General features: G+C 38.2%; 1 protein-coding gene across 1 annotated transcript; it reads left to right on the top strand.

The window, feature by feature from the left end:
* The first annotated feature begins 87,015 nt into the window (after positions 1-87,015).
* On the top strand, positions 87,016-496,123 carry sorcs3 (sortilin related VPS10 domain containing receptor 3). Its single transcript, XM_038283178.1, has 27 exons — positions 87,016-87,807; positions 235,745-235,812; positions 274,318-274,417; positions 296,257-296,415; positions 355,780-355,853; positions 359,507-359,571; positions 360,051-360,169; positions 374,262-374,351; positions 374,711-374,890; positions 389,221-389,367; positions 397,534-397,636; positions 402,008-402,084; positions 408,165-408,256; positions 409,385-409,492; positions 415,008-415,125; positions 415,197-415,330; positions 423,448-423,561; positions 430,306-430,477; positions 451,291-451,477; positions 463,424-463,557; positions 467,057-467,180; positions 467,518-467,630; positions 486,210-486,341; positions 486,430-486,529; positions 490,125-490,230; positions 490,936-491,096; positions 494,102-496,123. Exons 1-27 carry the CDS (start codon positions 87,274-87,276, stop codon positions 494,158-494,160), a joined length of 3,570 nt encoding a protein of 1,189 aa, XP_038139106.1. The 5' UTR covers positions 87,016-87,273; the 3' UTR covers positions 494,161-496,123.
* The last annotated feature ends 58,623 nt before the right edge of the window (positions 496,124-554,746 follow it).

Raw genomic sequence — 554,746 nt, 5'->3', positions numbered from 1 at the left:
TGGTCTCCATCTCCCGATACGCTCTCGCCTGTGTCCGACCTTTCAGACATTTCAACATCTTTTTCTGAATCCGACATTGTAGCATGGCATAGACAATTCACGTTTGCAGTTTGAAGAACACCTGCTGTCTTCTGATGATTTCCTTTAGCTAACCAATGAGTGTTTGCTTTATATGATTCATCCAATTACACTAGTTTTCAATAGGTGTGAATGGCGCCAATGATCTGCATTGGATGGAGCACATGACGTGAAATATTTAGAAACATTAACACAATGGCAATTAAAAATCATCGGGGTCCGAATAAAGAAAATCATCAACCAGTAAATTTTTAATGATCTGTTACTTTAAACCAAATGAAACACTGAAATAAAATGAGGTGTTTATGCATCCATGTTATACACAGAATTTTTAAATATATATAAAAAAATGGAAAGTTTTTCCATTTTAAAATCTAAAGTGTTTTTGTGAAGTAGAGAACAACAATTGTTCAGTTTGGTATATAGACAATTTCCTGATTCACATATTTTATAAAGCACCTGAACTGACTGGTTGTTGTTATTTTTCTTTCTTTTTCATGGTTTAATGGGACCAGTGGGCTTTATGCTGCCATGCAAGGCTTTAAACCTGGGTTTGAATGGAGACAAAGCCGTTCTAAAGCACATATCAAAGTGCGCATTCTGAGCCTGGATCCATATTTATGTTTGATTCTGTTCATGGTGGAGAATCCTGCTTCACAGCAGCAGGTTAATCCAAACATACTAAATGTTCAGGCTCCGCTCCGGTCCGGCCAGGTCAAGATCCCCTATTGCAATCGCACCAAACAGGAAAAAGAACGGCGAGAAGATCTGGTTTGTCAGATTAAAATATCGTAACAACATATAGGTAACTACAGATGTGCGGGAAAAAATAAAAAAATAATCACCTCCCTGCATCAGAGCGCTACCTGTTTGACCATTTGACGGTTTTTTTTCATGCTTGAAAAAAAACTAGCAGCAGTAATGGAGTTTGGAGATGCTATCTAGTTCTTAAATCTATCTTTGCTCTCCTGTAATTTATCCAGAAGTTCTGCAAACGCATTCTTTCTCTCGCTCAAAGCTTTGTGTTTGGCCGCACATTTAGCCTTCCCTTCCAAATGTCTGTTTTTATTATTTGAGAAATACTCGTGCCAAAGCAAAAATGCATTGATAATGAAAGCAAATGATTTGGTCTATTCTTCTATGAATCCTCTGTTCTCATCAGGTATCTTCCTTTTTGTCCCTTTGGGATCCACGGCCCCGCCGCTTTCGTTGCCTGGCACCTCGCCACAAAAAGACAAGTGCTGCAGGCTTTGACCACTGATCTCTATGGCTATGACGCACATTTTCGTTGAAATAAATGTTTACATATATTGTTTAAATGTATTTATTATAAAAATGTTTACAGCATTAGAAAACATACTGAATGTCTGTTTGACCTCCTGCACACCATTTTATAATAAACAAATCAAAATAATTAGGAGCTGTATGCGGCTCTGGAGCCACGGGTTGCCAACCTCTAAACTAGGGGGTCTGGAAAATCTCTAATTTTCTCAGATGATGTGGTTCTGCTGGCTCCATCCTACCAAGACCTACAGCATGCACTGGGGAGGGGTGCAGCTAACTGTGAACTAGTTGGGATAAGATTTAGCTTCAGGATGGAGGAGGTCTCATGCCTTATTGAGGAATTCATTTGTCTTTGATTCTATTCATGAGTGAGGGGAGAATTGAGCAGGACATTGATAGACAGGTGCTATAATCTGAACACTATACTGATCTGTCATGATGAAGACAAAGCTGAGCAAAAAGGCACCTATAGTCATGAAATCCGAATTATGTCTGAAAAAAGAACAAGATCCAAGCTTCAAGCGGCTGAAATTAGCTTTCTCTGCAGAGTGGCAGGGCACTACCTTAGAGAGAGTGTGAGGAGCTTGATCATTAAGAAGAGGTTTAGAATAGAGCTGCTTCTCCCCATCAAGAGGAGTTAGCTGAGGTTGCTAGGACATCTTTTTGGGATGCCTGCCAGGCACAGGGGTCAACCCAGGACACCAAGGCTTCGCCCAACAGAGATGGAAAGAGAAGTTTCTGCTGAAGCTGCTACCCCCGGGACCCGGTCCCACATTAAGTGGAAGACGACAAGATATGATTTGATATTGTAGCGAAACTAAAGGCACCATCTGTCCGAGTCCTACTCAAACTTAAGATCACCTTTGGATTAGTTGGATAATTAGGTTTTACAGATCACATTCTTGTTACTTCAAGCCCATACAAAACTAAACAATATAAATGTTGTTGCTAAAGTCCAGGCTGACCATTAAAAATGCATGTATGCTTCTCACTGCAGAGAAAAGCTAGCATTGAGAAGAAACAGAATATGAGGAAACAACAAAGTTAACCTCAAAACTTTTTTTTTTTATTTAAAAAGTTATTCAAAGTTTCATTTTTGGATTGTATTTTTTCTCATTTACAAAATGTAAAATAATGGGACAGAATTCATTGCATACAGTCCTTTTGATGTACTCCGGGATTCATTTGCTCCTTCAGTTTAAGTTTGTCTTGGAGTTATTTGGGCAGGCTTATTGTGGTTTCTGAGGTTTCACTGCAAAACTAAAGACATCAATTCTTTTGACAAAAAGGCAAAAGCAGAATAAATATATTACTAACGAAATTTCTCTCACAACACCCTGGCTTTTTAACCCAAACCAGTAAGACATCTCGTGCTTTCAGAAGACTTCATGTTTGCACTCAGAGCATTTTACATTATATTTAGGTATCCAGGGGAAACTTGGAGTCAATGAAGAAAACTCCTTCCATCAAAATTCACTGACTTCTCATTCCTCCTCAGTACATATTATTGCAGAGCCCACATTAATTTGACAGCTCTCCAAGCCTTTTCTGCACACAGCAGAATATTGATGGACAGAAAACCCCTGGATGTCTGTTTTTTCATTTTTTTTTTTTAAATATTACTAAAGATATGTTTTGCTGCTAGTGTCTCTGTCCTCTGCTTTCTGTGTATCTTGCTTCTCCAAAAAGCTCCCCTTTTTCTCCCTGCCTCCCCCCATCGAACCAGTGTCTGACCTGTCTGCTGTGATGACCATTAAGGCCGGGGCTGGTGGTGCCGAAGGGCCTGTTGCTTCCCTGCTTGCATCCCCGTTACACTGCAGCAAGCCCGCTTGCCCACAGCAGCTAACAAGCTGTGCATTCAGACATTTAATGCCGCAAATGAAGCTATGCGGTGGACCAGCTCCAGAGATGAACAACCAAAGTGCTGCTGAGACCCATCAGCAAGGACCACCTGCTCTGCTGCTTAAACTCAGATTGCTTATGGACTTTTATTTGCTTCAAGACAGAGGATATAGTCCATTTGTGACTTTTTCTGACTCTCTGTCATTTATTCTAATTTTATAAAAAATGCAACACCTCCAGCTGTAGTGAATAATGCATTGCTTAGGGTATTTGGGACTCTTCAGTACAAATTCAGGTTAGATCCATATAACCATGACATTAAATGACACTCTGACGCTCACAGGATACCTCAATGGGTGACAAAAACATACAGCAGATTATCCCACTTTGTTTTTTTTATATTTCAGTCTTACACTGCATCTAGAAATTAGCAAAAATTAAGTGTATTTACCATTAATCAGAGTAGTTTATTAAGATTATTTGCCAATGGAATGAGTATTTTTACTCTTAAAATAAGATAATTTGATAATATGCATTTGAAGACTATTGTTTTTTTCTTATTTTAAATGTAAATTGTTCTGTTGGCAAAGTGTCTCACTTACCTCCCTTAATTCAAGAAAAAATGCACTTATTGCAAGAAAAAAATGACTTATTTAGATTTCCTTTTTTTGCAGTGTACATAGCATGCAATAATAAGTTTAACAGTAGTCTTGCAGAAGTCTGGGATTAGTGTAAATGAACGTAAAATACAGTCTAACACGTCTACTATGCTGGAACGCCTGGGTAGGAAACAGCAACAGATCCCTGCTCTAACACTGAATGACCCCACACTATTGATTTACATTTAAGTTTCACCAGAAACAAGTTTTTCTGCTGACAAAACACTTTATGCAACAAAAGATCTCTCTGCATATGGTGGTGTCATGTGTGAAAGATTTGGGTCTGATCCAATCCTTTGTAGTAAATCGGTAGAGCCGGCTCACATTCAGTAAGAGCCGCCTCTCTTCTTGCTCAACCCGAGCTGTGATCACAGCAGGACTTTGCTTTGATTGGCGATCATGATGACGATGCGTCCAAAACATGGGTGTTGATGTGGGAACATACTCTTATGTAAAAACAGTGATATCAATAGATTATAGTATATTAGATAATATTCATGAATTTATATTATCGTTTTCAGAAGTTACAGATTTTTAACAAATCACCATAGGTTTATATTTTTCATCAGAGTCGACTAACTTACTATTATTTAAAATAAGGTTAGAAGCTAAAAAGTTGGTCTGATATTTATGATCTGCTGTAGATTTTGGGAAATATAGAATTATGTTAAAGGCCTTTGGTTAGCAAACTCAATGTCACTAAGCCAAGCCTACTATAAATGTAAAAGAACTGTAAATGCATTTAAAGCTCACTTAATAGTACACTATGGGCCGGATCTATCAAAGGTTTGCGTGTATAAAAACGTGAGCTATTTCACTGCGCACGCTAAAAAATGTACAAACTGATCTATCAACAGCGCGCTTAAAGGATTTGGTCTTTAAAACGTGCTAAATAGCGCCTCTTATCCATTTAGTACTTTTTCTGCAATGAATATGCAATATGGGGCGTTTACACGCAAAAGTGCGTCTTGTGGGAGGAGAACATGTAAATATATTAATTTAACATTCGCAAACCTGCTAACGGTATCTGACTCTATATTTAACACGTTTCAAAAGAAGGTGCAAATGGTCTGTATGTGTAATTGCGCACACATGGCAGCGGTTATTGTCGCAAAAAGGAGACATCGAAATGAAGCAAGGAGACGCAGAGAAGGCATTTTTTCACTCCGTGTGAATATTTTTGGAATGAACAAGGAAATGATCATCAAAACATATCGTTTATCCAGCATTGCCATTTTGGAGCTGTTGTGGGAACTCGAATGGATTTGGAGCCAGCCACAAGGGGGACCCACGCAATACCAGATATCACAAAACTCCTTGCAACATTGCACTTTTTTGCATCTGGGTCATTCCAGCGTACGGTTGCAGCGAGAGCTGGGATCTCCCAATCTCGTTTTTCAGAAGTGCTGTCCGACGTTCTAAATGCCATGTCGCCCTGACCCCCCCCCCCCCCCCCCCCCCCCCCGCGTCTGTGGAGCAACATGCCAATGCTGCGGGGATGCGTACGCGCAGTAATCTCATCCACAGTCACTTCTTGTGAGCCATTTGGTATGTGCATTTTTCTACAGGCCACTACAAAACACCTGTTTTTTTTTTTTTTGTTACTGCAGTGAAGTAGAAATTCAGCCACATACCACCTTAGGGAATAAAGGTTGCCAAAGTTTTTATATATATATATATTTCATTTTTTTTTTTTTGGAGGGGGTGGGGGTGTCACTGTAAGATTTAAATTTCTTAATGCACTAGTTTGTACAAACTACAAACTACTTTGCCGCAAAGCACAAAACGTTCAAAAACCATCATTTAAATAGGGCGTCTCCAACAGTTTTGCACCTGCCACCAGTTACGCAATCGCTCTTGTTAAATCACCCGCAAACCATGGTTCAGCCCAGAGATGGGAAGTAACAAAGTACAAATATTTCGTTACTGTACTCAAGTAGATTTTTCTGATATTTTTACTTTACTTTACTACTTATTTTTATGGCGACTTTTTACTTCTACTCCTTACATTTTTACACAAATATCTGTACTTTCTACTCCTTACATTTAAAAAAATTGGCTCGTTACTTTAGTTTTGAATAATTTCAATGGAGTTACCGTTATTATTTTTCACGTCATCAATACCAAATTCAATCTAATTGGATGGGAATCTATGTTGCATTTGACGCACCACTACAAGAAAAATCGACAGATTCTGCGGTATTCATTCGCGGCAAATCATTGCAGCTCGGTGGCGTTAGCATAGTAGCATGGATGACGAGATGATTGAAAATGAACACAACAGAGATCTAGTCCTATTGGCAGACATCCATTTAAAATGTAGGCAACGGCATGAAAAAAGTGGTTTCTACTTTTACTTTTATACTTTAAGTAAATTTACAAGCCTGTACTTTGTTACTTTTACTTGAGTAAAGAAGTTTAATCAGTACTTCCACTTTTACCAGAGTATTTTTTAACACAAATATCTGTACTTTTACTCAAGTACGGAAAGTGAGTACTTTTGACATCTCTGGTTCAGCCCCTCGCGCAAAATTCCAGTTTGCGAGCACAAATTACTGCACGCAAAATTGGATCTTGATAAATCCGGCCCTATGTGACCGAATCAGGTCATTTTACCTGCTGCTGATTCACATAGGGACCCCTTTTCTTAATACAGGTTCATTTTATCTCCATTATCCCATTCTGCAGTATAAGCTAGTTCAACCTCAACATTTTTTAGCTGTGACTCCATGCTGCTGCTATTATAGATATTGGAGCCTAGCGTGTTTTCAGTGTAGTCCTGTTTCTATTGCTGTGACTAGCAGAATTGGCTCAGAGCTCATCTGCCTGGGTCCATTTCCTGTACAGGGCTCCCTGTTGAGCTACTTAACAGTTAAGTTCTTGATCTCTGGTTCATTTTCTATGTCTTCTTCTGTCTCCTTGAACCCCAGTCAGCCTCAACAAATGGTCGCTCACACTGAGCATGGTTCTACTGGATTTTTCCTCCTGTTAAAAACAAGTTTTTCCTCCCCACTGTTGCTACATACATTCTTGGTGTGAGGGATTAATGAAGAGTCAAAAATAAATGCAAGCAAAGGTCATTGACGCAAGCTCATCCAGGAGGAACATTCCTTCTAAGTCATTATTTGGATGCAACCAACTTGTTTTTCTTACCAATCTGTCAGTATTGTGTCTTTAAAGTACCTTAAGATGACATGAGTTGTGAATTGACTATATTAATAAACGTAATTGAATTGAATTGTGTAGAACCTTACCACTAAATAAGATCCCACAAACTTGAAAAACTGCTTGGCATTAAGCTTTTTTTTTTGGTTCTGACAACACACTTAGGGCTGTTCCACCGACGTTGAAATGTCTGTACCTCAACGAGACTTTGTACACTATTGGTTTGTTATATAAATAATAACAATAAAAAAAACCAAACAAACAAAAAAAAACACTCTATGGAGCACAATATCGAGGTTACGCAATTTTATATCAGTGTCAAAATGTTTAGTGGATGAAAAAGTAGTGATCATATGTCTGAATGGTGAGCTATCTGAGTTCACTATAAAGTCCACTAAATAGTTCCCGCTCTATATAGTGAGGGTAAGGGGTTAGGGCAGATGTTCAGAAACCGTCTTAGATTCACATTATGTCAAATAACTTAAACGTGTTATGATTTACAGATTTCTCCTGGGGAAGAGGCTTTGGGAATTTTTATAAGGCCTCTACATTGTTGAATTGCTCAGTTTTTGACCCAATGTTTGGTTAAAACCACCAGTTTCTGGACATTTATAAAAGGGACCATGTATTTATTGGTATTATACTTTAGTCATATTGAGATGTGTCAGTATCACCTTTTTCCGTCTCTTGCAGCAAATTCATTTAATGACAAAATGTATACTAACTTAATTACTAACTTCAATTATTGATATGTTGTCTACTGGTTTGGATGTCCAGCTATGTGCTCTCTATTCAGCAGTTAACCTGAATCTGTCACATTTTGCAAGCATCTCCATGGTACCCGACTGGAAAAAAGAAAACCCACAGTTTCCCACCTAAAGCTTTTGGTTATACAAGTAGGACAAAAGAGGAATGAAAGGAAGGAAATAGGATACACAGACAAAAGGAAGGTTTTATTAAAATGGGAACAAAAAGGAAAAGGAAGATGAAGCAAGACATCCTCAGTGTTAAAGCTTTCCGCCCCTTTAGACTGGACTTAGACAGTCTTTATTAGAAATTTTGTACACAAAGGGCCGGATCTATCAAAGGTTTGCGTGTATAAAAACGTGAGCTATCTCACTGCGCACGCTAAAAAATGTACAAACTGATCTATCAACAGCGTGCTAAAAGGATTTGGTCTTTAAAACGTGCTAAATAGCGCCTCTTATCCATTTAGTACTTTTTCTGCAATGAATATGCAATATGGGGTGTTTACACGCAAAAGTGCGTCTTGTGGGAGGAGAACATGTAAATATATTAATTTAGCACTCGCAAAGTGATTTATTAAACCTGAAAGCAATTTTGCTAACGGTATCTGACTCTATATTTAACACGTTTCAAAAGAAGGTGCAAATGGTCTGTATGCGTAATTGCGCACACATGGCAGCGGTTACTGTCGCAAGAAGGAGACATTGAAATGAAGCAAGGAGACGCAGAGAACAAATTTTTTTCACTCCGTGTGAATATTTTTGCAATGAAGGAGGAAACGATCATCAAAACATATCGTTTATCCAGCATTGCCATTTTGGAGCTGTTGGGGGAACTCAGAATGGATTTGGAGCCAGCCACAAGGAGGACCCACGCAATACCAGATATTACAAAACTCCTTGCAACATTGCACTTTTTTGCATCTGGGTCATTCCAGCGTACGGTTGCAGCGAGAGCTGGGATCTCCCAATCTCGTTTTTTCAGAAGTGCTGTCCGAAGTGCTGTCCGACGGGGTCGGGGTTGTCCCCCTGCGCCTGTGGAGCAACGTGCCAATGCTGCGGGGATGCGTACTGTACGCGTAGTAATCTCATCCACAGTCACTTCATGTGAGCCATTTGGTATATATATATTTTTTTTTGTTGGGGGTCACTGTAAGATTTAAATTTCTTAATGCACTAGTTTGTACAAACTACTTAGCCGCAAACCACAAAACGCGCAAAACCATCATTTAAATAGGGCGTCTCCAACAGTTTTGCACCTGCCACCAGTTACGCAATCGCTCTTGTTAAATCACCCGCAAACCATGGTTCAGCCCCTTGCGCAAAATTCTAGTTTGCAAGAGTTAATTACTGCACGCAAAATTGGATCTTGATAAAACCGGCCCAAAGTGTATACAAAAAAAAAAATAAATAAATATATATATATATATATATGTGTATATATATATATATATATATATATATATATATATATATATATATATATATACACATATATATATATTTATTAATTGTTGTATTTGTGTGTATATATATATATATATATATATATATATATATATATATATATATATATATATAAATATACACTATATTGCCAAAAGTATTTGCTCACCCATCCAAATTATTGGAATCAGGTGTTCCAATCACTTCCATGGCCACAGGTGTATAAATTCAAGCACCTAGGCATGCAGACTGTTTTTACAAACATTTGTGAAAGAATGGGTCGCTCTCAGGAGCTCAGTGAATTCCAGCGTGGAACTGTGATAGGATGCCACCTGTGCAACAAATCCAGTCGTGAAATTTCCTCGCTCCTAAATATTCCACAGTCAACTGTCAGCTGTATTATAAGAAAATGGAAGTGTTTGGGAACGACAGCAACTCAGCCACGAAGTGGTAGGCCACGTAAACTGACGGAGCGGGGTCAGCGGATGCTGAAGCGCATAGTGCGAAGAGGTCGCCAACTTTCTGCAGAGTCAATCACTACAGACCTCCAAACTTCATGTGGCCTTCAGATTAGCTCAAGAACAGTGCGCAGAGAGCTTCATGGAATGGGTTTCCATGGTCGAGCAGCTGCATCCAAGCCATACATCACCAAGTGCAATGCAAAGCGTCGGATGCGGTGGTGTAAAGCACGCCGCCACTGGACTCTAGAGCAGTGGAGACGCGTTCTCTGGAGTGACGAATCGCGCTTCTCCATCTGGCAATCTGATGGACGGGTCTGGGTTTGGCGGTTGCCAGGAGAACGGTACTTGTCTGACTGCATTGTGCCAAGTGTAAAGTTTGGTGGAGGGGGGATTATGGTGTGGGGTTGTTTTTCAGGAGCTGGGCTTGGCCCCTTAGTTCCAGTGAAAGGAACTCTGAATGCTTCAGCATACCAAGACATTTTGGACAATTCCATGCTCCCAACTTTGTGGGAACAGTTTGGAGCTGGACCCTTCCTCTTCCAACATGACTGTGCACCAGTGCACAAAGCAAGGTCCATAAAGACATGGATGACAGAGTCTGGTGTGGATGAACTTGACTGGCCTGCACAGAGTCCTGACCTCAACCCGATAGAACACCTTTGGGATGAATTAGAGCGGAGACTGAGAGCCAGGCCTTCTCGTCCAACATCAGTGTGCGACCTCACAAATGCGCTTCTGGAAGAATGGTCAAAAATTCCCATAAACACACTCCTAAACCTTGTGGACAGCCTTCCCAGAAGAGTTGAAGCTGTTCTAGCTGCAAAGGGTGGACCGACGTCATATTGAACCCTATGGATTAGGAACGGGATGTCACTTAAGCTCATATGTGAGTCAAGGCAGGTGAGCAAATACTTTTGGCAATATAGTGTATATCTATACATACACACACTACCGTTCAAAAGTTTGGGGTCACCCAAACAATTTTGTGTTTTCCTGAAAAGTCACTCTTATTCACCACCATACGTTGTGAAATGTCAGAAAATAGTGTCAAGACATTGACAAGGTTAGAAATAATGATTTGTATTTTAAATATGATTTTTTTTACAACAAACTTTGCTTTTGTCAAAGAATCCTCCATTTGCAGCAATTACAGCATTGCAGACCTTTGGCATTCTAGCTGTTAATTTGTGGAGGTAATCTGGAGAAATTGCACCCCACGCTTCCAGAAGCAGCTCCAAAACGTTGGATTGGTTGGATGGGCACTTCTTGCGTACCATACGGTCAAGCTGCTCCCACAACAGCTCAATGGGGGTTTGTAGTCTGTGACAGTGTTGGGCACGTTACTTTGAAAAAGTAATTAGTTATAGTTACTAGTTACTTCTCCCAAAAAGTAACTGAGTTACTAACTGAGTTACTCCACAATAAAAGTAACTAGTTACTAGTAAAAGTAACTATTGCGTTACTTTTGCATTTCTCGCCCCCGTAACCCTCACCACCCAGCTCCCACCTTCTCGCGGTGTGTTTCCAAAGCCAGCTGAATAGAGTGGATGACAAAGAAAAGGACTTGCAGAGAGTTTAGCATTTATTGCAACTCAACGTAAATTACATCTGGTGAAATTAATAACTGGGGATGTCTAATTCTGAGATACTGTGTGTTTGGGTTGTTATAGATACTGCAACATCTATCTATCCATCTATCTATCAAGATGTATAGTCCTACTCTGCGTGTGACATAAAATATGGATCTCCATCCCTGCCACAAAGGCCATCAAATAATGTTTAAAATGAAAAATACAGTAGGTTGAAAAGGCAGAGTATCCATCCATCCATCCATCCATCCATCCATCCATCCATCCATCCATCCATCCATCCATCCATCCATCCATCCATCCATCCATCCATCCATCCATCCAGATTTCTCCCTTTCATTTGATCGTTCACGCTCTCCATAGTTCTCCTGTGGCGCGAGCACAGGGCGACTGTTGCACGCCTTTAGCGAGTATGCGCATTTCCTGCCGCTTGCGCGGAGAATCGTACCGCCTGCGCTGTGCGGAGATGCAGAGGAAACCGTATGTGATGGGGAAACGCAGCTCGACGTGACACCGGTATTTCCATGTGGAAAACGCTGTTTGCTGCTGGATCCTCCTCACTCTCCATCTCTCTGTGTGTGCTGTACGTTAATACCCGCCAGCAGAAACACCCACCTACCCAACTGACAGACGGAATCTCACTATACATCAGCCATTCTCATCCTCCCCTCTCTCATGACAAGGCGCGCACCTCTGGATGACCTAAAACATAATCTTTAATATCTCTTAAACAAAAGAAGCACAAACAATATTTCTTTCTGCACAAATCTGCACTAACGTTGTACTAACCATTCAGTCTATTTGCAGAGCTTTTTGACGTGGGTGGGGTGTCAGCTTCACGCAGCTGCGCATGAGTCCTATCATGAAAAAAGGTTCATTGTGTGACCTGAGTAACGCGCACTAACGGGGTGTCTGCAATGGTAACTGCGTTATAGTTACAGTCAAAGTAATTAGTTAGATTACTCGTTACTAAAACAAGGTACCGGCGTTAGTAACGCCGTTACTTTCAACGCCGTTAGTCCCATCACTGGTCTGTGATCATCCGAATGCCTTTCCACATTCTCCTGGTGTTGCTGTTGTCGTGGAAAAGATCCTGGATCTTCTGGCTGTGGTTCTGCTTTGCTGATCTAAAGGCACGATTTAAGTTGGCATGCGCCGTTCTTAGTGCTTCTTTATCACCAGACTACAACGCTGAGTTCCGTGCTTTTAGCGATTTAACTCTCCTATGGCCCAGTGTTTATCTGCCCCTCTATCGATGTAGGAATCAGGGCTTGGCCTCAGCTCTAAGCAGAATTTTGGATCTGGCTAGGTTGGTAATAAGGAAAAATAAATGACCTGTTAATCCCAAAGACACTTGGATAAAGATCAGCTTCAGAAAGGTAAAACAAAAACTTTGTGAGTAATGTTTATTGCTTACCACATCTTTTCTAAATGTAACTTCTATGCACCTACATAATCAGAAACCAGTGGAGACAGAGGGAGACTGAGGGAAATGTTACATCGAAGGGAAGCTACTCCAATTTCTGTCAATTTAGTGTTGAATTTAATTTAAAAGTTTCTCGTACCGAAATGTTGCTTGTCAGAGTTGGAGCAGAGCCCAGAAATAGAAGCACTTTTGATGGACATCATACTGTTATAATATTACACATATCCGTGCCTGTGCGGCAGGAAAGGGTAAAACAAAGGAAGCCAGTGAGAATATTTTAATGTATCATAAATTTGCTGAAGAGACAGTTGCTACAGGTGAGGAGAATGAGTTTGTCTCCTCATGAAAACACCAATGCAAAAGAAAAAAAAAGCATTAGAACACCAATTAAAAGTTTGTCTACTGGTACAAACATGGTGTGCAGATTTGTATCCTGGTCCTTCCTGAATACTTTTTCTGATGACAGAGGGTAGAAAGTCTTTACCCTTCATACTAGAAAGAGGAAATGTCTCCAATAAAATCTACATTTTTTCTGCTGGGTTTGCAGTTAATGCCACACAACTACAGTGATTATATCTCTGGATCCACATTCTAGTTAAGATTTAAACCCACTGCACAAAGTCACACATAAAACTTTAAACTCTGTACTCCATTTGAAAATATGTGTAGGCATGCATATTTCCGTTTTGTGAGACTGTTTTCTACACAAATAGAACATAAAACTAGAACAACACTCAGAGAGTGCAAGACTCCATCAAGTAGCTCATTTCCCCGAGCATATTGTGACCCCCTCCTTAGGTTAATATCTGTATCCACAGAATTGTTAAAAAATTCCTGAATCCAGATGAAGATTTGGATTATCACCAAAATTGTATGGATTGTGCACGTTTGGGAAAAATTTGTTCTTAACTTTTCAAGTTATTCTGTAGGCTCCAGTGGCCTTAATTTTTTTTATAACATTTGAAATTATGCAGCTGATGTGAAATGGGTTGAGAAAAGATATGCAGCAAAAGTCATCAAGTAGACAGATGGAACAGTTCTCTGGACCATTTCATCTTTTTTTTTAAGTGCAGCCTTGAAAAACAGTAAAAAAAAAATGTGTATATAAAAACAGTAATATAAACATATGACTGTAAATGTACAGTTCTAAAATTTTCATTTTTTTTAATAATGATAAAGTATAGTAAATATAGTTGTCATGGTCGTGGTTCTGCTGTTCTTTTCTTTGCTCCTTGTTTTCTAGATTTATTAGCCTAATTCCAGTTTTGTTGTACTTCTAGATTTATATTAGTTCTCAAGTTTTTCTGTTGTCCTCTTTTGCCCTCTTGTGTGTGTATGTTCCTTTCCCCTTGGCTCCCTCGTTGTCTCCTCTCACACCTGTTCCTTGTCTGCTCGTTAGCCCTCCCTTTGTCTCTCTCTCCTATATACAGGTGCTGGTCATAAAATTAGAATATCATGAAAAAGTAGATTGATTTCAGTAATTCCATTTAAAAAGTGAAACTTGTATATTATATTCATACATTACATACAAACTCATATATTTCAGATGTTTATTTTGTTTAATTTTGATGATTACAAATGACAACAAATGAAAATGGAAGGAAAAGGGAAGGAAAAGATGTGGTCGAAAAAAGTGTACAAGCAAGAGAGATAACCGCACCCTGGAGAGGATTGTGAAACAAAACCCATTCAAAAATGTGGGGGAGATTCACAAAGAGTGGACTGCAGCTGGAGTGAGTGCTTCAAGAACCACCACACACAGACGTATGAAAGACATGGGTTTCTGCTGTCGCATTCCTTGTGTCAAGCCACTCTTGAACCACAGACAGCGTCAGAAGCGTCTAAAGAGAAACAGGACTGGACTGCTGGTGAGTGGTCCAAAGTCATGTTCTCTGATGAAAGTAAATTTTGCATTTCCTTTGGAAATCAAGGTCCCAGAGTCTGGAGGAAAAGAAGAGAGGCACTTCATCCACGTTGCTTGAAGTCAAGTGTAAAGTTTCCACAGTCAGTGATGGTTTGGGGTGCCATGTCATCTGCTGGTGTTGGTCCATTGTGTTTTCTGAGGTCCAGGGTCAACGCAGCCACATACCAGGAAGTTTTAGAGCACTTCATGCTTCCTGCAGCTGACCAACTTTTTGGAGATGCAGATTTCATTTTCCAACAGGACTTGGCACCTGCACACAGTGCCAAAGCTACCAGTACCTGGTTGAAGGACCATGGTATCCCTGTTCTTAATTGGCCAGCAAACTCTCCTGACCTTAACCCCATAGAAAATCTATGGGGTATTGTGAAGAAGAAGATGCAATACACCAGACCCAACAATTCAGAAGAGCTAAAAGCCACTATTAGAGCAACCTGGGCTATCATAACACCTGAGCAGTGCCACAGACTGATCGACTCCATGCCACGCCGCATTGCTGCAGTAATACAGGCCAAAGGAGGCCCAACTAAATACTGAGTGCTGTACATGCTCATACTTTTCATGTTCATACTTTTCAGTTGGTCAACATTTCTATAAATCCTTTGTTTTTATTGGTCTTCAGTAATATTCTAATTTTCTGATATGATGAATTTGAGATTTTCATTTGTTGTCATTTGTAATCATCAAAATTAAACAAAATAAACATCTGAAATATATGAGTTTGTATGTAATGTATGAATATAATATACAAGTTTCACTTTTTAAATGGAATTACTGAAATCAATCTACTTTTTCATGATATTCTAATTTTATGACCAGCACCTGTATGCTCTCCCTCTGCTCTCACTCTTTGTTGGTTCCTTGTCGTTGCTGTCCTCCCATGCTGTTGTCCACGTTCCTCGTCTCTCCCTGGCTCCTCGTGTTTGGTTTTCCCCAGATGTCTCCATTGTTCTGGTTTGCCTTTTATTATTAGTTGCATTTTTGGATCCCTGCCTTTGTTTACTGTTTTGCCCCATTAAAACTCCCAAGAGATCTCCTCAGCCTCTGCCTCTGCATTTGGGTCCTCCAAACCACAACTAAACCCTGACAATAGTAAAATACAATAAAATAGGGTGACCATATTTTCATTTGGGAAAACCAGGACACCTTGGAGCGGAGGGGGTGGGGGGTGGGGGGTTTGTTTGAAAGAACACATGTCTCATCATCGGGATTTGCTCCGTGATGAGAGGAAATGTTACTTGTTAAGAGTTGTTTTAATGGTTATTGAGTCAGATATGTGGCGGTAATGTTTGATTTATCTAAAGGTGTTTATCTGTTACTGTGTAAATGGGTTTGGCTGTCATTTAAGGACAGATTCTAATAAATCTGCAGAGTGGGAACTATAAATCTGATAGGAGTTTAATTTTTTTATTGTTGTTTTGCACAATATGCTTAACTAAGTATTTTTTGTTGTTGAATATTAGAGATTTTGCAGATATATTTTGTAGATACATTGTTTAGATTTACTTATATCTCTCTACCCCTTTTATAGAATAGAACAGAAAATCCCTTTATTGTCCCACAATGGGCAAATTTACAGCAGCAGAAAGATTATTGAAAATGGTCACACAAATGAGGACCTTAGAAAAATGTATAAGAATAACATAATAGGGAAGAGTTAAAATATAAAAAATAAAATTCTGTGAAGTGTTTTAACAATATAAAACTGGAGAATAAATAACCAATATGCAGCTATGGACATTTTTACAGTGATGGATATTTGAAAATAGCAGCAACATCAGAGATGTGCAGAATGACAGCAGCAGGTTATTTAACTGACTAAGGTTTCTATCATTACATTTGATTTGATTTGTTCCTGCTCCCGGTGGTTGGAACCTTTATTCCACTCTGGATTCTTGTGAGTGTAGTCTTTGTTCACTTTAACTTTTTTTAAAATAAATAAATAAATAAACAGTTTTGAAAACCTCGGTATTCATTTATTTCCTGCTTTGTGTGTCAACTTTCACGGTTGCTAAGCAACAGAGCATACAGCGGTAAAACCCGCTGAAGGGAGGACCTGTTCGAATTTACAGCCAAAACTCTTCCGGCCTCCTTATTTTCAAGGACTTCGAAGGATCCAGTCTAGGTAGACCGCGTCCTTGGAGGATGCGTCCTAGGTTTTCGAACAGAGCCTCTGATTAAGAACAGGGCTGCCCGCACTGACGCGGCTCAGGGATTACGTCACACGGAGCGTTGTGCGCAGTGAAATCAGGACATTTCCTCACTTTCTAAAAAAACCCGGGACGCCCGGGACAGGACGTGAAATACGGATATGTCCCGGGAAATACGGACGTTTGGTCACCCTACAATACAACAATAGAGTAAACCCGAGTTGCAAAGTCCACATGTTGGTAAAAAATGAGAGAGAACTTTAAGTTAGCCTGGTTAAAATCCCCAGCAATGATGAAAACACCCTCTGTATGCAGATTGGAGCTCAGAGACAGCCTGGTATAGAGTCTTCTTGGCCTCTTTAGTGTTAGCACTGGGGGCACGTAAACAGCAGTGATGCTAACCACACTGAACTCTCTGGGCAGATAGAGAGGCCTGCAGTTAACAGTCGGATACTCGATGTTTAGACAGCAGACTGATGTGACTGATCTAGCATTTTTACACCAGCTGTTGTTGATGGTATACATAGCCCGCCATTTCTATGACCAAATAAAGGTCATAGAAATGGCTTTACTATAGATTTTAGCTGCATTTGCACATCATAAACTCCCAAACATACTCTCGCCATTAAATAAAGTTATTTTTGTTGGATGTGGATTTGTAATTTACTACCTATGCCTTTTTGTAAATATCCATGTCCTCCTAAATGTTCCCATTAGATGTAATTATTGTATCATTTTGTATATTATGTTTGTATGTTATGTTTATTATTTCGTATTTTTTTATCTGAATAAACTGTTGCTGTGTAACTAATTGGTCAAAACTAATCATTTTTTAAAGCAGTTATCAAGCTTCTATTAATCTCTGACACCATACGCATTTCATTTTAATTCCAACAGATTTGAATCAAAGGCTGAAGAAATAAACAGATAACCCATATTGTGAAGATGTACTGCAGTATCAGCATTAATTAAGGGGGGGATCTGGATTGGTGTGGCTTTGCTCTCTTGCTCCTGATACAGTTTTATTTAAGAATTTCAAGGAAAACCCTTCAGCTGTGCTCTTTTTTATTAAATAACTACACTGCCTGGCCAAAAAAAAAGTCGCCAACAAAAAAAAAGGTCACTCACTCTAATACTTTGTTGGACCGCCTTTAGCTTTGATTACGGCACACATTAGCTGTGGCATTATTTCGATAAGCTTCTGCGATGTCAAAAGATTTCTTTCCATCTAGTGTTGCCATTTTTCATTGATGATGGTAAAGTCTGACCACTGCGCAAAGCCCTCTCTAGCACATCCCAAAGATTCTCAATGGGGTTGAGGTCTGGACTCTGTGGTGGCCAATCCATGTGTGAAAATGATGTCATGCTCCTTAACCTTTTCTGTCTTTCACAATTTGAGCCCGATGAATCCTGGCATTGTCATCTTGGAATAAGCCTGTGCCATCAGGGAAGAAAAAGTCCATTGATGGAATAAACTGGTCACTCAGTATATTCAGGTAGTCAGTTGACCTCATTCTTTGAGCATATACTGTTGCTGAACCTAGACCTGACCAACTGCAGCAACCCCAGATCATAACACTGCCCCCACAGGCTTGTACAGTAGGCACTAGGCATGGTGGGTGCATCACTTCACCTGCCTCTCTTCTTACCCTGATTGGCCCATCACTCTGGAACAGGGTAAATCTGGACTCAGATCACATGACCTTCTTCCATTGCTCCACAGTCCAATCTTTATGCTCCCTAGCAAATTGAAGCCTTTTTTTCCGGTTAGCCTCACTGATTATTGGTTTTCTTACGGCTACACAGCTGTTCAGTCCCAAACCCTTGAGTTCCCTTCGCATTGTGCGTGTGGAAATGCTCTTACTTTCAGTATTAAACGTAGCCCTGAGTTCCATGTTGGTTTTCTTCGATTTGATCTCACCACACGTTTAAGTGATCGCCGATTACGATCATTCAGGATTTTTTTCCGGCCACATTTCTTCCTTGAAGATGATGGGTCCCCACTATCCTTCCAGTTTTTAATAATGTGTTAGACAATTCTTAACCCAATTTTAGTAGTTTCTGCAATGCAGTAATTATTCAAAAGGAGGCTCGTACCTTAGTTGAATCCAGGTGGCGACTTTTTTTTTGGCCAGGCAGTGTATGTTGGGAATCTGTTTTCTAAACAGGGTCTCTTTCTGTTAATAAAGCTGTTTAACTTTTTCACTATTTAGAGTTTCTACATTTGGAGACTTGTTTTTCTTAATACCCTCACCCTTTATTCTGAATTGAAAGTCAATAATCCTCTGTATTAAAAGTGATATGGCAAAGCAACACTTGATTTTAGTTTTCTGTACTTTTAGTTTAAGGATGGGGACTAAACTATATTTTGCATTAGTCAGATCATGGCCTTTCATTAACCCCTGTCTGGAGATCATGCAAAGCCATCCCTCCACTGTTCCAAGTCATTAAGAACATTTATAGACCTGTTCTCCCATCCGTTATTGTGGGAAATATAAGATCACTCACTGATACATAGAGTGAGCTAGCATGGCTAGCCTGGCACCAATTAATTTGCTGCAACCTGATGTTTACAGACATGTGGATGCCTCAGCTAATTCCTGACACAGAAGAAGGGATGATGGAAAGAAAGTCGCGAGCTTGCTCTTTGTGAATGACAATTGGTGTTAACCTGAGCGCATCGCTGTTAATGAAAAACTGCTGCACAGACTTTGAACTGTTAAGGTTCAAAGTCTGTGAAGCTGGTTTTCCTCCCGCAGCAGTGTGTCGCAGTGAGCTTGTCACCAAGATTTTTGATTTATGCCCAATATTGATGGTCTGCGGCACTGTCTGTGGTCACCTACAATTTGGGAAAGGAGCAGCAGTGTGTCTGCGGCAGGGGCGGGGATGTCTCTGCGTTTACTGTGATACACACGCAGATGACCTGGTTTTTTAGCATAAATCAGCCTTTAACCATTAGAATTATTGTGATAGTTGTGTTTATTCGCCATTCTTCTAATGCTGATGCATCATTTATTCCCAAGCAGGCAGCAGACAGAAAACCCACAGGCCTTTCTCCTCACCTTGGCAGATCATACCTTTCAGTCACAGTACACACCTTTACAGAGTATGTTTCATGTCCAACCACAGAAAACAAAACCATCATCAATCAATCATTATCATCCCTCCCACCTCTGGGAAGACCAGATTATAATTTTCTGTTTTCTGTTTTCTTTCTCTGTATAGACCCCTTGGTGAGTGTTGGCCTAGTGGTTAGAGCAGTGCGCTTGTGGTCTGAGAAGGTTTCAAGTACCCAGCTTGATCCCCACAGCCTGCACTCTTGGTTCCTTAGCAAAGACTCTTAACCTCACACTGCTCCCTGGCCGCTGCACAATGGCAGCCCACTGCTCCCCAAGGGGATGGCTCAAAATGCAGAGAAGAAATTAATTTTGGGACAATAAAGGGATATTTTTTTTCCTTCATTTTTTTCTTTTACTTTTTGTATAGAAAAAAACACAACAAGCTTGGAAAAAATGGTCAACAGAGGCTCTCTGTTGGGAGCTGGAGAAGTACCACCTTTCTCCAGCAGAGTCCGCCGTGGATCCTCCTGAGCCGAGCCTTCGACGCACCTGTGGCTCGTCCCATCATCAGAGGATCCACACTATAAAAGCTGTCTTCAGACCTTGCCTCGACGCCGCAGTGTTGAATCTAGTTGGTTAGCACCTGAGCCAAAGAACCTTCTGAGAAATCTTTATTGCTCTTTGAGTCCTGCTTGGATTCTAATCCTTTGTGTCTCTGTTTCCAGGAAACCAGTTTTTCTCTGTAAGCTCTGGATGAGCTTAGACTGCCGAACCTGCCCTCTGAGCTAAACCCGAAGACTCTTCTCTGGATTTCCCATGCAGCTCTGGATTAAGAGCTGGAAACCAAAAGCCAAGGTCTGAACCCTCATCAGAAGTAAGATGCTGAAGCAGTTATTGGACTCTGCTGAAACAAACCTTCTCTGGACCCAACAGCTCCCCTCTCTGAGTTCAAACCGGAACCCTCAAGGTATAAATCTGAACATCACAAAACCAAACCCCATTGCTCCCAAGCTAACTGCTTGTCCCCTGGCCTGAACCAGTTCCAGTCATTATCCCATGTGCTTGTGAACAATAAACATTGTTAAACTTTTACTATTGTTTCCGTCTCCGTGGTGTTCTGCATAACTGGGTCTCATCAGTGAACCCATCATGACACTCTCAAAGCCTTTTTTGCTTTAAGATGTATTAAAAAGTATATTTTTAAGCCTAGTCTTAAAGTAGACAGGTTGTCTGCCTCAAACTACAGTAAACTAAATTAGTACGGTAGATTTTTCCACAAGAAAGAAACTTCAAAGTAAGAGATCCACCTCCCATTCTACTTTCCCATAACAGGCGAACCCTAATCCTTTTGATCTAATGGATCAATTTTGTTGAACCTGCATGTCTGGGTGAAGTATTGCGTTATTTGATATTGAAAGCAAAAGCGAAAGTTTAGTGTTTTAATGCTTTCACTAAAGTTGAGAGCATTATAATATTTTCTGTCTTCTCTCTCCACTGCAATACATCATCTTGAAGCAAACCGACTGCCACGTTGCATAAACCAAGATGCTTCCGTTTCACTTGATAATGTAATTCTCCCTCCAGTTAGAGGAAGAATATAATTTGGATGGTTCCCCCAGGCTTGTTCTGCCAACAGATGGTTCCAAAGTTGTTACCCAAGGAAAGCATGGCGACTCTGTGAAACGATGTAACAATTACTGGAGGAGGCTAAATCTGTTTCCATAAAACATTTTTGTTTGGCAGAACTGGTGAGAAGCACAGTTAGTACATCTGTTTATTCAACAAAGAGCTTTTCAAAAGAAGACTAGCTCAATTTGAACTGCTTAAATAGCATCCTTTACCTTGACGGCCACTGTTAAAGGACTCCTCATTCCAAGCATTCATCTTTAAGTCTCTATCCGAATGAAATCCTCTGCTTAGAAATTTGCTGTCTTGCAGACCGGCCCTTTTAGAAATACGCAGTTAGTGTGAACTATCTAGGATTTCTTGAATGTATGGAGAGATTCAGATGCATGGCAAATAAAGATGACATTATAGGCCCCTATGTTGGGACAACATTTTTCTAATCAACAAAAATATTATCACTGTGCTAAATTTTTGCTGTTGCTACTTTTCATATAAAATGTAAAACTTGTGAAGGCTGAACATTGTAAGTACAACATTTCAATACCTTTCTCATCATACTAACTTCATCTGCTCTGGTCCTGTTTGAATGTGACTCCATCCTGGAGAGAAATATAAGTTTTGATGCTGCCATCAACCACTTTGATTAGAGATGATAGAGTTAGGCCTGTTTTAGGCCTTATTCTCTCCTAGATATAGCTATGGGCTCTGCTTTTAGCGTGACTAACTGGATATCTCTTTTATCCCTTTGACATGAAAACCCACTCAGAGCTTGTCTGTTTTACTGTTTCTTTCCTAGATAGAATTACCAGTGGAGCTAGTTTATTGTTACCTTTTCTAACATAGAAAATATTTATAGATCATTGCTTCTATGTTTTTTTTTGGATGTTAGCTCTTTTCTCCTTAACCCCAATTGGCCTCGGCAGATGGCCGCTCACACCAAGTATGGATCTGCTGAAGGTTTCTTCCTGTTAAAGGGAGTTTTTCCTCTCAACTGCTGCTGCATGCGTGCTCTGTGTGTATGGAGTGAATTTCAAACAAGGGACCTTTTTTTGGAAATTAAATTTAAAAAAGAAAAAAAAAATACAATTCAATTCAGTTTATTTATATAGCACCAATTCACAACACGGGTCATCTCAAGACACTTAACAATTCACCAGATCATCCAGTCAGATTGATTCAAAGTTGTCTATCTAAGGAAAACCAGCTGATTGCATCATTGACTCGAATGCTATCCCTCACACTAAGCAGGCGTGTAGCGACAGTGGAGAGGAAAAACTCCCTTTTAACGGGAAGAAACCTCCAGCAGAACCAGGCTCAGTGTGAGCGGCCATTTGCTGAGACCCACTGGGTTTCAAGGAGACAGAAGCAGAGATACAAAAAGCAACTGTAAAAGGCAGCCCCGTCCAGGAAACACACAGCCAGGCAGACGAGCTCTGAGCCAGCTCCCATGTAGGAGGATGGAGAGAGCACATCCAGCCAGTCACAGTCAGAGAAACAGGGCTACACTGAAAAACAGGCAGATCTCCAACATCTATAAACAAGGGTGTTGATGGCAGCAGCACAGCTGATATTTCTCTCCAGGATGGAGTCACAGCCAAACAGGAACAGACGAGGCAAAGATACTATGAGAAAAAGCAGAGAGAGCAGAACGTTAGAGATTGAACTAATAGATTCTGCGGAGTTGGAGAAAAGAGAAGAATGAAGCAGAATGATGAAAAATAAGTCCCCATGTCCTCCAGCAGTGTAAGCATATAGCAGCATAACTATAGAGATAACTCAGGGTAACCTGAGCCACTCTAAATATAAGCGTTATCAAAAAGGAAAGTCATTATATAGAAATTATACACATTAAAAAGCATTAAAATCAACGGTAGATTTTGAGCTGAACTTTTCTGTTCTCTAAGATTTCTTTTTTTCAAATACCCTTTTTTCATATTAAATTCTTTTGAAAAATGTTTTTCATAATTTTTTTTTGTTTGTATCTTTTTCAATTTTACTTGTCTCCAAATCCATTTTTATTAATTTATCTTCTTCAGATTAGGTATTGACAGAGTTTTCTTTATACCTTTATACCTTTTTATAAGGTGCCTTGAGATTACATATATTGTAAAATGGCAATACAAGGATAAATTGAATTGATTTAAATTAATTTGTACAATACCGCAAAACAGCATGATGCTTTGGCCTTTCCACAGAGCCTCTGAGTAATTTTAGCAAAACCAACACAGACAAATCAATGAATTAATAAATCAGTTTCTCAGTCTATCTCTTCATATTTTGATAATTCTGTGATTTTAAAGAGAAAAATAAGTTCTACAAGACATTTCTTTCTTTTCTGCAGTTTTTTTTTACTTGCAGCCATTTCTCAGCAAAATGTACTATGATGTAATTTGATGTATTTATAACATTCAACTGTAGCACTTAACAATACGTGACGAGTTAATTGGATAACACCATGTATAAGGAGGCTCCCTGCCTCAGAAATAAACCGTCGCCAATGTGTTAAGTGACAAATCACATCTAATGTTTTCCTCGTTTCTTTGCAGAAAAAATGAGGAGAGATGTCTCTAAACATTTTTAAGTTCATTTAACTGATTTGCACCCCACGCGTATGTTGGAGTGTATAAATGTGAGGCGTTCATGGTCCATGCTGCGCCTGCAATTACAGTGATGTATTGTGTTTCACCGCTACACAAACACAATTTGCTCTGTGCTTTTAAATGTTGCAGGGTGCTGCAGCATGATAAATGTCACCTTAGCTAATAAGCTGTGTGGAAAATTTACAGCAACTTAAGGCAGCTTTAAGAAATGTATATTTTAAGCCACTTTTCAGCCTTGATGTATTTTTCCTTTTTCATTTTCGTTGTGTAAAAGGGTTTTTGGAACATTCAGGAATATTCAGGTGATGGCAAACAACATGTCAAGGCTGACATATCTATTCTAAACAAAAAGAAGAAAAAAAAGGTTAAGTTGGTATTTTGTTCAGTCATCACCTTATTTTTTGATGAATGCCATTTACATATAGATTTAGAATGATACAGAAGATACTTTTATCCCAGATACATATTTTTATATGACATTTTGAGATTAAAAAAAAAATGTTAACATGCTGTAAAATGAAATGTAGCTCAATTTTCTCAGTGCATGAAGAAGGTATGCAAAAAGGCAGAGATAAGAGTGTTTGCAGCACGGACGATTGAAGGAAATGTTCATACAGTCGCCGTCTGCTGAGGGAAAGAGGAACAGATAAGGAGTATAGCTCTCAGGGCTTCTAAGGCTTAAATCATCTGCCTTGGACTCATTGGATCTCAACAATTTTTTGCCTTCAAGTGCTTTAGATACACGCAACTCTCAAAAAGAGTGGAGACTTTTCCTCTTAAGGATCCCAGTGACAAATGCTGTATGGATGGGATTTCTGCGGGCAGACAGATGGAAGAAATGGCAGCCAGGCAGTTCTCAGCAGGCTCCTGTTGGCAAGTCTTTCTCAGCAGCTTCACACCAACCTTAAATGTCCAAGAAGAGGTGAAAGGAGGTTTAGCTGAGCTCATTTTAAGAAAAGAAAATACAGCTTTCTTGAATTATATGGTCCTATGGAAAGCTTCTCAGATTCAACAGCAACATGAAGGTGGCAGTGAAATGTTTATGTTGATTAATTCAGGGAGAAATGGATGCAGGGATGTTGAAATGCAAGGATGTTTGAAATACGGTAAGCTTTAAAAAAGAAAACTAGGTTTGAAGGTAGGTTCACTCAGATGTGTGAGTATTTAGTAAAATACTAAGATAGGCTTAAATTCATCTTTTATTGTTAGTACAGAATGTTTTTTCCATCATTTTTGAAAAGAGATTTTTTTTTGTGAATGGAAATAAAAAAAAAAATAATCAATTAAAAAAAAAAAAAACTAAAAAACTTTTTATTCCAAACAGGCTTAGAAAAAAGTTTTTTGTCTGTTTTCTCAGATTTTTAGATTTATTTTAGAAAAGATTTTCTCTTTTTGTCATTTTTACGAATTGCATTGTCGCAAACGTCAATGCAGGCCAATAAAGATGTGTCTTTGCTTCTCATTCCAGCGGTTAAGAAAATGTGATCTGTAGAACGCTATATAAGAATAAAACTCACTTTGAAAAAGACAATAAAAAAAATATAATATAAAGAAGCTAAGAAAACAGCAAATCACTTGCCATGTTTATAGTTCGTACATTGCTTATCGTAAAAATCTGACCAGCACATTTAGGAAGATCTGAGTTAATATTTGTCCCTTCAGAAATGAATAGTGTCTATGTTCATCATCGCATAGAAAACAAAGAAGTATGTAATCCAGAATAAGAGAAATCATTCCAAAATATGAAAACTAATAACATTTCCTTTAATATCACACAAGGAAAATGAAACAGAGTTCAAATTATCATGAAGACATCACCAAGATTACAGTCAGAGTTTTATCTAGAGTTTAATATTAAAAGTATAAAAATTAGATTTCTGTGGAATAAAGAACATTTTTACCTGTTGGTCTGTTTTAATAGCTTCACATAAAATGGTTCATCCTGCGGTGATGGAGGCTGCAATGATCCTCTCAGTGGAGTACTTAAGAGCTGGAAGCAGGGAGTAATCCTTTGTACAGCAGCCATCATTTAAAATCATGTACCGAGGCTCTAAGTGTGTCATTCAGTCACAGGTCTAACACTGGGAGGCTAACATCTGCCTTAAAAGTTTGGCTTAAAGGGTAGTTAGTTGATTTCCTCATAATTATTTGCTATTAAATCTTTAAAGGGGTGAAAATGAGTCAATCAGATAGAGGAATGGAAAGCCATCGCTGGCTCTGCACAGAAGCTTTTACTTGTAATTCTTAAAAACAGCTCCTGGTGAGTCATGGTGGGGCAAGAGTTGATCTGTCAAAAGCAAGTTCAGAAGAAATCATAGTAAATATCGTTTCATACATATATCTGTAGCCCATGTGGACAAGTACAAAGTAACTTTTGATTACTCATTTGATTTTGAAATCTCTAACCTGAAAAAATCTAAAGCAGACATCAATCTGGTGTTAAAGGGATAGCTGTTTTTCATGAGGTTGTGTGAAGCATTCACCATCTGCATCAGAAATGCAAAAGAAAATTAGTTCCAGTGGGGTATAATATAAATAATACAAATACAAAAACAAATAATCAAAGGTCTTTATGCTAGAAATCTTAAATGTGTTTTGTTAGACTATCTCAGAAATTTTAAAACATCCAGGTGCTTTGTCAGACTAAGATATCAATTAAGACCATTATTTGGCCATTATTACTGAGCTGCAGAAGGCAGTTCCTGTGAACAATAATAAATAAAATAGCTCATCAACAATATAGTCAAAAGCTGTTTACAAAATAGAACTTATTGGTCTTTTATTGGTCTTATTGGTCATTATTAATCATAAAAATGTAAAAATATGTACCTTATATATATATATTTATTTATTATTATTATTATTTTTTTTTTTGCGAGTACAAGTGGCTGTAATGAGTTTTCTCCATAGTGTGTTTGGGTTCTCCCTTAGAGATAGGGTGAAGAGCTCAGTCATCAGGGGAAGACTCAGGGTAGAGTTGCTGATTATGTTAATGTGGTTTCTTCCTGTTAAAATGGAGTTTTTCCTCTCCACCATCACTACAAACTGCTTAGTGTGAGAGTCAATGAGTCGATGCAATCAACTGGTTAGAAAACTTTGAATCATTTTACTGTATGATCTGGTGAACTGTAAAGTGCCTTGACAGGACATGTGTTGTGAATTGGCGCTATAGAAATAAACTGGACTGAATTGAATATAGCATTTTACCACATAGTTCATCCTAGTAGTTTTTTGCTATTTCAATATTTTAATATTTTACACATTGATGAAGAATGGATTGAATATGTTGCGGTTCCCAAAGTTAGGGCGGTTTTGGTCTTCCATACACCCCAGATGTTATATCTGGGGTGTATGGAAGACCAAAATATTTTAATGAAACACATAAATGTAAATATCTTATAAAATAAATAAATGTACAAAGAAATTATATAATATTCTATTTATTTATTTATATAATTTTAAATGTACCATTGAGCTGTAGAATCCACCATTTAATTATCACAATTTATATTCTAAAATCTATTATTTTATTTAAAGTACATTTTAAATGGGAAATTGAATAAGTAAATTACAGGAAAAAAAAACATATTTATAAATAAATAATAATTAGTAATTATATATATTTTGGGGCGGTCTTCAGTCTGTTGCATTTTTGGGGGGGTTACAAGTTAAAATGTTTGGAAACCCCTAACATTTACTTTGTAGCTCTTATTTCTAATATAAAATTTTCTTGCAGCACGTTTTTAAATGGCATCCATGTCTTATGAATAACGTCTCTGAATGATCCGGTCTTCCCTCTTAGCTCAGTGAAATCTGCTGCCCGAGGCCATAAGAACTGGTCCAATCAATATGAAGCAGGTCAAACTTTCAGTCATATGTTTAAAATTATATGCGTCGCCATTTTTTTGCAGAATTTTTCGCTCAGCGTCTGCTCTCGCCTTCCTCTAATTTCTTTTCCAGAGCTACCTATGCTGCAAAGGGAAAACTGCTCCACTTAGCATTTCAGAGGTGCTTCTCATTTCCCTTTGATGAGCCGTTTTTTCATCATTTGTTAAAAAGATGAAGTGGGCAACACAAACAAAACTCATTATCGTCGCTGGCAATGTGTGTTGTTAACTACCTGCTCCTTCTTCCACAGGCTGTTTGTCTGTGTTTGCTGCCACCTCCCTAAAGATTAAACGCTTTGCATTTAAAACTGGGCCACCCTGGCAGCCTGACAAATGAAGGCAGGAGCATGTTTGGAAACACCTCCTTCAACAGTTATTGAAGTTGATAACTTATAATTTGCATATAGATAAGGGAGTCTTACCTGGACTAAATCTTTAGCATATAAAGTAGAATTCTGCTTTTTTATTTTTCTTCAAGTTGAATTGTTCTGACAAAAGCTGGCACACAATTTGGAAGAGGATTGATTCCAGTGCTTGGGTGAAAGCTTGGAATTTTGTGAAGGCAAGGATGTCAGCGAGCCACTTGACAGTGTAATTACACATGACAAATAGTCATTAGGCCTTAAAGAGCATGCAAACAGAGCCCTGTGTTTTCTTTGTTTGGATAAACAATGTCTACCCCATAATTACCAAGTCAGACTGAATTCAGCCCATTAATACTCCCAATTCCAGGACGACTCTTCCATGAATCAATTGACAAAGCAGTGCAGACATGCAGGCTAAGAATCCGCTCATATTTAGAAAAAAATGCTTCCCGGGTGAATAAATATATAAAAGCTAAATTGGAGCTGAGTGGATTTTTTTGTCGTACCAGCAGCTGCTGCTGCGTTAGTTTAGTCAGCAGGCTTCTTCTTATTGTAGTACGAATCCAGGGTTAAACAGGCTGTGTTAATATGCCGTAAACTTATGGAGAACATTTTCTTTCTTTATTGTTGGGAGAAAAGAGCACATTTTGTGAATGGAAATAAAAAAAATAGTATTCAGAAATCAGAAAACTATGGAAAGAAATGTGTTCTAAAAGGTTTTGGGTGTAAATTTGCTTTTTCTCCACATATGTTTGTTAATTTATTAAGCGTATTTTTCATTTTTTTTTTTTTTTTTTACAATTTATCTTTTAAACTTTAATTTTTTTCAAATTCTACTTTTCAATTTTTTTACTTTTACTTTTAAATGTATTTTAAAAATTAAATTTTTCTAAAAACATCATTTACAGATTTAATATTTTCATTATATTTTTCAAATGTATGTTTTTCAGATTTAGTTTTTTATGAATTACATTATATAAATATAAACCATGTTAAAAATAAATAAAATAATATAAAATAAAATTGAAATAAATATAGTTTGAAAATATTAAATCTGTTAAGAAATTGAGAAAACAGCAGAGTTACTGTCAAAACTTCATTATTTATTTTTACTGAAAAAGTACTTTGAAGTTTCTTTTCTGGTTTGATTTTTTTTGTTAGCCCCATTTTAAAGGTATATTTGTGGTATTTTGTTGACAAAGAAAGGAAATATAAGGAAGTATAAAACAGGATGTATGCAGAGGTGAGAGAAGGGAACCTAAACCCAGCTGTGGCGCCGTCTGTCATCTCATTCCAGGCATGAAACAAATCAGCAGGAAGTCAGAGAAAGAGGAGAAACATATCATAAAACCATGGACCATAACTGTAAACAGGTTTTAAAAACACAGCACATGAACAGATGTGATGCTTTATTCAGTTTGGCTGAAAGAAAAAAGCTGTTTGCAACCGTTGACATGATCCAGGAGACGGTTTCTGCAGTAAGATGCTCTTCAGGTCCAGAACTTTTAACAAGTTCTAAAAAATTAAATCAATTCATCATCCAAATTACCAACATGAACTTGATTCACTTTTTAAGTTGAAACTCTTTTTTCCTTTTTTATTTGGTTCCTACAATCAGTATAAACCCCTTTTGATGTTGAATGGGTGTTCTTGTGGTTTATTGGAGCTTCTCTAGTCTACAGCAGCCTGGATTAAAATCTGTCGATATTGAAATAATTTGTTGGAATTATAAATTCATTAAATATATAGATTAAATTACAACAATTGAAACACATCAATAAATCTGGATCATTCTCATGAGCAGCTTGAAGCAGCCTCACCAAAAATACATTGTTTTTGTCATTACACATTGTTACGTCCCCTGGCTCAATCTAGGGGGTGTAAGGGACCAACATAAATGTAGACAGTGAATGAATGAGTCAATAGGGCATTTAAAGGTTTTATTCTGCCATTTCTTGTGAATAAATTACTGTAAAAGCTTCAGGGAGAGCCAAGGCCAAAATAACAAACAAAACAACCCTAAAGAAAAAGGAAAAGTGGACTTACCTAACTCAATATGAAACCAAAATATACAAACCTACAAAATAACCTACCTAACCACCACATAAACAGGAGAAAACATCCAAACAGGTCTACTTAACAGCCCATTAGCTTCTACAAGGAACACAGAGGTGTGTGGCAGACAAAATGGCTCAGAGGCCCTGCTTCACAGGCCTTAAATTGTCTTCAGGTGATCTTGATTGGACAGACTCAGGAAGCAGCAGCCAGTCTTAAAGGCGGAGCCTAAGACAGAGCAAGGTGTTAATTGGATGCAAAAACAAAGACGTCCAACTTAGGGATGTAACACACATAACATTAAGGCCCCGTCCACACGAAGTCAAAACGAACACGAAACGCTGATATTTTCCAAAACGTTTGCCGTAAAGACGGAGACGTAAAATAAATGTGATCGTCCACACGAATGCATGAAAACGCTGCAAAATGTATGCCAGGCCTGTAAGTTGGGCTGTGGTGCCAAAGCAAAAATAAGCGACGAAATGTTGGGCATGTGCACTAATATTTATACATGGTTGCCCTGCGGGTCCATTTTCGTGGTTAAGTGAAATTCAGGTGCTGAACTATGTCGTCGATATTGCTCTGTTCTTCCTGGAGATATTCCAGAAGAAGAAGATTCTGTTGTAAGCCCGACAGCAGGGTGAGTAGTATTAGCAACGGCGCCATTGTTGTTGTGATACTGGTCGCGCATGCGTGTGTAGAGGCGACGCTATGACGCATGCGTGTAAAAAAAAATATGCGGTTAGGGCGTAAAGATGGAAACGCGAAAACGGCGTTTCGAAATCTTCCCACTCTGAAGGCTGAATAAAAAAAAGATCGTTTAGAGACCCCCGAAACGCCGGCTTCGTATGGATGAGAGGCTGGTTTGGTGAAAAATTTGTGCGTTTAGGCCAGGGTTCGTCTTCGTGTGGACGGGGCCTAAAAGTAATCTGTGCTTTTTGTTTTAAATAAGCTGTTATTATTATGATAGAAAGATTTTTAATGTAAAGCTTAAAGATAATGTATGTTTAACTTTTTGCATTGTGATAATTTGTGATGTTTTACACTAGAAATTACATTGAAAATGTAAATGATACTCTTCAATGCATCTTCATAGCAGTTTTAAAGCTTGCATAATTTCTTTTTTGAAGTGGGGGGGCAATATTAATATCTTTCGTGGGGCCCAAAATTCCTGGCGGTGCCCCTGATCTTACCTGTAGTTGTCCTGGTGGGTAACAGTGGTGGGGGCAGCGACAGATTAAACTTCCCTTAGAAAACATGGGACGTGACACACACACACACACACACACCCATGTTGTGTCACAATATCCTTGTGGGGACCTTCCATTGACTTCCATTCATTTCCCACTAATTTATATGGCCTAACCATGACCCTTGCCCTAACCCTAACCATTACCGACACATACCTATCCCTAAACCTAACCTAAACTTAATTAACACGTTAGTCCTAAACCTAACCCCCACCCCAAGAAGAGAAACTTTCCTTATGGGGACCAGTTGTTGGTCCCCACAAGTACCTATGAGTCCCCAAAATGTAGCATATTCCTAGGAAATTGTCCCCGCCAGGTATTAAAGACATGGCCACACACACACACACACACACACAATAGAAAAAAAAAATACTTTTTCTGTCGAGCTGTGATACAGAGTACCCCTAAATCTTCTTCCCTTTTGAAGTTCAATGGCAGCCAGAGCGGACCGAGGGTGTGCTGTCTCACGCAAAAGCGTAATTTAGCCACCAAGACTCATGTCTGTGGGTAAAATTTACTTTATTTTTCTATGTAATGGTTGTTACTATTGATAAATGGGTAGCATGGGTATAATTTACCTATTCGTTTATTATGTCTTTGCTGAAAAATATAACTTTTTTGATGTTTTGCATATATTATATTTACACTGTGAAGAATCACTTCTTTCAGTGTTGAGTTATAATAAACCTGTTTCATTGACTGATGCTTTTCATACGACCATAAGGAGAAACTAATGTCTCTAGCACCCAGTTTACACAAAGATATCATCAAATAGATTTAACCTAATGTATCCCTTTTACGTATCTGAATCGCCATAATGTCATGAACAAATTTTTGAGCAGGTCTGCAGCATCAATTTTTTAATTGATGAACACAGCTTTGATCATAAAATTTGTTAATGCGCTGATTATGGGTCATGTGCTGCTGGTTGGAGAACACTGAAAAAAACTTAGCAGGAATGTCATGGATTGGAGCTAACAGGAAAATAGTGAGGATTTAAAAAAAAGAAAATATGCAAAATTTGAGAAAAAGTCAGAGGGACATCTATGAAGAAACCAGTAAAGCAGCAAAGCAGTTAAAGTACAAAGGGAAGTGATCGGCAATGTGAAAAGCAGGTGAGAGAAATCAACAGAAATAGAAACTGGTTTAATTTTTGTTCATCATAGATGATGGGTTTTACATTCATAGATATGAAGGTTCACAGCAGGATCATCTGCCTTTAAATAGATTCATAAAAACTGGAAGTGATTTAATCACAATTCAAAAACATCCGGTTTATTTTATAGTTCTGTGTTGTAAATACTTTTGGACTCATTAACAGTGGAGGGATACTCCATCCAACTTCACAGGCTGCATAAGAGAGAATATTCCGTCTCTCTGAGTCAAAAAGTGTCAGAAATAACAACTGTCTCACAGTCAGTCATATCCTGAACCCAATAATCTGCAGAACCGTTACTGAATTCAAATGCTGCCACCAGCTTCTGCATTATAGATGTCGCAGCAACAGTGTGGCTCTTCCACATCCAATGTGGTTCTTTGCTGATAACTTGGAAAAGAAAAATAGACGAGTACCTTGGAAGCAAACACAAATGCTCTTCAAAAACATCGACCTTTTTGATTAGTTTTAAGCATCTGGATTGATGCTTTGGAGAATATTACCAGCCTGTTGATATTGATGGGAAGGCTATGCAAATAATAGGAAGAATACAGAGGACTTTAGGAATCATTTCTCACCTGGTTGGTAGTTTTCTCCTTTAATGCAGCTGTTGGAATGACACTGTATGTTATCAGGTCAGTTTATATGGAGGGACATTTGTTCCATTATTGCTGCAAGCACAGAATATGTTTTGTAAATGAAAATATGAAGAAAAAAAAAATTCTAATCAAGAAATGAAGCTTTGAAAAATGTCCGATGTGGTTTGAAGAGTTACTTTAAAGGTTTCTTTGATTTTATTTTTCTTTCCAAATGTTGATTTTAGAATATTTTATTTCTAATTAGAAAAATATTTCACCCAATCTCCCTTTTACAGATTGAGTTTAACGAATTACATTATTTTTGAATTGCTTTTCACAGATCATATTCTCACATTCACTCGCTCTCGGCTAATAAAAATGATGTCGTTTTCTAACACTTAGCGAAATGCGTCATTTCCTCACAGGGAAAGCCTTCCTCCAGAAGTAAAGCATAAGTTATCTGTCGAACGCAATTTGAAAAGAATGTAATTTGTAAAAAAAACAAAACAAAAAAAACCCAAATTTGAATATATAAAATCTTTGGAATGAATTTAATATAAAAAAGAAACAAAAATAATGTATCAAGAAAGACTCTGGGGCCTGAACACTGGTGGGTTAGGCCAGAGGACAGGTAGGACTCAGAATAGTCTGAGAGAGAGGGAGGAGATAGGGTGGAGGTGGATAAAAGTTCAGCTGGTATTCAGGAGGGAAGGTGGAGCAGAAGCTAAATAAAGGGGATTTAAAAAGATTATTGGCTTCAGAAAGGACGCAAACCCACGTCGATCGGCTGGAGCTTGGATGCTGAACATCAGCTGGTGGTCCAGGTGAAGCGGATAAAAGTCTTTCAAACTGTGCTTCATTTATCTGCAAAATAAAATCTGAGAAAATAGCAAACATCCTTTTACATAATGTGCCTCTTAGGTCGCTTGTTAATAAACTAGATGTGAGCTTGTTTTGTTTCCTTTATTTCACAGAAGTATTGGCATTCATACAGAACACCTGCTAGACAAGGCTAGACGTGTCCTATGCTACTGAGGCTTTATAAGCTACTTTTCAGCATTAGATGTTTCGGTAAGGAGTTAGACTCCTTTACTTCAACATTATTTTAACAATCCTTCAGTTTCTGGAAAACTGGCTACTTTGATTGTGAGAATCCCTTCCTGTTTTTCTTAAGTAGAGAAATCTTATGTCTGATCAGAACAAGCAAAAATCAGAACAGACACTTTGGCAAAAACTGTATCTGTTCACCTTTGCGGGGATTAATAAATGCATCTTGAATGAAGAACACAGAACTAATTTCTTTTTAAAAACATAGGATTTAGAGGTTTTTTTTGCAGTAACAGAACCAAAGAGCTGGACTACACTAAGACCTCAGAGCAGATAGGTTAGATGTGTTTCTATGGTGTTGTTGTTTGTTTCCATTTTGGGGGACTGGAAAATAAATGGCCTCTTTTCCTCCTGCTAACACGTCAGAGTGACATCTTATCCTACTTGGTTTTCACCTCTTCTCCAAACAAAGATGTAATCTCCACGTCCCATAGGACTGCAGTGCCACTTTCACCTTTTCACAGTGACACTGTGTTTAAAGCCAAAGCATCACTCTTGTCACTTGTTTGTAGGTAAACAGTCTTGAATGAAGTTTACTGTTTGCATCTGATACTGTGGTTTGGAGTCAGGGAGCCTTATAAACAAAAACCTTGTGCAGACGTCAAAAACACAGACAACTCTAAAAGGCCTGCAGACATCTGATCCCCTTGGAATGGAATTGGTTTTCATGGCATGACTTTATTCACTTTGTAGGTATTTTCTTATATGAATGCATCATTCACACCTGGAATTGTATGTAAATCTTGTTCCATTATTGTTAAAAGAAAAGAGCATTTTTTGTGAATGTAAATAAAAAAAATGCAATGCAGAAACAAAAACTCAAAGCAATGTTTAACTAAAAAATATCCAACTTTGCTGTTTTCTCAGATTTTTTCTTGTATATTTTGTATTATTTTTTATTCTCCTTTAGATTAATTTTAAAGTCGTAGGGAAATCATATTTAAGTGCAAAAACACTCTGGCATAAACATGTATATAAATGTACTCTTTATAAGACAATATTTTCCTAAGATTTTGAAAATTTCTATAAAAAAAAAAAATCCTGTCTTAAAATCTGTGATTTCTTTTAGTTATCTTATGCAGGCCAGTTATGCGTCAGCTTGTACACCTAAATTCGGCCAATCACATATCATCTGTCAATCAAATTTTTTCGGTCACATCTCGATTCATATGACGCAGCTAATATACGCAATGGTTGAAATAAGAAATAAGAGTAATTTCCTTTCCCATTGAGTTGCGTCCCATCATTAGATGGACGTCTGTGTCTTCGGCAGGCATAGAACTAACAGAACTGGCAGCGTTGCGTGGCAAGGGCTCAGACATGTACGGCTGGAAGCCTTCTACACCAAACCAAGCTTCTGCTGCCCTGGCGTCCTCTTCCACATCTTCGTCCTCGCTTTCCTCCTCTAAATAAAAATGGATGATGGAGGAGACTCATCCATGACCTCCGACACTAAACTCTCCTCCTCTTGCATGTTTCCGCTGTCCATAGAGTTCCTTGACAGTGTCGTTTCTAAGTCACCAATTTAGTGCTACTTGGTCCCAATGGAATTTCCCATTGGGAACCTACTAGCACTAAGTTGCTAACTGGTTAGCAAGATGCTTTGAAAAAACAGGTCACAATCAAACATGCTTGCAAACCTTCTGCCACAACAATCCGGCCCTCTTGATAAACGACCAACTCCATTCACTTTATTCACTCGTGTAAAGTCAGGCACCACTTGGGAGAATTCAGAAATGCAACAGTTGGAACAGCCGCTTCCCTACAACTTTAAAAATTACATTCTTGGACATTGTCTACGCTGTTATTGGTCAAAAGCCAGCATTTGGCCTTGAAGAGAATGTGATCTGTAAAACAATTTAAAAGGTATGTGATTCATAAAACTCAATCTGAAAAAGAGACATTTTATTGATTGATTGTTTTTGCAGTGCAGGTACAGGGAAAATAAAAAAACTTTTTTTTACAGTTTGCAGATAAGCCTTTCTTTGATTTTTTTTAAAGCTTGTAGCTGTAGGTAAAGAGATAAATAATCTACTCAGTGCACCAAAACGTGGAAAGCTAAACCTAATCAGAAATTAATCTTAAGAGGTATTATTATTTAATCAGTGTGGATAACATCATTATGATGTAGAAGTAAATGGAAGAATGAGAAAGCGTCATGATGACAGCAGGATTAGTAAAACGCAAACCTTAAAGAAGGCAATTTGTAAATTCAAAAGGTGACACAAAAGCAAAAAATAAATAAATCACAAAATAGGAAATCTATTGGACAGCTTTTTAAAACATAAAATTTGAAAATATAAAATCTGTATATTTAATTTCTGGATTGCATTTTTTTTCCAATTTCAATAAAAAAAATATTTTTTTTTTTCAAACATTTCCTCTTTTTAAAAGCACTAATTAAACAATATATAGGTGAACATGTTGGGATTATTATAGCTTGATTTTAACCCAAACTTGTTTTACTGTATGCCTTTTTAAAAAAAAAAAAGGCATAGTATATAACTAGTAGGCCCATTCAAAACTTTAATACTGTATCTGACAGTGGAACTTAGTATAACTTAAAAAAGGGCACCCTTAGCATTCCAGAATGCTGTGACATTAAAAGTGTGGCTATTATCTGCTAATTAGATGAAAGAGAAGACCAGACATCCACCAGATGCTGACTCACTGTGGGAGTTAATCTGTGAGGCGGTCCTTGGAATGAACCCTCTCTCTATATTAAGAAGGAGGAAGTTTGAACCATCGGTCCTTCCATCATTTAACCGGAGGCAGAGAGAATAAGAGTGATACCTTCTCTTGTAATACTTAGTTCAACTTTAACTCCATCTGGAGAGAAGCTGTACAGGCGGTACTTTTTTAAACTCTTGCTGCAAGTTAGAGTTCAAAAGAGGATATTCATCTCATTCTTTGAGAAAGGTTAATATTAGAATTTCACCAACGTGAATCATTTCAGCTGAGTCACCCTTTTGAACAAAAGTTACTTCCACAGATTATGTGAAAAAATAACTTTTAAAAGTAAAAGATTGGAAATAAATTTGATCTCTGTATATCTGCACATTCTCCTGGCCACCATTTTGGATTTAAATTGTGGCCAGTTTGTTAACAACACATGTTCGTTGACAACTGCTTTACATAACATGGCCACAAACATGTTGGTGACATTGCGGGTGCCATTGGGTTTCAGGATAAATTCATCAAGTGTGTGTGCATGATGCACCATTTAGAGTTTGATAACAATGTTTTCCTTAAACCAGATCTAAATAAAGATCTGCTTCTAAAACAGACTGTAAGCACTGACATCCCTGAAGTTTTGAGAAATTCTGCCAAATTTTCAGGACCGGAAATTCTCTGAGAAAATATTCTTGTTGATATTGAAAATGTGCAAAATTCTCTTCTCTCTTGAAAACCAATATTTCTTCTGTCCCAACTCTGTTTTGTAAGTGCAATATGTGTTAATGTTGCCTTTGTTTTAGCTGCTATGCTTCGGTGCAACAGTAGCCTGGGTGCCATTCCGAACTTAGTCCCGCCCATAACGTTTGAGGTCGGGAAGTTCGGTCTGGCATTGCTCAATAGTAACGCGAGTATGATCGCACAATATCTGGCGGGCCAATCAAATTGTCAGGGCGGGCTTTATACGATGATGGACAGATGATCAACAGTAACGTAATCAACCACGTCACCAAAGCGCGCTTGGGTGACAACAACAATGGCTGCCGCTGGAGAGTTGAGGTGAGTAGATTCTGCTATTAGGTCTGTTCTAGAAGATATCGACAGCAAATTAATTTTAAAAGAGGAACAGAGAAATGCGATCAAGGCTCATCTTCTTATTCTAGGCGTGCAACTGCACGCTTTGATTTTTTTTGACAACAGCTATGTGTCGCTTAACATACGTCACGCACTCCGTTGCTCTTATTGGTTGTAGGTCTGTCCATTTGAATGCAGAGGCATTTTTTTTCCTGGTTTGTTCGAAACATGCCCCATAATCACCGCTCTATGGAGCAGTATCAGACTCATATTCTGACTAGAATTGAGTCGGACTACGTCAGGCTAGTGCAACAGCCCAATTGTGCCATTTTACTGCGTTTTACATTAAAAAGTAGTTTAAAATCTACTTTCAAATGTAAAATATTGTAATAGATGAGGAAAGAGGACATTTTTACTTTTAGATCCACAATTCAAATGTCAATTCAAATGTCTGAATTGACATTGGAATTGAGAAAGCTTCCTGGAAAGATAGCGAAACGTCTTCAAATATTGGAAACCAAGTCCAGTGGATTTTATTTTTTTATTTTATTTAATTTTTTTTTACTTTTACGGAATATTTACATGGTTTTCCTGTATGTGTTCATTACATAATTTGAATATAGTAAATTGATCTTAATAAATTGCTTCGGTGTTGATCCTTGGACAACACCTTGGACGATTATTTTATATTTAGTTTATTTATATAGCACTAAGTCATAACACTTCTTATTCCAGGGCATTTTACTTAGATAATAATGGCAGACTAGTGAAAGGTTTATAGCAAGTTTTCTTAAAATTAAGATTCAAAACTTGAACATTATTCATTTTTTTAATTCATTTTAAATTATTGTGTTCCTTTTGTTATGTTTGTTAATTTTAACTGTTTTTCTCCCTCTTCAATATCCATAATAACAATTTATTTTCCTAAACATTCCTTTCAATATTCCCACTCTTCCCGTTTAAAATGGTCTTACATATTCAACAAGCCAAAGAAAACATGTGACGCTTTGGATGCTTTTTTCTTCCACATTTCTCTTCTTAACTCCTTCTAACAACCATGTAGTAACTGCAGCTATAACCCTGGGGTTGGTCATGGTTTCTGCTCCAATAGTAGCTGCCTTTTAGTAAATCTGTGGTGCATAGAATTTGTCTGATCATACTCTGTATGCCCCTTAGTTGGCCTCTGATCATCTGCAAAAACAAAACATTACTGTGTCACAATAGATTGGACTCTGCACAATTTTCAACAGATCTGACAGATGTGTTACCAACACACCCCAGGAGTTTAAGAAAGGCTGAAGGCTCAGCACAGCCCACATGTATTGAGTCCTTCTTTTGTACACATGCAAGTATTGTGTAAACGGCAGCATTCATGTTAATCTGTCCAAAAAAAAACTACATTCAGATCAAATCAGAGTAATCTAAAGGTAGTGCCCTAGAAATAGAATAGTGTAAAAAAAATCTGTGTTTATTTTTGTTTTTTTTAAGGGTGCAACACAAACACTCAGACAAACGCTTACTTTAGGGAGTGCTGGTGTGTTCAGTTTCTAAGCTACCTATCTATCTGTCTGTCTGTCTGTATATATCTATATGTATATCTATCTGTCTAGCAAAAATCCAAACAAAAATCAGCAAATCCAAACTCAGTCACATTCAGAGCGAATCACACCCTCATTTGTACAGTGAGCAATTGATCCATCACAGTTTCTGTTCATTACCACTTAATGAATCACTCCTTGGCAGCATTTTTCTGTGCCTGGTGAACCTAAGTTCTGTTATTATCTTTAGCTGTGAGCTTGGAGGTATTTCAGACTAACCATTAGCTAATCTGATGTGGTTTTAAGTCACAGTACAAGATTTCCTTCTGACCAGTGTGGAAGCATATTTTTCCTTGGCCTATTTGTGAGATACAATATTTTGAGTGTGCCTTTTCTCTGCCTAAATAGCGGTGGTTGTTTAGAAGTCTTGTACCAGTTTGTATTCTGGAGTTAAGTTATGTAGGAAGTTAAGATTGAGGATGACAGAAAGCAGTTGCCTCCCTACTCCAGACAAGGGTGAAGGGAAGGTCAAAGTGTTTTTTATTGGGAATAACCAAATATTTGTGTGTGAGAAAGTTCTTTGTGTAGGGGTGGGACAGTTCCAAGGGAGAGTATGTGTGTATTGGGAGTTGCTGTATGTACATTTTGCCTAGTTAGAGCTCTATCTCTCCGTACGGAAAAATTTGTCTCTCCCTCAGCTTCCAAACTCCACACCAGTTTGCACTAAACTAAGAAAGTAACAAATAGTAAATAGCAGGGTTTCCATTCAACTTAAATTTGAATTCAAAGTTTGAAAGAAATGAAGCGAATTAACTAAGCAGCACAAAGCACTGACTACAAATCAGTATTGGAGGAAAGTTTCAGTTGTGTTGCTATGGGGCAAGTTGTTTTGTATGTTAACATGTCAGCTAAAATGGTGTTGAGATTTCCAGCCATGGCTATGGCCACATTAGGAACATCCAGGATGGCGTCATCAGAAACAGCTGATCAGTCATGTGAGGTAAAAGTTTGCTACATCAGAAATGATTTGAAAAAAGTGTTTTCATCACCTGTTTTGTGCATTAATCCATTATACAAAAGCCAAAAAACACCTTAGGTGTGCATGAAAACTTTTTTTGCAAATCAAAGGGAGTTTATTTGAATTTTGATTCTTCAGGGTGTGCATTGGAGAAAGCTGACTGAAATGCACCAAGTGATAGTTTTTGATTGATTTAGGCAGTTTACATAAATTAATTATTCATTTGAATCTGTCTGTATGTGTGACTGTCTTTGCTGCTGAACGGCAGGGCTGGCCTCACCAGTTTATGCTTGTCTCTGTTAGGAATCCAGTTTGTGTGGGTTGTGTTTTTGTTTGTTTTCCTCCACCACCAGGTGGTGCCTGGTTCTCGTTGGCCTTCTCACACACCTGCGGATGGTTGCCTCATTACCGGAGGACTCTTAAGCTGCTGACTGCCACTACCTCAACGCCAGAGTGTTTGCCAGTTTTGGGTACTCTAGCCAAGCTGAGTTTTGCTGAGTCAAACTAAGTTTTTGTTACCTGAGTCTTAACCTTGTTGTTTTGTCTTTACCTCTCGGCAGGAAGTCATCCTGCAAACTGGATGTTTTGGACCTTCTCTGCCTGGAAGGATGGAACTGGAGGTTTGGATCTACTTTTCGCCAAGGGATTGTTTGAGCTTCACACTGAGCAAGGGATTCATCTCCACAAGAAACCGTTCAAGTTCCGCAGGAAATCTAAGTGGCAGTCAGCTCCTCCATTCCTCAAGGAAACACCTCAACCTGGTTAAACCCTGTCCGCCCTCCAACGAACAAGTCTATTACTGGAACAACCCAGACCTACTGGATTCAATGAAAAACACTTTTTCTGGAAACGTGAGTCCTGTTGCCTTTATTCTCTTTTCAATTGAAAACACAAATTTCCCACTGAGCCTGAACTAACCGCAGGATCTTCACGTTCACTTTTCAGTCCCGGTTCGCCATTGTTCAGAGCAGCACTGGACTCTTCTCTACCAACTCACAATAAACCTCTTAAACCTTCCCCTTGTCTCTCTGTTTGGTTTTCTGCATGTGTGTCAGCTATTTGGATAAAATCATTACAGTCTCAACTGAGAATGATTTATTTAAACAATATCAAGACCAGGAAAGTAATTGACAAATTAGTTCTATATCCATATTGCTAACCAGGCTCTGCTCTTGTTTGTTGTTATATATTTGCAAGATTTAATTAAAGCTTTTTCTTTCCTTGTTTTTCAGATTCAGGATCCCCATACTGAATGCCAGAGCTTGGTTTTTATTATGTTTTTTTAATATGTTTTATTTTAAAATTATGTAAATATATGATTTCAATCCTCTTTGGCAATATTATTAAGCCCCCCCTCCTTTAAAAGCAGTTTCAAAATTGTTGTCTTAAAATTTCCTTTAACAGTCTGGCTGAAGCCTTCAGCTCTTTAACAATGAAAAGTAAAAACAAATCAATCGATCAATAAATGCCTTTTTATTGTTTGTCACAAATTCGATGAAGGGTTCTCAAACTTAAGGAACTTTGGCAGAAAGTGAAGAGCTGTACCAACCTCCCCTCTTCTCAAGCACCAATCACCACAAGGTCTTAAAGACCTGTCTTTCCTAAAATATCTGACTCGGTCGGACTGACCTGAAATTCTTTCCCCACCTGAGCCTCTGAATGGCCTCTGTGTGTTCTCACACTATATAGGAAAAAGATCGCTCACAAATCCAAAGCCAGTGTGGTATAATGAGGCGGCCCGGGAATGCTGGTTTTACTTTCCAGCTATAGGCTCTGAAAGGTTAGCTCAGCCCAATTAATTCTGCTTGTTAAAAAGGTCATGACTTTGACTTAAAGGACTTGGGAAAAGCTGCACAAGGGTCTCTTAGTGGTGCCTCATTACTTAAACTTCATCATGCTTCATTATAAAGTAAAAGACAATGTTTAAATGTAATTAGCAGAACCCCTGGATTCAGGTTAATTCTAAAATAAAAACTGATATAGCTGCTGTTTTAGTGGAGTCACAGAAAACATCAGAGAAAAGATGTTAAGAGAAAAAGATAGATCTTTAATCTAACTTTTTTTCTCTTTTTATGCCTTCTCAGCAGCAATTTATGTTCTAAAAATGGATGTTTATCACAAATTTACAAACAGGTAGACAGAAAACACCCAAGTTGGAACTTCTGCATTTTTTAAACTAACTAAACAGAAAATCTTATCTTTACACTAGCAAAAATGTAATTTGAAGCAGGTCTATCGTAAACAGACAACATAACTACAACCCCAGCATACTGTTGTCTCTGTACCGTCTTACAGAACAATTATGCCAAACAAGTCACAAGCAAGTGTCACACAAACACACCTCTGAGCAGACTAAGAAGAAAATGTGAATTAAAGGTTCCAAATGATAAACGTCAGAGACAAAGTCTGGGCACTTTTTTTGGGGGTACTTTTTTTCTGGTGATGATGCTTACTGGTACACAAACTTGCTACTGACTGGCCCATTAATCATGGCGGATTCTGAGCTGGATGAGTTACAGCAACAAAAGGGCGGATGCCTCCTTCCTCTTGGGCCATGGCTGTCAATCAGTCAATCACAGAGAGATAATGTTGAAAAACATGGAGAGTGGCAAAAAAATGAAAAGAAAAAGTGAGTTAAAAACAGGAAAGCCCTTTCGACCGGCGCTCCTAAACCCACATGTTTACTGGTCCTATGGTGGAGCGTCCACTTCAGCAGCAGCATCTGAAGCGGTTGTGAATGTCAGAGGTGACCGTCAGTCAGTAAAGGGAAAGAGCAGCAGGGGGAGGTAAGATCTACATCAGCCACAGATGCAAATGTAGCAACACCATAGTTTCAGGTAAGAAGTATTTAACTGCAGTCTGTCTGGGTGTAGATTAAGTTTCAGTGTTGTGTATTTTAGTATGGCCTGCTAAGTTTTTTGCAAGGAGTGGTTATCCTAGTGCTTTAAAAGCTTTATTTTATTACTTTATTTAATAACATACTCTATTAGTTAAAGAGGAAAATAAGTTGCTTTCCACCACTTGAGCGAAAAATGGCATGTTATGTCATCATTTCCACTTTCAAAGTCAGAATTGTGACGCAAATTATCTCTTAACAATGACTTTGTATCTCATAATTATGCCTTAACCTGACAAATGATCTAGAACAGAGGTCACGGATTAAGAGAACCGGGTCTGGATCTGGACCCCTTTGCTGGCTAATCCGGACCCAACCTGATTTAAAACATTTATAAATTGCCGCATGTTGTTCGACGACAGTGTCAAACTTCACTTGTGCTACTTCTCCTGTTAATAGGGTAAAGCCGTCTGGAGCACCGGGACCAGGCTACACGTGATCCAGATCAGCCAATGAGCTGCTGTCAGTCTGGGTTGCTGCTGCTGCTACTTTTAGACACAGCAGGCAAACCTGTGGTGAGCCGGGCGATGAGAAAGAAGGAGAAGATGATGACAAAACAGAGAGCAGAGAAAGTGTGGACTGAAAGAAGTGCATTGAACTGGTGAAAGAAAAGTGAAATGGCGTGCTGAAAGATGGCTGTGCACATTTTGAATATGTGTGGCTAAACCTGCTGTTCTGAAGCAGGATTCCCCACCATTACCTTAATCAAAAAATAAATATGGATCCAGGCTCATGAATGAGCACCTTGATATGTGCTTGAGAATGGCTTTTTCGCCATTCAAACCCAGGTTTAAAGCCTTGATTGTTGTTCTGTACTTCAAAAATGTCTCTGGACCTTTAATGGTTGTTGATTTTCTTTATTTGGACCCCACTTATTCGAATTGGTTACACCTAATCTAGAAGATCTCGTTTTATCAGTTAGTGAATTCTTAATAGAAAAGTATCTCAGATTTATACAACTGCCTTGGTTCAATATTTCTTCTTTCAGGATCAGAACCTCTTGAACTGTAATGTTCCAAGCCTGTGTGTCAGGGTTCCTGTGTGTGACTGAGTGCGCTTTATGCATCTCTTCCAGAGAGGATCTTTGGGTAGAACCTGGGTAGCCTACAAAGGTGAAGATAAACTTTCTCATCAGAGTCCTGGGTTTAAAAGAGCAGCAGAGCCTTCACTCAGTGCTGGTCTCTTGTATTGCTAATGTAGCTTCATTGCTTTCTAGTCTCTTGCTTCCCTCAAGTAAAATTTTTCGTGACATTTATTGGTTTTTGTTTGGTTTTCAGTATTCTTGGATTTTTGCCTCTGTTCCCCTTGGACTTTCATTAAATCATCCAAACTCATCTGTGCCTACTCCTTTCTGCATTTTAAGCCTCCACACAACCTGACACTGTGATTCTTTTTCAATTCCCCGACCTAAAAAGGGCTAAAAACTCCTGGGCGGAAATACACTAAAAATACCAGTTTATTTCTATAGCGCCAATTCACAACACATGTTATCTCAAGGCACTTTACAGTTCACCAGATCATACAGTCAGATTGATTCAAAGGTTTCTGTCTAAGGAAGACCAGCTGATTGCATCAACTCATTGACTCAAATGCAATCCCTCACACTAAGCCTGCTTGTAGCGACAGTGGAGCGGAAAAACTCCCTTTTAACAGGAAGAAACCTCCAGCAAAACCAGGCTTAGTGTGAGCAGCCATCTGCCGAGGCCGACTGGGGTTCAAGGAGACAGAAGCAGAGATACAAAAGTAACTGTAAAAGGCTGCCCCGTCCAGGAAACACACAGCCAGGCAGACGAGCTCCGAGCCAGCTACCTTGTCAGAGGATGAAGAGGGCACATCCAGTTAGGCACAGTCAGAGAAACAGAACCACACTGGAAAAACAGGCCAATCTCCAACATCTATAAACAAAGGTGTTGATGGCAGCAGCACAGCTGATATTTATCTCCAGGATGGAGTCACAGCCAAACAGGAACAGACCAGATGAAGCTACTATGAGAAAAAGCAGAGAGAACAGAACGTTAGAAATTGAACTAACAGATTCTGCAGAGTGGAAGAATAGAGATAGAATACAGCAGAATGATGGAAAAGGGGTCCCCATGTCTTCCAGCAGTCTAAGCCTATAGCAGCATAACTATAGAGATAGCTCAGGATAACTTGAGCCACTCTAACTATAAGCTTTATCAAAAAGGAAACTTTTAAAAATAGACAGGGTGTCTGCCTCACGGACTAAAACTGGTAGTTGATTCCACAGGAGAGGAGCCCGATAACTAAAAGATCTGCCTCCCATTCTACTTTTAGAAATTCCAGGAACCACTAGTAAACCTGCAGATTGAGAGCAAAGTGCTCTGTTAGGAACGTAAGGAACAATTAGATCTGTGATATAGGATGAAGGTTGGCCCTTCAAGGCTTTATATGTGAGAGGTAGGATTTTAAATTCTATTCTGGATTTAACAAGAAGCCAATGAAGAGAAGCCAGGATAGAAGATTTATCTCTTTTTTTAAATGTTCATCAGAACTCTGCCTACAGCATTTTGGATCAGCTGAAGGCTTTTAACTACAGTTTGTGGACTTCCTGATGGTAAAGAATTAACAAATATTGTTTTATGGTTTTAATGTCTTTAAAAAAGGAAAACAAGTAATTATCCAAAGGGAGTTTTTATCTACCTGATGGAAACATCAGTTTCCTGGAATGTCTTTAATAACATGACCTAACTGGACCATCTAGGATGGTGTGTTAATAAAAAGCCTACTGCTTGAAAGTAAAAATATATTTAGCTTATCAACCACTCAATTGGAATCTATAGTTGTTTAGTTTGAGACTTATTTAGACAGGGAAACTGTAAATGAGCTGACATTTGGGAAAGAGATGGGTTATGAGCTTGGTCTTAGAATGACATCAGACCCCTGGAGATTCAAATATCCATCATCCAAACAGTTCTCTTTTTTCTCCCAAGTACACCAAACCTACTCAAGGATTGACTACTTTCTGATTGATGAGAGACTCTTGCCCATGGTTACCCAAGTAGATTATGGCAGCATTGTAATATCAGACCATTCCCCAGTCACTCTGCGGTTGGGCTTTCCTGAAGACAAATCTCCCACCTTTTCGTGGCGGCTTAATCCCAGACTGCTGTCTGAACAAAGGTTTGTCGACTTCATCAACACACAAATAGATATTTTCATTGAGTTAAATGAGTCGCCTGAGATAAGTAATGCTATACTTTGGGAGAGTCTAAAAGCATATCTGAGAGGTCAAGTGATATCTTACGTTGCTGGTGAAAACAAAAGGAGGGCTAAACAGGCCTCAGAGCTTATTGAACGAATTAAAACCGTAGATCAACAACATTCAGCTTCACCTTCTGATGACTTATACAGAGAAAGAATCCTACTTCAAACAGAATTTGATTCAATTACTAATACCAAAGCCATAGACATGCACCTGAGGTCACGTCTCACCTATTATGAGTCTGGGGATCGTGCCGGCAAAATGTTGTCCCATCAACTTAAACAGTCAGCATCTGCAGGTTTCATTACAGCAATAAAGGATGAGCATGGTAACGTACTTACTAACCAAAATGAGATTAATGCTCAGTTTAAGTCATTTTATGAGAATTTGTATACTTCTGAAGCTGGTGACACTGCTTTGATCGAAGACTTTTTCAGCAATCTGACTATACCTATGCTAGATGACTCTGACAAATCTAAATTGGAGGGTGCTATTACCATATCAGAAATTACTCAGGCTATCACAAAAATGAAACCCGGAAAGGCACCTGGCCCAGATGGGTTTCCCATAGAGTTTTTTAAAAAATTCGCACCAAAATTAGTCCCTTTACTGCTAAGAGTTTTTAGGGAGATATTAGATAAAAAGGCCCTACCTGTGACTATGACGCAAGCAATTATCTCACTGATACTTAAAAAATCTAAAGACCCCTTGCATTGTGAGTCATATCGCCCAATTAGTTTGCTATGTTGTGATTATAAGATTTTGGCAAAGGTCCTTGCTGGCAGGCTTGAAAATGTTCTTCCCAAACTTATCCACCCGGACCAGACGGGCTTTGTCAGGGGCAGACAGATATCCAGTAATTTACGACGTCTCTTTAATGTAATCTATCAGCGCCATGATGTTGAACCTGAAGTGGTGATATCCCTTGACGCCCAAAAGGCATTTGACAGAATTGAATATGATTTTCTGTTTACTACACTCAAAAAATTTGGATTCGGCCCAGTTTTCTGTACTTGGATCACCATTTTGTACACAGCACCACATGCATTAGTACGAACAAATAAGGTCACTTCTAGTTTCTTTCCTCTCTCACGTGGTACCCGACAAGGGTGTCCCCTTAGCCCCCTTTTGTTTGATATCGCTATTGAACCTCTGGCAATCTTGATAAGGGACTCCGCTAATTTAACTGGGGTGCAGAGGGGTGGGCACGTAAACAAATTGTCCCTTTATGCTGATGACCTCCTCCTTTTCTTGTCTAAACCCAATATTACAATACCTATCGCTCTAAACCTAATTGGAAAATTTGGGCAGGTTTCTGGTTATAGATTGAATCTATCTAAACGTGTTTTATTCCCAATCAACGACAAGGCACGTCAAATTGCCTTCCATAGTCTCCCCTTCATAGTCAGTAAAGATAGTTTTGATTATTTGGGCGTCTGTGTAACATATGATTACAGCTGCTTGTTTAATAAAAATTTCACTAAGGCTCTGAAGAAGGCTAAATTGGACATGGAGAGGTGGTCAAAACTCCCTCTGTCTCTTGTAGGAAGAATAAACTCAGTCAAGATGACAATCATGCCAAGGTTCTTATATCTGTTCCAAACCATACCAGTCTTTATTCCTAAGAAATTCTTCAAAGAATTAAACAAACATATATCGGTGTTTATCTGGAATAAAAACATTCCGAGAATTAGAAAGGAATATCTAGAGAGACAGAGGGAGGACGGTGGACTGTCCCTACCTAATTTCCTTTACTATTACTGGGCAACTAATATCCATAAATTTTTGTACTGGTTTATAGATCAGACGGGTCCTGAATCCCCAGATTGGGTCCACCTGGAACAACATTCTAGCAATCCAGCGTTGCTTAGCTCATTAATATGTAGCCCTTTACCTTTGAGTAAATGCCACAGGACGAATAACCCAGTTGTTGCGGGCGCTCTAAAGATATGGTTCCAATTTAGGACTCATTTTCAATTTAGAAATGCACTAACTGCATCTCCTTTGCGATGCAATGTCCAGTTCACCCCATCCTTGATAGATCCATCCTTTCAGAAGTGGCACGAGAGAGGCATAACTTGCGTTAAGGACCTTTTTGAAAGAGGTCAATTTGTTTCTTTTGAACAGCTTAAAAGGCGCTTTGGTGTCCCTCAGGCTGACTTCTTCAGGTATCTCCAGGTACGTAGTTACGTGAAAACTAATTTCTCATTAACACTGCCTCAAATAACGTGGATTGATGAATGTTTGGATATGAATCCGACTGATAAGGGCTTAATATCAGTTATATATGGCAAAATTCAGAACGCTGCATCCCCATCACTTATACATCTAAAAGAATCATGGGAAAAAGAGTTAGGGGAACTATTTACTGATACAGCGTGGCAGGCCGCAATTTCAAGAATCCATTCTTCTTCAATTTGCATTAGACATAGCCTGCTACAATTTAAGGTTCTGCACAGATTGCATTTGTCCCCTAATAAATTAGCTAGAATGTATCCTGGTCTAGATTCATCTTGTGTTAGGTGTGGACACAACCCTGCTGATCTCAGTCATATGTTCTGGCTTTGCCCTAGGCTTCTCCCCTTTTGGGAGTCAGTTTTTAGGACGATTACATTTATATGCAAGAGGAATATTGATCACAGTGCTCTAACTGCCTTATTTGGGGTTGTCCCTCCGACTACACCAATAACAACGCAGCAGGCAAATGCTGTAGCATTTGTTACACTGCTTGCAAGACGCCTAATATTATTCAATTGGAAGAGAGCTGCTCCTCCATCTCATAAGCAGTGGATGGAAGATGTTATGTTCCACCTGAAGCTTGAACATCTGAAACATACAATAAATGACTCAATCCAACAATACAATATCACCTGGCAGCCATTTCTTTTGCATTTTGAGACAGACTTCTGAGCATACAGCCCCCCAGCCCCCCCCCCCCCCCCCCCCCCACACTAAATATGTGATGTTAGCACCTGTTGTTATTTTGTTTTTGTTTGCTTTATTGTTGTTCTTACATGTATAAAACAATAAAAAGATTTGAATAATAATAATAGAATGACATCAGTCAATAGAGAGACTGACTGGGAGCCAATAGAGAGACTGGCTCCCAGTTGTTTCTCCTACTAGGGTGTATCAGCACTCTAATAGCCACATTTTACTCCATGAGAGGATCATTTTAGAGGTCCATGAATTCTGTGGAGAAGAGATCCTCAGGTTTGTGAATTTATTTTTAAAACTTTAAAACAATGTATCCTTCTTTGCTTAAGATGCACGTCATGGCATCGGGTCTTCACTGCAGGAGGTGGCCCGGTCTCAGTGACAGCATCGGGAGAGTGATATCGACCAAAGACGAAAAACTGGAGTTTTTTTGCTAGCTTCAGCAGAAGGCAGAATTGCGATAAAGACATTGCATTCAGATCCTTCTGAATTGCAGACATAGAGATGGTCTGGATCTGCTAGAGAACACTGAAGCTTCACAGAACGTTGCGTAAAGGTTGTTTCCAACGTGACGTTGGAGGGTGTTGTCTCCTTGCATTACAGTCCTCCAATCCAGCTGCATCCTTCTTAAAAGGGCATGCGGTAGTAATTTTCCAGCAGCATTTATTTTATTTATCATTGCTAAGACTGCAGTCATGTAGTCCGGCAGTGTTTGCATAACAGCACTGGTTAGAGTTAAATATAATGGGATTCATTCATCTATTGCCCATACTTCCTTATCAAAGCAGGATCTGGTGCCTAACTCCAGCAGACAATAGGTTAATATCCCTTTATAGGGCACTCAGAGAAATACTTATAAAATCTAAATTTCAAGACAATAGTGTTCTTGGAATCGAGGACAAAAAATTATTACCTTTTTAACATTTAAATGTCAATTTAATAACAAGAAATGCCATCTTGCCCGAATATATCAAGTGTTTCTATAAGAAATTCATGAAAAACACTCTAAGAGCGAAAGAAACACATTTTTTGTTTTGGTACAACATAACCTTAGAGGCATTGATGCTGATACTCGCACTTAAATTTTTTTGTTTATAAACCTAAATATAACTGTTAACTAGGCTTATTAAATTTTTAACTTTTCAATTGGCTTTTAAACTTTTTTTCTTGATTTAACTATGATCCAAGGACTCATCTAATTGGTCAAATACCAAAATAAGATGTACAGCCATGTAGCAGTATCTTTAATGAATGGCTGGATATAGATCTTGTGTTTCTAGACCTTACTGAGGGACAAGGGGGGAGACTTCATTTGTAAGCTGTAAGCAAGTGATCAAAAACGGTAACTTGCCTATAAAAGGATATAGGAAATATCAGCTAGGAAAGCTAGGAAACATTCATCTATATCTGCTTTGCAAAGTTAATCACAGTTGTGGAAATAATTCAAGAGCTTTTAATCCTTAAGCAAGATTCATTGTAGAACGTCGGCTGGGAAAACAGACACCCCCTTAGTCCCTTTAAATATTTTAACAGATCCTCAGCAGCTGCTATGATTACTATGACATTGGTCATAGCTGAATTATAACAAATAGAAATATTCAGAAGTCAAAATCTACACTTAAAAATGGAACAATTAGTTTTAACTGTAATAATTTCTTTAGGCAGAAGGACACCCCCTCAGGATTTGACAGAATGAATTTAGTATGATGAGTAAAGACAGCAAAGGTGCCGAGAGACATGAGCAGGAATCAGATCAAAGGTCAGAACCTGATATAATTAAGACTGATCTTTCAAATGCCTGTGAAAATGAATCCATCACTATTCTAGACTGATGAATTCCCTCCTGGGCTCTATGGCCGAGCTCTGTTATCAAAGACCACATTAAAGCAGTAACGCTGGGGGAGAAAGTTACAGCAGTTGGTTAAAACATTGTTCTAGCTCAGAATAAACTGACACCCAAGAAAAGGAGTAATACCAGGGGGCTGGAGTCCAGTCCTGTGAATCTACTATAACATGCATCCTTACACTTATCTACTTTACCCCCAAATACACTCAGTGGACCAAAGCAGCTTTTGTAATGGATTAACAGGTAGTTTTGTTTTTTGCAGAATGTTTTATTTCAGTTTTAGTCTAGTATTTGTGTCATTTAGTTTTTATTAGTCTAAGTCATATACAAACTTTTTTGTTTAGTTGACAAGAACTGAGCATTTTAATCTTATTTTACTTTGAATGGTTCATGACTATTTTAATCTAGTTTTTTTTTTAATGAAAACTGAAGAGTTTTCAGTCCAGTTTTAGTCAACGTCTTTAATCTGCTTTTATTATTCTATTTAAATCAATTAATGTGTTATGATTACCTGGTGTAGTTTAGGTGAAAACAAATTACTCTAGTAAAACCTATCATTCACAAAATAGCACCTAGTTAGAGCTAAATAACACATAGTTTTGGATTCAGAAAAATAATACACTCTTACTTATAATTATTATAGCAGTTAGTGTAATAGGAGGATTAAAAAGACATAAAAATGTGTTTTTGTCATTAGTGATGAAACAATTTATTACATATTTAATTTTTACACAACTCTATGCACAAAAAAGAAAAAGGATTAAATTATTTTTGCAAACAGCACAAATTGTTGCAAACAACAGGCAAAAACACCATAAAATAAATATTTAAACTCATCAGACATCAGTGGTTCTAGACGGGAGCCAACAGTGCCATTTACGTATCCTCATTAATGAGGCCCAGATCCCCAACTGTTACTTTCCACTTGAGGAAAAACATAAAATAAAATTAACATCTCAGCAAATGTGCATAAGTGCATGAAGTTTTTTTCACTTTCAGCTCCAGCTAAATTCAGATCAGATAGGAGGCCTGGACCACAAAGCAGGATTACTGGTTGATCAGTCTTTGTCGTGATCGGTTTAACAAATCTGACCCACATGCAGAGAGACCACTCAGAGAGCACGGAAAAAGTTTAACAGGTTTATTGAAGGAGTAAATACGATTTGGATCTGGAACTCAGTGAGCTGGTGACCTGGAAGTTTGAGGGGGGCCTTGTTAGTTCTTGAATCCAGACTGTGTGGTAAATCCAGAGAAAGGTGCACACGTTGGAGAGCGGACGGGTTGACAAGCGTTGGACTTGGAGGAGTAATGGAGCGGAATGTCACTCGGATGTCTGATGGGCACTTGAACGGAACATATGGAGGTTTTCCCCTGCTCAGTGTAACTCTGTTTTTCCTTCCAGGGGAGAGGAGGTCCAGAAATCCCGTAACATAGGAAAGCTTCCTGCAGAGGAGCAAAGACAAAACTCGTTAGGCTCAGAGAAAACAAAGCTAGGTTAGACTCAGCTAAACTAAGCTTGTCTAGAGTTCCCAAAACTGGCAAACACTCTGGCCTCGAGGTAGTGACAGCCCACTGCTCAAATACGCCTCTAGATAATGATCCAGATAATGATCCAATGAGCCGCAGGTTGGACAGTGATGACAGGGCTCCTCCTGGTGGTGGAAAAAGGAAACACACAAACAACGACAAAAACAGACCACACAAACTGGATTCCTAACAATCTTAGCATGGCTTGTTACCATGGTAACGTTTTTTTTTTATTTTATTCTTTTTTTTACCAATTCTATAAACTTCTTTAAATCTGATCCTCCCTGTGCCCGGTTAAATGTTGGGTGTTGTTCTCAGGTGTAATTAAAACTGGGGTACCAAAGGGGGTGCCGGGCACAGTACACCCACCCTCTGGAGGACAGCCGGAAAGGGCAAACTGAGCCAGGCTCATACAATAAGCCCCACCCAAGGTGTCCTTACCCCCCACCCTTCCAGACAAATGTAGTAGATAAAAGTGTCTAAAATGCAAAATACAATTTCAGATGGGAGATGTCATTGACCAGTAACAACCGCATCCCCAAGGTCCTACATGTGTGGAAGTGTGATGGAGCAGGCAGAAAGAGTAGTACTCCAATAGGCACCCGCCTGTCCCTGGCCCCCAGGCCGCAAGCCAACCGCTCACCAGGGAACAACACCACCACCCTCTAACCCGTCCACAATACCTCGTGGCTGTCCCGAAAAAAACAACAAAAAACCCTGCTTGGCCAGCACGCACAAACCATGCAGAATCCCACATCCAACAATGCAGCGACGGAGTTGATTCCTTCACGCAATAACTGCAATCCCACCCCTTTACAGGGGAACAGAAAACCTCACCTGTTCAGCCTCTGACGAACACCTTTCAGAGACATAGACAGTTATGGGGCATTGCAGCCTAACAAAGAAACCAAAATGACTCCCCATTCCAAAGGGCCGGACCCGTTCATCTGGTTCAGTTTGCATGTTTTCTAAGCTTTGGTGCACTCTATAAAGCCTCAACCTCAGCGCTAGTTCTGACATTTTGAATTGAAAAAGCTTCCTGGATGGGAAGCAAAACATGTTAAAACTTGGAAACAAAGTCCAGTGAATTGCTTTTTTTTTTTTTTTTTTTTTGGAATGTGGATAGCTTGGTTACCATTCTGCCTGGGGAAACTACAGCTTCTCGGATCGGGCAGCCGGACCTGTGACTAACCCTAACCCTCTGATTGGGCCTGCACACTCAACAGATGGCACGGTTTAAATTATTTCTTCTCTGAGGCCATTAGATAAAAAACTACTATTCAACATTTACATAAGAAAATCTTAAATCCTTCTAATTCTTCAAATTACTGTATTTCCTTTTATTCAGAGGACAACCCGTTACTATGACCAGTTCAGGGCCATAGCATGAAGAGACTGTGGGTCTGCTCCAGGGTTTTGTTTGAAGGAGGTCAGACTTCATCTTTGAATTCTCCTTCCATGGGATCTGTTTAAAAAAATGTAAGGATGTAAAACCTGGGAATTCAGAGTTTTACCATTCTGTTTTCCTCTCTTTGCAGTCCTTGTTTACATTTATCTGTGAAATCAAACTGCTAAACCTAAACCTGTTTCTCCTGCCTCGTATTATGCTGCCAGTTTTTAACACATTAGGAGAGTAACTGACTGAGAGCGTCAAAGCAGATCTCTTTATTCGATTTTTTTTAATTTTTTTTTATTTATTAATTTTTTTTTTTTTATGTTTTTATTTTATTTTTTTATTATTTATTTATTTATTTTTTTACATTTTTTATTTTATTTATTTATTGATTTATTTATTTTTTCTTATTTTTTTTATTTTATTTTATTTATTATTTTATTTTATTTTTTTAATAAATAAAAAAAAGATCTCTTTATTCTAATTTCCTAATATATTAGCTGCTGTCATCGTCCCTTCACATCAGTTAAAAACAATGAGAAAAACCCGTACTTTAGGATACTATCTTAAAAGCTTTTTGAAAGCAAAATTTCACAAATACTGATGAGAAGGACCACATTTTTATGAAGGTTGAGGGGGCCACAATACAATAAATAATTAGAATAGAATAGAAATTGTCGCACAATGGGGAAATTCTAGTGTTTACAGCAGCAAGAAGATTATAGAAAAAAAAAATGTCACACAAATGTGGACCTTAGAAAAATGTATAAGAGTAATATAACAGCAAAGAGTTAAAAGATAAACAATAAAATCCTGTACTGTAAAGTGTTTTCAAAATTTAAATACTGTGCGCTTGGAGAATAAATACCCATTATACAGCTATGGACATTTTTACAGTAATGGATATTTGAAAATAGCAGCAAGATCAGAGATGTGCAAAATAACAGCCGCATGTTATTTAACTGGATAAGGTTAAAACAGTGCAAAATCAGCATGAATGTAACAGCTTATTAAGGTTGTTGGGAACAGTGGTGGTTATAAAGACTTACAGCTGCTGGGAGGAAGGATCTGTGATAACGCTCCCTGGTGCATTTAGGGTGCAGTAGTCTGTCACTGAAGGAGCTCTCCAGTTCTGCAACAGCTTCATGCATGGGGTGGAAAACATTATCCAACAGAGATGTTATTTTATTTGAGATCCTATTGTTTCCCACCTCCTGCACTGAGTCCAGTGTGCATCCAATCACAGAGCTGGCCTTCCTGATCAGCTCAACCAGCTGCTTTCTCTCAGCTACAGATAAGCCACTGCTCCAACAGACAGCTCCATAGAGGATGGCTGATGCCACAACAGAGTCATAGAAGGTCTTTAGTAGCGCCCCCTGCACTCCAAATGACCTCAGTCTCCTTAGCAGGAAGAGCCTGCTCTGGCCTTTCTTATACAGAACCTCAGTGTTGTGAGTCCAGTTTGTTATTCAGATTAACACTTAGGTACTCATAAGAGTCCACTATCTCCATGTCCGTTCCCTGGATGTTCACCGCTGTCAGTGGGGTGGATCTGCTTCTGCGAATGTCCACTACTGGCTCCTTGGTTTTCCCTGCAGGGAGCTAGTGGGGGACTTTTGCAGAAGCATAATTAATATTTATCAGATAAACAATTATCCCCATGTTTTAATTAATTCATTAAAAATTGTATTAAAATACATTATTTATTTAATAAATATATATTAATATATTTTATCAAATAAATGAATACAATTATTTCAGTATTTCATAAATTATTTTTTGTTCCTGCATTCAACCACACCATAAATTATTTCAAATAGTCACACATCCATCAAAGTCAGATAATTTAGTAAGTTGTAAACTAATTACACTCACTTAAAATAAAATGTAAATTTAACTGAGGCCCATATAATTAATTATATATTTATTGTACAAATTCTGCATATACTTCTAGTTTTGATAAACTAATTGTGCATAAAAAACAAAAAATCATAAGATATTAAGACTATGTATTTCAGCCATTTATTTTTCCCCACACTTTTGCATTTGGCTTCTACTTTTATTTTTCGCTCTCTCACTTCACGTGATCATACTATTGAATGTGCATTCCAGACCTTTAAAAGAAGCATCCTGTTTTTGAATCATCCTCAAAGGGGGTTGGTGGGGTTCCCAATGAGCTGCTCATTTCAATGCAGGTCATTAAATAGATCACATTCGCTTTATTATAACAAAAATTGATCAATAAAAATATTTAATGCAGATGAATAGAATGCTTCTTGGCTCTAAGCTTCTAATGAAAATATTCCCCAAGAAGTGTTGAGAATGTGTTTTTTAAAACACAATTTAAAGGGATGCAATCAGTAGAAATATAAAGAAAAATGAATAAAATAACTCTAGACAAGATCAAAGTTACTCTTAAAAACTTCTTCTGATTAAAAGGTTCTATTTCTGGATTGCATTTTTTTTTTATTTCAATTTAAATATGTTTTTTTTTTTTTTGCTTGTAAGAAAAATGTAACAAAATTCACTCCTTAGTGTAAATATAAGGGATAATTTAGGAAAGTCTGATGTCACCGGAGGTCATGGAGCGGGCTTTTATCTAAGTCCCCTTTTTTCAAATTTCTTTCCGCTCTTTTTTGTGGGAAATTTTGAAGCAACTCAAAAAGCAGCTCCGTGGCTCATCTTCCGACCAAAACAACCACTACAAGGTGCTTTCCACTTCACATCGGCTTTGCTCATCCATTTTTCAAAGGCCCTGAAATAAGCGGTTTGCCCCTTTCTATCATTTAAGCAGGACAGACAGAATTATAAATGAAAAGCTAGAAGTACTCATGGTTTCAATGCTCATGCAATTCAAATTAAAAGCTTTAAAGATAAAAGACAGAGGAAGTCACAGCGAAAGGAAGTGTTGTCTGTTTCAGGAGATCAAATGTAAGGACTGTGAGATTCCTATTCATGTTGCACACTCTTTTTGCTTTAATACATCATTTTATTCTTAGCAATTTATCAGATGGTCACTGAGGTGCAAACAACAGCACTGCTGTCATCTCCCATGTACTTCAGAAGTCAGGATTCAAAGTGAAGTATGCTATTATCCTAAATCTATGATATTCTGTTGCAGAAGGCTTGATTTCCTTTCTGTTTGGACACATTTAAATATGGTTTTGGGAACAACATTTTCTGAAACATTTGGTTTTATCATGGCTGTCAGTTAGGTTCCATGTCCGAGCGGATCTTTTTCCTGCTGCAGTGATCTGTTTGTACTGAAAAAAGTGAGGCATGAACAATCTCTGGTTCACAGTTAAAGTCCTGATTTATCTTAAATATTTAACTTTTTATCAAATCAAACTTTAATCATAGATCAACTTTATGAGATCCGTAGCCGCAGTTTGATAAATGCTGGCACTGACAGGTCCTGTCACAAATAATTTTTTAAAAAGCCGCTTAAATTCAAAATCAAAGGCTGCACACAGCCTCGGTATCAATGCTCCTGGATCCATTGCTTCCCCCTTGTGGTTCACCTAATCTCCAACATAACAGAACAAGCAATTACTATTTCTCCATCTTCTGAAGCCACCAACACTGTTTCTCTCTCTGGATACAATTGATGTCATACCCCAGTTCCCTGTTTTCACCTAAAACTAACTAATTGTTTCTCATTAAACGTTTAAAATATTATCGGCCTCCAGTGAATGTTCTGAGTGTTAACGCAATCTCTTAACACATGACAGAAAACTGGCCAAACAGACCCATCAGAAACTCTACCATGAGTCTACGTTATAGGTCTCATTGAAACAGACCAAAAATCTGAAACTACTAACCTCCCTATTTTAGTCTTCTAACTTCTCCAGAGGACGTTAGCAGTTCCCCAGCTTTCAGCAGGTTTCTCGTTCCCTTCCTCTAACCTGAATAAGTTCTGCTATAGGATGGGTAATGTAAATGTGGAGGTTTACTCATTCAGTGTAATTTGATTTTCCAGCATTGTCCTTACTACTTCCAATATGATAACTCAATGATGTCAATAAGTTTCCTTAAAGACTTTAAGATGGGCTAATTACAGACATTTTGGATCCTCATAAGTTCATTGTGGAATTTCCGCGAATCTTTGCTACTGAGAATTCCCCTAAAAGTGTGTCATGTAATTTAGGCAAGGCTTAAAACTTCCCTTTTTGATAAAGCTTATAGTTAGAGGGGCTCAGGTTATCCTAAGCTATCTCTATAGTTATGCTGCTATAAGATTAGTCTGCTAGAGTGGGGACCCCTTTTTTCATCAGTCTTCTTCATTCTATCTCTATCGTCTCATTCTGCAGAATCTATTAGTTCAATCTCTAACGTTATGCTCTCTCTGATTTTTCTCATAGTTGCTTTGTCTCGTCTGTTCCTGTTTGGCTATGACTCCATCCTGGAGAGAAATATCAGAAAATCAGTTGCCTAGGGCCCCAAGTTCCTGGGGACCCCATAAAACTCTGTATGGTTAACACAATTATTCCTTATTTTTGCACATTAATAATGTTTCAGATAAAAATCCCTTTGCCAAAATGCCATCAGAACGAATAAATTTTAGTATCCGCCATGATGCTCTTCCTCTGCAAATATTAGCACTATTTTCTATACTCCCGTTACATTCCTATGATACTTTTTATGTTCTGGAATTCATATCAATTGTATGTTTGCTTGTCTATGTATAGCACCCTAAACTAAAACAGATTCTTCTCAGGTGTAAAAATCTACTTTGCATAAAAAGCTTTTTATGATTCTCACTACAGTCTTAAAGTTTGTGTGACTGCACATCCTGCTGTGTTTCAGTAAATGTTCTGCCAGAAATGTCCCACAGTGAAAGAGGCATGATAAGTAAGAAACCTCAAAAAGGATGTGTATATCATTTCAGAAGGGATATAACCACAAAGGTGTTCATTAAATACTTAATGTAGCCTTTTTTAACGCAAAGTTCTGCTTTACAGAACATAGTTAAAAACAGCTGTAATCAATGCATAAATAATTCTGGAGGCAGTAGAGAGAGATGCTTTTTGTAGGGTAGTAATCATTCGATGACAACCACTGATTGCGGAGGTTTTTAGATGAGGACTGCATACAATTTGAAATTACAGCTTTAATCGCAAAAAAGATTGTTTTTGAGATCAAGCTCTACAAAAGATTTCAAGTATTTTTTTTTTTATAATTTCTGGTAGAATGAAGTAACGAAAATGAGATTAAAGTCACCATTGTGGTGAAAAAGTGACTCCATCTGGGGTCAGAAGCTGAGCCATTGTGCCACATGCGCATGTAACCAAATGAATGATTAGCTGTTAAGAATGTCGTCATGTTTGGCTCATTTAGCTGAATAAACTATTGACTTAGTGAAAAGGCTAAATTAGAGAGGTGCACGAGTTTGCCTCAGTGTTGTGACTCACGGGTTGAGCAATAATAGAAGGATGAATCTGACACAAAGTTCAGAAAAATAAGTTTAATTTAGATGAATGAAAAGAATGAAGGGATTTTTAATTGCCTAATTAAAGCGGTTCACATTTTTCACATTTCACAAACGGCTGTCTGCTGTAGAATTAATAATTGAGTCAATTTGAATATTGCGGAAAGTGGAGGTGGAAACAACTTCTAAAAGTGCCTCAAAATACAAAAAAAGAAGGCTCTGCAGATTATTTGTTATTCTGACACTGATTGTAACTCTACAGTTTAATAGCAACAAATTCAGTCAGCACACATCCAAAGTTAAATGACAACATGACTGGAATAAAGCTAGACATGTTGGGGGGGGGGGGGGGGGGGGGGGAGTAAAAATGTCTAGCAATTTGGTTTTAGCACAAATTCATTTCACCAAACAGTAATGGACATGTGTGAATTAGCATCCAACAACATTGCTTGCTCTTATGACGATGATTACAGGCTGCTGCTTGTTTTATGCTCTATGTTGTCAAAAATTACTTCCACTTATCAGGCCTTGTGAGTTTTCAAACATTTGAACTTGCTCAGCTAATTCCAGATTTCAGCGAGCTGTGGGTGAAACAAACTTACCAGAGATGCAGATTCTTTTTACCATAGAAGATGCCTTAATGTTACAATGGATTATTCTTTTGTCTGGTGGCTTTCCAGCATTGTTGCATGACTTTTTACACGCTGGAGACACCCTAGGTTAAAGAAGCGCACATTGTAGGGCTGGAACATTTAAAACAAGTTTAAGACAGGGTTATATTGCAGTTCCAAAGTGTTTATCCCTCTAAAGATTCCTAAAGTTTGGGTTTTTATTGTTGTTGCTCTTCACACATTTAATATCATATACTATATGTCATGATGGGTTCACAGATGAGACCCAGTTATGCAGAACACCACGGAGACGGAAACCAGAGTAAAAGTTTAACAATGTTTATTGTTCACAAGCACATGGAATAATGACTGGAACTGGTTCAGGCCTGGGGACTGGTTCACTGGAGTCTGTGTAGATAACAGAGCAGTTAGCTTTGAGAGCAAATGGGTATGGGTTTGTGAAGTTCAGATCTATACCTTGAGGGTTCCGGTTTGAGCTCAGAGAGAGGAGCTGTTGGGTCCAGAGAAGGTTTGTTTCGGCAGAGTCCAATAACTGCTTCAGTGTCTTACTTCTGATGAGGGCACAGACCTTGGCTTTGGGTTTCCAGCTCTCAATCCAGAGCTGCATGGGAAATCCAGAGAAGAGTCTTCGGGTTTGGCTCAGAGGGCAGGCTCGGCAGTCTAAGCTCATCCAGAGCTCACAGAGAAAACTGGTTTCCTGGAAACAGAGACACAAAGGATTAGAATCCTAGCAGGACTCAGGGGGCAATAAAAGATTCTCAGAAGGTTCTTTGGCTCAGGTGCTAACCAACTAGATTCAACACTGCGGCGTCGAAGCAAGGTCTGAAGACAGCTTTTATACTGTGGATCCTCTGATGATGGAACGAGCCACAGGTGCGTCGAAGGCTCGGCTCAGGAGGATCCACGGCGGACTCTGCTGGAGGAAGGTGGTACTTCTCCAGCTCCCAACACTATATACCTAATAAATAAGTACTAAATAATATCAGGCATGATTTAAATAAGTAAAGAGATCATTAGCAACAACTAAGCTTGATTACTTTCTGACCTGTAAAAACAAAAACACAAAAAATAATTAGAAGGCAATCAAACACAAAATTCAATTCCAAATAATGATTTAATTCCCTTAAATGACAAAAACTAGGTGGAATAAAGAATGGTAAAAACAAAATGTACTTTAAAAAATAATATACTTCCAGTACACATCCCACCCACACATTGACATAATAATCCTGCCACAAGGGGTCCACAGTCTAAATGTGCTCCTGGTGCTGGTCCCAAGCCCAGATAAACAGAGAGGGTTAGGTCAAGAACAGAATCTGGTTTAAATTATCAGGATAATGTTCATACAGGTGTAACATTTTATCAAATTGAGAGGAGTGGTCTTAAATTTTTGTTTTATTTTTAATAATCTCTCAAAAAATAATTTTTGTGTAATAAATTACACAAAAGGCTTCATAACATTCCATATATGAATTTTCCAGTATAAATGATAGGGTAGTTGTTAAGGAGTAAAGCTTAGTGCTGTATTGCAAAAAAGGCTTAAATCGGAAGACAATCTAGCTTTTGGTCAATTCTTTGAAGACATTTCCACACCTATCCAGGAGTCTTTGTCATTTCGGTCGGCTTGCACCAGAGCAATCAGTGATTGAAGTGCTGATGTATTTAAGCAGCATAGAGGTCCATCCTACTAGGATCATTCTAACCAAATAGCTATCCCTTGTCTTCTGGGTGGCTATTTGGTTTGGATCTGACTGATAATGTCATTAAGAGGAGTCTTATTGCTGTATAAAAGTTTGATCATCGTGTAATTTCACATTTCATCCTCGACAATTCTATGACATTGGATTGTATTAAGGATCAGAGCATAACTTCTTGTTTTCACTAATGAATTTGAGGATTTTTTTTTTTAGATAATGGACTTAAAGGTTGTTGGAACTTAATTGCAGTATCTAGGGTCTTCCCAGGCAAAGATGCTATGGGTCATATGTCAGACAAGGAACAGTTACCCCTTATGAGTTAACATAAAAAAAGACTCCAGAGTTATGCCTCAAGTTGGACTTCATCAGCAAGCACCAAGTGGTCAGGTTCTTCCTAATGGGACTTGGCTTGGCCAAGGAGTGACTCGAGGGCCTATCCCATTGGGCCTAATGCCTTCAGGGAGAACCATGAGGGATTGGTGCTACTGTAAGAGGATTGAGCAGTCAAAGGCTGAGGCAACCTAATTCAAAATTGCTTAATGGATCTAGGAATGTGGAATGTCATCTCACTGGCGAGCAAAGAGCCAGAGTTTGGGCAAGAGGTGGCAGGATTCTGGTTAGAAATACCGTAAATCCTCTAATATAGGCCCGGGCCTTTATTTCACTCAAGTGCATCGCGGTCCAGGCCTTTATTGGAAAGAGGCCAGAATTAGAGACAGGCCTCTATTGCTATTTGAGCAAAACAGACTACCAGTGGAATGAATAAAAATGAGATTTTGTGTCTATTTGAACCTATAAAACACTAGGTTCATTTATTGAAAAAGTACAGTTACCATGTCTCGCTTGGTTTGAAGTAAAAAAGAAAAAAAAAAACCTCCAATTCTGTTTAATCCTCCTCCTCAGTTTCCTCCTCCTCTTCATCTCTCCCTTTAATCTCCTCATCACTCGCGCTCCTCCTCATGTTCTGCTGCGTGTCTGTTCTCTTCCTCGCGCAGACGGGCAGCAGTCAGGGCCTGTCGTCCAGCAGCGCAGGGCTGTGGTACTTGTATGTTACTACCACAAGTATAATGTTGAGGTATGCCCAGAAAAAATGTTTATAGCCCCGGCCTGTATGAGAGACCGGCCATTATTTACCTCCTCTGACAGCGAGACCGGCCAATGTTAGAGTCCCGGCCGCTAATGGAATACAGGCCAATATTAGAGAATTTACGGTAGTTGCACTAACCTCCACACAAACCTGGACTCTTGTGCCCAGCTCCTCGAAGACACTTGAGACACTTCTACTCTGGAGTGGTCCATGGGGTTAGGCAGGGGGCCATAGAGGGTTTATTTGCGTACCCCTCAATATACAATACAACCTCGTATCCAATCTCGTACCCCACCAATTCCAGGGATTATTGAGAACAGCATACATGGATATGTTTCTAAATAATAATAGTTAATATACATTGTTAACTGAAAGTTTTACATAAAAAAATAAATAAATTAAAACAGATGTAAGGTGAGAAAAATAGGATTTATTAGAACTCTAAATAAATTAGGTGTTGGTTTGACAGGAATACCTAAATCTGAAATATGTTTCTGAGGTCACAGCGGTGCATTTCCAATCCTTGAGTCCAATCAGCAAACCGTTGTGCTTTCTTGTAACAGATCATTTCTGTTCTCATACAGAACAGCTATGTCACATCAGGCTTTTTCTTTTCTTTACTTACTCCGAAGTGTTTGGACATGCTGGCAGTCCCATAAAATTGGTCAAACGAACAGTGGGAAGATATCCGAAAGTTAAAAGCACTGCCCTCTTTTTCCACGCTAAAAATGTCTCTGAAATATGAATAAATAATGCTTTTTTTAACTGAAAGACTGGCTACCTGGATTGGCCTGTTTACATTCTGCAGAGTTGTCCATCTGAGTGAGCGGCTGCCTGCTGAGCACCCTGAGGTGTGAAGATGGATATCCTTATCCAATGATAAGGGAACAAACCTGCCACAGAGCAACACATCAGTGACAGCGACAGGGCACTGACTCAGCCATTGGAGGATCCATTAGCTGCCCCAGCTGTCAGTCTCCATTTAGAATAAAACAGCAATCAATACTGCCTCTATTCACCCTGCTGCACCTGCAAGGAAGGCTTAAAGTCTGCAAGAGCATAGTTAACGGTCCTGAAATATTTAAAAACTTTCCTGTGTCCTATTTCTCTGTCCTCTTTAATTAATGACATTTGCTGCCATGAACACTTGTTTTATTAGCTTCCCTCCTCTTGAAACAAAAGCCATAAATGTTATTAGGCCAGCAGAAGGCAAGCAGCATTCAAACTGCACTGAAAAGGAATTAACTGTGGTCTGACTGAGCGATAGATTAAATGCTGGATGTATGATTTGATTTTTTCAGACAAATTTTTGTACATATAGACGCAAACAATGGTTCTTTAACGACAAGAGTCAAAATTAATGTCTTAAATTCGGATGTAAACAGCCCCCTGAACTTCTTTCTTTTCTCCTTTAAAGGCATAGACATCATCAGACCTGCATTATGCCATAAGCCATGATATTAATTCTGGACATTGAGGTCCATACTAGTTTTCTTTGCAAGCTCTTTAGTCTGCTGAAACATGTGACAGGAACATGTAATCCCACCGATCATGTTTGTATAAAACCTGTGTTTCAAACCGATCTCCTCTCTCTATGCCCTCCCTGCAGGGTTACATTGGGGAGATCTGTCAAAGAGCAACACCTCCTGACTGCTCTAAAGTTAAGCGAACCTACTGTCTAATCTTAGACTCAGATCAGTCGTCATGAGGCATCATGAAGCTTTTTGCCACATTGCCAAACTCTGTTGATATCTAATGATAATGTGTCACTGAATACTGACACCTGTTGGGCCTTGAAACTTCCTACATGCAGCCTATTTCATAGACAAAACTGACACTGGTATGATGACCTAGTACAATAATATAATTTAAGTATTAGTATATTATATTGTACTATTTAATATCTTTGTTTAAATCGACAGTATTTTTGATATTTTCAGGTGCAGCCAATAAATAATGTCAATATGTGTCATAATGTGAAAATCTAAGTGAATACGTGAAGGAAGAAGCTTGTGGACTACAGTAAAAATGGTAACCTAAAAGTCAATTTGAACTTAAACTGAATTCAGACAACTTTAGTTATGAGTGAAACTGAGAGAACTAGGATGAGACAACAAGAAAATGAAAATAAATATGAGATCAAAATGGCCCCACGCGGCTAAAACCTTTATTTTGCCTTTAGGCTGCTCCATATATTTTTTTTATGAATTTGATAATTAACTGAAAAGGATAAAAGATTTTTACTGGCAGATGCATCCTGTTAACAGATATGCTGATAAATACATTTTTCTCGTCAGAGTCACTTCAAAAAAGCTCCTTTATCAGTCATATGACTTTCATGATGAAACAATGTGCTCATCAACACAGGGATTGTCTCTATGCATGTGCCTATGATCTGGTGTTGCTCGACCCATCACTTTTACAAACAAACTTTCTAAAATCTTTTATAGGAATAACTTGGAGGTATCGGGGACTGGAAAAATATATCATGTGAGAGGACATAACTGGGCCCCAGCCTAAACATGCCAAACCCTAGTGATGGCAATTTGGAAGCCCCATAAACCAATGAACCAAGGGGGAGTGTTGATCTAGGGGTTAGACAAGTGCACTTGTGCTCTGAGAAGTTTGCAGGTACCCAGTTTGATCCCCACAGCCTGCACTCTGTGTTCCTGAGCAAGACCCTTAACCCCACACTGCTCCTCTGGTGCCACACAATGGCAGCCAACTGCTTTCCAAGGGGAAGGGTCAAATGCAGATATACATTTCTCTAGTTTGAGATTAATAAAGTTCAGTTAATGTTACTATTTGACACAACTGGCTAAAATTTGACACCATGCTTTATTCATTTGATACAGTTTGTAATGGTGACATCTGTTGGATGCTATGAAAACTATATTTTTCACAATATTTGTGCTGATTATCGCAATATAAGTAAATCATTTTGAATAACAAAAGTCTGAACTGTGAAATTGTAATATTGGTCCTGTCACTATGTTTCCAAATCATAAGACGTTCCAGCTTCTTAGCCACAATTACATCTGCTTGGACAACTGCTAAGCGTGCAAGACTTTTGAACCTGGGAATCTTGCAACCGAGTCCTTTGTTGTTTACATTGTCATATAAAGACGTTTTTGCAAATTTTTCTAACTTATGCTGGCTTTCTGTGGTCTGGTAAGCATGATCCTTTCCACATGTAAAGTGATAAATTACCAGTGGATTGTGTTAAATTGCTACTGACTATATGATGAAATCAAACAATAATGGTCATTTGAAAAAATGACACAAGTTTAAATGGTGATTTACTGAAAAAAACCACATGTCACATAATTATGTAGGCTAAAAACACAATGGGGGGAAAAGGTTTAATGACAGAGTACTACTACACAGAATCGTTACTCTGCTCTCCACAAATTTGAAAGTTCAAAGTTTATTCCATCTCAGCATCTTGGGTATTGTACCATTTTTCAACATTAGAACATGAATGGATGTTCATGTGCGATTTTGATTTTGGGCTTAGATACATTGATAAATTGTTTAGATGAGTTTGCAGACTGTAATCTGTTGAAAGAACAACCAACTAGTCCAAAAACTAAGCAAAAGTTATACATAAAATATACACATAAATTGTTTACCGGTATCTGTAAATTTATCATAAGCAGAACCTCTAAAGTTGTGTAGTTCTAGCTCCACCTGGTTAAAAATGAAAACTCTTTCATTAAGCACATTTTATTATTCGATGATTAATGGAAAAAATAATAAACAAATTGATCAACAAAACGATCCTTATTTGCAGGCTTACATCACACTGCCGCTGCCAGACGTATTGAAGTAAAAACAGGGCTGATCAGATCACTTCACCTTCTTTCTTTGCTATCTGGTCCATTTCTGATGTGCCCCTTGTTGCTGCTTTCAGTTTTGGACAAGGGGATAACTGAAAAGCATTTTAAATTTTAAAATATGCTGTATTAGATTCAGTTACATCATGAGTTGCATAACCCTGCTGTTAAATGAATCACCCTTCTTCAATTGGCCCACTAGTGAGGAATTATAAATCTTTATTAAGTACCGCTCTTTGATGCTGTCTTAGAAAAGTAAAACATGCAATATCTAAAGTTGTTTTAGTTTAAAAGAACAGAGTAGTGGGTATTATGTCAGTGTAGATAGTCTGCTTTTGTCATGCTTTGGTTTTTTTGTTCTTGTAATCTTTCCAAGCACTTTCAATGTCCTCAGTTGCTCCCTTATTTCCGTAGCTCATTTCTCAGCTTCCATCATTCTTCATCTATTTTCACTCACTAATCACGCCCTCGACTGTATCTGCTCTTTAGGTTTCTGGGTCACACCGTCACCTCTCTTTGTCTTTTTTTGTGTAAAGCTAATCAGCGTTCATTCAGACCTTGCCGCCCTAATGTCTTTGTGTGAGTAATTTTCAACAATAAATTGTGACAGAAATAACAAGATGAAGACACAGAAATGGAAAATTCTAGTTGATATACTTCCTTTTGTTGCATTAAAAAGTTCCACTGCTTGGTTAAGTGAATACAGAGGAAAAAATTTTCATGAGCCTACTCACTCACAAAAGTTTGATCATTTTCTACTTATAAAAGTACAGTGAAACTTCATATAATCAGGTACATTTTAAAAGTCCATATTAAAAACTATTGATTCAGTGAAGCAAATTCAAATAAAAAGATTAATTACAAACTGATCACATTGTTGGATAAAATACAATGATATGGCATAAGTAACATTGACGTTTATGTGGACCCCCTTTTTTCATTGATTGAGTGATATTAAAGGTGTAGTGTAGGATGTTCTTCTTCCAGCTGGATTATCAAAATAAGTGGTCCTCCTAATAGTCAATCATTCTGGTGATATTCAGGGATTAAAGTAAAAAAAATCCTGAGCCTAAATGTTTTCGAAACAGGCAAGAAAATCACACATATATATATATATATATATATATATATATATATATATATATATATATATATATATATATATATATATATATATATATATATATATATATATATATATATATATATATATATATATATATATATATATATATGTATATATATATATATATATATATATATATATATATGTATATGATTTTCTTGCCTGTGTCGAAAAACTTTATATGTATATATATATATATATATTTATGCATACATATATGCCTGTGTGTGTGTGTGTGTGTGTGTGTGTGGCCATGTCTTTCATACCTGGTGGGGACAATTTCCTAGGAATATGCTACATTTTGGGGACTCATAGGTACTTGTGGGGACCAACAACTGGTCCCCATAAGGAAACTTTCTCTTCTTGGGGTGGGGGTTAGGTTTAGGACTAAGGTGTGAATTGAGTTTAGGTTAGGTTTAGGGATAGGTATGTGTCGGTAATGGTTAGGGTTAGTGCAAGGGTCACGGTTAGGCCATATAAATTAGTGGGAAATGAATGGAAGTCAATAGAAGGTCCCCACAAGGATATTGTGACACAATTGTGTGTGGGTGTGTGTGTGTGTGTTTTCCAGCCATGCCAGCAGGGCGTGGGGGCATGGGATCAGAGATTGCATGGATGATTGAAGACTAAATATCACTTTTGAAAATCCCATACCAAAAACTGCCAGAAGATGGAAAATGTGCATTCAGCGAGGAAACCACAACCCCTTATTTTTAACTCGCATACACGCTGGTACATCAGTTGTTGCCGTAGCTCCCGGCAAACGTGTAGTGTGCGGGCCCGCACAAACAGCAGCTTGATGACCAGGGTCTAATTCATGTTTGCGTTGCACCTTTTTCGTTGCTGGTTGCGTAAATAAGCTTCCTGGAGCACAGCGTGCCCAAGTTCATGAACTGTATTGTGCCCACTCCATGCAATTCCATTCTCTCTATCATCCTCCTCTCTAAACACAAAGTTCCTTTTATTTATTTTTTTTTACTTTTAACATGTCTCTCCGTTGAATGGAGCCGTAAATGGCGCAAGGTGACTTTCCCCCCAGCTCTGTACCACAATCTATCTGGCGACTTTAGCAAGAAACCAGAGGAAGTGCACACTTTCCTAACACCTGCCTCCTTCTATTTTGTCTAAGACTGTTAGTTTCAGAGCGCTCCTTTGCTACCTGCTTGCTATGAAATCCCCTTTGCGTTTGTCAGCAAACGTAAGATTCTTTTTTTTATTTATTTACCGTCAAATTATTTTCAAGTGATTTTTTTTACCCACGGGCAATCGCTGTGAGCCAAAATCCAGCCTGGGGCCAGAATACTTTAATCTCTGGATGTGTTTACATAAGACCGAACTATGTGCTCGTCCTTAGTTATCTTTTTCCATGCAATGCCTACTTTTATTCGCTGAGCTATGGTTTCAGAAAGTTATTGAAGCTTGCCTTTCTCACCGCAGTTCTTAGAAAATGACCAAGGGTTATAAGAGAAAAACTGTCTACTAAGTGTACGAGAAGAAAAGAAAGGCCTCAGAAGAGAAAAACTAGATCAGAGTGTTTTGGGGAGATTCTTTCACACTATGGCGTTCACTGAAAACACAGGTCGGGCTTCCCACTGATGCCTCTGTTGTGAAGTTTTTACTCAACAGGTTAATTTTATCATGCTATTAGGAGAAATCCATTTCATATCACTGCTAGTAAAACCTATCTAACTCTATGTTGTAAATTTCCAGGGAAGATAAGCTTATTTATTTAGTAATTTCCATTGTTAGTAGATATAAGGTGGCCACATATCCTTATTTACCTTGCAAAGATGTCCAAATTTCCACTGCACTGCACACACACACATGCAAGCATGTCAGGCATGATTTTTTAATGAACCAGTAGTCTTATTTGCGGGGAAATGTCTTATATATCAATTTGGGTGAGATGAGATCCATCCGAGCGACTGTCTTATCATTGCGTACCCGCAGATCGTTGAGGAGAAATGGTCTTGTCCATTCTCTTGCATGCATTCAATAGGCGTTCCCTCTCTGGAGCTTGTACAAGGGTTGTGCATGTGCATTTTTTGTGGAGACTGCAAATCTTTTTTTAAATAATTTGTGAAAATCATCCACAATACCTTAAATGGTAACTACTAAGGTATCTAATATAAATAAAGCTGGTTACTACCAACCTCTACTAAGGATAAATCATCTATTTCTGTAAAATTTTACTCCATCTACATCTTAAAAATGATAATATTTTGACAAGTTAGAATAATATGTTAAGTTGCATCTTTTATGGGAATAATGTATATTTCTATTACTGCCTGCCAGTAATTCATTCTTATGGCATGTTTGCTGCCCTGATAGCTGTTCTAATTGGTCACTTCACTTACCTGCCGAACCCTCCCCACTCACTATATTTGATCATATCCACCTGCACCTTATGTTCATCAGTTTTAGTGTTTTCCAAGGTTCATGTTTTTGTTCTTGGACGCCAGTAGTTGGAGAGTGGTTTAGTTTGAAGCTCCATAGTCCTGGCTCTTTTCCACTAAGCATGCCTTGTTCCTGTTTTTGCTCAGTGGAGGAGGCCAGTTTAAAGTTCCACAGGTTTCTTGGTGTCATGTCATGTTTCTGCCTCTCAACGACTGGGCCTGCGTTTTCTCCATTCGAGCGTGTTTGCTCACATGGAGCCCTGAACCTGCCTGTAAACTCTGTGGATTCCTGGAACCCTGGATCTGTCTGTTTGGGACTTCTGCCTCTTCGCGGTTCTCGCCGCAACTCGTCTGGGCGGTTCTTGCCGCATCTCGTTGCCAGTCCATCAGTTGGATCCTGCCTCTTTCGAGAGGATGGATGGAACAAATAAACCAGGTAAGTTACTTACATTGATAATGATCCTCTTTCAGGTTATCTTGGTCACTTACCTGTGTATCCCCCTCAACCAGAGTGCCGGTGATGGGTGGCACTCTGCCTCCCACCGCAGCCGCTGCAGATACACAGCTCCGCTTTCCGTTCTGCCGTTGCCTTACATCTTATCCCTTACCAGTATGGTTATAACTGGGAAACTTCTGCTTGAGAGACAAATGAATATTTCTGCCACGACTAACATTTACTTATTTTTTCAACCAGGCTTATAGTAGTTATTTCCCCCCGTCTGTCACTGCTACTGTAGATCACGTCCTTCTCCTCTCCATCTGAATCCACCTGTATTACTCCTCCCCTTGGTTTGCAACTGTGAACAAAAAAAAATATGCAATTTTGCCATATATGGCTCTTATTTTCACACAGTCCCGCTAAAAGGCAAAGTTTGATCACCCAGGTAAGTGATGAGGGGAGGGACAGGTTGATGAGGCCATTCTTTAAAAAAAAAAATGATACCGTGCTTCATGTATCACAGTTGCATTTTACAGAATTTAGCATTAAATGTATTAATCCTTTCAAATGTAGTAAAATGATGCACTATTTGATATAGATGAATAGATTACATAATTAATGATGAATACATTATTGATTACAGAGTTGGAGATTGGGCATGCACTGTTCTGTTCCTTTGTTGCTGTTTTTCTGAATGTTGTGTGTTTGACTAGAGGTTAGTGAATGAAAACACTAGTTCAAGTAACCATGGAAATCAACATTTTTAATTTTAAAATATTTTCATAATGTAACCAACTTTAAAAAAAAATCTGTGCTTGTTTTCATGTGCATGAGGCCTTAAGGGAAACAGGTGTAAATACTTTCTATGAAGTGACTCTATCTCTAAACTCTATCCTCAAGGGCAGTTTTCATGCAACCTTTAGATGTGTCCATCGCCCTAAACACCTGAATCCACTAGTTAAACTACTTCACTATCAGTTTAGCTTTGCAGACTTCTGCTAATGAGTTCCTACTGGAGTCAGGTGTGTTGAAGCAGAGATGCATGGAAACACTGCCAGACACCGGCCCTCGAGGTTTGGAGTTTGACACCAGTGCTGTACACCTTCCAAAACCGAGAGAGCAGAAGAAAGGTGAACAAGAGGGAACTGGCATAGTGAAATGTTTGAGACCAGATTATTTGCTGTTTTGTCACAGATATTATGGCTCTATTGAGTTAGCTATCCTGTGTTTTCCTGTCGTTTTTTTCTCAGTTTTGGTGTCATTCCCCACCAAAATCCCACTGGTTCCCTCAGGCAATCTGCTTCCCACCCACAACTGCCGCCTGGGCCTGGAGAGATTAGCAACCTGCTCTTTGTTCAATAAGCAGTACCGAACTTCTCAGTTTTTCAGCTCTTTTTCACATTCACCTTTTTGTACTCTGATGGTCGGGAGAGTTACTCATCATTACCGTTTCACATTGTGTCCTGTACTTTAAATTGACATTAATTTGACCAGTTAATAACCATCTACTGTGATTCTCTACGCCTCCCACTTGTATTTGGTTCCATATCAGCCATAGCATTTGTTATTTAAGTGAAGTGTTAATATTCACCACATTCCATTTGTGGAAAATCCATGTCCAGCAGTAAAAACTCTGCATTAGTTTCCCTTCATCCGTTCATATAATCAGGTGAGTAGTCCCTGTTTATATTATGGAGCCAGAAATGAAAGCTGGAACTAATTTCCAGTGTTGGGAAAGTTCTCTTTCTACGTGAACTAGTTCAAAGTTCAGTTCACACATTTTAAAATGAACTAGTTCAGTTCATAGTTCATAATTCAAAATTCAAAATTTTGAACTAAGTTCATAGTTCCAAAAAATGAACTAGTTCATAGTTCTTTTTTTTTTTTCATATATTGCTCAATTACACCATAGCCTACTGTAGAACCACAGAAAGCAATTATTTTATCAGTTGTAACTCTATTGTAAACTGTGCGTCAGATTTCATCCTCACATCCAGTTTTGAATCCTTATCCAACCAGGGTTTAACTTTCGTTCAATGAACGTGTTCAGGCACAACACTGCTAATTTCTGTGTAATTTCTTTCCTTTTTGGACCTAATTTTACCAAACGCTGTAGCCTGTACCTTCACTGTTCATTGCTCTCATAGCTTCTTCTGCATAAATCATTTAAACTTATACACACCCCACCACATCTAAAGAGATCAAATTGCTAAATTCATTTAGGTTGTATAATAAACAAATTCTGGAAATATTTTCCTCCTGTTCTTCTTTTTTACTCTCTGTTTGGAGCCCTAGGTGTCCTAGGTAATCCTAGGGTTAAAACAAAACCTTAAATGTTTCTCTTTTTAATCTTTGGTCAGCAATTGAAATCTCTCTAATATAATTATTATAAAATCTGTTAATGTTCATAAGTGTTTTGATAGCTGCTGGGGGTCCTATGTTAGGTTTATTTGTTAAAGGCACCTAAAAGGACAGATAAATTGTAGTGCTGAGTCATGATCCACTGAAGCACTGTGGTTGATTCAACATGGATATTTTAGAGAAACCTTTATGATGAAGCCATATTTCCTCTCCCTCTTGTTTTGTTGTTTTCTGTATAAAATCAGATCAATTTTAACTGGCTGAAGCAAGCCAGCTAAGCAGTTGGTAAATTAGATACAGGATCCAAAAGCACATCCACTGAATATTCTCTGTTTGAAATCTAAGGACTTTAAGGATAGAGCAAAGCTAAGTAGAAAGGGAATCCAAAACAATGTCACCTTAGTTACTAACCCTGTCTGCTACCCCTCACCCAAACACCAACCAAGCAACCTGACAAATAATATTTGTCTGACAGTGAACGAACCTCAGCTCCTACACTAGCATATGACAGTCAGGACAGTCAAAAGAAAAGGTCAATTACAGTTGTGTGGCCAAGGACTCTCGATCATAGTTTGACCTTTTTAGCTTAATGTGACCGAAAAGCCTCTGGAGCCTCGTTCAAATGTCACATACTTCCTGACAGTTTTTGATTCCCCGGGCTTCAGAGTATTTACTGTGTTCCCTGTCTGTGCTGATTCACTGTTTAGAAGTCCAACAACGACAGAAACAGTTCTTTTTTATGCTGTTTGTCATTTTTTTCAGTTTTACATAACTGGGGAGTGGTGAACTAGTGGTTAGGGCATAGACCTTGGAATTCTGAGGTTCTGAGTTCGGGCCCCACACCAACAGACTGCCACTCCGGGTCCCTGAGCAAGACCCTTAACCCCACACTGCTCCCCGCACAATGGCCCTGCTACCCAAGGGGATCTCCAATGTGAGATCAGTAAAGTTAAATTATTATACCAAAGTTCAATAAAGTAAATACACATATTTCTACTTTCAAATGGTAAGATACACAGTATGAGTATAAGAGAAGATATTTTTGTCCTTTTAAATGATTTGGGAAAGCCCAATGATAATATCATGGCTTGGAGAAAAAAAATCTCAATGTAATTCTGGTTGATGAACAATATATGAGTTTAGCAGAGGCACAGCTATTGAAAGGAAGCACCTTAAATGTTCTAATTCCTTGCAATGAAATCATGAAAAATGGGAAAATATCAGCCGAGATATCAAGAGAAAATCTCTTCCAACCTCAGGTGGAAGTTTCCATATACTCAGCATTAAGTATTTAAATAATTATGCAGTCTGATGAGCCTGCTTTGTATAATAAGCATTAAGTGGTTAATAAAGATACTTTTCATGAATCACACATTTCTGGATTCAAGTTGAATTTTTGTTTCTAACATTCTAATCCGCCTTACCATGCTCACATTTACTGTGAATGAAAAATCACAACAATTAACAGAAACAAAGGCTTAACAATATAGGTCTGTGTGTAAATAATCAACATAATGCAGTCCACTAAAATAAATAATGAGCATTTTAATAATATTCTCATGTCATAAATATGACTGTATGCTGTTAGTACTTGTTGTATGTTGCAGCAGCTGAGAATATATTACATTGAGCCAATTAGCAGCCTGTGTTGGAGCTGTGTGCAGACGGGCTAATTAAGCCATCTGACTAACATGTGACTCTTGTAAAAGTTGATGGACACCAGGCCCTGTGAAGTGGGCTTAACAAGACTAATACAGCATGACTTGAAAACATTTTTAAAGGGATCCATGACTAGCTGAAAATTCAGTGAAATGACACCTTACTAATCCCAAGGGGAAATAAAAGTTTGAAGCAATTTTTCTTTTATAAGGAGTTTTTTTTTTAACACGTTTGCCTTAATATGTTTTGATTTAATAGTGACTTGATAAATAATGTTTGTGATATGTAAAAACTTAGCCTGACGTAGTCCTACTCAATTCTAGTCAGAATATGAGTCTGATACTGCTCCATAGAGCTGTGATTATGGGGCGTGTTTTGAATGAACCAGGAAAAAAAATGCCTCTGCACTCAATTGGATAGACCTACAACCAATAAGAGCAACGGAGTGCGTGACGTATCTTAAGCGAGGCATAGTTGTTGTCCACAAAAATCAAAGCGTGCAGTTTCACGCCTAGAATAAGAAGATGAGACTTGATCGCGTTTCTCTGTTCCTCTTTTAAAATTAATTTGCTGTCGATATCTTCTAGAATAGACCTAATAGCAGAATCTACTCACCCAAACTCTCCAGCGGCAGCCATTATTGTTGTCACCCAAGCGTGCATTGGTCACGTGGTTGATTACGTTACTGTTGATCATCTGTCCATCATCGTATAAAGCCCGCCCTGACAATTTGATTGGATCGCCTGACAGTGGGCTTTAATACTCGCGCTACTATGGAGCAGAGCCAGACCGAACTCAAACCTTGTGGGCGGGACTAAGTTCGGACTGGCACCCAGGCTAGTAAAAACTCGTAATTACTTCAAAAACTATATATCCTTTGTTATATTTTTCACCTATGAAGGTCCAAATTTTTTCACCTGTGCAATGCCTGTTAGGTTGATGACACTGTTAGGTGATGTCACTACCCGATCCTTCCAGGAAGCACGATCCATACCAACAGCTCATCTGCGCGACCAGATATACATCTGTGTCCATAAATAATGTAATAAGGGTGTTAAAACTATTTATTTCTATCCTTACGTCACTAAACAGTGCTGTTACAAATATCTAAAAAATGTTTTATGAATTTTTGTAAGACAGTTTGATGCTTTTTTTTACATTTTATCTGTTAAACTGCTTTTTGACATCATAATTGGACATGCTTATAATAGTCCGGCAAAGTTATTATCTGCATTTTGCTTCTTTTTTTTAGGCTACGCACTATATACCATAATGTTAAAAGTATATTGGACTTTTTTTCACAATTTCTAGAAAAGAAACCATCCTCTCCACTTTAAAAAATGCACATGCACAACCCCTGTACCTGCATCCGAGAGGGAACGTAAACACGTGCGCCAGCATGCACAAGCCAATTTGTCCTAATGCATGCTCTGTTTAAAAGTTATGCTTTTCATCACTCATACAAGCTTACGTTTCAAGACTTGCACTTAGGACGGCCTTATTTAAACATATCACCAGAACAGGGGCGGATTTACCATTAGGCAAAACAAGGCAGTTCCCAATGGCCCAAAGTGTTATGATTTTATAAAGAGCTCGGACCCACATGCAGAGAAACCAATTCAGAGAGACCAGGGAAAAGGTTCTACAGGTTTATTGAGGAGATAATGAAGAATCTAGTGTTGCAACCGGAACTGGAAAGTGAAGAGAAGACACTGCGGTTAGTTCAGGCTCAGTGGGAAATTAGATTCTTGAACTTGAAGAGTTAGGTTGCTGACTCACGTTTCGAGAAAAGTGGTTGGCAGTGGCTTATTTAATTTTATTCAACCAAATATCTTACGGTATTTTTACTGTAGTGTGTTTACATCAAAATAAATATTTCTATAAAGTTTATTGTTACAACTAATCCCTTCAAATATTTGTTCATTTTCAGGCCATTTATCTAGCAATAATTAACAACTTAAGTCATACCACAAACCTTTAAAAGAAATCAACTTTATATTATGGCATAAACTCAGTAATTTTTAGCTCTTTTAAGATTGCAAACATAAACCCAAGGTTACCTTAATGTGACATACAACCAAGATCAGATCTGCTTAAAAAAAAAGGTATTCTTTTTACCCAGTCCATTCCTTCTGATACACCTAAATAAAACCCTACACATTTAGTTACCTAGGTGTCTCCAAACCCCTCCAGTGTGCAATTTATGTGCTGTATAAACACAGATGTTCTGTATCTTATCTAATGGGTAGCATGGTTCATTAAAAAAAGATATCAAATAAGCGATTAGCACCATAAACCCTCAAGTAAAAGGTTTACAGAGGTCACATCTCATGTAAGAACACTTTTACCCCTCAGTAAGAGATTTTTTAATGGGAGTGGAGTCCTCTGAGCTGGAAATGTAAGACAGGATGTCTAGCGAATTCCTCTGTAGGGTTTGTGTTCCTGGAAAATGTACAAATAATACTGCTTATAATAATGCATCTATGGCCTCTTTACCTGCAGGCATCCTTTAAATGTACGTGGCAATATTCGGTATTAAGGAGCAAGTGTAAAGAGACATAAAGCTAGTAAAATCATTAGAAAGTAACAGCCAGCTAGAACACATCTTTATTGAAACACTATGTTAAAACCCCCTGATAAATAAGCTGGTTTATCTAAGAAAGGGCTTCTGGTGTAAAACCTTGATCAACTTCTATCTCTTAAATCAAACAGGAATAAGACTTTTATTGAGGATCCTTCAGGACTGCCTTCAGTATTGCCTGTAGTCCCACCCCCAGCAACTTAGGCCAAAATGATTCCAATAGAAATTGTGCTGCTACTGTATCGGCTAAAGACAAAGAGGTGGGAGAAGATGGGAGATTAGGAGGGGGTGAGAGAAAAAGAAGAGCAGGACTAAGACCAAGGAGAGGCTTCTGAATATAGTAAATTTTAATAAGTAGAGGCGACAGAACAATGGGAAAGAACAATATGGAGAGAGATGATCTACTGTGGTGACCCTTCTTATGGAAACTCCTTTGGGGATTTGTATTTACACATAAAACCATCTCTGTTACTGTTAGGAGAAACTGAAGGCACTTAATTTAATGTAAATATGGTCATCATATCTTTGTTGTTCCTGCATACTGATTATTCAGACCTTTTCCCCCCAGAAGTCACAGCCTTCCAGGGGAGAATCTAATTTAAGGGTTTTTCTTTTGACAGGAAATATATGCAACAAGGTCTTGAATGTTTACTGTTTACCATATCCACTGTCCCCTTCTGATGCAGATAAGCAACGGCTCTATTTTAAACTAGATAGGAATTCCTCGGTCTCTCTCTAAAGCTGAATGTAGCCAGCCGTTCACCTTTACCACTTCCGCACCCAGAGGAGATATGCTGGAGCTGTCTCCTCCGACAGGCCACAGTTTTTCTCTGGCAGACTAAGAGTCATGAGAGGCTGCACCAACAAGCTTGAAAAGTTTTTTTTTTTTTTTTATAGTTCTGAAAAAATAACTTTGGGAATACATTTTCAGGCATTCACACATCCTCCAAGTCCAATAAATCCACTATGTACAGTATATTCTCAAACAACATTTCGTTGTATCCTGTACAATGAATGTATTGGAGTTGAAATGGAACTAAAAGCTAGGTTAATTAAACATATAGATATTTGGATTTTAGAGTCATGGTTTGCTATTACTTTTGTTTTACTCTAAAGGAAAAATAATCAATACATGAAATTTCAGTCTGCAGAGATGTCTTGATCTTTTTCTTATCTAAGACCTGTACAACGACAAGAGGAAGTTAAAACCAAGAAGCTCAATACTGAAACTGAAAGAAAGACATTTAAAATAGCTGTATTCCTTTTACTTATCTGTGCATTATTGAAATAAAGGTGGCAAAAAGTTGTTTCCGTTTATACAAAACTTTGTGAAGGTTGAGTAGATAAAAAGCTTTTTTATTAGGGTTAGTAAAGAAAAATGCTGTAACTTTTAAAATTTCAGTCATTGAAAGATTAAAACGATTTCAAACCAAATCCCAAAACAGCATAAAAAAATCAAATCAAATGTCATTTTATACACACACACACACACACACACACACACACACACACACACACACACACACACACACACACACACACACACACACACACACACACATATATATATGTATGTATATATATATATATATATATATATATATATATATATATATATATATATATATATATATATATATATATATATATATATATTAGGGGTGGAACGGTTAAAAAAATCCACGGTTCGGTTCGTTTCATGGTTTCGTGGTCACAGTTTTCTGTTTGGTTCGGTATATGTTTATTGTTACACCGAAAAATAAAAAAAATTATAAAAATTATAAAAATTCATGAAAATTTTTTTTAAATGAAATTAATAAAAAAAAAAAAAAAAAATGAATGAATTGTAATTACTTTTAATGATCCGCGGAAACCATGGATCATTTCCGCATGTTTTGCTGCTTTGAATTTAATCATCTCGCGCATGCCCTCTACGATCTCCAAGGGACTCAGAGCAGAGCGGACGGGAGCCACAGTGGGGGCTGTAGGCTTTGCTTTGTGCAGGCGGTCTGTAGCACAGCTGGACAGAGCAGAGCGGAGCGCTGACGGAGTATGTGGGATTTCGGGTTTAGCCTGACATGTTGGTCATGTTGCTGTTAGCATAAACAAAACATGTTGCACAATGCTTGCACACTGTTGCACTTTTATTCACAACTTTCTTTCCACCGTCATCGTAGGTCACTCTAAATGCAAAGTGGTCCCATACAGCAGACCTATAAAGTGCTGCTGGAGCGTCTGCCAACTCCTGTTCTTTCCCACTCGCCATACCCACACAATTCTCCACAACAACTGATTTTTTTCTGCTACACCCGGTTACGCTGCTTCGCTTCTTCTTCTTTTTCTTGTTTACTACTGGTGGTTGGCTTTGGTCGCAGTACCGCCACCTTCTTCTCTGGAGTGTAAACGCTTCGCCTATGAGAAACCGAGACAGTTGAACCGAACAGTTCGGACGGTTTTCATAAACCGTTCCATCCCTAATATATATATATATATATATATATATATATATATATATATATATATATATATATATATACTGTATATTAAACTCTGGGTATTGTCTGTAAGACTTTCCTGAAATTGCTTATTCAAATTATATAAAGAGTCAAAACTAAAACTAAAATTTCCTTGTCATAGCATAAAGTATTATGTATTTGAAAATGCTTTACTGGTACAATACTGTTTTTTTTTTTTTTTTAATATAGATCTAACGTATAAAAAATGCTGTTCAATGCTGTTGGCATTGAAACTTTGAGCTTCCTGGCTGAAGAAGGACAAAGTATCGGTTCCTCGAAAAACCGGTTCTACCTAAGAGAGAGACTTAGTGTTTTACTGAAGGCCACTTCCTCTTTTTTAAAAGTGCTCTCAAAGCACTAGGCCTGTTTGCAAATAAAGACAAATTTCTGATTTTAAAAAATTGCTCTTTTTGTCCCCATGCAAGACAGGTTGTATCTTACTTGTGTAGGCAGATTGATTTGAAAAATTTAGTTTGATTTATTGTTAAAAGGGATTAATAATTTCCACTCCATTAGTAAGCCCTGTTAATTGATGAATGGCAGCATCGCAAGAGATGAGAAGTTTCATTCACTTTCATTAAAATCTCATTACATGTCTCTCTGTAATAATTCAGTGCTGGCATACAGTCCCTGCTCAGGGATAATGTGAGTTTGGAGGTTTTTCTTGACTCTGTTTCATTGATTGCTGTTGTTTTAGGAGAAACCTGGCACAAAAGGGACCATTTTTATCATCAAACTAACTGAGGGATACTTTCGGAAATGTTTCTTTTTTCAAATTTGGATGCCCGTGCTTCTAAAAAAAAAAAAAGAACTTCAAAAAGCATTAGAAGATGCACTAGATAACTTTAAAAATGAGTTTTTATAGCAGTAGAATATGAGAAAGGTAATGATCCCAGTTGTATTCTTACAGCTGGCATCGGGACAGTTTCCTGGTCAGAAATGACCAATAAGAGCCTGGAGGAATGCCTATGCAGTGTCAATCATACTGTGCATACACTGCTTACAGCCCTCCCCCACACAGCCCGTGCAATTGACAAGAGGTAGTAGGTGTGTGGCAGTTGTGCGTCAATGTGAAGCATATCTTTGATGTTTCAATCTTACCAGTTGCAGTGAAATGTGCCCTAACTGTTTATCTGTGATAACGGTAGCTCTGTTTACTAGCCTGTATGTTTATGGCTTTCTCTACTGTGTAACAAGAGCTGAGGACCAAAGGGCTGGTTATCCTCCTGCAGCAGTGTGTCGCAGTGAGCTTGTCACAGATATTTTTGATCTATGCCCAATATTAAACCGTGGTCTGTGCTATGTTATTCCACGCCACAATGCAAGAAAGACAATCATGAACTAGCTGTGGGTCTAGATACGGCCAAGGCGGTGAGGAAGTGGGGGCAAGTTTGTGCGATAACTGAGGTCACAGCTTTCCTTTCAGCACATTGGTCTCTGAGTCAGCTGACTGTGCAGACCGTGTTTGTTTCCCAATAAGAGCAAGGAGGAGATGAGCTTTAAAGTGTGGTTGTTAAACGTTTCATGCTAGGTTTGTGGTTTTCTCAGAACTCTCTTCTGCAGTTTTAAATATGTGTTGCTATTGACACCACATGTTTTTGTGTTTACCAGCAGCTCCTTTTACTCCTTTTAAAAGCGCAGAATTACAGTCCGGAATAAGACAAGAGTAAATGGGTTTTAACAATGGCTTTTGGCAATGCCCCATATTCCCCTAAATTGCTGAAAATATGCTCTATTCAAAATAATTTCAATAATTGTAACTCTCTTACCTCCCATAACACTATCCCTTTAAACAGACCTGTGTAGTTTCAGCAGCTGACTGCAGTGATTTTCTACCCTTCTCCCATGCATGTGCACATCACAGGTGTAATTTCTACTTGTTGCGAAAGGGAGCATATACTTGTAGGACTTCTGAAACTCATGTTATGCTCCCTTAAGAACGTCAATTTAATGAGGGGAAGCTGAGCCCAACCATGGGAAGGACAAGAACTGAAGTGCACACTAAATCAAGGTAACTCTGAAAGTCCACCCAAACTCTGAATTACAGCTGAATTACATAAGACACCTAATTTAGTTTCTTAATTTGGGACAGTTCTTTTTAAAGAACAGTTATCAACCCTAATTATGGAGTTTGCCAATTTGCTGAGTTTATGATGCAGATTGGTCTGATTGGATTAGAACCTTCAGAATAAACACAGGTAGTCTAACATTACCAGAGCTGCGTTTTTAGGGTATTGTGTTCGACTGGTGTAAATTTAGACATTGCCAGAACATGCAAAAAGTTATTTGTATTAGCTCTGCATCTGGGGTAGAATCTTCTAGCAGCAGCCACTCAAACACCAGCTTCTTTGGCCAACTCTTCCGCTGTTTGGTAATCTTCATCTTCATAACCACCTCTGATTTCTACATTCAGTTTTAACACACTCTGGTTCATACTGAAAAACTTTAATGTTAGTCATTGCTGTTTTAGCTGGATGGAGCTAGCACTATAGGACCTAGAATTTGTTGTTTACTAGGAATTAATTGCAATGTAAACGACATGGCAGCAGCCATATTAAAACAGCTTCAGATATGTTTTACTGTATTGCATTTAAAGGGAAAATGTATACAACTAATTGTGGATCCCTTAAATACACATCTGTGCATAATGTTAAACTGCCAAAGCTTCTTCTTCCAGAGATAGTTGTGCTTGACAATAAATGGATAATTTGTAGCTTTGAAAATGAGTGCCTGCTTAATAACATTTTTTATAAATCCTCAAGGGGTAGCTAGTGTCTACTTATCTTTCTCATTGAACTATAACTCGAAGCGCGAAAACACTGATTTAAGGAAGACCCAATGTTAAAAAACACACAAAAAATGCCACTAAATCTTCTTTGGGTGTAATTTGTAGCTCTGCTGGGATACTTTCTGACTAATTCCTGACTATCTGCTGGGTATAGGTGAGCCATGAATACGGTCCAACAAAGAAAACCCCTGGGGCATGAAAAGCCCTAATTTCCCCACAGACTACAATTATTAAAGAGATAAATGTGGACAGGACACCTCGAACTCTAAACAAGGTCGTCTTTTATTCCTCGTTTATTTGTTTAATCTGGGAGTTTTGTGGTAATGAAGCCAGGAGGTTGCTGCTAAATGGTGCCATCCCATTATAATGTCAGGGGGTTGATAAAAAAAAAAAAAGCTGATAAAAAAATTTGGTGTATCAAGCATTTTTATTCAAGGAGCACTATCTTAAATCAATGTTTTAACATATCCCGATTTTGTTTCCTCACAACAATCAAGTCTTAGCAAAGTTAAGAATTTACCATAATACTTAGTTTGGACACATTGCATCTTTGTGACAGTGCAGAGGACTCTGATAAACCTCCACATTTTGCTGCAATAGTCCCTCCGTATTGTTGTATATATTTTTTTAAAATGTCTCTCTCTGCTCTGCTGCTTTCTTTTCCACATTAAAATCAGTGGAAATTTGTTGGAATTCAGACAGAGTCCCTGGGGTTTGCCCTGATGTTCAATTTGTGGCCAGTCAAGTTGATAGACAAGGACGCAACATGCCAGGCTGCTAATGAATAACCGAGCTGCACTTAGCCACTCAAACAAAACCCACTTCTGCAGTGGAGAAAAAAAAAATCACTTTTTTCTTTCATACACACACATCTCTTTTCTTTCTGGGTCCTTGATGTGCACCAACACAGTATATCTCCACACTCCCCATCTCTGTGACTCTCCCGTGCTTATGGTCTCAGCCTTATTTCTCCCCATGGAGTGGTGTAACTCCCTGCCATTTCCTCCCAATCTGTTTGGGAAGGATAGCTCTCTTTCTGTAGCAAGAACCACCAAAACCCTCAAACCTTCCCACAGCTGAGCAGGGCATATTTTAGTTTTTTATGAGGGGGTGGGGGGAAATAGGTTTGGCATTAGAGATTACATATTTGAAGACTAAGCTGTGCTTTCCAGAATTGATTTCAATGCCAGTATTGAAGCCTGATTACTGAAAACTAGCAACATACAGCAACAGTGTCTTCAGTCAGAGGCTTCTCCAGATCTGGTGCAACACAGACCGCTACAGAGGATCCTTCCTGCCTACACCTATCAACACCTACAACACCTGGATATAGTTTTTGCATCATGTAATTTCCCTTTGGTATTAATAAAATATTTTTGGCTCTTATTATCAGTATTATTGGGTTAGAATGTTAATTGAATTATCCTGTCCATCACATTTCACACAATTTTGCATGGTCAGCAGGAAAAGGTGGCAGTTAGCAAAACAGAGGGGAGTTAGAGCTCTTTAACAAAGTGAAATAAAACATTTTCAGGCCTAATAAAAGGCCTGATGGGTATGCACAATATGGTTATATAATAAAATTTATTTTCCAAGCCCTTCAAATAGAAGGGCTTCAAATTGCTATAAAGGTTAGCAAACATGCCGGTTTTCTACAATGGATACACTAGACTGAATCAAGAAATTGTGAGAAGACATGATTATAATTTGAATAAAGCTGTTAACATCCTTGTTCCAGCGCTGCAGGCCATGTCTGTGCATCCAAAAAGCTTGTTGTGGTGAAATGATGGTCTTATCTACTTACAAGACAACAATAAAGAGTTTTTCTCCTTTATTCATGTGTTTACCACATGGCACCTGTTGACAACCTATGTCTTTCTCAGTTTTACTGTCTGCGAGTTCCAACACACTTGATTGTATGCATATATATGTCTAATATAAGCAATATGTCTGCCAAATATTGTATTAGACATTTAACAAAAATATTACTGGGTAGAACATGATTTAGTCAATTATACATCATACTGTAAAGGCCACAGCAGATTCTCTTTTACCATTAACTGTACTCGTAACTCTATATATGTTTTTGAAGAGCAAAAATATTATTTCCCAAACGTTTCTATGGTTTATTAAATAAAGGAATAAACTGTGAATATCTTGGTTATAGCCAATTTAGTCTGTAGGAGTAAAAGATTCATAGCTTGTTAATCATTTCATTTGAATATTCATTAATTTTTTTACATCTTGACTAGGACATCATTTTAAAAGGATAATTAGATCTACACATTATTTAACATTAAAGGTATACTGGAGGATTTTTTCAAATTTTCGAAAAGGCCCGCCCTCTTCACTTTTGGAATGCACATACACAACCCTGTACCCACTCCCAAGAGGAAACACCTATTAAACGCACGCGCGAGCGTGCACAAGCCAATTTCTCCTCATGCACACTCTGTTTGAAAGTTGTTGTTTGCATCGCTCATACAAGCTTGCATTCCAAAAGAAGATTTGCAATTTTTCCACTATGTCAGACTCACCATCGGTAATTGAAAATGGGGACGAGCATGTAGGATGGCATAATGTACACATATAACCAGAATGATTGACAATTAGTAGGACCACTTATTTTGATGATCCATGTGGAAAAAGAACATCCTCCACAATAAATTTAATGAACAGATTGTTTAGATTAAACAGAAGATTTTAGTAAATGTACTCAAAAAAGCAAAAATCAAATACATTACTCTAAAACATTTGAGTTAGAAAGAAATTTGCCTCAAACTTTACAGTGGGGTGGATTTGAAAATGTGTAGACCTAGTTATTATAAAGTGTTACCTGTTAGTTACACCGTTTTTATCTGCTTAGCAGATGTTTTCATGTACACCTGCACCTTTTATGTATGGATTAATTCCCTTCTGCTATGCCCAGTTTATTTTCAGATTTTTTCTTTTCTTAATTGGCCTGCTGTTTTCTTTCCTTCTTAATGATTTAATTTGCTCTGAGGATGGCATTCTTTTTAACTGCCTCACTTTAATCTCTTTGTCTTTTTGTTTTGTTTTTAGTAGTCTTATGTGAGCCTGTATGCTTCCACATGTTCTCATTGCCACTGACTCACCTGAAATTTCCGCACTGAGCGACAATAAAATATATTTTTATTCTTTTCACAAAATTAGAGGGAAAAGCCAAACATGAACCATTGCAAGACAGCCCGCTACAGCAGATCCTTCCTGTAAACATGTAGTCGTTAAAAAAAACAGAATGAGTTTCAACAACATTTAGTTAATAAACCTTTAATAAAGCTTCGGACATCTCGGCTTTCACGGATCTTGTGTGACGCTGCTAATTCTACCTTAATCAACCTTTCCAGAGAGAATGAAAAATAATGAAAGAGCTCTTTTTTTGTCTTCACTGGTGTTTAGTGTTTGTCTCCAAACTGCTGAGCCAGCGCACATTTACGCAGTTATCCAGAACTCCAACAGCGCAGGATATGAGCGCAAGAACAACATGTCTTAAAGCTTAAACTTTTGTGCCATCAGTTGCCGATTTAATCAATGCAGTGGTTTATATCAGTGGAGCATGAATGAATAAATAGAAATCAATGAAAATAAGAAGAAAACGAGAAGAGAACACGAGGCTGCAACCAGTGCTGCACAGTGACGTTTCTGTGCTGCTCAGATTTAAACACTTCAAAGAGGAGTCAGCACCATGGACAGCGTTTCTCTCTCTTTCTCTGTTACCCCACCGCAGACACACACACACACACACACACACACACACACACACACACACACACACACACACACACACACACACACACACACACACACACACACACACACACACACTCTGAGCGTCTCTTCCGGGCGCTCACTCGGCAGCTGGCTCAGAATCAGCTCCTCCCTCCTGTGTGGTGGCTTTTCTGACCAAAAGATCCTCAGACGTGAACAGTTTCGCTGAGGAGCACTTTACTCACCCCCCCTTCAGTCCTCCCTCCCATTGCCTCCCTCCCCCCCTTGAGAAAAAAAAAAGAAAAAAAAAACATCCAGGAGTAAAGCCGAGGCGTCACTTTCTGCAGAGCGACCTGAGTGAGCAGAGTTGAGGTGTCGGATAATCAGGTCTCCAGTCGTACTTCACCCTTATCTCTGTTAGCGATGGAGACCTGGGCTGGCTCCCGCATTTCTCCGGGTCTCTGGCTGATGATCGCCGCTTATGCCCTCCAACATGCCAGGGCGGAAATAAGTAGCGGATCTTGTCCGTCGCCTGTTCAACTTCGCCGGGAGGAGCTGCAGATGCAGCAGTGGGTGCGCTTCAAGCCTGCGGAGGAGATGCTGGAGGTCAGGGAACCCGGGGTTACTGATCAGGAATTCGGGGTTCTTGGTAGTTTTGGCCCTAATTTGAGTTTGGATCAAGTTAAAGCAGCCGCTTCTGAGTCTGAGGATGCTGCGCTCGGGAGAGCAAAGAGGAGCGCTCCAGACTTTAACGAGTTCAGCAACAGCGACTGGAGCGGCTGGACCGCGCAGCTGGAGAGCCAGAAATCCGGCAGGTCGGGATTCGGGTGGAACAGGGAGGATGGGAGAGGGAATACCCGGCAGGAGGAGCCCAGGCTCAGCAGCAGCACCTTCGCTCTTACTGGGGACTCTGCGCACAATCACGCCGTGGTCTACTGGACCGGACAAAACAGCAGCGTAAGTCCAGCTTATCTTTCACCCAGGCTGATGGGTTGATCTGTGTGGCCAAACTCCTCACACCACACACACTCTTGCTCCTAACAGGTGCACCAGATGCGCGCTAACGCACGCTGCCAGACTTTCAGCACTGCGACCTGTGCGCACCAAACCTCCCCGCCACTTCTCCTTTCCTTTTATTTTTCTCACTTTAACAATCGACTCAGCTGCTTTCCCCCCCTATTTTCCTTCTGTGTGTGGCCTTAAAGGCGAGAGTAGGTTAAATATTTTATCTTGAAGTGCGGAAATATTCAGAGCAGATCTGAGATAAGCCAATACATGATTTATTCCTCCCCGGTGATGCCAGCTTTTCAATCCAAATTAAGTGACTGGGGACTGAGGGAGCTCTCAGTTATTAAAAACGATTCAGAGAAACCCAGAAATCCATCATAATCTGAATGGATTCTCTTTAAATCTGGCACTTTATGATCTTGTCATAGGTATATGTTTTAAGCAAATGATTTCTCTCCATAGCAACCACACAGCTGGCTTTCTTTGAGACGCATATTTGGTAGTAAAAATATGTTTTCCTTAAGAAAACAATGAAATAAGGACGCCACCCCTTGTTGCATTACCACAGGCTTTCCAAAGGGGGTGTTTGGAGATTTGGTCCAAATCTTATCTGCATCATCACACAGATATGTGAGCCTTATTCAATCAACTTCATACAAGCAGAGATAATCTAGCTGCTTTATATGTACATAAGAAAGAAGCAATGCTCTGTTTCAGACTTGCATACCGGGTCTTGAAGGGCAGTAAAATAACAGTGCAGGTCAAAGAGATTTTGTGCAGCATTATGTGGTTTTCTTCACTGGTCTCTGTGATACAGACCTCATCCAGACCCAATCAGATGAATATGCTGCACACTCTGCTCAAACAAGCTTTTACAAAAGCAGTAAATCAGAATCATTTTCAGTTGGCTGCGTCTGCTCAATAGAACCCCATTGGGTCTTTTTTAACTAGCTTTATTCTTTCATTTTTTTTGGTTGCTCTTTTAGACTTTATTCTGTTAAAATAAGAGGAAAATGGTGCACATTCAGTCTTGTCTGAGCTGATTATTGCATGGTTTGTGAACTTGTTTTTTAACCCGCAGTGAAGACCCAGGCGCTGTCTGTGTGTGTGTGTGTGTGTGTGGATGTATGTGTGTTTGGGACTGTGTGCTGGATGAAGAAGTCAGGGGGGTTATGGAAGTCTATTGCCCCTCAGGTTTGAATCCTTAATGCTTCTCTTGAAGATTTTTTGTTTAAGAGTCCAATCCTCTTATAATAAATTGGGATGGAATCATGATGTTCTAAAGAGAAGTGATCTGCTGCTGCTGATGGTTGTTCTAATGGATTTTGAGGTAGAGATGAACCATTTAACCTAAACGTTTCTTGGAAAAAAGTATTCATATCCATTTTATTTGTTCACATATTGTCACATTCATCCACAAAGGTCAATGTATTTAAGGGAGTTATGTAACAGACTAATATAAAGTACTGTAATGGAAAGTGAATGGATTTAGTTTTCCTGGAATCTGAAAACTGAGGTTATATTCAGCTCATGTCTCTTTGCCTGACCTCTTTTCACTGCAGAAACTGCTTCAAGGGGTTTGGGGAATGACTCTTACAACTTTATAAATCTACCTACTGAAGTTGAGCCAGTTTTTCTTCGCCTCATAGTTCGATCTTAAGCCGACTGGACGGAGAGCAGCTGTAAACATACTATTTTGAACTTTCCCCAGGATTTTCTATTTTAATTTGGTCGGAACTTGGACTGGGCAATTAGACCGAACATTATGCTTCGATCTAAACCATTCCATGAACACTGACTATTGTTTAAGGTTACTGAAGAGGAACTTCTGAACCAATCTCAAGTTTTTGCAGGCTTGTTTTCTGAACCTTTACTGAAAAAAATATGGCATATAAGAATACGACTTGCTATGCTTGTTAAAAGGTGTTCATTCACTAAGAAAGGCACTGGAAACGAGGAAGGGAAACTTTACTGGTCTGGAGATCCACGTTCTGCTGACTTGGGACCAGTAAAAGCCAAACAGTTGATGGAGGGTCAGTGAAAAAAATAATGTTTATAACATTATTTTTTTAAACTAACTATTTTTTTAAATAACTGTTTTTGCAATTTACTTAATCATATTTAGTTACTTTAACGCAATTGTTTCATGTTAGCAAGGTAGGAAATAAAACAATTCAGTTAAAGTAAGAAAATAGGATTAAATAAATGCCAAAAGCGGTTGCATTTTTTTTTCAGTGTTCGTATAAAATAATGATTATAATAATGATGATTAAGGCTGCTCAGTGAAACAGTGGGTAGCACTGCTGCCTTTCAGCAAGGAGGTTCTCGATTAGATTCCTGGCTCTGGGGTTTTTCTGCATGGAGTTTGCATGTTTTCCTTGAGCATGCGTGGGTTCTCTCCGGGTACTCCGGCTTCCTCCCACAGTCCAAAAACATGACTGTTAGGTTAATTGGCTTCTCTAAATTCTCCTTAGGTGTGAGTGTGAATGGTTGTTTGTCCTGTTTGTCTCTGTGTTGCCCTGCAATGGACTGGCAACCTGTCCAGGGCGTACCCTGCCTCTCGCCCATTGACAACTGGAGATAGGCACCAGCACCCCTCGTGACCCCACTGATGATAAAGCATGTCAGATAATGGATGGATGGATAATGATGATTATAATAATGATAAATTAAAGTAATCTGAGATTTTGGAAGCTAAATCATAACATTGAGATTAAGGATTTAAATTTTAAAGTTGTCGACTTTTTCAAAACTATTTGCCACAAAGTTTCTTCTAACTTTATCAACAGGTTTTAAAATCAATATTCCAGCTGCCATCATTGCAAAGACTCCATAAAATATAACAGCACCCTCCTTAATGGTGTTGAAGCTCTAGCTACGCCCTCTACCAACTCAACTAGTGAGCCTACTGTATGGGGTTTAGGGGTAAAATTTTGCAAGAACGAGTTCTTCTTCCAGATTGACGAGTCTGACCAGCGCCATCTCTCGGTGCTGAGTTCGACGTGTGGTTTTTAGACGTACAGTGTGAGCCGGTAGATCACATCAGAAGGTCGGGTCACACAGTGTGAGAACATGCACCGTGAGCGGTGAACTTTTAAACCCTCTGGTTTTGTCTTACAGTTTCAGTTGTAGCTTCGTGCAACGATTGAAAAAATCGTACAGTGTATGCCCGGCTTTAGAAGAATATGACTCCACTCCATCACTGATATTTACAGATATGTTAATACTCAGGTGAAAACTTAAGGTAGGTGGTTTATGTCAATTTTATTTAAAGGTAGAATAATGAAGAGGACTGATTAAAGTATGAGCTGTACTTTTTAGATTTTTATTTTAAAGAAATAGTGATTTGTGGTGATCTGTGCATCAAGGTTTATAGCTGTGACACAATATGAAACAGTTGTAGCCTGAATAGTCTTGCACTGTGCCATGGTTTAGGTTAGTAGCTAAGTGACAAGAAAACTTTATAGTATGTTTGGTTGGTTTAACCTTTACTGTCTGCGTTCCATGTCAGATTTGATCTGAAGGAGAGAAAACACCATGAGCTATTTGGTCAGACGAAACCTCCTCAGGTGCCGTTTACTCCAGACGGAAGCAGCTGTTGCACAGCATGCCCTTGTCATTCGCTTCATGCTGTATATTCTCTGTGAGATCTGTACATTGTACCAACCTTTCATTTCCAGTGTTTCACACATTGAGACCTGCCAAAGTCATGTATTATTGTTGTTTGTCTACCATGTTCTAAAGTGATGTTAATTCAACCTTAAATAGACACAAACAACATGAAAAGAATCTAAGCCTTTTGCCTGCTTGTTTGTCTCAATTGAAAAATTCATGTTCTGCACAGCTAGCACATATGTGAATTTATCATCAACCCAAAAAAGTAGGATTTTTGAGCGGTTGCTGTTGTGAGACTTATATATAAGTTACAAAAGCATTACCAAAATGAGAGGTCATCAGAAATGACTTAGACATGCAAGTTTGTGTTTAAAAAGGTTGTTTTTTTATAGCAAAAAGGTTAAAATCAGACAGCATGACTGAAGTAGGCAAAGTAGAATTTCAATGAGATATGAACCATGAGGAACAATGTCCTTTAGAGAGATAAGATCAAAGTAAAAAGGTTTGTCCTTAAAGTCCAGCACAGAAAAAAACAAACAAACAACAAAAAAAAAAGCACAATAAACCTCACAACATATCAGCACACACACACTGCATTCTGTCAACCGCAGGGTGGGAAAGGTGAAGCTATGGACTGATTAAGTTGGTAATCAAGGCAACAAAGCATTCAGAAAAAGAGATCACATTATATGGTAGTGCTATGGCAACACATTGGGAAGTTAAAGTCGACCACAAATAGATCTTTCAAAGAGACATGAACCCCCAACATATGAACTTGTGGTTAGAAAGTAGCTTCAGGACAGCAAAATCAGTGTTTTGGAGTGTCCATTATAAAGGTCATATGAGAAGTTGTGGTTAACAAGGTGACCTATGGTGCTCAATCGATTACAGAGGTTTTGTCAGGAGGCAAAGGTCCTAATTTCAGCAAACTATTGTGGAAGGGAACCCTAAAGCTTTGACTCAAGGCATAGAGTTTGAAAGTAAACTCTTAAATATTGAGAAAATTGTAATTTTTTCCACTGTTCTTTGTTTTGGTATTTAGTGGTTATTGTATTATGGTTCCTGAATGTTGACGAGATTTATCCAGGTTAAAATTTGAGCCGACCCTGTGGCAAGCAAAAACTCTCTGATGAATCACTGCAACAGTCATGCACATGTTTTAAAGTGCTGACAAAATGCTAAAAACTGACACAAACTCGTAGAGGCATGCTCTCGAGGGCACAGGCCCCATTCCACTGACCTTTAGTCAACATGTCAATCCTCTGCACCATGCTCGACCATCTACCACTCCAGGCCTAAATGCCAAAAATATAAACGCAGCTGAATGCGAGCTGGCCGACTTGCAACCTTTTTGGTTGACTGACCACAACATAGAACATAAATTCACAACCTCTCCGGTCGACAGAGTTCCCACTAGTCATGTTTCATCCGGACTGGTCAGCCGTGTCTTCTCTGCTACCTGTGAGATCGTGTGCGCTACAGTGAGCTCCCAGGGGGCTTGTGGTTCCTCCTCTGAGGCATGCACACCAGACTAATGCACTCTCACTATCTCTCAGTGCCTGTCCAACTGACTGTCTTCACCCCCAGCGGTAGGCTTCATGCTGCCTGCTGTCAGTCCGGCCCTCGTGTCACCGCCCCAGGCTGCTTCAGGTTGAGCTGTAGCCCTAAACCCAGATCATGTAACAGTAGCCATGTTGAGATTGTCTGTCATTTATGATCCTGATGAACATAATTCGTATGAAGCGCCCCTGCAGCGAAGTGACAAAATCCTTCTGAAAGTATTTCTGAGGCAGTGTAGCCTCCCAGCCTTGGCAGTCATGAACGTAATGGCATTGTGAGTGACAACTTAAAGGCAAAAATGGATGGCAGTGTTATCCTCAAACATTCATCTGTTCTCTGGGAACCTTGAGATCACCTCTTGACAGCATATTGAAAACACGTCTCTCTTTCAGTCCTTTACAGCTGCCACAACTTCCCTTACGTCTCTGAATGTGTTTAATGTGCTCAGGTACATTCAGGTCTTGTTGTTTTCAATGCTTTAAGAAAATCAGCATGAAGCACAGCAGATACTTGCAAGACTCAAGAGGTCTTTTAAACGGGTAGAAGTCACACCGGAGCAGGTCATCCGTATCTGGCAGGTCATCAATAGAGCCGACTGTGTGTTTGAAATTCCTAAATCCCCCTTTTGAGCAGCAAAGGAACCCATGCAGACTCTCATGAGCAACATTTAAAGTCAAAAATGTCAAGCGGCAGAGACAGGCGGGCTGGTGTGAAACATTAAAAGCTCTTTTCTCTGCAGGTTATTGGATTCTTCAGAGCAGGTGTCGATGAATGATCTCATTTTGTGAAATAGAGGGGGGAAAAAAATCTGTAGTCTTGAAATTGTTTTGTTGAACACTCCCTTTTAGTGCTCATTTCACAGTTTTCCCTTTGAGAAAAAAATAAAAACTTAGAGACCTTAGATACAGATCCACATGTTGAAACCCTAAACAAGTTAGAGACATCTACTGTTCTTACTTTCCATTAAACCAGCTTCGCTTTAGGACTGGCAGAGAGTATTACATTATGCAGCTTTCTTTTCTTTATTTCCCTGCTGCTGTAGTGGCTCTGTTTTGAAATAGGATTGCCTGCAATGTTTTTAGATAGGTTCCTGCTGAAATATCTTCTCAGCATCTCATAAAGTTCAGCAGCGACCTGCTAATGAGACTTTTTTTTCTTCCTTCAGCTGTGTTAAACACCTATAAGTTAAAGAAAACCAGCATTGAGGACTGACTTTTGACACCTCTGTTCTAAAAACAATGTGGTAATGAAACCTCACCGGCCTCACCCCCCTAGGCTTTGTAAATCTCTCAGTGCTGAGCTGAAAATTGTTCGGATTCCCTCTTTCTTCAGTTTGCAGGATCTCTAGTGAAGTGTATTTTTTAGGGCATCATTGAGTCCAAGGCAATACCTCCTTTTTTTTAACGATTTCTGATCCATGCTTCATCACTTAAAACCCTTAAACTTACAATAATTGCAAGAAAATTAGCTTTCTTTAACTAGAGTTGTCATTGAAAATTCTGACAAATGAAAAAACTTTGAGCTATATTGGGTGAGTGAAGCCATCATTCGTGATACCAAAGGTATTTCCATAGAGACTCAATATGTGTCTGATTGTATAAATCTTTTTTTTTTCAAGAACATAAATTTAAGACTAATGCTACGTTCAGGAGCAGCAAAAACGCGTGTGCTGCTTCATCTTTGATGCTTGTACAAGTTTAGTACTGATGTGCGGCTGAAGCATCCAAGTGAATCTGATGCGTGTTGGGCGGAGCTGCCCTATCCTTTCTTTGCCTGTTACAATGGCAGCTATATTTGCTGTGATCAGTGGGTAAAAAGTAGCTTAAATATGTTTTTAAGTGAGAAAGTCCACCTGAAAACTTAATCTGTGCAGTCAGTTAATCCAGATTACCGTCCTGCCTTCTAATATTATTTGTTTGTTGGAGCCGCTTAGACCCCCGTACACCGGAGGTGCTCTGTCACTGGGAATCCTGTTAGACAGCAGCTTCTGGCCCGGTCGCCTCTTTGCGGTTTTACGCTACAGTTCACGGCAGCTGGAAGTAGATGGCACCAGGATAATAATAGCGAACATGTTTTGCCGGCAGATTTCGGCATTTTAAGTTAATTTTGGCGTTAATAAACTCTTTCTGTGGATTGATCATAACTAGCTGCTTCTTCTGCCTCTGCTGCTTTTGGTGTGAACGTAGCATAAAGTTATACAAGCATCATCTATCAGATATGATATGCTTTGTGTTAAAAATTTAAAAGCTAAAAGTTAAAAGCTAACATATTTTGAGCTATTGTTTATAAGGTCATGAAAAAACTTACTTTCAATAACAGTTTAAAGGATAGTATGATGCTAATGTTTATGTGTTATCTGGTCCAGCATATTCACTGCTAAAATATGAGTGATGGTTTCTTTCAAGCGAGTTCCCCTTGTGTCTGCTAGCTATTAGCTCCATTGCCCTAATGAGCTCAACCTATTAAACAGATGCTAAATCCTCTGCCATGTGGCTTTCTGCCTATTGTTATTCCACCAGGAACAATCACATAAAGTAAAAAACAAAACAAAAAAACATTTATCTAAATGGTTATTGATTCCTGGTATGGGAACCCATTTAATAAATTATAATTTTACCATATAATGTTTTTTTTTTTGTTTTGTTATGTTTTTTTTTTACTTCTATGATTTGAATTGCAAATTGGTTAGGACATATTAAAATTGTTCTTACTGTAAAAGCTAATTTGACCTCATTCCAAAATCTTCAAGATAAACTTTTATCTTTGCATCATTTTATGGATAATGGTTATGTGCCATTTTCATTTACTTTTTTTGTACAAGGTAGACCATCAGTTTTGAGTTTCACTTCAGAATTTTATTTGAAATATGTTTGATCTGGACTTAAATTTTGTTATTGTTATATTTTGAAAGATGACATTTATTTATTCCATGCTGTATTTGTTCAGAGTTATCTGTGTCATGATTTTATCAGGAGCTTGGACCCACATGCAGAAAACCAATACAGAGAGACCAGGGGAAAGTTTACCAGGTTTATTGAGAAGATTGTGATGAATCCAATGTAGCTCTGAACACTGCTCAACCCGAACTGGAAAGTGAGGGGAAGACACTGCGGTTAGTTCAGGCTCAGTGGGAAATTTGATTCTCGAACTTGAAGAGGAGAAATAGATTGCAGACTCACGTTTCCAGAAAATGGTTGACTCTTTGACTCCAGTCGGTGTGGGGGTGTTCCAGTGTTTGTCTCATTTGATAGAGGGCAGACATTGTTTACCCAGAATGAGGTTGTTTGTAGGTGGACGGAGAAGCTGACTGCCACTTAGATTTCCTGCGGTACTTGAACGGGTTGTTGTGGAGATAAATCCCCTGCTCATAGAGAAGCCCCAGACATTCTTTGGGGAAATGGGATGATCAGAATCACACCCTTGAATCCTCAGCTCAGCTTGATTCTCAGAAGGTCCTTCCAGGGGAGAGAAGGTCCGAAACACCCAGTCGCAGGATGACTTCCTGCCGAGAGACAAAGACAAAACAACGAGGTTAAAACTCAGGTAGACAAAAACTCAGCTTGGCTAGAGTATCCATAACTGGCAAACACTCTGGAGTCGAAGTAGTGGCAGTCAGCAGCTTAAGACCACCCCGTTAACGAGGTAACCCTCTGCAGGTGTGTGAGGGGGCCAACCAGAACCAGGCGCCGCCTGGTGGAGGAAGGAAGACAACACACAAAACACAAACCACACAGACACGAGTCCTAAAAATCTGCTTGACCGTGATGATTTCATCTGTTGTCCTAACATACAGCCAGTTGGGTATGTGTTCACAGAATAACACATAAAAGTGTGAAAGTTAACTCATTAAATATTAAATACAGGTCTCAACAGCACGTCTCAGGAAAAACATGGACCTTTTTTAAAAAATATATAATTGAAATCCTGAAAAAACTAGCTGATATTTGAGTTTCAAAAACCTACATTTTTAACTAAAAACATCAAACCTTATTTTGGTGAAGCTTGCATATCATTTTCGGATGACATCTGCAAAATTCCTGATTAGAAATTGCTATATTACGGCTTCTATGATTCAAAATAAAGTTTTAAAATTATTATAGGCAGGGATGTAGCTTTGTTGACGTTAAATTTCAGCTCAGTTGGTCATGATTTAACTGAATTTAGAGAAAAAAAATCATCCATCGTTTTCCTGAAACTTATAACCTGGCAAGGCTTTTCCTAGAACTTGAGACCTGAGTTTTTTTTTATTTCCTAATACCTCATATCTTTCTTTCCTGATCCTTGAAAAATTTCTTAAATGAACCCTGTGCTCTAGTAGTAAAAATAAAAGCTAAATGACAAATTGGGAAGTGTAAAATTGGTCAAGCTTCTTTTATTCAGCACTAATATCCTTATCAGCTACCTTCACACATGGAAAACAACAATAACTTAACTATATTTTGTCTCATTTCAACTATGAATTGCATTGTATTCAATTAACTTATATTATAAACCAACATAAAGTTAGGAGTACATGTGAAAAATATGTTACATGGTTTCTAAAGTCTCTACAAACAAATAATATAAAAAGGTTCCTTTACTTTAATAACGTAAAATATAGTCTGGTTTTATAGGGTGCTGTCTAAAGTCACATATTTAATTATGTGTGTTTATTTGTGTCCATTGATTCCCAAAGTATGTTTCATGACCTTAGTTGGGCACCTTGACCAACTATTTTTTTTATGTTAAACTTCCTTTACTCTTAAAGCTTTGTCTGTAGTTTGCTCAAATATTAACTTGTTCATATCATTTGAAAATCTTCCTAACAACCTTCACATCCTTAGCAGTCTTATATGACACATTTGATTTATGCTACGTTCAGGCCGCAAGCGCTGGCAGCAGCAAAAAAGCGACTGCTGCTTCATTTTTCATGCTTGTTCACATTAAGGTCCAACGTGCCTCAAGAGCAGCTTTGATGCTCCTGCAGCGCATCCAGTAAAGTGTATCCAGATGCATTGATGCTTTTGGTGCTCCTGTGTTCAATGGCAGAGAGCCACCTTGCTATATTTGCTGTGATCAGTTGGTAAAAAGTTGTTTTAATATGTTTTTAAGTGAGAAAATCCACCTTAAAACACCATCTGTGCAGTCAGTTAATCAGAATTATGATCCTGCCTTCAAATTTTTTATCAGATTCCTGTCTGGCAATGTGGCAATAAAAATAATTGTCTTGATACCAAAAATAGACCAACAGATTTGGCCTTCAAAAGTGGTGCAGTACGGCTATCGACATAATGTTCTGCTTGATTTATGCATATAAACAGCCTTATTATAATTCATGCAGGGAGTATTACAGATTATACACTGCAATTTAAGAAGAACAGGAAAAAAAAAACAGGAAAAAGGAGAAAAGATGAAAGAAAGAGGAGATAAAAGGGAGACAATGATTAAGATGTAAAAATAACAGCTCAACCAATAGATATAGTATAAGACATACAATAAAGTAATTATTGTATAAGTAGTATTATTTAATCTGACATGTATACTGTGGTGGCTGAAGATCAAAATATGGGTTTTCTGTATGGAAGTGAATCTCTAAGTATCTGAAACCAAGAACTATTAGTTGTTTGTGAGGTTGCGCTTGTGCATGTATAGTTTATCCAAAAGAAAAAGCTGTTTAATGAAAGGTGGAAGACAGCAGGTGTGGCTGGTATTTAAAAAGGTCTTAAATGTAGTTCCAGTAAACTTTAGCACGCCATAGTCAGTCCAAACGACAAAATTGTAGCTAATAAAGATAATGAGTGGCTAGTAACTTCTGAAAAGCACTAGACACAGTGGTTTGTGAGCAAAGAAGTTCATGTCAAGCTCTGGATGTGGGTTTAATAGTAGAAAATAGGATTTGTACAAGAGTTGTTGCCATTGTGAAGAAGGTTTTTTTCAATACTTGCTTACTGTTTTCCTCTTTCCAAACAGGATGACTTTGTTTATATTTAGATCTCAAGGGGTTTAGATCACAGCTGTGTTTACCATCAATCTAGGGTGACCAAACCTCCGTATTTCCTGGGACATATCCGTATTTCACGTCCTGTCCCGGGCGTCCCAGGTTTTTTTTAGAAAGTGAGGAAATGTCCTGATTTTTTAAAATACTGCGCACGACACTGCGTGTGACGTAATCCCTGAGCCGCGTCAGTGCAGGCAGCCCTGTTCTTAATCAGAGGCTCTGTTCGAAAACCTGGGCTGGATCCAAGTCCTTGAAAATAAGGAGGCCGGAAGAGTTTTGGCTGTAAATTCGAGCAGGTCTACCCTTCGGCGGGTTTTACCGCCGTATGCTCTATTGCTTAGCAACCGTGAAAGTTGACACACAAAGCAGGAAAAGAATGAAAACCGAAGTTTTCAAAACTGTTTGTTTATTTATTTCTTTTTTATTGTAAAGTGAACAAAGACTACACTCACAAGAATGCAGAGTGGAATAAAGGTTCCAACCACCGGCAGCAGGAACAAATAAAATCAAATGTAATGATAGATACCTTAGTCAGTTAAATAACATGCTGCTGTCATTTTGCACATCTCTGATGTTGCTGCTATTTTCAAATATCCATTACTGTAAAAATGTCCATAGCTGCATATTGGTTATTTATTCTCCAGTTTTATATTGTTAAAACACTTTACAGGATTGTATTTTTTATATTTCAACTCTTCCCTATTATGTTGTTCTTATAAATTTTTCTAAGGTCCTCATTTGTGTGACCATTTTCTATAATCTTTCTGCTGCTGTAAATTTGCCCATTCTGGGACAATAAAGGGATTTTCTATTCTATTCTATAAAAGGGTTAGAAATATATAAGTAAATCTAAACAATGTATGTACAAAATATATCTGCAAAATCTACAACAAAAAATACTTAGTTAAGCATATTGTGCAAAACAGCAATAAAAAGATAAAAATCCTATCAGATTTATAGTCCCCACTGCAGATCTATTAGAATCTGTCCTTAAATTCCAGCCAAACCCATTTACACAGTAACAGATAAAAACCTTTAGATAAATCAAACATTACCGCCACATATCTGACTCAATAACCATTAAAACAACTATTTTCATTAATTTCAGAGGAAACTATTCACAGACTTGTATTATATTAAACTGAACTTCCAATTTTCACCACTGTTCGGCGCAAAGTAACATTTCCTCTGATCACGGAGCAAATCCGGATGATGAGACATTATTTCTTTCATTGTGCTATTCATTCATTACAGGAAATGTTAAGCTTTTTAATAAATAAATTTTGAATAAAATTATCGTTTGTTATTGGAGTTATTGCTGTTGATTTTTACTGAAAAACATTTTTAATAAATCAACTGTAAATATAATGTTATTGTAGGATTACGTAGGCCTATATTAAGTGAGTGCATGCCACAGACATCTCTATGCATGGGAACAGAGATCCCCCCCCCGCCGCTCCAAGGTGTCCTGATTTTCCGAAATAAAAATATGGTCACCCTACATCAATCACCATATACCTCCAGTAAATTTAGCTCTTAGTCAACATATTCTCATTATCAGTGCGTATGAAATCGTATGAAAAGTTATGCACCGTAAAACGAACGTTTGGACGTTTTTCCTCAAAAAACCACATCCGTGCGCATGCGCTGGCAAACAGAAGAAAAAAAAACAGATCTGTGGACGGACGTAAAAATGGGAAAAACAGTGCAATCATCACTTATTCATGTCTCTAACTACGTTGCTTGCTGTTTTATATCTTAGGGTTAGGGTCAGGGTTAGGGCTAATTGTAATTTATATTCTATATTCGTGAATGTTGCGTCAGATGCACATGTGCATACGACCAAAAAAACGTCCAAAACGTACAAAATTACAGTGCATAACTTTTCGTACGATTTCATACGCACTCATAATGAGAATAGGTTGTCTTAGTAGAGAAGAGTGTATTAATACAAATTCCTGATTTTTTCCATTTATTCTAACTAGTTTCTTGCTTATATCTACTGTTGCATTCACGAGCTGTTTTGAATTAATCACATAAAGTAAAGCTGGATCTGGTATTAGAGTTATGGTCAGCCTGGAGCTCCTTCTCCACCTACTGATCCCATGTAGTGTTGGTTTAAAAGCACACTTCACACAGCTGCACAGTGTGAATGACCTGTGAAGGATGTGTCATAAATTACACAATTTGGCAGCAGTTCAGCATGTGATTTTAGCCATGCAAAACGTAAAGTGAAACGGTTCTGTGTGGGATGAGGAGCATTTGCTAATTACATCATTTCTAAACTAAAACAAGACCACAAGCTTTCAACAACATCCAACCTCCATGGCTTCACTCGCAAATATAAAGCTTTTTTTTTCTGTCAGAAGTTTACCAGGTCAGCGCAATTTTCAGTAATTTGTAACTCCCGCTAAAGGTCACCAGATGCACTTAACAGAGCCACCGTATGGTAAAACTCCTCTCGCTGCAGAAGAGCTACTACATTAAGAAAGCCATTGAGAAGGCCATCCAATCAGGGTGCATTGCACCTGCAACTGCATCATGGCATGGATCTCAGATCATATCAAGCTGCTAAAAGGCTTTCCAGCAACGTGTAAAGTAGAAACCCTGCCAGCCCGTCCCGAGGCTTTAAAAGGCTGCGTTCGCCAAACCTAATGGCCTCATTATGTTTCCTGTATGATTGCTGCAGTGGCTGCCGGGGAGGCACCTCGCTATGACTTCAGAGTGTTGAGTGTAATCACACGCTTGGCCACTGATCCTGGTTTGCAGTACAAGGGTGCTGATGTTATTTGTGTGAGAGAGAAGATGTGTGTGTGTCTGCGGTGCCACGGAAATCACAACCCTTCCAGGTTAGACTGGATTAGGATTCAATTGAAAAAAAGGATAGTAAAGTTTTTTTCCCTCATTTCTGTAAGTATTTCGATTGTTTCTTCCTTTTGCTTTTCAGAAATACAAACAAGAAATGCGTGTTTGCTTGTTGACTTGGGAATTCATTTGTTACTATGGGAGAATAGATAGCTCTATTACATATGAGCAGTGGCGGTTCCAGACAGAATTTAAGAGGGGGCTTTCATGGGGACAAAGACAATAGACTAACAGGAAAGAAAAATGAAAAAACTTGTCTTTTGTATATAAAATAGTGGTCAAAGCCAAGGTCGGTGAAAACTGTGATCCTATTTTATGACTGAAGCCTAAAGCTAATGGCAATTTCTTATAATAATTGAACTTGATTGATCCCACATTGGAGAAATTTACCTGCAATTCACCCATATCCTTGGGGAAAAGTGTGGGGTTAACGGTCTTGCTCAGAGACGCAGAATGGCAGTCTGTGGGAGTGGGGTTCAAACTCACAACCTCAGGATTCCCAGCTCTATGCCCTAACCACTAGGCCGCTACTCCCCGCTAAATAGTTTTGAACCTAAATTATAAAGGCCATATATTGAGGGTTGACTGGCGACCTGTCCAGGGTGTACCCTGCCTCTCGCCCATTGACTGCTGGAGCACCAGCACCCCTCGCGACCCCACTCGGGACAAGCGTGTAAGAAAATGGATGGAAAGATGGATATAATGAGGCGTGTGGGGAAAAAATCGTTTCAACGATATCGTGATTTTCGGCTCCCTGTTATAATATCGATATTTCAGTTCCTAATATCGGTTAAAAAAAACACAAAATATTTTACCAAAAAAACAATGAGGGAAAATGGCAGATTCCACTATAGAGCCCTTTTGCTGTGTGGAGAATCAAAAGGGCTCCACAAAAGCCACAAATGTCTTCTGATGAACATATACCCCACTCCCTTTTTTATCTATATATTTAAGTTTGATAGCTGGGAAAAAATATCGTCATAATATCATATAGTAGTATATCAAAATATTGGGACACATATTGTATTGCAACACCCATGCCAATACTCACCCCTAATATTGAATTGGTCTGAGGGATTAATCAGTTATGGTCTCTTCTATCATCATAAGAAATCGATTTAATATTAAACTGCGAAAATTTACCAGTCTGGTCCATCGCAGCGCAATGGACTGGTTACCTGTCCAGGGTGTACCCTGCTTTTCCCTCATAGACAGGTGAAGGGTCACCATGTCAGCTGATGGGTCACCATGTCAGGTGATGGGTCATGATGTAAGGTGCAGGGTCACGATGTCAGGTGATGGGTAATGATGTGAGGGGAAGGGTCACAATGTCAGGTGATGACGGGTCACTGTGTCAGGTGATGGGTCATCTTATCAGGTGAGGGGTCATGTATCAATTGAGGGGTCACCATGTCAGGTGATGGGACATGATGACAGGTGACGGGTCACAGTGTCAGGTGAGGGGTCACTGTGTCAGGTGATGGGTCATCTTATCAGGTGAGGGGTCACTGTGTCAGGTGAGGAGTCATCATATCAGGTGATGGGTCATCATGTCAGGTGAGGGGTCATGTATCAATTGAGGGGTCACCATGTCAGGTGATGGGACATGATGACAGGTGACGGGTCACAGTGTCAGGTGAGGGGTCACTGTGTCAGGTGATGGGTCATCTTATCAGGTGAGGGGTCACTGTGTCAGGTGAGGGGTCACTGTGTCAGGTGAGGAGTCATCATATCAGGTGATGGGTCATCATGTCAGGTGATGGGTCATGATGTGAGGTGAAGGGTCACAATGTCAGGTGAGGGGTCATCATATCAGGTGAGGGGTCACTGTGTCAGGTGAGGAGTCATCATATCAGGTGAGGGGTCACCATGTCAGGTGATGGGTCATCATATCAGGTGAGGGGTCACTGTGTCAGGTGATGGGTCATCATATCAGGTGAGGGGTCACTGTGTCAGGTGAGGAGTCATCATATCAGGTGAGGGGTCATCATGTCAGGTGATGGGTCATCATATCAGGTGAGGGGTCATCATGTCAGGTGATGAGTCATCATATCAGGTGATGGGTCATCATGTCAGGTGATGGGTCATGATGTGAGGTGAAGGGTCACAATGTCAGGTGAGGGGTCATCATATCAGGTGAGGGGTCACTGTGTGAGGTGAGGAGTCATCATATCAGGTGAGGGGTCACCATGTCAGGTGATGGGTCATCTTATCAGGTGAGGGGTCACTGTGTCAGGTGATGGGTCATCATATCAGGTGAGGGGTCACTGTGTCAGGTGAGGAGTCATCATATCAGGTGAGGGGTCATCATGTCAGGTGATGGGTCATCATATCAGGTGAGGGGTCACCATGTCAGGTGATGGGTCATCATATCAGGTGATGGGCAACAGTGACAGTTCTTTATGTTTTCATTTCATGTGAAACACATTTGTCTCATTTGACTCCAAAACTCCAGATTTGAAAAAAACAAAAAAACAAAACATTAATTTCATCTTCATGGAAAAGGTCTTATTTACTGACCAGGATAGTTGCTCAGTTCTTTAAGTTCAGTTTGACCATTGATAGACTGACCTATGGAATACTGAGCTTTAAGATGTCCTCATCCAGAGGCACTCATCATATTGACCTTTTCCATCTATTTATTTATTTATCTGTATTTTTCTTTTTTTAAGCCAAGTAAGGAAGTTTGTAGCAATAATGTCCCCTGCCATTTTCCAGCTGCGGGGGAAGCCAGGCCAAGCGGCCAGGTGATGAGCGCATAATGATGTCAGACCACAGCAGATCCATAGACCGCACACTGTGCCTCCACATCCATCTGTGTCTTCCTCGCTAAAAGCCCAGCTAAAAAAAAAAAGAGAGAAAAAGGTAGAAATACACACATACTCTCTTTCAGGACCACAACTCACTGGGTCGGATTAAATGTCTCCCTTTGTGGAGGAGGTCGTCATTGATGGAGACTAATGTTGACACATCACACCCCAGGACCTGCAGTCAATTAACACATTGTCTAATTAAAGTGATCTACCGGTTTATCTATGAGAGATTGAAAGTGGCTGTAAAATGAGTCCACGCTGCATTAATTTTACAATCAGCTCTGCTTCTTTATTTCCATTTGAATTTTAATGGTGATAACGTGCTTTAACTTCCCCTCCTATTATTGAGCAGGTGCTGAAAGCATCTATCACGAAAGACAGAGGCAGATGATTCTGCTGATTTTTCATCACCTGTTTGAGTTTGGATTATTATTTCTTTGGTCTTTTTTTAGCATCTGAATCAAGACAGATTCTAAGTGTTTGTTTCTTTATCCTCTGTTGATCTCCCTATTTGTAACAGACATCGAATTTCCCCTGAAAATCATCAATGAATGAATATCTCCATTATTTTCTGGCTTGAAGTCTTTTCACGATTCCTCCAGATGAGCAAATCATTTCTATTCTGAGATGGTAATTGTCTTTTATAAACCCAGCTGCCACGCTGAGCTGCTTTTAAAAATTTCATAAAGTGATAGGAGTTGTTTGGCTTGCAGGGGAGGCGCTAATATCGGCCGCTCTCATCAGCACAAAGTGAACGGTCATGGATATCAATGACTTATTAATCCTCCAGGTATTTTTTTCTTTTAGACATCACCTGGCAGGGAAAAAAAAGTGAATTGTTCTCACCTTTTCTTAAACCTACTGAAGAAGATTTCCACAACGGTTAAAATGGCCTCAAGGTCAAATAATGCAATATTTAAATTCCACTCAGGGTGCTTATTTTCTGTTCTGGCTTCTACTGAAATGTAGAAATGCTCCTTGACTATGTTTAAGATACCAGTCCTGGTTAAAGCTTACGTATTTTTTTCCTAGCTCATATTTTTGGGGTGAAGCAGATTGGATTTTAGACAGAGAAGGAAACCAAATGTTGGAAACAGTTACAGGGTTGGCAATGATTTGCTCTGGTCCGTTGAAGGAAAGAAGAAGCTGAGATGAATGATGAAGCTTGCTACTGCTCCAATGTTGATAATAGCTGAAATATTGACCAAAAATGTCAGAAGTGTTGCTCTGTCTCTGGTTAGAATACATATTAATGTTATATATTTCACAAATCCAAACACTCTTTTTTTTTTCTTTTTGATTATTCTTTTCGTTCTTTCTTTCTTTCTTTCTTTCTTTCTTTCTTTCTTTCTTTCTTTCTTTCTTTCTTTCTTTCTTTCTTTCTTTCTTTCTTTCTTTCTTTCTTTCTTTCTTTCTTTCTTTCTTTCTTTCTTTTATTTTATTATTTTTGTTTTTATTTAATCCAAACATTTCTTTTACTGTAGTAGCCATTCAAAATTTCCTTACTTTCCTTGATGGGTCCTTGGCTGGTCCCCTGCAATTCGTGATATGGCGCCCCGTCACCCGTCATGTTGCCCCGTCATCTGACTATGAGGGAAAAGCGGGGTACACCCTGGACGGGTTACCAATCCATCGCAGACTGAAAAAATACTGAAATAAATGTCAATATTTCTTAAAAAAAGATAATTTTCTCTTGATTTGAGCAAATTAAACTATTTGCCAGTAAAATAAAAGCATCTCTGTTTAAAATAGGAAAAAAATAAACTACATGACTTATTTAAGTGCATAATAGCCAAATATAATAATAAGTACTCCTTTTGGCAGTTCAAATACTTATTTTATGACATTTAAAATTTCTGCACTTTAATATTAAATCGATTTCTTATGACGATAGAAGAGACCATAACTGATTAATTCCTCGGAACAATAGAGGTGAGTATTGGCATGGGTGTTGCAAAACGATCCTTGACTGGTCCCCTACAATTTCTTTTTTAGACATCAATCTTTCTACTATAAATATTTTTTCTGTCATGATTTGTGGACATCAAGATCTAAAGAGAAGCGTCATCTCCGGTCAGACCCTGTAATTCAGTGAAACGGTGGAGTCAAATAAAAAAAATATGCAACAGGGGGTCACTCCAATGGCTGGAAGTTGGGGGGGATTTTGCTGGGAGTTGACACAAAAGCTGATGCATACAGGCTGAACTTACTGAATGAAAGCCTTCGAAGAAGAATGTATGTCAGTCAGATGAGAGAGCAATTATGTATAAACAAGGAATCTCTCCAAACAGCTGCTATCAGCTTTTGGTTTCTGTTAGTTCCACCTTTCTTTAGTTTTCAGCAGTGGTGGGCGGTCAGGGCCTTCAAGGCTTTCACTGCTGGCCTAAAATCATTCAGCAACACTAACCTACATTCTCACCCTAAAGATTCCTTTTATTCTTTCCAACTGTATTCATTTATTCCAAACAATCATTCTCTTAATTTCTTTGAGTTTCTCTTGGCTGTGCCGCTTCCATTAAATTTATATGGTTGCTATATTTTTTGTCCGATCAGATTTCAGCCTCTGTGTGTTGCTGTCAATCAAATCTGCCCAAAGCCTTTAGAATCAGCAGTTCTGGCTGATATCACCTTAATATATTTGTGAGGAATGTTTTCTTCAACTAATCAGATTTCAGATTTGCTCTGCTGGGCCAGCTAGAGGGCCCGCCCTACCATCAGCGTTTTCTGTCCTCTGATTGGTCAGGAAAAGCAAATTTTTTATAGCCAAGTTAAGCTAGCGACAACCTACATTTTAGATCTTTTGCATTTAGTAGCTGAAACTAAATTTATATACTTAGACTTCCTGCACAAAGACAGAAGGATGGATTTAGTTTATAAATCATCCGCATCTCTGTTGAGTGTGATGTATTTTATTTCCATGCTTTATTCTCTGTTTTATCTGGTAATGAGATGCATATTGAATCTGAACGGCTCCTGATTATGTAAATATGGTGGAACTGTGGTTATAGGGTAGAGGTTTGCTGTTGGGTTAACTGGGCTTCTTGCTAATTGATCTCTGTATTCACCCTCACAGTAGCTAATCTTCCTCTCGGTTATATCTGTGCTTTTTATTTTTCACATTTGAATACTATTGGACACTGAAGTGGTTTCTGTTATTAAAATGCAAAAGTGGCGATATTAACAGACAGAAACAGAGTTCACTGTTAAATAAGTGTAATTGACTGAATATTTTGTTTATTTTGCTCTACTGTTTACATTTAGCTCCATCTGACATCATCATGACAGAAGAATTCAGACAAAGGAAAACGGGTTTAGTTTAGACCAACATGAATGAGACATACTTTGTATTATATTTATTTTTATCTTGATTTTCTTTCATTTATCTTGCTTTAGTTTTAGGTGTCTCATTTTATTTTTTGTGGTTTAAGTTTGTCATTATTTTTTATTTTTCAACTTAAATAAATTAATGTTTGTTAATAATAATAAATTCATATTTATTATTTTTTAAACGTAAAGACCAAAACATGCAGATAAACACAGTATTTAATTCAATTTTTAAAGCATTTCAATACCCAACATTCATCACACGCTACAGAATTTCCTGCCTGATTTTACCCTCAGCAGCAGGTCTGGAAGAGCCTGCTGTGGTCTGTAAGAGCTGGGGACAGTCTGCAGGGCAAGTTGGCACAAAATCTGTTAGTGTGGAGGTGAAGAGTGGAGATAGCAAGTGTGAGGGGAACTGACCTGATCTGACCTGTGATGCAGTCAGACGAACATGCTTAAATTGTTTTAGCCAAATCTGGATGTAGTCGGGTAGTAAGAGCTGCTCACTGACCCACTGCAAATGTCTATTGCCATTGGAAGAAAGAGATTATTTTTATTTAGTTATTCTTACGGCTTCAGTTTTACACAGATTTACCAAAAATCTAAGCAAAACAAACAAAAAATGAAAGACTAAAGAAAGAAACAAATGACTGTGCAAAAACACTGGGATAAAATAAAGCATAAAAATCTCACAAAAAGACAAACACTTGATTCAAAAGACTAAAAATTTTTCATTTATAAGGGTGTTCTGATATAAACAAGCCACAAATGAAATTCAAGTCATTATTATAGAAAATAAGCTTCTTTTCCCTGCACCACTCAGCCTTCTACCTTTTCCCATTATTTAGATATGAGGCACATAAAAATAGAAAAATGGGTCAAATAATGAGTGCCAGATGGTCTGGTCTGTTGGTTACATGACAGATGGATGTTAATTGACTAGAAAGTTTATGCAGTATTAATGCAAAACACACAACTTAATAAATCCCAACTTGAATGCATTTGGTTCCGTTTATACTGCAACGGTTAGCAACACGTGTCATTTTAAAGCACTTGACAGTCATTTCAATCAATTCACATTAAACAGCCAGAGCTGATCAAGCTGCAGAGATGTAGCTAAAACCGACCTGGCCAATCTTCTTATTCCTGCCTTCTGTTGTTTTGCTCAGAATGGCTAGTGCATAGTGGAGGATTTTTAAGATTTTTTTTAAAAGACCCGCCCCCTCCACTTTAAAAAAATCCCTGTACCCGCTCCCAACAGGGAAGGCATATTAAATGCATGCGAGAGCATGTAAAACCCCATATCTCCTCATGCACGCTCTGATTAAAAGTTGCTGTGAGCAACGATCATTCAGGCTTACTTTCCAAAACAAGATTTGCAATTTTTCCACTATGTCAGATTGAAAATGGGGACCATCAGTAGATATCACCAGAACGATTGACAATTAGGAGGACCAATTATTTAGATTTCCACCTAGAAAAATAAATCTCCACTATACCTTATGGCAGCATTTTTCAACCTGGTCCTCAAGGCACCCTGCTCTGCATGTTTTGGATGTTTCCGAGCTTCAGCACAGCTGAATCAGATGATTGCAGTTCAGCAAAGCCTGATAATGTGCTATCAATTGATAACAGGTGTGTGAAAGCTGGGAGACATCTAAAACATGCAGGGCAGGGTGCCTTCAGGACCAGGATTGAAAAACACTGCTTTAAGGCTTCTTGTTTAGACCTATCTACAGCTACAGTTTTTTCACCAGGGCTTCTTTTTACGAGCAGGGTTAGTTTTGGGGTAAAGTCCTGCATTCCCTGGCTTTTCCATTTTAGAAATCCAGATACCATTAACTTGAGTGAAATTATGGCAATAATAACTCCATGAAACGTGACAGGGATTACCCTCTCATCAGTAAGTGAGAGGGTTCATGACAGGCTATAGCAGGAACTTCCAAAAAATACGATTTTACTGAAGTAAAAACGTACCAATAACTCACACCTTACCTTTACCCTAATCCTACACAGAAACAGTGGTATACATATTACCATACACTCCTATAGCTAACTTTGTAGGCTAAAAATCACTTCTTTTTTTGTTACGTAACACACTGTCCGTGACCTGTATGGGTGACCAAGCGTCAATATGCTGGTGAAGATTCTCAGTCATCCAGGTCATAGTCATACAGTAGGTCCACTCTATAAAGCCTTGAACTCAATGCTATTCCTGACATTTTGAATTGACCAAGCTTCCTGGATGGGAAGTAAAATGCCTTAAAAATTGGAAACAAAGTCCAGTGGATTGTTTTTTTTGTTTTTGGAACAAACTTCAATATGTGATGAGTTGAGCTTGAGAAGATCTTGAATTTGTATCCAAAATTTCCCTAACTTTTGGGTTCCCACCCCATATAAAGTAGTTCATTTGCATATTCTTCAACTTCTACTTTTTATATGATTCTTAAAGTGAAAGTAATATTCGTTATATTTTTGTTGTGTTGTATTGTTTAGTGTGGCAGTATATAACTCTTGTAGGAAGTGACAGATGGATTCAATAGAAAACACTTTATGCACAGAGGACTGAGGCTGTTGTTTTCTGCTCCGTGTCACTGTTTTTTTGTCTGCAAACAAAGAAAATGTGATGACATTCATGTGCAAACCATGGACCTGCAAAATCTGTGTGCAACAGTAATGCTTATGGGAAATGGAAGGAAAACACGATTAAACCTCTACTGCTAGTAATAGATGCAACAGTTTAAGCATAACGACTAAGCATACAGGATGAATTGTAAGCTTGTGGTTATTTCCCTGACAAATAAAACATCTGAATTGTGAACAGTCTGAAAACTCTTTGAAAACTTTTCTTGTTTTCTGGTGGGTCATTTGTTTGCAGCATACTCATAAAAGCAGAAGAATAGAACTGCATCCAAAACCTGCTGTAAATGGATAGAATTATGCACAACCAAGCAATAATGAGAAAGGAAAAGCAGATGTCTCTTCTGCTTTACAAGAACCCTAACAGCTAAGTAACTTGTCTTGCTGGTGTAACAAATTCCTCCCCAAGTGGCCAAGCTTTAGAACGACACATTCCTCCCCCCCATTCACTCAGTCTGTTTTTACATTTGACTCCCAGCAGCCGGAGTTAAGGTTGTACAAACCTTAACTTTGAATAATGAGCTGTAACATACAAGCGACTAAATAAATAGTCCAAGTTGGACACATTTTATGTGCTCTGGCTTGTAGCTCTGGTTCCCTCTAAGTCAGCTGGGCAGTGATTTTCTGCAGAAAGCAGCACATTAAAGCACTGGGGACTATTTTTTTTGCTTGTTAATGTAGAACCTTATCTGTTTGTATAGCAGTTATATTAAAACAGCGTTCCTAAATGTTTATTAGTGCTTTTTGCCCTTTGATCACGTTAACTCTTCACCTAGCAGGAGTTCTTTAGCATGTTTTCTGCTCGAGCTTCCTCTCTCTAATAATTCTCAGTAAAGGTTGCCTCGGTGCTGCCCCAGTCCTGTCATACAGAGACTGATAGTGGGCCTTTGTAATCATTTGGGCTGTGTATTATTCCAGGAGTGTTATGGACCAGGCTGCAATGAAAATAAGCCAGGTAACCACTTGGTGATTGAGAAACTGAGATGTTGCATTTTGTTTTGGTCTGGGGGCAACATAAACATACAGTATAAACACCATATTTGAGGTTGTCAATGAATATTATGTGCTAAAAATGGTAAAAGTGCAGCTAAACCAACCTACAATGGTAGAACAGCACATGTACAGTTTCCAAGATCACTTTGCATTTGTTTTAACATGTTTCCATAAAGCAGGTTAGGAAAAGATCATGTAAAGAAATAGGGTTGTTCACAAAACACTGAGTCAAATATCACTGCAAGGAAGGTGGTGTGCCTCTCAACTCGACTTTGGGGAAATATTTAACAATGGTAGTCTAAAGAGAATAATTAATTTCAGGTGTTGCTGCATCTCTTTAGAGTAACTAGGCAGACAGACCATGGTTCTCCAGTTGGGACCAATTTATTGTTCTCACATTTATAACATTTTTCAGGAGGTTTTTGACATCTTTAGGAGCACTTACTTGATAACACATCTATACAGTTGTCTTATTCAAGCTAGTTATTTCATTTTTTAAAGAGCTCAGACAGGCTTTTTCGGTAAAAAAAAGGAAAAAAAACATTACAAATCATCATAATCCAATAAAACGGAAGTACTTGAATGCACTGTAAGGTAAGTATATAACGCTGCAGGGCTTTCCTGGGGCATCTAAAAGACTCCCAGATGGCAGAACACAACAAATAGATGAGGTCAGAGTGTCAATCTGTCATGGTCAAAATACCTATTTACTGGGGTCTGTTGGACCAGGAAAACACCTTAATATTGACAGATCAGGGACGAACTATTATATAGGGATAGGACAATATGTTCCACCTGTTGATTGATGACAAGTTCTAAGCTTTTCTAAAAAATAAAATAAAAAATGCTTTAACTTGTGGGAAGTAGGTACTGACTGATTGTCAAGAATCTTAGATTCCCAGGCCACTTCCAGAGCTGATCCAGTCTGACCACTAGTCTCTGTTTTGCGACTTCCTGCTAATGCCCCCCTCAGGAAACCTGCTCTTTGTTAAAAATTGACCTTAAAAAGCTGTAGGACTGCTTTGACAGGAGCAACTGGGAGATGGTTGAAGATTCATTCTATTGAAGTCTTCATAGACACTGGAACTGTGGAATAAAGCATTTAGCTCTGTAAGAAGCTTTGGATGACCAGGGAAGCCCAGCAGCCACTAAAGGAGAGAAATGTAGTAATGGTTTAATAATGGTTTTAAAGCACAGCCAAGGAAAACCTGCAATAAGGCAATAAGAAAGCCAAGTCAGACTATAGATGGAAGATCTAGTATGATGTCAGTATTCTGCCAAAAGTTCACACTCCGACAAGCAGCTTTACTTCATACAGAACCCGATTAACTCTTCCTCACACACATGTTTAACATGTTAACATGCCATTAGAGTACAATGGGGCCCAAGTATGTCACACACGAGTCCTTGTTTCTTTTCTCCACGCATGTGGTTTGATTTCTGCGTATGATCGGTGCCTCCCTTTTCCTCGCGTTTGGACCTGTCTTTGCTCGTTCCTGTCAACTTTTGTCACTTTAGAGGTCTTAGGCACTGGACAAAGCACCCTGCCTATGATTGGCAGCTTTTCAGGAAATCTCACATCTTGCATTGTGATGAGTTGGCAAGGTAACCAGGGTAAACTGTTTTACTGTTTCTATGTTATGTTTGAACTAGCAGGAACTATTGGGCTATTTAACCTCAATTTAACCTCCGGACTGGAGTTGTGACAGGCAGCCCGGGCAACAGGCGGCTACTCTCTACCCCTTCTATTCATTCGACTAGCTAATCTGAATCGTTTAATTCAATTTCGAGAGCGAGATCTTCTGTGGTTCGTGTACTAGACATCTTACAGGCATGTGAGTAAAACTAGCAGCAGTTCAGCGGACAGGATGAATGAATGGTAGCGGGCGCGCGCGGATGACGTCATACACGCGCCACTTTGTTTTTAAAAGATATAAATATATCCCTGGTAATAAATATATCACTGGGGGACAGTGATTTGCCTACATGTTATAAATGCTGGCGTACCCTAAATGATAAATTATGAACAGTTTAGTTTCTGCCTTCAACTTGTTGCCCATAGGAAAACATTACTTGGATATAACCTACAGTAACCGAATATCTTCAGAACGGCTCCAAATGACACAAAACTCATATAGGTGAATAAAACATGATGTAATGACGTAAAATCAAGGGCCCAATGCAAAAAGAAACAGTGTTCCCCTTTAAGTCCTTCGCAAACAAATGTATGTGTTTTGTGTGTTAATACTGTTTGATTGACTGTATTTTAACCTGAACTATTGTAATAACTGTTTTTTGAACACTTATACAATATCACTATAAATCAATGCAAAACAGTATATTTTGTTTGGATTGAGATAGCTAAGGGAATAATAAACACTGGAGTTTTAAAAAGTACACTATTACATTTTAGCACTGAGGTTTTCGAGAGAAAAAAAACACATCACTATCAAACATAATAATTTCCTTGTGATATAAAACAGTTCCCTTAAAGAAGAAACTATACCCAGATTTTTGTATAAATTAGTATTGCGCCAATTCCATTTTTTGGCCCTGGTATCTTGCTGTGCAGTAATTGCTGATACCGATACCATACCGATACCATCTTTACACCATAAAATTGATGTGTGTATGTATATATGAAAAACTGCATATGACTTGGATGTAAAATAATTGCCATCATGGGTTTGTCAAGCTTTGTGAAGCAGGAAAAATTCTAATACAAAGTAAATCCAGTAGAACTTTTTATTGCCTCCCTGGAATGGGTGACACTAGTTTGGCTCTCAAAATGGTATCGATGCCCTATTTGTTGGTACTCGCTGATACCGATACCAGCATTTTAGTGCTGGATCGGGGCCCTGGCCAATACTGGTATTGGTATTGGTGCAAGACTAGTATAAATTAGTCTATGTTTATATTTTCAGAATTTAGGGAAAATGACAGATTGACAAATTGAAATTTCCTCCCTGCGTACGGGAGGGAAGGCATTTCTCAGACTGGCTGCTCTGAGTAGAGCTGTTGGTCATCTGTACAAAGCAGTAAGTTAAACTGGTTTGGGTCTCTGATCAGGAAAACCTGTGTTCTCCTCTTTTGGAGGTCTCCTAACAGATCTACTTTCCACCGGAAGGTAACCCTGTTGCAGATCAGAGACTAAGCTTGAGGAGCTCTGTACTTTGTTTTCTAGCCTTGGAGTGGCTTTGGATTCCCTAGAATAAACAGAAGAGGAGTCTCATTGTCATTGGAGGACAGCATTTTTGGATATCGCTCCTGAAACACTTTGCCCTTTGACTTAATCTTTGATAAGTCAAACGCAGAAGCCTAATTAACTTTAGACTATTGCTATGCTTTTCTCTTATGATTTAAACAGACTTTTCTTTATTACAACACTGTGCAGTATAATAAGGTTTTCAAAAAAAGTTTGAACTTTAACTGGACCATTTCAGCAAATTCATCATTTTTAACAATTTATAGTAGATCTGCTGCTATGTTTTAAATGATCAAACAGATGGTCTAACATTTTAAAACATCATCTCTATTGGCTGCGTTTCCATGTTGGTCAGTTGGTGGTCAGCTCTATATGAGATATAGCCTGGCTCACTGGAGTTGCTTTGTTTTTTTCCGATGGTTTTCTCCCTCTAACAAGGTACAAATTACTCCCATTGTGTCACGCAGCATGCTTGCGATGGCAGCCATATGCCAAAGCCCTTTTAATTATTACACATTATCCCAGCAATGTCATATTGTAACAGCAGGAGCATTAGCTCCAGCATGACCTTTTCAACAGGACAAACTTATGAAAGCAGAAACAGGCTGAATCCTGTAAAATGCCAAACCCAGTGAAGTCAAATTTCTACATGGGTAAAAAAAAAAATAAGCTCAACATGTCTGTCATGTCTGTTCGTATCTGACTGTTTGTAGCCTATGCCCCGACCGCTGCTCTCATTTTAATGTCAAAAATGCTATCGTGTTATGTGTAAAAGTAAGTCAGTTGCATAAAACGTAATAAATTATAAATAATGTTCCATTTTCTTTGTGTGGTCGGCCGAGACTCTGGGCATATCAATTATGTTGAAAAGGGATTGATCTCATTTCACAGACTGTTCCAATTTTAAACATGTCAGAGTAAAGACATAATGGCATTTAAATGAGACAACTCAAATCGAAGCCCTATTTGTTGCAGACAGATAGCTGGGTAACAACTCTGTTTAATGAATCCAGTTCACTGACTTCTGACTCACCATTTCATTTGTTCTGCAGACGATGGTACGTATCAGTGCAGTGAGCTCCTCTCTTTAGAGAGAATCTGTGATCTGAAAACTAGATGTGAAAACAGTAACTGATGGCCTCATAAAGCAGAACACATACTTCTTCCTCTCAGCATTTATCATCAATACTCCAGTATTAATTTGGGGAATACAGATGAGAAAAGTGGAACTTGCATTTTGATAATTAACATTTTCAGAAACAGAGCCACGACTAAAGGCGGTGCTACATCATCCAGAACGGTAAGATGGATGATGGGAGTAGGTGTTGAGGGAAACGAGGGTTTCTTTGGTCCCCACTGAGAGGCTTCACCGAATTCCATCAAAGGTCATTATCACTTTGTGCTACTTAAACAGAAAATAAAAAATTTTTTCACACTGCAGAGCAGTTGGAAATTATTACCCTTACAATCAAATCCCATGAATTTTATATGTGAAAATCACTTTTAAAACTGACATGTAGTAACTATGAGATCCACAAATTTACCATATGATAAAGGAAATGCTTTCATATGGATTAGGAACATTTTATGTTAAAAAGAAAATCTGATTCACATGTTTTTGAATGCAATTTGAATGTTTTTCAGTGAAAATCATGTGAAATCTGTGGACCACATGTAAAATGATCAAATAACATGAATCAAAATATGAAAGCATGTGTACAGTACATTTAGATTCTGAACGTGAATCATGTTTTCAGTGTCATTCGCATTCAATACATATCTCAAGGTGAATCAAATGTGTTTCAATTAGGAAACATTTGAAAACGTGTTTTTCACATAAAAAGGCTCCAAATATACACACATATACATGAACTTTTAGCCGCCATTCATAACTTCAATGGTAAACTTAAGACATGACTCTACCTAAACATGCAGCTGTGAATAAAGACATAAAAACATTTTGCGACAAAGTAGATCAAAGTATTTATTTGTACTGGAAACTATTCAGGATCAGAAAAAATAACTTAAAACATCCAAATGGTATTTATATTTGTGTATCATTTTTGACGGAAATTATAAATTAAACCGAATAACTGGGCAATTCCAGAAATCAATTTAGTTTTTCTTCACAGCACCAACTCACAACGCATGTCCAATTACTGCACTTTATAGAGACTATTGAACCGGATCATAGTCTGATTGGTTCAAAGTTTTTTATTTAAAGAGAACCAATTGATTGCATCGACTCATAAAGATGCGTCAGTGTTTACTTTTGAAACTCTTTGTTCCATTTCTGTAATTTTTATAACTTAAAGTGCATCATAAGATCATCAGATAATACGTTTAGATAAAAACATACAATGGTATAACAATACACAATATAGAAACCACTAAAACCTCTGACTTTTTGACAGGTATAAAAAGGTATTAATCAGAGCACAGTCTGAATAAAATCTTAAAATGTGATGCACATGTGAGAAATATGCGACTTCCACATTGGATAAAAAGTTGAATGGAAAAGTGACCCACATGTGGAAGATGGGAATCACATATGAACACATCAATATTCACAGGATTTTTATTAAATATTGGTATAAACTGTTTGTACTCTTAAACTTCTTCCTGCTTTTATTCCTTCACAACTACAAACTTTATATCTACATATTGTTTACTTTAATCTCATGTGATCAGTCAACACAAAGTAGCACATCAGTACAAAGGGAAAAGCAAATGATGGAAGGTGAATTTATCTTATCTATTAATATAAAATGTGTTCATTGCAGCTGTTTTAACCTCGCCACCTTCAGAAGTCACCTTGCAGTAAGTAGGGACGACTTGTTTGAAATTTAATCTCTGTATAAATCCAGCTGAAGGCCTCAGAGGTTTTCTAGAGAACATTAGAGAAGGAACAAAAAAAGACCAAGGACAGGCACAGCGGCGGTGCGGTGTTAAACGCAAGTCACATTTACGGAGGACTCAATCCCCATCATGGCTGCCATGGGTTTCCTGTCAGCTGCCTTCCTAACAAAGGCCCCTAGTGCTAAAAAAATCTTTTTTTTTTAAATACCAAGGTTGACAGCCTACAGGACAGGGAGAAAGCTTTGGAGAGCTTAAAAGCAGGGTTAGGTTTTAAAAGGATTTATCAAACTATGAACATCTAAGAGAGCTACGTTCAGTCCATCATCAGGACATTACAAGATTTAGCAAGACATGGACATCCACCTGCACTAATGGGGGGACGTTTTATTTCTAAAGGCGCTGCGGAGATCTTCAGCTCAAGCTGAAGAATCTGTCAACAGGAAACCATTTATCAGCATCAACCAACTAAATACCAGACAATTCAGTTAGAGGCTTGACAAAAGTCTGCATATGGTAAAAAGCTTCACAAAGTCCTTAAAGCAGAACTAAGTAACACTTTTACATTATTAGATCCTCCTCTTAGTCTTTGTGATGGTAATCTAAATGTTTAAGAGGCGATTGAGGGGTCTGTAATCTCCCCCTTCTGGCTCACCTCGGAAACTGAAATATATCTCTATCTTACCACACCCTGTGCATATATATATATATATATATATGCGTGAGCTGCAACACACTCAATTGATATTTAAAAAAAGAAATGTATATATGCTCCGAAGAGTAATTTAATTTAGGGACATGAACTTGAATGCACTCAAAAGATGAAATGCAATAATACACACAGAAAAGAAGGCAGTCACAGACAGAGAGAGAAAAACTTAAAAAAAAAAAGTTTTATGAATAACGGTAGACAGTACTTCTTTTTGCAAGGATGAGATAGTCGACTTTAGCAAACTTCATTAAGTTCCACTGATTTCATCATGTATTAAGTTCATTTAAAAAAATAATAATAAAAAAAAATGTATAGATTAAATTCAACTCTGCTAACAAAAAGACTGAAAAGGACTTGAAATTTGAAGTTTTAGACTTGGGACTTGGCCTAAGATTTACAGTAGCAGCCATTCAAAATGGCCTGTCCGCATCAACTTCACCCGAATGACAGCCCACTTCCCTACAACTCACAGTAGAATCCCCTCCAACTTCCAGCCACTGGAGTGACCCCCTCTTGCACATTTTGTTACCCTAACTCCACCCTTTCACTTTATTATAGGGTCTGACCAGGAGATGGGGCTTCTCTTTAGATCTTAATGTCCACAAATCATGACAGAAAGAGTATTTTCATACAAAGATTGATGTTTAAAAATGAATTGTAGGCTACTACTGTACCTGTTTTGATTTGAGACTCGACCCTGACTTGATAGGCTTCAATTAAGACTGGACTTGGGACTTGAGAGTAACGTCTAGAGACTAAAGACTTACAAAACCACAACTTGGTCCCACCTTTGCTATTTACTAAATGTCCTGTAGGGGGAGCATCACCAGAAATTTACTTAATGCTGCTCTAACTATATTAAATTAAAAAGATGAAGGCTTTAATTTGTACGTTAGATTCTCAACCATATTTCTTTGGGAAACACCTCTTTTCCTTATTGAAGAGCTATTTACTAGAATAAATTCTATGGATATTTAAGTCAGTCTACTCGGTGCGCCTGCAGAACGAACACTTGTCCACCACCTTGCCTTGAACAGAACACAATGCTGGGGTTTCCTGCAGACAGATTTGCGAGCACTCCTGAAACAAGTGCTCCCAGCAGCCAAATATTCAGCCTGCAGCGAGCGAGGCTAACTCATCCTGTAATTGTAGTGAACCCACATTTGCTGGCTGCCTTCCGGCTGCTCCTCAGGCAGTGCCTTTGCCTCTCACTAGAGGGAGTGGCTAGCCTTAAACAGCATGCAGAGTAACAAGAGGCATTGGACAAAAGAACAGTGGAGAGGAGAGCAAGAAGTTCTGGGATACTTTGGAAACAGGTGTTACTGTGGCTGAGTGGTTTTCTTGTAATGGTTAGATTAGAACACGTTCCCGTCCTTAACTGTAAATTCCCTACTAATCTATGTCTGAATCTATGTTAAAAGGGCTTTGAGGGGTTAGTATGATAAGGACAAAATCAGTCATTTTCAGGGGGGAAGTTGTGGAGGAGATCCAGAGTGGATGGGTGCCTCTGGCCTAATCCTGCAGGGACATAAGTCACAGGTTTTGGCAGATAAAAAGAGTGATTAATGGAGTCAGAGTTTATTCTGTGTCTGTGTGTGACGGAGTGTGGCAGAGGTAGTCAGACAGATGGATGCAAACATAACAGCAGTAGACAAATGTTGTAGAAATTTCACAACTGCCTGGAAGCCGTACAGTGCTGCATCCTCTGCAGAGTTTAATGATAAATACAATATTCAAGTGCACCCCAAAGTGATCCCCTACTTTGTTCTTCAGAGGTAGATCAGGCCCCGTGTTAATCATCACAATAAGGACATTAGGGTACAGTCAAATCTGAGCTTGGGGATCCCGCAGTCATGATTTGGCCTATGATTCCACTGCCATCCCGTCCTCAGAGAGAGGTGTGTCAGCTGTGTTGGTCAGTTTGCTCACTGGCCCAGTTATTTTGTCTGAGGTAGGACACAGAACATCCACAGATGGCTTTAAATTTCAGGATGGCTACTCACCCTAAGAGAATAGGTTAAAATAGTTTCTGTGAATCACCCATGGTGCCTTTACAGTCTAACAAAAGAACAAAGTTACATAAAAAAATAAAAAAAGATGGGGGGCTTTGGGCCAGTTTGAGGAGAAGCCAAGTTAGGCCTCCTGGCTGATGCAGAGGAAATCTGGAGGATATAATCAGTCTGCAGGCAGAGCTAGATTAGCTGCTTTACCAACAGGATTCAAGTCCATAAGGGTCCATGTTGAATTCCTGACATAGTTTCTATCCACACTTAAATATTATTTCATAAGGAAAAAATGTATCTTAATCGTTTGGCTCTACTACCTTTTTTTATTTTTTAATGAAATGGGATTCTAAAAAATCCATTGGCATTTGATGGATCATATAATAATAAGTTTTATATCAACAGCAGGTGGTGTAGATTGGAAAAATATGTTCCTCTGAGAAATCCAAATTTGTTTTGTGATTTTCTTTAGAGTGGTCCTACTGTGCTATGTAAACATTATTAGTTATTTCTTTTTTTTCTCTGGTATACAGAATGACTGTGAATGGTTTTTCCACTGATATGCAATATATTAACTGGCATTTAGTGACATTTAGTTTAAAGTTATGAGACATACACAGAAACATTTCATATATTCTATTTATAACAATGAGATTTTATTGGAAAAAAAAAATATCTTGTGCAATTCGTTTTCATAAGTACCTTCAACACTTTTTCCAGTTTTATGTTTTGTGTCATCCATAACTAATCTTTCTAAAGCCCAATGTTGTTTGTTTATCATTTCTTCCTACTACAAAGTTAATTAATGATTTCAGGAGTTGTTTCATCAGCATTATTGGTTTAAAAAAAACAGTTCTGGTATTGAAGACTGCAAAGCTACCGACCTCAGCTGTAATTTACAGGATTATTAAAAAATGTGGGTGAAGTTTTCCCTAAATGTATAAATGGTACCTGATTTAAGCTGATTTGGGATAAAGGGATGCTATAATAATAATTGCTCAATTATTATTTTTTTTAAGCTTTTGCAAATGCATTGCGCACTTTGTCCACAGGGTTGCTTGAAAACTTTTTTATTTCTAATTTATTCTTCACCATTTTTACATTGCATCCTTACATTGAAATCTATCTATCTATCTATCTATCTATCTGTCTGTCTGTCTGTCTGTCTGTCTGTCTGTCTGTCTGTCTGTCTGTCTGTCTGTCTGTCTGTCTGTCTGTCTGTCTGTCTATCTATGTATCTATCTATGGATTGAAACCATACATCTAAGTCTTTAATATCCACCTAAGAGCATGTAAACATAGTAGCTTCCAACACACACAAACTTCCTACAGACTGATTGAAAACCCAGTCAGAGGATTAGAAATGTAACCAGCACCTGCATGGTCTTCCCCGGGTTGTGTTTAGGGAAGAGCACTTTGTGTGAATAGGAGTGTGGACCGCCATGCAGCAACACATGCTAATTCTGTCCAGTTTATAGTCTCATTTTTTTTGTATAATTTGACCAGACAGTTTAAAATATAACTTAATCTAGAAAACCATAAGAAAGAAACAGATCAAACGTTTATTCCAGCCAGCCTGCATATCGGAGATTTTCTGGTTGGTTCAATCTAACGAAGTTTTAATGTTAAACATACATTGTCAGATATATTTAATATAAGTATTTAACTGTTTGAACCAAAGAAGATAAAATTCAATCAATAACAGTTAAAGGTCCAATATCAACAGCAGGCAGATAGATGATGAAAACATTGCATTTGGTACTGCTGTACGAAGCATTTGTTTGTTATACAACATTAGTTTTCTTCCAACCCAAAAAAAAAAAAAGCGGCTGCTTTGCTTCAATGCACAGCCTATCCCCGTGTGAGTGCGGCCAATTCTGCATGATAGAAGCCATTTAGAAGAAAGTCAAACAGCAATTCACTTTGGAAAAAGTAAGCTATAATGATGCCAACATGCTTAGTGGCTAACAGTTAGCCCCTAAGGATGTTAGCCACTGTCTTCTCATAGGAACACAGATCTGTCATGTCTTGTGTACCCTGACTTTGTTTTCTTTCTTCTGCTGATTGGCCTAAGGTACGTTCAAATAAATTATTCAAGCGTGTTGGAGTGTCTCTGCTCTGTCAACAAACCAGGACATTACAACAACCTCTTCCTCTTTTACTTCAAATTAAAAGTACCAAACAGCACAAATCCAGCTTATTGAACTCCTTTTCAAATCTGTTTGATAACAGATAGGACCTAATTTATTTAAATCGTTTTACAGTACACTGTGATACATAAATATTACATAAATATGTAAACATCAACAAATTACTCAATACTTACTCTGGTGCTTTTTACCTGATAGATACTAAGAATAAACAAAGGTGTAAATTAATTTGTTATTGTACAAGGTTAACCATAAGATAAAGTAAAGATTGTCTGAACAGAGATGGAATGGTGGCTGGCTTCCAGTATGTTCCCCAGAAAGCATTTAGAATGACAGAGCCATGCCTCCCTTGCAGCTTAAGGAAGAAAGGTTGTCAACACAAGCTCAAAGGTCAAGGAAAGTTTGGTTACCAGCATCTCCCTGTTGACAGAATGATGGGCCCTGTGGGAGTTTAAGATTTTATATGAAAGGCATGACAGACATTGGACCCCGGAGGTAATATACAACAAGGTTTTTCATTCGAATGCAATTCAATTTCAAAAATACTTTATTGACTTAAAAGGAAATTAGGTGTTGATGTAACACATAGAGATTTTTTTTTTTTCAATGAGTTGTGGAAGATGCTGATAGCTGTAGGCAGGAAGGATCCTGCAGCTACGTTTAAAAAGGAAAATACAGTACTATATTGTTACGGCCCTTGGCCTCTTAACCCCCAGAGTCCACATACTCCATCAGCGCTCCGCCCCCCTCAAGTACGTCGTACGGAGCAGAGCTATGTTTTGCTCCGCTCCAGCCTGGCAGCTCAAGATCCACAATTGCAAATGCACCAAACAGGAAAAAGAATCTCGAGGAGATCCAGTTTATGAAATTGAAATATAGTAACGAGGGATTGGTAACTGCAAATTAGAGCATAATTTTATATATTCCCAAAAACCAAGACCGCTTAATTAAATGATTGGATCCTAATTATTTGTACTTCAACATACCAGGCAGCAGATTTCTCATCTCCATCAAAATATTTATTTTATACCGAGAGGTTTGAGGTTTCATCAAATCCAGTCACAATAACTTCCAAGAGCGCATCTCATAACTTCAAAATAAAACTTCTTATCACAGGCATGGATGAAGAGATGCTGAGTCTGGAAGTAGAGAACAAACATATTTCATGTTAAATTAAGAGTTAATTTCTGCATATTTTGCTCCTATGAATTTAATAATAATATAGTGCATACTCTCCTCGAGCTCCGACGAAGTCAGAGCGAAGCAAGACAGGAGGAACAGGGGAGGCTTTACTTTCTGCCGCCTGGTGTCCTCTTTCAAAACATCTTTCCTCCACTAAATAAAAAATATATGATGGAGGAGACTCATCCCCGACCTCTGATACAAATCTCTCCTCCTCTTGTATGTTTCCGCTGTCCATAGCGTTTCTTGACAGTGTCATTTCTTAGTCACCAATTTAGTGCTACTCGGTCCCAACGGAATTTCCCATTGGGAACCTACTAGAACTGAGTTGCTAACTGGTTAGCACGATGCTTCCGATAAACCGGCCACAACCAAACTTGCTGGAAAACCTTCTGCCTCAACAATCCTGCCCTCTTGATAAACGACCAATCATATTTATTTTATTCACTCTTGTAAAGTCGGGCACTACTCTGGAAATTTTGGAAATGCAACCATTAGAACAGCCGTTTCCCGGCAAATTTAAAAAGTATATAAGTAAGAGCTACTTCTACAGCCACTAGAGCAGCACAATTCAAGTGAATTCTTGAATTAATTCTTAATTAATTCTTGAAAGGTAAAATATTTTTCAATAAACCAGTCCAGGTCAAGTAGAGTTAGTCAAATAAATCCAATTTCATTGGAATTTCTTTCTCTTTCGTCAATCTTTTCAGTGACTTAAATCAAAACCGAGTTTTAAAGCTGGATCGAACAAACATCAGCTTATAATAAATTTTCAATGTGTTTTTATAGCTGAACACATGCAAAAAAGGCACACAAAACAAAGGATCAAAGATTGTTATCAGCTTGATAACATACTGATTTTAACCATCTCAGGTTCTGTTTATGACTGCGGAGGTGGGGGGGTGTCTGTTGGAAAGACTGAAAGCAGGATTCAGGAGAGTCTGGGGAGCGTTATTTTTTGCTCTGCTGCGTGGAGTCATCATAGAGTGGGTAAATCAGCGGTGTGGAAAGGGTTCTATCAGGGGGCACACAAAGAGTGTGCCAACATGCATCTGCATTTAGACCACATTACAGGCAGAACTAGAAGCACTCTGAAACAAGTGCAAAAGAAGATGTAGCAATTTATTACACTCGCTGCTGCTCGGTGTGATAATTCTGATGGGAACGTCATGTGTTTGATGTTTTCCATGTCCTGGACATGAGAGGGAGTACATCTTTGCAGGAGAAGATACGCATGCACAAAAATGTGTAAAAGACCTCTGTGGCACTTTCGTTTTTTTTTTTTTTTTTTTCCTTTTTCTGTGTGTGTGTTACACTCACATGAAGTGTGGGCGGTTTCACAATTTCTGAGTCTCTCCTCAGGCTCTGACGTGTAGGGAGGGGGGCTCGGACTGGAATGACTCAAATTTCTCTGTGTTCCCCATGGATCTCAAACTGTAGTGGGAAACTTTGGCCATGGCATAAGTTTGTTGTGCAGGCTTAAGTTTGACTGTCAATGCTCTGACTGTCTGAAAATCTCAGTGAGTCACAGATGATGTGAAAAAAAATCTGCTTTAGGGTGACCGAGGTTGGAATGCTGAATGTGTATGAATGTCTTTGGTCATTTAAACAGATGACGGGTGCTGAAAGTGCAGAAACTGTTTCTCCAATGTACTTGATGCAAGCAATTTTTTTCCAAATTTTTCTTCATTCTATCCCCCCTCTAAATATATATATATATATGTCCATTGTGAGAGATATAATCTAAGGAAAAAAAACTGAAACCTAAAGCTATGATTTTTCTAAGATTGGTTGTATGATACAGCTGCGAAAAAATATTTGATCTATGTGAAATAGGTATTTGAACATTGAGAAAATCAATGTTAATATTTGGTACAGTTGCCTTTGTTTGCAATTACAGAGGTCAAATTTTTCCTGTAGTTTTTGGGATTTTGCCCTACATCTCCACATAGATCTTCCCTACTGTAGATCAGTCATGTTTCTGGGCTGTTGCTGAAAAACAAAGATTCTCTATTGGATTTAGGTTTGGAGACTGACTAGGCCATTTCAGAACCTTGATATGCTTCTTCCAGAGCCATTCCTTAGTTCTCCTGGCTGTGTGCTTCGGGTCATTGTGATGCTGGAAGACCCAGACTCCACCCATCTTCAATGCTTTAACTGAGGGAAGGAGGTTGTTCCCCAAAATCTAGCAATGTATGGCCCCGGTCATCCACTACCTTATACAGTGTAGTCGCCCGGTAACATTTGCAGAAAAACAGCCCCAAAGCATGATGCTACCACCCCCATGCTTCACAGTAGGGATAGTGTTCTTGGGATGGTACTCATTTTCCACGGTTAGTGGAATTATGACCAAAAAGTTCTATTTTAGGTCTCATCTGAACAAATGACTTTCTCCCATGACTCCTCTGGATCATCCAAATGGTCATTGGCAAACTTAAGATGGGCCCTGACATGTGCTGGTTTAAGCAGGGGAACCTTCCGTGGCATGCATGATATCAAACCATGACTTCTTAGTGTATTACCAACAGTAACCTTGGAAATGGTGGTCCCAGCTCTTTCCAGGTCATTGACCAGCTCCGCCTGTGTAGTTCTGGTCTGATTTCTCACCTTTCTTAGGATCATAGAGACCCCAGAAGTTGAGATCTTGCATGGAGACCCAGTCTGAGGGAGACTTAAACTAATGTTTAGCTTCTTCCATGTTCTAATGATTGTTCCAATACTGGACCTTTTTTCACTAAGCTTGTTAATATCCCCATAGCCCTTTCCAGCCTTGTGGAGGTGTACAAATTAGTCTTTAGTGTCTTTGGACAGCTCTTTGGTCTTGGCCATATTAGTAGTTGGATTCTTACTGATTGTATGGGGTGGACAGGTGTCGTCATGCAGCTAACCTCAAGCAGGTGCATCTAATTAAGGATAATAAATGGAGGTGAACATTTTGAAGTTAGACTAACGTCTTTGAGGGTCAGAATTCTAGCTGATAGACAGGTGTTCAAATTCTTATTTGCAGTTATACAAATAAATAGTTTAAAAAAATCATACATTGTGATTTCTGGGGTGACATGGTTTGTGGAGTAATAATAGTGTCTGGAGAGTATCTGACTACCATTGAAAATGGGGATTGACATTAAGCCAAACAGAGAGGCTGTTCCAAAGCATTCGGGCCATATGTTATACAGCATGGTGACACTTTAATTTGAACTCCTAGCTGCTTTGACATTTACATAATAATAATCCTGATATTTTCAGCTACTTCTGCCCACAACACCACACCCTGTAATATTTTTATTATTTTCTATATCACACTCCAGGGAGCTGTTAGACACTCTGCTGCACTGAAACCCAAGTTGACCCATATCCAACACTACCTACGTTATATATAACAGCATTTTCTGATGGGATTGAAAAGTCCTCGGATAAAAAATATTTATACTAGCTTAAAATTAAGTAATCCGATTATAAAGTTTTTTTTCACATACGGCATATTTTATTCATAGAAACACTCTGATTTGTGTAAAATTGTCGTTTCCCTTAGAAAAAGCCCACCAAAGGATGCTGTTCTTCAATCTTAGTTGAAAGAAACCACAAAGAAACACCTAATTGTGTTTTCTTTGTGTTTTCTTGAGTGCCAAATTCTTACAGCCATTGTGAAGTTATTGCACTCCCCAATCTAGGTCCAGGCTGACCAAAACTTGCTGGTGGTCTGTTTTACAGCGTAAAGAAAGAGAGGGAAAAATCTATTTGCAAAGCTCTGTAATGCCTCCTACTATATTTCTACTGCCCCCTCCTCCACCAAAGACAATAAACCAGCGCATGGAAGTCAGTTGTGAAAGCTGGTGCGCACTGGTGGTACTCACATAGTTCACAGATCAGAACTGGAAGTGAAAATTTCACATTAAATGATTGCAGTTGTGCAATTTAAAGGAGTAACTTAGGCCCATACGAGGTAACTATGCTAACATCAATCCCAATCAGGACGCAACTGACATTTGTACTATAAAAACTGGGCAGCTATGCTGAACATCCAGTCATTGCAAATCAGTTTGGATTAAGTAAGAAGAGCACTGAAAAAATGTAGGTCAATTACAGAGGTAGGTAGAGTAGGCCACAATTTATTCCAGTAAAAGTACCGCTACTTTAATATTTTGTTAAAAAGTAATAGCAGACTCTCTGACTGTGACTGGCTGGATGTGCTCTCTTCGTCCTCTGTCATGGGAGCTGGCTTGGAGCTTGTCTGCCTGGCTGTGTGTTTCCTGGACGGGGCCGCCTTTTACAGTTGCTTTTTGTATCTCTGCTTCTGTTTCCTTGAACCCCAGTCGGCCTCAGCAGATGGCCGCTCACACTGAGCCTGGTTCTGCTGGAGGTTTCTTCCTGTTAAAAGGGAGTTTTTCCTCTCCACTATTGCTACAAGCATGCTTAGTGTGAGGGATTGTATTTGAGTCAATTAATCGATGCAATCAACTGGTTTTCCTTAGAAAACCTTGAATAAATCTGACATTATGATCTGGTGAACTGTAAAGTGCCTTGAGATGACATCTGTGGTGAATTAGCACTATATAAATAAACTGAATTGAAATTGTATTGAACCCAGAACCTCAGGATTAAAAGCTCTATGCCCTAAACACTAGGCCGCCACTCCGCCAACCATACTTTTTACTTTTAGCTAATTAAAATCTTAAAAAATGATGAATAAACCTATCTGAGTACAATAAGTGGCTCCTCCATCCATCATGAAAAACTTCACTGAAGAACAAACAAACTTTTTTTTACATGAAAGGTTCCTCAGATGAAGAGACACAGTTAATATTCATGTCAAAATTAGTGCTTTCCTTTTCAACACAACCTTACTTGAACTTTTGGAGGTCACGTTAATAAACAGGGGGTATATAAAGTCCCTGGAAGTGCTGGTTTTATGATTTATGAAATAAAATTGAGTTTGAAAACTACATTTTCTATAGATTTTTTTTATCACGTTATATGTTTTTTAATATTTTATAATAGTCTTTAAAATACGCTCATAGCTTGACACTCTGGTCTGTCTTTATTACACGATTGTAAATATCAAATGTTATAATTTTAGTACTTGAGTAAAATTTTTTCCAAATACCTTTTAACTCCTGTGTGATTCATTTCTTGGATTGTTGTATTTTATTCTTACCTGAGTAATATGATGAAGCAGTCCTGCTCTCCCATGAGTACAATGTTTGGCAGGTAACTTATTAATTTAAAACTGCTGAAAAAAGTGGCTCTCGTGATGAAATTGCTTTTTAAAACTTTTCATACAAGGTGTAAACACAGCTGAGAGTTCTTAACCCCATAAAACCAAGCGTATTGAATTTGATGCATGTATTTTTGGTACCTTTGCATCATCAGTGTTATATTTTTTGTTGTTGAAAACCCTGACACACAATCATACACAGAGAACAGAAAACGTATAAAAGATTATACAGAACATTTATGCAGATAAATAATCTAATTTACCTTATATAAAATGCATGTTTTTTATTTCAAGTATCAGAAAGTTCAATGAAAAAATTTAGTTTTCTATCAATTATTTCACAGTCAAGGCTTTAAGAGGTTAACTATAGAGTTTCTCTAACTGAGTTTAAAGGAATGATAATTAAAAATCTTTTCTCTCTAGTAATAAGCTAACCTTCAGAATGAAGTAGGTGTCAGTTTGTTTAACTAGAAATTGTGAACTTTACATATTGTTTTTACTATATATCCTCATCTGCTGTTGCTTTTGATGATTTCACTGGATTCATTTATAAAGTTAACTGTAAATTTAATCTTCTTAAAGCTGCAGTCTGTAACATTGAGGAGAGAGCAGACTTCGACTGAAAATTTGAAGAAAAACAGGTTTCACGCCACTCCCCCACCCTCTCTGCTTCACTCATGCCCCACCTCCAAGCTCCACCCCTCTCACAGCATCTGCGCGGCTACCGCATGCGACCAGAAGGGGGGGGCGGGATTCAGCGTGTGTGAGCTGTGATTGACACTCCATGAGACGCTCCTCTGGCTGTGATTGGTTGTTTTGACTCGTCCCGAATTATTCTTTCCAGATTGAAATACAGGCAGTAGGCGGGACCAATTGAAGCAGTTTTTTTCACAGGTTACATATCACATGTACTGCTGTCTGGGCATAGGGACAGTTTTAGCCAATATGACAAAAAAGTGATTTTTTAAAACTTACAGACTTCAGCTTTAAGCAAAGTTTTCAATGCCTGATTGCACCCTTTAAATGTGTATTTCATGACAATTTGTCCGGCTTGTTAAACCTCCTAAAGTCAATTTATTTTGTTGTTTTCCTTCATCCATTTCGATTTTATAATTTCACTTTTCTGGTATTCTGTCTCCGTTTTGCTCTTTAACTTTCCATTTTTATCATCTTGACGACTGCCTCCCCTCTGAAACCTCCAGCTGAATTTTAACGTTGAGTTTTTAGGCTGACCTGTTCTGGTGCATTTATATTTGTTCACTCTGCATACTGATCACAGCACTGAAAAATTCTACAACTAAACCTACTCTTGCAACATTCGATGTTGAATCAAGAAAATAAAGCTGCTATTATTGTCTTCAGCAATTAATTAGCTCATGGTTTAAATTGGTTACTTATGCTTTTAAGTCATCATTTAAATGATTAGTGTGGATTAGTTCTGGAAGCCATGCAGACAAATAGAAATATCCCACTCAGGAACAGAGATAGCTATAGTTATATAGCTCCTTCCTTATAAAATAGCTGCAAATTTCTACATTAAAGTTAAAATGTAATAAAAACAAAACAACATATACACATTTTGTTAGCGCCCAGCAACCACTAAGGCTAAAAGCTTGTTTGAAGAGGTCTGCATTTCTTTATCGATGCTTTTCAAAGCATCGCTAAAGAATCTATAGTAGGCTAATACAATATAAACATGAACCACAACCTCATCATCCCACCACAGAGGTTGGTATCAATTTCATTTATACTCATCTGTTGCATTTCCCATCTGCTTTGTCCCAAATACTGATTTGAAAGCAAATGCTTATAATGAGGCAAATGATGAAATCCCTGGCCAGCAAAGCAGCAGGTTTATTTACTTCCTGGGATTTCTTCTGCATCAGACTAGGAACAAGGATGCAAAAACCCGTGGATATTTCAAAGAAAGTGTCACTAATCACGCTAATGTAAAAATATAATTTTATCCTTGACTGTAATCTACAGGAATTTTATAAAATTGAAATTTTTTTTTGTCCTAATATTTGATCAACTTAAGGTTCAAACACTTACTTACATCACTTGCAGCTGGCTGCAGTAAATTGATATGTATTTTTCATTTTCTTTTATACTAATATTAATTGTATAGATGGTTCCATCCACAAAAAGAGGCAGCAAACATTTTAAATATTCTCCCAAATTGATAAGTTTGATCCCCTATGCCCCCAACTTGATAAGCCGCATAACCGGCTCCTGGCATGTACGAGCGTGTAATATAGACATCATCACTCTTAACATGTGTCCACTGAGACAAGCATATAACACAGCAGACATCAGAGTCTTTAGGATTGTTTTTTTTCTCAGATTTTGTGTTTCCAAATTCACTATGGGTTTTACCCTGAAATTTTTTCTCCTCTATCTTTTGTTTACATAAAAACCTTGTTGTTTCTGTTTAGCGTTCATCGTTTACACCCTGCTTCCTTCTTCTACTTTCATTTGTTCTTTGACGCTGGTGTGGCATACTCTCTGATCAGCAGATCAAAACTTTCTGTGTGAATACTTTATACAGTACAGCTACATTTTGATGTAACCTGAAAACTCAGTCGCTATATTAGTAATTAGCAAAGTTTGAATTATTATTACATAGTATTTTTATTATCCCAAGGAAATGTTGAAACTTACGTACTGTAGCCCAGCATGTCCCAGACCATTTTAGAGTTAAAAACTTAGCAGACTCAAATACAGTCTTCCTGTTATCTGCTAGAAATATTACTCTCTCGTCTTTTAAAACCTACTTTTATTGAACAATGGGGAGAAAAGAGATTTTTTACTTAAAGGGACACTATGCAACATTTTTCAGTTAATTAATGTGTTCCATAACGTTATGGATGACTAAATGAGTCATTTCAGGTTGAACAAAGGTATTCTCGGCCGCCCTGGTGGTCTGTGGGGGAAATACTGCACTTGCAACTGCAGGAGCACCGACCCGCACCCACAGGCTCAGAAGTCTCGTGAGAGTCAGTCTTGCTTTACGGCGAGAACTGCTACACCCCCCAGTTAAAAGCATTCTCGTTGCTAGCACAGTGGCAATCTTTGTGCAGTTATGCTACGTTCACGCAGCAAAAGCAGCAAAATCGCGTCTGCTGCTTCATTTTTACTGCTTGTACCAGTTTAGTTCTGACGCGTGGCTGAAGCAGCTTTGCTGCTCTGGCTGCCCGGTGCAAAAGTGGCTCTGACGCGCGTTGGGCAGAGCTTCACTATCCTTTCTCTGCCTTGCAGCTATATTTGCTGTGATCAGTGGGAATAAAGTAGTTTTAATATGTGTTTAAGTGAGAAAATACACCTGAAAACGTAATCAGTGCAGTCAGTTCATTCAGATTATTATCCTGTCTTCCATATTTTTTTTCTGTCGGAGCCGCTCAGACCCCCACATACCAGCGGGGCGCCGACAGTATGGATCCCTTCATCAGCAGCGGTTCACCGCGGCAGCTGGTAGGTGTTTTTCATCTAAATAATCCAAACTGCATATTCTGCCGGCAGATTTCTGCATTTTAAGTTAATTTAGGCGTCAATAAACTGTTTAAGAGGAGTGATCATCAGCGCTGTGTCTCTCTCCCTGCGTTAAACGCGCCCGATGCGCTGCTTCAGCTGCTCAGACGTGCTGCGCCTGGTGCTCAAAACGCGCCGCGGGATCTTTTGTTGCGCCTTGACGCGCGTCAACCATTGACTTTGCATGTAAACTCGCTGCTTCTGTTGCACCAGCTACGTCCAGTGTGAACGCAGCATTAGTCATTCGCTGCTAAGCTCAAAACAACCGCGCCTGGCTTGACGGAGAAACCAGGAGAACAGCTGAGCATATTTACGACAGTGCACTTTTACTTTCGCCCTCTGGAGGGAGCCTCACTGGAAAATCAACAACGGTTGCATAGTGTACCTTTAATTCTCTGAGCTCTGTGAGTGCTAACCTGGAAGCTGCTGCTGCCGCAGTGCATGCTGGGACAGCTGTCAATCTGGAGAACGGACAAGTCTACTCTGATGCATGCTGGGTAAAGAGGAAGGGGTGAGAACAACATCCGGGGTCTGGTGTTCTTATGAATTGGAACAGTACTAGGGCTGAGGCTGATGATGTTTCGAGAGTACATGAGAACGCACGAGCATGAATATTGGGAAACGGAACTAAGAGTATTGAACTTTTGAGTCTTTATCACCAAAGTGTGACGTGTTTAGGTAAACCTAGGTAGTATTGACTGTTAAAAAGTTTGTGGTTATAGTTTTTTTTTTACCTCCTAGTCGCCAATCAGGATAAAGTCAGTTTGAAATTGAAACAGGGTAAATTAACAGCGTATCTTTCTATGTATCTTTATTCCTTTAAAGCTCTGCAAACTACAAAGATACTACAGCTATTGCAGATAGAAAAGAAAATGCATATTACTGGATTTATAAATATGAATTTTTCATTTCATTAGACGTACTTTTCTTAGAATGCGGGTAAGACATGCAAAAGTTACTTTTTAAATGACTGCCCATGCACAGCCTCAACCTGCCATATCAGAATCAGAAATACTTTAATAATCCCAGAGAGAAATTACGTATATCCACATAGGCGCGAGCCATGTTGACCTCCTGCACAGCTCTGGTTATGGTTTGTCCACATTGCTAGAATTATAGTTTAAACAGAGAGAGGTGGACATACAATGAATGTCTGAAAGCAAGGCTCACACATAAACACTACATGTGCAAGTATACAACAAAAGGAAGTTAGCAAGGAGCATTTACAATGGTGTCGGTATGTCCCGAATATTGGCTTGTGAGATAACCTTTAATATGAGATTTTTACTAGTAATGTGTATAAATCAGCACATTTTAGGATGTAGATATATTTAAACAAATTCTAGTTCTAAACAACATAAATTATTCATTGTGCCCTTTTTATCATCCCCCAACTTGCCTTATAATTAGTGCGTTCTGGTTTAAGAGCAATTTTAAAGTCTGTTTTGTTGTTTAAAAGGGAGGTTTTATAATCCTCTGAAAGAGTTTATAACCTAAACGAACTACATAAAACAAGAGATTCTCAGTCAGTGTTTTTATTAGCCAAGGGAACGGTCATAAACGCTCATGAAATTGAGGTCAAAACTGCATTATGTCCAGGAGATAGTGCCGTTTCATAAGGCTTGGATGCTACAGTGTTCATGCCTCATCTAGTCCGTCAACTAATGTCGGCCATAACAACGGATTTCTGCAGCGTGAAGTGATTCCAAAGGCCTAAACAGCAGCATATGCTTCACCAAATTAAGGGCCTGTTAGAGCGTGTGAATTGGCTGTGCTTTCAGCCATTTCCCCAGATGGATGGAGTTTTCCCAGAGGAGGGGAACTTAAACCATCTCCTCAGCTCCACCACCTCCTAGTCTCCTCTACCACGGCTTCTGTCCGTTACAGATATAACAACTTTATTTTCTAACCTTGAGAGGATCTCTTTTCATCAAACACATGAAGCATTCCTCTCTACTAATCTCAGAAGCGGGCCGGCTGAACCTCAGGGGGAATGTGGCTTTTTACCCTCATCTAAGAACAACGTTGTGAAACTCCATGAAGCTAATGTCTGTTTACTTGAAAGACCCATAAGGGGCAGAAAAACTTATTATGGAAAAGAGTGGTGGAGACACTATTAACAGAGCTGAAAAGACGTTTTATGACTCATCGGCCGTGCAACTTTTTCTATCAAAACAGTCAAATCCCAACCACAAATAAGCAAATTAAAGCTGTTTATGCACTTCTTTAATTTAGGACTGGTTCTTAGGTAAGGCTGGTTCAGAAACCAGGTCGTCTGCATATGTGTCACAGTGAAGGTAGATATGCCCGCCCCTTCCTCTCCAAATTTGTAGGTGACTGCAGACAGTGCCACAGACAGGAGGCCTCTGATTGGTCAATTGTACATCCGTTCTACACTATGTGTATTTCCTGTTTGCTACCTTACCGGCTTGTTTTGTTTGTATGACTGCCATTGTGGAAAACGACTCGAAGAAGAGCGAGGTGCACGAGAACGCTTGGACCCTTTCTCCACCTGGATCAAATCTCTTTTTCACCCTCATGTCCTTCCATAGTCGCACAAATTTGCCCCAACTCCCTCACCGCCTTGGCTGTATCTAGACTCACAGCTAGTTCATGATTGTAGAGCTTGTGTTGTGGCGTGGATTAATATAGCAGACCACGCTTTAATATTGGGCATATATCAGAAATATCTGTGACAAGCTCACTGTGACACACTGCTGCGAGAGCATAAACAGCCCTTTATTGAAGTATGCCTACCCCTTTGAGCCTGTGTACATTTTGTTATACTACAGCCACAGTTTCGATTCATTTTTATTGTAATTTTAGAGAACAACATCGTTATCAGGAAGTAATGCTGCTGGTGAAGAGGAAGAAATATTATGGTTTCAACATATTTTAGATTTTTAGATCTAGATTTCAGATTCATACAGAGGTAAAAGGGAAAATATTTTTGCATCTATCCCTCAACCTCCTTATAAATATTTAAAAGTATGTTTTTATTCTTTTTTATGTATTTAAATTTGCACTGTACTTCATGACTGTATTTAAATAATTTAGTCCCTCCAACAGCTTCATACACTCAGACTTTTTCTTTTTGTTCTTACTATTTTATTTTTTTTTTTTATTCATATCTCAGGTTATATCCATAATTCCATCTGTAAACATTTCTTGAATGTTTTATGAAAGTAGATTTTATCTTGCTCGGTTTTTTAACCAAATCTAGGACTTCTAAAGTGTGAGAATTTAGAAAAAAAACTTTTTGTAATCTTGGATTTCTGCTTTATCTGCTATTTTTATTTATTTTGTTCTCAAGTGTGATTATTTTCTTTAGAGTGTTTCTCTACCAATGTGCAAAAAGGAGATAGGTACGTTGAAAACCTTAACAGTTAAAGAATATACAGTGATTTACAATCCAAATTATGGCTTAATCGTTAAAGTATTACTATGCATGTTGCTATTTTATCCCACCTGAGGTTTTCAGCAGATTATGTTGTCCAGGATTAAAACAAGAAACTTTATTTCATCTACTTTTTTTATTTTTGTATTTTCTGAGGTTTAATGCATTCCAATCTTGGCATAACTTCTTATATTTTTTTTATAAACCATCAAGTTAGTTAAGTTATTTTGGGTTTACCAAAACCAGCTTAAGAATTTCCTCTCAACAAAAAATACTCCGTCATTTACAAAGAAAGTACAGTTCACTAGTGTTTTGAAAAACTTGAGCCTCAACATTATGACGGAGTATTAGGGTCAGGTTAGAGATATTTTTTTTATTTTGAGACTAAAGTCGTAAAATTATTAGAAAGACGTTGTAATATTACGAGAATAAAGTTGCAATATTACGCGGATTAAGTCATTATCATACAACCACCTGTTTCAGAAAGAAAGCTTGGAGCTCCGATCAGCAGATGACGGCCAACCAGCTCCACCAATCAGCAACCTGAGTCCACTTCGACATCCTGTCCAATCTGATGGTGGTGCTAAAAGATTTCCTTATTTGTCAAACCAACGCCAAAGTATAACTTCACACGATGCTCGACATTCTCATTTTAGTGAAAAAAGTGCTCCTTGCAAGAGTTGTCATAAAAGACAAATTGTTTCTCATAATTTGAGGAATTTATTCTCTTAATATTACAACTTTTTCTTGTAATTTTAATGTCTTTATTCTCATAATTTTATGACTTCATTCTCTTAATTTTACGTTATTCTCTTAATATTATGACTTTATTCTCGTAATAGAAGGAAAAAATCTCTAGCCTGGCCATAAAACTCTGTCATACAACATAGACCCTTGTGGTACTCCACATGTAATTTCTCTGTTAGATGTTTTGTGTTTATTTATTTGCAAAAACTGTATTTTTATTAAATTACTTTTAAGCCAGCTCAACACAACACCCCTTACATCATAATTTTCTAGTTTAGCCAATAAAATGTTAAAGTCCACTGCAATAAAAGCTTATATTTTAAGTCTAAGAACACTTAAAAAAAAGAAAAAAAAAGATTATTGTATTAGGCCACTTGTTTTTCTGTAGCTACAGCTGTTATCAGGCTAAGTCTGCCAGCTGTCAGTTTTCAAGTCTTCCTAGGAGTTATTTGGATAATTTTAGGTCTGGACTCTGAGGGAGACACGCTCTGATCCAAACTGTTTAGTTGTTTAAGATCACTGTCCTGCTGGACGCTGAACTCTTGCTTCACGTTCAAGTCTTTAGCAGTGTCTCTAACGGGCTGTAAAAGATTGGGATGACTTTGGATTCGGGAGACAAACCCTGCTTTAAACATCTCCACCTTTCATTTTTGTTCACCAGTATTTAACTGAAAACCATTGAGGGTAAAAAAACAAAAAAAAAAAACAAAAAAAAAACAGGCCAAAGATTTAATTACTCAGAGGAGAACTCTATTTACTGAAAGGTGACTCCTAAAGGTGAGGAGGTACTAAATACAGCTCCACTCTCGCCTTTTAGATTATTTATTCAAAGAAGTGAAACTATGCATCATTTGCATCACCTCTAAGACCTTCACAGCACAGCTGCTTCTATACTCGGTTTAAATTAGGCACAGGTGGACTCTATTAATCAACTTCTTAAAGAAGGCTTTTACTCCTTTTATGATGGTCAATGAGTAGTTTGATTTACTAACATATACAGCTGATTTTTACCCAGTCTGTGTAGTGACTGAGTCTGTATTCTGCCTAAGTGGATGTTGGATGGCAAAGCCCTTCTGGCTTCGCCTGTGAAGGTATGGCAGCTGTGGGCTGTGTCGATAAATTCAGCAGTGACGAGAGGCGAATGCTGATCAGAGTGCTGCATTTTGGTCAGGGAGAAAAAGATGGTGGCCTTGCCTCCTGGCACAGATATTAAACTGCTAGGGTCTCTGTTCATTCAAGCCTTTCTGCTGGCGAGAAACACAATCCACAGAAATTCTTTGTATTTTTTTTTTACAAACATTAAAATGTATGAAGGATACAGATTTTGTTTCCTTTTGGAAGTTTAAGGAGTCGAAACTTTAAATGAAGCTGATTTGTTTAATTTATTGATTCTTTAGAAGAACACTTGTTTTCATACTCCAGTCAAATGAAGGCCTATTCATTCAATAGGATATTGTTCTGTATTTTCCTGCTGAAATTTGCCTCCAGTATATTTATGTTTTAGATTTGAGAGGTCTCAGCGTGTGCTGGAAATATGCGTAAACAAAGACCCAACTATAGTGAATTACAAGTAAAACCGGCTGAAATAAAAAGCAACTTTACAACAAATCCAAATTTTTCTTACAGATCAACTATAAAATTGGGATTAAAAACATTAGCTCTATGTTGTTATGCAAGTTTTTGCATTTTTGTAACATTTGTTTTAAAGGTGTCTTAGTGCTGCCCTCTATGGTCAAAACACAGATATTGTAGTTCGTATGCTAAGGCCGTTATTATGCTGTCGGCCTCTTCCACAGAACCTCTGCTCTTTCCTCTCATTTCCTTGGTTTCTGGTGTAGAAGGTGGAGAAAAGTCCTCCTTTCACCGCAGCATTTTTAAAATATACGTAGGATGCTTTTATTCAGGTGGATTTAAACTCTTTTGAGCTGTATATTTTACCGTTGTTATGAAACACTACAAATATTTTAATAATTTTATCCTTATATTAATTTTGTACTTTGTATTAATGTCTATTCTAGTACATTTCTCTGTGGTGGATAAAACTGGAAGTTAAACATAAGGCTGCTGCTACAGTTGAATGCTTTCTTTTTTAGTTAGCTCAGTTGATAAGAAAAAAACAAAAAAGAAGGGGTGGAGACTTTTAAAACATTATTTATTAACTTAATGAAGTGGTTAGAATATGTTTAGTCTCTGAGAAGTCCAATACTTTTTTATTTAGTAAAATTATTTAGTTCTTATCCATAGGAAAAAAATGAAATAAAAAATAGATTTCCAAGTGTTAGATAATTTATCCCGTTCTGAGATTTTTGTTTGGAAGGTACAACTTTATAAAGTTATTGTAATCATCCTAATCTTGTCAAGTAAATCTATTCTGCTGCACAGGTAGATAATTAAATTTGTTTTAAGTAATTTTTGCCTTAAAATCAGCGTTTTTTAAAATAATTTTTAGACACCATTCTTTGCAGGGCAGCAGTTATGCTCAAGAACCATAGCATGAACTTAGCTCTGTAGAAGGTTAATTTTGCAGCAAAAAAAATGTGCTTTTAAATAAAAATAAAGAGAAGAAAAATAAACTTAAAATGTTCAACTTACTTAACATAGCTAGACCTTTAGCACATACAGTAGCACTGCTCACTTCCTCCTTAACCCTTTATAGGGCAAGTTAGCGTTTTTGATCACTTGCATCCCCCTTAAAAATGAAGTCCCCCGTCCCTCAGTGAGGACTAGAAGCAAAAGATCTATCTCTAGCCATTCAGATACTTCTAAATGGCTCTACATCTTATTTTGGCATTTGACCAATTAGATAAGCCCTTGAATGATATATTACCTACTGTAAATTAAGTTGAAAAAAAAAGTTAACAAATAAAAAAAAAGGTAAAAAGCTCATTGAAAAGTAAAAAATTTAATAAGCCTAGTGAAAAATTATATTTAGGTTTCTAAACTAAAAAAATGTAAGTGCCAGTATCAGCATTAATGCCTCTGTTATGTTTGACCAACAAAAAAAAAAAAAAAAAAATGTGTTTCTTTCATTATCAGTCTTTTTCATGAATTTTTTATAGAAGCACTGTTGTTATTTTTCTTAATATATTCGGGCAAGTTAGCATTTCTTGTTATTACATTAAATTTTGTCATCAAAATATAAATTTTTTTTATGTTACAAAGGTAATAAGGTCTTGTCCTGGATTTCAATAACACTATTGGCTTGAAATTTTGATTTTCAAAGTATTTCACAGAGGGACCTTTAAAGGGTTAATGATCTTAGCTTTTTAGCACGTTGTCATTAGCGTCATACTCTTTGTTTGTCCCAGACTGTCTCCGAAACTGCTCCACTACTCCACTGTATGTGTGTGTATACCTATGTACTGCCTTAGTTCAGTGTCTGTCTGGGTGCAACAGGCTCTTGAGTTAAAAAAGCCTTTTTAAAATCCTTCTCTACTTTGAACATAAAGTAAAAGGCAGAATCTGATTTATTTATTTAAGCTGGATCTCAATTTCTAAGCTTTCTGGCAACTAAAAAATATAATAGGATCTGAACTTAAAACCCTTCATTGCAGAATCTTTTTGGGGTAGAATTCGTTTTCTGCCTATTCTGACTTTTTGGTATTTATACAATTTATCAATGACAACAGCTTCTCTCTGAAGAGGAGTTGTGCTTTTTATTTACCTTCTATAGCAGATGAAGTAGATTTGCAGTAAGCAGTTCTTGATGGCGTCTGACCTGAGCTCTCACCCTGCCTGGAGATGACTTAAGGGATCAAGAGGGCGGCTGTACACTTTGACATCCTTTAGCTGGAAAAGCTTCTTATTTCACTCGCTTTATTAAATGATCTGGACTGGTTTTCTAATATGTTAATTTTAAAGGAAAGTTTAACTAAAGGAAAGAGAGTAGGAGTAGAATAAGAATGAAATACATAAAAAATCCCTGACATACTGTAGTAAAACTGGTGCAAATAAAGTGGTATGAAATAGTTACATAATAAAATAAAAAATATATATTTTGTGAATTTTTAAGGAAGGAATGGACCCTCCGTGGTGGAAAGGTTGCATTTGTACCTCTGATTTTTTCCTGAGTGATGGATCCTTTTTGATGGAGCTGACCTACCCATTTAATCTATGCTTAAAGGCCATGGCATTCTTCAAAACAAAAACAAAACAAGCAACTCTGATGAAGCCAGTGAACGATTTAGCTTGACATTTTTTTTCTACCCTAAATTTAGAATGAAACTTAAAATACTGCAGACATGAATCCCTCCTGCAGCAGCAGGTGCATGATGATGTAGGAATACCACTTTGGTATTTCATGGTGTGAAGGATTCCCTCCTCACAACTGTGTCTTGATTACACTTCTGAACCATGAGAGCTAATTACAGAGTAAAGGGGGGGATGATCCACACCAGCCTCATGAGATGAAGATGTGACGCAGAGCCACCGAGCATGATGAAGGGGCTGCCATGTGTCTGATGGGGTGCAGAGGAGGAAGAACTCAGCGGGAGGAAGAGATTGTTTTGAACTGTGCTGTTAATTAACGGTCCTCACGCCGAATGAAACCCTCAAACACTTTTTCTAATCAAACCTGCCCACTCCCTTCTTGTCTGTGTCCCAAAGTCCTTCCCTTGCTCGGTAATTTGCTCAAGGTCTCTTCATTAATTTAAAACCACTCAGGAAAGGGAGCCATACCTGATGCTTCTACCTTAATTAATGGCCAGCAATTCACTGAAAGAGGGACCAGTCATCCCAGTTTATTCAGATTCTTGTTTCAACTAATCTCCTCTAAGCCATTTTTTGTGATTAAAAAACAGTACACAAATGTGAAGTTGAAGTAAACTAACTCATCTCTCAATACTATTTTTCACCAAGTTTGTTATTGTGTACATCTGACATGTATTCACCCACCCTCCTTACTTTATTATCCCTAAATCAAACTTGAGCAGAAGTCACTGTATATTTATAGTTGATTCTCAACCCTCCTACAGTAGTAGCCATTCAAAATGTCCCCACTTCCCCTGATGGGCCCTTGGCTAGTCCTTGGCTAGTCCTTGGCTGGTAATTGGCTAGTCCTTGGCTAGTCCTTGGCTGGTAATTGGCTAGTCCTTGGCTTGTCCTTCGCTAGTCCTTGGCAGGACCTTGGCTGGTCCTTGGCTAGTCCTTGGCTGGTCCTTGGCTAGTCCTTGGCTGGCACTTGGCTAATCCTTGGCTAGTCCTTGGCTGGTCCTTGGCTGGTCCTTGGCTAGTCCTTAGCTGGCCCTTGGCTAGTCCTTGGCTGGTTCTTGGCTAGTCTTTGGCTGGCCCTTGCCTGGTTCTTGGCTGGCCCTTGGCTGGTCCTTGGCTAGTCCTTGGCTGGTCCTTAGCTGGCCCTTGGCTGGACTTTGGCTGGTTTTTGGCTGGCCCTTGGTTGGTCCTTGGCTGGCCCTTGGCTGGACTTTTGCTGGTCCTTGGCTGATCCTTAGCTGGTCCTTGGCTGGTCCTAGACTGGTTTTTCGAAATTGGAGGGGTTTTTGCTGGGATTTGCAGGGAAGTGGGCTGCCATACGACTTGCTTTTAAGTGGGAAGGGCCATTTTGAATGGCTGCTACTGTACCTCTGCAAATCTTATTTTTCTAAGATGGTTTGGCTGGTTCACATGTCAAGATTTAAAAATGTTTAGGTGATTAAAAGCGCCCACAAGAATAGAATAGAATATTGGGCAGAGGTAGTTTAACCAAACTCATATTCCTGTGCTCCCTTGGGAGCCAACACTCTTGCTAAAGTGCCCCCTCGGGAGCCCTAACGAGTGTTAAAGTGGCCCCTTGGGAGCCAGGATGTAGTCTTTATGTATCCTCTCGACATCCCAGTCTAATGGCTTCTATAAGGGCTGTCACTAAACAACAGGTGAGTTTTATAGTGATTTTTCATATATTTTGGAAAATTTTAGAATTTTATGTAAAAAAAAAGAAGAAAAAAAAGGTTCCTAAGACAGATGATCGTTATTTCAGCATTCCAAAACCAATATGCTGCTTTATCAAAAAAAAAAAAAAAAAAATTGGTCATAAAGAATATATAAAATTATTTACCTAATTTAATTTGATTCTGATGATTGGAAGTATCACATGACCAAATGCTTATATGATCACATGAAGTCTGCAGAAAATTATTCTCCGTCTTTGGAAATATAATTTAGAACTTACTATAATTAACGTTATACATAAGTGGTGGGAGCATAACTAGACATTGACTTTCTGATTGCTGTTTCATTTCTTTACATGTTCTTTTTTTATTTTAGTTATATCACATAAAAAAGCCTATTGCATGAAATTGACAGGGAAGATTTACTGTAGATTGCATGTAGATTGCGCATCTGACTCAGACATAGTTATAGAAATGAAGACTGCAATATCCTGCTGTTTTAATTCAATCTTTTATTACGAGGAGTGCATGGTTATAGCATGACAGCCTGTATCTATATTTCAGGCTCCCATGACGGAGAAGTTCTGGACCTGTTTTTAGATGTACGACAGAGTCGCCAAATATCTGTTGAGCTGGCAGAGCTACTTGGTTACAAAGGAAATGGAAGCAACCTCCACAGATTTTGAATTATTTATCAGGCAGCCTTGTTGGTACTGCTAAACAAAAGGGAAACAGTGACAGAGAAACAGACAAGATACAAACAGATTTTAAGCACTGTGAGAAAACACTGCAGCTAGATAACAGTGGGTTGCTATTAATACTACAGCTGCCATGTTCTTACAGCTTCCTGTTGATGCAAAACAAAAGTTTTTAATGGAATCTTAATATGTGCAACACTAATTCCTAATCTAAACTAGTTAGTAGGTCTTAATCTGAATTATTTAACCCTAAATAGCCATTATTTGGTGAGATTTTTCCAACCATTTTTCTGATTTTGAAAAAAAGGGTTCCTCCTCACTGAATACTGATTGTACCTAAAGCAGGTAATCCTACTTGTTTTTCCTTCCCTGTTCTACTTTCCCATTGCGGTGTCCATATAATCTGTAATACTCCCAGCATGACTTATAATAAAGCCATTTGCATGCGTAAATCAAGCAGAACACTATGGCCGTATAGCCGTACTGCCCCAAAATCTGTTGGGCTCTTTTTGGTTTCAAGCCAATTATCCTTATTGCAACATAAAAATAAAAATAAAGTAGGTAGTCCCAAAGTGCGGGGGTCGCAAAACACTAAGTGTGTGTGTTGTAATTGGATCCCTCGGGTATATGCACTGCAAAAAATAAATCTCAGACAGTCAATTTTTCTTAAAATAAGAGCATTTGTTCTTGAATTTAGGAGGTAAGTGAAACACTTTGCTAATGGAATAAGGCAATTCACATTAAGAAAAAAACAAATGCAGTTTCTTATTTCGATATCTAATTTCCATATTTTGAGGGTAAAAGTACTAATTCCATTGGCAGATCATCTTATTTACCTACTCTAAGGTTAAATACACTTATTTTAAGACATTTTTTATTATTTTTTAACCTTTTTTGCTGCAGGAGCGCCAAAGTGCATGTCATTCTAAAAAAGTATTTCAAAATGAATGTAATTACTTTACTAAACATTTGTATATAAATGTTGAGTAAAATTATTATGCATATCTTTAGTCTTTTTCCCAGTTATTCTGTTCTCTTATATTTGGGGTCACCCTGTGAAGCATTCGGAAACCCTTTCTCCATAGAACAGTAACCTGTGAAGCATTTCCTCGACTCTTTGTTTCCAGAACTGGCTCTGTGAATCAACCATCTCTTGTGTGTATCATCTTGCCCAAGTCCGGCCAAGTGTTTCTCCACTGCTTTCATTTTGCCACCTTCCTTCACCACTGACCCATTTCTGCCTCTTTTCCCGATTGCTGCGGTCGCCCCAAGCGTCAGGCTGACTGAGTCACCCCACCCAGCATCTGGCCGATTGTCTGCTGGGAGACGGGTGAGGTGGAAAAGTTCATAGTAATATGTGCAGGCACAGCCAGACTCATATTATGTTTCTGCCAAATTGATGGATTTTTCATTGATCACACTGCAGACGGTTAAACCGTAGTCAATATAAAGTGTAGTTACATAAAATAAACACACCTGTTCCTACATGCATGCTCCTGACAGTAGATATGCATAAGCAGGAGGATTTAGGATTTACCACCAGTGGTCTTTTCCAGGTTCAGTGCTCTTTATCCTCAAATTGTGATTCTGGTCTCCTTCCTCCCTCCTATCAGTTCGAGTCGTCATACTGTTTTTCATCATGTGCATGTCACGCTGCAGGTAGTTTGGGATTAGCTCTCTCCTCCCAATGGAAAACACAAGCACAGTATTATACACCCCATTTCTTGTGTCATTGAGCCAAATAGTTGAACCACAAATATTTCAGATCCTGCAGTGATTCAGTGCTTTTGGTGTTTAGACGTCCGGAGGGGGCCTTTTGATTGTTTGGTTTGAATTTTTTAAATTGCAAATGTGAAGATAATGAACACAGTTGGAGGAGTTTAAGAAGAGCCTCTTTTCATTATTGATTCCAGCATTGAATTCATCTCCTGGTCTATTTATTTTTTGCCTTCTAGTTTAATCAGTTTAACCTTTTTGGGCTCAGTCTTCGCTGAAGTTTTAAAAAATCCAATTTGAAGTAACATTTTCAAGGTGGCACACACTTGCTTAATGTGAGAGACGAGAAGGCCACTGTTGCTGCAAGACGTGAAACGTGTCAGGACTTGGACAAGCCCTCCTGTTTAACTCGACCTTCCAAACGGCAATATCAGTTCTCGGCTGCACTTGGATTTTTTTTTTTTTTCCTTTTTCGACAGAGGGGATAAATATGGGCAAGGACACAATGAGAACGAGCTGTCTCTGTGGTCGGGAGGCATGTCATGTCACAATAACAACTGATGAGACTAATTGATGACATAATGATGGAAACTTCCATGCCAGTTCATCACTTCTGGGTTCTAAAGGGAGCGTGGGGAATAGGTTTTGGAGTTTAGATTAGATTAGATTAGATGAGCTTTATTGATCTCACAGCGGAGAAATTCACTCGTCAAATGTTGGCATAGTAGTTACAGAAGAATGTGCAAACAAGGAGAAGAAAGGTGCATTGAGAAGAATAAACAATATATATTTATATACAGTATATCCAGGTATATACAGTATATTAAGATAAATAAGGATTAAGGTGCAAGTGTACATGTATTGCACACAATGAAAAACAAAATAAAATAAAAATAAGAAATAAAAAGATTAAAAAAATACAAGGTGGTAGCACAGAGGTTTGAGGTGACATATGTACAATCCGGATGGCTTATATACAGGTGGATTTACTTTAACGTTAAAGTGTAGTAGGTAAGGAGCAACGGTGAGGTAGAAGTATGACTAATTCTATACACATTTATTGCACATTCAGCATATTGAAAGAATATTGCACAGTCAATAAATAAAAAACTAGTATAGCTGCACAGTGGTTTTTACAGCAGTTATTGTGGTTATAGTGCATTATTATAGAGTCTGGTGACATCAGGAATGAATGACCTGCGGTAGCGCTTCTTTTTACAGACAGGGTGTCTAAGTCTCTGACTAAAGGAGCTGCTCAGCTCCTCTACAGTCTGGTGCAGGGGGTGAGAGGTGTTGTCCATGATGGATGTGAGTTTGGACAGCATCCTCCTCTCAGCCACTTCATCCACTGAGTCCAGAGGGCAGCCCAGGACAGAAGTGGCCTTCCTCACCAGCTTATTCAGTCTCTTTCTGTCCCGCTCTGAGCTGCCAGGGGCCCAGCAGACGACAGCGTAGAGGAGGGCTGAGGCCACCACAGAGTCATAGAAGGTTTTAAGGAGGGGCCTGCTGACTCCAGAGGCCCTTAGCCTCCTATACAGAGCGTCAGTGTTATGAGTCCAGTCCAGTTTATTATTGACATGAACACCCAGGTATTTGAAACTCTCCACAGTTTCTATGTCCTGTCCCTGGATGTTCACGGGGGGGTGGGGGGGTGGTCTTCTCCTGAAGTCGATCACCATCTCCTTGGTCTTACTGGTGTTCAGAGACAGATGGTTTCTCTCACACCAGTCCACAAAGTCCATGATGACCGACCGGTATTCCAGCTCTTTCCCCTCAGACACACGGCTCCCATTTTCTTTTAAAGCATTGCTTCTTAAACCCAGTGATACCAGTCAGCGTCTTATGGTTGAATTTCAGCTAATTGTTCCTTCCAAACAAAAGTCAGTTAAATGCTTCTCCTCAGGGCTTTCTTTTATAGTTTTTGTGCTCTTTGTAATTTAATTAAATCTGTTACTATTCAGTCACATGCTTACAGCTTGTCCGTTGATGGTGCGGAGTTGAGGCTTTGTGCACTTAAAGCTGGCGGGCTTTAGTCACGGATTGTGAATGTTTTATTTTCCCTCTTTGTTATTGAGACCAAACAAAATGAGGAGCTTTTCCGAGTCTTGGCAAAGCTGCAGTGTGACTCCTCAGGCCGTGAATCCTAATGGCTTCTAAAGAAATTAATTAACTCATCACTACATTAGCTGTATGACGTATTTTTCCAGTGGATGCCTCCTCTCCAAGTGAGACAGTTATTTTAAGTACTTAAGTTTTATGTTCTCTTTTTGGGTTTTTTGGGCGGTAGTTTCTTTTTATGACATAACAATAACAATATAATCATGGGAATTTGGAGAGAATAACAGATAATTTCCCCACTATGGTACATACTTTAAAAGGATTATGTTATGTTATGGTTATTTAGAGGGAAGTACAGGGAGGTACAACCGGGTCAGTGAAGGATGGAGGGGAGAACCAGAACCAGCCCCTCCAACTATCAACATATGGTCAAGAGCATTTTCTTTTTTCCACAGAAGTATCTGTTTGTGAAGAAATACATTGATCTATTATTTAAATAATAAAATATTATTTAAATTATTAAAATTACCAGAGACGCCCAGATCCTGATTTTCCCTCTCTGCTGTGGGTCAGGCCGCCTCTTTACAGTTCAAGCTGCATGGTCAGCTTATCTTCGGTTCATTCCCACCTTTACAGACGTCCTTTCCTCTGTCTCAGCTTTTATGATGCTTATAATCTTAGCAGTTTCTACCCTTCCTACATGTTGTTTTTTTCTCAATTGAATAACAGTCAGGACAGGTCCAATAAGTGCCGTTTAGAGGCTGCACTGTTTCTGTTCTGCTTTAAATTGAAAAAAAGGCACCTGCAGGACAAGGCTGGCGGTGAGCAGCCGCGGATAAATAGAAGATCCTTCTGTACAACTAAAACTGCGAAGAAAAGTCTTGACAATAACATTTTAAGCTCAAATAAAATCTTTAAAGCTTTTTATGGACAGTTGGAAATTATCCGTTCCTCGCTTTAAGGTGTGCAGAGATGAACACTGATACTGTATTATGAAGCACTCCTCTTTGAAAAGGTGAGCACACAGATGAAAAACCCTCAGAGGTTTAAAAGGTAGATTTTCATAAAAAAATGATATTGGTTTTTAGAAAAATATGCTTTTGTCTCAATGCAGCCATTAACAGAGCCATTGCACTGTTAGTCGTGTCTGTTTTGATGCTCAATATCAGTGAGCTGAAAGATAGTGTCTGTTGGAGGGCGGGGTTTGATGGTCACTTCCCCAAATGACATCATAAAAGGCATGATTTTGTGTCAGAGAATTTTGAGCACACATTAGCTGAAATGTGGCACAGGGCAGTGAGAGAGTGGAAAGGTTCCTCATTTACAGGCTTCAGGACACATATGACTGTTAGAAAATTTTTATAAAGTGAATTTAGCAAAGTATGGGACTTTTAACTCGAAACAAGAAAACGGGATACACCTTTTTGTGAAAGTAGGTCCCTATTATTGTGGCACATTTTATCAAGACAATTTTTGAGCAAGGTAATGCTTCTTAAAAAAAAGGCTCAGGAGAGGTTTGAGAAAACCAATAAAAACCTTAAGAGTTTATTTGCCCTCCAGATTTTCTAAAACTCCATCCAATTAAGAATTGGTCTGATAGGTTGAACAGCCAAATTTCATCTATGGAGGCCCAAACAAACAGCTTAGTAAGGTTGTCACGTACAAAGGGTGCATTATGCCCTTTGCACAGAAAGTAATTTAAGAAATCAACTGACTTTGAAAATGTGCACTGTTCTATGATGGCTCTGTGTCTCCCATAAAGACGATTCCAAATATACAGGCCATTTTGTGACACCTAGAGGGTTTAATTTAAAACTGTTGCTGAAAGGAAACAAATAGCTGTACATTGGAGAGACACAAAGAATAGCTACAAGAAAGCTGTTAGTTATTACACAAAAGTGTATTAATGCATGCAAAATGGTATGTAGAAAATATTTCACATAATAATTGCATTTTGGTAGAAGTAGTATTAATAGTACTGCTGTAAAACCAGGATCATGACAGCGTTTCCCAGAGTTGGGTTGTGTTCACTGAATAAAATCCTCCAAATCTCAGCCAGGTTTATCATATTCCCACGAAATAGAGCTGAACAGGCCATTATTTAGGCCACTCAGCGGCGACAACTGGTTTTCCTGGTGTAAATTAACATAAAATTTGTATCTATCTTTATTTTGTGATATGCAAATTATTTGGACCAACATAGAGGCCTGGCATGACTCATTCATTCTAATGAACAGCATGGATTGTAGCAGATTACAAGCTGGCAGAGTGTGGGTTTTGGGTTGTTTTGGTAAAAGCATTAATTTGATGGTCCCAATATTAATGCTCCTGTTATGGATTTAGCCTGTGCACCTGTGGGAACCGACAGGGTCATTGCTGCAAACAGTCTGTGATTTAAGTCTGTTATTTCAAACACCTCGTTTAGGAGTATATTCAGATCACATCCTTTTTAAACTGTCCTGCAGCTGCTTTTGGTAGCGAATTCCAGATGCATTTGTTCCCTAGCACTTAGCAATTGGTGATAACATCTCACAGTCATCCTCAGAGGCTCAGTGAAGTCATGCCCAGTTGTGTCAGGCCATTTTGGCAGCAACGCAGTATTGGGCAGGTGCTCATAATGTTATGCCTAATCTGTGTGGATTTGGTCAATAGAATGTATTTGGTACATTCTGTGAAGGCTCCAGCGTGGGCTCCTTACACATTACACATGATATAATCAGGAAGGTTTGCTGTTTTTTTGGCCAGAGACAGGCAGCCTTTAAATAGCCCAATTAGCATTCTTGGCTTGAAGGCGAGACAAAGCTGGCAGCTTCCGTCCCTCAGTCTGGAGGAGTGCTCCGGCATTCGGCTTTGGTTTCATGCCTCCGCAATAGGGAGGGCTGCTCCCTCAGATGAAAGTGGTGATGTGAAGAATTTCTTCACATAGAGCTGAAGGAAAATCCCCTTTTAATTCAGTCTAATCCGAGGTATTACATTCAAGCGGCTGCAGCAATTGTCGCTAGGGCTCAACCTGATTTTTAGGTATTTAGCGCTCTTAGCATAGATTAGGCTGCACGTTTCCAACCTAATCAGAAAATGTTGATCTTACATTTCACAGTTACTGGGAATGAATTTGAAAGCAGTTCAGTGTGTTAGATTGTCTTTCTTCTCATTGAGCTAATTTTCTTCCTGAGTTGTTATGAATACACAAATGCATCTGAAAACATGGTTGCACCGTACAGAAAGAGAAATCACATTACAATCATTTCTAAAATTATTCAAAGGCAGCATTATTTAGGTTTCTGTTTGGTCTTTCTTTAACTAAGGCTACCGTGTCTGATGAAATGACAGTAATGGTAGCAAACACAATATCAGACTATGTCTGTGTTACACAAGATTACTTAAATTAACTAGAAAATGCACTGTTAAAACAATTCAGTGCTAAATAATTGCTCAGATATTCATTTGTTGAGTTCATCTTCAATTGCCACATCTATCCCAGGATACAACATGAGCTGTAGAATCAAGAAATTGCTTAAATAGAACTTATCTTTCTACATGTCGTAGGCTTAAAGAAGGCAGGACAATGATCCAAAGCAGACCAGTAAGTATACCTCTAAGTAGAAAGATTTAAAGATTGAGACTGGCCTAGTCAAAATCAGGATTAAATCAGATCTGCTTTAAACAATATTTAGCCAGACTGGCTAAATATTTAAATTTGATGAAAGTTGGGGATGCATTTAAAGAAAAATCTGAATGGAAGGGTGAGGCAAAATACAAAACTCAGTATCAGAAATGTTTGATTTTAGCCGTTGTCACCCAGAAGGTTGGGGCACAGTGACTTGTTTATGTAGGATAGCTCAAATGGCTTTCTCCCAATTATCTAATCAATCAGTAAAATGCATTCTGTATCTATTCAGGTTGTTCTACTGTTATTATTCTTATTCTTTTTATGGCCTTAAAAATACTGACTGTGACAAACTGAACAAAAAACTTAATGAACATCTGTCATAGGAAAAGTCATCTTCAAAAAGCAGACTGTGACATGTTGTCAGCTGCATCTTTTTAGCGTGTCACTTTGAGGTGCATTTTAATAGCTGTTACATGATACCCTGTATCGTTTTCTGTATTTTCTTTATTTATACAACAAAAAGGTTTATTGCTGTTCAGCATTTGAAGAAAGGATCGACCGATGGAAGTTTTGGTAACTTTAATGTCTGAAATCTAAATTGTTAAAGGGACTGGGTTATTTTTGTGGGGGCTTAAAGCAGAAAAGCCCACAAGTACGAAATGTCAAAAAAAGTGAGATTTTGGTTCTCCTCCTGTATTGACGTTATTCATGGAGGGCTGCTAATGTTGGCATGCCTTGCTATCATCAGTCCCATCTCTATTCCACCAAAAGGGGCAACTCCAACAGTCAGGAGCCAACCTGTAGGCATTCAGTTGTAGCATTTGTTAATTGTTAACTGTTGTTTAAGAGATCAGAGAATTCCTTTAAATATTAAAAACAATCTATTTAATGTCAATTTCAAATGGTGTGATTGAATAAAATATGTGTTTGGCTCCTTTAAGAAGTTTTCAGAATTTCTCATAATGTATAATTCCAATATTAATCAATAAGATTCACTAATGTCTGAATGCATCTCCAAATTAATGAACATGACTGGAGTGTGGTGTGATGAGATTGTTGGAAAAAATAAAAAAATAATAATGCAGCCAGTATGCAAACCGGATTGAACATTTTAGGTACACCAAAGTTTTTTATCCAACAAGAAAATTTACTCAACAAAAAAAAAGAAAAGAAAATATTCCAAGAAGCCTCCAATTTGTGTGTTTTGGTAAAACATAAAATCTCTACCAAAGTAGACCGGTATGGTTCTATCAGTAAATCGTTAAAATTACCAACTTTATATTTTAGAAACTATCTCTTTAGAATAAAACTACAAAGAAGCTGAGGTTGATCATGTGTGAAGACATAAGGAAAATTAAAGGGAATGTATTCAGACCAATGACATGTTGGGTTTTCAACAGGGACTCTTGAGTTCAAGGTACTTTGTAAGAATGCTTTGCAGTAAACACCTTTACTGAAGATGAAGAGTTCATAATTGAGTGCCATGGCAACTCCACAAATACATAATGTAACCTCATTGCAGATCATTAGTTTATGCTACATACAGCATGCCAGCTGCCTCAAGGTTGACTTGTTTTCTCCACAATTAGCTTGTTAGTAATGTAAAGGCCATGGAAGGACAACCCAGACTGGATATTGAGGCAGCTGTGATGGATGATGCTCGGTGGCGGGTGAAGGCTGCTGCGGTTTCGTTATAAACAGTGGAGATGCCAACACGCTGACTTTTGTTTCACCTGGCTAAATTATTTTTTTTCTGTGGCCCATGATCCCACATTATTACCATCAGCATTATTTATTTCCGAGTATCCATTGTATTCTGCAATTGTTAATATTTCTTTTATTTCTAACATTTGATAAGCTTCAATCATCAGTTTGCTGAAAACACAAAATGTTTCCAATTTTTGGGACCTTTGGACTGGATTAAAATTAAAATTAAATGTTTTATGCTTTGTTTCATCAACTATTTAGTAGCTTAGAACCACTTTTATTTTGACATTCCATAGACTTGGTCCATTAAATGGAAGTATGAGCTTAGTGGCTTTATCACTTAACTTATTTTTTTATTTTTTTGATCTATTTCTTTAAACATATGTATTGCTCTAAGAGGAATTGCTAAGCACTCGGAGCATTCAGTTCAAGGAGGATTTTTCATCAGGTTGAAAACCAGCATCACAAAGACTGTAGGATCACTTCACATTAACCTGTTAATACTTAAGAAGATTCTTTTAGGATTTCCAATAGCAATGACAGACATTGAAGACATTTACCTAAATTTGTTTTATTTAGAATAAAAAACAAAAGTACAATAGATCTAACTTTTTAGTTTAAAGGGAAAAAGCAGTAATTTCCAAGTAGAAGTTTGTTAATGCTTCTGTACTTCATGGAACACCGTTTGCTTTGTTCTTTCACTGCCTGAGCTGAGTGATGTTTCATGAAATCTTCAACTACCTTCTTTAATCCAAACACAGTTTTTTTGTTTGTTTTTTAATTAAATTGAAAACTGGTGACAAATAAGAATATGAGACCTTTTTTTTCTTTCTTTTTTTCCACATTAGGTCCAATTTAAAGCAACCAGAGTTGGTTTTTTGGTCCTGCTGTGCAGGTGTGAATAAAGACCAGAAACTCTGGTCCAGACCAAACAACCAGAATGGGACTTGCTTTTTGAGGCGGCTTCGGTTTGCATGCAGACTCTGTTGCATTTTGCTCTAGTTATTAGTACAAACTAGCTTAAATCAGACCCAAATAGCGAAAGCATACATCTCTTTGGACCGTAGTAGTCCAGTAGGTATTTAGTTAATACCCCCTCTACTGCCGCCAAGAGGTTGTGGATCACTCTTGGCTTAAATGATGCATTCTCAGACATTGTCACAGAATACAACTATAATGTCTTTAAATCTACATTCAGTTAGCTGCTCTTAACACTTGCAGGGAGGCTCCTTGTAGCTTTCCTCCATTTTGGGGTCTGTGCTCTGTCCTGCCCCAGTCATTGGAAAAAACAATCGTCATGCGTGGCTTTCATATAAGTTACTATACTATTGCAAATAAACTCGATGGAGCAGCAAAGCCTTTGGTGGAACACAAAAGCAGAGTCCTAGATGATGATTACCGGCAGCAGAACTGAGGGGGGTTGGATGAGAGGTGATGCTGAATTCAGTTTTCAAAATTAGAATTTTTGCTTAAGCTTGATATCTCCTTCTGTCCAAATATGCTGTGGCATGTTCTGTTTCAGGTTAGATGTTTCCTGTGGTTCAGACTTGAGGTCGTCCATGAAGTTCTTAGTCTTGAAGCAGAGTAATTGTCACATAAGTGTTTGGCGCAGCCTCAATCATGAACTCCTGTGGGTCTAATTATGGCCTGTACGTATATAGCATTTTTCAAGTCAGGACACTTGACCAAAGCCCTTTATAGTACATTCACTACCCTGATGGTGGCAAACTACATTGTAGCCACAGCTGCCCTTGGACTCACTGACAGAAGTAGGTCCCAGAAGTGGCTGCCATACACTGGTGCCACTCTGACCACCATCAGTAGGCAATGCAGGGGAAATGTCTTGCCCAAGGACACTACAATGTGGACCTGTGGCTTGAACCACCCAACCATCCGATACGACTGTCGGCAAATATTCTAAGGGAACTTCATGAAATTCTGTCCTATTTTTAGTTGTTCGCTAATCTACGGATTATAAACTTCACTATAATGCTCTCAGAAGTGTTTCCTTGAATTCCTTGATTATATTAAACCCAAAGCTTTTTATGTAAGCAAAAATGGTATAGTTCCCCAAAGCTCCAGCTCAACACAAGTTCCAATTTAGACCTTTTCTATCAATACAAAAAATATCCCATAAGGTGATTAATTATGACATGGCTGTGTGGAGAAAATGTTCAATTAAATAATAATGCCATTCAGTTCAAAGAAAGACCCCTTCAAGCACAATCTTGTTCGTTCGCAGTACTTTTGTTACACTTAAGGTCTTTTATATTTCTGAATACACCATGTCATTCAGTAAAATCAAAAATCCTGTGATTATAATCTCAGACCAGATGTAAAGTCTTTCTTTGCTAAGGTCTCATCATATGTTTAGTTTTGATAATGCCACTTGTGAAAACATCCAGTGCATAACAAGATGTAACGGAGCAGATTGCTTTGATCCGCTGGAGTGAAGTCTTTGAATGAAGAGTATAATTTTGCAAAACAGCACCAGCAATGATACAGGAGACAAAAGCTGATTGAAAGAGAAGTTCAAAGAGAGGCAGACAGAAAACACCAAAGAATGCACAGTTTGAATCATGTTCATGAGTTTGTAAGGTCACATTCATTATTCTGGGTTTCCTGCCAACACGCAGCATAAAGCTGAGAGCCGAAGGATAAATCCTGCAAACAATAAAAAAAGCCCTATTGCAGAGGCTGACTTGGTATTGGCTCTTTAAAGTCTTCTGTGACATACCGAGCTGTATAAGGGAAACTGAACATGGCTAAAAAGGATCATGCTTTTGAGTTTCAGTTATAGAACATTAAATATCAAAAAACTAATAAAAATTGTCAGATTTTTAGGTTATTTTGAGTATTTCAATCTAACTTCAAGTGTACAAACCGCAGATATCAGATCAGCAGATTATTAAGCTTTCTTGCTCTGACCAAAAAGGTTAGAACTAAAACCAATGCTAAAGTAAAATCAAGTAAGAAAAAAATATTTAGAAGAAAGGCCAATATTTTCAGAAGTGGATTCCCTAAATTCTCAGGCTGTGCAATGTTCAGAGGATTTGGAAAGGAGAAAAAATATATAATATAGAAGAAGCCCTCTTTGTTATAAATCCAAAAGGCAGGATGATTTATGGGTTTATATATTTACTTGCAAGAGTTAGAATATCTTTTGGAACAAAGTTATGGCACAGCTAAACTGAAAAAATATAATGCAAAAATTTAAATATATTTTTTGAAATAAGTGGATTTTTCCCTTGATTTGAGCAGGTAAGTAGGACAATTTACCAGTGATTAACATAAGAAAATATAATCTGTTATCTTATTCCAAGTGCATAATATCTAATTATCTTATTTTATCAGGAAAATTATGAATTCTACTGACTGACCACCTTATCAATTCAATTCAATTCAATTTCAATTCAGTTTATTTATATAGCGCCAAATTCACAACACATGTCATCTCAAGGCACTTTACAGTTCAACCAGATCATACAGTCAAATTGATACAAAGTTTTCTATCTAAGGAAAAGCAGTTGATTGCATTGACTCATTGACTCAAATACAATCCCCCACACTAAGCATGCTTGTAGCGACAGTGGAGAGGAAAAACTCCCTTTTAACAGGAAGAAACCTCCAGCAGAACCAGGCTCAGTGTGAGCGGCCATCTGCCGAGGCCGACTGGGGTTCAAGGAGACAGAAGCAGAGATACAAAAAGCAGCTGTAAAAGGCGGCCCCGTCCAGGAAACACACAGCCAGGCAGACGAGCTCCAAGGCAGCTCCCATGCCAGAGGACGAAGAGAGCACATCCACTCAGTCACGGTCAGAGAAACAGGACCACACTGGAAAACAGGCCGATCTCCAACATCTATTAACAAGGGTGTTGATAGAAGCAGCACAGCTGATGTTTCTTTCCAGGATGACGTCACAGCCAAACAGGAACAGACGAGGCAAAGCTACTCTGAGGAAAAGCAGAGAGAGCAGAAGGTTAGAGATTGAACTAACAGATTCTGCAGAATAGGAGAACAGAGAGAGAATGAAGCAGAATGATGAAATGGGGGTCCCTATGTCCTCCAAAAGTCTAAGCCTATAGCAGCATAACTATAGAGATAGCTCAGGATAACCTGAGCCACCCTAACTATAAGCTTTATCAAAAATGAAAGTTTTAAGCCTAGCCTTAAAAGTAGACAGGGTGTCTGCCTCACGGACTAAAACTGGTAGTTGGTTCCACAGGAGAGGAGCCTGATAACTAAAAGATCTGCCTCCCATTCTACTTTTAGAAATTCTAGGAACCACTAGTAAACCTGCAGATTGAGAGCGAAGTGCTCTGTTAGGAACATAAGGAACAATCAGATCTCTGATATAAGATGGAGCTTGGCCATTTAAGGCTTTATATGTGAGAAGGAGGATTTTAAATTCTATTCTTGATTTAACAGGAAGCCAATGAAGAGAAGCCAGGATAGGAGAGATATGATCTCTCTTTTTCATTTTCATTAGAACTCTGGCTGCAGCATTTTGGATCAGCTGAAGGCTTTTAACTACAGTTTGTGGACTTCCTGATAGTAAAGAATTACAATAGTCCAGCCTTGAAGTAACAAATGCATGGACTAGTTTCTCAGCATCACCCCTGGACAGGATATTTCTAATTTTTGCAATGTTCCTCAGATGAAAGAAGGAAATTCTAGAAACCTCTTTGATATGGGATTTAAATGACAGGTCCTGATCAAAAATAACACCAAGATTTTTTACTTTATTATCTGAAATCAGTTTAATCCCATCCAAATGAAGTGACTGGCTAATCAGTTTCTTTTTCAGAGACTCTGGTCCAAAGACTATAACTTCTGTTTTGTCTGCATTCAGAAGCAGAAAGTTAAGAGTCATCCAGGTTTTTATGTCTTCAAGACATGCCTGTAATCTATGTAATGGGTTAGCTTCATCTGGATTTATAGACAGATATAGCTGGGTATCATCAGCATAACAGTGGAAATTAATCCCATGCTGTCTAATAATTCTACCAATTGGGAGCATGTATAAAGTAAAGAGAATTGGTCCTAGCACTGATCCCTGTGGTACTCCACAGGTAACCTTTGAGCGTGTTGAAGATCTATCATTAACATGAACAAACTGAATTCGATCAGATAGATAAGATTTAAACCAGTCTAGTGCTGTTCCTTTAATTCCAACAAAATATTCAAGTCTTTCTAAAAGAATATTATGGTCAACTGTATCAAATGCAGCACTAAGATCCAACAGGACGAGCACAGATACAAGTCCATTATCTGAGGCCATGAGAATATCATTAGTGACTTTCACCAGAGCTGTTTCAGTGCTATGATGAGCGCTAAAGACAGACTGAAACTCTTCAAAAAGTTCATTATGGTGGAAGTGATCGCAAACTTGTTTGGCAACTACTTTCTCAAGAATTTTGGATAAGAAAGGAAGATTGGATATAGGTCTATAATTGACCAAGTCATCTGGGTCAAGAGACGGTTTCTTAAGCAGAGGTTTAATTACAGCAATCTTAAAAGCTTTAGGTACATATCCCTGTAACAGAGATAGATTAATCACATCTAAAATGGAGGAGGAGATCAAAGGGAATACCTCCTTAAATAACCTGGTTGGAACTGGATCTAACATACAAGTTGAAGGCTTAGATGAAGACAATAATTTTGCTAATTCAGAGAGTTCAACTGGATCAAAACAGTCTAAACCCGGTTCAGATTCCATGACTACCTCAGGTACAATCGCGGATAGAGGAGTGCTTATGATCTTATTTTTAATAAGATCAATCTTATTTATAAAGAATCCCATAAAATCATTGCTGCTAAGAGCAGGTGGAATGGACGGTTCAACAGAGCTATGGCTCTGGGTGAGTTTGGCAACTGTATTAAAAAGAAATCTTGGATTATTCTTATTCTCCTCTATTAATGAGGAGAAGTATGCTGCTCTTGCTTTACAAAGGGTCCTCTTATACAGCAGTAAACCATTTTTCCAGACTAGGAAGGACTCTCGCAGGCCTGTGGAGCGATATTTTCTCTCCAGTTTCCTAGCATTTTGCTTCAAAGTACGCAGCTCTGCATTAAACCAAGGAGCAAGCTTTCTATTTTTAACGGTTTTCATTTTCAAAGGAGCTGCGTTGTCTAAGGCAATCTTAACCTTATCTGCTCAAATTAAGGACAAATACACTTATTTGAAGAAATGTGTACTTTTTTAGATCGGCTTTTGCATTCTAATACTAAATCTTTTCTTCTGATAGGATCACATCAGATAGATCTAACAGATAGTTTCCATCTTTTAGATCTGGAGTCTGAAATTGTGGCTCACTTAATATACTAAATGATTCACTCTTTTTTTTTTTTTTATTTGGTTCCCCTTTTGTTATTCTATTTGTCCCCATGCAAAACAAAACAGTAGCCTCACACTGCCCCCCCTGTCAATTTCATCTAAAACCACAACCTGCAGGCGTCTCTAACCCCTGGTCATACATGGTGGTGAAGGGTTAATGGTTTGGGCTGTTTTGGCAGCCCATAGTCATGTATACAACCTTTAAATTCATTGTATTGTGTACTTAGAGGATTTAAGGATTATCCGTTTAAAACTGAAGCTTTGCTCTGATTGGGTCGTTATCAGAACAATTATTCCAAAAACAACAGCGAACCAACTGGTAAATGAAATAATGATAGTGAACGGTTCAGGACCTCAAAGGAAATTAGATGGGATGTCCAAAAACAGATTTTGACAAACCCAATATCTGTCACTGCTGCTGGGTAGCGACAGCCTATGACAACAGCGGGCCACTGGAGAGGAGAGCTCTCCATGCAAAGCATTCTGGGATATATCTGCCTCTTTTGAGGCCTTTCTCTTCTTTTCATGCACTTCGCAGACACTTTTTCTCTTACGACCCTCGGCCCTTTTCAAAGTACCGCGATGAGAAAGCTGAGCTCCAATGACTGTCTGAAACCGTAGCTCACCACAGATATACGCCTGAATGTGCGCATGCACAGAAAAAGGTAGCTAACTGGGAACGAGCATGTAGGACGGCCTTACGTAAACATATCACCAGAATGATTGACAGTTAGGAGGACCACTTGTTTAGATGATCCACCCGGAAATAAAAGATCGTCCCCTTTACCTTTACCTTAGTCAAGTAATGTAGAAGTTACACCACCGAAGTAGATCATCATCTATTTAATCTAAAAGGAAAATCTAGATATGGAGAAAATTAAATAAATAAACACCTGAGCTAATTTTAGCATAACATTTTCATGAAAACAAACTAATTACTAATTTTATTTTTGTATGTAGTCTTGGAGCTGAATGCTAATTGTTCGGGATTAAGGTTAAACTATTATCTCTTTAATGGGACTTTACTGTTTCTCCCATATGTTTCTGCTTTATGTTTTATTATTTTATTTCAGCCGGACTTTATTTCTTTGATTTTTTATTATTTTTTGTCTAATTTACTTTAAAGTTAGAGTGTGGAAAACTTCCTCTGAGTAATATCTAAGATGACCCATTTAACACATTTTCCTTTGTGCATTGCACCATCGCTGCCTGTTGCACCATTTGTTGCCTTTTTCCTTTAATTAGAAGCACCTTTCTGACACCTGTGTGTGACAGAATGGCTAATCTCACAGAAACGACCCTCCTAGTATTTTAAACATGCAAATGTCGTTTAATTAGTAGATCTGAAGCATTGTTTTCATAACTGTTAAGATAATAGTAATTTATTTACTGTTTGATTATATAAAAGAATGATTGACCTGCCTATTTTGAACACAACTCTGTGTATTTAATAGCTTTTTTAATGCAATATAACAAAGAAAGGTGTTATACCTTGTGGTACTCCTTATATCTTGTGCTGAAATGGTCCCACTTGGATGGAAGGTTTGCATGTGAAAGTTCACATAGTGCAGATTTGAATTCCCTCTCCCTCCCTGTGGATTTCTGAGCCCATGGTCTCTTTAGGAGGCTCTATCGGATACAGAGGATCCAACCATAGAGAAACCCATGCAAAGTTCCTGGTTCTATTGTGCCTTTGAAATGAGAAGAAGTTGGGCTTAAACCAAGCCAGGTGATATGCTATGTAATCTTAAAAGGTATAGTGTGGTTAAAGTATAAGTGCTGTGGATTTTTCCCCATTTAAGCCTTTTTTTTGTTGCGGTTGTTAAGGAAGTTGAAATCATCATTTCATCAGCCAAATAAAACCTCTCTTCAGGTGAAAGCTGTTATCTGCAGCCTCTTTGAAGTGCCGCTAGCCTTCAGAAAACATCCTAATCACAGAAAATCCCAGGATATATTCGGTCTATCAGCTCACGGTTCAGACCCAGCAACTTGGCTGCGAGGTAGTGCTGCAGGGGCAGTGGCAGCTTAAATCCTTCAATTCTGCCTGAATGGAAAAGGAAATTTGAAGGGAGAAAAGGAAACTCCAGCGGTAGTTTTGAAGGCCCTTTTTTAGCCATCTCAGCCGTTCCACAGCCCATTTGCCCTTCAGGTTTATGTTGACTACTGTGTTGCACTTCTGTGACACATGAACCTCTTGTGAACCGTGGCAGAAACTTCTAACTTTGCCAAAGTAAAGTCATAAAAACATATATCTTAAACTTTCATTCTGTCTGAGCCAAAGCCTTAACTTTTGTTCAGAGGTACCGGAGTTGTGACTTCTGAGGATGCATCTGATTCTGGTGACAGAGTCAGACTCTCGAGCACAGAGTCAGTCATGAAAGGACAAGACAATAAAGGGGAAGGAGTGAAAAAGAAGTAGGAGCCTTGGATTTCTTCTTTTTTTATTTTAAGTTCTGCATTTGAACTTCAGCTTACAACATCCATACTAAGGAAAAGAACATTACTATTCTTATTGTTTAACGCAAATCTGAATAATAGGCTACCACTTAAACATTTCCTATTGAATAAGTTCAAGATGAAATGTTGTATATGATCAAAAAGATTTACTTAAAATGAGTCATTCTTATTAATTTCTTTATTTATTTAAACAGAAAAGTGCAGCTCTGCCTCAAGGCGTTCCTCAAGGCTCCGTTTTTGGCCATCTTTGTTTTTCTTAGCAAAATTTCCTTTGGGTGTCCTTTGGTTTTGAAAAAACAAAAAAACATATGATTATATTGTTGTTATGACTGGATTGTCCTCTAAAGCAGTCTGATAGGTTCTCTTTCCAGCTTCTCCTAAACTCATATCAGGTAGTTTGCTATTAGGTTTCTGAACTTTCATAAAAAAAAAAAAAAAAAAAAAAACTGAAATGATGTTACTGAGACCCAACAGAACTATGAAGTAATATTTTTGTTCAGGTATTCAAGTATTTTTCTATTTTTATTATCTTGAAACATTTGTCCGTGCTTTTTTCAGCTCTGGTTTGGTCAATCTGAAGTCCACATAGATCTATCTGTGGTTCTGCTGGACTGATGACCTGTCTCTGTCTCTATACTCTTTTTATAATTAACGCCTCTACACAAATATGGAGTAGATTTTGCTCCATTATCGTTACAAAAAAACAAAGTTTTGGGAATTGATATTTAAATAAAAAAGAAATCCAGAAGGAGACTTTGAAAAACTGACGAAACAAAAGGTTTTGAGCAACACTTTGTCGGTTTTTTCATATTTTTGTTTTCTTCTAAATTTCTCTTCCTCAGGTTGACTTTAACGAATGGAACTCTTTTCATATCGTGTTTTCCAGATCACTTTCTCTTCAGTTCTAGTGGTGAGCTTTCCTCTGGGTGAGGATGGGTAAGTAAGGGGTGAGGATGCATTTTTATAGGTCTGTTGGATGTTTGCAACCACATTTTTATTGGTCAAGAGTGAGCGTTTGAATCTGGCTTGAATTCAAGAGAATGTGATCTATAAAACAACTTCTAAATAATGAAATTCGTAAAACTCAGCCTGTAAAAGAGACATCTGAAAAATATTACATTTAAAATATATATTTTATAAAAATTATTAAAAAAAGCCTTAGAAAAGGGAAAAGTTAGTTTCCCAAACTGTGTTGCAAGCAATTCTATTAATTTACACATCTTTTTTGCGTACAGCATTGGAACAAATTTTGCCCCTTAGATAAAAACCAGCCCCTCAACAAAACCTGCAAAAAAAAGAAGCAGATATAGAAAAATGATGGATGTTTCCCTTCTCATCTTAACCTGCTTTTCACAGAAAAGCTAAAAAGTTTGTCAATTTTAAGAAGCAGGCCAATAACACTTTTTTATTTCTTGTTGGATTTCTGCTCGCCCCCATCTGGTGCAATATACACCAAATGTTTTAAAAAGATGGAAACAGGCCCAAATAGGATACACAAGTGTAAATGCTCTCCTAGTGTGTTTCCTATCATTACCAACAGAAGCGTTTAGAAATAAGCCGCCATTTGAAAGCTGCTGAACTGACAGGTGGTGTTAATGCACGCTCATTGTTGTCAGCTTTATCCTGCAGAGATCGTGGCAATGAAATGTCACGCTGACGAGCTGTTGATGGCCTCGGTGAGGGAATGAGTCTAATTGGAATTACTTTCTCACAGCCTCTGTCCATATGTCCGTGTTCAAGTCTCCCCGTTGAGTCACAATATGTAAAAGCAAATTACATCCGATATTACAGCCTGATGTCATGCTGGCAGCCAGCTTATTGACTCGGAGAAACTTTCATTGAAGAGAACTTTAAGTGAATTCGCCTCTGCTGCACAGAATCAAGGGAGAAGCTGTGAAAAGTGTCACCGAAGGTGGCGCGCATTATTCTCCAGGAGGATCGCGCACACTTTGAAGAGGGGGAAAAATGTTCATGGCCCATTTAGCCCCAAACACATCAGTTCCATCGTGCCATCTGTGTTCGTTCTCCTGGTAGAAAGGAAATCCCAGAAAGCGCGGTGAAGTGACAGAGGAGAGAAATGTCCCTCCGATGTTTGGAGAGTGCAGAGCTGAACATAATTAGATTCCAGTTCCCAGACATCCACAGGGAGTTCCTAAACACACAGTTCTAATGTCATCATGGCAGGGGCTTCTGCTCAGGCCAGCTCTACTGTCAACAAGCAGTATAAAGAGACCATCTAATCTTCTGTTTTTACAGTAATGTGGATGGTAACTGGAACCCCAGAGATCTGTGTTGTAGTTAAATGCTTTAGTGGAAGAGAGACGCAGCTGGGAGGCACTGCTAAAGGCTGCATCAACTTTTTGGTCCCTTAAATGGAACTACTAACCCTACTTCTTTTAAATCAACATGGCAGCAGCACCTGAACATTTCAGCCAACATAGTTAAAAGTTCATTGTTAGAAAGAAGGAGCTCAAAGTTCAGTTTACACAGATGAAAATGAACTAGCTCACTAGTTCACTTTTTCAAAAAATTAACTAAGTTCACAAATTTATAAATGAACTAGTTCAAGTTTATTTGGTAAATTAAACCACAATCCTCCACAATATATATTTCATCCTTTAAATGTATACTGGATGTGCATTGAAGCCTTTATTTAGCCAAATTCGTAGAACTTCAGAAATATACAGGAACATTTAGGTTGTGCTGAAAAGATCTGGATCAAAGATGATTTCTTGCAGTAGCAGTCATTAAAATGGCCCTTCCCCGTCAAACGCCAGCCGAATGGAAGCCCATTTCCCTGCAGCTCCCAGCAGAATTCCCTCCAACTCCAGCCACTGGAGTGGCCCCCTCCTTCTCTTGGGCATGCATACTTTTTTTTACTCTGACTCCACTTTTAAAGAAATTACTGGGTTTGACCAGGGGATAACGCTTCTCTTTAGATCTTAATGTCCACAAATCATGACAGAAAGAATATTTTAGTACAAAGATTGATGTTTAACCCTGTGAGTGCCACTGTTGCAGAATTATTATTTGTCATACTAAAAAAAAACTTTTTTTTTTTTTCTTTGTTCAACTGCATTAACATACTCATTGGGTCATGTTGTTTGGTCTCACAATGCTATTGGATTAATATTATTAATATTGATTCTTCTCTTTTCAAATATGTTCAAATATGATTATAAAAACATGACTGAGATTATTTTTCACGTTATACTGTTCTGGGATAAAAGCAAAACCCTGCAAATAAATCCATAGTTCTGTATTGTTGTTCAGACAATGAGTACAAATACATAAAATTCTGCTCCCCATTTGGCCCAATGTTGCACTATTACAACATTTCTGTAAAAACTTACTAAAACATAAAATTTTTAAAACATTTCATTTTCAGCCTCAAAGGACTCCTAGAACAACATCTGAGGGGTTGAAATTTTTTTGTGTGTGTTTTTTCTATAGTTGGGTTTTACAGGGTTAAAATGGAATTGGAGGGGACCAAACAAGGGCCCATCAAGGAAAGTGGGGACATTTTGGCTGGCTACTGCTGTACGTTCTTCATTCAGTAGCAGATATTTACCAAGACAGCTTGGATGCTTTAACACGATGTGTCGATGTGGCTAATATCAGCTCACAGTTCAGACAAACATTTTCAGAGAAAAAATCAGACTAATTCTTATGTTCATTTATTTAAATTTGTGTGCAAATCAAGAAGACTTTTAGTCTTGTTTTTGTTCAAGTTGAGGCCTGGAAAAATGGCTTTGAATAAAGCAAGAAAATATATTTTTCATAAAGAAACCCGCAGGAATATTTATCATTGTGCCGGTGAAACATGAGGCAGGTTTGTATTCAGGGCCTTCGGGGCGACCAAAGTAAAACAGGTTGAGAATTGATTTGATTACCGACTTACGTTGGTAGGCACAGATTCTGCAACTAAATTTGAAGATATTGCTTGAAAAGAAAGATGATGAAAAGAAGTTTCAATTGCAGCAATCAACTCTGAAGGATTTTGTTTAGCAAGTCTCACTTTACATTAGCATGTGAAGCACAGAGTCTGAGTCCCAGAGAGCAGAGGAAAAAGGACAGGATGACTGCTGAGAATACAGGCAACAATGGAAAAGAGAAAAGCTTTTCTGAGATGTTGCAATAACCGAATGTGGGTGGAGTAAGAAAAACAAGGCAGGAATAAATTAGGTTCGGTATTAGTTCAGTATTTTTCTTTGACTGAAGGAAAAATGCAGAGAATTTTGTGGTTAATCCTTCCCTTTATTTGAAATCCTGTATTGTTGTTCTGTATGCTGCTGTAACTGGTAATCCTGTACCGGTTACAACTACAGCACACAATGACTTACACAAACATTCACCGACATTGAATCTGTGCTCATCACAGCTACAGACATTACTGCTGCATTGTGAGGTGGGGTAAAAAAAAAAACCTGCAAAGTTTCAATTCAATTCTCTCTATTTAGTGTCAGTCTTTTGCCCCTGCTAAAATTATGACAGATAGGGCAGCACATGACCAAAAAGTTAAACAGCTGGAAAGATTGAAAACAATTAAACAAGACATGAAAGAAACCAGAATAAACCAGAAAAGTGCTAAGAAAGCACAGAGCTTCACCAAGAAGCAAATTTAACCCCGTATTGTGACTTTACACCTACAGCTAAAGTTCGCACATGATCGAGGTCATTACAGAATTTTAATGAATTTTTGGTTAACATGAGGCGCATCTTTAGTAACACCTTTAGTAACAATGTCCTTAAAACCCTTTCATAAGTTAACCAATATGGCCCAACTTTTTCTGCTCTCTCCTTCATTCACTCTGCTTTCTTCTTTGATGAGCAGATTGAGATTGTTTTTGTCTGCCACCCTCTGGTTTAGGGGGGGAACTGCTTGTTCTGCCAATTGTTAAAGAATCCTTTGAAAAAGTTTATAAATCCAGATTTAATCAATTGTTTCTTGGAAATTTTATTTGTCAATTGTCATTACTTTTCAAGTTATAATGTACACAGAAGAACGGAAAGACAGAATCTAAGAGAAGTGGTGAAAATAAAGTGGAGAGTAGTGATAGGTTATTGAGGCATCTTGAAGCTTTTCGACACATTGCCAAACTATTGATTCTGCATTGATGCTGTCTCACCGAATACTGACACCTGCTGGACCTTTAAATACACTACAGGCAGCTTAATGGACTGAGTAAACACAGGCTACTTAATGGACAGAGTAAAAGTTAACGGCTTTGATTTGATGACCTAGTACAATGATATCATTTAAGTTATTGAACGTTGTATTGTATTATTTCATATCTGTGTTTGAATTCAAAATATATTTGATATATTTAGATGCAGCCAAAAAAATAATGAAAACATATAACGTGAAAATTTAGGGGGAAATGTGAATGAAGACGCTTGGCTACTTGGATTTAAAAATTTTTTTATGATTTATTTCTAAAACAATACGTACAGTAAAAACAGTAAATAAACCAAAAATCAATTGGGAATTACATTTAATTCAGATAAGCTGAGTGATAATTGAGAGAAAAAGGTTGACACCATGAGAAAATTAAAATAACGCAACGGCTGAAACGTTGCTCTTCCTTTTAGGCTGCTCCAAAATTCTTGATAATTTTAATGATAAACCACAAATGATGAGACATTTTGTTTAGCAGATGCATCATACTGATAGATAAGTTTTTAAACACAGTCTAGTGTTTCAGTCAGTTGGAAACAACTCCTGCATTGGTCACATGACTTCCTAGAAAGACGCCCGCACCGATACAGGGTTTAGCACTATGGGCTCCATTCATTCACAAATGCATCGGTGTTGCTGGACCCATCACTAGTGGAGGGCAAGAGAAAACACCAAACTACTGTTAACAAGAAGAAAACTAAACTAATATGGCAAGTTCCAAATGAAAAAACTAATAAACATAACATGATATCCTAAACCTAGGGAAAACCTCTGAACAGCAAAGATCTTAAAAAGTTATCAAAAACCACAACTCAAAGTTCACTATAAAAATAAGAACACAAAAATTAAAACAAAAACTCAAGAAGCTCCAAACTAATTCCAACATTTCAGCACACGTTCATTATCTTTAGGGTTGTCTAGAAATGCATGCAGTGGTAAAGCGTTCGGTGTGCAGGACGTACTGATGCCGATGCTGAGACACATAAATTAGTTTTATAAAAGATGGCAGATTGTTTCAGCATGTTTGCACTGAGTTACAAATATTAACCTGCAGTTGTTTCTGTGTTACACCTGAACGCATGGCTGCTCTTCTAACTTGTGCGGAAAACAAAGGATGTTTCACATGTTTTTTTTTGTACAACCTCAGGGCAGGATGTTGATATTAATTTCATCACACTGGATTTAAAACACTTGAATTCAGTGACACACTGGTGGCAGCATGGGGTGTCATGAGTGGAGGCGTACAAGCTTTTTCTGTTGTTTTTTTTTTTGTCACTGTAATGTATTCTTCACTTCTCTGCTGACATTCAGGCCTAAGGCAAAGTTTAGTCATTTCATTAAAAAGAAACACAAATGGATTGTAGTGTAGTTTTTGCTTCATTAGCCCCAAACTCTGCTGCTGCCCTGCTCCAGAGCTACTCTGCTGCTTCGGATCCTGAAGAAAATGAGCTGCTGCTGCAGGAGATTACTCCTGGAGTAAATTTATGAATCAAGCATGTCCAAATACATGATGGAGATTAATTACCTGCTTATTTTACCTTTTCTTTTCACATTTCCTGCTGCTGGTGCTGGAATTACTGAATTTAAGTAACAGTTTTTTTTTTCTTTACTTTAACTAATGGTTACATATTTTACATAGGAAATGTTTTAATGCAATTAGAGTTTTTCCTCCTTCTCATTTGATGGAGTTAATCTTGAAGCAACAGAAAAAAAAATTTATACAGATATTTAAATGCATTTTTTTGCTCATAAATTTAGCTTTTAATACATTATTTGTAGTGAGTGGAGTGGTCAATCGAGATCCACAAAGACAAGGTGAAGGTCATGGTAGTCACCAGCAAAACAGCCAAAACCGCAAATTGGAATTCAACAACTCGTTCAACTATCTTGGTGTCTTCTTCGATGAGCACTTGAATCACCAAACCGATGTCAAATGTGCGATTGGAAGAGCAAAGGCTGCATTCTGGATTGACAAACAACTAATGAGAAACAAGCTTCCACTGAAACTCAAAAAGAAAATGCTCGTAAGCCTAGTGTTGTCACTAGACCGCTATGGCCCAGAGTGTTTTGCCCTGACGAAGCAGACCAAGAAGAACATTACATCCTTCGAGCTTTGGTGCTACCGGTGCATGCTCAAAATCAGTTGGACGTAAATGGTATGCAATGAGGAGGGGCTACAAAGAATGGGAACAGAAAGACCGTCTCTGCTAGACAAGATCATCAAAAAAAAGTTCCTGTACTTTGGTCATATCAGCTAGACCTCATCTTGTCTGGCCTTAAAAAATGATTGTGGCTCAAGCGCATGCCAAACAGGGACGAGGCCAACGACGCACAACGTGGATAGAACAGATAGAAGTGATTACAGGTGAGAAGGACGTGAAGAAGAACATGGCGTAAGCCGAGAACTAGGAAGAATGGCGGAATGCATTGGAGACCCACGATCGACGGATGAAGAGTAAGTAAGAGAGTATAAATTATATGATTTTAAGTTGCTACTTCTGTATGTTTATAAATGGAAGAACCTGGATGTATACATCTTTTTCTTAGATTGAAAACTTTCAATTGGTCTTAAAGGACATTTTTTTCTAAACATATGACTCCTGACTGCAGAAAAGGCCGTAAAAGACATTTTTGTTCCTTTGTTAAATGACTACTTGTCTCAGAGTTTCATCTGAATTCATCAGTCTTTAAGCTTTGGGGAAAAATAGTTTCCTCCCATCATGCAATGAGCTTGTTGATTGAAGAAACTGCAGGTTCATTTGTTAAAGATGGAAACATTCGTCTTTTTATGTCTTTTCACCCCTTGAGTTGATAAAAAGATACAGACCAGAACCAGTTCATGATCAATGTGCACTAATCATACTGAGCCATCAGAAAAATGAACGGAGACATCTGCATTTTCCAAATAATCACTGAAGACACACTAGATTTTCCTGAAGACCTTTCTAATAAACATTTGCAACAGGCTGGGCGATATGGACATAAAATCAGATGCAGTTTTATCAACTGAATGCCACAGCAATCATAACCCAAAAATCACAAATACTGCTCATGAAAAAATAAGAAGAAAAAATGAAAATAGGCTCCTTCAGCACACTATTTATGTAAAGACATGGGATTTATATCACTTTACATCCCACAGTAACCGCATCTAATCATATTCTTCAAAGTTATCAGTCCCCCAATAGGGAAAAGAAAAAGTCAAATTTAGAATTCCGTTTTTGAGTTTTGAATCATGATAAATTCTAATTTATCATTTAGATGATAAATCAAAATTCTCATTATGTAGGGTGATCAGACGTCCTCTTTTTCGCAGACATGTCCTACTTTTCATATCTAAAAAAAACGTCAGTGTTTTTTTTTCCTCTCTCCCACTGCTTCTGTGTCCTGCATCTCGGTGTATCATTGAGACATCTGATCTGCGGTCGCATTTCATTGTGTACATAGAAGCTATGTGGTTGGAGGACAGACACACAGCAGCACTCAGTGAATATTAACCAGCAGCTACTTTGATGTTTAAGTAAAAGTTAGGACGGGTTGGTTGAAAGAATAAGAGATGCCACCGAAAAATGTGTTTGTTAGACATACGGAGCTTTTTCAGCTAAAATTGGCAACAGATTGTAAGTTTAAACAAGTCAGTATTATAATGCAAGAAGCTTGAGAAAACATAGTTTGTTCTTTACCAGTTAAAAAAAATCTTGGCTTCTCAGAGGACCATGGCTCCCAGTTACAGCTTAAAATGTTTTCTTATTGTACAGACAGAATCAGACTGCAGAGCTTCTACATATCTTCAAATTTTGTTTCTGGCGTCATTATATTAGTGAAGGGGTTCATAAATCTTTTTAAACAGAGAGAAGCAGAGAAAGCTGCAGATTTAAAGGGGAAACAGATTTACTGGGATATGGAACATGCAATACAATCCAAGTTTACCACAAAATTTACACGAAACAAATATGCTATATTTAAAAGGCAGCATATCCAATTTTTTCTTGATGGAATTAAAATTGTACTTCTAGGGATGCATGATATATATAATGCACTGAAAAGCATCTCTCTAATATCTATAAATATAAATATCAGTGTGTTGTGGTACTTATGTGTTCTCAACAATTGGAAAGCATTCAATAAATAGATGTTTGAGCTCATCTTTGGAATATTAGCCTAATGAAAGTGTAACTCTAGGTCCATGAGCCACCACCCAAGTGTCTCCACAACTTTCATCATAAAGTTAAACCCTTGCGGTGATGGTAGCCTTGACACCAGCGGCCCTGTGCTTACCGAAGCAGGGTAAGGCAGGCGGGTGGAAGCATACCCTCACCGGGTCGGGTTCGTTCACTCCGTCCCCGGCAAGCTCCCTGCCCCTGTCTGTCGGGGTTCCCGTACCAGCCCCAGAGCTGATGGCTCGGTTCAAGTGCATGGTTCGGCCAAACAGGATGTAAATGTAAATCTGCTCACATTACAAGCCAACTGTTACTCAGTACATAAGTAGCCATTTTACCAAGTAGGTTTTTAGTCTTTCTTGAGTAATTTCTTGGTAGAGTGCTTTCTACTTTTATTTGAGTAATAATGTTCTAAAGTAGTGTTACTCAGACTGATTAAAAGCTTTGGGAGCTCAACCCACCTCTCCCCAGGAGGATGCCCTAAATAAAAAAAAACAGATCTGCTTTTGTCATAAACACACCGATGAGCTCTACAATCAGAACCACCAGAAAAGCATCATCTGTTGTTCCTTTAACATATATATTTATAATTTTACTTAGTGGTAACACAAGTACCACAAGTAAAATAACTTGTTCTAACTGTGACGAGGATAGAGGAAGTATGCATGTATACATATTCATTTACCGTAGTCATTTTTTAAAACCAACTTTCAGTGGAGTTTCTGCAGCAAAAGGTTGTTTATCTCTGCAGTCAATTTTTACTATATAGACAATAGGCTTGGGTCTAATCTATATACTTGTCGGATGTATAAGAAAGCTCTTAGAGCTGTGGAGTGCCGTTTACAAAGGGATATTTTTAAAATGTGTGTTGTGTCTTTGAACAGAAATGTAACCTGCTGGTAAAAATGAAAAAAAAAAAAAAGAAGTATCCAGTATTATACTCAAAATGTATAATCACTGAACTTAATGTCCAGAGCGTAGACAATGCATATTTTTGTGCGCACTTTGCAGAGCATGAAGACTTTACAACCAGCATCATAAAAGCATATTTTTCGGAGCAGAGAAACAATAAGGTAATGTAGGAAATGCCGCTATAGAGAACTGGAAGAAGACATATGGTCCAGCAGCGAAATGAGCTAAGTAACATAAAAGCAGCAAATGTGCCCAGGAAAACTTGGGTGTGGTGAAGCATGGTGCTTAATGAACAAAGGGATCCTCCACAGGAAGCCTGATGACAGAGGAGATCAGCGAGATGGCTGAAAAAAATAAGAAAAAACCCATTGTTAAAGTTTTAGAGGAGTGAATTTGACTACTTCCATGGTCTGTACTTTTACCTTTGAATACATTAAACACTGAGAGGAAATGTTTAATATTTGCTGTATCAATGCAGATCTACCTTTTTTAGGGATATAAATGGGTTGATTTTCCAAGGCGAAGAACGTAGCTTATGGGTTCAATGCTTAGTTCTGGAAACATCAAAGACAGATAAACAATAAGTCAAAAGGAATCCAGCGGATCATCATAGGCTGCAAGGAACAAACATGGCGCCAAAAGCTTAGTGTTTGAATCACTGGGTGCATGAAGGAATCATATGGACCAGAGGTATCCAAAGTTAATGGTAAATGGCATGTACTTATATAGCGCCTTTATTAAAGTTAGGAGACTTTCAGTTTCATTCATTCACCCATTCATGGTGGCAAGCTACATTGTAGCCACAGCTGCCCTGGGGCTCACTGACAGAAGTGGGGCTGCCGTACACTGGCTCCACTGACCACCATCAGTAGACAATGCAGGTGAAGTGTCTTGCCCAAGGACACAACGACACTGAAAGTCAGATTCGGGGCTTGAACCGTCAACCCTTCGATTTCAGGGCAAACTCCTACATCCAACGCCACTGTCACCCCTACACTGCAAAAACAATCCAGAAATAAGTAAAAAATTGCTTAAATTAAGTATATTTAGCCTTAATTTGAGCAGGTAAATAAGATGATTTGCCAATGGAATGAGTATTTTCACTCTTAAAATAAGATAGTTAGATAATATTTACTTGAAATAAGAAGATAAAATTGTTTTTTCTTATTTTAAAAGGAAATTGTCTTGTTCCATTGGCAAAGTGTCTTACTTACCTCCTCAAATCAAGGAAAAACACACTTATTTTAAGAAAAAATAACTTATTGAGATTTCTATTTTTTGCAGTGTAATGCTCAACCCTCAGTATCCTCTCTGTACAAGATGATTCCCAACTTCTGCTCCCTTATTGCTTCCTCGTCTCTGGCTCCCCATGTGAGTGGATTTTTTGGTTCTTTGTATTTTTGGATGTCTGCCTCAGTTGCCCGATTAAATCAACAAGAACTGATCTCTGCATTTGGGTCCTCAAGCAACTTCACCCCCATTGTTGACAGTTAGCCACGTTTACGTAACTTGTGTAAAGTTTTTTTGCTTCTCGATAGTTTAAAATGTCTTTAGTCTTTTCAAGACAAAACAATATAGATGAATTTGCAGCCATAAAACGTTGAGAATGCACATTTAAAGCGATTTACAACAGTGTTTTAACTAAAGCTTTGCGTATGATAATTTTTTTACGCTTGCACTCTTTTGGCAGAATTCTGAATGCAAACTTACTGTAAAATGTGTCATATAGGCTGCATAGGGAAAAAAGTACCATCTGCTGAAAGCTTATGGTAATTCTGATGCAAGATGAAAAAAATAGGGGAAAAGATACCTGCTGTGCTGTGGCTTCACAAAAAGGAACTAAGGGGGGGAAATTGTCAGATTTTCAAGAACCATTTGCCTGATATTTTTGCTAATAATTTTTCAAACGTGATAAACTCTAATGAACTGTGTTTAAAAAAAAATAATAACTTGCTTTAAATGAGCTCTGTGGCTTGGATATATCTTTATGTGTTCAGTTCAAGCTGCTTTGCAAATCCAGAGGAAACATAAAGACCAAAAACACCATTAGAAATGTAACAGGTTTGAATGTATCAGCTCAAATATTGTTTTCTCTTCCTTTGAGCAGCAGCTTTACTGTTATTTAGCATTAGTGGCAGTTTGTTGCCATCCCAACATCAATGATTTATTCATAAGCCCGACCTCAAGATCAGTCAGAAAAAAGACGTCTCTTAATTATGCATGTGCCTTGAATAAACCTACATTTTACCTGCGCTTCCCCCTTTCTGTACAGCACAGATCGGTTTTGATAAAGAAACTAAGAAGAGAAACAGAAAGCACATTTTGCTGCGTGAAAAGATGCACAACCTTTCTCCCACTGCTTGAAAGTTCCCCTGCAGAAGTAGTTGCCAGATTGCTGGAGCATGAAGCACTAACAGCTTTGCCCAAGGCCAACTTCAACCTTTTCCACTGGAACGAAATGGAAGATGTCTGGTGAATTTTTCATTGTTTATGGTCTCATTTCATGAGGAGATTAAGAGTGAGTCCCTTTGCTTGGTGAAACAAGGGGAAAGCAGGGAACCGAGAAGATCATTTACTTTTCTGACAAAATGAGCTTTCCTCTAAAGCAAAGCTGTGTGTGTGATTTAAGGCCTGAGTTTAACAAGAAGGAAAGTGTTATACAGAGTAATTGAACTTTCTACATTTTCTTACTGAAGTGTATTTCAGCTATTTTTCTTTTCTTTGTTCTAAATCAAGATTGAATATGATAATCTGCTGTTTGTCAGTTACAGTAGGACATTTAGTTTGCACATCCGTTCCCTGTCATGTTAGAACCTCAAAGATAAATTTGTCTAGATGTGAATCTGATAGGCTTATTCAAAAAAACATTTTCTTATGTAGTTGTTTTCTTTAAGAAGAAAGCCGCCATCAGTCTGAGGAAATATATTCATGTACAAAACAGGCTGGCGAGAAAATAATGAGAACCTGTTTGAGAAATCTATTAAATAAAAGTCTCAGTTACAGAATCGCTGATTTAAAGCATAGTTTATGTTTATGTCAATACTGTGAGTTGCTGTTTGTCTTTCAGGAAAAGAGTTTGAAATTACCCAGAGGAGCCAAAGTCTAACTGTGACAGATCTTTATCTCTAACCACTGCTTCTCTAGATCTAAAGTTTCTGTTTACACCTGGGCTGCTTTTTTATAACTTTTAGTTTAGGGCTTTTTTCCAAACCATGACAAAACACAGTGTGCCTTTGAACTGAGGATGTATGTCTCTTGTGTTAAACATAGAGATTTTTTCTCAAGAAATCCTCCTGGTGTTATAGAAACATGTTCTAAAAGTTTTTCTGGGTATAAAACAGTTGATATTAGTTAAAAAAAATGAATATTTATCTGTCTAAATGACTCCTCAAGTCTACATTTATATAATTTTACATTACCAAAAAAACATAAAAGACATGAATATGACCTGAACAGATGTGGCAACATATTTTATACATTCTCACCAAAGTTATTTTTTAGCCAGCTTTTCCTTTGCAACAGACTACATTGTTTAGGCCACCATAGTCCTTATATTAAAAGCCCTTCAATGTCCTGACTGTGAAGTTTTATAACACTTTAGATAAAACAAGTTAAACAACTTGCAAGATTTTAAGGTATTTTTTAAAAATAACTTCCTATTCTAAGAAAGTTATGTTCTGTGGCTGAGGGGGACAAACAATCCGTAAATGCATGGTAATACAGTGTAATCAAAAACAACCGTTCACTCACACACTCACACCAAAGGAGAATTTAGAGAAGCCAATTAATCAAACAGTCAAGTTTTTTGGACTGTGGGAGGAAGCCGGAGTACCCGGAGAGAACCCACGCATGCTAAGGGAGAACATTCAAACTCCATGCAGAAAGAACCCAGAACCGTCTTGCTGCAAGACAGCAGTGCTACCCGCTGCGCCACTGAGCAACCCTTGAATTCCTATATTCAATTTAAAATAGTGTTTAGTTTCATGTTGGAAGATTATCAAGGAAATAGTTGATACACTGAAGCGTAAATAGTTTGCAATAAGCTTTAGATACTAGAACAAGATCTTTTCAATAATTGTCCTCTAACATCCCCTTAACCTGTAAATAAAACACAAAAGTACAGTTAGAGTTAAAACATGTCCAATCCTCAAATATGTCATCTTATTTTTAAACAGATAACACCTCAGCTTATAAAATGACCTGAGATAGAAGTTTGATAAGAAGGTTTTGAAGTTAACATTTTGTCCCAGTATAGAAACCAATAAATCATGTTCCATTGATTGCTTTTTAAAATCCCCAATGAGGCTCCGGAGAGTTAAGGGTCTTTTGTTCTGCATGCAGCGGATGATGGATCCTTATAGTTTTTGCTGAATGTTTGCTCTCTAACTGCAGGCTGAGTTTATGACTGGTCATTCACTTCTGTACAGTTATTGCATCACAGCTTGAAATCAGCTCTACAAACGTGAACACACCATACATATCTGCCAGTTTTAACCTAATCTGTGGCTATGCAGACTGGGTTAGAAGAATCTTAACTCTTGAATCATGTTTAGGAGAACTAACCAAAAGTCAATTCCTCCTTGGCTGGAAATGTTTGTTGACATCAGATAAACCCGAGCATCTTTCATCTCAGCTAATCTGACAGAAAATAGAAAAAACTGGTGGATTATTTTTTTTTAAAAGCGCTCCTGGGACAAGATTTAGCCCGATTGGAACATTTCTCCTCACACCTTTAGAGTTAATAAATGTCTCATGAGCCAGGCTTTTTTTTTTTTTCCCTCAGGTTGACAAAAAGGGAGGGGAAGTTTCTGGAGCACCTGAGATGTGGAACAGCAGCACATACAGTCTGTTACTGTATGAAAGTTGAGCATTCATCAGTTGTTTATTTCAGGTTTTAAGGCAGAGAAGCTCCTTTTCATCTCAGCTGCGTCTCCGAGCTGCTTCACGATGCTGTGCTCTTCAGGAGGAGCCGTAATGATGCTCCCTCTTCCTCTTGATGTTATTGTTTTGGATGTTTTACAGTCACACCAACTGGTTGCGCTCTGTTTTTTCGAGGCTTCCTTCCAGACAAGGAAAGCAGGTGTTTGACAGCTGATGGGTCGCACTCTGCTGAGAGCACCCGGCTCATCTTCTCCTCTAATGAGCTACATAAGAAGGATTGTTTCTTTATCCTTCATTTGACTTTACAACAAGAGTGAATCTTAACAAAGCTGTTTGGCTGCTAGAAGAATAAATTCTCCCTCAGAGGCAGGAGAGAAACAAGTTGCCTCAATAAGGCCTTTGAAGGCGGTTTAATGATTTTCCTAAATGAATGTTTTGGCAGCTCTGCTGTTTGGCTGCCACAACACTTCGGTCTGCTTTTATCGCACATTTTGAATGCTCAGTTTGGGGAATCTGTGGCAGAGGTAACGAGAGACACTGAGCTGGGATGCTGCAGAAACACGGGGTATTGATTATTACTGCTGCAGCCTGAACCTCGTTCGGTGTTCTAGTCACCTGAACAGTCCGCTGGCTGCCATTATTTTACTACAGTGCAATGTTTTTTTGCAGCACACATCAGAGGACTACAGAGTGTCAGTGAAAACAAATAAAGCAAATAATTACAAAGTGTATTAAGGAAACAAAAAACTCCATTAAAATGGGATAAAGGAACACAAAGCAATTACAGATAGATGGCAGTGTAAACTAATCCTTCCTCATCCTGAGGCCACAATATGTTTGAAGTAGAATTATCCACAGTAAACTCTTAATAACAATGAATATAATATGCAAAAACTCAATTTTAGAGACCAAATCTTGAAGAATTAAACTGTTTATAATAAAATCTAACTTGTTTCCTGCCTGTTTGATGTCTGAGTTAATAATGGCACTTGTGTTTTCCAAAAACAGACTAGATATTGATCTGTTTGCCTATAGCGTCTAAATAAAGAGGTCTTTGAGTCTGGAAAATTTGATGGAGTTTCATCATTTCTATACAGTTTTACCTTCATTAATTAATTTATCTTTTGAGCTAATTAATTAAGTTTGTTATTCTCACAGTGAATTCACTGCTCACAACGGCTCTTAGTAGAACAGAGTTTACGTACAGAAAGTTGGAGGAAAAAGAAGAATTGCATGAGAGCATCTGTGTTCAAACTTTGCTCTGTTGAAATATATTTAAATTTAGAATATACTTATTATATGAATATATTAATACTTATGTTTTATATTTTCTTGTGTGTGTTTGTAAGGGATCGGGAGGGGGTCCTATTCCTACCCTTTCATACACTTGGTGTAACAAAAGCCCAGATTGTTTATCAGCAAAGAGACCCATGGTTCCCAATTATACTTCAAGAGTTGAATTCTTACTACATACCCCAAAGCCATCTCTGTCATTAACTGGATTTTTTTTTATAATTGCAATGCTGGACATACAAGAAAAAAAAATGTTTAACAGTGCCTGAAAACTCATTGGGCCGGATTTATCAAGATCCAATTTTGCGTGCAGTAATTTGCGCTCGCAAACTGGAATTTTGCGCGAGGGGCTGAACCATGGTTTGCGGGTGATTTAACAAGAGTGATTGCGTAACTGGTGGCAGGTGCAAAACTGTTGGAGACGCCCTATTTAAATGAGGGTTTTGCGCGTTTTGTGGTTTGCGGCAAAGTAGTTTGTAGTTTCTACAAACTAGTGCATTAAGAAATTTAAATCTTACAGTGATATATAAAGAAAAAACTTTGGCAACCTTTATTCCCTAAGGTGGTATGTGGCTGAATTTCTACTTCACTGCAGTAAAAAAAAAAAAACAACAAAAAACAGGTGTTTTGTCTTGGCCTGTAGAAAAATGCACATACCAAATGGTTCACAAGAAGTGACTGTGGATGAGATTACTGCGCGTACGCATCCCCGCAGCATTGGCATGTTGCTCCACAGGCGCAGGGCGAGAACCCCGACCCCGTCGGACAGCACTTCTGAAAAACGAGATTGGGAGATCCCAGCTCTCGCTGCAACCGTATGCTGGAATGACCCAGATGCAAAAAAGTGCAATGTTGCAAGGAGTTTAGTGATATCTGGTATTGCGTGGGTCCTCCTTGTGGCTGGCTCCAAATCCATTCGGAGTTCCCCCAACAGCTCCAAAATGGCAATGCTGGATAAACGATATGTTTTGATGATCGTTTCCTCCTTCATTCCAAAAATATTCACACGGAGTGAAAAAATGCGTTCTCTGCGTCTCCTTGCTTTATTTCCATGTCTCCTTCTTGCGACAATAACCGCTGCCATGTGTGCGCAATTACGCATACAGACCATTTGCACCTTCTTTTGAAACGTGTTAAATATAGAGTCAGATACCGTTAGCAAAATTGTTTTTAGGTTTGATAAATCACTTTGCGAGTGCTAAATTAATATATTTACATGTTCTCCTCCCACAAGACGCACTTTTGCTTGTAAACGCCCCATATTGCATATTCATTGCAGAAAAAGTACTAAATGGATAAGAGGCGCTATTTAGCACGTTTTAAAGACCAAATCCTTTTAGCACGCTGTTGATAGATCAGTTTGTAAATTTTTTAGCGTGCGCAGTGAGATAGCTCACTTTTTTATACACGCAAACCTTTGATAGATCCGGCCCATTGTATGCAAAAATGTTAATTTACTCTCTTTCTATAATATAAACAGTGATGCTAACATTAGCTTAGCTCATACAAGGTCCCAAAATGATCATTAATCCTTTTAGAGCAGGGGTCACCAACGCAGTGCCCGCGGGCACCAAGAGGCCCTCAAGGACCACATGGGGTGCCCTCTTCGTCTTCTGAAAACAGAAGAACTCACTCAGTGGGTTAAGTGGGTTTTTTTTTATTCTGTTGCTCTTCTTTTTAATCATTTATGTATTATTTCATCATGTTTCAGTGGTTTCAAAATGACAATATTAAAAAGAAAATTAGAAATGAATAAAAGAATAAAATAAGAATAAAAATGAGTTTTTATGGATGAGATTTATTGTAGGTGAACACTGATCCCTCCAGTTTATAGGTCAGTATTGGTAGCCCTTTGTATGACTCGGTAGCCATGAAGTAGCCATCAGCCTTAAGAAGGTTGGTGACCCCTGTTTTAGAGCATATTGCTACACAGTTACGAACACAGTCTGTGTTAAACTAAGTTCTTTAAAGATGACTTCACTAAACCACTTTTTAACTCTTAAGTGAACAGCTATTAGAGTGAAGATGCTTTGCAAACGTTCCTGGCCGCTGCTAGGAAGGAAATGGTACTATCTAAAGAGGCGGAGTCTCCTGGAAAGTAGCCAATCACAGGCCTCAAAGTGACAAAAGTTGGCATGAGGCACAGAAACAGGTCCACAGAGAGTAGGAGCGAATATACAGGAGCGTGAAAACAAGAGAAGGAGCATAAACTCATGGTTACGATACATTGGGGAGTTCATGGTATTGGATCTGCAAGAATAAAATGTTCAAAATGTTAAAAGTTTTGAGAGACATCCATAAAATTGCAATATTAAATTTGTGGGGGGTTGCAAAAACTGACTTAGCTGAATAACAAAAGCAATCCACACTTTTCAGATTCATCTTTGTAAAAGACCCTTTTCCTTCCACTATGCTAAGCTTTTTTCAGATCTTATAACACATAGAATCTTTTGTTAGAGGATGGCAATATTGAATGTTGGGAAATTGTTGCATCTGATTACTGTGTGTTCGTATACTTTAGGCATGAATGTCCTTTTCTGAAACCGGTCTATAAATAATAAGAGGTTTAAGAAACATGAGTATAAAGAGTGAGAGTCAGGGAGGACAACATTTTTCATGGGAAAATGTACAATGCACAGAGACGTCTGCAGAGTCTCAGTCGGAGCAGAAGATGATGGATTATATCAAGCCGCAGGCAGGGAGCGCTAGAAATAAGTAATCAAAGAGAAAGTGGGGCTAGGTGGTGTTCATGCAGACCGGCTGCTCACATTCATATTCCAAAAGGTGACGGAGCTTTTTAAGTTGTTGATGGCGCTAGGCATTGTACAAACTCTGTTGCCTCTTGGCTCCAGTAGGTGTTTTAGTGGAATAGAGTTGAATTATCCATTTAGTACCAGAGGGGCAGTTCCTGACCTCTTCCTCTTGCAATCCCCCGCACCTCCATCAGCCGCCTACAGTGGCATCCACGGTCAAGGTTGGCTCCGTGGCTATTCAGCATTCTGCGAAGAAAAGGGAGCTGAGCCAGGGAAGTCTGCCAGACAGGTCTGCTTAAATGTACTCAGGTGCTGGTCTGGTTTCAGGGTACATTTTCATAAGACAACCAAATTGGACTGTTTTTTTTTCTTGTTACCATGGAGCCTCCCATGTCTCTGTGCGTTTATAAATCGAATTTGACATTGTTTTAAAAAAAGAAATCAGCAGATGGATTTAGCATTCTAACAGGAGAGAAACATCTGAAGGCAGTCTTTGATTACACAGTCAACTAGACTTTGCTGGTTTAATAAATAAAAATATATTTTCTAATGAAGTATTATGTTGAAATGTGAGTAGAAATTGTCCTTTTTTAGCCTAAGTTGGTTAGAACCCACTTTAACCCAGAGACCGATGATACCACTCATCGTGCAGGAAATTACGGGACAAAATGTGCAGCGTTAAGGCTAGAGATGATGCAGCATGGCTTATTAGAGGTTTTAAAATGTGCCTGGCATTTTCCGCCTCACAGGAAATGGGCTTTTGACTGATAATAGGGCTGTAGGCTGCTGAGACTCCATGCATGTGGTTCAGGAGCTTCGATGTTGGGTTTGCACCCAGATGTGCAGAGGTTAGACCAACAATCTCCAACATCTGCAAACTTAGTGAACAGATGTGGAAGTGAGTTTTGAGATCCCAGTTTTGTCAACAGTGTTTCTGAGTGAGCAAAACAAGGTTCCAAGAAAAAAACAATATTCCACAGAAAAAAAATATGTTTGGTATACATTGATAAAATATATATATAAATATATTCTGAGCAGCTTTCATGATCGTGCCATTCATGTCACACCCACCCCTGAAAGGATATGCAAATTCCCAGATAATTGCAAGATTTAGTTGGCAAATTCATGCATAAATAATGATGTTTGATTAATTAATTACAAGACCAAACGATCATGATTATGATGATTGAAGCAAAAATGCAGAGCACACTTCCAATTTTCTGAATCATTTTAATTTTTAATAGTGTAGTTAAAAGGGCCCTTAATGATTGGATAGTGAGATGCATGGTTTCTGTTTAAGTGTGTGTGAAATATGACCCGACCATTTTTCTATTTCATCATTATGTTACACATAATTATTTACATGGTTCTCACTGGCTCTGATTAATAGTACTGATATAACATTGGATCCTGCTTCAGAGAGAAAATTACAGGAAATTACTGTGTCATGAAAACCAGTTTAGATCCACTTATGTTAACCGTGCACTGTTGGTCTTATTTGATAGATTAATGCCTTAACTTGTTTGCTAAAACTTTTAAATTACACTCCTAATGAAATATTAAGAAAAAAGTACCAAGTATTTGCATTTGATCCTATTTTATTTTAATATGGTTTTAAACAGAAACTCAAAATTAGGGAAGAAAAAAAAAGCAAGAAACTAAATAACTGGGTAAGAGACTAATCACTAACTGCCTTTTAATCAGACAAGGAAGAATTTAAAAACAACCCCTCTAAAAAAGAAAAAAGAAATATCAAAAGGGTTTCATTGAGAAAATTAAACATTGACAATGGTTGGGTGGGGACAATTCTATGGAGTTATTTTCTTCCATTTTTCTCTCAAACAAAGAAACAACTTTTTTGCCAACCACCTGTAACAATACAAGGAAGAAGATGACACCCGAACCATTGAGTAAACGTTATATTTTTCATGTATTGAAAACAGAATATCAGCAAAGATATATTTGATTAATGATTCACTTTTTGTGTTCTTCCTCTTCTTTTTCTTAAATGCTGGTTGGTAGAAAAGTTTTTGGTGCAGCACTGCCACCAACTGGTAAGGAGTGTAACAGCTTTATTATGGGGTGTAGATCTGTACTCTGTAAATATTGGATTTTTATTTGTAATTTTGCAAGAAAATTTGTAATATGAACTTCTAAAGTTATATTTTTACAGATAAAACATGTCAGATGTATGCACAAGATTATAACGAACAAAAAAATTTATTTAATTCATCGACTTACATTTACATATTCAGACACCTACTCATGTTTTAATGACAATTAATTTACCTCATATAAAATTCAGTTTAAATTAACAGTTTATACAGACTATTCAGTTCATAGAGAAAATGTAAACTGGTGCCTGAGTGACTTTTACACAATTACTATTACGATATAAACATGACTTGCCTTCCCTAGTCTCAGATAAACCTTGGGCAGATGAATCTGGAATAGAACCTACAACTCTCTAAATGCTTGATGACTAATCAATGCCCTTTTTTTTTTGAAGTAAAACTTTTTTTCTGGGTTCAGTCAATTTTGGTTTCTGTCTTATTTCTGTCTGCAGCATCATCACATTTTTTTTAACCTTTCGCTATTTTACACCAAAGCACCTTAGGTTTTAATCTATACTGGTACCAGGACTGGTTCTAAACTGGTTCAATAAGAAAAGCAACACACAATTCAATTTTCCACAGCCAGAGAGCCAGCTACAGGCTAACTCATTAGCTAATCTTTAGAGTCTCATACAGGACAAGAATTACTTAAATGATTTACATGTTTTCATGCAGCAGTGACTGAAAATAACTGTCATTTCCAGCCTCTTAAAATATTAATTTCATATCCATAAATGAATCATAACATTAATCAGATACAGTGGAATCACATGGACAGATTCAAATTCAATTACATACATTCCAGTTTGACTAATAGGTTTTAAAAGATTGATCATCCCTTCCTTTGTGTTGAGGACTGAAGTGCGGAGAGACTGTACAACCGTTTAGATCATATTGATCTCTACAAACAGATATGAAGGTTTTACCCATCTATGTTAACAGCTTCATTGATTTTAAAAATGAATTTTAAGAATGATCAAACAATATACCTAGTTCCTGTTTTTGTGCTGGATTTGAATTTAGTTCCAGTGTGAGCACACAGTAGAATTACCTTCAGAGAGAAATAATTGGTCAAAACCTTCAAAAGGAACACCTTTTAAAAACAGTCAGCTTGGTTTATGCTTCAGGAGACAACACTTCTGAAGATCTCCCCTGGATAGTATGAAATGTTTTCAATTAAGTAGCTGCTGAGATTTCATTAAGTGAAATCAAGCATATCCTCCAACCGTAGAATCTCCAAGGTATTTGTTTGGATCTTGGCAAAGAATTATACAGATATTTCCAAACGAATTCTAATTTTTTAAGATTGCAACCTAACTTTGTCTATCAAATACTGACTGTATTTTTAGAAGTTCTTCAGAAGTATCGAGTAGCTCAATTAATTATAAACTTGATTTTCAAATAAATGGGCAGACTAACTCATTTGTCCAGGTTATTGGTGCAGAGATCCAGCACATTCTTACTCCACACTTGTCAGTGACATTTTGTAAAGCTCTCTGTGCCTCACATACAAACAGGCTGTATGACTGATTGAGGACTTCTTGACCTAGTCCACAGAAGATGGACCTGGTATATTTTCATAAACATCTTAGAAAAAAGTTGCGTCCATACGAGCTAACATGGCACCATTGAACACGTTGTAATGCATATTCTGGGTAGCCTGGCCAACCAGACTGACATACACAGGGCCTAATTCAGTCTGGTAAGGCTCCATACCTTCTCATGTTTATTGGGCTGCAGGTTGCAATGTGAAACAGTAATGTGAGGAACTGCAGTATGAGCAGGTGTTCAGCATGGATGTTTTTTATTGAACACTGTAACCCCCATTTTTTATGCTTTAGTAGCTTTTATTTCAGAAAGCAGGCTGACAAAAAAGGAATCATATAGAGGAGGAAGACATGTTAAAGCTCACCAGGCCGGGACTCGAATCTTTGATGGCTGTATCGAGGACCAAAGCCTGTGTATGTCCCTCAGCCACTACCACACCCAGATTTTTTGTTAAATTGCTTAAAACCATATAGACTTTAGCAGTTTAGGTTGTACAACAGGGTTTCCTGGCCGACCCTGCAGCAGAGGACATACAGTATCTGCTAGTCAGGTTAGTTTGGAGTAAGTTAACCTTTAAGTAACATTTATTGGATTTGTCCTAACTATGGCATCTTACGAAGATGCACATCAGATATATGACATCTATACTGTACAAGCCTGTAAAAAAACCTTAAGTTATTAGTGAACTAATTTGCTTTATTTGATTTTATTAATAAACGTAATCTCATTTGCATAACTGTATTCCAGTTCTCAAATAGTGCAGATTCTATATGTTTTCCAATGTGTAATCCTTTTAAATAATTAATTCAATAATTAATAACAAAAATGTCATATTTCATAAAGAGCTGTCAGTTGCATTTAAAAGAAAAGTCCAGTCAGCAAGGAATAATCAATGGATCATTATTTATACTTGCTGTGATTTAATTAATTTAGCCTTAATCAGTAAAAAACGATCACTAAGTCTGGGAGCGGCCATTTTTGCCCAAATATAGTAACACCACACTCCTGACTTCTCCCGGAATTGACGTCACGGTGCGGTAAGCCTAGCGCCATTCTCCCCGCTTTACAAGCAAAATCAATGGGAACTACTAGACACATCTGCAAACAACAACAATTATTGAAGATTTCCAGAGGACTTCACCATTGAAATTCACCAGAGCTATAGTGAAACTGACAATGCCCACGTGCATGGCAGCTGGATGTTGCAATACATCGGGAAAAAGTGAAAAAAAGAGTTATTTCACCTTTCTGATTCCTGATCCTCCACGGACGGGTTCGTCATTGGATTGCTAATTTGAAGGGGGAGGATTTGCCATTGAAATTCTGGCCACAGAAAAAACTCGTAATATGTAGCAAACATTTGGAAGAAGAATGTTTTCAAGATGACTTGGATAAAAGCGCGTTGTGACAAACACCAGATACAACACTGAGACTTGATCAACAGCCGATACCGCACTGTGACGTCACAAACCAGTAGGTGGCAGTGTTCTTTGACAAACATGGTCGCCTCCAGTAAAGCAAATTTAAATGAAAATTACTCTTAATTAAAAACACTCATAATTTATTGAACAGTATGTTATATTTCACATTTAAAGTACTTTAAGAACTTTGAATTCTGAATCTTCTTTTCCTTTAAGGTTGAGATAATAGGAACATTGTTCAATGTTATTTTGCAGTTACATTGAACAATCACCATTCACTTTGATTTCACAGGAAATGAGTTACCAACTCAGTTATTTATTAGAAAATTAACTATATCTTGTTACTTTTTATAGGTAAAGTTTATTACACTGGTTGTGCAGCATTTCTTCTTTTCAATTTTTTGGAGACCACTCTGTATGTGAATTTTCCATAGACTACATTTTCATTGGCAATATATATTCTGTTATTCTCCTTGGTCTTTTTTTCCGCCACAGATTTTTTTTCCATATGATCCTCAGATATATTCAGGAATCTTCTCCTATATGTAGGTCTTTGAAGATGTCTGCAACTCAGCAGGTAAATTAAACACTCATTTGAGATCTAGTGATTGTTGCTGACATACCCTTGATACCCAGATATGAAGGATACTGGTTGATCGACTGGAGACTTATTTCATATGCATGTCTCTGTGTGCCCCATCGTTCCGGCTTTGCTTTAAAAAATAAAAATAAAAAATACAAAAAAAGAGAAGTATGTAGGAGCATTCACTTTTGATGTGCTTGTGATTACGGTGCATAAGCTGTGGCACGGAAGCTTTGAAAAGATTTTGCCAGCCTGCCAGTACAGATGAAGTGTCATTAGTGGGCAGAATGATTGATTTCTTAAAGTGGATGTGTGGCGCTAGACGAAAAACATTTACCCCTCAGGCAAGAAGGCAGTATTAATAAAACATTACAAGGAATGAATCGCAGGCTATTGGAACCTAGAATGTATAATGGTTGTTTTTTCTCCCCTTTCTGCCTTCTCTTTAAACGCAGTACCGTCAGGATTTTATTCCTTAAGGTTGGTAGTCAGATAAAGCTGTGTTCTAGAAAGTTTGTTCAGGTTAATTCTATAAACCTGAACTATCTGACTGAAACTTGTCTCATTAGGTGTCGCCCCATTCGGCCTCAGGTTTCAAACTGCAGCCTAATTTTCTCTCCATGAAATGACTTGTAATTCAAGTCAGTGTCAGTTTCAAATGTTTCCATTAAATTTGAAATGGAAGGAAATTAGTTTCAGTTTGACACATTCATTCAAAGCCAGCGGCTGATATTCTAAAACTCTGGGTCTGTTTACCCGAGCATGAGTTGGAGTTAATTAACTGTGCTAATGTTTCAGATCCAATCTGTATTCATTGTCCAGGCTGCTGTCTCCTGTTTGTCTCTTTGCATGACAAGTAGCATTTCAAAATGACAACTTCGAAACTTTCTGTTATTGGAAAATATTTGAGTTTTTTTTTTCTTCCTTGCAAGCAATTTATGAAGTGTAGAAAAGTAAACAAAAATAATTTCAGGACTTAACTTTGATTAATTTTTAGCAAACGTCGTATGAATAAAACAGCTGGAGAGACAGATAAACCCTGGTAAAGCCGCACCCTTTGGTCTCAATCATTGAAAGGGAAAATACTGCCACTGTAACTCGAAATATTTCCAAGTATCTCACCCAGTCGTGTATAATTGGGTATTTTTACACCCACCATCTATACCCACTATTAATCTTCAGGTCTTTATAATCCAGTTCCTAAACCAACTATTTACATTGTTATAGTTACCAAGTAGGACCTTTTAAACTTCTAAACAACTGACCATTAGGCCTTTCTGGTTAATATATTTCATGGATATTATTTAACAGGTGCCAATAGAGGCCTGTGCCCATGCAGAACTGATGCTGTCCCCTATTCTGAAGACATAAAATCAAATCAATGTTCTATGGTAATATGTGTTGCCACAGAAGCTGCAACCAGTTTCATTCTAGGCATTTTTCAGCTCTATTGTGGATCTACTAGCTTTTAGCATCACCTTAGCTCTGTCTCACCTAACTTTAACTTATACCTTAAATTCAAAACGTATACTAAGTTATCACACCAGTATATTTATATGAATGCCAACAACAAAAACATTATAAAAAAACACTTTATAAAAACAAAACATAATTCCATGTACAGGTTTACTTTTTGTACCTAAATGTGGCCCTTCTGAGGAACTGTGTGTTTAATAATGGGGAAGCTATTTGTCACGTTAATATTTTTTTAATATATAAAAACTACTTATTTATTTTCACGATTCTAGTGGCTTGTTTTTTGGACAGTAGGCTGACAGGAAAGGGGGAGTGAGGCAAAGAACCACAGGTCGGACTTGAATACGGGTCGGCCGGGTCCAGGACTAAGGCCTCTGTACATGCATTGTGTGCGCTAACCATTGTGCCATCAAAACACACCTAAACTATTTATTTTCTGAGAGTGTGTTTGTTTAAGAGAAACTATGCAGATTAACAAACATCTAGAAAATGTACACTATATTCTATTATTTTCCATGTGAATTCCAGATTGTTTATTCTTCTTTGCCTTTTATAAAAGCGCTTTAAATCAGTCCTACCTGTCTTTATCTATGCTGGGGCAGATCCTGATGTTTGAAAAAGGAGGCAGGGAAAGCAGGATAAAGCGCTAGCCTCACTACATGCAGTTAGCCAAGCCTTATAGCCAAACCAGGTCCTGGAAAAAGAAAGAGTGTATCGTCACCATCTGGTTTTGGACTGTTGATTAATTTTGATGTTCGGCTGATCAGGTCCAAACGGTTTTACCGCCAGCTTCTCTTGGTAAGTTTGCTTTAAGGGACTTCACTTCCGCAACTCGACCTGTCCATCAGCCCCACTACAACTGTGACGGCAGTTCCTCTGTCACCTCGGGGTGAGATCAGAGCGCAGGAGATTTGCGCCCCTAGCCGTCCTATACTTTTGCATTACTAAGAAGCTACTGTGCATGAACAACTTTTAACAAGAGTCAATGGGCAAAGATTTTTGCGTCCCAGGATAGAAATATGTCCAAAATCTGACGACGAACGAAACAGCTTTACACGTCTTTAAAGATTAAATATTTATCCTGCAAATCTAAAAAACATATTAATATATTTCCAAAGATTGTAATTCTACATTACAATAATTGTTTTTATGTATATTTATTACATTATTATTAATCAAATCATTGGGTGAGTGTGTATTGGCTAGCTGTGACTGTTTGGATCTTAAAGTTGTGAAGAATGAACCTTCACCCTGTCTCGTTTCGTTAATGTTCCATTCCTTGTTTGTGTCGTCAGATGAAAAAGCAAGCATTGTCTTTAAAAGAAAGCCCGAAAGTCAGAGGAATTCTGGGAAATGAAATAATTGCACCTGTGTAGATGTATGCACATTCACTTAGTTCTAATGCTGCAAAACGAAGTGGCAGTTAATTTTAAATCACAAGTTTATCTGAGCTTTACCTGTCATGGAAACATTTGACATTTAGGAGGTTTCAGGGGTTTTATTGTTTGCTTATTTTCTCAAAATAGACAAATGTGGTATTAAGAAGATGTAGAAACAGCTTCTTAATACCACTTTTCTTTTTCAAAGAATGTCTTTATAACTTTTCTGTGAGCCTGCTTTTATTTGTACTTTTACAATCTAGGAGGGTGTATGCTATTGTTAGTTGTTATAGGTCATCACAGCAGGCAATATAAAATATTTCCATTTAAAAATAGCCCATTATCTTATCAGCATTTTTCTAAACCCAGCAGTAAGTTTAGTGTCTGCTCTTTTTGGTCAGATGTATGCTTAAAGTTGTTTCTTCCCTCTGTAGTCTCTGCATCTTGATGTATTATTAGCTGCTTTTACTCGTCTTTCACAGCTGAACCTGCAAAAATAATTCACTCCCTTATTTCTTTAAATAGAAACAGGATTTACAGAATGTGACTAATACACATTATTGATTTGGGTCACTTAGCTCAGGCCATGAATCAATTAGAGATTTGTTGTGATCACTTTCCTGCCTTTTCAGGAATACTTTTAATCCAAAGGTATTATTGGATTATATATAAATTGACTCTTCACCCTTCGATTTGAACTTTTCTAAAAAGGACATCAGACTAATGAAAATCATGTGAATAAACCAAACTAAACACATTTTAAATGAATAATATATTATGAAGCTTAAGCAAAATTTCAACCTGGAAGACTCTGTCAGGCTTAACTGGGATCCCCTCGGACAGCACCCTCTCCAAAACCACTCGTTTCTCAAGATAGCTCCCTGTTGCTCAGAGAATAGACTTTAAAATCCTTCTGTTAGTCTAGAAATCAATGAATAGATCAGCACCTTTTCAGTGTATCAACCTCCCGGACCAATCAGGTTTTCTAGTTCGAGTCTTTTCTGTCGACCCAGAACTAGAACCAAATATGGAGAAGCAGCATTTAGTTCCTATGCTCCACTGATCTGGAACAAACTCCCAGAAGACTGGAAAAGAGGTGAAAGCCTGAGTTATTTGAAGTGAAATTTAAAAACCCATTATTATGATTTATGGTAAGAAACAAGGTCGTCTGCATGTGTGTCGCAGTTAACGCAGATGTGCCCCCGCTCTTCTTGCAGACACTCTGGAGCTCCTCTCCAAAATTGTAGGTGACTGCAGAAAGTGCCGCAGACAGGAGGCCTCTGATTGGTTAAATGTACATCCGCTCTACTCTATGCATATTTCCTGTTTGGTACCTTACCAGCTTGTTTTGTTTGTATGACCATTGCAGAAAACGAATGGTGAAGATAGACCAGCTAGAAGAGCGAGGTGCGCGAGAATGCTGGGACCCTTTTTCCACTTTCTCACCGCCTCGGACATATCTTGACCCACAGCTAGTTCATGATTGTCCCTCTTGCATTGTGGCATGGAATAACATAGCGCAGACAACGCTTCAACTATCCTTGATGGGTCCTTCGCTGGTCCCACTTGAATTCCTTTTTAAACATCAATCTTTGTACTAAAATATTCTTTCTTTTCTAAAGAAAAGCATTATCTCCTAAGGGAGAGTAAAAAAATATGCATGCCCAGGAGAAGGCCAGTGGCTGGAAGTTGGAGGGGATTTTGCTTGGAGTGACAGGAAAGTCTGCCGCCATTCTGCTGGCGTTTGACTGGGAGGGGTGATTTTGAATGGCTGCTACTGTATTCAGGTGCATGTAATGTTTAATTGCTATGTTTTGATTAGCTAAGTTAATATATACAGCCCAGTAATTGACATAATGTGCGTAAATGCTAATATGCACACATATATATGGGAACCAGTTGCTGTCAGGAGTTTCACAGGTTGGTCTTAACCATACTGAGTGAATGCAGAGCAGAGGCACTTTTCATAAAGCGGATTTGAGTGAAGCCTGCCTCGATATAAAAATGTACAGCAAATGGACTGGTGCCAGGTCCATGAATCAGATAAAGTGCACTCACTTTGTGGGTTAACAAGCCACGGTCAAGAGAAGAACCAACAATCAAATCAATGAGTACAAATCTCATTCAAAAATATCACATAGGGAATATAAAGCAGCTTTTTGCAAAAGTTAAATTTCAATATTATTTATCTGTTATTTTTTTAACCATTTAACTTTAGAAAATTGCCAAATAGAAATATTTTTTTTCTTTTTTGGCATTTGTTTCATTGATAAGTGCATATATGTACCATCAGTTTTAATGCTTTGCACTGAGCTTGAGGCTATTATGTGAGGTTTCCACATGGATAAGCATATTGAAATGCAGTAACAACTTTTCTTCCAAAAGGTCAAAATAAAACACCTCAGGCTCCACAGAAATGCAACACTAAGAAAAAGAGTCCTCTGTCCTACATTTACAACATTTAAACCTCCCTTTTCTTATAAACAATGCTGGTTGAAGATGAATCCCCGGCTGTATTTTAAATTAAAAGAACATCACACACAATTTCTTGAAAGTTATTTTTCTAAGGAATGTCTTTAAACAAGCCAAGTTTGTTTCTCAATGCTTTTTTTTTTAAATCTTAATTCGAGAATTTCTGCATTACTGTTGATATTGAATGCAAACAGAAAAAAATGAACCAGTCCTTAGCAGCTTCTCAACCACATAGGCTAACTTATGTCATCTTGACTAAACAAGGCGATATTTATTAGGGTGAAGAGCAGATGGCACATGCTATAAACAGTTTTGACCTAAGATTGTGCAGAGACCTTATCCATGAAGACCTGATATGAGTCTTTACAACCCATCTGACCTTTATACCTCCCCCTGTGCGCTTAATGAGGTCCTGTTATCCGTTCGTACTTCACAACCTCGTGGCATTTGGCCGTACAATGGGAAAACGCAGCCTTCCTCATTACTGTGTGACAGCAATCTGGGTTTAAACAACTTAATTACTTTAGATTGGAACAATTAATGTCGGAAAGCTGGTTTAATACTTAATGAAACATTGGATTTCATAAAATCAAGTCGATATACTGTTTCTCTCCTCAATAATCTTTGTACCTGTTCATATTCTGCTTCTTTCTAATAGCTGAAAGAAACTGTTTATGTATTTGGGGCAAACTTTGTTCTTGACATTATGGTTCTATTTCCATTCTGTTGTTGCGGAGTCAGAGCAATGACATTTGGCCTTTTTTTTTATGCATATAAAGTTAGCATGTCAGGGCCTGAGATGGTTAAGGTGAGCAGATTGACAAACACAGCTCTGCTTCTTTGACACTTCATGCCTCCCTCCCCTTCACCCCCTGCTGAAGCTTGACTGAAGAATTACTGTATTTGGTGCAATTTGATGGACTGCTGAACTGTGAATATGCTTCAGCTCCAGACAGCTGTCTTGCCCAGAGTGAAATGTGATGGATGGGAAAGGGAGCAGGGGGGACATATGGAAATGAACGGGCATGAAGGAAGAAAGAAATTCTGCTTTCCTTTGTTTCATCACCCTGACCACACACTAACAGTAGTTTTTAGACCCACCCCTTCGCCTCCACGTTTCTGCCACTGTCACCTGTTTTATTCTCTCTTAATCAGAGTCACAGGAGTCCAATTTTCAACACCTTGGGACTAAAAATTAATTCAGCAAATGTAGAATCCTCCTGTTATTGATCTAAATAACTACATTGAGATGCATTTATCACTTATGCAGTGACACCAGCGACGTCTCCTTTAGCAGCTTGGGGTTGTTGAGAGTCTCCGGGTGGCGCATCAGTGACACCAGCTAAAGATCCAGATTGACAAAGTGCATCTCCTTTGCAGATAGAGTGGCACCAAAGCATAATTTCCCACTAACTCACTATATTTGGCAACACCTTAGTCAGCAGAAGTCTCACACACCATCAATCCAATCCAGAGAAATTGATCCAGTGATTGTGTTTGTATGTGACTGTGCTGAGGGCAGGGGAGGTAAAGAAGCTAGAGAGGCATTTGACAGCAAAAAAAAAACAAAAAACTAATAAAGCTTTATTTGGCCTTTAGAAGTGAAATTTGCATTGGGTTATATTTCAAAGGTAATACTCTTTTATTCCTTTTTCAGGCACCCAGTCTGGATGCTGTCCAATCATTTTTGTTTCGGTACTAAAGTTTGGATAGATACAATGTCCTGCAAGAGTGAGCATGCAGATCTGACTTTTTTCAATATACAGTGCTGAGAGATGAACTCCCACCCTAAATATAGGTCCTCAAACTGGTTTTCTTTTTGGAGTTTTCTGGATTTAACTTCTCTTTCTTAGCTAAGGAATAGCATGAATCTAGGAAAATGCAGACGCTTAGTTTTTTTGTAACCTAAACCTCATACCTCTTTGACAATTTTTATTAAAATCAATCAACTTCTAACAGTGCTCATTTTAGGGCTGAAACAATTAATCCTATTAATCATGATTAATCAGTTATTGAAATATTTGTCAACTAATTTTAGTAAACGATTAATTGTTAATGGAGACTCTAAAACAAGGGTGGGCAATTCCAGTTCCTGAGGCCCACTATCCTGGAACTTTTAGATGTGCCCTTGGTCGAAAACACCCGAATCAAGTATATAGATCATTAAGAGGACTGAAGAATCTGACAGCATAGTGAGTTGGTAATTCAGCCATTTGATTCAGGTGTGTTTTACCAAAGACAAATCTTACAGCTGCAGGATAGCGGCCCTCAGGAACTGGAAATTGCCCACCCCTGCTCTAAAACATGCCTTTAGCTGACAGAGTGACCCACTTAGAGCAGTAATTATACTAACATTGTAAAAGAGATGTGTAAACAGATTCATTAAAAAATCTTCTTTAAGGAACCATTTGCTAAACGATTAGTAATTAATTAATCAAAAAAATAATCAATAGATTAATCATTTAAAAAAAAATAATATAATATTAGTTGCAGCCCTAGTTCATTTATATTTTATAAAAAATCTTAATGGTGGTTTGATGTTGCACAGGGATATCATTCAGTGCTTTGCTATTTTATTCACCATGTGCCATGTTTCAACTAACACTCTCTTGATTCCAACTCTTCTGTCAGATATTCCACCTATACACCATGACTAACAACCTGAGAGCGTTCTTTTTATATCCAATATATAAACTTTGGAAAATTCCATCAAAGGACTTTCTTCTTTTTTTTTGCTGTTCTTAATGGGCAGCCTGCCATTTTAATTCATCAAGTGTATTATGGATTGTGGGACAACTGCCCATCTTTGAAATACAAGAGGCTTCAGGTTCTTAGGGAATTACTTAATGATGTGCTGATCCTACCTTTAGAGTGTGTGCTTCTTAAAAGCATGTGAACACACACCTGAGGTGTTTGTTCAACATCTTCCTCAAACAAACTTCCTTACTGCAGATATTAAAGCACTGCAGCACAGCGCATCCCTTGACTTACAGATGTATTGGAGAGAATTTAACAAAAGACATGGAACACAATAAGGACAAAAGTATCACTGTTATGCCATTCAAATAAAAGCGATGACAAAGAAAAAAATCCCATATTTGCACTAATATGGGAATCTCTCTTAATCTTAGAAACCACTGCTGCAGAATATTTATCCTTTTTATAGGCCAGGCTTTCCTTTTTGGTCAGATTTCCATTTATCAAAAGAGAAATACTGCTTTTACCTGGTATGGTATATGTGCCATAATTAAAACTAATAATGTTACAGGAGGCAATATCAATTCCAAAACCATTCAGTACTGATCTGATTAATGGTTTGCATGGTTCGTTCCTGTCAGAGTCTTGGTCTGTTTGTTCCTGTTTTTCTTGGTTTTCCATTTGTTGTCCTCTGCTGCCCTCTTGTGTCCTCCCTTGCTCTGTTTTTCTGTTCTGCCTGCACCTGTTTTCAATTCCCTCGTCAGCTATCTCTTTGTCTCTGTCCCCTTTAAAAGCCCTCCCTCTTCAGTTCCTGTTTGCTGGATCCTCGTCTAACTTCTGTCTGTGTACCTCGTCTCTCCCTGGCTCCTAGTTTTGTTTTACCCCTGATGTCTCCTTGGTTCAGGTGCGTTTGTTGTTTTCTGTTGGACTTTGATTCCTGCCTCTGCTCCTGTTAACCTAAATGAACCCACTTCATTCACCTCTGCCAAGTGGTCTCTGCATTTGGGTCCTCCAAACAAACACCGCTTCATGACAGTTCCCTATCCTCTCCTGATATCCATTTGTACAAATTAAGGGTGTGCAAAATAATCGTCATGACGATGCATCGCGATTCTAATTTTTGTGATCTACTGCATCGATTCTTGAAGGCAAGAATCGATTATTAAAAAAATAAATAAATGAACAAATAAAATACATTCATGGTTGGCGCACATCAGCCAAATCAAGTGGAATACAACTTCCAGTCCAGCAGATGTCACTGCGGATGTGTTGACGCCCACTGCTTTGTGTCACAAGCATTTCCGGCTGAGGGATACTGAGACGAGTCATTCGTAAACAAAATATGGAGGAGACTGAGAAAATTTGCCATCACATTTCAAGTCAGATGCTTGGATGAATTCTGGCTTTAAAAACAAAGAAGGTAAAAATGAAATTTATTTGATGCACGTAATTTGCAAAAGGACCACTGAGGCCATGTAAACGTACTGATTATCCTTATTTTGTTATTTTAAGTTTGATGAATCCTAAGATCTTTTTGTCAGTGTGTCCACGCCAGTAATAGTAATATTTCTGTCCAGTATTTTTTTTCATGGCAACACCTCCAAAAGTCATTTCAATAAATACAGCTATGTATGAATTCAGTTGCTTTCAGTTATGTATCAATTGAAGACACTATCCAGATCACACACAGCCAGTCAGCCACTGGTAAGGGCTGTATCTTTTTCTTACAGTGTTCAGTGAAAATATCGCAATGCAACGCAATATTTCAAGTATCGTGATGCATTGTGATAGAATCGCATCGTGGCATGTGAATCGTGATTTAAATCGATTATTGACTTCTTTGCCAATACCCATCCCTAGTACAAATAGACCATCCTTTTCATTGGATAGACTAGAGTTGGCCTTGGACAGGCTGTTTCACTTATTTACTAAATATAGTCCCATTAGTAAAGTAGTTGACATCTTTGACTCTGCAGGGGACCAAAGTTTGAATCTTGGTTGTGTCAAAGAGCATCTGGTGAATAACTTGTCAAACTTGTGAGCAGGTTTTAATCACTTGCAGTGGCAAACTATAAACAAGGTAGCAGCAAAAAGGACATAAAGAAAGTTTAGTTACCTGCTGATTTTACCCTTATCTAATTTTTTTTGTTGTTTCAATATATCCAACAACACACTCAGACAAAAACTGGTTCCTCCCAAAGACAGAACACCCAAACCGTATGCAGTCCTGTGCGGCGTGGACTGCTATGTATCCTATCCTGGAGAGAGACCGGACTTTGAAGTGTCTGCTTTACACAGATGCTTAAAAAGGTTAGAAATTAAAGTATGGAATAGGAACCTTGGGGTATGTAAACTTCTTATTTTGAAGAAACTACTAATTTTACTGGCTGACCTAAAACAGGACTGGTTTAGCCTCAGGTAATGTCAAACAGTGAAAATGAGAAGTAAAGATAAGGTGTCTTTTTCCACATACATATGGATCATTTTTACCTGAATGCATTCGGAAGTCTGGTATGTATATTAAATCCATGTGTCTGTGGGCTTTGACAGTGTCAATGTAATATTATTTAGACATAATCTCTCTATGCGGTTTGGTGCAACAAAATATAATTAGGAAGCAGTGTTTTTATTTCGTTCAATTTACTGCTGCCATTGAACTGAAAAGGCAGCATCCACAAAGATCCGTCTGTAAACAAACAGCATCTCAATACATGAAGTGCGTTGGATGAATAAGGCGAGCACCAGTAAACAGACGAAAAAAAGCCCTAAAAAAGTATGGTTAGATGTTATAGAAAATGCATCTTTTACCCTGAAAGAAAAAAAAAAAAAAAGAACTTTGAATAGATTTGACATACGAGCCACTCTGCAGCATTGCCAAGCTGAACTGTCTTAGAAAGGAAAGCTTCAACAGAGCATTGATTTTAGGAGCACTGCAGCCTGGTTTCAGCTCAGAGGAACAAAGGACACAATTTCGGCCACAATGTCAGTTTTTCCTTTTTTTTTTTTATAAACCTCTGCAGCTTTGATTAATTGATTCTCAGCATCTACATTAAGTCCTGTTGCCTTGGATTTATATCCAACATGTAGTGCTTTCAGTCTCTAGTGCCACATAAAAACACCAGGATTCATGGCTGCTCCCAGCACCATATTAAATGCTGTTTGTCTGCTCCTGAAGACATAACTCTTTTCTGTTTACCATAGTTCAACAAGTCCCTTTGGGCCAACAGCCAGACTTTAAGCTCTCATTTCTGTACTACCTGAAGGTAAAATGTAATTTACGAGATATTGTTGGTTTTTGTTCTCCATTTCCTTGACAATATATTTGTCTTTGAATGGAGAATCTGTTTGTTTCTTTGTAAACCTGCTCTTCCAACACATGTAGGTTCTGACAGCAGCAACCCCAACAAGCTCCTTGTTGTCTAAACATTATGCATCTTTTTTCTTGCTTGTTTTAGCTAAAAAGATAGCTGCCACATTGGTTATAAAAGCCCCTAAAAACCAGATTTAACACTTGATACTTTAACACAAAATCTTTAAAAATATCCTAAAACCCTGGGTTTTGGCAAAGATGTGAAGCTTTATATAAGAATCTGCCGGCTGTTATACTATTTAGATGAATACAACATTAACTTCTTATCAATAGAGTCATAATAGATTATTGTATTATAATTATGCTTTCTCTAAATGATACATGAGTATTGTAAGTTTTTTAGATAACATGTTTTGTAACATGCATATATCCATTTACAACATTTGAACTTCTTTAAACATATGTCCTGTATTCAAAGGGTTGTTGGTTTAAACCCCATCTGTTTCAAACGGTGTGTCCTTTGACAAGAAACTTCACCTGCAATGTTTACTGTTGGTGGTCAGAGGGCCCAGTGGACCCTTAATACAGCAGTCTAACATCTGTCAGTGTGCCCCAGGGTATACAATGCAAAAACAATCTAAAAATGAGTAAAAATGACTTAAAATGAGTCTATTTACCCTTAATTTGAGTTAGTAAATTAGATGATCTGCCAATGGAATGAACATTTTCAATCTTAAATATAGTTAGATATTATGCACTTGAAATAAGAGATTGCGGTTCATTTTTCTTATCTACTGGCAAAGTGTTTCATTTATCTACTTAATTCAAGAAAAAAATGCACTTATTTTAAGGGAAAATACTTTATTTAGATTTCATTTTTTTGCACTGTGGTAACAATGTAGCTTGTCACCATCAGTGTTTGAAAGGTTGAATGTAGTATAAAGAGCTTTAGATTACCCAGACTTGAAAAGACGCTATTCTTTTCACTTCAAGCCAAAAACAAATGCTTTCTTTTGATGCGGACGTAGACCAATTACAATCTCATCCTCTATGCAGACCAATGGAAATTAATCTTCCCTCCTCCCCCCAGAGGAAAACCCGCCCGCAGAAGTTAAGAGAATGTGATCTGCAAAACGCAATTTGAAAAAAATCTAATTCATAAAATCCTGAGAACAAGAAATTTCCTTCCTTCCTTCCTTCCTTCCTTCCTTCCTTCCTTCCTTCCTTCCTTCCTTCCTTCCTTCCTTCCTTCCTTCCTTCCTTCCTTCCTTCCTTCCTTCCTTCCTTCCTTCCTTCCTTCCTTCCTTCCTTCCTTCCTTCCTTCCTTCCTTCCTTTCCTTTCCTTTCACATTTTCATCTTGATTGAAATGTCTTTTTATCCAAGATAAACTTTTTAAAAACTCTAAGCAGATTTGGTTTTAGAAGATGAAAGTCCTGTTATATTAATCAGAAAAGTCTAGCTTTTCTATCAAGTCATGATCACTGTTAGAAATGACAAAAATGTGCTTTTAATTGACCACCCAAGCCGTCAGGGTCTGCAGCCAAGGTGCTGGATTTAATTGAGAAGGGATGTCAGCATCAGGATTGGAAGACTCAACTACAGTGGTCCTCAGAGTCTGAGAGTCAGCAAAGTCAATGAAAAGCCTTAACTTTCAGACAGCATGAGAGAAATGAGGGCAGGCGATGGAGATAGGGGGCAGGAAAATATCCAGGAGGGATGGGAAGGGTAGAATGGACGGAGAGATGGAACAAAGTGCAGATATGTCTTCTTTTAACTGGCGGAGAATTTTAATGATGCTGAATTACACCTTATTTAAAAAGTATAGACAGTTGGCCGCTACATGTTGAGGTCTTATAATCCTCCAAGTTTGATGATGAGAGCTCAGGTTCTGTGATATAGCCGCCCATCAGGGAGAGTTAACTGCACAGGCATTATTCTTCATTCCCAAATCCGAACACATTTATTACCTGGCTTCTCTTAGAGGCACTATTTATAGTGAAGATGTGCTGCTATAGACACAAAGAGAGCAGCAGCAAGGTGAGGCAGCTTTATTACCACTCCACACAGGGAAAGTTCACTTTTAACAATTTCATTCTGAGCTCTGCAAAGGCTTCTAAAAGAAGATTGTGCACACTATGCACTAAAATGGGTCTATATGTAGATGCTACACATTTTGTTTTGCATTCAGAGGTTTTTCTCTGGTCTAGATCAATTGTATTCCTTAAAAAAAGATCACATACATGCTTTGTTCCTACACCATTCTCCTTTATCTGCATCTGTCTGGTTTTCATGCAATGCAGCAACAACAACAACATCTCCACTGGCAACAGAACGTCGTCCTGCTGGGCGCTTTTTTTGCTCATGTTCGTTGTCTTGCCGGATTAGCAAAGCAGAGAGATATTTAAGCTGTATCCACTGTGTATTGGTGAGAGATAAAACAAACATCTCTCCTTTTCAGATGGTTGCTGAAACATTTTCATGGGGAATAATATACAGAAATCTAAAATCAAGTATCTTGATCATACCTAATGTCAAGTTTTCTATATATATTAAAGCATTCAACTTAAGTAATCTGTAACAGCAGGAGTTGAGGGGTGAGTTTTCTTTTCTTTTCTTACCCTGAGGCCAAAAATGACTCATCATCAGACTGAGTGTTGGTGCCGCTGAATGATTATTGCACAAAGCATTTAAAGACTAAAATCAAATATTGCCAGGAGAACAGATATATTATCATATGAAAATGCTCATGCATGAAAAAGTACTGCTGATTTTCCTAATAAACCTTGAAATATTAACATAAAGTATTACTTTAAGCACACACTATTATTTTTTCTTGTAATTGCACAAAAAATATATTTTGCATGCCTTTTAGTAAGCCCAGTGGATTATCAGCCTTCATTTCCAAAAAAGTCCAGAGCTGAATAAAATAATAGTTTGCCCTTCTATACTTTTTTTTCTATCATGAAAGAAATTTCATATTCAATGAGAATAACCTGGGTAAAAAACAAAATGCTGCTTTGAAATGATTATTGCTTTTATTAAAGGGTGGGGGGAAAGCCAGCCAAGCCAACCTGCGTTTCTGTGAGAAGGCTATAAAGGTCTGAGAAAATGGCCTCCACTCAAAGCTCCAAGGCTAAAACCATCGCCAACCCCACTCACATATCCTCCTTTAGCTATATATAGTGATCCGTTGACTTCCATTGACTTTCAATCTATTTTAACCCTTTCTATGAGCTATAACACCAACAATAACCCTATCAGTGCGTATCTAACTCTAACCTCAAAGGCATTAATGACTAATAGTTTAACATGTTGGTCTAAATATGTTGCAGTTTTCCTGATAACTTCAAATTGCTGTGTAATATAGGTGAAACCTTATAATTAGTTCAAAAGTTCTATATTCTGTCATTTTTCACTCATAGAGGTCACCATTTTTTTACCTGTGCAATGCAGAGAAATCAGATTGCACAGAAAAGGAAAATGTTGGATTTGGACAAAGACATGGCTGAGCAAACGTGGCTACTACGGTCTGTCAATTTTACAGAAAGAACTCCATTTCACTCGCACCCCTGACATGTTTCTGTTTTTGTCTAAGAGGAAGAAGAAGAGTCCTTGTTTGCAATTTTCCCATGACGGCCGACTGAATTTCAAACATGTTTGATTTTCTCCTGAACTTACGATTCCTTATCAGGAGGTGGTCACGAGAGGCTGATCGCCCATCTTTATCCCCTGTACATTACACAATGCATAACCCACGATCAGGCTGAAAGTCGGCCCGAAAAGAGCAAAAAAATCGTAGAGCTTATGCCCAGCTTTAATCATTGTTACGTCCTTAATGAAGATGATTGCATTTCATCCTGATACAATAAATGTACTAATTAGATAAGCATTAGTCTTGACAATTAAGAGGCAGGACATATTAGGATTTAACAAGCACAAAGATGAATAATAGAAAATAATCCTAACAATAGCTCTCAACCTTTCTGATTCTAGAAAGAAAATATAAAGCAAAATAATCAGAAACCTAGAAACTGAACAAAGCAGCTTTTGAATGCAACTGTATTGATTAGATCCTAGTTTAGACTGTTATTGTTTCTATTTTCATCTTATCCAGACAAAAAACACAAATGTTCCTGCAACCTGCAGCTCAAAGGTGATAAAAGTTACTTATTTACAGTCCGATCTAACGGATAAAAAATTTCTGGTTTTTGTGGGCAAATGCATGTGATTAGTTTATGTAAATTGCTCTAATTAAACAAAGTCTTTGATAAATATTATTAAAGTTTCCATTTTTCCTTGTAATACAGCATGATTAAAATGATTGTACCTCATGAAGGAAAAACATATGAACAGTCTGCAGTGGTTCCATATTTTATGTATAACTAGAATTTTTAATACAGTCAATAATTTGAAATACTCTCTTTTCCATTGATGATCAGCTCATCTCTCCTGTTGTTATTCTTAAAACCTCTATTATAGATTAGATTTATACCTGTTCAGCATCCTATGAACTCGGAGGTCTAGGCATGAGTTGTCCATTTTGATCAAGTTTGCAATTTTTTATGAACGTCTTTTTAAAAACTAACAAAATGAGCACACAGCCTCATCTTTGGTCTGTTCTCAGCTGAATAAGAGGAAAATGTGATGGTCAAAATTAGCAACTGAGCCAACACAATCAGGCTTTTATCTCTTTTTCTCCAAGGCTGTTGCGTGACCTTTTCTTCATCTAATTGGTTTATGAAGAGCCTATTGCTGCTGCACTGAAGCCTGGCAAGATATGTAACGGTTGTTTGAAAAGTCTTTTTATCACTCTCCCATGTGATAAAACCGAATCATTCAGTGTCATGCATGAGCTAAAGAAATCACACCAAGACATTTCATGTGGGAAGAGCCTAAAATTAATTTTTGCTAATTGATTGTTCTGTTTAAAACATTGATGAAAGTCAGATTTCTGTAAATAATGAGTTTTTCTTTGGGATGACAAGTTTTAGGGTCAAGTATCTCCTTATGTTTTATAATAACAACTGATTTATGTTAGTTTTAGCTTGGAAAATCAACTGGATATTTGTTTTGCATGGCAGTGAGCTCTGCTGGAACAGGTTCATATATCAAAGGTTAATTAGTAATATTTGGAAATTTGAAACAGCTTTATAAATAAGAGGCCAGTTTATTTGTTTATCACTTTTTAGTAAAATGAATGAAAGTGCTGTACATGAACAGAACATGAGAAAATAAAACAGAGCAGAGTTTACTGCAATGGCATAACAGGGGCAAGTGAAGGCAAAGTGGACTAGAAACTTGAAATCAAATTGTTTTTATCCTCTCAGTGATGCATTGGATGCTTTTAGACCCATGTTTATTGAACATAAAATCAAATTTCTTTCCTGGGAAGGAGGCTCTTCCTAAATCTTTGTTTTTTCCCAGTACTGCCAATTGTCATACGAAGAACTTCTATATTTCACTATTAGTGAACTGCTAAATTTTTATAGATGGGTCTTTTTTCTTTAAAGATCAACAGACGTCTCATAGAGCTTAAAACGTCCATGTCTTTGTTTAATGATTGTGATGAAATATAGTAGAAATGTTATAAATGACTTAACATTCAGTAAATTAGTCATTGCTTTTTAAAGAGACATTTTGTAAGTTTTTATTGAAGAATATCTTTGGAACACTCGTTTTATTTGACCCGTTAAAACTAAAACATTGTTTAATGAGTAGACTGTCACCTCAGTAGTTCAGCATTGATGCCTCTCTAAGCCTGTATCCTATTTTTCTAAATTTACACCGGGTTGAAAGTTTGACGCGCGGTTTCACGGATGTGAGGTCAAGCACGTCCATTTTGAATAGGTCAACCTAGCAAACAAAGCGTTATATTCAAGATGGATTTTGTTGATACTCAGAAACAATGGCATCCAGCTCAACTAAGATATGAATGGCAACTCCATGCATGTGTTTTGGCCACAGGTGGCAGCATCGTAAAAAAATTCTGTAAATTCTTTAAGTAAATTGATTAGAAACCATTAAAGGTATAGAGGACGAAGTTCTTTTTCTGGGTGGATCATCTAAATAAGTGGTCCTCTTAATACTCAATCATTCTGGTGATACACTATATTGCCAAAAGTATTTGCTCACCCATCCAAATTATTGGAATCAGGTGTTCCAATCACTTCCATGGCCACAGGTGTATAAATTCAAGCACCTAGGCATGCAGACTGTTTTTACAAACATTTGTGAAAGAATGGGTCGCTCTCAGGAGCTCAGTGAATTCCAGCGTGGAACTGTGATAGGATGCCACCTGTGCAACAAATCCAGTCGTGAAATTTCCTCGCTCCTAAATATTCCACAGTCAACTGTCAGCTGTATTATAAGAAAATGGAAGTGTTTGGGAACGACAGCAACTCAGCCACGAAGTGGTAGGCCACGTAAACTGACGGAGCGGGGTCAGCGGATGCTGAAGCGCATAGTGCGAAGAGGTCGCCAACTTTCTGCAGAGTCAATCACTACAGACCTCCAAACTTCATGTGGCCTTCAGATTAGCTCAAGAACAGTGCGCAGAGAGCTTCATGGAATGGGTTTCATGGTCGAGCAGCTGCATCCAAGCCATACATCACCAAGTGCAATGCAAAGCGTCGGATGCGGTGGTGTAAAGCACGCCGCCACTGGACTCTAGAGCAGTGGAGACGCGTTCTCTGGAGTGACGAATCGCGCTTCTCCATCTGGCAATCTGATGGACGGGTCTGGGTTTGGCGGTTGCCAGGAGAACGGTACTTGTCTGACTGCATTGTGCCAAGTGTAAAGTTTGGTGGAGGGGGGATTATGGTGTGGGGTTGTTTTTCAGGAGCTGGGCTTGGCCCCTTAGTTCCAGTGAAAGGAACTCTGAATGCTTCAGCATACCAAGACATTTTGGACAATTCCATGCTCCCAACTTTGTGGGAACAGTTTGGAGCTGGCCCCTTCCTCTTCCAACATGACTGTGCACCAGTGCACAAAGCAAGGTCCATAAAGACATGGATGACAGAGTCTGGTGTGGATGAACTTGACTGGCCTGCACAGAGTCCTGACCTCAACCCGATAGAACACCTTTGGGATGAATTAGAGCGGAGACTGAGAGCCAGGCCTTCTCGTCCAACATCAGTGTGCGACCTCACAAATGCGCTTCTGGAAGAATGGTCAAAAATTCCCATAAACACACTCCTAAACCTTGTGGACAGCCTTCCCAGAAGAGTTGAAGCTGTTCTAGCTGCAAAGGGTGGACCGACGTCATATTGAACCCTATGGATTAGGAACGGGATGTCACTTAAGCTCATATGTGAGTCAAGGCAGGTGAGCAAATACTTTTGGCAATATAGTGTATGTTTACATAAGGCCATCCTATGTGCAGTTAGCAATCTTTTTCATGTGCATTTCAGGCGTATATCTGTGGTGAGCTACGGTTTCAGACAGTCATCGAAGCTAATCTTTTTCACATTGGTTCTTTGAAAATGGCCGAGGGTCGTAAGAGAAAGTGTCTACGAAGTGTATGAGAAGAAAAGAAAGGCCTCAGATCCACCTGGTCGCCGGCGCCCCGGCGGGTGATAAGATCATGCTGTGGCATTTGTAATTTATTTTCAATTCAATTCAGTTTATTTATATAGCGCCTAATTCACAACACATGTCATCTCAAGGCACTTTACAGTTCAACCAGATCATACAGTCAAATTGATACAAAGTTTTCTATCTAAGGAAACTCGTTGATTGCATTGACTCAAATACAATCCCTCACAATAAGCATGCTTGTAGCGACAGTGGAGAGGAAAAACTCCCTTTTAACAGGTAGAAACCTCCAGCAGAACCAGGCTCAGTGTGAGTGGCCATCTGCTGAGGCCGACTGGGGTTCAAGGAGACAGAAGCAGAGACACAAAAAGCAGCTGGAGAAGTCGTCCCCGTCCAGGAAACACACAGCCAGGCAGACGAGCTCCGAGCCAGCTCCAATGCCAGAGGACGAAGAGAGCACATCCACTCAGTCACGGTCAGAGAAACAGGACCACACTGGAAAACAGGCCGATCTGCAGAATCTATAAACAAGGGTGTTGATGGAAGCAGCACAACTGATGTTTCTTTCCAGGATGGCGTCACAGCCAAACAGGAACAGACGAGGCAAAGCTACTCTGAGGAAAAGCACAGAGAGCAGAACGTTAGAGATTGAACTAACAGATTCTGCAGAATAGGAGAATAGAGAGAGAATGAAGCAGAATTTATATGCAATGTGTGACTGGAAATCATACTTTCAAAGGTAATGTCAGCCTGATATCAGAGCTGTTTGATAACTTTGGAATTCAGTGCAGATATGGAGTATTGCACAGGCATCACATTATGCCTGTTAAAACATAGACGAGGTTCTGTTTAAATTTGTAAAGCTAGTTTGTCGCATTTTATTTTAAAATTTAAAAGCTGGTTTCCGAAAGCCTAAAGGGAGGTTATTAGGTATCAAGTCCTCAGTCCTTAAGGTTGAACAGATATCTTTTACTTTTTCAACATAATTTGACTTTTTTTTCTAGATTATGGGCAAATTTGTGTCTCATTTTTACTCAAAAAGTAAATAGTATTTAGAGTTTTTATTTTTTGGGGGTTTTTTCTTTTTTATGAATAAATACATTTTCTACTATAATTCTTAATTCTTGCATGTCACCTCCTTAATAAACCTTAAAAATAAATATCAATCTCCATGTTTCCTCTAAATATTGCTTTTTATATGTACCTTTGATAATGGGTGAAATAATGTGTTCATATTCCTGTACAGAATGAATGCATTGGCTTTTGCTGCTTTAAACATTTGTATGTTGAGTGTGTGTTGGGAATTTAGTCGCTTTTATAGCACCTTGTAAAACTGAACCAGAATTTCCCCGTAGTTGGACAATAAAGGGATTTCTTATTCTGTTCTAATTAGGTGAAGTTCAACAAAATATGAGAGTTCTGATTAAAGGACTTTCTAAATGTCATTTAAAGATTACAACAAAATCTGAGCTAATGGAAGCAAAACTGAAATAAATGCAGCATGACTCAAGATTTTGCACAGTCATATTCAGCATTTATAGATTTATTGATTCAAAAATAAGATGAGAGGAGGGGAGGGGCGTCCAGTAAAGGTATTAAAGTTTAGGATGGACCTGCTGTATCAAGGACTAATATCTTCTACTGTATAAGTGAGTGACCTGCTCCACTACCAACCCCACCCAAAAAACAAAAAAGAAAATTAGAGGGAGGGGGGGCAACAGTGAAAGTCTTTTTCTTTTAGAAATGCATCAGCATCCGTGCATGGATCTCTGGACCTGCAGGACATGTTGTAAAGCCGTGAGGAGGCTCTACATGTCAGACAGAATAATGCCGTGAAGCACATGGCACCAGCTGGGTTTGTTTGTCAACCTGCTGCTGTTAGCACAAAGTGAAACCTTCTGCCCGTGACCCGTGACAGCGCCTCATGATGAGCTGGGAATACAGGAATCTCTGAGGTTCCACTTCCAGAGACCAGCCCCGCCTCTTTGAAACATCGCTGCACTGGAAAATTCAGCACTAAGATTTTCTTTTACAAAAAGCAGAATTTCACCAAAGGATCTGCAAAATGCAATTCCCCCTTTTTTTTTTGTTTATTTTAAGTTAAATAAGATTTCTTGTGTTATTTATGGCGTAGTTACAAAGTTCTTGACACTTTCTGGGGTGAAAGTGTTTCCCCTCAGACGGTGGTCGATGTGGCAGGTGGAGAGCGTAATGATGTGTGCAGGGTGGCATCAGAAGCACATTTAAGTGTCGGCTAAAGCAGCGTAAGCAGCAGCTGAGCCATCAGCGAGCTGGATTGTGCCAATGGATCAAGTGCTTGATGGATGGCGAAATGTCCCTGAAAGGACAACTTATTGCAATTTTAATTATGCTCGGCTCACTACTGATGCTTTTAGTGCGTCCGCAGCTTCTAGCTGGGTGCACCTGCAACCGCTGGTGATGTGTTATCAGTCACTGAGCAGGTCCCCCCCCCATGCAGGTCCATCAGTATGTACTGCGGGGAGACAGAAGCCCGTCTCAGAGCTGAGGAGAAAAAAAAAAATGTAATTAAGAGTTTCAGATTGGAGCCTGGTGTTAATCAGCTGTCCTGCCGCCTTCATATCGTGTCACCTCTGAGACGATCCGCAATGACACATGAAGGGGCCTCCAGTTAAGGCCTCGCTTCGTCTCTCCTCCACCACCAACGGCACTAGACTGGAACACATTACCAGAGAGAGAAGGTGGAATAAAGAAAGAAGAAGAATGTGAAAATGGAAATGACAGCCTCCTACTAATTGCTGTCACTTGTTGAAAGAATAAAGATCATTACGTCGCTCTAATATGAAATGATGTATCCGTGGTTACATGGGGGAATACGCTTATTCAGACTTAGTTTTGTAGAATATGAGTGATTCGTTTGACAGACTTACAGCTGTGAGGGATTAATACTTTCTAATAATTAACATCAGTAGCTTTGGTTGTAATACAAGAACGCAATGTGACTGAATTTAAGCTCTTTCAACAGAAGGAGGCAGCGAGAAATCTTCAACTGAGCACATTTCCCACCCAGACGCTTGACTCTTTCCACTTGTGAATTTATTTTTCACACTCATTTGCAAAAAAATCGGTGACCATTTCCCTTTTTTCATTCCACCAAAAAAAAGTCGATTTCAGAACACATTTCACAGTTGGATGTCTGTCACTTGAGAGCCACAGACCGATGGTTCCTCCGGAAAAAAGGCACAGAATGCTTCAGTCAGAGAAAGGGAAAAAAAACTCTCTGAGCCCTTTAGATTTCCTTTCATATGAAAAAATTAAATAAATTAAACCCAACTTGAGTGAAACATCCAACACCTTTACAGAAGTCTCACCTGATGCTGTTGTTCCCACACTGTTGTTTGTTGGAAACTTTATATTTAACATTCAGTAAAAATAAGCTTTGTCTTTCTCCCTGGTTAGATAACAAGTAAATTAGTTTATCCACTCCACTAATTTCACTTAGTGTTGAGGAGCCGACTCAGGGGGAGGAATCAGATTTATAATCAGTCAGACTCGTTAGGGATCCGTTAAAGATGCGGCTGGATACATGTGATCTTTCTAAATGATGTGGGAAGTGAGCCCTACTGATGAACCTAAAACTTTTCTAAGAAAACCAGCGGCACATGTATTTAGTGCTTCTGCTCAAGTGGCGAGTTTTGGAGGAGAGCAACTGCTGCCATGGGGATTGCAGTTCCATACTTACAGTAAAGGATGCACATGAACAACAGCAACATAAATTAATATGTTTACTTTAAGGAAAAGTCCGGTCAGCAAGGGATAATCAATGGATCATTATCTATACCTAAAACTAATACATTTGCTGTGATTTAATTAATTTAGCGTTAATCATTACAAAAAATATTAAAAATAATTATTTTCGTCTCAATCACTGAATCTGGGAGTGGCCATTTTTGCCCAAATATAGTAACACAACACTACTGACATTTTCTGGCAGTGACGTCACGGTGCGGTAAGCCTAGCGCCATTCTCCCCACTTTACAAGAAAAATCAATTGGAACTACTAGACACATCTGCAATCAACAACAATTATTGAAAATTTCCAGAAGACTTCCCCATTGAAATTCACCAGAGCTATAGTGAAACTGACAATGCCCACGTGCATGGCAGTTGGATGTTGGAATACATCGGGTAAAGTCAAAAAAAAAAAAAGAGTTATTTCACCTTTCTGATTCCTGATCCTCCACGGACGGGTTCACCGTTGGATTGCCAACTTGAAGAGGAAGGATTTGCCATCGAACTTCTGGCCAGAGAAAAAACACGTAATATGCAGCCAACATTTGGAAGAAGAATGTTTTCAAGATAACTTGGATAATAGCGCGTTGTGACAAACACCAGATACAGCACTGGGACTTGATCAACAGCCGATACCGCACCGTGACGTCACAAACCAGTAGGTGGCTCCAGTAAAGCACATTCACATGAAAATTACTCTTAATTAAAAAAACTTATCATTTATTGAACAGTATGTAATCATTTCGTATTTAAAGTACTTTCAGATGTTTGAATTCTGAATGATACCGGACTTCTCCTTTAAGACTGCAAAACTACTAGATTTATCTAAAAAAAAAAAAAGCCAACCGAACATGAAGGGAACTGCCTAATAACTAAACAAATATTCTCCTGCTTCAGACTATTTGGATGACTTAAGCCCTAAACACAACAAATCCGATTTTTTGTGTCTGATATGACAGAAAATCATGTTAGACGAGGTTTTGTCATTTAGCGCTCATTGAAAGACAATTGGGTTGAACACATCCAACAGTTTTCTGTAGGGGGGCTGCTTAGCTCCAACTGCGATAGACCCCAGGCAGGTTTTTGTTGGACTATGCAACAATTTAGTGGCAGTTTCATGGGTCTGACAAGAAGAAAGATGCAGTTAAATATACCCCTTTCACACTGGCTGAAAAAACATTTTAAATCTGGGAACAATCAGCTTTTAGTGGCAGTGAGAACAGTTCACTGACATGGGTCTACCTGGGTCAAACGACTCGGCAAGTGCCCCGGTTTGAAATCACCTCTGCTCTGATCAGGAAGCTGTGGGATAACCAGACCCACTAATTTATATTACATCATTGAATGTTACATCATTGAATGTAACATACGGACATTAATACACTGCGCCAGTTGCTTCTGATCTAACAAGCCGAAACAACTCTGTTTACATTCGATAAACATGGAGCAATGCTGGGCAGAGGAATTTAGATAAATTAGCAAAATAATAAAGGCTACAGTCTACGCTTTGGCTTGCGTCCATGTTGATTTCTGATTTCCGTTCCATTGTCGACATCATTAATGCTAACCCAGCGATATGCCACCCTCAGACACCCAGTCGTCGGGGACAGTGACCATGCAGCTTACAAGCAGAGGGTCAGACTTTGCTTTTCAGTCAAATGGGAAAAGAGCCAAAAACCAATTGTTAGCGGGTCAACCCAGTTTAAAAAAAAAAAAACGCGTAAAGTGGGAAAGTGGCTTTAGTAAAACACATTCGCTATGGGGGAAAATAAGGGAAGGGCATAAACAATAATCGATCCAGTTCCATCATGCTTATCCCAAGCGGGGTCACGAGGGGTGCTGGTGCCTATCTCCAGCTGTCTACGGGCAAGAGAAGGGGTCCACCCTGGACTGGTCACCAGTCCATCGCACGGCAACACAGAGACAAACAGGACAAACAACCATTAACGCACACACTCACACCTAAAGAATAATGTAGAGAAGCAAATTAACCTAAAAGTCATGTTGTTGGACTGTGGAAGGCAGCTAGAGTACCCGGAGAGAACCCACGCATGCTCAGAGAGAACATGCAAACCCCAGGCAGAAAGAGCTAGGCTGGGAATTGAACCCAGACCTTCTTGCTGCAGGTCAGCATGCACAATATAATCGGTCCCCTATCGGTATCGGCCTGTATCGGCCTTAAAACTGAATATCAGACATCGGCCACCCCACCGATATTTAACCCGATATTTGATCAGCTTCTGAGTTTCTAAAGTCTAAAAAAAAAAAAATACTACTTCTTCTTCCTCAAAAACTTCTTTTTTACAGACTTAAAAACTTCTAAAGACGAGGGAAAAAATATTGATACATTAAAATATCACAATATCTTCATATGCTGATATATTGCCATTTAAAAACACCATATCAATCTCTTTTACTAATGAAATATTGCTATATGTCATCGTTATGCTATGAAATACCCCGAAAATTCACGAAATTTTGCCCTATTTTTATATGTTGATATATTTACGCGGTATCGATCTATTTTACTAACAAAATCTCACAAGAATTTGCAAAATATCACGAGAGTTTGTAACAGAACGATGAAATTTCACAAGATTTTGAAAGTAAAATAGATCGATACCGCGTTTTTAAAAATCAATTTGATATCAGCATATGAAAATCCCAATATCGTGCATCCCTAATTTTAAAATACTCTACCATGATAGGAGTTCAGGAGGAGAGAAGTCAGATAAAGTAAAATAGTGATTCTCTTTGAGACTCACAAAAAAAACCAGATAGAGTCAGACAAAAATCTACGTTTTCTAATATATAAAATCAGGCAGAAAATTAAATACTGTGTCCCTAGATTTAGACTCAAGTTATCAACAAAATCGTTGCGATTGGGTAGACCATTGGTGATAATTATGTGAATAAAGTTGTTTGCAAGTATGTGTGCATGTGTCCATGTTTATATGTACTGGTACATGATTGCATTTATTTGCTCACTTAATCGACTTTTGGGGTTGCAAAGACTTGTAAGTGAACTAAAAACCCCGAAGTATTTTTGATTTAAAGGACTAAATGAAAGCAGAATCTGTACTGTAAAAAAAAAAATACTTCTTCAAATCCCTTATTTCGACATACGTTCTAAATTATACCCATGAAGTAAATACATTCTTTATTAGTTATACATAATGTTTGTATGTGTTAAACTGAAATTTTCTGGATTATCTGAAATAAATGTATTAATTCATTCATTCATGCACCATGAGCTCTGAGTACGGAAATAAATGAATTGAGCCTATTTCACATCACGGTTTACTAAAAGCTATTCACTGTGCATTGAACTAGCAAAATGGCAAAAAAATAATCTTATAGAACCTCTAGAAATAGAAGAACTTCCTGAAAGTTATCAGTTAATCACTGTATCTGACCTAAGCATTGTTTCAATACCAGTGCTATACAATGGGACATGCATGCAGCTTAGATTAAAAACAGCTACTCTACTGTTGGCCATGGTTTATCACTCATGACTCCATTGGCAGCTTCATAAAAAGCTCAAGTTACGGTAAAATAGAAAGATAAAACCTAAAGTGTATAGCTGAAAAAGCAAAGGTAACAATTTGCACTCAGTTTTGCTGAGTAAAATTGCTCTAATTGTATTAGTTAAGTCCTCATGCTGAGATCAAACCCATGATCACCATGTTGCAAAGCAGCAGTGCAGCACACTGCACCACCACCAAGGATAACGTTTTCACATTTAATTACACTACGTAAACAACAAAACTGCAAAAATTGAAATAGAAATTTCTGACTTTTTGAAGAGAAAACTAACAAAACATAATTATTGTTTCTATGCAGTTCGATCGAAGGATAGAATCTTGAATGTCACACTGTTTTCTTATTGCAAGGTGCTCTTGTGCTGATCGTTTAGCAGAGATGCACATTCTTACATGGAGATGGACATAATCTTCTTTTTAAAATATTTTTATGTTGCATTTGCTACACTTAACAAAAGAATAGGATTCGGTTATTATAATCTAGTTAGTATGCTCCCTAATATGTTAATCGAATGTCTTACAGTGGTTTGACCTGTCTGCGGGAAAAGCTCCGATTGCAACATATTATTAATGATCCCAATGCTCAACAAATCTCAAGCAACAACAGCAAGGATTAGTTCCAGCAGGCAGTCTAAGATCTATTTATTAGATGGAATTAGATGAACACATTTTCTGCTTATATAGAAGGGGAATGCATAGACTTCAGAGAGAACCAAGGTCGAAAACAACAAACAAAAGGAACTATAAATAAACCAGACAAAACCACATTGCAAGATAAATGGCAATTCACTGCTACAGCCTCCTCACCCTTTAACCATAAACAGCATTTCAGAACAAGCAAGGTGCAATAATGTGGTTGTTTGGGGCATACAGAGAAGAGGGATGACAAGACGGTATGCGTCTTTGCCTTTTTTATTCACCTCCTGCATTGGTCCACCAATCCGCTGTCTCCATTCTTCAGGAATCCAATCAGCAGTCAGCACCTGCACGCTCAGATTTGCATGAAGACAACACCTCATGGCTAGAGCCATAACAGAGAATTAAAAATTTCAAATGAAAATAATTTAAAATCCAAATGAACACTAAAAAAATAGATGAATAAGCTCATAAGATGATTTCTCACATTGTTGGAACAGGCCTATAGCCCGAGGGTTAAACAGAATGGAAACTGATTTTTTCTGGAGGTTCTTTCATCTTAAACTGTGTACAGATGAATCATACAGACAGAGCTTTCACGGTCACTAATGGTGTCATGAGAGTCACATTTATCACCACCCCTGGCATCCATTTGGTTCAATGTTTGGGTCATTATCACTTAATGCCCAAAACATCTCACTTTACCCTCTGATTCTTTTGTTTACATGTCTGAAGGTGCAAATGGTCGAGGAAATGCCTGGAGAGACGAAGTCGGCAGCATAGGTGTTATAAAGATGGACCTTGAGTCACTGCCTCTGTTCAGCTTTGGTTTTTCTTACTGATATTAGGAACCATTAGTTTTCTGTCCAACAATCACACATTGCTGTTTCCAAGAGAGAGTGCCTTGTCCTTCAGATACAGATCATTCAGTTAGTGTTGACGCAATCGGCTGACTCTTTTGTTTTGGACCATCCTTTTTTGGACCATCTGCCCATCCATCTATAAATCAGACTTTTTAATGTAATTTTAAAAATGATATACAACATTTGATTGCAGTTTTCCAAATAAAACAATTTTGTCATAAAAAAAAACACATCATCAGAATTATTTTGTCTCTTGACTTAAAAAGTATGAAATGTAAAGGTCAAGACTCAGAAATTCAGGCTCATAATTTAGAAGAACAACAGAAGATTAATCATGAGACTGCATATTAGGTTCACAATTAAGCAGTATTTGGCATGGTGACAGGATAAAAAATATGGCTCAGGGTGCGTCAAAACAGCGTTCGACACCTCCACTGGGGCGCCTGTTAATTTCATTCTCAGATGCTCTGGATGTTTAAAGCTTTAGCTGTGCTCTGAGAAGATTGCAAGTATCCACACTGCCTCCACTCTTGGTTCCTGAGCAAAACTCGTAACCCCACACTGCTCCCCAGGCGCCGCACAATGGCAGCCCACTGTTGCCCAAGGGTATGGGTCAAATGCAAAGAGTGAAGGTCTCCAGTGTGAGATTAATGTAGTTCAGTTATTATTAATATTCAGATTGGTAGATCCCCACCCAAAAAGTAATTAATTAAATTGTTTTGTTTTTTTTTGTACATGACTAAAGGAATACAGCGCTTTTGAGGTACATTAAAGTGTATATTTCGCACAAAACTAAAGGGATAAAGTAAGGGGATAAACTGGTTTTGACTATGGGTATGCTGGTTGGGCAGGGTATGCTCATCGAACAGAATACAGACAGCAGCGCTGGGTCTCTGCAGTGAAAGCTCTCTCAGGCTATCTGGGCTGTGAGGGATTGACTTCTGTCATTCTTAGTGGCCGATAGTCCATAAAAAGCACTTTTTTAGGTTTGTTTAAAAAAAAACTGTGAGTACCAGTATAGAAACTTAGGCTACGTTCACACTGCAGGCCTTGATGCTCAATTCCAATTTTTTTGCGAAATCCGATTTTTTTTACGTTGCTGTTCACATTTCCAAATATATGCGACTTGTATGTGATCTCCTGTGTGAACTGCAGTCATACAAAGCAAGTATCCTGCATGCGCAGTAGAGGACGCAATGACGTCACAGGAAAGCATGCTCTTTTTTCCGGAAGTAAACATGGATGGTAGTGCCAGAGCGCATCTAGCGATCTTTTCCAACCATAAAAACACAATCTTTTCAATATGGTTAAACATAAATACTGCTCTCTGCATCATCATCTGCCATGGTTGTTGTTTTTCTTGCCGCTTCTGCATAGCAAGACACAGAATAGTGACCTTTGTCAGGTGTTAATGACGCTCAGGTCGGATGAATCCGACCTGGCCGTTCAGACACAAATCGTATTTGAAAAGATCAGATTCGTATCGGATTCAGGACCACATAGCCAAGTGGCCTGGGTCGCATTGGAAAAAAACGGATCTGTGTTGTTCAGACAGCCATGAAAAGATCAGATCAAGGTTGCATATGGGCAAAAAAATCGGCTTTGGGTCACTTCAGGCTGCAGTGTGAACCTAGCCTCACTGTATTGCTCCAGACGCTCAAATCCAGACACGTTTACTCCCCAAACTCCTTGATGCCATCTCTCTTACAATTAGCATGTAAGCTGAGGCTCAAACTGTGTTTGATGCAAACTCACAATTATTTTTTTATAAATGAAACCAGGTAAAATTAAAGCTTTTCCACTTGAGGAGTTCTGGATAGAGCAGATTCACAGAAGAAAAAGATATTTATCTTAAATGCAACTTGTTTACATATTTTTTTTCCCATTTTTTTTTACAATTTACAGTATGTATAATTACTGCTCTAAGTGGGTTGCTCTGTCAGCTTAAGGCATGTTTTAGAGTCTCTATACTCCAGTTAACGATCAATCGGTTACTAAATTAGTTGAAGATATTTCAATAATGGATTTATCACATTGAATCCAATTAATATTTTTAACCCTAGTGTGAACGCACCATTAATCTGTTTTTTTTTTTGTCCATCTTTGCCTTTGTGGGGATTGAAAACTGACTTTCAGTGTCATTCATTAAGCTGACATCCACTCTATCCTGCTGATCCATAGAGCAAAAGCACCAAAGACTCTGACACTGAGTAGATTTAAAGATAAATTTGCTATTTTTAATTTTTATCTGAACAAGTCGGGAAAAATGCTGATTATTCGAAAGTCAAATTAAAATAATCCACAGATATCCCCAAACGCATTTTATACAGTAGTCAACCCCTGAACCAAACTAAACTGCATAGTGAAAAACACAACAGTTTTTATTATGATGAAATGAATAACGCTGCAACATGAAACCTGAAAAAGTGTCCATTTTGCTTGAGAATATGTGACCCACATGTTTCTCAGATGTAAAAAATTTGTCTGAATAATAAAGGCTATGCTCAAAGTAGAAGTCCAGTTTTTTAGTATGTTAATGATTGATTATTTTATGTCAAAACATGGGATTGATTGATCAGACTCTGCAGTAATGCTTGCAGTAATATTGTTTGGAAAACTATGCCTTTTTCCTATGCAGAAGAAAGAAAAATTAAAAATCCACTCAACATCTTCTATTTGGACCATACTTTGTGTTGTTTTCTTCAAAATCATCTCTTTGGGAAATTTGAATTTGTTTTCTGGGCAAAAATGATTTATTGTTATATTTGAGTAAAGTGTTTTGCACATATTCACAAGACAATATTGGACAGCATCCCACACTGAGCTCACACACTACTGAGCCTCTATCCATTTTTCAGCGTGAGGTATCACTTCCATCCAGCACACACAGCTCTGTTATCTAATTAGTGAACCCGCAGAGCTGCACATTCTATAAAAATAGCACCCTCGGAGAAATGGAGATTGTTTGAACATATTCCAGATCGTCACTGTGAGCTCCCACTAAATGAACTCTCCAATGCATTTAATGTAAGATGTAAAATAAAAGGAAAAAAGAATCAGATGCTGTAGAAGGAGTTTGAAGAGTTTTGCTGCTCTTTTTTTCAAGGCAAAGATATATTCTCGTAGTTACACATTCTTTGCTAAAGTGAGATTGCAGGATGTCTTTTTAGCTTGACTTTGATGTCTGCTGAGACTGTATCTGTGTGCCAATGAAATTCTCGCTCTTTCTTTTATCTTCTGTTTCTTTGCTGCCCTGTTATGATGGAGAAAAGTCAAATATTCGGGGCAGGCTTTGTTTTGGCTGCACCCTGGCTTTAACTGTGATAAACTTTGCGCCCTGCCAGATCGTGTTTGTTTCACTTGACTTCATCAGAAGCTGATCTTAGAGGCAGATGTGCCTTGTAAAAGAGAAATGGTAGTGTAAGCAGCCTACATGAAATACAACAACCTGAGGTAAGCAAAGACTATTAATACATTCAGTGCATTCAAAGACTTTGAAGTCAACTATTTTTTTTTTTTGTGCTTGCTCTACAAAATCCAAATTTCCTTTGAATCTGTAGACATTATTTCAGCCTAATTGGGTGTCTAAATAAGGCATCCCAAGTATTCTCTAATAAAGACATTTGTTTCTTATATGCAATGTTTCCCAGTAAATATTTCAGAATTTAGGGTTGACATTTCCTCCCACATGTTGCTACCATTCAATATTGTGACAAATGTTGCCTCCTGCCATCTCAATATTAAGCTTTGCATACAGTAGACAAACTAAAGCAACGTGGGAAGAGGAAGAACCCCCTTTATTTCATTTAGATGTTGCAGTGGGTACTTTGATGTATTCTTGCGATGTCCTTGCCAGACTACGTTTTGCTCAAATTATAACGCTTCTCTGAAGATGATAGGAGCAGACTTCTTATGGACTTTTACAATCTTTTGGATCCAGAACGGCTGGAGCTTTCCAAACATTTTTTGCTGCTCTTCAGACAGCAGTTGTTATGGTAACCTTTCTATCTTAAGTCTTTGAAGCTGAGGGTATATAGGATATAGTGTGCCCGTTTGAGAAAAAAGGAGCAATTTAAAAGTTTTTAAGGGGTACGAGGAGAATAAACTGCACATTCATTGAGTCAAAAAGTTGGATAAAACCTAAGACTTTCAAAATCAGTCCTCCCATGTATGCCACTGGTTTATCACCTGCCTTTCTTTACCTTGTAGTGGCACATTGAGCATCCATCCATCCATCCATCCATCCATCCATCCATCCATCCATCCATCCATCCATCCATCCATCCATCCATCCATCCATCCATCCATACTTGCATTTTGAATGTTTTACACATGTAGATATAATATTGCAAGACCCAAAAATGATATATGTCATTTTCTGTGGTCCTGTCTCAACTTCTGTCACTTTCAGGGTTTCCAATGGCTACTGCACAATCTTTTCCCGAGGAGGTCTTAAGAGGAATGTTTGTCAGAGAAAAGGGCTAAATAAAAAAACATCAGAGGAATCTGGAACCGGTGGCTGATGCTGTTATTTTGTTCACCTTGCTGATCTGTGACCATACTACATCACAAGCCTATAATTATGTTCGAGCAGTCTGTCTCAGCCGTTGCGGCCATTTCTAAGTCTGCACTAGTGAAGAGTTAATGAAAGAAGGTCTTTTTAAGAAGCACAAGTATTTTCAGCTAGGTGAGTCAATGAGAAACAAAAAGCCATTGTCTGGTTTGTGTGACAACAGGAGAAACTTAAAGGCAGAGGAATTATGGATGATGGGATCTAGGGAAGGAGAGAGATAGCTAAATGGAGGAGGAGAGAGTGAAGGGAACCAGCAACTGATAGGGCACATTACAAGGAGAATATGAGAAGCTACATTGAATAGAGATAAGAGGTACGTGTAAGGAAAAGCAAAAGTGTGCTATGAGAGGGGGGAAAGGGGAAAGACGAGACCAGTTAAAGAGAGATAAAGGGGATTTTGCAGAGAGGAAAACAGGCGGCTGTGGCAGGTGAGGAAGAAAAGCTCAGAGGAACAAAGGAAAGACATTCAGATGAAGGATAGAATAAATGAAAGGAGGCATACATAGAAGGCGATAACCCAAAGTGATCCAGATACTCCAGCTAGAGCTGCAAAGAGTGAACGTGATGGAGCAGAGTGCCAGACAGAGAGCAGAGGAGTGAGACCCCCTCCCTGACTCAGCCTTTATACAACAATAAAAACTAACCCTAGCATGTTCTGCTGTATGCTAAATTATTTTTCTTTGATCTGCTGATGACCTTCATTTCATTTGTGCCTTCGCCAGTTATGAGTAAACCATTCAGAGAGCTGATGTTTGTCTGAAACCTTGGTTTGTTTTCGTCTCCTTTCAATGCGACCGTATGATGCTAGATAAGAAGCCCTCATATCCCAAGGCTAGCTGAGCTTTTGTTGTCTCTGTAGTGCATGTTTATATGTGCATGATAATGCATTTGGTTTTTGTTCACACACCTTTGATGCAAATACCAGACATATTACCCTTCACTGCACAGCATGGAGCAGAGAGTGAGATATAAAGCCGGCAGAGTTTCCTCTAAATGAGTTCTAGTAATTCTAGTTCGAATCCTCGCTTGGTTGCAGGTTGTCATTAGAACAGAATAGAATAATCCCCTATTGTCCCACGGCAGGGGGATATGAACAGTATGCAAAGGAAACGATATCAGAAGAAAGAACAGTATTTAGCCTGGACTGTTTCTGGGACAGGTACAGTAGGAAACATGGTTAAACATGAAAACCAACTGGGATAACATATAACCTGATTTACAGAAACGTATTATAACATTGCACAGTCTGAATACTTCAATGGTAGAGGCTAAAAGTTTAGTTTTCTACTATTACACTGTATTTCAAATTGTTTTTCGAGTGTGTTAAATACGAATATGGGCACACAAGCACATAATGCTGCTTAAAGTGTAAAGGCCTTATAAAGTACCAATAATTACAAATATGTATTATCAATCAAACCTTAACATTTCAATTATTAAAAAGATGGCTTAGTAAAATAGTTATGAAACTATCTCTGAAAAAAAAAAGAAAACATGAACAAAATAATATTGTTTATTATTGTCAAAAATCCAAAATGTATGATTCATTTAGCATGTTGAAAATTTATACGGAAAAAAATTCTCTAATAGTGTAAAGTTAATGCAAATCAACACAGTTGATCTGGAGATCGGTGATCGATTATTCTAGCCTGGCAGCTAAAAAGCCACAGAGTGAAACAGTGAAAAAGATACCAAAGTTAAAATCGGTTTAAAATTCATTTTATTGAATGTTACTTTTCTGACTCTGCTTATATAGTATTTGAGGACTGGTAACTTTCCAGATTTAGTGTTTTTGTTTGCCGATCTTTTTCGATTAGATGTGTCTGATATGAAGCAGGGGAAAGGTGTTGCTTCTGCTCTTCCATTACGGCACTGGATATAACTGAAGTAACACCGTTTCCATCTCTATTTTGTCATTATTTCCCTTTACTGGGGTAAATAATGAAAGAAAGAAAAAATAAATAAAAATAATCTAAAACACAGAAACCTTGAAACCCAAATCGTTTCCCAGGTTGCATACCGGAACGTTCCGGCTCACCTTCAACCCTGGCTTAAAGTCGTAGGGAAATCATATTTAAATGTCAAATCATTCTGGCTTAAACATGTATATAAATGTACTCTTTATCAGACTATATCGTTCCAAAATTTAGAAAATTTCTATTTTTCGCAATTTTTTGCAGGCAAGTTAGTTATACCTCAGCTTGTACACCAAAATGTATTCACTCGTATAAAGTCGGGCACCACTAGGGACAATTCAGAAATGCAATGGTGTGAATAGCTGCTGTAAATGCAAATCCCTTTATTGTCACACAGTGGATACATTTGTTCTCTGCATTTAACCCATCCCATTAGGGAGCAGTGGGCTGCTATTGTGCGCGGAGCAATAGGGGGTTAAGGGTCTTGCTCAGGGACCCAGAGTGCAGGCTGTGGGGATCAAACCAGGTACTTGCAACCTTCTCAGAGCCCAAGGTCCCTGCTCTAACCCCTAGGCCAACACACCCATCAAATTAACTTTAAATTATTATTAACCCATAGATTTTATATATTTAAACTAAAACAATGGATCACACTTCCCCCTGGATTTCAATACTTTATGTTACTCTTTTGTGTAATTTTATTACAGTGTTTTAAGATACATGAAGTCTTTTAACAAAACCTCTAACTATCTATTTATCCACTTAGCAGCAGGTCAACAAAAGTCTTTTATTTTCTTTTAAGTCAAAGCAAACAGAAAAAAAAAAAAGCAGTGAGTGCCTCTCAGATTGTCTGGCTGTCAGCGGGTGTTTTTGTTGCTGCCAGTTGACGACGTGTCACATAAACAGCTCTCACCATTTGATAAAGTAATTGCTCCTCTGTTGACACGCTACTGGGCGGTGGGTAGGGGGGTTTAATCACTTCTAGATAACGATCAGTTCCAGCTGCCATTTTGGTGTTGACTGTCTTTATGTTTACAGACAACTAAAAGCCTGTTTTCTGTTCTTAGTTTGTCAGCACAACGACATAAGCAATAAAATAAATAAGCACAAAGAGCTTTTTGTTCAAAAACGACTGCGGCACGAAACATTGGAGCTCAAACACAGGAGATAACAGAAAGAGTTGTTCAAGCAAATTAAGGCTTAAGAATATAAAATATATATATATTTTTTTTTAAATAATACTTTCAACTTAAGTTATAGTATACAGCCATCAGTTATATTTTAGGTATTCCTGGCTAATGCCAGCTGCAAACTCCATCCGCCCTTACTACCTTCATTCTTTTGTGTCACAGATTTATGGAGAGAATTTTGTTCCATTATTGTTCCAACAGATTTGTAGATGACATTTTTTTAAAAAATGTAATCTAAAAACAAATCTGAAAAAAAATATTTTGAAAGCATCTTTGCTGATTTCTCATTTTTCTTACATATTTAATTCGTTTACATTTTTTACAGATATATTTTTCTAATTTCTCTTTATCAGATAAAATGTTATGAATTGCATATTTTTCAAATAGTTTTTTTCAGATCAGATTCTCTTCACTTATGGGGATAAACTTTCCTCTGGAGCAAAAACATTTTTATTGCCCCAGAGCGAGTGTTTGTATTGTGCTTGAAGTGAAGAGAAGGCGATGAATCTGATCTGCAGATTTAATTGGAGTTGGATTGGAGAAATGTAAAATTATGAAAACTGCAAAATATTTTTCAAAACCATACTTCTTTTTAAGTTTAATTTTTGGATTGCATTTTTTTATTTCCATTTTTGAAAACTTGTTTTTTTTTATTGTTTCGTTTTTTGCTAGCAACAATAATAATAATAAAAAAATGTATCTTTAGAATAGTTGACAGACGTTTTCCCTGTGGAGTAGAGGAGCAGGTAGGGCGGTCCTAAGGCTGATTTATACTCAGAAACCAGGTTGTCAGACTCTCTGCACCTTTCCCAAACTGTAGGTGACCGCAGACAGTGCAGCAGGCAGGAGGCCTCTGATTGGTCAAATCCACATCCACTCTACACTATGCATATTTCCTATTTGGTTCCTTACCAGCTTGTTTTGTTTGTATGACCGCCATTGTGGAAAACGACTTGTGAAGTTGGACCAGCTAGAAGAGCGAGGTGCGCGAGAACGCTGGGACATTTTTCCACCTGGATCCCTGCTCTTTCTCGCCCTCATGTCCCTCCGTTGTCTAGCAATCTTGTCCCCACTTCCTCGCCGCCTCAGCCGTATCTAGACCCATAGCTAGTTCCTGATTGTTCCTCTTGCGTTGTGGCGTGGAATAACATAGCGCAGACCACGCTTCAATATTTGGCATAAGTAAAAAATTTTTACATGTGACATGGGCGTTTCTTACCTACCTTTCTGGAACAATCGCCCTCTACCCTTTCAATAGAAAATGGAAATGATGTCACTCCGAAAGAGGAAAACATTTATTTGGAATTTGTTAATCCTAGCTTATATTTTCACACTTTTTGCTCTTTACACATAAAAAAAACGAGTATATGATGTATAATTTACATAGACACATATTAAACATGCTCATCAGTATAGCTGAGCTCTCATTTAGCTTGAATGCGCTGCCATTTTTCATTTGGTTTAAATTAACAGCCTTTCTTCTGCTGTGCGCTAATAGCCGACTTCAGCAACACCTCTTTGGGTCATCTTCATAATTAAACTTTAGCTTCACAAAGGGAAGAGCTAGTCATTATTTTTTTCCTCTCGAAAAAAAAACTAATTAAGACTGATTAGTCTGTGATGACATGAAACAAAATTCAAAATTGCGTATGACACTTTGACTTGGTGTTTGAGTAGAGATGAAGCATTTAGTCATGCCTGTAATATGTTTACCGCACACTTGGTTAATTGTCTAGGGAACCGGTTAAGTACAGTGTGATTTGCATTTTGATTCAATAATAAGAAGAGAGGCAGGGATTGAAAACCAAAGTGTACTTATAGATGCGTCTGTTAGAGTTTGGTTTTCTCTTCTATAGCAGTCAGTGTCTTAAAAAATCTAAATAAGCCTGTGAATATCTTTTAAGATAATCTTTTACTTAATGTATTACAGCGGTTTGAAAAATGTATTTTATTTGATTGAAAATGAGATTTTCTGCATTTCAAAAAGCTTTTGAAGGGATGCTTTGTTTCTGCCTATATCAACTGTGAATGTCATAAGGGGAAAAGAAAACTCCAATCTGTGTTTCACCCCTCCCTCTAAGGAGGAGCAGGGACACATGGCTGACGGAACAAATTCAAAGAATGGTGGCAGGAAGGGGGTCATACGAACACATGTTCAGTTCTATACCAGCGAACAAAACAAAATGCAAACGGAAAGCTAAGATGTCTGTGTTTAGAATATGTTGCAGCCATATGGCTATAATCTATTTTCTCCTGACTTAGCTCTGGCTTTTCTCTGATATTGCAATCTTGTTTGGCCTGAACCATATGTTCACACTTTAAGTGGAAGGGATCCTCTGGCATCTGGAGCATCCTTATGCACCAGCACCTTCCAGGGTTCTCTGAGCGGCACACTGGTTCCAAGGCCAATGAACCTCAGCAAGACATGGAAAAAGGTTGCCAAGTGATTCAACTTTGATTTAATTAGCAGAAGGTTAATTTGGAGAAAAAGTCAAATGAAACAAAGGAGAAAAACATGCTGACATTTGTTACTTAACATTTGTTGTTTCTAGAAAGGATGCAAAAATGGCAACAAGAAAAAAAAGTATGACAAATGTATGGCTACAAAAATGTATAAAGGTCAGTCAGTTGTTCTTAAATAGTACCTTGATTTGAGCAGGTCAGTAAGATGTCACAATGGATTAAGATGATTTTGGTTTAAAAGAAGAACTTCTCCATTACCTTACTTTAAGAGGATGATATTGAATTACCTTATTTAAAGGGCAATAATAATATAATAAAATACTTTTATTGGAAGATATTCTTATTTACTTGCTCAAATAAAAGACAGTACTACATCGTTTTAGGCACTCAGAGGCCTCGAGGGGAGCTAACCTCTACTCTTCCTCGTCACAACGGTCCTTCACTGCCAAAAATCTGAATCTAGATAAGTAATTTTTTCTTGAAATAAGTGCATTTGTTCTTGAATTGATGAAGTAAAAGAGACATTTTGCCAATGGAACAAGACAATTTACACTTCAAATAAGAAAACACAATTGCATTGTCTTATTTCAAGTGCATATTATCTAATTATCTTATTTTAAGAGTGAAATTACTCATTCCATTAGCAAACTATCTCATCTACCTGCTCAAATTAAGGGTAAATACCCTTAATCTAAGAAATGTTTTACTTATTTCTAGATCGTTTTTGTAGTGTTCCACTAAGCGTGTGGAAGGCAAAATGAAACCTTAATACCACCTCAAGATTTATATATATATATATATATATATATATATATATATATATATATATATATATATATATATATATATATATATATATATATATATATATATATATATATATATAAGTTCAAAGTTTAGTTTGCTCACCTTAATAGTTAACTTTTTTAAAAATTTGTAAGTAAATAAAAAGTAAATTTTGTCTTTATAAAGAATAGATATTAGCGTTACCAAAATTCTTTTTTTTTTTTTACCTTTGTACAAAGTAACAACTGTAGCTTTCAATAGGTCTGTCTGTCTGTCTGTCTGTCTGTCTGTCTGTCTGTCTATTTCCTACAGTTGACTGTTTTCCGCTCCTTAAATTCCTCATGGTAAGCATGGTTCAATTGCATATTCCCCACTATAATGTTTAGTATTTTATTAAATACAGTATTTTGTCCACTGCACCTCCATTATACAAAAAGCTGTTAAAGGGAGAGAGAGAGAGAGACGCAGCTGATCAGCTGCTGATGATCGACAGCTGGTGTCACATCAGCTTCTAAATCTTATCAGGTTAATGCTGCTTTTTTTGACTTTTTCTTTTTTTATTCTTCACATATTCAATGAAAAGAGCCTTTCCAACCAATCCCACGTGTAACTTTTTTCGGGTTCGCTGTATGTCTGTATTTTTGTAAAAAAAAAAAGAAAAAAAACATCTTGTGTGAATTATACATCATTAGCCTCATTAGAATCTGTTTATTGAGAAACTTAGGGTCCAGTAATCATTTCCTCTGGTGCATATTGAACATGCACTCTAAAAAAGAAACATTTTCTCATCTTGTTTGAAGGAAATTGATTCAGTCTTCCTTATGATGTTAGTGGATTGAACAACTGTGGAAGATAGCTGTCACATCTCTTTATGCCTTAGCAGTAGGTAGAGTTCCCTATCCGAAGCAATGTCAGACCACCAGATGCATGCAGTCTCCATGGGAATCTGCCAACATCACCCTGTGGGACGCTGGCTGTCTCTACCTCTTCCCACATTTTTGGACTTAGATGTTAATCGCAGCATACTGGTGTAGCTTGAACAGAACAACCACAGCTCTTATTGCTTGGATGGCGCCGTTGTTCCCCCAGTTGGATTCAGATATGTTGCTATGGAGACAGTCCAAAAAAAAAAAAACATCAGCGTCGTCTTACATGTTGGTATAAACACTGCTCATGTCCTTGCAGCTATATATAATTCATCCTGCTGTCCAAGTGATGGACATTAGCAGGAAGAAACAGCAATGCTGGTGTCGTCTAAGTCAGTCTAAGGCTCTGCTGTCCAGCCTTCGTCTCCAACCACGCCATGGTCTGTACGCCCTAAAAGCTCAGTGCGTTCTATCCAAAGCACGCTCAACGCTACTTTCTATTACTCTAGCTTCCCAGAAATTCATACTAGAGAGACGCTCATGCCTTAGATCAGTGGATCCCAAAGTAAGGGTTAGATTCCCACTGGTGTGGATCACAAGATGATTTTAAAAATTAGTGGAGCCAAAATGCTTATTAAAATTGATAAATGTGAATGTTCCATGCAAAATATATACTATGAATTACCTGGATATTTTGTTTATATTTATCAAAGTGTTACAATTACCTTGACAATAATTTATAAAATGTACAATTAAACAATTACATGTTGTATTAAAATATAAAAAAGAACATTTTATGTAAAAATTACATTTAATTTTGAAACATTAATTTATTTAATAGTAATAAATATATTACTTCAAGATATTTTTTTTCTGAATATAGAGTGAAATAATTGTTTAGGGTCTAGAGTTGAGAAGTTTGCGAAGGTTTTTTTTTAAATAATGTATGGAGTGGATTTTGTTCCATTATTATGTAAAAGAAAATAACATGTTTTATAAATAGAAATGAAACATTAATCTTTTATTTGAATTAAGATTTTGAGAGTAACAGCTTTTTTCTCAGATTTTACTTTTTCAAAATGGTTTTCAGTATTCTATATTTTCCACTTTTTCATTACTTTTACAGTCTGTGATTTCTCTGTAATTTATTTAAATTCCTATTTTTCAGATTTAGTTTTACCAATGTCATTATTTTCAAATAACATTTTACGGATCGCGTTTTCTTCGGTCCTCACTCGTACACATTCTGTTGGTCTGCAACATTTAACGTTAACAGCAACATTTGTATTGGTCAAGAGCGTGCCTTATGATTGAGCTTGAAATGAAGAGAATATTATATTCATATCAATCTGAAAAACTGATATTTGAGAAAGAAAATGGAAAATATAAAAAAAATAAGTTAATTTTAAAACCTTTTTTTCCCACATCTCTTTATACAAAACATGCATTTTCTTGCACCAATAATGAAACAGATTTCACTCCATAGAACATATTTATACCTGTAATGTTTTAAAATGAAAGAAGTATCAACCTTACACTTTTATTCCGTTATTTTCTTCTAGTTTTTTCTAAACCATGAGGTGAATAAAAGTTGAAGCTACCAGATGGTTGAAGTTTTTAAACTGACTTATTTTTAGAAGTCAGTTTGTTCCTTTCCATCACTCGGCCATCCCTGCGGAGCGGAGTTGTGATTCTGCACTTTAGAGTGGAGGATCACAGCTGACCGCTGATCCTGACACAACCTTCATGTCTTGTGATTTGCTCTGAGGATGTGCACAGTCCTTATCAAAGTGCCCCGCCTGCTGATTATCTCTCCCTCTTTAAAAGACCAAAGCTGTGAGTAGAGTCTGTTGATGAGACTTTTCCACAGGGGCGAGGATGGCAGAGTGCTGCATTAAGAAGAAAGGCAGAAAAGAAAAAAAGAAAAACATTTTGAACGCGGCTTTGGCAGAACTGGATATACAGAACTAATTATGCACGGCACAGCATCCTAACATGCTAATTCATCACTCTGTAGTGTTTTACTAACTGCTGTTGGAATAAAATTAGATTCACTATAGAAGGTGTTCCGTTGTAGGCAGTAATTATACCTTTTGTGGGGGAAAAAACTGCATTAAAAGGCTATTAACTACAGTGTCAAGCCTTATGGAAACTTGCTGATTTCTGGGTCATAAATTGTGGCATTAAAAGAGAATATATAAATGAGAAATGCAAAAACTCTGCATGTTAATTTTTCTCCATTTATCCAGCATGACAGGACATGACAGGACAAGAAATGAGTTGTTTGTGTCTGAAAAGGAGTCTGCCCCCACTTACACTTTGAAAGGTACAGAAGCATTAGCTTCGAGCATCTCTTTGAAAAAGCTGTTGTTTAACGGAATCCATAAGAAGCCCTGCAGTTTGCAAAAATAAAACACAGACAACATGCAGAGCTCTTCCTGGCAAATATTAAACTGTCACCCTGAAAAAACAATGCAATGATAAAACTTGGCAGTTGGAGCCTCACGTTGAGCACAGAAGCTGGTAGCAGATGACCCAGAGATAAAATAAGCAGAGGTTTCAGTAACAAAGTACACCTAATTTGTTACCTTACTTAAGTAGAAATCTTGGCTATCTATACTTCACTGGAGTAGTTATTGTTTAGACTACTTTTTACCTCTACTCCTTAAATTTTTTTGCAATTATCTCTAACTTATGCTGCTTATATTTTTTTAAACAGACTTGTTAATCCGTATCATCTACAGGGATTAAAGTATTCCAGCCAACGGCTCATAGCGTCTGTGAGTAAAATAAAATCACTTGAAAATAAATTGACGGTAAATAAATAGAAAAAAAGACAATCGAAATCCCTCTTGTGTTTGTCAGCCAATAGTAATAAAGGAGAGCTCTAAAACTAAGAGCATTGGCCAATCAGAAGAAGAAGGGGGCCGGCCTCAGGAAAGTGTGTACTTCCTCCTCTTGTTCTTTGTTCAAGTCGCCAGATAGATTGTGGTACAGTGCTGAAGTTCTACACCTAGAGTCACTTTGTGCCGTTTACAGCTCCATTCTAAGGAGAGACCTGTAAAAATAAAAAATACATAAATGAAACTTTGTGTTTGGAGAGAATGATGATAGAGAGAACGGAATTGCACGTAGTGGGCACAATGCCGTTCATGAACTCCGGGGAAGATGTCACAACCATAGATAAAGGTCTCAAAAATAAATAGCGCTGGGCATGGCTGGAGGAGACAGGGTGAGATGGCAAGCCATTTAGCAACTGGTGCAGGAAGTTAGGTCAACCAGGCGCTTGGTTCTGCATGCTGTGCTCCAGGAATGCTTAGCAGCGAAACTGGATATCAACAGAAATGTGATTCATGCAAGTGGTAGATATAGACGCACTTTTACCATCTTCTGGCTGTTCTTGGTTTTGAATTTTCAAAATTCAAAATATGTGTTTCTTGTCTGTGTCGAAAAATTCCAGGCTCAGGATTTTGTTTTTGGTTTAATCCCAGCATCAATACAATTCATTTCTTTGTGGTAGGACCCGGAACTGCAGCAAGTTTTTGTTTACCACATACCAAAATAAATGGTTGTTCAAGGTGATGCAAAGTTCAATTTGACACTGTTACCATTAATTATGAAACTAAGAAAATGAAGTCTAAGGAAGTTGTCATCCAGAATTGTAGAAAAATGTTCCTTTCATAGGGTAGGTGATTATAATGCTTAAAGCTTCTGTCCTTCATTTTTTTTTTCTGCATTCATTTTACTTTAATACTTTAAGCAGTTTTTAAAACTAGTACTTTTACACTTTTACTTGAGTAAAAACCTTAAGTTGATACTCTAACTTCTACAAAAGTGTTTTTAAACAGTAAGAGGTAAACTTTAAAAAAAAATTTAATGTAAGGTGATCAAATAAAGAAAACTTGTTATACAGTCTAAATACCGGATTCCCAATTTAACCTGCGTCTGCCACTCACATAAAAAGGCTGTATGACGTACACAACCTTTATAATCATTGAGAGCTTTTATACTGCCGCCAGGGTGTAAATATGTAGGAACAATGATTAAAGATACAGAGTTAGGATCATTCATGACATCTTTTTGAATTTATTTTAGACTTTGACAAACTTTAATGTGAGATTTCGTTTAGTACAGCCCTCATGACATTTCCATTTCCTAAAGTGAAATATACAATACAAACATTGGGTTCCCAATGGAATTTCCCATTGGGAACCTACTAGAAACTAAGTTGCTAACTGGTTAGCAAGATGCTTCCGACAAACCGGCCACAATCAAACTTGCTTACGAACCTTCCGCAACAACAATCCCGCCCCCTTGATAATCGACCAATCACATCCACTTTATTCACTCGAGTAAAGCCCCACAAGCATTCGGAAAGAATTTGTTGCATTTCTGAAGGCAACGTTTGGAACAGCCGCTTTCCCATGACTTTATGCTGCCGAGGGGTTCAAATGTAGCTGCTAAATTGATAGAATGAGTAAATGTCCTCATTCTGATACTATGACAGCAATGCTGCCAGTAGAGGGCATTGCATTTGTTTATGTCAGATCATCGCGTCTGATGTTTCAGTCCAATTTAGGCTCTAAAAGAACGATCTAAACACTATCGGGAGGGATGCTTGGATATCTTTATTTTCACATGGTCAAATGTTTTTTTTGCCTTTTCTTAAAAGCGTATAATGTAATTGTGCACCTTTAAAGACACTTCAGTTGAACCCACAAAAGAAAAATTGGTTGTAAAGACATTGAAAAGACGACATGATTTACGTCCCAATGACGTCCACATTTCAGATGCCTACTATTGGACTAAAGCACTTTGGTCTAAAAACACTTTAGACCAACACAGCCCAATTTTCAACTGGCTCTCACTAATCTAATTTCCTGGTTGGAAACCTTCCTGCTGCAGAGGAAAACTCAACCAGGTCGTCAAACACGCTGGAATGATAACAGGTCAAAACCAAATACATCCTCTCAGTCTACACAGACATGCTTTGAGGAGAAAAGCTATCACTGATTCCACACGTCCACTACAATCCTCCTTTAAGCTGCTGCGGTCCACTAGAAGACTGATGGCCCCGCTGGCAAAAACAAGGCGCTATAAAAATTTATTTATCCCCTAGGCTACGTTGTTTCTAAACAAGGAGTATCTTAAATAGACCTGCTTTGACCTGCTCAATGTTTTCTTTTAATAAGTGAATTTAATTATGTTTTTTAAATCATTTCATTAGATCACGTTTGTGAAAATATTGCTGTTTCTATTTTTATAGTAGTTGGTTGGTTAAAATTGTGTTTTGTTTTTGGGTGTGACTCCATCCTGGAGAGAAATATCAGCTCTGTTGCTGCCATTAACACTTTTGTTTATAGATGTTCAAGATTGGCCTGTTTTTCAGTGTAGTCCTGTTTCTCTTACTGTGACTGGCTGGATGTGCTTTCTTAATCTTCTTACATGGGTGCTGGCTCTGAGCTTGTCTGCCTGGCTGTGTGTTTCCTGGACAGGGCCGCCTGTGAAGCTGGTTTAGATTTGCCTTTTATATTTCTGCTTCTTTTTCTGTCTCTGCTTCCGTCTCCTTGAACCCCAGTCGGCCTCAGCAGATGGCCGCTCACACTAAGCCTGGTTCTGCTGGAGGTTTCTTCCTGTTAAAAGGGAGTTTTTCCTCTACACTGTCGCTACAAGCATGCTCAGTGTGAGGGATGCCTTCAAGTCAATGAGTCAATTCAATCAACTATCCTTAGATAGAAAACTTTGAATCAATCTGACTGGATGATCTGGTGAACTGTAAAATGCCTTGAGATGACGTGTTGTGAATTGGTGCTATAGAAATTAAATGAATTGCTTTTTAATTGTCTACACATTTAGGTGATGAAAAGTAAAGTTCTGTTTTTATTCTTTTGGAAATGTCTCAAACATTTAATGTTTAGTAGAATATTGGGACCAGAATCCACTCAACTTTCCTGTCATAATATAGCAGCCGTCAAAGGATGAAGTTATTAGACCTGAATGGTTTGCTCACTGTTTTGAAATATTTTCCTCTAAACTGTCCGGTTTAACAACTGTTTAAAGTCATTACCATGCAAACAGCCCCCAGCAATGACTTTGTTTAAAGAATTGACTGCAGCATTAGTGTTTATGGTTATGAGAGTATTATTGCTATGATGCTGTCAGCGGGAGCTGCAGGAAACTGTCTCTAATAGACGATATGTTATACTTGGATAAACTACTCCATCCTCTAAAACAGTTAAGATGATCTACTCCTTAATATAAAAATCATGTTGTTCTATTACTGAGATGTCTTTTTTTATTATTATTATAAATAATATTATATGCTGGAGGATCGTTTTTGTTTCTTTTTCTGTTTGTTTCAACCTTTAATTCAAAAAGCAAAGTTATCAGATCTGATACCTTGAGAAAACTGGAAGAACCAGTTCTGAAGCTTTAGGTTAGCAGGGAAGACGACCTGATTAACACATGAATTTTCTCTAATTTTTTCTGTGATTCTACCATGCAAAACATTTCACAATATATCAAAATAAGCCTTGTCTCCAACAGACACCTGTTGCATCCATACATAAGCACACCTGCAAGCCAATACAGTTAATCAAAATTTAACATTAAATTTCTATAAAACCGATGACGGTACTTCAGTTGATAGAGGAACTATTTTGCCTTCCGGTGAGTCTTGATGAGGATACATAGAACAAAGTGTAATTATAAATGGTGGAACATGAGCTATAATAGAAGAGGAACCTGTGTTCATGGACTGATTTAAAAATGGCTGCCTTACGTGCATGACTGGTCAAATTTAACAACCAGTAGAAAGAGAGGAGAACTGACAAATACGTATTGAAAATGTAATCACTTTGAAATAGTAATGTGCATTTTTTGCTTGAAGAGAAAATAACAAATGAAATTTCAACTGTGTAGAAATAATGACAATTAAATTTTTTTTTAGGTCAAAAATGTGTTCTGAATATATTTTAACACTGAAACAACATTTAAATTTCAGTGGCATTTTTAATTCAATCCCAGCGATTTACTTCCATACAGAGCTTCCTCCAAATAAATGCATGAAATGGTGAAACTATGTTAGCATATTTAATATTTAGTGATGTTTTACTTCATCTTATTTTATTTTGTTTTGACCTCATGGTGGGCTACACCCTGACAGTGTTCACCACACCTCACTGTTTGCCTGTGTCAATGTTTTGAAAATAGGAACCTTTTTTTAGAATATCTGATGAGAAAAAGGATCAACAAATTATATTTGTGCTATTTTTAATTGATTAAGAGCTTTTTGGTTTGTTGTGTGGATATGATCTTAGAATTTTATCAAGGCACAAATATATAATTGATGATTAAAAAGTATAAGTACACAAGTAAAACATTATTAGAGCCATTTATGTTTCCACTCCTGCAAAAAATTTGTGTGAAAATACAAATGACTGAAATATTCAGAGCTTTATTTAATGGGAAAAAATAAAAGAACAAAAAGTAAAGTTTACTATAGGGGAGGGCAATAAAACAGGATTAGATTGTGAGGGAAGATGTGCTGACAGTCTGCCAAAGCTAAAGATGATGGGATTATCAATGAGAAATATTATTTGCTTTGCAGTTCTATTCTCAGACACATTCATTTTATTTGCTGCATAAATAAGCTTTTATGTGGTAGTGATGAAACTGTTACATGTTGCTATGTCTACCACAGTAGAAATTAAGTCATATTTTTGTTGTTAGTTTCACAGTTTGAGAATTAAGAAAACATCATAACCTGTAGGCATACTGTGCAATTATTTACGTGTTTATTCCAGCAGAAGTAGAAAGCTAAAATCTCAGCTCCCAGCAACTACTGGCTGCTCAGTGCTAAGTCAGTTAACTGGCATTAAAGGTTCATATTTGTAACAGTGGAGGCTTAACAGTTGGACGGAGGCAGACTCTCCCTGTTCTAGAGCCTTGCCTCCCCTCCTGCCCCTTACTTTCATGTCATTAAATAGAATAGAATAGAATAGAATTCAACTTTATTGTCATTGCACTGTCACAAGTACAAGCAACGAAATGCAGTTAGCATCTATAGTATTTACTATGGAGAGAATTTTGTTCCATTAGCATTGCAAGCTAATGAACACAACAAATTTGTAAATTAAACTATGATTTTTTATATTTTTTTTATTTTGTACCCTTCAACCTGCCATACGTATTACCACATCTGCAAACAATAAGATGATACATTTTCACAATGTTGGATTTCCATTACAGTATGTAGTGTGCCGCTTACCTGAGTGTTGTTTTTAAATGTCTAAATTAAAACAATGTGCTGGGCACATTGCTTTATGCACCAGCATCATGATACAATGGAATTTATAATTTCAGTTTAAAATACATAGAAACATATTCTGCCATAATGCTCACTCCTAGTTTTTATATAATTCCCTTTTTTCTATTAGTAGTACATTAGTGTTCTAGAGTTCTCATTTTGAGTCTCTTGAACACAGAAAGCCCTCGAATAGAAAATGACAAAAAAAGCAACTTCTTTTACATAAGGTAGATTGCCAGAGCTGCCGAAGATCTAAAATAATGATTGAAAAAGTTGAGAGAGGATACTAATCCATGACCTCAGACGCTAAACTCTCCTCCTCTTGCATGTTTCCGCTGTCCATAGAGTTCCATGACAGTGTCGTTTCTAAGTCACCAATTTAGTGCTACTTGGTCCCAATGGAATTTCCCATTGGGAACCTACTAGCACTAAGTTACTAACTGGTTAGCAAGATGCTTCCGACAAACCAGCCACAATCAAACTTGCTTGCAAACCTTCCACCACAACAATCCTGCCCCCCTAATAAATTACCAATCACATTCACTTTATTCACTTGTGTAGGGTTGGGCACCACTTGGGAGAATTCAGAAATGCAACCGTTGGAACAGCCGCTTCCCTACGACTTTAACGGTCCTTTCTGCTTGCCAGTTTTTTAATGGACCCCTAAACAGTCAGAGAAGCAGGTCCTTAAAGGGGTCATAGAATGATTCTATAAGGTAATTGGTGCTGTCCCTATGGTCTCTGAATAGGTGTGTAACATTGGTTGGACTGAAAATGGCATACTTGCTGTTCTATGAGCCCTAATGTAAGCCTGGTTAAGAGCCCTAGAATGAAACGAAAGGTTTTCTTCCTTTTATGGTACGCTCATAAATATTTAGATGAGCTGTGCGCTGATTGGTTGGTTTACAACGAGCGAAGCTGCTGAGCAAAGACGCATCACAGCAACCAGCACTCACTCAATGAAACATCAAATTGTTGATATGGTAGGGTTACCAGACGTCTTTCCGGACATGTCCTTATTTTCAGACCTAAAAAAATGTCAGCGGGGAATTTCAAAATCGGCTGGGATTTTGGTCAACTGCAGTGCAGCATGTAGTCGAAAAAGGGAGCCAGTGGGGGACGAAGCAACCACCAAACCCGATGTGGTGATGGTAGCCCAGACAACGGCAGCCCGATTTTCCCCCTGCCTTGCCCGGTAAGGCAGGCGGGGGGGAAGGTCGGGTTCGGACTCTTCTTCTGTTGCTGGGGCCGGTCCGGTCAAGTCAGCAGCGCCCTTTCAGAAACCCAAATCTGGTCACCCTAGATTTGCTAGCACTGCTATCAACAGCTTAGCCCAGAATCATACTTACAGCTTGTGGGTGTGATGGTCTTAAGGTCGGAACAGCCCCTTATTTCAGTAAAAGAAATTTAGCAAATCCTGCTTTGAACTGTCCAAGATTTTGAAAGCTGTCTTTGGTAAAATGCTTAGAGCAAATGAATAGCTGAGCATCAAATTTTGCAGGGATTTTCTGATAGACAAAAATAATCCATGCCTGTTGAGTCTTCCGATTCTTGGGAAGACTATGAAAATTTTCCCCTTTCTCCATGCAGCCTGGAACACTGCATTTACGCATGTGGTTCTGGCTCATTTTCAATACAGAAACTGCCTGCTTTGTAATTCTAGGGGACGTAAACCCAACTGTAGGCTAAACAGCTAAACTGGTGTCTTACATCTATTCAAGTTCTTGGGCCTGTGAACCAGTGGGCTGGTCTGTATGTCAATTTTGAGGCATGACAAAAGTACAGGCCAGAACCAAATAAGGCGACATCCCCTAGTTGATCTCAATTCGGTGCTTCGTTTGAATTTGCTCGTTTTATGGTAGAAGTTTAGAATTGTGAAAAGGTACGTCCATTTCACCCACTGAACTGTCGTTATTTATCTATGACAATGAAAACTCGGTTTTGCAATCTATGACTCCTTTAAGACCAGAAATGACAGACAAACTTTTAATTTAAAAATCTCCTCTCTTTGCAGGTTATCCTCATTCTGACCAAACTATACGACTTCCACATTGGCAGTGTCACCGAGAGCACCCTTTGGAGGTGAGTACAAATCATCTTTTTTTACTCCTTTAATATTTACAGGTCTGTGTTTGAAGGCTGTCATGTTCCCCAAGGAACATATGTAAAAAGAAACCTTGAATATCATCCTGCTGATGCTTAAAAGATTTGATTCTTTTATTTATCTAGACCCAAAAATCCATATCCTCTCTTTCCTCACTCATCTTGTTGTACAACCATGACTGTTCCCACCTTCCCTTTCCATGGTGGGAATAATCTTGTTGTGGTGTCATCCGCCTTGAGGCGGGGCAGCCGGGTGTAGGAAGCTGTTTTCCATGCGCTTGTTCTGGGATATTATCTGATGTACTCGTCTCCTTCACCCCTGCAGGAGAAAAAATAAACGCACAGCCACACACTCAGACTTGTGAGACAAAGAGAATGCTTGTATACAAAAAAATACACAAAAAAAAAAACAGGGTAGCATAAATAGGAGTAACACGTCCCTGATGAATGGAAACTGCATCTAACCCATTTTCAGGCCTGTACTGTGTAACACAGACGGTAATTTGCTTGTTTCACTTTGGGAAGCCTGTAAACACATGACAGACTTGGAATTGCTGTGAAAAATGTGGAGCACAAAGCATGAAAAATCTCCATCAATGCATTAAGTTTATTTTTTTGTTTCCATCAGTTATTGTTTCACCACAAGAACCATAATCTAAACATAATTTAATAAACAAACTCAAGTTAAGGGACTTCAAACTGAAATACATTCATTACTGTCTCTTGGAGTAATCCTTTTTTATTTGCTAACAGGCCCTGAATGTCCCCAAATTTGGTCTTTAATAACAATAATTTAGAAAATGAAGATGATTTGAACTTAAAATTTTTTTTTTTATTAATGGTGACAAACTGAATCCTGAAGTGAAACACAAGCTTAAGTAGGGCAGTGTATGGTACTGAGCATCGACCATGTAGATCCACTTTTTTAAGATGCTATCAATCATATGTTCACATTTTTACTCTAACCAAAAAAAACATTTACAATTTTAACTTTGATTTGAATTTTCCATTAAACAAAATATGTAAATATATTTGTGTTTAATTAGGCATGAAGATAAAACCTTGAATTCATGACCTGTTGCTATTCTGTCTTTTTATGCAGATGATGCAGTTCAATTCGATTTTGTAGTAAAGCAACGACTAACAGCAACTGTCCTCTCAGCGCACTTGAATAAAAGTTTATATACAATAAATTAAATCCAATCATCATAAATTTTAAGGTAGTTATTAAACAATACAGTTAAATTAAGCGTATCATACCAGTTTTGTGTAAGGAAACCAGACTCAGAAGCAGAAGTGTCTGAAACTGCAGCAAATGCATGGGCGTAGGTTTGCATAGGGACCATAGGGACATGTCCCTACCAAAGTTTTGAACCGACCTAATTGTCCCTACCAATAATTGGATGTGAGGAACATGTTTATAATTTACAGCAGTAGTTATTGCAGCAGTGGCTTCTGTTCCTCTCGCAGCTCCTCTGCCTGGTCTCTCCTGTCCCTTTCATGTAGCAGCGCATGGAACTGTGCTGCGCTGTTTAACGCCCCTCTCATTGGTTGTTCTGCCTTAAGTTCCGCCTTCTCTCTCTCTGATTGGCTGTTTTCTAGTCCGCGTGTGCTTGGAGCACAACTTTGAAAATGTATTCACACTAGAATGCCGCGGTTACTACAATTAATATTAGGCTACAAAACTAGTCCCAAAAAAAAAAAAAAAAAAAAATGAATATCATGTACACTAAAAAACAAAAATCTTTTTTTTCTTTTATAAAACGAAATATTCTGAGTCAGCCAGGAGTTCTGAAGACTGCTGGAAAAATGGGCAAATTAAGGCTGTAAGCCATGGCAGGATAATTCTCCCATACACAGCCAACTAAAAAAGAAAATGTGAGGGTTTCCATTTTACCGATATTAAGTTGATATTACTGTTTTCATTTTTTTGTTTTTATTTTTACAATTTTGATATAATAACTGATCTAAGTGGGTTGCTCTGTGGGGAAAGGCACATTTTACATTTATATTACTGTATGTTTTAAAGTCTCTATACTCCAGTTAATGATGAATCACTTACTAAATTAGTTGACGATTATTGAAATAATCAATTAATATGATTCATTTTTTTCAGCCCCAGATAAAATACATGAAATGGGCTACACAGAGTAACTACAGTCCAGATGTTCAACTTTTATAGTGAAGTTAATATTTTAATGAATGTATTATTTTGCTTGATACAGAGAGAGAAAAGTAGGTACAAATATTAGAGTGGGGTTTAACTCTGCACAATTCTATATCTTCAAAAGAAAATACTGTATTTACCTTCTCTCTTAGGCGTTCAAATGAAACCGTTTTCAAAGTGGAAAACAGTCCTAATTCCACATTCATCAGAGCCGGTGATACTTCAAACATTGATAAACAGCATCTAATGAGTCTAGAGCTTATAACATTTTTATTAATGGAGCAAAATGTTGCTTTTCTCTTTTAACAATGAATTCCTCTTATAAGTACAGATACTCACATCAAGCATAAAAAAGGGCATGCATATTGCATAGCACCGATTACACCAGACCAATAGTGTCCCCACCAAAGTTCAAATCAAACCTACGCCCTTGAGCAAATGTTTTAACAGTTGAAAGTAAAACCCTACAGAACCTGGCCATTAAGGCTACAATGAGGTTTGACCCGGGTTTTAAAGAAGATGGAGCGTACGCATTAAAGAAGTACTTTTTACGTCCATGTAAAGGCAAAGAGAGTTAATTGCAGCATCAGCTCTTTTAGTGGCTTCACCTGGGAGAGAATCACTGCTGAGCTAAAACTCTAAGACAGAGATAAAATCTGCGATAATCAAACTGATTACATTCAATCACTCACAGTAATGGTTCTTATAACTACTCTTTATTTCTAAGACTGAAATGGGTTTTAGGCATTGTCCTGAAAGTAGAAAATGTGTCTGCATCATAGATTTAAACTAAGAGCTGGCTCCACTGGAGAGGAGCTCGAAAACTCAAAGATCTGCCTCTGGCTCTACTTTTAGAATCTGTGTCAACCACCAGTTAACCTGCAGTCTGGGAGGAAAGTTTTTCTTTTTTTAAATGCATAACAATCAGATGTGTGTTGATGTGTAAGAAATAGAATTGCAACTTCAATTCATTTCAGTTTATTTATATAGCGCCAATTCAAAACACATCTCATCTTAAGACACTTCACAGAGACAGTTCAACCAGATCATACAGTCAAATTGATTAAAAGAAAAGCAGCAGATTGCATTGACCTGAATGCAGTCCCTCAAACCAAGCATGCTTGTAGCGAATGGGGTTCAAGGAGACAGAAGCAGACGTAGAGTAAGAACCAGAGATACAAAAGGTAACTGTGTACCAGCTCTACAGACGGCCATGTGCAGGAAACACACACAGTCAGGCAGGCAAGCTCCAAGCTAGCTCCCATGTCAGAGGATGAAAGAGGGCACATAGAGTTACTCACAGTCAGAGAAACAGGACTTCGCTGAAAAACAGGCCGATCTCGAACATCTATAAACAAAGGTGTAGATGGCAGCAGCACAGATGATCATTTCTCTCAATGATTGTGTCACAGCCAAAAAAGGAACAGACCAGGTGAAGCTACTATGATGGGAGAAAGCAGAGAGAGCATACCATCAGAAGTTGAACTAGCAAATACTGCAGAATGGGAGAGTAGAAATGGAATGAAGCAGAACGATGAAAAGGGGTATGTCCTCCAGCAGTCTAAGCCTATAGCAGTATAACTATACAGCTAGCTCAGTATACAATGAACTATTAGTAAATCTGCAGATTGAGAGTGAAGTGCTCTGTTAGGGATAAAAGGAACAATCAGATCTCTGATAAGATGGAGCTTGGCAATTTAAGGCTTTATATGTTAGAAGGAGGATTTTAATTCTATTCCAAATTTAACAGGAAGCTCTTTTTAATTTTCATCATAACTTTGGCTCCAGCATTTTGGATCAGCTGAAGGCTTTCAACTACAGTTTCAACTTCCTGATAGTAAAGGATTACAATAGTCCAGCCTTGAAGTAACAAATGCATGGACTAGTTTCTCCGCATGATGGATGTATTCCCTAGATATAACCATAGACCAATAAATAAAAACTATTTCCATTTTTGCATGGACTTTTTGTTACTGGGAAGAATGTGAACTGTCCCACAAAATGTAAGAAAAACTATTAGAAATTTCACTAGAGAATTTTAAATTTCTGTCAATAATTGCTAGACTCAAAAATATGGACGATCAGGAGAGTCAGTGAAAAAAAAAGCAGCCATTAGTTAGAAACATTTCAATCTGGATTCCACACCCAACACGACACAGAAACTGCCCTCCTCAAAGCCACTCATAACCTCCTCATCTCCACCGTCTTCAGTCCACCAGCATCTCTGGTCCAGCATTTACATTATCCTTTTGTTTCCATTAAAAATGTTAACAAATATGCCCAGCATTATAATTAAAAACTAAAAGAAAATTATATTAATTGCAGATTAAATGTCCATTTAATCTTAGTGTGGGAACTAATTTTTCCCTAGTGTCCTTGTTATCTAAGATATTTTTAATAACAGCTTTTATAAGTGCAAAATCATGTTCACCTCTAGAATTAGTGTTCTTCGCTCAGTTTGAAGGGCTTTCATCAAGGAACGTGCTCCTAAAGTAACCTCTGGCTATTTTTGACATTTACATATCGTCTGCGCTTCAGTTATGATCCTGGGGCAAAAACAGAGCCATCTTTGAATGGCTACAAAGAAAATAGTTTCTCTCTAACCTGAAAGAAAGACTGAAGAGGGACTTTTTGCTGTAGATAAAATTTCTAACGCATCCTGGGTAATGATAGGGCTGTTTCATCAGAACCCCCTTCTGTCTGCATTTCTAAAATGTCTCCATACATGTCAGGAATATGAAATAAATCCTTTCAAAGCTTGTCTTCTTTTTCATTTTTTTTTTTTTAGATGAGGCAACTGCAAAACGTTTGGGAAAAAAAAAAGATCCCACATTTAGTGCAGCAGCTGAAGTCTCTTTACTTTGATGAACCTTGTAGTCCCTGTTGCACTGTCTCCCCCAGACATGTCCCCCATCATAACCACCACAGATGGCTGAGAGGGAACATAATGTAGCCTGCGGGAGAATTAAAAACCTACCACAATGTTAATGGAATAGAGCTGGGGTGAACTTCTCTTTAGAATAGCTGGATTAACCAGAACATGACATTCATCTGGATTCATGGATCAGTGTTGCCACATTATGGCATCTGCACGTCATGGTGCTAAACAAAAAACTTAGGAATAAAAGTTAGGAATAAAAAAATGCTGTAGTCTGACATTGGTTAGAGAAAAACTTTTTATATCTACCATCCAGAAAACAAAATCTGGGAAAGATTTGTTTATAAAGAAAATATACATTTGCTTTCTTTTCTCAGGAATCATGCCTTTATTTTTGATACATTTCTGCCTATATGGTTCATTTATCTTTAAACAGACCAAAATGATCAAGAAGTGTATGCAATGTATGTTTTATTTTAAAAATATAAATGTTCTGAAAAGTCTAAACAACATAATACAGCATAATTTGTGATACACTTTTTGTCACATTTAACAATCAGCAATGTGTCTTATCATTACTTTCACTTCAAAATTAGATATGCTTTAAATTCTAGGTTAAGAAGAGCTTAAAACAACCTAAATGCCATTTGACAAAACACTTCAGGGCAGGACCAGGGCAAATTTATTCTGTCTTTGTATGTTCTGTTAAAAGGACCGCCACAGTAAGCCCTCATCCACAGGGACTCCTTCATCTGTGCGTCCTCCGTTCTGTCGCTAATAGAAGCCTTTCTGGTCAGTGTTGTATTTCCTTCCAGCATAACGGACAGCTTGTTCGATTGTATCTCATTGTTAAATGGCACAGCTCAGTCTTTCTTACAACAAACGACCTGCCTTCAGGATGGAAAATTATTGTTTTCTACTTTAAGTCACAAAAGAAAATATGAAATAAAAGCAAATGTAGGTAAACATAAATGGAGAACCCACCCACTGAGCACAAATTGGTTAAAAAAGACATTGAAAAGACATGATTTACGTTAAAACAACGTCTACATTCGTTTGAAAAGTGAAAGGTGGAATGCAGATTGTTGAAAATACCAGTTTTCAATGGTTTTTTAACAATATATATCATGTATATCAGCTCATGAAAACTCTGAAGCAACAACGCAGTGTGGGATTTTGTAAATTTACAGCAGTCAAACGCAATACCCTGAAAAAACTTCTCTGCTAATGGTAGCCTCCTTCATTTATGATGTAGGTTCCAGTTCAATCAGACCTAACCAAGTCATCTACCCAGCATGCATTGTGAAAAAATGGCAACCTCCATTAGGGGAAAAATTTAACAAAGGATATATAAACTTTATAGTCGTAAATAATATTTAAATGTCAAATCCTTCTGGCCTAAACAGGTATAAAAATGAACTCTTTATCAAACATACGATATTGTCCAAAAATTTAGAACATTTCTATTTAAAAAAAAATCCTGTCTAAAAATCTGTGTTTTTTTTTTTTTCCCTTATTTTATGCCGGCCAGTTAGTTATACGTGAGCTTGAATACCTAAATCCGGCCAATCATATATCAACCGCAATCTGTCAATCAAAATTGTCGGTCATAGCATCTTGATTCATATATCGCAGCTAATATACAAAACGGTTGAAATAAGAATCCTCACAGAGTAGTGGTGACCGTTACAGGTTTGCAGTTGGAGAGCGAATTGTTGGCCGTTTCGCAATTCACAAGAACGCGAGTATGGACTCTTCTTCTGTAGAAGAACACAGAAAAATATGGCTTTGGTGAGAATGGGAGCAAACAGAACAAATATGGGTTAATTGGAACAGAAGCGTACTCATGACATCACCACACGCTCGGCTAGTCTGAAGCTGCTTTTTACCTCCTATTATTAATAGTCTCCGGATGATAATAATAAATTCTGACTTTTTTCATTTAGTGGGGGAATCATAATTAACACAGTTAGATAAAGACATATCAAAGCCCTGGCTTTCGTTACCCTTGAATGTCCTCTCATCTTCGGACGTTTTTTTTAAATTACGCATTGATTTGGTAAATGGCCCATATAGTGATGCTTAAAAGTATAAAGTTCTCGCCTCGAATTATCTTAAAACATACTTTTATTGATCAACGGCAACAGAAAAGAGAACTTTTAACTTAATACTCTGAGCTCCGTGAGCGCTCCATTGAATGGAGACATCGGGGTTCCCACGGGTCCTTAAAAAGTCATTGAATTCTTCAAAATAAGACTAAGGCCTTAATTAGTATTAAAATGTCTTAAATCAGTCTTTCGTAGGTCTCATTTTTATTGTATATCTAACATCAAAATTGACAATTTTTATTTAAAAAAAATTAACGGCTCGCCATTATTTACTCCGTCCCGATAGCGGAACCAATAAAAGCGTTGTTGCGGCCGGGACATTTGGGAGATGCGCCATTTACTTTTTGTCAGGAAAATATGGGCAAGTGTAAATGTAACCAAAATTTTCTATCCAGCCAAGAGTTTTCTCCATGGCTAAAACAAGTACCAGGGAACATACATGAGGCACAGTGTATTTTGTGCAAGAAGTCATTCAAGCTCAGAACGATGGAAATTAAGGCAGTGGAGTCGCACATGTGAAGCGCGAAACACAAAGCGTCAAAATCGAGTTACCGAGAAACAGTCGGTATTTCCCAGTTTTGTTCCACCCTTGTCTCTGCAACGCCTCCACTTATCACCAAATCAAACATACTAAGAAAACAATACAAAGAAAAATAGCTGCAAAAAAGACTTAGCACTGGTTATGTTGGGGCTTTAAAACTGATTGGTTTTGTTCCCTTCTAAAACAAAGTTTGTGAATTCAGTTAAATAATTGTTAAAATATATCTGTCATTTGTGTGTTTTTAGCTTTTCTCCTGTATGGGAAGTTTTTCAAAATTTGAAACATTAGTGCAGTGGTTTATGTTCAAATAAACCTTTGGGTTAAGTTGTCGCAAGCAGGTTTTTCTTGTTTGTTGTGAATTTGGTCTTAAATTTTTATTTCAAGTGGCATTAAAAAGTCTTAAAAAGGCTTGAATTTAACTTGCCTTATGCTGTAGGAACCCTGGTTATGTTATTAGGAAAAGTACGTGTTTGAATAATTGCTGAAGCCTTTATATCTGTAGTTCCAAATGGATTTTAGAAACATAGGCTTTTATAGGTTCTCTCATCATATTTCTGTCTCATCACATTTAACCAGGCATTAGAACCTGTTGGTCTGAAGGAAGAACTGAGTCATGAAGTTCTCACAGATGCATAAACAGAATAACAGCCTTATCATCTGGGTTCTTTTAAACATCAGGAAGGTAAACAAAAGAAAAAAAAAAGTCATATGAAGCCTTCCAATACTGTCAGATTTAAATCCGCCATGACAGCTGATCTCTTTGGGGAAGATGCAATCAGGTGAACAGACTAATCCATAGTGCGAGAGGAGGAACCTTCACTGCTCTTGAAGATCATTATTATTGGCAGCCCTCCCAGCACTGTCACTCAGGCACAAACCTGCAGTGAGAGGAGCAGCTGTCCATCCAAGCCTGACTTGGCAGTGTCTGAATACAGGCATGCACTCCAGCTTCCAAAGTGCTGTAATATTTATACCATTAACTTGAGCCTGCTTTATCTAAAGAGAAAGAATCAGTTTGAGGAATGAGGTTTCAAACTGTCATTACAGCACAGATAGCGTCTGAAAAGTGTTTGAGTAGAATGTTTATCACTTCAACACAAGTGCATCCCAAATGGCACGTCCAATACTACCTTCTTTCAAAGGTCAATGCTGTGGCAACACCTCAAAGTATTTACCAGTCAGTCTGTCGGCTTTAATGAACATCCTGACCTTAAACAATGGAGGCTGATCAGTTAGACCCAGCATAATTTCCAAAGAATTCACAATGTTTAAGCGTTAGAGAAGCAGGAGAGCTTTTCATTGCTGACTACTAATCAACTCTGCGAAAACAGTTTGTCTTCAAAGTTGCTCAGCTTCTCTCATCCGGCCTCTAGAGCATCGGTTCGGTGTGAGGAAAACATTTATTAAAGATGACGAGCCTAAAACTCATTTGCAGGTATTCAGGCGCAATGCAAATTAATGCCAACAACAAAGTCAAGATGCACCCTCCCCCCGCCCTCCTTTTACTGCCTGAACTTGACACATTCGATACTTGTTCTTTATGCAAAACAAGCGCATGCTGCAGTTGTTTTCTCTGCTTTATGTTGTGCTTACTGAAGTCTTCTCCTCTAGTGTGACTGAACAACTGATGTCGAAAGTTTTCTGAGAGAATTGAAGTTATATTTCTTTTGTTACTTGCAGAAAAGTTGAACAAAAACATCAATTACACACAAAAAAATGCCCCAGATTTAAATCAAATGTACATAAGGTCAGGAATGCAAATTTTGTAACTAGTGCCCGATAAAATGAAGAATCAGTGTCAAATAAAGTGGGTTTATTTGAATTTACATTTTGTTTTTGTTTATTTGTGTTGTTTTAATGTGAAACACATTTTTATGGGACTCAAATGTATGTTCCTTGTCTTTCTGCATCCTATCAAAACACTTTTTATGACATTCAATCGACTTTATAAGAAGTAAAAACCTGTGAAGTGAAATGTATTTCATTATTGTTGCAGGCAAAGAAACATTTTTTTAAATGAAAATTTGAAATAATAATGTTCAGAAAATGGAAATTTGAAAGATGCAATCGGGAAATCAAACTTTGAAAAATCTGAAATAGGTTTGAGACTAACTCTGGTTTTTTCTCAGATTTCTTTTTATATTTACTTTTTTTAATTATATCTTTTTTTCTTTTTTTCCCCCAAATCTTATTATTTCCAAAGGAGAAAAAAGTTTTTTTTTCAAATTTTTCTTTTTCAGCTTGTGTATAATAAATAGTAGAGGTGCACCAATTTATCGGCTGGCCGACCGATCGGCCTCAGTTTTCTTAAATTAGTGAGATTGGTGATTGGCCAATCTCACTAATCCATCACTAATGGAACCGATCTATTCCATCTATCTGATCTGCTTCTCTTGTAAACCACCCACTGTCAATGCCTTAAACTTTATAACTTTATAATTGAGAGCAGTTATTTCATAAGTTTTAAGTGTTTCACAGGCAATAATAAATGTTTTTTTTTTTTATATAAGATTGAAATATCTTGTCTTGTGACCTTATAACAATTGACAATGTCAGCTATAGCTACCTTAAGCAACAACGGTACCGTTGTTGCTTAAGGTAGCCATCGTTGGTAAACAGATTTATAGAGTGGGATCACAAAGGGATGGAGATGGTCAGAGCGCCGGCACCAGGCTACACGCGATAGAAATTAGTCAATGATCTGTTTCAGTCTGGGTTGCTGCTGCTTGATACTTTTAGACACAGCAGGCAAACCTGTGGCAAGCCGGGCGATGGGAAAGAAGGAGAAGACGATGAGAAAAAGTGAAAGAAAGTGTGGATTGTGGAAGAACTGCAGTGAACTGGTGAAAGAAAAGTGAAATGGTGCTCAAAGATGACCCTGCACATTTAGAGGATGTTTGGCTCAACCTGCTGCTGTGAAGCAGGATTTTCCACCATGAACAGAATCAAAAATAAATAAGGATCCAGGCTCAATATGAGCACCTTGATATGTGCTTTAGAATGGCTTTGTCTCCATTCAAACCCAGGTTTAAAGCCTTGCAGGGCAGCCTAAAGCCCACTGCTCTCATTAAGCCGGAAAACAGTAAGGAAAAAAAAAAAAAAAAAAAAAAAAGGTATTTCATAAAATATGTGAAACAGGAAATTCTCTATATATCAAACTGGGTGATTGTTGTTCTCTACTTTAAAAACAATTTAGATTTAAAAAAAACACTTGAGAAGTTATAGAATAGAATAGAAAATCCCTTTATTGTCCCAAAATGGGAAAATTCTGGTGTTTAGAATTTCCCCATTGTGGGACAAAAAGATTATAGAAAAAATGGCCACACCAATGTGGACCTTAGAAAAGTGTATAAGGATAATATAAAAAAAAAAAAAAACATTAAAATACTGTGCTGTAAAATACAAAACTGCACCTGGAGATAAATAACCAATATATAGCTATGGACATTTTTACAGTAATTGATATTTGAAAATAGCCACAATATAAGAGATGGGCAAAATGACAGCAGCATGTTATGGACAGATTTGAACAATCCATTAAATTTTGGTAATAATCCAGGTCATAATCAGGATACAGGAATTTTTCTGAAGATCCCCTAACATTGTGCAATTGCGATATTTGATAGAACAATCAGTATTTTACCTAGACAAAATACAAATTTTAGATATCAATTGCTTAAATGCTGGATATGTTAGAAGTAATTGCGATAGTCAGAAGAAGCTGATTTTATGTTAAAATTGTCTGCCATAGTTTAGTCAGCTTTCTGAGAACACTTTGTAGGTCAGAGAATTGTTTTAATGAGCTCAACAAAGAAACTATAAGCAAAGAGAAATTAAACAAATCTCATCAGTCATTTAATCCTATAAGGAATAATGCAGTATTGACTTTAAGGCATCTAGTTTTTGCTCTGACGGATCCGTTCCAGTTTAATTATTAAAGCTTAACTGGTCTCTTTTCTCACTTTCAACAAATTAAAGCTGATCTAAAAAAAGAAAACCCTCCCTCTCATTTGTTGTTGTCCCCCATTAACACCCTAATTACGTTTTTAATGATCTTTTGCAATAAAGAAGTGTTCATTATGAGTATAACTGCCTAGAATTAGGCCTGTTAAAATGGACAGTGATTAAAAAATATACCGGTGAGATTTTTCCACCGATAGTTTCAGATTTGACAGACTGAAGAGGAAGTTGCTGTACACTTAAAAAATAAACTACACAAAACTGAACATCGCCAAGCATGACTGTTTAGTCCTAAGATGACCAAACTTCATTATTCTTTATTCCAAATGGCTGGGAGTGGAAACGAGAGCAAAAGCAGAGCAAAAGAATAATTGAAACCTTAATCCGCAGCACTTTGACCTTCATTTTTATTGATCGTGTCCTGGCAAAACTGTGGAAGCTCATTTCTGACACCTTCTTCTGCCATAGTTATAAAATACAAAGTCAAAATATCAACTTCCAAGGTCATAGTTATGAGATTCAGTCATGTTGTCACGTTTCAAAATCATACGTATGGTATTTATGACTTTGAAACATGGAATTAAGACCTTATGTTTCATAATTTTGAGTTTATAAGTTAAATTATGACTTCAACTCTCATAATTATGACTTTAAAATTCTAAGTTTTAAAAGTGGAAACTTTGTATCCCATAACTATGACTTTTTTATCCCATAATCATGACTAAAGGATAATTATGGCTGAAACTAGTTATTATGATTTTGTATCTTATAATTATAACTTTAAATCTGATACTGTAATTATGACAAACTATGAGCCAATACCTTTAATTTCAGGTGCCAGAAATGGGCTTCTACAGAAAAAATTTTTTCAAGTAAATTTGAAAAATAAAACATAAGTACATTTAGATCAAATGTTTTAAATATATTTGTTGATAAATGTGCACATCTCCCAATGTAAGCTCACTGAAACAGATGACTGTGGCTGTTGGTCCTAATTAAGATCTAATTAATGTTTTTAAATCTTTAAATAATTTTGTATGTCTCCAAATTCTCTTTGCTTTTACAGCCTCCTTTGGCCTGTAGGGGGGGCGGTCTAGTGGTTAGGGTATAGAGCTTGGAATCCAGAAGTTCTGAGTTCGAGCCCCACTCCCACAGACTGCCACTCTGGCTCTCTGAGCAAAGACCCTTAACCGCACACTGCCTCCCGGAATCGGCAAGTGGCCCACATTAAAATCGCCTGTTTTGGGAACACCAGAGACGGGTTTACCGGCTAATTTACGTGAGATCATCGAACGTAACGTATGGGTGTCAACACACTGCGCCAATCGCTTCTGATCTAACAAGCTGAAAAAACTCTGTTTACATTCGATAAACATTGAGCCGCTCTGGTGAGAGGGATTCAGACAGATTAGAGGGCGAAACAATAAAGAATACTTATGTTGCCCTGGCTTCCTTACATGTTGCTCTCCATTGTTTACTTTCCTGATTTCTGTAGGCCAGCATTTTTTGTCAGTAGGAAGCGATTCTTTGCGGATAGACCCATGTTTGAAAAACCTGCATTAACCCTCCATTTTTAGTGGGAAAGAGAATTTATTAGGGTGGTTGTGTAGCTTCTTTTAAATTAGCTCCACATTGAACTTTGGGTACAAACTCTAAATTACAGTTCTTTTTTAAGCTTTTGTTCCTTTCACACTGGTTTAATGTAGATTTTTTTTTCTTGTTAAGAATCCTGATAGGTGTTAGGCATATTTAAAGTTCAGTAGAAATGACTTGCTTTTTACATTTTTAGTCTTTAAAACTGGTCCTTTATATATTGCAACATTTCAAGACTGAATATTGTACAAAGTTATTTGAGGGGATTCCCTCTTTAAAACGCAGGGAGAATTAGAGAAATGGTTTAGGAGAGATGGGAGCCCTGCTGTGTGTGTGTGCGTCCCGGCTACAGACAGACTCCCCTCCCGCTTTGCCAAGATGAGGTCATCAGGGGGTGAACAGTGACATCCTCTCAAATTGCATCATTTTGCTGAGCATGCTCACAACCGATGTGATATTTCACAGGTCAGTGCTTATAATAAGGGCCCAGTTCTCTTAGAGAGGACCCAGCTGATGTCTGCGACCTTTTACAATTGGGCTTCAGTATTTCCCCCATACTTTGCCATCGTCTACCCTCATAACTTTTTAAAAGATGACAATGAGAGAGATGTATAGCTACAGTTCATTTTTTTACAGAAAATAGAGGAGTGAGATTCAAATTAACCTGTATTAAGATATGGCAGGTTTGTGTAAGCTGCTCAGATCAACATGTTGAGTGAAGAAGCAGAACATAAAGACTTGACCTTTATGTTCCTATCGGCTTTACGGCTCCTTTATGATTGTTTTGGTTTTACTGCCTGCTGCTTCAATGATTTAATTAACTTCATACGACCTTGTTCACAGCACAAATATGTACCATGTTCCAAACAGCACACAGGTAGTCTTGGTAAATGGCTGTAAGGTGTGAAACAGCAAATGTTAATCCTTCAGGACATACTGTACGACAGCACACTCCACAAACCAAGTAGAAATCCCTTCTTCACTCTTAACTGAGTTTTAAATTCATGGAATAAGGTCATATTTTTGTCAGGCTTTATGCTTGATATAACTCATTTATTCAACGTGAAAAAATTAATTAGTTAAAAAATATTGCAAAGCTGATTAGATAAAACATTTTACAGCTTTCATATAAGAAGCAATAGACTCTGTGCATTGCTTTGCAACCAATTACTGTATATATGTTGAATAGTGGACAGGGTCCTCGCCACTAAGCTCCTCTAACGGGAATCCAAAGCATTTATGTTGAAATGTTGAAAAAAATGCAATTGGACCTTTTATGATTAAATGTTTGGATTAATCCACATTTTGCCCCCTTCTGAGTTATAAAACAATAAAAAAAACATCTTAAGTTCTCTCTTTAAGCTGCAGCATATCATTCATGAAACATTTTTATAGTTCTACATACTTTTGTTCATATTAGTTGTGCTGATGGGCTGAATGACAAACACCAATGGTATAGTCATTTAAAGGTATAGAGGACAATATTTTATTTCAGAGGGATCATCTAATGGTCCTCCTAATTCTCAATCATTCTGGTGATATGTTTACATAAGGCCGTCCTACGTGCTCACCCCGTTAGCCATCTTTTCATGCGCATGTGCACTTTCAGGCATATATCTGTGGTGAACTACGGTTTCAGGCAGTCATTGAAGCTCACCTTTCTCACTGCGGTTCTTTGAAAATGGCCGAGGGTTGTAAGAGAAAATGTGTCTATGAAGTGTTTGACAAAAAAAAAGGCCTCAGAAGAGACAGATATATCCCAGAATGCTTTGCACATATATCCCAGAATGCTTTGCACAGAGAGTTCTCCTCACAGAGCATTATGGGATTCGTTGTCACTATAGGCTATCAATACCAGACATCAGCAATTAATAACAAAGATGGTGCAGGCATCGAGCGGTGGAGGAGGAGTTACGTGACCAATGTGGAGCAAATTCAGTGATCATCTGTCAGAACGGTCCGTTAACTGAGTTCCCTATTGTCATGATGGGTTCACTAAAAGCGACCCAAGAATGCAGAACACCACTGACGGACACAAGGATGAAAGTTTAACAAGTTTATTTAAGCACAAGCACACAGATTGTACTGGTTCGGGTTCGGGGCCTGGATACTGGTTCACCGGAGTCTGCTTGAGAGACAGTTCAGTTAGAGATGCCCACAGAGGTTTGATTTCCTGAAGTTCACTGATTGTACCTTGAGGATTCTTGAGGTTAGCTTTGGGAGAGTCTCTGTTGGATCTGGAGATTAGTTCTTCAGCAGAGTCCGTTTGCTGCTTCAGCGTCTTACGTCTACAATGAACAGACCTTGGCTTGGGATTCCCAGCTCTAGTCCAGAGCTGCTCGGGGGTTCTCTGAGAATTCTTCAGGTTTGGCTCAGAGGGTCGGCTCGGCAGGTTAGCTCTTCCTGAGCTTTCACTGAGGAGACACAGGTTTCCTAGAAGACAGAGACAATGGTTAGAATCCAAGCTGGATTCAAAAGTAATAGAGTTTACACTGAGGATCTTGGCTTAAGCGCTGACCAACTGGAACAACACTGCGGCGTTGAGGCAAGGTCTGAAGACAGCTTAAGTAGTGGATCCTCTGATGATCTTGATGAGCTGCAGCTGAACAGGAGGCTCCCTCAGAGGATCCACGGCGGACTCTGCTGGAGAAAGGTGGAATTTCTCCAGCTCCCAACACCTATAAAGTCCACTATATACAGTATGTACACTATATATGGGTTCCTGCTCGCTCTCGCATGCATTTAATACACTGCAAAAAACATCTAGAAATAGGTAAAAAATTTCTTAAATTAAGTGTATTTACCCTTAATTTGAGCAGGTAAATAAGATGATCTGCCAATGGAATGAGTATTTTTACTCTTAAAATAAGATAATTAGATAATATACACTTGAAATAAGACAAAGCAATTGTCTTTTTCTTGTTTTACATGTAAATTGTCTTGTTCCATTGGCAGTGTCTCACTTACCTCCTCAATTCAAGAAAAAATGCACTTAATTTGAGCAAAAATTACTTATTTAGATTTCCATTTTTTGCAGTGTAGGCATTCCCTCTTGGGAGCAGGTGCAAGGTTGTGCATGTGTGTTGTCTTTTTTTTAAGTGGAGAATGCGGGTCTTTAAAAAAAAAAATCATGAAAATCCGCCATACCTTTAAGGGACATTGCAAAAGATCATATATCTATAAAAATATCTTTCTTTATAATGGGGCTGTGAGGGTTTTAACACTAATATCTGGGCGTGATCTTTGCTGTGAGAAGATCCAGAGAAATCCAGCAAAGAATGAAAGGTTAGATGGCAGGTTATATATAGATTAGATTAAACTGTAAAAAATATGATCTGTGTTTAGAATAACTCCAAATTTCTGCAGGGAAAGAGACAGTTTTTTACCCCACAGCAGCAGAGCATCTCACCAGTACTGATTTAAAGTCCCTGATCATAAAACATGAGGAAGGAGCAAAACGGATGGTTTTAGAAACGGATGCAGCATTGCAACAACTGTGCACTAAGGTAGGATGGTTGCAGCAAGTTTGTTGAATCGATTTAGTGTGCTATAGATAGTTTGTGAAATCCTTCCTATAAGATTATAAACTAACCCAAATCTCTTCATAAATAGGTCTGTTAGGATTTATTGATTTTTTTTTTATCTAACTCATCAGGTGTGAATGACAGATTTCCCTTGAACTCTGTCTCAAACAATAACACAGATGAGTGAATTAGCTTAAAAACACACAACAAACAGTTTGTCCAGTTCTTGCATGTAGTCTTTGAACTTAGAACACCCTGCTGATGTGAACTGACAGCAGTATTTACACAGAGCACCAGAGTTGTCACCAATCACCTGGGGGGAGCTGCACAGCAGCCCTGATGCTGGTCGTTGCTAGAGCTATGGCTACATATTTCACTTTACCTTCTGTATGATTTCCATTTATAATGTCATTTCTTTGCAAATCCACTGTTGTCTAGTTAATGGCAAAAACAACACAGGCTTATATTGTAGCCAACCAAACTGTTGCTCAGTATTTCTAAAAAAAAAATATATATATATATATATTAGTGCTGTCAATCGATTAAATTTTTTTAATCGCGATTAATCGTATCAATGCCTGAGTTAACTCGCGATTAATCGCATTTTAATCGCAAATTTTTTTTCTGATTGAAAATCATTTAAATACTCTCGATGACATACAAAAAAAATACATACAGGCTAGGTTTGTGCCAATGTTCTTTTTTTTAAATGAAAACAGGTCAAAGACACTGATTTATGCCATAGAAACATATGGCAAGAAGATGGGGAGGCATGTAGCAAAAAATAACAAATATGTAGCCAAAAAAAGGCCCTGAAAACAGGCTGATGTAAAAGACAGTCTTTACAGTTAATACAGTCTTCTGAACAAAGACAAGCATTTTACCCTACTGCTATAAAATGTAGTACAGTTAACATTAGATGTTAATTAACCAAGATACTAATGAACAATTTTCAATCAATACATCAAAATCAATAGACCGACATCACTAGATGGAGGTAGTCTATGCTCTAGAAAGTTACTTTTCAGCCTCTTAACAAAAATGAGAACACACACACACACACACAGACACACCCACACCCACACACACACACACACACACACGATACCGACCTGTGGCGTACACAGACAGCAAGAGTGCCGTAGCAGATTCCATTTCACCTCAGTAATCTGTTTTCTCAGCGTATTTCAGGTTGCTACTAGTTACAGACACTCAACTTGTTTGTTGGTGGTGGGGCTTAAAGAAAAGGCACTAGCGCTACCCAGTGTTTGAGCGTCTTTTTTCCTTGAGGAGCTCTCCGCTCTCAAAGCCTATGGAAAATGCATAGACTGGGGGAAAATAGCCCCGCCTTCCCGCAGGCTGCAGCGGGATGTACTTGGAAAATTGTACCATAAAACCACATAGCGTTAATCTCACGTTAAAAAAATTATCGCCGTTAAAATGGCCTTGCGTTAACGCGATAATAACGCGATAATTTTGACAGCACTAATATATATATTTCAATAATTACACAAGAGTAAGTTGTAGTTGGAGCACGAATGTGTATAAGAAACTGGAGGTCAATTGCAGTGATATTTTTGAGTTTGGGTAAGTGAAGGAAACATAGTTGGGAGACTGAGAAAAGTGAGGAGAGGAAAGAAGCTGGCGCCAAAGGAAAGAGGAGGATTTCACTCATATGGGAGAGTTTTGACTTGATTTCTCCCAACAACAGGACTCTAATCAGCACATTTCAGCATAACAGCTTTGGGGGCTTTTTATAAACACATCTACCTCCTTATTTGCATATAATATGTGAGAAAACGTCTTCGTCTCAGAACCTCGTCAGTACTATGAAAAGTGGACCACACACCTCCAACTAGCAAATTTATATTCTGCAACCTTCTAAAACTCACCCTACATGCACTGGCATGCAGTGTGCTCCTTCTAGCAGACAAAGAGGACAACTTTTGGAGGGAGGGGTGGAGTTTCTAGGCCTGGAAGGATGTCCAGGTGGAACCATTTGATTATAAGAGAGTTCATCAGGAAATAGGAACGAGCTCAGGTAACAAAGAAGCAAAAAGTAAAAGAGGAAAAAAGATGATGCAGACAAGGAATAATACAAACAAAAAAAAATTCCCCAAGCCTCCTAATAAAAAAATCCAGGTTAGTATGATGCTGGTGCCATAAGTTGGATCTAACACAGGGGCCTACAACCTGTGGCTGTAAACAGCTCTATAGAAACTTGACATGAATATTCTTCACTTTGGCTAACAAAAAACGAAGAGCAGCCTAGTTCTTTGAAGAATAGATATACTAACAAACGCACTTCCAAAAAAAATCTGCTTCAATTAGAACAGAAATACATTTTTTGGCCTCATTTATTTAATTAGGGATTATTTTCAAACATAACTTTCTAAAATATTGGTAACTGTTTTGTTTGTTTGTTTCAAATTTTTTTCCGTTAAATTCATGAAATAAATTGACAGGAATATAACAAAAATCTATTTTTTGTTCTTTATGAAAGTGAGAAATGATTTTTAACGTAACTGTAAATATATTAGCAGCCTGTAGATATTTGTCAAATAAAAATGTTTTTCCTTTTTTTTTTTTTTTAAAGTAAATTGATGTTTGCAGCTTTAAAAGTGTTTTATTAGCAGAAACAAAGTTAATTTCTTTTCAGTTCACAAAATGAAGTGACTATTATAACAAAAATATATATTTTTCTACCTTTACAAGAGGGCAAATTTAGTGTTTTGAAACATAATTTTCCTAAAATATCACTAATCTTTGAAATTGTATTTATTGTCTATTTGCAAGTTTGTTCCTTGAAATTTCACTGTGATTATTTCAAAAAGACAGATATGTTGTGGTAGTTATTTATTACTTATGACCTCTTTTTGAAGAAATAAAAGAGGTCACGTGATTTTTTTCGACTCTAAATGAGTGATATTAGCTGGAAAGAATTAAATAACTGATCTTTATATTGTTCTTATTTCAGGTACATTAAGTTTAGTCTATGAAAAACTGTATTTTTTAATATTCCTTGATGTATTTATAGTGGAGGTGTTTATCGTGTTCCCTGCAGTTTGGTTACGATAACAACACCTATCAATGCTGAGAGGCTCTGAGAGGCTGCAGAAATCTATTTAAACCAAAAACTATTGGAAAACTCTCATTTCTAAAAAAAAAACTCTAATTTAGCTCATCATTGTCCAAGTTTCACAAGCAATTTTACTGTCTGGATGCTAAAGCTCATACCATTTCACTGAAGGGACAGAAAAAAACATACACCACCTGCTATATTAGGCTGTAGGTGTGTTAGAAAATTAGCACACAGAACATTTTCAATATTATTTTACAAAACATATGATAATCTTACAGAAATGGATAGTTATTACTTAGTATTGATCATTTCCAAGGGCCCTAAGAATCAGAGTTTATGTTGTTGATTGTGATTATGCACTCGGCCAGTAGGTGGTTTAATGAGCAAACTATGCTCGGAGAAAAGAACCCATCACTTTGGCTAAAATGGCTCATTGCCTCATGAGGCCTCATCTCACCATCTGTTATTAGCTTTGATTTATCATGCTTTGTGTAAAATTATCTGTGGCAAACAAATTGAATGTTGTTGCCTAATGATATTCTTACTGAAATGTTTTTCTTTTAGATCACTTTGAAGTTTCTAAACTAAATTATTAATATTTTCTATTTAATCTTGCAGTGGGGATTCTGCTATTTACAAACAACTAATACATCACTATTTTGTTTTTTTAATTAAGCTGGGAATTTTTTGTATCTTCCAAATGTGCATGTGAGCAACACAATAGCTACAACAAAATCTGTTTAAGTGTCCTTGAATCTGAAAAAAAAAAAGAAAAAAAAAAAAAGAAACTGAGTATTGTATTTTGGATGAGTGCATAACCACTTAATAAAACCAGATGGCACATTTCTTAAACCTGAGGGGCTGATGAAAACTGATATTTTTTGCTTTTGATCTAAACAAATATGTTACTTTCATTCAATTGTTGATTAATGGTTTATTAATTTTTTTCCCCATCTGATCAAATGACAACGTAGCAAATAGCCTGACAGTAAATAAGAGCAACCTACCCTGTATGTTAATTAGTTTTACATCTTGATAAATTGGAAAATATAAGTGTTTCACATATTTAATTAATTTTTTTTTATTTAGTCAAGTTTTGGTATATCCTCTTGATATGCTTGTTTAATAGTGTATAAGGAAAAAAGAAATACTTTGTTCAGTCAGCATTTAAAGGTACACTATGCAACCGGTGTTGATTTTCCAGCGAGACTCCCCCCAGAGGGCGAAAGTAAAAGTGCACTGTCGTAAATATGCACAGCTGTTCTCCTGGTTTCTCCGTCAAGCCAGGCGTGGTTGTTTTGAGCTTAGCAGACAGGCGAACGCAACGAATGACTAATGCTGCGTTCACACCGCAGCTGGCGCGACAGAAGCAGCGAGTTTACATGCAAAGTCAATGGTTGACGCGCGTCAAGGCGCAGCAAAAGGTCCCGCGGCGCGTTTTGAGGCAGCAGGCGCATCACGTCTAAGCAGCTGAAGCAGGGAGAGAGACACAGCGCTGATGATCAGAGGCTATGATCTCTCCTCTTAAACAGTTTATTGACGCCTAAATTAACTTAAAATGCAGGAATCTGCCGGCAGAATATGCAGTTTGGATTATTTAGATCAAAAACACCTACCAGCTGCCGCGGTGAACCGCGAGGACGTGACCTGGCCAGAGGCTGCTGATGAAGGGGTTCCTTCTGTCGGCGCACCGCTGGTATGTGGGGGTCTGAGCGGCTCCGACAGAAAAAATATTGAAGGCAGGATAATAATCTGAATGAACTGACGGCACTGATTATGTTTTCAGGTGTATTTTCTCATTTAAACACATATTAAAACTACTTTATTCCAAATGATCACAGCAAATATAACTGCAAGGCAGAGAAAGGATAGTGAAGCTCCGCCCAACGCGCGTCAGACACACTTTTGCACCGCACAGCCAGAGCAGCAAAGCTGCTTCAGCTGCGCGTCAGAACTAACTGGTTCAAGCAGCAAAAATGAAGCAGCAGACACGATTTTGCTGCGTCCGATGTGAACGTAGCATAACTGCACAAAGATCGCCACTATGCTAGCAACGAGCATGCTTTTAACTGGGGGGTGTAGCAGTTCTCGGCCGTAAAGCAAGACTGACTCTCACGAGACTTCTGAGCCTGTGGGTGCGGGTCGGTGCTCCTGCAATTGCAAGTGCGGTTTTTCCCCCACAGACCACCAGGGCGGCCGAGAATACCTTTGTTCAACCTGAAATGACTCATTTAATCATCCAAAACGTTATGGAACACATTAATTAACTGAAAAATGTTGCATAGTGTGCCTTTAATACAGAGAGCAAAATAAACTGTTAACACATTATGGGAAATTACCTTTCTTAATTCACTATATTGTAAAATAAATATATAAATATATTAAGGCCCAAATGTTAATGGAAAGATCTTCTTGAAATAAGAGAAAGAAGAGGTTTTTAAGCAGATGGTGGGGCAGCGGGTAGCACTGCTGCCTTGCAGCAAGAAGGTTCCGGTTTTGATTCCTGGCCTGGGATCTTTCTGCATGGAGAATACATGTTCTCCCTGTGCATGCCTGGGTTCACTCCGGGTACTCCGGGATCCTCCCACAGTCCAAAAACATGACTGTTAGTTTAATGGGCTTCTATAAATTCTCGTTAGATGTGTGTATGAATGGTTGTTTGTCCTGTTTGTCTCTGTGTTGCCCTGCGATGGACTGGAGACCTGTCCTGGGTCTACCCTGTCTCGCCCATAGGCACCAGAAACCTTTGTGACACCTGTTTGGGATAAGGGTGATGGAAAATGAATGGATGGATGGCTTCTTATCAATGAATCGTTAGTTGATCAATCAAATTTACATTAAGTCATTAATCTTTAAATCACATCCTTGGTTTTGGATGACATGGAAACACAACTCCAGGGATATGCTGCTAGTTAATTTCAATATTTCAATTAAGTGTACTCTAACCAATAAAATAATTATATTATTTTGGTGTCTCTCCAAAATTCTAATAATATATAAAAAAAAAATGAACTGCACTAAACTGGTTTCATTCATCTCAGACAGCTGTGGCTGATTTAAGTAAGTAATTCATTTGAAACCCATTTTTTGTTTGCGTAAAAGAAAGTGAGGAAATGTTTGATCTACCACCTACTGAAGGATTGTCAGTTAAGAGCTGCTCTGCTTCCTCGTCTCTTTTTAGCACTTGGAGGTTGAGTTCTCACTGACCCTGACTTGTCAGTTATCATCACTCACAACACCCTAGAGACGACGCTGAAGTTCAGATCTGCACCTACAGACGCCGACTCCATCCAATGTTACACTTATACGTTATTATCCTGCTATTAAACTGCTGTTTCCCACCCACCCCCCTCTACTTATGAATAATGAACAGAACTGGAGTCATTCTTTCCCTGTCTGCTTCAGTCAGATGAACAGATTTCTCTTTCTGATTCCAGACTTTCATTGATACCTGAACCACATACTTTACATTCTTGGTCCGCTGCTGCTTCTTCACTTCAGTTGCAACATAAAAAAACATATAGTTCAAGTGGAGAAGTTAGATTTAGATGCAGGTTGGATGTCAACAGCAGATTTATCCTCTGTAACCTAAAAGGGCCGGCTGCTCTTCATGAAATAGTCATCACATCTGGGAGGAGCTTTTAAAGTTTTATACTTTAGTTAAAGATTTATCCTAGAGAATGCACTCTGAAGTATGGCAAGTTAGGGAACACATACTTTGCCCACGGTTGAGGTTGAGCAAGAACACGGCAGGAGAGTGTTGATACACAGAAAATGTTGTGACTGAGAGCGCTCCTTAAATCTCAGCACGTCGCCTACAGTCTGACTGCTCCTCAAGGCTGAATTTCTTCCAAATGTTTTCCAACCCCCTTTAATTATTGCACGCTCTAACAGACCAACAGAAAAGTTGTTAGATCTTTTTGAAATAATCGCAGGTATAGATTGCACTCATATAAAGCATGCTTTACTCTCATACACTTATGAACTCAAATGTAACCAATTGACAGTCAGATTATATGAGTAAAGCAAGTCAATTTCATCTCAGAGTAGATCCTGTGGTTATGGAAAGGTAACGGATGTTTGTTAGTGAATTCATATATAATATAACCAGCGATTCCAAAAAAGATAAAACGATCCACTGGACTTTGTTTCCAAGTTTGAAGACGTTTTGCTTCCCATCCAGGAAGCTTTTTCAATTCAAAATGTCAGAAATAGAGTTGAGTTTGAGGTTTTATAGTGTGGACCAAAACAAAGCCTTGTTTTTTGTTTAGAAAACATGCAAATTGAAATATAAGAACGGGTCCGTTTCAATTTGTCCACCCTTTAGAATAGGCAGATGTTTGGGTTCTTTGTTACCCTGAAATGCCCGATACCTGCCTATGTCTCCCTGAAAGGGGGCTTAATAAAGGAAATTGTTCACCTGGCTGAAATAGGCGAGGTCTTCTGTTCCCCTGTAAAGTGATTGGGGTTGCCATGGTAGCAGGAAGGAATCAACTTAATTGCTGCATTGTAGGTTTTTGAAAGCTGAAATCTGAGTTCACCCCCTCTGTTTGAGGTTGTTTTTCTTTTTTAACATAGATGGCTTCCTTCATGCCCCTCTCAAACCACCTGTCTTCTTTGTCCAAAATGTGAACATTGTGGTCCTCTAGTCATTCCAGAGAAGTTAAACAACAAAAAACAATCCACTGGACTTTGTTTCCGAGTTTGAAGATGTTTGGCTTCCCATCCAGGAAGCTTTTTCAATTCAAAATGTCAGAAATAGAGTTGAGTTTGAGGCTTTACAGAGTGGACAAAAAACAACGTTTTTTGTTTAGAAAACATGCAAATCCGATCGGACAAACGGCTTCTCATATATATATATATATATATATATATATATATATATATATATATATATATATATATATATATATATATATATATATATATATATATATAGAGAGAGAGAGAGAGAGAGAGAGAGAGGGCAGGGGGGATGAAACTCGACAAATTTTGGTCGATTATGTCGACTAATCGCGGCAGCACTAAGAGTTGGATCAACCTGCATTTAGATTTTACCCTTTAAAAGGTTAATACAATTGATTTCCATTGATAATATTTGTGTGATTTTGTTGTCAGTACACTGAGCTTTGTAGAGAATACAGTATTCAATGACAATATTTCATTCAACGGAGGATGCATTGTTTGAGAGTTCCCTTTATTTTCTAAACAGCGTATATCATTCTGAGGATTGGATGTAAAGGTAGAAAAAGTTTAGAAATTAATGGGTAAAAATTTGTTTATGTGCAATTCTTTTGAGACAAACCCCAAACCCTCTGGCCTATAATTACCGAAGAGAGTGATTCTGAATGGTTATGAGTCACAAGGAATTAATCTATGGAATTAGCTTCAGATTCAAAGGAGTAAGTTTTACTTATCATTTTTGTTTCTCTTCAACACTATGCACTCTATTAATTTGTTCTTAAATCCCCCAAAAAATGCATCAATATCCATAATTGTAATGTGAAGAAATGAGATACTCAAACTGTGTTGCCAGTTTGATTATTCATCAGAAAAGCCACTTTTCTTTCTCACCAGCTTCTGTTTGTTCAGTAAACTGTTTTTGTTGCATGCTGCAGGATCCTCTGCAGTGTTTGTTTCACACATGGTTTACTTTTAGATTTTTTCTCTAACAATCAAGCACAAACACTGAGACGTTCATAAACACGCACACGCTTGGCTGAATATAGCATTTCCTAATATATTAAAAATATGACAGTTTTCCTGTACAGTGCTCCATTTTGTGCCCCCCCCCCATGAGTTAACAACCCCTTGTACCTCTGCAAAACACCTGCAACTCCAGTATCCTCCTATCTCGTCGTGGCAATTCTCCAAAGTTGTTTTCAATTATGCTTCAGTGGATTTTACATTAGAGGAGAGATAATGCAGCAGTTGCCTTGGGTGAAAACATGGAAGGCTTTACGTGCGCGTGCACGCACGTTGCCCACCTTTGAGTCTGACTGAGTGTGTGTGTGAAGTTTTATAGTGTGTCTAGCTCAAAGTGAATGTATTTTCGACTGATAAACTCCTTGAAAGCTTGAAAATTCATCTCCTCACTGAGATATACTTTGCTGGTCGTATCAGGCTGTATTAAAATGCCGCTTTTTAGTCAAGCGGTTGCTATTATGTATTTCCTTTAACTCTTTTCTTTCAATTCATCTGTGGCACAGTCGATGCCGGATCCATAGAAGATTGAGTAAAAGCATTTTAAATGATAGACTTTACATAAAAACAAGTTTTTTTATTCATTGAGTTTTGGTACATCGTTAAAAAAGTTTTCATATTGTCAAAACATTTGTTTTTAATAAAGTGAGTTTTACTTTTTTTTAAAGGATAATTACAGGATTGGATCCAACAAAAGCTGTAAAAGAGGAAAAGTTGGTAGGAATCTGGCTCTACAGAATAATCTGTGACTTGGACAGAAAACTTGTTTTAACTTTCCCGATGGAAAAAAAGTCCACTCACTCCTTTGAGCAGAAGATGTTTGTTATTTAATACCAACAATTTCCTTGAACCAACAACATTAATATGTTATGTGAAAAAAAAAAAAAAAAATTGTAACGAAAATTATAGACTCAGAGTCCTAATAGCAGTTTACTACCTACCAGAATTCATTTACACATTTCTGGGACAGAAATGAACCACATCTCAATGTCTCCTGTGCTGTAGAGCATTAAAAAAGCATATTAAAAGGAACCTTAAACATGCAAAATAAACAGACTTCAACTTTTCCTTGAAATAACGCAGAAGGAAATCCCCTGTATGCTTGGCTCACAATAACAACGAACAAAAAAGTCCTTCAGTTCAAGAGTCTCTTACTCAAAAAAAAAATTCAGTTGTCCTTTAAAAAAGATAATAAAAATTGTAGCTGGACAGGAAAAAAATAGAAAATAAATAACTCAGAGCTCTCATATTTATTTTCTGTATTTGCCAGCAGAATGGTCAGGAATTTTCAGGACGTCCTCAGTGATCACCAGGTAGCTCTGCAGTATCTCTCTCTCTCTCGCCCAAATCGACCGTAGCATCTAACAATGAAACGTCACAGAAGTGAACTGGAGGAGCACAGATGCAACATGCTGCTTTGAGGTCCTGCGCACTGTTAAAAGTCCATGACTTCCACAGGGGGGCTGGAAAAACAACCTTACTAACGCATTAAGAACTTTGTATAACTACAGGACAGCAGAAAGAAAACAACATTAACAGAATGAAATTCCACTCTGCTCTACAACGTGGCTGGATATAGTATTCAGTTACCTTAGATATTGTTACCTAACATATAACTCTAATTCAGGCTATTAAACTAGGCCTTATTAACACTAATAACAATACATATTACATGTTAATGCTCACCTAATAATGAAACGTCACAAACATGAACCTGAGGAGCACAGATGCAATGTGCTGCTTTAAAGTCCTGCACACTGCTCAAATCCTGCTATTTCCATAGGGGGTGGAAAAACAAGCTTACTGTCACAAACTGCTGCAACACTATTTAAATAGCAATTTACAAAAAGCAGTTCTAGTTACGCCTGGGTTACATTTTCACATGCTTTAATAAACATATTTTTTTATTTATTTTCAGCTATTAGTCAGTTTGGAATACATCTGCTATCAGGTATAGAGAATCTATTCATCTTATACGATGCCTTAGATGCGTCCTGAAACATCACATGGCAGGAAAAACAATACCATGCAGAGCATAGTGGAGTTTGCAGGGTGCATATCATTTTGGTGCATTTGCTGGTTTTGTATGGAGTGAATTTACTTCCTTTATTGTTGGAAACTAAGAAGATACTTTGTAAATAATCATTTGAAAATAAAAAAGGTAATTAGAAATGAAACGTCTTAACCCCTAGAACCCTACGGACCCACCGGTGGGTCCAGCTGCCACGTGACCTCGTAATTTTAACAAACCCCCAGTATTGATGTAAAAAACACATTTGGCACAGTTTGGTGACATTTTTGGATAAATGTGCCAAAATGGCCTCTCCGCCTAAGAAATTTCTCACTAATACCATTCTAAAATAAATATGATTCATCTGATTGAGTCCAAATTTGGTATATTTTTACACAACATTTAGATTTAAAAGTCTGTACTACTTTTTTGTGCTATAAATAATATTTTGGTAGTGTTTTGCAATGTTTATTTCAAAGAAAATTTTGGCGAGGTTTAAAAAATGCAAAATATTTTGTATTTTGTCCCTAATATTTCAGGCAGGGTCAAAGCTACAATGGTGCTGACACCAGAAAACCATTCATGACATCTTACCTTTACAGAGGTACCAAAGGTTTCTTCTTAAATCTAATAGCTGTGAGGCTATAAGTGATTTACTTTTGTGTGTTTTTGTCAGGCAGAAATTTATTTATACCCCCTGAGGGTGTAAGAGGTTACTCAAAAAAGATTCTGAGAGAAGCTTTTATATTTCAATTTTTTTTTTCCCAAGTAAATTTTTTTCACATTTCTTATTTTTCTGATTGAGATGTAGAATTGCACTAATTTCTAACTATATTTCACAGATCACATCCTCCTCACTTTCAGGGGCGGACTTTCCTCTGGACTAACGCGTGAAGATGCATTTCTATTGGTCTGCATATGTGTGTTGGGCTCAAGGTGAAGTGAAAGAGAGATGTGAAATGCAATTACAACAAAATGTAATGCGTAAAATTAAAACTGAAAAAGAGAAATTTGAAAAACAACATTCTAAAATAAAGTTAAGACTGAATGTGAAACGAAAAAGAAAAATATTGAAAACATTAAATTGGAGAAAACAGCAACATTCTCTCAAAATCCTCTGATTTATTAAGAAATTCCTTTCTGGATTTATTTTTTTAAATTTCCATTAATTAAAACATTCTTTGTCTGCAACAATAATGAAACTAAATTTACACCTGCTGGAGAAATCATCCTATGAAAAGAACTTAAACTATATTATGAATTAGGAATGACTAAATTCATCTATTTTTCACTTTGAACTTCAAGTCTATTCTTTCACAAAGAATGTAAATGTCAAAAAGATAATTTTTTCCAAAAAGTTTTTGGGCATTTGCTTCAAAAGTTTGCTCCTATTTTATAGCATCTCCTGTGGTGCCTTTGCATCCTTTTGATGAGGTTTATGGGTGGACTTTGAAGCGGAAAAAGTCAGATATTACTAGACCGAAACTGTAGAGTTACTCTGTGAGAGAAACTGAGAGTGTTTATCTGCAGCTGCAAAAGATTTAAAACAAGAAAAAAAAAAAAGACTCAGTGCAGAGAAGAGTGCAGATCCAACATTTAGGCTTTTTAGCCACATCCAAATCTGCATAAAAGCAAAACAAAATCCACATCTTGGTCATAAATGTTTGTTTTTCTAAATCCTATTAATGCATAAAAATATGTACAAAGTAACACTGCAGTTCCTATATCACAATTTTTTGAACACCTTTGAATATTGCTTTAGTGTAGCAACACTTATGCAGTGGCTGAAGCAGGTCAGGGCTTTAAATGGGACCAACATGGCAACAGCAGCTTAACATTTTGTTACAGTGAAGTATGACAACAGTGTTTGTGCTTGATGTCGGTCTGGAGTGCTTACTGCTGTGTTTTGGTTTAAAGCAACCCATAATCCAACGGTTGAATGGGCCTGCAAGTAACAGACTAATTGCCATAGGCGACTCATTCAAGCATTTATTTTCTGTGCCTGCCTCCTCTTGTTCAGCCTCACTGCGAGGCTGCAGCCTTTCTTGTCAGGCCTCGGACCAGATGGCAAGAGAAGCCCCGGACCGGTCGCCAGTCGCTGCGGGGCCATCTCACAGACAACACTTCAGTCAACACCTTAGGCGTTCCTGACCCAGTAAGCATTGATCTCCAGCTGGTGTAGCTGTCTAGTCTTTTGTTGCTAATTTAAAAGCGGCTAAGATTTAGGTGAAAGAAAAGAGTGGGAAAAAAAAGGAAAAAAATAATTTTCCTTTTTAACTTTAACATCACCAGTTGATGTTAAACATATTACGTTTAAACACTCAAAAACACTTAGATCAGTATACTGATAAGTTGGTGAATTAGTTAATTGAAAGCTGATATTTTGGATTAAAATACCTTTTAAAAATAACAACCTTTAAGCAGTTATTAAACATTGATTTTATTAAAGACTTTTATAAGTTTTAACTTGAAAAATATCTTTAAAAAAAAATTTAAATGTAACCCTTTATGATTGCAGACTGACACCTAAGTAGTTCAGACATTTCAACATATTTTTCTGAATCCTTCATTGTAGCATGGCGTAGACAATTCACGTTTGCAGTTTGAAGAACACCTGCTTGCTTCTGATGATTTCCTTTAGCTAACCAATGAGTGTTTGCGTTATATGACTCGTCCAATGACATTAGTTTTCACTAGATTTGGATGGCGCCAATGATCTGCATTGGGTGGCGCACATGACGTGAAATAAATATTTAGAACCATTAAACCGAACCCAAGACTAAAGAGTAATGTTTGTTTTAAAAATGTAAGGAATAGAAAGTACAGATACTTGTGTGAAAATCTAATGAGTAGAAGTCAGAAGAAGGAGGAAAAATAAGTAATGGAGTAACATATAGATACCGAAAAAGTGTACTTAACCTCTTCATCAGATTCTCAGAAAACAACTGATTGTCTTTGGTAAGAGGCTTGTGGAGGTGCGATGCAACACAGACCACTACAGAAGAACCTTCCGTCCTACAGTTATCAACACCGACAACAACTTATTAAAAAACAAACAAAAAAAACACTACACTGCAACAGTAATTTCCCTTTGGGATTGATGAAAAATTAATTAAAATGAAATTATGCTTTTTGTTCATAATAAATGCAAGGAAAGTATGTTTGCTATATGTTTTTATATTTTATTGTGATATTTTTTAATTGTCCCACAGTGGGGGAGTGTAGGGAGTAGTGGGAAGCCCACTCTGAGTGGCGTCCAGGGAGCATTCTGGGGTTAAAGTTTTTGCTCAGGGTCACAGAGTAATGGTCTAAATGTCAAACCAGTGACCTTTGCAGTCTCTCCAGGATGCTGCAATCCAGGCCACCAATTCCTCAGGGTGAAAATATATATGTATTTTCTTTTTTGTCATTCTCAATTTAAAAAACTACAGCTTATTATCAGAAATGACACAATTTTCCCACTGTTAGAGTTTGCAAAGGCCGCATTGATGAATTCATTGCAGAAAGTATTTGTGATATTAGACTTAGATGAAAGAACAATAGAAGCTAGACAGTATTTGCTTCAATTCACCTCCATATGTGGATGTCATGCATGAATAACATGTGAAAGGTAGTTCTGGTTTAAGGGTTTCAGGTTCACTACCAGACACTAAACTCTACTAAGAATAGATCTACAACTGTGATGATTGCTGCTATTTAACAGTAATTAGGATAATAGTGCAGCCTGATCTGTGGTCTGTGGTGCACATGTGAATTTCATGAAAAGGACATGTATACATGTGGGTTTGGAACCTTAAAGGCACATGTGATGCATATGTTTTCACATGATTTCCATTCAAAGAACATGTGTATCTCCTGTGAAACACATGGAAATAACATGTAAAAACATGTGCATTTCATCTTTGTAGCATGATTTCACATTTAAAGCACATACATCACATGTAGAACCATGGAAATCACAAGTACTGAAGTATCTCATGTGATAAAACATTTCAAATCCACATGTACTGTATACATGTGATTTACATGATTCACATGTTGTACATACACATCCAATGCCTGTATTTTTACATTTGATTTCCACCTAAACCATGTGTATTATGTGTAACTTACGTGTTTTTCATACAAAACACGTAAGTCATATGTTTCATATGTGGAAAAAATGGAAAGCATATGCAAATATGTGTATCACACATGTTATTTGGATATTTTCACCTGTCAATCAAATGTGAAGAAGCTGCTGGACTGCATTGAGTGTAGTTTGCTTTTGATTGAGTTCGCCAAAAGTTCAACACATTTGCAGTTGAATTTTTTGCAGGGAAAATTTTTGCAGCTGAATTTTTTGAAGCTGAATTTTTACCAGATATAAATTCAGTGTAAGGAATTCAATGTGTAAAAAAAAAATCATTTTTTAAAATTCGTGTTTAAAATACGGTGCACAAAAAAAGGCAGATTCCAATGACACTGTTTTTCTTCTATACATATCTTATGTGTATGTAACACATGTTCAGATCACATGTGAAATTCATCAAAGGTTAAATGGAAAATGGAAAACATACACTAAATGTTTGATATTCACTCCCTATGTGTAAAATGTAGTTCATAAGAGGAAGATGGGAATCTTATGCCGACATCCCAAGTAAAAAAAAAAAAAAAAACAAATTTCAGGGAGATGCTAATCAAACCCCCCACCATTTTCATATAAAATGTCAGTAGTTTTGATGCTGTGCAGCACACCTCTGTTTGGCTCCTGAAATTTGTACAAATAGCAACAAATGAAAACCTCTTCTCTGTAAACGCCGAGAGACAGTGTGCAACAGTTGAAAATGTTGGATGATCAGTTTGCCCATTGTTTGGTGAATTAAATGCCTCACCTGTAGCTTATGTGTCCTTGTGACAGCTCAGTCTAGCTGTTTTCCTGCTCATGAAATGTTTGATTGATCCAGAAGTGGTTATTCCAAGATAACGTGTCAACAGAGTATCTGTTATTACCATAGTTCATCCCACATAACAACGCAATAGATAAGTGAGAAACATGCTCAGCTCGATCACTGTCCCGTTGCAACATCACATTGCTCTCCAGCTCCCCAGTTTTTGGTGAGTTAGACACTTCATGCACCTCAGGTTGGTTCTGCTGGTTCTTTGTTAAGGATTCATTCCCTTTCTTTCAGTGATATTCTTTTTCTGAGGACAAACAACCAGGTTTTGTTGCTACTCGGCCTTGACTCTGACAACCACTTGACGATGCTTTCATCTTTACACCTTTGAGGAATGTTGATGAAGTCTTTTGTATTTTCTCTTTTCCTTGAAAAGCATGGATTTAAATCTGATATGTTGCTCCTGTTTTCTGTTGAACAGCGCTGCTACTCACTCTCTTTATCCTCAGTCTGCTTCAGGGTGATGCACTTTGTTTGTACGATTTTGAGCAACTGAAATGATTTCGTTGGAGTTTTTAGTCTTTGAAGTAGGTGGCTTTTTTTCCCCTTTTCCCCTGAGCATGGTCAACAGTGTTGTTCAACAGCTCTGAATTGTTCTGCTTTATTGGCAGCCATCTGGCAAAACCTCACAAACATTCCCTAATGCAATTTCTGCCTGCCTTTTATTCCAGTCATTTGATGTTCTCACACCGCAATGCACCACATCTCTGTTTGGCTCTTGAAATTGGTACAAATAGCAACAAATGAAAACCTCTCCTCTGTAAACGGTGAGAGACAGCGTTTCTGACCTGAAAAAGGTAGAGAGGTAAATCCTTCACATGTTTTCTAATCGATTATTGTCTCACTCCGGTATAAGAGTCTGCCTTATGCTCATAGACTGAGTAAGATTTCTGCATTAAGGAGAAGCGGATGTTACACACTAAATCAGATTTTCTTTCATTTTTTTTACTGAAAATCACATCCTATCTTTTAAAACAAGCCCCAAAGAAACTGCTTGTATCAACAGAAAAGAAAATAAATGTTTGATCAAGGTGCTTAGCTGTTAAACAGTGACTACTTTAAGTAAAGAAACTTAGACAACTTTTGTCGTTTTGTATACATAGAGTACATACAGCATAGGGCTGGGCGATATAGAAAAAAAGCTTATCGATAAAAAAAAAAATGCATATTGATCGATATCGATAATTATTGAAAAGATTTGAAACCATATTTTATGTGCAGCTCTGCCTGGACTTTTTATGATATTGCTAAATGATTTAATTTTAATAAAGAACACAAACACAGACTTCCAATTAAATATTTATTTAACCAACTTTTTTAACCATAACAGAATTGTTTTAAAGAAAAATAACTTAAGAGACCTGAGTTATGTTATTAAATACTGACAAAGAATAAAATAAAGTGACCAGAAAAGTGACCAAAATAAATATAACAAATAAATAAATAGAATACCCTATTTGGGTGGGAATAGTACACCACCAGCTTGTGGTAATTAAAAGATTGTGAGATTAGGCTACCATGTAAACTCCACTCAACAAAAACAAAAACCCAAATCAACTCACCCTTTAGCCTAGCATTTCTATGGGGTATTATTTCTCACCCCTATTCTTCTAGAGGTGCTGCTGGCATCTCGTTATGGTTCAGCTTAGTTTCCTGCTTTAACCTGAGTTATTACTTTGAAGTTGCTGGCCCCTCAGCATTTTTCTCTCAATTGTTAAAACTACATGCCCCGAACTGAATATATATATATATATATATATATATATATATATATATATATATATATATATATATATTTATATATATATATATATATATATATATATATATATATTTTTTTTTTTATCTATTTATTTTTTTCCCCCGAAATTCCCGAAGAGCCGCGCCGAGGCCTACACAGCTCGTACTCCTGCGGGTGTGAGCGGCTGAGATGATAAAAAAATAAAAAAAGTTGGTTGTGTTATCAGACTTGGTTTTCACTGGTTCCCTACACATTTTACAGATGACTGTGGTTTGTTTTTTGCCCGACTTGCCATGACCGAAATACTGCCAAACTGGCGAACTACAAAAACCCTTCTTTGAAACAATTTCCTCCGCCTCTCCTTGCTGCGACATCTTCATGTGCTCTGTGTTGTGGTTTGAGAGGGCGGCGCTTTGTGACGGCGTGCCTGGGTCCGCGATTGCGATTGGTTGGGAGGAAGTAGTGACTAGCATAAACCTACATGATAGGCTACAATGAGAAGGAAGGAAAACTGCGTTTCTTATCGAACTTTTATCGACTCTGTTTTTTTCTATTGCGCCACACATCTATCGATCGATATATATCGCTATTGAATTATCGCCCAGCCCTAATATAGCACTAAATTTTGTTTAGTACAGCTTTTCAGACAGTAAATGAACATTTCCATTCCATAAAGTGCAGCAGTGGTCAAATGTAAACAGTGTGGGAGAAAAAACAAGAAGAAAAAAAATGCATTCATATGGAAGTTCAGAGCAGCTCTTGTACTTGTTTTTTTTTTTTTTTTTTTGTTTGTGCTTTTTTAATTGAAGAATGTAAAAAATCAAATATCAATCAATAATAATCACAAATCAATATTTAAAGTGCTTCATGTCAGGGTTGGGTTGAGGTTTTGAGGACCTAATGGCAGAGGTGAGGAGGCAGAGGTGAGTTCTTGAAGATTTAATGAAATTGCTGCGCCAAAAATCCAAAAACCAAAGTATAAAATACAAGCAACCAAAAACCAGGCTACTTCAGGGAAAAACTCATGTGGGGAGGCAGGAAAAGATGAGGCACAAGCACTGAAGAACAGAAAATATAACAGAACCAAGACCATGACACTTGAACAATTGCATCTTTTTGCAGTATTGCCTTCAGTATTTGACAAAGCAAACTATACTAAACTGTTTCCAACTAAATCATATTTTACTTCCAAAAACGAACTGGACATTGGAATCATTCCATTATCTCTATTCTTATCTCAAAACAGCTTGTCTGCAGGAAGTAGTGCTATTAATTATTATTATTTATTTTTGAGCGAAAGAAACTGGAAAAAGAGCAAAATATGGATAATCTTCTGTTCATCACTATAAATGCTTCAGAGTGAAGCTGAGGTCAGATTGAACCTGTCAGTCCCTTAAGACTTCCTGTGATTAGAGGGACAAGGTCAGGCTGCAAAAACACCCTCAGCCTGATTCAAAGACTTTCAGTTAATCTTAATTTAATTGTGCCGCGTTTAATTGTGTTTGTCAAATTAAGGCTGCTGAGCGACATCGATTGAAGTGGCATGCAAAACTGTAAACCTAATTTAGATAAGGTATAAATGAGATGTTTTCCAGAAAAGATAGAGAACAATTACTGTGGCACGTCTGCCTCCATGTTGTTCCTAGCAAGCTCTATTTATATGAACTTTCTTGGTAAACTAGACACATGCACTTATGCATTTTGTTCCTTTTTTCTTCTGGATTTGCAGATTATTTAGTCTCTGCGGTTTTGCTAAAACAACATACTATGTGGGATTGTTCCAAGCCATTAGCAGGACTGTACAACACCTGCTCATGTGGATGCTGGGGAATAAACATATCATTGGCCGAAGCTAACGACATTTTTTAATGGCATCACAGCAGTCAGACCTCAAAAAGAAACCAAATCCTGTATTAATATTGTTTAGGGTTGAGCAAACAATGTCATGCATACTTGATCACAATTAAAATAGTTAAAAAAAATACTTCAAAAGAGTGTTTTTAGCAAACATATCATTGCTTTTATACCAATTAAGTATAAAAAGCAGTAAACAATAAAAATCTAAAGTTTTGAAAAGTGATAACTTACTTTTCTTATGTTTCAGTGTTGCGATGTGAAATGCGTTACCCACTGACCATTCCGAACCTTATCCAAGCATTTTAAAATTACAATTTATAAAATGTTAGAAATTCTCATCCATTGAATTATTTAGATTTGGTTAACTATAAATTTGTACAGATAAAGCAAAATAAAGTTTTCTGCCAAAAACAGTCTAAAAATTTTTATAGAAGGAAATGATGGGTACACTCTAAGGGGAGATATGAATTAGAAAAAAAAATAAAATAGGAGAACATGCCTCTATATGTATATATATATAGGTGTTTATGGGGGCTTATGCACCCATGCATATTACATTTATTCTGTTGCATTTACTTGAGTAACAATAAAAAAAAAAATACTCAATTTGTTTTTAGGTTTTTATTCTTAATACAATAAAATGTAAGTGAGAAAATGTACTAACCGACCCTAAAATCTTTAAATATTTTCATAGAAACAAGAAAAGTAAAAACAACAGTTAATGCAAGAAGAACAAGCAAAGCAGCTTTGAATAAACAAATATTAACCAATATTTATTAGTACATTTTTACCATCTTATTACTGCACTGATACAGATGCTGATAAAATTAAATGTGCAGAGACTATGTCATTTTGCCAGATTATTTTAAAAATGTTCTAATTAGAAAACTACGGAAGCCCATTTCCAACACTTTGGAGAAAAAAAAAACATGGCTATCATTATATGTTGACTGATCTGATTTAATACCAATGAGATAGCTGTTTTTTTCGTCAGAGTGATGGAAATAGGCTTTAATATAAAACAACCTTAAAACCAGCTGAAAACAGAAAGTTAATTTACTTAAACTTAGTTTCTGCTTGCCTTTGAAATGAAGGATAAAAATTCTCCAGATATTTTTAATTGTACTCAAATTGTTTTAAAATATGTCAATTTAACAACTTTCAGCAAATAAATTTGTATAAATTTTCGCTTTGGTAAATAGGAGGCTGAAATTGTGAAAATCAAAGACGTACAGTATTTTATTCAACTTATTAAATGGATTTTTCTTTAGAAATATTCAGGGACAAGCAGACATCTGTTTCCTGCTGTTTGGGAGGAATTTCTCAGAAATAGTCAAATAAACTGGTTTGATTTAAAAACTGTACAACTTTGTTTCTTTGTCTTTTGTATATTCTCAGAAAAGAAAAAATAGAATCTGCAAGAGCAAAGAACTTCGTGAATGAATGTTTTAATGAAGCTGGTGTGAATTGTATAGTTCCCAGCTCACACTCCAAACTAACATTGTTACTCCCCAACCCACTTTAGTGTAATGTGAAAATGATGCTCTCTCTCTCTGTGACTCATTACGGTGCTTTGTAATCACAGCAGAAACCGTTCCCCTCTGAAGATTTCTCCTGCGAATCTGAAAGAGCAACACCTCGTTACGTCCTTAGAAAGTCTGTTTCCCTCTGAAGGAGCACAAACAGCACGCTTTAACAATAAAAGGAATCATCTTAGCATTTCGCTTAACAATGTGAGTCAGGTTGGAGTTTTTCCACAGCTGTGGGCGGGAGCTACTGTCCCCACTGAGAAGGCATGGCACGCCTCACCCCCTCAGAAGGGAAGCCTGATTGCAGGCCTGTAGATGTTGTATTTGAAGGCAGGTTTGGTAGTTACCGATGATGGATTCATGTGGAGTTTCCAGGGACTGGGCTGGCTAACAGGCTCATACCCACTGTTAAATTATTAAATGCCTGAAGGTTCTGGAACATCCACATGTTTTTGCACTCGTCATATTTTATTTCATAAGAGTCATCAGGAGAGAATTAATTATTTACAGTGTCAGGTCCCCAGAGCTGTTTGAATGGTTCATTTTAGTTGGAGCTGTGGATGATTGGTTAACCCTCTCTTGTTTCAGTCCACAGATTTTTCTCCCCCCAGAGAGGCTGCGAATACACAACCAAACTAACATTTATCCTGTTTTGTTCTCCACCTTTGGGCGTGATATTCCATTCTTTTTCATCCGTACAAAAGAAGCTTTTCATCGTTTGGACATGAATGGAGCAACTTCACAGAAACTAACATCAGTTTATTTTTACAAACAGCTTCCTGTAATGTTTTGACAGTTTTCATTTTTTATTTTTACTGCTTCTCAGTATTTGTTCTCTGTTTGTTCTATGCAGATCTACTGACTATGGATCAACATATGAGAGAATGAACGACAAAATCGGCTTCAAAGCTGTCCTCAGTTACCTGTATGTGTGCCCATCCAATAAGAAGAAGGTAAGTTTGGTTCTAATCAGGTGTTAATTTACTTTATTGAAATAAAAAGTATTGGCTTCAGTGTATCAAATTCATACAAAAGATAAATAAGATGAGACTGTATCGTTTATATCAAGAGGATCTACTCTGACTTAGTGGTGGGACAAAATAATCAAATTATTTACAGGCTTTGTAATTAATAAATTTTAATTAATAGTATTTGAATTGAAAACAACATATCGAAAAAATAAAAAACCTTTTCAATTCAAAAACCCTTTTTATGTATTCAATTTATTGAGTAAATATACATGTGAGCAAAACCACCAAAATATTTATTATTTTAAACCATTATTTATGTTGTTTAACCATCAGATTGGTCGTAAGTTGAAGTTATTTTTTTCTAAAATTCTATAAAACTTATATAGAAAAACAAGTAAACAAGTGTGAACAGTAAATAAATGTTCATTATAGCAATATACCTTTCACTGAATATGGTAAAAACAGCATACATCGACGGAATTGATGCTACCCCTCGTTTAATTGAAGAAAACCCACAATCGTCATAATGATAGCTTGAATCTGACAAAAAGGATAATAAATAAAAATTCCATCAAAATGAACAAATACCATACCATACCATACCATACCATACCAGCTTTATTTATAAAGCACTTTAAAACAACCACAGTTGATACAAAGTGCTGTACAGTTTAAGAACACAACATAATAAAAATAATTTAAAAACAGTTTAAAAGCAAAAAAAAACATACAATTTAAAACTAGATCCCACTGGTGTTGAAAGCCAAGTAAAATAGATGGGTTTTAAGACGAGCTTTAAAAATGGGCAAAGAAGGGGCCTCTCTGACCTGCAAAGGTAAGTTATTCCATAATTTGGGGCCCATAACAAAGAAAGCCCTGTCCCCTCTGAGCTTCCTTTTTGTTCTCGGTTCCTCCAAGAGCAGCTGATTTGCTGACCTGAGAGACCGATGTGGTACGTAGGGATGAAGAAGCTCGGAGAGGTAAGCTGGGGCAAGATTATGCACTGATTTAAAAACAAACATAAGAATTTTAAAATGAATCCTAAAATATACAGGCAGCCAGTGAAGTGAGGCCAGGACAGGGGTCACATGCTCTCTCTTTCGAGTACCTGTCAAAAGTCGTGCAGCAGCATTTTGTACTAGCTGCAGACGTGAGAGCAGCGACTGACTGACACCCAGATAAAGTGCATTACAGTAGTCCAATCGAGTTGAAACAAAAGCGTGGATCAGTGTTTCAAAATGCTGCCTGGAAAGAAAAGATTTCACTGACGCCAATCGCCTTAAATGATAAAAGCTGGACTTAACCACGGCTCTAATTTGGCTGTCCAATTTAAAATCACTGTCCACCTTAAAACCAAGATCAGTAATAACAGGTTTAAAATATACCTGCAAAGGTCCCAGGTCAACAGAGGAGGACTCACAAGAGCCACTGGGTCCAAACACCATCACGTCTGTTTTGTTTTCATTAAAGTTTAAAAAGTTCAAGGCCAACCAAGCTTTAATATCCCCTAGACATGCCAGGAGATGTTTGATTGAATGTACATCCTGCTGCTGTATGGGCAAATAAATCTGACAATCATCAGCGTAACAATGAAAAGAAATCCCATGTTTCCTAAGGATAGAACCCAGAGGCAGTATATAAAGGGAGAAAAGCAGTGGGCCAAGAATTGAGCCCTGTGGGACACCATTAGACATTGAAGCAACAGATGATTTAAAGCCACTAATATTCACTGAAAAAGTTCTCTCCTCCAGGTAAGACCTGAACCATTTAAGAACAGTGCCATCAATACCAGCAATGTGGTGTAATCGCGATATTAAAATATTGTGGTCTACTGTATCAAAGGCAGCAGTTAGGTCAAGTAACATCAGAACAACATGGTGACCAGAATCACATGCAAGAAGAATGTCATTAAAAACTCTTATTAAAATACAGTTCAGACATTCAAACTATTTAATCATGCCTCAAAAGAACAGCTAAAAAATAAACCCATGAAACAAGCCTGGACAAAATTAATGGTACCCTTCAAAAAAAATGAAAAAATTGTGACCAAAGGGACACGTTGTTATAGGTGTGTCCACTAATTAGCGTGTTGGGTGTCTACAATCTTGTAATCAGTCAGTGGGGATAAATATATATAGGCCTAGTGCTGTTTGGTGACATGGTGTGTACCACACTCAACATGGACCAGAGGAAGCAAGGGAAAAAGATGTCTCACAAGATTAGAAAGAAAATAATAGACAAGCATCCATCCATCCATCCATCCATCCATCCATCCATCCATCCATCCATCCATCCATCCATCCATCTTCTTCCGCTTATCCGTGGTCAGGTCACGGGTGTAGCAGCTTCCGTAGGGAGTCCCAGACGTCCCTCTCCTCAGCAACTTGGGCCAGCTCCTCTGGGGAATCCCAAGGCGCTCCCAGGCCAGCCGAGAAACATAGTTTCTCCAGTGTGTCCTGGGTCTCCACCTGGGCATCCTCCCAGTGGGTCGTGCCTGGAACACCTCACCAGGGAGACGTCCAGGAGGCATCCTAATCAGATGCCCCAGCCACCTCAAGTGGCTCCTCTCGATGTGGAGGAGCAGCGGCTCTACTTTAAGTCCTCCCCAGATGACTGAGCTCCTCACCTTATCTCTAAGGGAGAGCCCAGACACACTACGGAGCAAACTCATTTCAGCTGCTTGTATCTGGGATCTCGTACTTTCGGTCATAACCTAAGGCTCATGACCATAGATGAGGGTAGGAACGTAAACGACCGGTAAAATGAGAGCTTTGCCTTTTGGCTCAGCTCTCTCTTCACCACAATAGACCGGTACAGTACACGCTTCACAGCAGGCACCGCACCAATCCGCCTGTCGATCTCCCGCTCCATCTTCCCCTCATTCGTGAAAAAGACCCCAAGATACTTAAACTCCTTCACTAGGGGCAGTACATCCTCCCCAACCCAGAGTAGGCCCTCTACCCTTTTCCGGCTCAAGACTGTGGTAGGAATGGATGTTAAAGTTAAAGGCTATAGGACCATCTCCAAGCTGCTTGATGTTGCTCTGACTGCAGTTACACAGAAATTTAAGATCAAGGGGACTGTAGCTTTCCTGGACATGGCCACAGGAGAGAAACTAATGATTAATCGAAGAATTGATTATATAAAGAGCCCAGAAAAGCTCCTAAAGAATTTAAAGGTGAACTTTAAGCTCAAGGAACATCCGTCATTGTTTGAGCAAAAGTGGATTTAATTGAAAACAATCGGGGAGGACACCTGTGCAGGGTCCAATGAAATCTGAAGACTATCAGGGGATTCTAGAGAGAAATGTGCTGCTCAGTGTCAGAAAGCTTCGCCTCAGTCGCAGATCATGGGTCTTTAAAAGGACCCAAAGCACACGGCTAGAAACAGCTGAGATTGGCTTGGAGGAAAACATTGGAATATGAAGCGGCCTTTTATGAGCCCCCACATCATTCCTACATACATTTCCTATTTAATAGACCAAACATATCTATAACATATCAAACTCTATATCGCAACCTAGAAATCTAGAAAAAGTAGACTATATTGTAATATTTTCCATGTGAATCCCAGATTGTTCATTCTTCTTTGCCTTTTCTAAAAAGTGCTTTAAATCAGTCCTATCTGTCGGACAGGTGTTTTAAGTCTGTCTGTCCAGAGTGTGTCCACGTCAAATCACACCGGTCATTTCTAAGAAGAATGCAAGGAAAACAACAAAGTGCATTAGCTGCCCCACAGGCTGTCAGCCACGACTTATGCTGGAATCAACTCTTGATAAAAGTCCGGTTGCGGGATTTAGCTTTTTCTACAGTTCACTGTGTTAAATTTATTTGGGGCTTCCACCATTATCCTTCTCGCGAAAGGGTGACTCAGTAAAGATTAACCCATGTATGGAGGCTTTTGTCCTGATCGAGCCGGGTTTGAATCTGACCTGTGGTTCTTTGACCTGTGGTTCTTTGACCTCCCCCCCCCCCCTACTCCATTTCCTGATACTGTCGAAAAAAGGAATAAAACACTGACATTTCGCTTCACGCAACTGTTTATGGTGAGATTACTACCAAAACAGATGTTTGCATGTCGAACAGGTTATATTGTATTAAAATAACAATAACAGCTTTTGAAACAACTGATAAGGGTTATTTTATTCATATTGAACAGTTGTTTATGCTAATTAATATTTTCACAGATACACACAGCAGTAAAAAGCAGTGCTGCCTTGAAGGAAGGAAGGAAGGAAGGAAGGAAGGAAGGAAGGAAGGAAGGAAGGAAGGAAGGAAGGAAGGAAGGAAGGAAGGAAGGAAGGAAGGAAGGAAGGAAGGAAGGAAGGAAGGAAGGAAGGAAGGAAGGAATGTATGTCAGACAATTAATAAACATAATATCAGATAAATCAATTTCAGAAAGTATTTCAAACAAATAACCAAGTAAAATACAAAAAGGGGATTGGTTAAAGGTTCAACATTAAATAAAATTTTCTGTTCCAACTAAAACTAATTTATTTGAACATAATTGAAACTAATAAAAAAAAAAAATGTTACACTTGATAAACTTGTCAGTAAAGATGCACAATATAATCGGCCCCCTATTGGTATCGGCCTTAAAACTGAATATCGGACATCGGCCACCCCACCGATATTTAACCCGCTATTTGATCAGCTTCTGAGTTTCTAAAGTCTAAAAAAAAAAAAAAAATACTACTTCTTCTTCTTCCTCAAAAACTTCTTTTTTACAGACTTAGAAACTTCTAAAGACGAGGGAAAAAATATTGATTCATTAAAATATCACAATATCTTCATATGCTGATATATTGCCATTTAAAAACACCATATCAATCTCTTTTACTAATGAAATATTGCTATATGTCATCGTTATGCTACGAAATCCCCAGAAAATTTATATGTTGATATTTTGACGCTGTATCGATCTATTTTACTAACAAAATCTCACAAGAGTTTGCAAAATATCACGAGAGTTTGTAACAGAACAATGAAATTTCACCAGATTTTGAAAGTAAAATAGATCAATACCGCGTTTTTAAAAATCAATTTGATATCAGCATATGAAAATATATTTGAGTATATTATTTTTCAAAGTGTCAGAAATTGATAAAAAAATTGCTATTTTCAATGACTACTTATTTTTGTCCAGCTTTAACATCAATATCAATATCGGTTATCGGCTACATGAGTTTTAAAATATCGGCATATCGGATATCGGCCAAAATCTCAATATCTTGCATCCCTACTTGTCAGTACTGTATATGTTGCCTGAGATCCGACATTGATTAGTGATTTATGTAAGTTGTTTGAAAAGCGGGATGAAGAAGTAAAACTTATTTTACAGATCCCCCTTTTCCCTCTAATTGCACTTAAAGTAACTTATGAAACCGTACTGTAAGTCGGCATCTTAAACTGAAGCAAAGATATTTCTAAAAATGCATCATCGTCCGGCCGCTCTGCTACATGCAGGGTGAACACACGCTTTACTGAGAAGTGTTTGCTTTATAGTTTATCTGCAGCCAGCTGTCTTTGTTCCTTCTGTAAAACAAAACACCGTAGGAAAATAAAATTAGTTTGCAAACTGTGCAGAAGTGTCTTTCCCTTTTTTTTCCATCAACCAACTAAAACTGAATTTCAACTATTTTAGTCTGGAAGTAAATAAGACGAGGAGATTCATGAGTCCTCCCTGCTGCCAACCATCTGCCGATGCCTTTAATTTGCCTCAGAGTTCTGTCAATCACTTTTCATTTCTTCTGACACTCGCTGGAGTTTTGCTCATCGCTCTGCACATGGTTTGCATTCCACTTTTCACCATCTGCCTCGGTTTTCTGCTCATCTAATGACAAACAAAGAAAATTACTTCTGAACCCGCATGTTTTCCACATTCATGTATGGCATCCTGTTACGGTGTATTACCTATCCCTCTGCTTTCACATGGCTGCGCTGCCGCCAAGTAAAAACTACAGTAAAATCAAGCTGTAAAAAATGAGTCCTGACCACACCAGAGATGGCAAAAGTACTCACTTTCCGTACTTGAGTAAAAGTAAAGATACTTGTGTTAAAAAATACTCTGGTAAAAGTGGAAGTACTGATTAAACTTCTTTACTCAAGTAAAAGTAACAAAGTACAGGCTTGTAAATTTACTTAAAGTATAAAAGTAAAAGTAGAAACCACTTTTTTCGTTGCCTACATTTTAAATGGATGTCTGCCAATAGGACTAGATCTCCGTTGTGTTCATTTTCAATCATCTCGTCGTCCATACTACTATGCTAACGCCACCGCCACCAAGCTGCAATGATTTGCCGCGAATTAATACCGCCGAATCTGTCGATTCATCTTGTAGTGGTGCATCAAATGCAATGTAGATTCCCATCCAATTAGACTGAATTTGGTATTTGTGAGAAAACGGCTCACCAGCTCCCGTCTCACGTCAGAGGAGGAGTAAGCAGATGACTTGCAAAAAGGTGGTAAGAACCAGCGGACAACAAAATTCCAGTTCAAAAGCGTGTAGCGGTTTACTGGTGCAACGGTGAAGACAAAAAAAAAAACAAAACAAACAAAATACTTTCAAATAAAGAAAACAAAACCGGCCATTGCAGGCAATACAAAACACTGACAGCCTCACAGCAAGCTGACTTTAAATATAATCTCTCTAAGCAGACCTTCAAAAGCAGTCTCTCCAAGCAGCCCCCCTAAGCCATTGGGAGTGTGCCCCTTTAATAGACCCACCAATAATCAGCCAATTGGGACAGCCCAACTAAACAGGAAGGGAAATCCCCAATAAAGCACAGTTAACATTGTAGAAAAAATGGAAAATTATATATGTTCATAACTACTCGCCACACTCCTCTATCATATGGAATAATAGATTTATTCTACATCGCAATAAGTCATTATTCTACAAAGATTGGATGGAGAAGAATATTTGGTCTATTATACACTTAATGGACACTAATGGTTACATATTAAATTACGAACAATTCTGTACAAAATATCAGTTCCTTCCTCCAAAAGATGAATTTACAAGATTACTTAACGCCTTGCCAGAACAATTTATTAATCAGATTCAAAATATAATAATATATCATCCAATTACCCCCAAACTACCCGATTTATCTATTAATGGAATATCAATCACTGATCAAAAATTCAATAACCACACAATTAGAAACTATCTAAATGAAACTTTGTTCCCTGGGAAAATAAATAAAAATAACATTCTTTGCAAATTTGAACAAAAATCAATTGAAATACCAAGAACTTTTTTTTTTTTAAACTTCCTATACAACCAAAAGCTAAAGAAACTGCCATCTACCCATCAAAAGAACTACTAAGAATCCGTTTTAATATTGATGACAATAAATGCTCATTCTGTGAAAGTGATGTAGAAACTATAGACCATGTCTTCTATGAATGCAGTAAGACTAAAACATTTTGGAATTGTTTAGAAAGATGGATCAAATCAAAAATTGCACTCCCTAATTCTATTTCTAGAGATATGGTAGTTTTTGGAATACTATTGAAAGACAAAACAATAGAACTCTGTTGTAACCTAATTTTTTGTTTAGCAAAATTCTTTATTCATAAACAGAGAGTCTTGAGATCCTCCCCTATCTTTAGTATTTTTTTTTATCTGAATTTAATTTATATTTGACATCTCTTGAATGTATCGAATCTTACAAATACCTGACTGAAATACTAATGGAACTGCCCACTGATGTACATTAATCCTAACATATGAATCCCCTTGTCTTTATGTTATTTTATTGTATTATTAGCATTACTCACGCTTTTTTTATTTTCCTCATCAGTTACTTTGTATTTTCATTCTGAAATCTGCCTCTACTATGCCTTTTATAGAATTTGAATTCTAATGTTCTTATTGCCTAACTTGTTTCTACCCACCTTGTTTAAATAAAGTTCATTTAAAAAAAAAAACATTGTAGAAAAATAAATACAGACAATAGCATCATTCATACAAAAACATACATATTAATGAAATAATTTAACCATGCTAACATTACCATTTCACCTACTTATTACCATGCAAACAATTATTAAATTCATTGAAATCCCACTTAACACCCCTGCCCCCTAATAGTCTTTTTCAATGCCCTGGGACAATGGATAAGAGACTGGCTCCGATGCGGTACGTGTTTCCACACGGACCAGTATGCTGACGGACTAAGGGAAGATAATGTGTAATTTGACTGGGAAGTTTTATTACCGACTACGGAATGTATATTAAAGCTGTCGCAGTGGGTACCTTCAGAGTTTGCTACGCTGGTGAGTAAGTAAAGTGTTGAATGAAAGGTGACGTTGTGATTTCGGAACTAGTGTAAATTACCTGGTGAATTGTTTGGAACTGCCGCCGCCATGATGGCCGGTTTGTGGTGCATGCTGGGAAATGTAGTGAAGGATGTGACGCTGTGCGTGATAGACAGCGGCTACACTTTGGGAACAGAGGGGGAAAACGGCTCCGTTTGCACAGTGACGTGAAAAATAATAACGGTAACTCCATTAAAATGATTCAAAACTAAAGTAACGAGCCAATTTTTTTAAAATGTAAGGAGTAGAAAGTACAGATATTTGTGTAAAAATTTAAGGAGTAGAAGTAAAAAGTCGCCATAAAAATAAGTAGTAAAGTAAAGTAAAAATATCAGAAAAATCTACTTGAGTACAGTAACGAAGTATTTGTACTTCGTTACTTCCCATCTCTGGACCACACTATATTTCTTTTAACAGCTGTTGATTTAAATACTGGATCAATCCACAGTCATTAATCCTGATAATGAGCCACTGGACACATTAAGTGATAAAATTCACGCTAAAACCTTTTGAACAAAAGTGAGCATTTAGGCTCATCTTTCAAAAATCCCAAACGCCTCCTTAAACACAGAGAGCCCTGAACACTCTCCGCTGCAGGCGGAAAATCAATTTCTCCCGAGAATGTTTCCAATTTGATTGAATAAGAAAATAACCGCTTTTTAAGGATATAACCCCTGGAAAAATGGGATGCTATGCAAAACAAAACATGCAAAAAACCAAAGAAACAAAGGAGTTGCTTTCTGCATTTTCAACTGCTCTTATTTTATTAAAACTATTTAAATAAAATTATCTTATTTTGCAGGGTGCACAGTCATGTCATTTGATAGTTTATAAATGTATATGCCATTGACTGTTTCTGTTTGCACACAGTTTTTCTTAAAGATGACCACATTCTGCTGCCATATTATTTAATGTTGTTGTTTTACACTTTTTTATTTACTTTCTACAGTAAAAAAAAAGGCTTTTATGTGTATTTACAATAATAACAGAGATACAATACAGGGGGTAACCAAGGAAGTTAGTTCCTCCTAGCCTGGTGTGAGGAAAATTCAAGAAAAGTTAAATATCAAGTGTAAACAAAGATTTGAAAAATACTTATTTTAAACTGGGATGCGATTAAAACAGGATGGATGGATGGGTGGATGGATGGATGGATGGATGGATGGATGGATGGATGGATGGATGGATGGATGGATGGATGGATGGAGATCAAATTTTTAGTATTTTTCGTAAAGGCATATAACGTGACCATGTACTTTGAAGCCTCATTTCAATGGCTTTTTCCAATGAGGAACTACATTCTCATATTAAATTATTTCTCTACTGCTGGGTTAATTATCTGATTAACATGTAAAAAATATATGTATTTTAAATTTGTATTTTAGTTGTTTATGTTAATCAGAGTCTGATAAGTATGAAAAGACGATGAATTAGCCGCTAATTAAAGAGAGAGACAATGCAGTTCAGGTGTTAGCTGTTTGTTGAGGTTTAGGACAGATAAAATAAATGATCAAATAAGCAGGTTTGTTTGAAACTGATTACAAATAAATATCTGAAACTTTGGGATATGTTTTATTTTGTATCACAACCATGGATCCTGTGTTAACAAAATCCGGTGCAACAATCTACCTTCAGTGGTCACTAAAGGACAAAAAAATAAATAAATACACGAAAGCAAAACAATTTTTTTTATCTTAAAAATAAACAGAAAAACAAGGGAAAGGAAAATCTGAGAGAAAGGCAAATTTACATTCAAATGTTTTATTTCTAGATAGCATTTTTTATTTCAAATTTCAATTTAAACTAATAAATATGTTCTTTGCACACAAAAAAATGGAACAAACTTCACTCCATAACTTTATATTTCTTTATAATCAGAGAGTGAATCAATCATATTGATTTTTAAATATATACATTTTTATTTTATATTTATAGTCAAATATTGACTATACTAATAAATATGGAATTAATACTGCTTCATTGAAATCTGCCTTTTCAAAACACTGAATTTTTTCAACGCCGAGTTTTAAACACTGAATTTTTTTACACATTGAATTCCTTACACTGAATTTATATTTGGTAAACATTTGCCAGCAAATAATTCACCCTAAAAAATTCAGCTACAAAAAATTAGACTGCAAATCTGTCGACCTTTTGGTGAACTCAAGCCAAAGCAATCATTCGATGCATTCGAGCAGTTTCTATTCAGTTAATTGAAATTACCTAATTTGGTCACGTGACACAACAGTTGGGCGTAGTTTTGTTCTCGACTAAATGAAGCTGATGAGGATTTTTTCTTAAATAAAATAGATATGATTTACAAAAATTCCAGTAGCTACTAATAAACAGCCATTAGAGTTTTTCATCTAATCAGACTGGGTGAAATAACTGAGCCAATCACAACTAGTGCAGCACCCCTGTCTGCCAAGGCTCTTGGTTTGATCCAGAAGAAGCTGCCGGTGGCAAACTTCCTTTTTTTTTCTGACAAAATGAGCTAATTTCATCGGCTAGAGGCTGCTCGACTGCATTGAGTGTAGAATTATTTGGCTTGAGTTCACCAAAAGGTCAACACATTTGCAGTTGAATTTTTTTCCAGCTAAATATTCACCAGATAAAATTTCAGTGTGAGTAATTCAATGTGTAAAAATTTTTCAGGGTTTAAAATTCGGTGCACAAAAAAAACGCCAGATTCCAATGAGACTGTTTTACTTCCGTATTTATTAGCATAGTCAATATCTGAATCATGTAAGTGATAAATGAATTAATGCTTCATCTACTTATATCATGGCACATTTATTTTTTCTATGAAACACTGACATTTATGTATTTTACAATATATTTATACCCTTGCCTAACCCCCTTTGGGAACCCCTGGTCTATAACATGAAACCCCAATAAAATGTTCTGCCATATGTGGCGGTAATGGTACAGAATGTGTTCAGTTCAGCCTCATAGACCTAAAATTGTTCTTGGAGAGTGGTAGGCTTGCGTACAAACTCATCTCGTGGGTGGAAATGATCCTGTAGTTCAGTCTGACCTGTCTGCTCAGGCACATTTCAGACCAAGTGAAGGCTGCGCAGAGCCACCAGACTTCTAGAGAACAAGGCTTTGACTAGCTGCTGTGTTAGAAGTGGTTTGGGTCCTTAGGTTCATCGGCGTCGCCTCTCCAAGGCCGACCGAAGGTGTTGACCCTGAATGTGTACGCATGTCATGGGAGTTAATGGGATCTGGGAGCAGAGCTGCATGAGGGCGAGGGACAGATCACAGCCCGCACTGATTACTCCTCGTGACTCACTTACTCCTGCATTTTCATGCAGAGAAAATGTAATTTCTCGTCAAGGCCATGGCAGGAACATGCTCCCCTCCCACCCCCTGTTCTCTCTGCAGGAGAAGTGACATGCAACTCCTTCAGTCACCTTAAATGATTATATAAAAATTGCCCACAATTCCAGACATACATGAACAAATGAAATCCTATTGTTTCCAGCCATAGTTTCGAAGGGAACTATTTTTATTTTCTGTCTGCTGTCGTTAGCGAGTTGTGGCAGCCAGGAACTTGCAGTAATGTTGATGACGGTTGTCCTCTGGCTCTTCTCATTGCCCCTGCGTGCTTTATTCAAGGCCTAATTATTTCGATTTACTATCCTGGAGATGGATAAAAGTTGCTTCCTTGCTGGCTGCAGCCCTTTGTTGGCTCCCGGTTTGAGGGGCCTTATTTAGCATCTGCCTGCATCCTATAAAAAGATCCTCTGTGTACCTAATCACTCACTGAAACCCATACTCATCTGCAGCTCACACATCCAGCTGTATGTTCAAACGTGTTGCTCTACACATACATTGAAGCTGTGACATTTCACAGCCATGTGTTAACGATCTGAATGATAGTAACAAACGTTTTCTCTCCTTCTGCATCTTTTCAGTTCGAATGTGACATTTTTTTTTTCTTCCCCAAGCTGCCTGTGCTCTCTGCCGTTAATTTAAGGGAAGCTTTTATAAAAAGAGAAATCTTAAATATGCCATGGAGGAAAAACGAGGGTGAGAACATGATAGCTAAATGTGGGTGATCAAGGCCTGATCCGTGCCTAATGAGCATACTGCAAAGACAACTGTGTTTCCAAAGCTCCTGTGGAAGACAGCCTAAGCTCGATTGATCCGCCGTGATTCATTTGCTGCAGGGTGTCTCTTTCCCTCCGTCTCTGATCCATACCTCCACTTAACTTGCCATCTGACAACTTTCCGCTACTATCTCCATGCTGCAGCTTATGCACAGCTCGACATCAGGCTGATAAAACACAAAGGTTATCCCCAGCAACCTTTATCGATTTCGTATTGTTACCCTCCTCACTCGCTTGCTCCCTCGTTAAGCCTGAGCGGAGGCTGTGAGAGAAATCTTAATAAGACTTTGATGATGCGATTGGTCACTGTGACTTTGGCCATGAATATTATTATTTAGTTAAACAAGACAGCGTATTGCCCCTTTCATTACAGTGTCTGGAAAAAAAGCGTTAAGCCTCAATTCTTTTTTTAGATGTTAGTCTTAAAGTCATAGGGAAGTCATATTTAAATGTCAAATCATTCTGGCCAAACATGTATATAAATGTACTTTTTATCAGACGATATTGTCCCAAAGTTTAGAAAGTTTCTGTTTTTAAAAAAAAAAGTCCTGTCTTAAAATCTGGGGTTTTTTTCCTGTTATTTTATACAAGCCAGTTACACCTCAACACCTACATTTTTTCGGTCAGAGCATCTTGATTCATATGTCGCAGCTAATATACGCAACGGTTGAAATAAGAAATAAGAATAATTTCCTTTCCCATTGAGTTCCGTCCCAGTGTTCACGGGGATGGACGTCTGTGTCTTCAGCAGTCGTAGAGCTAACAGAACTGGCAGCATTGCGAGGCAAGGGCTCAAACATGTACGGCTGTAAGCCTTCTACACCAAACCAAGCTTCTGCCGGCCTGTCGTCCTCTTCCTCAACATCTTCATCCCCGCTTTCCTCCTCTAAATAAAAAATGTATGATGGAGAAGACTCATTCACGACCTCCGATACAAAACTCTCCTCCTCTTGCATGTTTCCGCTGTCCATAGCGTTTCTTGACAGTGTCATTTTTAAGTCAACAATTTAGTGCTACTTGGTCCCAGTGGGAAACTACTAGCACTAAGTTGCTAACTGGTTAGCAAGATGCCTCAACAGAAACCGGCCAAAATTGATAAACGACCAATCATATTCACTTTATTCACTCGTGTAAAGTCGTGCACCACTCGGGAGAATACGGAAATGCAACAGTTCAGTGTATTCTCATTATCAGTTCGTATGAAATCGTACGAATAGTTATGCACAGTAATTTCGTACGTTTTTGACGTTTATTTCGTCGTATTTTTACGTCTTGCCTCGAGACAAGATATCCTTGCGCATGCGCATCTTACGCACCATTCAATAACATAGAATTTAACATACAATTAACCCTAACCCTGACCCTAACCCTAAGATACAAAACTGCAAGCAACCTAGTTCGAGACATGAACAAGTAATTCTTGCACTGTTTTTCCCAGTTTTACGTCCGTCGCTGCACATGCGCACTGATCTGTTTTTTCGAGGAAAAACGTCAAAAACTTATGAAATACTGTGCATAACTTTTCGTACGATTTCATACGAACCTGATAATGAGAATATGTTGAACAGTTGGAACAGCCGTTTATCTGCAACTTCAAAATCTGAAATATTTGGAGAGCCATCTGGGATAATGACATAAAATTCTGACCCAACCTATAGCCCAGACTCTGAAAGGTCATTTCACCCACTTAAAAGTAAAAAAAAATGTCTCATGGGATGGCATACTTATGATAGGGTCATTTTTATGAGATGTTATTTATCTTAGAATTATGGCTTTAAATCTAATATATATGACTTTGTATCTCATAATTATGACAAACCGTGTGCTATTTTTTTCCCTTTTATTGTCTGAAATGGGTCAATTTGATTATTATCCCATATTTACCAATTTTATAAAGTAAAAACTATCAAAAGTACTGTAGTTAATTGAGATGTTTTTATTTTTAGAATAGAAAATCACTTTATTGTCCCACACTGGTATTATAGCATTGAAAGCATTACAGGACAACTGGTCCCACAAATCTGGAACTTAAAGGTGTATAGAAATAATAAGTGGCAGATTTTAAAAATAAACAACATAAAATACTGTACTGTACAGTGTTTTATAATATAAATCCCCTGCAGTCGCCTGAGAATAAATAATCAATATACAGCTGTGGACATTTTTACAACAGTGGATCAGGGAAAATAGCAGCAACAACAGAGATGTGGACACTAGAAATCTAAAATGTGATATGTGTGTTTGTGTTCAGGCAACTTTACTCAGATAGACCTAAGATTTTAGCCCATTGCAACTAAATATTGGACCGTCGTAGGAAGCACATGCTGCATTTGGATTCCCAAATGCAGCATGTGCTTCTTCTGATTTGGCTAATTTCCTAGCTTTCAGGTGGTCAGTATGTTATATCATTTAATATTAAGCCAGTGGCATAGAGACGGCTACAGCTTTGGTGTTCTAATGCAGAGAATTGAGATAAATTGACTGCTAATGGCTTGTATGGAACACAGCGGTTAGCAAAGCTCCTAACTTTGATGAGAAGTTATGAGAACTTCCCGCTCTAAGCTCCAACTTGTAAGCAAATCAAATGAAGCTTTAATCCAATTAGAAATCCAGCTCTGCTTTTAGGGCTTAAGAGTTTAGTTAGAAAACATAAACCAAGCTTTGAACTAATAACAGAGCTTCTTTATAGAACCGCAAACCTATTAAGGCTTAAACCTCCATTTAATCTGACGGACCAGGAAAAAAAGAACTGGAGGAGCTGCAGAGATGCACAGCTGAGCTGTAAGAATCAGTTGGAAGGTAAACCGTTATCTGTGAACTCCGCTAGGGAGAAGAAGGTTTTATAGTTTTTCACCTACAGTTTAGCCCCAGCCATATGGATGAGTCTGATAAAGGGAACAAGGTGTTGCCCCTCCGTTATTGGCTTAACTTGCAGAGGTCAGAATGTTACCGCTGCTCTTTTGCATGGAGAAAACCAAGTGATGAGATCAGATTTATGACTCTAATCAGCCTATGTGGCTGTTTTTTTGTTTTTTTTCCAGGCTGCCACCCTCTCACCGTCTTATTGGATCTGTCTAATCTCGCCACTGATCTTAGTGTGGATGTTTGCAGTTCACTGAGGGGCAAACGTAAAGTTTGTTGATATTAGCTACAAAAATCACCTTAGAATGATATAGACAATAAGATCGTTGGTCATCAATCAAAGGATGATGCAGGGGATTATATACAAGACTAAAACAATACCATCCTTCCTAAAAGTGGATGTCATGATAATCCTTGGGCTTGATGCATGAAAAACAATGTCCTCCTAACCAAGTCTTACAATCTTAGATCTTGCCAAAAAGTCTTGATCTTGATCTTATTTTGGCATAGTTTTGAAGCTTTTACTCAGAATAATTTCAATAATCCTGTTTGGAGAATAAATGTCATATATTATATACTGTATATATCAGTCTTAAAAATTGAAGTTTCCTTCCTGCACAGGCGGATTCCTGCACTTATATCGAGTGAAAGCTTCCAAAAAGTAGAATAAAAATCTAACAGAATCTGTCCTGGCTCTCAAAACAAGATCAGACAGACTTTTTTTTGCTAGATCTAAGATCATAGGACTTGATTAAATAGTCGTATAAATGAATTCAAGAAGCTTTACCCGCTTATCAAAACCGACACAATTGCCCTCAAAAATAGCGTGGTTCAATTGCTACCTAACAAATAGTAAAAAAATTAGGAGACGGAAGGATTGCGTGTCCGACTAGTTTTTTCAGCAACAAGAGGCACCATAATTGACTTAACTTCTAATCCTCCATTTATAGCCTCACACCTTAGGCTTCCAGTGTAAGACTCAGATGACTACAGGGAGCTGCTTTATGGTTTAATGTGGGATAATCATCTTATCTTAAATGCAAATGGAACAAAGAAATGATTGTAGATTTTAAGAGAAGCAGCAAAATGTCAAAGACTGTTTCCATTACGGGAAAAAAAAGGTGGAGTTTTTAGGAGAGTATAAAAATGTCGGCGCTCATCTGGTCAACAGGCCTGAATGGAGACACAGCTAGGAAGTTGTCCTTAAACAGGGACGGAGCAGACTGCACTTCTTTAGGTCTCATTGTTTTTAATAATATGCTGCAGGTCTCCTATAATACCTTTTTACTGGGTAAAAAACCTACCTTTATCTACCTGTACTGATATACAGTGGTGGTGGAGTCATGCTGCAGGGATGTTAACAAATACCTATAGCTAAATGATTAAGATCAGAAAAAAACACAATGGCTGTGTAGCATATTGATTGATAAATGCACATTTTGAAACTTTCATATGTTGATCTTTTTTTTTAAATCACTGTGATTTTCCTTCTTTTTCCCCCATTATGCACCCATTAATGCTTGTCTGTCACATAAAAACTGTGAGAAATACATTAAAGTTGTTTGTTTGCAGCTTTGAAAATGGCTCTATAATCACAGAGGCGACAGACAGATTTTTAACAAACACCGGGTGTAAATTTGGGAAATAATGTTTTCACACTTCCTTGTTGCTAAATGAATAAATGCAAATGTAGGAATATTGTCTGGCAGCTGCTTCTAGTTATGCAAAAGGAAAAAAAAAATCAACTCAAAGGCTGAAGGAAAACGCATCAGATGAAAGCTCTGCTGCCAGAGGATAAAAGTAAGGACTATAGCCTCTTAGTTCAAGGCTTCAGTACAGAGCAGAAGTACCTTTTAATATGAAGTGTTAAGATTATGTGAACATTTTTCTGCATTTTTTTTCCCTTTTAACATTTACTTCTGATGGCCGACTCTCAAAGCGGACCTCTTACAGCCACATTATCGAATATGATTACGGCTTAAAAGCTGGAAATTACATCTGATAAGCCCCAGAGAGGCTCACAGATACCAGGAGCATGGGCGCTGCCCTGTGACAGGTAATGAATGGAAAGATCGGGGAGCCCACGCCAATGAGAAAGCCAGATTGAGAAAGTGCTGCCTGTTTATTGGTGCTTAATGAAAAACAATTTATCTAAATAACCACCAGGGAGAGTTCCTGCTTACAGCTCAGGAAGGAGGGCTGGATTTTCTGTCGGTGACAAATGTGCTGCTGGTCTTCCAATTCCAATGGAGTTGACGAGAGAAAACACAACTGTTTTATTTATTTCTTATATTTATTTTTTCTTTTTTATTTATTTATTTTTATTATTTTATTTTTAGTAATTAAAAATAAATAAATTAATACAAAAAACACAACTGTTTCGGGTCAGAGGTCTGCCCGCTTCACTACCGCACCATCATACTACACGAACGGTTTTTGGAGGTTGGAGGAACGTAACAGACTCCATCCTGAAGGACAAAAAACAGCTATTTAGCCAACACAACCGGACAATGACTAAGGAGAGATGTTAATTGGTAGTGGCCCTAATGAGGACTCTGGGCTACATGTTATTGGGTTAAACCTATTTTAGTGCGCAAGCAGAAAAGCAAACCGCTGCAGACACCAAACCACAAAGGAAAGGTTAAAAGTCAACAGTTACTAAGACAAAGGAAGAGGTATTTTATTTCTACATCAATGTCATGGGAAAGTCATGTTTTAAAGATCTTTCTTCTTCACTTTCTTCACTAAACTCATCCATTCACCTGTTTGCCTTTTTAAAATTAAGAACAACAATATGTGTGCTTCAATATCTTTCTCAATAATTCCAATAATAGTTCCAATAGTTCCAATAATTTTAGAGTTAACCTGTTAAGTGGCTACACCAAAATCTCCAAACAAGCATCAACTAATCAGCCACTGTTCTTTAACCCTGGGAGCAGGACTAGCCTGCCATATGAAACCATTGTAATGGCGGACGGTAGCCTCATTGTCAAAGAATGAGGCTGCTAACTTGCTGCTAATTGTGTCATGTCCATCGCCTTCACAGGCAGTGCTTTTATTTGTTAGCTGAGAGATTCCTCCTAACTTTTAAGCATAAGGTGCACCTGTCCAAAATTGTAAAGGAGGACTCTGATTGGTCAAATCTACATCCGCTCTACTCTATGCGTATTTCCTGTTTGTTCTATTTGTATGACCACTATTGTGGAAAACGACTCGTGAAGATGGACCAGCTAGAAGAGCGAGGTGCACAAGAACGCTGGGACCCTTTTTCCACCTGGATCCCCACTCTTTTTCACCCACATGTCCCTCCGTTGTCTTATAAACTTGCCCCCACTTCCTCACCTCCTCGGCCGTATCTAGACCCACAGCTAGTCCCTGATTGTCCCTCTTGCGTTGTGGCGTGGAATAACATAGCGCAGAGCACGCTTCAATATTGGGCATAAATGAAAAAAATATCTGCATAATACCTCCAACAAGCTCACTGCGACAACCTGCTGCAGGAGTATAACCAGCATTTAGTCTCTGTCCAGTGTAGAGTACATCTGATTATTCAAGCGCTGTTTTCTCTTTGATTTTCCAAACTGTTCCTAGTGACGCCTTCAGCTGTGAAAAGAGCTATAACAGGTTCACATCTCTGTCAGAGCAGGACAGGTAGAACAAGACGTGGGCTTGACTGTGTTCTCATTCTTGCAAAAATAATCATGAAAGTGCTGTTATGATCATTTCTACCAATCTGAAGTCACTTGAGATGCATTTTTCATTTTCCATTTACATACTCTTACAGGTTTTCTTTAAAAATTATAAGAGTGAAGGCGTTGCATTTTTAGCTTCAGCAGCATTGAGTCAGGATTAGAGTTTTCATCCTTTAGTTCTGGGCTCCATTGCTAAAAGTTGCTCTTTGGCGTCGATAATTGAGTGTGCTAATTACAGCCTTCTTTTTTTGTTTTTCACTTTATAATTACACTCTGCTTTGTGTTGGTGAATCACTTCAAACCCGGATAAATCAGTCATAAATGTGACGTAACCCCAAGAAAATGTGGAAGAATTAAAGCTGCACAAAGACTTTAAAAGATATACAGGTGCTGGTCATAAATTAGAATATCATGAAAAAGTAGATTGATTTCAGTAATTCCATTTAAAAAGTGAAACTTGTATATTATATTCATACATTACATACAAACTCATATATTTCAGATGTTTATTTTGTTTAATTTTGATGATTACAAATGACAACAAATGAAAATCTCAAATTCATCATATCAGAAAATTAGAATATTACTGAAGACCAATAAAAACAAAGGATTTATAGAAATGTTGACCAACTGAAAAGTATGAGCATGAAAAGTATGAGCATGTACAGCACTCAGTATTTAGTTGGGCCTCCTTTGGCCTGTATTACTGCAGCAATGCGGCGTGGCATGGAGTCGATCAGTCTGTGGCACTGCTCAGGTGTTATGATAGCCCAGGTTGCTCTAATAGTGGCTTTTAGCTCTTCTGAATTGTTGGGTCTGGTGTATTGCATCTTCTTCTTCACAATACCCCATAGATTTTCTATGGGGTTAAGGTCAGGAGAGTTTGCTGGCCAATTAAGAACAGGGATACCATGGTCCTTCAACCAGGTACTGGTAGCTTTGGCACTGTGTGCAGGTGCCAAGTCCTGTTGGAAAATGAAATCTGCATCTCCAAAAAGTTGGTCAGCTGCAGGAAGCATGAAGTGCTCTAAAACTTCCTGGTATGTGGCTGCGTTGACCCTGGACCTCAGAAAACACAATGGACCAACACCAGCAGATGACATGGCACCCCAAACCATCACTGACTGTGGAAACTTTACACTGGACTTCAAGCAATGTGGATGAAGTGCCTCTCTTCTTTTCCTCCAGACTCTGGGACCTTGATTTCCAAAGGAAATGCAAAATTTACTTTCATCAGAGAACATGACTTTGGACCACTCACCAGCAGTCCAGTCCTGTTTCTCTTTAGACGCTTCTGACGCTGTCTGTGGTTCAAGAGTGGCTTGACACAAGGAATGCGACAGCAGAAACCCATGTCTTTCATACGTCTGTGTGTGGTGGTTCTTGAAGCACTCACTCCAGCTGCAGTCCACTCTTTGTGAATCTCCCCCACATTTTTGAATGGGTTTTGTTTCACAATCCTCTCCAGGGTGCGGTTATCTCTCTTGCTTGTACACTTTTTTCGACCACATCTTTTCCTTCCCTTCGCCTCTCTATTAATGTGCTTGGACACTGAGCTCTGTGAACAGCCAGCCTCTTTAGCGATGACCTTTTGTGTCTTGCCCTCCTTGTGCAAGGTGTCGATGGTCGTCTTTTGGACAACTGTCAAGTCAGCAGTCTTCCCCATGATTGTGTAGCCTATAGAACTAGACTGAAAGACCATTTAAAGGCTTTTGCAGGTGGTTTGAGTTAATTAGCTGATTAGAGTGTGGCACCAGGGGCCATCAATTTTGAACCTTTTCACAATATTCTAATTTTCTGATATGATGAATTTGAGATTTTCATTTGTTGTCATTTGTAATCATCAAAATTAAACAAAATAAACATCTGAAATATATGAGTTTGTATGTAATGTATGAATATAATATACAAGTTTCACTTTTTAAATGGAATTACTGAAATCAATCTACTTTTTCATGATATTCTAATTTTATGACCAGCACCTGTATAGACATTAAATGATGACTTATTCATGTGAAACAATGCAAATCCCTCACAAGACTTTTAGCTTACACAGTGAAATAAAGGCAGCAAACTAATAGAGGCCCCATTTAAGATAATGCATCAACTTCAATGCAGTATTGTTAAAATAAAATGCATTACAGCTACTTTGAGCAGCTTCCAGTAATTCAAGGCAAAATTCCAGTGAGCATTTAATCTGCTTCCAGAAAGACTCTAAATGTCATTAGCTGAAAGATATATGCGGTAAAAGTTCCTCTTCTTATTGAATTGGGTTAGAACTGTGACGGCTCCAGCAGAAACAATCCATGCATGAAATTACGGCTTCTAACCCCTGCTGAGCTGCTAAAGCTCGAATTAGAATCGTACTGGAAGAGGAAAAGCTAACAAATGACATTGTGTGGTACAAACTGTTAAGGACCATAAGTTATTGTGTGTTTAGAGTCAGTCATGCTTGTTAAATCGCTCATTAGCGCAGACGTCAGCTTGGTTTTATCTGCCTGTAACAAAGCCTTGGTTTCTGAAGGATGCTTCAACATGTGTGGTATTTTTTTTTTCTGTTTTTGATTTTCCTTCTGTGCTATTTTATTCAAATATGATGAGGAGTTTTGACCTCAGAAAGCACAGAAGGTTCCACAGAGGGGCTCCAGCAAAGCTGCTTGCCAAACAGAAACCTGAAACGTGCCAAACTGGCGAGCGTTTCAGGACCAACACCGCTGCTGCTTCTAACGTCTTATTTCTGTCTCCTCTCATCTCCATATCTCTCGATCTCTCTGCTCCAAACTCATCCTTCCTTTCTTCTTTCCTCTCTTCCTTCTCCCTACTCTCAGATTATGGTGCTGACTGATCCCGAGTTTGAAAGCAGCGTGCTCATCAGCACTGATGAGGGAGCCAGTTACCAGAAGTACCGCCTCTCTTTCTTCGTCTTAAGCCTTTTATTCCACCCCACAGAGGAGGACTGGGCTTTGGCCTACAGCCATGACCAGAAGGTAAGATCACTTCAGTTCAAGAGCTCAGTTCACATTCAGCATTATTGCAGACCACTTCATAGTGAAAAATACACCTGGGTCTGGTTAAAGGAAGTCAAACTCATGCCCACTGCGTGCAATTTCTCTCTTAGAAAACATTTCATAATTTACATTTACATGTTCATTTTGAATTGTGGAAAAAAAATGAATGGAAAAAAATCGCTTATAAAAAGGGAGAAAAGACAAACACAAGATCTTGGTTGCAAAGCAGATCCCTCCTTTAAAATAGTATTTTGTTAAATTACTGTATTTTCTAGACTATAGAGCAAACTTTGTCCTTAATTTATTTTTTATTTATTTTTTTACCTGAAACGTACATATATAAGCCATACCAGGCTATAAGCCGCTATCAACTGAAGTGTCTCCCACCAAACCTGTAGGGGGAGCTCTACATATAGCCCCTGGAGTAGGGACGAAGAAGAATGCTAGCTCCCGTTAACTTTATCACTACCCGATCCGTCCCAGAAGCACGATCCGTCCTGCGCATTCGCGAACAGGTATGTATCCGATTGTCCATAAATAATATAATTATGGTACTAAAATCATTTATTTCTATCCTTAACTCTCTAAAGAATGCTGATACACATCCTTTTAATAAATATTTTATGAATTTTGTGAGACAATTTTGATGCTTCTTACATTTTCTTCGTTAAACTGCTTCTCTGACGTCATCACGGGACATGCTCAGAGCAGTCTGGCAAAATATGATTAAACTATGCTTATCTGCATTTTAGTTGTTTCTGTCTTTAGATTACGCACTATATACCATAAGGTTAATATGAAAGGAAAATATAAAACTCAAAAAGACCAGATTTATGATGAAATCCAAAGCCGAAAAAAGTTAGCTTCCAGAAGTAGCGTAGGATCCCATTTCCGGTGCAGATCGGGCAGAGACGAGTGATAAAGCAGAAACGATTTTAAGGCATTTATTTTCTCAGGAAATACATTATTAATTAATTATTTTTGGGAGGGAAAAATATCTTTTAGGTCTTTTTAACAAAAATAAAATCGAGGACGACCCGGATGGATATTTGGATGTGCGAATGAGCTGATTTTTCAGCACGGATCAGGTATTGACAAGCTTATTAGCTGACAGCAGTAAGAGCCTCGAATGAAAGAGGGGGCTTTGTCTTTATTGTCAAAATGTCAAAATATGTGAATTTGGGACATTTTTTCTCCATCGTGCCTGCTGCTAGCATGTTATTGTGTTGAATGAAAATTAGCCCATTCTTTTTCAACTTTGACTTGTCCCTCTGGCAGTTAGGAAGAGTCCACGATTAAGCCACCCCGTTCAAATACTGGGGAAAAAGTAGCAGCTTATAGTTCAGGAAATACGGTACCTGGTGACTCAATTTCAATTTTGGAAGGTTCTTCTAATGCTGAGAAGTAAATAAACTACAAAATTTGCTGTGGAAAATATTAACAGATACAAGAATAAAAGTGTTTTTTTTCCCTCATTTTAAGTAATTTTAGAATATATTTTGATTTTAATTATATTAAATTCCACTCTGGGGATTGCTTAAATGGTTTAAAATTTTAATGTGGATTACAACCTTTTGAAAAATGTGCTTTTTTTGTTGTTGCTTTTACTGAAAAATGTTTCATTTCAGGTTTGTTTTTTTCATATTTAATTTCTTTAATCATTTTATTGAATCCTGTTAAATCCGTGGTTTTATAATAATAGAATTTTGTCTGGATGAATCTCACAGCAACAGGCTGAAGAGCATGTATGCAAGACAACTGATCCTGTGGTGAAATTTACTTGATCTGCTCAGAAAAAAACCCCCAAAAAACCTAAACGTCTCCTATCTTTACTGCATCCAAGCCAGATAAATTAAATAAAATATTTCCTCTTCTTTTTGTACCATAATTTCCACTTAAAAGTTATTTCAGAAGAAGTTCCTACAATTGTCCCTTCCACCTGTCACCATAATGGTGTCACCTTCACTGGTCTCTGTGGCACAGTGTGAAGCTCGGCTCGCCATCTTCTCACAGAGCTCTGAGATTGTCCCGATAAATGTCGACCATTAAGGTCAGTGACACTGATCTGAGAGCCCAGCTGTCGCTCCTTGGGGGGGAGATGATTGGGGCACAATGGTGGTTGTATTATAACCAGTCAACAGCTTACATCTAAAAAACTGGTCACTGCGTGAGTCACAAGGGAAAGGATGAGGAAAAGTTGGTCCAATTTCATTTGTTACAGAAACTATAGAAAAATCCTTAAATGATATCCAGCATGAGTGAATTACTGGAGTTATGAGGACACACTAAAGATATGTTGACTCTTGTGTTCCTGAAGATCTTTTGAAAACGTTTGACTTAATTATTAATCTAATGTTGAAGCAACAACTCTGTCCGAGAAACCTTTTACCATAAGTGTACAGCATCTATCAAAAAACTAATTTCAGTCCATTTTTATGGGGTTTTCAATCATCGACCCCCTCCTTAATATAGTAATTGTTCAATTTGGAGAAATGTTTCTATATTTAAACTTAAGATTGAAGAGCAAGTCATGTAGGTGCATCTGGGATGTGGTATGCTGTATCTCCTCCAGTGCAACCATGAGCCGTTTTGTCTGCTTTTCTGTTAAATGTTCTAGCCACATTAGGTGGGCCTCCATGTCAGGAGTTGGTCCCTCTATTCTCCATGCTCACCATGTTGAGTGGATCAGTTAAACAGACCTCTGGGAGATGGTTAAACACTTGTTTTAGAACCTAACGCAGCTTTAAACTTCTACACAACTTTCTTCCTGTATGAACCTCCAAGGTACTTACAGATTTTAAGAATGTTATCTAGAATCAATGGAATGAAAGAAGCATATCTAAAAGACCCACTTTGAAAATATTAAAAACAGAATGGTAAAAATAAAAATAGAATTTTGCTATTTTATTTTGATTTTCTTTTGCACTGGCATCAAACATGCAGATTTGAACACCACTCAATTCTACTCAGGGGTTCAAGGAGACAGAAGCAGACATATGAAAAGAAACAGAAGCAATTTCAATTCAGGTTTTTTGTATAGTGCCAATTCATATCACATGTCATCTCAAGGCACTTTAAAGAGACCATTCAAAAAGATCAGACAGTCAGATTGGTTCATAGTTTTCTAAGGACAAACAGCTGATTTGATCAACTCACTGACTCAAAGGCAATCCCTCACACTAATGATTCTTGTAGCGACAGTGGAGAGGAAAAATGTCCTTTTAACAGGAAGAAACCTCCAGCAGAACCAGGCTCAGTGTTTGCAGTCATCTGCCGAGGCCGGCTGGGATTCAAGGAGACAGAAGCAGAGGAACAGGAACAGACCAGATAAGGCTACTATGATTTTAAAAAGCAGAGAGAGCTTAAAATTAGAGATTGAACTAACAAATACTGCAGAATGGGCAAATAGAGAGAGAGATGAAGAAGGGGCCCCTATGTTCTCCAGCAGTCTAATCCAATAGCAGCTTAACTAGATAAACTGAGCCTCTCTAACTATAAGCTTTATCAAAAAGGCAGTTTTAAGCCTACCCTTAAAAGTAGACAGGGTGTCTGCATCACGGACTAAAACTGGTAGTTGGTTCCACAGGAAGGAGCCTTGAAAGCTAGTTTGTTTTGAGTCAAACGTCAGAGAACATGTTGGTGTGAATAAGTGCTGTACTGTACTCTGTCTGAGTGAAGCTGCACTCTTTCTTACCTACTGTGTGGCAGTTAACCCGCTTGAAGTGCGTTACTGCACCGGAAGACCTGGAGTAGGAAAGTCTGCTATGCAAATTGAAAATTGGATTTTGTTTAACTGCGATTATATTGCAAATGCAAATAATCTCTCTCATTCTTAGTGGTGAGAGGATAAAGCATGAAATATTCAAGGATTATGAAAAGTTATACAGTGCTCTATGGATTCAAGTGGAAAATCAGGATTTATACTTTACAGATCCATTTCACATATTTATTTTAACTATGAGAAAATACTATTTTATATAGTTATTTAGAGATATTTAAAATGTTGCAGTTTTTTAGAAGGAGGGATTTCGTGCAGTTTGCTCATTCTAAAAATCTTTGCAATTTAACCATTTCTATCTTGGATGAGCAGTAAGAATAACAGGAAACTTAAATGTTTGCTGCTGTGTAATAATTAATAGCAAAATGACCAAACAAGCTAGGATTCAGGAAATTCCTGTGAAGTGAAAGCAAAGGTGGAGTTAAAAGTGTCGAGAAGGGAGCCTTCAGTCATAGGATCTGGGCAAAACATGAAATCACTGAACGTCCTTAGCAGTGAGCAGTGCTTTCTAACTCTGAACCACTGTGTTCTAATGTTAATTAAAAACAGCCCTCGGCTGGTTACATTATGTATAAGAGCTCCAGCGTGCTGAAAATATGAGGTGCTGCCACCTTGCCCATGAAATAGACTCACAAGATCAATGACAGTAACAGCTATTGATCTCAGTGATTAAATACGCAGCAGCAGAGGAGGCGGGAGATACATCAAGCAGCAGAGGAGAAAGTTCAAGAAGGCTCCGCCAGCTGAGAGCTGGATGTAGCAACTCAACGTTAATGAGGTGGACAGTGATAACAGGTATTATGAGGCTAATGGTTTATGTGGCTTTAATTTGCATCCTTACAGGGAAAGTTGGCGCCCGAAGCAAAAGGCTCCGGCGTGATTATCACCTCGGTTGGACTCATTTTCACTCCCATCCTGAGTGTGTCATCCACATGCCACAGCTTACTCCTCAGGGCTGTTGTCGCAAATATGTTTTTCATCTAGTTAGTTAATAGGGATTTGCACAGATATTATTGGTGGCTTAATTCGACCTGATTTCCCTCGCAGCCTCTGTCTTGACTATTGAGTTGGCAGCAAGGAGCTCGTTTTCAGCTGATAGTTTTCAGACGAGGTCACTCTGCATCTAATCAGCTGGAGGTTGGTGTTAAAGTCAAGCAGCGGCCTCAGGAGCCAACTGATGGAGACATCAGTATTCATGTCAGACTAATAGGCCCGTCTGAAGTATTTTTTGTGATTTCTGATTTTTAAAAGTACTTAATTTTTGAATTCTTGGTAAGTGCTCTAGGTAAGTCAACCACCCTAATGAATGGAGATATTTATTTTCACATTTTAAAACTTTTTGTGACCTATAGATCAGGATTACTTAACCCTGGTCGTCAGCACCCACTGTCCTTCATGTTTTAGATGTGTCTCTGCTCAAGCACATTTAATTCAAATGATTGCATTACTTCATTGGCAGCCATCAAATGCTGCAAAAGCCTGTTGATCAACTTTTTGTTTAGGTTAAGCCTCTGTCACACCTTGATGATTTAGCCAGCGTTTGCCTGACGTACAAAAAATCTGGCTAAAACACTGTTTTTTGGAGGGTTTTTTTTTTTGATAAGTTATGGGTACGTTTTTGTATAAGTTATGAGTAGGTATGCACGATATTGGGATTTTGGCCGATATCCGATATGCCGATATTTTAAAACTCATGTAGCCGATAACCGATATCGATACCGATGTTAAAGCTGGACAACAATAAGTAGTCATTGAAAATAGCAGTTTTGTTATCCATTTCTGACACTTTGAAAAATAATATACTCAAATATATTTTCATATGCTGATATCAAATTGATTTTTAAAAACGCGGTATCAATCTATTTTACTTTCAAAATCTCGTGAAATTTCATTGTTCTGTTACAAACTTGTGATATTTTGCAAATTCTTGTGAGATTTTGTTAGTAAAATAGATCAATACCGCGTCAATATATCAACATATAAAAATATGGCAAAATTTTGTGAATTTTCGGGAGATTTCGTAGCATAACGATGACATATAGCAATATTTCATCAGTAAGAGATTGATATGGTGTTTTTAAATGGCAATATATCAGCATATGAAGATATTGTGGTATTTTAATGTATCTATATTTTTTCCCTCGTCTTTAGAAGTTTTTAAGTCTTTAAAAAATAAGTTTTTGAAAAAGAATAAGAAGTAGTATTTTATTTAATTTTTTTTAGACTTTAGAAACTCAGAAGCTGATCAAATATCGGGTTAAATATCGGTGGGGTGGCCGATGTCCGATATTCAGTTTTAAGGCCGATACAGGCCGATACCGATAGGGGGCAGATTATATCATGCATCTCTAGTTATGAGCATGCTGAAGCACGCTGGCACACATTAACATACGCGAATATGTCAAGAAATCTTGGCGTATGCCAGCGTATGCTCATACATGGGGCAAAAGTTACAGGTAAGTTATCTGATCGTTGACATACATTAAGTGTAAGTTACTCATAAGTCGTGGTGTCTAGGTTATCCAAAACCTATGACTAACTTGTGCATAACTGATGCGTAACTTATCAAGAAAGTGTTTCTAACAGCTACTGTTTAATGGCGTATTGGCAGCGTTATGGTATAAAGGGGGTTCACAGGAGGAAAGCTTCAGTTCTCCTCCAGACTTCATCCCCATCATAGGCTGAGCCAGAAGGTGAGAGTGATGGATCCTCGCTGCGTTCACACCCACCACCAACAAACTTCCTAGAAGACATGACGCTGAATCTGCTGCGACTGCAAACCTTCTATATTTTTATTTGGGGCGACAGTGGCGTTGGATGTAGGAGTTTGCCCTGAAATCAAAGGGTTGACGGTTCAAGCCCTGACTCTGACTTTCAGTGTCGTTGTGTCCTTGGGCAAGACACTTCACCTGCATTGTCTACTGATGGTGGTCAGAGGGCCCGGTGGCGCCAGTGTACGGCAGCCCCGCTTCTGTCAGTGAGCCCCAGGGCAGCTGTGGCTGCAATGTAGCTTGCCACCATCAATGTGTGAGTGTGTGCGTGAATGAATGTAGTGTAAAGCTCTTTGGTCAAGTCTCCTAACTTGAATAAAGGCGCTATATAAGTACATGCCATTTGCCATTTTATTTTTATTGATTTACTTTTTTTTCTTTAGGTAGGCGGTAAACAGCAGCCAGGTTAATACAGCGATCAAATAAATCTTTTTATGCAGGCCAGGCGCCTCGGGGCGCATCCCTGCCCCCCTCAGGACACTGGCTTTTGCATCATTTCATGTGCATTATGCTGCCGTGCATTATGTATAAGTTAGGTTTTCGTTAGACATAAGTTCTGGACTCATTATGAATACACCATGTATACAACCAAAATTGAAAAAATACATAGAAAGTTCAGGCATACGCTGGCTAAATCGTCAAGGTGTGACAGGGGCTTTAAGTGTGTGGAGGCAGGGAAACACTTAAAACATGTAGGGCAGTGGGCCCTAAGGACCCGGGACAAGAAAATCTGCTATAAAGGCTCCTACTTGGCATTAGAGGTTGGCAGTAGCTAGTTACATCTACTTTAGTGGAATTTTTTTTTAAAGAAATACGCCTTTAGAACTAGTTTTACTGTACCATACATCTTACGTTAACTTTCTTGTAAAAAAATCACGGATCCTAAAGTAAAATTTCTGGCTCCTCTGTCTACTGTGAGTAACTTCAACTATTCCAAGATCAGGTGAAAATAGAGAAAAAAGTAGACATCATCAGAAGTTCATTACCTTCTCCTAACATAGATACTGTTCTTACTGTAAGGGTTGGTTTCATCAGTTTTATGTTGTTAAAAGACAAAGAAAATGTTTATCATCTGCATAAATCAGTTCTTTTAAAATCATGACTTTTATTTATAATGCATTTTAGTCTCAAAAATAACAGATTTTAGTCATAAAGTCTGCCCGTCTTGTTATATGTTCATTCGTATTACTTGAGTAGTCCTTTTACAAAATACTTTTTTTTACTTGAGTAGTTTCATGGATGGAAAAGTTTTACTTTTATTCAAGTATACAAAATTATGAAGTAGTGCAACTAATACTATTTGTAGTTTCTCTCCGCACCTCTGTTCTAGATTGTGAGCAGGCTCTGGAGAGAAGGGATTGAGTTACGCATTTGGTTGGAGAAAAGACTATCTTGCCTATGGATTATGATCTAATATTTCCACAGTTCAAAAAACCATTCATTCAATTCATATTGAAGAAACGCTATTTAATGTTTAGCCACCAAGCTAACAGGTTTAGCACCCCTGAAAGCAGCTAGCAACACTGATATGTTGCCAAAGCTCCACTTTGGACCAGCAAGCTGAAAAATCATGGAGTTCTTGTAAAAGCTAGAAAACATTAATTAAACCTAAATAAAACTCTAAAACAGAGAACCATAATTATGTCAGATCAGGTAAGGTTCAGATCTGTTAGGCTTCTTTTAGCCTAGTAGCTCCCATGTTACTATGGTAAAGTGGGGCTCTGGCTCACACTCATTCAGGGATAGGGCCAACCCATCAAATTTACCATTGGGTAAATTTCTCCATTGTGATTGGAGAAATTTACCCTTTACATCAGCTCAAATATTAAAAGAAGAGGAATGTGCCAAAGGACGAAAAAGGTGCCTGAGATATACACACTGTATACAGTGCGTCCACATATGACAGCTTTTTTATTTATTTATTTCACTGCAAAAATTTGAATCTCAGTAAGTCATTTTTTTCTTAAAATAAGTGTATATTTTCTTGAATTAAGGAGGTAAATGAGACACTTTGCCAATAGAACAAGACAATTAATACTTAAAATACGAAAAAAGAAATTAAAAAAGAAAAGAAAAATAATTATCTTATTTTAAGGGTAAAAATACTCATTCCATTGGCAAGTCATCCTATTTACCTGTTCAAATTAAGGGTTAAATTGACTTAATTTAAGAAATTTTTACTCATTTTTAGATTGTTTTTGCAGTGTTGTAATAGTATCATTTAAATGAAGTAGAATAAAAATATTGGATCCGCTCAGTTTTGTGGAGTGAACTTACAAAACCTTTAATATGTCTAAAATGAATCTAAATATTGGTTCAAAAGTTACACAGTGTTTCTTTAAAAGGGTTGTTACATTTATAACAGGCACTGTAAACATAACAAGAGAGGTCCTTACATGATAAATTATTTAAAAATAAAAAGAGTGAAATATTAATTTGGCTTATTTTTACAAAAATATTTTTCAGTCTTTCAGTCTGTTTTCAGTCAGTAAGTATGAAAAATGTTTTTTTTTCACCATAATTTGGTTTCCGTTACCTTATATAATTCTTTGGTGGATAATTCAGCAGACAGGAGGAGAAGTTGGAAAAGCCTTCTCTGAGGTATTTTAAAAAACCCTCCAACCCTTTAGCTTCTATATTTTCTTGGTAGCAGGATTCCAGGCGTACCGCTGAGGGATTTCTCACCGTACGCCTGAGCAAACTTGAGAGACATGCCCTGACTATTTAATGGACTGCAACATGATTAACTCATCCAATAATTGCATCCTACACTAGTGCTGTGCTGTACACTGTAATCAAATGTTGTCTGTAATCAGCTTTTATTTCCAAGTGAAATGTGGATTTCTCACCTTTGACAGAACAGATTCTTCTCCGAGCTGCTATTTGTCAGTGATAATTATTATCTCTGATGGCGGCTTTGTTTTTCTTTGCTTAAAGATTCCCATAGATAAAGCTATTTGCTATCACACCTCCATGAACTGGCAGACAGATATTACACTGACAGCTTGTATGATTTATTGTCCTTTTCCGGTAAATGCATACTCATAAAAATGTGCGGATACAGTAAAGGTGTAGCTCTGAGCATTGCATGTGTTTTTCAGCCAAACCTGCAGCACACCTCCAGGGTCACTGAAGTCAATTGAAAATAAGCTGCTAAGTTCATTCTATGGGAAAATATTAGACTCTCTTATAATTTTTTACAGCTTTTCTGCTGTATTCAGGTTTGTAGCACATGATAGCAGTATTGATTTCCATGTAAAAACACATTTGAGAAAACATGAAATGAAAGAAAAATGGGGAGTCGGAATTGGAGCTGAAAATGCTGACATACTGCATAAAATGCTAAAGAGATAAAAAATAGTGATGACAAAGACTCCAGGTCAAATTGAAGCACATATAGAAAATATTTTCATGGTTATTTAACTTAAGAAGAGGAAGTGAGAATAAATATGGAGTGAATTTGGTTCCATTATATTTGCAACCAAATGGTATATTTTGTAAATGGAAAATAGATAAATTAATAAAATATAGAATATTAAAGAACCTTGCTAAACAAGAAAGGATTTTGAGAGTGATTATTTTTTATCCGATTTATTTTTTTGTTCTTGTTTGTAATTCTAATTTCTCATATTTCCTTTTTACAAATGCATTCTTTTCAAATAGTATTTTACAGATTTTAGGACAGAAAAAATAAAAGACAGAGGAAAAAAATTTATTTGAGTTATTCTGAAGCCTTTTCATATTTTTTTATGGTTTCAATTTATCAATATTTGATTTCTGGATTTTTTTTGTTCACATTTCCTCAATCTCAATCTGTTTTCTGCTTGCAACAACACTAGCATAAAATTCCCTTCAAAGAGAAATGTTTCACGCTTAGTAATTTGATGACTCAACAACCAGTCACTCTCCAAAGAGATTAAAAAGCTGTTTGTCCAGATGTTGAAAGAGAGAAAGATCCCAGTTTACTCCAAGAAGACAACAGTTAAGATGAGTTTCCCTGTCTGTGTGTATCGGCTACTAATTGATTATAAACAGATGAAGAGATTGAAGCAGAGTTCCTGAAAATGATCTCTTCTCCAGAGAAAAACTGTAAAAAATTCTTAGGCTTAAAAGTTGCATTTAGAGTTTCCATTAATTATTATTACAGTAGGAGCCATTCAAAATGGCCCTTCCCCGTCAAACTCCAGCCGAATGGCAGCAGATTTCCCTGCAACTCCCAGCAAAATTCCCTCCGACTTCCAGCCACTGGAGTGACCCCCTCTTGCATTTGTTTTTACTCTGACTCCACCCATTTACTGAATTACAGGGTCTGAACAGGAGATGATGCTTCTCTTTAGATCTTAATGTCCACAAATCCTGACAGAGAGAATATTTTAGTAAAAATATTGATGTTTAAAAAGGAATTGAAGGGGACCAGCCAAGGACCATTTAACTAAACCTTATTTGGGAAACAATGACAGAACTTCTGCATCCGCCTCTGTGCTCCAGTGGGGTGATTGTGCCAGTCTATATTTTTTCATTAGATTCTGTTGTTGTTTTCTTTATTAGAACTTAACTGCAATGAATTAATAACACTAACTAGGAATGTAAACAGATATTTAACTTGCAATTAATTTTTGATTAATGGTTGTCAATGGTCAATGAGTGGATGAAATCAGCTGTTTGTCCTTGGTAAAGTTTGAACCAATCTGACTGTCTGAGCTGGTTGAATGGTCTCTGTAAAGTGCATTGAGTGACATGTGATATGAATTGGCACTAAAAAAAAAAACTTAATTGAAATTGCTGCTGTGTTTCTTTTCATATGTCTGCTTCTCTCTCCTTGATAACATGTGGAAGGAATTTGATAAATACTGTAGGAACTAGTGCAGTAAAAGCCTCTGTTATAATTTAACTCTGCAAAAAGCTTATTGATGGGATTTAAAACAGTAAGAATACACAGCCACTGTGGTTATTCCTTTTTATCTGCTGACTTTAGCAGTTTTTTTCTAGCAAAGTACACATAAAAATAAAAGCTTCCATGAAATTATGTTCTTATGATTGTGGAAGAAAGCATTTGAAATGTTCCCACAGCCAACAATGTTGGACATATCCAGGAGTACATAACCAGTTCTAGGATGTGACTGGAACATAACTGTTATGTCATAAGAAAGGCTCTTAAAAATAGAGTTTTATTTGTATCATGTTTTTTTTTTTATTACAGAAAGGCTAATTGGTATTTAATTTATTCTTTCTTTAAAGAATTTCCTTTCCTGTTTTTTCAGGTGAAAAATAGCACCAAGATGGAAAGTTGTACTTGTAATGAAATAGGTGAAAATTCAGATTTTTTCTCTGTTCCAAAACGAAGTGTAGACCTGAAAAATGTTTGCATCTTTAGGCTATCTCAAATTACAGACTTTTAGCTTTCAAAGAAAAACATATACATCCAAAGATGTGATTATTTATAAAACTCAGGCTGTCCTAAAGACAGAAATATATCTCAGAGCTCAGTTATGAATTCTAAAATGAATTTGGTTCTGAATGCAAGCAAACAGAACAAGTTTAGGCTGCAGAAACACAACAGATCCATCATAGAGACAGCGGGACCATTATGAGCGGCTGAATCAACAGTTTGGTTCACTGGGAAAAAAGCAAACCCTTTCAGCAACATAAACAAGTGATTTGTATCTCTGCGGTAGGAATCACCCTATAGTGCACACCCACCCGTTACACAGCGCTCTCACACCTGGCCAAACCACTTTTGCTCATTTTCTCTGTGAGCTGTCAGAACATATTATGTGTGAAATATTGTGAGGGCAGCCTGCTGGGTGCTAAATGCTAATGTCAGCATCCTTTCCCACTAATCCAATGCATTCAGGTCTGTTTTTGGTGTCCAAGAGCAAAATTACAGTCGGCAGTTTGCTCATTTTTCAAGTCCAGTTTATAGAATATTGTGTAAAATATGGAGTCAGTATCGTTCCATTATTGTTACATGCAAAAATCATGCAGTAATATAAATGATCACTCTTGACCAAAAACACTTACGCTAACGTCTAGCAGAGTAATTAAAATGTGAATTGGAAAACGCTATTTAAAAAGAATGCAATTTGTTAAACTCAGACTAGAAAAGAGAAATTGAAAAAAAAAAATAAATATGCAACAAAAAAAAAAAAAAAAAAAAGGTTTGAAAAAATTTTTATTAGAAAAAATATATAAAAAATATGAGAAAACAGCAAAGATACTCTCAAAACCTTTTTATTCAATGTTTTATTTCTGGGTTACATGTTTTGCTCGCAATAATATTTGAACAAATTTCACTCCATAATAAAAAAAAAACATCTCACATCAAGAAAAAAATAAAATATAAAATTCTAATCGTCCCATTTTTATTTTGTTCAAAGAACAAGGTGTTGAAGCCATTTTTCTGAAGAATAATACACCAGGCTGAAGCTTGCACTCAGCTTTATTCATGTCAAACCTTAAAGCACGGATTCATTTCATAATGCTTTAAAGTGCTTTGCAGAAAAAAAAAATCTTCAAAAGGACACAGACGCGTCTTTCAAAAGTACTTCAAAAGGTTTAGAAAACAGTAATGAAAACAAAATCTGAGAAATAAACAAAGACATACACAAGCTCTAAGGAAAGCATTTAAACAGGAGCTGTGGAGAACATGGAGCTGAACATGATGTTTAGATTTATACAAACTGTCAGGATGTTGAACCAAAGATAAATAAACAGGATGAGACATTTCTACTTAGAAGCTCAAATTACACAGTAATGGATCTATGAGATTTTTCTCACCACTCATATGGTTAAACGTATTTATGTTTCTAAGGTTTGAAGCTATATTTCTGAGAGCTGCTTCAGATCATAGGCTGTGCTGCTGTTGTTAGTGCAGCAAAATCCAAGGTGTGTTTTTCTTTCTCTGAGTGCTCCTGCTTCAAAGAGTTACATGCAGGGTTAATTGGCCACTCTTTTTCTGACCTTATAGAGATGAGTGAGTGACAGAGAAAGCCACAACCCTGCATGTGGCTTTAGTAGGTATAGAAAACTGAATGGATAGATCTAAGTTGGCATAGCAACAGACCAGTCCAAATGAGAAAGTAGAAATGTATTACACTGTACCCTTTGAGGGGGATATTTACCAATTTGACTTATATATTGAAGGCTGAGCCAGAATTCTGTTTATTAAATCCAAATCGGTACATTTAAATAGTTCCAATTCATGACAAGTCAAGGCACTTTATAGAAACAAATTAATTAGATCATACAGTCAGATTGGTTAAAAGGTTTTCTATCTAAAGAAAACCAGCTGATCGGTCATGTATTTGAATCTGCAGGATTTTCTCCTCCTGGATGAGCAGGTAGGGGCAGTAGGTATGTAGTCATGCGTATTTTGTTGTTGACTCTATGGCAGGGGTCTTCAACGTTTCCAGGCCAATCTGATGGTGAGATGGAGCGGGGACCCCCTAATTACATAAATTGTATGAAAAATTTGTTCAAACTGCTCCTATAGTCCCTCTATTGTCATGATGGATCTATGGAGCAAGCCCATATGCAGAACACACACGGAGGACGCTGGGAAAAAGTTCAAATGTTTATTAAAGTTCTGTAACACGAGGGAATAAACAAGTTCAGAGAATGTTTCACTGAAGTCTTGACTTGGACTGGAGACTGTTGGTTAGCAGAGTCCATGAGAAGCTAAGCGTCTAGCTTAAGGCTTAGCGTGGCAGACCAGGATCTGAGCTTCTAGCTTACTGCAGAGAACAACAGGGAATATCCACATAGGATTCTTCAGGCTGATTCCACATAGGAACCCTCAGGTAAACTCCACATAGAAGTCTTCAGGTTGGCTCACCAGGGCAGATTAGCAGGTTAAGCTCACCTAGAGCTTCAGGCTAGAGACAGGTTTCCAGTGAGGCAGCTCTTCCTGAGCTTCACGAGGAGACAGGAGGTTAAGCTCATCCAGAGCTTCACGAAGAGACAGGATTCCTGTGAGGCAGAAACAAGGAAGAGTTAGAATCTGATCTCACACTAGAGATAACTAAGATTCTTCCAGTGACAGAGGCTCAGGTTGCTAACCAACTAAGATCAACACTGCGGCGTGGGAGCAAGGTCTGGCAGGAGCTTATAAAGGGGAAGTCTCCTGATGAGAAGATGCATGACAGGTGTGCTGGAAGGTTCCAGCCCTAGGAGACCCATGGCGCACTCTGCTGGAGACAGGGGGTAATCTCCAGATCCAAACAGTAACTCCAGTCCTAAAAGAAAATAACAAAGAGCAGAAGAGGATCCTCGGCGCCCTCTGGTGGGCAAGCCTGAGGATCCCAACATCTATTACATATAGAGTAATGTAACGAAAGTAATTCCTTCCTGGGATTATTAAAGTATTTCTGATTCTGATTCCTGGTTGATGGGACAGGTGTTGTGAATGAAACGGTGCCCAGTTTGAAAGAGCTCCTGTGTGTCGCTGAATGTGAGCATTGATGACTGAAAGACATCTTCTGCCTCCCTTTATCTGTTTAATACAGTGTGTTGAATTCATGTTAATGTCTATTTAAAGACATTTCAATTAGTGGAAAACATGGCAGGGGGAAATATAAAAAAAAGTCTAATCAGCCAAAACTTTCGCGACCCCCATGCAGTACCTCTGCGGACCCCCTAGGGGTCACAGACCCCCTGTTTAAGACCTCCGCTCTATGGCAATCCCTCACCCTGAGCATGCATGCAGTGACAGTGGTAAGAAAAACTCCCTTTTAACAAGAGAAAAAAAAATGTCAAGAACACAACTATGATTTAAATTTTTCACCACTTAATGCTGCCTTTGAACCTTTTTCTTGGATTGAGGAGGTAAAAGAGACATTTTGTCAATGGAACAAGACAATTTACACTTAAAATAAGAAAACACAACAGCATTGTCTTATTTCAAGTGCATATTATCTAATTAATGTATTTTAGGAGTAAAGATACTCATTCCATTGGCAAACTATCTAATATACCTACTAAAATTAAGGATAAATACACTTAATTTAAGAAATTTTAACTTATTTGTAGATCATTTTTCCAGTGTGTAAAGTTGATTAATGATCGAAGTTAGTGGCCATTTTCTAAAAGACAAGCTTTTTCTCTTATATCAAGAGGACCTTTCCATAACATCAGGGGGCTTAAGTTGTTGTTGTTGCTAATATGCTGAATTTAAAAAAAACAGTTTGCGTAACAGTTGTTCCAGCTACACATGGATCACAGTTGATTTCCAATGATTGCTGATTGACAGGCTTTTCTAAATGCAATCATCAGAATCTGACAGGACAGCAGCTCTTGAGGACCGAGTTAAAGGCAGCCATCCATCTAGGCTTAGATTTAAACTTGGACAACCTTTATTGAAATTTTGTATACAAAGAGTGTTTGCAAAAGGAAATTTTGCTATGAACAACTCTCGTGACATTTCCATTTCTGTAAAGTCCAGCAGTGAACAATTATAATCAGTGTGCGAGAAAAAACATGATGCACAAAAACGCATTGATATGGTCAGTTTGATGCTGAGTCTGTGACATGATTGACAGTTTTTCAACCTTCAGCACTCTAATGGAGGTGGGGAAGAAGCAGTTTAGGAATCTGATGGACCTGCATCGGATGCTGCTAAGCCTCTTCCCAGAGTGCAGCAGGGAGAACAGTACATGGTGGGGGTGTGAGGGGTCATTGATGATGTTAGGGGCTCGGGACACGCAGCGCTGGGATGAAATGTATTTTATGGAGAGAAGAGGAGCCCCGATGATCCTCACTGCTGTTCTCACCACTCTTCTAACCTTCTTTCAGTCTGAGGCGCTGCAGCCTCCACACCACACAGTGAGAAAGCTGGGAAACTGCTGGGAAACTGTAAACTTGTGGAGTAAGCATGATCAGCTTATCTTTGGAGGCAGAGAATAGCAACATAGCTGTGTCATAAATGCCCTCACTGCAAAAACGATCTAGAAATATGTAAAAATATCCTTAATTAAGTGTATTCATCGTTAATTTGAGTAGGTAAGTGAGAAAGTTTGCCAGTGGAATGGGTAATTTTACTCTTAAAATAAGATAATTAGATAATATGCACTTGAAATAAGACAATGCAATAGTGTTTTCTTATTTTAGGCGTAAATTGTCTTGTTCCATTGGCAGAATGTCTCTTTTACCTCCTTAATTCAAGAACAGATGCATTTATTTTAAGAAAAAAATGACTTATCTAGATTTCGATTTTCCTAGTCAGTCAAATCCGATCTGCTTTGTTGGTCATGGAGAATGTGGCAGAATATTAATTCATGTTCTAATAATATGGTCTAATATTCAAAAGTGATGGTTGAAACATTAAAATAAAGCCTGGTATAGATGTTTCCTTTATGGGAAAAAGCTGCTAACTGTATATAGATCAATCATTTTCTAGTTATTCTGAATAAAACCGTCGACTAGGGGTGAAAATCCTTCCTTATTCAAGCGGAATGTAAAGTCCCACTGAAAATGTGTGATATCCCTCTTGATGTCCTTATTGTGGAAGCTTCACAGACTGAGTGGCTCCCTGTGCAGCTGGTTGACTCGTGTATAAAGTGCTTAAACGTGTCCTTTACAGCTTGTCTGGAATGTACTATAGCCAGGCCTCTTTCATACCACGTTTATTGATTCAGTTTCTGCAAACAGATCATGACTGACATATTTTTTTGTTTTGCTCCTATATTCTAAAAATGTGTCTGTCAGCCTCCTGTTGTGACTTGTCAGCACACCTTCTGAGCGGCAGTGTGCTGAACGCAGGGCCCCCAGACGATGTATTACATGACGATCTGACCAGCAAGCAGAAACACCGGTGCAGCGGTGGCAAATTTAAATTCTCTTTCTTCTCATTTCCTTAGAAACAGCTGGGAAAAAAAAGCCCAAGTTGCACTTTAGAAAAAAAAAACAAAACAACAAAGCGAGCTGCTGGTATAACCGATGCATGTCGAGTGTAACGAGGCTGAGGTCTTCCTTGGTTCGACTCTAACCCCATACGCAGCCGTCCGCGTGGAAAAATCTGCTGCGTATTCACAACACACTGCAATTTCATTACTCTAAGATGCTGTACAACACACCCCGTGTCCAAGTAAACATTTAATTTGTGTCTTCGCATTTCCACTGGGGATGTGGTAATCCATTAAGGCTGGAGCATCTGTGGCAAGAAGCCTCTGGCTCAGAGGCAGCAGCAGCTTTATTACAGACTCTGACCTGGAACGCATGTGGGATTCACCCAAAGCTCTCCATGGCACTGAGCTGGCAGCATCCTGCAGATGAAGGGATTAATGCCATTAGCAAGGTGATGGATGGCTCCATGTGAAGCAGTAATAACACAATAGATCATGACTAAATGATCAAGGACTGAGGAGTCTTCAGAAGGTTAACTCCATATGGTGAAAGAAGAGGAAAAAAAGCAACAGCTGATTGATATAAAAGCACATCTGATGTGAAATAAAGACCAAAAGCAAACAAAATATAGATGACAAAGCGTCTCACACGGGCAAGTCTGACGCTGCGGAGGAGGTGCATCTGTTTAACTCAGTGGGCACAAATAAAAGAATACGAGGAATCCACAGATTGAGCGCAGCCAGGATGCATTAGGAAATATTTTATTGCAGTTTTCTTTTTATCCATCTGGAATGATGAAACAGACGATGGAGCTCCGAAATCAAAGGGAAATTATGGATACAGGAAAGAATGGCAACATGAAGGAGAGGCATCAGAACAGATGGAGGCCCTCACTCTGATGGAGGACTGGAGTATGTGTTGTCACCCCATTGTCAAAACAGCAGATGGGAGTGTTCTGCCAGGCCAAAGGGAAAAATGTCAACAGAAAGAAGAAGATTTTCCTGCTGCTTGTTCAGCTGCTCCACAGTCCCCATTGACTGTTTAAAAAGAAGAAAGTTCCCTGTGTTTCTGGAACATGAGTTAAGATTGTTCTGGAGTATGAAAGGCCTGCCTAGAAAATTACAATAAATGACACCTATTTGTTGCAACCACCCCTTGCCTCTGTGGTAGGTCAGTAGTTTATTAGCAGAGTGATTGAGGTTCATTTATATGGCAAAAAATTGCTTCTATTAGTTATAATATATTGTAGGGCTGCAACTAACGATTATTTAAAAAAAATCAATGAGTCGGCTGATTATTTTTTCGATTAATCGATGAATCGGACAAAAAATATTTTTTATATTAACCTCTTTATTCCAAAATAAACATTTTAGACAGAACAAACAAGCACACAAGTACAGGTTGCTCATTAACTGTACTGGTGCAATATGAAAAATAAATGTTTGTGTTAAAACTACGCAAGCGTACATGAGAAATGTAGCTGTACATCCACAAAATATAGGCTACTTTGTTTCATAAAGCGCAAAAAAGACATTTTTGTTTTTAATAGCCCCTAAGGGGTTCAAACAATAGGTCCCCCCATTTCAACAAATTAGTTTTTTTTAGACTAGAAGAGTTCTGCCTTTTAAGACAGGAAAGTATAACAGTTAAAGTTGCTGCTTGAGAAAATACTGAACCATAGAGATAAAAATAGCCCTGTGATTCAAATTATAAATTGTATTTGGAATAAAAATGAGAGAACTAGGGGTGCTAAAAAACACATCCTCCAAAGACAGATATTTACATGGGAATGTGGCATATATTTAATTGACATATTACTGATCTTGCTGGATTTTATTCTGCTTTAATTCCATAAATTGCAGGATCTTCTTTACTTTATCTTTGCCAGAAGATTTAAACTTTAAAAGCCTTGCCCTCATAATTTGCAAGTTAATTTATTTATAAAGAAAATATAAAAGCTGCTTAAGCTAATTCAAAAGAAATTAAAAGTAAAATAAGTAGCCAACCTTATCACTGTCTGTAACCTACTAACACGGTAAAGAAAGCATCAGATGAGCTACCTGAGAAACGCTCACCCTGCTGATCAGCTCTCTTCACTGCCATCGAAGGCTCCAACGTGTTTTATTTTCAGGTGCTGCATCATAACAGTGGTGCTTCCGTGCCATGTTCATTTGTTTTTACAAAAGTTGCATGTTACGACTTTTTTCACTTTACAAAGCGCAGGCTGTTTTAATTATTGTGATCAATTTGGGCCGTCAATCCCGGCGCATGCGCGCTTCATTTGCAGTCTGGACAAAGGTAAACTCCTCATTAAAATCCTGCAGCTCTGACTGCAGCGCTGAGAGGGACTCCTGCGGGAGAACAGGGTTGGGATGGGGGAGGCGCCCGACGGCAATGACGACGGCGGCGGATGACGCATTAATCGCGCGACACAACTAATCGATGATAAAATTCGTTGCCAACGCTTTTAAAAGTCGATTTTTATCGATTTTATTGATTCGTTGTTGCAGCCCTAATATATTGTATGCTTATTAGTTAACGATTGCAGTGTTAAAGTAGTCAAACTCAACTTCATACAGTGATGGATGGATGGATGGATGGATGGATGGATGGATGGATGGATGGATGGATGGATGGATGGATGGATGGATGGATGGATGGATGGATGGATGGATGGATGGATGGATGGATGGATGGATGGATGGATGGATGGATAAAATAAAACGGTAGGGCACTAAATGGTCTTAAGTCTTCAAGCTGTAATGAAAGAGGAATAATATTTTATTTACATTGTAAAGAATCAGACCTCTACAGACGAAAACTTTGTATGCAGCCAGAGTCAGGTACTGGTATAAATAAAATGACACACATAACAATGCACGTTTAAAGGTGGGCAGCAAAAATGTACAGAAAATTGATTTAGTTGTATTTAAAAAAAAATTAGAAAAGTGTTTAATAAATTTAATGCTCTGAGAAACAGTAAGCTAAACATAATTTAAAAAACAGTTCCAGAAACTGTGAACCCCTCAGTGAAAGATATGCAAGCCCTAAGTGCAAAGCTGATTCCTTTAACAAAAATCTGCATGTAAACACAGACTGTTGCACTGGAAAGGATGCATGGAGCTGTTATTTTTTGGGGTAATTTGCTGTTTTGCTCCTGTGACATTTTTGTAACTCCTGAGCATCACTGGGAATTAAATCTTTGATTTAGGCTGCTGCATCTGTTTTTTCATCTCAGTATAAAGAGCAGTTATGCCCTCATGGAATAGTTTTACTCGTACATCCGTTTTCTGTGGTTCAAGCAAAGTTTATCTGTTTAAATCATTTTAATGTCATAAACACAATTGCAAACTGCAGTTCTGTTTCTGCCAGCAGTCTTCGATGTTAATAACGTTTCACTCCCAGCTATAAAATTCCCCACATGTCTAAAGTTAATACCTTGAGACATGTGCTAAAGGTATTAACAGTTTATTTTCCTGGGGTATGTGCTGTTTATTTCATACGCTGGTGTAAAAGGAAAGACAGAAATGCGATTGAGAAAAATAAGAACAATCCCTGTTTTACCTTCCCTGTTGCTCCTTCCTAAACTGAGCTAATCCCTGGAGATTACGCTTTGCCAGGGCACTGTGCTCCTTAAGTTTCCTGTAATAAATCCACCTCAGGTAACATAAAAGCAAATGTTTCTGTTGATTTTAGTTGATTATGCAGAATGAATTATTCAGTGTGCTCCAAATGCCTAATGAGTCCCGTTCTTTGAGAATTAGCTGTTTTAAGATATTGCTGATGTTTGTATAGCCCCTGCCTTAGGAATTATAAGTATTGACTTAACTTTCTTCTGGTGCGCTTGGAGTGATAATGCAAAACTGCAAACAGTCATCAAATGGTTGATAAATAGAGTTAGTTTTATACCTTTTTTAAGCTGGTTTATTTCTGTTATTGTTGTTTTTTTTAACAGACAGAATCACAATTAAAAACTTGCAATGTTTAAAGCATCCTTGGGAAAGATAATGGACCTTCAGGGTGTGACCTGTTTGTTTATGGCCGTCCCTCGATTTGCATTTTAAGGCAAAATTAGTAATTTACTAATTGGAGTGTGAAATTATTGGGAGTCGTCCAGTTTTAAAAATGTCAGTGCATAAATAGGGAGGAGAGGATCAAAGATTTATGGTTCAAAAGTGCTGCGTTACCAGAAAAATGGCACACAAAAAAAATGCTTGGTGTAATTCCCTTCTCCTCCCCAGCACATATAGGCTCAGCCCCATTTCCCTTTTCCTTCCTCTATCCCATCGTAATGATCATAACAGGCCCCGGAGCCCATAAATCTGAACAGTGGAGAAGCTAAGTGTCTCATCATTATGCAGCCTCCACCTATCCTCTCAAAGAGCATCCCCGTGAGGCCCTCAGGACGGCTGCAGCACTTGTTTAAATCCAATCTCATTTCAGCAAGCTCTTCATCACTTCTCCCCCCACTTGCACCTAATGATGTCCCTGTGTCATTTTGTTGTCTTATGTGTAAAGGGAACGAGCTGAATTAGTCTTCTGCTTGACTAATGGTGAGGACAGAGTTAAAGTGGCAGTTATTGCCACGTGAGTTCATGTTTTAAACGTGTTTGCACCCTAAGAGGTCCGGAAGTCTTCATTAGGACAGATGCCTTAGCCAGTTTTATGGTTTAATTTTCTGTCTGTGGAAAGGCTAGAATGATTATGAGTTCATGTTGCATGACAGTAGTGATTACAATGCATTAGATGTGTAAAAGATGTCCGTCTGATTTGCATCGCCTTCCGAAAGCAGAATTATCTGAGATTTTTTGCAGCATGATGCTGATAAGAGCACCTGTTGTTCAGTGAAAGCTAGAAGTATTTCCCGCCGAGCAAAGATTGGTTGAAAAGACGAAATGATTTACATCCAAACAACGTCTACATTTAGTTTAACAGTGAAAGGTGAAAGGCCGTAATTTTCAGGTCACTGAAAAGACTTTGCGAACTGGGTTTGAAAGGTATTTTCAATGACTATTATTGGACTAAAGTGGGACAAAAGCCGACCGACCAAACACAGCCCAATTTTCAACAACTAGTGTATTTCTGGTCTAAATCAAGATTATGACTGACTGACCAGACGTAGCCTAAAACCAACGTCTAAATGACGTCTGGTGTTAGTGTGGTAGTAGGTCTTTGCAAGCACAATTTGGTAAAGTCAGATTAAAAACTCTAAAACTCTTAATCCACACCTGTCAGTCAGCTCTTATGGAACGAGGTAGACCTGTAGTCCAGCTGATGTCAAACATCAGGACCTGATGAAGGCCTACATGGCATTTTACAAATCCTCCAATGTCTTCATCACAGGAGTAGACAATGGTTTGGTGTTCTGTGTGGAGCTGGTTGACAGTTGCCTTTTGTATCTCTGCTTATTTCTGTATGTCTGCTTCTGTCTCCTTGAACCCCAGTTGGCCTCAGCAGATGGCTGCTTACACTGAGTCTGGTTCTCCTGGAGGTTTCTTCTTGTTAAAAGGGAGTTTTTTCTCTCCACTGTTGCTACAAGCATGCTTGGTGGGAGGGATTGCCTTCCAGCCAATGACTCGATGCTCTAAACTGGTTTTCCTTAGATAGAAAACTTTGATTCAATTTGACTGCATGATCTGGTTGAATTGTCTCTCTGAATTGGTGCTATATAGATAAACTGAAGTGAATTAAAATTATTACCAACTGTAACCTTGGAAACGGTGGTCTCAGCTCTTTTCAGGTCATTGACCAGCTCTTCCTGTGTAGTTCTGAACTGATTTCTCTCTTTTCTTAGTATCAATGAGACCCCATGAGGTGAGATGTTGCATGGAGCCCCAGTTCAAGGGAGATTGACAATCTCTTTCTAATATTTGCTCCAACAGTGGACTTCTTTTCACCAAGCTGCTTGGCAATTTCCTCGTAGCAATTTCCAGTCTTGTGGAGGTGTACAATTTTATATCTAGTGTCTTTGGACAGCTCTTTGGCCATGTTAGTAGTTGGATTCTTACTGATTGTATGGGGTGGACAGGTGTCTTTATGCAGCTAACGACCTTAAAAAGGTGAATCTAATTATGGATTATGATTATAGTGACGGTGGACATTTTAAAGGCAGACTAACAGGTCTTTGATGGTCAGAATTCTAGCTTATAGGTGTTGAAACACTTATTTACAGCTGTATCATACACAAACATATAGTTAAGAAATCATATATGGTGATTTCCGGATTTTTTTTTAGATTATGTCTCTCACAGTGGACATGCACCTACAACGACAATTTCAGATCCCTCTATTATTTTTAAGTGGGAGAACTTGCAAAATAGCGGGTTGTTAAAATACTAATATATAGTGTTAATTCTCAACATGTCATCTTAATGCACTTTAAAGAGATAATTCAATCAGATAAGTCAGGCAGACGGGCTAACGGTTTTTCAATGAACTCATTCAATTGCATCAAGTCATTGATTTGCAAGATTCACTCGTCCTGGGTGAGAATTTCGAGACAGTAGACATTTGCTTGTGTCGTTAACTCTACAGCAATCCTTCACAATAAGCCTGCATGCAAAGGCAGTAGAGAGGAAAAACTTCCTTTTAATAGGTCAACAGATAATTAACAGGTCTTTAAATACATTCTATGTTAAAAAGGTAACAGTAAACTAGCTGCACCGGTGGCTCTGCCTAGGAAAGAAACAGTTCTTACTAATAGGGATGAAAGAGAGAACATACATTTAGTCTCAGTAAAAGCTGAGCCCATAGCTGTGTCTAAGCGAGAAACAGGACTAGGCACAGAAAAAACTAGTCTATGTCTTCTATAAACAAAGATATTGATGGCAGCAACACAGCTGATATTTTGCAGGAGCAGACCAGATGAAACTACTCTGAGAAAAAGCAGAGAACAAAAAGATAGAGGTTGAACTAACAAATTCTATAGAATTAGATAAAAACAGCGGTGGGCTGTGAGCGCCTTCAAAGTTTTCACCACTGGCCTAAAATCAATAAAAAACACTAAACTACATTCACAACCTCAAACTTTAATTTTCCTCTCTCCAACTGTATTAATTTATTCTAAACAATCAATTCTCTTAATTTTGTAATGTTTATATTGGCTTTGCTGCTTCCATTAGATTTATGTACATTCTATTCACTGATGATACAAGTATCTTCTGTACTGGAGAAAACCTTCAACAACTTTCAGACTTTGTTTATGCGCACTTTCGTCTGGTTTGGTCTGCCGCGGTTTCCGTAGACTCGTTAACGCGCTTTTAGGAAATCCTATACACTACTGTTTATGCTCTAAAAACATTCTAAATGACTTCGTTTCGAGTAAATTATGGACGCTACCCACTCAGGACACTTGGAATACACTGGACAAGCAGTATGGAGGAATATTGACACGTTTTTTGTGGACTTTTATGGACCTTTCTGCCTCGGGCGCCATAGACCTCCATTATTTGAATGTCAGCAGACAGCAAGAAGCCTCCCAGATCTCCAGATGCATTTGAGATATCAAAAAAGTACTCCAGAGTGTTGTTCAGCATGGGGGTGAGTAGAAAATGAAGGCTAATCATGTTTTGGGTGTACTATTCCTTTAAGGCAGAAATATGTGCACTTAGGTCAGTTTGCTCCATTTAGAATAATTTGATCCTGTCAAGTGTTTGCGTTCACGACCATCATATTGTCAATTGGTATAAACCTCCCCTCTTAATTGGAGAACATTTTCCTTCTGATCCTGAAGGAATCCAAACAGATATTCCCACTGACATGTTTAAATAACACATTTTTTAGTTCATTCCTATTTCTTATGTCCATTCAAATGTAGTTAGTGTCAACATCCATGCATCTTTATTCATAAAGCACAATCAACACAGATATCTCTACCAAAAGTGTTGTAAAAAGCAAACAATAGAAATATATAAAATGAAAAATAGACAACAAAATCAATATAATTTAGAATACAGAAAATAATAATAAAAGATCAAATAAACATCTGGTTTAAATAAATATAACCTCTCAGGATGTGCTAAAGGTCTACAACAAAGTGTGTTTTAAACCATTTGTAGGTTTAAAGGTGAATAAACAAACTTTAAAAAAAATCTACAGGCAGCCAATGAGAAGCAATAAGAATTAGTGCAATGTGGCCAGACTTATTTGATCCAGTGAGGAGTCACGCTGCAACATTTTCCATAACCTGCAGGCGCCTGATGGGTGGATCAGTAACCCCAATTAGAGAAAGTTACAGGGATCCAGCCTAGGTGTCACAAATACATGAATCACTGCCTTGATATGAATGGCTTTATTTTTACTAGCTGCTTCAAATGAAAAAAAATAATTTTTAAAACCGCCCTGTTCTGGCTTTTTAAGTTTAAATCCCAGGTTTGTGATAATCAGCCTAACATATCCTACCAAAGAACAGAGATCTATGTTGGAGATGTCTGGTGTATCATCAAAAATCATAACCGGTTGTTGCTCATTCAAATGCAAGAAGTTTGAAGCCACCTGGGAATTGAAGATATCACTTTGGTGTTTGACAAACATTTTAAGACTTTCTTCCTGCATAAATGCCAGATCTCTGTCTGGTCCTCACATACAGGTATCATCGATCAGCAGCTCCATCAGGATAAACAGACCTGGGAACACATGTAGTGTCAGTCAAAATTAAGCAGACTGACATAATGTGACAACTTTATTCTTTGTGCTATCAGATATGATGAAGAGCTCCAACTTTACTTGCAAAATCCTTTAGATTCAGGTTGTTTCCAGCGCATTGTTAACTTCAGAATCAACTTCGGAGATTATTATTCATTCAGCCCCAAATATGATGAGAAAGACTTACAAAAGTAAAACTCAGCACCAACCAGCAAACATCTATTCTTCATTCATCTCTGAGTGCTGCATGAACGCAGTGGAGGAAAATAGAAGCAGGGTTTGAGCATCCGCTCTACAAATTATGGCATAAATTAGTTGTTTTGTAGAAACAGGGAAAATCTAATAATAGCCGGTAAACAGGTTTTTGCTTTGCAGTGATTCATCTTTACTGCGGTGTTTCAATTTTCCATCTCTTTCTTGTTCTAGTGTGAGGAAGTGGCAGGTAGTGTGAAGCTATATGTTAATATAAAGTTTTTTCCCCCGCTACCCTTCATTAATTCAGACTTAACTGTTACAGTTTTATTTCTTAAAATTAAGAAATTACTAAACTAGGATTGTGAGATTAGACTTTTAGTAATTTCTTTTAAATAATAACTTTGGGTATATCCCAGAAACTTTTATTCCAATTAAAGTAGATTTTTGACAGTTGTTTGCTTGAATTTTGGCCCATTCCTCCAGAAAGAACTATTGTAATGTAACAACGCTAGAACTGTAGCCCTTCTTGTTTTCAGCTTTCCAAATACTTTTTTTTCTGTGGGACAGAAATCAGGATTTTCTAATGCCACTCCCAGACATTCACTATAGTTTCCTTTAGCCTCTTTGTTTTGGGTCATGATGAGGGTCGTACAACAAGATGCTACTGCATCCATATATATCAGGATTGAGGTACTCTTCTCAGGCCTGCAAATTTCTACCTTTTCTTCTAAATATTACAATGGCTGCTTACTTAAATTGTTTTAATGTTGCTTTTTTGAGGTATTGCTTCTTCCTTTCCAAGCGGCCTTTCAGCTCACCTTTGTACAGGGCTTGTGATAATCTTAGAAGTTTTAGCAAACACATCTTCAAAAGGATTTTACACTAAAGCTTTTCCTCCTTTAAACAACAACAAAAAAACTCCATCTTCCTGTTCCTCCTTACATTAGGACCTTTATGACAGTTGGAAATTCTTGCCTCACACTTATGGAGGGTTACAGTTTTTCTTCCTTATATTTTGATTTTCTTTTTTAGTACTTTTTTCCCACTTTATCACGCTAACATGCAGCATGTTGCAAGCCAGCATCACTCTTGCTGTTATTTTAAAACATTTTCTATTTATTGATCCAGACTGCTCTTCTGATCATAGTCGGGGTCCTTAACTAAGCTACTGCATGTTCTTTCCAAAGGATCCATTTGGAAAGTGCATAAATGTCTCAGCTGCTTTTTATTGCTTTTCTGCTTGTTTGTAGGAAACCTATAAAGACTGACCCAGAGACAGGTTATATATGGAATGAATTTTGTTCCATTATTGTTGCAACCAAATAACATTTTTTTTTATAAACGTGAATTTGGACAAAAAAAAAAATCAACACATATTGTTAACTGATTGCATATCATTGATTTTATACCATTCAATATTGTAAAATGCTGTCCAGGAATGAAAATTTGAAAAATTGTTTTATTCCCCAAAAAACTTTTTTAAACGTAACTTTTAATTTTTAATTAATTTATTTTTTTATAGATTTAATATCTTAATTTTTTTTTCCGAAAAATGTTCATCTTCGTATCAATTCTTATTTCAGAGATCACATTCTCTTCACTTCAAGGATAGGCAAGTTTATTTATAAAGCACTATTCAGTACAAAGGCTTTTCAAACCCCCAATCAGCCTCAGCAGATGGCCGCTCACACTGAGCCTGGTTCTGTTCGAGGTTTCTTCCTGTTAAAAAGGGAGTTTTTCCTCTCCACTGTCACTACAAGCATGCTTCGTGTGAGGGATTGCCTTCGAGTCAATGAATCGATGCAATCATCTGGTTTTCCTTAGACAGAAAAAATTGCATCAATTTGACTGGATGATCTGGTTGAAATGTCTCTGTGAAGGACCTTGAGATGACATGTGTTGTGAATTTCTGCTATATAAATAGATATAAAATAACAAAATAATAAAATAAAATATAAATAAACTGAACGGAACTGAAAGTGTTTTACATGAATTAAGCAATAAGGTGAGGAATAAAAGCAGAATAAAAGCAGTCAAAGATAAAAACAGGTAGAAAATCAAATAACACAGCTGGGCCACAAATATAAATTACATTAGTTAACAGTTTAACTTCAACAGTCAAAGGCAGCTCTAAACTAATGGGTTTTTAACTATGACTTCAAATAACTCAGGCTTTCAGCTATTTTCCAGTTTTCTGGGATTTTGTTCCTGATCAGTGGAGCATAGGAACTACATGCTGCTTTTCCATGTTTGGTTGTAGTTCTGGGTGGACAGAGTAGGCTGGAACTAGAAGACATGAGTGGTCTGGGAGGTTGATACACTGACAACAGATCTGTTATGTATTGATGTGCTGATCTATTCAGTGATTTATAGACTAACATAAGTATTTTAAAGTCTATTCTCTGAGCTGCAGGGAGCCAGTGTAAGGACTTCAGAACCGGGCTGATGTGCTCTATTGTCTTAGTTCTAGTGAGAACACTTTCACTAGCATTTTGGATCACCTGCAGCTGTTTGATGGACTTTATACGCAAACCTGTCAAGAAACTGTTGCAGTGATCAACTCTACTAAAGATAAATGCATGAATGTGTTTTTTAGATCCTGCTGGACATTAGTCTACTAATCCTGGAGATATCTTCAGCTGATGAGCATCTGATTTATTAACTTCCTTTATGTGCCTCTGCAGGTACCTCAATTTTATTTTTATTCAGTTGGAGAAAATGATGGCATGTCTACGTATTGATCTTATTTATACATCTTGCCCACTTTAAGCCCAATGAAAACTCTCGCTCTTGACCAATAAAAATGTTGCTGCTAACATCCAGCAGATCAATAGAATGCATCTTTGCTTCTCACTCCATGGGAAAGCCCATCTCCAGAACTGAAGAAAATGTGATCTGGAAAACCCAAAATGAAAGAATACAATTCATAAAACTACGTCAGAAAAACTGAAACCTAAAAAAAACATTTGATTATAAAATCTTTATAAATAAATCTGGAAAAGGCAAAGTAAAAATGTCAACAATAGAACATCAGTATAAAACTTTTTAAAAACTAAAATATGAAAAAAACAATCATAAAATATGTTTTTCAAAAACTAAAAACTGAGAAAACATCAAAGTTATATTCTAAATCTTTATTTGATTCAGGAGTCTTTCATAGTTTTATATCTGGTCTTTTTTGTCAAATTTCCATTTACAACTCGTGTTCTTTGCTCCCAACAATAATGTAACAAAATTCCCTCCATAGCTGTAGGCAAATGAGATAAGCTGTTGGAATGTAGTGTGGGTGATCGCAGTGCCACAGTGAGGATGATGATGAATGGAGAAATGTTCTGCTGAGAATTTAATAAGTTAGTTAGTGACTAAGATGCTTAGGGCAGCTTTTACCATCATCTCTGCCCTCAGACAGATTAGGCCTGAGCGTTTTTTGTTTCTCCTGATTCTAACATCGCTCTATTGATGTGTTTGAAAACGTTAATGGAGCCGCAAACGGTAATACACATGAGGAGGAGTTAGTGGCTCACCAAACCTGGGAAAAGAACTGGCTGATGTTTTCTTAGAGCTCCTCAATGCCTCTTTACTCGCCTCTATATGCAAACATTGTTTGACTTAATCCAACCTAATGATGCAAATTTATGCTTTTAATTATTTCCAGCTGAATTGTACCCTGACTAAACGCTCTCACATATGCAATGGGGACATCAGACTCAATAAAGTATTCAGAGAGAGAAGCAGGAGGACATTCATTCAGGATTATTCTTTTTATTCTTTCTTTTCATTTGCATCGAGTCCATGAAAAGAATTAGCATTTCCCATTTTGTAACATTCCTAATATGACAGATATTGTTGTCTGCAGCCTCAGATTCTGCCATTGAAAGTCTTCTTTAGATAAGCCTCTTTCATTTAGGACTTTATATTAATAGGAAATCCTGAGTCTACATCCCGAGTTCTTGGCTAACGTCATTTTTTGGCGTGCTTAATGTGATTCTTAATCTAAATCTCTGATTCTTTATGTGACCTGTAGGAAATGTGAATAGAGACTGTAACCTCTGAGGGAATATAGATATGTAAAAGCCCATTTATTGCATAATGTCATCATAGTAGATATTTTTTGATTGATTAGATCTGGCTTAATCTTTTACATAAGTTATTAACTCAGCTTTTTTGGAGTGGCCCAAAATGTTTGGATTGAATCTATAAGGGAATCTCGGTAAGGATTAAAATTGGATGAGAGGTCCGTTACCAGAAGTGAATGGGTGATGTAGAGGTTTAAACCCTCCTCTGCTTCGCTTAGCGTCATTTATGTGAAGTTTTTAATGGAAGCCTCGGCAGGCATTATCCTGCTTATGCCGTGGTCAGTTACGGAATAAATAAATGTTAAACCAATTAGTTTTTCACAAGAAGTAAGTGGACTCTTCAACATCTCTCGCTTGGACATGTTGCCAGGGAAACCGGCTCTGGGCACAGAACCTGCAGCTTGGTCAGCTGTTATTAGGCCTGATCAGTAGAGGGAAGTGAGATGACTCACTGAAAATCACTCATGTTTTATTCACTGTCTTTCTGTTGCTTACTAGTGTTTACATCAATCAGGTTATTTGACAGACACTCTGCTGCCAATCATAATCCAGTTTTCACTGAGACCACAATGGTATAATTGTGTTTAATTGAAAAATGTGGATATCCTTTACAAAAATGTAACCAATTTCTTTCCAGATGAATCTAATTATTAAACATAGTCCAGAAGTGTTCAGAGATTTTTCTGAGATTAGACTCATGGAGACCGGAGATCAGAGCAGAGAGGTCAAGGAGAACATTTTCAAGTAGTTTGAGGTAAGGTTAGGTTTATAAACAAAACTTTGTTCTAACATGGGGGGTTGGACGGAACAACTACAGATCTAGAGACATAGAGACCTGTCGTTACTCCTGAAAGGCTGCACAGATCCATAGTTCAGGAGGGATGAAAAGACAATTTTTTGCATCATGCAGAAAAATCTAACTATTATAAAAGAGAGGTAAGCAGATCTTTATTCTTGGAATAAAACCATAATTTTTTTTAATATACAGTTTTCAATTAGACACTTAAGATGCAAAGCAATCCCCTGGAAGAATGTGATGAATCAGATGGGGCCATCATGTAATGTTTTCAATTTACTGTATACGTATAACCGTATAACACTTGATCTTCCGGACCCTCAAAGATTCCAAATGAGAAGCATTATTATTTTTTTTTTTATGTTGCACTTGATCAACATATATTTCTGCAAAAAATGTTAGGCTTTACAGAATTGTTTGGTTCCTCCCATTAAAATGGCCATACTGTGTTTTCTACAGGTGGTGTGAGAATAGCCTTAAAAGAAAGATGAGGTTCTAAGCCATGAGGAAGGAGGTAATAATGACAAAAGTTGAATAAAAAATATTACGTTCATGTTTATAGAGGCCTTTACATAGGCAGCTTATCTCAAAATGCAACTAACGAAAGTAAAATAAAATAATGGAAATAACTACTAGGTAAATGTAAAACAATGAAATATCAAACATGAGAAAGTTTTCTTTGTCTGCTTATAATAATGATAATGAAGGCACAAACCAAAAAAAGACATACAAATTGTTTTAAGACACACAATCCTTCTGAAGGTTACAGTAGGCTTAAATCATTTAAAAGCCAACAATGCATGTCATTTTTACTATTTTAAATATTACTGGGGATATATTTTTCAGCAAGAACACTGAATTTGTAACTGAAAGGTGGCAATATGCGGAAACTTTTAAGGGACATATACTGTCAAGGCTCATAACAGAGGACCCTGTATTCAAGACAAAACAGAAAATGTGATTAATCAAAAAACATTTCATTAGAAATGAACTGCGGATCTACAGTATCAGCGGCTAGGACGTCTAACGCAGGAATCTCTGCAAGAGAGAAACACAGGTTAGTGACCATGGTAATCTTACGGAGGATGATTATGAACACGTGAGTCACTAACCTGGTTTTAGAGTTCAGTCCGTGCCCAGAGAACGAGGTTGATTCCAGCCGGTCAGCTGCTTAGATGCAGTGGTAGTCACAGAGAGTTCCAGACACTGAATCCTTGAAGACTACAGAACTGACAGGAGATCAGATCCAAACAGAAGAAAGAGGGCAGGACTATCCAAACAGCGAAGTCAAAGCCAGTGTCGAGGACATGCTCAGGATTCAGAACCAGAAGATCAGAGGTTTGAAGCGGTACCGAATGAAAGCCAGGTCGAAGTCAGGAAGCAGATCCAGGTTCAGTCCGAAGGCAGAATCCAGCAGGAGTCTGAAGACAGACCAGGCAAACAGATCAGAATAGAGACAGGCAGGTTCAGAGGTCCAAAAGCAGAACAGGTCATGATCAGGCAATCAGAACATAAACAGGTACGCTAGAGAACTCTCACCAAAGGCACAAGAATAATCTGGCACTGATGACTGGGAAGAAGCAGATTAAATAGAAGCTGGAACAGGTGGATATTATGAGCGGCAATGAGAAACTGGACGGACCTAGGCAGGGGAATGAAATAAGTGATCGAGCCAGTCATCAGCGCCGAGATCATGACATAAAAACCTCTGTGAGGAACTGTGGCCCCTAAAGCGATTCCTTTTAAAGTGATGAAACAAATTTGTAAAGACGTTCAAATCCTTCACCTGGGAATTAAGTATGTAGAATATTAGTTTTTTTCCCCCCTTTCTTAAAGGCAGGTGTTTGTGAATTATTATGATCAATATCTGTCTAAAAATAGGAAAGCCACCTTAAGGATTTAATTAAGCTCATTTATAAATGAGAAATTAGTCACTTTAGAAGGAAAACAATAAGCAGATGGATCTATATTTAATGTTTTTTGCCTTTTTTCTCCAATCCAGGAGTTAAAACCAAAAAAAAAAAAAACATTTTTCTGACAAAGAAACTGCCTTAGTGTTTGTTTTCTCAAACTTTAGTATGTCTCCCAGCCTAAACCTCAACTGTTGCTAAACTTTTGCCAACCTAAACACATTTTTTTAAACAGATTCAGTTTTCTGTGCCAGACGAAAACAGTTTAGTCACAAATAAATCATCTATATTTTCAATGAGGCCAAAAGTTTAGACCGGCGAAGGTGCAAATGCTGTTTACTTTGGTGCAGGAGGGTTTAACTTCCAGAGTATAAAATTTAGTGAGGGAGAGTGTATAAATTATTCAAGCAGACATTTGAGTTGCATAATTTACAGCTGATTGAGAGCATCCTTAATATTTCAACTGAAGAGATAACCAGCGGTGTGCTTTCATGCCCTGAGTTTTAATTAAAAGAAACTTTGCTGGAGAACTGGATGTTGGCCATGAATCTGATTTGCAACCAAACATTAATTTGCCAATTCTATTAAAGCTGCCTTTTTCCCTTTTTTGTCACATAACACAGATTGTTAAATTTTACTTTAAATGGTTTTTCATCCGTTTCTTTACCAAAAGAAAAATGATAAAAAAAAATATTTGATGGACCTTTCATGTATTATTTTTCACATACATTATATCCCACATTATCTTTTGTAATAAGTTCTTAATAAATTGGAATAAAAATAACTTCATAATTTTTGGTAACAGGAAAATAGACTTAATTCTATAACAATGACTATAGAAAATAATCTAGGGAAAAAGGTAAAAGAGTTCAAATTCTTAGGTGTCGTTCTGGATCACAGACTTAATTGGAAAGCTAATTTAAAATACATAAAGCAAAAGTTATGTAAAAGTATTGGACAGAAAGTAAAAAACATTTTAGAATTCATATCCATATATGACTTATGTATAGACAGGCATCCACAAAGTCGGTCCTTGAGGGCTGCTGTCCTGCAGATTTTAGAGGTTTGTCTGCTTTAGCACAGCTGATTCTGATGATTGCAGTTCAGCAAAAGTCTGTTAATCAGCTATCAATGTAATCAGCTGTGCTGGAGGAGAGACGCCTCTAAAACCTGCAGGACAGCGGCCCTCGAGGACCGACTTTGGGGATGCCTGGTTAGAGGTACAGTATGGAGCAGCATATATAAAACTAACATCAAACATCAGTTTGTGGCACAAAAGAAATCAATGAGTATTTTATACAATGTGAATGCTAGAAAACATAGCAATAACTTATTTATCCAATCAAATATCTTAAAATTAGGAGACTCGGCTAATCTAGAAATGCTACTAGTTAGAAAGAGATTATTGCCAATAAATTTACACGTCTTACAATGAAATGATAGTGGAAATTGTAGGAGTTATGAGTTCAAATGCAAAACTGTTTAATACAAATGTGCATTTTAGTGCATGGAGTAAAATTATAGAACAGCTTGGATGATTTAAAAACGACTAGAAACCAGTTTAAAAGAATTTATAAGAATAAAGATATTCCTAAGTCCTATTCAGTTCTCATTAAAAAAGTTGAGAATGATATATTGTTTGCAACACAGGAGAAATGTTGGAATTATTAAGACAGGGGGAGGTCCTTAATAACAAGATATTTTTTTCTTCCTGTTTCCTTTTCACTCATACTTAGTAAATGTTGCCCCAGATTGTTTATAAGGAATTACTAATGAAACTGTTAATTAACATTAATAAATAAATAAATTGATTGATCATCTATAATATCTCCTTTAATGAGTCTGAAGCTACAGATCTCAGAACATTTCACTACAGTGAGCTGAGGTTAAGGCCGAGGTTTGTGCAGGAAGTTGACTGTTTTTTTTGTTTTCTATGAAGAACAGTCATTAAAAAAACTCAGTGTGTAGATTTTAGGGAAGGTTTCATATATATTGTAAATAAAAAAAACAGTGTGAAAGTTCAGCTAAAGACGTGATCAAAGCAGCTCTACAGGTGCTGGTCATAAAATTAGAATATCATGAAAAAGTAGATTGATTCAGTAATTCCATTTAAAAAGTGAAACTTGTATATTATATTCATACATTACATACAAACTCATATATTTCAGATGTTTATTTTGTTTAATTTTGATGATTACAAATGACAACAAATGAAAATCTCAAATTCATCATATCAGAAAATTAGAATATTACTGAAGACCAATAAAAACAAAGGATTTATAGAAATGTTGGCCAACTGAAAAGTATGAACATGAAAAGTATGAGCATGTACAGCACTCAGTATTTAGTTGGGCCTCCTTTGGCCTGTATTACTGCAGCAATGCGGCGTGGCATGGAGTCGATCAGTCTGTGGCACTGCTCAGGTGTTATGATAGCCCAGGTTGCTCTAATAGTGGCTTTTAGCTCTTCTGAATTGTTGGGTCTGGTGTATTGCATCTTCTTCTTCACAATACCCCATAGATTTTCTATGGGGTTAAGGTCAGGAGAGTTTGCTGGCCAATTAAGAACAGGGATACCATGGTCCTTCAACCAGGTACTGGTAGCTTTGGCACTGTGTGCAGGTGCCAAGTCCTGTTGGAAAATGAAATCTGCATCTCCAAAAAGTTGGTCAGCTGCAGGAAGCATGAAGTGCTCTAAAACTTCCTGGTATGTGGCTGCGTTGACCCTGGACCTCAGAAAACACAATGGACCAACACCAGCAGATGACATGGCACCCCAAACCATCACTGACTGTGGAAACTTTACACTGGACTTCAAGCAACGTGGATGAAGTGCCTCTCTTCTTTTCCTCCAGACTCTGGGACCTTGATTTCCAAAGGAAATGCAAAATTTACTTTCATCAGAGAACATGACTTTGGACCACTCACCAGCAGTCCAGTCCTGTTTCTCTTTAGACGCTTCTGACGCTGTCTGTGGTTCAAGAGTGGCTTGACACAAGGAATGCGACAGCAGAAACCCATGTCTTTCATACGTCTGTGTGTGGTGGTTCTTGAAGCACTCACTCCAGCTGCAGTCCACTCTTTGTGAATCTCCCCCACATTTTTGAATGGGTTTTGTTTCACAATCCTCTCCAGGGTGCGTTTATCTCTCTTGCTTGTACACTTTTTTCGACCACATCTTTTCCTTCCCCTCGCCTCTCTATTAATGTGCTTGGACACTGAGCTCTGTGAACAGCCAGCCTCTTTAGCGATGACCTTTTGTGTCTTGCCCTCCTTGTGCAAGGTGTCGATGGTCGTCTTTTGGACAACTGTCAAGTCAGCAGTCTTCCCCATGATTGTGTAGCCTATAGAACTAGACTGAAAGACCATTTAAAGGCTTTTGCAGGTGGTTTGAGTTAATTAGCTGATTAGAGTGTGGCACCAGGGGCCATCAATTTTGAACCTTTTCACAATATTCTAATTTTCTGATATGATGAATTTGAGATTTTCATTTGTTGTCATTTGTAATCATCAAAATTAAACAAAATAAACATCTGAAATATATGAGTTTGTATGTAATGTATGAATATAATATACAAGTTTCACTTTTTAAATGGAATTACTGAAATCAATCTACTTTTTCATGATATTCTAATTTTATGACCAGCACCTGTATATGCTGCATCGGCCTACATTCAGTATCCAATGGGGGATCAGAACCATCTGATCAGAACCATCATCAGATAATCAGAACATTTTATTTTTTTGTTGGTCTTCATGAGCCCAAATTAAGCTCCTGATTAAAGAAATATTTTGTGTCGACAACTATTTAATATTAGTCCAGGGGCTCCCAAAGTGGGGTCAGTAGCCTCCCAAGCGTCCCAAGATGGTTTTCATAATCATAGTGATGTAGTTCCTGAGATTGATGGAGGAGCAAATGTAAGTGAAATAAATAAACATTAATGTCTCATTAAATATGTAGATGTATCATTTATTTATTTTTTATGCATACCAATTGAATTGAAATTTATAAATTAGTGCTTTAACTTTAATTAAAAATTAATATAGATTCTTTGCTTTATATGTATAAATTAATATAGAGAGAAGAAATTATATTTATTATTGTGAATTGCCTGTTTATGTTTTGGGATAATAAGGAATTTTTGGGAATGCTGGTATAATGGAGATCTTTCTAAAAGAAGATTTGGTTTTTCTGCTGCATAGAAAAGATTTTCCAGTATTGCTACTGTTTTTATTATTTCATCATTATAACTATAGGTTACTGTGTAAAAAAACAACAAAAAAATAAAATAAAAAACAAAACAAGGCTAAAGAATTAAAAGGTTGTGTATGATGATAAATTAAAGTTTGTTCCAACTGTAATATTTCTGCTTTAAATTGACCAAACAACATATCTAAGCAGGTTGCTTTTTTTTGCTACTGGTTTTGAGTTCTGGTTTGATTTACGGTGAGTATTAGAACTTTATCTCTTTTCTCTGAAGCTAATGATGTGCTGCAGAACTCCAGTCCTGCTCCATGTTCTACATGAGCCTAAGCTATAGAATATGATGTGAAGCAGCTAGCTCCAATCTGGCTGACAAAACAGCTATTTGGTAGGAATGTGGAAGCATTATGCCGTGATTTTTCGGTGCATGTTTGGGTCATCATCTCCAAAGAGCACTGTCTGTGAGTTCCTGATCATGTGTTTCAAATTAAAGTCCATTAAAAGCTCCCTGGCAGGGAGGGCCCAGCACAACTGGACTGCTAAGCAGTTGCAGCTCAGGCAGATGGAGCTACGGCGGGTCGCCTGCCATCTGGACAGTCACTGGGATGTGAAATGCTGTGCTGCAGCTGAGCTGCCTCTTTGGCTCCTGCTCAACACCAACTTTCAGACTATGAGGTCAGGGGAGGGCTGGAAGTAGATAATAGATCACCTGGGAGTAATTCAGGAGGAAAAGATAACTGCTTTCAGGACACAGTGACATTAGAAAGTCTTGCATGATGGCATCATAAAATGCTGAAACGTAGTAATAAGTACAGACATCTCGAACCTCAACATCTTAAGAGTGTCTTATAGCATCATTTTATCCTTGTGGCTAGAACGCGACCAGAAGGAGGCCTGTTAAAGGTTCTATCCTGCTTTTTAAAACCTTTGAAAATCATCAATAGGCAGATAAATCATTGATTTACTGCCTTTAGCAATCTGTGGAAGCATATTTTTCCTCGGCCTATTTGTGAGATAAAATGTCTTGAGTGTGCCTGCATGAAAAGGAGTGAGTTCAGAAAAATTGGTGCTGTTTAAGGACCAGCATTAAATACCCTATATAATCATTCTATGACCCCTTTAACCCTGAAAATAAACCAAACAATTATTAGTGCATACCTCACCCCAAACTAAACCCAATTCCCACCTTTGCCCTGAACCCATCCCCTTGCAAAATAGCTCAGTCTTCTGGTATAATGAGAAAAACGGTTCTCTGACTGAGTTGGCCCAACAGAAACAAACAAACATACCCTTCAGGCTAATTTATCCCAGCCTAATCTCATATGTCCCGAGTGTGAACTCTAAGATTTCACCAGCTCTGGATTCCAGCAGAAATGGCAGCAACACTAAATTAACCAGCAGCTCTCATGTCGTGAAATCACAGCAGTACAACCAGGTCAGAACGTACAAACAAACATCAAATTCAAACTGAGGAATCCACACAGTTCTGAACAAACTTTTTTTTTTCTGTTTTGGGTAAGCAGTCTTATCCAGAGGGGTCTGTGCTGTTATGAGACAACAGTCATGTTCCTCCAACCCCAATAAAACTCTTAACCTGCAGCTATAAGAGCAGAGGCTTTCACCGCAGCAGAGAAAACCAAATAAGGAGAAGGAGTCATTTGTTAAAAGGGTGGTGAATGAAATAACATGATGTATTTTCCTGATTAAACGGTTAAACTGATCCAACCAGATAAAATAAAGAACAGATTACATAGTCGGACCTTTTGCTGAAGAAAGGTGAAGAAATGTTAATTCATCTCATGCGTTGCTGTCTGATTCTGCACAGGAGCTCAAAGATTTTGCACTCCATAGCTGTTTAGTGTTAAACTGATAGTACCAGCTTTTTATTTTCTCATTTCCTTGTTGGAAAACCTGCGTTTTTTTTATTTATTTATAGACCAAAACAAAGCAGTTGATAATAGTAAAGGAGAGGGAAGATGACAGGTTGTCTTTGGACTTGACCATCGCAACCCATGAATATGCTGTTATCTAAAAGTCTTCAAATCTTGGAAACCAAGTCCAGTGGATATTTTTTGAGTTTTTACAGAATTATCTAAAAGTGTTTGTTTTTGTCAGATTTTCAAGTCTTTCGAGTTTCTGCCTGCTTTTCTTCCCCTCAACTTTGTCTGTGTTCAATGAAGTCAAAGCCACCTCCCTGTGGAGGATGATGTGTAATGATTCTTTGCACATAGTATCCCCATGTTGTTCAGAGTGTTCTTTTTAGGTCTCATCTGACCTGCTCGGCTTTTTTTCAGACTGTACGGGGAACTCTAAAATCACTTTTACTCAATGATTCCTGTTTTTTTTTTTCATGCACTTCACCATATAGTCTAAATCAGTGATTTTCAACAAGTGTGCAGTGAGAGATCGGCAGGTGTGCCTTGGGAAAATATCTAATATCACCTAATTAACCAATGTCGGGTGTCTTTGCTTTTTAAGGGTTGGCAGATAATGTAATACTCTTCTATTTCATTAGGTGGCAGCAGAGGGTGATAGATGCCTGTAAAGACAATACAGTGACAGCTACAGTTTGGGATCTCAGCAGGAAGAGCAAGCGACCATGACGGACAAGTTTTTGAGAAGAGAAAATGCAAATACAGAACAGAGCTCTGGACGAAATTCTGACCCAGATAAAGGTCCTAGTATGAGTGGTCGACCATAGATGGTGAGCAAGAGGCAATAGAGGGGAAACTATCTTTCTTTTGGACATTTTTGGACTTGGATTAAAGGTAAATGAGCTTAACCGAGTTCAGCTACCTTGTTGCCGAACTCGTACAGTAGCAAAATTTTAAAAAGTCCCACATGTGACAGATTCATGAAAACTTCCAGCCTGTAAAGCTACTGTAAATGAGATGCTTGGCTCTGACCTGGCTAAAGAGAGCTAAAGTGCCTGTGTTTGATAATGTTGGGCATATGGTGAACTTTGTGAAACGCGACCTTTGAGATGTCGCTTATTTGTGTCTTTGTGTGAAGAAATGGCAGTGAAACATAAAAACTTATTACTCCACATGGAGGTCTGGTGGCTGTCGTGCGGCAGAGCGCTGGCCCAACTGTATGAGTTGCAAGAGGAACCGGAGGTATCTCTGAAAAATGAGAGGTCCGATTACTCAAAGCTGCTTGCAAGTGATGAGTGGTGTGCAAAGATGGCGTATCTGGCTGATATATTTCATTATCTGAATTAACTGAATACACGAATGCAAAGCCAAAATGAAAACTTGCTTAATAGCTCTGGCAAAAACATGAGCAGCGTGGCAACCTTGAGATGTTCCCGCTCACAGAGAAACTGCAAGATAGCAACACTACTGCAATGTGCGAGGTGATTGGCACACATTTGAAAACTCTTGAGGAGAAGTTGTCATTTTATTTCTTTTCAGCTTTCAGTGAATGCCTCGACTGGGTTAGGGACCCAAACAGCTCAGTATCCGTTGCTGGAAAGCACATAAATTTAAAAGAGCACGGGGAACTAATTGACACTAAAACGAGATCATCGTTTAAAGCTAAACTTTTCTGATCTTCCTTTGGACAGTTTTTGGTTATCTGTTGCCAAGGAGTTCCCAATTCTGGCCAATAAAGCTATTTTGACATTGCTCCCGTTTTCAGCCACATGAGCTGAACTTCTCAAGTTTGACTGGGATAAAAAGTTAAAACAGAGAGACTGAGAACTGTTGAGGAAGAGCTTTGTTTGTATCTTTCTACCATTCCTGCCAGGAAAACAGGTCCAGGTTTCTAAATGTATAAATACATTTGGAAACCATGTTATTAACTATGTCTATAATATGTACTGTATTAGAATGTCCTTTTGGTTGGTGGTTTGCCTGAGGATTTTGTAAATTAAAAATATACGCCACAGCTCATAAAAGGTTGAAAATATCTGGGCTAAGTTATGGAGATTATTTCTGATAGTAGTGTCACTGGATCTGACCACCTGAGCCGTGAAACTCTGCAGCTCTTTAAGTTAAACCACAATCATTTTTTTCCTTAGGATAAATGAAGGAGCATGAGAAAGTCAAAATAAACCAGTATTTGTATAAAACATGAGTTATATTTATTCATGAAGGATATTTTCTGAAATATTTTCCAATGATATGTGTTCAAGTTCATGAGAATCTGAAACAGGATGTAATAAATAAAAATGCCCCTAAATACCATGAATTTCACGTGTGAAAATCCCATGTGCTCCCATGAACCCATGTGTCACACATGGGAATCCCATCTAAAAATATGGGATCTGAAGTTCCACTTTGGATCAAAAGTTAAATGGAACATGGAAAAAATGTTTAATCATATATGGAACATGTGACCCACATGGAGAAGATGGGAATCACACGTCAACGTTTGATGCAGTTGATGGTTTGGATGGCCATTTCAAATGTTATGATGTTTAATATATCCATCCATTTTCTGACACTTATCCCAAACGGGGTTGCGATGGGTACTGGTGCCTATCTCAGGTGTCTACGGGGAAGAGGCCGGGTCCACCCTGGACAGGTCACCTGTCCATCGCAGGGCAGCACAGAGACACACAACCATTCACACACACTTACACCTAAGGAGAATTTAGAGAAGCCAAGTAACCTAACAGTCATGTTTTGGACTGTGGGAGGAAGCCGGAGTACCCGGAGAGAACCCATGCATGCCCAGGGAGAACATGCAAACTCCATGCAGAAAGACCCCGGGCCAGGAATCGAACCCAGAACCTTCTTGCTGCAAGGCAGCAGTGCTACCCACTGTTCCAAAAAAAAAAAAATAGATCATCACTTTTTACCATAAATATTGGACGCTAAAGTTTGCTTAAATTCTGGAAAGACCGATTTATGTTTTTGGAAACTTCTGGAAGTAACAACAAATGGATTATAAGACACTCTCTGCTGGATTGATGCTACATACAGTAGGAGAATGGATTGATGGCACCTGTGCAGAAGGTTTAGCTGTTGTTTTGGTCTTTTTTTCAAACACAACAGGAGTTGTTGTTCTATACTGTTGTGCTTTTGGCAGCTCAGCCAGAACAGAGTCTGAGTATCGCTCCTGTATCCCTTGCATCCCTCCCCCCGTATAAGATGGCCCTTCCTGGTTGTGTTCTTTGCTGGCCTCATAAATCGCAGGACATAAAACCATCTCTCACTCTCCCTCCCCCCAGGCGATGCCAGCAGAAGCAGTTTGATTTACAGCGCTGTACACAGATGCATCAAGAATTTATGAGAGACTTAATTAAGAGTTATAAAAATGAATTACAGTAATTGTTTGGGACACCGGGCCCTATAACACAGCAGTTATCATTTCCATAATCCCAAAGTCTTGATCCTTTCCTCTGAACTTTTCTGGATTTAAAAAGCTGTGCCGCTTTGATGTTTTTTCGACTGGCAGCTTTTCTGGTGGCAGAATTTCTGCAGTGATGCTGCGAAGAAACAAGGCGACCGCCGAGCGCCACAGGAAAGATCTTAACGACACACAGAAAGCAAAAGTTTGCAAATTTTAACCAAAACTAAAAAAACACACACTTCTTTAAAATGTTGATTTGTTCTTTTCTGTTAGAAATAAAACAAAATGTTTTCTTCAGTAAAGGCTCTGCTGCTTCTTTCTTCATCTTTCTAAACACATTTTTACACCTTGTTAATCAACATTGGTCTGACTTGGATGTAAACTGGACCACGAGTAGAATAGAGGCTGATATTTAAATGAGTGCATTTACACGTCGCTGGAACGCCCAGAGCATCACAAGAGGAGAAACATTAATGCAGAAAAAGCAAAGGTGAACAGACATAAATTAAACCTTTTACAAATAACTGACATCATCACCAGCTCTCGATGGAGGCTGAGTGGAGTCAGTTGGTGAGTGACACGAAATGTCTCGTTTGTTTTCCACCTGTTGGCTAAGGTCACATCTGTACATCATGACGGGTTTGCATCAGGCAAGATGTGAAATCTGAGTAAATGAAAAGAGCTTAATAAATATAAAATTACTTAATTGATGTGAGGAAGTTATATAAACCAGTTAGGCACTTTTTAAAAACATTCGTCCTCTTACCTTTTAACTGCTTGTGTCAGAAAGGGGGGAGCTTTGAAGCCTGGGAATTACATCCGGATGGGGGGGAAGCGGGGAGAACACCCCACCTGAAAAAGGATGTGATGAGAAAATCACAGGAGTTGAAAACTTCTGTTCATATTTGTTTTGCCTGCGTCTTTTTTTTTTTATTTATCTTTCCAATTTAAAGTTGTTGTTTTTTTTTTTTGTAAGGCAAACAGAAACTGGCGATTTTTTTGCAGGTTTCCTATTTCTTGTAAAAACGCCATTAGACTGACATGCATTCCGCTGTAATAATTTTCTGCAGGTGTTCCTGAGAAAACAATATGCATCATCTAATAAAAAGGCACCCACTGGGTGATAATGTGGATTGTTTCTGTATTTACTAAACAGCAAATCATTTTTAATCCTAAATGATGCAATGATTTAGTATAACTTCATGTTAAGACAAATCTTTTACTGCCTTTTATCTGGTTTCAGCTTCACTTCTTTATTAGATTCAATTCTTTTCATGGGTCTGTGTGGTTTTGACGGGAAAATAAATGTAAACATGGATAGAAAACAAGTAAAGCCCGGGTAACCATTTAAAATCAGTGGAGTCTGAATAAAAAAAAACATCAACCAGTAAAGGTCCGGAGACATTTTTTATTATAATCTCTTACTTTTAGCAGAATTTAATACTGAAATAAAATGAAGTTTTTATGCATCCATGTTATATATTACATTTTTTAATAAAAAAAATATTTTAAAAAAGTACATAACAATTTCCAAAATCTAAAGTGTCTTTTGAAGTAGAGAACAACAATCATTCAGTTGGGTATATAGACAAGTTCCTGATTCATATATTTTTATAAAATATTTATTTATTTTTTCTGTCTTAATGAGAGCATTGGGATTTAGACTGGCCTGCAAGGCTTTAAACCTGGGTTTGAGCCTGGAGCCATATTTATTTTTGATTCTGTTCATGGTGGAGAATCCTGCTTCACAGCAGCAGGTTGAGCCAAACATCCTCTAAATGTTCAGGGTCATCTTTGAGCACCATTTCACTTTTCTTTCACCAGTTCACCACAGTTCATCCAGCAGTCCACACTTTCTCTGCTCTCTTTTTCATCATCATCTTCTTCTTTCCCATCGCCCGGCTTGCCACAGGTTTGCCTGCTGTGTCTAAAAGTAGCAGCAGCAGCAACCCAGACTGACAGCAGCTAATTGGATCATTTGGATCAGGTGTAGCCTGGTGCCCAATGCTCTGGAAGGCTTTACCGTATTAACAGGAGAAGCGGCACAAGTGGAGTTAGATACTGTCGTCGGACAACATGCAGTAATTTATAAATGTTTTAAATCAGGTTGGGTCTGGATTAGCCAGCAGGTGGTTCCGGATCCAGACCGCAGTCCTCTAATCCGTGACCTCTGATATAAAGCTAGAGATTGCCATGAAATATTTCTGTATCCAAATAATTGTGAGATCTGTGTCATCTGTAACTGCTATAGGAAACAAAAAATCTGGTGAAGTAAGAAAATCTAAAAAAAAAAACCTCTTATTATTAGCCAGATGTTGCATCCAGATGACTGGGTGTTTACAGGTTAAAGGTCGGAGCTCTGTCTCTGATGCTTTGAAATGTTTCAACACTCCTTCAGAGGACATGATATCCTTCTGGTTCTCGGTTTTACAGCTGGGAGCTCAGGAAAGGTGTGATTATAATGGGAGGCTGCTGGCAGTCAGCAGAGGCAGCCTGTCTGCTAACCTGTCATTAGGTTAGGAGCAGAAAACCGCCGGCATTGTCAGCTTCACGTCCAGGGAAGCAGTGCAGGTTTCCTGGAACTCTGAAAACTGTCGGTTCATCAGCTGCGGATTATTCTCTGCAACACCATTTTTTTAATTGATCTCTAGGCCTGACAGCTGCAGTAGAGCCGTCATTTATCTTTCATCCTGATTCATATTTCATCCCCAGCCAAAGTGCACTTACTCCAGCCTTTAGCTGTTGGGCCTTAACCGTTCCTGGCACCGCTTTAAGCTGAAATAAAAAAACAAAATGTTTGACCTTCATCCGTCTGCGTATGTAAGCGCTCTGTGATCAACCAGCTTTGGAATCGATTCCTTTCTTATTTTCCTTCCATCTGTTTGAATGCTTGACTTCTCCTTGTTGATTTGCTGTAAATCACAAGTTACAAACACACACACACACATCGCTCAAGTTTGACTCCATCCATGTGCTGAAATTGAATATCACTGCATAACTCTTCATAGGAAAGCAGTGAAACAAAGCCTGGTTATTATTCCTGCCTGCCTGCAGCAAACTCTCACAGGTTTAATGGTTAAACCGGATAAAAAAGCACCATGTCTCTCATAAGACATGGCCTTCAAAGACTTCTGCTCTGAGCTGAGCTGCAGACTGAGACGTTCTCTGCAGTTTAGATGCACTCTGTGTGTGTAATCATTGCTATAGTGCATTTTCCTGTATCCAGATGGAAGATAATTTATTTGTGAGAAACAGAACCTTGTTTACATCATGTTAAGACCTTGTCCATCTTTTACAGCTTTATCACTTGATTACTTTAGAAACTAGGTATTTTTTCTTTGTATCACTGTTTCTGCCAAATCATTCTGCCTCAAGCTGGAAGACATTTTTAAAAAGGTGAACGGATCTATATTTCCAACAAAGCAGGAGCACCTCAGAAACCTGCTGAAGAGGTGAAGCTCCAGCTGCAGAACTGATGATATAAAACATAGATATTCTTGGAGTCTTGTGGATGAAAAACATGCTTCTCCAGCCGATTAAAGCAGATGGTGACTCAGAGTCTGGTTCTGCTAAATCTAGTTTAAAGGAAGTTATTTCTACATCCATCCTCTGTTCTGAGCATACTCTAAAGGAGGAAGACGGCTTTCTTTGCTCTTTATAATTTAGTAATCTAATAACTGCAATCAGCTAAATTCAGTCATATCAGGGTACAGGTGGACTATGTTTAATCGGATTATTTTTAAGTAGATTTAGTCCTCTAGAATAAATCATCTGAGACATTTTGATAAGAAATGGCATTTTTTCTAAATATATATACTCTTGATTCCACCATAAGATCCACATACCCATATCTTTTAAAATAGGGGGACAAGACGGCATAAAAAAGACGGTTTTGTGCTGCATTCAATCGTAAATCTAATTATTGTATCAGAAAACCTGATTCAGAAAAAAACATTAGTGTTAAAAAGCAAATACACTGGAAAAAGACATTTTTTCTTAGAATAAATGGATCCGTTGTTGAATTGATGAGGTAAGTGAGAGACTTTGCCAATGGAACAAGATAATTTACATTTAAAACAATAAAAAAATGTTGCATTGTCTAATTTCAAGTGCTTATTATCTAAATATCTTATTTCAGGAGTAAAAATACCAATTATATTGGCAAATCATCTTATTTACCTACTCAAATTAAGGGTCAATTTACTTAATTTTGGAAAAGTTGAGTTATTTCTAGTCGTTTTTGCAATTATACCATTACAACATTTTGTTTTTTTGCAACAATAATTGAACAAATTTACTCAATATAGTGTTAGATCCTAACAAAATAATAAAAATGAAACAGTAGATATGATTTAGGAGCAGTAGGACACACATGTAGAGTGGTTTTAACTGATGTTGTAGAACAATGCTTGTCACTTCCAATTTATTTCAGGCAGAGAATTTTTACTCAGGAAAACAATGTCAGCATCAAACCTCTGATTAAAAAAGGCTTCCATCATTATGGTCTCTTATTTATCATCATTTATTTTAATGTTGACTGTAATCAAGGTATTCAGCATTCTGTACCTTGTCAAGCAATGGGAAATATTAAGAAATATTCTCAAATAAAAAACACAAAAATAATATTTCATTAAAAATATGTAAATTAGTTTACATATGTAAAAAACCTTTCAGTCGGTTCAAATCAATGCCTGAAAAAAAAAGAATTATAGACCCATTATGTTAAAATTTAAGAACAATTTTCTCTTGATTTAACTGCAAAATACACTCACCGGTCACTTTATTAGGTACACCTGTCCAACTGCTTGTTAACACTTAATTTCTAAGCAGCCAATCACATGGCGGCAACTCAGTGCATTTAGGCATGTAGACATGGTCAAGACAATCTCCTGCAGTTCAGACCGAGCATCAGTATGGGGAAGAAAGGTGATTTGAGTGACTTTGAACGTGGCATGATTGTTGGTGCCAGAAGGGCTGGTCTGAGTATTTCAGAAACTGCTTATCTACTGGGATTTTCACGCACCACCATCTCTAGGGTTTACAGAGAATGGTCCGAAAAAGAAAAAGCATCCAGTGAGCGGCAGTTCTGTGGGCGGAAATGCCTTGTTGATGCCAGAGGTCAGAGGAGAATGGCCAGACTGGTTCGAGCTGATAGAAGGGCAACAGTGACTCAAATAACCACCCGTTACAACCAAGGTGGGCAGAAGAGCATCTCTGAACGCACAGTATGTTGAACTTTGAGGCAGATGGGCTACAGCAGCAGAAGACCACGCCGGGGTGCCACTCCTTTCAGCTGAGAACAGGAAACTGAGGCTACAATTTGCACAAGCTCATCGAAATTGGACAATAGAAGATTGGAAAAACGTTGCCTGGTCTGATGAGTCTCGATTTCTGCTGCAACATTCGGATGGTAGGGTCAGAATATGGCGTCTACAACATGAAAGCATGGATCCATCCTGCCTTGTATCAACAGTTCAGGCTGGTGGTGGTGGTGTCATGGTGTGGGGAATATTATCTTGGCACTCTTTGGGCCCCTTGGTACCAATTGAGCATTGTTGCAAAGCCACAGCCTACCTGAGTATTGTTGCTGACCATGTCCATCCCTTTATGACCACAATGTACCCAACTTCTGATGGCTACTTTCAGCAGGATAATGCGCCATGTCATAAAGCTGGAATCATCTCAGACTGGTTTCTTGAACATGACAATGAGTCCACTGTACTCAAATGGCCTCCACAGTCACCAGATCTCAATCCAATAGAGCATCTTTGGGATGTGGTGGAACGGGAGATTCGCATCATGGATGTGCAGCCTACAAATCTGCGGCAACTGTGTGATGCCATCATGTCAATATGGACCAAACTCCCTGAGGAATTCTTCCAGCACCTTGTTGAATCTATGCCACGAAGAATTGAGGCAGTTCGTTACTAGCATGGGGTACCTAATAAAGTGGCCGGTGAGTGTAAATTCCCAAAAGAAATGTGACCTGTTTCTGAGACCTGCACACACTAATAAAGCACCAAATTATTACTCGACAGGTATCTTGATGTCTTGGCTCTGTCAGGGTTCCCATATATCTGTGTGAGTTATGCATCTCTTCAAGAGAGGATCTTTGTGGAGAACCTGGGTGGTCTACACAGGTGGAGCTCATCAGTCTCATCAGAGTGCTGCGCTTTAAAGAGCAGCAGAGCCGTCACTCAGTGGTGGTTAATAGAAATCCTTAGAGGAGCTCAGGAGATAAGTGTTATGTAATTGTTTTTCATAATCTTAGATTAATCAGTGTAATTGAGAGGATTTGAATCTTATTTTGGTTTCATTGGTTTTTGTTTTGATGATTTTGTTTTGTTCAGTATAAGTAGGTAGTAGCCATTCAGATACTAGTTGCGCAATTTAATGCACCATTTCGTTGCGTGCCAAACCTTAATAAACCCCCATAAAGAAGAAGAAGACTCATTGCTGGTTTCTTGCTGTTGTTTGGTTGCTCCGTTGTTTCCTGGCTTCTCATGTGTATTTTCCCTGATGTCTCCTTGATTTTGGTTTTCAGGTAATGGAAGCCAAGGTTTGTGGGAAGCAGCAGCATTTATTGCCTGATATAAGCTGTACAAAACTACAGTTCGTAATAAAATCTGTTTTTTTTTGTGTGAAATTTTTCTCTTTTCTTCACCCCCTTAAGTTCCTTTGAAATTGTTAATGGTTGGTGTGTATAATAAAATCTTTTGTGATTTTCTTTTAATGTAAAATTTCTTAGAACAATCATTTAAGGTGCACAGTTTTACTGCCATTTTAGTGAAATAAATTCAAGCAGACCGTGACAGTGTTTGTGCAAATTGGGCAATGATAAGCAACATGAAAGGTATTTCTCATTTTTATTCAAACACTTTTTGATTTTAGTCGGGTTGGAAGTTATGTTTAACCAATCTTTTGGCTAAACCGGGCTGCTTTGGCAGCATTTTTACCCAATCTATATTTTTACTAGGGAAAACCAATGCAAATGACTCCTATTGGCCAAAATAATTTAGTATAATCGCAATTGTCAAAGTCAATGGTAGATCTTGAACCATCAACCTCAGGAGGGGAGTCTGTCTCATACAAATGACGTTACTTATATAGTGAACTGTTCAATGCCGAAAATACTACTTAGCACCAACATTACAACTGTGTCCTGTGGTTTGCTCAAATTTTGATCATTAGATTGCAGTTTTAAACAACACAAAGCAACAGTTTTAAGCAACTAGATTGGTTGGAAAAACAACCAATCTATTCTTAGAATCTATACAAACTCTTTGCAGCTGACAGCGACCCCTACAAACTCCCACATCTTGTTGTAATTAAATGTCTGCCGAAGTTCTTAGGCTTTCTGAACCACTTCCTGAAGCGGTCACCAGGAATCACGGTAGAGAGGCTTTTGAAGAACTCAATTTTGGCCCCTCCCATAAATGAATCACGCCTCGACACGTGCTTCGGGGAAACGCCCCTCCATTACTCAACATCACTAGCTGAGAGGCAGTTAATGCTGCTTCTGAAAGAATAAACAGAGCATCACAGATGAGCCAGTGGTGACCTATGACCTATGTAAATGTTAGTGATGGTGAGATGAAGCCTCATGAGGCATTAAACCATTTGGCCAAATTGCTTCAATGATCCCCTCAGTTCACGGGGCTTCATGTGAACATGTCACCATCAGATTTTATTTCTAGCTTCATAACTACACCTCGTAATAAAATCAGTGATTTTATGCAATCGTTTTTCTTGTTTTTTTTTCCCATTTAAGATTCTTTGAAATTATTAATGATTGGTTTATATAATAAAATCTTTTGTGTTTTTTTATTGTGTAAAATTTCTTGGAAAGTGTTTGTGTAAATTTGGTAATGATGAGCAAAATGAAAGGTGTTAGTCATTTTTATTTAAACATAATAGTTATCCGTTTGGAAGTTATGTGTTCAACCAATCTTTTGGCTAAACCAGCCAATCTAATCTGGCAGTGTTTTTACCAAGTCTATATACTAATTAGTCACATTAGATAAAATACTTAAGTATAATCGCAACTTTCAAAAGTTTAAGGTGGGTCTTTAACAATCAAACTGAGGAGTGAAAGTCACTGTCTTATAGCTGAAGCCACCAACACTGATAACTGTTCAACAGACAGCAATAGTAGTTAACACTAAAGGTACAACTGTGTCCAGTGGCTTGCTCAGATTTGGATTAATACATTGGTTATTCTAACTTAAATTGTTTTCACCAACTATATTGGTTGGGAAAACCAACCAATCTATTCTTAGAATCTATCCAAACTCTATCCAGCTGACAGCAACTCTCCTACAAACTCCCACATCTTGACTGAATCCTGAGGCTGTTTAAATGCCTGTCGAAGTTTTTTGCTTTCTTAACCACTTCCTGAAGCGGTCACCAGAAATCACGGTAAAGACGCTTCTAAAGGTCATCAATTTTGGACCCCCTCCTAAATTAATCCCTCCTCGACACACGCTTCATGGAAACGCCCCCTCCATTACTCGACACACACCTCAAAGCCTCAGCTCATCCCATAACATCACTAGTAAATGGACCAGTTTACACTCTGCTATAGGGAACTGGTTTGATGATTCATGTTTTCTTCTAATTCATTTGGATTGTTGGCTAACTGCTAAGCTGTCATGGATAACAACAGAATGCAACTTTAATCTAGACTGTCCTACTTCGACACACAATGCATGAACTTTGAAGATGCAGAATAACAGGAGCTAAATTGCATGTGCTGTATTTTTTTTATTTTTTTTTAGTAGGGGCGAAAAGGTTGCCGTGTTTTTGTTTATGTACAAAGATCGCTGCTTAAATGTATTGGGTTCCATCCATTAAAATGAGCAGATTGTGTGTTTAAATGGCAGTTTGATAGTGGTTGTAAAAGTAAGATGAGGTTCAAAGCGATGGAGATGGAGGTAATAATGATTAAAAAAAAATCTAAACAATAATTATAATACTAAATTATATTTATAGAGCCCTTTAAATAGGTAGCCTATCCTTAATAAGAGTTTTACAAACACTTTGATAATGAAAATAACTTGAATATCATAAAACATGAGAAAGCTTTCTTCGTTGTCCCAAGGGTGAATTGGGGGAGAATAAAATCCCCATCGCGAGGAGGTAAAGATGCATACTTTCTACCCCGCGTTTCTCTTTGGAGGCTCTTAGGATATTCTATTTTTTATATTTTTTTAAACTTAACAGAACACTTTGTTTCTGCCATTTTCTTCATTTTGCTTTAATTGTGTAAAGATAATTTGTTAATTTGTGCCAGCCTGGATAGATGTTCTTTCTTTATTGATTATTATTGTTATTCCTGATGGTCCATTTATGTTTACATGCTCACAGAATGTCTATCATCTGTTAACATTGCAACATTTACTTTATACATGCTCCCAATTGGTAGAATTATTAGACAGCATGGGATTAATTTCCACTGTTATGCTGATGATACCCAGCTATATCTGTCTATAAATCCAGATGAAGCTAACCCATTACATAGATTACAGGCATGTCTTGAAGACATAAAAACCTGGATGACTCTTAACTTTCTGCTTCTGAATGCAGACAAAACAGAAGTTATAGTCTTTGGACCAGAGTCTCTGAAAAAGAAACTGATTAGCCAGTCACTTCATTTGGATGGGATTAAACTGATTTCAGATAATAAAGTAAAAAATCTTGGTGTTGTTTTTGATCAGGACCTGTCATTTAGGTCCCATATCAAGGAGGTTTCTAGAATTTCCTTCTTTCATCTGAGGAACATTGCAAAAATTAGAAATATCCTGTCCAGGGGTGATGCTGAGAAACTAGTCCATGCATTTGTTACTTCAAGGCTGGACTATTGTAATTCTTTACTATCAGGAAGTCCACAAACTGTAGTTAAAAGCCTTCAGCTGATCCAAAATGCTGCAGCCAGAGTTCTAATGAAAATTAAAAAGAGAGATCATATCTCGCCTATCCTGGCTTCTCTTCATTGGCTTCCTGTTAAATCAAGAATAGAATTTAAAATCCTCCTTCTCACATATAAAGCCTTAAATGGCCAAGCTCCATCTTATATCAGAGATCTGATTGTTCCTTATGTTCCTAACAGAGCACTTCGCTCTCAATCTGCAGGTTTACTAGTGGTTCCTAGAATTTCTAAAAGTAGAATGGGAGGCAGATCTTTTAGTTATCAGGCTCCTCTCCTGTGGAACCAACTACCAGTTTTAGTCCGTGAGGCAGACACCCTGTCTACTTTTAAGGCTAGGCTTAAAACTTTCCTTTTTGATAAAGCTTATAGTTAGAGTGGCTCAGGTTATCCTGAGCTATCTCTATAGTTATGCTGCTATAGGCTTAGACTTTTGGAGGACATAGGGACCCCCATTTCATCATTCTGCTTCATTCTCTCTCTGTTCTCCTATTCTGCAGAATCTGTTAGTTCAATCTCTAACCTTCTGCTCTCTCTGCTTTTCCTCAGAGTAGCTTTGCCTCGTCTGTTCCTGTTTGGCTGTGACGTCATCCTGGAAAGAAACATCAGCTGTGCTGCTTCTATCAACACCCTTGTTTATAGATGTTGGAGATCGGCCTGTTTTCCAGTGTGGTCCTGTTTCTCTGACCGTGACTGAGTGGATGTGCTTTCTTCGTCCTCTGGCATGGGAGCTGCCTTGGAGCTCGTCTGCCTGGCTGTGTGTTTCCTGGACGGGGCCGCCTTTTACAGCTGCTTTTTGTATCTCTGCTTCTGTCTCCTTGAACCCCAGTCGGCCTCGGCAGATGGCCGCTCACACTGAGCCTGGTTCTGCTGGAGGTTTCTTCCTGTTAAAAGGGAGTTTTTCCTCTCCACTGTCGCTACAAGCATGCTTAGTGTGGGGGATTGTATTTGAGTCAATGAGTCAATGCAATCAACTGGTTTTCCTTAGATAGAAAACTTTGTATCAATTTGATCTGGTTGAACTGTAAAGTGCCTTGAGATGACATGTGTTGTGAATTTGGCGCTATATAAATAAACTGAATTGAATTGAATTGAATTCCTTGTTTATGACATTAATGAAGACAGGCATGTCTGCATGTAGGTTGGTACCTGACTTTAAGAAGTACTAAAAAATAAGCAAAAACTTGGCTTGTATGCACAACTGTTCAAGTACCCATTTAGCTTCAGTTTAAGACATTTATTGTAGCTCCACTGCTCTAACTGTATACTTGGACAGTGACTGTGAACAGCAGCAAGAAAACCTAAAGACCAGAGGATTCCTCAAAAAGTATCTCAGCTTTATTTCTGAAAAATCTCTAATTGCATATGAGACTCCTAGACCTTTGCTTTCTACCCGGTAAAACACAATAAACCAACTCTGAACAGAGAGCAAATTTTGCATATGGCATGTTGAATTTTAATACATACATGTAAAGAAATCATTACCGTATTTTCACGACTATAAGGCGCACTTAAACGTCTTTTTTTTCCCTCAAAATGTGCAGTGCGCCCTATGGTGCGGTGCGCCCTATGTGTGTTGTAACTGCGACTTTTGAGACCACCTCATTGAGGAGATGATGAAAGAGTGGCTGAATGTAAGGAGACCAGGTGTTTTTTTTCCACTCATCACCATCGCTGTTAATATGTGACTCCATGCGTGCCCATCTCACAGCTGATGTGAAAAACATGGGGAAACAAATTAACCCTGTGCTTGCTGTTCAACCGCTCGACATCGGTGTGAACCGGACCCAGCAGGTGCAGCAGAAGCAGCGAGTTTACATGCAAAGTCAATGGTTGACGCGCGTATAGGCGCAGCAAAAGGTCCTGCAGCGCGTTTTGAGCTGCAGGAGCGTTTAAGCATCTGCCAACGCGCTGCTGCTGCTCGAGATGGAAAAATTGAAGTTTTGCTGCTGGACGCGCCACATCAACCAATCAGAGAAGCTGATCTGGGAGCTGACAGCGAAACAGACACAGCGCTCTGATGACATATGATATTAACGCAAATGGAAAAGGCTGGATGGATGAGGAGATGGTGATAGCGTAGCTGAGGGAGGTGTAGCCTATGTGAGGAGACCAGGTGGTTTTTTCCACGCATCACCATCGCTGCGTGCCCATCTCACAGCCGATGTGAAAAAAAAAGGTGAATCAAATGAACGCTGTGCTCGCCGTTATCCCGGGGGGTCTGACGAAGGAGCTTCAACCGCTCGACATCGGTGTGAACCGGCCGTTCAAAGTAAGGCTGCGAGCGGCGTGGGAGCGATGGATGGCCGACAGAGACCACAGTTTCAGGATAAGTGGAAGGCAGCGCCGGGCAAGTTACGCCACAGTTTGCGGATGGATTGTAGATGCTTGGACTAACGTGTCTGCTGGCTCTGTTGTACAAGCTTTTGCAAAAGCCGGCATTATTTCTGAGGAGCTGCGCTGCACGGAAAGTGACTGACAGCGAAGAAGGGGAAATTGGCATGTCTGATTTAGCGCAGCTGTTTTATTCAGAAACAGAGGATGATGACTTTGATGGGTTTGATAAATACTTTGTAATAAATACATGAATAAAGCACAATCCTACTCAGTTTTGCTCCCGCTCTATTTTTCTACCTGAAAACTTAATTCAACAGCAGCCTCTGGGCGGGTCTCCTCCTCTTCACCGCGGTGGCTGGCAGGTGTTTTTTCATCTAAATAATCTAAATCTTGCAGCTATATTTGCTGTGATCAGTGGGAATTAAGTAGTTTTATTATGTTTTTAAGTGAGAAAGTCCACCTGAAAACTTAATAATTGCAGTCAGTTCATCCAGATTATCTATTTCTGTCGGAGGCGCTCAGACCCCCACATACCAGTGGTGCGCCGACAGGAGAAATCCTTTCATCAGCAGCCTCTAGGCTGGGCAGCCTCCGGGTTCACGCGGTGGATGGCAGGTGTTTTTCATCTAAATAATTTAAACTGCAGGCACCCATAAAAGCGAACATATTCCGTCGGCAGGTTTCAGGTTTTAAGTTAATTTAGGAGTGATCACAGCACTGTGTCATCTGCGATGTGTCTGTCTCACGGCCAGCTACCAGGTTTGATTAATACTTTTTTATAAATACATGAATAAAGCACAGTCATACTCAGTTTTGCCCCCGCTGTATTTTTAAATACGCAGTAGAGGTATTTAAAGGTAGTAGAGGACATGTACCTGTATATAAAAAACGCGCCCTATAGTCCGGTGCGCCTTATGTGTGTGTTAAATACAGAAATGGGACACATAACTGAGAGTGCGCCTTTTAGTACGGTGCGCCTTATGGTCGTGAAAATACGGTACTGTATTTTTGCTATTAGTCTAATTCTTGGGACATTCCAGCTCAGGGTATCACTGCTGCCACCTTCTGGTTTAAAGGGGAACTGTTTGGTGAATTATCTCCACAAGAGCAACAAATCAGGCTTCAGCCTTGACCACAGAGATGGCCAATGATTGGCTATAGCCCCCCCATCTAACTATACCCTTAATCATTGTAGCTAGCTTCTCTTCTGGTAGTATTCTGTGTTCAATCTATTAGAATGACTTTATTGTGTTTAATGAGTTTCATCATAAATAAAGAGATTTGTGTCTGTGTATGTTTTATATCAGTGAGCTGCTGTCTCTAAAGGTTAGTGCTGCAAACATGCCCTTCTAGTTAATGATAATACTGTGACATTTATTGCCATGTTGATTAATGATTATTAAGTTCCAATTGAAGTTATATATTCAAGCTTTGGGTAAACAAACAAAAATCCAAAACAGGTTGAACAATTATGCGTATTGGTAAATTTAGCTGGTCATCATAATTGGTAAATATATTTGTTAAATGCTAGTAACCCATTAATCCAAAGTATTTACATAAATTTTCTGATTTTTGGTGGATGAATTAAAATCGTTCATTATTATGTTTGTAATACATATTTATAACCAGCTATGATAACTTCGCCACACAGCTAAGAGACGCACTGCATACATTAAACACATTTCCATCAATGAATGCTTTGAATTAGATAAATAGAACATGATACATTTTTTTAAATAATTTGTCTAAACATTATTACATTTGACTCAGCCTCAAACAAACACTGGAAACACACAAAAAGGAATATTTCTGATCCCTGCAGAGATTGGTCACTGAGGAGTGCTGGTGTAGCCAAACCGGCAGCGTCCCTCATCACTTACGACAGTGACATATGGCTCCAGTGGGCATCTCCAGCCTCTTCTCTCTCCATTCATCAGCTCAATGACATCTTAAATTTTAAAGCTTCTAGGCTGTCAGAAAGTAAGCTTCAAAGTTTCTTCTTTCAATAAATCAAAAGCGCGGTTGGCCTCCACCAGAGTCAGAAACAGCTGAGAGGAAATGCAGCTTCTAAATGCGCACTTTGTGTTTTTGTTTCATTTTTCATTTTTATTTTCAGGGACCAAAGAGACTGAGAAAGTGAAAAAATTCAAAGCAGTTAAAGCAAAACAATTTCCCACTAGTTAATTAAAGATTGCTGAAACCAAAGGCGACCCTTTTAGACATTTAGAAATACCAATATCTTAACCCACCTTGAAACCGTTATTAAAACTGTATTACAGAATCCCAAAATGTGTAAAACATGCAGAATGAATGGAAAAAAAAACTTAAATTAGTTTTTTACTTGATTTTTTATCATGATAAAAAGCTTGGTAAATGGCTATCAAGTATTTGCACAATTAGTTTTTTTTTCCTCTTCAGCAGATGAGTTTGGCTTACATGTTTTCACGTGTTCTGGATTTCAAGCCTTTGTGTCATCTCAAATATGACAATAATGGCTTAATATATATATTAAAAAAAGTTCTTCTAAATCTACTTTCCAGTGAAATAAAATTAAAAACAAGAAGATCAGAAATGTGGAAACTTTTGGCTGATCAAGAAAATAATTGCTGAAAAGATTCCTCATTGTATGTCATTGTGAAAATGGAGCCCATAAAGAGAGGGAATCTTCTGAAAATCAAAAACAGCAAGGCCAACAATTCCCTTTAACAACCCCCCTTTCAGACACTTAGATGGGTATGGGGCATTGCAGGCTAACAAGAGAAGCCAAACGACCCCCATCCCAAAGGGGCGGCCCTGTTCGTCTGTTTCAACTTGCAATATTTTTAAAACAAAAACAAGGTTTTGTTGGAATGCTGTTTCTGATATTTCGAACTTAAAAAGCTTCCTGGATGGGAAGCGAAACGTCTTCAAACTTGGAAACAAAGTGAAGTGGATTGTTTTTATTTTTTTGAGACGGACAGTAGAAAAAAGTCTAAAATAGAGACATCAAAGTTAAAGCTAGTTTATAAAGATGGATCTAAGGGTGAGAAATGAACAGAGTCAAACATTCAGAAGAGAGAGACCACCAGAGTTTGGCGGACAGCTGAGCAGCTAAAGACTGTATCTAATGGTGGAGAAAGAGTGAAGCTGATGGATGAATATCCCAGATAGAAGAAGCTAAATTATTCATCTGCTGGTTGGTCAAAGATAAAGTGAGTAGCTCCATAATCCAGAGGGAGATAGGGCTGTTTGTTTATCTGATTTGAATACAACCTTTAGGAAACGTTCAGGTCACATTGGAAGAAGATCCATTTTTCTGGTCTTTACGGATGTTGGCAGCAATATTTTTTATTGGTCAATAGTGAGAGTTTGCATTGGGCTTAAGGTGAAGAGAATAGGCTCCTGAAAATGCAATTTGCAAAGGGAAAATTCATAAAATTAATCTGAAAAAGGAGAAATTTGAAAAATTATAATTGAAAATATTAAATCTGTTCTGAAAATGTTCATGATGAAGTTGTTAAATGTAAATCTTATGTTGAAAATACCACTGCCACTTTTGAAAATTGAAAAGAAAATTAATATATATATTTATACATGTATATATAAAATCAGTTCTTAAAAAAACTAAGTAAAGTTTTGAAATATAGAATGTGAAAAAATAGAAGAAAAAAATATTTCAGAAAAGCCAAGTTTCTCAAAGTTGCTTTTCTGTAATGCATTTCTGTATTTCAAAATTTCCAAACCGGTTCTTTGCTTTCTAAAATATTGGAACAAAATTCACTCCATAAAGGTGGAGCACATTGTTAGGTGCAAGAAACAGGATTTAAGCAAACATGATTCTCTTTGAAAATCTTTAGTATTCAGATGAGAACGCTGTATTGGTGCAATCCTTAGGTGAAAAAATACACCTATAATTGAGGCGTACATCTCTATTGTTTTGCATTTTCATTTGTGCTGTGATTGAAATCTATGAAGCGAGAACATTCGCTGTGTTCCACAAGTCCCGACTAACTGTGCTTGATGGATGCACAAAGGCTGCAAGAAATATGTGAGCCGCTCCATCATCATCGATCACTACAGCGCTGGGAAACACAAAGGGGTCATTAATTGGTTGCCTGGGTGCCTGTAAATGTAATTAGTACATTGAAATTGGGCCACAGGCTACAAGGCGCACACCTGCACATCTGGAAAGCCATACATCATTTTTTGCATCCATTGTCCTCTGCAATGGTGCAGATAAAGTGCTTTTGTAACCAGCATTTGGCGCGCTTATCAAAGGAGATTCTTTGCAGCGTTAGCTGATAATATGAGGCTCTTGTTTGTACCAGAGGGAGCAGAGATGCATACATTTGTCATAATCTGTTAGCTTTATCTGCCAGTTGTTAACGCTGAAAGCGATTCTGTTGTCATCTCCTTGGATGATGCTTTATAGCCCCAGACTATCCTCCAGTGTGGAACCAACAAGCCACATCTCTCATCACTGTTCTAAGTTTTTACATTAGCTGGTTGGGATTAAAATGCTTGATGGATGTTGATGTATACAATGACACAGCTAACATCACTGTTTCTCTGATTTTTTTTCTTTTCCTGCAGTTGTACAGCTCAGTCGACTTCGGAAGGAAATGGATGCTCATCCATGAGCACGTCACCCCAAACAGATTCTACTGGTGAGTCATCTTTGTTCCTCTCTCTGCTGCTGCATTCCACATCTCTCATGTTATTCTACTCTGGAATGCAGCAATGGACTAAGGGTTTGTGAGTGGCAGTGATTGTGGTGAAATCCTGCACATTTATTCAGCTCGATACAGTGAGCAGGAGGCTGATCTCTGACTTCAGAAACACCTGACTCTGCAGTACCACCTGAAGAGCCTTACACCTCTTCACATCATGTCATTTTATTACTTAATACATGTATTCTAAAACAAATTTAAGTATTTTTTTTTCTCAATGTAAAGCACTTCATAATGACAAGGAAGAAGCCTTCTTGGAAAAATGAACAGTTGTTTTTTTAATGCCAAATCCTCGATAATCCGGGGTTTTATAAATATTCTTGGCAGGTATAACCTGTCACTTCATGTTTTTAAAGCCCCTTTGGCAGCATTCACAACCTCATGTCTTCTTAGTCTGAAGTAATGAGAATGAGGAAGATATAGAACTTAATTTTTAATGAAAATAAAATAATGCATAAGCTTATTTTATTGGTTTGTCTGCACTACCGCTTCCTGCAACTAAATATTTCTACAGGAAAATATTTAGCTCAAGTTTTTAGGATCGAGATCAGATGCAATCCAATTAATTTCATATAGCTGGTGCCAATTCACAGCACAAAGACTATTCAATGAGATCATCCATTCAGATGGGTTTTCTATCTAAGGCAGAGATTTTCAACAGGAGGTCCGCGACCCCTAGGGGGCCCACGAAAGTACTGCATCGGGGTCACGAAAGTTTTGGTGTTTTGGACTCTTTTTTTTTCATATATTCTCCCCTGCAATTTTTTCCACCAATTGAAATGTCTTTAAATCCGCATTAACATGAACTCAACACACTGTATTAAACAGATAAATGGAGGCAGAAGATGTCTTTCAGTCATCAATGCACACATTCAGCGACACACAGGAGCTCTTTCAAGCTGGGCACCGTTTGATTCACAACACCTGTCCCATCAACCTGGAATCAGAATCAGAAATACTTTATAGAGTGACTATAGGACCAGTTTAATATAACACAATTTCATATAGTATATAGATAATGAGGGGGTCCCCGCTCCATCTCGCCCTCAGTATGGGGGTTCTTGGCCTGGAAAACTTTGAAGACCCCTGATCTAAGTAAAACCAGCTAGTTGAATTGAGTCAATGACTTGGCAGGATTGGCCACAACCAAACTTGCTTGTGAACCTTCCGCCACAACAATCCCGCTCCCTTGATAAACAACCAATCACATGCACTTTATTCACTCGTGTAAAGTCGTGCACCGCTCCGGAGAATTCAGAAATGCAATGGTTGGAACAGCCGCTTCCCTAAGTCTCTTTTGCTAAATAATAATGAAACTGTATGATCAGTTTCCATCAGTATTTCACATTGCTGTTTTTTTCTTATTTACCTGGTTTTCAGTGTGGTTCTAAGTGTTTAGAGTTGTGTTTAAACTAAAACAGCCAAAGCAGGAGCAGCACATCCCTTATGATGCACACATACAGATTTTGAGTCAGGACCTATGAGTAATAAGGAACCAGGGACGGTCCTGTCGCTTCATATCCACTCAGCCTCATGCTCTCTCCCCCTGTGGTGAACTAACTCTGTCTAAATGTGCACACTCATCAAAACGTGGAACTGAATACTGTCCAGCTCATGGCTGCTCTCCCCCTCCCTCTAGGAGGTGACTGGGCTGTGTCTGGGATGGCTTTGGGTTTTATTCTCCTACTGCTCATAAGATATTCTTTCATCCTGCTGTAGAGAAATCCTAAATATGTGCAAAATCCATCACTCACTGTACCCTTCATCACCAAAAGCTATTTCAAGGACACTGGAGCACTGGATGGGTCTGTGACAGCAGCCAGACTGGACTCCGGTTGGCTGAATCTGCTCTACAGCTCCATTGGCCTTTGAGGGATATTCAACGCTGCTGCATTGGGAAACCAGCTGCTGCCATCTTAGCAAATCCAACCATTGAATAATGAAAGACATAAAACTTGATCACACTAGATGTTTTTGGCTTTCTTTTATCTCTGCAGGATTTGTTATTTCCACTTGTAGTTGTCCACAATTTAGAAGAGACGTCAAGTTTTCTTAACAGCTGCAGAGAAAGAAGGGACTTTATCTTTCAAACTTAATATTTAGATTCACATCATTAACAATTTAGATGTGAGTTTACACACTTGTTGATTTCTGGTCAGGTAAAAGACAATAAAGGTATACCTTCTTCTTTATCATGTTGTCCACTTTTGTCCAATCCAGGGCAGAAAAGCAGGCCCAGAGCAAGATGCAACCGCCAACATCTACAGTAGGAAGGGTCAAATTCCCATTAAGCTTGAAGCTGTATGTTTTTAAGCTTCTTCTTTGGACCATCCTGGTCCAGGACGATTTTTAATTGGTTTTACTCTGAACAATTCCTATGGTATAGTCTAATTGCACAACAAACTGGAAACTTATTTTGTGGTTCTTAGAATTTCAGACCAACTTCCTTTCCTTTAGGGGGGGCAGTTTGGGTCTGATAGATTAACCCTTAGCAAAGATTTTGCAACTAGAAAATAATCATAGCCTTTCCCTGCATAATCTGATCTAAAAGTAAGTGTAAGAAAATCTGAAAAACGGTATATTTGCGTTTAAGGTATGCAGGTAAATAAGACTAGCAGCTAGTGGAATTGGTAGTTTTAACCTTTACAATGGATAATTTTATATTATGCTTTTAAAATAAGATAATGGAGTATTTTTTTTTTCTCATTTTAATATTTATTTAATTGGCAAATTGCCCTACATATGGTTATTTTACGTACTTGTAGTATTTCCCCTTAAAATACATCTAATTCTAGAAAAAAAACGCACTCATTTGGATGAAAATGTTTGCAGTCTTTATGAAAAAGTCATTTTAAAAAGCCTAAAGCTCAACAACATTAAGCTGTTTTTGACATGTGCTGTAAATTGGCGTCAATTCAATCGCATTTTCCATTTATTACAAATGCTATTGTCAATTTGTGGACTATGTCTAAAATCTTAGGGAAAACAAGACATATAGATGTTTAAATGAAAATCGTGGAGAATGGCAGAGCTTAGTTCCTATGGGACTTCCAGAAACAAAAAGTGACCAACCAACAGGACATGGTGATCATGGATAAGCAGCAGAGGACAACCATATTGAACAATGTGGAGAAATTATGAAAACAACAGAAAAAAGAACCTGAGACGTTTTAGAAATACCAAGGGTTTAGGGAAAACTAGGAAGAGCCTGGAAAATAAAGACAACGGTAGCGCCCGTGGTCATAGTAAAAAAATAGTATCACCAATAACTCTGCTTACATACTGATCAAAATAAAAACCATAGAGTGATTTCCTGAACCAGTAAATAACACATTCAACACTAAGTGGACATGCAATTATTCTTTTGTTTTCTACAAAAACATTGTGTAAATGTGTAATTCAAATAAATGGCGTTCATTTTAAGGCTTCTTATTTGTTGAAGAATTTCAAGCCTCTATCATTTTGGGCTTATATTTGCTTTCTATTCTTTGGCAACAACTCCAAAAAGCTGATTTCTTCTATTTTCCTCATCTTCAACATATTAATGATTCTAATTATGCATACATGTTTTTTCATTTCATCCCTGCCAGGTCAGTCTCCGGCCTGGACAAAGAACCAGACCTGGTCCACATGGAGGCTCACACACCAGAAGGAAGTAAGTGATTTTTGGCTCTAAATCAGAGGTCAGGGGCTGCTCTTTACAGGAAATAAATAACTAGGAGAAAAGTTTGCATCCATGACTAAACCCTGGGCTCCAGCTCAAACGAACACGGCCTCTTTCTTTCCCTTTCTCTTGCTGCATGTCAGCTACTAATCTCTAAATGGCATTGCAGTTCTTACTTTATACTCAGAAATTCAAGCTTTTTCTATGATTGACAGGATTGTTTATGATATATGTACGAGAAAACTAGATGGTACAAAAAGAAGCAAATCAAATGGGAAAATGTTAGTGGGTGTGGATGGGAGGACAGAACAGGAAAACATTAAAAGCTTTTTTTTGGTTTGATTGAGAACGATGGTGCAGAGAGATCCTGTCAGCTTATCTTAAACAGGTGATGCATTCTGTTCATTAGCATGCATGAGAGGAATAACAACTTTAACGGCTCCTGTGCTTCCAATGTGTGTGCCTGGCAGATGTGCAGTATGTCACATGCAGAGCTCAGATGTGCTCCGAAGCCAACAGGAACTACCCGTTCCCAGGATACATCGACATCAGCTCCCTGGTGGTCCAAGATGACTACATTTTCATACAGGTAAGACTCTAAACTGACTGTCCATTACTTAACCTGATGATCCATGTGGTCCAACTCGATTCCTCATCATACTCTTTGCAAATCAGTCAGGTTAAAACCACAAGCTTCAGGGTATCTTACTGGGTTTCTGTGTAATACACCAACATAAAGTAAAGCATGATCATGAAGTGGCTTATTTTATAACATATAGACCAGAAGTCACGGATTAGGAGACCACGGTCCAGATCCAGACCCACCTGCTGGCTAATCCAGACCCAACCTTTTTTACACATTTAACATTTATAAATTACCGCATGTTGTCAGATGGCAGTGTCTAAATTCACTTGCACGGCTTCTCCTGTTTTTATGGTAAAGCCCTCTGGAGCATCCGGCACAAGGCTGCATGTGATCCAAATGAGCCAATGAGCTGCTGTCAGTCTGGGTTGCTGCTGCTGCCACTTTTATGCTGCGTTCACACCGGACGCAGCAGGAGCAGCAAAATCGCATCTGCTGCTTCCTTTTTGCTGCCTGTACCAGTTTAGTTCTGACGCGCGACTGAAGCAGCTTTGCTGCTCTGGTTGCACGTTGAAAAAGTGGGTCTGACGCGTGTTGGGCGGAGCAAACCTATCCTTTCTTTGCCTTGCAGCTATATTTGCTGTGATCAGTGAGAATAAGTTATTTTAATATGTTTTTAAGTGAGAAAATACACCTGAAAACTTAATCAGTGCATTCAGTTCATCCAGATTACCACCCTGCCTTCCAATATTATTTCTGTCGGAGCCGCTAAGACCCCCTCATACCAGCGGTGCGCTGTCAGTAGGAATCCCATTCAACAGCAGCCTCTGGCTGGGTCGCCACCTTGCGGTTCACCGTGGCTGGAAGGTCGTTTTCATGTAGATAATCCAAACTGCAGGCACCAGGATAATAAAAGCAAACACGCTTTGTCGGCAGGTTTCACCATTTTAAGTTAATTTAGGCGTTAATAAACTGTTACAGATGAGTAATCACAGCGCTCTGTATCATCAGATGCTTAAATGCTCCCGACACGCTGCTTCAGCTGCTCAGACGCGCTGCGCCTGCTGCTGAAAACGAGCTGCGGGACATTTTGCTGCGCCTTGACGCGCATCAACCATTACCTTTGCCTGTAAACTCGCTGCGCCTGCTGCGTCCGGAATGAACTCAGCATTAGACACACCAGGCAAACCTCTGGTAAGCCGGGCGATGGGAAAGAAGGAGAAGAAAATGAGAAAAAAGAGCAGAGGAAGTGTGAACCGCTGGAAGAACTGTGGTGAATTGGTAAAAGAAAAGTTAAATGGTGACCCTGCACATTTAGAGGATGTTTGGTTCAACCTGCTTCTCGGAAGCAGGATTCTCCACCATCAACAGAATCAAAAATAAATATGGATCTAGGCTCAAAATGAGCACCTTGATATGTGTTTTAGAATGGCTTAGTCTCCATCCAAACCCAGGTTTAAAGCCTTGCAGGGCAGCCTGTTTTTGGTTGGGGTTGCCAAATGCAGTGGCAGGGAGGCAGAGGTGAATTTCTTGTAGATTTAATGAGTGATCACAGGTAGCAAAAACGTGAAACGAACAATTCAACGTAACCCCCCCCCCCCAAAAAAAAAAAAAAAAACACAAACCAGAACCATCAGGGGGAAAAAAATTACAAGGGGCCTGGGTAAGAAGAAGTGAAACGAGCAACCAGCACTGAGGAACTGCCCAAGGAGAGTTTTTATGACTAACTGAACAAATAGAGGACTAACGAGCAGATTGGGAGCAGGTGTGGAGAGAGCAGTCTAAGGAGTTAGGGAAAAAAGGAGACCAACACAAGAGGGCAACAGAGGGCAACAAATAAAAGCCTTAGAACTAAAATATATCCAGAAAATACAGCAAAATAAGAATTAAACCAATAAAACTAGAAAACATGGAAAACAAGTTAAACTGAATACTCAAAAGAAAAAATAACAGAACCAAGACTGTAACACAGCCTAAAGCCCACTGCTCTCATTAAGCCATAAAAAAGAAAGAAAAAAACAGTCAAGATTGTTATTCTCTACTTCAAAAACAATTTAGATTTTAAAATGGAAAAAATTTCTATTTTTTATATTTTTAATTTAAAAAGTTGATTAACATGGATGCATAAAACCTGCATTTCATTTTAGTGTTAAATGCAGTTCAAACTAAGATTATAATGAAAGATGTTTTCAGACATTCACTGGTTGTTGATTTTCGTTATTCGGACCCCACTGATTTAGACCAACTTGTCAAGAGCACTCACTTTGTTTTTACTTAACATGCCTGTTCAAACCAAAGCTTTACGTTATTATTTAAATGGTCAAGTGTAGCAAGGACTGTTCTGACTCCTATATTAGAAAAAACAGACAACTGTACAAACTTACGAGCCACTTAAAGATCAAAGGACACATCTCTGATGAACAGAGACAAGAGATGGTGAAGGAAGCCATCTTTGTTAAAATGGAGAAACCATCACAGATCAGAGGGTTGAAGTTTCACCTCCCAAAATTGTGTGTAATTCGGTCCAAGAGCTCATTCCAAAGGGGTTACAGCTCGTATCATTATTCAAAACAGCCTAAAACAGAGGCCACATAAAACAAAACACATAAAGACTGGATAAAAGTACCGGTTGAACTCCTTTACTTAAGTAAAAGTCCAAGTTCACAAAATTACACTCAAGTAAATTAAAGTTTTTACCATAAAACATGGACATCAAAAACTGATGTTGTCTAGTTTTGCTTAATTTAAAAGTTTTAGAGGGAGTAATATGCTGTAGATTAGCCGTGGAATAGTTTTAGGGCTCTGATATTCAGAAAATTTAATTTGCAAATAGCTTTTAAATTGAAATAGAACTTAAAACAGATTCAGCATATAAATTAAGAATTTTATAAAGGGGGGGAATTCATGGGGAATGTCTTGCGTCTCAGAATCTGATCCATAATCTGCAACGTTTCACAGCCCCTTCTAAAAAAAAAAATAGGCTCCAACCTATTTAAATTTAATAAGGTCATAAAAAATGTATAAACAAGGTTATAAATAACATTAAAATGATTGAAACTTAACTAATAATTTTTAGATAGCTCAGTGAAAATAATCCCTGCCAGTCCCTCATATGAAGTAGTTCTAGTCTAAGTTTCTCCCAGTTCTGACTGAGAGATAAAATGTTTGGAGTAAAATAATGCAAGCAAGCATCGGAGAAAAGCATCTTAGCAGGCAGAGAGATGGAAGTAAAGGTGAAGAAGGAGGATCTCATTATCTTAGAGGGATTTCGTTTCAAGTTGCCCTGCGATACACTGGCGACCTGTCCAGGGTGGACCCCGCCTCCCACCCGTAGACAGCTGGAGATAGGCACCAGCATCTCTCGCCTACCCCCAAACTTGAAATAAGCGTGATGGAAAATGAATGAATGAATGATTTTGTTTCAAAAATCTAATGATGTTTTGTATGTGTTGTAGAGGTATCCTAAATATCTGAAGGGAATTTAGTAGGTCATCCTTTTCAGGGTTTATCTACACCAGCTTTGTACATACAGAGACTAAGATTTCTGCTCGTTCTTTATACAAGAGCACAAAGAGACTGAAGGGAGAGCATCCAGGAATATTGATCTGGACTCTTAAATAGATTTAAGTTAAGACTTTGACTTTGTCATTCCAACATGAATACACTACAAAAGCAGCAGTGCTCAATTTGAGTATTGGAGAACTACTATACCGCAACTTTTAGTTGTATCCCTTTCTCACCACACCTGTATTGAAATAATGCTACACTACCAGTTCTCTGCAGAGCTAAAATAACGTGCCAGTGAGGGAATTTATCCATTTGATCCCTTTAAATCTGCAGTTACAACATAAGGAAATGGGGAAAAGATTTAGGGGCATAAATTCAAGGCATCTACAGAACATGAAATATCACTCATACTGTCTGGTGAAAAGGAAATAACCCACTTAACTCCAAACTATCTCTGACTTCTCTCAATTCTTCCTGGCTCAGCCAAGCGTTTGCAATCAATAAAGAGCTCATCAACTTAGAAGCTGCCATTCTCTCATACATTTTAAAGACACTGATTTGTCCACTGTGGTCCAAGGCTCTAACTGGAGAAATTAGTTGGCTGGTTTGTTGGGATATATATCAGGATTATAATAAAGGAACACTAAAACAATACAGCAGTTTATCTTCTATATTGGACTTTAAAATCTTTGTTTGTACGTCTCTCTTTCCTTTCTTCACCACTTGCTTTTGGACTCCATCTTGTGGAGGTCATGAAAGGAGTAGGTGCTCCACATTTACAAATGAACTGCTGCTTTCAGAAAACCAACACATAAGCTAAATATAAATATGTACCCTTACAGTAAGATTCGACATGTGGAAATGACAAGTAAAACCCATGTTTCACACGGAAAATGTCCTTATTATACACGTTATACACATGCAATCCCAATGTTAAACACGTGTGGTTTGCATTTGAGATACATGTGAAAACATGCAAATAACGTGTGAAGATCTGCTTCAAATCTGATTAAAATGTGCTTCAAATGTGGAGTACATGTGTTTTACATGGAAATTGGGTGTGAAAGCTTGAGTATTACTTGTGATTGACATGTTTTCAACTGTATCACATGTGATTCACATGATTTAGCAAGTAATTCATATGTGAAAACACATGAATCAGGTGTGATACTCCTATTTTCACATGCAATTTCTATTAAAGCATGTTATTCACATGTTTGTCGAATTCACATGTGCCTAAAATGTGAATCTAATTTCATTTTACTGGAAACCACTTGTTTCCAATCCACGCTCTTATGTGATTCACATTTGGTACATGTTTTTCACATGTGATTCTAACATGTGAAATTCAGATTCTGTAATGATTACAACAGAAAGCATGAGAGGGATAAAAGGTTTGCGTCTTTGCGAGACTATCTGATGGTAACCCATGTCAAATATACATTACCTGCTATGATGGCTCAAAGGTTTGGTTTTAATTCAATGCAATTCAGTTTATTTACATAGCGCCATTTCACAACACGTCATTTCAAAGGCACTTTACAGCAGAGATGGGAAATGTGGAGTCAGCAAGTCATCTCCATGTCATGTATTTAATCTCCGCAGCCAATTAACCAGGTGAGTCCAATCTGCACAGGTTGATTCACAGTGAAGATTGGACTCACCTGCTTCAATCAGTGGGTAGAACAAATACATGACATGGAGATGACTTGTTGACTCCACATTTTCCATCTCTGCTTTACAGTTCACCAGATCATACAAATTAATTCAAAGTTTTCTATCTAGGGAAAACCAGTTGATTGCATCGACTCATTGACTTGATGCAATCCCTCACACTAAGCATGCTTGTAGTGACAGTGGAGAGAAAAATCTCCCTTTTAACAGGAAGAAACCTTAAGCAGAACCAGGCTCAGTGTGATCTGCTGAGGCTGACTGGGGTTCAAGAAGACAGAAGCAGAGATACAAAAAGTAACTATAAAATGCGGCCCCGTCCTGGAAACACACAGCCAGGCAGACGAGCTCTGAGCCAGCTCCCATGTCAGAAAATGAAGAGAGCACATCCAGTTAGTCACAGTCAGAGAAACAGGACTACACTGAGAAACAGGCCAATCTCAAACATCTATTAACAAAGGTGTTGATGGCACCATTACAGCTAGAGAAAAAGCAGAGAGAGCAGAACTTTAGAGATTTTACAACCAATGTTTGTTTTGTTTTTTGTTTTTTTATTTCCAGGGACCTAATTTGGATATTTTTCACCACGAGCACAAAGTTTTCAACATTAAAATCGCAAAAACAACCGAATAATAACAAAGTATCTCCATTAGTCTTTGTTATATAATATTAATTGAACTTTATTTATCTTACATTGGAGAAATTTACCTCTGCATTTAAACTATCCTCTTGGGGAGCAGTGGGCTGCCATCATGGGGCATCCAGGGAGCAATCAGGGGTTAGGGGTCTTGTTCAGGGACCCAGGGTGGCAACCTCAGGATTCCAAGGTCTAGGCCCTAACCACTATGCCACCACTCCCCTTAAACATAAGGGGATCACATTTCCTTATTTGCTCATTTAAATTCTGTTTAATTAAAAATACTTCATTAAAGGAGAATTAAATGTTGTACCTTTCCATTCCTGTTTACAAATGTGTGTTAAATATATCAAATAATTGAATGCCAATCAAACCATTCAGTTACAGAGCATCAGAACTTGAAGGTCCTGTAAGGGTCCAGGCTATTTACTAGATACTTATTTGTTTTAGTATTTATTTTTGAAATTGATCCTTTCAATCAAAAGTAGCAATTAAACTTATAGATATCTATGTGCAATCTTGTTTATCTAGGGAACCCTGATTTGATGTTAAGTTGTTGATTTCTTTGTGTCCTTGATGTGCAAGTTGTTTTGATAATTATCAAGGTTAGTGTCTGATATATAGTGAAAGACAAATTTAACAAGAAAATATTGCCAATCCAAAGTAGATTGATATTTCAAGGTCATCAAGAGAGCAATGCATGTTATTTTCACACTGAGCATTTTTTCCTTTAATAAATTCCAATTAGGTTTTGTGGAAAATGATACATCTAAGCCCAGTTAATCCATCTTCTTTTCTGGTGTTTTTGTTCTGCACAAACACACCTGAATCTTTTGGGCTGCTTGATGTCTCTTAAGAGTTTGTTTGTTCTTTTGTTTTTTTTTTAGCTCAAAAGGCGCCTGGTCTGTGGCTACTTTATTATACAGCAGTAGCCGTTAAAATTGTCCCCACTTTCCTTGGCTGATCCCCTTTTCCTTTTTAAACATCAATCTTTGTACTGAAGTATTTTTTCTGTCATGATTTGTGGACATTAAGATCTAAAAAGATGTGTGATCTCTTGGTCAGACGCTGTAATTCAGTGAAAGGGTGGAGTCAGAGTAAAATAATAAACACTCATGAGAAGCTGGAAGGTGGAGGGGATTTTGCTGGGAGCTGTAGGGAAGTGTGCTGCCATTCGGCTGGCGTTTGACTAAGAAGGGCCATTTTGAATGGCTGCTACTGTAAACCACTTCTTAGGAAGAGACAAAATAAAACTGAGAAATTAAAAGCAACAGGAGCAGAGTAAAGGTTAGTTGTTGGTGCCTGTATGGCTGGTCTGAGTTTCTCTGAATCAGGTGATCAACAGGAGATGGTACACCCAGTCTTCTATCTGGTCCATGTGCTCTAGCGTGCTCCACCTTTATCACCTTTTATCTGCTTAAAGACACCAGATTCATTCAGGTTATTAGCAGAACTCTGGAGAATTTGGTTCTTCAAATGAGTAAGGACACATAAGCCATGGCAGAAGTGTGCCTGAGGTCGCGGTAAAAAGTTTTATCTGAGTAGCGCTGGCAGTTAGGAAGGAGCAAGAAGCACTCTGCTTTCTAGTGCTAATCAGTGGTGTCAAAGGTCCACACATTTGTTACTTAAGTAGAAGTATAGATACTGCAGTTTAAAAACACTCTGGTAAAAGTTGAAGTATCAACTTGACCTCTTTACTCAAGTAAAAGTGAAAAAGTATGTGCTCCAAAATCTACTTAAAGCATAAAAGTATAAAGTAACCTTTAAAAAAAACAGCCAGATGCCACTATATGAATTGAAAGCTTAATTTTTCCACTAGGGCCAAGGATGAGGGAGATCTTGTTGGTCACCGTCTCCATCTCCCGATACGCTCTCGCCTGTTTCCGACCTTTCAGACATTTCAACATCTTTGCGCCATCCAATGATGGCGCACATGACGTTAAATAAATATTTATAAACACTAAACCAAATCCAGGAGTACCGAGTAACGCTTGTTTTAAAAATGTAAGGAATAGAAAGTACAGATACTTGTGTGAAAATGTAATGAGTAGAAGTCAGAAGTAGGAAGAAAAATAAGTAATGGAGTACAGTATAGATACCTAAAAAGTGTACTTAAGTACAGTAAGTATTTGCACTTTGTTACTTGACACCTCTGGTGCTAATGCAGTTAGCATAGAAACCTCCTGATGTTTCTAGATGCCACATAAAATACAGCTTCTCTGTGCTTGACAGAACAGACAGCCCACCTCATGTAGTTTAACAAAAACATATAATGCCTTTACGCACACCTGTTTACACTCCTTCATGTGTTTCAGTTTTTATAACTTTATAATTTTCCTATAACAGCTTTAGCCATTCACTACATTTGTGTAACTTTTCTTTTTGTATTTCTATTTTGCAATTTGACCAGTATTATTCATGTGTGAATCTGCTGTGTAATGATGGTCAAAAGGCTGAAGGCTGTCTGAATTCAGCATGGATAGGGTTCTTACTGTTCATTAAAGGGGAAGGAATAGGAGCTGGGAGCTCCAATCAGATTTAACCCTTTGACTACATGTTTAAGACGTTATATAGCTTTTTGATTCAGGTGTAAAAGTAGAGACAGCTTTTAAAGGTGCAGGACACATTTAAGGACTGTAATTGAGGAAGTATGGTCTATGGTATACAGTAGTAGCCATTCAAAATTTCCACTTTCCTTGATGGGCCCTTGGCTGGTCCTCCGCTGGTCCCCTACTATTCCTTTTTAAACATCAATCTTTGCACTAAAGTATTATTTCTGTCATGATTTGTGGACATTAAGATCTAAACAGAAGCAACATCTCCTGGTCAGACCCTGTAATTCAGTGAAAGCAGGGAGTCAAAGTAAAAAAATATGCAAGAGGGTATCACTCCAGTGGCTGGACGTTGAATGGGATTTTGCTGGGAGTTGCAGGGAAGTGGGCTGCTAATGGGCTGCCATTGAGCTACCATTCAGCTGGGAGGGGCCATTTTGAATGGCTGCTACTGTATTATTGTTATTCAATGTATTTTATAAATTTTTTTATGTAATTGCCTAAATAGGAACTTATTGAACATAATTTAAATGCTAACTTAATCAAATTGTTATGAAAAGGTTTTGCATTGTTTGTACTTCTGTTACAGTTTGATCAGAGGAAATGTTTTCAGTGAAGCACATGAATGTGTTCAAAGCCCCATTACCTGAAACTTTACACCCTTCCAGCACTTTAAACAAAGAAATTAAGCTGTTCCGTAAAGGTCCTTCAATCCTGCCTAACCTCTCCCGAGTCTTTCAACTGAACTCACAGGCGCCTGACCCAGACCTTTGTTTAATTTCAGTTCGCCTCCACATTTTAACTCACTTGACAGAACAGACAGCCCACCTCATGTAGTTTAACAAAAACATATAATGCCTTTACGCACACCTGTTTACACTCCTTCATGTGTTTCAGTTTTTATAACTTTATAATTTTCCTATAACAGCTTTAGCCATTCACTACATTTGTGTAACTTTTCTTTTTGTATTTCTATTTTGCAATTTGACCAGTATTATTCATGTGTGAATCTGCTGTGTAATGATGGTCAAAAGGCTGAAGGCTGTCTGAATTCAGCATGGATAGGGTTCTTACTGTTCATTAAAGGGGAAGGAATAGGAGCTGGGAGCTCCAATCAGATTTAACCCTTTGACTACATGTTTAAGACGTTATATAGCTTTTTGATTCAGGTGTAAAAGTAGAGACAGCTTTTAAAGGTGCAGGACACATTTAAGGACTGTAATTGAGGAAGTATGGTCTATGGTATACAGTAGTAGCCATTCAAAATTTCCACTTTCCTTGATGGGCCCTTGGCTGGTCCTCCGCTGGTCCCCTACTATTCCTTTTTAAACATCAATCTTTGCACTAAAGTATTATTTCTGTCATGATTTGTGGACATTAAGATCTAAACAGAAGCAACATCTCCTGGTCAGACCCTGTAATTCAGTGAAAGCAGGGAGTCAAAGTAAAAAAATATGCAAGAGGGTATCACTCCAGTGGCTGGACGTTGAATGGGATTTTGCTGGGAGTTGCAGGGAAGTGGGCTGCTAATGGGCTGCCATTGAGCTACCATTCAGCTGGGAGGGGCCATTTTGAATGGCTGCTACTGTATTATTGTTATTCAATGTATTTTATAAATTTTTTTATGTAATTGCCTAAATAGGAACTTATTGAACATAATTTAAATGCTAACTTAATCAAATTCTTATGAAAAGGTTTTGCATTGTTTGTACTTCTGTTACAGTTTGATCAGAGGAAATGTTTTCAGTGAAGCACATGAATGTGTTCAAAGCCCCATTACCTGAAACTTTACACCCTTCCAGCACTTTAAACAAAGAAATTAAGCTGTTCCGTAAAGGTCCTTCAATCCTGCCTAACCTCTCCTGAGTCTTTCAACTGAACTAACAGGCGCCTGACCCAGACCTTTGTTTAATTTCAGTTCGCCTCCACATTTTAACTCACGTGCGTCACAGACGAAAGATCCAACAAGGGATGAGGGGGGGCAAAAAAAATCAATCATACCAATTCCTTTTAAAGTTCAAATTGCTGCTGGTTATCTGGCTATCGATCTGCAGTTCCTGCATTCGATTGCATGTGGGAATGTTCTGCGGTGCTCACAGCTGGGCCGTCGACTTTCCTCTCAAAGCTTGTGTTCTCTCCTCTGAGTCACACAGAGCACTTACAAGATCAGTTACAATATCAGCAGCGTCGTGTAACATTGATGCTCACATCGCTTCTCCTCCGCAAGCTGTGAAATTGAAGGTTTTTATCTAATGAATTTTATGTCGTTATCGATCAGGAGGAAAATTGGGTTATGAAACTACACAATCATTTTGCTCTGTGTATCTCTATGTTTACAAATGGCCGTCCTTTGTTGCCCCAAGGCTAATGACGCTTCTCCACCACCCACCTCCCCAAACAGACTCCTAACAGCTTGTAGTGTTTCCAGAAGGTCTGCAACATGAAGGATGACTTTCCCATCCCCCCCTTCACTTCAGATGAGGCTTCGTTAGGCAACTTAAAGACTTCTCCTGACAAAGAATAATGAAACTATTGATTGTCCTATGAGATATTACCAAAGTCCACTTTAAAACCACCAAGTTCACTGACGCCTAGGGAGGAGGGTATTTTCTGACTTAAAGTCAGGTGGTGACTATAAATCACCAAGCGGGAACAAAGGACAACTCTCTGGGTAACCACCTTGAAAATCTGACAATAAAGATACATGACTAGAGACCTAAACCCAAATCATTGTTATTGATTGAAAACCATTTTATGAGGAGCTTAAACAAAATGTTGCAGCATACAATCTGCATAAAATATCCACATTGTGGGAGATTTTTGTTATTATTAAAAAAGAAAGAACCTAAGAGAGAATCAGACTCCACTGCTGATTACTGTGAGAAGAACGAAAAAAGCTATAATTTCAATTAAAGACAAGATAATACATATAAAAAAGAAATACAAACCCTTGATAATACTTTACTCGAAGGCGCATGTATAAGACTGACATTACAATGTCATAAACATGACATACTGTAACACCGGTCATGATCATAAAGCAGTCTTTATAAATGATCATAACTGTTGTCATTAACTGTCATTACGTAAATTGTGAGAGTTGACGTTTTTTTTTTTATGTTCTCACTACAACTCAACAGTGACAGAACCAGAAATATCATTTGTGTGACAGCTTGGAAATAAGTAAGAAATGATAACCCATCATAAAGATGTCTGGATTTAAATCTAGGTCTAATAATAAATCTTTAAAAAGTTGTTTAGATGTAGGTGGTAACATTTTGTTGCCCAACTTTAACTGCCATTAGATAATTTTTACTGTAATAAATTGTTCCCCTTAACTCAAGTAAAGTTTAATAACTGCTAGTTGCAAAAATTACATTTTAAATGTTATTATACTGTCGAGTGCTTATAAATGAGGGTCATGCATTTGAATAAACAGTTAATAAAATCTCTAACAAATGTCGATAACAGACTATAGGAAACATCTATGAATTAAGATCACTAAAAAGTCTTACTGGTAAAGCTAAAGGCCTGGTTATCCTCCCACAGCAGTGTGTCGCAGTGAGCTTCTCACAGATATTTTTGATTTATGCCCAATATTGAAGTGTGGTCTGAGCTATGTTATTCCACTCCACAACGGCTGAGGCGGTAAATAAGTGGGGGTGGGGTGTTTGTGCGACAAACACCCCACCACTAGGGACATTCGGGTAAAAAAGAGCGGGGATCCAGGTGAAAAAAGTTCACAGTGTTCTCCCGCACCTCGCTCTTCAAGCTGGTCCATCTTCACGAGTCGTTTTCCACAATAGCGGTATAACAAACAAAACAAGCCGGTAAGGTACCAATTTTGGAAAGGTGCAACAGACTGTCTGTGGAAGGGGCGGGGGCACCCCTGTGTAACTGCAACACACACACAGACGACCTGGTTTCTGAGCATAAATCAGCCTTTAGCTGGCAAAAACTACTGCTAATGTATTTTACACATTAATGATTTACATGAGCCATCCCAATACAGGAACTGTTGCAAACTTAAGGACTTTGTTGCTACATCTAGTGATGTTTCTTATGCTAATAAAGCAATATCATTTCATTCTATGATTTTAAAGACGTTAGTAAAAAACATGAAATCAAGGATTGATCTGAGATTACTGTCTTCAGCGAGCAGAGAGTGCTGCTGTAGCCCCACCGTCCTCCAAAGCACTAACAGTTAGTCAAAGGAGGAGTGACCCCCGGCTCACACCGACTCCGGTCTTACCTTACCAAGTCATTAAAAAGACGTAAACCTCTCTCACCAGCTGCTGAGCTGTCCGGCTGCGGTTACCGAGACACTCCGGCGCTGCAGAAAATTCAGCAAGAAAGCTATCCTTGCGGCGTGCCGGAGCCCTCCGCAACAAGCTCTCGCAAATATCCTTATTTGGGCCGTGTTATCGCGTGAAGTTACGTGAACTCAAGTGAACTTCTGTTCTCGCGAGTTAAATCTCCGGACCTGTTGCCGGAGCCGCAGAGCCGCACCGCACCGTAGTCAAAAGGGCGGTGTGAGAGGGGGTGTGCGGGAGTTGCGGTCTCCGTCGGCTCGGTAACCGCACCAGAGCCAGTGTGAGCAAGGGGTGACTCCCCTCTATTTCCATATCGCAAACATGTGGAAAGCTCCCGCTAACCCTCTGGATTAAAACGCTCAACATAAATATAATTTAAAGTATAGTGTTTTTTCTTTACTGTTGCACTAAAATGTATCATCCCTGCATTTCATTACAGCCTCATCTACTGTGTGTCCCTCTGCCAACTGTCTGTATGTTGAACTTGATCACATAAGATTTATCTAGTTTTGGTTCAGGAAAAATAAACGTTTTAATAGTATTCAGAGTGTTTTTCATCACTTTCGTTTCGCAAATGTTGATATTCCTCTCTTTTATATGAGCATTACAAAATATGTCTATTAGGTTGTGATGTCAGCAAATTACTTTTACGACATCCAATTTTGGCCACAGTGGTTATAGATTGCCTTGACAAAAGAAGGTCACCCTGCTGATCATTTGGAGCATTTAGCATGCAGAGGTGAGGGGATCGTTATCAGAGAACGTGGAGAGTTTGCGCAGCGTAATACAGGATAAAGTAATTTTATCTAAGTGCTATGATTTTATTGCCACAATGCATATTTCTATTAAATATAGAGGCTGGAAAAAGATAGCTAAGACAGTGAGGTAGATGAGGTTGATATACCTTTGTAAAAGTCCATTTTTATATAAATGGATATATTCAACTTGATTTAAAGTCTGAAACAAATTATTAGGATTATGGTCATGAAAAACTAATAAAAAATATTAATCTAGTTTTCAGAAAAGGCTAGAATCTTTATCTTCATGAAATTATAATCAAACGTTAAATCTTTGCCTTGTAATGCACATTAAATACTCAGATAGAACATTAAAACACCTCTAGAACACAAAAACACCTTTAAAGGACACTTTTGGAGAAAATAAAACAACCTAATAAGAAAATCATAAAAGATAAACCCGCTATGAGAAAGAAAATGGTGGATAAACTCTAAGAAGAGAACACTTGTAGTAAATATAAACCATCCCAAAGAGAACGCATCATGTTGCCATTTTCTGGGCATGTGCAGGTAGACGGCATCCCACCATCCCCTGTGCTGTCCTCACCTAAACTACTATAAGTAACTTTAATCTTTGGACTAAAAAGCATAACTAAATTGTTGTGTTTCTTTGTCTTAAAGGTTCCCACATTCGGACGAGCAACTTATTATGTCTCCTATAAGAGAGAAGCCTTCATACAGATCAAACTGCCTAAATATTCTCTACCAAAGGTAAGCTGCAGCTTACTTTTTCTTATCAGACTCATGTAATGTCTGTTTTAATTTCTAAATGTCAAAACAAATTAATCATGCAGCTAATAATTAAATTTGCCAATATATCTCAAGGTTAGACTTTTACACTTTTAAAGGTTAGAGCTGATGAAGACATGTTCAATTTGTTTGTTTTGCAAGCAGGCAAATTGTTCTTATGATTCTTTAAACTCTCGCTGTGGGAGATACAATTCAGCTATATATATTCACACCACATTATTGATCTCATGACCATTCCCATAGGGTCAACATATTCTAATCCATCACCTCACTGCCTCTTGTCATAAGTGCTCTTAATCTCTCCTGCTGCTTCCTGAAAGGATTTACACATCGTCAGCACTGACGGGGAGCAGGTCTTTGCGGCCGTGCAGGAATGGAACCAGAACGACACCTACAACCTCTACCTGTCTGACACTAGAGGGATCTACTTTACCTTGGCAATGGAAAATGTCAAGACTACCAGGGGTATTGCTGGGAACCAGATGTTGGACCTTTACGAGGTACGCTTCTGAAAAGGTTTTTGAAAACTCTTTAGTTAAATGTATCAAGCTCTTCTTTTCTTAGTCTCTGGATCTAATGTAAATCTAAAACGGTGTCTGTTTGTTGGCCAAACATTTAGTTTGCAACTTTTCCAAAACAATTTGAGCTATCTGAAATGACCGCAGGCATGGGTGTAGTGGTGAAAAGTTAGTGCTTTTGCAGCTAAATTTAGCAACTTTTTTATTTCAAAAAACACTGAGCAACAAATATTGCGACTTGTTTCTGTGTTATTTGAGATTCTATCAGTAAACTGTGTTCTCCTGAGCAAGTGGATCCTCCCCTCTCTCTCAAGCCTCTTTCCCACTGAAATAACCCAGGTGTTTCAAACGAGAAACAATCAGTATCTGGCTTCCTTCTCACTGCGAAGCAAAAAAAAAAAAAAAGCTGGTCTAACCCCTCGCTGGCAGCTGCGTGGCCTCTGTCCCCCCAGGGCTGCGTGTCTGGTTGCACCTTAATGGTGGGTGAGCGTTGATGATGTCACCAGTGCGACAGCAGTCAGGAAAGTAAACAATGGAGAGCAACATATAAGGAAGCCAGGATGTAGTCAGTGTGCTTTATTGTTTCCCTCTTTATCTGTCTGAATCCCTCTCAGCTGTGGTTCTCTATGTTTATCTAATATAAACACAGTTGTTTCTGCTTGTTAGATCAGAAGCTACTGGCGCTGTGTGTTAGCAGGTCTACCCGGCTGTGGTGTTCCTACAGCATGCCGATCAGTGCCAAGGCGATTTTAAAGGGAGTCGCTTGCAGAGTATCTTGACCCAAGTAGACATGCATCACTGACCTGTTCCCACTGCCACTAAAAGCTGATTGTTCCCACGTTTTAACGGGTATTTTGTCCAGTGCAAAAGAGATATCACTGTCTGCTGTCATGATTCATGTTTGGCAGGCTGCCCACTGCAATAGAGAGAGAGAGAGAGAACCTTACCACCTAAAATCCAGATTGCAAAGTAATTCTGCACATGCAAAACTATTACTACTCCTGATCTACGTTGCAATAATTTACGAAATCCTCTTGTCTCTGCACTGCTGTCTCCTATTTTTTTTATTTCCGAAGTTGGCAAACAGTTTTCCCTTTCAGCTTTCCCAATATCTCTCTGTACTGCTTTGATAGACAACCAAAAAAAAAAAGTAATTGGAGGGATTCTCAATCTCCTGCAGCTGGATGAGATAAAATATGCACATTAGGCGATGACATCATCTAGCGCCTTGCAGGACAGCCATTATTTACTTATCTTGCTAAGGAGCGGCCAACAGTGTAAAAGTGACCATGGCTACCAATCCTTAGCCAACCCTGATACTAGCCCTACAAGGTGATTTGTGGTTTCCATGGCAACTTAATTCACCACATTCATGCAACAACCAGTTTTAATATAAACCAGAGGGTGGCAGCAATTGGAAAATCTTCCCTGACCGAACATTTTAAATTTTAGTGGATTAGCCATAAAATGAACATCCAGTAATTCTCATTAACATATTATGGAATTCCTGCTAATAACTGAAAATGTTTTTGTGTTTTATGTTGTAGAACACCTGTGTCTGTATGTCAGGAGTATCATGGCTACAGATGAATAATAACCGAACCTGTTTAATGTATGTATGAGTGTATGCTCATATTAACGTCATTCAGAACCATAATCGATTAAAGGTTTTGTGGATGATTTTTTTCAGAAATGTAGATAAGAAACCTTTCTTTTGGAGTAACTGCCCATGAATAAGATCATCCTACCTGCTTATGCTTTATAAACTCAAAACAATTATTCAAGCCCCTCTTTGAGGTGACACATTGTTATCATTCAACATACCCTAAAGTAATTGGTTCCAGAATTATTTATTTAGTTGTTTAATTGATGTAACACAATATGTATGAACATTTTATGTATAATGCATAGTAACCTAAAACTCTTGATCGTCTATATGGCTGACCTGTGAGCTTACAAGGACAGTCTTTGAAGTGAACTCAAGAATTTTAGGTTAATCTGCAATGCTGAGGAAAATTGGTCCTTGCTAAGATAATTTCGTGGTCGTGGACGATCATCTGTTGAAGCAGAATTACGAGCCGATTTACCAGAGCATCGCACGCCACGCATGTGCAAACAAGGGAGTTCTTCTTCTTCCGGATTGACGAGTCAGACCATCGCCATCTCTTGACGCTGAGTCCTACGTGTGGTTTTTGGACGTACAGTGTGAGCAGATAGATTGCATCATATCGTCAGGTCGCACAGTGTGAGAACATGCATTGTGAGCTGTGAACTTTCAATCCCTGCTGTTTCATCGTACAGTTTGAGCTGTAGCTGAGCAAAACGATTGAAATGTCCGCTTTTAAAGGTACAGTGCAGGATTTTCATGAATTTTTGAAAGGGCATGCTCATTCACAACCCTTTACCTGCTCCAAAGAGGGAACACCTATTAAATGCGAGTGAGAGCATGCTTGAGCACATATCTCCTCGTTCACACTCTGTTTAAAAATTGCTGTTTGCATCGCTCATACAAGCTTACTTTCCAAAAAAAGATTCGCAATTGGTCAACCATTTCTCACCTTCAGTAAATGGGGACGAGCACGTAGGACGGCCTTATGTAAACATATCAACAGAATGATTGATGATTAGGAGGACAAATTATTTAGATGATCCATCCAGAGAAAGAACATCCTCCACTCCATTTTTTAATTAAATACAGTTCAGTTCATAAAACCAGTTCATTTGTCATGAGATATTCAAATGTTTTAAGTTAATTGAGCATAACTTAATTCAATTAAGGTCAACCCAATTCAAATGTATTAAGTTGAACCAAAAATATTCAAACTTGGTCTATATATTAATTTCCTTTTTAAAGTATTTAGACAAATTGTGTTGTACAGACTCAATGAAATTACACCAAACAGATAAATGTGGATTTGGTTCAGCTAGCAAAAATGTATTGGATGGAAAAACTGCTATTAATTAAATTGAGTTAATCCAGTGAGTCATTTTTTTTAGTGTGCTTGGCTTTTGCCTCCTTTGCAGGACCTTGTATTAATGTGCTTAATGTTTTGCATACCTTTCCACTTATCATAGAACTTTATGTATGCACTGAATTTATTTATCTTTTTTTATTTTCTGCCAAAACAATCCAAAAACAATCTATATCATCAACCTTTTCCAAATTTTATGACGGTTTTATTGTGTACCTAACGGCTCTAGTGTTTCAGTTGCTATGCTTTATTTCTTATTCTGATAAGACATGTATTTATAAAGCAAATTAGAGAGGGTGATGTTATGTGTTATGTTACATGAATATAAAGAAGGAGGAGGAAAAAAAGGTAGAGGACAGAGAGAAGCATGTGAGATGGATAAGCATGAAATGTTATGCATATAAGAATGCAGGGAAAACTGCAATATGAATGCAATATTAGATAATATTAATTCCAAAAAAGTTAAAAACACTCCACTGGACTTTTTTTTTACAAGTTTCAAAATTGGAAACTAAGCCCAGTGTATTGTTTTTAAACTTTTATGGAATGACTATAAAGTGGATGACTGAGAATCTTCATCAGCTTAATAATATTAACAGCCGCAAATAAATAAACATATATTTATATTCTAGTTAATATAATAAATATCCAGTTAAACCAAACGGAGTGGAAAAAATATCGAAGAAAAAAAGGCAGTTAGCTTAATTTTTTTTTGTATTTTTAGTTTGCATTTATAAGCTAATGTAAATTGTTAAACGATTAGACCAGAAAAAAAAAAAAAAAAAAACATTTTTCAACTTAGGGAGCCATTTTCTACTGGTGCATTGTTTAACAAAATGTTTGCAAAAATTGTCCACTGATAATGACCCTTTTTATCAGAGAAGACAGGAAAAAAAACAGACAGGCACCAAAAATTAGTAAATTAATTCTGATCATGTTTAACAGAGGAAGAAACATCCAGCTGGAAACCAGTATGAGTGAGAAGTGTCATGGCGGTAGGTGACATATCCGTCCACAGAGTCGTCTCAGATTTAGTTTTAGTTGTCTTGTGGACGGGTTTGTGTAACAGGCTGTGCTCATCCATCTTCCTGACAGCAAACATCTACAGCATAGAAAAGACCTGTAATGTGGCTCACTGCTATGAAACTATGGAGCAGACCTTGTTAGCTCACAGGCTACCTACTGTATGTGTTTGCATTCATAGCGGGAGAGTTCACTTCCATCCCTCTACGCTCCGCTGTGAACCTAGTTTATCACTCCAACACTGGCAGGTGTGATAGAGGGAGTGGAGGAAGGAAGTGAGATATTGGCCAGCTGCAGTGGCAGCGGGGTGGTAATTAACAATGCCATTACTTCTCCTGCCCAGACTCTGGATATGTGCACTGATTGTGAGTGCAGTCCCCATTTCCATGCAACACTGCTTCATTTCTGTGCTGGAAGAGAGGGAATAATGCATCTTCAGGAGGATGCATATAAATAGCTAAAAATCAGTCTGAGAGCACCTGAGCTGTTTTACAGGCAAAGAGATAACTAGAATAGATTAATCAGCTACAAGAAGCACAAAAGAGGGAAACTGATGGTTTAGAAACAACTGATACACACAGTGTTGGGTAAATTATGTTACATCCAGACACCTGGTTAGTTTGAAATAAACCTTCTTGAACAGGTTTCATCTCTTTCTACCAGAGGCATTTCAAACAACAGGTGTGTTCAGAGGCTGTCAGAAAAAAACGAGGCGTTCTTATGAAAATGATTATCTCTTTGCATCACAATTTCTTCCAGACTGACTGCCTCTTTAGGAGGCCAGCTGCAGCTCCTGGCTGTTATTTCCAATGGAGGAAATGAAAACGAGCACAGAATCTGATCGATTTCCTCATACCCTGACAACCTCTGAAGAAAAACGGTGACCCGTTGGGTACAGTGCACTTATCAAGCAGACAGTCTTTACTTATAGAGCCATCTTCATTCACAATGGAGACATTACAAAGAGCCCTTTTGCATAATATAAAAAAGGCAACAACAAAGGAGAGAGAAAAAAAATAATGAATTGAACGCAATTGAACAAAAGGAGAAAAATGGACAGAAATACTGTATGTGGTTAACAGAGAGGATGTTTGTTTGAAGAGCTGAACAAAGGCAAATCTATAGATGAAGGGGGAAAGACGACACAAAAAATGGAGTCTACAGACCATTCATGGCGCTTTGAATAATTAACTGTGGGCAAAAATATGGCCTGTGTCCTGTTAGAACAGCAAACGTTGTCAGATCGGCATACCATTAGTTTTTCCATCCATTTTCCATCACGCTTATCCCAAGCGGGGGTTGTGAGGGGTTCTGGTGTCTATCATCAGTTGTCTAAGAGCGAGAGGCGGGGTACAGGGTACCAGTCCATCGCAGGGCAACACAGAGACACACAGGACAAACAGCCACTCACACACACACATTCACACCTAAGGAGAATTTAGAGAAGCCAGTTAACCTAACAGTCATGTTTTTGGACTTTGGGAGGAAGTCGGAATACCCGGTGTGTCGCAAAATTTAGATTTCTCTTGTCTCATATATTTACTTGTGCTATTTATCCAGTGAAAAATGTTTCTACTCAGTGTGTTTCTGTTGGGATCTGGAGCTTTACCACCTTCCTCCAGCAGAGTGTGCCGTGGGTCTCCTGGAGCTGGAGCCTTCCAGCACACCTGAGACGCATCTACTCATCAGGAGACCTCCCCTTTATAACCAGCTGCCAGACCTTCCTTCGACGCCGCAGTGTTGACCTTAGTTTGGAAACCTGTCTCTAGCCTGAAGCTCTGGGTGAGCTTAACCTGCCAATCTGCCCTGGTGAGCCAAACCTGAAGATTCCTATGTGGATCTCCCCTGCTGCTCTCTGTGAAGAGCTGGAAACTCTGATCAAGGTCTGCCGTTCAAAGTCAGAAGCTAGACGCTGCAGCTGCTCGTGTACTCTGCTGAACCAACAGTCTCTGGACCCAACGGTTCCCTCTCTCTCAAAGAGAAGCCCGGACCCAGTCAAGGTAGAATCTGAATTATCTAAAGGACTCATTACTCATCTGCCTGCCCAGCTAATCAAACTTTCATCTCTGCAGACTTCAGTGAACCAGCCCGGACCTGTTCCAGATCCTGTACATTATCTTGTGTTTCAGAACCTTCAATAAACTCTGTTAAACTTTTACCCAGCCTCCGCTGTGTTCTGCATGTGGGTTTGATATTAAACCAATTATGACAGTTTCACTGAGTAAAAAATTTTTTGTTTTATGTAGTTTTGTTTTTCTTAATGTAGTTGCGATTTCCTTAATGTAGTTGCGCTTTTAGATTTGTAGTTGCAGTTTGCTCTTCAGGGCCACTGTATTATTAGATAGTTTTTGCAGTGTGAATTTGTTCAGATATGAATCCAAGGAGAACATAAAACTTTATTTGGTAAAATCATATGTGATTAAATGATTTGTTTAATCAGAAATCACTAATCATTTACATTTTGGGTTCTTATAGCTCCTGAACAAGTAAGTGGGTTAGGGACCCTTCTTTGTTAGGTTTGGTTTATAAGACAATGGAGCTAATTGCTAGTAGACTCCAGAGGATACGTTTGACTGATTTGGTCACATTTTAGTGATTATATGTAATTTGCATATCAAGAAACACATAAATATTAACATAATCTTAGTGTTTAAACCCTTATTGAAATAAAGTGTTAATGTTAGCATTAGGATGTGCAATCCTGTGGTCAGTATTAGCTTTTGTGGCTTGATTTACTCATCAGTAAAACACATAAAATTGTCATAAATAATCAAAAATAGCTGAATCGTTTAGTTGGAAACTCTTTTGAACTCTTTTTTAGCTTTGAAAGGAAAAGTGAGGCATTTCAAAGGGAGGCTGTGTTCTCTTCTCAGATGGTCATAGATGGGCAGCTACAGGTAGATTTATCATTTGTTAGTCTACAGTTTAACCAAGTCTGGGACCTCTGGCTCCAAGGTTCTGCTGTAATTCTGTGTTTTTCACAGAGGTGCACAAAGCTGCATCTTCCTCTACCAATTTCCAATGTTAATATCATGATTTGTGTTATAACAACACTTTTATTACACTTGCATAAATAAGAAAAGCACTTTGGAAGCCACCAATACCCTGTTATTGTTTTCCTGAATAGGAAAGCTTTTTTCTCACCCATGAAATGAAACATCCAACAAAATGAAATGCTTTACCTTTTTTGGCAAATCATATTTCTACAAAAATATAAATACTTTTAGATAAAAAAAATTGTTTCTTGTGTAGTTGCTGTATATTTCGTATGTAGTTGTTATAATAATGTTTTTAAAATCTCGGTAAGAATGTCATTCCAAAAAAAGAAAATTAAAAACAATTCAGTGGAATTCAAATGGTGAGCAATTGAAAAAGCTTCCTGGATGGGAAGCAAAACGTCTTCAAACTTGGAACCAAAGTCCAGTAGATTGTTTTTTTTACTTTTTTGGAAAGACCTGGATGACTGAGAATCTTGACCGCTGCACAGTAAGAAAGTTTTCGGTGGTTTGTGGCCCATCAGGACTTTCGATTCAGCCCTGATGTTTGGGAGTTTAGGCTAATCTCTAAAGGATGACACAGGAACTCATTTTAACTGCAGCATCGCTGCTTGGATCTTATCCTAAACAATGGGGTTGATTTAAAGCTGTTTGTGATGAATGGATCCATTAAATAATGCAGGATAACGGCACACAGCTCATGTTGTTGGTAAGAGAGGACATGCAGCTTGTGCTTCTTTCTAAAAGCAGTCAGTTGATTTCCACTTAGAGGACAGCATTACCGGTACATTTTTTAACTCCACTCTGAAAATTGCACGATGACCTCCTAAATTAGTAGAATAATTTTATTGTTAAGAGGAAAACTGCTCCTCTGAAACTTTTTAATAGTTGCTATCTATGGTTAGAAGGTGACTGGCAGTTGTCAGGTTATCTGTGTATTAACAAATATTCCGATGTTCTCTCAGTTCTTTGGACTTGTCATGATTGGCTCCATATGAGTGATCAGACGTGGAACAGGATGCTGTCTGTGAAAATGCTGATACTAGCGCTGATCCGGCTCCTACTGCCTGGAATTTTCCTGGCAGCGCATTCAAAGTCATGATGGCGTTGAAACAGTAAATGAGACATAAAATATTTGACTTATTGTATCACTTTAAATAATCTGTGATCCCCTGCTGTTCACCAAAGACGCTGCACCTCTAATGAAATGCATCCTCATTAGATCAGCAGCACGGCTATGATCTGCTGAAGATACAGTGAATGCATTTATTGAATTCAATGAGAAGCTGCTCACCAATGCGGCAACCACAGGATGATGAATGAGGAGGCTGTCAGAGCTTTTAAAAGCTGGAGGAGAAACTCAGATTAGCTTTGTCCTACAAATTATCAGTACAGCACTGATTGCATTAAGTAAACTAAAGATAACTGATGTTTAGTGTGAATATTATACGCTATTAGCGTTAAAACGCCCACCACTTATCTATAGTTTTCTATTATTCTTGATTTAAAATCTTCAGTTGATGCCAGTTTTATGTCAGACTCGTCATTATGCATTGGTCTCACTGGAAAAAATCAAAATCTAGATAAGTATTTTTTTTCTTAAAATAAGTACATTTGCTCTTGGATTGAGAAGGTAAAGGAGCCATTTTGCCAATGGAACAAGAAAATGTACACTTAAAATAAGAAAAGATAATTGAAATGTCTTCTTTCAAGTACATATTATCTAATTATCTTATTTTAAAAGTAAAAATACTCATTCAATTGGCAAAATATCTCATTTACCTACTCAAATTAAGGTTAAATAGACTTAATTTAAGACATTTTTACTTATTTCTACATTGTTTTTCCAGTGCTGGTTTGGTTTAAGGAGGAACTCATTGTAGACCATGTACTGGAAAAACGATCTAGAAATAAGAAAACATTTCTTAAATTAAGTGTATTTACCTTTAATTTGAGTAGGTAAATGAGATAGTTTGCCTATGAAATGGATATTTTTACTCTTAAAATAAGATAATTAGATAATATGCACTTGAAATAAGACAATGCAAATGTGTTTTCTTTTTTTAAGTGTAAATTGTCTTTTTCCATTGTTAAAATGTCTCTTTTACCACCTCAATTCAAAAACAAATGTACTTATTTTAAGAACAAAATGACTTATCTAGATTTTGATTTTTTCCAGTGTGTTAGGGACAAAATTATGATATTTTCATAATAGAAATGAATCCTGTCCAGCTGTAGATGACCTTTTATTGTAGAATGAACAAAAATGTGCTTATGTTGCATGTCAGCATTTATTATACAGCGAGTGGTGTCACAGACTTCTATGTTCCAATACCAACATTTTCCTAGAGGCCATGGGTGGCAACAGGTGGTTTGTTTCACATATGTACTTCTGACCTGAAAAATATATGTTTTTTATTTCCAGCAAAAAAAAAACATACAAGACAAAATATAACAAAAAAATATCTAATAGCTTAGATTAAAAACAAAAGTACTCTTAATCTGCTGTTACAGCCTTAGAAAATGATCAAAAGTGGTCTAAAAAATAGTTTTTACCATCTCCCATCACAGACCAGACATTTGAACAAAATAGGATATTCCCACTCCTGATGTCTGTTCAAAAACTCCTCAATTAATATTTACCAAAGTAATCATAAAAAAATATAATAATAAAAATGTAATATATATATATAATCAGACAGATGATCACTGCTTTTTGCTCCCCGTTGGCCACGTAACACCTCCTCCATCGTGCGATTCCTGCGCCATCTTTGTTATAAGTCACCACTGTGACAGCGTCATAGTGCTTTGCGAGGAGAGCTCTCTGCGCAAAGCATTCTGGGAATGTATTTTCCTTTTCTGAGGCCTTTCTTTTCTTCTCATACACTTTGTAGACACTTTCTCTTACGACTCTCAACCATTTTCACAGAACCGCCGTGAGAAAGTTGAGCTTTAATGACTTTCTGAAAATGTAGCTCACCACAGATACGGGCCTGAAAGTGCCCAGCAAAAGGATAGCTAGTAGAACGAGCACATAGGACAGCCTTATGTAAACATATCAGCAGAATGATTTACAATTAGGAAAACCAATTATTTAGATGATCCACCTTGAAATAAGAAGATAAAAGATTGGTGTCTATACCTTTAAATATGTCCTGTATACAAAATAAAATAAGAGAGAATTTAAAAAAAAACTCGTGATTTACAGCCACAACAACTGGAATTAGACGTTTTTGTTCTAGTTTAGCCCTAATGATAACCAGATGTAGGCTACTCTAGTAAGAGTATCAACTAACACACTTAACTCAAGTAAAAGTTAAAATGGCTCCACTTTACAATACGACTAAAAGCTGAACTTATCAGCTTTTCTTTCCTTTCATGTGCTTTCAGGCTATTTTCCATATCAATACGTTGGTTGCGTACATCTGCCAGGGCAACTTTCCTTTACAAAAAGGATATCTGGAAATATATGGAGGGAATTTTGTTCCATTATTGAGAAAAATCCAGAATGAGAATCCAGAAATTAAACTTTAAAATACTTTTTTCATAGTTCACTTTTTTTTTTTTTTTTTACTTTTTTTAAGCGTTTTTATGGATTTTGTTAAATTTCTTTTTCATGTCAAGTTTCACAAATTGCATTCTTTTCAAATTGTGTTTCAAAGATCGCTTCCTCTTTACCTTAAGGACAGGATCCCGAATGTTTCCAACATTTAGCATACAAATACTCCTCCCTCCAGGAGTATTAGGGCCAGGCTAGAGATTTTTTTTATTTTTTTATTTTGTGAAGAAAGTCGTAATATTACGAGAATAAAGTCGTAACATTACGAGAATGACTTCATCTCACCACAACCTGTTTCAGAAAGATAACTTGGAGCAACCAGAGTCCACTTTGACATTCTGCCCAATTTGATGCTAATGCTAAAAGATTTCCTTATATGTGAAACCAGAGCCAAAGTATAACTTCACATGATGCTCGACATTCCTTAATTTAGGGAAGAAAGTGTTTCTTTTAAGAGTTGAACATACAACTTTATTCTAGTAATATTCTGACTCCTCGTTGTGACATTTTTCTCGTAATATTATGATGTTGTTCTTGTAATTTTATGACTTAGTTCTTATACTTTTACAACTTTATTCTAGTAACTTAATGACTTTATTTTCATAGATTTATGACGTTATTCTTGTAATGTTACGACTTTATTCTCATAACTTTATTACATTATTCTCATAATGTAACAACTTTAGACTTTATTCTTATAGTTTAATTACTTTATTCTTGAAATAGAAAAAAAAATCTCTAGCCTGGCCCTACTACTCATAAGAGGGAAATCCACATCAGAAGATAATGTGATCTGAGAAATGCTTTTTGTAAAGAATGCAGTGCACACAACTTAATGTAAGAAGGAGAAATAAAAAAGTTATTATTTAATGATTTGACAAATTCAAATCCAAGAAAACAGCAAAGCTTTTGTTGAAATTTTTCTTAAAAAAGTAGTTTTTTTAAAGTTTTTTCTTTCTATTTTATTTTCATTTTAACAACTAATATTGGAACAAAATTCCCTTCATAGAGATATGTGTTTGGGTTTTGGACGTGTTATGTGTTGATCTGTCACCTGGAGGTGAGATATTATTACAATGGTGAGAAAGGTGGAAACCTTGTGGTACTTGGCACTAGCAACACACGTTTGGGAGGAAATAAGGTGGCTGAACAAATCCCTGGCAGCGTATCCTCTGGCCCCAGCCTCCAACATCTATGGATGATATCCTCTAAAATAGCAAAAGGAAGAGATTAATTAATAATAATACAAATTAGGTCAAAAATAGATTTGCAAATTGGCAGAGGGAAAAAAATAACATAAAAAACAATGTTTTTGTAGATGCTCCATTTATTTGTCGTAAAGTTCTTCCAGCCAGCTCATCACATCTTTGCCATCATCCTGCAGCACATCACCGAGCTTCAATTTCTTTCCCTCTGCCCGCACACCGAGTCAAACTTCTGAGTAATCTGTGGAACAGGAACTTCTACCCGCATCCATTCGCTGTGCTGCATAAAACGTCATGTAGGTGTAAATGATGGATGGAAGGGAACGCGCGCTGGTGGACGTGTGCGATTATCTGATTGTGTGCAAATGTGAGTGTCTGCATGTGATGGAGGGAAAGAGCGAGTAGGTGGAGGCAATAAATAATAACTGCAGCGATTGACATGTCTGGTTGGATCAGGATGGGGGGGGCTCATTAGCTGCATCCATCTTGAGCGCCATGTATCTCTGACAATGTCAAATGTGCAGCCTATTAGTGCCACTTATATAGATGTGCCCCTGCAGGGAGGGAAGCACATCCAAGCAGAGCCCTTCTCTATGGCAACCATGCAGAGGGACTGTGTCCTTTCCATCATCTCACTCACTCGGCTATGGTTCAGGAACACTTCTATCACTTGAATCAGAGATTTCTGTGTCATAGGTGACTACTTGGGATGTATGGTGCAAAAAGTTTGTAGGCATGAAAAGACAGGGACCAATGTGAACTGACGGGCGGCCGAAAACCATTTGGCACCAAAATTCACCAAAGGTGCAAAAATTTAATAAACATTGATACCAGCCTTTTTATTAAAAACACACGTTAACTACTTCCTATGCACATTTATATTCATCCTAGATGAATGCAAACAAACATCTTCTTAGTTTCGAAGAAGAGGATTAATTCTGTCATCTTTAATATTGGTATATTGATGTGAAAAGTCCATTTTTGTATAGTTACTGTCATTAAAAATGCTTACAGTATTTTCTGGAACTTTTTCCTGAACTTTGAACCATATGGCTTATACTGTAGGAAGGAGCAACTTTTCTGTGGATTTTTCCTAAACGCCAGAGGATGAAGTCAAAGTTGGAAATGAAAGAATAAGCTAATTTTCATTTAGCACAAGAACATGCTAGCAGCAGGCATGACAGAGGAAAAAAAGCCAATCCGCTTTATTTATATAGCACATTTAAAAATGAAAAAAATGTTTCTAATGTGCTGTACATTAAATCAAACAAAAAACCAAACACACACACAGCAGTAAGAGCTTAAAATGAATACATAAATAAAAAAGGACACAGAGGACCAAGCAACTATTATAAGCAAAAGAGTAAAAGTGAGACTTAAAACACTCCACTGTGGAGGATGTTCATATATGGAGGGGCAAAGTATTCCAAAGTCTGAGGCAAACTACAGAAAAGACTATTGCCCCTCTGGTTTTAAGCCGTATCGTAAAAGCAAGTGCCAGAGAGTAAATCTGGAGGAGGTCGCTAATCTATTGAGGAGCCATCCCATTCAAAGCTCTAAACACAAACAATAAAACCTTAAAATCTATCCTAAAACAAACAGGGAGCCAGACAAATATCCTGAATTCACATATTTTGACATTTATTTGCCACATTAAAGCTGTAAAACAATGAAGAGACTGGGCTCAACTCCTGCAGAGCTGAAATAAGGAGCTAAGTTCTTTCAGTGGAAGCTCTTACTGACGCGAGCCAACAAGCTAACAGGAGTTAGCATTCTTCTGTATGTAGAACTCCCCCTAGAGGTTAGGTGGAAGACAGATAATCAGTGGATATCAGCGGCTTATAGCCGCTGTGGCTTATATTTGTACGTTTCCAGTTTTCAAAAACAAACTTTTTTTGTGCGGCCTATAGTGAGGTGCGCTCTATAGTCCAGGAAATATGGTAATTATTTAGGACATTCCACTTGAGAGCATGACTGCTGCCACCTTCTGGTTTAGAGGAGAACCTTTTTTTCAGGTGGTGGCAATTTAAGATCACATGGGAACAACAAATCACCTGCTAAGGGTTGCCAGGGTGGTAGCCACAGGTGGCCACGGCCCCCTTCTAGTTCCGCCCCTGGTTAGAATTTACAGAAAAAGAGTCCTCAAACGTTTTGAGCTGAAAGGGTTCAGGTGGCTTTCCGAAGGTGAGGATTTGTGTGATTTAATCTTCCTGGGAGAAAACAGACTAGCAGTCTTTTATCCATTCTATGTTGTTGAGACACATAAGGATATAATTACAGACAGCACTTAGTGCTACCTGCAGCCGTTTCTGCTGACAATTGTCAACAACAGAAGGAGACGATAAGCGTTCCATTTTCATTTAACCGGTGCTGTAAAGATTGCTGCAGTGGAAAACTAAACGCCTCCTCTGATGCGTGTGCTGGATCTGCTCCTTCATCAAGGGGCTACCTAACTGTCAGCTGATTTGGCGGGGGTGTTAGATGTATATACAACTGTTTCTGTTTGCATTTGCAACACAAATCTGAAGAAATTTGAAGTAATTTGTGTTTCCATTAGGTTGCTGGGATCAAAGGAATGCTGATCGCAAACAAGAAGCAAGACAACCAGGTGAAGACCTACATCACCTACAATAAAGGCCGGGACTGGAGGCTCCTCCAGGCGCCTGCTGCAGACCTGGAAGGGAACGACATCCATTGCATTCTGGTAAAACACTTCAGCCAAATATTTCCTGGAGCTCAAACCCTCATTCTGCACATGTTTGCACCGATGTGGTGAGGATATGCCAGGTGGAACATTGCCAGGCGTAATTAGAAAAAATGATTTATAGTTTACAGCTCCGCTCCATTGTAAGGCATTCAAATAATACGCTATTAGTTGTAATTAAGTTACAACTAGGCTGGTTTTTATTCAATCTCACAATGTGTTTGGCATCAAACTGGAGTGCAAATATGTTTGTACACATTTATTGCTGAGGGGCGCACCTGAGGGGGAACCGACTGTGGGAGAAATCTGCCATTAAACTGTGTATAAAACCAAACAGGAGCTGCTGCAAACAAACTGAACCCAAACAGCTGTGCTTTGTCTCTGCATTCTTTATAACCGCCTGTCGGAGGAAAGATTCTGGCTGCAAAACCATATACCTAACTCAATGTTTATTCATTTTGCAATATTTAATAAAGTGGGCTTTATGCTGCCCTGCAATTCTTTAAACCTGGGTTTGAATGGAGACATAGCCATTCTAAAGTACATATCAAGGTACTCATTTTCAGCCTTGATCCATATTTTTTTAAATTATGTTTATTGTGGTGAATCCTGCTTCATAGCAGCAGGTTGAGCCAAACATCCTCTAAATGTGCAGGGTCATCTATGAGCACCATTTCACTTTTCTTTCACCAGTTCACCGCAGTTCTTCCAACAGTCCACACTTTCTCTGCTCTTTTTCTCATCATCTTCTCCTTCTTTCCCATCGCCCGTCTTGCCACAGGTTTGCCTGCTGTGTCTAAAAGTAGCAGCAGCAGCAACCCAGACTGACAGCACCTCATTGGATCATTTGTATCACATGTAGCCTGGTGACAGACGCACTGTAGGGCTTTACCGTATTAACAGGAGAAGCAGCGCAAGTAAAGTTAGACACTGTCGTCAGACAACATGCAATAATTTATAAATGTTTTAAATCAGGTTGGGTCCGGATTAACCAGCAGGTGGGTCTGGATCTGGACCGGTGTCTGCTAATCCGTGACCTCTATTGTAGTGCTTTGGGAGAAGCACATCATCATTTTACCATAGTTCTTTGCAGACTTTTGCATAACAGCCTATCCAAATAATAATAATGCATTGGTTGAAGGGTCTATGTTGTTTTTTTTTTGTTTTTGTTTATATATATCAAGTCCTATCCCCACTAAACTGTTAAACTATAGAATGGAGGTATTTAGGAATGTCTAAAGTGATGTTTGCTGGATGGTCGGGTCCAGAACATTAGATAGAGCTCAGTTCAGTGTGAGAGCGATCCATCACCAGGTGCTGTCAGATGCAGGTTGGCTGAGGGCACGCCCCACCAGGTCACCCTCTGAGTCTGAGTCCAGATGGTCACACCAGAGACCTTGTTATCCGGTTATTAGAACCGTAAAGCCAAAATATCTACCTACATTTTTTAAATATGTTCGTCTTTCTCATGAATTCAGGGTAGAATAGAAACAGATTGAATTACTGCTTCCAAACATGAACAGAATTGTATAAATCAGTCACTGTTTGTCTTGGTTTGTTTGGTAAAATTATATTTTTTAGGAATTCCTTCATTATAAATCAATAAAAAAGTAAAGATAGATAAAGAAAAACAGTTTGGTTTCAGAGACCTCAGCTAGCAGAGTTCATCATGCAGAGAATTTCAAATTTCAGTGCTGGCTACTCAGCATCTCAGCCAATGATTGATTTCAGATTGATTTTTGACCCGTTCTCCTCCTGCGGGGCCTCTGATGCAGGACGGTGGAAGTTCAGTGAGTTCGTTTAAGAAAGACTTCTGATCGTGGTTATTTTTGAAAAGCTTGCATGTATATCCTGCAGTGGGTTTTTCAAATTTGCTCACTTCATTAAAGCTATAAATTGTATCCCGTTTTTATGATTTATTTTAAAACAATAGTAATATTGTACTATGCATTGCCCAGACACTCCCACCCCTCATCCTCCGTCTCACTCTCCTGGCCTCTGCTAACATGCAACATGTTAGAGCTCTGACAGCACAGTTAGGCAAGAAACTGTGGCTCCTCGCACAGTTCCTGCACCATCTTTGCTCTCTCTAACCCCAAAACACTCCCATGATGCTTTGCAAGGGGAGCTCTTGCAAGTAAGCATCCATGTACACTACTTTTCAAGGTGCATTGAAATGTTTAGTCCTCTGCTTTTCCATCCGCTTGACATTTGAACACTCATTTCAAGTGGCGTAACCCTTATATGGGCATTAAGGCGAACCTTCTAACAAAGCCATTGTGTTGCACTGGTCACGCTAAAGTCCATATGATCTTGATTAATAAAAACAAAATCGATCCATTCATCCATCCATCAATCATCCATCCAACATCCATCCATCAATCCAACATCCATCCATCCATCCAACATCCATCCATCAATCCAACATCCATCCATCCATCCATCCATCCATGCAACATCCATCCATCCATGCAACATCCATCCATCAATCCAACATCCATCCATCCATCCATCCATCCATGCAACATCCATCCATCCATGCAACATCCATCCAACATCCATCCATCAATCATCTATCCATCCAACCATCCAACCATCCATGCAACATCCATCCATCAATCTAACATCCATCCATCCATCCAACATCCATCCATCCATCCAAGATCCATCCATCAATCCAACATCCATCCATCCATCCAACATCCACTCATCAATCCAACATCCATCCATCCATCCAACATCTATCCATCAATCCAACATCCATCCATCCATGCAACATCCATCCATCCATGCAACATCCATCCATCCATCCATCCATCCAACATCCATCCATCAATCATCTATCCATTCAACATCCAACCATCCATGCAACATCCATCCATCAATCCAACATCCATCCATCCATCCAACATCCATCCATCCATCCAAGATCCGTCCATCAATCCAACATCCATCCATCCATCCATCCATCCATGCAACATCCATCCATCCATGCAACATCCATCCATCCATCCAACATCCATCCATCAATCATCTATCCATCCAACCATCCAACCATCCATCCATGCAACATCCATCCATCCATGCAACATCCATCCATCCATCCATCCATCCAACATCCATCCATCAATCATCTATCCATCCAACCATCCAACCATCCATGCAACATCCATCCATCAATCCAACATCCACCCATCCATCCTTCCATGCAACATCCATCCATCCATGCAACATCCATCCATCCATCCATCCAACATCCATCCATCAATCATCTATCCATCCAACCATCCAACCATCCATGCAACATCCATCCATCAATCCAACATCCATCCATCCATCCAACATCCATCCATCAATCCAACATCCATGCATCCATCCATCCATCCATCCATGCAACATCCATCCATCCATGCAACATCCATCCATCCATCCAACATCCATCCATCAATCATCTATCCATCCAACCATCCAACCATCCATGCAACATCCATCCATCAATCCAACATCCATCCATCCATCCAACATCCATCCATCCATCCATCCATCCATCCATGCAATATCCATCCATCAATCCAACATCCATCCATCCATCCATCCATCCATGCAACATCCATCCATCCATGCAACATCCATCCATCCATCCATCCAACATCCATCCATCAATCATCTATCCATCCAACCATCCAACCATCCATGCAACATCCATCCATCAATCCAACATCCATCCATCCATCCATGCAACATCCATCCATCCATCCAACATCCATCCATCCATCAATCATCCAGCATCCAACATACATCCACCATCCATCCATCCATCCATCCAACATCCATCCAACATCCATCAATCCAACATCCATCCATCCAACATCCATCCATCCATCCATCAATAATCCAGCCATCCAACATCCATCATCCATCCATCCAACATCCATCCAACATCCATCCATCCATCCATCAATCCAACATCCATCCGTCCATCCATCCATCCATCCATCCATCCAACATCCATCCATCCATCCATCCATCAATCCAACATCCATCCATCCATCCAACATCCATCCATCAATCCAACATCCATCCATCCATCCATCCATGCAACATCCATCCATCCATCCATCCATCCAACATCCATCCATCAATCATCTATCCATCCAACCATCCAACCATCCATGCAACATCCATCCATCAATCCAACATCCATCCATCCATCCAACATCCATCCATCCATCCAACATCCATCCATCCATCCATCCATCCATCCATGCAACATCCATCCATCAATCCAACATCCATCCATCCATCCATGCAACATCCATCCATCCATGCAACATCCATCCATCCATCCAACATCCATACATCAATCATCTATCCATCCAACCATCCAACCATCCATGCAACATCCATCCATCAATCCAACATCCATCCATCCATCCATGCAACATCCATCCATCCATCCAACATCCATCCATCCATCAATCATCCAGCATCCAACATACATCCACCATCCATCCAACATCAATCCAACATCCATCCGTCCATCCATCCATCCATCCATCCATCCATCCATCCAACATCCATCCAACATCCATCCATCCAACATCCATCCATCCATCAATAATCCAGCCATCCAACATCCATCCATCCATCAATCCAACATCCATCCGTCCATCCATCCATCCATCCATCCATCCATCCATCCATCCAACATCCATCCATCCATCCATCCATCCATCCATCCAACATCCATCCTTCCATCAATCATCCATCCATCCATCCAACATCCATCCATCCATCCATCCATCCATCCATCCAACATCCATCCTTCCATCAATCATCCATCCATCCATCCAACATCCATCCATCCATCAATAATCCAGCCATCCAACATCATCATCCATCCATCCAACATCCATCCATCCATCAATCCAACATCCATCCATCCATCCAACATCCATCCATCCATCAATCCAACATCCATCCATCCATCCATCCAACATCCATCAATAATCCAGCCATCCAACATCCATCCATCCATCCAACATCCATCCAACATCCATCCATCCATCAATCCAACATCCATCCAACATCCATCCATCCATCCAACATCCATCCATCCATCAATCCAACATCCATCCGTCCCTCCATCCATCCATCCATGCATCCATCCATCAATCATCCAGCCATCCAACATCCATCATCCATCCATCCAACATCCATCCATCCATCCATCCATCCATCCATCCATCCATCCATCCATCTTCTAATTAATCCATCAGGGGTCACAGTGGAGATGGTGTTTATCTCCAGCATTCCATGGGTGAAAGGTAGGGTTAACCCTGGAAAGGTCACTATTAGATTCATCTCTGGATTGGATCTTTTGCTTATTTCTATTCATAAAATGTCTTCTTTTCTTACAACAATAATAGGACAAAATTCACTTCGATTTCTGAGGTCAGAAAAGAATTATAAAGGTCCTCCAACTGGGAGGGGTCAGAAAAACCTGTAGTGTTCCTGCTGGATGACAAACCTCCCCACCTTCTTAGACAGCCCCTCCCGACCACATGGAGGAATCTAATTAGAGATCATAGCATACCATGTTCTCTTGATCATAATCTTTTCTGTTAATTCCTGGAATAAAGCTTTAACCAAAAGCCTTGTTTGTCAGCTCAGCTTTTTTTTTTCTCAACAGATTCATTACAGCAAAGGCCCAATCCACATTCTACTGCTTCACCAAGCCAGCAGTCTTAAGCAAGACACTTACATGAAAATAGAGTAGAAACAAATGATTTCTGACAAAGACGTATTATTGAGCCTATTTCCAGTTAAGAGCCACTGCCTTAGATGCTTTTTTCTGTTGGTAACCTTTAGGAGAAAGGTCACCAACAGAATTCACCAAATCTTCCCTTCATCTCAGCAGTTTTCCTTTTAGAAGGCACTCAGCAACAGCAGGGCAAACATCCAACTCAGGTTCCTGGTGGGCAGGCGTCTGCCTCGACCTGTTGGGGTCAGGCTTAGAGAGAATACATTAGCAGATGAGAAAACGAGGTAGAATCAGTGCCAGAGTGACAGATCCAGATCGACTGCGCGTGTTAACATTCTGTCCTCATTAGACGGCCTCCCCACTACTCAAACTAACAGGCCGACTGTTAAGAGGAATCATGTTTTCAGACATTAGTACGACTTCATGCTGCTTAAGAGGTGATTTCAGAGCCGAGCTGCATGGCTTCCAGGTTTCCCTGTTATTGCACATTCATGTGACATTTTAATTACTGCCATAGATTCCTTTTGATTACCCTGTTCAGTCCCACTGCTTTGATGTCCTTACACCAGTGACATGCTGTCTGCTGCTAAGATGAAAGCAGACATTGTTTTTCTGCAATGTGAGCAATTGTAATTGTATTCTGTTGTGTACATGCCTCCGAGGCTCGCCTTCATACTCTAATGCAAATTACATCTCTTTTTGTTTTAATGACAGATTAAAGGCAATTAGCAAAACTTGTGAAAGCACAGTTTGTTCTCTTTGAAGAACTAACAGACCTTTTTGTTGTTTGTTTTGTTTCATTTTATTCCAAATAAAAGATCTCTAGCTTTTAGGATCATTTAAGTAACTTGATGATTTATCACGTTTTCAGGTACACCTTGCTGCAAGCAGGTTGAACCCTATTTTGCCTTTAGACGTGACTTGTGAAGTGTTTGGAAACATTTTCTCTGGTATTTTGGTTCTTTTTTCACACAATTAACAGTTATTGGTTCTGCATCCATGATACCAATCCCCTACCTGGTACCCAACCGGTAAGGCTTTTTACCATATCAGTTATATTATTTAAATATTAACAAATGGCTGGTGTAAGATCTTTCCTTTTTAGAAAAAATGATTTTGCATTACATCCATAGTTATCTAATCAGTTCTAAAATTTTTCTTCAGTCTCTGTTGGTCCGACTTTTAAAATCAGGCTCTACCTGCTTCTTTCCACACTAGTATGCCATGACCACGATGTAAGTTATTCTGGCTTTACTGACATTAAATCCTCCATCATATAATGTCTCAAATTTGCTTGCTTGAATTGAAATCTGATAATTGCTGAGGCCAATGGAGACCAATAAAGTTATTGGCTGTTTTCCGTCCGTCCTAAATCCTAAATCCCTCCATCGCTACATAGAGCGGGGAGTATATAGTGGACATTATAGTAAACTCAGTTAACTGACTGTTCGGACAGATGATCACCACTCTTCGCTCCCCATTGGTCAGGTGACTCCGCCTCCCAACATTTTGTCTGCGCCATCTTTGTTATTTGTCGCAGCTGTCAGGTAGCTCCAGCCGTAAGTGACCGCAAACTGCTGTAACAAATCCCATGATGCTTTGCGAGGAGCGCTCTCCTCGCAAACCATTCCAGGATATATCTGGTCGTCTAGTAACCATGGATGATCACTATTTTTCAAGGTGTATGGTGTGAAATTTCGAGTCCACTACTTTTCCATCTGCTAGACCTTCGAACACTCATCCAAAATGGCGTAACCACCATATAGTCATGTTAAAGAAACCAGTTTTAAAATACTTTTTGATAGGTGCATTTACCTGTTCATCATCAGATTGTGGACATGAAGAGATGACCACGGTCGAGAAAAATAAGATGCCCATAGTATGTCAGCAAATTATTCCTCGTATCATTGCAGCCTGAATTACTTACTAGTTTTCTTATATTTTTTATGTCAAATTCTTATTCTAAAATGTTGCAGCTAATTGTTCTGCAGTAGTAACCGCTGTAGCCCAATAGTTTCAGGATTAAACATTACTCTACTTTCATTGGTATTATCCATGAACTAGAAGCAAAGAGTGGTAAAATTAGCTGCCGTCGCCTTTCTATCATCTAAAACCCAACTGCCCATTTCTCTTTTGACCTCTGGTCAAAGGAGATTTCTGGTCTACACAAAATCTGACCACTAACTATTTTCTCTACTTCTAACCGTTCTGCGGATGGTTAAGGTTAAAAATCTCAGTCGTTTAATGATCAAATCAAACTGAGATTCAAAGGCAGGTAGATCTCATTTCTCATTCACAGCATTTAAATATCTAAATGCGTGTTTTAGGCATTTGATTTGTTGAGTTGTTTCGTGTTTTTTCGCAAACATTACTTTTTTTTCTCAATTTTTTTCTGCTTTCAGCCTTTCTGCTCCCTTCATCTCCAACTGCAAACGTCAGAGAACCCTTACGTTTCAGGAACGATCTCCACCAGGAGCACTGCTCCGGGCATCATTGTGGCCACAGGTGAGAACATTAAGTTAAAATGGGAGACACTGAACTAGAGTAAAAGCTTTACTGTTGAAAAAAAAAAGTTCCGGTTTGCATTTTCTCTTAAAAGTATGCTGTCTAAGTTAATGACCCAGTGATGCCACTAGGCTTAATGTCTCAGCTGCTTTGTTTGTTACCATTCAGCCTCTTTTCTTCCTCCACATTTTGATGATTACATGTCTAGCCACATTTGAGCATATAGAACATGCTATATACATTCTAAAAAGGCTCCTTATAATTAAAAGTACCTTTTTAAAATAATATCCTTTAAGCAGGTATTACAGTAAATCAAATTTTTATTGAACCCACATTTTTTTACAATATAGTATTCTAATTTTTAAAGGGACAGTGTGTAAAATTTAGCCCCATCTAGTGGTATACTTAATGAATTACAAAGGAAACACTGGTGCTTTGCCTTCAAGCATGTTTTCCCCACATTTCACACCCTTTGTAACCTCTCAGCCATGTGGCCCTCTCATTTGGAGTAACTGGTAGTTATGCTAATTAATAAAAACCATTTCACTTTCTCCACGACTACTCCAAACGTCCGCATACATGTGGGCAAATATACAGAGCAAGTCTATTTTTTCCTCCATTTTGGTCAATTGGATCCGGCCAGGTCAAACTCCACAATTACAATTGTATAAAAAAGGAAAAAGAACCTCGTGTATGGCGGTACATTTACGTCATAACCAACGCGAGCAAAATAAACATACTCGCATGTATGTTCAACTACTTCTGCGCATGGTTTATCTACCGCCGCACGAGAAACTGCTGCTTCAAGAGGAGAAAATCTCTCTCCGCGCGCGCCAGCTCCACTACGCGGCCACGCTCGAAGATGGCTGCCCTCTTGAAAGCGTCTCTGCGCTCGGACAGATTTTCTCCTCGCTCGGAGGAAAAGTGGTTTTGACAGGTTGGGCGGAGACAACTGTAAGGCCTCCTCCTGATTGGGCCTTGCAGACGCGATCTCACAGGAAGTAGTGTCAGGAAGCATTTGACTGACGGCTCGTCAGTTAAGACAACGGCTCGAGGCGGGACAGTGACGCAGCGCTTGCCCAATCAGGAGGAGGCCTTACAGTTGTCTCCGCCCAACCTGTCAAAACCACTTTTCCTCCGCGCGAGGAGAAAATCTGTCCGAGCGCAGAGACGCTTTCAAGAGGGCAGCCGTCTTCGAGCGTGGCCGCTGGATAGAAAATTGTGTGCACAGGGAGATCCCGCGCGCACGTGGGAGGGGCTGGCGCACACGGAGAGCTTCCGAGCGCGCGTAGTGGAGCTGGCGCGCGCGGAGAGAGATTTTCTCCTCTTGAAGCAGCAGTTTCTCGCGCGGTGGTAGATAAACCATGCGCAGAAGCAGTTGAACATACATGCGAGTATGTTTATTTTGCTCGCGTTGGTTATGACATAAATGTAACGCCATACTCGTGAAGATCATTTTTGCAGAGTAAAAAAGGTTAATGACAGATAAACAACAACAAATTGAAAAATTATTTTTATATATTCACAAAAAAGAAGACAGTTTGATTGAATTATTCAACCAAAACTACTGATTCTTCAACATACAACGATGCGGATGTGTTATGTCGATCAAAATATTTATTTTATTCTGAAAGGCTTGATCATTTCTACAAATACAGTTGCAACATCTCGCAAGAGCGCATCTCGCAACTTCAAAACAAACCTGTTATCACAGGCATGGACAAAGAGACTTTTGGAAGTGGATAATAAACCAATTTTGTATGATCCTACAGAGCCTTATTACAAAGACACGCAATAAAAAAAAAAAAAAGTTTCAGCTGAACTACCCATGTGCTGGATGCCTGTGGTGAGTTTTAATGATGTCATATTAAATGAAGCGTTCGTTACCTTTTATGGTACTCCTATGAATTAACATAGTATATATAATATGATATCCTGCATGTCTCCTGGAGGTCCAAGGTAGTCAGAGTGATAGTGATGATGGTTAATGAGGCGACTTGAAGCGTTTCATTGCCCAACTGTGTTCATGCTGCGTAGATACTGCCTCACAGAATACTGACACCTCCTGGACCTTTAAAGAAACTACATGCAGCTGATTAGACAGACTAAACTGAATTGATTTGATAGCCTAGTACAATGATAGAATTAAAATTATTGCAGGTTATATTGTATTATTTCATATCAATGTTTACATTATATCTTATAATATCATCTTATAATAGCATAATATCTTTGATAGTTTTAGATACAGCCATTAAATAATCTAAACATATATCATAACGTGAAATGTGAATGAGGATGCTTGTGGACTCATATTTTTAAAACAGTAAGTACAGTAAAAACAGTAAATAAACTAACAGCCAATTTGAAATTAACTTAAATTCCGCTAAGTTGAGTGATAACTGAGAGGAAAAGGATGACACAATGAGAAAAATGTAATAAAAACACAAAGGAATGAAACGTTTCAATTCATTTTAGGCGGCTCCAAAATTCTTGATAATTTGAATGATAAACCGCAAAAGAAGAGAGATTTTTTTAAGCAGATGCATCATGTTGACAGATTCGGTTTTAAACACAGTTTAGTGAGTCAGTCAGTTAGAAACAGCTCCTGTATTGGTCACATGACTTCCTAAAAACGACACGCGCACCGATACAGTGTTTAGCTCTATGGGCTCCACGCATGCACCAACGCATCGGTGCAACGGTGTTGCTGGACCCATCACTACAGAGTGGGCAGGATGGGAGGAGCATAGGAAGCCGTAGGAATGGCTTCACAGAGGCGGTCTGGAACAGAGTGGAGAGGTTAGAGAGGATATGGATTTCAAAGATATCCTACAACAGAAGCACCACAGTTACATGCTACTCTTTCCGAATGGAGGGGACACATCAACCTCCGTCACCCTTGTTATATCAGCTGAAATAAACAATGAAACGCACAAAACATTTTTCTGAAAACAGAACTGAAAGAGGCCTATGATGGTTAGCTTGTATAACTTCTATAAAGATTAACATCATCTGATAACAGGAGCTCATTCAATGTTGGTAATGGCAGCCAGCTTCCTGCAACTCCCAGTAAAATCCCCTTCAACTTCCAGCCACTGGAGTCACCCCCTCCTTCTCCTGGTCGTGCATATTTGTTTTACTCTGACTCCAGCCTTTCACTGAATTACAGGGTCTGACCAGCAGATGGCGCTTCTTTTTACATCTTAATGTCCACAAATCAAAAGGAATTGCTGCAGACCAGCCAAGTAAAGTGGAGAAATTTTGAGTGGCTACTACTGTAATTACTGGACAAACTCCCCTGTTTCTAAAAGAACGTCAAGTTAAACTTAACTGTTGTATTGAATTACTGGACCAGTCCAACAGACACCCTGAAACGTCCGGGGTTTTAAGCCCTGCTCCTTCATAAATTATCTCCACCTGCTAAATGCTTTGCTGTTCTCATTTCCTCCTGTTTGTTACTCCTTTTATTTTTTTTTTGTTCGTGTCTCTTGACTTTCACTGGACAAAAAGTCCTTCTGGTCCTCAAATGCAACAAGAAATGGAGGTTGGAATGATCTATGGCTGCTTTTGCTTGTCTTTCTCACTGGCAGCACATTTTTATACAAGTTAAATAGAAAAGTCTGAGAAGTTATTCCCATTTCAGCTACTTTGACCAAACATGGCGACACAAGATGACGTCTCCCTTTGATTGCACCACCCCCCTATGTATCTATGAACTTGCTATCTAAGTAATGAGAACACTTTTGATCACTTTTCTTCACGTTTGCTGATAAAAAGCCAATTTTGTTACACACTGTCCCTTTAATGATGTCTTATCATTAGCTGTATGGAAAAAAACAAAACAGAAAATAACTAAACTTTTGAGTAATATTATAATTTAGTCATTGTGTCGGTATAATTATGTTATCATTCTCTTAGGTGAGTAAAAATGCTGACTAAATAGAGAGCTCCGCTGTCTGGCCTGCTCTCTGTGAATCTGTGTGTGCTCGGGCTGCTGGCCGAGGCTTTGCTTTGGCACCACAATCCCCTCTGCCCGCTGGGCCTTTTAAGACATCAGCTGTTGCACAGATTATTTTACCAACATGACAAACACCATCCAGATCAAACACATGTCTTTGTACTGTGCCCTGGCCAAGAAAGTGAAGCAGATCAACACATAAAAAGCAGTTTACCCACTGCAGGCTCACCAAACAAAGCATTGGAGTCTGCAACCCAGGGTGCTAAGAATGAGCAAAACATCTACCTGGAAGGAAACTTAATAAACAACCAGCTTACCTGGAGCATAAATCCTCAAAAAATACGGCTTGTGGATTTTATGTAGCATTTAATGTGTCGCTTTTGATCGTCTTACATTTATTTCCACTGCAGGAAATATCGGAGCCGAGCTGTCATACAACAACGTTGGCATGTTCGTGTCATCGGATGCAGGCAATAGCTGGAGAGCGGTGAGACGCACATTTAAGTTTACACCAACGGCTCACTGAGCTGGAAACTAGAATTAAACTTGGACAGATTGAAAGTCTGGTCAAAGCCTAACAGCTCACTTTCATTTGGGTTTTTCAAACAATGTGCTTAAAGTAAAAGGATGAGAAAAACACCTGAGTGTCTGCTGCATGTGAAATAGCAACTTTAAGCCTTTTTTTGCAAAACTGTATCGCAGAATTGCTGCAAAGGTGACATCATGGAGCTTTACAGATCAGTACTCTAAGCTTCCTCTTTGCTTATGGATTCATATCTCATAATCTCTCTGCTTATGGTTTCATAGTTTCACTAACAGACCCGGTTGATGCTAAGTTTCTCCCGATTCCTCTTTAGCCATCAAATAACCAGAGACAGGTAGAAGGCCCTCAGGTTCAGCTGCTAGGTTGCTATGGTAGCTGCAGCTAATTAGCATGGGGATTATTATGAGCCAGGATCTTTCAATTAGAAAGTGTGTATAAAGTGTTTCATATTTTGATAGTCACATTTAGGGCAGCAACAAAATTTTCTTATCAAATTTTTCTAATCAATGAATCTGGTAGTAGCGATATATATAATTTAACAGTTTAAACCAGAAACTAAAACTATGGAAGTTGTGAAGTTCTGGTCAGAGCTTATTGAAGGACAAAGAAGTTTTCTCCTCCTAAATGTAAAATGTTTTAGGTATTTTTTTTACATTTTTGGTATATTTACAGCTCTGAGTGGGCTGCTCAGTCAGCTAATGGCAGTGTTGTGCCTGAACGCGTTCATTGAACGAAAGTTCATGAACTCGTTCATATTTTGGGCGAACGTGAACTGAACGTACTGCATTATTGCCTGGTGAACGTTATTGTGAACAGGTTCATTCTGGTGTCTGTGAACGGCAGGCTCTCTCAGTTCAACTCCGTTCAACAGGTTGCCAGATTTCTATAAAGCCCTCCAGGCGAAACCCCGGCTAAATCACACCGTAAACAGGCCTTAATATGTAGCGGGAAAAACACCCAATCTGGCAACAGCAGCTACCAGCGTCGTAGCCTACAGCCGCGTGCGTCATCAAAACAAAATGCAGCGTGGAAGCAACAGCAGCATGGAGGCGACTTAAAACAGGTTTATGACCAGGTGGTCGGTGAGGATGATGGCAACAAGTTTGCCCGCCGGCTTTCAGTAAAAAAATCCGCACTTCAGTAACCTTAAATTCCTACCTCAGCCTGGTCCCTCAGTTTGTGTTAGTAAAATCTTCTTGAGCGGAGGTCTTCAACAGGGGATCCGCGACCCCTAGCGGTCTACGGAGGTACTGCATGAGGGTCTGCATGGTTAGTTGATACTTTTATATTCCCCCCCTGCATTTTTTTCCCCCACTAATTGAAATGTCTTTAAATACTCATTAACATGAAATCAACACACTGTAGTAAACAGATAAATGGAGGCAGAAGATGTCTTTCAGTCATCAATGCTCACATTCAGCGACACACAGGAGCTCTTTCAAGCTGGGCACCGTTTCCTTCACAACAACCAGGAATCAGAATCAGAAAAACTTTAATAATCCCAGGGAGAAATTAATTTCTTTACATTACTCCATCTGTAATAGAGTGACTATAGGACACAATTTCATACAATATATATAAATAGGGGGTCCCCGCTCCATCTCGCCATCAGTTTGGGGGTCCTTGGTCTGGAAAAGAAGACCCCTGTTATTGAGGGTTTTACTAACCATGTAACTTGTTTGTTAAACCTGCCTGGTATAATTTTCCAGGATTCCTTTTTAGTATGTATTGAAATGGAATTTCAAATGGAAAAAATTATAAAAAAAAAAAAAAAAAAACATTTGCACCTTAAAGACTACTTTCCTATTTTTCTTTTAATAATTACTCATAAAAAAGACCATTCAAGCAGCACATTTTTCCTGATGTTTTTGAGAATATACTGTAGGGGTGAAAGCTGCAGCTGCTACTAAAGTGTGAAGTGAATGGACAGCAACAAAGCGTTAAAGCAACAATGGGGAAATGCTGTCTCCTCAATGCTAATGTAAACCCTGGTTGGAGAAGGATTCAAAACTGGATATGAAGATGAAATCTGACGCACAGTTTCAGTGTTACAACTGCTAAAATAATTGCTGTCTGTGGTTCTACAGTAGGCTATGGTGTAATTGAGCAATATATGACAAAAAAAAAAAAGAACTATGAACTAGTTCGTTTTTTGGAATTGTGAACTATGAACTGAACTAGTTCATTTTAAAATGTGTGAACTGAACTTTGAACTAGTTCACGTAGAAAGAGAACTTTCCTAACACTGGCTAATGGCATTAGTTAATGATTAATTGACCACTAAATTAGTTGACGATTCAAACAATTCACCTGATTAATTGTTGAAGCTCTAGTTTCAGACTGCATGTGCCATTTTTTTCTATTATTGGTGAGCAAAATCAATATCTCTGTGATTTCATTTTAAATCAGTATAGTAATAAAATCATACCCCTAAAAATGTTTAGTGGAACAAAAGGAGAAACCATGGCAGAGGTATTACAGGGGCAAACTGGTAAACACAAGCTTACTGTTCAGTTATTTAAACTAAGATTGTAGTTCTATATTCAGACACATTAAGGTTACTGTTAGGCAAAAATAGATGAATGAATCAGCAATTATTTGTGTCAGTGACAACTTAACAAGCAAAACTAATAAAATATGTGATTTTAAATCAGATGATGAAGACATGGGGGATCCAGTATAGGCTGTATTATTTGTTATTTAATAACTTCCCAATGTTAGAGGTGAAAGTTCATCCAAATGATCGGTGAGAACACATGAGCCTCATGTTGTCAAGGTTGCTAGGCAACCAAAGTGAGGGCAGGAAGGCTGCTGAGAGCTCAACCATCCCAATTCACTGCTGATCACTTCTGACTTTCACTTTTAAGAGTGAAACGGGTCCTTTGAAGGATGCAGACCCTGAATTTAGTGTTTTTCCAGCTTAACACCGTTTAAAGAAAAAAATCTAAAAGCAAAGCTAAGCTAAAAACTTACAAAACAACTTTGGGCTTTTTTTTTGTTTATTTCTTTTTATTCTGTTTGATATTTGTTTCCTTTGTTTTTAGGCCAAATATTAACCTTTTTAGAAGAGTTTGGTAAAAAGTGGGCCAGGACAAACTGAGACAGTACTAGATATTTATCAGTTAATAGAGTGGAGCCTTACACTATCATAGGCATGCTGCTGTTTATTAATTGAACTGGTTGTACGACAGATGTCTATATATATATATATTTTTTTTAATTATAAGCAATCAATTACAAACTTCTTCCCACATGGTACATGGTCAATAAAGCAGCAGTTATATTATATAGTTAATTATCTTTAAGGTTATTAATAGAATTTTTGGGCTTATGTTAGTAGTTGTGTGAGTAGTAGAGCATAAATATTTTCTGCTCTGTTATACCTTTTTTTTAATTGTGTTCTATTCTTTTATGCCCTTTTGTATTCTGTTGTGTTATACTCTATTCTGTTCTATTATATTCTGTTCTGCTGTGCTCTATTCTATTATGTTATGCTCTATTCTGTTCCTGTATGTTCCTTTCTTTTTCATTCTGTTCTGTTATAATATAGTCCTTTATGTTCTGTTTTGCTCTGTTCTATGCTGTTCCATTTTTTTCTGTTCTATTCTATTATGTTCTGTTCTATTCTCTTCTACTTACTATTTACTGTTTCTATTGAAATTAAATCTGCTTAATCATATTTGTGTCTTATGTCAGCATAAAGAAAATATATTTTTAATTGAAATACTTTCAGTAAAAAGATCAAATTCAAGTTTTCTGGTATCACAAATTCAGTGTCCTCTCCTAAATTTCTCAGTGTTTACTTATGCAAGACATATCTGCTAATGTTTCCTCTTAAATTCTGAAATACTGGATATGGGGAGATTTTTAAAAGCAAATTCAACTGGAAAATAAAATCCATTGGTCCTTTGTGACATATAAGAAGCTGAAGAGGTTCAATATCTTCCACAGTAAGGGCTTTGTCAAGATACATTTCCTTAAATTAACAAAATATAGATATTTTTCATATATAATAAAAAACTGTGATTAATAGATAATTTCTTAATACTTCTTTCTACTTTCCTTCTTGAAAACCTGCCTGTGTGGCCTGAGGCTAACATACCAGGTAGCTGGCTGGCCTCATCAATGGCTGCTTGGTTTTTACATCAGAGTTAGCGCTGACTGAGCAGCAATGCTAACGCTGAACATCCTGTTCATTTAAATGTGTGCATGTTGCAACAGCATCATTCTTTTGTCAACTCTGATATTAGCTTTTCCTGAACTGATGTTGAACGACACTGTAGAAAAGACCTTCATGTTTTTAATTGTTAAATTATTTCCTAAATAACTCTGATCAGATGATGTGTTTTTCTGCTAAAAACATCAAAGTGAATTTCTTCTGTCTCACACTGACTGCTCCTCATGATGCTGATGCTGGGTGAAGCGCTCTATGAAGTGCATCCATTTAAACAATTTATTAGTGCCATCTGAGTAAAGTGGATTCAAACAACACAGACGGTTGAAATGGGTCTGTTATACTCTATTTAATGATATTCAACCACAATCAATCAAAATGATTTCTACTAAATGATATTTCAGACAAAGAGGCATAGGATAATACGGAGGACCAGAAGAGTCAGTGAAAACCAAATAAAACAGTTTCACATCTAACATTATAATCATAGCTATAAACATTAAATTGGAAAAGTGTTTTGTAATTTCACAATTAAATCAGTTTATTAAAAATTATTTTGTACATTGTATTTATCACTCAATCAATAAATACGGCATTTTCAAAATGCATTTTCACATCCTACATCTAAACAGAGATTTTAAAACAATTAATTGACCTAGTTATAAAGACCCTTATCAATGATTTAAAATGCTTTCTCTTTTACAATTTTCCTTTTTGCTTTGCATTTGCAAATGCTTTTGGCAATTTTTTTTTTTTTTTTAACTTTATCGTTTCTCAGTGGCAGAGCTAGAAGGGGGCCAATCACTAACCGCCTCTGTTGTTCATTTCTTTTTCCCATTTGAACGTCGTTTACCACCAAGCAGTTCCTCTCTAAACCAGAGGGTGGCAGCAGTAATACTCTCAGCTGTAATGTCCCACAGGAACTACCAAGATTTTTCCTGTTTTTACAAAAACTGCTAGCAAAATACATTTTATTAATCCATTACTCACAACAATATACTAACAAAAAAGATGACAAAGAATTTATGCTCTTTTTCAGAACATTTTTTATGCATGACTCAGTCATCTAAAAGTCGTCTGTGAAATTAAAAATAAAGAACATTGCTTAACTTTTTAAGCGTGTGTATTATGTAGAACCATAGATTTAGACAACATAGATGTTATGTTTGTTGATTTTTTAGCAATTGATTCATGAAAATCTAGTCTGTCTTTACTGATTTATCTTGAAAAAACGTATGTTATGCTTGTTCATTTTCCAGTTGGTACTGCATGATTAGTGTAGATTGACCCTAAATTGGTTTCGGCCCCAAACAGTTTTCTGCCATTTCTACTCAGGGAGGGACCCTGGTCCCCTAGAAACATTTTGTGGCTCTGCTGCTGCCCCTTATATAAAGTATCTCAGCAGTTTGGAAGCAGCTTATAAACAGTTTCTTAATAACTTATTACCAGCTTAGGAGTACCTTATTAACAATGCAAAAGGCTAAAAGGAAAAGGGAAGCAAAGAGGGTAAAGTAAAAAATAAAAATAAAAATAGATATCGCAAAAGGAAATGCAAAGTTTAAAACAAAATGGAATAAGGAATAATCTTTTTAAAATACTGATAAGGAAATGTAATTATAATAATATTTTTTTAAAAGTGGGATTTGAAAAGATTTTTTCAACCTTCTGTTTTTATTGATGGATTTATAAATGCAATTTACAGTTCCTCTTTGATAAATGATTTTCAAATTCTTAATCTTTGCTCTAAATGTTAAATTTGAAATAGCTGCATCTATTTATCACTGACTGTCGTTTTCCTCCATAAGTTAAGGTTCTGGTGTTGTTACCTTTTTTTCGCTGTTGATGTCAGATCTTTGAAGAGGAGCACAATATCTGGTTTCTGGACAAAGGAGGCGCCCTTGTTGCAGTGAAACAACCATCAGTGCCAACAAGACATCTGTGGTAGGTCCATTAAGAACACTTTGCATCACAACTTTTGTTTTTCTAATTGCCTCACAGATCTTAATGTCTATTCTAATGTTGAATCACGCTTTTTATGGTCCAAAGAAGGAGCACCATGTCGCAAGTTGATCCATTTACTGCTGCACTTTGTGCACAGTCAGAAGAAAGAAGTTGTACTCTAATTTGATAAATGTTTTTTTTTTTTTCTAAGCCAATTATCATTAAGAGTCAGAAGGCCCCCCCTCAGTGTTTTCATTAACACGTAGCCTTGCACTTGCCAAATGGAAAGCGTACGCTGTGCCTCAGTGCAGACTAATCCAAGTGAGACCAGATCTGTTCTCTCCTCACTTTTGCACCAATTTTGAAATTAGTTTTAGAAGCAGTGAAGTGTGGCCAGCTGGGTTTTTGTCTCCCTCCCAATTTCAGTGGGATGATGCAGAAAAGAAAAAAAACTGACTGTTCTGAAAAGGCCTGTGTTTCCACAGCCGTGGAGTGGTATGGCTTTCACAGCCAGTGTTCAGTTAAACACTTCCTCTGGCTGAATCCTAGAACAGGTGCACATCAGTGCTTTGCTGTTGTCACCGCGCTCAGCCAAGTGACAGCAGTCGGCTTTCTGAAGCAACGTGGTGGGATTTTCTTTTCCTCTTTTTTTTAACTGCATGTCACACTCGGATACTTCTAGTTGTTCTCACCTCAGCACCGATGTTGATAAGCTGTCAGGATCAATAGAGCCCAGTAGCCAGTGATGAAAGCTGCCCATTTTTCTTTTTTTTTGCACTGTATCACTCTCCCTTTGCACTTTTGTTTTTAAAACATAAAACACTTATATTCCGGTTTTTCCTTCTCCTTCTTTCTTTGTTGTTTTCATCGTCTCTGAAAGACGTTTTCTGCTCCTTTGCTTTGATACTTGACAGTTTCTTAAATATCCCTTTAATGTTCATCCTTCTGATATTTACCCAAAGCTACAGTAGCTAATTGCACGGTGACTCTGAGACTTCTCTGTTGAGACAAGCCAGTCATCCTGATCCTGACCTAAACCCTCCCCTATGACCAGAATTAAATGGGGAGCGTCTGCTTTCCGTGCCGTCGCTGATGCCGGCTTTGTGACTGTAATGCTTTCTGACACAGGGTCAGCTTTGACGAGGGAAGGCAGTGGACTCAACACACCTTCTCCCAGGTGCCACTGTTTGTGGACGGAGTGTTGGTCGAGGCTGGCGCTGAGAACCAAATCATGACGTAAGTACAAAAATTGTCTGACTTTAAAGCAGTGTTATATGTCGATATGAAAAACACCAAACACGGTTTGACCCTGAGAGAGTGAGCGGGCACGATGAGAAAGCATGAACAAACGTGTTGCCATCTGCTGGCAGCTAAAGTAGTAGCCATTCAAAATGTCTCCACTTTCTTTTATGGGCCTTTGGCTGGTTCTTGGCTGGTGTTCCCCTACAATTTCTTTTTAAGGTTTCACAACAAACCACTGAAAAAAGGTTGGAAACTTTGACCTCAGAACAAATACGGCGTCTGATAGAAATCTGGTCAGAAGATTTTTTTCACGAAGAAATTGTCCGTTGGACAGAAACAAACAACATATACAGTAGTAGCCATTCAAAATTTCCCCACTTTCCTTGATGAGCCTTTGGCTGGTCCTACAGTAAGCTGGTCCCCTACAATTCCTTTTTAAACATCAATATTTGTACTAAAATATTCTTACTGTCATGATTTTTGACATGAAGATCTAAAGAGAAGCATCATCTTCAAAAATCAAAGAAGAAGGAGGGAGTCACTCCCGTGACTGGAAGTTGGAGGGGATTTTGCTGGGAGTTGTAGGGAAGTGGTCTGCCATTCGGCTGGCATTTGACTGGGAAGGGCCATTTTGAATGGCTGCTACTGTATTCAGAATTGACATAGAGATAGGTGATGAAAGTTGATGCAGCTACTAAATAGATCCTAACATGAATCCCTCGGGATAAAGCAAGAGCGCCTTTGGTTGAAGACCAATACTTATTCATTTAAAAAACTGATCTGCATCAACCACAAATGCGAAGTCTGTACGAGACTGTCATGTCTTGTTTAGTTAAATTGTATAGACTAATACCCCTTTCCCAATGGCCTGATAAACCTGTTTAAACCCTGGAACAATCAGTTTTAGTGGCAGTGGGAACAGCTCACTGACACGGGAACCCCACCAACCCGCTAAATTACTCAACTTCTGATCTAATAAGCAGAAACAATTCTGTTTAGATTCGATAAATAAAATTACTAATAAATGAGCAAAAAAACAAAATGCAAAAATAATAAACCAGAAGGACACTCAAACCTTTAAAAAAAAAAATTGGATGCAGCCAGAGGAAGTAACAACGTATAAATATAAAAAATGTCAAATAACGTGATTATGCACCTTGAACAGAGGTCCTAACCTCTATAAATGTTTCTTTGTTGTTTTAATCAAACTAAAAATACAGAAAAAAAACTTTTACAAATATTTCTCATAGATGCCTCCAACTTCTGCAGCCTTTTATTTTTTTTTTTCCTCTTGTTAAACAATTTACTGGAAGGTTAAGGGAGGCCAAGGCTGCTTCCTGTCAGGATTAGTAGATCAATTTTGTTTAATCAGAAAACATTTTGAACAGGACCTCTGGGCCCATTCTTAATGACCAGTGTCTGACTGAGGGCAACATGCTGATTCATTCTGCTGAATAATACCTTTATTTTAGAAAAATATTAAAAGTTTCTTAGATGTTCCCATCTTGTCATGTCCCATGTCATGTTCCCATCTTGGTACTTCATACTATTATATTTTGGGAAAATAGATATAAGACTTTACAGTTACAGGATCATTATAAATCAGCTGCAGCCACTCTTAGACAAGGTTTCTTGTGAACATTAAATGGCATAAAATCATCGGAGTGGAAGCAGTTCTCCTGTGTGGATCTGTGTTTATGGATTGCAAACACGTTTTCATGACTGACACCTATAAAACCACTCTCCAAACCTATTGACTGAAACGTTAAAAGGTGTGCATCTAACAGACCACAGATTTCCATAGTCATATCCGCTCTCTGTCTCCAGAACAGCCACATCACAACAAATACAGATCCTGTCATTTCCATCAACTCTCTGTGTCACCCGGTAATCTCTAAAACTCAGACACATGAATAACACGATGTATTTGTCCCTGGCTGCGATAAATACTTTTCCTGCTAAACATTTTTAAAGGGATTTTTTAAAACTAAAATATCCAACACGTCATCACACAGTAATCTCCTTTAGTTTCTCCAAAGACAGTTGAAGATTAAAAGTGCTGAAATTATTTAAGTAGGAAATAAATAATAAACTGGCTACTCAGTGGTGCAGTGGGTAGCACTGCTGCCTTGCAACAAGAAGATCCATGTTCGATTGCCTGGCCCAGGTCTTTTTGCAAGTTTGCATGTTCTCCCTGGGCATGTGTGGGTTCTCTCCGGGTACTCCGGCTTCCCAACAGCATGACTGTTACGTTAACTGGCTTCTCTGAATTCTCCTTAGGTGTGAGTGTGTGTGTGAATGGTTGTGTGTTTCTGTGTTGCTCTGCGATGGAATGGCGACCTGTCCAGGGTGAACCCCGCCTCTCGCCCGTAGACAGCTGGAGATAGGCACCAGCAGCCCTCACCACCCTGCTTGGGATAAGCATGACAGATGAATATATATTATATATTTATTATACTCATTTTAATGGTATGTACTTATTTAATAACTCATTCTGATCTATTTTTAAACTGTTAATATTTAAATATTTATTAGATCAGGGGTTCCCGTACTGGGGAATTCACTGATTAGTGAAGGAATCGTGAGATGATTTTCACAATCATGATGTGATCCCTGAGGTATATAAAGAAAAATGTTCCATGAAATTCATAAAAGTATCATGAAGTATGCAGATAATTCCTTTTAGATGGTAAATTTTATTTATATTGATACCAATATTACACTAAATACATCCATCCAATCCATATTCTTCTACTTATTCTGTCTGGTTCCTCTTTCCGGAGAGAACCAACGCATGCACAGGGAGAATGTGCAAACTCCAGGCAGAATGACACCAGGCTGGCAATTGAACTCAGAACCTTCTTCCTGCAAGGCAGCAGTTCTACAAGCTGTGCCACAATGCACCCCCCTTACAATTATAAAATGTATAATTAAAACAATTGAATGTTCCATTAATTAATAAAACAAATACACTTAAAATAAAAAAGTAAATGTCATTTCAAAAGAGTTGAATTTTGCATTTTAATATATTTATGTAAAAAGAGTGAATTAATATTAACGTTTAGGGGGTTGTCAAATTGCGGCTTTGTTATTTCTGGGGTCGAGGGCTGAAAGGTTTAAGAACCTCTGTGTTACATAAATAAGTACTATATTTACGTATTTTAGGGTGACTATTCATTTTGCATAAAGTAGTATATCATGATGTATTTTGATTCTCCATACACCTCATGGGTCACATCACAATGATTGTGATAACCACCTTGTACCCCCCACTAGGTGTCTCACGACCCTCCCAGGTGGTTCAAACCCTGGAATATGTCACTGGTGATGTTTTATTTTATTTTTAGTGGTAAAACAATGTTAGCATCCTGTTAGCTTGTAGACTGCGGAAAAATTACAGGTGCTGTAGAGTAAATTCAGGGCGAGCTAAGTGAGCTTCCAGGAAAAAATGTTTTTTATTTATTTATTTATTTGTTTATTTGACAGGGACAGTACAATTAAACATTGCAACCAAACAGGTGGCCGATGTCCAAGTACATAAGGCTTGTAGCCATGGCCTAATTTGCAGCCTTCGTCCCTGGTTAGGCTTTTAAAAGGTGTTAGCATTAAGGGGGATAACTTATGGGGGATAACTTATGCTACTTCTATCCTATGAGGATTAAAATCAAAAATAGATTTAATCATCTCTAATCAATAGGGACACGTCTTACATTGTTTGTCTTTAGTGTCCACCCCAGATGTTCCTGTTCCCAGCACCGAAAACAGGGAGCATCAAAACCAAAGGGTTGAGAATCATAAACAAAGATTTCTGACATGCACTAATAAAAGTTTATGTTCTGCAAATATATGTTTCTTTTTGTGAGAAAATTTGAGGCATTTAAATAAAAAAAGGAAAACTTCTTTTGACAAAACTTGTTTTATTTAAAATATAAAATAAAATAAAAAAATCATAACAATTAAGAAAGTTTTGACCACAATTACAGAAACACATTTAATAAAATTAAATGTTTGGCCAATATTTTTTTTTGGATTGAATTATATTGAGATAAATTCATCTCCATAAAATACATCCATTGTGGGTCACGTTTGTCTTTTATTATGTCAGTTTCTCAATATGCGTACTTGTGCGTTCTCGTGTGCTTGTGAAACGCCATCGGCCTCAGCCCTTGTTCTGTTCCAATTCACAAGAACAGCAGATTTAGAATGGATAAAGTCCCCGGATGTTGCTCTCGCCCCTCCCTCTTTACCCAGCATGCCTCAGTGCAGACTTGTCCATTCTTGAGATTGACAGCTGTCCCAGCAGGCACTGCAGCAGCAGCAGCTTTCAATGGAACGCTCACAGAGCTCAGAGTATTAAGTCAAAAGTTCACTTTTCTGTTGCTGTTGGTCAATAAAAGTACGTTTTAAGATCATTTGTGGCGAGAACATTATACTTTTAAATGTCAATATATGGTCCATTTACCAATACAATGCATAATTTGGCGACAGTGGCGTGGGATGTAGGAGTTTGCCCTGAAATCGAAGGGTTGACGGTTCAAGCCCCGACTCCGACCTTCAGTGTCGTTGTGTCCTTGGGCAAGACACTTCACCTGCATTGTCTACTGACGGTGGTCAGAGGGCCCGGTGGCGCCAGTGTGCGGCAGCCCTGCTTCTGTCAGTGAGCCCCAGGGCAGCTGTGGCTACAGTGTAGCTTGCCACCGTGAGTGTGTGTGTGAATGGGTGAATATATGTAGTGTAAAGCGCTTTGGTCAAGTCTCCTAACTTGAATAAAGGAGCTATATAAGTACATGCCATTTACCATTTACCATAATCTGAAAAACAAAGTTGAGAGGACTGCAGCAAATAGCAGACCTCCGAGGGTAACGGCAGCCAGGGCTAACCGCACCCATCTGGAGCAGCCCTCTCTGTGCAGTCTTGTGTGCAGTACCGATGGCATTTTTTTGTGTGTTTTATTTGGCAAAATGCTCATTTGATTTGTGTTTATCTGACTGTGTTAATTATTATTCCCTCAATAAATGAAAAAGTCAGAATTTATTAGAAACTATTAATAACAGGAGGTGAAATGCAGCTCCAGATGAGCTCAGTGGTGGTGACATCACGAGTACGCTTCTGTTCCAATTGACCCATATTTATTCTGCATGCTCCTGTTCTCCCAGAGTCCACACTTTCCTGTGTTCTTCTCAAGTACTTGGCAAGGACATGAGTCCGGACTCTTGTTCTTGTGAATTGAAAAGTGGCCACTATGTTTTAAATCACAATAGAGTGTAGATAAAGGCCAGATTTTTCACTATTGATATGCTTTTCTTCCATTTATTTAATTCGGTTGTAAATCACGTACAGATACTTATAAGTTCTGAGAGATAATTAAATTCTGGAAAGAACTGGTTCAAGAAAGCACCTGGTTTGCTCTGCAATATATACCAGATATTTCCTGAAAATAAACGGTGTTAATCCAAAACAATCAATGAGATCCACTGATTTAGGACGATGCTGTCTTTTTCCTCTACAGCTTTTTTGGACATTTCAGCCACCGCTCTGAGTGGCAGCTCATCAAGATCGACTACAAGTCCATCTTCAGCAGAAGGTGCACCGAGGAAGACTACCAAACATGGCACCTACACAACCAGGTGACGCTCCTCAGTCCAAGCGTCCCCACCTTTAACGTCTGTTTACTTACAGCTGTGTTGTGCCGATGCAGGGCGAGCCATGTGTGATGGGTCAGAAGCAGATTTATATGAAACGTCGGCCTGGAAACTACTGCATGCTGGGAAAGGACTACTCCAGAATCCTCTCAGCCGAATCCTGTATTTGTCGAGCTCATGACTTTGAATGGTAAGAAGACATGCGCCTTTATTCATCGGCTCCTTTCCTCATAATTGTCAAGAGGGATTAAGTTCTCCTCTGTTGTCTGAAGAGAAGTGCTTGATTGATGGGGTATTTGTTCTCCAACACTGCCACATGTAGAAGCTTCAAACGGAATTTTATTAATCCTTTCAAAAATGTTCTCCTACTAATACTTAATTATTTTAAGCAGGCAGCAGTGAACTATGGTGGAGGAGCAGGCCATTTACTGGGATACTGGGTTGTCTAAAAACAGGAAAAACGTATCTGACCTATTATAAAGTATCTGCCCTTCACTACCAATTTATTATTTTTCAAGTGCATCTGTTCAGCAACCATTAAATTCCCTCTTCAGTCCACTTTAATATTCTCTTTAGGGTTGATCTCCGAGTCTAACAAGCAGCAGCAGCAGCAAACAGGTAAACAAATTGTGCAGATTGGAAAATATGGTTGATTTGACCCTCAGCCTGATTCCCTGTTCTTCTGCACGCTCTCCTCTCCTAATGATTTTCTAATACCTGCATTTATGAGTAAACCCAGCAAGCGGATGCAGGTTTGCTGGGAGAAAGTTACCGTAATTGATGTTTGCTCTTGTGGAAAATACAGCGACAGCAACCAGGGCAGAATGACATGCCACCGAGGCTCACAGCGAGTCTAACAACGGAAAATTGTAAAATAAAAACAGGGGAGGAAGCTTAAGTGTGCCGTTTGGGTTTGAGCTGTGTGTTAGCTGTTTCAGCTAATAAAAGAAAAAAAAGAAAAAAAACTTGCAGACAGTTTTACATTTCTTCTCTTTACTCATTGAAAGTTTTGATTATCTCTGAACATCTGATAAACAGAATAGAAATAAGATGAAGATGAAGAAGGTATTTTAAAGCTCACACCTAAATCCTGTGCATCAACCGGTTGACTGCTCAGGACTGAATGAGACAAAATGGTCTTAAAGTCATAAGGAAGTCATATTTAAATGTCAAATCATTCTGATTTAAACATGTATATAAATGTACTCTTTATCAGACAATATTGTCCCAAAATTTAGAAAATGTTTTTATTCTTTTTAAATCCCATTTTAAAATCTGTGTTTTTATGTAGGCCAGTTAGTTATACCTCAGCTTGTACACGTAAATTAGGCCAATCATATATTAACGGTCATCTGTAAATCAAATGTTTTCCGTCATAGCATCTTGATTCATATGTCGCCTGTATTATACATAACGGGTGAAATAAGAACTAAGAATAATTTCCTTTCCCATTGAGTTCAGTCCCAGTGTTCACAGGGATGGACGTCTGTGTCTTCAGCAGGCGTAGAGCTAACAGAACTGGCAGCGTTGCGAGGCAAGGGCTCAAACATGTACGGCTGTAAGCCTTCTACACCAAACCAAGCTTCTGCCACCCTGGCGTCCTCTTCCACAACATCTTCCTCTAAATAAAAAATGTTTGACGGAGGAGACTCATCCACGACCTCGGACACAAAACTCTCTTGCATGTTTCCGCTGTCCATAGCGTTCCTTGACAGTGTCGTTTCTAAGTCACCAATTTAGTGCTACTTGGTCCCAATGGAACTTCCCATTGGGAACCTACTAGCACTAAGTTACTAACTGGTTAGCAAGATGCTTCAGAGAAATCGGCCACAAAAAACTTGCTTGCAAACCTTCTGCCACAACAATCCCACCCCCTTGATAAACGACCAATCACATTCACTTTATTCACTCATCTAAAGTTGGGCGCCACTCAGGAGAATTCGGAAATGCAACGATTGGAACAGCCGCTTCCCTACAACTTTAACACTTAACAATTAAACTAAACCCTTATTTTTCTCCTATTTTACTACTCAAACTGGATGAGGAATTTTTGGAGAGCCTGGAGAGTTATGTGGACGAGTGCTTTCATAACATTGTGATGAGCAAAAACACGGGAAAACACCACATCTGAAGCCACACAATCATCTAAACGCTGAGAGTTCCGCCACCAGCAACCCCACTATATCTCCAGAAGAAAACAGTGTAGACATTCTGGGCTCCATTGACAAAAAACCCACCAGCTTTAATGCCTGCCTTCCCCTAGTTTGAAATTCTCCATCAAGAATTCCAAGCTTTGAGGGAATCCTTCGAATTCATTCCAACTCAGCTGATATCAATTACTGCCAAAAATAAAGCGCTGAAGGAGGACATATAAAAATACTCACTGATTTAATGTCAGAGTAGAACAGGAAGATCTGAGGCCCATGCGATAATTTGGTATTCACGGGCATCCAATAACGGGCTGATAGACAAGGAGACCCCGAATCTACCAGACAAAATTTGAATGAAGAGAGCACACATAGTTAGCCAGAGAAACAGGACTACACTGAAAAACTGGCCAAGCTCCAACATCTATAAATGAAGGTGTTGATGGAAAAAAAAGTGGGGAAAAGATACATTTAAGTGAGCACTCACCTCGCAAAAACAATGTGTTCTTCTTGTTTGATAAAGTCAGGCAAGACATACATGCTACATGCTATTTCTGAAGGCTTTGAATAAAATTTCTGGAATAAACTTCCAGTCCTGACAGTGCAGAAGACTGCATTGTGCGGGTCTGCAACAAAGCATCCTGACAGTGCAGGTCTGTAGCCAGACCCCTCTCGGTTTGCTTGAATAAATCATATTTAAAAAATGGTTATCTGATAAAAAAAGGTTGTACTTTTATGTCAACATTCCACTGCAATTAGTAAAGGGACAGAAAAAGAAACTTCCTCCTTCTATGCTTATAAACAATCCTGGTCATAACCCTTAAAACACAATGAAAGGTGCAAAGAAAAACTCGTGATCAGGATCCGTTTGTATAGGAAATCAGATGACATCATAGTCTGAGTGATTGTAATACATTTGGCGAATCATGTTATGAAATTACTGGCAACTGAAGTCGTGTTTAGATAGATACCTATAAAAGAAACTTAATGCCAAGTTTGCTTTTTTTTACAGCTCAGGGAGGTTTTTCTCTCATGCAGCCAAGTTTTCCATTGATTGTATTTGTGATGTGCCTCGTTTCTAGGACTTTCTTTAGCCACGCTGTGGTTCCCCTCTGTCTGTCTTATTTGGGCCTGTTAGCAGCCTGTTGGGCTTATAATTGAGTTCAGACCACATGGCGGTGAGGACGGCTGCAATTTGTATGCAAATCCAGACTGGGTGTATTATTTTATCTTGTAATGACAGGGAAGAGAAAAAAAGAAGTCCAAACATTCAGCAGTTATCTATCTAACTGCTGTTAATAGAAGAGCACAGAGCGAGTGTTAATTGGTTCCTGTTTGGGACATTCACTTTCCTTTACATTTTCCAAGTTTGATTTCTGTTACATTCTTCCATCAGAGAATATTTCCTTGTATGCTTGAGATTTCTAAAAAATGTCTTGAATCCTTTAACTGGGTATGAAACGTGACCAATCGGCCTTTATCATCTTTAGCTGAGTTCATCCCTATTAACCTAATTTGAGATAAGTGTACCGGCTGCTGGTTTGGAGTCTTTCTTCAATCATGTGTTCATAACTCCCAGCAGAGAAGAAGAATTTGGACTGTGGGGGGAAAAAAATGCATGGAAAAAAAGATTTCAATCTTTTCCACCAGATGCCACATGACTCTAATAAGTTTCTTGCTAATAATTGTGTTCTCTTTATATCTACAATATGCAAAGAAGCAAAGGGGCGTAAAAGGTTATTGGCGTAAAAGGTTATTAAACTTCTTACTACCAGATTTTAAGCATCATCTTTGTCATAAAAACATAAAACATGCTCCCATCATAAATTACTAGTTAAAGCAGTGATATTCTAAACAGCTGTGTAGTTTAATTAAAAAACAGCACCAGTGGGGCAGGACAACAGATGCTGTCATGTTGCATTAATATATCCATGTTGGGAGTCCAAAATCCACAATGAGTCCAGTGGTACAGCCACCATTAAAATCCTTAGAGCCACTTAGACCTGAGTCCAGCTAAATAAAACAGGTTTAGAGAAGTAAATATTGCATTATGTTTTAATGACATACAACTAATTATTAATACATACACTCACGGGCCACTTTATTAGGTACCCCATGCTAGTAACGGGTTGGACCCCTTTTGCCTTCAGAACTGCCTCCATTCTTCGTGGCATAGATTCAACAAGGTGCTGGAAGCATTCCTCAGGGAGTTTGGTCCATATTGACATGATGGCATCACACAGTTGCCGCAGATTTGTCGGCTGCACATCCATGATGCGAATCTCCCGTTCCACCACATCCCAAAGATGCTCTATTGGATTGCGATCTGGTGACTGTGGAGGCCATTTGAGTACAGTGAACTCATTGTCATGTTCAAGAAACCAGTCTGAGATGATTCCAGCTTTATGACATGGCGCATTATCCTGCTGAAAGTAGCCATCAGAAGTTGGGTACATTGTGGTCATAAAGGGATGGACATGGTCAGCAACAATACTCAGGTAGCCTGTGGCGTTGCAACGATGCTCAATTGGTACCAAGGGGCCCAAAAAGTGCCAAGAAAATATTCCCCACACCATGACACTACCACCACCAGCCTGAACCGTTGATACAAGGCAGGATGGATCCATGCTTTCATGTTGTAGACGCCAAATTCTGACCCTACCATCCGAATGTCGCAGCAGAAATCGAGACTCATCAGACCAGGCAACGTTTTTCCAATCTTCTATTGTCCAATTTCGATGAGCTTGTGCAAATTGTAGCCTCAGTTTCCTGTTCTTAGCTGAAAGGAGTGGCACCCGGTGTGGTCTTCTGCTGCTGTAGCCCATCTAGCTCAAAGTTCGACGTACTGTGCGTTCAGAGATGCTCTTCTGCCCACCTTGGTTGTAACGGGTGGTTATTTGAGTCACTGTTGCCCTTCTATCAGCTCGATCCAGTCTGGCCATTCTCCTATAACCTCTGGCATCAACAAGGCATTTCCGCCCACAGAACTGCCGCTCACTGGATGTTTTTTCCTTTTTCGGACCATTCTCTGTAAACCCTAGAGATGGTTGTGCGTGAAAATCCCAGTAGATCAGCAGTTTCTGAAATACTCAGACCAGCCCTTCTGGCACCAACAATCATGCCACGTTCAAAGTCACTCAAATCACCTTTCTTCCCCATACTGATGCTCGGTTTGAACTGCAGGAGATTGTCTTGACCATGTCTACATGCCTAAATGCACTGAGTTGCCGCCATGTGATTGGCTGCTTAGAAATTAAGTGTTAACGAGCAGTTGGACAGGTGTACCTAATAAAGTGGCCGGTGAGTGTATATGCTGTGTGTTGCCAATTTAAATAGTTTTCATATTATTTATTTTTTTTTTAAGTTTCTGAAATAAGTTAAACAAGGATAGATCAGGAACCTCCTTCGTAGACCATAATTTCCCAGCATTCAGTGCGGGTCGAAGCAGATCGGTCAGGGAATCAAAATGTCAAATAATACACTTTCTAGAATACAAAATAAACTTTTTTACGTTTTTCAGGCGTTTTTAAACTGAAATATCTACTCTTCTTTGCGTTTCTCAGCACCAGCTCTCCTAAGCCTGGTGTTCTCCGCTTCCTCTCCAAGGGAAACGCTTGATTTTATTCAAATTTTCTGGAGGAATGAGATTAATTATTACTGTAGCTCATCTTCATATGCCTGCTGCAGCCCCTACAAGATTAAATAAAGAAAGAATTGGAGCAAAAACTATTTAATTTATTTTCGATAAAGAAAAAATCATATGGCTTAAGCTCTTTGAAAATCAACAAAACACTAAATACTGAAGGCCTTTCCTGTTTGTAAACCCCTCCCAATATAAAATAAAAAAAAGACCCCTTAGGTTTTATCTTTAGCTCTGTCATATGACATTTATTGCTATTTATTTTTCTCTATAAGACCAGTCATGATGATGCAATATTAACTTGTATTTCCTAAAGTTTGTTTACCTCTAATAGCAGGTGAACAAAAAAACAAAAAAAACAAAAACAGCACAAGCCACAGGTTCCAGATCCCTCTGCGGATTTTTATTTTTTATTTTTTGGCACTTTTCACTCTGACAACCATCTTCCTGAGCTTCCAAGAACTCAGTGCTTATATAACCAATTATCAACACACCTACACTTGAGTCGACCAAGCCACAATTAAACAGGTTTTTAAAAAAAAGTCTAAACAGTAAAATAAGAATACAGTTATTAATCTAATTTATAAATTCATCTACATAATGAAAGAGTCTACAAAATAAACAATGTGATACAAGATAACTCAAAAGTTACTTCAAAGAAAAACAAGCAAAGCATTATTCCAAAGGAAACCCTCTAATTGGTAGAACCCAGCAAGGTAATCAATGACATCATCAAGCTATTTTAGCAGGAAATACTTGGACAAACAATGGTCAGTAAAAAGAAAAACAAATACCATGAATATACTTTGAAACAAAATACACAATTTCAACCAATAATACAGAAGTAGAAGCTTTAACCTAAACATGTATATAGATGGAAACTACAACATAATGCAAACACAAAAAAGCCCGGGATAGTTAGTGCAGCGAAGTTGCAAACTATTGTTTCAATTTAGGTATTATGAATCAGAAATAAGAATAAGGGACAAGTGGTGAACACAAACTGAACCACTTTTTTACAATACGTATCAGAATAAATTAAGGTCAAATAAACTTAATGTTCAGACTTAATAGGTCTATGCCTCATGCTTTTATGTGGCGCTGCTCAGTGGACCAGACAAAGCCCCTTTCTCTGAGCTTTTAGCTGAAAATAGTTTACAGTAGCAGCCATTCAAAATGGTCCTTCTCAGTCAAATGCCAGCAAAATCCCCTACAACTTCCAGCCACTGGACTGACCCCCTCCTTCTCCTGGGCGTGCATATTTTTATACTCTGACTCCACCCTTTCACTGAATTACAAGGTCTGACCAGAAGATGGCGCTTCTCTTTAGATCTTAATGTCCACAAATCATAACAGTAAGAATATTTTAGTACAAATATTGATGTTTAAAAAAGAATTGTAGGGGACCAGCCAAGGGCCAACCAAGGGCCCATCAAGGAAAGTGGGGATATTTTGAATGGCTACAACTGTATATGTTGTTTGTTTCTGTCTACTGGACAATTTCTTCACAAAAAAATCTTCTAACCAGATTTCTATCAGACACCATGTTTCTTCTGAGGTCAAAGTTTCCAACCTTTTTTAATTGATTTGTTGTGAAACTTTTCCTGCCGAACTACAATCCAGCGCTGTCATGAATACGGGAGCCCTTTTAGCTGAAACCCGTTGAGTTTGCCAGGCAGCCGGGTGGAACCAAAAAAGGCTTCTGCTTCAAGCTACACTAGTTTGGTATTGTGCTTTCATACTGGCCTTAAAGGGACAAAGTTTAAGTCGATATAAATTTAGGTTACCTGCATGAATTTGATATTTTGTAATATTATTTATTTGTATTTTCTTATTGGTATTTGTCTGATTACATGATGTTCAACATGAGCAGCCATTTGACCAAATACACAAATTCTTCAATGTTCTCTTTCTGTTTTAACCAGAGTAAAAACATATTAAAGTAATGCTACTCTTAGGTACTCTACCCACCTCTGTGGGCAGCAAAACAATCAGGATGCTGACAGCTCATACTTACTCCATACAACTCTGAGATAAAAAGAAGTAGTAAAAAGAACAATCCCTTAATTGCAAACATGCTGCCTATCTTGACAGATTTCTAATGACCAGTTCACAGTGCTGTAATCACTGAATTAAAGCGGACTAGTCAGCTGCTGGCTTGTTAGTTCTGTTTGTTTTGGCTCAGTAATTACCTGATAAATCAATGTCAGAACTGCAATGAGGACGGACATTTGCCCACCTTGCCTGGCTGCATGTAAATCATGTGCTGATTGGATTCTGTTTGAAGTAAATATTTTTATTTACAGTAACCAACCATCTGCAGGGTGTGTGACCTGGCATGCATGACTCCACGCCTTGGTGGTGTGTTTTGAAGAAGAAGCTTTAATCGATTTGTAATAATGATGCCGTTTTGCGCCAGACGGGCCCCCGGTCAGCAGATAGGAGGAAACACTGGAGCACAGTGTCCCTTTACACTGATACTGATCAGTCGGCGTGTGGATGTTTGCTTTTGTCTGGCAGTGATTACGGATATGAGCGGAGGAGCGACGGGAACTGCCGGCCGGCCTTTTGGTTTAATCCTTCCTCTGTGTCTAGAAGCTGCAGTCAAGGTCAAAACTACTTCAACAGCACTGGGTGAGGACTGACTCATAACAAATGTCTGTTTACATTGCTCTGCACATACTTTGCACACAAATGAAGTCCTTTTCAAGGGTTTTTATAGTGAGTTTTAGAGCAGATAATCATGACAGATTTATAATATCTGTGGTAGGAAGGAGGAGCTGTGAGTTTGCATTCCTCCAAATGGTTGTTTATGTAGAAAGTTAGCAAATATATATATATGTATATATGAAGGACAAATCAAACAGTTCATTTTCCTTCTTTTTGAGCTGCTGATGGCAGATCTTTAGATTACTTTGTTTTTAGATCTCCCTGTTTACCTCTTCTTGTCAATCAACTCTGTGTGTTATGTTTGAAATCCCATTCCTCCAACGTAGCCATCAACTGCCAATCACTGTTTCCTCTGAAAGGAAATTAGAGGAGACAGACTTTCTACCTTCTGACAGCTGTAAACATTATAAAGTACTCATAAACATGATAATAATGGGGAAACTAGCACAACAAGGGTGAATTTTAATTTCCCATTCATTGGAGGTTTAATTACAGAAATCTAAAGACATGTAGAAACTCTGTTTTTTTTTTTGTTTTTACAAAAGGGAATGTTGTTTTTCTTTTTCTCGTTTCTTTTTTTGATTAATACCACAGTGGCGCATGTTGAACAGGCTACTGGGAATGTACGACGATCCAACAAAAACCCTTCATCACTATTTTTGGAGAAAACAGTCATTGGAGAAATGGTGCAAAAACAAACAAGCAGCAGAGGAATGAATCATGTCCTATTAAAAAGAGATTATGTTTCCTGATGTGAGATTCTGTTTTGTTTTGTTCACATTAACACAACAGATGCGCTTAAATGGTCAAAGCAATGTCTCTCAGCTTAAGAAAAAATGAGGTTACCCCTGGGCAGACATCTGAAAACAACACCAGTTTAGGTTGAAAAAGAATTATAACTTAGTTTAGGTCTAACATAATTGAAATATGCTTTGTTTTTTTGTTAGTTACTGCTGGCTTTTGACTAAAACCATCCTAAAAAGGTCTTCAGTTATGTTAAACAATTGTTAGGTTTATTCTTTATTAGTCATGTGTATTACCTATATGTTAGCCAAATTAGATGGGATGGATGGCCTTCCTTCACATGGTGGATCTGTACAATAAGCACAGGATAATGATACATCTCGGAGCCAGATTGATAAAGAGGAGCTATCTGTAATCCTGAAGCGTAGATGCCAGATGCACAGAGGTCAGGGCTTGGATGGCGTGTCAGTTACTGATATGCACACCTAAGCATCCACCTGATGCAACACATAGATTCATGAGGACTAAGAAGTACTGTTGCACCGATATCGATACCAGTATCGTGTGGGGCCCCGATTCCAGCACTAAAATGGTGGTATTGGTATCGGCAGGTACCAACAAATAGGGTACAGATACCATTTTGATGTCTGTATGTCACTTGAATGCAGCCTTCTCTCTCCCGACACTCACTATGTTAACTATCGCTATTGGCTTGCTCCAGACCAATGAGAGCGGGCCAATACAGTATCTACTCTTAATGCGCAGGGAAAACAAACCAGGACAAGAAAATGTCTGCAGTGTGAAAGTATTTTGTTATAGAAACGCTGGCGATTACAATGACTAAGTGCAAGATCTGTGACCTGAAATTTTCAAAAGGTGATATTAAAACTGGCAGTTTCAAGATCTCGAACCTGATCAAATATTTAAAGTTGAAACAGATGAATGAACACAAAGAGTTCTAAAAAGTTCCACTGGATTCACTTTGTATTAGTCTTTTTTCTGCTTCACAAAGGTAGGCAGCAGCTTGATAAAGCCATGATGGTGATTGTTTTACATCCAAGTAGTATGCAGTTCTTCATATATACACACACACATCAATTTCAGACAGATGGTATCGGTATGGGCCGATACTGCACAGCCAAGTGTCGGGTATCGGGGCCAAAAAAATGGCATTGGCGCAACACTAATAAGAAGCAGGAGATGACTTGGTCGGGGCTCACTTTCCCTTATGCCATTGCATGTTGAAGACTTGAGCCCACAGCTGTGCCGACTCCAAGCAATTTCTATGTCCTGTACCGATCAGATCTGGAATAAACTCTGTTAATTTTACTCCTGTTTTTAGTCATTATTAAATAGATTTACCAAGTTTTGATTTAAGAGTAGTTAAACCAAGTAGCTTGCTCCCAGGAAAAGAATCGGAAGGGAAGTTCTGAAGTGTAATCGCCTTTAGGGGGACATAGCTGCCTTTTAACATTTCATTTTATAATATCTGCAGATATGCTGGAAAGATCAAGAGAGATTTTCAGCATGAATCCTTAAAACTTTTAAGATTCAGTTTATATTTCAAAAGTTCCTAATGAAGCAGTTCACACAAAGAGACCACCTTTACGTCCTAGATCATAAAGCATCTCATTAACTAGTTAATTTGCAATAAATAAGTCCTGTGCATAGGGCAGTTTATTATATTTCTCTCTTTTTTGCTGTATTAATTGCTGATGAAGGATTTTAAGCTTAATTTGAAAATTAACACAATTAGATTTTTACTAAATGAGTAAATAAAACACACCAAGAGGACCATTGACTCAGGGGGACTCTGTGCATCCCATCTTACCTTTTATCCTTATATTTAAAAGCTTAGTCAGCTTTAAACATCTCGACAGCGTTCTGGCTGACTGCTGTGCTGACTGGAATTCATGTTGCTGGTTGTTCTGTAACAAACTTCTGATGCCTTTTAAAGAACAGCTGGATTTATATGCGGTTTAAATTACATAAAGCTGGACTCTGTTTATTGATCAGGTGACTAATTTGGAAGGCAGCTATTCGCTCCACATTACATTCAGTCGTACCAGAGTATTGGAAGATCAATATAAATGCATGCCAGTCTTTTCAGAGTCCTTTACTCAGAGATAATTGGATTTTTTTTATTCATTACTATAAACTACATTGTTTGAAAAGAAGAAAATACAAGAAAATACATCAAATGTACATAGTCATGTTAAATGCCTTTACAAAACCCATCTGATCATGATAAAATGAGCTGAAATTCAACAATTGTTCATCCTGACAGCGTTTACTCCTTTTTGAGCCTAAATAGAATTTCAGCACCAGGCACAATCAGCAGACAAAAAAAAATAAATAAATAAAAAATGGCGCCATCTGCTGGTAGTACCACTGAACTACCAGAAGTACCGGAAAACAATGCAACACATGTATCAATTTAGCAGCTACATCTGAACGCCTCGGCAGCTTCAGCTTCATCTTTGTTTTTCTTCTGTTTTGCATTTTTTCACTTTGGATCTTGAACTTGTCGTCATTATTTTAAAACTATGCCAGAGGGTGCTCACTAGCATAGCCAACGGAGGCTACCTCCTTTTGCAGTATGGTACCTCTGTTGTTATTGGAAGTATGCCCTTTATTTTTTAACAAACTGAGTAAAAACAGTAAAACACAAAACTTAACAAATAATATTCCAGCAGGACAGGGTAGTCTTTTAAAAAGCTTGGTTTGCAACTAGAGTGAGTTACCGGTTTAGACCTTTAGAAAATGTAAAGTTACATGACTATGCTCCTTCAAAGCTTCTATTTAAAGGGGTCATAGAATGATTCTATAGGGTATTTGGTTCTGGTCCTTAAGGTCTCTGAATAGGGTGTGTAACACTGGTTGGGTTGAAAATGGCATATTTGCTGTTCTATGAGCTCTAATGCAAGCCTGGTTAAAAGTCCTAGAAGTAAACGACAGGTTTTCTTCTTTTTATGGTATGATCATGAATATTTATATGAGCTGTGCGCTGATTGGTTGGTTTACAACGAGCGAAGCTGCTGAGCAAAGACGCATCATAGCAACAAGCACTCACTCAATAAAACAACAAATTGTTGTGACCAGACGTCCTCTTTTTCACAGACATGTCCTACATTTCATATCTAAAAAAAAAATGTCCAGGGATAATTTCAAAATCGTCCCGGATTTTGGTCGACTGCAGTTTAGCACATAGTGGAAACACACCAGGCATTCGAACCGAGCCGTAAGCTCCGGGGCTGGTCCTAGAACCCCGGCAGATGAGATGGGAACAGCGGCCCCCAGCTTCCCCCTGCGTGCATTACCAACCCCCAGCCCCCCTCCTCCAGCTAAGGACGGGCGGCTCATGGCTGTCTGCTGAGGTCCGGTCCAGTCAGCAGCCCAGCAGTCGAAACTTCATACAACCACACCCCTCCCCTCCTTGGGCCGTGAACCAGTGGGCTGGTCTACATGTCCATTTCCGGGCGTGACAAAAGTACAGGCCAGAACCACTTAAGGCAACATCCCCGAGTTGACGTCGATTCGGGACTTCGTTTGGATTCACCTCTTTTATGGTGGAAGTTTAGAATTGTGAAATTAGCAGAGAAAGGAGGAGTCGATGGGGTTTAAACTTCTCTGTACGTACATTTCACCCACTGAACTATTGTTATTCATCAATGAAAATGAAATGTTGGTTTTGCATTCTATGATCCCTTTAACTTAAAATCTAAAAATTTTCCATCGGAATAGAATTATTGACAATGTCTCATAGATCTGCTTTTAGATAAAACCTAACATCTGGATCCGTGCGTCTGTGCCATTATAATGCATATTTCCTTTGTTGTTCCTGAGCAGTGTCCTGCTTACAACCCTTCCTCACTCCTCAGGGGACAGACACCTTATGAAGCCTAATCACAGAAACACTGTTTCATTCTCAGTTGCACTGATTAAACTTCCAACAGAGTCGCAGCCTCTGACACAGTATGTCTTGTCAGTTGACATTTTGCATTCGAAGGCTGTTAACACAAAACAGCCACACTGTGTTGAGTTCTACTTTTTCTGTACATCCTAAGCTCATTCAGCATGGATTTAGTTTAAAACAAAGTACAGGAAACATGTACCGTATTTTCACGACTATAAGGCGCACTTAAACGTCTTTTTTTTCCTCAAAATGTGCGGTGCGCCCTATGGTGCGGTGCGCCTTATGTGTGTTGTAACTGCGACTTTTGAGACCACCTCATTGAGGAGATGATGAAAGAGTGGCTGAATGTAAGGAGACCAGGTGTTTTTTTTCCACCCCTCACCATCGCTGTTAATATGTAACTCCATGCGTGCCCATCTCACAGCTGATGTGAAAAACATGGGGAAACAAATTAACGCTGCTCGACATCGGTGTGAACCGGACCCAGCAGGTGCAGCAGAAGCAGCGAGTTTACATGCAAAGTCAATGGTTGACGCGCATATAGGTGCAGCAAAAGGTCCCGCAGCGCATTTTGGTGCAGCACGTCGGGAGCGTTTAAGCATCTGAAGCGCCGCGCTTCTGCTGCTCGAGATGGAAAAATTGAAGTTTTGCTGCTGGACGCGCCGCATCAACCAATCAGAGAAGCTGATCTGGGAGCTGCCAGCGAGACAGACAGCGCTCTGATGACATATGATATTAACGCAAATGGAAAAGGCTGGATGGATGCGTGGCTGAGGCAGGTGTATGTGAGAAGACTAGGTGGTTTTTTCCACGCATCACCATCGCTGCGTGCCCATCTCACAGCCGATGTGAAAAAAAGGTGAATCAAATGAACGCTGTGCTCGCCGTTATCCCGGGGGTCTGACAAAGGAGCTTCAACCGCTCGACATCGGTGTGAAGCGGCCGTTCGAAGGCTGCGAGCGGCGTGGGAGCGATGGATGACAGACTGAGACCACAGTTTCAGGATAAGAAGGCAGCGCCGGGCAGATTACGCCACCGTTTGCGGATGGATTGTAGATGCTTGGACTAACGTGTCTGCTGGCTCTGTTGTTCAAGCTTTCGCAAAAGCCGGCATTATTTCTGAGGAGCTGCGCTGCACGGAAAGTGACTGACAGCGAAGAAGGGGAAATTGGCATGTCTGATTTAGCGCAGCTGTTTTATTCAGAAACAGAGGATGATGACTTTGAGGGGTTTGATTAATACTTTGTAATAAATACATGAATAAAGCACAATCATACTCAGTTTTGCTCCCGCTGTATTTTTCTCCCTGAAAACTTAATTCAACAGCAGCCCCGGCGCGTCTCCTCCTCTTCATCGCGGTGGCTGGCAGGTGTTTTTTCATCTAAATAATCTAAATCTTGCAGCTATATTTGCTGTGATCAGTGGGAATAAAGTAGTTTTAATATGTTTTTAAGTGAGAAAGTCCACCTGAAAACTTCATAATTGCAGTCAGTTCATCCAGATTATCTATTTCTGTCGGAGGCGCTCAGACCCCCACATACCAGCGGTGCGCTGACAGCAGAAATCTCTTCATCAGCAGCCTGTAGGCTGGGCAGCCTGGGGTTCACCGCGGCTGCTGGCAGGTGTTTTTCATCTAAATAATTTTAGCTGCAGGCACCAGGATACCGGCAATAAAAGCGAACATATTCCGTCAGCAGGTTTCAGGATTTTAAGTTAATTTAGGAGTGATCACAGCGCTGTGTCATCTGCGATGTGTCCGTCTCACATGAATAAAGCACAGTCATACTCAGTTTTGCCCCCGCTGTATTTTTAAATACGCAGTAGAGGTATTTAAAGGTAGTAGAGGACTTGTACCTGTATATAAAAAACGCGCCCTATAGTCCGGTGCGCCTTATGTGTGTGTTAAATACAGAAATGGAACACATAACTGAGAGTGCGCCTTTTAGTCCGGTGCGCCTTATGGTCGTGAAAATACGGTATTGTGAAGGACAAGGCTGAAAATCCCTGTTTGGATGGAATGACATGTTTCTCCATGTTTGTTCCCTAAGTTACCGTAAAGTGGTGCTGAACAACTGCACTAAGGGAGTGAAGGAGATGTACACGGCCAGGAAGCAGCAGTGCCCCAACAGATCCCCTAAAGGACTCACCCTGAACACCAAGGATGGTAAACTTACTGCCAACATGGGAAGCAACGTCACCTTCATCGTGCACCTGGATGAGGTGAGAACACAGACAGCATGTAGCCGTCACTGGACCACTTTCATATAATCTAAACTCTTATACATAAGAATGATTTATTGAAGGGAAGGGAACAGAACTCCATGTGACTGCAGATCACTCATCTTTTTTTATTTAAGGTAATATGCTCTAGGTTTAACTTTAAATTTGAAGGCTGTATTTATTAAAACTTTGTGAGATTCTCTTTTTTTCACAAGCTATTCGGTTATATTTTAGAAATATATTTTTTTACCATTTCGAATCTATTATTCTGTTCTGATATTAATATTTTCTCTAGGATGATGTCACAGCAAAACAGTAATAGACCAGATGAAGCTACTATGATGAGCAAAGAAGAGTTAGGATTAAACTAACATATACTGCAGAAAAGGAGAATAGAGACTGAATAAATTGGATGATGAAATATGGTCACTTTGTCCTCCAGCAGCCTAAGCATATAGCAGCATAATTATATAGATAATTCAGGATAATCTGTGACAATTTAACAAAAAGGAACGTTTTAAGCCTATCTTTAAAAGTAGACAGGGTGTCTGCCTCACGGACTAAAACTGGTAGTTGGTTCCACAGGAGAGGAGCCTGATAACTAAAAGATCTGCCTCCCATTCTACTTTTAGAAATTCTAGGAACCACTAGTAAACCTGCAGAATCAGAATCAAGTTTATGGCCAAGTAGGTTTGCACTTAAAAGGAATTTCTGTTTATGGTGCAGACAAATCAGATATATAAACAGAATATGAATCTATAGCTATATATAATATGAATAATGTATCCCAGGAAAAATTCCAGAATTTCCCCATTGTGGGACATTTTCTATTCTAAAACATACAACATACTATATAAAATATATAGGATATAGCTATATATTTTATACACAGTAGACTATGTGTTAATGTAACGCAGGAGGTCTGGAGATGCTACATTGAAGTAACTACTAGGTCCTGAACGGGGAGGGAGAAAGGCAGTGTCAGTGTCACTGGGTGTGGTGGATAGGCTTAGTTTTGATCACATCATGTCAGCAGTGATTTTTAAGATCACCTGTTTTGATCACCTGATAAGTTTCAATCAGTGAAAGATGGGGGATTTCTAGTTTTTGCTGACCGCTTTAAAGCTTTGGATGGTTCTCTTTTTGCACTTGATCACGGCTCGAACTTGTGGATTCGTTTTTTCTTGTACGCTGCGTTGCATGTTTTGAAGATCAATAACACAAAAGGATCTGAACTGCATCTTAGACTGAACTTTTGAGTGCGTGAACAAGGATTCTCCTAATCAGCCGCTTGGCGACTCAGTTGTTTTGACTGTCGCCAATACTGGGGTTTCCGGGCCTTGTTGAAAAGGCTGGTAGCGTATGGGAAGAAATTATTCTTGTAGCATGAGGTTTTGGTCCTGATGGACTGTAGCCTCCTGCCAGAGGGAAGTGTCTAAAATGGTTTGTGGCTGGGGTGCGAGGGATCAGCCACAATCTTCCCTGAAGAGATGGAAGAGAGAAGTGCTCTGTTGCCCCAACATTCCACATCATCCATTACTGCTCTGCCCCACTCACGTACATCCGACGGAGCACTTGCGCAGTCATGTTAATCAATGAGAACTATTCTACAGCCAGAACATCGAGAAGATCCGGTTTAATCAAAGTAAAAAAGGGTAACAACAGTATCTACTAATTATAGCATACTTTTTATGTATTCCTAGAAAAGAAGACAGTTTTATTGGATGCAAACTATTGGTACTTCAACATATGACAAACCGGATTGTTCTCTTGATCAAAATATTTATTCTAAACTGAAAATAGAATTAAAAGTTTTGCAAATCCTGTGAAAACAATGTCCAAGAATGCATTTCACAGCTTCCAAAGTAACATCTTATTGCAGACATGGATGAAGAGATGCTGAGTTTGGAAGTAGAGAACAAACTATTGGATGATCCTAGTTATCCAAATTACAAAAAGAAAACTTCATGTGTGTTGGATACTGATGGTGAGTTTAAAGTATGTCATATTGATAAAAAGCATTCATTAACTCCTTCTCCTATAAATTAACAAATAATAATAGTGTGCATGCTCTCCTCAAACTCTGTCTATAAATCCAATCTGGATTTATAATTAATGTTAACAAATTGAAATATGCAAGAAAAAAAAGGTTTAAACCAGTCTATGCTGTTCCTTTAATTCCTACAAAACATTCAAGTGTTTCTAAAAGAATATTTTGATCAACTGTGTCAAATGTAGTGAGATCTAACAGGACAAGTACAGAAACAAATCTATTCTGAGGCAGTGAGGGTGTCATGATCAACGTTCACCAGTAGCATTTTAGTGCTATGATGAGCTCTAAAACCTTCTCATAGAAAATTCTAATTTTATAGACAGATACTTATATCAAAGCTATACTGATGTGGAAAAACCTTGAAAAAGGATCCTCTATATTAGCTGTTTTCTAACAAAGTGATTGTGTGTAGAAGGTTGCTAAGCATAAGCGTCGTTAGACCTATTTAAGGGTGGCTTCAGTCAACCTTTCTTTGGCATTAGCCACCCTATAATTATTTAGCGATTTAAAAAAAAAAAAAAATAATTTCCCTCATATTTTCCCAAAACAAATGCAGTAAAGCACCGAATAAAAGCCATAAAGAAGACAAGTTAATCTGAACAATCATAGGCGTAACTTCCTTAAGGACTGGTGTGTGTCCCCACCAATATTTTGTACACGTATTTTGCTTTCGGTGCTGTGTATATCTGATTAAAACCCCATTCATGCCGCTCCTCAGAAAGAAAATAAAAAAAGTTCTCCCCGCTGCTCACCGTCCACAAACCCCGACAAAAAACTCAGAAAAAAGAATCTGTTGCCTCTCGCTTTCTCCCCATCACCCCCCTCCGCCCTCTCCCCATAACATTTGAATTGAAGATATCCGCGGGTGACGGCTCGGGTTCGGTAGTCATCCTAACGGGTTCGGGCGGGTGCGGGTTGGTAAAACTCGACCCATGCAGGTCTCTAAGCTACACTACATTCAGTATCGTTGCCATAGAAACATACAACAGCGCCATATATCAGAATTATACTAAAACACACGCAAATAATTTCCCACATAAAAAACAGGACTTTCAGTCCATTACAGTTTTCCGTTTTTAGAGGGTTGTTTATTTTGCGTTTATTAAGTGATGGCTGTGGTATACAGGTGCTGGTCATAAAATTAGAATATCATGAAAAAGTAGATTGATTTCAGTAATTCCATTTAAAAAGTGAAACTTGTATATTATATTCATACATTACATACAAACTCATATATTTCAGATGTTTATTTTGTTTAATTTTGATGATTACAAATGACAACAAATGAAAATCTCAAATTCATCATATCAGAAAATTAGAATATTACTGAAGACCAATAAAAACAAAGGATTTATAGAAATGTTGGCCAACTGAAAAGTATGAACATGAAAAGTATGAGCATGTACAGCACTCAGTATTTAGTTGGGCCTCCTTTGGCCTGTATTACTGCAGCAATGCGGCGTGGCATGGAGTCGATCAGCCTGTGGCACTGCTCAGGTGTTATGATAGCCCAGGTTGCTCTAATAGTGGCTTTTAGCTCTTTTGAATTGTTGGGTCTGGTGTAATGCATCTTCTTCTTCACAATACCCCATAGATTTTCTATGGGGTTAAGGTCAGGAGAGTTTGCTGGCCAATTAAGAACAGGGATACCATGGTCCTTCAACCAGGTACTGGTAGCTTTGGCACTGTGTGCAGGTGCCAAGTCCTGTTGGAAAATGAAATCTGCATCTCCAAAAAGTTGGTCAGCTGCAGGAAGCATGAAGTGCTCTAAAACTTCCTGGTATGTGGCTGCGTTGACCCTGGACCTCAGAAAACACAATGGACCAACACCAGCAGATGACATGGCACCCCAAACCATCACTGACTGTGGAAACTTTACACTGGACTTCAAGCAACGTGGATGAAGTGCCTCTCTTCTTTTCCTCCAGACTCTGGGACCTTGATTTCCAAAGGAAATGCAAAATTTACTTTCATCAGAGAACATGACTTTGGACCACTCACCAGCAGTCCAGTCCTGTTTCTCTTTAGCCCAGGCAAGACGCTTCTGACGCTGTCTGTGGTTCAAGAGTGGCTTGACACAAGGAATGCGACAGCAGAAACCCATGTCTTTCATACGTCTGTGTGTGGTGGTTCTTGAAGCACTCACTCCAGCTGCAGTCCACTCTTTGTGAATCTCCCCCACATTTTTGAATGGGTTTTGTTTCACAATCCTCTCCAGGGTGCGGTTATCTCTCTTGCTTGTACACTTTTTTCGACCACATCTTTTCCTTCCCTTCGCCTCTCTATTAATGTGCTTGGACACTGAGCTCTGTGAACAGCCAGCCTCTTTAGCGATGACCTTTTGTGTCTTGCCCTCCTTGTGCAAGGTGTCGATGGTCGTCTTTTGGACAACTGTCAAGTCAGCAGTCTTCCCCATGATTGTGTAGCCTATAGAACTAGACTGAAAGACCATTTAAAGGCTTTTGCAGGTGGTTTGAGTTAATTAGCTGATTAGAGTGTGGCACCAGGGGCCATCAATTTTGAACCTTTTCACAATATTCTAATTTTCTGATATGATGAATTTGAGATTTTCATTTGTTGTCATTTGTAATCATCAAAATTAAACAAAATAAACATCTGAAATATATGAGTTTGTATGTAATGTATGAATATAATATACAAGTTTCACTTTTTAAATGGAATTACTGAAATCAATCTACTTTTTCATGATATTCTAATTTTATGACCAGCACCTGTATTAGCTTTCACTGCTATAAGCTTTCGCAGCAGTGATTGATTAATTTAAACACCGGCTCTACTGATGGTCTATCGGAGTTGGTGTTTAGGTTAAACATAAAGAACAGCTTTTATTTGAAGCTTCTTGTAGCTACTGTTTTAATCCCGGCTTTACTTAAAACTTTTTCCTGACTTTGATAGTGTTGCCATTCAGTAGCAAGCACTGCGCCCCTTTTTCTTTTATATGTACACGTACATTTAAGATTTAGCGTGTTAAGTTGACAACTCATGAGCAAGCTGCTTTTTGCAATCTAGCAGGAAGGTAAAGATAGGATCTTGCAGGTGTGACGTAACTCTGCAGGGGGTCCAAAGATAAAAGATTTAAACAATTTTGGCATTGGAATTTCAGATTTAAGGGAGTTAGAAAGTTCACTTAGTAAAAGTGCAAAAAATAAATCTGATTACCGATTACTTTTAAGCTGGTTGAACATACTGCGACAGACTGGTGACCTGTCCAGGGTGATCCCACCTCTCACCCAGAACGTGGCTAGAGATATGCACCAGCACCTCCTGATCCCACTGAGGGATTAGGTTAAAGAAAATGGATGGTTGAACATAGTCCGCTCTCCCAGATTCTATCAAATCAGTATTGATACCCTCAGGGGCGGATTTAGGAAATTTGGGGCCCTAGGCAAAGACAGGCAGGGGGCCCCCTGAGAAGAAAACCCATAAAACAGACCCATTCTACAGATAGAGAAATGTTAATAGAATAGACATCCATTATTTGTTCTAGGTTTTGTCCCTCTCTTCTTGTCCCTTTTTCCTCTCTATTTATCAGCATTCTGATGGCATTTTAGCCAAAGGATTTTTATCAAAAACATAATTAATGTGCACAAATAAGGATTAGTTGTATTAACCATACATGGAAACAGAGTTTTATGGGGCCCCTAGGAACTTGGGGCCCTAGGCAACTGCCATAAGATCTTGTCCGAGTCCTGGTTTAAAAGTAAATTAATTTTAAAAAGTGACCCAAAATTGACTGTCAATAAATGTTCTACAAAATTGATATATTTATTTGATTTCTTTGATTTGTACTGTCTGTTTAGATTTATGTGATATTTTTTGCACAAAATATATAAGTGAATATTGTAACAGTTATGTTTTCAACTGTAAGCATTAAATTGATAAATGTTATTCGCATTTTTTTGGCTTTATCCTTTTCAACAACAACAAAAAGGCGTCGCGCAGGTAGCTCCCTTTCCTTATGAGCCGTCCCCACCAACTTTCAACACAAAGTTACACCCTTGTCTTAGACAACGCCTTAGCAGGTGCACTGAAAAAATTTCATGTGCGCGCAGTATCTTCTAGGGGCTGAGCCACCCTTGTCTCTTAAACCTAGAGACGCCCCTGTTGCTAAGGGATTTTTTGTCATATCCTTGTATTCAGTTTTCATAGAAACACACAGCAATTAAAATACTGGAATGCTGTTTTAAATAGATTTGTCTCTCTCACAGTAAGAGTTCATTTTTAATGAATGGTGTATGGAAGGAAAATCTTTTATGAAATCTTAGTTCTGCAAAATGTTCTGCAAAGCTCACTGCTGCATTCCACATTGATAAAAATAGACAGAGACAACTAAGAAGATCTGAAATAGATTTGATTAAAGGGGGTCATAGAATGATTCTATAGGGTATTTGGTGCTGATCCTTAAGGTCTCTGAATAGGGTGTGTAACATTAGTTGGGCTGAAAATGGCATATTTGCTGTTCTATGAGCCCTAATGCAAGCCTGGTTAAAAGCCCTAGAATGAAACGACAGGTTTACTTCCTTTTATGGTATGATCATGAATATTTAGATGAGATGTGCGCTGATTGGTTGGTTTACAACGAGTTAAGCTGCTGAGCAAAGATGCATCATAGCAACAAGCACTAACTCACTGAAACATCATACTGTTGATATGGTAGGGTGACCAGACGTCCACTTTTTCCCAGACATGTCCTACTTTTCAGACCTAAAAAAATATCCGGGGGAATTTAAAAATCGTCCCCCCCCCCACTCCCTTGTGCCAGTGAACCAGTGGGCTGGTCTGCATGTCAATTTCGGGGCGTGACCAGTAGCAAATAAGGCAACATCCCCGAGTTGACGTTGATTCTGGGCTTCGTTTGAATTTGCCCAATTTATGTTGGAAATTTCAGAATTGTGAGATTTGCAGAGAAAGGAGAAGTCGATGGGGTTTGAACTCTGGGGGGATTTCAAAATCGTCCAGGATTTTGGTTGACTACAGCCCAGGGTTCCCGGGCTGTTCCGGGAACCCCGGTGGAAGGGGGCAGGGAGCCAGCGGCAGGTGGGTATAGCACTATATTTATATATTTGAGTTTCTTTCCTGTGTCGAAGAAGTTCAGGTTCAGGATTTTTTTTCTTTTTCTTTAATCCCTGCAATGGTTTTATATGGCAGGCTAGATCCCCCAGAGAGTTCAATCACAGCAGCTGATTTATTTCACGAGTTTTCAGGCATTTTAGGGTATTTTGGTGTATCCAGTTTGTAGGTCAAGGAAATCTAGCAGTTCAAACTAACATGTCCCTGTGAGTTAAAGAATGAGCTTCCCAGACCTACTAAATGCTTTTTCCAAGCTTGACAGCTACAGCTGCTATTGAATTCAGTTGATAACTGGCCGTGCTGCTTTAGAGAAAATGTATTTCAGCCTTTTTGGAGGATTTTTATGGTTTAACAGTATGTTTGAGGTCACGCTGTAGATTCTCTGGTGCTTTAATTTGACCTATCCAGACACTTTTTTTTATGGTGCTTCTCAGAGCCTTTTAAAGGTGGAGTTGCTTTTTTTTCTTTTGCTCTTTCTTATTGTCTGTCGAGTGAATTTTGTTCCATTCTGAAGCAAATAACATATTTTGTAAAAAGAAATTAAAGAAAGAGGAGCACATCCAGAAAAAAAAATGAAAGAATGTTAACCAAAATAAATGGTTTTGAGAGCAACATGGATGTTTTAACAGATCTATTTTAATTTTGTATTCATTATTTTTTTTTATTATTTCTGTTTTCCAAGTTAAGTTCTATAACATACTATTTGAACTGAATCAGAAAAAAAAATAGAAAATCTGGCAAAAAAAAGGGGAAAAATAAATAATTTGAGAAAATAAAAGCTAACACGTTTTTCATAGATTTATTTCTGGATTGCATTTTTTCCACATTTCTTTTTACAAAACATGTTCTTTGCTTAAAACAGGAACAGTAATTCCCTCCATATTGTCCCATTAGCCAATAAAAAATGTCAGACATTTTCAGGATTTTCTAAAAGTGAAGCAGAACTAATGGTTTTAGTAACTGATCCAGTTCCTGAACATGGAACCCTAACCTGACCATCACACCTCATTTTTTACTGTCTCTCTCTAATATGTTATTGATGGAAAAGAACCCCTTCCTTGAAAATGGAGTTCTACAGCACATTGGTTCTGGGTTTGGTACTCTTTAATTGAGGCTAACTGTTTTTCTCATTGTATAAGGTTTTATTTAGACCTCCTGGATGTATCTCATTGATCACAGTTTCAAAATTACCATATTTATTTAGATACATTTTTGTTTTTATCTAACTTTGTCTAATATTTACATCTGTTTGATTACCTGAAAATACTAATCATGACAAAACCCTAACAATAGAGGAAGTACTTCTTTATAGCAACAGTAAATGGGAGTACAGTTGTATAAAGTCACACTGTTATTCAGAAAGAATTTTATAAAACCCACTCGGGGCGAAGGCTGAGGCCGAGGGCACGGCTCAGTCATGCATACACGGTTCGTCTGCAGAACCCCGAGGCACCAAAGCTGGAGCTTGACTGATGTCTGGTGATTTCTTGGAAAGTCGCTGCTCTCCAACACAAGCAGAGTCAGTTCCCCGCTTTTCGCCCACACCATGCAGCAGATCAAAGCCATAAGCAGAAATAAAATACACCACCAGAGACCCTGTTGGCGAGTGAGTGGTGCTGCGTTCAGAGTCAGGCCTGCCTGGTCACTGGGAAACCATTTCCATGCTTCTTGCACACAGCACACTCAGCTGGTATTAGCTACATGGTTGGGATCTGTTTTCCCGACACTGACACCTCCTGGGAAGCTTGTTTGTTGTTGGTTTATTTTTTTGTATCCCTATCAGATGCGTTTAAGAAGCTAAGCTTGTTGTCTGACTAACAGTGGGTAAAGGGAGGGAGGTGAAGTGGGGAGGGGAGGCGGCTCTGCAGGACAATGGGAAGGTGGGCAGAGGGATCTTTGTGGTTTCAGACTTATTTGAGGAAATTCTCATGAGGAATTCAAAGTTTAATTTATATTCATGAACCTTGAGATGGCTTTATTTCTTGGGGAAAGAAAATTACACTAAATAGTTGATGAGCTGAAGACTCCTTTGTTCATTTAAAAACCAAATTATTAAGAAAATCAGAAACATTTGTGCATCTTTTCATTTTTTTTTTGGTTCAGAAAACTTTATGCAACACAATATTTGCATGCAAATGGGTTCGGTTTCTAGATAGCAGTTGGCAGAGACACAATGGGCTCATGGCTGAATATCAGTCGACCAGAACTCAAAGTGTTCCTTCTTCGTTCTGCATGGAAGACAGGAGGTCCTTTTTCCTTTCTGCATTTTAAATGTTTAAGGCTCATCCTAGTGCAGAATTAATATCTCTGTGCAACCAGCATGCAGATTAATTTTGTCAAATTGTAAGAAAACAAGGTTGATTATGATTTTAAAAAGCATTTTTGTTCCTTCGCAAGCAAGTTGTAATTTGTTTCCAGGAAACAACCAAGCCAGTCATTTTATTTCAGTTATGGATGAGTAGAAGAGTCAGATTTTATATTAATCAAATTATTTTATTACTTAACTGATAAGGAAATAAAAAAAAAGTCCCAATGCCTTATTTCTAACCAAATCTCCAACCATTATAACACTGATGCAATTCACATTTCACCCACAATTCTGTATTTTTTGTATTCTATAATTTTCCATGTGAATCCCAGATTGTTCATGCTTCTTTGCCTTTTCTAAAAAGTGTTTTAAATCAGTCCTACCTGTTTTATCCATACTGGGTCAGATTGACATTTGAAAAAGGAGGCAGGGAAGGAGGCACAATATAAAAATTAAAAACACAACTTGGGCCCTATAGTGCTTTTTGTGCTACATTGTTTGCAAATCAGAGCAACTTTAGTTTGCTTCAGCAGATCAATCTTTAAGACAGCGAGGAAGAGAAAAGATATGAGATAGAAACACAGTTTTGGTTTTAACTGGATAAACATTATTTTGGTTCAAAGCTGCATGGAATCAGATTTGGCTTCATTTCTGCAGGCAAAGTTAAAATAAGCAAAGCTTTGTTAGCTTTCTGCACAAGCATGCAGACAGTGATGACAGCATGCTTTGTTGGTTTATTGTATGAGAGACTGTAGTCTTCCAAACATATTAGTTGATCTGCGTTTTTACATTTACGACAAAAAGACTGAAAATGGAGCAAAACTAGAGGTTCTGTTATGGCCTAGTCAAAGTCATGGTCTTGAGTTTCATTGAAATGCTGCTGTGATACATTCACTGAACCTGCAGAAATAAAAACCTGATAACCTCAAGGAAACATTTGGAAATAAGAACTGGTTCAAATTTCCTCTAAAACAACTTAAGAGTCGGAAAAAAAAAAAAAAATGATGAGGAGTTCGGTCTCTTACTCACACTGTTTTAATTTGACTAATTTGTCAGTTTTCAGTTTAATTGGTCACGTTTCTTCTTCTTTTTTTTTCTTTTTCTTTTTGAGGAGACACATTTTATGTCCTACGGTTGTTTTTGCACATCTTTTTCATTCTGAGAAGTGAGCTTCTGCCCCAGTGGGAGACCATGAGGATTTTTCTTACAGACGAACTCGGTGATTAAACATGACAGCCACACCAGGCCACTGAGAGTTCCCAGCTAAAATATTAAACACTGCCTTCGTTTTCAGAACCTATGAAATCACAGCTTAGAATGACTCATCTGTACTAGTTTTACTTCAAGCAAAAGAATATTAATGTTTCTTTGGTATTTGTTGTGTATTATTTAACATTTTATCACAAAATCTTATAATACATATTTTCAGGTGGCATGCTTTAACACTGTTTACACATTTAGAGCCTAAGGAAGGAGGGGGCCGGGCGGGGCCCACCAGCAGGACCCTAAAGCTTCATTTTTAAACACACATGCTGTTTCTTTAAAAATAGCATTTTGAAAATAGCTTTATATCTTTTTTGTCATTCTCCCATGTGTGTCTCATTGACTTGTAGAAAGGGTCCAAAGTTAAATTATGTTCTTATATATCTTTTTAAACAGAATCTAGGCACAAGCTAATGTAACTATTCAAATTTAGTACTGATCAATCTTAGCGTATTTTATTTAAAAAATTCTAAATATTAATTAAAATATTTTTTCAGCTTTTTTAATAGCCTCTCAAAATATGTATTTGTTCATCCATAATAAAATCTTTGTTTTGATGCAATAGTTAGTATATAGTCAAATAATTATTATTTTTAACCAAAAGATTCCCATTATATCAGAGGGAATTGTGTTTGATGCACCCAAAGGCATGTTTATTCATTTTTAAAGACCCACAGTACAATTTTTTTTAACCTGTTATGTCAGTTCTGGGCGAGGGTCAGCCCCTGGTGTTTCCTCATGAAACTGATGGCTCATTTCATTTTTTGGCATAGAGTTAGCAAATACATGGCACATCGTAGCCACTGAGCGCATCCTTTTGATTTATCAAAATGTTCAAATTAACAAACTATAAAAGCCCTCAGAGAGCGCAGACGTCCACCAATCAGCTTATTTTGCTCCAAATTCACGCAAGGGTTGCCAATCGTACCTTGAAAAACGCAATTGTTTCATATTTAGAAATAGAAGTACCTGTCCCGTATTTAGTTGAAAAGGAACACACTTTGTCCCGTAATATTGTGAGAGTAAAAAAATAAAGGCACATTAGATACAAAACTTACGGTAAACTTGTTCCCTGGCCCTGTCCTGCGTTGTGACCAATAAGGTGACAACAATGAACAGAATCCCCTCATCCCATTGGTTGAGCCAAGTGTTGCTCATGGAAAAGATAGTGGGAGACAACAGAGCAGTATAGGGGACGAAAGGAGTCATTTAAATGCTGACGCTGCTTTACTCAGCTTTACTCTGCAGCACTCAAAGAAAGACAACTCCTCACTGCTGCAAGAGCTCAGAGGAAATACTAGTGGAAAAAGTAGACTATAATGTGGCATTGAGCTAATGAGTTCTTTTTTCTGTTTTACAACTGTAGCCTACAGTCATTGCATTTGAGGCACAAATATGTTTACAAGTTTGCTGTTGCACCGAAATGTGCACTATTTATTTATTGTTTTATAAAATATAAATATTAATTTTTACAGTTTGAAGTTAAGCAGGACAGGCTTATGTTTAAAGCTACAGTGTGTAATAATTACAGGGATATACAGTCAGAAATGTAATATAGTATATCTAACTATGTTATTTATCATCATCTTCGAGCTCAGCCTCTTAACCTTAGTATTTGCGTTGCCTTAGAATTTGTTATTTATAATTACATAGGAGCGGGTCTCACAGCCATGGAGGCAGACATCTTTGCGCTACGGCAGCGCAGAGCCAACAAACTAGCGATTGCGAGCTCGCCAAAACGTCACAACGATGTAGAAAAAATAACGGGTATATTTATTATCTTAAGTCTACATGAAATCTATACCCTACACAGACTAATAAAATACTATCGGTAAAATTATCTATGTAAACAAACCTCATCACTTGAGAAGGTAGGTGATGCGGACGTCGTGGAAGACATTTTGTCCCGTAACGCTCGCCGTACTGTTGGGGGGAGAAGCGGTGGTTACACACTGTAGCTTTAAGATAATTATTTTATTCAGCAAAGTTTGTTATTTTTTATTAAAGTGAATTGCTGGATAATAATTTGTTTTCCATGTATTCATGTTACTCACAAAACTGCATTTATTTCAATGTAAAATGCAGATTTGAGTGAAATAGATGCTAGAATAAAAAAATCGGAACTTTCGTTGCTTAACTGATGCTTGTCATGTGTCATGGTGTCATGGTCTTGGTTCTGTTGTTCTTTACTTTGCTCCTTGTTTTCTAGATTTATTGGTTTAATTCCAGTTTTGTTGTAATTTCTAGATTTATGTTATTTCTCATTTTTTTCTGTTGTCCTCTGTTGCCCTCTTGTGTGTGTGTGTTCCTTTCCCCTTGGCTCCCTCGTTGTCTCCTCTCACACCTGCTCCTTGTCAGCTCGTTAGCCCTCCCTTTGTCTCAGTCAGCTACATATGCTCTCCCTCTGCTCTCACTCTTTGTTGGTTCCTTGTCTTTGCTGTCTTCCCATGTTGTTGTCCACATACCTCGTCTCTCCCTGGCTCCTAGTGTTTGGTTTCCCCAGATGTCTCCATAGTTCTGGTTTGCTTTTCTTTATTAGTTAGATTTTTGCATTCCTGCCTTTGTTTACTTTTTCCTCCGATTAAATCAACAAGAAATCACCTCAGCCTCTCTGCCTCTGCATTTGGGTCTTAAACCACAACCGACCCTGACACTGAGCACCAATAATTTTTTGGGTAAGACAGACACTAGTCGCCAGCTATGCTTCTGCATATAAATAATATTAAAAGGTTAAATTCCAAAGGTTTTCTAAAACATGTTTTCTTTTACTTACTATGGCAGAACAGTTTATAAATACCCAAATTAACTAATAAATTTTAATAACCTTGTATATTTTGGTACTGGCAGTTTTTACTACAAAACTTTGTCTATTTCCAGCTGCTGCGAACGGCAGCGGGAAATCCGCCACAGGCTGGCCACTTCAGGGAGCTTTCACTGAGGATTCCCAGCTCTGTTCCTCATCTTTACATTATCAGCAGCACAACTAGCTACTTTACTGCTCACGTGCTCTTTCTAACATTATCACAGTATACATGCAATATTTTATCCCTCATTCCTGAAATTGTAAAATTGGCAACATTTGGCAAGACAGTTGGTTCAAAAAAGGGACTGTGCCTTAAAATTGGAGATGTCTGGTCACTATATTCTCACCTTGCAAGCCAAAGAGCAGCCTAGCTTAATTTACTTTGACAAAATGGGGGGGGGAAAGAATTAACACGCTTTTAAGCCGGACAGTCCACCTCCAACGGTCAGCTGTGCAGTTTGTTCATCAGGATTATAATTGCAGCAAACCTCCGGTTAAAAAGAAAATCCATAAAACACGTTCTTAGGCTAACAAATCAACAACGTTCCCTTTTCTTGTGTTTTTGTCTTCACTAAAATATCTCCAGTTTTTTTGAGTCTGATGCTGATGCTGTCCATAGTCACAGCTGCCACCCTCTGGTTTAGTGGGGAACTGTTTCAATGTTAGAGAATGTTTAAAAAAATCCTTCATCCATATAATGATGTGGATCATCACCATTATTTAATGGACTGTTCCTTGGACTGAGGTGCACATTTGGTCAATTTTCATTAAAATCTGTTAATGAACTTTTATGGTATCTTTAGAATCAGAAATACTTTAATAATCCCAGAGGGAACTTACTTTTTTTTTTCTTTCAGAATCAAATCTTGTACACAGACAGACCCACAAACTCGACTAAAAACATAACATCCTAGGTGGAGGTAATGAAAACTGAGAGGTCATTTGGGTGACATGAGTATGTTGAGATCACCCTTTGTAGTCTGAGTTGAACTATGATCAGACTTACAGAAAAGCCAATGAAAGAACAACCTTTTTTCTTCCCATGACTCTCAAAGTATCAAACTGATCAAACTCTGGATGAATGTTTGACTGCTGGAAGTTCCCAACTTTTCTGCATGGGGTAATATGTAAAGATGACAGGATTGAGTGAAAACCCAGACACACACACACTGTGTGTAATTTAAGAAACAATGTTATTGTTCTTTTGATAGAAATTAACCATAAGCATAAACAGATTAAAAATTTACACAAAATATGCAAAAAAATATATATTTTAGTATCTTATTTGTTGTTTTTTTAGTAGCGTGTAACTCCGTAGAGTGAGGAAAGGTAAATTCTGATTTACTGTAATAATTGTAGTTTTTTATTAATCCTTATGATCATATATCCATAATTTCCCATTAGATCATATACATTTTATGTAAAACAATAGGTATTTCTAATCAAATGTTCTTACAATCTATAGATGGGATTTCCATTGAACAAAACCCATCTGTTGGAATGATCCTGGTTTCTTTCTACCTTAAACATCACAGAGACGTTTTCTTTGACACAACCCTGCCTGTCTTTTCTCTGTATCAAAAGCGATTTCTGCTTGTGAAAATTCCTGCAGATCAGCGGTTCTGAATTACTCAAACCAGGTCAAGTGGCACCAACAGTTATGCCATGTTTAGAGACAATCAGATCCCCTTCTTTACCACAGCCGGATGCCTGAATGCATCAAATTGCTTTTGGTTGATTTGCTTTTTTGTGTTAACATGCAGTTGAACAGTCAAAATCAATAAAGCTGCAGCTGATTTTTTTTTTATTATAAATGAGTCACAGAATTTCCTTGAACCCTGAAAATCTGAGAATCAAACTGTTGTGATTCATCCTACTGTAGACGTTTCTAATAGTGAATGAGACGAGCATGCTGCAAAAATACTACGAGGCAGTTAAAAAAATATTTCAGTTGAAGAAAAACAACATTGTTTTATTTTTTTACACCAAATTCACATCAGAAATACTTATACAGAATAAACATTCATTACCATCAGGATCTACCTGATTCTGCAGGCAATGTGGGGCAAAGAAACAAATAAATCACCTAAATCCTGCAGGGATCTGAAAATTAGAGGATTTGACTGTACTACTGATTTTTCCTGCTCTATATTTTATTTTTTTATTTGATACTTGTAGTCAGGTCATCCTTCTGCACTGTGGCAGCTCCCTCATATGGATTGTGGTCAATGGTAAAAATTTGTAAATAATATAAAGTCCGGTCAGGCAGACTAGTATCAGGTGGGTTTAAGATTAATGTTTCGCATCATTACATCTTAAAAGTGATGTCCTAGTCCACAATTGCGTAGGGGGCCAACCAGGTGTCAGGGACGGGGCCTTAAGAGGTCGGGGGCCCCTAAGCAACTGCATTCTCTACTTACCGATAGTTATGCCATTGCAACACAGAGTTTGCGCTTAGTTAGTCTTTCTTTGCTTCTGGGATGTATGCATGTATATAAGCACAATAAGATGCTCTTATCCAAGCATTTAATCATTAACATTTCTTGGCTAACGGCTAGCATATTTTCTTCAATGCAAGCGTTGACCTTTACAGCATAAATTCATGTTATCGGGTCTGCATGCAGCAGATATAACCGGAACAGTTGTTCTTTTGTTGTCACACATCACACTGACGCTGTATGTGCTGGTCTAACACCTTAACAAATGCTGGCCTCATCTTTCCAAATCCCTGTCACCTTCTGCAGTGGCGCTGTCACTGGGAACCAGCAGCACCGTTCCAGCCTCAAGGCAGCACGCTGCGAGGTGTTTGGATCCGCTCAGCCTTTGGAGACTCGCAGACACAAAGAGTGACATTTTAGGGAGACGGGTCAGCGTCAGTTTCATGCAGATGAGTGAATCCCAGGGTGGCCCGTATTCACTGTAAACACAGGATGCAGCGCAGATGCTGAGCGGCGCTGAGTGACATTGGTGCCACCAAGCCAGAGTGTTGTTTGGGTGCCAACTCATTACGGTTCATAACAATACCCAGAGTGTCGGCTTAGCTTTCTCTGTTCTGTCCATCGACGTATTAAAAGTATCATTTTCCTGGCAGACAAACAGGACACTGATGCAAACAATGTCATTTTTCTACGGAGGGAATTTAGTTCCATTATTGTTGCAAGCAAAGAACACATTGTGATAATGGAAAATTAAGAAACATGCAATCCAAATAAATTTAGAAAAAACAAAAATAGTATGTTTTTCCTTAAATGTATTTCAAATTATCTTTTTTTTAAATTAATTTTCCATATTTAAAAAAAAAAGTTTTTTTTTTATTTAAACTTTTTTTTTCATATTTGTCTTTTTTTTCTTTCAAATTTCAGTTTTTTTGATTCAGCTTTACAAGTTTTTTTTTCTCAAATTAAGTTTACAGATCAAATTCTCTTAACTTTAAACCTCTTACAGATGCTTTCTTTAAACGCACACATTGACCTATAAAAATGTTGCTTACGCCCACGTCACTTTCATCTGTGAAATGCAATTTGAAAAGAATGACAGCCCAAAAAACTCAATCTGAAAAACAGGAATTAGAAAAAGAAAAGAAAATATAAAAAAGTTAAACTTGAAAAAATTAAAAAGAGAAAGAGACAAAGAGGCTTGAGAATAAGAATGAAGACTTTTATGTTATTAGTTTTTTAGTGGAGCTGGTGTTTTAATCCGGGGCTTCAGATGTGGGCACCAGTAACTTTACGTTCGTATTGTGACCGTGGAATTCTTAGAAGTCAACTTGATGGCCTGGTTTGTTTTTTAAGCAGCAGGCTATAACGCTGGTGCTGCATGCCGATAGCAGCAGATGTGATTCCCAGAGGAGCCGGTGTTTGCAGCTAAAGACTTCTGCACCCAAACATACATGGAGATGGAAATTTAGAAGCCGTGTGAATAGAAACTTCTCTTTTCCTCCTTCCCACGAAATATAACTTACCCATAAATCAGCTGCACAGAAAAAAAATAAAACATACATATACTAGTGGTTTACAGATATAAACAAAGATTGTGGAGAAAAGTCAAACCCATTATGTTGGTCTTTTATTCTATACCTGAAAGGTATTCATTATTTGAAAAGCAAAGGCTTGATTTAAAACTAAAATTTTAAGTGTGGATGTAAATAATCAGTAAATTAATCAACTTTCTAGCACTCAGATGTATGCGTCTTGCCATCAGAAAAGGTCTAAAACCAGGATCTTCCAGTAACCAATTCTGGTTATCAAATAGTCGGGTGAACTGGGCCATTTTTCTTTCAGAACAGCCATGTAGTGTAGAGGCAGTGAATCCTTTAGATCCCTGAAAGTGCAATGAGGTACTGTAAAGTACATCCTGGTTCCATGTGTTAATCTATAAAAAAAAAAAAAAAAAAATAGACAAAAAAATAACTTGCAAAACCTTCTTTTAATGATCCCCAGTCCAGGACTGATGCTTCCCTGCTTGCTGTTTCTCCAGTAGCAGCAGGAGGGGGGTCAGCACAGGCACCCTGATTGGTCTCCTGCTGTTTAGCTTCCATTCACTGTTTATTGTCGCACTGTTTATTCTGGCGTCAACCAACATTAACCTCTTCAGCATTTTGGTTTGTTAAAGGTAAGTTATCTGATGTTCCCCATGCCGTCTAGCTTATTCAAAACCTCTGGTTAACTTGTGCATAACTTATCAAGAACTTCTCTCCAACTCATATCAACGCATCTGATGTGTTTTAGACCATCACTAAACGTGTTTCTAACTTCCAGCTACTATATTATTGCATATTGGCAGCATTTTTGTATAAAGGGGGTTCACAGGAGGAAACCATCAGTTCTCCTCCAGACTTCATTCCCATCATAGGGTGAGCCAGAAGGTGATCGTGGTGGATCCTCCCTGCGTTCACACCCACCACCAACAAACTTCCTAGCAAACATGACGCTGAATCTGTTGCGACTGCAAACCTTCTTTCGTTCTTTTTCCTTTTATTTATTTATTCATTTATTTTTTGGTGGGCGGTAAACAGCAGCTAGGTTAATACCGCGATCAAAGCGACTTTTTATGCAGGCCAGGCGCCTTTCCGGGTGCATCGCTGCCCCCTTCAGGACACTGGTTTGTGCATCATTTCATGTGCATAACGCTGCCGTGCGTTATGCAGAAGTTAGGTTGTCGTTGGACATAAGTTCTGGACTTATTATGAATACTCTATGCATACGCCCAAAATAAAAAACTTAATAGAAAGCTCAGCGTTTGGCAGCGTTTTAGGAGATTCTAGGATGTCAGGCATACCCTGGCTAAATCATCAAAGTGTGACAGGTGCTTAAAGCATACAAGAAATTCTATCAATGCGTTAATACAATAAAGAAATCCTAGTTAACCAATGACTTTATGGATCCACTTAGAGCTGGTTTTAATCTGTAGGAAATCCATAATGAAATACTTATTTCAAAAAAAAAAAATTTAGGCTCATAAAAAGCAATATTCATTTGTTTTAACTAAAGAGCTGTGCATTTTTGTCTTGAATGTAATGGTTTCCTATTAAAGAGGCTTAGGTGGCATGTTTGCCACCCTGTTTCATCATCTCTTCTTTCTAAAACAGCCTGCAGGCCAAAAAGCTGTACTTTAAAATGCTTTCCTGTTCCTTGGTGATTCAGGAATCTAAGTCTTATGTTTTAATCCTCTTTCTGTCACTGCATTAAATTGAAGGTATGGAAATTCGTCATTTCTTTTACCCTATGAAAATCAGCCTTATAACAGAGCATGCAGCACTTAGAAAACAGCTGCTGTGACCCCATCAGCCCCCCAAGCTACTGTAACCACGGCAACTCCAAAATGGTCGCACTACATAACAGTAACAGCTTTTAGATTTTAGTACAGTTCTTTTCCTCCGTGGTTATATTTGACTTTTCCATTTATTGGTGTTTCTCATAATGATTGACAGAGGAAATTTGTTTCTGTGTAGAGACTCCCTAAAGGTGATGGGAATGTTTTTTTTCTCACTTTCTTTGTGAGAGTTTATGGGTTTTCTAATTTTGTCAAAAGCATAATGCATCAGCGGATGATTTATCACAAAAGTGTGCAGTGGAACTAGGGGGAAAAAAAACTATTGAAAAACATTTTTTTTTTAGGTTTGATTTCTAAAGTCTTTTTGAAACATCCTTCACATTACTTCAGTTTAGTATTAATTTATTGCATCTTTGCTATGTTTTGCAGTTAATTTCATGCAATATAATGCCAGTTCACGTCATCTCAAGGACATTTAAAGCTATAATTCAACGAGATCAGTTTTCAATCTAAGGAAAAGCAGCTGATTGCAGGATTTTTCCCCTATTTGAAAGCATGGGGTGACAGTGGGCATTCACCTAAATTGCGTTGTTGACTCTACAGCAATTGCTCACACCACGCTTGCATATGTTATCTTTTCTATTGCTAATGTTGTGTTATGTCTTACGCAGGGGCGGATTTAGGAAATTTGGGGCTCTAGGCAAAGACAGGCATGGGGCCCTCTGAACTGAGAAGATAACTCATAATAGAGATATTATAGAGATACAGAAATTTTTGTCAGAGTTAGATTCCCGGCTCAGTGATGTGGAACATTCAGGAATTAGACAAGAGTAGGTTCACAGACATTCCACTGCACTATTTTTCTTATTCTTTCTTTGGTTGTTTTTTTTTTTTATTATGTGGACCTTTTATGTATTTGATCTGATCTTCTAAAAATCTTATCTTTTGAAAAACAAGAAAAAAAAACTGTAACAAATGAAGATAAAAATAAAACAAACAAAAAATAGAAAACACAATGTGACAAATGGCAGCTGGTACAGGAAACGCCCTCCTCTCCAGAGTGCAAAGGTGCTATTTCCAAATACTATATGAGTCTGTAATGTGATATGTGTCCACCTATTTCTCCTTGCTGAAGCAACATCCCCTTCAGTTCAGGGCTCCTGTGGACAAAGGAGAGGCTTTGGCTGCTGGAGGTCAGCTGAATGCACCCATTGGTTCAGCTGGTTTCCATTGATAAAAGCTTTTAACCAATCTGACTGGATGGTTTGCAGCATGAGTGCCTTGAGATGAAATTTGATGTGAACAGGAGCTATATGGATAAACTAAATAAATTAAACTCAAGTCTTCTCATCAGAAAAGGAACCACAATCCCACTATTTTTAATATGGATTTGTGACTCTAAGAAGGTGCAATGAAGTCATGCATACAGAGAGCATTTTAAATGTGTTAAACTTTACACACAGAGTCAGAACTAGGTTTTAGACAATTCCTAGATAGTAAAACTAAGCTTTGCTGTGTTTCAGGGGGACTCTCTAAGAACTAACATCCAGCTGGATTTCGGCGATGGTACAGCAGTCTCCTACTCCAACCTGAGCTGGACCGAGGAGGGGATCAAACACGTTTACAAGTCGGCTGGAATATTCCGAGTCACGGCGCTGGCAGAGAACACACTCGGCTCGGACACCACTACTTTATTTCTGCATGTATCATGTGAGTGCTCAGAAATATTTAAAGATGCTCTTCTAAAACAGAATTAAAAATGGATGTTTCTCATGGATTTCAGGATGAACAGCTGGTGCTTTTAATGAAGTTATGAGGGTAAAGATAAAATATGTTAAATCAGAAAAGTGGAAACTATGTCTGTGTTCATTCCCGCTGAGCCAGTATTTGGTAGAAACACCCTCTGTTTTGATTTTACCCACAAGCCTTTGTGGATGTTCGACCTGCAATGCTGCTAGACAAGCAGTTTACATGGATAGACACCTGTGAACATCAGTCTTCATGTCATGCACCAAATTTCAGCTGTATTTTTAGTTTCTGATGGAAACTTAACTGAAAGCATGATGTTTCCTTCATGTTTCACCATGTTGGACCTCCTGTCTCCGGAAATGTCCTAATTTCACTGTTTTTATGAATGAGGGGAAAAATATTTTGTGTAGACTGATATAACGGTAGAAAGAGCTCGTAACCGCAGAAACAGAACAAAGCGCACCACTTTTAAAACAGAGGAAGGTGGAAATCCGTTGTCCCAAACGGTTACAGCAGATGGGTTGTTAATCAATTCAGTTTATTTGGATTGGTCTGATCCATCTGATGACTGTTTGGTTCCTGCCCAGGTGAAAATTAAAAAAACGGGGCTTTGTTTTGCTAAAGATTAGGAACCAAAATTATATATAAGTCAAGCTAATCATCAAAAAGTAAGACGAGACCACAGGTTGCAGCTGGTCTGAGTAAAAGAGACCCCGATAAAATGTTATAGGATCAATGAAAACTTTCTGTAAGATGCTAATCTGGTACAGTGGTTCTCCAGGGATTAAGAGTTGATCTAAATATGTTTTAAAACTGATAATTTTAACATTAGTTTATATTGCCAGCTAGTTGGTATTATAAGAAGACCTATAAGTTGTTTTGCTGATTTATGATTGTGATTTGTGCGCTTAGGCAAGGCAAAGGCAAGGCAAGGTAAATGTATTTGTATAGCTCAATTCAGTACAATGACAACGCAGAGTGCTTTACATGATTAAAATATAGGAAAATAAAACAGAAACAAAGCAAGTGGGAAAAAATAAATAAATAATTTCAAAAAAATTGTTTTGCTTAGACTTCTAGGCTTTGGTGTGCTTTTCTACAACCAAGTTTGGGTACATGAAAGTTCCTCATGGAAAACAGGAAAACTTAATGAGACAAGATCTGCATGATCTAAGAATCAAGGAGGAAGAGATAACCACCTGCTTAATGTTTATTTATTATGTTGTATTTGCTTGTTGCTCCAAATATTGTGGTAATTAGCATCTTCATCATGGGCAGGTTAAAGTTAACCAGTCATAGTTGCTGGTTAGTTCTCAATAGGGGTACCAGAGTTAGCAACTCAGTTACCACTCAGTGGAAGTAACTTATTAGCCAAAATAAATATGCAGTTACTTTTCATATTCCAGACGCATCTCTTTCATTAACTGACAACTTTGGAAACACGATGATGGACAAAAAAGAAAGTTCTCTATGCAACTGTAACCATAAATGAGGGTTTTTTCAAGCCCCATTTTACCCAAAACAGTAAAGCTAGCATTAGCTTAGCTTTTAAGAACTTCCATTGATTATCATTTTAGAACATATTGCTACTATTGCTACGAGGACAGTTTCATCGGACAAAATTGTTTAATGATTTTATCTCTTTAAGAAAACAGCTAGATACTTTGCTTATGTTTATCTCGCTACCCAATCCATAACGGTAGCATGATCCATACCAACAATTTCACCAATAATACACCTGGGTCGCCAGTGTTGAACTTTTTTAAAAAAGGAAAAAAAATGAATATGCTTTTTACTTAACTCTAGCATGTAAAACGTAAATAATGGCTTTTCTGATAGAAAAAAAGCTTCTTATCTTGGGTACAGTTGACTTATATTACCCGTCTTGCACAATCAGTCTGGGAAATGCGATCGTACCTTTCTTCCAGCAGCTAATTATTTTTTTTGTTTAGATTTGTAAATAATTGTAGTGATTTGAAGTTTTAGGGTTCATTGTGGTTTTATTGTATAGTGCATTATCAAAAGACACAAATAATCAGAGATGGCAAAAGTACTCACTTTCCGTACTTGAGTAAAAGTACAGATACTTGTGTTAAAAAATACTCTGGTAAAAGAGGAAGTACTGATTAAACTTCTTTACTCAAGTAAAAGTAACAAAGTACAGGCTTGTAAATTTACTTAAAGTATAAAAGTAAAAGTAGAAACCACTTTTTTCATGCCGTTGCCTACATTTTAAATGGATGTCTGCCAATAGGACTAGATCTCCGTTGTGTTCATTTTCAATCATCTCGTCGTCCATGCTACTATGCTAACGCCACCGCCACCAAGCTGCAATGATTTGCCGCCAATGAATACCGCCGAATCTGTCAATTCATCTTGTAGTGGTGCGTCAAATGCAACGTAGATTCCCATCTAATTAGATTGGATTTGGTATTGATGACATGAAAAATAATAACGGTAACTCCATTGAAATGATTCAAAACTAAAGTAACGAGACAATTTTTTAAAATGTAAGGAGTAGAAAGTACAGATATTTGTGTAAAAATGTAAGGAGTAGAAGTAAAAAGTCGCCATAAAAATAAGTAGTAAAGTAAAGTAAAAATATTAGAAAAATCTACTTGAGTATAGTAATGAAGTATTTGTACTTCGTTACTTCCCATCTCTGCAAATAATATACAGATAAACACGACGTAATCATGTTTTGCTAGACTGCTCTTAATATGTTTGATGACAACATCAGAAAATAAATATACTGTAAAAAAAAACGTAAAATACCTCCAGTTCTCTCAGAAAAGTTGTTAATAATTTTTATTTGTATTTGCATTCTTTGATGATTTAAGTAAAGAAAAAACACATTTTCATTATAACAATATTTATGGTTGCCTTGATGATGTCTTGTTTTACAAATGTGAATGAGCTAAAGGAATGCATCCTGCTTCTATACGGATTGAGAAGTGACAGTAACAGGTTGTTGGTTCTCAGGTTGGTTCCATTCTCAAAATGACACTTTTTTTTTCATGAGGGCACATAAACAATTTTACACCTAAGTAGAACGGAATCTACAGGGGCATAAAAATCAAAAGATGGAGCATGAACTTATGCTTGTGACATGTTGGGGGCCTATAGTGTTGAATCTACATGCATAAAATGTTCAAAATGCATGTTGAGAGTAGTTTATATGTGTGTTTGTTTGATATAAAACTGCTAATATCAGTATTTATTACATGTGTTCACTTTCACTAGAATTCTGGCTTCATAGAAATTGCCTCCCTAGTGAAGTGGTGTGGTTGACCCAGTTTTAATGAGTATTTCTGTTTTCAAACAGCTGAGATTGGTTGATAAAAGAAAGAAACCAAACACAAACCTACTTAAGCACATTAGCAAAGTATGTTTAGTTTTTTGACACTTCTGGCATTAATATTTACATAACGTATGTCTTTCTATACAGTTTTTTAAATGTCAAGATCAGCATTAGATTTTAGTGATTTAACGGTCAACATGTTTTTTTCTAGTTATAAGAAATGAAATGTTAATCTAGTTCTTCTTTCTCTCCACATAAACAAGCCGCTATCTGAATGATATTCATGTCCGTATGTTAGAGGTTCCTTTTGAAGTGCAGGACCGTTTCTTATTGGTTATCTCAAGGGCTCCATCAGGCTTCGTCTACTGATCTTCATCAGCAGTGCTGACATTAACGAAATTTGATAAAGTATTTCATCTTAAGAAAATTAGTTTGATCCCTCTGTGGGTATAGTGAGTCATAACCATTTGCAAATCATTTTTAAGGACATTACAAAGTCTAAAATGCCATTAAGAACACAAATACAACTACTTGTATGTTATTCCTCACCAGATGCTGGGGGTAAACTGAAGGTGAAGTGTAACACTATTGATATCATGTTAGTACAGTTTTGATTTCAGTGGTAGAAACAGGAGACAGAAGCAAATATACACAACGAACATAGAAGTACTGATTTAGAATACTTTCTATGTTAGAAAAGGAAACGGTAAAGTAGCTCCAGAGGTGACTGTTTCTAGAAAAGAAATAGTTAAGCAGATGAGCTCTGAGTAAATTCTGCCAAAAGGGATGAAAAGAGAGCACAGCCAGTTACCTATGGTAAAAGCTGAGCCCATAGCTAGAATATGCCTAGGCGAGAAAAAGGACTAAGCACTAATAAAGAGGCCTCAAACTAGCATCTATAACTGAAGCTGATATTTCCATCCAGGATGGAGTCACAGCGAAAGAGAACCAGGTCCGATGAAGATACTAAGATGAGAAAAAGCAAGGAGAACAAGAAGCTAAGGGTTAAACTAACAAATTCTGCAAAATAGGAGGATAAAGGTAAATTGAAGCATAATGATGAAAAGTTGTCCCTATATCCTCCAGCAGTCTAAGTGTATAGCAGCCTAACTATATACAGGTGCTGGTCATAAAATTAGAATATCATGAAAAAGTAGATTGATTTCAGTAATTCCATTTAAAAAGTGAAACTTGTATATTATATTCATACATTACATACAAACTCATATATTTCAGATGTTTATTTTGTTTAATTTTGATGATTACAAATGACAACAAATGAAAATCTCAAATTCATCATATCAGAAAATTAGAATATTGTGAAAAGGTTCAAAATTGATGGCCCCTGGTGCCACACTCTAATCAGCTAATTAACTCAAACCACCTGCAAAAGCCTTTAAATGGTCTTTCAGTCTAGTTCTATAGGCTACACAATCATGGGGAAGACTGCTGACTTGACAGTTGTCCAAAAGACGACCATCGACACCTTGCACAAGGAGGGCAAGACACAAAAGGTCATCGCTAAAGAGGCTGGCTGTTCACAGAGCTCAGTGTCCAAGCACATTAATAGAGAGGCGAAGGGAAAGAAAAGATGTGGTCGAAAAAAGTGTACAAGCAAGAGAGATAACCGCACCCTGGAGAGGATTGTGAAACAAAACCCATTCAAAAATGTGGGGGAGATTCACAAAGAGTGGACTGCAGCTGGAGTGAGTGCTTCAAGAACCACCACACACAGACGTATGAAAGACATGGGTTTCTGCTGTCGCATTCCTTGTGTCAAGCCACTCTTGAACCACAGACAGCGTCAGAAGCGTCTTGCCTGGGCTAAAGAGAAACAGGACTGGACTGCTGGTGAGTGGTCCAAAGTCATGTTCTCTGATGAAAGTAAATTTTGCATTTCCTTTGGAAATCAAGGTCCCAGAGTCTGGAGGAAAAGAAGAGAGGCACTTCATCCACGTTGCTTGAAGTCCAGTGTAAAGTTTCCACAGTCAGTGATGGTTTGGGGTGCCATGTCATCTGCTGGTGTTGGTCCATTGTGTTTTCTGAGGTCCAGGGTCAACGCAGCCACATACCAGGAAGTTTTAGAGCACTTCATGCTTCCTGCAGCTGACCAACTTTTTGGAGATGCAGATTTCTTTTTCCAACAGGACTTGGCACCTGCACACAGTGCCAAAGCTACCAGTACCTGGTTGAAGGACCATGGTATCCCTGTTCTTAATTGGCCAGCAAACTCTCCTGACCTTAACCCCATAGAAAATCTATGGGGTATTGTGAAGAAGAAGATGCAATACACCAGACCCAACAATTCAGAAGAGCTAAAAGCCACTATTAGAGCAACCTGGGCTATCATAACACCTGAGCAGTGCCACAGACTGATCGACTCCATGCCACGCCGCATTGCTGCAGTAATACAGGCCAAAGGAGGCCCAACTAAATACTGAGTGCTGTACATGCTCATACTTTTCATGCTCATACTTTTCAGTTGGCCAACATTTCTATAAATCCTTTGTTTTTATTGGTCTTCAGTAATATTCTAATTTTCTGATATGATGAATTTGAGATTTTCATTTGTTGTCATTTGTAATCATCAAAATTAAACAAAATAAACATCTGAAATATATGAGTTTGTATGTAATGTATGAATATAATATACAAGTTTCACTTTTTAAATGGAATTACTGAAATCAATCTACTTTTTCATGATATTCTAATTTTATGACCAGCACCTGTATATATATATATATATATATATATATATATATATATATATATATATATATATATATATATATATATATATATAGTTATATATTAGGATAATCTGAGCCACATTCTGTGAAAAATCCTTTAATTTGCCATTAGGAAAATTAGACTCTGGGCTACAAGGTAGCACAGTTTAAAACACTGTTGCCTTGCAGCAAGAAGCCTTCGATTCGCGACTCAGGGTCTTTCTGCCTGGAGTTTGCATGTTCTGCCCTTAGATGCTTGATTCTCTCCAGGTACTATGGCTTCCTCCCATGACTTTAAGGCTAATTATCATCTCTAAAAATTGTCCTTAGGTGTGAGTGTGTGTGCTTGGTTGTCTGTCTCTGTGTTGCCTTGCGAAGGACCAGATACCTGTTTAGTGTTTACCCTGCCTTTCCCCTATATACTGATGGAGATAGGAACCAACCTCACTGTGACCTGAGGGATGGAAAAATTAAAGTCTTTGTGAAGCTCTGTCGTCTTCTTTTCCTCGTTATGTTTCGTGATGCTTCAGGTACTAAAGTTGCTATGGATCAATAACACTGTTGATCCAAGCAAGACTTATTGAAGAATAAAGGCACTGACTGATATGGTGGATTATGGAGGATACTTTGATGGCTATACACATTTTTACAGAAAAGGTCATAACAGAGCCACTTATGAAATGTTTTCCTGCAGAGGGAAGCAAAACTGAGAAGGAGGCCTTTAAGGCCACTGCAGGTAATGCCTTTCATCAGGATCCACATCTAGAACAATAGCTAATTTAAAGCTAAAGCAGGTTTCACACAGCAGCAAACAAAACAAATTACATGATTGTCATGCCTCTCAGCTCAACTCAGGCACAATAAGAAAAAGTATTTTTTTAGCCCTCTAAAGGGAATTATACAAGCTACCTTCAGTAAGTGTTGAATTGTCTCTCTGTCATGTTATTGTTTCTCTGATTCGTTCAATTCATTCTGATCTAACCTCTGCCGTCCTCTTGTATCAGTGTGCTCCGTATTAATACATTTCTGACAGCCGTAAATTTAGCTGGATTTTTTTGTCTCGCGGTGAGGGCGATACCTTCAGGGAGAAAAGCCAAAAGCTGCAAAGATTTCTCAGCTGAACACGTTTAATGCCAAATGACTTTCTCGTCTGGTCCCGTTTACACGGAGGAGCAAGCCCGAGTGCACAAAGACACACCAAGCATCTCACAGCAGGGATAAAGATTAGTTTTGAAAGAGGATGAGTGTGAGCAAGACGAGCAGCCCAGATCACAGCGCCACACAAACAGATGCTGTTAGAGGTTTTCAGTGCATGCGGTGTGTTACATCTGTCCACAGCAGGAAAGTTCATCCTGAGATTAGAGTAAAGCAGCTAGGAGCTCTGTCGGGTCCCATTAGCTTCTCTTAGCAGGTTTGTGGCTTCATGTCAAGAAATACCTGATGCCATCAACTCATTTTCTCTTTTTTAGCTTGGCTTAAAATGTAAAATATTAGTGCCTATATGTTGACACACGGGTGTATTTTATCACAAACAGAAAAGTCACAACTTGTTGTCCTGAGAGTCACCAGACGTGGCTAAATGATGTCATTGCCTTATTTGCATATGTTAATAAAATAAAGACTCAAAATACCTTAGAAACTCTATAAAATAAGTTTGAGTATTCAGTGATATTTTTGTGGAAGCAAAATCTACATAAATCAATTCTATTTTATCAAATTCACTTTTAAAGTAAGCAGAGGCAAATACAGTGGATGAAACTGTATGCGTTAAATGCAGTGAGGAACTATTTTCGTTCCAGATAAAAATAAATAAATAAAAAAAGACTCTTAGGTTAAATGTCATGTTTACATCCCACTTAAAGGGGATCAGTGAAAGCTTTAACTCATTTTCAAATCAAAACACAGGAAAATCAGCCTTCCCTCACTGACTGCAGAAACGGCTTGGTGCTGAGTCTGAGCGCCTGCTTTGGAGGAGGAAGGGGCCCTCACTATACTCCAGCGATTGCTGCTTTTATTTTGTCACAAAAGTCTGAGACAGCGCAGGAAAAAGATGCTAGATTTTAAAGAAAAGAGGGGTTTGAAAAGTTGCTAAATATAGCGACAAAGTCACTAAGTTAGCAACAGTGTCTTTAATTTTTATCAATATGAGGCAGCAGTAAAATTTTTGTAAACAGAAAAAAAAACTTTAAGTTCCAATACTGTAATCAATAACTTAACAGGATCCATAATTAGTTGTCAGATTAGTAGGGGTGTAAATCACTCCCATCATGGCGATTCGATTCAGTATAAATGTCCTGACCGAATGATTCGATTATTTTCGATTCTCAAGAATAAACCGCAGTATGATTTGATTCGATTAATCTTTTTTTATTTTTTTTTACTTTACAGGCTAGACAATGTTTCAAATTTGAAATCAATCAATGCAAGCTGTAATATCGTTGTGCATTTTATTTGAGAAGCAGCAAATAACAAAAGTAGTAAAGTTGTACTCCACCTAGGTATATGAAAAGCACATTCACTGAAAAATAATCCCTCTGTGTTATGAAGGCCTGGCATCGAAACTTACTGTAAGTGGAAAGAGGGTAATGGCTAAAGGAAGTGAGGTAGGAGGGCAAAAGAGGTTTAGCGCCACCGCAGCATGGGAGTCAGAATTACGTCCAGGAGCAGATGAATGAAAATAGACTGAAGGAAAAAAAAAAACATGAACCTATACTCTTGCGGACGTGTCGATGCATTGGATCGTCGTCTGTTGGATCAATGCATCGATACAAAACGATTAATAACACCCCTTCTGATTAGACTTTATTTCAGAATTTTTTTTTTTTATTTTGATGCAAATACAATACAGTAGTGATGTTATGAGATGAGCCGAGGCTTCGAGGCATGTGTCGAGTACTGGAGGGGGTGTTTCGACGAGGTGCGTATTGAGGCTTGCTTCATTTAGGGGAGGAGCCAAAATCGATGATGTCCGAAGCCTCGCAACTCCGCCATACCACCTGACCGCTTCCAGAAGTGGTTCAGCTTGCCGGTAACTTCGGCAGCATTTAAACAGCCTCTGTGTTCAGTCAAGATGTGGGAGTTTGTAGGAGAGTTGGATAGGTTCCAAGAATAAAATGGTGTTTTTCCAACCAATCTAGTTGGTTAAAACTTGTTTGGTTACCTTACATTATTTTTCTCTTCTAAGACATTTTACACTCAAAAAACTGAACTAATATGGGGGAAAAAACAAACAAGAAAAACAATATTACAAAAAGATGAGATTATATTACTAACTGTAGTTCTGCACTTCACCAGTAAGTGGCGACGTGTTCACATGAAGCTTCATGAACTGTGGGGATCGTTGAATCAATTTGGCAAAATGGTTCAATGTCTCATGAGGCTTCATCTCACCATCACTACAATACATTAGAAATACTATGAGCCTCGTTGTTTGATAAAATAAAATTATTGACTATCACATTCTGGGTAAATGACACATGCTAGGTCCTGTAGCGTTAGCTCTGTCCGACCAAAACAGCAATAAGTCCCACTACTTTTTATCTTGAGCGCATCAAAGTTTATGTAGGAATCACGAAGGGTGATGAAGATGAGGACTAAACTGAGGAAGAGTAGGGAGTTGGCCTATAAAGCTAGTGCTGGCTGCTTGAAGGTGCTAAAGCAGACCGAGCTCCAGTTTCTAACTGAGGCTGTTAGCTTTCTGTCATATATTAGAACAATGTGTTACAATGACTAAAAGATGCTTCACTGTCATCTTGAGCAGTAATTTATTATCTTCAAAATTTTATTTTGTGTGGCATTATCTAAATTCACACCAGTCAAAAAGCAATACCATAAAAAAACATCTGCAGAATGTTAGCCATCCTGTCTTAAACCAGTGCCAGTCTGGAAAGACTTAACTACATCAAATGGCAACCTCTTTGGGTGAAAAATCAAAAAAAAGAAAAAAAACATAAGAAATACAATTTTTTTTTAAATAATTATTACTTTTTTAATGTATCAAAAACAATAAATATAAATTAGTAGGAAAAATACAACATATTTAGGCCAACGTGTTCTTTAGTTAATAAAATAAGTTACCAGTTTACCCTCATTCAGCATGAGAGAATCTGTAATGATCTATATTAATGATTTCCCTTCAGTGAGTGACGTACAAATGTTCGCTGATGACACTGTATTGGAAAATATGGCAAAATGGCTTACCTTATCCTAACATTTAAGAAAAAAAAAACTGAGTTGTACTTAACCAAATCTAGAAAAAGAAAGTCTATCACCAATAGTTTTGTGAAAGAAATTGATACTGTGGACATATTCAAATACATCTGTACTGTTTAAGATGTAAAATGTTGCAAAATGTGGAATACTGTGAAATAAAATCTGTCAGTTCTTGAGGCTCATGAGAAATATGCTCACTTATGAGGCTGAAGAATTATATTCACATATGAATTATTGTACCTCTATTTAGCCCCATGTTAATCCCTCAGCATTAAACCCTCTGAAATCACTCCATAGTCAGGCTTTAAAGCTACTAGATAAAATGCCTTTAATCATCATTGTGAGAATCAGAAATTTCATTGTATAGTCAGATGTGTGACTAAGTGTTACGATTGTCCCAATATGTCCAACTTTGCTCTGAGGAGACCTCAGCACATAATCACTGACTAGCTTAAAGTATTTGGAGTATATGGATCAATGTGGCTACTGAATGCATGTTAAGGGTATTGTATTGTTCTTAACTGGCCAGACAGCAGATTGACTAAATATATAGCTAAATCTAATCTAATAATTTATTAAGATTGACATGTTTACACCTGCTTCCCGTGAATTACTTAAAAACAAAATTAGAGATAGACCAATACGTCAGCAGGTTGATTTTGTTGTTGTTGTATTGGTATCATATACATACATGCATTGGCTGATTCATTAATGATTCAAACTGGGGGGATGCGCCATCTAGAGGTGGAACTGCGTGGTTGCAGGGGGGCGTGGAAGAACTTTATTGAATTCCGTAAAAATTCAAAAAATATCCACTGGACTTGGTTTTCAAGATTTGAAGACGTTTCGCCACCTCTCCAGGAAGCTTTCTCAATTCAAATGTCTGGATCCGCAGTGAGTTTATTGAATAAATGACGCAGCTAGACTTTATTTACTAATATTTTTTTTTACTTAAAGCAATGGTGAAATCGGTTTCACAATAGAATAAACAGCTAAACGAAGTAAATTGACTTAAAAAGTGATAATTTTAATGAGTAGTTTATTTCTTAGCAATATTTCATTTATTGTTGGTGCCTTTTTTTTGCATACACTGTGTTTTGTTTAAATTGGGATTAAATGTTTGTTTTTTGTTTGAATTCAGATTGCTGTAATATTTGTTGCCATAAAAAGGTTAAAAGTCCCATCCATCACTTCAGGTGAATCTAGCCTGAGTCCTCCTGTCTATGAGGTAATCTTCTCTGGGACTTTGTATAATTGCTCTAAAAAGGTTTGCATCCATCCATTTCCCTGACTTATTTATGCTGTACTCAGGATGGGGGGGCATAGGGCAGATCATATCCCAGAATGATCCTGACAAGATAAAGAAAAACAACCTGGATGATTTGACGGTTTACTACAGAGCCAACACACTCCTGGATAATTCATGGTTTCACCTCAGGTGCCGATCTTTAGTCAGGGAAAGAGAAGTAGAAAAAGCTACCTGTCAAATCAAAGTGCTGGGATTTGAAGTGTTTAGTCTCCTGGAATAACCTTCACAACCCCAAATGTTTAGGATCTGTGATCTGACTCTGAGCGTTCTGAGTCTGAATAAGAAACTCACCCTCAGTGTTGACCCGATATACGCCTTTGAATGAAATCAGCTGTTTTCTTTGGGTTTTCTTACAGGTGCAGTAGAGCATGTCCAGCTTCTTGCTCCCTTTGTGGTTATCAGAAACAAGGAGGTGAACATCACAGCAGTGGTGCTGCCCAGCCAATCACGCACTGTCACCTACTTCTGGTGGCTTGGTAACAACACAGAGGTAACTCGTCTGAGGCGACATGTTTTTATTCCTTTTTTTTTCTCTTACTAGGCTACATCGGAGAAGCAATAGTTCGGCCAGAGTGAGATAAAATGTTTGCATCAACCTGACAGAATATCAAAAAAGAACCATTTTAACATGTAAAGACCTGCAGACATGGTCAGATTTTTGCTGGACTCTGTGTGGTCTGTTGTTGTTAGTCATAAAAACTCAAAGGACTCTGATCAATCCAATAACTTAGCATAAGAAGTTTGAATAAATTAACCTCAGACCGAGAGTATGGAGTGAATTTTGTTATATTATTTTACACAACTAAAAATGCCTCCTAAAAAATAAGAAAAAAAATATAGTGTTTTGAGTGAATTATTGCTTATTTTTAGCAAAATAATCTGCCAGTGCAGCAAGCAAATGAGACTTGGTAAGATTTCTTAAAACAAGAACATAATATCTAAGTAGTAAGCATCCAAAAAAACTTAAATCAAGTATAAAAATCTATTTTTTCTTTTACTCGTTAAGATTTTTTCTCTTATTTTATGCAATGTATTCTCATTTATTAGTCATTATTGCTTAGAATTAAATGTCCTCTAACCAATTATTGCTCAAAACAAGCATACAACAGGCTTAAAAACAAGGCAAATGTACTTAATACCAGTTCATTTAAAGGCTTAAAGCTAGTCTGTTTTTCTTAGCTAGAATTAATTTCATTATTTAGGTGTAGTGAATGTATGGGAAAAATACATTCAAAACGTTTTTTTTTATAAATATTTTAGCAGAAATGTCACAGAATTAAGCAAAATACCCCCCCCCCCCCCTTATCTAGTTAGGATTAAAAAGATTAATTTTCTTAAAACAAGTCAAAAAATCTTAACAATATTCAGTCTTACTAAGAAAATACATTGAAAAACAAGTGTAATAAGACCAAAATGCTGAATTCAAGTTTATTAAACTTGTATAGATTTTTCCTTTTTTGCAGTGTAGCTAGCAAAAAAAAACATTTTGTTAATGGAATTTTTTTTTATAAAAAATGGAAACCCTAAAATTAAATATTGTAAAACGTTTAAATAAAACGAATGCTGTTTTGCTGAGAGGTTATTTTTCATTTTTTTTTTTTTTTTAGCATATTTCATTTTCTTTACATTCCATTTTTTGGAAACTTTTTTCCCAACATTTTTCAGGATATTTTCTACTTTCAAATTATTGGTATTTCTTTGTATCTTTTTAGATTTTATTTTATGAATTTTATCCTTTTCAAATTGGGCTACATGGATCACATTCTCTACACTTCAAACTAGGGCTGCAACTATCCATTATTTTACAAATTGGTTAATCTCTGAATTATTTTTTCAATTAATTGATTAATAATCTAATATCCAAAGGATGCAAACTGTTAATATATTTTTTGCAACCTTTATATAGTTACTGCTCTAAGCGGGTTGCTTTGTGAGCTAAAGGCACATTTTAGAGTCTCTATCCTCCAGTTCATGATTAATCAATTGCTAAATCCGTTGGCGATTATTTCAATAGTCGATTAATCAAGATTAATTGTTCATCCCTATTTCGAATCCAATTCAAACGCTCTTGTTGTTTACATTGAGTAAAAAAAAAGTTGTTAACATCAATCCAGGCAAACAAAAATGCATCGCAAAGGAGAAAAAGGGGAGTGGCAGCCTAATGGTTAGGGCATAGAGCTTGGAATCCTGAGGTTCTGACTTCAAGCTCCACTCCCACACACTGCCACTCTGGGTCCCTGAGCAAAGACCCTTTACCCCACACTGCTCCTCGGCACCACACAGTGGCAGCCCACTGGATGGGTTAAATGCAGAGGTAAATTTCTCCAGTGTGAGATCAATAAAGTTCGATTATTATTATTAAATAGATTTTTTTTTTTTAAGTCATCTCTGGTTTGTCTTTTTTTTATCTTTATCTTCTACACATTTCTTTTTTTGCTTGCAACAATAATGGAACAAAATTAACTATAAATTTGTGAACTCTAGATATACATACCTTAAATGACTTGCAGCTGCTATAGTGAATATGAATATATATATATATATACACACTCACCGGCCACTTTATTAGGTACCCCATGCTAGAAACGGGTTGGACCCCCTTTTGCCTTCAGAACTGCCTCAATTCTTCGTGGCATAGATTCAACAAGGTGCTGGAAGCATTCCTCAGGGAGTTTGGTCCATATTGACATGATGGCATCACACAGTTGCCGCAGATTTGTCGGCTGCACATCCATGATGCGAATCTCCCGTTCCACCACATCCCAAAGATGCTCTATTGGATTGAGATCTGGTGACTGTGGAGGCCATTTGAGTACAGTGAACTCATTGTCATGTTCAAGAAACCAGTCTGAGATGATTCCAGCTTTATGACATGGCGCATTATCCTGCTGAAAGTAGCCATCAGAAGTTGGGTACATTGTGGTCATAAAGGGATGAACATGGTCAGCAACAATACTCAGGTAGGCTGTGGCGTTGCAACGATGCACAATTGGTACCAAGGGGCCCAAAGAGTGCCAAGAAAATATTCCCCACACCATGACACCACCACCACCAGCCTGAACCGTTGATACATGCAGGATGGATCCATGCTTTCATGTTGTAGACGCCAAATTCTGACCCTACCATCCGAAAGTCGCAGCAGAAATCGAGACTCATCAGACCAGGCAACGTTTTCCCAATCTTCTATTGTCCAATTTCGATGAGCTTTTGCAAATTGTAGCCTCGGTTTCCTGTTCTTAGCTGAAAGGAGTGGCACCCGGTGTGGTCTTCTGCTGCTGTAGCCCATCTGCCTCAAAGTTCGACGTACTGTGCGTTCAGAGATGCTCTTCTGCCCACCTTGGTTGTAACGGGTGGTTATTTGAGTCACTGTTGCCCTTCTATCAGCTCGAACCAGTCTGGCCATTCTCCTCTGACCTCTGGCATCAACAAGGCATTTCCGCCCACAGAACTGCCGCTCACTGGATGTTTTTTCTTTTTCGGACCATTCTCTGTAAACCCTAGAGATGGTTGTGCGTGAAAATCCCAGTAGATCAGCAGTTTCTGACCAGCCCTTCTGGCACCAACAAACATGCCACGTTCAAAGTCACTCAAATCACCTTTCTTCCCCATACTGATGCTCGGTTTGAACTGCAGGAGATTGTCTTGACCATGTCTACATGCCTAGATGCACTGAGTTGCCGCCATGTGATTGGCTGCTTAGAAATTAAGTGTTAACGAGCAGTTGGACAGGTGTACCTAATACAGTGGCCGGTGAGTGTATATATATATATATATATATATATATATAATTGACATTTTAACTAATTATTAAAAATCTTTCTTACCACGTAACATTTTTTCACTCCCATAAAACGCATCAACAGACATTTTGTGACAAAATGTGACAAAACCAAAACATGTTGAATATCAAAACTGTTTAAGGAACTTTTTTATTTGATTTGTCCAAAGAAACGTCAGATTTTTTCTTCACTTTGACTCTGTGCTTCCAGCCGGTGATCACCCTGGATGGAAGTATCTCATACACCTTTAGGAGTGAAGGAATGCAGACCATCACAGTCCAAGTAGCAGCAGGTGACACCATCCTACAGGACACCAAGACCATAGCAGTCAAAGGTCAGTTTCTGTCCCAAGCATGGCCAAAGAGAAAAGGCTGTGATGTGTGTTTATTTTAGTAGTCTAATCTGCGTGTTTGTTTAAAACAAGAACTTTTTCTGAAACAGAAAAATTATGTCTTTATTTCATATTGAAATTACAGTAAGATATGTTCTGATTCACCTGCTACTCTGAGCCAATAAGTGGAAGGGATATAAGGAAGCTTGGTCTTTTTATCAAACGTTAACTACCTGGGAGCTGGACTGGAGCAGAATGACATTTGGCAGATCTCCTCGAGAATAATGGCCCCCGATCACTGAGAATTAATGGCTGATTCTTCCCCGACTCTCCCCCGCAGAATTCTTCAAGTCTCTGCTTTTATCTTTCTCTCCGAACTTGGACGAGTTCAACCCCGACATACCCGAGTGGAGGCAGGATGTGGGGAGAGTAATTAAGAAGGCTCTGCTACAAGTGAGTGATTTTCATTTTGACTTCCATCTTCCTTTCGTCTGTCTCTGCGATAAGTCCTTCTCTCAGTCTCAGCTTGCTCCTTTACAATTATCTCCCAAACCCCTCTCCTGCCCAATACTCAGCGATGCAATGAGCAAACACCCCTGGGCCACCCTGTGATTCATCATCAGACAGGTGTGAGGACGCCTCTGCCTTCCTTCTCCCTTGATGGCTTCATAACGACTCCGGTTCCTTAATTTCTAAAGTCTCTGATAAAATGATCCCAGAACTGGGAACACGTGGGTTTTGGTGGAGACCCAACGCTTCCTGTCCCTGTCACACCATGTGTGTGTGTGGCTGACGTAGGAGTTCTATGAGTGTGTCTGTGAGTAGGAGGCCTATCATTGTTAAGTGCTTCTCATCTCCCCATTCACCGTTCATGAATAGCTGAATGCATTTGATGGCGATGCTTGAAGCCGTCTTAGGAGCAGATTGAGCATTACAGTAGCAGGTGGGGGCTGGAGGAGGGATATTTATGATTCCTAGCGATCTGATGAGCTACTGTCAAGTGATTTGATTTTTTGCTGTGCTATTCCCACACTTGAAGGGTTGTATTAAGCTGAACATTAAACTGGATTCCACTCAATGACCAAACTGTTATTTCATTTTTTCCTTTTTTATTCTTCTTCTTGTGTTGTTTACAGGTTTACAGAATCATTTAATAAAGCAGGTGAAAAACCTTTGAAAGAAATGAAACCAAACAAAGCATTTACCATCTAGCAAATTGTAATAGTTCTGAGAAATGCAACATTAAATATATTTATGAAAATAGACTATGTTTTTAACTTTAAATTAAGACCATTTAGTTTTTAATTATCATAAAAAATGCATCAAAAAACGTATTCAAGCATTTTAACGGAAGCGATTTATGCAGGTTATTTAACTCCATAGATTACATCAATTCTTAAATAGCAATAATAAATAACCAGTGAGTGATTTTTAGTTTGTTTTAAATATGTATAACGTAGACTATGAAATTTCATTTTAACTGTTAGAAGTCTATTTTAATCACACACAGAAGAAATATGCAAAAATTTCCCCGTGCAACAGTTTCACAAACACAATTTGGATTGTTCAACCGCAACGTTAAATCACTGAAAAAAGTTACACCAGCATTTCTCCAGCCAAATAAAGCAAGCAAGCAAGACTTACAAGGCAAAACTTTCATGACGCACCGTGTGAGTATTTATAAGCTTAACAGTACGAACAAACATTTCCCGCACGTCTCAACGCCTCATCAGCGCGGCGCATACATTCTTTTCACAACAGAATTAAATGCAAGCTTACCGGCTGTCTGTTCAGTCCTTTGCTTCCTTAATACAAATTTTGCACAGCTTCTTCCACTGCCCGAGTAAACTGGGGCTTTTTATTTTCATGCTGCGATCCTCTGCTTGAACTAGGAAGTTTGTCTCACCTTTTGATTGACTGATTGATTGCACGCAGGTAAACTGCGCGCTCACGCTTAAACAGCTGATGTAAACAAAAGGGGGCGTTCGCCGCAACAGCTACCATGATAACTCCCTAAATCACATTCATGTTTTAAACCAACGCATTAGGTATTTTCTATGTATCCGAGATGCAAATCACGATTCTAAGATGCAGGTGGGAGACGCAACTTTTCCTGTTTTCTGTTGATCAGGTTTGCATGCTTTTTTGGATTCTCTAAAGGTTAAGTTAGGTCAAGTTTAAGTTTTTGTTTTTTCTTTCTTTTCGTCTCCACAAACAGAATTCTTCCAATTTGGCACATGCATGCTAAATACAGACAACTTTTGTCAATTTGAGTGTGGAACCGAATACATCTGACCAGCAACTCGTTAAAAAGTTAAACGCATAGCAGTAGGATTCAGTAAATCCTGCCTCTTAAGGAAGTACTGTTTTCTTCCTGGTTGGGGCTCATAATGTTAGCAAAGCATCTTCAGGCTGTTCTCTTGAAGAGTTAAATTCCGTCCGTTTCTCAATATGTGTACTTGTGCGTTCTCATGTACTCATTAAACTTCAGCATCCTCCATGTACTTCTGAAACATCAGCCTCAGCCCTAGTACTGTTCCAATTCGCAAGAACAGCAGACCGAGAACGGACAAAGTTCTCCCTTGCCCCTCCCTCTTTACCCAGCATGCATCAGAGCAGATTTCTCCGTTCTTGAGATTGACAGCTGTCCCAGCATGCACTGCGGCAGCAGCAGCCTCCAGGTTAACGCTACCAGAGCTCAGAGTATTAAGTTAAAAGTTCTCTTTTTTTCTTGCTGTTGTCATAAAAGTATGTTTTGAGATCACTTTAGGTGAGAACTATACAATCAGGGAATTATACTTTTAAGCATCACTATATGGCCCATTTACTGATTTATTGCGTAAAAGCTTCAATGTTGAGAGGACCGCAGCCAGCGGACCAGGTCTGACTGCAGCCCGTCTGCAGCAGCCCACTCTCTGCATAGCCATGTGTGAAGGACCGCTGCCTCTGATGGCCATATTCTTGTTTTATTTGGTTTTAGCTCAGTGTTCATTGTAATACCCCCACTAAATGAAAAAAATCAGAATTTATTATCATCTAGAGACTATTAATAACAGGAGGTGAAATGCAGCTCAAGACGAGCCGAGCGTGTGATGTCATCAGTACGCTTCTGTTCCAGTTGACATACTTGGTGAGGAAACGAGTCCGTACTCGCGCTCTAGTGAATTGAGAAACGTTCTCTAAATTCGTGCAACACACGTCTGTCATTAACTGACAATTTTATACCGGACATACAATGAAAATTCTTAACAGCAGCTCTGTTTAAGCTGAATGTTTCAACAATGTTAGTGTCAGATGCAGGAGTTTGCCCTGCAAATGGAAGGTTGTCGGTTCAAACCCCAACTACGGCTTTCAGTGTCAATGTTTCTTTGGATTTAAAGAATGTTCATGTTAACAAGATGAAATGAAAGAACTGGGTGGGTTAAGGTTTATTTTTATACATGTTTATTCATATTTTAAAAACATGAAGGAGGAATTCTCTCCTCCTCGTTGTAGACAGCATTTCTTAAGAGTAGGTTATAAGGAAAAAAGCAAAGAGAAGTAAAAATCATCCAGCTGTCATATATATGTGGTCACACTATATACTGTATATACCCCCATGCACATTTTCTTCCTTTCGCACCTTCTTCTTCTTTTTGACTATTTGAGCGTAATGAGTAAATTTCTCCACTGTGAGATCAATAAAATCAATCAATCATTCATTACAGTCTTCTTGATTATCTTCCTCCTCCCCTTCCTCCTGAAATATCTTCTTTTTTGAACCTCTTTGATTTATTCTTCCATCAGTCTCCCTGTTTTCCACATCTCTTTTCCATCATCTGCTGCTATTCTAAAACTGGCATCATATAATCACAATCCCCTCATTAAAATGTTAAAAGCTTAGGAGTACGACATCTTGACAATTCACAAGATACTTAACAAGTAAAATAATTTTCTTTGATTCAGACACCCTTTAGAACTTGTTTTTAGAATTTGGGATCAACATAGTATCATCTTAATGTTTTTTTTTTCATTATCAAACTCGGCTATTCTAAGGAAATGCTATATTTAGCCAAAGACAAGACAGACAAACTAAAGATGAACTATATTCATTCAGAGCTACAAGCTGAAAAGAAGAAAAGCACATTTGAGCAGGTAATTATCGCTCCATCATCTCTCCATCTCTGTTTAGGGGTTCTTGTCTCATCCACAGTTTCTCTGTCACTGACCCCTTCATTTAGTTTCATCATTAACACTTTCATACGTCCAAACTAAATAGATAAAAACACACCTAAAGCCTAAAAGTCTATGTTCCCAACTGACAATTAGCAAAAATAGTCATAACAAGCCCTAAGCTTCACAGTAAAGGTTGACAGGTAAATCTGAAACATTTGTTGGAATGAGCCTTTTTTGATGCAGTTGTCAGAGCTTTACAAAGACTTTTTTTTATCTTATCATTGTCTTATGATGTCTCTATCTCTCTGTTTCTCACCTTCTCACCTAAACCATCCCTGTGCTGCATTTTGTTCTGTTTCCTAATAAGAATTGTTTTACTTGCACTTTAAATCTGATGTTTAGTAAATATAAAAGATATTCTGAACAAAGTAAATGTTGACAAAGCTCAGAACGTTTCCTATTGCGAATCAGACCTTTACTTTATCAATGAAAGGATCACCTTATCCAGTCACATTTTATTAATTCAGGACGACCCCCCGTCAATGTTTACAAGCTGTCATTCTGCTCATTTATCTTTTGTTTTTTTAAAGGTGCTCCATTTACCTCTCTTCTCGTCTATGACAAAAAAAGCAGAGGAAGCATACATTTATAGTTTGAAACAACACATACTAAAGAATTGGAGAATAGAGCAAAATAAAGCAGAATGATGAAAAGTAGTCCCTATGTCCTCCAGCAGTCTAAGCCTATAGGAGCATTACTGTAGGGATAGCTTAGGAGAACGTGTGCCACCAACTATAAGCTTTAACAAAAAGAAAAGCTTTCAGCCTAGCCTTAAAACCACTAAATCTCTCAGTAACTATTCACAACAGGGAATATATAGTTGATTTTACAGTGAACTCAGTTAACTGACCGTTCGGACAGATAATCACTACTTTTTGCTCCATGGTGCTTGCGGCATCTTTGTTATTTGTTGCCACTTTCGCTACCCAACAGCAAGCCGCTGTGACTACAAATCCCGGAATGCTGAGTCGAGTCCACTACTTTTTTATCCACTAGACATTCGGACACGCATCTAAAATGCTGTAACCACTATATAGTGCCCTATATAATGGTTAGGGCGGAAAATCGGTCACAGTTGAGCCGTACCCTAGAAACACAATGGAAATAATATTTAAGTATTTTCTGGTAACCATTCTTGTTGAAATATTTAAAATCATTGCACAATAATTTTCAAGGACCTTTCAATTAACAGATTTAAATTATGTTTGAGTAAAAAACACTTTGATTAATCTTAGCAGTTAAATAAATACACACAAAAATGACTCCTTAAAATACCAAGAAGCATTTTATCTTGAGCTAATCTACAAACCATAATAAGAACTTGTAGACCATGAAAAAGCTGTGCTTGCAGGATTAGACATTTGAAAAGAAATCCCTTCCCTGCACAAGGTTTGCTGTCACATTCTATCTTGTCAGATCTATCTTTCCTGCTTCTGCACATTACATTTCCCACCTACACTTGACTAAGTTCAAAGCGCCAACATCTGTGGTTTGTTGTGCTGCTTTACAGGTATCTCATTATGGTGCCTGAAATGTGAATGAGAATCCAGGGTTTAATACAGGAAACTTTATTCTAACTCTGCTGGGTTATTTTTGGCATTTAACAAGGTGCATACATAGTTTAAAAGCGACAGTAGGCTAGAGTTAGGTTTTTACATTATGACACATAACGAAAGTTCTGCAGAGCTGAAATAATGATAAAAAATGGTTTCAAAATATTTTTTTCCTGTTCTTTAAAATCTCTTACGAACCTGCATTTATTGCTGACTTGATTTAAAAGAAGTTGGCTGTAGATGTGTAGAAGTTTTGGAAAAGGGTTATTATAAAAGGTTACACTCAAAACTTCAGAAACTAGTCTCCGTGCTTTGAGGCACCTAGGATGAAACAGGAAGATGTATACTGTGGACTAATGGATCAGAATTTTAGATCTCTGTGCAACGGAAATTGGACAAAAGGAAAAAAAGAGCATCTATCACTTAGTCAGCAACCAGCGCATGTATCCAGGATCAGTTCTACTATGATCGACTGATAGACGTTTTTTAAAGCCAATGCCGATTATTTTGACATCAGTTTAACTGATCTAACATATGTGATGCTGATTTTTTCGGGGTGCCCGTTTTTTAATTCAATTCAATTCCATTCAGTTTATTTCTATAGGGCCAATTCACAACACATGTCATCTCAAGGCACTTTACAGTTCACCAGATCATACAATCAAATTGTTTCAAAGTTTTTATCTTAGGAAAACCAGTTGTTTGCATTGACTCCCAAAAGCAGATCTTGCTGTCTCTTCCTCTATTTACATGATGAAATTGACACAATGATGACAAATATTACAAAATCCAAGATCAAACAAAGTATAAGCCTTTAATAACAAATAAAACATTAACAATGAAGAGCAGATGGGGAAAACAGAAATGCATGTATTGCATGTGATTTCAAAGCATCAGTGCTTAATGCAGTAAGGAATCAGTGAACACATCCACGTATCAGACAATGCAAACACAAGAAGAAAACGCAAACATTGCCCAAAAATATCATCTGATGTATCAGTCTATCAACAGACCAATCTGAGGCGTCGGTGAAGTTCATTCCAGGTTGTAACATTGAGGAAGGAAAATCAAGCACAGGTTTTCAAAACAAGTTTAGCTGGTTTCATGTTTTCCAGGGACGTTCAGGATTTTTTCACACAAAAAAAAAATCAGTTTCTCAATTCACAAGACCACGAGTCCGTACTCGTGGTCTCACCAAGCTCTTGAAAAGAACACAGGAAATTATGACACAGGGAGAACGGGAGCATGCAGAATAAGTCTGGGTCCATTAGAACAGAAAAATACTGATAACGTCACCATATTCAAAGCTAGTGTGAAGCTGCATTTCACCCCCTGTAATTGATAATCTCTAGATCAGGGGTCTTTAACATTTTCCAGGCCAAGGACCCCCAGACTGATGGCGAGATGGAGCGTGGACCCCCTAATTATATATATTGTATGAAATTATGTTAGGCTATATCAAACTGGTCCTATAGTCACTCTATTACAGATGGAGTCATGTAATGAAAGTAATTTCTCCCTGGGATTATTAAAGTATTTCTGATTCCTGGTTGATGGGACAGGTGTTGTGAATGCAACGGTGCCCAGCTTGAAAGAGCTCCTGTGTGTCGCTGAATGTGTGCATTGATGACTGAAAGACATCTTCTGCCTCCATTTATCTTTTTAATACAGTGTGTTGAATTCATGTTAATGTGGATTTAAAGACATTTCAATTAGTGGGAAAATTACAGGGGGGAATATATATACTTTCATGACCCCCATGCAGTACCTCCGTGGAACCCCTAGGGGTCGAGATCCCCCTGTTGAAGACCTCCGGTCTAGATAATAATAAATTATGACTTTTTTATTTAGTGGGGGAATGATTATTAACCATCAGATAAACACAAATCAAATTATAGTTTTAGGAAATATAACAAAATAAAACCTGGCGAGAGGGCTGCTGCAGATTTGCTAACATTAGCCCTGGCTGCCATTAGCCTCAGAGGTCCGCTGGTTTCCACGGTCCTCTCAACATCTGCACTTTTTTTTTTTAAATGACTCACTATATCAGTAAATGGGCCATATAGTGAAGATTAAAAGTATAAAGATCTCGCCTCAACTTACTTTTATAGAACAAAGGCAACAGATAAGAGATCTTTGAACTTAATACTGTGAGCTCTGTGATGCATGCTGGGACAGCTGTCAATCTTGAGAACAGACAAGTCTGCTCTGATGCATGCTGGGTAAAGAGGGAGGGGCAAGAACAACATCCGGGGACTTTGTCTGTTCTCGGTCCTATTGTTCTTGTGAATTGGAACAGTACTAGGGCTGAGGCTGACGACGTTTCACGGGCACGTGAGAATGCACAAGTACACAGATTGATAAACGCCAAAGACAGAGGTCAAAATGGCTCCTGGACTGGCTGGCTGTAGATCTGACATGTTCCCAAAGTGATAGAGAATTGGTCAACTAACACTCTTCATGTCTGAGTATCATTAAAGCCAGAATGAAAAGAATGGGAACTAATTACTAAACACAAAGTGGGGAAAAAGCTTTTTTGGATTATTTTTTCAGACTGGAATCCAGATAATGATGGATATTAACTAATATGCTGGAGCTATTTTGGCTTTTATACAGGTTAGTAAAGAGAAAAACAATGAATTACAAAAGGAACCATAAAATGTGTGCTTGGTTTTCATGTTTCCTTCTTATTATTTTCTACATTATATAATATCTTTAGAGCATGTTGCAGGGAAATATTAGAAGAAAACAGTGGGTAAAAATGCTTTTTTTATTTAACTACACTGGTGGCTGAATTGTTGCTTTTGTTTGCTTTTTATCCTCTGACAATATCCTGTCACAGTTTGATATCAGCTCCTCTCTATCTGAGCAGATCTGTTTATACGAGAGCAACTGACAGCGGGTTCATTTCCAGGCAAACATATTGTCCAAGTGTTGACAGAGGTGTATTTTTCCTCCATTTTGTTCTGGTTGAGCTCCCCAGCTTCCCTCAGAGGCTGGTAGAGCTTCAGCAGAGAAAATATCTTTAAAACATGAAAAAAAAAACCACAATTAAAGCCAGCCTCTATTAAATGGAGATGTTATCAACTTATCTTCATCCACTGAAGTCTTTAAAGTAAAGACTTTGCACTCTTCACCTGGGCTCGTTGCGGTACCACTCCTGGTCCTGATCACATTTTAAGTAATAAAGATTTTCATTCCAATCTCCCTGTCTGCAGCTGCCTCCCTCACAATTTCCATCAACATTTCTCACAGCTCAGCCTCACACAGTCTGCGGTGTTGCCACTCCCCCACATCTTCACTCCAAGGTTAATGCAACCCATCAGTCTAGTGAGGCCTCTTACTGCTGCCGGCCTAAAGGCATTGAAAAGCACTATCAAGCTGGATCCTAGACATTTATGAACAGATGTGCAGGTGGAACAAATAGATTGTCACTCATAAGTTCAATTACTTCAGTAAATCAATTAAAGAGTAAAACTCATAGTCATTACAAACTGAGTGATCTGTTAGAAGCTACTTTTTATTTGGATAAATATGGAGTGACTTTTGTCTCATTATTTCATCAATATTTTTGTGTTTTGTCAATTGAAATTGGTAAAAAAACAAAAATACGTTTTGTAACTTTTGTAAATGAAAAAAAAGATTTTGAGAGTAAAATTTGACGTTTATGATGTTTAAATTTTTTTTTAGCACACTATATATATTTTATTTTTTTCAGATTCTATATTTTTTTTATTTTCCTAATTTCTGTTTTTAGCTTTTAGCTTTAGAGACTGAAATATCTAACTGGAGATTGAAGCCAGTGTGACCCGGGCTTAAGACGTTGCCCATGTGGCTCGGGTTTAGTACATGGTTTAGAGCAGAGTATGTGGTTCAGCCACAGGGTTGCTAGCTCCCTGAAAAAAAGGGACCCCTCATGAGCATGCCAGCTGACCTGATTGCCTTCACCCCTCCTGGCGTGATTTTTTTTTTTAGCCCTTCTTTGTGTGTTAAATTATTTTTTTAATGCTTGACTCGAATCTGCATTTAATTAGATGCATATTTGTGAGTGACATGAACACATGGATAACAAATTATTATCCAGTAATTCACTTTAATACAAAATAACAAACTTTGCTGAATAAAATAAGTATCTTAAACATAAGACTGTCCTGCTTAACTTCAAAATGTAAAAATTTATATTAAACTATTATTAAATAGAGTAAATTTTTGGTGCAACAGCAAACTTGTGCAAACTTGTAAACATGTTTGTGCCTTTAATGCAATGACTGTAAGCTACAGTTGTAAAACAGAAAAAATCAATCATAAGCTCAATGACACATTATGTGGCAATAGTCTACTTTTTCCAATTGTATTTCCTCGGAGCCCCAAAAGCAGCCTCAGCATTTAAATTACTCCGTTCGTCCCCCACACTGCTCTGTTGTCTCCCGCTATCTTCTCTGTGAGCAGCACTTGGCTCGACCAATGGGATGAGGGGATTCTGGATCGTTACATATATGTTGTCATATATGTTGTGTTCTTCATTTTCCATTAGCTTTTGACTGATAATTTTTTTTACTCTAAGAGTAATACAGGACAAAGTGTGTTCCTTTTCCACTGAATACTGGACAGGAACTTTTATTTCTAAATACGTAACAATTAAATTTTTCAGGGGACGGTTGGCAACCCTATTCAGGCAGTAGGTCAGTTTAGGAAGAACAACGGGGATTGGGTCAAGTTAACAAGTAGGCAGACTTTGGATCACATTTTCGGGACCTTTATGTATTAAGAAGTTCTGTTCCTGCTGTTAATAGATATCAGCAGAATTGTAAATAATAAAAAAAAAAACTGTTAAACCGAATAATAGACCTTCGTTGTCCTTGATAAATACAAATAAAAAGGTAAGGTGATTAGATAACAGCATGAGCTGGTAGTAGTGGAAAAATAAACACCTTGCTGGTTTATTGTTCTATTTAAAGCCTACTGTAGTAGTACACTACTAGAGCGTGATGATCGAATCATGATCTGAGATCTATGACCTGAGTCCAACCATGTAGAGTCACTCTGCTCTGGTAATGGTCTCTGGGGTCTCCTGCAGCTACAATCAGACATGAGCCTTAACCTTGGACATCCAACTAAAACTTGTATACCAGATCTACTGTTTATATTCCTGAGATTTAACACCAAACAACTATTAGAATAATTGTTAAATAATCATACAATTTTTACAACAGTAATATTTCAACATTTAATAATCAAGACAGAAACATTTAGCACTTCCCATGAAAACCAACAGTAACCTCACTCATGGTGTTTCAGAGCAAACTACACCTGTTAACCAGCCAGTGGGGTCTTAGTTTAAAAGCAGCAAAAGTACTTCCTTATTACAGTTACAGGAGCAGCCATTCAAAATGGCCCTTCCCAGTCAAACTGCAGCCGAATGGCAGCCAACTCCCAGCCACTGAAGCCACCCCCCTCCTCCTCCTGGGTGTGCATGTATTTTTATACTGACCAGGAGAAGGTGCTTCTCTCTTAATGTCCTCAAATCATGACAGGAAGAATATTTTAGTGCCAAGATTGATGTTTAAAAAAGGAATCGCATGGGACCAGCCAAGGGTCCATCAAGGAAAGTGGGGAAATTTTGAATGGCTATTACTTTAAGTTTAATTTTCTTAGTTTTTTTAAGCTGTGCTTAATTAATAACAAATACTTCAGACTGATCCAAAGGTTTGAGTTGAATGAGTTTAACAAACACAAATATTTTACAATAACTCAACACATTGAATTAGCATAATATGTTCAAACTACTTAGTCTAATGATGCTTTGTTTTTTATATATTTCATGTAAAAGCTAAAATTTACATTTATTGATGATTGTGAAGTCATTTTTCAGATCTCTAAAAATCCAATAAATTTAAAATATTTAAAACTAAGTTGTGTTTTTCCTGCAGTAGATTATCTTGTCCACAGGTTGGATCCCATCTCTTCTTCCTTCTCTCCACCAATCTTTGGATCCAGCTCTAAATTTGCTGTGCATCAAAGAAGAAAGCCCTTCAGATGAACCCACCATATGTTTAAACTAATGACTGATTGCACAGAGTGTAAACATGGTTGAAGGGCATTGATTTTGTTTTCACGGCCCGTTGCCTTTTTTGTCATTGATTCACTTTATCACTCCCTTCACTACTTCTTTTCTCATTGCAAGACATGCCCGTGGCTATCATTTGTCCAACGCTTTGGTGCTCCAATAGTGATTCCTGGGCTTGATAATTGATGTACTTTGGCTCTACGGGCCGTATTGTCCACCCAGGCTGCAGAGACGACATAAAACATGGCAGGCTGTAAAATTAGGAATGATTGCCACACAGGTTGTGTCACCCATTGACTCTGTAAACTTGTTAAAAGTTAAGGGCTTCATGAAACCTGACTTTGGAAACAAACACAAAAAACATTCACTCTTGATTGTCAATCTTTAGGCTCAGTCTAGATCTTTGTTATTTATTGTTGGACAGAAACTTGTGATTTGAATTTAAATCACATTATATTCCATGAAATACAAGGAAAAACATTAAATAATGATTAAAACTCTTTCATTTTGCAAGGATTCTCTTTTACATTTACACTATGTGCAGAATTATTGGGCAAGTTGTATTTTTGAGGATCAATACAACTTGTTATTTGGCCACAATTGTGTTATCAACCCAAAAGACTCCTTAATATAAGTTTCATATTTTTGGAAGTTGATGCTTTTTTTTTTTTTTTTAGATCTGGTCATTTTATGAGGATGTCTGTGTGTGTATGTAAATATTACTGTGCAGAATTATTAGGCAACGTAATAAAAAACAAATATATACCCATCTCACTTGTTTATTTTCACCAGGTAAACCAATATAACAGCTCAAAATTCAGAAATAAACATTTGCGACATTCAAAAACTAAAAAAAAGAAATAAATCAGTGACAAATATAGCCACCTTTCTTCCCCATGATGCTCTAAAGCCTTCCATCCATAGATTCTGTCAGTGTCTTGATGTGTTTGTGATCCACATTGCGGCAGCAGCCACCACAGCCTCCCAGACACTATTCAGAGAGGTGGACTGTTTTCCCTCCCTGTAGATCTCACATTTCATGAAGGACCACATGTTCCTGATGGGGTTCAGATAAGGTGAACAAGGGGGCCATGTCATTATTTTTTCTCCTTTTAGACTTTTTCTGGCCAGCCATGCTGTGGTGTATTTTGATGTGTGTGACGGAGCATTGTCCTACATGAATATCATGTTTTTCTTGAATGACAGCGACTTCTTCTTGTACCACTGTTTGTAGAAGGTGTTTTCCAGAAACTGGAAGTAGGTCTGGGAGTTGATCTTGACTCCCATCATCAACCTGAAAAGGTCCCACAAGCTCATCATTGATGATACCAGCCACACTGGTCAAGCAGACGAGATCCTTCAGCAGAAGACTCCTCCTACCCAGATGCACCACAGAGCGCCACAGGAAATCATTCCTACCTGTGGTCTATATATCTATAAAACGCCTCCCTCAAGTGATTCAGCCCCCCACAATTGACATTCATGCACTATTTTTGCACGCTACATATCACTTTACTTGGATTTATCACTTTAATTGGACTTTTCACTTTATTTGGATTTAGTTTTTACATATGCATAGATATACTTACATATATATATACTGTACAGAAGACCTATATGTGTATATATATTTTATCTCTTTTTATTCTTATTTTTTATCTTTATTATATTGTATAGTTGGATGTGTGTATATATTATGTAAAACTGTAACTGGAGCGTGTAACAAAAGTAATTTCCCTCTGGGATTATTAAAGTATTTCTGATTCTGATACCAGTACCCCACCTCCACCCTGCTGGCGTCTGAGTCGATAAGGAACTTGCTGCCCTTTACTGATCCAGCCTGCTGCCCATCCATCCATCTGGCCCATCAAGACTCACTCTCATTTCATCAGACCAAAACACCTTGGAGAAATCAGTCTTTAGATATTTCTTGGTCCAATCTTGACGTTTTGTCTTGTGTTTCTTGTTCAAAGGTGGCCTTTTTTCGCCTTTCCTTACCTTGGCCAGGTCCCTGAGTATTGAGCACCTCGTGCTTCTCGACACTCCAGACATGTTGCAGCTCTGAAATATGGCGCAACTGGTAGCTAATGGCTTCGTGGCAGCTTCACGCTTGACCCTTCTTAATTCATGGGGAGTTATTTTGAGTCTTCTTTTTTCAACACGCTTCTTGCGCCCCTGTTGGCTATTTGCCATTAACCGCTTGATTGTGCTGCGATCCCGCTTCAAAAGCTTGGGAATTTCCAAACTGCTGCACCCCTCTGAAAGACATCACCATTTTTGACTTTTCAGAGTCTGTCAAATTTCTTTTCTGACCCATTTTGCCAAAGGACATGAAGTTGCCTAAGAATAAAGCACACCTTATATAGGGTGTTGATGTCATTAGGCTACACCCCTTCTCATTACAGAGATGGACACCACCTGATTTACTTAATTGGTAGTTGGCTTTCAAGCCTATACAGCTTGGAGTAGGACAACATGTATGAGAAGGATGATGTGGTCGAAATACTCTTTTCCCTAATAATTCTGCACACACTGTAATAAACCTGGATGTGCAAGACAGAGCTGCATGTTTTTAATTATTAAGAATCAATATGTTCGGAAATCTTTTGAAGAGCAAACATGTTGAAGGAGAAGAAACCCGACTGTATTTTAGCTCTGATTCTCATTGTGTAGGTTATGCCGTTTGAAGCCATTATTTCCAGGATTCAGGATTTCCAGACTGTGTTTGTAAAATAGGTCTGTCAGCTCAACTCTACTTTAAATTAGAAATTATTTCTTAGGCTCAAAGTTGTCCAATATTTGAAGAGAATAGTGGAAACTAATAAAAAAGAACCCTACAGAGAAGAAAGGAAAAAAAGAAAGAAAAAAGAAAAACAGTATGCAAAGCTCAGACACTGGGAAAGACAAACACATAGCACAATTGTTTTGATTTAATTTTAGGACTTGATTGATGGGATTTTGAAATAGAGCAGCAGGTTTTCACTTTTTACTCTGAATAATACAGTTGCACCGCATTTTAAGAAGAAAAATAACAAGTATTTTATCACCCCATTAAATCACTGAATTCTGGTCTCATGGGTATAAAATCCTGCAAAGACCAGAGACTCTTCCGATTACACATTCGGAAAATAATGGGTCGCTATCAGTAGATCAGGTAAGTCTAACTTGTCTAGCCTGCGTAGTCTTATCAGCAATTAAAGAGATTTGGAGTGATGGCAATTTAGTCACAAAGTGGGAGACCATTTAAACTCATTGCTGATTATGAGGCAGAAAGTGAACAGTGCTGACAATGAAAAGATAATTAGTAGCCAGGTCAGTTAGACACATTAGATGTTAAAACACAAACATATGTCAAGAATCTGATTAATGAGCAGCATTAATTCACGGAGAATTAACAATTTACAGGTAGAGGGTTCTCAGACTGCGTATTGATGACCTCAATGTCTAGAAAGTTATCTTTAAAAGCGCTATTGTTTCACCTCCATCACATACATCCACAACAAGGCCGGCATCCACAACCTTATCCATCCCAATATTAGTAGCATTACTCAGATAAAGATATTTAATAAACTTGATATCAGTGAAAAAACATTGATGTTGGATAACAGCATTATAGAAAAAAATGCACAGTCAAACAGCAACTTATCTATAGTGTAATCTAAAAGACAGAATCAAAATGAGGAGGAACCCCATGAGATGATGCACAGGTCCTACCTGTTTGAACAACTTTTTATACTTCATCTTCGCCTGCTGAGTGGTTGTGTTTCTCCCCCGTGAGATTGCACAAAAATAGAATGCTATACGTTGATACACGTTCATTTAAGCAATATACTAGATTTTCCCTGAAATGTTACTGTGGTTACAAAGCTATGGCAGGCCATTTTGATATTTATCATTTTCTCTGAATAGTTGTTTATGTTGCCATACTGTAAATACATACAAAGTTAACACTTTAAACAAAATGACTTTATTTATTTCTGAAATAAAAAATTACGGATGTCTAGAAATTTACTTCAGATCAAATTCCGATTGTTACTGGCCATAATTTGTGTTATTTTGATCAGAAAGAAACCTTTTTCAGATATCATAAATCCATATTTAGTCAATCTGATAAATTTCAAAATGGCCACTGGCAATGTGTAAACATTTCTAGGTACCGGTATATAAATCCAAATTCTTACTAGTACATTGTGTTTTGTTTTTTTTACTTTTTTTTAATCAACTTTCTTCTGCAAAAATGTAAGTTAGAAAATCTGCTATTACAGTTCAATCTAGGAGTGTAAGTTTGGCCAGGAAAAATCCTATTTTAAGGGATCTACAAATGGAACAACAGAGAGGAAAGTGCTTTTATTAAATGTCAAAAACAGCATGCCATTGTGGACTTCACATACAGTTACGCAGCAATCTTTTACACAATCTTCCTCTGCTTTGCAGCTGAAGCGCTTTTTCTCTGTCTTTCAAACAAATTTTCCAATATTTCTTTTTTTTTTTCTGAACTAAAATCTAGTTCTAGAGCTTTGAAACAGACACTTTCTGTTACCTGTTGTCTATAAAGTCATTTTTGTGTTTTTATTAAATTCAAGAAAAAAAGTGATCAGAAAGGGGAAAATAATGTTAAAAGAAAAGTCTCACGTAAAAGTGCTCTAAATGTTTTCAGATCAAACCATTAAAAAAAAAAATTATTACCTGATATATATTTTTTTGAGATACTTTCACATCATCTTCTTCATGCATGGGTTCTTTCTGGGTACTCCAGCTTCCTCACACAGTCCAAAGATCCTGACTGTTAGGTTAATTAGCTTCTCCACATTGTCCTCAGGAGTGAGTGTGTGTGCATCCTTGTGCGTCTCTGTGTTGCCCAGCAATAGACTGGCGACCTGTCCATGATTTACCCCGGTTCCACCCCATAGACTACCGGATAAAGGCACCAGTCCGATCGTGACCCTAGAGGGGTCCCACTGATATAGCACAATTAGGTCCTTTTTCATTTCTTTTGTCTAGAAATTGGCAAGAACAAAAAAAGACAATTATATGATCAAAGATGAAAACCAAACACATGAACAAAAGCACTTAAAGCATTGCTAATAGATCTAATGAGAGAGTTAATTAGAAGAAGAAAAAATGCAAGCATGGAGGAATCAAACAAAGTTTTGTTTTTTTTGGGGAACAAAACAGTGATCCATTTATTCTAAATTATATAGAATCAATCTATTTGAATACTTATAGAAATTGTTTAAAAACTCCAAACTACCTTGGAACCAATCCTATAAGTGAACTACACCATCATCTAATACCTTGTACTCATTGCTATTCCTGACATTTTGAAGTGATAAAGCTTCCTGAATGGTAAGCGAAACATCTTCATACTTGGAAACGGAGTTCAGTGGATTGCTTTTAATTTTCCTTTTTAGGAATGACTATGACCTGGATGACTAGGAATATTCACCAGCATCATCTAATTTCATATAATAATTTTTTTTATTATTATTATTTGCCAATACAGGGATTTTTTTGGTCAGTTCTTATTCGGTAGTCAAGGTATTTCCTTATGACTTACTTTATTATGTTTTGGAGTATAGCATTGCACAGGTTGTACCTTCTCTAAAAAGCCAAAATCAGTTTGAAAAACAGTTATACTGTAGTTGGGGGAGTTTTGGTCTAGGGTTAGAGCAGAACCCTCTGAGAAGGGTACAAGTACCAAGTTCGATCCACACAAACTGCCACTCTGGGTCTCTGATCCACACTTCTCCCTAGGCGCTGCACAATGGCTGCCCACTGCTCCCCGAGGGGATGGGATAAAATGCAGAGCTACATTTCTCCAGTATGAGATCAATAAAGTTAAATTAAACTAAACTAAATTAAATACCGGAAGAAAAAAATCCAGTACTCGTCAAACCCTGATTCAAGAATACCTTGAAGCTTTCAATGGGCCAATGCCTATTCAGCACCTTTTTGACATCATGGGGGAGTGGTTGCCTAGTGTTAGGGCATTGCGCTTGTGTTCCAGAGGTTCTCAGTTAAAGCCCCACTCCCACAGACTGCTGCTCTGGGTCCCTGAGCAAGACCTGTAAGAGCCAATTTGAGACAAATCCTTTTATAGTTTTAAAAAGGTTTAAAATACAAGATTGATAATTTTGTTTGTTGTTAAGATTCTAATTTAAGTTTAAAAACTCTAATATTAAAAGCATAGAATATAGAAATGCAATTTGAAATGCATATTTTTTGGCTTCCTGCATGCTGTAATTGTATACGGGTTTTTTTTTTTTTTGCTTTTATGTACTGTACGTAAGGACTGAGGGGAATACAGATATGCTGGAAGCAACACAGTTTTTGACCGAGTTTATTTTATACGAATGTGGATGTTCTCTTATTTTTGTTTTCTTTTAATAAACATCACAAGTTGAAGATCATTATCTGGAATTGCTTGCGTTTCAATACTTGTTGCTAGACCGTTTTTCCATGCGGTACAGAAGAAACTAAAGGAGCTGGATTGCCGCTACAAGACCCTTAACCCCACACTGCTCCCTGGGTCCCACACAATGCAGCCCACTGCTCCCCAAGGGGATGGGTTAAATGCAGAGTAAATTTTGTTGCTTTGTATTTTTAACAGCGTAATGACAATAAAAGTTAAATTCATTCATTAAACCAAGTAATGGTGTAAATTGGGTTTACCTCCCTATCAATCTTGACAAGGTGTCCTACAATGTCTGATGATATTTTTCCAACATAGGTCATCGAAAGAGTTGATTGGAGGTACATCGAAAGCTACAGATATTATCCCTTCTCTTTTCTGATGATTATTTTTCCTCTTTTTTTTTTTGATGACCAACTTGTTGCCAATCTACCCTTAAATTACTTTTATTTAAAAGAAGAATGTGTCTAGTTAATCTGCTTGTAACTAATTAAATTGGAGCATTTCTGTCTGTTATGGATTAACCCGTTAACTTTCCCATCTGTATTTGGTTAGCAGCCTCATCCTGCCACACTAAGGCTTCTGTCTGCCATTACAGCAGCTTTATATGACAGGTTCGATCAACCCAAGGGTTCAAGAGTGGGAGCTGATTTCCTTTATGCTTTTTTAGGTGCTTTAAAATTGTTTTCTGTTGATTTTGATGTGACCAGTTAACAGAGGTGTTCTTCCACTGGCATTGTTATAATAATCTAGATCATCTATTAAAATAGTTCTACGGTTAACAGGTGTCTGACTTCCCAGAGGAGCAGCTTTTGGTGGCTATTTTCCCAGGAGTCCCAACAGCCGCCGAGCTCTTTCTGTTACCCAACAAGAACCAATCTGAGGGGAAGAAAAAGAGTGAGGAAGAGCTAGAAAAGGTGGGTATGGTCTTCCATTTGGAAAGTAGCCGGAAACCTTTCAGATTAAAAGCCTGATGGTGTAAAGGCGTTCTTTGTCACCCTGCAGGCGTCCAGCATCATCGTCAGCGCACTGAACCAAAACCTTGTGGAGTTCGAGCTGAAGCCTGGCGTCAGAGTCATCGTCTACAACACACAGTTAACGCTGGGTAATGAGGGTTCGGTTCTCCCTGCTTCCTATCCCATCATTAACTTGTCAACACTAATGTTGTCCTCTGGCAGTCGTCAATCCATTTGAGGTAGTTTCTATGTTGGAAGTGTCAAGGAACCGAACGGTAATAACCGTGTTTTGACAACAACACATTGTTTTTCCTTTGGTCTGCCAATTAAAATTCCTTTCAGTCAGCCTCCATCAGAAGGCGTGGGTACACAGGGGACCGTGGGAGGGGTGGGGTTTTAAGTGGAGCTGCTTGAGATGAGGGATCTTTTATGCCAGCCATCAAAAGCTGAACATCTGTTCTGTTTCTTATACCGCCATCCAACCACAAAATGAGTGTTACACCGTATAATTATGTTGATTATTTAGTCCTTGAGAAAGAACAGTGTACAATTTGAGGGCAGAAATGGAATTAGGAATTAAGAAGTTGTTGACTGCCTGAAAGGAGGAAGCTGGTTAACAGTTTTGACTCTTGAATGCAGCCTGTGTGAAGTCCTGGTTGATTTACAGAGATACAGACTTTAAATGGCCTGACTAGAAAACTCCTCCTGTCCCTTACTACTAGATAAATACACATTGTTTCTTTGCCTGGCTGGTTTTATTGGCAAAGCCACTTGTGACTCTCTGTAGATCAGAGTGCACAACTTTCACAGCTTGCTTCTCCTGCAGTGTGCTGCAACTCTAATGACATTGGTGCTGCACCCAGCTGGAGCTATCTTTATATTTCACCTCCCAAGAAAAGGTCTAAAAAGCCTTCAAGCAGCATGACAAAAGGTCGGCACATCGCACACTTCCATCTCCGAGTCGCAGGTCTCAGGAGAGCTCTGGAAGGCGTTGTTTCTCCCCCCTCTGAATGACAGAGGAGACAAACATTCCTGCAGTCATCAAAACAATGAGAAGAATTTAATGAGGGTGCCTCGTGAGATAAACCATGCACGCTGATATTAATATTCTAAAGTGCAAATGGGTTTTTGTATGAAACAACTGTGCATGAAAGAAATGTTTGAATCCAGTTGAAGTGTGTGAATTCCCTGCTGTTGTCACCTGTGCAGAGACAATTTCATGCTGCTCCACCTTCAGATGCTTCAGATATTAGAATAAATCCTAGCCACATAATGGCGTGTTGCCATGCAAATTAGCTGAGGCCACGTGAAGAGAGACTGATGTTAAAGAAAATCTGTGATCTTATTAAGCTATAGCACTTAAAGAGCAATAAACTGAAGGAGGACAGTTGTCAGTGCTCAGACCTTTTCCCGCTTGGTGTTAAAGTGGTTTCCCTTTCAGATTATAGAAAGTTTTGTTGTTTTTTTTTTTTCCTTTGGTGAATTGTTAAAGCAGGTTTAGCTGAATCTTTTTTGCAGTTTCAATAAACCCAAATTGTTCTGATTAATCGAGGGGAAAAAAATCATTAAACATTCAAACCACCAACAGAGTGGTGTTCCTCAGGGGTGCACCATGTCTAACCCCTTAAGCCTCATTATGAAGTTAAAGTTGTGCAAAAAAAGAAAAGGTACACGGTTGATAAATGCTCACACAAGCAGTTTTATTTAAAACACACACATAAAGTAATCTCCACATGCATTTAAAATGATTCATGCATGTAGATTCAATATCAGGAGGCCCCCAATTTATCACAACCATCAGTTTATGCTGTAAAGTGCCTTGAAATAACGTATTTTGAGAATTGTATGGCGACACTATTCTGCAAAATGTCCACACATCCAATAAAGACTTGGGGCAGCTCTATTTCATATAGACGCCCATTGACTCTTCTTCATGTGCACGTATATCATGTTACATGTACAAATAGTACCACGGGGCCCCAATATATCACACATGTGGGCTTGTTACTTCTCTGCGCATTTGTGGTTTGATATCCGCGCGCAGAGCCTCCCTCCTCGCATGTTGACCAGTTTTTGTTCGCTAATGTCAACTTTTGCCACTTTGAAGGCGTTAGGCACCGCACAAAGCTACCCACCTGTGATTGGCTACTTTTCAGGAAAGCCGGCATCTTGAGTTGTGACGCGTTTCCTAGGTAACCTGCGTTAACTGTCTTCCTTTTTTCCAGCTAACCTTTGAGGTAGCACAAACTACTGGGATATTTGACTGGAACTTTAATCCAGTCAAATATCCGAGTCTTATAATCCCTTTTAAACACCCTACAGCCAATCAGAATACAATATTCATCCAGACCATGTTGAGACAGTATTGTTTCCTTCCTAGCTACCAACATTAACAAATCATTTTCCGGCTGATCTCTTTTAAGGATTTTGTTTAAAATTCGGATATTTTCAGCATTAAAGTTACCAGTAGCTTAAAATGGGAATAAAATTGAAGCACAATCTGCATGTAAATTTACAACCAATTAAAGGAGGAAACGATGGGAAAGATGCCTTGTCTATTACTTGCACAGTTTCCCAGCCCCTATAAACCATCCAAGCTCCAACCTGACACATTCTGTTTGTGCTCCTAATTTATCCTTAATTTTTTGGCAACTGTTATGTCATGTATCATTAACTATAGAAATAAGGAGCCAATATTAGTAAGGAGTAAAGCATACAGATATTTAAGTAAAGTACAGATACAGAAGAAGCAACAGTATTTATACTTAGTTAATTAAAACCTCATGTCCAATTAATGGCACTTATTTACTTTTTAAAGGTGGTAAAATAGTCAGTTTTTAAATTCAATTCAATTTAGTTTATATAGAGCCAATTCACAGCACATGTCATCTCAAGGCACTTTAAAATTCACCAGATCATCCAGTCAAATTGATTGAAAGATTTCTATCTAAGGAAAACCAGTTTGATTGCATTGACTAATTCACTCCAATGCAATCGCTCACACCAAGCATGATTGTAGCGATAGTGGAGAGAAAAAACTCCCTTTTAACACAAAGAAACCTCCAGCAGAACTAGGCTCAGTGTGAGCGGCCATCTGCTGAGGCCAAGTGGGGAAAATGCTTTTACTGGTTGAAAATGATTTATACTTACCTGTGAATTGCTAAATATGGGTGAATTCCAGGACACGTCTGCATTGGTGCTGGGCAATTAAATACATTTGCAATATCATCGCAACTTAACTAAAGACAATTTTCAAATTTCAGAGATGCTTAGTTTTGGTCATATTACATTTAACAAGGATAAATAACAAGTAATAAGCTAAATTACTTTCCAGCCCTTTAGGTGGCTGTAATATGAAACCATACAGACAGGAAGAGAGAGATCATACAGCTAGCTCACAGATTCATGCCTGCAAGTAGAAGTTAGCACTTCTTCCACACAATGACCACAGTTAAGTCCTGCAACAAGGAAGCTTCCAAGTTCATGAAAAATCCTAAACTCTGTGGTCAAACATTTGCATGATTGTGGTTGGTGCAAAAGGAAAATTTCAGTTGTAATTTCTTTAAAATAATCACAATTTTCATTTTTGGCTAAATCGTTCAATCGTATCACTGTGGTCCTATTAAAGCATTTTGTTTTTCGCTAGCTCATTTTCTTTCATTCATTATCATGACTAAATCTAGGCCTTAGCCATCGCAGTGATTATAAAATGTATAAACTGGCTGGGTTCTTCTGCTCCCACAGCCCCGTTGGTGGACTCCAGTCCCAGACACAGCAGCTCCGCCATGCTCATGCTCCTCTCCGTGGTCTTCCTGGGTCTGGCTGTGTTCCTCATCTACAAATTTAAGAGGTTCGCAACTTTCTGTTTGCATCCACCCACTGTAGTCCCAGCAGGATCACATCAAGCTCCTACATGTCTATTAGGATGTTTTTCATTATTAATAGCAGCAGATTAACACAAGCTGAAACCATGAGCCACAGTCAGAGTCGCTGCTTTGATCTGAGAAAGTCCAGCTAAAGGTTGTCTTTACTTTTTAATGACTACAATGCATGAGGCACGCTCTGTAATCTGTTTAAAATGCAGAAAAAAAACGAGGCCCTTAAGTGGTTTGATATGCAGAGTTTCTGCTTTTATTTGCTGAATAAATGAATCAACCTCACAGTGAATCTGTGAAAAAACTCAGTGGGAATTGGAAAAAAGCTGCCATTAATTATGGAGCTGTAATTTCTCCTGTCAGTCAGCAGAGATGCGCTTTTCAACGGAATCATACAGTTGACAAAACAGAGTGATTAATAACAGGAATGAAGAATAATTGGAAATAAATTGGATAGTGCTTGAAATGAAGAGATATTAGATGTAAAATTCATGCAGAAAAAATGTCCAATATTACTGTTATTTTCTCATAAATAAGTAACAGAAATATTTCTACATTTAAGATTCATCTTAACCCTTGGCATGCAGCTATTTATTGCACACCAGACAGCAAAGCCCTGCATAAACAGACGATTGGATGGAAAAGTTATCTCTTCTGAATGGATTCTTCCTGTTTTGTAGAAAAATACCTTGGATCAATATTTACGCTGAGGTGAACCAGGAGAAGGAGCAGGAGATGATTGGCTCGGTCGGTCAAGGCGACACCACACCGAAAATCACTCTGAGCGAATTCACAGCATCCAAAGAGCTCATGGAGAAGGAACTGGATGCTCGGGTCAAGAGTAAGTCAAAGACAAACGACGGGAGGAGTTAAGTCTGCAGGGATGGTGGGATCCATCCCATAGAGATGATTTTCCCATCATTGGGATGTGATCCCGCAAGAATATGAAGGGTCAAAATATATAATTAAAGGCAAAGAATAAAGTTCCCATGAAAAAAGAAAGTTCATCCGAAATAGGAACAGAAGGTTATTTATTTATGTATTTATTATTAGTTTTATTTAATACATATTTCAAACTTTATTTATTCATTTATCATTATACACCAAACATAAAACAAAATACCATTCGATTGTAAAATGCACATTTAAATGACTAAATAAATCCCAATAAATATTAAAAAATACATTTGAAATTATGACTGAGATAATTAATTGTCCCATAAAATAGTTAAAATTATGCCAGATTAACTACCGGTACTTAAGATAAGACCAAAAAAATATAATTAGAATAATTAACTGTCCTATTAAATAAATAAATAAATATAAATTTCAAATGATTAAATGAAATTAAATGTCCAATTTAATAATTCAATATCAGTTAATATTATGAAAGATAATTAAATGTCCCCCCCACATAGTATAATATATATCTGGAAATGTGTTTGAGATTGAATTTACTGTTAAAATTTTCAAAACTTATTTAAATTTATGAATAAAGTCCATTAGAAAATGTATTACGCATTTGAAAATTATAATTCAAACATCTTAAAAATATATTTTACTCTCTCTCTCTCTCTCTCTCTCTCTCTCTCTCTCTCTCTCTCTCTATATATATATATATATATATATATATATATATATATATATATATATATATATATATATATATATATATATATATATATATATATATATTACATATTAATGAAAAGTAAAAATATATGATATATATTTAGTCACAGGCTGAAAGTTTTAGAGAAACGTCTGCCACAGAGAGAGATATAATAATCAGATCTCCTCCCAGGATATTTATTTGTTCAGAGAAAAATAAAGGAAAATAGGAAGTCTGAGAGTAAATATGTAATTTAATAAAATAGTCTTTATTATCTCCTTCTTTCCAGTGCTTCTCCTGAAAGGAGCTGTGCATTTTTTATTTATTAATTAGTCAAATTAAATTGGCTGAACACAGAAATCACATTAAGACCACTGACAGCTGAAGTAAATAACTCTGTTATCTCCCCATCGGCGCCTGTTTGTTGATCGGATATATTAGGCAGTGAGTGGACATTTTATCCTCCCTGTGGATGTGTTGTTATTGGCAAGAAAAAAATGGCAGTAGAGGATTTGAGAGGATTCGCTTAAGGCCAAAATCGAAGCTGTCGTGGGGTTTGTCAGTCTGCAGGGTTCAGGATGTTTTGATAGTAGGGGTGGAACGGTTCACAAAATCCACGGTTTGGTTCGGTTCACTGTTTCGTGGTCACGGTTTTCGGTTCGGTTCGGTATATGTTTATTGTTACACGGAAAAATAAAAAAATTCATAAAAATTATTAAAAAAATTAATGATTTTTTTAAATGAAATTAATGAAAAAATCCCAAAATATTATTGAATTGTAATTATTTTTTAATGATTCGCGGAAACCATGGATCATTTCCGCATGTTTTGCTGCTTTGTATTTAATCATCTCGCGCATGCCCTCTACAATCTCCAAGGGACTCAGAGCGGAGCTGACGGGAGCCACAGTGGAGGCTGTAGGCTTTGCTTTGAGCAGCCGGTCTGGAGCGCAGCGTGGCGGAGCGCTGACGGAGTATGTGGGATTTCGGGGTTAGCGTGACATGTTGGTCATGTTGCTGTTAGCATAAACAAAACGTGTTGCACAATGCTTGCACACTGTTGCACTTTAATCCACAACTTTCTTTCCGCCGTCATCGTAGGTCACTCTAAATGCAAAGCGGTCCCATACAGCAGACCTATAAAGTGCTGCTGGCGCGTCTTCCAACTCCTGTTCTTTCCCACTCGCCATACCCACACAATTCTCCACAACAACTGATTTTTTTCCCTGCTACACCCGGCTAAGCTGCTTTGCTTCTTCTTCTTCTTGTTTACTACTGGTGGTTGGCTTTGGTCGCAGTACCGCCACCTTCTGCTCTGGAGTGTAAACGCTTCGCCTATAAGGAAATGAAGCAGCGCATGAACCGAACGCAACACACGCGAACCGAACGGTTCGGACGGTTTTCATAAACCGTTCCATCCCTAATTGATAGGGTCTAAAACTTGAAGAGAACAGAAAACGGATAAAGTAAAGTCAGGTACGCAAAAAAAGTCGTATGTAACCGGTGTGTTCAGGCCTTTAGCTTGTAGAGCACTGGGGGTCACAGGTCAAACGTTTCACCCATCATGCTTACACCAATGGGGACCACCATGGAAGTTCGGTGCTTTATTACATGCTAGGCTGTTTCCATAAAGGAATCCTTCTCTGCCAAAGCACCGGTATGTCACATGACCAAATGAGCATATCTGATTGGCTTAATAACATATTTCAATTGTCTGATGAACTAATAGCACATATTTAATGCTGCTTTACATGGACTGTTTTCTAAAAGTAATAAAGGGACTTTCAACCTTCTCTTATAAAAAATTGAAGAATTCATTATAATTGGATATATTTTTTACTGCTAAAAAAGAACTTGAAATAAGTAAACATTTCTTTAACTATGTTCATATACCTTGACTCTAAATAGGTAAATAAGATGATTTGCCAATGGAATGATTATTGCTCTTAGAATAAGATAGTTAGATATTATGCCCTCGAAATAAGACAATGCAATTTTTTTCTTATTTTTAATGTAAATTGTCTTGGTCAAGGGTCTCACTTACCTCCTCAATACAAGAAAAAATTACTTATTTAGATCCTGATTTTGTGCGCTACATTTTCTCTGTGTTTCTTAAGCTTTAACGACCACAAAGCCTTATGATTTCATTTCGTTAAAAGCCTTTTGTTCTGGAAAAATCTAAGTCATTGAACTAATATCTCTTCTGATTTATTTTGTCTATGTTGTTCTTCCCAGGAGGAGTCGTAAATGCCTGCGAGAGCACAAGGGAGATTCCAAACTGTACCAGCGTGTAAAAGCTGAAGGTTGTGTAAAGAGCGGGGTATCGCAGTCCGCCGTTCTTCTCTCTTTCTGTTTTGTAATTATAAACACGACTGATGTTAATAGTTTTTCTAAAAAGCCTCATTTATACAGCCTTGCGTTGGATGCGTCGTTCGGCAGCATCCAACGCAGCGACGGCATCTCTGTAACTACCAACGAGACTTTTGGGTTTTGTGGATGTTATACGCTGCATTCATTTGCTGAGGGAAATATCTTTCGTGGATGAGTTCTGTACGTTTTCTCAAAAGTTTGCTTTGAAAATCATTTCTGCCTAAATGTAGACTCTAATGTCCAAGTCTTCAATCGAACAGGGAATATTACTGAAATGTATAGTATTATCTTTAGTTCTGTCCATGTAAATATTCTCTCTTTCTACACGCTGGTAGCCTCGTGGCGGCGACGGAAGTTCTGACGACGGTTTGTTTTTGAAGGTGTGTAAGACTTTACTTCAAAAAGAAGCATTTTGATTTGCTGACGTCCTCGACTCGTGCATGTTCCTACCGAGGACACCGTTTCCGTGTTGTAGATAAGCAAGTGTTGTAAATAGTTCTTTTCTAGACATTCGTCCAGCAAGACCAGTTGGTTCCGGCCCGCTTCTGTTTCTGCTTTCATTCTCTTCAGTTGCTGTTGGGTAAAATGTACCATGTTGAAACGGGTTGGCTTGTTGATGTTCAGCCGCCATTAACAGATTTACTCTGCAAACAAAGCAAGACAGATCGACATGTGGAGGACTATGTATATTATATTTATATTTTCAGTAGAAATATACTCCAGATAACCAGACATTTTAACTAGATAAGTGTCTTTCAACCAAACACCTTTAGCCACTGGCAACATCGCTTTACGTTTTGCCTCTCGTGGTCCTGATTTAATCTCAGAAAAAAGCATAAAATATCATATTGTGGTGACCAGTTGTACAGTTCACAGTATTTTAAGACAAATTTGGGAGAAATGGTGACATATTTGATATATATTGTTTAGATTTTGTTAGGTCATTTTGTTTTTCCCAAAATTTTTAACTTCTAACCCAGAAAGTGATAGTTGGATAAACTTATAACAGACATTTCTACCATGGAGAACAATAACATCTGAATTGATAAAGGCTGTAAAAGAGGAAGAAACCAAACACTAAAAGTCTTGTTTTTGCTTCACCACTTTAAATTTAAATGGAAATTATAAAAACTGTTGAACTAAAAAAATTAAAAAGCACAGCAGCGATGAAGCTTTCAAAATACTGACCATAAACCGGTTTAAAGAAAAGATTAAAGTCTATCTATTAAACCATACCAACACTAAGCATCCTTTATGTAATACAGATAAATTCTTTAATATCCTAATTAGAAACCAGACAGCCTCCAATCCTCCCAGGAATGGACATCCCAGCAGTTTCACCCAAAGTTCAGAGAAATGGCCCAAAAAAATCCAATAGCTTCATCTCAGACTCTGCAGGCCTCAAGTAGCTCTTTAGGTATGATGGACTCATGATGTTAAGAAAAACACTGAAGAAGTCTGGTTCGTGTTGAAAAGTTAAAGAAGAAATTCCTTCCTACAGAATACAGAAGTATTAGGATAGATGAGAGCAACATAGATATAACCTGTCATGATGCACCACACCATGTTTGGAGAAAAAATAACAAAGCCACCTTCTACCAACAGTCAAGCAGGGTAAAGAGGGGTAATTATCAGGGCTGGATCTGTTGCAACATACTTAATCTGAGCACATTGCAGTCAATAAAGTAACCAAGGAGCTCCCTGAGTGGGGAAGGATTCTAGAGTCATATCTTTCTGGCAACAAAACCTTGGCTGAAATCAAATAAACAGATTAAGGTTGCAAAACAAGGAGACAAAATTCATCCTCAAAAAAAGACCCATAAAGTCAGACAGAAAATTACTATTTCAAGTAACTTTTGCAAAATATGGTTTAATAAATCACTCATCGAAACAACACCTAAAGACATGCCCAGATTTTCATTCTATTTTGTTTTTAATTAAGTATCATACACCTTTATTTTCATTATGAAACAAATTAAATTGTTAAGATGCCTGGTTCAGAAATCTCAAATAACAGGCAGACAACATTGAAATAAAACATTAATAGGAATAAGCAACCTTAAAAGGAAAAACATTAAATATAAAGCATCCTTAGAGAAAAATTGGGAGACGCTTCCAATTATTTTAATTTTTAAATAGAGCATATTTAAAGAAGTCATAAATTGTATTCAGGAAACACACAGCTAGGCAGACGAGCTCTGAGCCAGCTCCCATGCCAGAGGATAAAGAGAGCACATCCAGCCAGTCACAGTAAGAGAAACAGGACTACACTGATATTTCTCTCTAGGATGGAGTCACAACTAAACAGAAACAGACCAGTAAAAGTTACTACAAGAAAAAGAGATTGAACTAACAAATTCAGCACAACGATAGAATAGAGAAAGAATGAAGCAGATTTATGAAAACTTGTCCCTATGTTCTCAACCAGTCTAATCCTATTGCAGCATATTTATAGATTTGCTCAGGATAACCTGGGCCACTCTAACTATAAGCTTTATCATAAGGTTTTAAGCCTAAAAGTAGACAGGGTGTCTGCCTCATGGACTAAAACTGGTAGTTGGTTCCACAGGAGAGGAGCCTGATCTGACAGACTCCCATTCTACTTTTAGAAATTCTAGGAACCACTAGTAAACCGAGAGCGAAGTGCTCTGTTAGAAACATAAGGAACAATCAGATCTCTGATATCAGATGGAGCTTGGCCATTTAAGGCTTTATATGTGAGAAGGAGGATTTTAAATTCTATTCTGGATTTAACAGGAAGCCAATGAAGAGAAGCCAGGATAGGAGAGATATGATCTCTATTTTTAATATATATTAGAACTCTGGCTGCAGCATTTTGGATCAGCTTAAGGCTTTTAACTAAAGTTTGTGGACTTCCTGATAGTAAAGAATTACAATAGTCCAGCCTTGAAGTAACAAATGCATGGACTAGTTTCTCAGCATCACCCCTGGACAGAATATTTCATTTTTTTTGCAATATTCCACAGATGAAAGAAAGAAATTCTAGAAACAAACTTTTATATGGGATTTAAATGAGAGGTCCTGATCAAAAATAATACAAAACATGTAATGGCCACTGGTTCCTTTTATTTTGCAAACTGACGGTAGAGCACCTAAAATGAACAAAATCTACCATTTCAAACACATTTATGTAGGTACATTTATTGCACATATAGAGCACAGCAGTTGGTGCATTATTGAGACCCAGCATTGTTAATAAAACTTTAGATGAAGCAACATTTTCCTTTCAGTCTGTAATTCTCCGCAGTGATTTCCCTCGCCAAGCATCAAGAACGCAATAAGAGACAAAGCTGGACAGCTAAGCCAAAGATACAGCAAGCACAGTTTCCCGACAAGCTCATGTAAACATCTGATGAGAGTACCCGGCACAGAGATATAGGCTGTCACATCACATATGCATTAACTCAAACAGAGCGCTCTCATCTGCAACCAAACGGCCATACTGGTATCTGCTGCTGCATACAGAGCACACAGAACAAAGAGTATTTCCAGCTTTGTTGTATTCACCGATTGTTAAGGCTGAGAGTCGTTTGTTTGGGTGGATTTTTGTTCTGATTGCAGCGTTGATCTGATCTGATTGATGTCATCAAAATGAGATTGGGAGGAAAACACACAACAAGGAGGTTTAGGAAAAACGAAGCACGGTTAGTGTAGAAAATGGAATCCCGTATTAAAGAGAAAAATATAACTCTTCTTTTTCTTTCTTTAATCCAGCTAATCGAGGTTTTAGGAAAAAAATTGTCGATTAATTAAAATAGATATAGAAATCAAGTTAATGCATTTCTGATCTGAATCGCTTTTGTGTTTTAAATAAGCAGTCAAGCGTCACTAACCAGATCGGTTATTAGTTTATTTTAAATAGAATTTATACTTATGAATGGTTAACCATTTACAACCAGGATTAGTGGAATAAGTAAGGATACACCATTACACCAAAAGAACAGTGAGGATTCCAGTAGTTCAAGGAATTTATGCTGTGTGCAGAAAGAACAGATGTCACTTAAATAGGTAAATGTATCTGCAGCAAATTTCACACCTGAGTCTCAAAAGATCTTAAATGGTTTAAAATAAAAGCCAGAACAAGTAAATGTTTCTTATAAATACATAAATAAAAGTAGACAGAAAATTTCATAATGAGTGTTCAATTACCAATCATTGAAAGATGTTATTGCCATCAATAAACTAAATAAGTTCAAATGAGTTCTTGAGGTAGAATTGTTGACATTCTTCAGTTCATTAGATCAGCTTCTGTGATGCACTGAGGGAATGTCCATATGGATGATCTATAGCAAATAGATGTGTAAAATTTGTCTTTGATCAAATTCAAATCAATCAAATTTAACTTTATCCAGTAATGAATAATTACCATTTATGTAAGACGATTGAAATGTCTATGAAAATGAGTGGGGGTATGGGGACGCAACGCTTCTGTTGTCAGGCAACTGATAGCTTAGTGTCTAACACAGCTAATCCACAGCTAGTAATAGGTCACAAAATGGCTCCTTTTTTATACGTTAGCAGCTAGGCTGGGGTGGTGACCACAGTCCAGGAACCATGTGATATCCGGCCATATTGAAACCAGATCTTAAAACTATCTTTGGGCTGGAAACCAAGCTGCCTTCCACAAGATGGCCGATCAGTAGACGTATTCGAGTGGCTGCTTGTATAACAAATGGAAGTCAGACTGAAAGTATGGACACATGGACCAACAAGATGGAATAAAAGAGAAACATACTCCAAAGATGGAAAAAGCACAACTTTATGACGGCTGTAACTTGAAGACACAAACTGTAAATGAACCTCAGCAAAATAGTTCAGGATCCCTTTATGATAAACAAATGTGCACATCTAACTACTAGTTCTACTTGTCCAGGATAATAGTAGGAGATTCTTACAGTAATTTGCTGCTGTCCTAAAGGGGGGAAAGAATGGACTTAAGTCTGGTTCCATGTTGGCGATTGTTCTTGGGTACCTTCACTCCAGCGGGTCTGGATCCTATATCCGCCTCTGCCACCCGGAAAGCTAAGAGCCAGTCCAATTCAGCACAGATGATATCACAGAATCCTGAACATTTTGGATAACTTAGGAAGCGTTTAAGAGATACACTCAGCTAAGTGGGGGGGGGTTGCTGCTGCTCACAGGAGTGATGACAGTCACAGCAGTTTGGCGGGTTCTGGTAGATTTAAAGGTGCCGGGAGAGCGCAAGTCAGGAAGTGATATCAGAGGCTGTGTCAAAACACAGCCATAACCCGATCACTAACATGGAAGTTCCAATTCTGATCCGTAACAGCATAACACTTTTGATATTTAATTTTAGACAGTGTAATATACTAACCTTATTTATTGTTTGGTTTTGCTTCTGAAATATTTTTGCATCTGAAGTGAAATGCACATAAAGACTCTCTCTTTGGTGTAGAACCTACAGTATGTGTGTATTTAGTTAATTTGGGTATATGTTGTAGAAATGAGGTCCCCGATGATCCTTGGGCTGGTTTCCCAAATCTGAGAAAACATACCAGAAAAAAGCTACAACTATAAAACAACAATCTAATGCTGAATTAATTAGTAACACTTCACTTTTGAACAGAGTTTGAATTAAGTAACATTGCTAATATTGTCATACAGTACTAAGCATGCTTCCTATGCTGGGTCCTTAAGAGCCATCTTGGCAAACCCTTATGGGTTAATTTTGCTGGTTTTATTGGTTGAAATTGAGACTCTCAGAGGGATGCTTTAATGATGTGCTAGCAGCAATGCTAGATGGCTCTGCTTCATTTAACTTAGACAAACTTGATTTTCAAATGAAATTTTGCTGCATAGAGCTCACAATAGTTGTAATGGTATGGCAGTTGGACTAACATAATCATTAGCAATATAAGTGCAGAAGTGATCAGAATGTAAACAATGTAGGAGATAGAAGAAAAAAGTTTAAATAATGGTGCAAAAAGGTATTAATATGAATAAGTTCGGGGCAGTGCAAAACTAAATATGATGCAAATGCAGGAGAACATTTGAATTGTTTTCTATTTAAAGGATTTTAAAAGTTTCAGGCACCTTGGTGGTGCAAAATAATGATGCAAGTGTGCTGCAAAGTCCAGTTGGGAGTTCAAAAGTCTGATGGTAGCGAGGAAAAAGCTGTTGCAGAACCTGCTGGTCCTGTGGCAGATGCAGCGAAGCCTCTTCCCAGAGGGCAGCAGAGAGAACAACAATAACTGTTAACAATAACTGCGGCTAGGCTAACGTTATTGTTCAATCTTAGTGCATTTTAATAGGCCGTTTAATTAATAACTGTTTGTCAACTGACTCCATAATGTAGTTTGAATACTGTATATTCACACCACAGTTTAGTGCACAACATGCTTTGAAATGTTATAAAATATACAATAATATAAACATACCAGTAAGTTAGCAGTTTATTGGTAGACCAACCAGATTGGCTTTAGTTCAATAGAAAACTTTCTCAGGTAAAACAGACATGTGGAATATTTATTGCATACCGGTATATGTGCTGGGCTGTTATACCTGTTCATGGGTTGCAAGAGGTGGTTTACTCAACACTCAAAACAAAACTGTTATTTATTTAAATTATTTGATAGGTACAGAATAAGAAGCCTTGTTATAATAACATGTTTATAGGTAATTTAGCTAACCCTTGTACATGAAAAACACATCAACACATAAAGTATAAAATATAATGTTCCCATTTGTTTAAAGAAAGAGGTTTTAGTTCAGCATGTATGGTTTTCCAGACATGCTCTGTCCAAATTATGTTCGGCATCGAACTGATCCAAAGTTTCTGTTTACTGCCTCCCTACAGTTGAACCAGGATTGTGACACTTCTGAACTATACATTTTACAATTTCAGGGACAAGACAATTAATACATTTAAAAATCAATATATTTTCTGAACTTGTTGAGAGTTGTGCTTTTCCTTAATTTTGCAATGATGCCATCTGATTGGCCTTTGGTCGAGCCGGTCTGAGGCCTGCTTGAGAAGAGATTTCAAACCTTTGATGGTGGACTAGTTTGCCGGTCCCCAGGCAGTCTAAAGGGTTTAATAGGACATGATTATTTCAAGAAAGATCAGCATATCAAGAAGTAAGACCTTATAAAAACTTCTGAACAGTAGTTATAGAACTAAAATAAATAGTTAAGTAATTCAACATAGAGTTAAAGTCTTCAAAAACCTTAAGGTTTCTACACAAAGGCAATTCCAGCATCACCATTTTTACCAGCCTAATTTTCCAAATCTGATCACTTTTTGGCGAATATTTGCTTTCAATCAGAATGTTAATGTTTTCCCAATGGAAGTGAGGATATGGAAATAAATCTAACATAAGGTTCTGGAGCTTTACACAGCTGTATATTAGGAATGTCACCAGTAAAATAATCTCATAACTGAACACTAGGAATTTCTCCCGTCTAACATCCCACTTTAATTCTGTGAACAACTGATTCCCCAGAAGAGGCAAATATTATATAAAGCTATCTGTTGCATTTGTGATTTTTCTTTTCAGAAGGCAGGAGCATTGTAATGTTCTTCAGTGCACAAAAAAAAAAAAAAAAGCTACGATGCATGCATCATCAGTAATGTTCTGTTCCATCCTTATTTTAATATTTCTACGGTAAGGAAACTGTCATTTTGAAATTGTTTCAAATAAATGTATTTTTGTACATCAGCTCCATCCTTTGGTGTGGTCTCTTTTCTGTGTTGAAAGGATGACTTTCAGCGAGGTGAGGACTGTTTCCTGAAGGACCGAGTGGAACAAAACCAGTACAAGGGGAGCCTAGAAAGGCAGCATCCTCTAATTATAGACCAATAACCATGCAGTGGATTCTAAGATTCAGATAGCTTTAAGAGAATAGATGATCTTCATGCCTCACTAATGTCAATAAGAAATCAACCTAAAAATAGTCCTAGATAATTGAGGTGTTTGATAGTTTCTCAGCTTGTGTTTTCATTTGTGAAAAGGTGGCAAAGTCGGAACAGAAGCCTCACATTATATTAGTTTTGTATTTAAATGACGGGGCGACACTCATTGACAACGGTCCCACTGTTAACGTCTTTGACAGATGTCATCCCATCTTCAAACCTGCAGAGATCATCACAGCAGAATCATTATTTTATCTAATAGTATCTAAAAAGAGACTTTTCTGATGGAGAAAAAACGTCTTAATAGCATCAGAATTAAACTTCTACTGATTTTATTTATGGCTGTTAAAAGTAACAGAGTATTTAAAGGAGAATAATGAATAAAGCATCAAATAATTATAGAATTGAGCTATGTGGTCTGTGCAATGCTTCCTTTTTTAATTTTCTGTTTTCTTGTTTTCACCTTAACAATGTTGTGTCTCTGTTTGCTTTGGCTGCATTTCTGTGTTCCTACAGCTCATTAGCTGCTATTTTAGTCTGAATATAGATGCACTGCCGGGTTTCTTTGTTCATTCTCTGTTTTCTGTTTGGAAATTTGGTCTTATGTTTGTGCTCTGGCCACCGCACCCCTGCCTTGCTTCTGTTTCTTTCCTCAATAGTGTTTTCATGTAGGCTTTAATTGTTGCTACTAATGCTCTTTATCTGTCAGCCTCATGCTGCAATCCAAATGATTTAAAGCCCTCAGGGTTTTAGGCTTTAGTTGTTACTATACACCAACTGGCTGTTAGCAATAAAATAGTTGATTACCACTAAAGTATTCAATCCCTTCAAGATAAGAATGGATAATAATCAGCACCATCTCGCTGCTATGTCCTCCTACAGTACCTCAGTGATTTAAAGGCAGAAACCAGCTGTAGGACACATGATCTGTTATGGCCTCAAGTTCAAAACTTTTTTTTTTTTTTTTTTTGGGGGGGGGGGTTATGTGTAATTACCTTTTTTTTTTTTTTTTGCTACATCAAAGAAAAATTGTAAAAAAAAAACAAAAAACAAAAAAAAACGAGCAGGCAACTACAGAAGCAGCCATTAAAATGGTCCATCCTCGTTAAACGCCAGCCAAATGGCAGCCCACTTCCCCGTAATTCCCAGCAAAATCCCCTCCAACTACCAGCCACTCTCCTTCTTCTAGGAGTGCATATATTTTTTACTTTGACTCCACCCTTTCACTGAATTACAGGGTCTGACCGGGGGATGATGCTTTTCTTTAGATCTTAATGTCTACAAATCATGACAAAGAATATTTTAGTACGAAGATTGATGTTTAAAAAGGAATTGAAGGGGACCAGCCAAGGACCAACCAAGAGCCAACCAAGAACCAAGCAAGGACCAACCAAGGATCAGCCAAGAACCAAGCAAGGACCAACCAAGGGCCAGCCAAGGACCAACCAAGAGCCAGCCAAGGACCAGCCAAGGACCCATCAAGGAAAGTGGAGAACGTTCTTATGGCTACACCTGTATGATGTCAGCTCTAGTATCTCTGAGGACACCTTCTAAAACCTTAGACTATTCTGTTTTTGAAGCAATGACTCCCAAGCTTTAGATTCTTTAAAAAGAAAAAACAAAATTCTCCCAGGATTTCCTGAATCTATTCTGCTCCATTGGGGTTAAATAAGGCAGCCCCACAGCATCATTGAGTCACACTTATACTATCTCCATGGTGTTCTTTCCAGTATATTCTTCCTCCTCCAGAAAAAAATGGTGATTCATAAACCAACGTGCACAGAACATGATTTAAAATTTTAAATCACCTGTCTTATACACATGAGCAAACTGGAGCTCACATTTTGTGCCTTTTTGTCTGTAGTGTTCCTCATAGAGTTAAGGAGTCCATCAACATTAGATGGGTGCTGCAGGTCTTTGCATTAAGTTGAGGGTTTTGAACCACATGACTTATAAGTAATCTATTTTCATTAATATCTTCTGCTTACAGTTACCCAATTCATCTTGAACATTAAAATTGTTTCCATTGTGTACATTCAACAGCCAATAGGATTGGTTTGCTGTGTAGCGATATGGCAGCGTTTTCATGTGTTGGGTGGAGAGTGTAAGAAAACCAATCCTGTCGAAATAAACTGGAGGGAAGCAGAAGAGATAAATGAAATTTGGTTTGTGAGTGAACGACTGCTGAGACGTAGGATAATTTTTTCATCCACTACTTTTATTAAAGTAAAACATAATTGCATGGCTTCCTCTCTTAAACTACACCAGGCATACAGAAAAGGCAAAACCAGATGCATGAAGAGCTGTGGCCACTAGTCAGGTTCTGTTGGACCCAGTGTTAATTTCGTCAACAAGGACGATGACGAAAATATTTTGTTAATGCCCTTTTTTCCGGTGGCGATGAAGAGACGATGACACACAAAAATTGTTTCTAGAAAATAAAAAATATGACGAGAATAAAAAATTATTTTCGACAACGAGACTAAGACCAGACGAAATTTACAAGCCATGGCCGAATGGAAATTATAAAATTAAATTGTTTATAATTGATTTGTAATTGTTAATATAAGTGTTTCTGAACTCATAGAAGATTACGCTTTGTTGTCCCTACATGGCACCTGTCTCACAGTGCCTCGCAACGCTCAGTCTGTTGTAGCAGAGGGCTTATACTGGTCACTGGTAGTAGGTAGTAGCTCAACTTTACAGTAATGGCGTCAGGCTCCGATAGCGGTGTACGGTTTGTTGGAGGAGCTGGGTCCAAACAACGGCTGGAAGTATGGAGCCTGCATGATAAAGACTGACACCACAGCCAAATCGGACGTTGGGGAAGGAAGGGAAACCTTTTGCAGAGATGTAGGGAGCACCCCCACCGTATAAACCTGACGCTCAGCTGGATTGGGTGTTCTGGCCTGCCTGCAAGGACCATTGAGGATGAAGACTTTGTGGATATGATGAAAAAGCCGACAAAAGGTTCAGTGTGTACAGTGTGATATATGTTAAAAAGATAATCAGTCTGTGTGTATGGAGAAGTTATATTCTGCACAGTGTTATATAAATAAAGAAAAAGAGAAGCAGTTTGTGGAGAAGTTTTATTCTGTACAGTGTAATATATATGTTAAAAAGAGAAGCAGTGTGTGGAGGAGTTCTATTATTTACAGTGTTGAATAAAATGGATAAAATTTGACCAAGGCTAAAATAGATTTTCATCATTTAGACTAAAACTTAATTTTAAAAAAAGCTAACGAAATTAACACTGGTTTGCACTCTACAGGAGCTTACAGTTGGTCAAAAAGAAGAATCCAGACAAAGAAGCTTTAAGAAGCTTTACACAAGTGAATAAAGTGAATGTTATTGGTCGTTTATCAAGAGGGTGGGGTTGTTGTGGCGTAACGTTCGTTTGGTTGTGGCCAGTGTCTCGAAAGCGTCCTTATAAACAGTTAGCAACATAGTGCTAGTAGGTTCCCAATGGGAAATTCTATTGGGAACAAGTAGCACTAAATTGGTGACTTAGAAACGACACTGTCAAGGAACGCTATGGATAGCACAAAACATGCAAGAGGAGGAGAGTTTTGTGTCGGAGGTCGTGGATGAGTCTCCTCCGTCATACTTTTTTTATTTAGAGGAGGGAAGCGAGGACGAAGATGTTGTGGAAGAGGACGCCAGGGCGGCAGAAGCTTGGTTTGGTGTAGAAGGCTTCCAGCCGTACATGTTTGAGCCCTTGCCTCGCAACGCTGCCAGTTCTGTTAGCTCTACGCCTGCCGAAGACACAGACGTCCATCCCCGTGAACACTGGGACCGAACTCAATGGGAAATGAAATGATTCTTATTTCAACCGTTGCGTATATTAGCTGCGACACATGAATCAAGTTGCTATGACCGAAAAAATTTGATTGACAGATGACCGTTGATATCCATCCAGCCAACCATTTTCTTTACACGCTTTTCCCAAGTGGGGTCGCGAGGGGTGCTGGTGCATATCTCCAGCAGTCAATGGGCGAGAGGCGGGGTACACCCTGGACAGGTCGCCAGTCCATCGCAGTGACCGTTGATATATAGTTTAGGCTGATGTGTAAATTTAGGCTGATGTATAACTAAATTGCCTGCAAAAGATAGTGAAAAAAAAAACAAAAAAAAAACACAGATTTTAAGACAGAATTATCTTTAAAAATTAAAATTTTCTAAATTTTGGGATAATATTGTCTGATAAAGAGTACATCCGTATACTGTACATGTTTAAGCCAGAATGATTTGACATTTAAATATGATTTCCCTATTAATTTCATCAGGCCAAAGTAACATGTAAAAATTGTCTTAGGTTAGAATTTAAAATGTATTCTTTTTGTGTCCAGATTTAAGCTTGTTTAACTCTAAAAAACAAATGATTAAAAAATAAATAAAACAATTTATATAAATGAATACAAAAAATAATATTACCACTAAGAATGAACTACCTGATGTAAGCTGGCAAACACAAGTTCTATTTAGAAGAATTTACCTATTAATTTATCTTTAAAACATTCAAAAAGGATCTCTGTAAACTAAACCTAAGACCACTCATGAGACTGAAACAATGTGAATCCCACTCCCAGGTCAAAAGCCACCTCCCAAAGTGGTGGAGAGTGACAGAGCTAAGATCCTGTGGGATTTCCAGATGCAAACAGACTAAATGGTTGTAGCCAACCAGTCGGACATTCTCGTCTTTGATAAGCAGCAGACAGCAACCCACTACGGTTGCTGTCTGCTGCTTATCAAAGACGAGAATGATGTTTTCATCATTTGGGATGGCCAGATCCATCACTACATGGATCTGGCCATCCCAAATGATGAAAACATCAGGAAGTAAGAACATGAGGAGTTGGAGAAACACCAAGGGTTCAAGGAAGAACTAGAGAAAGCATGGAAGGCGAAGGCAATGGTGTTGCCCATGCTCATTTGAACACTGGGGACAGTAACCCCCACACTGGAAAAGTGGTTTCAAAAGATACCTGGAGAAAAATCAAGAAAATCACAGTTTTAATGAAAGCTGACATACTGAGAAAAACCCTCTAGCTCCCAGTCCTCTGGTAGATGACCCAAGCTTGAGATGAAGGAGCCACCCACCATGTACAGCGGGTGAAATAAGTGTTGAACACAGCACCATTTTTCTCAGTAAATATATTTCTATAGGTGATAGATACATTGCTTAAAAAAAGAGGATACCCATGCTGATTCTGGCCTCCCCCTCTACCCTGGTATAACTGAACGGTTGTCCCAACCGTTGGCGTCATAACCAAAGAGGTTACTCTAGCTATAATTGATGGATGGGTTAAACCATTCCTTATGAAATAGCTGTTTGTTCTTTTAGAATCATAAATCATTGTATTGAGGTATAGGGCCTGCTCAGTGGTGCAATGAGTAGCACTGCTGCCTTGCAGCAACAAGGTTCCTGGTTTGATTCCCGATCTGGGTCAAATCTGAGATTGCATGTTTTCCCTTAGCATGTGTGCATTCTCTCCGGGTACTACCTCCCACAGTCCAAAAACAAGACTTTTAGGTTAATTGGCTCTAAATTCTCCTTAGGTGTGAGTGTGAATAGTTGCTAGCCTCTGTGTTGTGCTGCAATAGAGAGACGCCTCTCGCCCCTAGACAGCTGGAAATAGGCACCAGCATCCCTTGTGACCCCAGGAGGGATAAGTGACGGAAAATGGATGTATTGGGGTGTGGTTAGTAGTTAGCGCCATTAGAAGTCCCACTCGTTTTCTAACATGCAGCTGCAGTTTTATTCAGTTCAGTATATTTATATAGCTCTAATTTAGGACAAATGTAATCTCAAGGCGCCTTACAGATAAATTGTTTGACTTTATTGAAAAATGACAATATTTGGTTAACTTAAATGCAATGCAGATTCAGTTTTAGAGTAATTTTAGAGTTGCTATTTCTATAGTGACTTCATGGAGCTACAACCAGCGACATTTCTTGACCTCATGACCCTTTCATGAATACTCTGAACCTGAAAATAATCCCAGACTAATGCATAGAAATCTAAATTCCACAGGAAGTGATTAGAAGTGATGTATGTGTTGTGCATAGATGAAGGAATCGTTTCGAGAGAAAGGACGGCTTTGTCACTCGGTCCCGCCAGCTTCCACCCACCCATCCACCCGGCCGTTTGGGATTTACCTCAATGACAGTATAAAAATGTTCCATCACTTGATAAAAGCCTCCCTCAATTAAAGTTTTTTTTTTTTTTCTCCACATTTTCTCTTTCAGTTTCCTCCTGTGGTGGCAGATGAAACTTGAGCATGAAATGGATTTATTGAAGTTATCGGTGCACAATGGCGGAGCTGGCACAAACAAAAGTCATTTGTCTTTATTCACCAGGGAACTGAAAGAGCAGCCTCATTATACTGTGGCTCGAATTAATCTCAGGCCCTTGTCTCTCCTTTTCACCTTGGCAGCCTGAAACAATGTATCGCCAGTCTTTTAGAATCCCAAACACATACTCCAACACTCGGTTCAGGTTACTGATAGAGTTGCGCGACAGGTGGAGGACGGATCCTTAGAAAAAAAGCAGGGAAGGGAAGCTTGATGTGCAAAAACAGGTAAACTCTGGGTGCTGTAGTCTATTCCAGAATATGCATTCTTTGATTTCTGCAGCAGAAAATATACATCAGGCCAGATGAGAGATGAACTGATTTGAATTCTGTGCTACTGTCTGACTTTGAAACAGTATAGGCTCCTCAGTAAAGATGAACAAACAATACCTAAAGATGTTAATAAAGTTTTCTATTTCTCAACTTCTTATAGTAAACATAAAAATCTAAAAATCCCATACCCTATTAAGAGATCCTCACGTTATGTTCAGACCTGTGAACGTTACTTTTCTCCAGTCTTATTATGATACACCTTTAGTCACCTTTTTACCCCTCTCCTAACTCCTCCACCCTGTCCTCAATTTCCTGAACTCAATTTTTAAAGCAAGTAGGTTGTCCGAAATCTTAGAGAGGCGAAGTGGTAGCGCTATATGATACCCAAACTCTGAGGATTAAAAGGTTGAAAGGTTGTAGATGGCTTCACATTTGCATCTCCAGGCCAGTTTGTTCAGGTGGGCACTAAGGTATCTGTACTCCTCCCCTACCTCCACTTCATATCTCATAATGGTAGCAGTGTTGCACCTGTTCCTGTTTCCCCTGAAATCTACAATCCTCTCCCTTGTATTTAGGGCTGAATATATCGATTATTGCAATAATTGTTAACCAATTAAATAATTGATTAATCATTAACTGGAGTATAGAGACTCTAAAACATGCCTTTAGCTGACAGAGAAACCCCCTAAGAAAAGGAATTATATATATATATAAAAAAAAATGTTGTATTTAAGATAAAAAAAAAAACATTCTTGTCCATCAATATGTTCTCTCCAGAACTCCTCAAGTGGAAACGTTTTTGTTTCACCTGGTTTAATTTGGTGAAAAGTATATAAAAAAAAAGGTGTATAGAACTGCAGGGTTACTAAAGTACTTCTACAGATAGCAGGACTCAGTCTGGGACTGGAAGTCAGAGGGTATCAAGAGTAAAAAGAAATGGTTAGAGTACATCCCCTGTGGGCTGCTGTGCTGCTGGCTACTTGATCAAACACTTGACCCTTCAGCCTAAAGCTACGTTTACACAGCAGCCTGAAGTGACCAAAATCAGATTTTTTTTTTTTGCAAATATGCAACCTGTACCAATGCGACTCAGAACCCTTGGTTATGTGGTTCTGAATCCGAAAGGTTCCTTATCTTTGCAAATTCGACCTGTTTATGTACTGTCAGGTCGCATTCATCCGACCTGAACTCTATTAATACTCAACATAGGTCACTATTCTGCATCTTGCTACGCAAAAGATGTAATAAAACAACAACCGGGGCAATGAAAATTCAGAGAGCAGTCTTTATTTTCAACTATCTTGAAAATATTATCTTGTTAATGTTCCGGAAAGATGCATCCATGGTTACTTCCATAAACACAGAGCACAGTCGCTTGTGACGTCATTGCATCCCCTACTGCACATGCGGGACACAGTTGTGTGAATGCAGTTCACACAGGAGATCCCATACAAGTCACATATATTTGGAAATGTGAACAACAATGCAAAAGTACCGAATTATATAAAAGAAATTGGAATTGAGCATAAAGGCCTGCAGTGTGAACATAGCCTAACAAACTGTGGTAATTGTTGAAACCTCCATCTGAGTCTTCTGGGGTTTCTCACAAAGCAAATGAAGCAGGTGTATGATGGCATCTTCAACTCAAACTTCACAGCTTTACAGTTTCCTGTTTGCTTGATCAAACGGACCAAAAGGAGTCTCGCTAGAGATGACACTGAGTTTTCATGGGTACTAGATGTTGGGACTTGGCGCTGACAAGAGGCCCAATACTTTTCATCTTCTTTGCTTCATTTTTTCCAACATATATAACAGATTTTGTCTATTTGTTGGTACAAAGTAGTGATGGCTAGATGAAGCATCTTGAAGCCCTGAGGCTTTACAGCCAATTGCTCGACTCATGAGCCACATCAACAAACCTCATTAGCTCTATGGGGCCATCAGGTGTAAAAGGTGCGGTGATAATAATGATGTGATCTTTATGCTGTTGGTGCAATGCTAATAGAGAAATTCACAATATGGTCTCAGAGTGATCTTCATGTATCTCTATGACACAGTTATCCTTATAATACTGTATAATAAATATATTTTCTCATAGTCTTAAGTCATCAAATGAGACCCCCCCACACACAAACCATTTCAGAACTTAAGGAAAACAATCTTTCTAAACCTCTGAAGCCAAATTTGAAATGAATTGCAACACTACAGATACAGTAGCAGCCATTCAAAATGGCCCTTTCCAGTTAAATGCCAGCTGAATGCCAGCCCACTTCCCTGCAGTCCCAGCAAGGGCCAGCCAAGGGCCCATTAAGGAAAGTAGGGACATTTTGAATGACTACTACCATACTCATAAATAGTGGCTTAAGACAAAATTTAAAAGTCTATTCTTGAACATGTTTGCTTAGATTTTTTATTATTTGCATTTAAGATGTGTTGTATTTTTTTGGGCCTCTCATATTGTTGACACCTGTCATGAAAAACATGTTATAATAATAACTTTATGCATATATATGATATATATTAACCTGTATTCTTTATAGTTTCTACTTTTGATTTGTGTACATGTATTTACTTCATGTCCTTGGAATGCTTCCTCTTTTGTTATGGTTGGTGTGTCGTGTTTTTTTCTTTTGTCGTTTCTTTTCAGGTGTGGAAGCAGACTTCTAGGACTTATTTTGTATTCCCTGTATCTTTTCTCTGTTCTTTATTCCTCCACTTAATTAATATCCCATCTTTCCTTCCTTCCCTCTCCCTCTTTCTCTCACTTTCTTTTTCTCCTTCCTTTCTTCGTCCATTGCATATGATTTTTTTTGTCCCCCAAAGCCACTTATGAAAAAGTTTCATTCAAAATACCAAGGGGAATCTTATAGCAACAGCCATTTTTTGCTGGTATCCACCATTGGGACATCAATTATTAGTCTTTGTATCTGACAGCAGGACATGGGGGAGTAAGCACAGCAAAAAACTTTAACCTATTTACATACTACTTTCATATTTTCTAAGCAGGTCCAAAATTAGTTACCAAGACCAATACCAACCACACCTTAAACACATTTGGAAGGGAAGGCTGAGGAACAGGAGGGTGTAGTTGCCGTATTGGCATGCCTGGAGTCCTGAGACATTTTTGCAGAAAATGTAAAATAATCTATTAACCAGAAACAGACCAAAGTACCATGTCTTAGTGAAAACATTTAAAGGCTTTACTTGATAAGTAAGGCAAAACACTCCTGACTACAAACTCACATTTTCCTGACTGATATAATATTCTTTAAAAGAAACAAAAAAAAGTGTGCTCAAGATAAAATAAAAACCCCAAATCTTGTTTGAACTCATTTGGTTCTTGTAATAACTCAGAGATTGAACTCATGTCAAGTTAACCGAAAGTTGCAGAAGGCCAATTAGAAGGTTCACTGTGGCTGCACAGACAGATAAGGCAGATGTATCAGAGCCGAACATCAACATGATAGCAGCATCTTGATAATAATTTAGATATTTGGATTAACACATGTCATTAGAATAACCCATTAAAAGATAAGTACGCAGGATTCTGAAGCATTCACTGAATTTGATTGCTTTTAAGAGGCCTAAATGGATTGAAACTTATTAAAGTTTTAATCATGAAGTACTTCATAAAGATTATCACACTATTCAACCTGATTATCAAACACTTCACACCCCGGCTGCAGCCTGCTGGATAACAGCCATGTCTTTGTGTTTGAGTGGCATCTAAAATATGATGTATTCAGTCAGCATAAAAATGAGGATGATGCACCGAGTGAAGCTGTCACAAGGTGTCTCTCCACAGCAAAAAGTCGTTGCCGACGTGTTGCCACATCCTGACACTTCCAAGACACTTTGTTGAATCTTGATCCCCCAGATGTATTGCGACAGCATCTGTGCTTTCATTTTCAATTTTACCGTCTGTAGCACCACATATGGAGACTGTCTGAAGTCATTTTCTGTGTAGCTCTTGCTCTGTTGGGGGTGGGGGGTCTGTACACCTGGCTGTTTGGATCTACATGTAGTAGTTTTATCTGAAAGTCTTTCTCTAGAATGATGAAATTATTGACTTCATGTTAACCTTGAACAACTTGAAAAACACACAACACAATGCACAACAAGCTTTTAGTGTACCGCCTTTCAGCAGAACCATCAGAAATAAAACCTTCAAGATATCGATTCAGTTGCATTAATTCTCCTATAGCAACTCTTTATTTTAGAGCTAAGAAGAAGAACCAGATAAAAGCAGAGGCAGCCCTGTGTTAGGATAGGGTACGTCTCAGCAGGAAGAGACAAACTGAGGCAAGGTAACTTCCCACCTGTTTAGACTTCATATCAATTCACCAAAGACATCTTATTGAACCTTTTGGGTCAGTTACATGCTGTATGTGTTATTAAATGAACAAAAATTCTGCTATGGTCATTTAGTTTGGATATATTAGTAATTCACAATCACTAAAGGTCAGAGCAGACTCTTCCTGCTGAGGAGACAGAGGTCATTTGGAGTGCAGGGGGCGACCCTAAAGACCTTCTATGGCTGTTGTGGCATCAGCCATCTTCTATGTAGCTTTCTGTTGGAGTGGGTTATGTGTTGATCATGAAGGCCAGCTCTGTGATTGGATGCCCTCTGGACTCAGTGCAGGAGGTGGGAAACAAAAGGATCCTAACTAAATTAACATCTCTGCTGGATAATGTTTCCCACCCCATTCATGAAGCTGTTGCAGAACTGGAGAGCTCCTTCAGTGACAGACTACTTCACCCTAAATTAGAGACTGACACGGGAGTGGATTTTCACTCCTGTCCCGTCCCACTCCCATAGAAAAAAATTGTGTCCCGTCCCGATCCCGGGCCAGAGTAGAAATCTAAACCCTGTCCCGTCCCACTCCTGGTGAAATTACTCCCACTCCCATCCCGCTCCCATTCAGAACGACTGCTGCACCACTCTCATTCTTGTTGTTTTTGAGCGCAGAAGCACTGTTGGTTTTTGGGTCGTGTAGTTTTTTTGATTATAGTGTAGGCTTCAAGGAAAAAAACTACAAAATGGCGGCACCAGTACTGGATTTTTTTCTTTCTATTTTATTTTATTGTTTGGCATCGATCCTGTTTATTTTTTGTTACTATTGGTTTGCTTCCGCTCCCGTCTGCTCCCGTTAATGTTTAATCCTGTACCGTCCCAATCACATGATCGTTACTAATACTGACTCCCATCCCACGGGAATCCCACGGGAATCCAGTGACCCGTGGGATTCCCGAAAAAAATTCAGTCTCTACCCTAAATGCACCAGGGAGTGTTAACACAGATCCTTCCTCCCTGCAGATGTAAGTCTTTATAACCACCACTACTTTCAACAACCTCAATAAGTTCTTACATTAATGCTGATTTTACCTAGTTTCTATCTAATCATTTAAATAACATGCTGCTGTCATTTTGCACATCTCTGATGTTGCTGCTATTTTCATATATCCATTACTGTGGAAATGTCTGTAGCTGTATATTGGTTATTTATTCTTAAGGTGCACAATTTTATATTCTTAAAACACTTTACAGTACAGTATTTTATTGTTTATCTTTTAACTATTCACTTTTATGTTATTCTTTTATTCATACATATATAATTTTTTTCTAAGATCCATATTTGAACCTTAGAAAAATAGTTTTTTTTTTAAACATAGGTGAGGATTACTGAAAATTATATGGGTTTTACCATGGGAAGTTAAGCTCTCAAATGGAAGTTGGGTTTATGTAAAAATTCCCCGCACAATCTCGATTCTATATCCAGCCATTCAGCAAAGATAATCCTACATGGCTGTACATCTTATTTTGGTATTTGACCAATTAGATGAGCCCTTGAATGATAAATTACCTACTGTAAATTAAGTCACAATAAAAAAGTTATCAAGTCAAGAAACAATGGGGTAAAAAGGTAAAGGAAAAGTTAAAAAGTAAAGTTAATTAGCCTCGTTAACAATTATATTTAAGTTTCTAAACTAACAAATGTAAGTACCAGTATCAGCATTAATGCCTCTAAGGTTATGTGTCATGTTGGGGTCTAATCTTCTAACCCACATGCAGAAACACTTTCAAGAGACAGGAAAAAGGTTAAAAGGGTTTATTGACAATGTTTATAGAGGAATGTGAACGGCGTCTTGGTTCGTCAGGCTGGAGGGAAGCAACTAGGGGAGGACATATCGGTTAGAGTGGATCCAGGAAACTTGCTGTTTTACGGCGGTTTGGGTTAATACCTGCTCAGGGGGTATTCTGATCGGCAGGGGGGGAACCTTGAGGGTCCAGAGGCTGATCGGCAGGCTGAGGGCAGAGGCGGAGACTGAGGCAGAGGGCAGACAGGCAGATTCCAGGCAGCGAGAGTTTTCTCCAGAAGTTGACAGATAACCAGATAGTCAGGATCTGAGAGGCAGAAGAATACAGAGTCAGACAGGTTCTCAAAAAAATCAGGGAAACAGATCAGAGTTAGCTGGCTCAGGTTTGCTGGTACCATTACTGGCAAACACTGGCAGGGAAGTGTCAGCCTCCTCCTCCTTAAGAAAGCCTCTAGATGAGCAGATGGGAAACAGGTGTGCAGAAGTCAGCTCACGCCCTCAGGAGGAAGATCTCAGGCTCTGGTGGAGAAAGGTAGACAAGCCTCCAGATCCCAACATTATGTTGTACCAACAAAATTGTTTCTTTTACTCTCAGAGTCTTTTCCATGCATTTATTCATTAAGTTTTTTTTGTTAATATATTCGGGCAAGTTGGCATTTCTTGTTATTAAATTGACGTTAATGTTTGCCACCAAAATATCCGTATTTTTTTTTTTATGTTACAACGGTAATAAGGTCTTGGCCTGGATTCCAGTAACACTGTTGGCTTGAAATATGGATTTTCATAGTGCCCTATAAAGGGTTTTAAAGGAGAGCATCAATGAACTTTCCTTCTCTGAATGGTAACACTTGGATTTCCAAGCAATTGTTTGATTGTACAGTCTTGCAGCTTTAGCCTCTTGCTCAACAGCTCAAGAAAATCACTCTTTCTCAGCAGGATGGAATATTATTTAGGAATTGGAGCTCTCTGGCTATTTCTCCTGATTTGCATATGAATCTCTGGGTGGGCAGACAATCTAGACATGAAGCTGCAGCCAATTGCACAAACTGGGCTGTTTTACGCTAACGTGTGCAGTGACACATGTATGCATTTTATATCTCAGATTTTTTTCTGTGTGCCGCATATTTTGAAATTTCTTGCTTCTTCCAAACATTAGTGCAGAAACTTTGCACTTTTTCATGCATGAAGCCGGAGTTCATTTGTCCATATTAGCAGCAGTCTAGGTTGTTGTGTTGGTGTCTCTGCAAATCACATGCCTCCAGACTCCAAGATCTGAGACACCCCTTTTTTTTGTGTAATTATTCCAACCTTTTCCAAGATCAATACATTTTGTACCAATGGAAAAGGGGCAAGTAAGATCTCAATGCAGCCGTCAGTGGTTTTAGCTCCAATCTTGGAACTTTTATCTATTTCTCACTGTCTCTATTTGCCCACATTATTAAAGAATGCTAACATTAATAGGTGTAAACATTTGTATGAAATAAGCACCAGTGTGGAAAACTGGTTCCTTTGATAGACAGACAGGGTTATTGTTTGACTTTGAAGAAAGTTGTTATTTCTGTGTTTGTTTTGTGGTATGGAGAGATGCATCATGTAAACCAGAGACCTGAAGAAGACATTAAATGTGAGAAGGCAGCTTGCGTTTCCATTTTTATCTTACAAACTCAGATCTGGTCCACGTAGCTTGTTCAATTGCCAATTTATGCTTGTGAAATATTTTCTTCCAAAGCTGTTGATTTGCTTTTTGATGAAAATGATTTGCATGAATAAACACTGAGAGAGGGGTACAGATGCTGTGTGCAACTGAATTACATGAACGAATAATGATGAAAGACATCCAGCTCTAATGAGGCATCTGGAATTGCATCTAAAAAGGCAACCTGGTCTATTCCTTCGCTCTCTGGGAAATCGCTGCTCGTCCTTGGTGCCTTCGCCTCATTGAGACTGAGAGCTTCCATTTGGTCAGAAAATGGACAGACTTTTTCTTTGTTTTCGACTCTGTTAAATAGTTTGATAAATGCTTGAGGACTTCAATGAATCTGAACTATACAGGAGTCATCAGGTTGCCTCAGACCTCTTCACTATGAACAGAAACTAACTCATCAAGAGGAGCTTTTGTTCCTGTGAAAAACCAGGAGACCTGCAGGGAAATTCTGCTGCTGGCTGTTCAGCACCAAAGCAACAACAGTTGTCTTCCCCGTCTGGCAGAGAGCGAACACTGGCTTAATATTCACTGCTGGTTATTTATAGTGACTCAAACTGATACCAAGCAACAAAGCCGAGGCCCCTCTAACGCCACGCTTTGCTGTCTGGCAGAGATTAAATATCAGTTTAAAGGTCAATGAGGCTTGATTTTTTTTCTCAGACTTGGAACAAAATGTGTGCCAATGGTGCTTAGTAGGTTGATGAATTCATTACCAAAAAGGTCTTGCAGATGAAAAAGCTGTTTGAACCAAAATCAGTCCAAAAAACTTTATTCGAAAGGTTTTTATCCCAATCGGTTCCGTCCTGTAACCAGGAAATATCCTGTAAAGTTCAGTGTGGATGTTCTGTCCTGAGAGGATCGCTCCTGCTGCTCCTGTGTCATGCTATCCTTGTACTCCAGCCTCAGCATCACCTGCCTGACTCTTAACTGTGACTATATGAGAAAGGTGGATTCTCAGTTACATGCCCTCTTCTCTTCTACTTTTTTTTTACAGCATGTTGTACACGGAGATAAAACTTTCCTAAAATATGATGTGTGCCGTTCCCCCTGCTTTAGACACACTCAGGCCAAACCTTTTATATTATGATAAAAAAGGAATGGTCTTTAAAATATATATATACACTAATTTCAGGTTCTGTAGTGCATCCTGCTAGGATCAGGTTGGTTCTCTTTTTACCTTTAGAAATGCTTTAATTCGTTGTGGTATAGATCTAACGTTGAGTCACTGCAGAAATTGATCAAAAATTAAGTTAAACAATCATTAAAATGAGTGCATTGCAGGTAAACTGAGACCATCTGCCAGTTCAATGAGATTATAAAGGGAATTTTGTTTCATTATTGTTTCAAGCAGAAACCTCAAAAAAAGAAAACTTAAAAAAAAGTCTTACCTAAAATATGGTTAAGAGAAAAAAGTTTTCTCAGATTTCATTTTTTAAAGATACATTTTTGTTTTTATATACTCATTTTTTTGTTTTTTTTTAACTATTTATTATTTTACATTTTTATCTTTTTCAAAATTCTCTCAGAGTGAGTTTTACAAATTATATTCTTTTAAAAATGTGTTTTATAGATAATTTTCTGTGAACTTCAAGCCTAAACCAAAGGATTGAAACACACGCGTGTCCATTGACCAATAAAATGTTTCTAACGTCCAGCAGACCAATAGAAATAAGTCTTTGTTCCTCCCTTCAGATCCTTCCCACAGAAAGGAAGAACATTAGATATGTGACGTTACATCAAAGACTTTTTTTTTTTAACTCCACGTGAAAATAGAAATTTTAAAATATAAAAATGGAAAAAATAAATGTGAAATTTTATTTCTTTTTTTTATAATTAAAAAACAGCTAAATTAGTCTCAAAACCTATTTTTTGGTGATTAAAAGTTTTTAATAACGTTTCTTTTCTGTAAAGCACTTCCTTGAAAATTCCATTATTTCCATTTTAAACATTTTTTCTTCGCTTGCAAAAAATAATGCAGCAAAAAATAAACTGCATAGAAATAAGGAAATTAGATTTCATGAATTTAAATTTGAGAATGGAGTCATTTATGATTATTTTAGATGCACAGGTTTTTATTCCATTGACGTGTTTTCCAAATTTTACATGCAAAATCCATGTGTTTAAAAAAAAAAAATATTTGTATGTCAGCTTTTGAAGTGCAGTAATTTTGATCTAACATCACTTAGTTTTACAAAATTCTGTGTCATGCGGGATAGAGGGGTAGAGCTGAAAAAAAGCTGTTTTTAAAAGTTATTTTTTTCGATCCATTGAAATGCAGACACTTATATTGGCTGGTGGATCAATAAACTGCATATTTTAATACTTTAGTAACTTTATTAAAAGAATGAGTTTCCAACCTGTATCTTTCTAAAGTGCTTTTCTGATGTTTTGTTTGTGTTGGGAGCTGGAGAAGTACCACTTTTCTCCAGCAGAGTCCGCCGTGGATCCTCCTGAGTCGAGCCTCCTGCACAGCTGCAGCCCATTCCATCATCAGAGGATCCACAGTACTTAAGCTGTCTTCAGACCTTGCCTCAACGCCGCAGTGTTGATCCAGTTGGTTATCACCTACGCCTAGTGTCTCTGTTAACCTTTGATGACTTCTGAATCCAGTCTGGATTCTAACCTTTGTCTCTGTCTTCCAGGAAACCAGTTTTTTCCCCTGTGAAGCTCAGGAAGAGCTTAACCTGCCGAGCCTGCCCTCTGAGCCAAACCTGAAGCCTCTCTCTGGACTTCCATGCAGCTCAGGACCAAGAGCTGGAAACTCAAAGCCAAGGTCTGCTCACTCTAAGAAGTAAGACGCTGAAGCAGCTTATGGACTCTGCTGATCAAATCCTCTCCAGATCCAACAGTTTCCCTCTCAAGGCTTTCATCTAGAACCCTCAAGGTATAAATCAGAGACTGTCAAGAATCAAACTCCTATGCGCAACGCTAACTGAACTGTTTCTCACGCAGACTCAGGTGAACCAGTTTCCCAGGCCAGAACCAGAACCAGTCATAATCTCAGTGCTTGTTAAAATAAACTCTGTTAAACCTTTTACTCCTGTTTCCGTCTCAGTGGTGTTCTGCATAATTGGGTCACACCAGTGAACCCATCATGACAGTTTGGTGGTTTTCTTTGCTTATTTCTTTGTTTCTTTCTTTTTAACAATATAATATTTAACAATATAAATAATAACAAAACGTAAAAGAGAAATTTTCATTAAATTTTAAGATCATAATCAAAGGCAGTTTTGACCAATAAGTTAAAACTGGTGACATCCTTTGTTAACCTGTCACTAAGAAGTAACCAAGAAAAACAAAAATTATTTAATAAACAAATACTTTATTATTAATGTTTTCCACTCCACCACATTCCTACAGTTTCCCCCGTTTTAAAGACTAATTCAAAGTGTTCAAAGAATAATTAGTTTTAGACTCATCTGAGAGACTGCGCTGATATGAAAAGACACGAGCTGGAATGGATCATTTATGCCTGAGTGATGTTGCTGGGTCAGCGTTTTCCCTTTTCATTTCATCAATAAAGAGCCTCCAGTTTTTCACACAGCAATTTGTTTATAAAGTTAAGGATGAGCGGCAGCTTTGTACAGGGTGACACCCACTTCAACGAACACCGGTTCAAACACAGTGAGATTAACGAGTGATAGAAAACTCCATCCCCTCCTCAGCGGTCTTACTTTCACTGCTACAAGATGGAAGCAACATGTGAAATAACTGCAGCTTGAAGCCTCAGTTTTACCTGCAGAGTTCCTGGAACTGAGGCTTTGAAGCTACGGAGACTTCCCTTTCACTGCACTTGTGGAAATAAACGCACCACTCACCATGTTCTCTTTGGAATATCTGAGGAATATCAGCTGATGGATGTTGTTCCACACAGGAGCACTTTGCCACAAACGCCCCAAACTAATCCCACTTAATGACTATTGATTCCTGGTCACTACATCAACCTCTTATTAACGTGTCATGAGAATTCCTAATGGGACCAAAAGGACTCCTTATAACGCTGATGCATAAGCAGATCTCAACAAAATCTAAAATTCAATATCTAGGCCTCTCTTTCAATTATATTCTCATCTGAGTTTAATATTAGTGGCAGCAATCAGGGAAAGAAGGAAAATAAATTTGCATTTCGTCCTAAAAACTGCTCTCCTAATCCTTGCGCATCTTCTCCCAATCAACATTAAATGACATCGTTAAGCGAGGTGATAAAATGGTGGCTGAAGAGAGTTCAAAATGTGAGTGACACCCACAACCAATCACCCGCAGAGCCGAAGGAAGAGAGAAAGCAGTATGGTAGTGTGGGAAGCTTTGGAGAAATAAGTGATACAAGAGATGAGAAACTGCTGTAAACAATAAACAGCATATCAGTTAGTTTCATCCTAAACAGAAGAAGATAAAGCATTGGGAGGCGGTAAAAGCTGAGCAAAAACAAAACAGAGACCCTCCACAGGACTCAGTTAAACTCTCTGTCGCTGCAGCTTCATCAAAGGTTATGCCTATACTTTTTAAAGTCGTAGGGAAGTCAAATTTAAATGTAAATTCATTCTGGCTTAAACATGTATACAAATGTACTCTTTATCAGATTATATTGTCCCAAAATTTAGAAAAAAAAAAATTAAAATCCTGTCTGAAAATCTGTGTTTTTTTTCCGTTATCTTCTGCAGGCCAGTTAGTTATACGTCAGCCTGAACACCTAAATTCGGCCAATCATATATCAACGGTCATCTGTCAATCAAATTTTTTCGGTCATAGCATCTTGATTCATATGTTGCAGCTAATATATGCAACGGTTGAAATAAGAATAATTTCCTTTCCCATTGAGTTCAGCCCCAGTGTTCACAGGGATGGACGTCTGTGTCTTCAGCAGGCGTAGAACTAACAGAACTGGCAGCGTTGCAAGGCAAGGGCTCAAACATGTACGGCTGTAAGCCTTCTACACCAAACCAAGCTTCTGCCGCCCTGGCGTCCTCTTCCACAACATCTTCGCCCCCGCTTTCCTGCTCTAAATAAAAAATGTATAACAGTGGAGACTCATCCACGACCTCTTTCACTAAACTCTCCTTCTCTTGCATGTTTCCGCTGTCCATAGCGTTCCTTGACAGTGTCGTTTCTAAGTCACCAATTTATTACTACTTGGTCCCAATGGAATTTCCCATTGGGAACCTGCTAGCACTAAGTTGCTAACTGGTTAGCATGATGCTTCCGACAAACCTGCCACAACAAAACTTGCTTGCAAACCTTCCGTCACAATAATTCCGCCCCCTAGATAAACGACCAATCACATTCACTTTATTCACTCATTTAAAGACGGGCACCACTCGGGAGAATTTGTAAATGCAACAGTTGGAACAGCCGTTTCCCTACAACTTTAAAGGGTCTACTTTATCTTCAATGTTTTTTTTTTTTTTTATGAATCAAGAGTAGAAATAACACAATGCAAATATCAGTCTTTCATTTCAATTTAATTCTCTATTATTTTACATCAGGGGTGCCATTTGGAAGAAAAATATTAGGAAGATTCGAAGAGCCCTTGACTGAGGGGGGCCCAAAAGAAGAAAATTTATCCCCAGCGATATATTTCAAATATAAAAAGAAAATCCAGCATTAAAATAATTGATTTTTTGTGATCTCCCTCATTTTTCAGCAATAAACTGCAAAACAAGGCATGAAATAGAAATAAATGGTTCGGTCCTCAGGTCCTGCATGGTGCAGCAGGTCTCCCTAACTGTCAGCATCAGTTTGCTGGAACCGGTGCCACGCGCCCATCCTTTGACAGTGTGCTAACGATAAAACAAATGAACAACAATATTTGTAAATAAGCAGAAATGTGCAAAAAACATTCATGGCTGAAAAATGCAGCACCCCTAAGTCTAGTTTTCAAAAGGGAACAGAAAGAAAGGAGAAAGAGTAGTCCAAAATCGTGGCTGAGTTTTTCAAGAATGGTTTGTTACTTGAATAGTGTAAAATGAATGATAGATTATTAACCTGTTGAGTGAAATAAGCTATCTATCTGGTTTCCATGACTACTTACTTAATCCTGATCAAGGTCGGAGGGGAATGACATCATTAATGATGCAGACCAGATTAAATTCCCACCATTAAAAGACATTTATAAAACTAAAAATACATGTTTTATTGTCTTTACATGTATACATGAATGGAAAAATAGGTTCTCAGGGCCGGCATAAACATAATCCATCCTTTAATAAAGTTATAGTAAAACAGAGGGAATATATTTTCACAATCCTATTTTCTTTTCATGTGTGCATAGATACAGCTGTGATTTTTGTTTATATAAGCTGTTATTAATTAGAGTGATTTTAATGTAAGGTATAAAGTTAATGTATTTAACTTTTATGCGTTATGATAATTTAGCTTTTTAGAAATTTTACGATAAAAATGACATTAACAATGTAAATTAAACTCTTCAGTGTATCTTCATAGCAGAGGCTGATATCAATGTCTCTGGTGGGGTCCCAAATTCCTAGATGCCCGTGTTTTGCACACTCAGTTCTATATTAAATGCTTCTGTTAAAAGGGAGTTTTTCCTCTCCACTGTCGCTACATGCATGCTTAGTGTGACGGATTGCCGTCCAGTCAATGAGTCGATGCAATGAACTGGTTTTCCTTAGATAGTAAACTTTGAATCAGTTTGACTGGATGATCTGGTTGAACTGTTAAGTGCCTTGAGATGACATGTGTTGTAAATTGGTGCTATAGAAATAAACTGAATTGAAATGAATGCATAATTATATGCAGACCTCTTAGATTAAGTCATGTTGAAACAAAATTTTTATCATTTTTTTTTTACTTTTTTTTATTCTTAAACATATCAGTCTTTTTGTGTAAACTTCCTTACAGATGACTGCAGTTGTCTTCATCATTTCACACAAGTTTGATATTAAGTTGGTTTTTCAGAGAAGAGAATGACTCTGACTTGTTAATACTATACTAAGACACTAAACATGAGGGGCTTTTGTGCCAGGAGTCGCTGCCAGAGCAGACCTGGCTTTATGTTGCCAGTGTGACCTTGGGCCAATTAGGTTTCCACTCAGTCATGTCCCGTTAGCAGCACATGGGTCAGCTTCGGTCCTTGGAACAGTCCCTTTGTATTACAATGCTGCCTCTGGCCCGTTGCTCATCCCAGACTCTGGGATTAGTCCAGCAGTCTGGGATGACAGATCCAGGCTGCTTTTGGACAAAGCCATTTGTTCATGCGGGAAGTTTTAACTGCCAAGCTGCCTGCTTTGTGTGAAGACAGGATTGTGCAAATTGTCCATTCAATTTAATTAAAGCCAAGTAGAAGTTAAGTACTTCAACAGTTTAGTGGTATACAGCTGGTTTTAATCGCATATCTGGGGCTGATTTAGTTATTTATCATAAGCCATCTCTCACAGTTAGACTGGTAACACAGGATACTGTGTTTAAACAAGGACAGATAAATGATTACGCAATGCAAACCCATGTTTGACTACGGAGAGTATGACTGGAATGAGACAAAACCTATATGAACAACGTCAAGCCCTGGTCACACTTTGAAAGAAGAACAATCCACTAAATGAAGACAAATATGGACAGAGAAGGTAGGGGATGTAATTATGGAAGTACAATAGTGTATGGATTTCATGACATCCATCATACAGTATAGATACATAGAAAAGGTGCTTTCAGATGGTTTCCCACTGGGGTGTCAAGCTAAATTTCTTGAGGGAGAGTGTAGCATGACCTTTAGATGTGCGTCTGCTTAAGCATACAGAAATAAAATAAGTAGGTTAATTAGTAGGACTCTATGGAAGTTCACTGCATGCTGAGAGGACAGTTTGGTTTTATAATTCTGGCAGGTTCGACCAAGTACAAGTCTGACAGTGGAAGGACGACAAAGGTTGATCACTGGTTTATACTTGAAATATTTAAATACACTGCAAAAATGATCTCAAAATGAGTAAAAATGTCTTAAATCAAGGCTATTTACCCTTAATTTGAGCAGGTAAATAAGATGATTTTCCAATGGAATTAGTATTTTTACTCTTAAAATAAGGTATCTAGATATAATGCACTTGAAATAAGACAATGCAATTGTTTTTTCTTATTTTAAGTGTAAATTGTCTTGTTCCATTGGCAAAGTGTCTCACTTAAATCCTTAATTCAAGAAAAAATGCACTTATTATAAGAAGAAATGACTTATTTAGATTTCATTTTTTTTGCAGTGTAGAGAGTCCAGGATGCCACTTCAGGTTCCGAACTGGACTTCCCCTGTCAGGAAGGCAAATCGCACAAGTTCCTAGTTGGCATGTAAACAAATAATTGACCTAGAATTTGCAGTAGCACCCATTCAAAAAGGCCCTTCACAGTCAAATGCCAGCCAAAAGGCAACCCCCTTCCCTGCAACTCCCAGCAAAATCCCCTTCCAACTTCCAGCCACTGGAGTGACCCCCTGTTGCATATTTTCTTACTTTGACTCCAGCCTTTCACTGAATTACAGGGTCTGACCAGGAGATGATGCTTGTCTTTAGATCTTAATGTCCACAAATCATGCTTAAAAAATATTTTAGTACAAGCCAAGGACCAGCCAAGGACCCATCAAGGAAATTGGGGAAATGTTGAACTACCAAGCTACCACCTTGTGTGGATTATTGGGTCATTAGGTTACAATTGGATTAAAACAATTAATTGATAACTTCAGGCTAGAAATAATTTTTTTCAGTTTTGTATTTAGTGTTGGCCCCGACACCTGGCTGTGCAGTATCGGCCGATACTGATACCATCTGATTGAAATTGATGTGTGTGTGTGTATCTGAAGAACTGCATACTACTTGGATGTAAAATAGGGTGACCAAACGTCCGTATTTCCCGGGACATATCCGTATTTCACGTCCTGTCCCGGGCGTCCCGGGTTTTTTTTAGAAAGTGAGGAAATGTCCTGATTTCACTGCGCACGACGCTCCGTGTGATGTAATCCCTGAGCCGCGTCAGTGCGGTGCAGCCCTGTTCTTAATCAGAGGCTCTGTTCGAAAACCTGGGCTGCATCCTCCAAGGACGCGGTCTACCTAGACTGGATCCTTCGAAGTCCTTGAAAATAAGGAGACCACAAGAGTTTTGGCTGTAAATTCGAACAGGTCTACCCTTCGGCGGGTTTTACCGCCGTATGCTCTGTTGCTTAGCAACCGTGAAAGTTGACACACAAAGCAGGAAAAGAATGAATACCGAGGTTTTCAAAACTGTTTGTTGATTTATTTATTTTAAAAAAAGTTAAAGTGAACAAAGACTACACTCACAAGAATCCAGAGTGGAATAAAGATTCCAACCACCGGGAGCAGGAACAAATAAAATCAAATGTAATGACAGAAACCTTAGTCAGTTAAATAACATGCTGCTGTCATTCTGCACATCTCTGATGTTGCTGCTATTTTCAAATATCCATTACTGTAAAAATGTCCATAGCTGCATATTGGTTATTAATTCTCCAGTTTTATATTGTTAAAACACTTTACAGAATTTTATTGTTTATATTTTAACTCTTCCCTATTATGTTATTCTTATACATTTTTCTAAGGTCCTCATTTGTGTGACCATTTTTAATAATCTTTCTGTTGCTGTAAATTTGCCCATTGTGGGACAATGAAGGGATTTTCTATTCTATAAAAGGGGTAGAAAGATATAAGTAAATCTAAACAATGTATCTACAAAATCTCTAATCTTCAACAACAAAAAATACTTAGTTAAGCATATTGTGCAAAACAACAATAAAAAAATTAAACTCCTATCAGATTTATAGTCCCCCCCCCCCCCCCCCCCCGCTCCAAGGTGTCCTGGTTTTCCCAAATGAAAATATGGTCACCCTATGTAAAATCATTGCCATGATGGCTTTGTCAAGCTGCTGCCTACCTTTGTGATTTTTTTACTTAAGTGAAAGTAGAAAGTAGTCATCTGAGAAATTAGTCAAGTAATAGTAAAAAGAACTCCTGGTACAATGGCTATTAAAGTATTGAGTTATTTTTACACATAAAATCTAATTTAATGATAAGGTCTTGTTCTTCGGATGGATAGCTTTGATTTATATTAAATAGTACCACAAAGTAAAGCTACCTCTAAAATATTATTTATTTCCTAAAGTTGTTCAAGTAAAGGTCTTGTTATATGTTATTACTTAGACTAAAGGGGATATCTCTAGCAAAAGATAATACAGTTTAAAAACTTAAAGCTAAACTCTACACCTGTCCTCATAATTTCTGAATCTGTTTGCTGTTGTTTTATTTTAAAAGTTTATATCAAACTTTTAAAATGAAATTGAGATCTTCTGTGTCCACCATCATCACACTGCGGCAGGACCCCTGCTATGGGGAACAGCTTTCCTCGGGCCCTGATGACAGATCTATGTTCTCCTGCTGGGGTAACCCTCCCTATCATTTTTTTCACCCCTCAGGGAAAAAATCTGGCCCAGCTCAGGAGCATGGCAGCTGGAGGTGTGAATAGACTGCGGTAAAACATTTGAAGGCTGAAACGACCTGTGCAGCTGTCTGCTGGAAACCAGCAGTGCATGCTAAGTTTTTTTTCACCTTAAGCAGTAAATCTTACTTTATTTTCTTAATGGATGCTTCTTGAACCCTTCAAGTTCAATCAGTGCAAGTTAAGATTTTTTGGGAACTAGTGGGTTAGGATGGAGCTGCAACGTGTAACTCAACCAAAATTTAGCATGAAGCATTTTAGGAAGCACAAAAACAGCAGTTCTTAGACTTAGATTTAAACTTAACTTTATTAATCCCATGGGATTAATCCTTCGGGGAAATTCTGGTTCCAGTAGCTTATATAGTGTTCAAAGAGTTAAAGCAAGATGCCATTAAAGACAAAAATAAGACAGAAAATATAAAAAGAGTGTATATAGTACCAAAAAAGGATTAAAAAAAAAACAACGTTGTAATGTCCTGAAATATGTTTCCCCTTAGATAATCCAGGACTCTACAAGGGAAAGATATTCTTGGACATTACAACGTTGTTGTTTTTTTATGCTTTTTTGGTACTATTCTGTTCTGTAGGGAAACATGAGCTAAAAGAAATGTTTTAATTTAAGCCATTAACCTTTATCTCTAACACAGGCAATCATTTGTTAGCATATAACTATAAATAGTAAGATAATAAAAGTCTAAAACTATGGAGACAGTCTTATGGTTAACATTGATGGTAAATTCATTATAAAACCCACAAATTTCACAATAAAAAAGGTATTGTAGAGCTAATAAACATGAGTAGGCAGGCGTGATGACCTTTTGAACCTAATTAGTAGCAGCATAAAAGCTTAAACACTTCTGCTGTGAAGGCATGCTGCTTTGTGGGATGTATATCTGTTTAGATTTACGTTTCAGCAAAAATACTGCGGTTTGCATCAGAAGAACCTTTAGTGCCAGATTCAATTTGCTAAGGATCTGTCACAATATCACTCAACATCTCATCCATGCATCATTGGCAATAAAGATCAGAATTGAATAGTTTAATAAAAGTTCTTAGACTAAAGCCTAATATTTATCTCACTGCAAATCATTCTGTGCGAACCAGAAGGGAGACTTGGTCTCGAGTTGTGGTCTGTGATGTGAAGTAGTAGTTGTCCAACTTACTTTTTACTCTAATAGACCAGCAGCAACACCTCCATGACTGCTGCTGAGGCTCATTTCCATCTCTCTGTAAACATACTTATACCATGACCAAAACCTTGGACAGAACTAATTATTGTCTTCCAGTGGTCACTGAAGGCTATGGCCTGAGGAAGTGAAAAAAATGTTTTTAAACCAGATACCCTTTTCTCTGGACCTTGGACCTGGCAAATCAGGACTGAATAGAGACCTAGGGGAACTCTCTGAACAGGGAATATTAAAGGTGCTCTTGGACACAGTAGCCCTTAATTCCACAGCAACCCCCAGAATATAGCTTATATTACGTATATGTGATATTATATTGTTTGATATGGCGATCTGAAGGCAGGGAAGAGACAAAGTAAACCAACATGATCAGGCAGGCAGGCAATAAAGAAATGCAGTATATTTAGTTACATGTGGCTTTCAAAAATCAGGCACTGTCAGGCACTACCTACTAAGGAGCTATAAATATCTGCTAAAGGGCAGGTACATGTCTTGAGCGTAATTTGGCAGCAGTGAGTAGGTGGGACCAATTAGCTTTATTGTGAAAGGGGCAGAGCAGTAAGACCTGAATCATAAAAGTATTCACACTGAACACGACTTTGTGCCCGGACCGAATGATTTACATGTCATCCCTATAGGATGGCTCAGGAGTCCTGATTCTAAGGCTGGAATAAATGATGCAATAAGGACAGCCTCTTAAGAGTTACTTGAAAAAAAGAATTATTAATGTTGCTGAAGAAGGACTAATTAATAATTTGTCCTCCCTTCCCTCCAGTGCAATCATTGGTGAGCCGTCTGTGCCTCTCCCCACTCAGGTGCACTCTACCCAGCGGACTTCTTAGATCTACCGCTCTCCTCCTACAATCTCCTGATGTGGTTTTTAACGCTCCACAGGGGGGCACAGCTGTTCACCTCTTGCCTGTTTTGGTCACTTCTCTGCTGGGATACGGTTTCACCCCTCTACATTTTAGAGTCCAGTATTGTATCTTCTACACCCCTACATTAATAGAAAACTAGTCGTTACTCGTTCCTTTGGGCTCAGCTTAGCTTTGTAATCCGCTGGAGCTGTTTTTCTTTCTTGAAATGCAATTGGCCACACTATGTTTGAGAAAAGTTCAAACTTCATCCTTAAAAACATGCATCCTGAATGATTTGGTTCTTTTTCGGTCAAATGGTAGCTAATTAGCAGGCATATGCAGAACTGAGGAGGTAGCAACTATCTCCAAGGAGAAGAGCTCAAAGATGGCAGATAGCAGCCTTTGGACCGAATTTGGACACAACTATTGTAGAGATTTGCACGACATTACACAAAGGTGAGAAACTCAGGGCAGATATTATTTGTTGCTTATAATTTTATTAAGGCATCAGTAGTCGCTATGTGGCCAATTAGTTCTCAAAGCAGAGCTCTAGTTTCTTTTGGGTTATAGATTCAACCTTAAGACTATATTCAACAGTTAAAGTGTGAGGAGAATCAAGACACTCCTGTTTTCTTTTTTCTGTGTTTTAAAATTAAAAATAATAATCAAAATAGCTGTCCTTACTTTTTTGTGGCATTTTTATGCCAACGTTCTTTACAGGTGGAGTAGAATGGTTCTACGGGTCAATATAACAGGTGGTGCCTGAAATTGAGGTGAAACTGACAAACAGCAGATTAGAAAATATCTTGCGTGTTTCACAATCTTTGTGATTGCACTACAATAACTTACTTTGTTCTTTACAGACACCTTTTGCGTTGGTACGCTTTGTGACATATCTCTGTGGGTGGAGCATAGCTGAAGGCAGAAAGATTCCTCCCACTTTGTTTCCACCATTGTTCCAACTTTAACAACAGTATCTAGCTTTTTTTTTTATTTTAAGAGCCATGTAAAATCTGATTTTATCCATTTTAGTTTCTGCCGCCAGGATATTTCTCTAAAGAAGATACATTTATCGGACCGAACCAGATTGATGATCAGTAGATTATCTGACAGTATTACCTCTGGCTGAGTGGATTGACTTATCTACACCTACAGTAGCTTAATGAAAAACATGGCAATCCAAAGCTCTATTTAGCTTCAGCAAGGTCAGACATCATCTTATAGCTGGCTTGGCTCATTGTAAACATAAGAAACACATATTCCTTGATGCAAACCACTCTTGTATAGCTGGTATTTTATTACCTTAACTTACCTGGTAAGAAGAGAATGCTACATACACAAGCATGTTTGATGATCATTACTGTCTACTTCCGTTGTTTTATTGCTTTTAACCGCAGCTTATATAATTTTTTTTTTTTTTTTTTTGTGTCTTGCAACAGCAGCAGGTATTGGGATAAAACGTCTAATTATCTGTACTCTGTAAACATGGTCAACCAACAACAAACGATTCTGCTAATTTAAGCTCCTTGTCTTGCTGACCCTATTGCATTTTTGTTGGGTGTCTCCAGTTGCAGTTTGTATTGCCTCCTGCTTAGCCTGGGTGCCATTCCGAACTTAGTCCCGCCCACAAGGTTTGAGGTCGGGAAGTTCGGTCTGGCTCTGCTCCATAGTAGCGCGAGTATGATCGCCCACCCTCTGGCGATCCAATCAAATTGTCAGGGCGGGCTTTATACGATGATGGACAGATGATCAACAGTAACGTAATCAACCACGTGACCAAAGCGCGCTTGGGCGACAACAACAATGGCTGCCGCCGGAGAGTTGAGGTGAGAAATAATTATTCGATTTCTAAAGAAAACGAAATTATTCCATAGAATTTAATTATAGTAAGTGTGTTTGTGAGTGAAGGAATGATATACAAAGCTGTGCACAAATATGTATTTATTTTTAAGTGTGAATGTGTAAATGTATGTTTAGAAGAAGTTAGGGTAGAATGTATCAGGATAAATATTTAAACCATCACGAACCACACTCCATACCAGTAAGTGGTGGTAATGCTACTAACAGTTTGTAGCCAACCGCCATAAAACTCGACAAGAAGAAGAAGAAGAAGAGTTGAGGTGAGTAGATTCTGCTATTAGGTCTGTTCTGGAAGATATCGACAGCAAATTAATTTTAAAAGAGGAAAAGAGAAATGCGATCACGGCTCATCTTCTTATTCTAGGCGCGCAACTGCACGCTTTGATTTTTGTTGACAACAACTATGCCTGGCTTAACATACGTCACGCACTCCGTTGCTCTTATTGGTTGTAGGTCTATCCAATTGAGTGCAGAGGCATTTTTTTTCCTGGTCCGTTCAAAACACGCCCCATAATCACAGCTCTATGGAGCAGTATCGGACTCATATTCTGACTAGAATTGAGTAGGACTACGTCAGGCTACCTCCTGCTAACACGCTATTGTAAATGTGATGTAGACAGAAAAAGGATCCATAAGTTTACCCAAAAAATTAACTTTTGCATATTTGACAATGATATTAAGGGTAGTAATGTAACTAAACCCAAATACCTGCTAGTCTATAGTGCACGGAGTAAAGGTGGGCATACACTGTACATTTTTTTACAGCTCAAACTGTATGAAGAAACTGCAGGGCTTAAAAGTTTACACCTCACAACGTTTGTTCTTACACTTTACGGCCCGAAGCTCCAATGCGAACTACCTGCTCCCACTGTATGTCCAAAAACCACACGTCGGACTCAGCGCCAATAGATGGTGATATTCGGACTCCTCAATCAGGGGGAAGAAGAGCTCCCTTGTTTGCACATGTGCAGTGCATCAGGTTCAGGTAAATCGGCTCATAGCTCTGCTTCAACAGCAGGATTTTCTCACAAACTCCTCACGACGACCGACTGAATTTCAAACATGTTTGATTTTCTCCAGACCTTATGATTCCTAATCATGAGGTGGTTGTAAGAGGCTGATTGTCTCTCGTCACCCCCTGTATACTACACTACGCAGGATGCACAATGAGGCTGATACTTGCCCCGATCCCAAAAATTATTTTACCGCTCGAAAAATCATCCGGAAAAGGGCAAAAACTCATACAGAGTATGCCCGTCTTAAACATCATAAACCATATTAGGTATTCAGTAATACCATGACATATGTATTCACATGAAAGTACACAGGTTAAAAAAAATCTCTGATACTTGACTCTGATACTTAAGGTGCTTCTTTGGTGCTTTAGGAACCCAGTCAAGCAATGTGCTAAACAAATGTTTCATCTCAGAGAAGCATGTATGTTGAATAATCTGTTTGCAGTTCTTTACATGCAGACTCAAAGCAAATTACGCCTAAAGATTGTGTGAATAATGTGATTTTGCTCACATTCTCTGTTCATTATTCCAAAATGTATCAGCAGAAAAAACGCAATTTTCTTAGCCTAGTTTCATAAAAGATGCTGTCAGCCTGACTGGGGTGTTACGCAAAAAAACAACAAAAACAGAGACTCTGAATGTATGAATCCTCCTACCATTTTCATATTTTTAGAGATATGCACCATCTGAGGATAAATATAAAATAATGGAAGTCAGAATAAAACACATCAGCTCAGGAAATTGCAATCTCATTTTTGCAGCTCGTTGTCGAATCCTTTTTGTTGCGTTTTCAGATCTGACAAATTTGATACTTCTCACAGTGAAGCAAAGCTGTTGCCTGGGTAACAAGCTCCAGTTTGCAGCACCGACGGGAAGCTTAAAGCCCCTTAAACAAGTTTTCTACTTTTTCTTATGTTTCTTACTTACCTTAAAATAGATTCACAGCTTTATTTTCCTTCTGTGAATGTGCATTGTTTTTCAAAAAAACGATTGCCTTTTGGACAGATTTGTTGACTATCTATGTTTTGTTTGTTTTTGTATTTAAAATGTTTGACTTCAGTCTATCTCTGCATAATCTGGTTTGAAATAATTAGAAGTGAACATTAAATATGTGTTTCCAGTTTAAGAAACCTTGAGCAAGGACATGTAGGATTACTTAATACATTTTGCATGAAAGGCTCCAATTTGAGCAGAGAAAGAGGAATGTTGGTGTGGTAGTAAACATCCCAAAAATCCGTAACCCTGAATTGGACAAAAAGTTAAATCAAACATTGAGACATTAACACTGCAGCTCACCTGTCAGGTCTTTGTTGGGTCATTGTGGACTCATTCTTCCCAGTAAAGGCCCAGAAAAAAAACATTTCTGAAAGGATTCCTGCAGAAAGTTGGAAATTACCCTCAGCTGCAGGTCGATGATGCTGCTTATCAGTTAAAAGGGCGAAAGTTATAAATTGGAAATAATGTAGTGATACAATATGTGTCACAATATGATTTATCCCGAAACAGAGACGATATATTTCATTTTTTTATATTATAGTTCTGGAAAAACCTCATTAGACTGGCTGGAGTTTTAACAGATTTAGAAAATTAAGACAATGACATGGATGTTTGCCTAGAAATATATTTAGATTTAGGATTAATTTGCATCATCTGATGAAATACCTCTTGCTTACACCCGATTATTGACATGATTCTGCCCTTTATGGACTTTTTGGTTCTGTTTAAGTTTTCTTTTTGAGTTTTCATTTACACTTTGATTCATGTCAGTCTGTGTTTTTTAACTAACTTTGTGTCATTCTAGTTATTTTCGGGTTGTATTAGAGCACAGTTGTATTTCTTGTCTACTCTGTGTTGCCCCTTTGTGCCAGTCTCCTCTACCCTAGCTCCCTTCTGGCTCCTTCTGTCCTCACCTGCTCCTTGTCAGTTAGTTTCTCCATTCTTTGTTCTGTTTGGCATTTATACTCCTCCTCTGCAGTTTCTGTTTGCTGGATTCTCTCCATTCCCTCTTTAACCCATGGCTTCCCCCTTTGTTCTTGTCACTGTGTTCCTTGATTAGATATTTCTAGATTAATGCACCTGATGCCACCACTATCATTAAACCTGCAAACAACCTCTGCATTTGGGTCCTCTACAAACCTCCACACGACCTGACACCTATGAGTCATGTATTAGACATTATGAATTTGCATGCCAGTGTCACTCGAGTTGCAAACAAAGGCATTTGTGTCCAAAGGCATTTTGGTACCATGCTTTTCATTTCCTTTTAATGTTTTATTTTTGCTCCTTAACTTAATCGTTTTGTATTTATCAGAATATGCATGAAAAACAGTAAACAGGGAAGTAATTGAGCCAAGTGAGACCAGAGCAGTTTGATGGAAAGGGCTAATAGAACTTTTGAAACTAAAATTGTAACAGAAGCTGAACCCTGGACCCAATATTTTATTTTTGACGCTGGAGATCGGCCTGTTTTCCAGTGTGGTCCTGTTTCTATGACCGTGACTGGCTGGATGTTCTCTCTTCATCCTCTGGCATGGGAGCTGGCTCGGAGCTCGTCCGCCTGGCTATGTTTTCCTGGACGGGGACTCCTTTTACAGCTGCTTTTTGTATCTCTGCTTCTGTCTCCTTGAACCCCAGTCGGCCTCGGCAGATGGCCGCTCACACTGAGCCTGGTTCTGCTGGAGGTTTCTTCCTGTTAAAAGGGAGTTTTTGCTCTCCACTGCCGCTACAAGCATGCTTAGTGTGAGGGATTGTATTTGAGTCAATGAGTCAATGCAATCAACTGGTTTTCCTTAGATAGAAAACTTTGTATCAATTTGACTGTATGATCTGGTTGAACTGTAAAGTGCCTTGAGATGACATGTGTTGTGAATTTGGCGCTATATAAATAAACTCAATTGAATTGAATTGAATATTCAGCAGACAAACTGAATGTTTTTCGAAATAATGAAAAGAGGATGACGGAAACTCCTCAGAGCAGGTTCTCAGATTCTCTGCGGAGACAGGAAACTGATCAGTGACAAGAATGATGAACGGAGAAGACTAAAAACTACAAAAACTGACCTGACCTGAAATCCAGTCCAGAACAATTTCAGAAACCAGTTGATCAGAGCGCCGAAAAGGTATGCGGGGAGAATCCAAGCCGAGGTCAGTAAAACAGTCCAAGTCTGGTAACCAGCAAAATCCAGACCGTCAGACCAATGAATAAAGGCAAAATCCAAAAATACATGGGCAAAAACCCGATCAGAATTTAACAACACAGAAAACTTATTTTGAACGATAGAGTTACTCACACAGAGACAGCTTGAATAATCTGGCACTGATGACAGGAGAGCAAACATCTTAGATAGGTGCGGGGACCAGGTGAATCTTTAGGCAAATTAGGCAGGTGAGCAGGAGCACAGGAAAAAGCCAACCATCAGCACGAGGATTATGAAAAAAATGTTTATATGAACAGAATTTATGGCTCCAAACTTGCTTAAAAATTTTACAAGTTTATTAGCTGTTAGAGACAGTTTCAATAGTTTATTAACTTATGGAAATGTCACAGTTTTCTAGGCTCAACTCTTGACTTGTGGGGACAGAAGAGGGAGTAGCCTAAGTTATAAAAAAACGGCCACCATCTATGGTTGGCCGCTATCCTGTGACAACTTAAAGATAAATTAGAAAAATATAATCAAACCATGTCAAATGAACATTATTAACCAAAACTCAAAAGCATTAATGATAAATCAAGTTCAACAAGAAGTATAGTCCTTGAATCCAGTCTGCAATGATAACCACGGAGCATTATGCTAGTCAGTGCTGTAAGAGTTTGTCCTGGAGCACCCCACTAGTTATTAGCTAGTTATTAGCTAGTTTAAAATAATAGTTATTGTTAAATGCAAGCCTGAACCACCTATGCAGGGTGATAGGCTGGCAGCCACTATGGAAGAACCCAGGCTTGTGCAAACAGCAAAGGACAACAAAGATACACAGCAGCATCACTTTAACCCAAAATATAGCTCCTATAAAGGGGGAGGCTTAGGATGACTTCTGCCTATAGCCATGATTAGCAATAGAGTGACAAGTGTGCAAAATTTGCACACTTGTTCTATCCTATAGAACTGGAGCAATGATGGTCTGAAAGTGGACAGGTGAACAATGGGATCACAGATACTCTCTCTTATATTAATTTATTTAAAGCCAGAGCAATAAATAAAACAGTTAAAACAACTTGATCTGAGTAAAATAAGACTGGAGTTTCTATACATGTTGTAGAAATACAGGAGAACAGTCTTATTTTACTATTACCATGATGGACATAAACTTGATTCTGATTCTCAGACTTAGTTTTTCAGCAATAACAAATAAATATCTTAAACATAACACAAAGTAAGCAGAGGCGCACCTTGTCAACAGGCAAACCAAGCAACTGCTTGGAGCCCCGAGCCGCTGGGGGGCCCCCGAGAGCCAGCTGCTGTACATCCGGTAGATAAACAGCAACAGGCGAGCATGAAGTCGCAACGCTAGTGACTGAGGAGATGCACAACTGCATTTAAAAAATTCCGATTGGATGGAATGTTGATTGACATTGGCTTTGGCCAGTCAAAATCCAGCCCAGCCCAGGTGGATGACATCCCTTAATAAAAATGAACGTAGCCTAGCGAATGGGTGACGTTGTAGGCCTATCGTTCAGTAAATTGGAAAGCAATAATGTAACTAAGCTGAAGGAAAATGATTCATTTTCCATGTCTCAAGAGAGACTTTCAGGACTGGCGCTTATTTCTATAGAGTATAGCGTGCGAAGGTCTTTGGATCTGGAGGACTTAGTGTCTGCATTTGCACAAGCCAAGGCCTGTAAGCAGCAATTCTGGAAGCAGTATAGGACCTAGTGTTAATTTCGTTAACGAAAACTAAACGAAAATATTTTCGTCAACGCACATTTTTCACCAAACGAAAACTAGACGAGACGAGACGAAAATCCCCACTAATAAACAATAACTGGGAGTAAATCAGAAATCATTTTCGTGGACTAATAAAGACGAGACGAAAATGCAGTTCGGTAAATAAAGACTGGACTAAAATCTATGGACATTTTAGTTCACGAACAAAGACGAGACGAAAATTATATATTATTATTTTCTGTTTTTTTTCAAATCCTGTCTCGTCTCCTCCTCCTCCTCCTCCTCCTCCTCGTCAGCTCCCACACACCCACTTTCAAACCCGGAGCGGGCACAGAGTAGCCTACTCCAGGACTCGGTAGAAAGAGGAGACGTGCTATATGGACACATTTTCGCTTTTAAGTGGAGAACAAACCCAAATGCTTGATTTTAGTGGAAGGGAAGGAATATGGCCACATGATAGCTGGAAAAAACACAACAAACCTGAAGAGACACGTCGCAGTTCACCACAAAGACATTACGGTAAGTTACCAGAAAGATTGGTGGTGATTGTTTATAATGTAACATTAAATCAACGGCTATAATATCCCAATGATAAACTAACTGATGTTGGCTAACTTTCATAGCATTTAGTATCCAGGCTGGCTACTTTACGTTAGCTTGTTAGCACGTAGCGACGGTAGCCACTTGTTGATAGCATTGTATGTAAAGTTAAATTTATGCTAACTTGGATATGTTATACTGGCCGGGCAACTATAGTTTCTGTTAAATTGCAAGTTTGATTAAAGCAGACAGACGTTTTATGTTATCTAGGAGCTGCAAGTGAACTATAGCTAACACAGAACAACTCGGCAGCTACACATGTATGCTAAATGCTAAAAGGAACTGAAACTATTTATCAGGATAAGACAAAATAAAAATAATATGCCACACATAATTCAGAACAACTTTAACCTAGATTTTCATATACAAAATAGTCATTGCTAGGGGAACCACTGCAGGGATGTCTTTATTTGGTGACATAAAATGCTGCTCTGTTTATCTGCATATTACTATTACAAGGACATTTGATTTGAATTGGCATCAATATTAATACAACCAAAATGCATGCACACCTAAAAATGTCTGCAATTTATTCCTGCATTAAATGATAGTTAGGTTGTTTGTATGAGTTTGAAATGGATGGTCAAATGTAGTTTTTATAGAGACTTAGTTTTTGTTAAGGAAAAAAAGAGACCTATATGCTACTTATACACTTGGAATTCGTGTTATGCTGTGCATCTATCCTAACATTGTATTAATTTCTGTTCCAGATTGAAGATACACCACCAACAACAACAACAACCTACCAGCCACCCAGAAACAATGACAGGCCAGCTAAAGCTGGAAGGAAAGCACTTTTTTAACAACATTGACCTCAAATCTATTTATTTTATTATTCAATGTGAACTAGCTTTAAACAGCCAGCACTTGTGTAAAGTTCATAAGACACTTTATTTTATTTATTTGTTTCCTTTGCCAGGTGTGTTTTATTTGTTTTAATGCAAGCATTTGTGTTTGTGTCTTTGAACCTTAACAGTGTTCAAAATAAATATGCAAATATTGTCAGAACATCTTCCATGTCTGCATGTGTTCCTTAAAATTGTGTTTTTTATGAAAAAGATGAGAGAAAATGTTGAAATAATTTTAGGAAATCTTAAACGTTATCTGCTGACAAAAAAGTAAAAGGTTAAAATTATGTCCTGACTAAAACTAGACTAAAATGTTGACAGTTTTTGTTGACTAAAACTAAACTAATAAAATTATGTTTTCTTGGACTAAAATAAAGACTAAAATGCTCTGACTTAAGTCGACTAAAACTAGACTAAATGCGATGATGTCGACTAAATGTGATAAAAACTAACAAACGATGCTGAAACTGGACTAAGACTAAAACTAAATTTAAAAATGGCTGCTAAAATTAACACTAGGACCCCAATAATTTCACTACACTTACTATACTTTATATTTTGTACAAAGTTTATATTGGGTTTTTAAAGTAATTTACTTTTTTTTTTATTATACATTTATTTTAATTTATTAGTTTATTCTTTACTTTTATTCTTTTATATTTTCCAAAATAACAAGGTTGTTCATGTTTAGAACATTTGGAATAAAAAAAGTTTTATTTAATACATTTTTCTTTGGTGTCAGATTATTTATAGCCTAACATAATGGTGATGAACACTGGTCAGGAGGGCCCCCTAGGATTTTTTGCTTGGGGCCCCCACAGACTCTAGAATCGCCTCTGAAAGTAAGAATATCTGGAAACGCAAAGTATGGAGGAGGATCTGTGATGATGTTGGGTAGGTCATCAAATGTGCTATGGACCTTGTCAGAGTTTGGACCAAAATAAACTATTTTTAGTACAAGAATGTTTCAAAAACAAATCTGAGGTGAAGAAAATATTACCAAATGAATCCTCTTAAGTTTTCTTCTGAACTATTTTAAAACAATGTTTTTGTTCTCAAAGCAAAGCGGTGAGTTTAAAATCTTATCTGCAGGGATAAGAATGTGATTTAAATTAGAACTACTGTTTCTTTCTGATTTTTACGAAATGAACTGAATTTCTCTTAGATCATGAGGTTGGATTTTTTACTCTTTTAGTTTCAGAAGCGATTTTGCACATCTGTGTAAAAAGCGAGAGGTTACCTAGAAGTGCGAAGGCTGCTGCATTTAGAACCACTCAGCTACATTAGTGCTGTTTTTACTCAGCTGAGGGAGTGGATGAAAATACAAAGATCAAAGCATTTAACAGATGCTGCAATTATATCTACAGCATCAGCAACTGTAGTTCTGCCTGTAAGCCCCATAAACTATGCTGATCTGTCTGTATGTTTAGTGTGTTTGTTTTGTTAGTTCTTAGAATGTCCTGTAGAGAGCAATAGACCCACATTTCTCCTGTGTCGGTATGAGAAGAAGAACAAAGGCTGATTTATACTCAGAAACCAGGTCGTCTGCAGTGAATGCAAAAGTGCCCCAACATATTTGGATATATTGAGATGTATTGTGTTGTGATACATGCATCAGGATACCTATAGCCTCGCTAAATTCTTCCTTTTCTCTGACACTAAAAAGCAAGCAGATGCACTAGTTTGTTTGTCCAAGTTACCAATAAGCTAACAAAAACCTAACTAAACATTTTGCTTCAGAGTTTTTGGAGGATTGTTTTAAGAAGGAATAATTTTATCTTATTCTAAAGGAAAAGAAAAAAGAATCTTCTGCACTGTGAATAGTGATAATCATAAAATGAATAACTGGAGTTTATGGGTGGATGCTGAGAAATTAAATTCAATAAAAAAAAAAGTGAAACTACGTGAAAACTTAAGTGACTCATTGTTTCTCCCACACTTGTTTCTTTACAACATGTTTTGTTCCACATGGTCCAAATGACTAGAAATGACTTTGGAGCTAAATGACTGGGCAGTGATCCAACTTAATCAAGTCAAGAAACGAGGAAGCATAAATATTCATGAGCTTTCTTTGTTTGTTTTTTGGGGTCGGTGAATAGGAAGCGCAAAACCCAAGTAATTGTTTCTGCACTGATATGTATTTGAAAACAAAGGCAACATTTGCAGATCTGTTTGCCGTGAGCAGTGGAACATATTTCTTCTCATAAACAACCAATCAAAAGGCAAAAAAGAGGCATTTGCAGGGAAGCTCTGACATGTTTTGGAAAGGTTGCAGTGTTTTAGAGGAGAAAAATAAAAGGAAGTGTTATAGATGTCCTGCAGCAGACCTGTAAGGCCATTTTTTTTTTTTTTTTTTTTTTTCTGTAAGGCCATTCTAACCGCAATCTGTTTCCTGGCTGTCAGGTGAAAATATTCAATGGAGGACATTAATCTCTGCCGTCTCAAGCTCAGAGGTTTTTGTTGTATGGTTTGCTTTTCTCTAAAATGCTAAGAGCAGCAAATACTTTCACATCCTAGATTATTTTTAGAACTATTCTTTTAATAGATGGAGGCAAAGTCTGCGCTCAAGGCCAACTTTCACCTTTGGTCATCCTTTCCCTGGGTTCCTCTGTAGGAATCTGTAGTTCATCTGAAGGTGTGTATAACAACAACATTTAAATGATTAGACTCTTTGATTCATTAGCTGTTATGGCAAAACTTTAACCACAAAGCAAACTTTTCTTTTTTCTTTTTAGTATTAATGTTATTACTGTTCTTACTGTAAAATCATATCATATCTGTTTTCCTATTCTGCAGAATCTGTTAGTTCAATCTCTAACGTTCTGCTCTCTCTGCTTTTCCTCAGAGTAGCTTTGCCTCGTCTGTTCCTGTTTGGCTGTGACGTCATCCTGGAAAGAAACATCAGCTGTGCTGCTTCCATCAACACCCTTGTTTATAGATGTTGGAGATCGGCCTGTTTTCCAGTGTGGTCCTGTGACTGGGTGGATGTGCTCTCTTCGTCCTCTGGCATGGGAGCTGGCTCGGAGCTCGTCTGCCTGGCTGTGTGTTTCCTGGACGGGGCAGCCTTTTACAGCTGCTTTTTATGTCTCTGCTTCCGTCTCCTTGAACCCGCTCACTGAGCCTGGTTCTGCTGGAGGTTTCTTCCTGTTAAAAGGGAGTTTTTCCTCTCCACTGTCGCTACAAGCATGCTTAGTGTGAGGGATTGTATTTGAGTCAATGAATCGATACAATCAACTGGTTTTCCTTAGATAGAGAACTTTGTAACAATTTGACTGTATGATCTGGTTGAACTGTAAAGTGCCTTCAGATGACATGTGTTGTGAATTTGGCGCTATATAAATAAACTGAATTGAATTGAATTAATAAAAGTCATTTGGAGCTTTAACATTGATCCATCAAAATTGTATGTTCCTTAACATGACCCTGGTATTGACTCTATGTCATGACTCTGCACTGTTTGGTTCTGTTTAAGTTTTACGCTGATGAAGATTCTAAGTCATCCAGGTCACGTTTCAATTCCCATCCAGGAACCAGAGGGGGTGGAGCCCTTCGTCCATTTAAATTTGCATGGTTTCAAAAGAAAACAAGGCTTTGTTGGGCTACTGTACAAAACCTCGAACTTAACGCTATTCCTGGCATTTTGAATTAAAAAAAGCTTGCTGGATGGGAAGTAAAACGTCTTCAAACTTGGAAACAAAGTCCAGTAGTTGTTTTTATTTTCTTTTTTTTTGGAATGTTTAAGTTTTCTTTTTGTAGTTTTCAGTTATACTTTGTATTCTTGTCTTTCTGTGATTTCTAGTTTATTGCGTTCATTTACATTTTGTGTTATTCTAGTTGTTTTTGGGTATATTTTTGAGTTCTTTTGTATTTCTTGAGTTACCTTCTGTTGCCCCCTTGTGTTTGTTTCCTTCCCCTTGGCTTCCTTCTAGATGCTTCCTTCCACACCTGTTCCTTGTCAACTCATTAGTCCAATGTTTGTTCTGTCTCCCATATACAGGTCCTTTTCAAATATTAGCATATTGTGATAAAGTTCATTATTTTCCATAATGTTATGATAAAACTTGAACATTCATATATTTTGGATTCATTGCACTCTAACTGAAATATTTCAGGTATTTTATTGTCTTAATACTAATGATTTTGGCATACAGCTCATGAAAACCCCAAATTCCTATATCACAAAATTAGCATATCATAAAAGAAGGTCAAAGGGGTCTCTAAATGAGGTATGCACCTAATCATCTGAATCACCAAATTAACTCTAAACACCTGCAAAAGATTTCCGAGGCCTTTAAAACTCCCAGCCTGGTTCATCACTCAAAATCCTAATCATGGGTAAGACTGTCGACCTGACTGCTGTCCGGAAGGCCATCATTGACATCCTCAAGCAAGAGGGTATGACACAGAAAGATACTTCTGAAATAATAGGCTGTTCCCAGAGTGCTGTATTAAGGCATCTCAGTAGGAAGTCTGTGGGAAGGAAAAAGTGTGGCAGAAAACGCTTCACAACGAGAAGAGGTGACCGGACCCTGAGGAAGATTGTGGAGAAGGGCCGATTCCAGACCTTGGGGGACCTGCAGAAGCAGTGGACTGAGTCTGGAGTAGAAACATCCAGAGCCACCGTACACAGACATGTCCAGAAAATGGGCTTCAGTTGCCGCATTTCCCAGGTCAAGCCACTTTTGAACCAGAAACAGCAGCACTGGACTGTTGCTCGGTGGTCAAAAGTACTTTTTTCGGATGAAATATAGTGATTAGGCCATTTTAAATGAGTGTCCAAATGTCAAGAGGATGAAAAAGTAGTAGACTCAAAATTTCCCACAATGCACCATGAAAAATAGTAATCATCCATGTTCACTAGAAGAGAAGACAAATCCCAGATTGCTTTGCAAGAGCTCTCTTCGCAAAGCATCATGGGATTTGTTGTGACAGCGGTTTGCTGTCGGGTAGTGACAGTGACGACAAATAACAAAGATGGCGGTGGAGTTATGTAACCAACAGGGTGCGAAAAGCAGTGATCATCTCTCTGCACGATCACTTAACTGAGTTCCCTATAAAGGTCACTATATAGTGATTGTGGGATTTAGGGGTTAAGGCGTGCGTTTGTACACATCCAGAAACTTATTTTAAATCCTCTGTTGTGGTCGTTACCCATTGGATGGAGATCTCATGCAATTTGGTCATCTAGATCTTTGGCCTCTGCTGAATGGGCTGCCACTTTCTCTCTGTCTCTCTATCTCTGTCTGTCTGTCTGTCTGTCTGTATAGTTTTCCACACATGGTTTTTTGGTTAGACTGTGGCTCACTAGCATCTCTACTGTCTAATTTAATGCTTCTGACTCCCACAGTAATTGGTATGTAGACTTCCACTATAGTCGACCAGGGAAATGTGGGCCTCATTGTCTTACTGTAATATGAGTGTGACAAACACTGTAGAACTGGTATATGTGAAGTAAAAAAAACCTTAACGACAATCTTGCAGAGACTTCAGAAGGCAAACTTTGATCTCAAAATCATCTCCCCCGCCATGCCCACAATAAACAGCAAACAACACAGAGTACATCCGTGCTACAAATGTGCAGTAATTGGAGCACCTTTTTTTGTCATCGGATGAATTATTCATTTCTGGATGTTGCCTCTCCATGTTGTAGTTACCTCGAATGAAATGGTCCAAGGGGAGATTTATCACTTTGCCTGCAGTCAAATGAGAATACATTAAAGTGAGGTTTGTGGATCGCTCCAGAGATAAACGGCACATTTATAATGTCCCTGTAGAGCTGATGGCAGCTGATACTGTGCAATTTCGATACCTGCCTCTTTTTTGATTTTGGTCTAAGATGATAAAAATCTTTCAATTAGAACTATTATGTTTTATTTGTAGCAAAATGGATAAAATTTAAGTAAAATAGACTGGCGATTGCACACAAGTGAAAGTTGTAAAATACTTTAAAGGGGTCATAGAATGCAAAACCGAGTTTACATTGTCATAGATCAATAACAATAGTTCAACCCCGTCGACACCTCCTTTCGTAGCAAATTTCTCAATTCAAAACTCTCACCATAAATCGAGCGAATCCAATCTAAGCCCCAAATTAACATCAACTTGGGGATGTTCCCTTATTTGTTCTTGCCGGTACTTTAGTCACGCCCCTAAATTGACATACCAACCAGCCCGCTTGTTCACTGGCCCAAGAACTTGAATACAGGCAGATGTAAGACACTAGTTTAGCTGCTTGGCCTACTGTCCGGTTTACTTCTACAAGAATTACAAAGGGTTAGGGCAGTTTCTCTATTGAAAATGGGCCGGAACCACAGGCGTACACGCAGTGTTTCAGGCTGCACAGAGAAAGGGGAACATTTTCACAGTCTTCCCAAGGATCTGAAGACTCAACAGGCATGGATTATTCAGGAGATCCCTGCAAAGTTTGATGCTCAGCTGTTATTTTCATCTAAGCATTTTACCGAAGACAGCTTTCAAACTCTTGAACAGTTCAAAACAACTTTTACTAAACGCCTCATACTGATACGAGGGGCTTACGACGGTAAGGTCATCACAACCGCAAGCTTTAAGTATGATTCAGTTGCTAAGCTATTGACAGCAGTGCCAGCATAACTATGGAGACTAGATTTGGGTTTCTGAAAAGGAGGACACTTTCTTCTTTTTTTTTGACTGGACTGGGCATTCAAACCCAGCCATCAGCTCCGGGGCTGGTCCGGGAACCCCCGCAGACGGGGGCAGGAGCCAGCCGTTGACGGAGCCGACTGAACCCGACTCGGCTCACAGCTCGGTTTGAGCTCCCGGGGTGTGTTTCGACTCTGTGCTGCACTGTAGTCGACCAAAATCCCGGACGATTTTGATATTCCCCCCGACATTTTTGTAGTAGGAGAAAAGTAGGACATGTCCGGGTAAAAGAGGACGTCTGGTCATCCTATCATATCAACAATTTGATGTTTCAGTCAGTGAGTGCTTGTTGCTATGATGTGTCTTTGCTCAGCAGCTTCGCTCGTTGTAAACCAACCAATCAGCACGCAGCTCATCTTAATATTCATGAGCGTACCATAAAAGGAAGAAAACTTGTCGTTTCATGCTAGGACTTATAACCAGGCTTACATTAGAGTTCATAGAACAGAAGATATGCCATTTTCAACCCAACCAATGTTACACATCCTATTCAGAGACCTTAAGGACCAGAACCACATACCCAATATAATTATTCTACGACCCCTTTAAAGAACGGACAGAATCAGAACAGACACCATACAATTAGGAACTTAACAAAAATTCTAAAAAGTGTAGATAAAATCAAAATAATTGTTACAATTATATTGTTTTTTACTAAATAAATGGTCAGACACCAATGATCTAGATAAAGACAATGTGTTGCTTTCTAATGAGTTATAATAAAGATAAATGCTTGTGAAATTCATGAGCTGGTAATTAGATTTACCCTTTATTTCTTGACTGCTGCTGCCCCAGTGACTGCATTTCCTCATTTATAGGCTCAATCAAGCTATACTAATACTTTGAGTTAACATCTTGAAAACATCCCGCACCCTTTCACTCTCAACAATCCTCTACCCAAATCCTTTTTGGATTCATTTGTAATTACAAGCTTTGGCCTGCCAACAACAATTTACCAAAATAAAATCTTTGAGAACTGAGAGAACCCTGATAAACAGGCCAAACTCTATGATAAATACTTGAAGTTTATTTTTTTTATGGTAGAAGCCCAGCTAATATTTCCCTCTAGGATGGAGTCACAGCCATACAAGGCCAGAAGCTACCATGGCAAGAAAAAGCAGAGTGAACATTAATTCAGGGTAAAAAACAGTGAAGAATTGGAAAATAGAGGTAAAATGATGAAAAGGGGTCCCCATGTCCTCCAACAGCCTTAGCCTATAGTAGATTGTAGGGGTGTAAACAATAATCATTTTGTATCGATGCATCGTTCCAACAGCCAATGATCTGATGCATCAACACTTCCGCAAGAGTATTGATTCATTTTTTTTTGTCCGCCGGTCGATTTTTTATCCATTTGCTCCTGGATGTAATTCTGACTCCCGTGCTGCGGTGGCGCTAATCCTATTTTGCCCTCCTACCTCTACCACTACCATCTTTCTTGCACACACACTCGCTTAACAGTAGAACTCCCACGGCCGTCATTTTGACGGTTCTGAGGTTTTAAAGTGAAATAACTTTATTTATATTTATCATAAGTTGGTCATATAACCTGACTTTTCCTGTTTCTATATGTCCTTCATTTTCAATTTTTTTTTTATAAAATAAAAACCTGATAAATAAATCTGGTTAATTTTACCTCAAACTCCCACAACCGTCATTTTGATGGCTCTATTAACTGCATTGTAAATTCTTCACAAGCTTGAGCGATGTTCGGTACCGTTGACTAGCAACCAACAAAGGCTTTAGAATATCGATGATTGAATGAGTGAATCGGGTGGAGAGGGACAGACCGATGATGAGGACTGGTCGGTAGGAAGCGGCTCAGATTCTGACAGCGAGTCTGAGGATGATCGCCAACCCCAGGCAAAACGCAGACGTGTCAGTGATCCATCAGTCGGTGGGGAAACTTTTGTTCAAGGTTTGGATAAGCCGATCATAATATGATAAACCGTTATAGTGACATTATAGAGACAAAGAGTAGTACAGCTAATAAACTTTATCTATACAGTATCTCCACAATCAGCGGCGGGGGACTCTGCTCAGCCCCCAATCAACCCCTCCTCCTCATCATCATCAGACAGACAGGGGAAGGCAAAAGATTGCCCAGTGTGGACCACAGTGAGCAACGGAGAAAACAGAGGGAGACGTCCGAGACAGAATATGTTCACTAAGGCCGAGGGACCCACTGCATATGCGAAAAATAACATTGATGATGCCCTGAGTGCCTTTCTCTGCTTAGTTGACACTGATATGCTGGCTCACATACGAGACTGCACCGTCACCGAAGCACGCAGGGTTTTGTGGGATGATTCATGGGACATGAACATGGATGAGCTCATGGCGTTTATCGGTGTGATTTATGTCCATGGAGTATACGGGGAAAAATATTGAGCTATGCAGCTTTTGGTCCGCTAAATGGGGCATTAACTTTTTCACAGAAACAATGTCTGGAAACCGTTTCCAAACTATAATGCGTTTCCTGCGCTTTGATTAAAAAAGAGACAAGGAGTGAACCCGTCCATATTTCAAAATTTACACTGATAAATGTGGTCTGGGAAGGGTTTGTAAAAAACAGCATCTCCTGTGAAGATATATATACATGTTTTAACCTAAAAGAAGTAAAGAGCTAAGTTAAAGCTGCAGCAAAACTTATTGTTCATATGTATCAGGGCAGATTTACAGAACAGAGTGAACAAAACAACATGAGCAGGTGGAAGGCTGAGAATGACCTTGCTCGCACACACACACACACACACACACACACACACACACACACACACACACACACAAAGCAGCTGGTGCTCTCCCTTTGCAAAGGCGAATCAAAGCTTTGTTGTCCAGAATTTTTTTTATAACACTTTTTTATAACATCTCAGTTGACCTGCGCTCGAATCAACAGACCCAGGGAAGCCACAAGGGTTTTTCAACACTTGCTACAAACCTGGAGCTGACATCACTGTGGATGAGCAGCTCCTTGCCACCAAGGCCCAATGCTGCATTCTGCAATACATGGCCAATAAGCCAGAAAACTTTGGCATCAAAATGTGGCTTGCACAAATATATGTTGAATCTTGGCAGGGATGAAACACGGAGAGCGGGTCAGTGGCTGGGGGACAGCGTGGTGCTGAAATTAGTGGAGCCTTTTACAGGAAGTGGGAGAAACGTAACGACTGATAACTTTTTCACGTCTCTGAAACCTGCAGAAGAGCTGCAGAGCGGGGGGAATGCTTGTCACGTGCAAAAAATTTATTTGTGCTGTTTTCTTTTTATCCTGTAAATAGTTTTTTTCCCCATATTTTATATTTAGATTTTCAATATGTTGATTATTGTTTTAAAACTATTTTTTGTTCTCAAACGCAAACAATCATTCCATTTGCTGTCAAACCAATCATTTCTGTGAATAAAATTAAAATTTCAAACTTTGAACCTGTGTAGTTAAAAAATGTTTTATACAACTCTAGACTAAAAATAATATTATAATATAATACAGCCTTTAAATATATATATTAGATCTGTTTTAAGGTCTACATATCCACAATGAGTTTATATCACACGCTAGAACCTTTTCCCTCCATGATATCATCACTACTCTCGCATTCCATTGGTTAAAATGTCACCCCTAAAATTGCCAGTGGAAGTTCTAGTAGGATCAGAATCCTGGGGGTCCTAGTGTTAAACAGTAAGCAAGACAGACATGGCGGAGATAGCGGAGGTGAAAGAAGAGGTAGGCAAGACAGATGTGGTGGAGGAAAAAGATGACAAGCACCCATTGTGGGTTCAAGTAATTTGTGTGGAAGTATTTTGTTGCGTATTCTTGAGTATCGAAAATAATCCAATCGTTGCGTGAGGAAATTGATACTGAATTGAACCGCCATGTTCGGTATTTACACTCCTAGTAGCTTGACTATAAAGACTTAGACTTAGATAACTTATATCGTCATTATGTATACACAGAATGTATACAAAATGAAATTTTGAATTTTGAGATAGCTCAGGATAACCACTGACACTAACCATAACCTTTAATCAAAAATCAATGTTTAACATACAGTCTTAAAAGCAAACAGGGTATCTCTCTCATCTACTAAATCCATCCAAATAAAATCAATACTCCCCCCTTTGTGAAGAGGTTTGTTTGAGAGTATTAAAGAACAATTAGGATAATGAGGGATAAAGGAAAAGCAGACATGTCAAGCAGACCTTTTGTGGGAAGTTTAAAAGATTATAAAAAAAATAAATAAAGAAATATTTCAACCTTTTACATTTAGAGCTCTTTTCAATCAACCACCTGTAGACAGACCAAGAGGTGGACAGCCACTCAAACTTACAGGCAGAAGAAAAGCTAAGTAAGGAGATAAATTATCATATATATGCCATGAGGGCTGACGTGATTCTGTAGGCGCTGCAAAGATGCACAGCTCAAGTTGGGAATTCTATTGATGGGACACCTATCTGTCTTGCAGTACCTAGAGAATGCCAAGAAAAAAGACAACATTGAAAGAAATTCAGAAGTTCTTTTTGCAATTTACAATAACAGCCCAGGAAGAAAGGGGGGACTTGACTTTTGAAGTACGGTTTGAGGAAAACCAATTCCCAGTTTCCATCAACTAAATCAACAAAAAAATAAATAAAAAAATGAGCTCCTGCAAGTTTAAAAATACCTTAAGCAAGAAACCAGCCTTAACAACACTCATGCAGATCACAGGCTGCCAAATAACCAACTAGTCGTGAAATCAGCTCCTTACTCTGATTCTCAAGGGAAGAGAAAAATCAGCTGTACCATGAGTGCCGATCCAAGAATTTTACTGCCTTTTACACTACAGGTTAACTTCTTTTTAGTTCATTAATATTTCAAAATCTGTGCTACTGATTTGTACTACACAAATGAACATACCATCTTTTGTCTTTGACTTTCACACATCTTTTCTGCAGTCTAAACTGACTTAGTGTCACAGACTCAACGTCTATCAGTGTCTTCCAACACATTTTTTTCAAAGTTATTTCAATACTTTACTGTGAAAGATGCTTTTTCTTGTGTGTCACTAAATAAAAAAAAAAATGCATCATGACTAACATGTGTGCTTGCTTGGTTTACCTCTGGGGTGATTTACAGGCACAGAGTGTTTAAAACGACCGCTCCCATAAATCACATAATGCTGAACCACAACTCATTATGAAAACAAGCCAGTGCTCAGGCTGAGTTGAGGTAAAGCTGATGATATTACATGGAAGGTGATACCTTTTTGGTTTACAGTCATCTTAAACTCTCATCATGTGTCTTTGAATAAGATATGTTTGTTTCTCATGTCCTATCAGAGTCATCCTTTAAGTTATATTTCCAGCCTGGAATCTTTCTGAGAGTCTGGAGTAATGGCACTCTCTCCTTTTTGCTGATGTCAAATGAGCTTCGTTGGCTTGCCTCCTACAACATTAATTAACACCGAGGCTCATGATGGATGACCTCAGCTGAAGCTTTGTAGCTTCCATTCATCATGCAACGTAGGAGGATGGAAGTCCAGATCTTTTACTTTGCTCCTCATCTTTGTTCCTTCAGCACAAGCTGCCTTAAGTTGTTTTTTTTTTCTCATTCTAATCAAAACGTAAAGATGATGTATTGTCAAAATGTAAAAACATTGCTGCTTTATGTTTATGTGTTCTATCTGCAGACATTTGATCTATTACAAACATTAAATCATTCTTCTGCAGCAGCGGACTCTGCAGAGCTCATATTTCACTAACTTTCCTTTTTCACTGTTGAAGAATTGTCTTAGACAAGTTTGACAAGAGAATTGAAAAAAATGAATAACATCTCAAATTGTTTCAAATAAATTTGAAGCCTCTAGCTTTACATTAGGAAAACCAACCCTTACAGTTTGACATATAAAACCATTTCATATCATATTTTTTTAACTATTGCCAAAATATTTTTTGTAAAGAGAAAATAATCAAGATTATTACCTGCTATCTTTTTGTTAAATTAGAGATGGATATGATGCTGGATAAGCACATCACACAGAGACTTAGTGTATGATATAAACCCTAGACTTTCCTGCTGTGAGGTAGCTATCAACTTCCAACTCTGTGGAACATCAGCGAGGAAAAAAAGTCGATCTGCGAGAATTTAAAGGTTGAATAAAAACAGATGGTGTCCAGAATGTGTGGGTTCCTCAGAGATGTGAGTTACCTTCTGTCAGGGTTTGGTGAGGTTTGAGGACCCAAATGCAGAGGCGGAGGGGCAGAGGTGAGTTCTTGCAGTTTTATAATAAATAAACTCAGGTACCAGAGGCAAGAATCCAACTTAAATGTAAAACTTAACTAGAACCATGGAGACATCAGGGGAAGGGAGCACATGGAGTCAGGGAAAGGCGAGGAGAGACGAAGTAAGACGAGGAACCAGCACTGAGGAACTGCACAAGGAGAGTATTTATGGTAGACTGAACAAAGGGAGGACTAACGAGCAGATTGGGAGCAGGTGTGAAGAGAGCTGTCAAGGAAGGAGCTACGGAAAAGGAGACCTACACAAGAGGGCAACAAAGGGCAACAAATAAAAACCTGAGAACTCAAATATATCCAGAAAACACAACAAAATAGTATTTACATTTAACAGAACCAAGACCGTGACAGTGTCCCTCCTCACTATTGTTCTCCTGGAGAACCCCCCGTGAAGCGGGACTAATCTTGAACATCTTGAGCATCTGTAACAGCACATCTTGAAGAGTGTTGAGCATATGTAGCACCGCATCTAAAAGCAACTCGGGCAGCTGGAGCAGCACATCATGAAGCATCCCAAGCATCCCTGCAACAAACTGGCAACCTGTCCAGGGTGTGCCCTCTCACCCGTATACTGCCAGAGAGAGGCACCCGCCCCACCGTAACCCTAATGGAATTGGTGGATGAAAATGGTTGGATAACTAAAATGATAAGCAGATGTCAGAAGGTTCATAAGAGGATATCTTGAAAGCATTAACTGGATGGCAACAAAATAACGACAGCAGATGAACCACACAAAGGGCCTATTAAGGACAAGGGGTTAATATGACAAGGAGTAGCTGAAAACACATGAGGATAGCTTATTGAAACCAGAAACATATGTGAACAGTAACAAAGAGCGTATGTTCACATATTGTGACAATCTTTTTTGTTTTTTAATTGAATGTACAATGAAGAGGTAGATATTTTCTTTCTTTGGAGGCTTTGAGCAAAATAATTTCAAAAACCACAGTAATGGCATAAATGGCATTTTTCTAAGAAAGCTGCAATGTTTGTTGGATTTTTATTTCGATTGTAGTGTTTTCCACAAAATTGCATGGATGCAATTTTTCAGAGAGTGCTCAGAGGGCCTGTAAAAGCATAAATTATGAAACTAAATTAACATCTGTTTGACAAAGACATGAGTGCCTGAAAGGTGTATTTAAAAACAAAAAAAAACAGTATAATGTGGAGCCTTTCCATAAATATTATTTCATTTGTCTCTACTGTTCCAAAGCCCCTGCTGCCTTTCTGAGTGTGCATGTGAAGGCTGCTGTTTATCTTTCTCAACCAACAGCATTGCTTTACATTAACAAAGCTTAACGATTAAAAAACCCAACTTCATGATAGAAAGTTTTCTTCAATTTCACTTTTCATTTTCAATCACTGTACGTCTAAGGAATTAGATTTCAAAGAACAAACCATCAGCCACACAAATACATAAAGCCTGTAAATTCCTTCCCAGCCCACATCGTTCACACTTCACCAAGGACAGACTGCGATAGAACCAGATCCACGAGTGGGTAAGCAGAACCACCCAACTGTGTGTCATTTTTAACCTGCAAAGTTTCAAACACCATCTGCGGCACTCTCTGAAAATAAGCCCCAAGTGGTGAAATCTCATGCTTCTTGGATTTGCCAGCACAGACGTCACGCTGAGCAAAATGCCTGTTACTCCCATCGCTGACTGACATGCTGGCACTGCAATTCAGCAACGCTCTGCAGGATATCAACTCTTGTTACACTTTTACTTCACCAGAAGGCCTTGCATACAGGCTCCACCTAACCTAATAGCAATCCTTCTGTAAAAGGTTTCTTTGAATTTCTTTCATCGTTATCAAAACAGTTATTTCAAAATGATGAACTATTATGAAGGGCTTTGATAATTGCATATTGCACCCGCAGTTTAACTTTTGTTACTTGTGAGAAAGTGATAATTTCTTAGTATACAAGTTTACAGTTACAGTTTTGTATACAGTTTTTTTTATATGAATGACCGATAACTACCTTATTTTGTTTCATGTTTTAGTCCATTCAAAGTGGTGCGGGGGTGACGGCAGCCTACCGTTAATTTTTTTTTAATTTGTTTTGTTTTGTCGTTTTTTTGTGTTACAATAGGAAAGAAGGTTCAAAGGTTTGACAGTATTGAAGCCTTGTTCTGCTGATATTCAAAATGGGGCCCCTTCTTATGCACAAGAACGCAAGTATTGACTCATGTTCTCATTATATACGTTCTTGACCAGAGAACACAGAAAGTATGCACTCAGGGAAAATGGGACCACGCAGGAAAAATCTGTCTGAACAGAGATACTCGTGACGTCAACCTTAACCACGGACGAATGCTGCAAATTAGCCCATGGCTACAAGCCTTATGTACTTGGACATCGGCCACCTGTTTGGTTGCAATGTTTAATTGTACTGTCCCTGTCAAATAAATAAATAAATAAAAAATAAATAAATAAACACACACTTGGTTCGTCTGGAGCTATATTTCCACTCCTGTTATTAATAGTCTCTGGATAACAATACATTCTTACTTTCTCTCTTACTGGGTGAAAAAAGATTAACACAGTCTGATAAAAACAAAAAAATAAAACATTTCGCCAAAAAAAATAAATAAAAACACCATCAGAGCCAGCGGTAGCTACCTCATACATGGCTATAGCAGGGCTGCTGCAGATGGGCTGCTAGCCCCGGCTGCGGTTAGCCACGGAGCTCCGCTGGTTGCCACTGTCCTCTCAACATCACATCAGTAAATGGGTCATATAGTGAAGCATAAAAGTATAATGTTATCAATGTTATCATCTGAAAATGTACTTTTGCAGAACAAGAAACTTTTAACTTAATACTCTGAGCTCTGTGAGCGGTCCCCTGGAAGCTGCGTTGCATACTGGAAGATGCTCTGATGTATGCTGGGTAAAGGGGGGTGGTTTGGCGAGAACAACATCCAGGGACGTTTTCAATTTCTCTGTCTTGTGTACTTGTCAATTTGTAACCGTGCTGGGGATGAGGTTGATGACAATTGACGAGGACCTGAGAACGCACAAGTGAGCATATTGTCAAGATCTTGGCGCTGATGACTGGCTTAATTGCTCATTTCACCTTCATCCACCTGTCTAACTCTGCCTGGTTTCTCATTACTGCCATTTGATCCACCTGCTCCTTTCTCTATTTAAGCTGCTTGGTCCCAGCCATCAGTGTCAGATTATTCCTGAGCCTTTTGTGTGAGAGTTTTTCTAGCTTTGCCTACAGTGTTCTGATTGCCGGATCCTGACCCATTTCTGTCTCTGGACTTTTGAGCCCGCCTGTACCTGTTCTTATCTGTTTGACTAACCTGTCTTTGGATTATGTTGGATTCTACTGTGAACTGAACCTGGATCTGCCTCTTGACTTTGCCGTCTGGATTATCCTGCCTTCCTCCATCATCTGCTCGGATCTCCTGTCAGTTCTGTGTCCATCAAGGCTTTGGCATCTAGTAGAATGCTTGCCGCACCAAGTGTTGTGTCTTGTCATCTGACTGGCTGGTATAAACCTTATTCCCTAGGCATGAGCTGAACTCAATACC

This window comes from Cyprinodon tularosa, unplaced genomic scaffold, assembly GCF_016077235.1.
Source record: "Cyprinodon tularosa strain WSP-4 unplaced genomic scaffold, ASM1607723v1 ctg190, whole genome shotgun sequence".
NCBI classification, from domain to species: Eukaryota; Metazoa; Chordata; class Actinopteri; order Cyprinodontiformes; family Cyprinodontidae; genus Cyprinodon; species Cyprinodon tularosa.
The sequence above is the reverse complement of the archived record's forward strand: the minus strand, read 5'-3'. Positions and strand labels throughout refer to the sequence as shown.

What these genes read in the sequence shown, in the direction of transcription:
- sorcs3 (XM_038283178.1), top strand. Translation starts at nt 87,274, where the DNA reads ATGGAGACCTGGGCTGGCTCCCGCATTTCTCCGGGTCTCTGGCTGATG. An exon ending in CAGGCAATAGCTGGAGAGCG is followed by an intron (nt 402,085 to 408,164) that starts GTGAGACGCACA and finishes TGTTGATGTCAG; the next exon opens with ATCTTTGAAGAGGAGCACAA. An exon ending in GTGCCAACAAGACATCTGTG is followed by an intron (nt 408,257 to 409,384) that starts GTAGGTCCATTA and finishes TTTCTGACACAG; the next exon opens with GGTCAGCTTTGACGAGGGAA.